Source organism: Dasypus novemcinctus, chromosome 5, assembly GCF_030445035.2.
Source record: "Dasypus novemcinctus isolate mDasNov1 chromosome 5, mDasNov1.1.hap2, whole genome shotgun sequence".
NCBI classification, from domain to species: Eukaryota; Metazoa; Chordata; class Mammalia; order Cingulata; family Dasypodidae; genus Dasypus; species Dasypus novemcinctus.
The window spans coordinates 29,600,956-30,177,671 of NC_080677.1; the positions used below are offsets into that span (position 1 = coordinate 29,600,956).

Below are 576,716 nucleotides of genomic sequence, written 5' to 3' on the forward strand. Positions count from 1 at the left end.
CGTCCGCAGCCAGACCCCACCTCTACCGACCGAGCAAGCCGCCGCACAGCAGCAAGCCAGCAGCGGGAGCCATCACGGAGGAGCCTGTCGCCCACTGGGGGTCAGCCACTTGCAGCTGGAGCCTCTTCTCCCGGCTGCTCGTTGCCAAGTCCCCACCCCGGCTGCCAGTCCTGCCTCTGAGGACCGGGGGAAAGGCCTGGCCGCGAGCCCTCAGCACAGCGAATGTGTGCCTCTCTCCAAGGAAGGTTAACTTTGACATAAAGAAATGTTAGTTCTGCTCTGTCCAAACCACTCCTGTCCAGATGAGGCCCAAAGTCTTTCCTTCCCATAAGCAGAAAGCCCTTTAAAGTGGCCACCCATTTAAAATAAAAAAATCTTCCTGGGAAGAATCCTGCAGTGACCTGCCCCCCTTAAATTAAGGTGCACAGTCAGCCAACAGTTCTGAAAACAGCAGGGTGTTTTATTCTCTCCTGCTAGAGATTACTGAGTATTCTAATTCAGGAAAGTCTCCAGTCACACAGCGCATGCAATAGTGAAAAGCTTCTTCTGTCAGTGTGGACCGGAGGATACCTGGGATTCCAGCAATCTGAGGGGGCGATTTTTTTTTGTAATTAGTGAGCATCATGCTGTCTTGAGGTAATTGTTATCTTCGATTGAAGTAATTGTTATCTTCGATTGAAGTAATTGTTATTTTCGAATGATGATGTTCAGCTTTTAAATGATAAATTTGTTACTTTAACAACAGCGTTTGGTTTGTTGTAGTAATTTGGTTAACTCAGCAGTGGGTAGTGTGAATATTTTTCTTGAGCCTATTTGGGGTCTATCATTTTCCAATAACTAGGTGTTTGAGAAATGGGTATTTCATGCGAGAATCATCTGATCCTCTATTGTTAGAGTGGATGAATGCAGATGCCATTGTTCCACCTCCCATTTATTTATTCAAAACACTCATTTGTTCATTTGTTTTTTCCCCCCACAAAGTGTGTGGGAGTAGGTGAGTTAGATGGGCAGGGGATCTTTTGCAAAGTCTGGCAAATTCAAATCACTGGTGTGGGGACAGATGCTTTTTAGAATATTTAGCAACAGGTAAAACATGGTACCAATCAATTGGAGGTTCAGGCTGGCCCTAGAATCCCCCTGTTGCACCAGATGCCAACTCTTTAATTGCTGGACCCTGGAGAGGCCAAGGAATCCTGGGGAAGGAGACAAACAGTGGGGTCCAAAGCAGTTTATTGTTTGTTTGTTTCACCAACTAGTAAGGAAATATTTCAATATTTTACCAGCCAATAGGGCCTACAAGTGCATATCTGCTATACCTGCTAAGCGTCAGCCCTGAACATAGAAATACAGAATTACAGAGTCCCTGAAGTGGAAGATGCTGGATGCACTAAAGAAATTATCTAAATGACGCCTCTAGACAATCGGCTCCCCAAAGGAAAACACCACCGTGCTTCACTCCCTGACTGCCACACTGCAGCTGCTCTGTGAGGGACAGAGGAGTGATTCGATGCACAAATAGACCCACACTCGCTGCCACGTACCTGACAAGCTGCCACCTGGCCTTTCCTAACCCTACCAAGTGACAGGAAACTCACCATCACATAGCGCTGCCGATTTTGTCTGTGGACTCTTCCCATTTTTTGTGTAGAAAATGTGACTTCATGTCATTTTAATTTTCTTTTAGTTTTCTGATAAACGTCTAAACCAAATATTTAGCCGCCTCTCTCTGTATCCTTTACATATGCTTTTGTTCTGATTTCAGCCTTTTCTTGGTAAGCCTCTCTTACTTTACAATATTAGTCTTAAAATCTTTAGCAACAGGGAAGCGGATGTGGCTCAACTGCTAAAGTGTCCATCTACCGTAGAGGAGGTCCAGGGTTCGATACCCAGGGCCTCCTGGCCTGTGTGGTGAGCTGACCCATCCGCAGTGCTGCTGTGAGCAAGGAGTGCTGTGCCATGCAGGGGTTCCCCCCATGTAGGGGTGCCCCATGCACAAGGAATGTGCCCCATGCAAAAAAAACACAGCCAATCCAGGATTGGCCCCACACACATGGAGAGTTGTCACAGCAAGATGATGTAACAGAAAGAGACACAGACTCCCGGTGCTGCCTGACAAGAATGCAAGCAGACACAGAAGAACACAAAGCGAATGGAAACAAGAGAGCAGACAATGGGGGTAGTGGTGGGGAGGGAAGGGGAGAGAAATAAATAAAATAAATCTTTAAAAAAATCTTTAGCAACAGCAGACAAGAATCAACAGCTGGGAGGTGGTGATGGGATGCACGAGGTACAGTAAAAGCAAGAAGAGTGACAAACAGAAACAGAGGACACGGGAGGAAGCTGCCAGCACCACATGCTCCTTCCCTTGACCTGAGCTAAGAGCAGCTCTTTTCTGGAGGCAGGTACATGGACCTTGAACACCAGAGCTCTGCAGAGGGTGGAGCAACTTGCTCTTGGGACTTGTTCTTGGGACGGTGATGGCTTTGACAGCACTGAGAGCTCAGGGCACAGTGTATTGAAGGGAGAAATTCCTGTCACTGGCTCAAGATCTTGACAGGGTTCTACAGGGGCATGCGAAAAACATGCTGTATGTCCAGGGAACAGATCACTATCTAGTGTGACCAAGAGAGATGTTTATTTGGTCAAATTGTCTTCAAATCCCTTTTGGGGTGGAACTTGATATATTATCCAAGTCTAGTTGAATATGATTATTATGGACCCTATTAATGATAATGAGGATGCAAAATGCAGAGTGCTTAACATTACGTTATTCCTACTTCTAATAACACTGGGAGGTGCATATTATTACTTTCATTTTACAGATGAAGACCACACAGGGAATGAAGCCAGGCAGTAAGTAGTTCTAAAGTACACACGCTCATCCTCCGTCACTTGGATTCACACCTAGTACCACCAATACAGCTCAACGTGGTTGGCTTGACAAGTTCATGGCTGACTCCAGATGGGTAGAAGAGGTTTTTAAGTTTCAGATTCCCTTCTCCTTTTAAAAATAGGAACCATGGCATTTTCTCATTTCAAGCCTCTCAAGGAGCTCAGCGTGGTCTCTGAGGGGTCCAAGGAAAAGTGCAATTCTAATAATCTGTAGGAGTTAGACAAATGGAAATTTTGTAGTTGCCTAGCCATCCAAAAACGCAGGGGCACCTAAATAGTCAATATTCAATATTCGTAGGAACAACATGCTCTTGTTAACATTTTAAAAATGACATTGTAGCTGCAATTAGTCACAATTGTCAACAACACAGGCCCAAACTTATTTGATTTTTAATGAAATGCATTTAAGGATATATACACACATACATACATACATATAGTATATGCGTATATGTATATGTATAGTGTCCATGTGTATATATATGTGTGTCTATTTGTGTAGTGCCTTATCTTAGTTCCCTGAGGCCCTGAAAATTCAATTCTATATTATTAAGTGATAAATGATAATTAGAGCAAACTAATACATTTATCTTAATTAGGGTTTAAAGGTCCTATAATTGGTCTTTTGTTTAGCTAGCTATATTTTTGAGCAGCAATGATTTGATTACACCAAGATGATAAAGTTGCTCAACAGCTGCTTGGAAGAGTGGGAGGTATGTGTTATATGATATTTTGTGAGTATAGCTACAAAACACTTCCTTGGAATATAACTACATTCCATGAAACATTTTCACTCCAGCAATCTATCCATGAGTTTGTTATCTAGCTGATAAATAGAATTTTGAACATAATATTCTGTCCAAATCTCTTTGGCTACGTGAATTTAGCCAAAACCTTCAACAAACTCGAACTGAGTCCGGACCTCCCAAAGACTAATTTACCTTACTGCCAAAACTGAGCCCAACCCGTCCAAGTCCATCCCTCTCCCTGCTGCCACCGGAGGGCTGAGTAAGATGTGTGTCCGTTTCATTTATCTTGCTGCAACATTTGCCTTCCAGGAGCTTCCCAGGAACTTTCTGTTCTCCGCATCAGTCCAGATCCACAGTTCCCGCTCAAATTAGGGAAAGAAATCAACTAAAAAGAAACAGTAAAATATAAGAGAAAGCTGTCACTTCTTATATGATCATTTCCAAAATCAAATTATCTTAAGGAAGGATCCCTAGACTGGGAACCAGGATGTTATTTCCACCTGTAATGTTGGTTATATCATATCAAACGGCATTTTAAAAAAATGTACTCAACATTCCTTCTTCTTTTTTTTAATGAGAAGCGTGAGCACAGAGGAGAAATATTTTCTAGCGTACAGAATTAATTTACATCTTATCAGCTATGTGAGAAATTGTGTGTGGAGACCTGAATTATTTGGCACATGTTTCCTAATTTGCATAGATATCTTAAAGACTATTAAAAACTGTTTTCATCTCCCAAAAGCAGCTAGCCCTGGTTTATGCCTCAATGCTCCCCTTAGAGCTTCTTTTTACTTCCAGTAATCAATTATCAAAGGAAATCAGAAATATTTGTTAAGTAACTTACTGTGAAGCTATGGCTCCTTTCCCTCTGAGTTCCTAAACATTCACTTTATTGCTTTTATAATTTATATAAATCCTTTGACACCCTTTGTGAAATAAGATAAGATGAAAGTAAATTATTAGTTAATTAATTAACATCATGACATTTCTATGCATCAGTTTAGTTAAACTCATCTAATTATATCTGTCCTAGTTTTGGGAGGGGGAGCAAAATCTTCCTAATATATCATCTGCTTTGTAAAGAATTATGCACTTCTTTTTATTAGACTTTGCATCCTCATATAAATCAGTATTTGGCAAAGCAGATCTTATTTTTCCACTAGCTTCCATTAGAATATCAAACTATTTTTCTTTACTTATAAACTTATCTTTAATTTGGGACTTCATTATCCTTATTTTGGAGTCTTTACCTCAATATCTGGATTGCACCTATAAGTGCTATGCTAGTCCAAATCCAAGAATATTTTCTATGAATCTTTTCATAAAAAAGTGTGGGGTTTTTTTGGTATTAAAAATAATTTCTGCCTATAAGTCATCTACACAGTCAAACTTTTCTTAACTTATAGTTCAATACATTTGGACATTCCTATAAATATATGGTTTTGATAAGTGATGTTTCCTGGGAGTCCTGAAATTCTGAGGTTAAGATTCGTAATAGAAATATTTTAATTACTTAGAATGCCTGGTATAGGAGTACAAGACCATATATTTGTGTGGTCTTGCTTCATGGAGTCAAATTAATAAAAACCAAAACTTTTCTTAATATTCAACATATTTTTTGTTTGAAATAAAATAAATTAGCTTTCCATAGAAATAGCACTTGCATGACTTACTTTTATCATTTAAATATATGGGTTAGGGAGAAAAACATACAATGGTATTCACTGTGAATCTAAAATCTTCATTTCCTCTTTAGATCTACCAAACAATTTTTTTCAAGTTTTTATCCCCCACAAAAAGGAAGTTATTTGTCTTAAGAGTATTTCTAGAATTAATCTAAAGAAAATAAGATTTTGCTAAACAATTTAACTATTTCCCTCTCAGAAAGTCAATTGTTTAGACCACGAGTCCTTTATTGTGATCTTGTATTATTTTGAAACTCAATCATAATTAGCTTGCCTTTTCCTACTTAAGACAAGAGCAAGTGATTATTACAATAAGACCTTTGCCATTTCATCTGTGTTTAAACACAGGTTAGAGAATTAGTAAAGATAAGAGTCCTGATTGCAAGCTGTTGATCAGAAAAAAAAATGTATCTTTTCTTGAGATAATTAAGGTGTGGTTGAAGTTTAAATGATTTGTTCATAGAAAGAATTTTTTTAAAAATACATACAGTAGTCTTTGACCTTTACTATATTGACTCAACAGGGTACAGGAGTAACTTCCAGTAATTATTTTTACTCCTCAAGAACTTCGAGAATTTGAGGAAAAAAATCATTAGAAAGTTCAAGTGTACTTGTAGATGCTAAATATATTTTATTTTTATTACATATTGTTGTATGATGATAGGACACTAAAGAGAAGTAACTACATTTCATTTTGAGTCCTTTTAGAGTATATGTGCTCAGAAATGTTAAATTTTGATGATGAAAATGAGGGGCAGTGTTAATAACAACTGTTATTTCTTCGCATAAACAGGCTTGACGTTTTACGTAAGCCATGAACTTATTCGATAATGGCAATAATAACAATAGCTAACATTTGTTAGGCATCCATTATGTGCCGAACACGTGCTAGGAACCTAAGCAACAGTGGCTAACAGATGAGGCGCAGTCCCTAACGTGACGGGGCTTACGACCAGTGGTGGTGTATAGCCAAATCACTGGTTACCTCGCAGTGTGGGAAGGGCTGTGGAGGGCACTGGGGAGGCATGCTGGAGGGATCTCTAACCCAGATATTTTTGGTACAAATGAGGAAGCTATGTGTCACAGAAGTCTTCCTGGATGAAATGTTGCCAAGACAGACTTAAAAGAATGAGTTGGGCATACAAAGAAGACCTGAGAGTTGTCTCAGAGTTGAGATGAGCAAGAAGAAAAAGCTGGAGGGTAGAGAATCCATGACATTTTCAAAGGACTGAAGAATTTTCAATGTGGCTGGCATAAAAAGGACAGACATGGGAATAATGAGAGTTTGGAGGAAAGTGTAGGCTACTCCTAAAAACCACACTCAGGAGCTTCATCATGGGGTCAGGGACTCCATGAATTTCCTCATTCTAATATTTCATGTCAGTGAGAGCATACACGATTTGTCTTTTTGTGTCTGGCTTATTTCACTCAACATGATGTTTCAAGGCTCATTCATGTTGCATGGATCAGAACTTTGTTCCTTTTCACAGGTTGCCTAATATCCCATTTTATGTATATACCACATTTTGTTTAGTTATTCACCTGTTGATGGACACTTGGGTTATTTCCATCTTTTGGAAATTGTGAATAAGACCACTTTGATCATCAGTGTGCAGATATCTGTTTGACTCCCTGCTTTCAATTCTATTGAGTATATCCTTAGAAGTGGGACTTCTGAGTCATATGGTAATTCTTTTTTTTCTAAAGATTTATTTATTTATCTCCCCTTCCTCCCCCGGCACCTCAGTTGTCTGTTCTCTGTGTCTATTTGCTGCGTCTTCTTTGTCTGCTTCTGTTGTTGTCAGCGGCATGGGAATCTGTGTTTCTTCTTGTTGCGTCATCTTGTTGTGTCAGCTCTCCGTGTATGCAGCACCATTCCTGGGCAGGCTGCACTTTCTTTCCCGCTGGGCGGCTCTCCTTACGGGGTGCACTCCTTGTGCGTGGGGCTCCCTTACGCTGGGGACACCCCCGCGTGGCACGGCACTCCTTACGCGCATTAGCACTGTGCGTGGGCCAGCTGCACATGGGTCAAGGAGGCCTGGGGTTTGAACCGCGGACCTCCCATGTGGTAGACTGATGCCCTAACCACTGGGCCAAGTCCGCCCCCCATATGGTAATTCTATATTCAGCTTTCTGAGGAACCACCAAAATATTTTCCACAATGGCAGCACCATTTTACATCCCTGCCAACAGTGACCAGACATATATATTAGAAAGATCACAGGGAAGCGGACTTGGCCCAGTGGTTAGGGCATACATTTACCACATGGGCCCTTAACCCGTGTGGAGCTGGCCCACGTGCAGTGTTGATGTGTGCAAGGAGTGCCCTGCCATGCAGGGGTGTCCCCCACGTAGGGGAGCCCCACACGCAAGAAGCGCACCCTGTAAGGAGAGCCGCCCAGCGCAAAAGAAAGTGCAGCCTGCCCAAGAATGGCGCCACACACATGGAGAGCTGACACAAGATAATGCAACAAAAAGAAACACAGATTCCCGTGCCGCTGACAACAACAGAAGTGGGCAAAGAAGAACATATAGCAAATAGACACAGAGAACAGACAACTGGGGCAGGCAAGGGAAGGGGAGAGAAATTAAAAAAAAAAAAAGAAAGATCACAGGCTATGATGGAAGGGGCAAGATTTTTGGCAGCAGAACAAGTTAGTAAACTTGCAGTCATTTGGCCAAAAAAAAAAAAAAATGTTGATAGCCTGACATTAGGGGTGTGGCAATAGGAATGCATAAAATGGGATTAGAGTCAAGAGACATTTAGGATGTAGTTTTTGGAGGCTTTGGAGTTAATCTTATGTTGGGGTGAGAGAGATGGAGAGAGGAAGTTACTGCCAAGTGTCTCGTTTGGGATCCTGGGGACATGGTGTTGGCATTTAAAGAAAATAGGAACATAGGAAGATGAGCAGGTTTTGGGGTAAGGGAAATAGCAGATTAGTTTTGAGTTTCAGGTAGCCATTAGATATTTAAGTAAATCCTGAACTTACACATGAGGAAGCTGACATGTAAGGAGGTTAAGTTACTTGACCAAGGTGACACAGCCAGAATGTGAGCCCAGGATGTCCCAGCTCCAAATTCCCTGCTTGAACCCCCTAAGCAACACTCCTCAAATCTCCAGGCAGAACTCTTCTCCAGGGGTTATAGATTTTGACAACCCTTGAATCTTGACAACCCATGCCCTCTTAAGGACAGTTCTCACTCATTTGTATTACTGAGTCCTTGATCCTGGGAAAACCATTAACTTTTCAGGTTCACTGTCTCTAACAGGAAGGGCTTGGACTCAATCTGTGTTTCTCAAAGGGATGTGGTGAGTAGGAGTGGAAGGCGCTTAGGGGAGGAGAGCCTCAGTGTGCCTCCGAGGGAGGGCTCATGGGGAATCATCTCAATCCTCAGACCATAAGAGCTCCTGCTCTAGGGCCCTCACCTTCCTTCCCTTTCTGATATGCCCCCCAGGGAGGGACCTCTTCCAGTTGAGACTCAACAGTCTTAGCATGTGATGTAGCCTTCAGATTGCTCAGAGAAAAAAAAGATTGCTAATCTCTAGACCAGATGATCTCAAGGTTCTTTACATATCCTAAGATATTCTAGAAATCTGTCTTTGAAGTCAGCTTCCTCGAGTCACACAAGGGAATCATTTTATTGCTAGGAACAGAAAAATGACCGATTAGTTATTATGTACCAGACCATGTGCCAGATACTCAGGATCTGGCAGTGAATGAGACAAGGTCCTGCATTTAGGATTCTCATTTAGGTGGGGAGGGGAAGATAATAAACACAAAGATGAACGAAAGTATCAAAGATGAACAAAAGTATCAGATGGTGGTAAGAGCTACACAGAGAACTTCAACAGGGTGATGTGACAGGCTGATGAGTGGTGATTTTAAATTGAGGGTTCAACAAAGCAGCAAGCTACAATGTCAAATAACCTAACGTGTTTCTATATACTAACAGTTAACAATTGGAATTTTAAATGAAAAAATACCACTTACAATAGCTCTTCCCAAAATTAAATACTTAAGGTATAAACCTAATAAGATATTTTCCAGATCTGTATGCTGAAAATTACAAAACAATAATGAAAGGAATCAGATACTGCATAGAGAAATATACTGTGTAAGTGTACTGGAAGATGAAATAGTGTTAACATGTTAATTCTTCCTAAATTGATCTACAGATTTATTACCATCTCAATAAAAATCCCAGCAGGATTCTTTTTCAGTTACTGACAATATGATTCTAAAATTTATATGAAAAGCCAGAACAACTAAAAGAGACAAAGTGATTTTTTGGAAAAAGAAAAACAAGGTTAGAAGACTCAGGCTGCCTGATTTTATGACTTACTATAAAGTCATGATCAAGACAGTGTGGTATTAGTAAAAGGATCAATGAAACAGAATATACAAAACTTAGTTTAAAGTGGATGATTGATCTAAGAGGAAAAGCAAACATATAAAACTTTCAAAAGAAAACAAGAGAAAATTTTCATGACCTTGGGTTTGGCAAAGAGTTCTTAGATATGACATGAAAAGTCCAATACATAAAAGAAAAAAATGCTAATTAAAGGTTCACAAAATTAAAAACTTTTGCCCTGTGAAAGATGCTGTTAAGAGAATGAAAGACAGGCTACAGACTGAGAAAGAATACCTGAAAAAGCATGTATTTGACAAAGGAATTGTATCCAGAACATAAAAAGAACTTTTAAAACTCAGAAATTAAAAAAAAAAAACTAAAAAATTGGGCAAAAGAAGATATATAGATGGCCAATAAGCATATGAAAACATTCTCAGCATTATTGGTCATTAGGTAAATGCAGATTAAAACCACAATGAGATACTTTCACACACCTTCTTAAAAGCTAATGTAAAAACAAAAACAAACTGACAATACCAAGTGCTGACAATACACTGTGCAGCATCTGAAACTCTCATACATTACTGGTGGGAATGCAAAATGGTACAACCACACTGGAAAACAGTTTGGCAGTTTCTTATAAAGTTAAACATTGACATTCCATATGATGATGCAATCCCAGTCCTATGTATTTACCCTGGAGAAATGAAAACATATTTATCCAAATTCTCTATGCAAATATTTATAACAGCATTATTGAAAATGGGAAAAAAACCCATAAACAACCCAAATATCCTTCTTTTGGCAAATAGGTGAGCAAACAGTGATTCATAAGTTAAATGGAATATTATTCAGCAATAAAAAGCAATGAACTATTGTTATACTAAAAAACATAGATGCATTATGTTAAGAGAAAAAAGCAAGACTCAAAAAGTTACATATTTTATTATTCCATTTATGTGGCATTAGGGAAGAAACAATACTATAGGAAAGAAATAATACCAATGGCTGCTAGAACTTAAGGGTGGAGAGAGGGTGTGATTATAAAGGGACAGCCTGGGGGAATTTCTTGGAGTGAGGGAATTGTTCTGTATTCCGATTATGGTAGTTGTTATATGACTCTACAAATTTGGCAAAACTCACAGAACTGCGCACCAAAGCAGGGAATTTGACCATAGGTAAATTTTAAAATAATTTTTAAGAAATAATGGAAACAATCACAAACGAAAAATAAGAAATGGAATTGACTCTAAACGCTTACGGATCTCTATGTAAAAATGATCAAAATTCCTAAGTAAAAGCAGGCTGAGAAAATTGGGGAATTTGCACAGTGATGAGACCAATGAACGGGTGGAGGATGGCAAGCCCCTAAAATGTTCTAAGCCATCACCCAAGCCCAATCGCTCCAGCATCACTTTAGGGGGGCATTACTGCCAGCTGCCACTAGAGACACCACAGAGATGCCTAAAATCCTTCGCCCAAACCCAGAAGAGAAACAGCAATTAATAACCCCGACCCCTTCCTCTCTTTGGAATTTTTTCAGAAGGCACCCTTTGCAGTTCTGGGTTACTTCCTTTTTTTTCTTTTAGTTTTTTTTTTTTTTTTTGGTAATAATATGATTTTTATTTATTTTTAAAATATACATAGTTCATACAAAATGTTGCATTAAAAATACAGGAGGTTGCCATATACCCCACTCCCCACACCCCCATTTACCCCACATCAACAACTCCTTTCATTAGTGTGGTATACTTCCTTTGTTTAACTCGCTCGTGTTGTGGGTGGCAGGTCTAGTGGGACGATGTGACCGCAGAAGCATTCCAAGTGGGTGCTCGAGGTGGCCTACGGTTAGGGTCGCTGGGCCTGCGTGGGCCTGCGTGGCCCGGTGTGGTAGAATGACCTGGGTCCTAGGACTCACCTTAGGGTGCCCGAGGGGTGGTGGAGGGGGTGGGGAGCTTGCTGAGGGAGCCCGAGGCGTGCTCAGGGCTCTAACTCTCACCCTGGTGTCTGCAGTTGGAAACCAGAAACATGGGATGGGACAAAATGTGAACAGCACAAAGGTGCACCTGCTTCACGAGGCAGGATGCCCGAGGGGCTGGGGGCTGTTGAGGGAGAGCAGGAAGAGAGGTCCTGTGGAGAAAGAGGACAGAGAAAAGGACCAAGGGTCTGAGCAGATGCCAACCCATTTTATTCTAGAAACACAAATACAACCTAAAATTTCCCTCTTTAGCCATATCTGAATATATAATTCAGTGCTGTTGATTACATTCATGAAGTTGTGCTACCATCACCATCGTTCAGTACCAAAACTTTTCCATCACCCCAAGTAGAATCTGTGCAATTTAAGCATTAACTCCTCATTCCCTTCCCACACCCTGGTCCTTGGCAAACTGTATTCTAGTTTCTGACTCTATGATTTTGCTGATATTAAATAATTTTGGGGTTTTGTGTTTTTCTTTTCTCATCGTCTTTTCTTCCCCTCTCCCTTCTATTCTTCTCTCCTTTTTCTCACCCCTCTTTCTTCTCCAGCTTTTCTATGTCTCCTTCCCTTCCTCTCTCCTGATTAACATCTATTTCTGAATGTTGCAGAAAGGAGGCCCGAGGAGAAAAGATGGGGTACCAGCCGCCAGGCCCTTTTCATGCCGTTCTCACTCAGCAAACGATAGAAGGAGATGAATGCAATTCATGAATTCTGTATTTAGAGAACTGATAGTCCAGCTGGAGATTCACAATAAATCCTAGTTAAAAATTAAAGAAAGTTAAAGCAATATTGAGTGCCATAGCTGAATAATGTCACAAAATAAAATATGACCAAGAGAAATTTATTTGGAAAAACCAGACTAGCATAAATCCCATAATTCAAGAACAAATTTAACCAATAACAATAGAAAAATGAGAAAAGGATATGAACAGAAGGTTCATATGATACAGAAAATGAAACATTCCAAGAAATGCTCAGGCTCACTCATAATAAGAAAAACGCGAACTTTTAATAAAACTGCTTTGTGATATATGCCATTTCTTACCTATCCAGGTGGCTAAAACCCCAGAGGTTTGATAACAGTATTCTGGTGCAGGGACAATCACTTTCACCCATTGCTAGTGAAATGTAAATTGACCAATCCCTACAGAGGCAATTTGACAACATCTATACAAATTTGTGAGGTTGATCACCTGTGACCCAGCTTGCCCACTCTGTGACTTTGTTTTAGAGAAAAAATGTACAGAAGTGAAAAATGATCAGGAAGCGGATTTGGCCCAATGGATAGGGTGTCCGCCTAGCACATGGGAGGTCCATGGTTCAAATCCCGGGCTTCCTGACCCATGTGATGAGCTGGCCCATGTGCAGTGCTGATGCGCGCAAGGAGTGCCCTGCCACGCAGGGGTGTCCCCCGCATAGGGGAGCCCCACGCACAAGGAGTGCGCCCCGTAAGGAGAGCTGCTCCGTGTGAGAAAAGCGCAGCCCACCCAGGAGTGGCGCTGCCCACACGGAGAGCTGACGCAGCAAGATGACACTAAAAAAGGAGACACAGATTCCCGGTGCCGCTGACAAGAATGCAAGGGGACAGAAGAACACACAGCAAATGGACACAGAGAGCAGACAACTGGGGGGGGAGGGGAGAGAAATAAATTTAAAAATAAGAAAGAAAAATGATCTACTTTCAAATTATTCTATATAGGATTGTCTTAGAAAATATTGGGAATTAACCAAAAATTTCACAACAGGAGGTTGGGGACATGACCATTACCGAAGGGAGACAGCGCTGTGGGTTGACGCACCCAAGAAGCGTTCGTGGAGCTCCCTGTACTCATTCTCCCTTCCTTGACCTTGTCCATCGCTCTTCTCCAGAGAGGTCATCACCTTCCATCCCAATGAGTGTTCTTTTTATTTTTTTTATTTTTATTTTATTTCTCTCCCCTTCCCCCTTGGCCCCCTCCCCCCCGCCCCCCCCCCCGTTGTCTGCTCTCTGTGCCCATTCGCTGTGTGTTCTTCTGTGACTGCTTCTATCCTTATCAGTGGCACCAGGAATCTGTGTTTCTTTTTGTTGCGTCATCTTGTGTCAGCTCTCCGTGTGTGCGGCGCCATTCCTGGGCAGGCTGCCCTTTCTTTCGCACTGGGCGGCTCTCCTTACGGGGCGCACTCCTTGCGTGTGGGGCTCCCCTATGCAGGGACACCCCTGAGCGGCACGGCCTCCTTGCGCACATCAGCACTGCGCATGGGCCAGCTCCACACGGGTCAAGGAGGCCCGGGGTTTGAACCGCTGACTTCCTATGTGGTAGGAAACCTCTTTTTGAGGGCGGTAGATAAAGAGCATATAGAAGCACATGTCCTCCTCACCCAGAGGCTGTCCCTGTCAGGCTGATGGAGACATGCAGGACCTGAATCCATCACAGGCGGTAAAGCTGCTCATGCAAGAACAAAGAGCAGGCAGTGGGCAGGACTCAGTGGTGTCCTTCCTGCACTTGGGATAAAACTTGGATCTGTACCCTCCAGAAGAAACACAGGTATGTGCACATGTACACTCATTCTTATCAAGTCCAGTCCATCAGGATTCTATATGCCGAGAAGGGCCTTGCTATATACTGTCTGTTTCCAGATTTTTAGTCCATCTTTCCTGGATTGGCAACATAGGATAATGAAGAAAGCAAAGGAATTGAATTCAGAAGACTCAGCTTTATAGGACTTGCCATAAAACCTTGAGGGATCACATAATTTCTTTGAGATTCAGTCTCTCAACCAACATGAGGAAAAAAGTGATTTCTGGCTAGATCAATTAGCTTTTGAGCTGCATAACAAATCACCCCAAATGTAGTGGCATAAAACACAAGCAATTTATTTTGCTCACAACTCCAAAGTCCACCATTTTAGACTGGGCTGAATGGGGTGATTCTGGTATCATCCAGGTTCACACACATCTACAATCAGCTGCCAGGTTGTCTGGTGGCTGTCTGGTCTCGATGGCCTCCGACAGGACAGCTTATCTCATTCTAGGTGGTCTCTTTCCTCAGAAGACTAGCCCAGACCTGTCTCAAGTTGGAGCAGGTTTGCAAGAGAGAGTGGGAGCTCACAAGGCCCTTTGAGGCCTAGACTTGAACTTGTATAATATCAATTTTACTGATTCCCTTGACCAAAGCAAGTCATAAGACCACCCCAAAGATACAGGGTTAGGAAAAAGACTCTACCTCTTGATGGGAGTTGCTGCAAAGTCACAAGTCACCTGCTGTGCATGGTTTTTGTGTGGATAATATACAATTCTGTGCATGAAAGCACTTTCTAAACCTGGGGCTCTTAACCTTTTTTATTCCACGGACCCCTTTGCCAGTCAGGTGAAGTGAATTATTTATTGCATACATTCACAGGTGAAGGAAATGCTAGATTTCAGTTAGAGGTCAGAGAAAATAAAGATAAGTTGATTTTTTTTTTTTTCAATTCAAGCTCATGGACCCCCTGAATTCTTTCCATGGGGTGAAATCTTTTCATGTCGACTCTTAGTTAGGAATCCCTGTTCTAAACTATAAAGCCCTGTAGAAATGTGGACTATTATCTGTACCCTATCCTGCTTTGCAGCAGTTGTGACTTTCTTAACTACTAAGTCAGGTCACGTGGTTATATAGAAGTGTCTGGATGGTACATTTCTCTGGAATATAGTAAAAGTTGTTGCCTGATGAGTGAAGCCCTGTAATTTTTATAATTAACCAGAGAGGTACTCATGATTTAGATAGCAACACTGCATTTTCTTTGCTAGAAAAGCCTGAAAATAGATATTTGAATGAGTATCCCACTCCATAAGTTCGGGAAGAGAAGTTTGGTGGGTGCATGAACAGTAGAAAGGAAGGCTGCCGATGAGGCTGGAGTTGGTGGCCATGGTTGCCTGCAGCCACTACGTCCCTGAGAGAGCAAGGGGAAAGCAGGCTGCTCAGTGACGGGAGGTGGCCACTGGCAGGCAGGTCTGTGACCACAGCTTTTGGCTCTTTTTCCCATTGAAAGAGCTGCCCACGTGTCCTCAGGACTATGCCCGCCTCTCTGCTCTGGAGGCTGAAAGGAAGAGCACGTCATCATCTCCCTGATCACCTTCTGTTCTTGCAGAGAACTGCAAGCAGAACAACCCCACTGACAGCTGGGAGAAAGAGATGATTCTGTACCAGTAGGTGGACTGGTCAGTTGGTGCTCTTGCTCCAACTGAGAATAAGTTAAATTACAAAGCACAGCCCATTTTGACATCCTCCCATTGGTGAGGATAGGCTGGCCCTCTGGTTTTAGGCTGGAGGCATTCTAGCCCCCACAAAGTGAATCGTATTAGGCTTTGTGCCTTGAGAAGTCAAGGGGATCGGGAGGACAGGAATGAAGCTTGCTGAAGAGAAAATCCCAGTTTGGGCATGACTGTAGGATATCCAGGGAGAGCCTCCCTCTCCTTGCCTCGTACCTAATAGTCATGGTGAATAATTAAAGGAATTAATGAACTCAATAAATGTTCACTGAATGAATAAATAAGTGAATAATTCAGTCAGGATTTAAATTTTTGAAGTGTGTGTGCAGCTCTAAAAAACATCTGTGCCTTCTTTTTTTGTCCCAAGGATCTTGCAGGGGGGTGGCTTGTATGGAGTATGTACTCAACAAATAATTGTTGAGATGCATTGACGTTATAGAGCCCCAAAATTAAATATTAGTTGGCAAAAGTAAAACCACCAACTGTCCTCACAATTAATGCATGAATGGATATAATTTTTATCTTTCATCCTGCAAAGCCCTAGCTCTGCATCCCTGTGGGTAGGAGAGAACCGCCTGCTCTCCAGATATTCTGTGGTGCCTCCAGTCTCGGTTATGCCAGGGTCAGTGTCAGGTATAGGCGCCAGTTTCTACCTACAACCCACAGGAAGGGGTGTGGGTGCCAAAGCTCTTCCTGTTCAAACTCTTAAGACTGCGGTGATCCTCCTCAGGTAGGTTTATCTTCTCCTGTGTAGCTGCCTATGATCCCCCTGCCTCGGCTTCTCCATGGAATTCCTGACTAGTGATAGGAGAATTGGCCTCAGCGTAAAAGAAACTTAGAATGTCTCGGAGGATGAAGATGTGAGCAGCTGACTTCGATCAAAACGAACCCTTCTGAAAATCAGCCTGACAGATCCTGTGGCAGACGGTGTGCCCAGGCTCTTGATTCTGAAACCTTCCAGTGAACTGCCAGTGAGCTACCTGAAGCCTTGAATTCTGTCATTGACTCTGCAAAAGTCGCCCCAACTTAAATCCTGCCTCCTGCATTAATACAGAATACAGCGTGTGTTAATACACTGTATTGTGATATGTTGTATCAATACAGCATGAGTAAGCCATGTGGACTATGAGCAATGAAGCTGTTCCCTTGATGTTCTCTTGTCCCTGAGGATCAGAAATGCACGGAGAATAGTCATTCCCAGGGTTCTCAAGATTTTATTGTTGATAAAGTGATGTCCCCATAGGTTCCCTGAGCCAGGCTTAGGCATTCCTGAAACTCACCATTGCATTTCTCCACCAGGCTGATTGCCTCTTTCTTCCCCTATTTCACTTCCCACTTCGGGGGATCTGGTAACATTTTAAAGGCAATCCCTAAATTCCAGGCTCAGGGTAAATTTTTGAACAAAAAGGTGGCAGCTCAGAATCCCTCTGTCCTTCCTCGTCATGCCCCGGGCCTGGGTTTCTTTCTTCTTCCCCCTCTCCTAAACCCTCCCCCGTGTCCACTTGTCCTTGAGATTTTGAAGCAAGGGCATTAAAAAAAAAAAAAAAGCAGACTTCTTGGGATCCTCTGGAAGTGGGAGGCTTCAAATTCCAGATTATAAAGGAAACCACTGAACTAATTCCTTCAGGTTGACCTCAACCCATTACTCCAGAGTAAGAATAAAAAGCAACTAACATTGCTGTGAGCTTACTGTGGGCTGTGCAGTTTACCTCTCTGAGATAAGCTTTTGTGTGTACGTAGTTCATACACCACCACCATGGCATGATAGCATCATCTCCATTTACTGACAAAGGAAAGCTGAGCCAGAGAGGGAAGGTAACGTCTCCAAAGTTCCCTTTAGGTCTGGCTGCTCAAGCAGCAGGTGTCCTCATTAATGAAAGTCTGAAAAACGGGCAATATAGAGGTTCACCAAGCTCTTGGGCTCTTGGAAAACTTGATGCCCTGAAGTGTTTCCAGGCAGTGGGCCGAATATATTCCAAGACCTGGACATGGAAGAGAGAATGGTGATCAAGGAACTGAAAGGACTCGGATTTGTGTGGAACAGAGAGTGTTTGGAGGGAAGTCAGGAGAAAGCTGCCTCAGTGGGCAGAGGTAGATTGCAAGGGCCCTCGGGGCACCTTTCATGTTTCCAGACTTCGTCTTGAGGGCCTTACCTCATCAGAGGAGTTTAAACGGAGAGAGAAGATGTTCAGTTTAGCTTTCCATTAAAAAAAGGTGACCAACTAAATTTTTAAATTTCAGGTCAGTTTCAGGTGGGTCAGAGAACAGATTACAATGGGGATCAGAGTGAACCAAGAGAGAGGAAACAGCAGTGATGGGCAAGAGAAAACAGTGGTTTGGACTGCATTTGTGGAGAGGAGATGGAGGGAAGTGGACAGATTTGGAAGTTTATTAAAAATAAGGAACAAGGCTGATGAACTTGATGAAATGCAGGAGTAGGTGAGGGAGAAGGAGGAGCCAACAAGGACTTCTCCTTTCCTGGCTTGAGCAATTGGGTGTCACTTCCCAAAGCAAGGAACCCTGAAGAAAGAAAAGCCCGAGAGGAGGAGGAAATCCAGGAGAGGCTGGTGGGAGAGCAGGAGGTAGGAGAGATTTGTCAACAGGTTCAAGTGCTGCAGAGCGGTCGCTTAGGGTTTGGCTCAAAGGGAGGAAGTAGCCATCAGGCCTTTATCATTTTCTGCTGTTGCTAATCAGTTCTTCCCTTCTGTTCTCTGTCCAGCTGTAATATTCTGATTGAAGGAATATGGGGAAATGAGAGTAAGTGGGCACCAAATTGTGAAATCATATCGAAAAGCCCTTATCCCAGAATTTTTAAACACACACTCACAAACTCATACATATAATATATGCATAGAAACATTACAGGAAGAAAAATCTCTCAAAATTACTTACTCTGGGTGGTGGAGCTATGAGAAAATTTTATGTGATATTTTCCAAAGGGTTGGTGATGGATTTGCATTAGTAACATGATAAGAAAAACAGGTTAGCAGTTAAAAGAAAATCACACCTCTGCAGACTGCCACGGTAAGACTGTAGTTGAATGCTAAGAACAACTCTTCATTCTAGACAGAGAAGCTGAATTATACATGTGGCTTTTCTCATCCCTAACATGTAAATGATTCTAAAAATGAAGGCGGTTTCTGATTACAATCGGCTATCAGAGTGAGTTGGCCCGAGCTTCTCTGGATTTGGTGCCTCTTATCATACAGGTTAAGGCCTTGAATTTCTGAACCTCAGGATCCACATTAGAGTGTGTGGGGTCTGAGGCAAACCATCTTCTACCTTCCAACTTCCTCCCTCCACCCAAAATATTACGTTAAGTAGAAGCAAATTTTGATGATGATGAGAGTTAATATTTATTAAGGGTTTATCATGCATAGAGGGCAGTTTTGTATACTTTTCATGCAATCTTCATAACAAACCAACACATTGGGTGCAATTATTTTTAAAGGTGTAGAAATGAAAGCACAGCTAGGCTGCATAGCTTGCACAGGGTCACATAGCTAGGAAATGGCAAAGCCAGGGTTTGAAACTAATCCATCTGACTTCAGAGCCCTCACTCTTCACTGCTATGCTATTCTGTTTCTTCTGCAAGAAATTTGACTTAAATCCTCATTTACTCAATCAATAGTTACTGAGTACTTGTGTTAGGCACTGTCCTGGCCACAGGTGAACCAACAGGGGCATTCCTGCCTTTTAAGAGTTCTCATCTGCAGGGGAGTGACAATAGTGTCCCTGGGATAAGCCAGGAATCGGTGCAGCATACTGCAGAAGCACAGACGACATGTACTAAACTCCATTTTGGGGCTCTTTCTGGAGCATCTGTCTGTTAAAGTATAAAGGAAGAGCAGGAGTTTCGTCTCTTTTGTAGTATATACAAAGGAGAAATTTCAAGTTAGCTGGAAGAGCTGGTATTGGTGGATCTGGTCCCAGCCAGGAAAATTATTGTGCCAATGGCAAGGGGTACCATGTTGAATGTGATCGTGCTCTGGAATTTGTGGCATGTATTTTTAGGGTCTAGTCTTTTTTATTATCATTATTTTTATTGTAGTGATATATATACCACACGTTTTCCCATTTTAACCCCTTTCATGTGTACAATTCAGTGATATCGATTACACTTACAGTGTTGTGCCATCCACACCACCATCCATTACCAAACTTTTCCAGCACCCCAATAGAAACATTGCACCTAATAAGCAATAACTCCCAATTCTTCTCCCCCCTGGCCCCTGGTAACCTCTAATCTATACCTGTCTCTATGAATTTTCTCATTCTAAGTATATCATGTAAGTGCAGTCATACAATATTTGTCCTTTTGTGTCTGGCTTATTTCCCTCAACATGGTTGTCAAGGTTCTTCTACATTGTAGCATGTACCAGCACATTCCTTATTATGGCTGACTATTCCATTGTATGGATATATTACATTTTATTTATCTGTTCATTTGTAGATGGACAGTTGGGTTGTTTTCACCTTTTGGATATTGTGAATAGTGTTGCTATGAACATTGGTGTACAAATATCTGTTCAAGTACCTGTTTTCAATTATTTGGGGGTATATCTAGTGTGCTTCTTAATATAAGAGTAGATTGTAAAGACATTAAAAAATTAAAGTCTAGAGAAGGCAAGTGATTTTCCTGAACCCACACAACTAGCGGTTAGAGAAGTGGGTCTAGAACCTGGGCTGTTGTGTCCTTTACTGAATCTCATCAACTTTAGGGTTTAGCTCCATCTATTCATGGACTCATGGGTGCTGTATAAAGCTGTATAGGTTCTTTTTAGCACAAGGGCCCTTTCACAGTGGAAGGGCCCCCCCATTTTTTTTTAACTTCCATAAAAGCAACTGCCCTCTTTGAACTGATAGAGCCCATCCCACAGAAACACAAATTCCCATCTCCCAAACCGTATTAAAACAATGATGTTTCCTGTGATATTTTTTATTCATGAGGTTCAAAGCACGTAGTATCAGTGTTGTGGTGCCAACTGGCATATAATAATCAGTTTCACAGGTGCGTTTCCAGCAAGTTTCACAACATCTCTGCCAATCAGTGAGCCAGGGCCACACCAACAAGGTTTGGTTCTTAGTCCTGAGCACTCTACTCTAGCCCAGCACCAGAGAGAGTGGCACTCTTTAGAGATGTTTGTCCTATATATGTTTAAAATTTTTTGAATATATTTTTAGTTTTAATTTTTTGAAAGATATTTAGATGACATAAATGTTACATTTAAAATAGAGGGGATTCTCATATGCCCTGCTCCCTACATCTCCCTCATTTTCCCACAATAACAATATCCTTCATTAGTGTGGTACATTCATTACAATTGATGAAAACATTTTGGAGCATGGCCTCTAAGCATGGATTATAGTTTACACTGTAGTTTATACTCTCCTGCACAATATTGTAGGTTATGGCAAGATATGCAATAGCCTGTATCTGTCATTGTAATGTCATTCAGGAGAATTCCCAAGTCCTAAAAATGTCCTCATATTTCACCTATTTTTCCCTCTCCCTGCCCTCACAACCTCCAGGGGCCACTAATTCCACATCAATAATATAATTTCTCCCATTGCTAGAATCACAATAAGTTTATAGTTCAATACCAGTAAGTCTATTTTAGTCCATAGTTCATTCCCCAATCCTCAGGATTCTGGGGTGGTGATGCCTACTCCACCTCTAACTGAGAGGGGGCTTCAATCCCATGGGGCAGATGGTTGGGACTCTCTTGTTTGAAGTTGTAGACTCTCTTGGTTCCTTGGGATCATTGCTGCCCATCATCATCTCCTTGTTAGTTGTTCTTGGTGAGTCCAATGAACTGGAGAGTAGGTGTTGCAATTCCATTGAGGCTGAGGGCCAGGCTGGCACATGGACAGCCCAAAGGTTTTAGACTCTTGTGTACACCTATCAACCCTAGTACTAATTATAGGTTCAAATAGAAGGGTCAGAAGAGCCATGTTTAGGGAAACCACAACTGAGTACAACTCTGTCACAAGGGGAAGCATAAATTCCAAAATAGAGCCCACTGGCAAGGCAGCAAACTCTTGAGCTATCTACCCTGACTATAGTGTCTGGATGTTTCCAGAGCCCTCATGAGCCCCACTATTTGACGTAGTATTTACTTTGGCAGTTAATGAGAACCTGCTGAGACACGTATAAGCGTAACCTCTGGAATGACCTCCCGACTCACTTTGAAGTCTCTTAGCCATATAAACGAATTTGTCTTTACTTTCCCCCTTTTTGGTCAAGGTCTTTTTCCAGTTGCATTGAAAGTTGGTGCTTGATAATAATCCCTTGATGCCAGGGAGGCTCATCCCAGAGAGTCATGTCCCATGCAGGGGAAAGTAATACATTTATTACATATGCTGAGTTCGGCTTAGAGAGATGCCACATTTGAGCAACAAGGAGGCTCTCAGGAGGTAACTCTTAGGGACCCTATACTAGTAGGTTAAGTTTCAGTTTCAAGAGTAAAGGTCCATAAATAGAGTCATCAGTATTAAGGGCCCATCAATGGACCATCCTCCTTCACTAATCATTGCCCCTGTACTCAGGGGTTTCTTGCTATTCCATTAGAGAATGGGGCAGAGCTCTCCGGGATGGGAATTCAATATTCTTTCAGTTATTTGAGTTTTCTTACTAATCAATCCCTCATTGCTCCAATTCCCTGTACAAGTAATAGTTCTTTATACGAACTGCTTCCTGCTCAAATTGCTGTACCGTTTCTTCCTCCCAACTGGAGTCCAACTAATACACAACCCTCAGAAATTTTGCTACAGTCAGACAAGCCTGCTTAGCCAGAGGAGGAAAGAGTGTGGCCCTAACAAGAGCTACATTCTAGCTGCACCTGCTCTCCAGGGGGTTCACATTCCCAATCACTTGAATGTCCATGCAGACTAGCCAGAAGTTCATGAAGGTGCATGGAGAATGCAAGGAGACCCTTGAAATTCCCTGAGCTCCCCAACTGAAAGAGACACATGATCACACATAGGGAATACTGCAATGATGGTGGACAACACAAGCTAATTCACTACTCATAGACGTGTTCCAACAGTGATTAGCCTTATTTTGGGGTAGAAGAGCCATGACAGTTACATGGGAGAAGACTCTTCAAGACTGATTCAAGATTTTCTAGGCAGGCAATAAGGAAAGAATATGCCAAGCAGAGGCAACAATATAGACAAAAGCCTTCAGGAAGGGAAAGCACAGCTCCTCCAGGGGAACTGTAAGTCATATGGAATGGTTGGACATTGGATCCTGGGCTTTGTGGAGGAGTTTGGACCACATCCTCAGGTGATGGGGAGCTCCTGCAGGGTTTTAAACAGAGTGTGGAGAAGTGTTAAGAAATGATTGTCTCCAGGCCCTTGCTCCTGGAGATGATGGATTCTTGACTAAGATAACACTAATGGGAATGGGAAAAATAAATCTAAACAAGAGTAGGGAATTAGGTGGATAGGTAGGATTTTGGAACCCAAAGGCTAGTTATAAGAAACAATGAGATAATAGGTGTGAAAGTATACTTTTTGAAGGCTAATATGCTACACTAAGATATCCTTACTGTAATTAGATTTTGAACATGAATCATGAAGCTTGATGTTCTGAGATAGCAGCATCAACCTAATTATTGAGCCAGATGTGGTAAGGTGGTGGTAGCCTCCTTATCACAGTTTACACCTGAGCTTCCCCTCCCTACTCCTCACCTAGCAATAGGAACTAGACGGCTGGCGCCTTTGCATTTTAAAGTAAACAATGAACATTTTATACAAGTTAACTATTACATCCAGTTGCTCAAAATAGAAGATACTAAAAGAGGCCTTTAAAGTATTAATATAGATTCCACTCCCTCATTTTACAGAAGAGCAAACTGACACAGAGGTCTTCTAAGTCTTGTTCAAGAGTAAGTCAGAGAGGACTATGATCAAGCACCTAGGAAAACTGTAGGAGCTCTCCATAGCATTCCTTGTAGGTTATGAGTCAACAGTTATGTTTTTTGACTGGCTCCTGAGAAGAAGTTAATAATCCAGGGTACTTGGGAATGTGAGGAAAATTCCTCCAGAACGGGCACAGAGATAGTTAACAGTACAATTATGAAAGTGTGTTTTTCATCAGTTGCAACAATTGTACCGTACCAACCCAAGGAGTTAATAGGGTGGTATAAGGAAATCTGTGTTTTATGCATGATTGTTCTGTAAACCCACAAGTTCTCTAAAAAAGAGTAAGTTGAAAAGGAAAAAAGAGCTAGAGGGGAAATGGATAGATCAAAATAAATGCAAGGCATGTATCAACAAAAGCAACAACGAAGAGGCATAGGGTCAGCCTCACAGGGCTAGGGAATTTGTGTTTCTTCAACCTGAATCCTCTGGTTTTAAGGCCAGAAATTTTTGTCTCATGAGTAAACAGTGTTGCTACACACCTCATAGATAAAGATACTCCATTCGTGGTTTTTATCATGGCATGAGGTTAGGGTGACAACTCTGACATCTTGACTGAGAGTCAATCATTTCATCATCTGCAGCACAATTCGGTACAGAAGCACAGCTGAGTTCCTCGGCCTGAATATGTGGAAGGGCCACTTATGCCCTGATTTAAGTCTTAGCTATCTGGTCTAGAGCTATCACCATTTCCATATAAATGGCCACCTGTCCTCTCTAAGGCAAGGCCAGTGCAGTTTCCTTACGTCCTATCTCATTAGCGATAATCTTTTCTCACTGTGAACATCACTCATCCCAAATTCGAAGGGCCATCTTCTGACGAAGTGATTGTCAATACACTGTGCCTGCAGGAGGAGGGGAAGGCCCTTGTGTCTCCTGGCACCCCCTTTTCCATGTCCCTGAGCTTCATGGGAATGCACGTATTCCAACTGGGAGGCAAGGTGAGAATGGGACAGGGAGTACCTACAGGAAAAGGTGAGGAGAACCATGCTGCAATGGGGTAGCCAGCTTATCAATGACAAAGCTTGTCCTGGGGTCCACATTTGTTCCTCATCCAAGGAACCTGTATGTTGAGACCCAAGAGTGTAAAATATCTCATCACACCTCCTACTTGCCATGGAGATAAATTCAAATTACCCCATGAAAGAACCATCTACATTTCTGAATAGTTAAAATCAAATCCTCGAGGAATCAGACTTTTTTTTAAAGATATATTTTTTTAATTTCTCCCGACCCCCTTGTTGTTTGCACTTGCTGTGTCTCTTTGTCTTCTTTTGTTTCTTTAGGAGGCATGGGGAACTGAGCCAGGACCTCTGATGTGGGAGGGAGGCAACTAATTGCTTAAGCCACCTCTGTTCTCTGCTTTATTGTGTCTCCTGTTATGTTTTTTCCTCTTGTGTCTCTTGTTGTGTCATCAGGTCAGCTCCCCACACCTGTCCATCGTGCCAGCTCTCTGTCTTCTCCAGGAGGCATTGGGAACCAAACCACAGACCTCCCATGTGGAAGGTGGGAGTCCATTCGCTTGAGCCACATCCACTTCCCAAAATAAACTTCTAAAAGATTACCTTCCCTTATTCTACCTATCAAGTTAGCTTTTTGTGTGTTTGTTTCCAGTCTGGCCAACACTTCTCTGCTAGGGGAAAATAATATTCTCTCTCTCTTTTTCTTTTTCATATAAGATCTCTGGGTCTTTGGAAATTAATGTCCATTCTTTCACTTATTCCTTTCCTGTTCACCTTTTATTTGAAATTCTTTCTGTTCACTTTTCTTATTCATTTCAAAGCTCCAGAATTTTCTTCTTTGTGCATCTTAGAAAAAGAACTATTTCTGACAAAACTTTAGCCAATGCTACTGTTCATTAGGCTTATGGTTCCCTTCTAAGGACTCGGTCAGGTCAGAGTTGCTGAGTTCATGTTATGTTTCAAAGCAAAAAAATATTTCTCTGTGCTCTAAAGAAGGAGAATTTCCTAACTGCCCATGCCAGATAGTCCCTGCTCTTGAAATACAAGTCAGAATGGGATGAACGATGGAAGTGCAAGCACAAAGGGGTGTTCGGGTGACCTGCAGCGAGTCATTGCTATACCACTGACTTTGCAAGGAGAATCACTGAGGAAAAAGCTGCCCTGTACATAGAATTATCATGCTTATGAGAGTATTAAGCAAGTTCACCAGTAGATTTCCATCCTTTCTTGTCACATTTTTTGGGCAAGAATTAACAGCATTACTTTTTCAGGTACCCGGGGCTGGGAATTGAACCCAGGACCTTGCATCTGGAAAACTGGCACTCAACCACTGAGCCACATTGGCTTCCCTGAGTTGGTGTTATCATTTGTTTTACTTGTTTGGTTTTTTTCAGGAGGCACCGGGAACCAAATCCAGGACCTCCCATTTGGGAGGTGGGCACTCAACTGCTTAAGCCACATCCATCCCCTATGTTCTTTCTTAATGGTTTCCAAACTTGTAAGTGAAATTTCATTTATAATGGGATTTAAAGAAAATAAAGGTCTCTAGCCTAATTAAATCCAAATTTAATTCAACATTTGCCTTTTAATTATCATAATTTATCTTGACGTTAAAACTTAAAAAAAAATCTGTATACATGTAATGGGAATGCAATTAATCATTGATAAAGTATATGAAGCCCAGCAGGACACTGTCAAATTATCTTTGTCAACTTATCTCTTCTTACTCATGATCTTTTTATTCCACCAGTTTTGCTTGGTTTCTGATTTCAGTGTGTTTGGATTAAATCAGTGTTTAGTATTATATAATTACAAAGCAGGACAGCAGATTGCTAATTTTACTCACTGTCATAACTACCATTAGTATAGTTAACCTCTTTCCAAACAGTGGGGCAAAGATGTCATGTAATAAGCTCTACTACTATATTCTGCTATTGATGATCTGCTGCAATTATAGACCTGGACAGAATCCAAAACTAGATGTGGAACCTGGAAAAATGCCAATGGATTGTGAATTTGAAGGAATTTCTAAGAAAAAAAGTTCTTCAAAACAATAAAATTGCAGATGGAAGAGATAGTATAAGACTTTTAAATTATACAATTGCAGGCTTAATTTTATAAATGGGCACAGTTTTAATATCTGATATTCTGGGAATAAAATCTTTTGGGATAGTTAACTACTCTAATGTTGATAACTGTCTGCAGATGAAATGAAAATATTTTATGAAGGTGTTCCCAAGCCAGTTTGACAACCACTGCTCTGTAATCTCCCGCTGCTCTGCGAGCCCACAGTCCCTCCTTCACCAGGAAGCTCTTCTTGGATTCAAGTTCTCCAAGTTCTCCAAGTTCTCAACTCTTCTCTTCATCCATTTCTAGAGACGGTAAACCCATTTAAAATTAACGTCAAGTTTTCCTCATTCTGGAAACACCATGGGGAGATGTTTGCAACCCACTTCCCAGTTCTAAAAACACAACCAAAAAAGTCTCTTCATGATTAAAACAAAACCAACCAATATTGTCCTTTAATGTAAGATGTTCATAGTCCCCACATAAATCATTTCATTTAGAGCAGGCTCTTTTGTATGTGGCAACTCACATGTAAAACGGTAAACTCTATTATTCTGGTACCCAAACTAGGGCCTTGATTCACTAATTTAAATCCTTATCAGTCATCCTCATCAGGTTTCTTTGTGAAATTTCTTTAGAAACTGTATGTTTCACTATATTATACATTACTAATTTGAGAGAAATGAAAAACTATCTCTTCCTCCAGTAAATTCAGGAGCACCAATTTCTTGCTTGTAACCCTCTTAAAAAATGTACACTTTAATCAACATAATTTCCCTCCTATGCATTTCTGGGTGTTTATAAATGAACTGAATAGTGGTGGGAAAAGATCCCAGTGCCTCTTAAGGACTACAATAACTCTCTTGTAATTTGCTGAAAGCGAGTGGTATTCATTTACTCTTTTTCTTGAAGTTCATAGTAAAAGCAAACAGGTAGATTCTTGTTAAGAATCTTCAGGTTGGTAGAGTTAAAGGCTTTGAAACTAGATAAATGCCTATTTCAGACTAAAGAAATAAACTTTTGAAGCAAAGCATTGGGGGGAAAGCCTGCTTTGCACAAACTAAGAGTTCAGTGCTTCTGTTAGAGTAGTTTTGAAAAATTGTCAGTCACTAAGGTTAACAATGGATACTGAAAAGAATGTATGACTAGCATTGTGACTTACCTACTCTATGAAAATTCACCGAAGAAAGAGGAGAATGTAGGATAATGATGGGTACCTTATCCTCCCTTCCTCCAGTGTGGCTAGTAAATAGGGAAAACTGGCTAAGTGGTTCCATTCTGGGTGTTGCTGGTTTCTGGAAATGCTATCTTCCTTGAAACTTTCCAAGAGTGGATGTTATGTCGCATGGTAAATGATTTACTCTGTCACCGTGGACTTTTCATGTCTGCTTTTAAGTATGAGGGGTTTCAATCTTGCAATGGAAAAAAATACAAAAAGTCACCTTGTCTTTCAGCAATGATTTTAATAAGCAAAGCTAAAATAGATTATACAGTTTTGTAATTCAATGTTATAAGTAATGCTGCCTTATTTCAAATGCTCTTACTTAAGAATGCTTCCTTCTTTCCCCCAGCCCTTCTCTTGAAATCTAAATCTACAGAAGTACTCGTTTGAAAGTGCATTTCTCAGGCATTAAAAACAGCATTCTGATTTGCTTTCCAATAGTGAGTCCAAGCGCACACCATCCCTGTTTGGGGTAGCGTGCAGTTCGAGTTCAAGAGTAGCTTTTTGGGGGAAAAATCATACCAACTTCCTCTCTACGGGTATATTCTCTTACAACTAAACATTTAATACATCCTTGAGTGATGAAATATTGAAAACTCACTTGATACTTAAATTTCCAGAAAAATAAAGTGGTGGAAGCTTTGCATATATATTCTGAATTTGGTGAGCTGAAACGCCAAGTACAGGGGTGTGTCAGAATACTCAGACTTAGAGCTGGGGGAGGGGGGGGGGGTGGATAAGAGCGACAGGAAGAGAAAGTCCCAGAGCGCGCGGGTTACTGCCTCTCCTCTTGGGAGTCACCAGGGGAGCTGGCCTCCTCCGGAGATTTGATCCCCTCGGGGAGCAGCGAAGCACGCACCTTCCTCTTTTCCTTGAAGCGACCAGAGCGGGAGATCTTCAAATTGCGGCGGCTGTTGCCCAATTTCTCCACGCAGAACTTGTAGGGCTCGCCGGGGTTCCCGAAGAGATTGGTGGTGTCCTGGTTCTCCATGGAGCTGCTGGTCCAGTCGGGACTGGGCGGCGCCGGGGACGTGAGCTCGCCCACGGCAGGCTCGGCCGAAGGCTGCGCACCCTCGGTGGCTTCCTTGCTTTTCTTCCTGAGGGTGAGCGATTTCCACCACGGGACCGAGCCGCCTGCGCTGCTGCTCTCCGCCATGACCTCCGGGACGCTGCGGGTGAGGAAGGGCCCCTCTTTCTCGTGGTCCACTGCACCCCTTCTCCGGCTTCTCCCACGTGGGATGGGAGCCCAGGCAGATCCCTGCTCTGGAGAAGAAAACAAAACGTGGTTAGTGGGTTTCTCGAAATTACGTGCCGCCCCATCCCGTGTCCTCCTCTGTGCTCCCGCTGCACCCGAGTGACCGGAGTCCGACGCGGAGATGCCCAGCTCCGGGAGGATGAGTGGTCTTCAGGGCGCTGCCACTCGGTGTTCGGTCCGCGCTTTGGAACTCCAGGTCGCAACCTTTGCCTTTATCTAGAGGGGCAGTGCAGAGGTCAGCGCGCCAGGGGCTGTAGGGAGGGTCCCGGTCATCTGGATTAACCAGTCTTGGCGAAAGACGACGGCATGTCCAGTCCTCTCTGTCTGTACGTCAGACGCCCACAGGTGGCCCGCGGGACCCAGAACGGCCTCTCCTTGGATGCGCACCTGGGAGGAGGGCGCTCGGAGCTGGCGCGCCCCCGCCATGTGTGGCGAACGATGAGTATCAGACTCTTGTCCAACATTCCTGGAATTTAGCCCCAAAGGTTTTTAGTCCGTAGACTTGTGTTCTAAGATACTTTTCCGATGCGATACTTCGGGCAAGTAAGAGCGAAGGACAGGCTCATGTTGTTGTTGCTTAAATTCCGCTTTGTGCATAACTTCTGCCCTGTGACTTTCGGAGTCTTAGATTCCTTGGAAAAGTGCCATTCTGTTCTTCCTTGGTCACCGAGACCGAGCGTCTCTATGAAGTCCCCGCCGCCAAAGGTTGAGATGAGGTCAAGCCACGAAAGTCCCCTTCTCTTAGTTCTGTGTTAAGAGATCCATCCAGCCCATGCTACGCAAACATCTTTTGGTTATAAATTAAAAACTCTCCTCCAAAGGAGAGGGGGCGCAACCGGGAAGCGCAAACCAAGCGGACTTTAATTTGCTTCTTGCTCCACTCTTTTAAAAACCCCTCCGCGAAGCGAAAAGAGTGCTTATTCACACTTTAGGGCACCGATATCGTAAGTGACGCTCCTCGATCCACTTTCCATGCCAGCTCTCTCGGAAACTACCATCACTATGGCTCAGCGATCGTACGCGCCCGGGTCACTGCCAGGCTTCCTCGGGGCTCCGTCCCACCCCACGCTCTGCGCGCCCCCGGGATTTGCCAGCTCGCTCGAGAGCGAAACTTGAGCGACATTCGCTGTCGGACCTTCTCCTCCCGGAACCGCCGGGAGGAGGAAGTCCGAGAGCCTACCCGAGACGGCATGGAGGCCTCGAATGCACCCCGAAACCGCGGCCCCGGCACCTCCCCAGGACGCCCCGAGGGCACACTCCGGCTGCCACTTAAAAACAATGGAAGAAACATCGTCCAAAAGTTCTTTCAGTACAAAAGGCACCCACGCCCTCAGGCACGGTATGCAGTTGCGTTTTTAACAAACCTCTCTCCTACTTTGCATTTCTGAAAAACATCTTCCTAGCTAGTTCCTGATTGGGGGGTGTCGGGATGCTGCTTTCTGTCTCCACACTTTCTTCTCCACACTGGGCCACGCTGTGTGCACGCTAAAGGTGGTGTGCGAATTGCGCAAGGAAAAGCTCTTACTCGTTATCAACATTATGCGGTGCGCAGTTCTGGAGCGCCCTTCTCCCCCCGCGCGGGGAGGCTGAGGACTGGGAGGCCCTGCGCAGATCCCTAGCTTGACACCTCGGCGCCAGGCTCTGACCGGGCGCACGCAGAACCGCCCCGGATCGCTCACCTGCTTGGGGGTTCCAGGGCCCCGCCGCCCCGCGCGGCGCTCGCCACGGAGAGACACAAAGGGGACGCGCTCGAGGCGCGGGGGTACACGAGGCGCGGCGAGTCCCTGCACAGTCTGGGGAGATCGAGCTTCTAGAAGGGGTGCCAGGCAGCGGGGACTCCCAGGCGAGCGAGGAGCCGCCGCAGCACAGCTCGAGCCGAGGGCAGCTGCGGTCTCCCCTGGCGCCGCCAACTTCCCGCGGTGCGGGTCGGCTCCGGCCGGAAGGCGGAGCGGCCAGGGAGTGCCAGGCTCGCTCCCCCAGGTGAACGCCGACGCAGGCGCTCCTCGTTAGTGGACTTTAGGAGTCGGACGGGTCCCTCTTCCCTGCTAGCGCCCACGGGAGTCGCCAAGAGATAGGACCTGGGCTGGTCACTCTGGCGTACTGGACCTTCCTACGCGTCCGTTCTCGGCGCGGGAAGGGCCCTCTGCCCACCTGCTGGTTATTCGCCAAGTGCTTTGAGAAACCAGAACCCCGGGGCAGCGGGGAGAAAAAAAAATATTCCTAGAGGCCGCCACAGGTGCAGGTGGGAATTTCGCGTTCCCGCCCTCCCGAGAACGAGATTGGATCTGGTCGCAGACATGGCGCCAGCCTTGGGGTGTCTGATTGGAGAAAGATTGTGCTGCGCCGCGCGCCGGACCTTCCCCTCGGGGAGAAACGGTGGCGGAGGCTGCAGGCAAAGGAGACCAAGATGCTGGGTGGGCTCCGCTGAATATGCGTCGCCGCAGCTCCCCCACTGCCGCCCACCTCAGTTTCTTTTTTCCCCTCCCTTCCCCGCCCGCAGTCAGCTCGTGGGCTCCCAAGTTTTGCAACTCACTGGAGCTGTTTCATATTCAGGCGAAGTGTGGCTGAGAGTTTCAGGTGCCCTTGGCCTGGAACGCTGAAACGTTAACCAGCTCGCTGTGTGCCAGGCCGACGCTGTTCTGAGCGCTCTCTCTGAATTTACTCCTCAATTTACTCCTCACAGCAACCCTAGCGGGTGGGTACTTTAATTATCCTCAATTGTCAGGAGAGGAAACCCTACGACGGAAAGCTGAAAGGGTTGACGGAAAGCTGAAAGGGTTGCCCAGAGTTGCAGAGTAGTAAGTGGCAGAGCTGGGAGTGAACCCAAAATCTGACGCTGGCTCCTGCGGTTTTAACCACCACTTTATACCGCTTCATCCTGTTAGTTTAGGGCCCTTAACACGACTAAGTGAACGTGTGAATTTCCTCCTGGCAGGTCTGGAGGTGCAGTGAGCTGTCACCCCACCTGGGGAATTTAAATATAGCCCTGTGCGACTGCACGAAGTCAAGCATCAAGGCGCAAGAGGCGTCTGCTCCCAGTGATATATCGGTGCTTTTTATTAGTTTGAAATAAAGCTACTGACGTTGGGCACGTTCACTAGTGAAGGCAGAGGTGCAGCGTGCTTTGACTTCCAGGATGCTCTGTTGTACTTTGGGAGGACTTAAATCCCTGAGGTACTGTTTTGGTGTTCCTTGAGCCCTGTATGCACATAACTCCTCTGAAGAACTGATCTTTGAGTATCTTTGTTTTGAGGCTTTGCCAAGTATAATGCCTACCTTCAAATGGCCCACAATATAGAATAAGTAGGAAAAGTATGAAAAGAGTATTTAATGAATGAACCGTATTAAAATATGAATGCTTTATATTTATATCTCAGCTTTGGATTCTTTGAGATTTTATAATATGAACACGACGTGTTATCTATGTTTTTGGAATCGGTTCTGGAGCAAAAATGTTGAATTATAGCATCAGGACGGAACAAAAGGACAAGATGAAGACGGGACAAGTCATCATAGTGCCACCATGCTGAAGATGAAGAAATTGGATCCCTGAGAAAAGCCCTTATCTGAGATGTCATCACCAGGAGAAAGTTGTAGAGCTAGGTTGCTATATTGTTGGCCAAAGAGGTGAAAGAACAAATAAATTTAGGGAAAAATTACTGCAAAATGGCTCCTCATCTCAAGTTACTTAACAGGGGCCAGCATTTTCTCAATAAATGAATCTCTTGTAACAGGTGAAATGAAAGTTCTTTTCCTTACAATACTCCTCCAAATTTATGTTCAGCAACTTTGAATATTTCTGTCTTGTGCCACTGACTTAATAACACCTTACAAATAACGCTTGCATGCAATGAAAACGTTTAAATGGAGACATGGAGCTGAGGAGAAATGAGCAGGTGGGGAATGGGTGAGCATTTCCTAGGGGGGAGAGCACGTGCAAAGGTGTTGAGTTGTGAAAGCTGAGGGGTTTTGAGGCACATAGAGAGTGTAGAGAGTGAGCTGAAGCACTGCAGGAGACGAAGCCAGGCAGCTGGCTTATAGATCGTGGTAGGGTTTGTGAACCTAACCCATTGAAGAAGGGGTGGCATAATAAAGTTTGCATTTAAAAATATCTCTAGCTGAATATGAAGTGTGAATGGTAGAGGGGACAAGATGGGGCCATCAGGAAATCAGAGATGTTGGAGTAGTCAGGTGGGATAGTTTGATGGCTTGTAAAATAGTGGTGGCAGTGGGGGATGACGAGGAGTATATGGATGCAAAAGACAATCAACAGGACACTCTTTCTTTTTATTCATACAAAAGAGGAGGTCGTTTAACCAGAAGTTTGAAAGGGGGATACTTTCAAAAGCTTCCTTGCAACTAGGAATGACCTTGTGATGCAGTTCTTGCCTAACGGGCTTTAAGGTGGATTTCTAGAAATGCTTCTTTCCCCTATTAAGGAAAGAGCCTTCTAGGACGAGAATATCTTTTGCCATTACCTGCATTCTTCTCACCCAGAGATAATCACCGTGAAAGTTTTGATGATCATGCTTTAATCCTTTTTGGCCCTTGTTTCGCATGTGTACTTCATTAATCCTTTCCCTCCTTTCTTCCCTTCCTTCATTCCTTTCTTTTATGAACTCTTCTGCTCTTTGATAATTAGATATAGAACCCCCATGGCCCTTTTCCTTTTGAGTCATTCATGCACTTCTAGTTTAATATTTATTTTTTTCTTTCTGTGTATTCACATCATTGATGTTAGGTTTGGTTTATAAACTTTAGAGAGTGGGCACTGTACTCATGCGTGAAATTGGAGTCCACTTTTTCTAGCATCTGAACCTGTGCCTTTACAGTGTAACGTGAATATATATTTAGAAATTAAAAAATATATATATAGTTGCAAAATGTTAGTAATCATTTAAATTTCCCACATTTACTTACTGACCTAAGTAATGCTGATTTGTGTATAGTACAGCCTCTCTCTGCATTTCAAACAATACCAGTTGCCTCTCCCTGCTCCCCACCCTGTCCCCTTTGTCCCATTAGCTGCTTTTACGGAATCATAGGTTAGGCAGTCATCAGACTTACCACTGATCCTTCAACAAATGGCAGTCCAGTGTCTGCATGAACACTGCTGGTGATAAGAACTCACTACCTCCCAAAATAGCTCATCCTAGAGGAGAGCAGTATAGATACCTGCAGGTAAATCTTTCTTCTGGTGACGGTACTCCTTGACCCTTTTAGCTAGTAACCTTTCTTTCTTCTCCCCTTGTCAGCTTGGTGTTTGTACCCTCAACTAGACTATAGTTTTCTTGTTCATTTGTGTATTTCCTAAGTTCCTCATTAAAATGAGTTTTTCACTTTATTTAACTATCATTTAAATAACATTTGCTATGTACTAGGTACAGTTTTAACTGCTTTATAAATATGAACTCATTTAATCCTTCCCAAATCCCTATGAAATAACCACTATTATTATAGATGAAGAAACAGACACTCAGAGTTTAAGTTACTTACCCAAGGTCACTCAGCTAAGTATCAGAGCCAGAATTTGACTCCAGGAAGTCAGACTTCAGAGTTCAGGACTTAGTTACTAAGCTGAATCTCACATGAGGGCTGGGGCATGCTGGTGCCCAGCAAATAATAACCACTACAATATTGTTGAATGAGTGACCAGAGAGTGCTAAATTGGAATGCCCTGTTGATGATTATATGACAGTAGAAAGAAACATAATGAGAGTGGCAATGAAATAAAATTTAAGTCCATTTTTATATGTAATAAGAGCCTGATATTCTTTTAATTCTGCTATGTGAGTATAGTCTATAGGTCAAATTATCAGATGATTTTTTCCATTTTTTTAATTAGAGAAGTTGTGAGCTTACAAAACAATCATGTATAATGTGCATGTGCAGAATTCACTTACATTACCTCTCCACCAACACTTTAAATTGTGTGGAACATTTGTTACAGATTTTGAAAGAACATGATCAGATTATTATCACTAACTGTGGACGATAGCTTACACTTGGTATATTTTTTCCATACACCCTCTATTAACACAATGTATTAGTGTTGTCCATTTGTTATTGTTCATGAGAGAACATTCATATTTGAACTGTTAACCACAGTTCATCTTCCACCCCATGGTTCACTATGTCTTCTGCATTCTATCCAAAGTATATACTCAGTGACTCTCACTTTCATCGCAGAGTTCTACAGTCATTGCCCCAGTAAAACAGTCTAAAAGAAAAAATCTCATAACCCCATTATTGACCTTTACCATTGATATAGTGATGATATCTTTGATGTTGATACAAAGATATTACAATATTGCTGTTAATTATTGTCCATAAGTTGCATTATTTGTATTTTCTCATGTATCACTATATTCTTACCACCTTGTAATAGTGACATACATTTGTTCTAGTTCATAGAAGAACATTCTTGTATTTGTATTATTATTTTTTTAAAGGCTTATTTATTTTATTTATTTTTCTCCCTTCCCCTCCTCCTATCCTGCTGTTTTTGCTGTCTGTGTTGTCTTCTTTTCTCATTTTCTCTCCTCTAGGATTCACCAGGATTTGATCCTTCAGGCCTCTGATGTGGAGAGAGGTTCCCTGTCAACTGAGCCATCTCAGTTCCTGGTTTCTCCTGCGCTTCACCTTGACTCTCCCTTGTCTCTCTTTTGATGTGTCATCATCTTGCTGTGTGACTCACTTGCATGGGCACTGGCTCACCACACGGGCACTTGCACAGGCACTGGCTCACCACACGGGCACACTTTTTCTTCTTCTTTTTCACTAGGAGGCCCCAGGGATCGAACCTGGGTCCTCCCATATGGTAGGCAGATGCTCTATCACTTGAGCCATATCTACTTCCCTGTATTTGTACTATTAACCACAATCCTGGGAAGTGAACTTGGTCCAGTGGTTAGGGCGTCCGTCTACCACATGGGAGGTCCACGGTTCAAACCCCAGGCCTCCTTGACCTGTGTGGAGCTGACCCATGCTCAGTGCTGATGCGCACAAGGAGTGCTGTGCCATGCAGGGGTGCCCCCCACGTAGGGGAACCCCACACGCAAGGAGTGTGCCCCATAAGGAGAGCCGCCCAGCGTCAAAGTGCAACCTGCCCAAGAATGGCGCCACACACATGGAGAGCTGACACAGCAAGATGACACAACAAAAAGAAACGCAGATTCCCCTGCCACTGACAACAACAGAAGTAGACAAAGAAGAACACACAGCAAATAGACACAGAATAGACAACTGGGGTGGGGGGGAAGGGGAGAGAAATAAATAAAATAAATCTTTAAAAAAACAAAAACAAACCACAATCCTTATCCACTCTGGGTTCACTGTTATTTAGTCCCTAGATTATTTTCTACCTTTCTTTCAATTGACATTTACATCCCTAGACCCTAGATACCCCTTTCAGTCACAATTCCATTTATAAACCCGCCACGTTAGTTATACTCACTATAATGTGTTACCATAGCTGATGAATTTTTATGTTGTTACTAACTTGGAAGGACACGATCATGTTGTGACATCCTTTGCAGGAGGTGGCAGTAGATAGTGACAGGGGTAGGAAGGAATAAGGAAATACCATAGGATGCCTGCTTAGATTTTATTTAGTATTATACTTAGGGAATAAAGGAATGAGCCAGGGGATGTGAAATCTTGGAACAATGCGCCATAACACATCTTGACTCAGGAGACAAAGATAATTCAACTTTGTTGTTTGTTAGAAAATCATTGACGTAAGTATAATAAAAGTCATATGCTACCATCCAGGGTAATCCTCTCTGGCTGGCCACCTGGTTCCAGGACAGGGCTGGGGCAGAATACAGCCTTTAAAAGGTGATCTGCTCTCTGCTGTCATTAGTTTCCCTTTTCAAAGGGTGGATTCAGTTATGCTCTGTTCGCCAGGTCAAGGATTGCTGTCTTTTCTCTCTTGTGGGTTTTCGGTCTGTCAGCTCATGACGTCACATGTGTACAGGTAGGAGGTGATATCCAATGGGAGGGTTAGCCAGGTGCAGGAAGTGAATCTCTTAGTTTCATCACCTGGATCAATGCCAGTGTCAAACTTAGGTAGTTAGCAATCTCTAGAAATAGCTGCTTTCACAAGTCATGGGTTCTCCGGGGAGGCACAGCAAAGTTTTGGGAGTCCAGCTATGCTAGGTTCTAATCCCAAATCTCACACTGTATACTCTCACTTGGTGAATGTGCAGGTTTATGCATTTGATGTAATTTAATTCACATCATAGGAGAAATTGCTTCTGCCGCTGCTGTAAATCCTTTATAATAACAGTAAATTTTGAATTCTTACTATGGACTTTTCACTTTTAATGGCAAGAGCAGTCCTGAGAGCTAGGTACTACACCTGCTACAATTTCATCTTGCAAAGTTGAAGCTATTTGCTCAAGGTCACAGGACAATAAGAGGTGGAGCTGCCTTGATTTGGTTTCAGTTACTCTCTCCTAATACTGTGTTTTCTTCTAATCTTGCTATTTAAATCTCATATTGCCATTTAGTTAATCATTAGATCGACAAACCTTTGTTGGTGTCAGGATCAGTACATTAAAAGAGTTAGTCATATTTTAAAAATTCTAAGTTTTCCCACTTAGAACAAATGCTAAATCTTATATGGTTGCTTAAGTATTAAAGCTCTGTGGAATCTCAGAGCACTGAAAATAAAACTCACATTATCTCTGGGATTTGCAATTATATACATTTCTTGTGAAAAGACTTGATGGTTGGTTTGAATTACTACCTATGCAGCTTTGGGAAAATTACTTAATATCTTTAGGCTCTGATTTCCTCATATGTAGAGTGGGGATAATACTACCTACTTCTCTGGGTGGTTGCAAGGATTAAAGTAGACAATGCATTTATTAAAGTCTCTAGCACAGAGACCAAAACTTAATAGGCACTCAGTAAATGTTAGTTTCTCCTTGACTAATTTCTTTCATTGGTAGTGTGGGAAAATTACGTGAAGAAACTCTACAAATCAATCAATTCCAGGTGCTTTTTAGAGATCACTGTCATCATTATTGGTTGGGGCTAGTTTTTTTTCCCCTGCCCCCAAGGACATAATGTTGAAATCTACTGGAGAATATTTAATATACAACAATTTTCTATGAATATAACTTTTTTTAGGAACATATTTAATGATTAAATCAAATCAAGCAGAAGTTTTTCTGCATGTGATTCAAGAATGCTCTTTATCCTTTCAGGACCCAAATTGCATTACCTGCAGTAAAAGGAGGAAGTGTGCTCAGTTAAGCTTGAAAGCAATGTTACAAGAGAAGGATTAACAAATTGTAAGAAAAAATCCTTAAAAGTAAGGTCACTACCAGGCTCTGGATAGGGCACAAGTCAAGGAATACATTTACTATGTCCTGCCTATTGGTTTCTGGAATCTGAATATATAACTTGCATCACTGAATCCTGCCAGGGAGAGGAGGGAAAAACAAGAGCTTCCTTTACCTGCTCTTTTAGGCATTTATAATTTTCCTACACATGGTTCTTATGCCCCTTTTATTTGAACCTATAGTTAGCAATATACCCATTAAATACATGTCCCAGAGCCTTAAATCTTTTGTCTATTCATATGCTGGTTGAGCCCTGAATCTCAGCAGATTTGCAGCCAACACCTACTCGCCAGATCATTGGACTCACCCAAGACGGCTACCAAAAGGATGATGATGGTCAATGCCCATCCCAAAAAACAGAGAGTAGGCAAGCAAAACAGTTCCACTCATCTGTCTCATGGGATCTAAGCCTCCTCTTGATTGGAAGCAGGGAGGGCATCACCTCCCTAAATCCTCAAGACTGAGGGATGAACAAACGTAAGTGGGGAATGCAACTATGGATGAAAGTAGACCTATTATTATTCTAGGAATGGAAGAAACTTGTAATATCGATATAAAGGCAGTGGTCACCAGAGGTTCTGAGGGGAGGGAGAGGGAAGAATAGGTGTAATATGGGGCATTTTTGGAACATTGGAATTGTCCTGCATGACATTGCAATGATGGATATAGGCCATGATACATTTTGTCAAAACCTATAAAATTGTGCGGTACAAAGTGTAAACTGTAATGTAAACTATAGACCATGGTTAGTAGCAATGCTTCAACATGTGTTCATCAGTTGTAACAAATGTACCACAGTAATGAAAGATGTTGTTAATGAGGATAAGTGTGGGCGAGGGAAGGGTTGAGGTATATATTTTCCATGTAACTTTTATGTAATCTCAAGCTTCTTCAAAAATAAAATAATAAGAAAGATATAGTGAGCTGTGACAACAACAGTGAAAATGAAAGAGGTGGAAAATAGATTTTAAAGAAGTGACAGCTTCATGGGTAGTTAAAAAGGCGGCTTTCTGCAAAACAGAAGCAGAAAGCTAAGGGCAGCTCGCGCTCTGGGAGCTCTGCCGATGAGGACGCCTTCTCTTCCTCCACACCTACCACCGTCTTTAAAGACGTCAGGGCTTAGAGACCTATCCACTCAACTTCCCTCCTATCATCACTACAGTCCTACCCAGTGGCCCCTTGAATCGACCAGCTTTGAGGAAAGGTGCATCAAAATGGAGGTGAGGGTCAAAGCCTTGGTTCATTCTTTCAATCCAAGTCCAGTGCCGAATGGCGTTGGAAAGGATTTCCACCATTTTCAGTCTGAAGCCATGTGCCAAGGACAAAGTAAGTCCTTAAAGAGTTGGAATCTCAGAATGGAGACTTGCATCTTCACCTTGATGAACATGTGCCTGTAGTTATTGGACTTATGTCTCAGGATTACATTGGAATACTTTAGATGAGGGAATGTATCCTCTGGAAAGATCACCATTCTTCTCCCATGGAAGTTTCTGCAGTTCCTTCTCAATTGGGAGGGAGCTCTTTCCCAGAAGATGAGAGTCAGGTAGACCAGGACCTAGTTGCTGTCCCAGGTAGCTTTCTCCACCCGTGAGTAGTTTGTTGATCTGCCACAGGTGTCATGTTGCAGAGCCCCAGGGTGAGTCACGATGATGCCCCTCCTCTCTCACCTTTGCTACTTCCAATGAAGAATAATCAAGTGCAAAGGAACTTCAGTGGAATCGCTGGCACAGGTGTCCATGTGTCTGAAAGTGTGCAGTGTCATTTGAATTTTGATCCCCCGCTCCTAGAGTTGTGAAGGTTATGACTCTGTGCAAAGTAACGGTCCTGTGGTGTGCCAAGCCTTACAGAGGAGTGAAAAAACTTGCACACAAGGGTGGTACTGGGGATCAATCACATGCTGGGAGGCAGAAGGGAAGCTAGCACATGTGCCAGAGGGTTCTTTTCTTGTTCAGAATAGTTCTGATGGACCTTATATTTTAAGTTTGAGCTTTTGCTTGCATGGGAAAATGCTTTATGCTAGAACAGAACACTCAAACTGTAATTTAGCTTTTATGAACAGCCAGATATGGAAGGACATACTCCTGTAGTCGATCTAATCAAACGTCCAGTCAGGGACTCTGAAAATGGAACTTTTTATTAATCAAGGTCTCAGTTGCCTGGATCTGCCACTTCGCTGTCAGACTGACCAATCCAGTATCACGGTTCACACAGGTGCACTCTTTGCAGCACCTGTGTTGTTTTGTTATATGTCAGTATACCAGAATAGACTTAATTTAGAAACTGCCTTTGCCAAACAAAATGAGGGATTATTTACAGGAGAAGCACTACTGAAAGATTATGAGAACACTGCATCTTGCACTTTGGGAACAAGTAGAAGAGATTGAAATACAGTTTACAAACTTTCATTGCTATCAAAATCTTTTGCTGCCGTAACTAATTTAGTTTTATGTGTGAAAAAGTAATCAATTGGTTTGGGGGTGGAGGAGTATCAGCAAGGTATCTCAGGAACTCTTGAGGTTTCAGAACTGTGAATTATCATTCCTCAATGTGCAAAATAATCACAATATGAATTATCAGATTCTCCTTTAACCCCCACCCCAAGTCCTTTGTTGCTATCCATTGTGATTTTTATGCATTAAAAGCACATTTCATGTGTATTCAATCCTAAGTAAAGTTGAATGAAACTTAGGAGAATGAACATCGTTATGTCTCCTTAATGGCCCATTTTCAAAAGATAGTGTTGAAGAAAACATACCCACAGGATAAAACACAGAACCTGCTTATACATGGAAGGTGACTTTTTACTCTCATACTTTAGATTTATTTAGCATTATGAATTGACATAATTTTGGGTAATGAAAAGTAGATTGACAATATACTTTTACAACACATCCTTTCCTAAATTATTTTTAAGGCTCTGTTAATTTTTTTTTAAAGATTTATTTATTTATTTCTCTTCCCTCACCCGCCCCTCCCCGGTTGTCTGTTCTCTGTGTCTATTTGCTGTGTCTTCTTTGTCCGCTTCTTTTGTTGTCAGTGGCATGGGAATCTGTGTTTCTTTTTGTTGCGTCATCTTGTTGTGTCAGCTCTCCGTGTGTGTGGTGCCATTCCTGGGCAGGCTGCACTTTCCTTCGCATTGGGCGGCTCTCCTTATGGGGCACACTCCTTGCGCGTGGGGCTCCCCTACACGGGGGAAACCCCTGTGGGGCAGGGCACTCCTTGCACACATCAGCACTACACATGGGCCAGCTCCACACGGGTCAATGAGGCCGGGGGTTTGAACCGCGGACCTCCCATGTGGTAGATGGATGCCCCAACCACTGGGCCAAGTCCGCTTCCCTCTATCACAGCTTTTATTCTTTTTTTCTGGTTTGTATTCTTTAATCTCATTAATCATTTTGAATATACTTATCTTACAATATATTAGATTATTGTTCCAGTAACTTTACTTCAATGGAGGCTAATTCTGTTATTTACTGAATCTGCTTATTCTTGCTCATTTTAGATATTTTCTTCACTTGTAGATTTTCATTGTGATCTTATCTTCAGTGGGGCTTATTTTTCCTGTTGGAATTTTGTGTGGAGTGGATTGTTATGTATCCCTCCATAGTGACTTGCATTTGTTTCTGCCAGAACCCAGAAATATCATCAGGTCAGGGACAATTCTTGTGTTTCTCCACTTGGGCTTTTCCCTACAAAATATGTGTTATATTTGGACTGCATACCCATATAAGTTATAGGTTTGATTTCATATAAGGAAGAGTTTTGTTTTTTTAAAACTCACCCACTCTCCTGTCAGAGGGTGAAGTTGTTCTGGTTTTCATTCACCTGGATTCACAGTTCTTTTTAAAGGTTCTGGCTTTGGGCAGGGTGCTCAGTTCCTTTCATGTTTTGTATAGCCCTAAGCCTCATCTTTTAAAAACTAAGCTCTTAGTTGTTAGTGGGTTCAGAACTGCCTCTGATCCTACTTCCTGCAGAGCCAACTTAACCAACTCTCATTCTGAATTTACGTTCACTCAGGAACGTGGAGTTTTCTTCCTTGCTTGCTAAAACTTAAAAAATCCAGGGTGGGATGGTGGGAAGATGGTAGAGTAGGAAGCTCCAGGAATCAGTTCCTCCACCAGAACAGCTATTAAACAGGCAGGAACTGTCATGATCAATTATTTTGAAACTCCAGAGTCCAGTAGAAGTGTGCAGCATTCAGAGAAGAGCAGGAGGAAGAGGCTGGTAAATTACGGGTAAATATAGTAAATTGCTCTCTCTGCTGGGTGGTTACTGTTGCTCACCACCCACTCTCATGGCAAGCAATGGGGAGTCCAGCCCTGGCATAGCTTCCTAGCACCAGAAAGGGGCATAAAAATCCAGTGCTCCAAGATTGGGGGGGAGGGGGAGTGGGAGGGCTTAGCAGTGTGGTCCAGCTGTGGCCTTTGACTAGCTGCTTTGGATCACTGGTGGCCCAACTTTGAGAGTAGCCACTATTCCAATGTACGCCGGACAGTGGCAGCAAAGGGAACTTAAAAACAGCCTGCTTCCTTAGAGCTGCGGAGGATGGTTGAAGGGCTGCATTTGCTGGGCAGGTGCTGAGTCAAGAAAGAGCAGCTTTGGGGAGCCATGGAAGGAGCTCTTGGTGTCCTTCCTTCCTCTTTCCTCAGTTTCTCCCCAGGACAGTTGGGAGCTGGCCAGCACTCCTGTTGTGGATCCCTGGACTTGCTCTACCTGGGAAAGACTGTCTTGGGAAACTCCTCTCTGGCACGACTCCCTCCAAGAATGTCCTCAGGCAAAAGCAGCTTGCGACCATGAAAGCAGTTTAAGAAACTGAGATTGGTGGCCTATCAAAGTCTTACCTGCTCTAAGTCCTATAGTGGAACACCCTGGAAAGGGAGAAGATCTGTTTCCTGGTAAGTTGAGGGGGCATTTAAACTCCTGTAAAAAGAGAAACTCGGTAGTAGCATAAGCCCAGGACAGGGCACAGGTCCAGAAGACAGCGAGGACCCTGTACTTTTTTTTAGCCTTGGGCTAAAGTTCCTGATAAGCAGGCTGAACTCTGATGGAGAGCGCCAGTCAATGCAAAGCCAACTTGCAAAGATGGTGAAAGGTGTTTTTTGTTTTTCTTTGGCTTAGGTTTGCTTGGTTTTGTTAATATGTGACACCCAAGAAAATCTCTGTCATATAACCAGCTGGAGATAGACTCAAGAAACAGAAGTCTTAGGTCTCAGGGAATAAATCCCAAAGTTAACATTTTAAAATATTAAAATGTACAGTGTACAACAAAAGATTACAAGACCAAGAAACAGGAACTTGAAGACAAAACAATTGAAATGAGTCAGGCTGAGGAACAGAAAGGAAAAAGAATTATAAAAAGCAAAAATAGACTAAGAGAACTCTGGGATACCATCAAGCATACCAGTACATTCATTATGGGAATCTTAGAAGGAAAGGAAAGAGAGAAAGAGGCAAAAGGAATATTCAAAGAAATAATGGCAGGAAACGTCACAAACTTTAGCAAAAACTTTAGCAAAAAGCATAAATATGCACATCAGAGAGCACCAAACAGGATAAATTTGAAGAAAAACATTCCATGTCATATACTGAACCCATTGTTGAATGCAAAGGACAAGGAGAGAGTTCTGAAAGCTGCAAGAGAAAAGCAACATGTTATGTACAAGGGAGTCCAATTATAGTGTCATTTTCTCATCAGAAACCATGGAGGCAATGGGTTGAAATACTTAAAAAGTGCTGAAAGAAAACAATTGCCAACCAGGAATTTTATATCCAGCAAGAATTTCTTTAAAAAATGAGGGAGTGTTTAGGACATCCACAAATAAACAAAAGCTGAGAGTGTTTATCATCACTAGTACTGCCCTACAAGAAATGCTAAAAGGGGTTCTTCAAACCAAAAGGAGAGGACACTAGACAGTGGCTCAAAGCAGCATAAAGACCAGCAGTAAAGGTAACCATTTGGCCATTTGGGTAATTATAAATGCTAGTATTATTGTATTTTTTGGTATGTAACTCCATTTCTTACTTCCTACAGGTGTTAAATGCAGATGCATAAAAAGTAATGATAAATCTATGGTTTTGAACATACAGTGCACAAAGATGGAATTTGTAACAAGAACAAGAAAGGCAGGGGGACAGAGGTAGAAGAAGAGTGTATGGGTATGTTATTGAAATCAAGTTGGTGACAAATAATGATCATTATGTACTTAGCATGTTAAATTTTAATGCCATGGTAACCACAAGGAAAATATATGATTTAACAAATTAATTGTTTTCAAAGTAATATATCCTTAATTAAAAATACATGTGGGAAACAGATTTGGCTCAACTGATAGAGTGTCTGCCTACCACATGGGAGGTCCAGGGTTTAAACCCAGGGCCTCCTGACCCGTGTGGTGAGCTGGCCCAGATGCAGTGCTGATGTGTGCAAGGAGTGTCGTGCCACACAGGGGTGTCCCCAGCATAGGGGAGCCTCATGAGCAAGGACTGTGCCCCGTAAGGAGAGCCGCCCCATGTGAAAAAAGTGCAGCCTGGTCAGGAGTGGTGCCGCACACACGGAGAACTGATGCAACAAGATGATGCAACAAAAAGAGACACAGATTCCCGGTACTGCTGACAAGAATGCAAGCAGACACAGAAGAATACACAGTGAATGGACAGAGAAGGCAGACAACTGGGGGGGAGGGGGAAAGGGGAGAGAAATAAATTAAAAATTAAATCTTAAAAAAAATATACATGTAATAGGATTTTAAATGGGACTTGTATTGTTGTCACCAAGTTTCAGCCAAGGCCCCAAAGACAGAAAACCAAAGAGATTAGCACAACTGTGCAGGGAATGCCAAGAGATTGCAGAAAAAATTTTGTTTACCATCCTCCACAAGGGTACATAAGACAAAACTAGGGGAGTAGGAAAGAAGATGGTAGGGAGGATTTCTTTTTAGAGAGAGAATTGTTGGAGTACTGTGGCAATGTTCTTTAACGAATGGAAGCCCAGGTTTGGGGTGGAGGGAGGACTCCACGGATCCTCTCTTAGAGCCCGATGTGTGTCCACTAGAGTTTGGAAGACTCAGAGAGAGATGCTTGACTCATGCCTGGATGAGACTAAAGGCAAAAGACTCGCTGATCCTGGTGGAGTGGGGAGGGTCGTTGTCGCTGGAGTGAACTGCCCTCTGTGAATGGTGTGGCAGAGCTGCATGCAGTCCTGCAGGCAAGGGGGTGATTCCAGCAGGGACAGGCGTTTGGTGGGGCGGTGGGGGGGGGAAGTATCCTTTGGACGCTGGGGCTGTGAAGAGAGTTCAGTGAAGCCCGATGGAGGAGGTAATGCTTGTGTAAGGGAACCACAGGTGGGAGGTCTCCAACGGAACACGAGGTAGGAGGAGCCTGGATCCCTGATGATGATGGAGCTGCCAAATCAGAGCTGGGATTTTTAGATGACAGAAAAATGAGCTTCTATCCTGTTTAATCCATTGTAATTTTCATTTTCTGCCACTTGCAGCTGAACTTACTACTACTTTACCTATTAGTAAAAAGAAAATTAAGGAAGCTATTCAAATCCTTTTATGAAACAAATGTAAATTTTATTTAAAAAATGAATAGGGAGTATCCAAGCAAAGACAATTATAGAACAATTTCACATATGATGCTTGATGTAAAGTTCTAAAAGAAAAAGGAAACAAAGAAAGAGAAAGAAAGAAAGCACCTGCTTCCCAACATGGGAGGTCCCAGGTTTGGTTCCCAGTGCCTCCTAAAAACAAAACAACAAGCAAGAAAATGAAAAATAAACCAACTTGGGGAGCTAGTATGGCTCAGGGGTTGAGCGTCGGCTTCCTACATATGAGGTACCAGGTTAAATCCCTAGCCCTAGTATCTAAAAAAAAAAAAGAGAAAATGCTAAATGTACAGTTCTTTAAAAACAATGCATTAAAAAACATATCATGGAAGTGACTGTGGCTCAATCAGTTGGACTCCCATCTACCAACTGGGAGGCCCTGGGTTCATGTCTCAGGGCCTTCTTGTGAAGGCAGGCTCGCCAGCAGGCTGCAGAGCGCCGCCATGCCACGGAGTGCTGCTGGCCCACAAGCACCACAGAGAGCTGACTCAGCAAGGTAACGCAACAAAAAAAGGGAGACAAGCAAAAAAAGAAACACAGAAGAGCACACAGCGAATGGACACAGAGAGCAGACAACAAGCAAGCTGCAAAGAGGGGGGGATAAATAAAAAATAAAAAACATACTATACCATGCCCAGGTAAACATTTCCATAGGAGTATAAGGGCGGTTTAACATTAGGAAATATATGTATGCAATTAAACCATGTTAATAGGTAAAGGAGAAAATTTGATCCAGAGATTACCTTGATAGATTTCAGAAAAAAGTATTCAATAACTCTTACCATGTGTGAGTTTTAAAAAATTATCTCACTGGAACTAGAAGTGAGCTTCCTTATTGTAGTCTACTGTATTTGTGTAGAACTGTGGTTATCATACTTTGTAGGTAGTAGAACCACCTGAGGAACTCAGTTGAAAAAAGAAAAAGCCCCAGACCCTATCCTTTTTCAACAAGCTTGGGCTTTGGTGTTCTTTTTAGTTCTCCTGGTAACTCTGATACACACCAAATTTTGAGAATCACTTGTGTGGAAATTACAACAAATTTTACATTTAACAGTGAAACTTTAGGTTTATCTTACTAAAGTTAGGAAGAAGGTGAAGATGACTACTATCAATGCTTCTATTCTACATTCCTTTGGAGGTCCTAACACTGCAGTAAGATAAGAAAAATAAATAAAAGGTATAAGAATTGGAAAGAAAGGAACAAAATTTTCCACAATACAATTATACAGAAAATCCAAGATGATATTCAGACAAATCATTAGCACTAATAAAATCATTCAGCAAGATGGTTGGACATAAGATTTATATATATCTGCAAGATTCCTAAAAACTGTAATAATCCAATAGAAATATGTTAGAAATGGAGAATCTAGTCATAATAGTGTTAGAAACGATAAAGTACCTAGTAATAAATACTATAAGAAATGGGTATATACTTTGTGCAGAAAATTACAATTTCATTGTGTGGAAATTTGAGGAGTTTAAAGAAAGACCCAAATAAAAGAAGGACTCTACCATGTTTGTGAAGGTAAATATTTACTCTCCCCAAAATATAAATCCTTTGTTTTTTTTTTTAAGTTTCCCAAAGTTTTGTTGGGGATTGGGGGATAGGAAAGACTAGTCTAGGTAGTCCTAGAATTCATATGGGAGAGCAAACAACTAAGAACAATAAAGACAGTTTTGAAGAATAGTAACAAGAATAGGAAAAAGAGTTCAAAAGGTATGATAAAGTCATAATTATTAAGACCCTGTGGTGCTGATGCAGGGCTAGATAAAGTGATCAATAGATCAGAATAGAGAGTCTGGAAACAGACCTGTGCAATTGTGGAAATTTGGCCTAGGACAAATAGGAAAATCCCTTGGGGAAAGGATGGTCTGTTCCAGAGCCACCCAGGCTCTGTGCAATGTGAACCACATTTGTAATTTAAAATTATCTAGTAGCCATATTTATAAAAGTAAAAAGAGACAGATGAAATTAACTTTAATAATGTTTTATTTAATTCAAAATATATGACATGTTATTTCAATATGTACTCAATGTAAAATTGTTGGAGATACTTTACATTTTATTTTATTAAGTCTTGGAGATCCAGTGTGTATTTTATACTTACATCTGGACTCAGACTAGTGACGTTTCAAGGGCTTAACAGTTACATGTGGCTAGTGGCTACTATATTGGATAGCACAACTCTATACAATAAATGCCACTAAGATAATTTGTTAGTCATATGAGAAAAAAATAGATCCCTCCCTTGCCCCATTATTTCAGACTTTTACTAAAAATGTAGAGAATAACTTTATAATTTGGGGGTTAGGATGAATTTTGTAAATAAGGTACATTAAATACAAACCATAAATTAAAAGAGTGATCATTTATACTGGGAGAAGACATATACAATGCACATTACTGATAAAGAATTAGATTGGAATTTATTAAAAAAACACCACTCCTACAAAACAATGACATGTAGAGAAAGAGCTCAACAGAAAAACTGTAAAGGTTATGAATGGCCAGTCAGAGAAGAGATGATTAAATGCCCACTCAGCCCCCAAAGATGTTCAACTTCGTTATTAATAAATAAATGCAAATTAAATAAAAAGATAGCATTTTACACTAACAGACATCATTTTAAGTCTTTTGATGCCAAGGGTGCAGAGAAACAGGAACTCTCAAACACTGCTGTTGAGGGTATAGACTGGTGCAGTCACCATGGAGAAAGAGCATCTAGTAAAGCTGATAATATTCGCCTTCCATGATGGAGCAATTCCACTTCGAGCACGTGGAGACAGTAACTAAAATGGTCTTTGAAGCATTGTTTTCTATAGAAATGAAGGAAGCAATATAAATATCGACAGAAAGAATAAATAACTTAAAATATCAGAACAGTTAAAATGATGAAGTAGATCTTTAAGTATCATCATGGATGCATTTAAAAACTATCATACTGAAGAGAAAAAGGCAAGTTGTAGAAAGATAATGCAAAGTATGATACCATTTATAGAGAACATGGTATATATTTGATTTATGTTACAAGATAACATAAATATGCCAAGGAATGGGGAAGAAGAAAGGAGAATGGGATCAAGGCCTTTGATTGATTCTGAATTTGTAAATTTTTTCATGCCACACAAGTAAGGTAGACATCATGATTTAAAAGATCTGAGTGATGGGCTATGTTCACCAGGGACCATGGCCATGGGCAGCACATCACGTGTGCGCTATTGGAAGCTGAAGGGGATTTATTACAGGGCATTAGGTGGCTTCCTGGAGTGTAGGGGTGATTTGGATTTGTTGACAGCATTGGAAACCAGAGAGTGGATGATACTGCCTATTGAGAGAGAGAGGAGAGAAGCAAAACAGCCTTGGAGGGCACCTTGAGGGACTCAGTTGTAGAGGAAGGATGGATCAGTGAAGGAGTTTGAGCAGAAGATGGAGAAGTGCGTGTCCTCACAGCAGGCAAGAGGATTATGGAGAGGTCAACTGTTTAGGCTGCTAAGAAGCCAAGTGTGGTAGTTTGGAACTATATTTCTGTACCCCAGAAAAAACATGTCCTTAAATCTAATCTATTCCTTTGGGTGTGAACCTATTGTAAGTAGGACCTTTTTTTTTTCATTTTTTAGAAAGATTTCTTTCTTTCTTTCTTTTTCTCCCCTCCCCCCGCCCCAGTTGTCTGTTCTCTGTGTCTATTTTGCTCGTGTTCTTTTTTTTTTTGTCTTTATTTTTTTAATGTTACATTAAAAAAATATGAGGTCCCCATATACCCCCACTCCCCTCACCCCACTCCTCCCCCCATAACAACAACCTCCTCCATCATCATGAGACATTCATTGCATTTGGTGAATACATCTCTGAGCACCGCTGCACCTCATGGTCAGTGGTCCACATCATAGCCCACACTCTCCCACAGTCCACCCAGTGGGCCATGGGAGGACATACAATGAGTAGGACCTTTTGATGATTCTACTTCAGTTAAGGATTAGTCTTAATCCTATTACTGGAATCCTTTATAAAAGGAGTGGTGAGACAGAGAGAGAGAGACAGAGAGAGACAGAGACAGAGAGAGACAGAGAGACGGAGAGCGCCCAGAGGAGAAGGGAGACCAGCGACACTGCCAGGCAGAGCAGCCCAGGATTGCCCACAGCCGGTCTTTGGGAAGAGAGCACCGCCTTGATGATGCCTTGATTTGGACTTTCCCCCAAATTTCCTATTGTTCGAACGAGACCATTTCACGGTATTTGCTTTGAGCTAGGAAACTGAAACACGAAGTAAGCAGAAAACTGGAGCCGCGAGGAGGCCGTCAGTGACTGCAGGGGCGCACCCTCGGCGGTGGGCGCGGACGGCTGCTGGAAGTGGGCTGAGGGACGGAGCCCCACCTCTGCTCCCCGCAGGCTGGGCTAGGGAGAGCCGTGGGAGGCTGCTGGGTCGGGCGGGGCAGACGGTATTTTTCACATTTCAAAACTTCAAACCCGAGGCTCAGAGATGTTAAAAGCCTTGATCTGCGGCTGAGCCAGGCCTCGTGGGTCTGAACCAGCACTCTGAGAGGGACGCCCGCTGCCTTTCCACTGCTAGAATTCCCACAGCGCCCTTATTTGCCACTTACCAATAAGCGATAGAGCCTTATAACTGCTGAAAAGGATACTAATGGTCTGAGCATCTCATAAAAATTTCCACAAACTGTATTTGTTTTTTATCAAAAAAAGGATTTGCATGCTTACACTGTGCCCCAAACGCTATGCTGTGTGATTTACATTATCCTATTTAAGACTCACAATACTTTCATAAGATAGGAACTGGTATTAGTTCTTTTTTATGGCAAGGAAATTGAAGCTTAAGAAGTAAAGTCACTTTCCCTAAATGACACGATTAGAGAATGATGGAGCCAGGGATTAAATAGGAAGGCTCCTGGATATAGCATATGATCTCACATCTGCATTGCCCTAGATCCTAGTCAAACAAAGTTAACACTAACGGTATAACCTTTGAGTCAACCAAAGAATTACTCCCTGGTTCCACTGGGGATTGAACCCAGGACCTTCTGCGTGTAAAGCAGATGTGATAACCACTACACTATGGAACCAGCTGTCAATCTGGGAATTAGGTCTTTAGATACAGGCTTAATCATTCCTACTGGGTAAAAGGAGAGAGAATATGGTAAAGATTAGGTGAGTTAAGTATCTTTAACTCCAAAGATAAAATTTCTGCCTAAGAGGAACCCTTAGCAACTGAAGGATACTGGGCGCTGCTGCAATTTATGACAGTCAGTATGCATTTTCAGTCTATATAGCATTTCAGTAAAGATGATCCCAAATATTATAGGCATTTGAGCATTTTTAGAAGGATTATGCCATGAATTGCTTAGAACAGGTTGGGATGGTTGTTGTGGGTTAGGTGTGGTGCTGGTTAGATGTTGGGGTAGAGTGAGCAAAACAGAGCCGATTCCTGCCCTTGTGAAGCTGACAGTTTAGACAATATTTTATCAGGATAGAGTTGCTACTAGGTGATGGGGTGGGACCTATGAAAACCTTGGCCACTGAGGGTCAGATGGGGAAGGATCTATGGGAATGGTAGGTCCTGTGCAACTTCTGAGAGTGAACAGCCTCCAGAGTGCTGCAAAGTTGTTGCCTTCTTCTTTGCTAATAAATTCTGAGTTTTTTCAGATACCCAAAAGTCTTAGAGAAGGTGGAATGCTCCCCAGCTCAGGTGTAAATCTTGGTTAATCTAACTCAGTAGTCTCAAATTTAATCCTGCATTTGAATCACCTGGAGGATTTGTTAAAAAACAGATTGCTGGGTGTTACTCCCTGATTCAGTAAATCAGACCTGAGTAATTGCATTTTTAACATGTCTCACTGAAGGCTTTTGCTGGTCAAGGGACCACACTTGGAGAATTGCTGATCTAAACTACTCCTGGTAACCCATTTCCCTTGCTAGAGGCTGGTTTAGCTTTGAGATTATGATGAGGTTCTGGCCAATGAGATGTGAGGGGGTGAATGTAAGGGGCCTCCTGGGAAGGGTTACCTTGCTGTTAAATGGCACACATAGGAAGAGAGAGGCAGTGTCCTGCTTGTCCTTAAAGCGACCTCTTGTAACCATGTGAGTCAAAGCCTGAGGGAAATGCCAGTCAGCTGAGGATAGTGAAGTGGGAAGAAAGAGCCAACCTTGGAGACATCCTACACGTGGACTTCTTACTCAGTAATAAACATTCTCATTGTTTAAGTTCTTCATGTGAGAATGTTTGTTATGTGCCGCAGAAAATATCCTAATGGTGCATCTGCCACTTCTTATGTTAATGATTGTCTCCTTATTGTTATAAGTCAGTAATCCACACTGAAGAAGCGTCTATATGGGCTCCTGGTATTATATTGCCCTTGCCACATTGGTACTGTTACTGGACATGTTGGAAACAGGTAAGGAGGGGTCACCTTGATCCACTCGAGAGTTATGAACCAATTGGTCCATGTAGACCTCAAGGATTTTCGCAATGATCCCTGGAGAAGAACCCTAATCTCTCTACCTTTCAAACACATACACGCGTGTGTATCCCGTCCCTCTTGATGTGTGGTGCTGAAGTCTGGCCTTGTGAGGGCTCTTTTGGTCTTGCAACACGTCCTCTCTGCTTGGACTGTGGCGTCTGAACTTGCTTTCCTCAGTGGGTTCTCACTTGGCCTGATTCTTGGAGCCCCATATTGCCTGGACAGGAATCCCCTACTCCATTTCCATGGCTTCTCATTCCCCAAATCTGCCAAATGGTGGACTAAACTTGGCCTGCCCCACCTGGCAGGGGAGTGGTTTTGGAAGGATGGACCTGCATAGAATGAATCACATTTGTATATTACTGTACAGTTTACACTGAGCTTTTATTTTCACATTCAGGTGCTCAGTGGATCCTTACAAGAACTCTGAGAGGGTGGGAGACAGATATTCTTGTTATTTCCATTTTCAGGTTAGGGAACTGGAGCAAACTAAGAGTGTGCTCCTTTACAGATTGGGGTAGAGGGGAGAAAAGGGTATCAAGCTTAGTGACTAGAGTGACCAAAAATCTGTTACAGTAATACTTGCTTATTAACTTTTAAGAAGGTCTTGTAAAATACAGGTGATTTCACAAGAAAGTACATAATTTTTTAGCAACAATGGAAATAAGGAAAAATTTGCTCCCGTAAATGATATATTATACATATTAGGTTTATAGGCCTATGAAATGAGAGCTTCATCTCTTTTTCTTAGTCAAGCTTCATTATAGGTTCTCTCTTCTTTCCTCACCTCATTCACCCAGGAGTGTTTAGTAATGTGTCTTTTTTACCACACCCTCCTCACTGAAGTGTTCTGGCTAAGTTACCCGCGGTCCTTTAATTGCCACATCCAAAGGAAACGCATCAGCTTGTCCTCTTTCAGCAGCATTTGCCCCTGGTGGCCCTCCACCCCTGAGGCTGTGCCTTTCCCTGCTTTCATCTTATGCTGCCCTCTCTCCTCCTCCTCCTCTGCTCATTCCTGATCTTCCTCAGGAAGTTCTCTGAGTTTCCTTAGATTTTGTTCTTACACAAGGACCTTCCTTGGTCCTGTTTGCTTCAATTGTCCATACACTGTGACTGGGTCATATCATCTGCACCTCAGCCCTCTCTCGTGAGCTCTGAAGCCACGTGTCCAACCGCCTACCAGACATTCCCACCTGGGTGAGTCACTGCTCCTCACCACACAAACTGAACCCAGGTCCCTGCTGCACCTGCTCCTCTTCCCATATTCCCTTATCTTCCCAAATAATCATTAATTGCAAAAAAACCACAACAGAACTACGGGTGTCACCTGTGGTGCTTTCCTTCCTTCTAATCCTGGCTTCAAATCAGTTAAGTCCTGACAACTTCCTCATTCTCTCTCACATCCATGATTCTTTCCACTCTTCCTGTCATGGGCCAAGTTCAGGCTCTCATTGCCTATAATGGCTTCCTGATTAGCCTCTGTACCTCTAATTTTACATCCTTCACATGCCACCAGACAGATCTTTCTATGTTTGGATATTCTAATGTTATACTCTCGCTTGGTACATAAGGTTTCTTATTCTCTCGCCCAGATTTGCTTGTTTTGCCTCATTCCCCATTCTCTGCCCTTACACTTCATATTCAGGTTATACTCAACTTTCTACAGTCCTCCAAGCATGCATCCCACCTTTACCTCTTGCACCTACTGTGTTCTCTGCCTTGGGAAGCGTAAGAGAGTCTCAGAAGGGAGATAGAAGTTGAACTGAGACTTGCAGGTTGTGTCAGAGAGTGCCGGGGCTGCATGAGGTCTCCATGGTTCTTGAGCTCAAGGAATCTATTCTTTAGTGGGAGACAGATATATAAGCAATTGCAGTACTTCATGATAATTGCTGTATTAGAAATATATACATATGGCAGTATGTCATTGAATATGATATAAAGGTTTTTCATTCAACTTAGAAAAAAATGATGACACCAACTCATTTGTGTTACCAAACAACTGACTAAGCATACTTCTCCAAAGCATAAGGTCCAAGGTGGTGGCTTGCATGTGCCAGAATAAATCTAAGTGGAACCAATAAATGGATTAGAAACTTATGAAGCATTTTGTATGATCTATTTGTTTTAAAAAGACAATAAAAGAATTAAAAAGAAAATTATGAAGCAGGCTTGAAGAAGGGCAAAGACTTTCTGAGTGGTACTCATGAGATGTTCTATGTTTTATTATTATATTAAAATGAACTTCATTTGCACTCTCTCCTTTCTCTTCCCCTCTCTTAAATGATGGTGCAGAAGAGAACCCTGAATCAAGCCTGGTCTTTGTTTCTCTGTTCCATGGCCCTGGGTAATCTTAGTTAATCCCATGGTTTCCACTGTTGTCTCCAATGGGTCACTTCCAAATCCTTATCTCCAGCCCTGGTCTGTTAATACACTTGCTCATAAAACACCTCTGCTTGGAAATTTCAGAGATACCTCCATTTCATCATTTCTAACATGGAACTTATCATCTTCCCTACCTCTTCTACCCTTCCTCAGGAATCCCCTCTTTTCATATTCTTCATTTCAATAACTATTACCCATTTGGCAATTAAGGAATCTTGGGGTCATCCTTGATTCCTTAATCCAATCCATAAACAAATGTTTTTCAATTCTGCCTCCTAAGTATAATTCAACTCTGTGCTATTGCCACCCAACCCAGGCTACTATCATCTCAGTCCTATATTACAACCACATATACTGACTCCCTACATCTACTCTCAATACCCTCAATTCATCAACACATTCTCTGATCTATCCACAGTCAAGCAAGTGATCATTTAACAATGTAAATCCAATTGGGTCATCTACCTCATTCAGCACTCAGGGTGCTAAATGTAATGTGGTACCCTGGATGGGATCCTGGAAGAGAAAAAGAACATCAGTTGAAAAAGCAGGGAAATCTGAATGAAGTCTGGAGTTTAGCTAACGATAATGCACCAATGATGGTTTCTCACTTTGACAAAAGTACTGTGGTTATATACATGGAACATTAGGAGAGACTGGACTAGGGGCATATCTGTGTACTACCTTGGCAACTTTTCTGTAAATCTAAAATTATTCCAAAATTGTATGTTTGCTTAAAAAAAAAAAAAAAACCCACACAAACCCAATAGCTCCTTTATCCCCTTATGTTAGAATCCAAAAACTTTGATATGAGCAACTTCCTCTTTCCAGCCAGACTAAACTTACTTGTTCATTCTTCCAGTGAGATAAGGCCCTTTCTTGCCTCCACGTATTCACGATGTCTGGCCCCATTAAAAAGTGCTTGATAAATATTGGTTGGAAAAAATAAAGGAATATTAAAATTTTAAAACCAAACACATCAGGATTGATAGATCCTGAGTACTTATACGCCAACCAGACTGGGTGTTCAGGAAGAGTCAGGCAGTCCCGGCAATTCTTCATCCGTACGGTATGTTTCTTTCCTGTGCTCTCCTCACCACCCCTCCTCGATCGCATCTTCCCCTCTGCCCTTCCAGACTCCTGTTTGAAATTCTGCACTGGCCGGCCCCCCAACCAGCTTCTCTCCCCTATACAAACGCGTCCAATTATTTCTTGCTGGCCACCCAGACTTCCTGGTGCCCTCCACGCTGTCGAACCAGGTGACGTGAATGCCCATTTATCTTAATGGGAGAAAGCAAAAGGGTCTCCTCCCAATCTCACACTGTCTTCTCCCCCTCACCCTGCCCCTGTCCCACCTCCCCCAAGCTACTTGTGGACAATTTGACAGTGAGTTTCTGGGAATAATGCTGCCTCTTTTATGGTCTAACTACCAGAGTCATTCCAATGGCAGGAATTTCAAGCCAGGTAAGAGGAGCCGGGTCAGGCTGCCAGATGGTGGAGGAGATAGGTGAGGGTGAGCAGCTTCAGACTAAAGCAAGGCGGGGGGGATCAAGTGTTGTAATCACATTGGAGAGAAGGAGTCAAGTGAACCTCATTAGCCATTATAGAGTGCTGTTATAATATCCCTCATTATTACCTAGAAGTGGATTTAAACTGGGACAAACCCTGTCCTGCTCCTGCTTCGTTCACCCCCTCCCCCATGCCATAGCCTTTCCCATTCCAAGCCATTGCTCTTAAAACAGTAATGATAATAATGAGACATCACTCTTCCTAATTACTTGAGGTCATAATTTCATCTCGGATGCTACAGTCAGAATATCGGCTGCACTTTTTCAGACGAGGAAACTCATTCCCAAGGCCATGTGCTGATAGTAGTAACACAGGCAGAGCTGGCATTTCTGCCTCCCAAACTCTCTTGCCTCTGTCCCACAAACGGCCTGGAGGGATTGGCTCAAACCCGCCCCTCTCTTTGGAGGGCACAAATGGGGCGGGTCTTCTCAAAAGTGAAGGTGGAGTGTTAGACTCTTAGACCAGATTCTCCAGTAGGAGGCGATAGAAAATCTGTTGTCAAAATCACTCCGGGAACAAAGGTCTGGAGAGCCCCTCCCCACCCCCAACACAACTTTCATGAACATTCTCCAAAACGACAGACAGAGGAATTTAATACATTTAATGCTCTTCCTTCCATTTACACTATCATAAATTACAAAGTATTGTGCACTTCACAAAATAAAACCATTTCCAGATAATTTTTGACAGTATCAAGGAGTACAGGAGCCACAACAAACAAATCTGTACAGCTGGGAGAAACAGCAATCGCAGGGCCCAAGCAGAGCCGTCCTGACGCCCTTGCGGCAATGGAGCCCAACCGCGCGGCAATGGAGCCCAACCGCGTGGCCCTGGGGACTTTTCCAGGACAACCACCCAACTCCTTTCAGCTCCACCGAACCCACTCGGTAATCCTCTCCTGGTCATTCCAAAACAAGATGAGTGAGTAATGATATGATTACCTCTGACAATCAGAGGAAGAGACATCGTTGTTGGATTAAAAAAAAAAATCTAGATTTACAGCTTTTGATGTTTTAAATATTTTCCACCTGTGTTACAAAATATAAAAATTTTGGTGTGAAAAGGTCAGGCTAAGATAAATGTAACTATTAGGATGGAACTAGAATCGTAAAATCATGTTAAATTATTATCCATACAGAACTTCTTTCATCAAGGAGGAACTAATATTTGCTAATTCTTAAATTCTATCTTTTAAAAATAGGCTTGTTTGTAAAACAAAACTGAAAAAAATTTCAACAAGACAATTAGTTCTGCAGATTCACTTTTCATAGATACAGAAATATGGCAAAAATACCACTTGCCATTACAGATGAATTCAGAGTTTGCCCAAAAAAGAAAAGGGGGAAAGTGCTAACTTTTTACACGGCTCAGATATATCTAGTGTCCCCAAATCATTTTAACATCAAGTGACAGCATTCTGTATGTTTCTAGATACACACACGTGGTATGGGAAGATTATGACCAATTCCGAAACATACTTTAGGAATTTACCACACTTTTGGAAAAAAAAAATATATGGACGTTTCAGACTATCCTCCAGCTGCTGTCAACAAATGCTGCTCGATAGGAGAATGCTAGGGTTTAGAGCAAAAACTATCACAGATGGGACACGAACGGCAGGCGAAATTTCCTTGGAAAGCACTAATGACAGAGGTATGTCAAGATAATACTGCATTCATGGTAAACTTTTTCAGGGCATCACAGCAAGAACGCAGGACGGGGTACTCGGATAATAGTCAATGCACTGCATTGAGTTCTATTTGCTAAAATAAAATAACATTCTTGCAGCTAAAATAAAAATACATTTTACAATATAGGTTTCATTTAACATTTAACATATAGAATTGTCTTCTCGTAAGTGGAAAATGTATAACTGTATCAAGTACCTCTATGAAGTAAGTTTCCTTTAATTACTGATAAGACTGAAGTTTAAAGGTCTATCTTGGTTTTTTAATAAGTTAAAGAAAAATTTATTAATCATTCTCCCAGCAAAACAGACATACATACGAGGCACAGCAAAAGACCCCAGGAGAGGGGCTTTTCTCGCCCTCGCCCCGTGGTTCTCACGCAGCAGTGGCACGTGTCTACGAGACACAGTACCCGACTTGGCAATCCACTGCGGTCCAGGAAATTCTGTCACTTGTTTGAAAAAACAGATCAAGTGGAAGAAATGTTTTCATTCCTGTAGCCTTATCAACTTAGACGGGGCCGGGGCCATTCAGCTCACTTCCCTGACGGATTAAAACAAAACATCTTCGTTTTCTATTAAAATCTGCACAATCAGCTTTTGGTACCGCATGTCGTGGAGGGTGGTGAGGGTGCTGTCCTCAGGGGGCCTCATTAAGGTGGGCCCAAACACGATCCCCAGGTTTTCTGCATTCATGAAATTGTCCTTTTCATTCAGGGTCACCCTGCAAACCAAACACACACGCAGGCATTATATAGACAGGCGGGCAACGTGATTTACTGATTGGGTCCTTATGTCCCTGAGATGTTTGGAAATTGCAAAATAAAACAAAATTGGGGAATAAGAATTACAGAAAAGTAGGAAATCTCTTGATGATTTTTCTTTTTAGACAGTTGATTCTGCTCTCAGCTAGTGGAAGTGAATTACTAAGGGGATCTACTATATACTCAATCTTTAAAAATAGAAAATCAACACGGAACTGACATTTAAGGACTCTAGGTTTAAGGAGGCAGCGGGTTGTCAGCTGGCCCATGGTGCATCCAGATTTCAGTCCAGCCGTATATGGAAGTCTGTCTTCCACCTTGTTGCTTCCTACCTTTCTTTTTTGCTGGAAAGCAGGAAGCTGAGGGCAGGTTGCCTGTCTGCTGGCAGGGCTGGTGCCAAATGGGGAGGGTGAAGGAGAGGACGGGGCTGCCACGAGTTTAGGACTAGCCAGGCTTTATCATGGAATGGGGAGTGGCTGACATGGGGCCGAATGGGAAAGCATTTGGACATTATTTCTAGCTCCCACAGGACGAGGTCTAGAGCAATAATTATTGTTGGAATTGAAAACCATCATTTCAACATCCATGAACGAATTGTAAAGCCTTTAAGAATGAAACTTAAATCCCAAAGCCATTTCAATACCTTCCTAGTAGACTAAAGGTACAATCTAGGTTTTAGGAATGTAGGTTTTAGAATATTCATTATGGATCTAAAAGGGAGTAGGTGTTCCAAAGGAGCAAAATAGAATTAAAATATGGTTAGGCTTTGCACAAAAGGCTATGCCTTTGTGTCTATTCTTTTGGCACCAAGTAGGATTACTCATTTAGCATTATTTAAGGAAAGTCAACTTGGCTTATTACTTTCATGCTACTCAACTAAGAAGAAGGTAGGAGAGAGGATAATCATCACTCTCAAAGTGCTTACAGCTCCTTATCAAGTCAGGCACTGCACTTGACCCACCATGATAAAAGGCCATTATTATTGGCATTTAAAATTCATCTGGGAGTTGTTAGCGCTTTTCCTAACAGTGGTACATTGCCCTCCAAATTACAACAATTGGGCATTGATCACAATGAAAGAAAGAATTTACAGCTCATTAAAAACCGTGTTCTGAAACTTTAGGTCTATTCATTATCCAAAAAGTACTTGTGCATTTAAATTCAATAAATTAAATCAAAAGGGGACTCCTCTGAGCCAAATGTTACCAACTCTGATTATGTTGAGTCCAAACAACAATATTTGTATGTCTCATAAGGCATAAGAAAAATAAAATCTCAACATCCACTGTTTACACATTGTTTGCATCTTACTTCCTTTCACTTGCTGCAAAGATCTGCGAATTGGTCAGTGTGGACACTTTCCAGTTCATTTTATCTAAGAATAAGACGCTGCCATGTAGCTTCCAAAAACATGGGGGGCAGTGCATTGAAGTTTGCTCCTCCCAGGACCCCTTCAACAGTTCAAAGACCAACCTCTCAACCTCAATATACATGCAGAGTGAAGGGAAGAGCCCCAAGAGTTATGGAGGAGAGTCTGGAGGGAGAGGCTCTAGTGTCCGGTAAACATTTCATCATCTCCATCTCTGACTCACATGCTCTCGTACTTAACTACACACACCTGAAGCCCAGTGTGGGGGGCACCCTCCAAGATGGCCTGGTAGAATCCCCACCACCTGGAATCGACACCCTTGTGTAATGCTCTCTCTTGGGGGGGGGGGGGCATGCATCTAGTGACTGGCAGAAGTAGCGGGATGTCAATTCTGAGATTAAGTTACAAAAGACAGTGTCTCCCTTTTTGGGAGTGCTCCTCCACTGGCTTGCTCTGAGAGCACCCAGCATTTGTGTTGTGAATTTCCTATGGTGAGAGGCGCTTGGCCAGGAAGGAACTAGGGGTGGCCTCCAGGCAACAGCACGCGAGGAGCTGAGGGGTCTGAAGTCCAGCAGCCTCTGAGGAATGGAATCCTGCCTTCGTCAAGCCCTCAGATGAGACTGCAGCCTGGCTGACACCTTGACTGCAACCTCATTAGAGACCTGGAACCAGAGGCACCTGGCCAAGCCAGGTGCCCACGAAATCTGTGAGATAAGGAATGCTAAGTTTTAAGCTGCTAAATTCTGGAATAATTTGTTACAGTAGATTACTAACACACCTGAAAAGGCAAGAGATCAGGGTGGGAATGTGTTCACCCAGAAAGAAGGCAGGAGAAGGTCTAGGACTGGGGCAAGCAGTAGGAGGAAGAGCAGAACTGTGTTGGAGGAAGGTAAAGCTCTGGAGGCAGCACCGACAGGTGGCTTTAAGGTGCTGTGTGAGCTCTGGTTCAGCTGCCTGGACTCTGACCCTGGCTTCACCTCTTTGGAGCAGTTACTTAACCTCGGGCGCTTCAGCAGTCTCCCCTGGAACCTGAGGCTAGGATGGTCCTCCATGTGGGAATGACGTCTCCTACATGCCACACAGAGCGAGCGTTCCAGGGAAGGCAGTGCTCTGCACCGCAAAGGAGTGTCTGTGCACTTAGTGGGCTGGGAAGGAAGGCTATACAATGTTCCTAGAGTGTTATCTGTCCCAGGGGCAGAGGAGGGTTCATGGGCAGGCAATGGCTTACTTCTTGAGGTGGATCATCAGGTATCGGAGGGTCTCATAGTGGGCCGGAGGCAGCAGCATCAGCACGTCATGGACGGCTTCCAACCTCTCATCAGCATTGGAGATTTCTGGGAAGATCACATAGAGCGAATATTAGTGCAGAGATGGGAGGTCGAATTTAAGTTTTCAGAGAAGGAACAAGAATTCTGATTTGTTTGTTTGGGCTACGGAGTGGGGAGAGTAAAATGAAGTTGTACAGTTGCAGGTAAAATTTCACTTAAATCAATCCATTTATTTGTGTTGTACCGCATCCCTAAAGGCTTGGAGGCTGAGCGCCACATTATTACTGAAAGTCGCTATGTAGGTGGTGGGTGGCTGGGCACAGTCTTTCCCCACCAGGAATTTGCAGCCCAGTAAAATGCCTAACTGTCTGGTGCACATGCACGGGCTGTGCTTTGCCCATCTTCTAAATGCTGAGTTGACGAGAAATGTCACGGACCAAAGCTCTAAACGTTACCGCACCTGGTAGTGTCATCTGGAGATTGTCTCATGATTTCCCTGGTTGGCAGCTGAAGCCGCCTCAGCTTGCACTGATGGCACTTTCACTAGAGTGCTGGCGTGGGTGACCCTGGGGGACAGCCCAGGTTAGGAAGCAGATACCACGCACGCGAACAATGGAAGGAAGCCTGCGTGCTTCTGCCCTTCGGGTCTCTGATAGGTGTTGGCAGCTACTCAAAGAAAGTCCTCGCTCTTCCTCCTGAAATGGAGGGTTCGCAGCTCCTGCAGCCATCACCACCAGGGCCCAAGGGATCCCTGAAAGAATGTTCTTAGCAGGGAGAAGGTCCATCTCGCACTACTCCCAGCTTGCCCTTCCAGCTCCCCATCAGGCATCTCATGACTATATTTCACCGCCTGTATATAACCCTTTCAGTAAAGGTTCTTTTTATTAAAAAAAAAAACTTCCTCCAAGTGGGCTTGACTTCTGCGTCTTGCCCCCCAGCATCTGATTCTCGCCTTCCTCACCACTGCCTCCTCCTGGGCAGAGTGCAGCCCTCCCTTCTGGCCTCACGATGGCCCAGGGCCTGGCCGAGTGAGCCCCGGGACCCGACGGAGGACACATGCTGCTGCTCGTTCCTGGGCCTGAGGGCTCGGCTCTCCAAGCCTGGCTTTCTTCTTCTGTAAAATGGAGCTTATAATACTTGCTCATGGGGTGGAGGAGAAGGTAAAACTAGAAACCGAGTGGGGAGGGCACCTTGAACAGTACTTGACACAGTATATTCTTGGCTTAATATCAACGGGCAAAATATAGAGTGTGACTTTAACCAATTAGCCTAAAAGATGAAAGTTAATCTATATAGTTCTCATGAACAACATCTGATTTTTCACTCCAGAAACATTCATGTGTTCAATCCGTAGGTCTAACTGTGCTGGTTCTAGCATATAAAAGGCTATGGGGAGGGACAACTGCCTGGCCCCTAGCCCCATCCAGCTGGCTTGGTACTGGCTAAGCGTGGCTGGTGGGCTCTGTCTGGTTTCCTGGCATTACCACTGTGCCCTCGTTTGGCAAAGCCTAAGCAGCGCATGCAATAATTTAAGCGGTTCTGAGTTTCAATTTTCTTGAGATCAAAAGCATCCTATTAAAAATCTGGTACAGTTGGAAAATTAGTTCTCAGTACTTACTTGCTGCTTCTATAAATTTGGAATAGGTATCATATGTGATGATGGGAATGGGTAAGTCTCTGAAGTACAGTTTAAGGGCTCCCGTGATGATGTTTATGTCTGGATAGATGTTGGCAGATATATCTGCCTTTTCACCGTCTGAAAAAGAATCAGTGATCCAATTCCTCATTAGGCCTTTATTTCACCAAGTTAAAGCAGGAACAGAATGAAAAAAATCCAACAATGAGCCCTCCCTTACTATTCTCTAACAACTTTGGCTTTTAAAAATAACACTGAACTGCAGAAGGCAACAAAATGGAGTTGGGTGAGAGTGAGGTTGATTCTGAGGGTCTATGTAGCCCAAGAGCTAGCTACACAGACTCGAAATTCTTGAAATTATTCTTTGGGCCCAAGCCCCTGGTCATTTGTGATGTAGAAGTTTAACAGAGTAATTTGTATTATAGGCACAAAGGTTAATAACAGGATCGCCATCTCATTTGAAATAAAAAAGCACCAAGGACGTTGTCTATCTCCACCAGTATTCCTCGGACTTGGAAGTTGAAGGTCCTTGAAAAACTGTCAAATCTCTTTTCTATTGTTGCTTTCATGCTCTTTGCAGTTTCTTTTAATATAACTCTTCCTCCCCTAACCCCAAGGATTTTAATCTGGGAAACTTCAACCTTCCCTTATGTATAGGCATATATTTTACCATTTGTATATTCATTTTCAAGACCTTCTTGACTTGTTTATATCATTAGTAAATATCAGTATATTAGTAAATATATACTGTCACTGACTATAAATTTTTTATATTACAACATAGAGGATCTATTGGCATTGAAAGAACAGGTGCCCCAGCAAAGATAACTAAATGTATAGCAGCTATAAAATATTGACCCCATTCTTTACATAACTAACAAACATTTGTCGAGACTCTATCTTGTGCCAGGCATTGTTAAGCCCTGGAGAATCAAAGAAGAAAAGAGCTACTCCCTTTCTTTGCCAGGCAGGCAAACATACAATTACAAGGAAATGGGCAGGTTGCTACACTGGAGGCCTGGGAAAAGCCTGGGGCACATGGGGAAAAGAAAGGAGCTCTGAGGTCAGCTTGGGGAGGCCAGGGAGGCTTCACGAAACATTCAACGCCGAGCTGAGCCCTGAATGATAGGTGCTGAGGCAAACACATTCCAGATGGGAAGAATGCCACGAGCCCCAAACAGCTAAGGTATTGCTGGGGGAACTGGGGATGGGCCTGAATAGACAGGGAGGGCCAGATTATCCAAGACCTTTCATACTACATTACAACACAGGGGCCTATCCAGTGGGCTGGGGTTCCAGCCCTTGACTGGCTGTGTCAGTGTTATTTAGATTGTTCACTGGAAATACAGATTCTTGGGCACAGCCAACCCTCCTGAATTAGTCTGGCATGGGCCCTGGTGATTTGCATTTTTTAAACAAGTTCTCAGGTTGGTTTATGATATCTGACCTAAGAGACAGAACGGCTTATAGAATGTGGGTCAAAAGAACAAAAGGAGCGGCCTCCTAAACGTCTTCAGATTCCCCTACTTCCGTGTTTGGGTAGCCCCCATCCCTATGCTCTCTTGTTTGGAACTGTGCCGGAAGGAGAGGAGGCAACGGGATCCAGAGATGGAGGATACAGCAGGGTACCTGGTGTCATAGGCACTGGCCATGCATACTGGGCAACCAAGTCAAGATTCTTACATGGCACCGATTCTGGTTGCTCATTCAAGTAGTATTTTATTTATTTATTTAAAATGTAAGGATCTTTATTTCAAATTCAAAACAATAAAATAGAAAAGGCAGCTCAAGAAGTTATGGAAACATTCCTTCTAAAAAGTTCTGTCCAGGCGCTTTTATCTCATCTAATTCCAGCTGCTAACTCAGTTGTTCCTCTAGTATTCAGAAAGACACACACAGATGAACCCAGATTAAATGACATATCAAGATCTCCTTATGAATGAAAAAAATGAAGAGAAAAATTGCTTAATCATATTCATATCTCACAAAACTACTCCCTAATATTTTTTGACCTTACATTAATATAGTACCAACTTTGCTTTTGCTACAAAAATATTAGAATGTTGTTAACTATAGCCTATCAATTACATTAGTTGTATTTTCCCCATGTACCACCATGTTCTTAATACCTTGTAGTAGAAGAACATTCCTGTATCTATATTAACCACAAGTAGTACTTTAAACTCACTTCTCAGTGTGATCACTTGTCTACAGCTTTTCGGGAGCTCACAGAGAGGCAGAATTATAAGATTTTTAAAGTATTATTCCTTAGCTTCTTGAAGAATGGCTGTCATGAGCTATGAAACCCCATTCAAGAGAGTGAATAAAACCTGATTCCAGAAGAGAGAGTACTAAGGCTAAGTCAGGTGACGTTAAAGAAAGTGCAAGCCTACCTCTGTCAAATGCCATTTTGACATCTTCGATGTGTTCAGTGAACCCAGAGACTCGGTAAAGACCTTCTGACTTTAATCCTGTTAAGAAAAAGAGATACTTTAACTTTAGCTGCCCCAAACATTCAAAAGACTCTAATTTCGTATCTCCACTGTATGTGATAAGGACATGAGAAAATATGGTCAGTACTCTTATAAACTGCACACCATCATGTCAGTACTTGGACTGTGCCCACTCCATTTTCAGGGAATTTTGTCTTTGTTCACTGTGTGGCTGCCAAGAGAGAACCTGTTTTCTTCCTGCCTCCCTTTTCAAAGCTAACTGATGCTTAAGAGTCTCATCAACAACAGTCCTCTGTTTGCTTTGTTCATCTGACTGCCTGGACACACATTTTGCTGCTACAGGCAGCAATCCATGCATCTTCGTCCAAGAGACATGCTGTATGTAGGACTGTGCTAGCTCCACGCACATATGTGTAGATAATACATGTTATCCTGATTTTACTGCAACAATCCAAATATTATGACTGTTTGTTTTTTAATAATAAATAAGACAGTATGTTGAATGTTTAAAAAATATTGTTGATTTGTAACTTCAGATAACTGATCATACAAACAGATACACAAATCAGGAAAATAAAATTCTAATTATTGATTTTGAGTCCCTGATCACTGCCTATTTGGGCTAATACAACAGCAACAACAACAAAGCAGATCCTGGTTTTTGTTCCTACACCTTACTGTTTTGTTCAGATAGTCCCTCAGTCCTAGCCAGGTCCCAAAAGTATAAGAAGGGATGGAGACCCAGAGTTTAGAACTTGTGCGTCAAAAACTGGCTGCTATCAAACTACAACTGACAAAATTAAGCAAATACCTCCTCTTGCTGCAGCTGTAACATACTCTGTCAAACTCTTGATAACACTTGCCTCTTGAAAACTAATGTGTGATCCTGTTCTTTTGTTTGGCAACCATTTCTGGAGGGTGTGTGATCTGCCACATATAAGGGTCTGCATTAGGTCTGGAGCAGAGACGACAAATACACGTCTCCTGTGACCTCGACATTCTTAACTGATCTCAGCTTTTTTTCCCACTGAGCCCTACCAAGTCTCTGAATTCATATCAGTCTAGTTGTCCATCTTGCCACTACTGAGCAATTGGAGCTCATCCACAAGCAATTGGAGCTCATCCACAAGATCAAACCTGCAGCCATCATCCCTGATCTAGATGGGGTGCAAGTAAGCAAATCTCGGTATAATTGTAACATACACCACAACTGACGCAAGTACACAGCAGTACATGGCAGCACAGCAAAGTGAACAAGTAATCCTGCTTGTTGATAGAAGAGAGTCTGGAAAGGTCCTACTGGAGAGTTGGAAGGAAGGAAGTCATGAAGGAAGGGTTGGAGTTTGCCAGAGTAGAGGCTGCTAGCTATCCTTCTAATATCTTTTCTCTGCTTCCTCTGTAGTAATGGAAACGTTCTTTAAAAACTTCTTTAATTTTTTTATTTTTTATAAGGAGGTACTGGAATGGAACCCAGGACCTTGTACATGGAAAGCAGGTGCTCAACCACCGAGTTACCTCCACTCCCCAGAAACTTTGATTTTTAGAATACATTTCCTTGCATCCAGTGAGATTAAATTCTGGTCAATGCAAAGAGAGCAGAAGTGATGTACACAGCTTCTGGACTGTGCCCCTGGAGGGAAAGTGCCTGCTCTCCCCTTCGTGAGTTCCTGCTCTGCTGGCTGAATGCAGATGAGATGGTGGTGGCCACTGTGGTCACAGAGACGAGGGCAGCACTCAGGATGACCAGCAAAGGTAGCAGGGCCTGGTTCCTGCCACCGCAGAGCTGCTGGACTCCTCCCCAGTGCCTGCGCTGTTACTTGAGAAAGAAACAGATTTCTATCTTGTTGAAGACACTTCTGTCTGGCATCTCCATGGTAGCATTCAAACCTATAGGTTAAGTAATAAAGTCAGGCTGATTTGGAGGTAGAGTTAGAGGAAGTGGTCCTTCCAAGAAAAGGTGAAAAGAAATAATGTGGGTTGGAGTCCTTGTATTGGGCACTTGTGGTGGCTTGGAGAAGACATTTCTTAATTTCAATCCATTCCCGTGCATGTGAACCCACTGTAAAGGGGACCTTTTGATGAGGTGGCTTTGGTTAAGGTGTGGCCCAGGTGAATCAGGAAGGACCTTTCAGGGAAGGTCTGGGGAAGGGGGAGAGAGAGAGAGAGGAGAGAGAGCCATAGGTGGAGCAGCCAGGAGCCCACAAAACCTGCAGGAGAAACCAGGAGAGATCACTGTGTGTGCATTACCATAGGAGAGAAAAGCCAAGGACCAAGGGTTGCGGGCAGCCAGATCCAAAACGCCAGTCTTCTGGGAGAAAGAATCGCCTTGATGGTGCCTTGATTTTGGATTTCTATCAGCCTCAAAAGTGTGAACCAATAGATTCCTATTGTTTAATAAACCCATTGTGTGGTATTTGCTTTAGCAGCCAGGAAACTAAAATAGCACTACACTAGGTCATTTATATTATCAACTCGTTTAACTCTCACGACTACTTTATGAGGTACAATTGATTCTGTTCATTTTTCAAATAAGGAAACAGAGGTTCAAATAGGGGTAAGTAAGGTACCCAAGGTCATTACTACAGCTAGAGAGAGGGCTGGAATTCTTACTTCAAGTGCATGATCTTTTCAGTCTACCATGTCATGTAGAGACCAATGGGCGTGAAAGAGCATTTGAGAAACAAAAAGGAGTTTGTTAACAGACAGGATAAGATGTCAGCAGCAGAATGTGAGCGCCATGTTGGGTCTCTTCCAGTCCACTCTCTGGTTCCCCTCACATCTTCAGTCTCCTAATATCTCTAGCTGCAAACCTTTCACCTTGACTCCCTGGCACACATTCCTGATACATACTATTCTGGCTCTTGTACCAGGCTTCCTTAACCCTGTGTTTCCCACGGACTTCCTCCCTAATGTTAGACATAGCAGCAACCTTGCCTGGATTATTTGTCCTTTCTGATGAGAATCTCCATGGGATGATCCCAGCTTCTCCAGAGAAGCCCACATCTTGTTCTTGGCCCTGATTTCAGGCTCTGGAGAGGCTGGTGATCTGACCCTAAACAACAGTACCCAGGGCATTTGTCCAGGGTCTGGGCACCCCTCTCTTCTTACCCAGGTCAGTACGATCACCAGATCCCAAAGCATCAATTTAGCTCTGCCAGCCCTGAAGTCAAAAGGTAGGAAGCTTTTCTTACAATCTGAGATTAAATGAGCAAGTCCTAAGGAAAAAGAGTAGCTATCACTTTCATCATCCACGGGAAAGGGAAAATTTCCTATCTCTCAAAGACTTCAGATAAGATATACCATCCTCTTTCGTTTTCTTTTAGAAAGAAAGGAACAGTTGGCCAATGAATAAATACCTGTAGAATAAACCAATTTAGACCCAATAACGGATACCAAGTATAACAGAGGACATACATGGCAAAAACGGGTAAAGCCTTACACAGGCTTTTTCCATGGCTCTGCTATCCAAGTTACATCTAGCAATCCAAGTTCTCTGTAACCAGACTCAGCCCACCTTATCACTGCACATTTTATACTGAATAGCGGTCCCAAAAGTACAAATAGAGGAAAGATGGCTCAAACATAACGTAAAACAAAAATCTCTTCTTTGAAATGTTTTTATCTTCCTTGCCGCTTTGATTTTTCATTGCAAAGGTCTTTTTAATCTTCATCTCTTCTTTGAACCAATATAAGGAATGAATTTTATATGGTAGGACATACATGTACTGATGAACAATTTCTTAACTTATTTAATAGGAGCACTTTTTAAAGACTCCATTCAAGCCTTACCTCTACCATGAACGAAATTATCCTCAAATAAGAATAGTCTCCCTCTGTGCCTGCATGGTGCTTTGAATATATGATATTGACTTGTTTTCCTTTCTGACTCAGCTATTTCTTGAAGGTGAGAACTATAACCTTTAAATCCTCAATGTCTAGCACATAATAAATGCTAAATAAACATTTATTGACAACACGTGTGCACGACTCATATAGGATGTGGAAAATGAAATGATTTGGTTGCATTGAGTTTATTTATGTATGTGTGCAAGCGTGTGTACAGGCCATTTCCTCAGCAACAGTAGTAGAGAGTCAATTTAACAATTATAAGAAAATTTCCTTGACAACAGTAAAAATAAACAATGAAACAAATCCCTATAGTAAGGAATAATTTCCAAACCTCTTGCTTCAATTTCCCGAATGCATATGTCCACCACCATGGGTCTCTGAGTGTTGTGAGCCTTCACGAGTGTCGTGAGGTCACAACAGTACACTTTCTTGATCCTCTTGAGATCAGGTTGACAGTCATTGGGAACGTGCTTGGAACACTGTTTGTGTACGTTCAACCCACAGTCTGGAAACAAAGAAGCCACATTAGCCTTGCTCAGCCCTTTTGCACATGCCCAACACAAAAGTCACAAAAATACAAATAAAAACACCCAAGGTTCTGAAATATTTCTCTGCAGCATCCCAATTAGAGGTGGCACTCTCCATAAGATGAGTATAAAATTCATCCTTACTCACTGCACTCCATCCTTCTCACGAAACCATCTCAGTCGCTGGATTACAAGAACGGATCAGCTCACTGAGACAGTTCAGGTAATTAGCTGGGTGGATGGTTTATTTTTTCCTTTTTTGGGCTGAAACCCTTTGGAGGGACCAGTGGGCTTTTGGATTTGGATTCCTAGAGCTAGTCAAGTCTATAAAGGGCACTCAGGACCTTTGCCAGGTTGTTTCCCTGAAGCGCTCAATGCTCTTTGTGTGGGACCATGGCTAAAGTCTCTTTAGGAATCCTAGTCTTTGGCTTGAAGGGCCCATCATCGTTGGCATCCTCTTGCCATTTCCTGGAGCTTTACCCCATGGTTTCCAATCCCTTCCTCCTTGTTGGGCACTTCTAGGCAGGGCATGTTCCCTTCTACTTGCCTTATTTTGACACCTGTGAGATGGAAATAATACCTAACTGGACTCCAGAGAGAGTACCCGAGAGTTTACAATTTATAACAGTGCTGTGTAATGTGATAATTAGAGTAATTATTTATAAAGGACATATCAAGATCCAAAGTTGAAAAGGTGCTTTTAAGTTCAGTGAATACATTAAAAGCCTTGTTAGCAGTTGGTATCCACTGACAGAATTTCTCCGACAATAACGAAGCATAGTCTACAATCTGGGAAATAAAAATTTAATGCTGAGGTTGTTCAAAGTAAATTGCTGCCTACTCAGAGTCCAAAATAATATTGTTTTTCAAGGTATGAAAAATAATATTATATGTATACACTATGCACACATACACACATACATACATATGACAATGAGTATTGTGGCCAGCTGCTTTACCAAAAAGCACTTAGCCTTATCAAAGGTCTTAGCGGTGCTCAAATTTTCTAAAATCATTAGGGGTGATTTCTCAGTGATTTTAGTGTAATGCTTATTGGCATTATTCCTTCTGTCTACCCTCCTTCCAAAAAAAATGCCAGTTTTAATTCATCTTTCTTTTATTGACTTGAGAAATTTAATAAAGCTCAAGTGAACACCCAAAGTTAGTGAATGATAATTTCAGTGAACTGAACAAATAAAATAGGTTGGCTTTCTTGTTTGGTTCCTCTTTTACAAAAGGGGGATAATAACAGCACCTACCTCCTAAGGTTCTCATGAGGATCAGGTAAGTTAATCTATGTAAAGTACACAGAGTAGTGTATGAAATACAGAACATACATGTTAAGGCAAATAAATAGGAAATACAGTGACAGATAAGAATAGATAAGGATATCTGGACAGCTATTCTTAAGCTGTTTCATTAGAAGTTCTTTATTATGTTCACAAACTTTACCTTAAGAACTGAGGAAATAGTGTGTGTTTATCTATGTAGAGCTAAATATTGATATTTTAATAAAAGAAATATACTTTATAATAAATATAAAAATATATATTTATAAATATATTCTTATATATTTTATAAATATTTATGTTTATCTTATAAATATTTATATTTATTTTTAATATATTTTATAAATACAAAATATTTTAGGAAATATGAAAATATTTCGCTTTTTGCAAACTAACAGAACTCCATATGCTACAAATAAAGCCTAGTTAATTTTAAGAATGCATAAAATGTACAAAAATCTGGAGAGACAAAATGTTGGTTCCTCCTAACCTTTAATGATCAGCTTTTAGCTTTCCTGCTGCTCAGAGGAAATACGAGAATAAGCAGTGGCCACTGGAGAACACTCACAACACAGCCTTACAACAAGTTCGATTTTAAAAAGCAAAAACACAACAAACGTGAAAACCTCTTTTATCCTAGAGAAAGTTCCCGCTCCCAGCTGAGGCAAAGCCTGGGGTTTTGTTCTGTGAATAGTGACTTTGGACTGATTTCCTGCCTAAATTGAATAATACTAGCAATCAGGGGTATTCTTGGTGGGCGCAGTCCGAAGGCCAAATTAGTGGCCACTGTGTAACGCAGCTCTGCCACCACTCTGCTCGGGGTGGGAGCCGTGAGACACTGTGGGACTGCTGGCCGGCTTCTGAGCTAACGGCTCTGGAGGCCCTCTGGAGGGGCTGCCCCCTGAGCCCGTGTCCATGCTTGTTTCCTGGACTTGGGGCGGGAGGAGGCGCAGTGAAGCCCAGAGTTACAGACTCCAGGAGAGCCACCTGACCCATCCCCAGGGCCCCCGCGACTGCTGTATAAACAAGAGCAGCTTAAAAAGCCCCTCCAGTCCGAGGGGAGGCTAAAAGGTGTCAAGGGCCCTGTGAGCCACACTACGCAGTATGGGGCGCTAGATCACCTTAATGTAGTGCAATTAGCTTATTTTGTTTTAAACCCTTCTTAAGAAATATTTTTTAAAAAATCATTACCCACTTGGAGGCTGAAAACCTGTCACAGTGTTGGTGGAGATCTGATCGATGATCACAGAAGGCTGTTCTTGCCCTCGGCCTCAAATACTTGCCAGAAAATACACGGCAAGATGAACTAGGAAGCCTAGTTACACGTTGGCTTGGCAACTTGTGATCATTTTATTAGATGTATCTCAGTAAGATGTGCTGTTGGCAATGGGTATGTGTGTCCAGCTCTAGCTGGAAAAAACACTGACAGCGTCAAAGTGCTTTGAAATTACCTGATAACAAACCAAGGTGTGTGATTTCAAAGCTTATCTGATGAAAGAAAAAAACCAGTATGGACTCTGGAGTCAGACCGCCTTGGAATCAACGGTCCACCACTTACCATGCAGCCAAGGCAACTAACAATTATCTCTAGCCTCAGTTTCCTTTGTATAATGACAAGTGTAATTGCAGCTCCCCCCAGGCCATTGATACAGGTATATGGCCTGATAAATATAAAATGCTTAGCTCAGTGCCTGGTATATAATAGAGGTTCACCAGGATTACTAATTTATGTCCTAGCTTTTGTAGTAGAGGGGAAAAGTGTGGCTTTTTCATCTAGGCAATTCCACTGGAAGTGACTTTTTTCTTTTAAGGACTACTGCCTATTTTGGGATGCCGGTAGGTGCCCTAAGGAAATGTATCTGTTTGGTTTTCTTTCCTTTTCTTGCATAAACATGAGATAATCCTTCTCATTCTTGCAAAACCTGGAAGGGCATCCCCATGAAGCAGGGAGGTGTTGTAAGCCTTCCAGGAAGCTAGTCTTTTGAGCTAATCTCGGCCTATTTCCCGGTTCTGGAGAGCTACCGTCCAGCTCACCATGGGGGCACCGTGTGTGACTGGAAAAGGCTAAGGACCGGTCCGCATCTACCTGAGCACCGGACCCCTTGGGCGATGAGTCCCCACATGAAGTTAGCACAGTATTCACACCAGTGCGGGCCTCGGAACGTGTGCACCTGCGATCCGAAAGAAGACAAGTGTCATTCAGGCATGACGCAATTCATGAGGTGAAGAGACCGAGGCCTCCCTCACGGGGGCTTTCCTTCCCAGAGGCACAGCTGCAGACAGATCCCAGGAAAACAGGGATGTGCTCTGCACTCAGAAAATCCTCCCCCGACCCACCAGACCCCATGCCTGAGTCAGAAAGGAATGTGGAGGGACAGTAAGATTACAGGGCAGTGCCATCAGCTAAGGAACGAGCCTCTCACCACCCAAAACAAGGCACTGAGTGGAAAAACCCAAGACAGCTTGAGCCAGTCACTACAACCTGCATTTAGCTCGGCAAGTCCTGGAAGGCAGAACTCAATTACTGTGCCCTTTTTTCTTTTTCTTTTTGTGCTGTGTCCTTTTGACTGAAGTTGCCCATCTGTGGAATATCCAGGCAGGTATAAATAAATATGATTATGGGATAGGTAAAAAGTTCCAAGGCTTTAAAGTCAGAAGAGGCCTTAAGAAAACCTCCAAAAGAGGCATTAAGAAAAACATGGGGTTGGCTGAAAATGCAGGCTACGAGCAGGGACCATAGATTTGCCTTCCCCGTTGAAAGGTCTGTCTCAGCAGGCCCTGGGGTGGCCCACGGGTGTATAGGCTGGAGGTCCCAGGGACTGGTTGGGCCCAGGCAAATTGTTGAATATTTTGAATATCAAGTAAGGGTTGTCTTATCTCTAATTATTCAGGTACTGCCTATCGTGGGACAGGACCATGTATTAAGTCATGATTTAAAACAAAAACAAAAACAAAACAAAACAAAACTTCTTGTTCTCTAGCACTAAAGAACTCTAAGAAACAGAGCTAGGGGATTCCTCCTAAGTGAATGAGGCCATGATAGGGGGAAAACTACCAAAGGCTGTTGAATTTGGGGGCATAAAAACCAACCATAAACTAAAGAAAACAAAACCCAAAAAATAAAAAAATTGACATGTAAAGGGTTTAAATTTCTGTAAAATTAAAATAAGACATTATATAAGGTCTTTCAAAGTTTTAAACTGCCATCAATAAATTAAAGAAAAATGTACCACACTAATGAAAGATGTTGTTAATGGGGGAAAATGTGGGAGGGGGAGGAGGGGGTGGGTTCAATATTGTAAGAATACCAATTATCTGATAAATTAATCTGTAAATCCTATATTCTCGATGCAACATTTACATAATCTAAAGTTTCTTTAAAAATTAAGAAAAAAAATTAACAACCCAGAAAAAAATATATAGACAATAATATTTTTAATAGACTGAGAGGCCCAATATATTACTTTTACTTAAAAAAGAAAAAATCAGGACAACATGTATATCACACTTTGAGAAAATGCAATTCAGTGCTCTACTTAAAAAAAAAAGGTATCATTTTGAATTCTTTTTTATTCATATATGTTAGAAATTAGGTAAACATAAAGTGGCAAATAAAATAGACATGTTTCCTGCCAAATGGAACTCAAGGTTTGCCAAGAGTGGAGAAAGAAATTAAATCAGCAAATCAAAAAGAGCAATAAATAGCCATGGTTTCCACACAATAAAATGAATTAAGTTATAACAACCTTTGACATTTTGACTTATTACATGCAAACTGCCCATTACATTGTTTCTGCTATAAACAATAATGTAAAAAACTCAAAATTTTTGTTACTTAAATGGAGAAATGTGTTCAAGGGAATGACCCTAACACACAACAAAGCACTCCTTGTAGGAGGACAGAGAATGTCAACCCTGGGAGCACTTGCATTCTCATACAGCCAAAAGGCCAGGATTCATTTAGAGGCCTACTCAGATTGAACTTGGTATTAAAAGAATTCTTCAGTAAAGTACACTATTAAAATTTGAACATTTTGTAAATCCAGCAACAAAGGTTTCTTAATATTTTACTGGGAATGCTCTACAGGGTCTGTTGGTCAACTACGGCAGCAAAGTCAATTGTTAATATATTGCTGAAATTGTAAGATCAATTAAATCTAATAAAACAAGATATGAAATAACATAACTCCAAAAAAATGTGAAGAGGATGATAGAAGTAAAGGGATGAAACTGCTACTAGAGAGAATAGGAGAGACCCCAGAAAGACCTCTTTTAGCAGGTGACCTCAAGTTGCCTCAAGGAAAGAGCCAGCCTTCTGTAGGGAAGGATACAGACAATTTTAGGTGAAGGGAGTGTATGGCGGCTTTGCAGGAGCAAAAGAACTTGGTGAGAATGAGGAACTGGAAGGCCAGGAGAAAAAAGAAGAAATGAAAAAGCATGTTAAATAAAGAAAGAACTCCTTATTATAGCTCTAAACACAATAAATATAAATGGTTATAACTTATCAGATAAAAGACAGAGATTGTCATATCAGATGTTAAAAGCCTTTGCAAGACACACCAAGCATAATGTGACAGAACTGTTGGAAGTAAGAAGAAAGAAAAAGAAATACCCAGCACATGTTAGCCAATAGAAACATGCAATACAAATATACATATAAAGTCAGCAAAAAAATAAGGTTACTTGTTATCTAAGTTTCTTTTGACTACTATATTACAGGTTTTAGTAAAAATAAGGGGAGAAAATAAATACAATGTATAAGGATTGGAAGAAGAAATAAAATTGTCTTTATTCAGATGTGATATAATTGTCCACTTGGAAAATGCAAAAGAATATATGGACAAACTCTTGGAAGTAATAAAGTCCATCAAGTTTGCTTAATACAAGAACAATTTGAAGAAAATCATGTCGTTTATATACGTATGTAATAATTAATTTTATTAAAATAATAAAAATTGAAGGCTACCTTTACAACAGCAACAAAAATCTAAAGTACTTAGAAAATAATTAAATAAAAGATGTCTTTGGGGGAAATTAGAAAATTTTCCCAAAGGAAATACATAAAATGAGAGATACAATTCCTGGAAGGAACTGTTCAATATTGTAAGAATACCAATTACCTGACATGTTAATTTATAAATCCAATGAAATTTCAATGAAAATCTCCACAGGGCTTTTCATAGAACTTGACAAGATGATCTTAAAATTCATATGGAACAAAAGAAGACTGAAAATAGCCAAGAAAATTTTGAATAAGTAGAATAATGTAGGAAAACATGTCCTACCATATATCAAGACTGACATAGTGACACAAAGTAGAATGTTGTGGTATTAGTACAGAATGGATAAACAGACCAATAGTACAGAGTAGTTAGGTCAGAAATCAAATCATACATATATAAGAATTTTATAGTTCTCAAAAGTGGCATTACAAATTAGTAAGGGAAGGATGACAGATTAATTATTTCCTATTCCATCCATCCATCTGTTCATTCATTATTCACTCATTTGATAATTATATGCTGATTGCCTATTTTGAACCTGGCACTATACTAGTCCTTGGACATACAGAGTTGAAATATATTGGAAGAGCATAGAACTATCTATACTCAATGATCTCATTTTTTACAAGAATAGACAATAAAAACAACCAATTATGTGTCAGGTATGTATCAGGTGACACCATAGAGCATGTAGGAGACCCTATGGTAGTATAATGAAGGGAGTAATACATTCTTCCTGAAACAGTTGAGGAAAATGATATTTGAACTGGGCTTTGAAGGATGGATAGGAGTTCACCAGATTGGGAAAGACCAAGAAAGTGGGAAAGTGAAGGTGTTGGTGGCTGCAGAGCAGATGATACGGGGAGATGTTCCAAGAAAAGGGAATAGCATGAGCAAAGACTCAGGGAGGCAGACCTGGTTTGAAAGCCATTCTTTATTTGTAGGTCAATGCAAAAAAGGAATGACATAAAATTCTGCTTTGAAACATCCAGTGGATAAAGTAACCTCATGGGAAATCTCTCCATACCACAGTATAAAAATGAAAATGCAATGTTCAGAAATAGGAGAGCAGCTGCAATGTTTACTCTACCCATGTTGACAAAATAGAAACTGGCCTAGTGACTGCTTCAGGAAATACAGGAAACACAAATCACAGATATTCTGAAATCTCACTTTTCCCCAGTAGCTAAAATAATTAAGCCCATCAGAATTGCATTTAATTTTCATTAGAGCCACCCATATTTACCATCATCTTTTTCCATCAAATATCCCCAATGTCACCAGCTAAACAAATGCAGGCAGACCTTTCAAATAGCAAGTAACTTAGACTGTCCCCGCTAACACATTTTTCCACAGAAATAAAACAAAATGGGAACAGAGGGGAATGTAAAGTTGGTTAAACATTATTTTAGGCCCATTGCCTAATTTCCTTTTTGTGATGGGCCACTGTTTATTTTCATATACTGTTCAATTTTCTTTTGGTCCACAAGGAAAACCTCTAGACAGTAAGTAAATGCCAAGGGCACCCTCTGTACCCGTTTTATTTGGGGTTTTGTGTTACTATTGTCCACTCTCTCAAACAATCATGCCCCATTTCTTGAAAAGTCACTGATCAGCTTTTGTCATTCTCTGAAGTTTACTGATTTTCAAGAATATCTTTCCAGAGAAAGAACATTTTGCAAACTTTAGGGCAGTAACTAAAATACTCTAGACAGGAAGAAAATAGCCCAGACAGGAAGAATGTCTGTCCAAGACTATTATACTGGGCATGGTCTGCCTGGAATTCAAAACCCACACCAAACAGAATAAGATGATATTACAGGAGATAAGATATGTTTGACAAATAACCCAGGAATGGCCACTTAGTAAAAACAAGAGCAAGGAAAGTTGTCAGGAAAAAGCCTCAGGCGTTGAGCGAGGATCCGCTGACTTGCATCTTTCTAACTGAGCAGGATGTCATTTATCTCCCATCTGCTGAATCTGCAAGGAAGTATTCTCTGGTGGTCCTACAACAAGTGTTTGGATGGGTCATTGTCGACACCACCCACGTGTGTGTAACCAGTTCAGCCCTGGTTCTAGACTTTAAGAAGCAAAAAGTGCTATTTATAATATGCTAAGATTTAGAAATCTTGCCTTTTCTTATCATTAGAGACAAGAGTTTCCTAATCCCTTCATTATCTGACATTTGGGCCAGGAAATTCTTTGTTGTGGGGGTTGTCCCATGAACTGTAAGATGTTTAGCAGCATCCCCTGCCATTACCCAATAGCGCTCCTCAGTTGCGACAGCCAAAAAATGTGTCCAGGCATTGACAAATGTCCCCTGAGGGGCAAAACCACCCGGGTTGAGAGCCGTGAGTAGAGGAGGGATGGTGTTCTTAGATCCCCACTGTTTCCTCTGCACTCGGTGGTGTCTGGCACATAATAGACCCCTGGTCCATATTTGCCAAGGAAAGGAAAGAATGAATGCTTGGTTTTCTTTTCTCACCCAACTAACAAGTGCAATGCTTTTCCCCCCTCACAAAAGGCATGTTTCTCTGTACTTAAAATCCCAGAGTCAGGCATTTGGTGTTTTGGGGAATAAAACCCACTTCATAGGAGGTGAATAGCAGCTAAGTACCTGATATGTGTCACACTCATTAGTACATGATTCACACTTGTGAGGGTACCTGGCCAAGCCACTTTGCCGGTGTGTGGCCTAAGCAAGAAATCACAGCAGGGTGTACTGTCTAACCCCATTCTCTTCGTACTGGGTTCTGCTGGTTTCTGAAGGATTTATAATGACAGCATCCCAATAGTTACATAAAAACATATTTTATGTTTTTATCTAACAAGGAGATAAAAGATAAGGGTCACCTCCTTCACAATTTCACTTTAAGTCAAACCTTGGTAGGCAGAGACGTTCCCACCTATGCAAGGCCCCTTGTCCAAAAACCATTGCCTCACTTGCTGGAAATCCCTGCCAGGAGCGCAATTCCTTTGGGTGTAGGCAGCATGGCACTGGGTCTCAAAAGGAGCCTTTTAAAACATGACCACTAGATTGATTTAGCAGTCATTTTCATCAACAAGCAGTTCTTAAATTGAGCATGTACTTTGCGTGGAGCAATACTAAATCTTGATGACTCACGGAGATCGAAGAAAGGGCTTGTGGCAATTTACTAGGTTGGTTTGTCAGGATCAGGCAATATTTCAAATTAACGGTGAAGTGTTGCATATCAGCAGAATGGGAAGCCTCTGGGGAATGAAGAGGAGGAGAAGTAATCTCTCAAAAGTGAGGCTGGCAGGTGGGGTGGCTCCATGTAGCGACCCCCCAGCCAGGAACAATGGCGAGGGAGTGGCAAGAGGAACATTCCAAGGGTAGAGGTTAAAGGGTGTGCTGGAGATGGCCTCATTCACTTCCCAGTTTTGCTGACGTCACCAGCAATGGGTACACTTTATAAAAAAACTGAGCCGAAAGAACAGAGCTTCTCCTGAGACCCAGGCGGATGGTGAAACCAACCTGGCCCGCAGCACATCCAGGCTTGCAGTCATGTATATGAATAATAACATTGGCAGCGAGGCTCGGAGTAGCAATGTGATTTACATCCAGCAGAAGCCGGTGGAAAGAGAATGGATTTATAGTGAAACCTTAAGGGGATCCTTTGAGTTGCTGAGGAAAGGAGTAAACTGATGTTGTCCAGGAAGTTTCCAGCACGATTCCTTTCTTTTCCACCTAATCTGGCATTGCGCATCCTCGGCGTACCTCTGGAGCCCCATCTCCTGGTCTAAGGGGTGACCTCCGTGGCCAGGGGTAACTGAAGCAGGGCAGAGACCACTGATTCTCTCCCTGGGGCATGTGGAACTGGGGCCTGCCCTTGTCGATGTAAGCAGGAAGTCAGGGGCAGACGTGTTCTGCCCACCACGTGGCTAGGATGCTGTCTTCAGGGAGGGAACTGTGACGCCGATATCGAGAGCAAGGACCCGGGCTGCAACGGCAGCGGGAGCAGGAGAGCTGCGAGGAAGAGGAGGAGAGCTGGAGAGGGGGAGGGAGAGAAGGAGGAGGATGGAGGGCGAGAAGAAGAATGGAGGAAGAAGGGAAGGAGTGAGGAAGGTAGAGAGGCTGCGAGGCAGGGAGAAAGGGACAGAGAAACCAGATCCAAGAACCCCCAGGGCCTGTTTCCCTCTTGACCTGAGTTCTGCATAGACACTGGGGGCGACACGAGACCCTCCTGTAAATTTATATAGTATAAGACAATTTCCGGGAGTTCTATTACTTGAAAACAACGCGTTCCTACTCATTTAAATGGTGGGGCCAGGGTTGAGTCGCAGTGGATAAAAATGATTCTTCTTCATAGCACTTTGGGAGCAGAAACTATATTTTCTTTAAAAACCTATGTTTCTAAATATAATTACTCCAGTCTCACTTTGAGCCAGTTATATTCAAGGAGTGGCTTTTCCCCCCTCTCCTTTGATTTGTTCCTTTAGACTTGTTCCTCGCAGAATAGCCTTTTCTGATTTTTACCTAAAACAACATAAAGCACACAACCGCTCCTGGAGAAGGAGCCTGCCCGTGCCAAAGTGCAGGTGCAGCCCCCAAGTCCCTGTTCCCAGGTGCCAAGAGGCGGAACCAGGATGACTCAGAAAGGGCGATGGGCAACCGCAAGCCCAGCCAGATGCCAAGTCCAGGAAGATCCTAGGCAACGACGGGGTTCACCCACTATTAAGAGGTAAAGGAGGCTGAGGGACATAGAGAGCCTTGCACGTGGGAAGCAGGAATGGCTAGTTCCAATGCAAAAGACCGTTAGGCTGGGGGCGGCGGACTTGGCCCAGTGGTTAGGGCGTCCCCCTACCACATGGGAGGTCCGCGGTTCAAACCCCGGGCCTCCTTGACCCATGTGGAGCTGGCCCATGCGCAGTGCTGATGCGCAGGAAGAGTGCCCTGCCACACAGGGGTGTCCCCCACGTCGGGGAGCCCCACGCGCAAGGAGTGCACCCCATAAGGAGAGCCGCCCAGTGTGAAAGAAAGTGCAGCCTGCCCAGGAACGGCGCGTACATGACAAAATGACACAACAAAAAGAATAGACACAGAAAACAGACAACTGGGGTGGGGGGCGGGGGTGGGGTGGGGGAGAAGGGGAGATAAATAAATAAATAAATAAATCTTTAAAAAAAAAAAAAGACCATTAGGCTGAGCAGAAGAATGCTAAAAGCCACGGCAGATGTAGAAACCTGAAATGAGCCACGAAACCCAAACTGGGAGGTGGTGGGGCTGCCACACCCGGAACTGGCATCTTAGGGGCAGCGCTGTGACAGACTCAGCCTCCTGAGTGCTCAGCCTCCCTAGTGTCCTGTATGGCCCCCAAGAGCGCTAGGGGATGGTAAGGCATGCTCAGGAGGCTGCGACGTGCCAGGACAACAGGATGCTGCAGACATTGGCATAAAGGGGTGAGTAGGGCAGCGCCTGAGCTACTGGGGCCCCACTCGGGATACTGGCACAGAGTAAACTGGGGCAAGTGCCCTGGGTCGCCCTGCACGGCCAGCATTCTTGGCCAAATGGGGAGTGACAGTGACACACCTGGGTGGGGTTTCCGTCTTTCTGGCATGCTCTGAGGACCCTGCATATACGTCGTGGATGAGGGCAAAAGGGCGCAGAGGGAGGGCGAGGCAGTGTTAGGTAGGTAGGGCCCTGAGATGTCTGCCATGCGTGATTTCAGCCCGTGTTCCCTGACAGCCTGCTGCGGGGCTAGGCGCCTTCCTAAGACTGGGGTTTCTGCAGTAAGTAACCAAGACAAGAAGCCCTTCCCCAGGGAGTTTCATCTATGGAGGGGAAACAAGTAAACAGGCAGCTAATCAGCTTGTGCTCGGAGCTGGAGAAAAGCAAAGCTGGAAGGACAGGGAATGGGGGTTGGGGTGGGAGTGAGGCGGGGAATGGGGGGAGGGAGAGTGTGGATGAGGTGGGGGCAGCCCCTCTTCTCCATCCAAATTCCAGTTCCTGAGGGTAGGATGTCCTGGAAGTGTGTGGGGGGGACAGAGAGAATCAGAGTGGGATGCAGACACAGACAGGGGAGGCCGGGCAGAGGGGGCCTTGTTTGGAACCCCTGGGTGTCACCTACAATCTCACCCCAGTTGATGACCTCAATGTGAAGGGCGCCCCTCTCTTTCCTGGAGGGTCTCCTTTCTGAGTCCAAGCTTTTACCCCCGTCTTTGCACTGCCAGAGGGATGCTGACCTGTGTGACCCAGGTTTGGCTGATTCCCCACCTCCTCCAGGAGCCTTCCCTGTCAAGGGGGCAGGTCAAGCCATGCCATTCCTAACGGGACCTCGGGCACCGGCTCGCGGGCTGCACGGGCGCGTCATCTGTACAACCGCACAGGACCCAGCCATCAGAAGGGTTTAATGCTCTGTGGGGGGCCGTCCTGAAGTTCCTAATAGTTTTTTAACAAGAGACACCTCACTTGTACTGTGTGCTGGCCCTGACAAATTACACGGCTGGTCCTGCATAACCATCTACGCTAATGTTAACTAATAGCTGTCTCATAAACTTGATTACAAAGTGCCCTGTAAGGACTCTGTGAATATGAATAAGCCAGAGCAAATGGATACCACGATCTTACTATGAAAAACGGAGTGCATCAGCTATGTGAAAAGTTTTGGGGGTTCTTACCATCCCTCTTTTCATGAAAAAAAGGGTTAAAGAGACCAAAAATGATGATATTTCATCATTTTCTGACAGAGCAAGGAAGTAATTTTTGATCAATGGAAACTTCTCTTTAAACAAGTTAATTCAGTAGCCAGGAAAACTCGCAGTGGGGCCAAGCCGCTGGGATTGAATGGATGTATCCTTTAGAGTAAGGCCAGAGATCCTTCCTATTGAGGACTCCTGGAAATAACAATTAAGGGCCTCATAAATATAAAGTGATTTTTAAAAATAATGTAAAAAGTTTGCGTGAAATCTAAAGTGCCCTACTCATCAAACAACAACAACAACAACAAACAAGCAAACAAAGAGGTACTGGCCATATGATAAAGTAAACTCAACAAAATAACATTAACCATCAGGCTTTATTTCATTTCTCTATTACATCTAGAGTAATGAGAGAAGGAGAAAGAGATGGTACAAAAAAGAAGGAAGGATATGAAGTTAGAATCAAAAGTAAGAAATAGGGAGGCACAGAAAGCTAAACACAATAACAAAAGAAATGAGAGACATAAAAAGAATAACAGTAAAATAATAATAGAAGATAACATTAGTTGAATACTTACTAGGTGCCAGAGACCATGCTAAGCGATTTACCCGTATTATTTAAACGTCATAAGACTCCTGTTTTACAGATGTGGAAACTGAGGCTGAGAGAGCCAAGGAAGGCTCTTGCCAAAGACTGGCTGTCATCCACAAGAGCCTATAGCTATCTCATCCCTGTGCTAAACAGAGAGTGCAAAAGACTGAAAGTTATCCAGAGTAGTGGGACTTGCTGGCCTGAAGATTTTTAGAACTCAGCCACAAGATATCGTTAGGGCAGACCATTTAAAACAGAGCTATTCCATCTACAGAGAGTGCCACTTGAAGTCAACTTGTAAAAAGAGATAACCAAATGTAAGAAATGGACTATCGTTAGTAGTAATATTTTGATAAATAATGCAAGGCGCTGGTGGAGGGCTGATGTATGGGAGCCCTGTATGATGTTATGCATGTTTGCTTTGTAAGTTCACAACTTTTTACTATACACTTATTGTTTATGTACGTTCATGTACGAATGATACACTTCAATAAAAAAATATTTTAAAAGAAGAGATAATGGGAGCCTGTTGATTTCCTCGTTCGTTCAATAAAAACTCTTTAGTGGCTAGCATGCACAAGTTAACACTAGTGAATTTAGGATTTAAACAAGCAAAAATTATGCTTGCATATAGTGCTAAAAATATGTAATTATTACATAAAATAAAGCCACAACTCTAATTTGATTCCAAATCCTTTTGTTCCCAGAGCTGATGTTTGACTATTCCTACACATGCTTTGTTTGAAAAGCAAGGACAGTGGATGGGCACTTTCAAGCAGTGACTGGGAACTTGTGTTGGGAGTTTTATTCATTCCTTTGGTGGAAAGATGAGTGTGAGGCCAGGTGCTCCTTCTTAAAGTTCCTGGGAAGGGCAAAAGGAGGGGGCTTTTTACCTGGTGGGGATAGTCCTGATGGTGGATGGGGACAAAAATCTCATTATGGGGTGAGGCATTAAGCCAGATCTACCAGCATATTTGAATCTATGATTGGAAGTCTCTGGGTGAGAGTACAGAAAAGTGCCTCCCAAGGCTTATTTACTGGTAAGCATGAATATATGATTATTCTTTCTATTGAACACTTGCTCTCTACTATGCACACTGTCAAAAGAAAACCCAGATTATAAATCAAGAATGTTTCAGGAAAAAGCCTATTAGAAGTCAAAATAAATAAAGACCTAATGTAGGGAAGTGGATGTGGCTCAGGTGACTGAGCTCCCGCCTACCGCATGGGAGATCTGGGTTCAGTTCCTGGTGCCTCCTGGAGAAGATGAGCAAGACAGCGAGCTGATGAGACAGGCTGGCACGACGGACTGGCACAGTGGGCTGACGCAACAAGGTGACGCAGTGAGATGACACAACCAAGAGAGAGGGAGGAAACACAATGAAAGACACAACAGAGCAGGGAGCGAAGATGGCTCAGGAGATCAGGTGTCTCCTATAAAGAGAAGAACAGCACAGAACAAACAGACACGGCAAATGCTAACAATGAGGAGGCAGGGAGAAATAAATAAAATAAATCTTTGGAAGAAAAAATACCTAAGGTGAAATTAAAATCCAAAACACAAATTCCAAGCAGATGACAGAGGCGTTGGAGTAAGAGTTTTCTTTCTTCATGTAGCTGGATGGCTTGTTTCTAAGACCCCACTGCCCTATTTATAGCACAGACTGCTTTTGGAAAGCTTCTTCAAGACTTCGTAAAGTTCCCAATTGAAGTTAAATGGTGTAAGGAGAGAGCTGGCTGGGGGCAGAAGGGGCAGTGCAGGTCAGGGGACTACTCCTCCCCCCCTCCCCCACTGCTGCGACCCCTCCAGCCACTTGTCTTAAGGACAGTGACATGCACAGTCCACTGACGGTCACAATCAACTGCTGCAGCTACTCAAGGGGCTGCTGTCTCTCAAAGATGTCTATTTAAATGCCAGGGAGGAACACTCCTGTTTGGCTCATCTATTCCTCTCTAACAAATTGTACTAGTCTCTGACTTTCCTTCTCTCAATAGCTGTAAGTTATAAATGATCACAATGAACAGATTTTGAGCTTTTAAGCAAACATTTCAAAGACTGTCTTATTCAGTGATAAGCATTTAACATAATGCATTAGCAATAGTACTTGTTAAGAAATAAGACTCAATGATCTCTTTTTCTTTTAAAATGCCCGAAGATTAATTTTCTATCCCAAGATCTGAAACTTGTTTTGAAAGTATCAATCAACCAAATTTGCGCGTGTGTTTTTAATAGATGCTCATTCCATGCAAACCCCTCACAGGCAGGGCGTAATTCCAACTATATCTTAAAGCCGAAAGTATTGGAAATTTTAAGAGGAAGGAAAAGAATATGCAAGTCTGAGAAGATCCATCTTTTCATCCATGGAAGTAGGTCTACAGGGTGCAAAGAATCAGGAATTTCTGCCCAAAGTTAGAAAAACATTTTCTTAAGGTAAAACATTAATGAGTGTAAAAACAAAATGAGAAAGAGAAAAACATACAGGTTTTTACTGCACCAAATTAGACCTGTCACTATTCAGTGATGGGAGAAAAATCAAGAGCTTTGACATGGTTGAAGACCTATGTAAGGCAGTTCTTCACCCCGATGCTAGGTAGGGAGGGCTGAAAAATTTCAATCCTCAGTTCAATTATAGCATGCGAATGCCAGAACTGCCTGCTTTATAAAAACAGAAGCAAAGTAACCAGACCAAAGTAACATGAATATTGCTTGATAAGACATACATTTGCTTTTATGAAGGATTAAAAAGCAGCAGAATAAAATGTTCCCCAGACACCTCTGACCCAGGGTTATCTAGTCCAACAGTCACTTGGGTTACTCGTTCTAAAGGAAACAGGAATTTTTAAAACAAGGCAATTCACATTTTGTTTGCCCTGCCTATTCTTTCCTTCCTGGATTCTTCATCTCTACTCTCCCTGACTTCCAAATTGCCAGCCCGTTTGTTGGAATCTGGGGTAAAACCTCTCTGTCCTCTTTCAGAAGCATCTCAAGCAAGCCAAGTTGGCATCAAAATCCCTCCCCAGCACTTCTCAGAAAGCACGTTAGGGCAAAGGAAAGAGGAGATAATTCTCTGACAGCAGACCATTCCTACAAGCGCTAGTCTGAAATGAAGATAACGGTCTTTCCAGTTTAAAAATATACACAGGAAAATCCACTTCAACTCCCACCAGGTCTCCCTCTCTTTTTTGTTTGGTCTGGTAAGTAGGATCAAGGCTGTGACTGGTGGGAGCACCCAGAGCACAAACAAAAGCTACTGGATGGTATCTCTTGTCATCGTTTGCTTTCACAGCTGTCTCCCCATAAATGAAATGAGTTTGCATCACCGCAAACAAAAGACAAAACACTGAGTGTTAAGCAGGCAACAGTTTTCACTCGCTCAGAGACAGCAATATTCGTCACGGCCCCCCGAGCGGAAAAGTACAAGAGATCTCGAAATGCAAGAAATTGGGCATGTTCTGTTTTTCTTTCCCTGGCCATGGGAAGACGAAGAGGAAAAGGGCCTCGTTCTCCAGAACTGAGCCAACATACATAGAGATGTTTCTAAGCATAAGCATCCAGTGATCTGCTTTCTGAGGTCTCCAGTTCGATGCAAAGGAAAGCAGTGATTTTAAGCACGCAGCTCAATGTGGCAAGCAAAGGAATTTGCTCTCTCCTTACTTTATGATCACACTATCTTGTACAGACCCGACGGAAACTATAAACTATAACTCTCCACCTGCCCTTTTACAACGGAAGAAAGAGCCCCGAGGCGTGCTTACCTTAAAGTTGTGTGTCTTCTCATAGTTGAAGTGGTTGTCATTGTGGGTGAGGGCAGCCCTTCGCACCAGGGAGGAGAGCTGTGAACAGGCAAAGAATTTGAGAGGGGGCCAAAGAAAGCCGCCTTTAACTCCCACTTTCACCCCCAGCGCTACGGCCAGCAGCTCTTGGCGCTTCCTGCCTTGCTTAGACTTCCGAACCACAGCACACTTTTTCTCATTTTCCAGCCACAGTTCTTCGGAGAACATAGTGCTTGGATGCCAGATCTTCCTGGTCTCCGCGGCAGAGCCTGGGAAGCTCAGAGCGGTAGGGTTTTTCGAACCACTGCTAATGTTAGGCAGCAGATTTCAGGCAGCTGCGCCCTTCTGCTGTGGCCTCGGGCATGTGACCTCCAAGGGCCCTTTGCGTGATGGCAGGGCCTCTGCATCTGCATAAGGACGGGCCTGTTTGGTCTGAAGCCGACGTGTGCCTGGAACAATAGCACACATTCATGTGCTCAGCTCCCCCAGGAGCGGGATCCGAGGAGCCAGGGAGCCAGCGGCAGGCAGCCTTGCCTCCTGCTGCAGCACATTGCAGAAGAGAGACCTCTTCTGCTTGTTAGCACATTTCACACACATACCCCCTCCCCACCCCCACCCCCACATCCCAGCCAGCTCCGACGTTCAAAACCCCACGCTGCATCCAATTCCGGGGCTCTGAATCCCATCCTGGGCTGGACTCCAGCAGATTAAACCCTGATGATTGTTTAATCCCACAGGGTTAAAAAGCCTGTCTCTCCTTTTTTTAGTCTGCCCCTGAACTTAAAACATTGATTTTCATTTCCTACATGCACGAATTCAGAACAGTCTGAGCAAGGAATGGGGCACTGAAGAGGAGCAAAGCATTTCTACTCTCTGAGTTCTACAGTCTCAGAATAAGGGGGAGACTATTGAGCTCTAGAATATGCCAGGTCTCTCTTCTCCCCTCCCGACTACAACCCCCACTCCCTACCCCCTAAAAAAAAACCCACCACAGACAATATTCCTTAACTAAGAGCAAAATAGATATCATAGTTACTTTTCCTTTAAATAAAACATCTTCAATGTCCATTCTGTTAACGTCCAGTTCAAGTCTATAAAAATGTTCTCCTTTCTCTTAAAAGCATCATTTGTTTGACGATCTCCCATGGGGACCAACAGTTTTGGGGCCCCAGATCTTCCAATTTATATAAGTAGGGAAATTATGATGTCTTAGGAGTACTCCTGATCTGTTAGAGAAGTTTAATGCAGCTAATGCTGGACAGTAAAATCAGTGTTTTTGGAACTAGAAAACAAAAAGAATGTAGGTGGCTGGACCATTACAGAGATGGAGAGTCCACGCATTTCATTCTGTCCCCTACTTAGATGTTTCAATCCCCACAAGCAGCTTTGTGGTGAGTTACAAAATGAAAAATCCTTTCCTTGTGTAATTCTTGATTCCTGGCTATCACTGTCATTCCAAGCTGGTTCAGAAGTCTGGCTTCCCATTTCATCCTCATGGTTTGCCTTCCATAATAATAGCAGCCAGTTTTTTTTTTATTGAACTATTGAGAGGAATAGCTTTTGTTGTACTGGGTTATTAGTCAGAATGCATTAGATGTACCTTACTCATTTGACCTTCAGCATTTGTATGAGAAGTGAAGTTTTCATCCCCATTTTTTTGAATGAAAAGAGTAAGAAGTGAAGTAATTTGCCCATCTGGTCTAAATGGCAGAGCCAGGACTAGAACCCAAAGCACCTGTGTCCATCGCCCATGTCTCTCTAAGTAAGCTGATGTGATGTCACATCCTGCTATCATATCCTGCCAAGTGCTTTACCTGGAATATTGGTCAAGTCTGCCCCTTCCTTACTATTCATGCCCCACAGTAACGAGGCCCTCATTATGCCTCCGTCTGCCTTCCACATGCTCACACCAGTAACCACTATTCTGCATTTCTGTTTCTATGAATTTCCTTATTCTAATTATTCCATATAAGAGAAATCAGACAATATCTGTCCTTTTGTATCTGGCTTATTTCACTCAACATGATGTCTTCAAAGTTCATCCAAACTGTAGCATGTTCTAGTACTTCAGTTCTTCTATGGCTAAATAATATTCCATTGTGTGGATATACCACGTTTTGCTTATCCATTCATTTGTTGATGGACACTTGGGTTGCTTTCAACTTTTAGCTTTTGTGAATAATGTTCCTACGAACATTGGTGTACAAATATCAGTTGAGCCCCTGCCTTCAATTCTTTTGGGTATATACCTAGGTGTGGAATTGCCTGGTCATACATGGTAATTCTATGTTTAACTTTCTGAGGAATTGCCAAACTGTTTTCCAGAGTGGCTGTACCATTTTATATTCCCACCAACAATGTACAAGGATTCCTATTTCTCTGCATCCTTGTCAACACTTATTGTTTTCAGCTTTTAAAATAATTGCCATCCTAATGGGTAGGAAATGGTATCTCATTGTAGTTTTACTTTGCATTTCTCTAATGACTAATTATGTTGAGCATCTTTTCATATACTTATTGGCCATTTGCATATCTTCTTTGGAGAATGATTATTCAAATCCTTGGTTCATTTTTAAACTAGGCTCTCTTGTTGTTGAGTTGTAAGAGTTCTCTATATATTCTGGATATTAAACCCTTATCAAATATATAGTTTCCAAATAGTCTCTCCCCTTTGATAGATCGTCTTTTCACTTTCTTGATAATGCCCTTTGATGCACAAAAATTTTAAATTTTGATGAAGTATGAAAGACCATTTGATAGTGAGGCATTTTGGGGAAGAATGAATTCTGTGATTTGGACTAGACTAATTATATGATTATACAGTTGTAGGCTCTGAAAAAAATAACTCTTTAAATAGAAAATGGGCAAAAAGGGGACTTTCTCCTTCGGTGTAAGGGTGGTTGAAGACAGGAGGTTTATGTTCTCTCTTCTGTATGTGCCTTTACTTATTATAACAAGTAATTTTTATTTCCATTTGTGACAGTAATTCCATTTTCAGACGTTCATTCAATAGAATTTACCCAAACACAGGACACATTCAGGCACGTGAAGAAACCACACACTGTCCGCTGAAGATGCTTCATTACAGGGAACTGTAAGTGCACTCGAGAGAGCACTGTTGAGAGTAGTGAGAATGACCCCAGATCACCCGCACGCCCTCATTAAAGGAAAAATGACAACCAAATCTCTTGGTAAAAAATGTCTTCTTAAATCACCCAAACTACAGAGGATTCTTCTCTATCTAAGCGCACAACAGCCCCTTGGTTACTTTTATGTCCCCATTCAGTGTCTAATGCAGTGTCTCCATACATAGCAGACATTTAAGAATTTTGCTGACAGGCTTTTTCTAATAAAAATGTTGATCTGACTTATTGTTATGCATACATTGATTAGAGGAAGCACATTTCCCTAAGTGCTCCGATTAAATCAGGAATTCACCACCTCGGTACTATTGACAGTTCGGGGTGGATAACTCTTTGTTCTGGGGTGGGTCCTGTGCACTGAAGGATGTTCAGCAGCATCCCCGGCTTGACCCACTAGGTGCCAGTAGCAACCTTCCCCACCCGCAGTGTGACAACCAAAAACACCTCCAGACATTTCCAAATGTCCCCAGATTGAGGGTAATTGGCTTAAATTAATGACAGCAAATACTTACAGCTTGTACCATGTGCCAGGCACTGATTGCACGAAGCAATTTGCATTTCTTGGCTTGTTTATGACTTAAAACTAGCCTGTGAGGTTAGTCCTGTTATACCTATGCCCATTTCACAGATGAAGAAACTGAGGCACTGAGAGTTTGAGTAACATGCTCAAGGACCCACAACTGGTAACTGATTGCACTGAGGTTAGAACCCAGGCACGCCTAACTGCTTCTATGCTTTTCACCATCCTGTGACCTGCCTCCCATCCAAATGATGCTGATATTTAAAAATATCCAGGGGTTGAAAGCCAGAATAACTCTCCCATTGTTAACCTATTTCAGCTTGCAAGCACTGGTGCCCCACGGACTGGGTTTTGAAGAGAAGACTTTTTGTCCTCCCTGGGCCCTCTACCAAAGCAGGCACGACTGATAATATTTTTGAAAGTAGGTGGGACTATTAATAAATGGGGAAATACGCACACCACTTCCCTACTGTTTATAAGTCAAGGTTGGGATGCTATTTTCTAAGGCCTGTCACTGCTCTCTTTCTTTTCTCTCTTTGATTAGACTTCTGGATCCAAGGAATAATCAAGCTGTGAGGTGATGGAGGGTTGCCAGGTAAAGACAAGGAGGCAAGGAAGAGCAAATGGGCAATGAACCATGGGGAAAGTAAGCTCCTTGTGGTACCTGTGTATATGTAAGTGCCTGGAAAAAAGGAGGGTAGGAGAAAGGAAGCGCTCGCTCCCCACACTGACTTTCACGACCTAGCGCTGTAAGCCTGGAAGGGACTGAGAAGTTCGTTTAACCAACGTCCCCTTCTCCATCTGGCTTCAGACCGGCCCACCTCTTGGACTCCCAGGACCATGACACTTAGCCTCAGTAGTATCCATCTCTAGATAAGGTGATTTGCCATCAATCCACACTGCTCCCCTGGACCTCAAGCAAATTTCAGTGCTGCACTTTAAGGAGAGTCCATTGAGATACGCCATCGCCAGTCACTGATCTTTTTTTTCCATGCTAGTCCTTGTGCTCCAGGCCTCAATTTTCTCTCTCATGTCTGAGTCCCCATTTTTGTTTTTGTTTTTCTGGCTTTTTTAAAAATTTTATTTTATTTGTTATCCCCTCTCTTGTGGCTTTTTGCTGTCTGCTCTCTGTGTTCATTCACTGTGCGTTCTTCTGTGTCTGTATTTGTTATTTTATTTCCTCTCCCCCTTGCAGCTTGCTTGCTGTCTGCTTCTGTGTCCATTTGCTGCATGCTCTTCTGCGTTCTTGGTTGTCTCCCTTCTTTTTGTTGTGTCACCTTTTTGCTGAGTCAGCTCGCCATGGTGTCTGCTGGCCGGGTGGCACCTGCAGCATGCGGGCGAGCCTGCCTTCACAAGGAGGCCCGGGACGCAAACCCAGGGCCTTCCATATGGAGGACGGGAGCCCAACTGATTGAGCCACAGCCGCTTCCCCCCATTAGGTTCTGATGGCCCAAGTTATCCCCCTGTTACAAAGACGACCCTGCTGATGCACCCTTCTGCTGCCTTGTGACGCAGTTGAAATGAAAATCAAAATTCCTAATGCCGGGGAGGGTATAGTGAGGAGAGCTCTCTAACATGCTGCCTGTGTGTCTGTGAATTGGTTTGGGGCTAGAAAAAAAAGTTGACAAAAGCCATGAGAAAGTTGATGTGTATTGATCCAATGAGTCTATTTTTAGAAATCTCCTTAGGAGGTCTTCAGGCAAAGACATAGATAGATGATAGATAGATATAACTATCGATATTCATCATAGCTATGGTATCAAGAAATGAGAAAAAGCTTCAACATCCAAGTTAGGAGAAAGGTTAAATAAATTATAAAATAGACATGGATTGAAATATTATGTACCTTAAAAGAGATGTTTAAAATAACTTTTAATGAAAGGAGAAAATACCCCTAATATAATATTAGGTGAGAAGTACCCTCCTGAACTATATTTAATATGACTCCCAGTTTTGTAATTAGATGTACCCTGAAAACACTGAAAGAAAATACACCAAAATATCTGTGGCACATCAGACTATTGGAGACAAACAACAGTTATCTCCAGGTGGAGACATTTTTTTTCTGTATTCTTTTCTGCATTTCTCAAGTTTCCTATAATGATTATGCTCTAATTCCATTATATAAAATCAAAGATTTATAAGTTCATTATAAAAATTTTATTAGATGATAGATTCTTAACATCTGTTTAGATTCCCAGCTGCTAAAAACAAATACCATACAATGGGCTGGCTTCACAACAGAAATGTATTGGCTCGTGGTTTCAGAGGTTAGAAGGCTTGCGTCCTCCCAGGGTCAGTATCTCCTGGCTGGACAGCCATCTTTGGGATTCCCTGGTTTTTCCATCCCACGGCAATGCACATGGTGGCATCTTCTCCTTTCTCTTCTGGATCCCAAGGACTTCCAGCTTCTGGCTGCTCTGCATGGCTTTCTCTCTCTGTGGCCTTCTCTAAGAGGCCTCCATAACAGGATTAAGACCCATCTTAATCAGCTGGGCCACACTTTAACTGCAGTAAACTCATCAAAAGGTCCTTTTTATGAGAATTCACTACCATGGAGTAGACAAAGATTAAGAACATGTTTTCCAGGGGTACCCAAGTCTAAGTCATCATGACATCATAGATGATCTTTGAGTTCATCTAACCCCACTTGTTTTTTTCTAACAGGGAGAAAAGCTGAGGACCAGAGAGATGCAGTGTTTTGGCCACCATCACAGCACTATTCTATAATACAACCAAATCTAGAACTTAATCTAGATTCCAGGTCTCCTGCTGGCGATTCTCTAGAGGCAGGGCTTCTCCTACTTTTGGGAGCACCAGAATCAGCTACAGGACTCGTTAAATGAAACATTTCAGGGCCCCACCCCACCGTTCTGGTACAGTCAGTATGATATCGGGCCCAGGAATCTGCCTTTACAACAAATCACCACATGACCCTGATATTACGGGTCCTGGCACCACACTTTGAGAACCTGTTCTATGCTTTCTACCAAGTTGGTGGGTCTCAAACTAGACTGGTGATTGGAATCACCTGGGAACACACAGACAAATAAACAGACACCCTGCCCATATTCCACCTCTTACCAATTAAATCCAAATATCGAGATGGGGCCCAGACTTCAGGATCAAAAACTAAATGAAAACTAAGAACCTTCTTCAGGGAGTTCTAAAGCTCTCGTACAGTCAGGAGCCACTGCACGAATCCCAAGAACCTCGATTCAGTGGGAATGTGAGAGAAGAAAGAGGTACAAAGTGGTAACTGCTGTGGCGCAAATGTCTCCCCACCCTCCAAGGAAACCACATATAGTGTGACTGTCAGTTTTGTAATGGATGCGCACAGAATCTAGAAGAAAACACACCAAACTATCTCACCCACACTAAAGGGTTGGCGATGAGCAAAAGCTATCTCTTGGTGGAAAAAATTTAGTTAGCGTTTATTTTCTTCTTTACTCCTTTCTCAATTTTTTGAGCTTTCTACAATGATTGTGTTCTCATTCCTGGGCATGAAAAAGATTTCTTCCAAATACGTGCAAAAAAATGTGTTTTTCAACATAAAATGTGATCATGTTTCTATTTATACCCACCCTCACCTCCCACCGTGCCACTGAAAACCTCCAGAGACTGAGAAGCTGAAGAAAAAATTGTAAACCACAGCCTGCAGGGGCCTGTGTGGGCTGTGCCTGCTGCCTTTCCACCCTCACCTCCCACCACTTCACTCTCATCCTTGAAAATTTGTAACCACACATCTTTCAGTGTGATTAAAAAAAATTATCATCTCTGACCTTCACTGGAAGGTTTAACTTCATGAGACCAGGCTCTATGTGTGCTTTTCATCATACTTAAAACCCCAGGGTCCCGTCTCGGCCCTGGTACAAAGTAGGTGACTAAATTTTACTGAATTAACAAATGAATGAGTGTCCACGGCTGTGCAGTATCTCAAGGTCAGAGGACCACTAGAGAGGATGGCCATCATTGCTACCTCTTTGTCTACTAAATTCACTCTTGTCAGCCTCAGTAGAAGATCCAGGGGCCATGCCCTTTGCAGCTTCAGTTTTATCCAAGCTGTGAGGTCTGTGGCATGACAAGAGGGAGCAGGTGGGACCCTGCACTGGGGTCAGCGCCAGAGTCGGGCTCTAAGGGACATGGCAGGTTTGGGCACTGGAATAATTAAAAAAAGGAACACCATATATTTGTGGAGTGCATTATAGGGGATGCAATATCTTTATTCTATGAAGTAGGTAGAACATGCGTTATTATTCTCATTTCACCGGGGAGGAGACTGAGGTCCGAACAGGGCTGTCTGGGGGAACGAGAATCAGGCCTTCTGATGTTCTTTCCCTGACACCCCTGTGATAGATTAGCAGAACCAGTGACACATTCCTCCTCTCTGTTCCTCGAGTACTCTATGCTATGCTATGCCTTGCTATGCTATGCAATGCTATGCTATGCTATTCTATCCTAGGGAAATTTTTACAGAAAAAAAGTATGGTTCTACCCACAGTCCTTTCATTAACTCCATGTCCAGTACTAGCATGATGCCAACACTGGCTAGGCACTCAGGAAATTTTTATTGCAAAGAAAATAAACATACCCACTTTTTAGCCTTCTATCAAAGTCCATTCTAATTGTAAAAGAGTCAACATGCGCTCTTTTTTTTTTTTTTAAGCCATCAGTTCACATCCCACACTTAAGTAGGGGGGTGAGGGGTGACTCTGGACCGCACAGAATTTTCCCCAATCCACAAATTTTAAAATCCAGCAGAGATCCAGATATGCTTAGCAAAGTGCTACAGTCATTCAGTCTAGGAGAGTGGTGGGCAATCTGTGCTCTCCTTTCATTTTCTGTGGGTAATAAATACTTTTAATGGCTGATATTGGTATACTGGCTATGTGCTTACCACCTATTATTTCAGTGTCTACAAAAATTATACAGGAAGGGTTCACTGTGTAGAGGATAGAGGCAGAGGAATTCCCATTCAGGTTTGTAGGATGGCATCTTAGATCTAATTCTCTATTTCCGTTGGCAAGTGGAAAAAAAAAAAAAGGAGAAAAATTCTAAAGCAGAACAGCCCAAATTGCTGAGAGACAAAGGGTTGCTTTTCTTTTATGAACACTACTCTACCCAGCCAGTTTGGACCTCTGAATTCTGAACACTTGTTTATACTGCCAAATAAATCCTCCTTTCTCTTCCTAAGAAATTCCCCATGCATGTCTGCCATTTTCTTTGCCTGTGATTTTCAGTCCTGAAAGAGGAGGAAGGCAACAAAGAGATAAGACCAAGCAGCAAACTCCTTCCCACAACTGCTGAAGAAAGAAGCCAGAGCAGGAGGTCCCCTGCCAGCTTTCCGGCCAATGTGCTAGGTAAAGCTGCAGCACCCTGGCTCTACGGGAGTCAAGAGGTGCCAATGGCTGACCTGGCTCACTCCTAAAACTCTGGGTGACCTCCAAACTGGCTGCGTTCTGGTGGGAGGCAGGGAGGCCTTTGTCTCGGATGGCACAACATGCCCAGCTGCCACTCTGATTGTTCTCCAGGGACAGACGGCTACTCTCAAGACAAGAGAGATGCAAAAGGGCCGAAGGATCTGTCCTACTTCCAGAACTCATCTCACTCCATTCACACTGTCAGCATTTGCCCCAAACCAAAGGGCCTGTGTGGGCTCTCTAAAATGGGCCAAAGTACTTCATTTAGAAGCAAATAAGTAATCTGATGCTTTTTGGGTCAACCGTGCAAGATTATAATTGCTGTCCTTCCACTATAATTTATCCATCTGTTTTTCCAAGACTGATGTCAATGTTTTTGGCTAATGACAGATATTTCTCTACAGACTGCTTAAATGTTGAAACAGAAGATATTCCACATTACAGGCACAGACTTTTCAGGTTGCATTGAATGTGGATATTCACCTGACCACATGCAGTTGTTATTTGAGTTCTTTGGTTTTTGTGTGCAGTTTTAGAAAGAACAACAAAAAAAGTTGTGCAGCAGAACATAATTTTTTTAAAAAAAGATTTATTTATTTATTTAATTCCCCCCCCTTCCCCGGTTGTCTGTTCTCTGTGTCTATTTGCTGCGTCTTGTTTCTTTGTCCGCTTCTGTTGTCGTCAGCGGCACGGGAAGTGTGGGCAGCGCCATTCCTGGGCAGGCTGCACTTTCTTTCGCGCTGGGCGGCTTTCCTCACGGGCGCACTCCTTGCGCGTGGGGCTCCCCTACGCGGGGGACACTCCTGCGTGGCACGGCACTCCTTGCGCGCATCAGCAGTGCGCATGGGCCAGCTGCACACGGGTCAAGGAGGCCCGGGGTTTGAACCGCAGACCTCCCATGTGGTACACGGACGCCTAACCACTGGGCCAAGTCCGTTTCCCTGCAGCAGAGCATAATAATCCATTCCTTTACATAAAAACTTAACAAAAAAACTTAGCCACATTTCTTAAATGCTGAGCTTACAGAGGTGTGGCAGGATTATTTTTGAAAGAATGGAAATTTGACAAATTGAGCTGCTCAGAATTGCTGTGCAGTATTTTAGGAAGACTTTAGTAAAACTAAGAGCCAAACAAACAACACAAATTTGAAGGAAGAAGCAGTTATTGCAAAGTTCCCAGCTGCTATTTTGCAAATTCTTTCCTGTGTCATCACTCTCTTCTCAGATCCTGTATTCATCTCCATTTCTTCCTATTTTCCTTGCTGTTACCGCCTCCCTGTCTCTGGCCAAAGAAGTAAGTGCCAAAGACACTCATCTTCTGCTTTGCAGCATCCAACTATACAGAACCCAAGTGTATTTCTCTCTTGTCCCTCCCTGCTATTGTCAATCATGTAGTTGAGCCTGAGAAATCTCTGCCAGAGGCTATAAGCTTGCCTTTTGTGTCACACTACACTGTGGAAGGCACCAAACTGGGCATTGAGCTGCTTTTCTACTAAAGTCTTTGGCCTGCAGCTGGTGTAAGGTGCTCCTTTACCTAAATTTTTAAAAAACCAATTTAATCAGGCATCTTCTGCATGCACACTGTCCCATATTGCAAACCATATGCATCTTTCTAAATGCTTTTTAAAAAAATTCTCAATATCTAAAAATATCTCAAGTCCCTTGCTAAGCCTTTGCAGCGAACAATCACCCAAACAAAATAGTCCTTGACGCCACTCACAGCTGTGCAGTTGGTACTGCCCAATATAGTTCTTAGGGATATTTCAAAGCTCAGGATCTTGAAATATAGATACTTGCACATTCTAAATGTGGATCTAAGTTTATTTCTGGTCCTCTGTGTGAGTAGTGACTGGGAATTTCAAACTTTACCATTGGACCTCCTATTGGTATGTTGGGGAGACCAGCGTTTTGGCAAGTGGATGGCTCTGTCACCCCTTCCCAGATGGAATGTCTGAGTGCTCTAAAGAGTGGTGATGCTGACACCTCCAACAGCCACCAGACCTTATTAGCATGTTTCATTCGCAAATGCCCAGACTCCCATTCCCTTATGCTAATGTACAGGTATGAATATTCTGGGGTAGACCCAGTTCAATCACCGCATCCAATTTTACCTCAGTTCTGTTTTAATGCAATAACATTATTCTTGGACATGTTGCAAAAATAGCCCCTTCCTTCCTTCTTCCCTTCTTTCCTTCCTCCCTCTTTCTAGCCATCCCTCCCTCCTTCTGCAGTATTTATTGAACATCTATTATTACCAGTCACTGTATCCTGCCAGCAGGACAGAGCAGTGAACAATTGACAAAAATCTCTACTCTCTTGGAAAGCAGATAATAGCCAAAACAAATAAGTGCATTTTATTTATTATTTTAGAAAGTGGCAGGTGGTAGGAAAAACATAAAGGGTTATTTTTGGGAGAATGGAAATTTGTCAAATTGTAGGGTAGGGAGTGATGGGGAGAGAGGTCCCAATTCAAAACAGGGCAGTCAGGAAAGGCCTCAGTGAGAAGGTGCTCTTTGGGCAAAGACTGGCAGGAAGCGGGCCACAGTCACCCAGGCGAGAGCAGTTTCCGAGGAGCAGCTGGAGGGAAAGCCTGACTGTAGATGCTTTAAGAGAGAATGGGATGAGAGCGGCTGGAGCAGAGAATTGAGAGGCAGTACTGCAGGGCACTGTAGAGAACCTTGTAGCAGGAAAAGGGGGTGAGGAGAAGTGGGATCCAGACAGACTGCTTTTATTTTTTGTTTTCCTTTTAAGAAAGGAAGGAAGCTTCTGGGACTTCCTTTGTCCATCAGCCATAGCCCGTTGTAATAAAGAAACGGACTCCATTTTTGAAATTTTCTTCCAGTTTTCAAGCTGGTAGGAAAGTCCACACGCTCTCTCCTTTGGTACGGGTGGAAAATTCAAACCACATAGATCCCTGCTGGAGTGGGACCCTTCAGTCCTGCCCCATCCCCTAAACTACCATAAAACCCCAAGCCAGTTGCCCCTCCCTGCTCTCTCAAGCCATTTTTGGACTTGCTTTCCCCAGAAAGCTGCATTATGTGAGTAATACATCTTTTCACATCCTCTTGGTGGGTGTGTGGTATCATCAATCTCAATACCGAACCAAATTTTAGGGATGTGGGGGGCCTAGTCCTCGTTTTCGGGTGACCACAACAGCCCGCTAGATCTGGAAAGCACCTTACATAGGTCCCGTGACTCCATGACTCCAACCTCCAGCAGGGGCTGTGCCTCTTCCTACTCCCTCACATTTCCTCAGTGCTCAGATGCTTTCCTCATTTTCTGAACACGTGATACCTGCGTGAAGTCAAGCGTCTGCCTACATGGTCCTTGCTTCTAAAACTTATATAAAATGTATTAGAATGACATCGGCAACAGATCAGAATAAAACGAACACTTGTTGGGCATGTTAACCACTATCTTACTGAATCTGCACACTGATCTGGTGCTACTGGTACTAAGACCTGCATTTCATGCTCGAGGAAATTGAGGGTAAGTTCACATTACCCTAGCCCACACAGCTAATGATAGGATTTGAACCCAGGACCAGCAACCTTCAGAATCTACACTCTTAAATTTCATGGGATCACATTATATGATTTCTCCAGTACCAAGCACCATAAAGAACACCCAACAAATGTTTATAAATAAATGACCCAATCTCCCCATTTTACAATGAGCAGGATGGTAAGTGACTTGCCCAGGTTCCCATAGTTGTTTGTTAGTTGAATCAGATGAAAGCCAGTCCTCGACTTTTTCCACTAAGTCCAAGCTCTCTCCACTGAGCACCAATGGATCTGATCAGTATCCAAGTTTTCTCAGACTGTGCAAGTCACACAAGCCACACACACACACACACACACACACACATTAAAAAGTATATCAATATGTGGGAGTACTGTATATTGTATATATGAATTACTGTGATCTAAAACTCTTGTGAAGATAAGCTTAATAATTAGGAAAAAAGAAAAGAAAAAGATAGAGAGTAGAATTTCTCCAAATTAATATGTATTCTATATCTAACCTTTAAACTCACTGCTATATTCCATTTTACTATTAAGGGAACCTGGCATTATATTGGGCTTCACTTTTCAGGAAGTTTTGGATCACAGAGTGGTTCAACAATGGCAGTGGAGGAATACTGGTATGGGATGTTATTGACAGGGGACATATGGTTGACAGGGAGTTATACAGAACATGTGTCCGGGACACATGGAAATGTTTGGATATATTCATAGTAGAAACAATTAAAAACAACAGCTGGGGGGGTGCTGGGTTCCTGGCCGGGGGGCTCTGTCGTGGTCCCTAGGGGAGCAGCGGCAGTCCCCCAGGTGCAATGGCAAGGACCAGGAAGGAATGAGGGTCCAACAGTGAGCCCCTGATACTAATGACTATACTTGTGAGCATATACACCTGAAATAAGAATAAGGCCTAGAGCAGCACTGTGCCTAAGAGTTCCCTCCTGAGACCCTCCATGTTACTCAAATGTGGTCAGTCTCGAAGCCAAACTCAGCATGTAAATGTGCTGCCTTCCCCCCAGCATGAGACATGACACCTGGGGATGAGCCTCCCTGGCACCAAGGGATCACTACCAAGTACCAGCTGATGACATAACTAGAAAATGACCTTGAATAAAAGGTTCAACTTGGACCAGCAGAATATCCCTGTCCACATATAATAACAGGAGTTAAAAATGCTTTTTGACCTTAATCAAGGGGGAAATGGAAAGGACAAATGAGTTTATATAGCTATGAGTCTCTAAAAAAGAGTCTGGAGGTTATCAGAAGGATTGCTGTTATGCATACCTGAGCAGAGTCTCAGAGACAGATAAAGTAGATACAACCCCAGGTACTGGTTCTTCTGAGGGCTAAAGAGACCCACGGGTTTTATGGTCATGGCAGATGGAGTTCACTGCCATGTCAGTTGGCCCTTCTTTGGAGTTGGTGTTTCTGCGTGATGGAGCTGGATTCAGATGTGATCTCTTTTCACAAGCCTTTCTTGTTACTTTACCAGAATTGTAGTTGGTGCTGGGGTTTAAGATATATCTAGGGGATCTGAATCTCTGGACTGACCATATGATAGCCAGGCCCTGAGCCTCAGTAGACTTCAACTCCTACACTCTGGTTTATTAGACTTACCCCACTCAGCTAACATGGAGTTGAAGAATGTCAACCACCACACCATGGAGCCAAGAGGGCCTACAACTGAAAGAAGGAGGATTGCATCCAGTATCCATGTGGAATCTAAGCCCCCTCTTGACATAGATGTGGAATGGACACAACTAAGCCAAGGTCCACAGGAAGGAGGAATACAGTAAGGATTAGAATGGACTTAATGATATTCTATTCATGAACTATTGTGGTTAATAATCGAGAAAGTGTGGCATTGGTGTGGAAAAAGTGGCCATGGTGGCTGCTGGCTCCCGAAAGAGATGAGATGTGGAAGCATTTTCGGGACTTGGAGTTGTCCTGGGTAGTGCTGCAGGGACAATTACCGGACATTGTAGATCCTCCCATGGCCCACTGGATGGAACGTGGGAGAGTGTGGGCTATGATGTGGACCATTGACCATGACGTGCAGCGATGCCCAGAGATGCATTCACCAAATGCAATGGATGTGTCATGATGATGGGGGAGAGTGTTGCTGTGGGGGGAGTGGGGGGTGAATGGGGACCTCATATTTTTTTAATGTAATATTTTTAAAAAATGAATTAAAAAAATAAAATGAATTAAAAAAAAAAAGAATTTGGGGAAGATATTTCTTGGAATTGCCCCTATGTATGAATGGCTGGGAAATAAAAATAAGACAGGACAGTATTTGACTATCAATCAGATGTATCATTTTAAAGCCTGAGTTAGAGATCCATTTGTTTTCATAACTGGTAAGATAACTATTAAGAATGACTCATTGTTTTATAAAAATGGTGCCTTGTATACTTGTCTATCAGAAAGTGTGTTGCAGGTTGGAGAAACAATAACAATGGCAAGAAGAAGAAGAGGTGTTTGGATACCTGTAAGAATGACATGGAGTTGGCAATCCTCCCCTGAAAGCCAGTTGCTGCTTCACTTGGCACAAGAATTTCTTGAAGTGAACAAAATGTTTTATTGGACTTCTTATTGTCAGCATCCTGGGACAGATTGGAATTATTACTGCAGCTGCTACTGCAGCCATAGCTGTACATGAAACTGTGCAGACACAGCAGTATGTACATGATTGGCATAAAAACACTAGCGATTTGTGGCACACCCAAAAACACATTGATGAACAGTTGAATAATTGGGTTAATGATTTAGAATTGGCTGTTTTATATATGTTGGAGATCAATTGTATAATTTAAACTAGTTAAGAGGATTGAAATGTGATTGGAATGAAAGCAACTTTTGTATTAAAAATATATATATATCAAGGGGAGTGGATGTAGCTCAAGTGGTTGAGCACATGCTTCCCATGTATGAGGTCCTGGGTTCAATTCCTGATATCTCCTAAAAAAAAGTGTATCAACCACAGGCAGGAAATTGGCAGAGGACATACATTGCTAGAATCTTCTCAGAACGTAATTAGCTATGTGCATCAAGAGTTTCAAAATATTAATACCCTTTAAGATTCAGTAACTCAACTTCGAGGACTCTGTCCTAAGGAAATTATCTTAAATACAGAAAGCCATTCATAGCCACATTATTTCTAATATTTACAATTTAATATGTTGTGCATGTACTAACATTAGGAAATAGCTAAAGAAATATGACATTCTCATGTAACAATTTAAAATGGTGTTTGTGTAGCATATACAATAACATGTCTATAATATGCTATGTGAAAAAGGTAGAATGCATTATAAATATACTATGCTTATAAATATATTTTTAAAATTCCAGTGCATAGGAAATCACTGTAAGGAAATAGACCAATGTATATATTTTCTTCAATTTTCAAAAATTCTTTAACAAGAAAATATTACCTTTTGATTGGAATGTGGTTAGGTAATATCAGTGGAAGTGAAAATTCCTAATCTAGCAGGTATTGAGGAAGAATTCTCTCTCTGTGGGGCCAAAACCATGCCATTTTAAAGCTTCTATTGAGAGAAATTAAAATCTTTCCAAAATGTAAGAGAAATCACTATTTCATTAAAAACGTGATTTACTTTAAATCCCTGAAGAGATTGTCACCTTGAGCCAAAAGAACAAAAATTTAAAAAATGAAAACATTCTGTTTCCTGCTGCTTTTATCATATCTATGCAAATTACATATCTATAATTGTTTATAAGAGTCAGGAGATACAAGAATAAAGAATAAGCATCATGTTCATGTAAGATCCCCTCCAAATAAATGTATCCAGATTCACAAAATTACAACTTTATTTGTATAATACAGCTATGAGAATTTTTAGCTTGTGCAATATTTCAATAAAGTATTTAGGAAGGAGGAGCTTCTGTTTTAAATAACTCAAAGTTTTCTAGTTTATTTTGTTTTTGTTAGTCTCATAATAATAAAAGTGAAACATGGGTCAGTCTTTTATTTTTATCAGAAACTAAAGGTTTCCAACCACCTCCTGAAGAGCTGTGTAAGCAGTTAACACTGTAATTGACCATGTGCTATTTTAGTTGAAAAATGCTGTGTGCTTATTAAACCCTTGGTCATGGAAAAGGCAATTAAAATCTAAAAATGGCAAAAGGTTTTTGTCTGCTGAAAATTCTTGCTAAGAGTGAGGACTCTGGAGCTAAACTGCCCGAGTTCAGATTCCTGCTCCAATCGTTGCCAGCTGAGTCTCTTTATGCCAAGTCACCTCAAATGTGAAATATGCATAATAGCAGTAGCTACCTCATATCAAATTAAATTTGTAATTTAAGTTCTAAGTTGTACATTGCTTAGACCCATGCCTGATACCATTATATATGCCTGTTCGCATATGTAATTTAATGAATAAATTAACTCTAATGATTATCCAGGTGATGTTTTCAAAGTAAGGCCTAATCTTAGTAAGGTGTTGACATTTGAGTTTCACCAAGACCATCTTTGCTTTACGAGATATGGAAAAAAAAAATTCTTTTCTGATGTGCCTCAATTAAAAAACATACCATCATTTAAATCTGAACAGAACTGCCAGAGGGCTAAAAATAAGTTGGAAGTAGCTTAACTCCCAAAGGCAATTCTTCAGAGGCAAATGGAGGAACAAATGCATTAAAGATGTGTAATTGCAGTAAAAGTAGGCCTGTCTCCAAGAACATTTTGATCATATCAGAAGCAAAAAAGGTAAGAGGGGTGTATTTTAGAATATGGCTTTATAAAAATTAAATGGAATAAGGAAACTGGAGCTTGCATTGGTCTTGGGGTGGTATCGTGGCCGGCAGTTTTCTTCCCTGGGCTCCAGTGCTACCTTAGGGGAAGTGGAAGAGCCTCCCAGAGCTGGGGAGCTGAGGCACAGGGCAGCCTGGGAACCTCGGAGCGTGCTCAAAATGGGCTTCACCCTCAGCTTCCTCTCTCTTGCACGCGTATGACTGGGTGTTGGAAGCAGATGGAGCAACCTGCTCCTGCGATACAGCAGGCTTTTATTGGAGAGCTGTGGAACAGATGGTCCCTTTTGAGAACAAACTATCAGGTACTTTGAGGAGTCACCCAGCCAACCTGGTATATCATGGGTAACAATTTTCGAAGATGGTCACATCAAACCCAGTTATGATGGTTTTAGACTTAGACCAATTTCCAAATGGTTCTTGGATTACTCAAAGGGCATAGCATATTTTGTGCTGACCTACTTCTATATCATCCACTCAGGTTTCAAACTGGTATTCCTTAAAATATCTGTTTTCTCAGTTGTTCTATGATTAAATAAATTTGGAAATTTATATACGTATCTTGGATAACCACCATTTCTATCACTGTCTAGAAATGTCAGTATTTTCCAAATTTATGTGTAGCTGTGTAAGTCTGGTGGGTATCTAGCAGTACTAGTGTTTGGGAAACACTGTCTAAGATGTGGTTCCTAACTGCAGGATTGTTGAGAGAATTAAAACAGATGATGCATGTAAAGAGTTTGCAGGGTCCCTTATGAGCCTTTTGCTCTTGAAATTGCAGGGTGCCTAAGAATTACCTCCTGAGAGCCTCCATGTTGCTCAAATGTGGCCTCTCTCTAAGCCAAACTCAGCATGTAAATGTGTTACCTTCCCCCTAGCATGGTACATGACTCTTGGGGATGAGCCTCCCTGGCACCAAGGAATTATGATCAAGCAATGGCTGGTGATGCAACTGGAAAAAGACCTCAAATAAAATGGGGAAATGGTAAAGACAATTGAATTTATATGGCTAAGAGACTTCAAAATGAATCAGGAGGTCATTGTGGGGTGGTGCTCATGGACATCTCATCAGGATCTCGTAGATAGCCAAGACAAAGCAGATACTACCCAAATAGTGGGGCTCCTGAGGGCTCCAGAGACACCCAGGTCCTACGGTCATGGCAGATAGCTCCAGAGTTTGGTGCCTTGCCAACGGGTCTTACTTTGGAGTTTGTGCTCCCAGTGTGACAAAGTTGGACTCAGATGTGCCTTCTCTACATATACCACTTCTGCCCCTTCTATTGAGTTGGGAGGTGTATGTCCAAGAGAGTTGAATCTCTGGGCTGTCCATGTGCCAGCTGGGCCCTGAGACTTGGCATAGTTTCAACACCTACTTTCCAGTTCATTGGACTCACCCAGGACAACTAACAAGGCAGTGAGGATGGACAACCACCACACCAAGGAACCAAGAGAGTCCACAACTGCAAGCAAGAGAGTCCCATTCATCAGCCATATGGGACTGAAGCCCCCTCTCAATCAGAGGTGGAGTGGGTGGAGTGGGATTCCTCAGGATTGGGGAATAAAGTATGGACTAGAGTAGACTTACTGGTATTCTACTATAGATTTATTGTGATTCTGGCAACGGAAGTAATTGTATCATTGATGTGGAGACAGTGGCCACTGGAGTAGCCGAAGGCAGGGAGAGGAAAATAAGAGGTATAATATGGGGGCATATTCGGGACTTGGAATTGTTCTCAATGACATTGCAAAGACAGATACAGGACATTATATATACTGCCATAACCTACAGAATAGAGTGGGAAAGAGTGTAAACTACAATGTAAACTATAATCCATGCTTAGTGGTAATGCTCCAAAACGTGTTCATCAATTGCAATAAATGTACCACACTAATGAAAGAAGTTGTTAATGTGGGAAAAGTGGGAGGTGTTGGGAATAGGGCATGTGGGAATCCCCTATATTTTTTATGTAACATTTCATGTAATCTATGTATCTTTTAAAAATAAATTTAAAAAATATTTTTTAAAAAAGCTCAATAGAGATAAACTAGATCATCATCATCAGTAACAACCACTCTTTAAATAAGCTTAGGTAACAGTCATCCTGAACAAGGCCCACACAGGACTGGTTCTGGTCCTACCAGCTGGCCCTGGGCGATGTCATGGGGAGGGGAGATGGCCACTAGTTTTCCATTCCTCTTCCATGTGGTGAGGTGTTCAGGGTCAGTGGATAAGGCAACATAAGTCAAAGAAAGCTTGGCAGGAGTCCTGGGCATGGTTGATGACCGAAACTGCAGTTCCAGGCAAGCAGGGCAGGAAGCACCACCTCATCCCCAGGTTTGTGCACCAGCTAAACACAGATACATCTCTGGTTCTCGTGGGTCCCTCAGAGGTGATAGGCTCTTTCACTGGACAAAGCCCAGGGTGTCATCTGAACCCTGGCATTCCACATCATGACCTCTTCAGCCCTTTGGTGCCAGGGAGTCTGCAGCCCCAAGATCTGTGGGCTGAGCCAAGGTCCTGGCAGCCACCCTCCTTGTTTTCCAAAGCCCCCCGGCAGATAAGAAACACTCTCTTAGAAGGGTCCCCTTTAGTCCCAAATGACATGCTTTAAAAGATCTGAATCCACAGGAAACTTCCTGAGGTCCTTCCAGAAAACTGCTCCAAGAGCTCAAAGGTCAACTGCCATGATCCTAAGGAAAAGGAGTGTACAAGTGGGGTTGGTGGAGGTTGGGGTGGGAGGTCACTGCTTCAGCATGGGTTGCAGTTTCCCAGGTGCTGAAACAAATACCTACAATGGGATGGCTCAAGCAAGGGGAATTTATCGGCCCATGGACTTGAGGCCAGGAGAAGCCCAAAATGTAGGCATCGGCAAGGTGATGCGTTCTCCATCCAGACTGGCCTCCTGGAGCTGGCTGCCAGGGATCCCTGGTGTTCCTTGGGTTTTCCATCATGTGGTGGTGCACGTGGTGGTGTCTTCTGGGTCCCGTGGATGTCCAGCTTTTGGGTGCTTCCTGTGGATTTCCTTCTCTGTGGCTTTCCCTATGTCTTCAGTAATAAGATTTAGACCCATCCTGATTAAATTGAACATGGCTTTACTGAATTAGCGTCAGCAGAAAGTCCCATTTCCAATGGGTTCACACAGAGGAGAGCATGTTTTTCTGGGGCACATCATTCCAAACCACCACAGCACGTTAGCCCGGCTGCAGGCTGTCAATCTGTGCCCCACTGTACTGGCCCTGGCATCTTAACAGGAAAGGCCTCCACTATGGTTCAACAGGCAACAGATGCCATAGGCTTTCTTTCCTCAAAATTTGTGTAATTCAAGATAGAGCCGAGGACAAGAAAGGGGGAGAGAGTTTTCTTGTTTCCATGTTGCCAGCACATTCCAGGCATGATGGGAAGTTGGAGATTTGATTCTTCCCTGACAAAAGGTGGATAACATATGACAAGAGAAACGAAGCTAGAAGGGTGGTAAAATGTGTTAAGGTGATATTGCCCTCTGGTGGGATTCTAGGGCTCATTTTCTAAGAATGAGGGTGTGGTGTTTTAAAAATCCTCCCTTCAAGACGTGGGGTCTATGTCCCCTCTCCTTGAACCTGGAAGGGCTGTGACTACTTGAACTATAGGACTCCTGAAGCTGGGTCAGAAAAGCTAATGTGGTTTCTGCCTGGCCCATGCCTTCACACTGGAGCCCAGAGCCATCACTTAAGAAGGGTAATTGTCCTGGGGCTGCCGTGCTTTGAGGAAGCACAAGCCACGTGGAGAGGCTTTGGATAGGTGCTCGATTTCAGTCCCGGCTGAGTGCAGCATTCAAGTTATTCCAGCACAGATGCAGGCATGAGAACAAAGGCGTCTCCAGATGAGTCCAGTCTCCAGAGTCGCATCACCTCAACCTTTGAATCTTTCCAGGTCCTAGACAAGTGTGAAGCAAAAGCAACCCAAACCCATTGCAAACCATAATTCCTGACTCACAAGGGATGTTTTATGCCTTTTTGAGGTGGTTTGTCATGCAGCAATGTTTTTGGTGAAATGGACTGCAGAAGTCCCTTTCACTTCCAAAGTGAAAAGGCTAATGTCCTTGTGTTTTTTTTAATGTTTATGCCAGATCAGCAAGCTTTAAAAGAAAGATTAGTGCTCAGCAGTGTTGCATATGGCAGTAGGCTTTGTGCATGATGCATAACGTTTCTCTGCATTTTGGGCTATCTGCACAAATAAAACTCATGTGAAACAATGGCTATATTTTTTTCCATTATGAGAAAAACACCTTGTTCCAGGTTCAATATTAAATTGGGTTGAACAAGTGGGAATTTGCAGACATAAACGTTTCAGTGTCTATGAAAAATAAGGTATTTCTACACTGAAGGCCAACAAAAATAGTTACAATTTATTATATGTATGTGTCAGATACTGTGCCAGGCACTTTACACAAATTCCATCATTTTGAACTTGTCCTCACTTTACAGTTAAGATCACAGAGTTTAAGAAGGTTGTCCAAGGCCATGGCAGAGGTAGAATTCAAGCTCAGATCTGCACCCCTGGCCCTGCTTTTCCCTCGATATTGCCCTGTCCTTAGTTCAGTAGGAATCAGATGGCTGTGGCAATGAGGGCACATCATCCTCCATCTCACCCTCCTCTTGGTCCAAGAAATAATAGGGTCAGGGTAATTGTTTGGTACTTAGCTACACAGTGCTGAGCCTGGGTCTTGAAGTCTGATAGAGCTAATTTCTCTTACAGTGGTTGAGAAATTAGCTACAGTTTGTTCCTCCAACTCCTTCCTCAAATCCTTCCTTTTCTTAGTCATTGAAACACAGGCATACACACCCTATTGAAATAATATTGGAATAATAATTCAGAGATGCCACAGCTGAAATAATATTCCATGAAACTTAATACATTTGGCAAAAGATGGCTGCTATTCTTGTCACAAGCAACCCCATTCTTTTTTATCCTTTAAGAACGAGTTCCAATTTCACCTCTTTCATGGAATCCCCTCCCAATGAGCTCTACTTTGAATCAATTTTTCATTCACTGGGAACCTGCTTTTTCTAAGGCACTGCACTGCAAACAAAGAAGAATAATTCCTATACCAACCTCAGAAAGTTTATCATCATATTATTGATAAGTACATACTCTGATTATGCACTACACTTCTTCGTTTTTCCTTCCATCCATCTACCCACCCATCCATATCCCTTGTCCATCCATCTCTCTGTCCATCTGTCCATGCATCCATCCATCCATCCACCCACCCATCCATCCACCCACCCATCCATCCATCCATCCATCCATCCATCCATGCATCCATCTATCCATCCGTCTCTGTCCACCTTGTCCATCCATCCATCCATTCATCCATCTATCCATCCATCTCTGTCCACCTTGTCCATCCATCCATCCATTCATCCATCTATCCATCCATCTCTGTCCACCTTGTCCATGCATCCATCCATCCATCCATTCATCCAACAAATCAACCAACCAATTAAACCATAAACCAGTTAACCAACCAACCAATATTAAGTTAACACCTCCTAAGTGCAAGGCACCGTGCTAGGCTCTGTGTCTGCAAAATCAAGTAAGTCCCAGACCCTGTTCTCACTTAAGGCAGCCCAAAGACACACAGAGGAGGTTATAGACCAGGATGTTTCACAGGATTTGGCATCCTGTTAGGTGCAGGACTTTGCTCTTCACTATTATTGTATTCCATACAGTCAGAGAACATAAAGATCAGAGAGAAGGCCTACACCTAAATTACAGCCAGCTTGTTGTCTTTAAACCGGTACTCACAAGGTCTCCCCCTGCTGGGTTATCTAGATAATGGGTGTGAAGGTACCAGTGCACGGCATGGCACACAGTAGGTACTTACAAATACGGGTTGGATCTGAATTGACCCCAAGTTACTACTGTTTAGGAAGGATGATGGGTCTCCTGGAGGAAATGGAGCCTCATGCAGATTACCAAGATCTCCCCTGAGGTGGCAGGGCGGGGCCCTAGGAATTACCTAGTCAAAAATGCAGTGGGTTCCCAAATGTTGCTGCACATTAATTAGATTCACCTGGGCAGCTTTAAAAATCCAGACATCTACGAGGCACCCCGGCTCAACTAAATAGGGTCTGGGGGAGGAAACCAGGCAGCATCTTTTTTTTTTTTTAAGCTACCCAGGTGATTCCAGTGTGCATGGATAAGGAGAATTTGCTTCACAAGAACACTAAGGATCACAGTGAGATTGTGGCTGGTTGTGTGCACAGCGGCAGCTGTACCTGGCTTCTTTAGTGACAGAGGGGAGGAGGCTGGGGGACAGTGGGGGCTGCCTTGGTGCTAATTTGATTTGCTCTACTGATTGTGCTTACTGTATTGATGGCTCCTCCCCGCCCCTTCTCCCACCATTTCTCTCCCTCCTCATTCCGCTGGTGCTGCATTGGCTGCCTGGGTTTTTACTGGTAGCAGTGAAGTCTAAGACTTCCGAATACTGGGCACACATGCTTCTCGCAGCTTTTCCTCCTCCACTTGTGGGCATGCTGGAGACTGGTTCCTGCTTTCCTGGGTAGCTATGAGCCTGGTGAGTAGGAAGGCAGGAGGGTGACGGGACTGCCCTGGGCTGCAGGCTGATGTCACACTGGCCAGCAGAGTTCTCCACCTGCTGTGCCGGGTGCTCCCTGAAGTTGGGTCAGCCCCTGGAACCGGTTGATTGACTTCAGAAGGGATTTCCTCGTCCTGCCCATCCCGGACTGCACAATTAAAGTAATTAGAAGTTTTCCTGTGTCCGGAGACAACAGGGGCCTCTCTGGCTAAGGCAGAGAGGTCTCACCTAGGGAAGCACCTGGGAGGAAGGTCAGCAGGGAGAGTTCCACAGGTGCCGGGAGATGGACTTGCTGGGATGACCTCACCCTGGTTTCTCTAAGGCTGCACTCCTCTTTTGATGGAAGAAGAAAACTAAAATTACAAATTGAATGAGTACCTAGAGGAAGGGTACTACAGATTGACTCACGCCCACACTAAGTCATGCTCAAGTCCTAATCCTGGGGCCTATGATGCGAATGCATTTGTAAATAGGCTCTTTGATGATATAATCAGTTAAGGGGAGGCCAATCTGAGTCAGGGGGGGCCTGAATCCAATATGACAGGAGTCCTTATAAGCAGAGGACATTTGGACGCAGCAGCAGGAGAGGGGCGGGAGAGAGAGGGCCCCGTGATGGAGGCAGGGATGGAGTTACGGCTTCCCGCAAGCCACCGCCAGCACGCTGCGGACTTCAGAGAAAGCCTGGCCCCTCACACCTTGATTTCCGACTTTCATACTGCAGAACTGAGACAAAACACTCCTGTTGTTTGAGCAACCAACTAGTCTGTAGAACTTGGTTACAGCAGCCTGGCAAACAGAGACTACAGGGGATTAGAGAGAGAGAAAGAACATTGGGGCCACGTGAGAACGAAGTTGGGGTAAAAACACACAAGAAAAGAAACATGACGTTCTTCCAAAATCCTACAAGGCTTTGAAAAGACATAGGAGAAAAAATTTTTTTTAAAAATTAAAATATATGGCTCCAAGCCTTTCAGAGCCTGCAGAGTGGGAGAACCTTTTTTTAAAAAAAGATTTATTTATTTATCTATTTTTCTCCCCTTCCTCCCCACCCCCCAGTTGTCTGCTCTCTGTGTCTATTTGCTGTGTGTTCTTCTGTGTCCGCTTCTATTCTTATCAGCGGCACTGGGAATCTGTGTTTTTGTTGCGCCATCTTGTGTCAGCTCTCCGTGTGTGCAGCGCCATTCCTGGGCAGGCTGCACTTTCTTACTGGGCGCACTCCTTACTGGACGCACTCCTTGCACGTGGGGCTCCCCTATGCAGGGACACCCCTGCGTGGCAGGGCACTCCTTGCCCACATCAGCACTGTGCATGGGCCAGCTCCACACGGATCAAGGAGGCCCCGGGTTTGAACCTGACTTTTAATCCACTGCAGTCCTGGCAATGAGACTGCTATTGGAGGCAGCACCAAGGATTCCGGAGAAAACCTGAAACTACATACAAGGGAAAAAGGAACTGTTTTCTCCTAGTTTAGAGTAACTTAAGGCAGAAGCAGGAGACACGTTTTTTTTGGTGGAAGAATCACCACAGAATTCATAACCAGTTGAATTTCACCATTGTGTCTTCTTGGTATCACATCTGTCCGTTCCTGAATTCTGATGTTTGATCACACCATTGGATCATTACAAAAAGAACTCTGCAAATGAGCTAGGCAAAAGGGAAAGCCAGGGCAAAATGTCTTATTTTCTTGGGTTCATTTGCCACATTCAGAACACATCCTTTCATACACATCATTCCAAGTGACTGAGAGAAACTAAGAATTTTAATAGATGTTCGATGCGTATTTTGATTTGGTGAAAAGTCTCCTGTTTATTATACATGCATTTAGTTTCTTGCTCTGACTGCTACAATCTTGTCCAAGTAAACTGATGCTATTGGGTCTCAGTTTTTTCACTTCCAAAATGAAGGCCGAGCTGGGACTACCTTCCATCTTCAAAAATTCCACAAAAAATGAACTGCAGCCGTTAGGAATACAAACATCTTTGAGAAGTTAAAAGTCATAGATTGGGAGAGGTGGTGGGACAAGGAACCAGAGATAATTATACACTATTGGAGCTGTGGGAGAAGAGAGGTGGGCCAACCGGCACTGGAATTCTGTACCTATTTGTGATGTGTGTGTGCACGTGTGTGGTTGATATCATACAAACAGCCACTGTGGCATTCTCTTAGTAATCCAATGATCTGGTTGTGGAGCTTGGCTCCTAGATTAGAGACTCCAATGGAACCCATATATCCCACTTCTAGAAATCATTACCATCTGAAAAGAGAGATCTATGCACCAATTACACAGCAAATACCCCTAAACATAGTCTGTGAGGTCCACCACTTACTAGACCCACATTCACTGGGAAAGTTTGAAATGAATCACAAATGAACAAATATATCACTGATTTCTGCAAAAATAACAGTGACCCAGACTCTAAAAGAATAACAAGGCATCTATGAATAGAGCACATTAGAATGCTAAATAAAGGGGGGGGGGGACGAGTAAAATTGTAGTCTTACTACCATTTCTTTGTAAACTTCAGGTAGCATGTGAGAATTTAAAAACACATGCTAATTCATAAACAAAGGCTACTGAGTCAAGGGCAAGCATTGCATTAAAATAGCTCTGGGGCTGAGCGAAAAGCCTGGCCCCAGAGTCCAGCTGTACAGTTCACCCACGTGCATCTTCAGCTCTCCCCGGGGGACCCAGCTGACTTCCGTGGACTGAATTGGAACCATGCGTCACAGGTCAGGACGTTCAAGCGCTTCAAAAAGCTACCCCTTTCAACACTTGGTTTCTCTTCATAATTACTTCTAGTGTTTCCCTCCTGATACTCATTTAAATGCTAAATAAAGGGAGAGAGTCCTCCAAGGTCAGAGGCTCATGGTTGTAACCTGGAGCTACCTCAGAGTAAAAATTAAATCAATTATATTTCATCTCAGTATAATTATAGTAGCTTAATGAGTGGGAATATGAAATGATCATCTCCTGGGAAACAAATGTACTTGAGCATGTGAAGGAGTGTGACGTACTACTCGGCACTTGCCAGACCCTTTCCAGAGCTGAGTCTGAGATGCCCTCTGGGTTTGCTCAGGCACATCGAGTCTTTAGAGAAGACCTCAGGGCTGATGAAAAGCCTGGGAACGGAGCCCTTTCCAAGAAAGTCACAGCGGCTGTCACGACTCAGCTGTGAGGACAGAGGTGACTGCTCGATGCCTGCGGCAGCGTCAAGGGCACGCATCCCCCCACTAAAGGCCACTGACTATGATAACTGAGGCTGGTGCAAGTTCACCGGCCCCAGGAGGCCCTGGGGCAGCCCAGAGAGGCGGCCTGAGGTCCGGAGCCCAGAGTCCCGTTTCACATTCCTGACCCAGAACCCAGAAGGAGCTGCCTGGCTCTGCCAGAGCGCAGAACAAGCACGTAATGGATTAGAATGCAAGTGTTCAGACTTGCCGCTGGGGTGGCGCAGGGTGGCCCACGGTTCTGAAAAAAAGAGGCATATTGGTGCTGCTTCTGTGTGATCGAGGTCCAAGTGAGTTGGGAAGTGTCATGGGCCCAGGATCAGGGAGGTAAAGGGCTGTTCCTGGGGGACCGTGGGTGTCCTGTGATTTTAGAGAAGGTGCAGGCTCTGGGGCACCCTCTGCTGTCCTGTGGTGGGCAATGCTGGATGAGTTTGCGCTGTCTCCCAACTGCTCCCCCTGTCTGTACTCTTTTTTTTTTTTTGTAAATATTTATTTTTTTTCTCTCTATTTTTTAAAAAAATGTTACATTAAAAAAATGAGGTCTCCATATACCCCCCACTCTGCTCACCCCCCTCTTCCCACATCAACAACCTCTTTCCTCATCGTGGGACATTCATTGCATTTGGTGAATACATTTTGGAGCACTGCTGCTCCACATGGATAATAGTTTACATTGCAGTTTACACTCCCCCAGGCCACCCAGTGGGCCATGGCAGGATATATAATGTCCAGCATCTGTCCCTCCAATACCACCCAGGACAATGCCAAGTTCTGAAAATGCCCCCACATCATATCTCTTCTTCCCTCTCCTTACCCTCAGCAGCTACCGTGGCCACTTTCTCTGCAGCAATGCTACAATTTCTTCTATTACTAATCACAATAGTTTCATAGTAGAATATCAGTAAGTCCACTCTAATTCATATTTTATTCCTCCATCCTGTGGACCCTGGGATGGTGATGTCCACTCCACCTCTATATTGAGAGGGGGTTAGATTGCTGATGGATGATGGGTGCAGTTCTCCTGCTTGCAGTTGTAGGCACTCTTGGCTCTCTGGTGTGGTGGTTGACCTTCTTCACCTCCCCGTTAGCTGGCCGGGGTAAGTCCAATAAACCAGAGGGTAGGAGTTGCAAGTCTGCTGAGGCTCAGGGCCTGGCTGTCACATGGGCAGTCCAGAGATTCACGTCTCCTGAGTATACACCAACCCCAGCGCCAAACACAGGTCCGGTAAAAGTAACAGAAAGGCATGTGTAGAAAGGTCACATCTAAGTCTAACTCCATCACACTCAGGAACACAAACTCCAAAGTAGGGCCAGCTGACATGGCACTGAGCTCCAGAGCCATCTGCCATGACCATAGAACCTGTGGGTCTGTGTAGCCCTCAGGAGAACCAGTACTGGGGGTTTCTATCTACTTCGGCTGTCTTGGGACCCTACAGAGGTGTGCCTAAGCACGGCCCCTCTGATGACCTCCCGACTCTTTCTTGGAGACTCATTGGTGGTTCAGTGGTAGAATTCTCGCCTCCCCCTGCCTGTATTCTGCAACCATCTGACCAGAACTTTCCAAATGGCCTCTGTAGATGGCCTGGATAATCTCACCTGAAGTGCTTTATGAAAACACAGATTCTCTGGTACTTGCTACCACATGGAGGAACCTGGAAAACATTATGCAGCAAGAAATAAGCCAGACACAAAAGGACAACTATTGTATGATTCCACTTACATGAAATACCTAGAATAAGCTAATTTATAGAGAAGGAAGCAAACTAGAGGCTACCAGGGGTGGGGGAGGAGGGAGAATAGGGTGTCGATGCTGAATGGGTTCAGAGTTTCTGTTTGCGGTGACAGAAAAGTTGGGCAATGGATGGTGGTGGTGGTGACACAACACGGTGAATGTAATGAACTGAATTGTACATATAAAAATGGCTAAAATGGTAAATTTTATGTTATATCTCTAAGAATTAAAAATACATGCTAATTCATTTTATATATATATACGTCTATATAATCACCACAATAAAACTAAAACAGCAGCAACAACAACAAATCCCAGAAGTTTCTATAATCAGAAAGGAGCAGGAAGAGGGGCAGGACAGCAGGATTCTGCATTTCAAACAAAGACACTTTGGTGATGTTCATGCAAGACCGAGGCTCCCTGCCCTGGCATTTGCACAGTCATCTGGTGACTCAGCATCTGAAAGGGGAGCGAGCAGCACAAGGAAGCTTCACCTCTCCCAGATGGTTTGTTCTCAATCCAGAACGGTCCTTTCTTTCTCCCTCTACCACCACCACCACCACCATCCATTCCTTCCCTCTCTCTCTCTCTTTTTCCTCCCCAATTTAATTAAAGAATATCATTCATACATGAACATACATAAACAATAAATAATAGTAAAAGTTGTGAACTTACAAAACAAACATGCATATCACCCTACAAGGGTCCCGTACATCACCCCACCACTAACACCTTGTATTGCTGTGAAACACTTGTTACAAGCTATGAAAGAGCATTATCAAAGTATTACTACTAACTAGAGCCCATATCTCACATTTAGTGTATGTTTCTCCCAACCCACCTGATTATTAACACCCTGTGTTAGGTTTTATCTATTTGTTATTTTTCATGAGAGAACATTCTCGTATTTGTCCCATTAATCATAGTCCATCTTCTACCACTGGATTCGCTGTTTTATACAGTCCCTTGCTTTGTACAACTCATTCAAGATATACACTGAGTGGCTCTCATTTTCATCACCAAGTTGTGCTGTCATCACTTTAGTCAATTTTGGAACATTTTCATTAGTCCAAAAGGAAAAATCCCTACCCTCTATACCCCTCTACTGCTGTCCCTTAGAATTGAAATAGAATTTTCTTGCCATTGCTGCAAAATATTACAATATTACTGTGAAATATTGTTCACTTGATGGTGTCCACTGTGAGCCAGGAACTACAGGGGTATAGGAAACAAAGATGGGCCTTGACCTCCAGGAGCAAACCTTTGGTCTAGTCAAGGACTCGCAGATCTGAACACGTTAAAAACAACACCCTGAGACATACGCTGCAGTAAAGGTCAGTTCAAAGTGTCCTGGGAACAGGAGAAAAGGAATAACACAGTCAGACGCAGGATGAGAAGTACTCCAAGGTCAGAAAAGTCTTTTCAAAGGGGATATGACATTGAGATGGGCCTTGAAGGAAGAGCAAGAATTTATTAGATTGAGGAAGGAGAAAAAGAAGCGAAGGGAGGGAAGCACATTTGGCTCAATGGATAGAGCGTCTGCCTACCACATGAGAGGTCCAAGGTTCAAACCCAGGCCCTCCTGACCCGCAGAGCTGATGTGCACAAGGAGTGCCGTGCCACGCAGGGGTGTCCCCAGTGTAGGGGAGCCCCACGCGCAAGGAGTGTGCTCCATAAGGAGCGCTGCCCAGTGCAAAAAAGTGCAGCCTGCCCAGGAGTGGCACCGCACACACGGAGAGCTGATGCAACAAAAAGAGACACAGATTCCTGGTGCTGCTGACAAGAATACAAGTGGACACAGAAGAACACACAGTGATGGACAGAGAGAGCAGACAATGGGGGGGAAAGGGGGGGGCAGAATTAAATAAAAATTCTTAAAAAAAAAAAAAAAAATGAAGGGAGACCAGAGAGCAGCACACAGGTTTGAGACATATTAGTGGACACAAGTGTGACCTGGACACCAAACGGTCATTACTATGAAATAGTTATTGCTGTTGGTTTGTCTCTACCTTCAGACCAGCAGAAGGGACTCATCCTCCCCAGGGCTTTTCTCAACTATTCCAAAACTCGGTTGAGATTGGAAAATGCTTAAGGTCCTTGTTCTGAACACCTGCTTCTTAATGTGGGTGCACTGGGGGGTGGGGGCACCACACACCCAGGAAAGCCCATGAAAACTGACTCTCGCGTGGGTGGGGGTGAATCACAGGCCTTAGACAAAGGGTCAGGTTACCCTATGTTCTCTCCAGGGCAAAATGCACTGTTGGGATCCATACAATAACATCTGACACCGTCCTCAGCCCTCCCTGGTTCCTGACAATTATTCCCCCCAGACATAGTTTTACCTGAATGTTCTGGTCTTAGAAAAATACTTACAAGATAGGTACGTGAAAATGGACTAGAAATAACAATATCCATTCAAAAACTGGAAACCTCCAGAGCCTGTGGTGGCCAGGTAAACCACACACAGACATGAAATAGGAAGTCAAGGAATGGGGAATTGGGTTCCAGTTCTGCTACCAGCCGGCAGGACGAATTGGGGCACATTTTGACCTTTTTGAGTATCCTTGATTATGAAATGACTAGATGGTTTCCAATGTCCTGTGTGGGGTATTTTTCAAAACAGAAATATTTGCTTGGCACTATCATCATCATCATCATCATCATCATCACTATTACTACTTCATCACTAGAGAACTGAGAATTTCCACAAGGCAATTCTAGGACATCATCAGGAGAGTTATTATTTTGCTGTTTATTATAATGTCAAATGATAGCACATTTTAGAGTCATACTGAAGCTGGCTCATAATGTGCCCATCTCTTCCCATCTTGGACTCAGTGACATCACATTGTCATTGTTAGCTTTAAATCAGCCGTGGTGGGAGTATTTACACCACAGAAATAGGCAAACGCTAGAAATCAGGCAGTTTCTTTTCCCAGAGAGAAAGCATTCCTGGATGTTAAACATTAAGCAGCACACCATAGGTTATGATGTGTCTGAAAGGATGCATAAAATTCATTTTTATAAATCAAATAATATTTTAAATGGTTATCTCAATTAAAACATAAATACTTTCTAAAACTTCCTGCTAAAAAAATGCACAGAAGTGTTTTAAAATGTCAAAATTATTGACATTTAAGCATACATTTCTAGCAGTCTTGACAAATGTATGAAGTCATGTAATCATGACCACAATCAAGACATAGAATATGTCCATCTTCCCTCCAAATTCCCCCATGTCCTTTTGTAGTTACTCCCTCTACTCCCTCTAACCACTGGCAACCACGGCTTGATTTCTGATCCTATTGCTTTGTCTTTTCCATGTAAATTGAAACATAGAGTATGTAGTATTTTGTGTCAGGTTTCTTTCATTTAGATGATGCTTTGAAGAGTTATCTAATTTGTTGCACACTAGTAATTGCCCACTGTTGCATGTATGAGTAGTTGGTAACGAACAATAAATTTGTAATGTAGCTTGAATTTTGTAAATTGGATTTTTTTAAGTGTCTGATCTTGGTAGCTCTGTCAAGTAGTTTCTAAGAGCCATCACGCTCATTAAATGACTGGACTCCAAAACTTGACTGGAAGTGTGTTTCACATTCAGTTGACTGTGGCGATCCGCAGTGCCATTTCTTTTGATGTTAGGCATGACCATGTGACTTGCTTTGGCCAATAAGCTGGAAGTGGTAACAGGTGTCACTCTGGGGCAGAGATTTACAGCAATGGGCAGTCCACACGTTGGGGCCTGAGCCATGTCTTTCACAAGAGGCACGTTTAGGTCCCCACCCTTAGTCATTTGTAAATAGGACCTTAGAAGATGTTATTAGTTAAGGTGTGTCCTAACTGAAAGAGAGTGGGCCTTAAGCCAATGAGGCATAGTCCTTCTATGCAAAGGAAATTGAACACAGAGAGAGAAGCCATGGTGAGCAGCCAGAAGCTGGAAGTCAACAAAAGCTGGAGGAGAAAAGAGAAGACCCTGCCCTGTGCGTTGCCATGTGATGGAAAAGCCAGGGAACCTCAAGCATTTCTGAGCAGCCAGAAGATAGTGACCCTGCAAAGAAGCAAGTCTTTTAGCCTCTGAAACCATGAGCCAATAAATTCCAGTTGTTAAGCCATTGTATATTATTTGTTTTAGCATCTAGGAAACTAAGACACATCATGATCTTTCTTTTCCTCATGGGCAACAGTAATTTTCCAGATAATGACTGTCCATTTCTCTGGGTCATGCAGAGACAATACTGACCAAAGCCTACAGTTGTCCTGTGAAGGGCATGTAGCATGGGTAAAAAATAAAATTTGATGCTTTAAGGCCATACCCCCTGAAACACTGATGACTGCAAATGAATGACAAAGCATTTGGGTCAGTTGGTGACCCAGGGCAAATAAAGGAAATCTAAACCCTTTAGGATATTAATCAAGGTCCTTCATAGGAAGATCTCAAAGTACTTCTCCAGTTTCATTTTCAGAACACTCCTACCTGTATTTTGCCATATTGGGATGTTTGCAATTCCTTGAAAATATAACAACAATTAACATTTATTGAATATATACTATGTGTCTCACACAGTTCTAAACACTTTATGTATATTATCTTATCTGAGGTCCCACATCTTTGCTCCCATTTTCTCTACCTACTATGCCTTTCTCTCATTTATTTGCCCTAGGAACTCCTACTAATTCTTTATAATACAGTTCACACATCTTATATTTTTGGATTGTCCCTTGACCTGCCTTCCCAGCAAAATTAATTGTTCTGCTGCTATGCTACCAGAGCACTTTGTGCCCATTTTACACTGTACTAATTTTTATCTGTCTACTTCTGTGATCCCCCTCTGCTGCCATCTCCACAACTGGACTGGGCACCTGCTGAGGGCACTTTCTTACAGTGGGGATTTCAGGCCAGAAAGGAAGTGAGAAACCCCACATTAGGATAAAAAAGAGGAGCAAGTCCAGTATATTGGAATGGGTAAGGTCTCAACATCGATTATAGAAAAGCAGGTTCAATGCTGGTTATAGGAATCAACTATAATTACAAGCTTGAAAGATCCAAGTGAATCTTTTAAAATAGTGTGGAATCCTCTTAAAATAGCTCATTAATGGGCAGATTTTTATTTAGCCTAGATAGACCCCCAAGCTCTCTAGGAAACCTAAAACTACCACCAAATAGCCCCAATATGCCCCTGTTCAGCTTTGACACTGGGGTTTGTACTGATGGTCTCCATTTCCAAAATTTAATGGTGTTCCTGTAACACAAGGGGCAGGATGGTCTGACAGCGAGCCAAGGTGCTCACCCTGCACTGTCTGGTTAAAAAGGTGTGGGAGCAGGGGGTCCTAGCCTTCTCTCCTAGCTCAAGAGGCTGTGCTCAAGCTCCTCTTCTCATGGGATAAATAGTTTCCTCCCTCAGGGGTAACATTTCCTGGGTCCGAAAGTCTCTAGGTGCTGGGCAGGCTGCATTCCCAGACAATTCCTGTAAACAGCTGGTACACAAATCCAGACTGCCTGGTGCCAAAGTAGTTCCATTATCTTCCCACTAACAAAATTGCTCTCACGCTTGCCCTATAAAAAAGATGAACTGGGGTGGGGGGAAGATGAGGGAGTGGGAGGGCACGGGAGGGGGGCAGGGCTCTCCCCTGGACCCTAAACCTGCCCAGCAGCGAATGCCAGCCTTAGCATGCCTTTCCATCATCTCTTATCCTGCTGACCCTGGCACTGTAAGTTTCTTCTTTTCCTCAAAAAGCCTATTCCAAGGATTGACCCATATTGGATGATGAGGAATTCACCCCTAACCTCAGTGGATGACAGATGGCTACTTAGAATGGACTCACCTTGCCTAACAGCTCCCCTCCAAAACCTGATTAATACTGTTGGCAAATAGCTGGTATGTCATAAATTGCAAAGCACGTTCAGACACATTGCTAATCGGCTCCTCACAATGATCATGCGAGAAAGAGCTTTTTTTTTATATAGGTGAGGAAACTGAGGCTGAGAAAGCACGAAGCATTGCCAGAGGTCACTCAGCTAAGAAGCAGTGGAGCTGAAACCAGAACCAGGGCTTTTTGCTTCCTCATCCCTTGCTCTTTCTGCATATGGCACTGCCCTTTGCTCTCTGGTGACACAATGACCATGACCACCAGTGCCATCTACTATTTCACTCTTCCCATAAAACATGTCATGGTATTGTTAATTCAGTTTTATATCAAGTTTCATTTACATAGTGGAGCACACCCCAGCCAACCATGGCAAGCCTTGCAGAGAAAGAAGAAACATAACTCGCCTTCAACAAAGATTGAACAAATAAAGAACACATTCAGGAAAATCTAAGAAAAAGTCAATAGGGTAGGTTTCTATAGGCCACCTGATCTGGTTGATGAAAATTCAGTGACCAGAGAGGCACACACTCATTTCCAGGGAAAATGTCTAAAATTCTGTGAGAAAGCAGGAGAGTACAATACATGACAGGCACCTCTGGGCAGGGCTACGGAGAGGCCAAGAAGGAGCTCAGGGTGCGTTATTTACAGGAGTGCTCACTCTCGATCACCAGCCTGTGTTTGCCTGGTCCTGGGAGACAGGTCCTTGTTAAACTGTGTGCCCTTGGAGAATAAAGAAAGCTGCATCTCCAAGAATGAAAGGAAAAGCAAACTAGCAATAAAATAAGTTAAATCCAATTCGTCTTTCCCAAACACAGTCAGCTATGTAATTTGCTGGACCCAACGTGAAATAAAAATGCTTCTTAAAAAAAGTTCTTAAAAAATCTAAGAAGGCAACAGAAGAGCGATAAATTAAGTATGGAAGCCCCGCAAACACTGAAGTCAGCCCTGTGCCCAGGCACCCTACCTGCCCTGCTGGCCTGATGGTCATGGGGAGAGGCTTCCTCCTTCAGCTACTTAGGCCAGAGACAGGTCTATGTGCATGCAGCAGGCTGCCTAGAAGACAGCTCTAGGAACTCCACTGAGAAGTCCACTGTGGCTGTTTCAGTTTCCTGGCTGCTAAAACAAATACCATGCAATGAGTTGGCTCAGACAATGGAAATGTATTCCCTCATGGGTTCTGAGATGAGGAGAGGTCCAAAATCAAGGCATCTTCCAGAAGATTGTGGCACTCTGGGGCTGGCCTCCAGAGGTCCTTGGTCCCTGGCTTTTCCATCACACGGCAGAACACATGGTGGTGCCTTCTTTCTCTTCTGGGTTCTGCTGACTTCCAGCTTCTGACTGCTTCCTGTGTGTCTCTCTCTCTGTGGCCTTCCCTATAAGGCCTTCAACAATAGGATAAAGACCTATCTTGATTGAGTTGGGTCATACCCTAACTGCAGTAACCTTATCAAAAGGTGCTATTTACAATGGGTTCATACCCACAGGAATGAATTAAGATTAAGAACATGTAGGGAAATGGATGTGGCTCAAGTGATCGAGCTTCCACCTACCATATGGGAGGACCTGGGTTCGATCTCTGGGACCTCCTAGTGAAAAAGAAGAAGAGAAAGCGTGCCTGCATGGTGAACCAGCGCCCGTGCGAGTGCCCACACGAGTGTCTGCGCGAGTGCCCACGTGGTGAGCCAGTGCCCCGCACAAGTGAGTCATGCGGCAAAATGATGATGCATCAAAAGAGAGACAAAGGGAGAGTCAAGGTGAAGCAGAAACCAAGAACTGAGGTGACACAATTGACAGGGAACGTCTCTCCCCATCAGAGGTCTCCAGGATTGAATGAGAAGAGAAGACAACACAGACAGCAAAAACAGCAGGGCGGGAGGAGGGGAAGGGGGGAAATAGATAAATAAATATTAAAAAAAAAAAAAAAAGAGCATGTTTTGCTCAATTGCAGAGCTCCCAGCCACCACAATGGCTACTAAAAGCACAAGGATGGGACTCAGGAGATGTGAGTCCTGGGCTGATCCTGGCTTGGATGCTAACCAGGCTATAAGACGCTGGGCAAATCATGGAATGTGGTTACACACCATTTTCTTGTTTGGGTTCATTTATAAATAATGACTTTCAGGCTATCAATTCGCAGGAATTTATAGTTATTATATGTGATTAAAGAATGGTCTATTTGGAATAAGTACAGCCTCTAAAAATTATTTGTCACCCTTATGTATATGACATTTAACAAGCTGGTAAAGGTATTGTGATTAATAAAATACCAAATCATTGTAAAACTTTGAATTTGCAGTGGTTTTTTATCAACTATGTCATTCCCCCCCCAATCAGTAGATAATAGAAGCACTAAAAAGCAGCCGTTTCTGAAGGCGTCTGTACTTCTCTAGCCATGGACAGGTAATAAAGAGTGCTCGGTCAGGCACTGGTCTGCAGACCGCACTCTGAGCAGCTCTCCTCTAGCGTATCTTGCCTTGAACATAATGGTCTGGCTTCTCCATCAGAAACCAGGCAGTGCCTAGGCGGCCCACCTCCTTAGATAGGTCCTAGACGGAGTTCCTCCTGCAGTGCCCATTAAATCTGGGGTCCTCAGATATTTAGAAAGAAGCCCTGCCTCGACCGTTCTGCTGAGCGTGAACTCCAAGATGCCTCAAGCTTTGACCCTCTGGTCCAGTCCAGTCTGGGTGCTGGTTCTAGGGTCGTTTGGGGTTAGGTCTCCTTCCTCAGGAACAGGTACCTGCTTCCTGGTGGCATTTACTGCACGGCTGATGGAGCTTTGATGAACAAAGCCCACCTGCTTAACATCTCAGGGTCTGGGATCTCAACTCCCCAAATCATACACGAGGAAAACCTGACAGATACAAGCCGTTACGCATTTGGTCAAAACCTATATAAAATTGCGCAGTGCTAAGTGTAAAACGTAACGGAAGCTACAGACCTTGCATAGTAGCACTGGTTCAATATATGTTCATCAATCGTAACAAAAGTACCATACTAATGAAGGATGTTGTTAACGGGGGAAAGCAGGGGAGGGGGAAGCAGTGGGGTATATGGGAATCCCCTATATTTTCTTGGTAACTTTTATGTCATCTAAAGCCCCCTTAAAAATAAAGAAAAAAAAAAGCCCTCAACGAAACAGTTCACTCCAGATGTTTGTAAAGAATGGCTTCTTCAAAAAATATTTTGGTTCAATTGATGCCTTTATTTGTAGTATGGCTGAGGATCAAACTTCAGAGATTCTTAGATGGCTAATCTTAACATTAAGGTCATAAATTATGCTGAGGTCCTTAATGTCACGGAGAAGTGTGGCTCAGCATTCAGTACTAATTACTGGACTTGAGTTAGCACTATTATGTTACAAATTTCTTTTTTTTTATACAACCATTTTTGCTGTTTTAAAAAAAATTAATTATAAAACTATTCAATTTTTAATTTTTATTTTTTTTAGCCACACAGCCTGTGACTTATAGAAAATCACTTTATCATTCTTCTCAGTGTACCACTCTGAGAATGCTAGGAGGTGAGCGCCCCTTGCTTTTAAAGTTTTCTTTCAGGGTAATTCGATTGAATTCAACAACCCTTGCTGATGGCTCCGCTGTCCGAGGCGCCCTTGGGGCAATGTGGCTACAGGAGACAGTCCCTGCTCCCAAGGCTCACGGACGGAGGCAGGGGCAGACACGCAAAGAAACACGCGCTCCTACAGCAGCCATGCAGTTTTTAAAGCCTTCCTATTTTCCAGGCACTATGCTGACACCGGCTTTGCATATATTTTCTCATTTAATTCTCACAAAACTTCTTCAGGGTAGGTATGGTCATTTCCATGTCGCAGGTGAGCCCTGGGGAGTACGCCCAAGATTAGTTAGCTAGTGGGTCTGAGTTCAAAGCCCGTGCTCTTAACTGCTAAGCTAGAGTTGTTTCAAAAGAAGTATGGATAAGGTAGTACAAAAAAAGGAGCATAAGCCTGGGGTGGGGGAGTGCTGACAAGGAATGCCCCTTGGAGGTGATGGCGTATGAGCTGAGTTTTGAAGGACGAGTTAAACTTGCCTTCCACGTGAGGTCCAAAATTTAGGCCCAACATTTCTGTTTGCAATTCTTCATTTCCTTCCCATTAAAATTTACCTTTGGAAAGCTTTTGATCTAAAGTCCTAGGAACTTTTCTTTAAAAAGATCATGATATTAATCTGGGGTCTCAATACAATTACAAGGTAACAATTAATTTGGAAATTTACCTGCCTTGAATTCATTGATTGGTTTAATAACTATATACTGAGCACCTACTGTGTCCAAAGAACTTTGCACAGCATTGGGGAAAAAATGAACATAATAGACAAAAGTCTCTGTCTCATGGAACTTATTTTATGTGGGGAGAGGCAGACAGTAAACAAATAATTAACTGTATATAGTAGGTGCTATGAGATATGGAAAAAAAATAAAGAGGAGAAGGAAGACCGCTGAGTTATGACTCTCTGCTCAGCTACCTTAAAGCTTCAGGGATTTCCTTCCCTCCCATGTTTCCCACCATCCTCTTAATGATTCTCTCTCCATCAGGCTCTCTCCCACTCACAGCTGAGTAATTTATAGTATTGACATCTGTCCCTACTTGTATGGGTAAAGAACAAGTTTGGGGCCCATTGTTTCTCCCTCTCCCTAATTTATTACGGTACCAAAAAAAAAAAGTAAAGGAGAGCAGACATGGCTCAAGTGGTTGAGTGCCTGCTTCCCACTTGGGAAGGTCCCAGGTTCAGTTCCCAGTGCTTCCTAAAAATAAAAACAGGGAAGTGGACTTGGCGCAATGGATAGGGCATCTGCCTACCACATGAGAGGTCTGCAGTTCAAACCCCGGGCCTCCTTGACCCGTGTGGAGCTGGCCCACAAGGAGTGCCGTGCCATGCAGGGGTGTCCCCCGCATAGGGGGGGAAGGGGAGAGAAATAAATAAATAAATCTTAAAAATAAAAAATAAAAACAAACAACAAGCAAACAAATGAGAAAACCAACTCAGGGGAGCTGAGGTGCCTCCGTGGTTGAGCACCAGTTTCCCACATATGAGGTCCCGGGTTTAATTCCTGGTCCTGGTACCTCAAAAGAAAAAAAAGGAATGCAGTAACGCACATGCTAGTCATTTAATGGGTAGATCTGTATTAGCTTCCTGTGGAAGCCATTACCACAAGCTCCGTGGCTTAAAACAACAGAAATTTTTCTCTCACAGTTCTGGAAACCAGAAATCCAAACTCGGTATTACTGGGTCAAAAAACGAAGGGCCTTGCTCGCTCTGGAGGTTCTCTGGGGTGAATCTGCTCCTCTTCCCTCTCCCTGTGAGAGGCGGGAGCCCGTCAGCATCTTCTACCTCTCTCTGCTCCACCTCCACGTGGACTTTTCCCATGGTCAGTGAAATTTCCCTGCTTCTCTCTTATGACACCTACGACAGCATTTAGGGCCCACCCAAATAATCCAGACTAATCTCTTCATTTCCAACATCTACCAAGACCCTTTATTTATTAAGGTAACATTTAGGAGTTCCAGGGCTTAGGACCTGCTGTCTCTGGAGGGCCTTGTCGGTCTACCCGCCATCCTTCAGAGCCCCTCACTCTCCCCCGCTTCCTGCAGGGTTAACTCTCACGCTTTCCCTTTCGGCTCTCTTGTTCTTAGTGAGGAGCCTGATGATTCATGCTCACCTGCCAGCAAACATGGGCAGTACAAACAGGAAACGAGCCTTTCTTTTTGCCTTGAAGATATTCTTACAATGAAAATAAAACACTCCCTGGATTTCTAAAACCACCACCACATCGCCGCCCTGGGGTAGATCCTGGAAGCAGCTTCATGGCACTCAGGGTGGAATTCTGACCACAAATTGAGCTCAGCCCTCAGTCATTTTCTCTAGAGGCAGAGATAGAAAAAAAGGAAGTGATATAAACACTCCCCAGGAATAGTTTTCTTTAGAGTAGAGTTAACACCAAGTTGCCGCCCACCTGCAGTCCTTCTTTTTTTCTTTACTTGGCCTTTGCCCAAAGTACTGCACAAGCCATGAACGTTTGTGTCCTGCCTTTTGTAGCAGGGTCATAAACCCTGCCCCAGCTTTGCTTGCAGCCCAGTGTTTGCTCATAAGTGTTTGGCTACCATGATATCAGGCATAGCCAATGTTTATTTGGTTTAACTATGTGCCACTCACTTCCTTGACACTTTATAGAGCTCCAGAAATGATTCAGAAGAATGTAAGCAACCCATTCATTCTCTAGGTCAGGCACTGTAAAGTGCTAATTGTAAATATTTTAGAACTTGTAGGCTACATGCTCTATGTCTTTGTACTCAACTCTGCCATTGTATTACAAAAATAGCCATAGTTTATTCTTGAGCAAATGGGTGTGGCTGTGTCTCAATAAAACTTTATTTACAAAATAAAGCTTGTTTATTCCTATTCTAGGCATGCAGGACAGATTCAGACTTATTCCCCCATTACAATTAGTTTAACCATTTCTGCTGATTTAAGGACAATTTCAGATTTGTGTTCTATTGTTACCTCTTCAAACCATGTTTCCTGATGCATTCAGACACTCACCAGTTTTAAGTATTTCTAATAAGAGATACATTTTATAGATTGCCCTTTTATCATGGAATTCTCAAATTGTCTGCTTTTATCCCTCTGTGTAATAATGGGAAAATACTTAACCATGATCAATACCCCTTCTTTGGGTTTATACCAGCAAAAACTCTGACTTGGCAAAGTTGTCAATTCTCTATTGTAGTATAAAGCTCCTATAATGGCTAAATTTCAGTGGTAACTTCCAAGACTCTGGACTGGTGATTTGTGTACCAGAAATGCTAGGTTTGATAAAGTCCTGGTAGCAGTGTTTTTACAGTATATTCAAATCAACACACATTTATGGAGCACTTAGTATAGGCCAAGTACTGTGCTGGATGCTAGCACTGGTTCCTGTCCTTGAGGAATTTACAGTCAAGTTGGGGATAACACAGGTTACTAGACAACTAAATATAAAGGGGGTTGGTGGATTGTGTACTGTGGTGCAGGGCAGAGCCTTCCCTGATTCCCCAAAGCCAGGGATGGCTCTTCTGAGACCTGAAGGATGAGAAGGAGATGGCCAGGCAACAAGAAAGAGTCCAGGGAAAGTATTAAAGGCAAAGAAAATAGAATTTGCAGAGATTGGAGGAGAGCTCTAGAAGACGACCCACTCATGGAAATCAAAGTTGAGTAGAGCAAGGGCAAGGGAATGAATGGCGATCACACAAGATCATTCCATCGTATAGAATCTTATAGGATATATTAGGGAGATCAGATCACATCTAAAAGGTTGGGGTGGGTGGGAAAGGACTTAAAGCAGGGAAGGGACATGGTAAGATATGCACCTGCTGAAGAATGAACTAATAAAAGAATTAGGAGAAAGCTGTTGTGGACTTCTTTAAGGAGATTTTGGAAGTCATCAGGTGGTTCTCTCTGGACCTGCATCACCAACAATATACTTTTAAGGAGCCACTTCTTAGAGCTAAAAATCAAAGGACTGAATTTGAGCATGATAATGTGAAGCCCTGGGAATATCAGACAATGTTAATGTTCTAAGAGGAAAAAGAAAGATAGAAAGTTTACAAAACAAGGAAAGATGGGTCAGAATCCCAAACCTTTAATATAAAATAAGGTACCATAATGCCTTTGAATAAAAGGTTAGAACTAGAAAATGCAGGACTCAGGTATTGTTTCTATCAAGGGCCATGCCCTTGAAATATAAAGCTACTCACTCAGAATATAGGTCATTAAGTACAACTAGCTCAAGTTCATGGGGGAAGTTTCTGCAATTTCCTACTTGCAGTGGTTCTACAAAAAGTTTGTCAATAAGGTTTGCCCATCAGATTTTAAAAAATATGGATGATGGCACCCCATCCCAGACAAACTGAACCAGAATTTCTGAGGGTGGAGCCTTGTATTTGTATTACTCCCAGCAATGGTTGATTAGTCAACCAGTAACAGTCACCTAAAATAGAACATCACTAGAGATGCAAAGTGTGAAGGGGTGTTCCCTGAAAATAAACCAAAACTAAATAGCATAAAACAACAAGATCTAGATGGGATAAGAGGAGAGGAAAGATAAAGTTTCCAAACAGTGCAAAGAAAGTCAAGCTATCTTGGCTATATGATCTTGATATGAGCACCGAAAGTGTAAACTAGGTACCTGATATTTAACTAAGGAGATAATTAAGCCAGTTTGCAAAGATTTAGCTAAGAGGATGTTCATTGTAGAGTTTCTTGTAATGTGGAATAGAATGAATGAACATAAACATTTAACCATAGAGGGTAGTTAATTACAGTGCGTCCATCCAATGGATTGCTATGCAGCCATGAAAATCATTTAATTGAAAGATTACTTAACGCTCTATAATAATGTTCAGAATTAATGACTAAGAGAGGAAAGGCAGCCTTTGAGTTGTCAGATAATGAGATGCCAAGATTACTGTTGTTAAGATTTAAGTAATATTGCATGAATCTCTTGAATATAAATAGTATTTATTTCAACCAGTAGGAAACCCAGTGGCCCATCAAACATTTTGGGCTACGTATTCCCACATGGATCTGCTTCCCTGCTTTTCCTGATGCCACGCCCTGCTTGTAGATTTCTGCTAGATGAACTGTCCCATTTCTCCCACCATCCTCTATCCGCTACTGTTTTACATTAGAGTGCACCACAATTCCTTTATTCCCCACAGGTTCCACCCTAAAAACTATGTGTGTAGCATATTTTATGAAAGGGAGAAGGGTAAGATGAGATGGAAAGGGATAGCTTTTTTTATGTTTTCTTTTTCTGTTAGTATAAGAAGTTTTATTTTTAGAGAAGTTTGAGGTTTACAGAAAACTTTTTTAAAAGCACCACCTAGCAAACCACTTAAAAGTGTATGTTAGACAACAGTGCTATAAAGTTCCTCAGCTCTTCTCAGTGGCCTTTATACCCCCACGAAGCTCTAGCCTCTTGCTCTGGACCCCAAGTACTTCCAGTCCTCATCTTTTCAGATTGTTTTTTTGTTTTTACTTAAGAAAAAGATAGTTTTTCTATTTTACCCTTTTTCCTTTTCATAAAATGTTTTGAGGACATTCCTTTTCATAAATGACCTATCAAGTTGTTTTCCTAAACAAAGGTTTATCTACTCACGAGAGAAATTACGCTAAGCCCCTTAGCAGGAAGAAGCCTCTGTGGACTACTATGGCTTTAAATAGCTTACTTCCTGGACAAATATGCACAGTGGATGTCTTGGGAAGGTATGGGTATGGATGCCCATCACACTTATTCAAAATCTATTTTGGTAGATTGCATCATGTTCCCCACAAAGACAAGTTCAAGTTCTAACTCTTGGTCTTGTGGTTGTGAACTCATTTGAATTAGGATGGATTTTAATCCCCTGGAGTCCTTATAGGTAAAGGAAATTTGCACATGGTAGTAAAGTACACGTCCCCCCCCCCAAAAACAAAACAAAACAACAACAGGAGGAGACAGAAAGAGACAGATTGACATGTGACAGAGGCAGACTGTTTGGCATCACCAGAATGCTGCAGGTTCCAGAGAAGACATGATACCTTGGTTTTGGACTTACTGGCATCCAAACCTGAGAGATAATAAAATTTTTTTTTTTAAAGTCAACCAGTTTGTGGCATCTGTTATAGCAGCCATGGTAAACTAGACATCTATATTTTCTAATTTGTACACAATGACAACGTAAAATTTAAGTTAATTTTGTAAGAAAACAATAAAGTTATTTAAATTTTAAACTGATTTGTAAAAGATACAGCAACTACATATTTATGTATATATGTGGTTATTGGACAGAAATACCATCTCCACATGCTGTATTTTTGTTTGTGTCTTCTCATTATTCAGTGAGCATGTATTATGCATTGATAGGCTCAAAGTGCAAAATTTATTATGATTGTTAAATTTTACAAGAAGCAACTACCTGAAATCGAAGTTTTGATTAAAGTGCTCTTTACTCCACAAAAAGTTAGGATTAGTATACAATCAAAGAAACCCTGGGAATTCAGTCTGAATATGTACTGCGAGCCCAATACACAGGAATTAATTTCCGTTTGTATCCATTGAAATTTATTTATTCAGATAACCTCCCTCTACCCACTGAAGAGAGAACCGGAAGCCTTCAAATTGGTTAGGTTGTGTAGACATAACTAATTAATAACAATGAGTGAAAATGCTCTATGTAGTGTTATTAGCCAGAACTGCTCTCTGATGAACTTGGACTCTTCCTGGGGATGTCACATATGGTGTGTCACCGGACTCAGCCCTGCTGAGCACTCGATGCCAAATGTGATTAAGCGTCCAAAGGCAGAGCAGCCTCTATTTACCCAATGGTCAGGGAGAAAGAGGGGACACTTGGGGCCCACTCGCTTAGCTGCCATGAAACTCTTTGAGATCTAAACTCCGCCTTCTCAAATACTTGTTGAGTGTTTGAACACTGATAACATTCTTTACTTTCTTTCTGGGACTATCAATAACAAACATCAGTACAGGCATATAAAAACAAATTTACTCTCTTAAAAAACGTGTGGCTACATTCTCTGGTCCTTAAGATGCTGCCTCGCCTGACTATTCAAAGTGTGCTCCCTGGGCCAGCAGGGTGAGCTCCACTAGGAGCTGGTTAGATAGAGGTCGCCAGTCCTGCTCGTGCCCTTTCGGGAGATCCCCAGGTAACACGGCAGACAATGAAAGTTTGGGGAGCATCACTCTAGAAGTCTAGAGTCTCTAACTCAGTCTCACTGCCAGTGCTTGATATACAAAAGCATTTGCTTTTGCCTTTTAGATGCTAAATTTTAGGGCAAACAGAACCCAGTGAGAGACCACTTCATTCTACACTTTAAAGTGCTGGACCGATCGACTCTAATCAATCCATCTTTCACTCCTCAGCATTATTCAAAACATGAAAAAATATGGTAGGCTAATGAGACAGCATCTCATTCCACATAAATGGCCATTATTAAAAAAAACAGAAAACTGTAAATGCTGGAGAGGATGTGGAGACATAGGAACACTCCTTCACTGTTGGTGGGATTGTAAAATGGTGCAGCCTCTGTGGAAGACAGTTTGGCGGTTCCTCAGGAAGCTAAATATAAAACTGCCATATGATCCAGCAATTCCTCTACTAGGAATATATCCAGAAGAACTAAAACCTATGACATGAACAGACATCTGCACACTGATGTTCATAGCAGCATTATTCACAATTGCCAAAAGATGGAAACAACACAAGTGTCCATCAACCAATGAATGGATAAACAAAATGTGGCATATAAATATGATGGAATACTATGCTGTAGTAGGAAGAAATGAAATAGGAACAAATACGATATCATAGATGAATCTTGAAGACATTATGCTTAGTGAAGTAAGCCAGACACAAAAGGACAATTGCATGGTCTCACTAATATGAACTAAATACGAAGATTAAAGGTATGGAGTTAATACCTAGAGTATAGGTTATTAGGAGATAAGAGGAGGGCTGAGAAGGACTACCGATGCATAATGTATGTAGAAGTTTTAATTAACTTGACTATAAAAGTGTGGAAATGTATAGAATTGATGGTAACACATTATAGTGAGTAAATCTGGTTTATAAATGGTATTGTGGTGGAAAAGAGTAGTCTAGGGAATGTAAATGTCAGTTGAAAGAAAGCTAGAGAATAATCTAGGGACTGAATAATACAGTGAACTCAGAGGTGGATAAGAATTGTGGTTGATGGTACAAATGCAAGAATGTCCTTCTGTGAACTAGAATGAATGTACATCACTATTGCGGGGTGGTGGTAATGTGGAGAAGCATGGGGAAAATACAATTAATGTAATCTGTGGACTATAGTTAACAGCAATACTGTAATATTCTTGCATCAATGCCAAAGAAATACTGTGTTAATTAATGGGGGGTGTATTAGTCAGCCAAAGGGGTGCTGATGCAAAATACCAGAAATTGGTTGGTTTTTATTTATTTGGGGTAGGACCTTACAGATACCAGGCCACAAAGCATAAGTTACTTCCCTCACCAAAGTCTATTTTCACGTGTTGGAGCAAGATGGCTGCTGACGTCTGCGAGGGTTCAGGCTTCCTGGGTTCCTCCTTTCCTGAGGCTTGCTTCTCTTTCTTCTGTGGGCTTACTTCCTGGGGCTTGCTTCTCTTTCCTCTGTGAGTTTACTTTCCAGGGCTCCAGTTTAAGGCTTCAGCGTCAAACTTCAGTGTCAAAACTCCAACATCAAAACCCTCCAACTCTGTCGTTTGCCATGCCTTTTATCTGTGAGTCCCCACCCACCAAAGGGTGGCACAAGAGGTTTACATAATTACTTAATCAAGTAAACCTATGAATCCTCTATAATCTAATACGCCCAGAGGAAAAGATCAGTTTACAAACATAATACAAGATTTCTTTTTGGAATTCATCAATAATATCAAACTGCTACAGGGGGTATGGAAAAAATATGCCAAATGTACACTATGGACCATAGTTAGTGATAATAGCCTGATGATAGTATCTCATAATCTGTAACAAATGTTCCACCACAGTGTGGCGTGTTGGTGAAGGAGTGTTGTAGGGGAATTCTACATATGTGCATGATTGTTCTGTAAGTTCAAAACTTCTGTAATAAAAATACATTTTTAAAATATATGGTAGGCTCTTCTAGTAGAGTTTAGAGAAGTGTGTATGAATTTTATCTCAGTTTAATGATTTCCTAGGGTGCTTTAGGAAGTCTATTCACTCCAGCTCCAACCGCGGTGTGAGGGAGGTGCCGTCTCTGAATCTTAGATCAACGGTTCTTAAGCTTTAGCTTGCATCAGAATCACCTGGAGGGCAGGCATATTAAAATACCAAAAGCAGGTCCCCTCCTCCAGAGTGTCTAATTCAGCAGATTTGGGATGGGGCCAGAGAATTTGCATTTCTAACAGGTTCCCAGGCAATGCTGATGCTGTTGGTCCCAGAACCACACTTTGGAAACAACTTTCATAGAGCTTTCACCTTTGGCTTCTTTCAAATGGCCCTTAAAAAAATAGATGGACTGAACGATAGACTTATTATTAATAGTTCATATTGTTGACTCTCTTGTTAAGGTTCTGTGTGTATCTTTTCTGAATACTGCAAACAGAAAATTTCCTGAAGGCAGGGACTGTGTCTTTAAGGCATCTGCATCTCCCAGGGCAGAGGGTGGGTAACAGGCACCCAGTAACTTTCAGGACAGAGCCTGGCACTGGGATAATGAGAACCACATCAGCAGTGCACAGCTGACCAGGGTGGGGTGAAGGGCAAAGAATGAAGACATTTCAGAAGCAAGGTTCAACTGCATAACCTTTTCTGAGGAGACCAAAGCTCTAGCCATTTCAACTATCTCAATGCACCTTTCAGTTTAGCAGGGGGATAATGCCAGATTTTATTAAGAGAAAAGGTGGCCAAGAGGAAAGGTCCTCAGTGGTGAGAAGGCTTGCTGCACAGGAGGGCAAGTCATCAGTTGATCTCTTCTTGATGTGGTATCAACAGAGAGCTACAGGAGTAGCATTAGGTTCCTTCTAAATCAGGGACACTACATCTGGGCTTCTCCAGGACACTTCCGGTTTATTCCTAGAAATCATGCCTCATTTCAATCTTAAAAGTCTACGATTTGGATATATGATATAGTTACCCTAGTACAAATAAATCATTTATGGTCAAGACCAGGAAAATAACTAGCTACTTCATGCCTCCACGCCTTTGGTTCCTGCCAACTCCCTTCAGTACAGTCTTTCCAAATCCTACACTTGTTTCAAATCTCATTTCATACATAAGACTTTTGAGTCAAAGTCCCTTCTTGGGTTTCCAGACCTTTCTTATCACAATAGAGCAAAAGTCAACTATGACCTGGAGTTTTGGTCTTTCTTGTACACATTACTTCTTGACAATCAGAGTACTTTAAAAAAATTCACCTCTCATAATTGCAGCACCTGCCATTCAGCACTGTGGGTGCACAACACATATTTGCTGATTTGAACAATGAATGGAAGAAATAGCCCTAAATACAGACCTCTGCCAGTAAGGGTTGGTTCCTCTGAGGGGAATACTATTTCTGTGCCAGGGCCACAATTCTTAACCATTTTCTGGAATGTCTTTTTATATACTATGAGTTACAAAACTGTCAGCTGAAAGAGGAATGTCAGAGTTCCAGACCCTCAGTTGTCAGCTCTGATTCCACAGAAACTTTTTCTTCTGGTTGCAGCAGCAGCCAAATTATAACTCGAGAGGAAAATGATTATTTTCCAAAAGCCCAGAGAAAACTGCTGAAAATACCCTCGCTGTGATCAAAACAATAGGAGATAAAGTAGGATTACCCATGATGCATAGCTAATCCAAAATATTCCAGGGACTATTATAAAAATGACTTCACGTTTGTTGTCTTCTGTTCTCCAGTCTAAAAATATGAGCTAAATATCCGCCTGGTATATTGGCAAGTACAGTTAAATCTAACATATGTCATATAGATTTACCAATTTGGGTTCCTTCCAACGCATAGGTCCACCCACACTCCCATTCCCACAGACAGCTTTCTGTAGGCTCACCAGAGAGCAGAACGAATTCACTGTTACATGCTTGTGCATACAAGGATCTCGGCAAAATTCTTGCTGACTTATTTGCATTTAGGGTAAGGTATTAAGTTGTAATTATGACTCAATTGTCTGATGGTCAGAGTTTGAATGTCATCTATCTAGATCACAAAGGAAAAAACAGGGTGACAGTCTCTGAGAAATGAGATATATCACACTTATAGGGGTTGAGTAAAACGTAGGCTCCAGAATTAGGGGTTTTAATCTTTATTTCCTTCTAGGTTGCTCTGGCTAGCAGAATGGAGATAATGAATCTATAGGGAAGGAGCAGCGGTGGTTGGAGTTCATAGCTTATGGCTAAGAGAACGGCAAGAGCCACTAGGTTAGAAAACTTATTAGCCTGGGACTGTTCATTGAGGGAACTCGCAGCCCTCAGGAAATCCAATAGCTCTTTGTGACAACACAGTATTATAGCAAAACATGTAAGTCAAGCTTCTGGGTCGGGGTGTTATCACTGAATGTTTCTCCTGAGGAATAGATAGGGAATTTCAAAGTAAGGTGCGGCATCTAAGGGCAGAGTATCAAAGGAACCAGTGAGAACCAGTTTCAAGACTCTTGGATTCTACATTCACTTATTCCTGGGGCGGGGTGGGGGTGGGGTGGGGGGGGTTGTTGACTATCGGGAAAGGATTCCTTGGATTTCTTTGGAGCCAGCTCAGGTAGCTGAGTTGAGATAGGGGAAAGGTGGAGAATGTTTCCCCTTTCACTGCATACATAGCGAGGTGGGCCTGGAGAGGCTTCCTTGAAGAGCTGCACACGTACATCCACAGTAATAGAGGGGTATTTGGTGTTGATGCAACCCGAGGCATCTCAAGGTGAGGCGATGTGGCTGTAGGCAGATGAGAGGTCTGCATTTGAGAAAGAACAGCATTTCTACCTAAAGCAGGGCAAAAACAAGTAAATGCTACCTGCAGACAAGAAGTAAGGTACATAGGAGAGAGAGTCGTCCAGGAGTTTTTCAAAGCTGGGGCCATCTGGAAAGTTATGGGGACTTAGAAAGAGAATCCTTTGTGAAGGGGACAGCTGGAAAAGAGGGGCTAAGGGGGAAGTGACCACTGGAGGGATATGTGCATAGCTGGCAGGCCTTCTCCCCACTGCCCGGATAGTTCCAGTTCACGCCTGTTGAAATGATTAATTATTAATAGTGCCCCCATTTGCTATTACTTTCTGGTATGGATGATAAATTATCCGGTCACCCTATGCATTACCCATGTCATAAGAACTGCAGTTAAAGGGGTCCAATGTAGCAACTCCTAAGGACTCACAAATACACCTGCCAGGCCTAATGAATGCAAAGCCTTCTTCTGATAGTAGCAGTCAAGTGAGAATTCCGCGCCCCCCGCCCCTGCATTTCTACCCTACAGGTAGCAAGTCGGGGAACTTGAGTGAAGAGAGAAAGAAGCTGATCTCAACCCATTGTGTAACACATTCCTTCCATGTCAGCCACAGCTGGGGGAAAAGAGATTTACTCTATATTAAGCTTGGATTTTTTAGTATTATTCAGGACTGGGAATTCTAATGATCAAAACAAGACTGTGCTTTCAGATTGTAAGTCATGGCAGTACTATCACTTGACACTAGTGGCCAGAAAAGACAGAGAGCCTGCCAGAGTTTTCATGCCAGTGGCAAGGAGAAACTTCTCCAACTGTAAGAGTTTTAATTGGACAGTGGTAGAAAAAAGTGATGAGGCAATTTGATCATTTGGGTCATGTTTGCATATTTGATCATTTGAGTCATGTTTGTTCCACATACCAGATATATTTATATTGGTTTCCCTCTGGGAAATTCTCTGTTCCTCAGCCACTTTCACCTTCTTTGTCAATAGGACCCTGATGTGGTATCCAGATCCAAGGAATTGATTGAGACTGATCCTCCTTCCCTTCTGTAAATGACTGACCTAGTGGCAACATGTCACTTGTACCAGCCAATGAGATGTGCTGGAAAGGCTGCTGGGGGAGGTTTTATTCTGGGAAGGGGAAGGGAGAGGTCCCAATTGCCACTGCCTCCCTTGCCCTCTACACTTGGTCTTGTGATACCTGGCAACAGAACAGCTATCTTGTTGACCACCCAAGAGGGATGGCATGGGGGAGGCTGGCAGACGGGGAATGAAAAATTTTTGGGCCTGTGGTGAAAGCATTGGTACCAAAGCCACCCTGAAACCACCCATCCTGGACTTTGTTAAGGAAACAATACATGTCCTAATGGTTTAACTCTCTGTTCACAAGACTCTCTGCTCTTTACAAAGAACTGCTATCTTGAAACGCTAAGAAAATATTAAAATATGTGTCCCTTGCAAAACATGATTTGTGTAAAGCACAATATAAGTGACTATATAAAGGGGATTTGCTTTTTGTAGGAACAGGGTGCTTACGCTCCTTACTTAGGTCTTATAACTCTAGTAAATCAAAATATAAACAATACATAAAGCAAAGATCCAGCTATGAACCTTTACACATGCTAATTACACATGGGTCCCTGGTATGAGAGAAAGCATAATATAGCACAAAAGCTAGTCACACTGTTACATACACATTTCTAAATGTAAATGAAACATAAACATCTCAAATTAATCTAATCACAACAAATTTAAAACTAAACTTCCTACCGTAAAATTTTGTCTAAGCTTACACTTGTACACACCCAAAGCTTTAGAGCTTTAAAACCACATAGCTCATGTCAGTCACAGACCCTCTAGGCACCTGAACCTTGATGTATAGGGATCTGTCTCTCTGGATGTGTGTGTGTGCATGGGTGGGTGAAATGTTAAGTCATGCTTTGTTCTAAAAACTGTTAAGCTGGCTGACCTCTGATGTAGTTTCCAAAGGTCATCAATTTCTCAACTAAAAAGTAGATTTTGCAAGCGGTATAGGATATCAAAGAAGAAACCAAACTAAACCAAATGAAAACAAAGAACCTCTCATTTTATCCCCAGCCATCCTTTGCTGTTGCTTTCAAAAGGGATCAGAAATGTTTACAGAACATTTCACTCTTATTGTTTAACCACCTGATTGGGTTCAGTTCTAAAAAGACTGATAGCTCTTCTTTCACTCCTTTGGCTAAATGCACAGCTATTTCAGATAAGTCTCCGCCAACTTCTAAACTACTGATGTAAAAAGAGGCTCGTGTTACAATGCTAAAATTTTTGTAGTTGTCTGAATATGTTTAGCCAAAGATTATTGCCCTTGAAAAACACAAAGCAAGATACTAGACACACATACGCAGGACAAAATTCAATAAACCCTTGATAACTGTCAACTGTGCAAAAACTTTGAGGTGGTGACCTAACCCATTTCCGCTTTCTCTTGTGTACACTTGGCCAACCACATTTCCCAGCCTCCCTTTTGTGAGGTGTGGTCATGTGACTGAGTTCCAGCTAATGAAATATGAGCAGAAATATCTGCCACTTCCAGGACTGGTTCACAGAATCCTCCCCCACTGTGATCCTCCAGGGACATTCTGCCAGCTGGATAGAGACATCTGAGAATCCGTGACACCGGTGCTCCAACCTTTGGTCTCAGAATCCTTTTATACTCTTACAAATTATTTAAGACCCTCAAAAGCTTTTGTTTCTGTGGTTATACCTATTTATATTTACCAAGAAAAATTTCTGAATGTTCATTAACTTGTTAAAAAATAATTATAGACATAAAATGATACAAACCCTAAATGTTAACAAAAATAACATATTTATGGAAAATAGCCATATTGCCCCAAACAAAAAAAATTAGTTAAAAATGGTATTGTTTCAAGTTTTTACAAATCTTTCTTATGTCTAGCTTAATAGAAGACAGCTGGACTCTCACATCTGCTTCTGTATTTGACCTGTTGTGATATAATGTTTTGGCTGAAATATAGGAAGAAAATCCAGCCTCTCACAGAAATATAGTTGGAAATATAGTTGGAGAAGGGAGGACCTTGCACACCTCCTGAAATGGTCTCAGAGACCTCTGTAGTCCTAGCATCAAACTTTGAGAAGCAAAGATCTATTTATTGATTTAGCTTTTAAAATATGGAATGCTTCACAAATTTGCTTGTCATCCTTGCACAGTGCCCATGCTAATCTTCTCTGTATCATTCCAAATTTAGTATACGTGCTACTGAAGTGAGCACTAGATAAAGGCATAGCTATGACATGCAAATGAGAAATGAACTTTGTTTGCATTAAGCTACTAAAACTTGGGGTTTATGTGTTATAGCAGCTAGCATTATCCTAATTTAACCACTAACTGACACAGTAGCGGCCTATAAAAGCATTTACATATACCAAGTCATACAATCCTCACACCAATCCTATGAAGTTGCTCTTAAGTCTCCATTTTAGAGATAAGGAAACAGGTACAAAGAGGTTAAGTGAATTATACAAAGTCGCACAGCTAGCAAACAAGTCTGGTTCAAGTTCTTGTTCCCAATCATTACACCCATACTGTCTACTGACCTTCTCCAAATATTTCCCATCACCATCTTATAGTTCACATCCAGTTAAGCAATGCAGGCATGAGCAAAAAATTACAAACTTTCACTAAAGATTTCTTGCTGGAGACAGATAAATGGGTGGCAGCTAGGAGGGGGTGATAGGCAGAATTCTAGGTGCGCCCCCAACCTTTGTCCCCTAGTTTTACCCTCCTAATTATGTTATGTGACATGGTAAAAAGGATTTTGAAGATGTAATTAAGGGTACTAATCAACTGACCTTAAAAAGGGAGCCTATCAGGTGGACCTAATCTAATCACACAAGCCCTTTAAAAGCAGAACGTTTTCTCTGGCTGTTAGTGGAAGCCTGAGAAGGACTTAATGCTCCACTACTGGGTGTGAAGATGGTGGGGGCCATGGGAGAAGGAATGCGGTGGCTTCCAAGAGCAAAGACCAGATCCCAGCTGACAGCCAGTAATGGAATGGGGCCCTCAGATCTACCACAGCAAGGAACCGAAGTCATCCCATAGCCTGAATGAGACTGGAAGTGGATTCTTCCCCAGAGCCCCCAAGTAAGAGCTCAGCTCAGCCCCTGCCTTGATTTTGGTCTCATGACACTCTGAGCAAAGAACCCAGTCAAGCCCACATGGACTTCTGACCTAAGACTCATGAGCTGACAAACGGGTATTATTTTAAGCCTCTAAGTTTGAGGTAATTTGTTATGCAGCAATAGAAAATAGAGGGAAACTCAGGGGAGACAATCTGTCTCAGGGCACTCTCTTAAGCAAGATGGCCTTTCTGATGAACAGCCCTAATGCTGGCAACTGGGGGGAACATTCTAAGTACCAGCAAGGTCTCCTACACAATTAAAAAACAAGTAAAAGAAAGTCAAACTGCATATTTCCTTGTCAGTATTCTCAACCTACCTCTATCTTAAATACAATAATGCATAATAATTTATTATTATAGGCCCCAGCAAAGGTAAGAAAATTCTTAGGGCAATATTTTTCAGGTAAAAATCCCCCAAAGACCTACAAGCTAAAGTCCACTTGTAAAAAGAAGTCTCAGAAAGTCCTGGAGATAACCACCACACTCATGAACATAATGTTTGTGCCCCAGATTCTCAGGGCTTTTATTTTTTCTTACATCATTATGAACAATTTTTTTTTCAAGGGAGACATACACATGTATTTGAGAGTAAACTATGTGGATATTATTATTTATTTTTATATCTTGTAGTGTCTTTAAGAAAATAGGCTACTTAAAATACAATAAGGGGAAGTGGACTTGGCCCAATGGATAGGGTGTCCACCTACCACATGGGAGGTCCACGGTTCAAACCCCAGGCCTCCTTGACCCGTGTGGAGCTGGCCCATGTGCAGTGCTGATGTGTGCAAGGAGTGCTGTGCCATGCAGGGGTGTCCACAGGGGAGCCCCAAGTGCAAAGAGTGAGCCCCGTAAGGAGAGCCACCCAGGGCGAAAGAAAGTGCAGCCTGCCCAAGAATGGTGCCACACACACGGAGAGCTGACACAATAAGATGACGCAACAAAAAGAAACAGATTCCCGGTGCCACTGATACAGATAGAAGCGGTCACAGAAGAACACAAAGCGAATGGACACAGAGAGCAGACAACTGGGGGGGCGGGGGCGGGGGAAGGGGAGAGAAATAAATGAAAAAGAAATCTTCAAAAAAAATACAATAAAATAGCAAGTAGAAAAACTAAGATTAAAACAGGAGAGAAGTCAAAACACCCATCTAAACTCACAAGGTTCTTTACTTTTGCTAGAGATGGGTCTGAGTTTCTTAGAAGCTAAAAAGGTTCTTAGGGCCCATAGGTAAAAGGTAATCAGTTGCTGAGAATGAAAACAGTTTTTCTAGGACACTAAGAGAAAACTTATTTATGGGTTGCATCATGAGGATAGGCTAGGTTTTGCTGCACAAAAAACAATCTCAAACCTTAGTAACTTATATCAACAAAGATCTGTTTCTCACTCATGCTCCATGTCCTCTGCTATTTATCTGGGGGTGCTGCTTCATGTCTCCTCCTTCTGAGATTCTGGCTGGTGCCTGGTTGCCATCGCAAGAGGAAAAGAGACTCCTGTACACTGGCATGGTCTGCCTACAATGCACGGTCTGGAGGTGACATACATCATTTCCTGTCATACCTCACTGGCCAGAACTAGCCATATGGCCCTATTCAGCCACAAGAGGGCCAGGAAGTGCAATTCTATCATTGCCTGAAGGGGGTGGGGACGAGTACTAGCCAACTAACAGCGACAACTGATGGCGACCACACAGGTCATTACCAACGGTATAATATAGCACCACATCGCAATTAATAGAATAGAGTCTCCTCTGACCATTGGGTAAAATCCTTCGATGCAGGCAGAAAAGCATCATGCCAATACAATACATGGCCACTCCTTGTGGGACCAACATAATGAGCCCCAAGATGCAGTTCTTTGATGGCCCTGGATAAGGTAAGGACAACAGCCTCCAGGAACTAGGCAGGTAAAGGGGATGAGGGAAGCTGGCGGGATGGGGCTGACACAACCTACCCAGTACCTGTCCCCATTTGAAGAGGTGGGGGTGGGGTGGGGTTTCCTTACTTTCGGTAGATTTGTTGCCATATGCAGCAGTAAATGTTGGACTATCAGATCTGATTTTTTAAAAAAGAGAACTGCTGGAGATCTGGGTTTATTTGTAAAATCACCTAGTTTTAAAATATTCTTTAAAGCAATGGGCAAGCCAGTCAAAAGACACCTGTCAGCCAGATGTGGCCTGTGGCTTGCCCACATGTGGGGAAGTCCTAGGTTGATGGCCACTTACAGACTCACTGGTTTTGACAGTCAACCGAGCTGAAGGCGATGGTGATGGCCCTTTGGGCGAGGGCTACCGAAAGTGGGAACTCACAGCACCGACAGGACAAGTGAAGGCTGAATGCCATCTCAGGACAGGCCCTTGATGCTGAAATCATGGCCAAAGAGTTCCTGGTTCTAGAGGAAACAAACTTCCACCAAGAAAACCCTAGGGAGAGAGATTCTAAACTCAAGGAGGGCTGGAATTTTCTCAGTGTTTGTTCACCACTAATGTTCTCAGCACCTTGAATAACATCTGGCAAAGAGGAGGTAGTCAATAAATATTTGCTAAATGAATGTGGGGAGTGTGCATGGAACTAATTTCAAAATCTGTTTCTGGAGAAGGAATACATGTATTTAGGCATTTTTTCCACCAAAGGACACCCCAAAAATAGTTCCTTTTTTAGGACATTATAAACAGCCCTAAATCATTTACTTTGAACAGAACCTCCAGTGGTAAACAATGGAACTATAACAACATGGTGCTTTTTCCTCCCTATAAAAATGACTTCTATAATAACAAATTGTTCTACCTCTCGCTGTCCCCAAGTAGCCCAGCCTGGTGGCTGCAGAGTGGCCCTTCCCACACAGTGCATGTAGCCCTGAGGACCTTGTTGCAGAGACAAGAAGGATGTAGCTGTGAAGGGGGGTGGGCCACAAACCAGCGAGAGGACATGCTGTTGAAAAGGATGCTGGCAAGGAGAGGTGGCAGCTCCGTGCTCCCACGGAAAGAAGGTGTGACTCAGGCAGAAGGGGAGGGGAAATCCCTGAATTGACTGAATCTTCCTTGACCATGAGACAGAATGGAAGCTCCAGATGGAAAGTGCACTCAATTAAAAAGAATATGAAGTCACCCCTTCTTCTCCCTGCAGTTCGGAGCCCGAGGGTTCACACTCTCTGAAGTAGTGCTGGGAAGCAGGCTTGAGGTGAGCATATGGGGTGGGAAGGAGTTAACGGGGGGTGGGGGGGTGGGGTGGGGGTGGAAGGGGTGCTGTCAGGAGCAACACCTACGGGAGAGAGCACTTCAGACAGAGTGGCCGTCAGCAGGTGGTCTAGGAGCATGAAATACATGTCAGAGTCATTTCCTTCTGCTTTCCATCCTGGGTGCTAAATGTGTACAATTCTGGGAACCTGAGGGATTCACTCGGTGCTCCTAATGCAGTACAAAGATCTTTTCCATAACATTTCATATACTATGTCATATACTGAGAACTTGTATGACAAAGCAGAAGTCAAGAACATGGCCTGGGGCAGCCTGCAGAAGGAGGTAAGATAAAAATTGCACATATGTCAAAAGGCATTGTAGCAGTGTAAATTACAAAGTGCACGTTTGACTGCAGAGACCTTGCCTGTATTTCACATATGCGTTAGTTCCAATTTTCCCCAAGTGTGTTCCTCAGAACATCAGCCTTGAGATGTGCTTGGCACTCAAGCTTTCCGTGGTCAGAAGGGGCGGGAATTCCTCTGGGAGGTTCCTGGCCGACACCAGCCTCCTGCGAGAATCCAGCTAAAAGAAACCTATTAGCTTTGTAAACTAGCTTTATTTGACCACAGGTAATATCTTTTTTTTATCAAAGATTTATTTATTTATTTATTTCTCTCCCTTTCCCCCCACCCCCAGTTGTCTGTTCTCTGTGTCCATTTGCTGCGTGTTCTTCTTTGTCCGCTTCTGTTGTTGTCAGTGGCACGAGAATCTGTGTTTCTTTTTGTTGCATCATCCTTTGTGTCAACTCTCCGTGTGTGTGATGCCATTCCTGGGCAGGCTGCACTTTCTTTCGTGCTGGGCAGCTCACCTTATGGGGTGCACTCCTTGCGCGTGGGGCTCCCCTATGTGGGGGACATCCCTGTGTGGCAGGGCACTCCTTGTGCGCATCAGCACTGCGCATGGGCCAGCTCCACATGGGTCAAGGAGGCCCGGGGTTTGAACCACGGACCTCCCATGTGGTAGGCGGATGCCCTAACCACTGGGCCAAGTCTGCTTCCCCATGGGTAATATCTTAACATCTCATGGAAACACTGTATGGTTCCAAAAACTTATCAATGTAAAGCAAGCAGCTTAATAATTAGTTTTATTTTTCTACGTAAATATTTCTTTATGAAAGCAGCAGTAAGGATGTGGACTACCCTGTCTGCCTCCCTCCCTCCCTTCTCGCTTTCTTTCTTTCTCTCTCTCTCTCTCCCTCCCTCTCTTTCTTTCTTATCCGTGAAGGAAACTCTCAGCCGAGGCTATTTCTCTGCTAATAATGAGTGAGTCACATTATAGGAACAGCCGGTGAGAAAGACCATCTAATAGGTGTGGACAAGACTTTAAAATCTGACCACGCAGATGTGTTAGAGACTTCATTTCCTACTAAGATTCTGGAACTGAATTCTGAACTAGCAGTCTACCGGTGACTGGAATTTATCATATGTCTGCGGGGTGCCAGCCGCTGCACCTGTGTGTCCTTTACATCCATCCTGAGGACATTTCAGCTGCGAAGGCTAAAGGACCTGCCCCAGGCCGGACGGAAGGGGCAGAGCTCAGCCTGGGCTGTGTGGCTGCAGCGTCCTTGCTCTCCACTGGGCTACTCTCCCCAGGCCTCTACCCGCCCCTCATTCTTCTTAACGTAGACCAAAAATAGCAAGGAAGTGCTAGAACAGAGCCAATAAAACTAACGGGGAATGCAATTGCCCAAAGAGAGCTGCTTACAAAGTCTTCACTTGGGAAACCATACAAAAATTAGATGATCTCTGACCTTTTATATTTGTTGATTTTTAAAAAGTGAGTACAGATATTTCCAAAGAACTGCATGCATTTTTCCATCGTAGCAGGCACTTTCATGTCCACAGGTGCTGTAAAAATATACCCACATTCTGTAGTCTTCACGCTAACAGCCACCAAACATTTGACTGAAAATTCTGTGTTCTTGTATGAGAGTGTTTTTGTTGAGAAAAGTTGTTTGCTTCCCTGAAGGCATAGGCAAGAAAGGATGAGAAAGCTGGCAGCTTCTCACAGAGCCCCGTTTGCTTTCTCATGTGGCCATGGCGGGGAGCAAGGACGAGAGGGCGCTCTCGGCCCAACCGTCAGCCCCAAGTGGGACCCGCCCCCTCTGATGACCTTCCATGGCTCTTCCCGTGGGATGTAGACTCACAAGGGGCACTTGCAGACATTCGATCCATATCCGCTCATACGACTCCCTTTGGCTTTCTCCTCCAACAGCTATTTTTCATTTTCAGCTCTCCTTCCCTGAGCTGCCAAAACCAATCACCAGGCGACTCCCCACTGTGGAGATGCAGAAGTGAAGCTGTGAAAAGCATGGGCCACTAATGAGATCCCATCGGGCAGGTCGAAGAGTCGCTTCTCCTCTGTGTGGTGAGGGCAGCAAGAGGGGTGCTTGAAATCCACCCACTCTCAGCCAGTAGCCTCCACTTCCTCCACCCCCAAAACCGCTACCAGCGCCGTTTTGACTAGTACTTCCTTCCTGACATTTCTAAGAGGCAGTAAAACAGCCCAAAGGCAGGCAGGTAGGAGGAATTTCTAACATGGGGTCTACCCTGGAATAGACAAGGTCCCCTGAGCAGCCCCGCCAGCGCTGACCCTGCTGTGAGTCCTCCACTAAGCGGGTTTTGGATCCATCTTCAGTATATGTAGTGAATGGCAATTATCTACGTGGGTGAAATACACCCCATTTGACCTTCATTGAAAGTACAAGAACAGTGTTGGGCCCATCTGCTTCTCTAGATTGAATTTTTATCTGGTAGTAGCTTCAGAACATGGTGGTGGGTACAGAACATCTAACAATTTAACTAACCAACTAAGCCATCCGATAACAAACAAGCAAACAAACCCTCCATGTGTCTGCCCCTAAGGGCAAATGATTTGGGGTTCTCTACAGACTACACACAGGCATTCACAGCCACACACAAGAATGATGTACTAGTTGCCAGGTCTTAGAAAATTTAACAAGAACTGCCACCTAGTGCCAAATGCCTAATACACTGACGAGTCTTCTGGATGAGCCAGGATTTGAGCCCATCAGGGTCCTTCCCAGGCTTGTTAAAGAGCATCCGAGCATGCTGAGAATATGTCAACCACCGGGACTGGCAAAGCTACTGGAGACATAAAATGCTAATTAGCCCATCCTGTGGTTGTCAAATTTGCTTTAAGGTACTTGGGATTTAAACATTTAAAATAGGTAGGCAAAGGGAAAAGTGGCAGCCTGCCAGGTCTGACAGCCCTGTGTTCCAGATTCGGCAAAGGAGACCACTTTTTTCCAGCTCTCCTGCTCTGCTTGCGAGAAGGAAGCAGAGGGGATGCTAGGACCTGCGTGCCGTGGGGAAGCCTGGGCACCAAGGAGCTCTTCCCTCCATTCTGAGGGCAGCCGTGCCTTCCTAGCCTCCCTGGAGTTGGCAGACAGGGCAGGTACATACATGGACAGAGGTAATGGGGAGAGGGGGGAAGTGCTGAGCCTCTAACTTAGGACATGTCACTCAAAGGTGTTTTGTTCTAATTAAGTCCACAGGGAGAGTTCAGGATAAGCCAGAATTCTAGATTCCAGAATAAAAGAAATTATCTCCTGGAGATCCACTCCTGATTCAGGAGCTTGCCTATGCTTGACTTGGCTATGAAGTAAGGGTTTCTTTAATGCACCCCATTAGGAGAAAGAACACAATAATAGTAGTTTTTTTTTGGGGGGGTGACAATTCTCACTCTGGGCCTCCTCAGCAAATTTTCTGAAAATGTCAAGAACTCAGAACCTAGAATGCTTGTTTCCGCCATGATGTTCTCTCACAGGCTTACTGATACTTTCTTCCTGATCCCAGCTTCAAGTATTGCTCAGCATGGCCTAAACTTACTTAAGTAGCCACCTTTCTACTCCAAAACATTCCCTGTGAGGGAAAATGTGTGAAACTTAGCATGAAAATGCCAACGAAAAAACAAAATGTCTGCATTTTCAACCAACAAATGGAAAAATAAAATGTGGTACATAACATATGTGGCAGTTTGAAATTATTTTATGAATCCTACAAAGAGAAAGCTTATCTTTCAAAACTAATCTATTCCTGTGGGCATGATACTCTTTGATTGCATTAAATCTGGTTGAGGGACCTTTGATTAATTAGTTGATAAGACTGTTTTAGGGGTTTTGATTGACTACATCGGTGATGTGGGACTCAGGCTGAGTCTCTGCCCCCTTGCTGGGTCTGATATTATATAAACCCAGGGACACAAAGAGAGACAGAGGGACAAAGAAAAGGAAGCCGCCGTATTTGACCCTGTGAGAGAGGACTAGAGCATCACCTAAGCACAAAGCCCCCAGGAGGCTGGGCCCACAGAGCAGCTCGAGAAGAGAAAAGCCCTATGTCTGACAGCTGACCGCTGAGCTCTGGGAGCTGGGCTCGGAGGATGGTAGACTGTGGAGGGGAAGGCAGTGACCTTGGCAGAGATTGGCCGCCACCTTCGCCGTGTGGCAGCTGACTGGTGAGAAAGCATCGCTGATGGTGCCTTGGTTTGGATTTTCACGGCCTTGGAACTGTAAGCTTTCACTCCCAATAAATCCCCTTTCTAAAAGCCAACCCTTTTCTGGTACTTTGCTTCGGTAGCCCTTTGGTAAACTAAAAACAACATGCAATGGAATCTTATTCAGCCTTAAAAAGGAATGAATTTCTGATACATGCCACAACATGGATGAACCTTGAAGACCTTACGAGAGTGAAATAAACTAGTCACAAAAGGCTGTATTTTATGAGTCCACTTATGTGAACTATCTAGACTAGGCAAATTCATTGAGACAGGAAGTCAATTGGAGGTTAGTAGGGATTCAGGGGAGGGGGAATGGGAAGTTACTGCTTCCCATTGTGAATGTAATTAATGCCACTAAGTTTGGTCTACAAAGATACGCAGGTGTTCCCTAAGGCAGAGCAGGAAGCTGGGTGCGAGGATACTGCAAAAATTAGGACCATCCTGTATAAAGGCCAAGAGGCACGAAACCAGCTGCTGTGCTCAGATGACTTTAATTGTTCTGATTTGGTGGTGACTTAGACACATCTGCAATAGGAAGCTGATGGGTCTAACAAAATGTATGTGCAAATGAGGGTTGATGGGGGCTGGAGGGCAGGTATGCCACACCAAGGACTTTACTTACAGGTAGCTGGGAGCTCTAAAAGAGGCTCAAATCCAGATGCCAGGGCTTTGGATTCCAGCTCACTGGCCAGCCTGTTGGTCATGAATAAATTACTTCAGCCACCCCAAGTCCTCCCTCTTGGGGCCACTGTAAGTGTTAATGAGCTAACAAGCCGAAAGCACCTGCTACAGTGCCTGACACATGGTAGACACTCAATGAATGGTAGTGTTCCTTTTTTCCTTTGTGACCCGGGTGAATTTTACATTTACTGGGAGTGGGGTGGAATTCAATGAAGTAAAAACTTTCAGTATATGACAATCTCAGAGTTCAGTGGCTGCTCCAAAACAACAACGAGAGAGAAGTAGGTCACACATTGCTTATCATTTGTGAAGACAACTATGGTTTCAATTTCCTCTCATCCCAATTGATTCCATCATGATTGGAAGAAATGAGATGCACGCTTGCTGCTGAAGATGTGCTTTTCACACTCATTACTTTGGGATTTAGTAAAGGCATAGAGAGCTTTAAAATATTGCCAAATCCTTTTAAAATTCATATAGCTCAAGGCTAAAGATGCACACAGGGATTTTCTTACAGAAATCACAGAGGTAGGCATGTTTGTCTGTAATGAAACTTTTCTTCTGAAGGAATTCCCTTAGCCATATGTGTTTCTTCATAAGAACAAATTAGTCAAGAGTGGAAGATGGTTAAAATCACACCACAGACAGACTGAGGACTAATATTTGAAGAGGGAAATAATTCCCACTCTAATGCTTTGTTTAGAAGCTTTACAATTAGACACAAGGCAAACCTGTTTACTTTGTCAGTGTGGCATAGTGGAAAGAGCAGCTGAAGTCAGAAAAGCCACACATTCCAGTTCCTAACAGCTAGTTATATATCTGGCAGGTTATCAGTTATATGACCCGGGCAAATCATTGGCATCCCCAAGCCTCAGTTTGTTTTTTTTTCCCTAGTAATGAGGAGGAGCCCTAAAGTTACAAGATCATATGAGGCTGAAAGAAAAAAAATGTAGGATTATAATGGATTGAAAACTATGGCATGGTCAATAAATACAAAGGTCATTATTATATTTTTAAAAATATCAGTTTCCTAAAATCATTCAGGACATAAAAGTAATAGCAGTCGGGTATCTCGTGAATTGCTTTACATGGAATTTATATATACTATGGAAAGATCATATCTTTAATATATAACTGCACAGAGGAAAGACATGTTAGGACATGCTTTATCCTAAGTCTTTTCCTGCCTCTCAATTTGAGTATTGAAGAAGAATCTGCTGCAAGTGAAATGTTTAGGTGTAAAAATCCTGACAGTACATTCTTACCCATTTCAATAAGCACTAGATGGGCCCTTTCCTGATTTAACATTACCGTTTTACAGAAGGATCAAATGGACTATTTGATTGAAATAAAAATGAACCTGAATTTGAATATGTGACCTTGCTCAACGATGGTGACACGTGTGTATGAGCAGTCAACCGAAGCTCAACATAAACCCAAAAGCAAAACAGGACTTGGACTAAAATATATCAGAATAGCCTGGGAGAGGGTGGGCTCCAGGCATAATTCTGTTAGGGGCCCAGACCATGTCTTCAGGACTCAGTTTCTCTCTCTCATTTCCAGGCCCCAGTTTTTCACCTTTTCACACCCTGTCTGGTGGCAGGAAGGCCCCACTTCCTGAGGAATCCAGGTGGGAAAAAAGGCAAAAGATCCTCCCAGAACTCACAGTGAAAGTCTATTGTGTTTCATGGGCTCTGTCTTGATCACATGTCCATGCTGATCCAGTCACAGCAGCCAAGGAAATGGAACCCTCCCACCCATCAGCCTTGAATCACAAATCTACCTCAGGAGTGCAGCTGGCAGGGGGGGGGGGGTGGATTTGACTCCACCAGAAGCAAAGAAACAGAGTGGGAGCAGAGTGGGTCTGGGTGCAATTTCCAGAAGAGAGCAAATGGATTCTGAGTGGCAAAAGTGACAGCTATTCACTATGCTGATGGCAGTGGGAGGACTGCTATGTCCTGGTCTGGTGGGCGCAAAACTGGTAGGTTCTTTATTTGGAGTATCCATGGGAATCACCTGGGAAGCGTGTGCAAATTACGCAGGCCCAGGATGAGTTCTGTTGCCACCTCCAGTTGAGAGCCATTGGGAAGAGCTTGGAACGTCATCATCAGGGCAGACAGTCTGTGAGTCGAATCCAGGCTGATGCTTCCTCACCCTTGCATAGTTTCTGCAGGTGGACAACAGTCCTAGGTGACAGAATCATTTACCTCACGTAGTCAACAGGATAAAAGCGACGTAATTCCTCTCAAAGCACCTCCCAGAAGATGTACAAATACCAGCCTCTCTAAAGAGTATCCTTTTCCTCTCTCAAATGTGTGCCTAGAGGAACACCTCTCAAAGTGAGTTCTGTGGACTTCTGGGGGGAACTCAAGGCCCTTTCAGGAACCTCATAATGTAAAAACTATTTTTATTAATTGCCCTTTACACTGGTTGACATGGCAACTAACCTTTATGAAACTTAAGTCGCTAAATTTTGGTCTAGTATCAAAAAATAATATCCACATCTATTAATACCTGAAAAAAAACTATTAAAATATACCTCTTTGCCCCCCAGTTACACATCTATGTAAGGCTGGGGTTTCTTCATACCCTCCAACCTAACAATAGATCATCACAAGTTGAACACAGTAGCAGGTGTGAGAATCCAGCTGTCCTCTGTTAAGCGAGACATTACAGACTTTTACAAAAATGTAAAACAATACCAAGGTTCTCACTATTTTTTATTTGGAAAGTATTTTCTCCATAAAAATATGTTATTTACACTAACACATTACTTATTAGTATTATTTCTAAAGGAATTAATATTTAAAAGTTTTCTTAGTTTTACCTTCTAAAACAGTAATAATCAATAAACATAGCCTACATTTGGGGTCCCCAATAATTTTCAAGAGTATAAAGAGGTTCTGAGACCAAAATGTTTAAGGATCTCTGAGCTAGAGTAAACCAGATCACTAGGACTATTTTTTAAATTGAACTGTCCCAGGCTCACTGAGCTTACATAAAGAATTAGCACATCCTACAAAATAGACGCCCCAACCATTGCACAGCCTGATATGTGCTATAAAACTTGAGGAAATGGGGATGATTCAATGGGTTCATTGCTGAACATTTGTTCTTGCTCATTACTTTCACATCTGTTCAAGGTTCCGTCCTTTGAGAGAATTTTAGTATGTAATGTTAAAAATTTTAGCCACTAGATGGCAAGATTTGCATAGACAATACTTTAGCACCAGCTGTATCTCTAGCAGATTCCTAGAGATTTTAGATGGGACAAATGAAAAGTGTTTGGCACATCTGAAACCAGCACACCCTGAATGTATTATGGTAATTCGTTTTTGTTCTTGTACATCTCTAACTCTGAAGCCAGTGATAGTGAGAGATTGATAAAAAGAGATGCTTTCTGATAAAAGGGAACAGAGGAGACTCATCACATTTTTATAGTTAAGTATCTTCTTTACCAGCGGTTCTCCACTTTGGCTGCACATCAGAATCACCTGGGAGCTTCTAAAATCCAGATGTTAGGTCTTTCCCAAAAAATTACATCTGAATTTCTGGGAGTGGGGCCCAGGAATCAGTATTTTTGAAAACTCTCCGGTAGATTCCAACGTGCAGCCTAGGTTGAGAATCATAGTCCTATAATCTTTGTCATTAAGAAACCACCAACTGTTGCTAAAAAAAAATACACATAGCATTTACCATATGACCCAGGAATTCTATTTTCTAGGTATAAACGCAAAAGAATTGAAAGCAGGGGTTCAAACAGGTACACCAATGCCCACAGTGACACTATTCGCAATTGCCAAAAGGTGGAAGTAACCCAAGTGTTCATTAACAGACAAATGGATAAACCAAATAGGTATGTCCATAGAATGGAATATTATTTAGCCATAAAATAAATGAAGTTCTGGTACATGCCACAACATGGATGAACCTTGAAGACATCATGCGAGTGAAACAAGCCAGACACAAAAGGACAGATATTGTATGACTTCACTTAGATGAACTAACTAGAATATGCAAATCTACAGAAACAAAAAGTGGATTAGAGGTTGGGAGGGCCAGGAAGAGGGGGCACGGGGAAGTCAGTGCTTACTGGGTGCAGAGCTTCTGCTTGGAGAGACGGGAACGTTGTGGCAATGGATGGTGATGACTGTTGCACAACATTATGAATATAATTAATGCCACTGAACTGTATGTTGAAAGTACTTAAAATGGGAAATATTATGTTGTATATATGTTACCACAACAAGAATACATTTTAAAAAAAGAAATAAAGATGAATGAAATGATGAATTTTACCTCGATTAAAAAAAAAATTCGTCTGGGGGAAAAAGCTACCAAATGGCCCTAAGGAAGAGGCAATGATTTTTCCTTCTCCTCTCTCCAAATTTTCTTAGCCCTACTCCTGTTCATTGTTTCCTATCATTTAAATATCAACCAGTAATCTGGGAAAAGAGGTCAGAGAAAAAGGATCAAAGCAAATCTCAGAACCAACTCATGTAATCATAACCACTAGAATTTACAATCGTAGAAACGTTTTCATGGAGGATTTTGTTGTATATGTAGAGGCAGAGAAGAATGCCCAAATCGAAAAAAAGAGGATATATCAGAGTCTTGAAAGGTAAGTGGCATAAAGAGAAGGTGGAATGGGAGTCTTCAAAGAAAATGCTCCCCCAAATGTCTGATAATCTTTAGTTCCCTGTCTGCCCCCCACTCTAACCCAGCTTCTCAACCTTTGGCTGGGTTGTAAAATCACCTGGGAGCCTTCAAAAAACAGATGTCCAGACCTTAAAGTAGAGATTTTGATTCAGTGGGTCAGGATGGGCCCAACATTGGTACTTTTTAAAAGCTCCCAGGGTGACTCTAGTGTGCAGTCAGTTTGAGAACCACCGATCTAATCAAATCAGAAATTGCATGATAAATCCCACACCATTAGGGGATTCTGTCTTAAAGTAACGTTGGGAAAACCTAGTTTCATGAACGAATGTAATCTAAGTTCACATCCATTCCGCTTTATGCCCGTGTGTGCCGGAGCAGGGAGATGGATGATCAGAGTCATTACTGTACCTGCCACTTCTACTAGTAAAGTTACACTCATCTTCATTTATCCTTGACTCCTGAGAAAAGGCTGGTGTGTCAGTTACACGTTATTTCTAAGGGACCTCCTGCAGGGAAAATCTACAGGTTTTCCAGACCTTGCAATGTGAGCGTATCCTCTTCAGTTCTTGCGTGCTTTCTACATTAACAATCCAGGCTCTTTCTCTGCATATGAATACAGCATCTCTGCTTAGTGAAGGGCAACGGGCAACATGCCATAGTGTTTCAATCAGCTGTCCTTGAAGTCACAGAGCCTCCCTCTCCTCCAGGTAAAGGGTCCCTCCGTAATGGCATGGTCGTGGGGCCCATCGAGGGAAAGGGCTCTCTCATCATCTCACATCAGTTCCCACGGTTGCCTCCGAACCCGGTTTGCTTTTAGGCAATTTGCAAGATGCCAACACACAGGGCAGTAGAACTGCTGTGCCCAGGGTTGTGTCTCATCCTCACCTTGTGTTGCTTGTTCTCTGTTCGCCACCCTCCCTCCCAAGGTCATTCTCGGTCCTAACTCCCAAGCTCATTCTCCGGGTGGTGGGCACAGTGGCCCCTGTGGCCTGCAGGCTGCTTTGTCCTCTAGCTGCCATATGGGTCTCGCCAGTGGGAGGCAGAGGCAGGATCAAAGGGTGGAAGGAGCGAGAAGTCGGGTGTTTCTATCCCCCTCCCCACCCTTGTTGGTAGTGCAGCAGTTCAGTGGCAGATCCTTGATGGACTGGGGGAGACCCCTTTTTGTGAGCCCCCTCCTGTGGGAGAGCACCCTCTCATGGGCGGCCCCTCCTCCAGCTCCCATCTGGCTCTAGCAACCCTAGAGCCCTTCCCTGGGCCCCTCAGCGCCCGAGTGGTAACTGCTTCTGGCCATTGCCAGCCCCTGGGAAAGATCCCTTATTAAATTAAGTTCTCTCCAAAATCCCAGCTGAATGTGTCTTCTGTTTCCAGCTAGGGCCCTGACTGCCGGAACACCTATCTTAACTGCTTTCTGAATTGATATTGTACTTTTCAATTATTCATGCTGGAGGCACGTAGGTGTAGCTCATATGCCTCAGCAATCAACTTAAAGGTAACCTCAAAGTATCAGGTTCCTTCAAGGCATTTTTTCCTATATGAGCTTCCACGACATTCTAGACATCTTGGAAATACTCTTTAAAAAAATAATAGGCAGGTACCTCAATATTCGGTTCCACAAAACAAAGGGGTTGCACAAGATGATCTACAAGAGTCCCCTTCTCCAGGCTCTAGCTTCTTCCAGTAGATACTATGAAGAGGCTGTGAGTGGATTTTAGCAGTGGAGGAAAGAGCACCCACAGAGAATGGGCTGGAGATACCATCACACTGTCCTGGTGTATTTGTGAAATGCTATTCTTTAGAGTAAATGTTCATTACATTTTTTTTTAAGATTTATTATTTATTTATTCCTTGCCCCTCCCCTTTGTGGCTTGTTTTCTGTCTCTTCTCTGTGTCCATTCGCTGTGCGTTCTTCTGTGTCTGCTTGTCTCCCTTTGTTGCATCATCTTGCTGTGCCATCTCTCCGTGGGTGTGGCCATTGGCTCTCTGCAGGTGTGGGCCAGCTTGCCTTCACAAGGAGGCCCAGGGACACGAACCCAGGGCCTCCCAGATGGTAGACGGGAGCCCAACTGATTGAGCCACAGCCGCTTCCCTCCTTACATTTTTTAAAGTGATTCATCCAATCACTGAACAAATGTACACTTCATTGAACCCTTGATGTGCTTGGCTTTAGCGTTAGTGAGTAAACAGAGGTGCAACCTTAGCTTCAAACAGATCAGTGCCTGGGGAGGGGAAAGGCACCCCAGGTTCCCAAATTCTGGCGTGCACTAGAATCACCTGGAGGATTTCTTGAACCAGAGATTACCAGGCAACATTCCCAGAGTTTCTGGCTTAGTAGGTCTGGGGGGAACATGGGGAGAGGGTAGGCAAGAGTTTGCATTTGTAAAAAGCTCCCAGGCGAGGCTGCAGCTGCTGCTCCCTGAGCACCATGCTTTGAGAACCACTGATCTAAACCTCAGCCTCAGGACTAAAGAGAAGCCCCTGGTTTGGACTCCACAGGGTGATCAAGAATCCATGCATCATGGGACAGGAAGGCATTTCAGGCAGTGACTGCAGTGTGAGGAGAGGCAAGGGGGTGTGAAAACACATGGACTATTTGGGAAGTGGTTTTCAGGTGGGGAGGCCGGCTGTGGACCCACCTCCAGCCAGAAAGGGAAGCCAGCAGCAGAAGAGGTGCTGGGAAAAGTGCGAGCCAGCCTGTACCAGGCTTGCTTCTGTCCCTCCTCGAGTGCCTCTCCCATCTCTTGGCCCACCTTCTTCTCCAGCCATCACTGTGGCCTCGATATCCCCCGGCAGCCCCCCAGCACCCGTCCTCAGCGTGGCTCCTGTCTGCCTGGGAGGTCCACGGGCACGCTCCAGCTCTGGGCGTGCACAGCCTGGAGGGGTGAGGGTCTCAGTGCATGAGCAGCCCTGGCCAGTGGGACACAAGAGGTGATGGATAAATATCGCCCCCTTCAGTTCATCTCAGGAATGGGTCTACACAGGTCCTGCTCACTAACCAGCTCGATAATGCGAGCCTCGCCCCGCTGCCCTGCCCGCTTCTCTGCTTTGCTCTCCCCGACCTCTCCCTCCCGCTCCCTGGGATGCCTTTCCAAGGCAAACCATCTGCACCGGGCCCTTAGCTCAGGCTTTCCGGGGCAGCCAGGCTGACACAGGCTGCAGACAAAGCACACCAGAACTCTTCCAGGGTTAACAAAAGGAAAAAACACTCTGATGAGAAAAAATGTCCCCAATGGGGGCGTCAGGCATTGGGTACTAGCTAGAGACTGAGAAAAGAGCCAGTCACGAGGGACTCAAGCCACTAAGGAGGCTTCCCCCGCTGGGTCTTCTCGGGCTGGACGGCCATTCTTTGGCAGTGCCCTTCCCTCCTGTTCAAGGACGTGCAGGCAGAGCTGTCTGCACAGAGGCCCATCCATTCACACTGTGGAGACAGCAAAGTGTACAACGAAAGGCTCACCCTTGATGTAGAGACTGGTAGCTGGAAAGGAGGAAAATAACCATTCCACACACACACACACACACACGCAAGCGGTGACGACTCCTCTCTGAAACAGTCCGTGTGGACAGGAGGACGTCCCAAAGACGCCCATAGCCTTGTACGACAGAGAGAACTCTCCCTGGTGGCTCGCTCCTCTGAGCGCCCACTCCCTAACTGGGTCGACAGGGAAAGGAGACACCAAAGGGGCTTCGTTGCTCAGAATAGGAGGTAAGAAGGTGCCAGGGGAGCAGGGCAGGGCTCTGGGGCTGGGGCATTGCCAGCGAGCAAGCGGCAGCCGCCCCACTTCCCTGGAGGTGTTGCCTGCCCCGCACTGGAATTACCAGCTGTAGCCCCCAACCTTTAGTGAAAGGCTGCGAAGTGCAGACGTTTTGTTAAAGGTATCACGAGGAAAGGAAAGGAAAAAAGGTGACACGAGCGTGGGGAAGTGGGCGAGTGAGAAGAAATGGGGCAAAGCAGTGGGGTTCCAGCGCAGCCCACTCAAGAGGAATGTGAGCTTCTTCCATCCCCAGGGGGCGCTAGAGAGCGGGAAGGGGGCAGGGGGTGGCGATGAGGGGGTAAGGGGGTGATGGGGTCTGCGGGGGTGGGCAAGGGCACTAGGAAACATGCTGCTGGTATGCAGAAGGAACGACACCCGAAGTCAGAGAACTCTGGGGACTTTTTTATGTCACTTAGACACTGTAAGTCAAGTCCTGGTGAGAGATCTATCCAAAGAGTGTCAGGAACGGCTCCTGTACTGAAACAGGGTGTGGCAGCTCTTACACATACGAGTGTTTGGAGCTGCGGTATGTGTGTGATATACATGGAGTACTGAAAATGGTTACTCGGGGTTGCTTTAAAATATGGGAATTTAAGATATATTGCATTCTTTTGTTCCCATCTAATACTTTGAGTAAGATAAATCATATCGCACAGTTCAAAATTCAGAGAGTATAAAATAGTAGTAGTAAAGAATTAAGACTCCTTCTCACACTTACTCTGATCCCCAGTTCTCCTCCCCACAGACAACCAGCAATACTAGTTCTTGTATCTTTCAAGGGATATTTTACGATTTTGTAAGCAAAATGCATGTAAAGTCTTTTTACTTCTATTTTACACAAATTACACCATATGGTACATGTAATATTGCAAGTTATGTTTTTCATTTAATAATGCCAGAGATCTTCCCATATCAACCTGTATAATATTCCATTTCTGTTCTGTGTTTGCATGATATTCCTCTGCAGGAAAAATTCATTTAAGCAATCAGGGCATTTAGGTTGTTTTCTGACTTTTGCTATTATAAAAAATAGTGAAATGAAAAAATCCCTAAAATATAATACATTCCCTTTTTTTAGATTTATTTATTTATTTATTTATTTCCCCTTCCCCCCTCCCAGTTGTCTGCTCTCTGTGTCCATTCGCTGTGTGTTCTTCTGTGTCCACTTGCATTCTTGTCAGTGGCACCACGAATCTGTATCTCTTTTTCTTGTGTCATCTTGCCGCATCAGCTCTCCGTGTATGCGGCACCACTCCTGGGCAGGCTGCACTTTTTTCGTGTGGGGTGGCTCTCCTCATGGGGTACACTCCTTGCGCGTGGGGCTCCCCTACACTGGGGACACCCCTGCATGGCACGGCACTCTTTGCGTGCATCAGTACTGCACATGGGCCAGCTTATCACACAGATCAGGAGGCCCGGGGTTTGAACCCTGGACGTCCCATGTGGTAGGCGGACGCTCTATCAGTTGAGCCAAATCCGCTTCCCTATAATATATTCTTAAATGTGTTTTCACTACATCAAGAGTACAGGTGGTTTCTTCCCAGTATAATATGAATGTAATTTAATATGGTAAACCAGATTTCTGTAATAAAAATGTGTTGTTGAAAACACAGTGCATATATTTAAGTAGGGTATACTTTATAAAAAAGATTAGTTATTATAGCTAGTAGGAGCAATGTGTTTTAAAAAATAGATCATGCAGGGAAGCAGATGTGGCTCAATCAATTGGGCTCCCATCTACCATATGGGAGGCCCTGAGTTCATGTCCCAGGGCCTCCTTGTGAAGGCCAGCTGGCCCACACCTGCGGAGAGCTGACGACCCATGCCGGCAGAGAGCTGGCACAGCAAGATGACGCAATGAAAAGGGAGAAAAGCAGACAGAAGAATGGGCAGTGAATGGACACAGAGAAGAGAGAGAAAGCAAGCAGCAGGGGTGGGGGTGGTGGTAGGAATAAATAAAAAATAACAAGTCTTTTAAAAAAAAACAACTATTTATAAAAAAAAATAGATCATGCAAATATTGAGTGATTTTTAGTATCCCTTGACTTAGGTAGTCAAAACTAATGATGTTTACTTAAAGTCATAAGGAAGGTTATCTTTAAAGGGCAGAATTAGCACCAGCCACTAAGCAGATTTAAAAAACTTGGATTCCTAACTCTGATCTTTTCAATAAAACGGAGATGATGATTCTTGCCTTATCTGTACCTGGCAGTTATGATGATAAGTTGGAAATTCTTTCACATATGTGAAGTTCCTTTATGAATTATCAAGGTTTGTACCAATTTTAAACACTTGTTATTCTTGTTTAGCTTACAGTGCCATTTCTGAAGGTCAGTAATAATCTATGGAGTAAATTCTGAAATAAATTTCATAAAAGCAATTATATTGGGCATGACCATTTTAATTAAATGCACTCAGTGGAGGCCCTTATATAGCATAGTGTTTTTTAAACCAATTAAATGAAGAATCAGAAAGGAATCAGATTGCTATTGGCTAAGCTATCACAACTTTAAAAAAAAAAAAACTATCTTCACCTCCCCACCTCATCTACAGGTATAAAATGAAGTTCACTCCTAACAGCTTTGGCAAGAGCTAAATCTGGAAGCCATTCAAGCCTGACGGGGTAGGTAATATCTTTTTGCCAATTAACACTGTTAATATTCTTTTATTCAAAGGCAATGAGTCTCTCTAGATTCATCTGAAAATGATCAATAAAACAAATGGGCAAGGAAAGTTTAAGCCCTCTGGAAAATGGAATGCTGATTTGTCTGGAGTTGAAAAATATTAGGATAGCTACTCATATCACCCATTAAAACCTCCAAGATGCACCAGCACGGACACTGGTGGGTGCCCCTGGCGATTCCGAGTGGTCCACTCTAGTTTACGCTACTTCTTTTCTAGTCACTACTACCATGGCAACAGTCCACTGACCTGTCCTTAAGCAAATGAAAATCCGTGGCAAGACCGAGACTTGTAGTAATTCCACTCGTCAATACCCGCTAGGAGGAAATGGATGGATTTGTAACAAGTTACTTAAAAAGCCTACTAACAAAAGGAGTACCCCAGCAAGTGACCAGACCCCGCCTTCAGAGCACCCCCTGGGAAAGCCAAGCCCCACATCACTGGTGCCCAAGAGCATCCGCCCACAACACCTGTCCATCAAACCCTGCACCGCGTTTGGACTTCTGCCTTAGATATTTTGTCTATTCACCTATTTCCAAAAAGACAAAACTGTATTGGGTAGTTCATGCAAAGTGATTATTAATCTGATTATTGATTTCCTCCAAAATTTAATTTTAATAAATAAATAATCTTCAGGAAAGAACATATTCTGTGGCACAAGTTTACTTATAGAAATATCATCCAGATGGGTATATCTGCTTCTAATGTCTAAACTTCTCTCTGGGGAAGGACAAAGGTTTAGAAATATCAATTCCAATACCCAGGATCTTAACTCTCATCCCCAACCCAGAAGAGACACTTTTCACTCACCACTTTTCTTTGAAATGTTCTATTGCGTAGATGGTAGCTCGTAACAGATTGCATTTTTGGTAGCAGTACTCTCTGATTTGGAGATATAAATACTGTTTCAGAGATTTGTTTTATAATTCATCTTCTGTTTTGTCATGGCTGGGAAGGTCAGCTTCCAGATTTTCTATTCTAAATTACTTTTCAACAGATTTTGCAAATAGACCAGGAATGGCTTTCATCTGGATCTGAACAAACTTGTCAAGCCCCCTCCCTCTTTTGTCACAATGTAAACAGTCAGAAATCCCACGGTTTCCCAAATCAATTATGTGAAAAAGAATAAACAGGTGCTTTGGAGATGCTGGCGTTATAAAAAGAAAATGGTGAATTATTTTTTCATGAGCCAGCTGCTCAACTGATGTGATTCCGGAGAAGGTTCTCCTAGGTGCTCAAGCTCGATTAGCAAATCAGTTAAGATCATCTCCCTTGCCAGCACAACCACATGGCCACCCTGCCATCCCCCCATTTCAGAGCTTTCCCATGGATCCCCATTACCAAAGTCCATAAATCAGTTGACCTGAGGTTCCTTTCCTTTTCCATTAAGGGTGGAAAACAGGTTGGCGATGGTGTTTGGGGTTTCATTAATGATTGCAACCACAAGAAGGAGCAGGGCTTTGCTCTGCCCTGCTTATTTGTATCTGTCCCAGTCCTTTCTGCTTTAGAAGCTGGGCTCAGCACAGGCTCACTGGGGACCAAATGGCGTGGCTGGCTGTCATTTTCTTTCACTGGAAAACTGACAGGACCAGGCAAAGCAGATGGTTCCTTAAGGGGCACATCCAAAAAAAATCTGCTAGCAAATTGTGGTGGCATCTTTCAAATAAAACAAAACAAAACAAGAAACCCCAGCAACTTACTGGAGAGGAAAATCAGTTCTGCCTCGCCACATCCTGCAAGGACCCATCCATCTCACAGACTCACCCACTTGGGAACTTTCTAGTCCTGTGCAAGGCATAACAACCCTTCATCTGGGGGCTAAGGCAACCTGTCTTCCTGAGCCTCCTGGAGATACTCATTACCACCACTTATGCTCCCTTACTTGTCAGGGAAATCTGCTATCTAGGTAAGATCCTCATTCAAAAGCCATGCTGTGGCACTGTGCAGGCTCACCTGGGCCAAAAAGAAGCAAATAGAAAGACCAACTGTTTGCCTGTTGGATGGAACTATAGATGGAACCAGTAACACCTAATGGCAATTAGCACACAAAATACTAGGAGTTCCGCCCGCCCCAAACTCCAAATAAAACCTTAAAGATCATGATAATTTTTGTGGAAATCTTGGCCCTTACTGTCTGAGTTTGGGCAAATCTTTTAACATTTTTGGGTCTCAGTTTCCTCATCTATAAAAAGAGGAAGTTGAATTGGAAGATTTCTAAGGTCCGTTTTGGCACTAAAATTCTAGTCTTCTTTGAATGGGTACTTCTCCTCCAACATATCACAGACATAATTAATCACAGTTATTCAGCATGGGCTAAAACAAGGAAGCCTGTTTCCATCCTACAAAGGGCTTACCTTCTCAACTGCTGTGTGTTCTTCATTTGCAACGCTTGGTTTTCTTGACTCATTTTTAGACTTGCTCAATCTTCTCGACACTTTTTCTCTGAGCAAGGTGGCATAACCAATGTGTTCATAAATGGGGTTTGTTGTCATTTTTGAAATGTATTCAGAAGCTTTTGTTTCTATGTACAGTGTTATCAAGCCATCTGTTACCAAGTCGTGGATGGATTCAAACCTCTTCTCTCCTACGAAATGTTTCCCATCGTAGAAGAGCCTGTAGTTTAAGGTCTGGTTTCCAAACCTACCCACGAGAGAATGAGAGATTGCAAGAGTGTTAGAACTAATAACAGTTAATGGCAATGAAAACAATATGCCTAACATTTTCTGAGCATATACCATATGCCAGGCTCTAGGCCATGCGGTTCACATGGTTTTATTTTATTATTTTATATTTTCATTTACCTATCATAGAAACTCTTTGCAATGGGTATAATTATTATCCCTGTTTTAAGGCTGAGGAAACTGAGGTTTGAAGAGATGGGGGTACTTGCTTGCACTTATATTCCTGGAAAGAGGCAAAGGTGGGATTTGAACCCGGGCAGTCCTTTGGGGTCATATGATTCTAGAAACCACAAAGGCCATTGGATCATTCTCATTCTCATTTATAAAATGAGAATAGACAGAAGGGTAATGCCTGATTTATAAACATCTTACTTATAAAATTCCTTAAAGGGAACTAGCCAAACCCTCTGCCCCTCTTCTGTACTTGGCAATTACCCCTGCAAGGGATGCTACTGCCCCGATGTCCTTTATTGTTATATCTTTGACAATCACCCGCAGAGCACCTCACTCCTCTACCCCAGTTGGTGCAGCCGCAGGGGGCACGTGAGGAGCTGCGCAAAGCTCCCAGCCCAAGCCCCCACTGCCAGAGTCCCAGCAACCTGACCGATAGGTCCTTCCCTTGAGGTGCTGGCTCTCTTCCCTCGCCCCGTGGTCCTGTATCTCGCAGCCCCTGTATGCCTCCCCTGTGGCACTGCTAGCTCCTTTTGCTGGGTTCTGGGAAGAGAGAAAACCCTTTGCATACTAGAGCACTTGATAGCTCTTGAAGTACTTTCTCATAATTATATCATTTAAGGTAGGCTTAGATATCCCCAGTTGCAACTTGGAAAGTATCTTTCCACCGTCATGACATCGAAACAGTGCACCGAAGACACCTCTCGTGGGCTGTCCTGCGAAGTGTTTCCATTTATATCATCCTGTCCGTGGAGAAACGTCTTCCTGATTCCAAAGAATTCGCAGATGAATTTTTGGAAGACAAAAAATTGGATATCTTGCCCAAACTTTACAAGATTTCCGCAAGGATCAAATGAAATATCATATTTGAACTAGGTTAGGGAAGTAGAGTAAATGCCGTGCCTTTCTGGTGCTGTGATATTCTACACTTGGGATTATCCCATGGTAAAGTTTCAGGAGAACCCTGCTTTGACTGCAGGCTTGGAGCCTTGGGATTGCCATTCGTAGTTCTGTGGGTCAAAGCGACCCGAGAGACCCTCACAAACTGCACATCCTTCCAGGCACGCACACGTAGCGTGAGGTGATTAACTTCAGTAGGGTAGCTGGGAACCACTGAGCCAGAGGTGTGTCTCCCCAGTTGGCTCTGCATTCCAGGCAGAAGCAGCTACAGGAACACTAACTTCCAAGATAATTCTCTAGTTTACTTTGTGTCATAAACAGAGTCTCCGTATCCACACGGGCAGACAACCTCTGTGGCCGAGGAAACGAATTCTGAGCTGCTGCTGGTGCTTCGTAAACCAAGCGAAAAGAACAATCAAGTCAAGCCACTTGTAACGCAAAGCCTGGACGAAAGCAAGCTCACCTTAGCGCTAACGTGTAGCATCCTGGCTGCCGCTGGCTCTCCCTCAGAATGTACGCCCCCTCCACGCCCCCGAGCAGCTCGTCCGCCTGCTCCCGGGAGATGATCCCGTGAAACCTGAGGGCAGAGAAGCCTTTTGTTGCTCTGAACAGATCACATGCAAAGTGTGGACCAAAAAGCACGGCAGGGCCCCTCGGAGTCTGCAGTGCCCCTTGGAGTCTGCAGTGCACCCGCAGGGTGGAGGGGGACTGACACTGCAGCCCTTGACCATGGACTTGGAGCTGCGTCTCGGCATGCGCCCAAGCATGCTGCGGGGTAAATATCCAAACAGGCAAGAAAAAGGAAGGTGGCCTGCCTGGACGACCTGGCTTTCTGCTATTGTCTTTGCTCTCAAGCTGAAGATTAAAGCTGAAACTAAAAGACAGGTATTTCTCCTTTTTTAACCACGGGGAATAACAAAATAGCAATGACCAATTTAGCCCCCGCTTGAGCACAGGGAACTCCGCATTATCCAGATGGCAAATCGGCACGTATTGATTATTAACCTGCTTACTGAAGGGGCAGGGTGTTTTCATTTTGAGAGGCTCACTCTCTGGGAAGAACAGCGAGCTGTCATCAAACCTCCTTCCACTCCTGTACATTTTAGGAGTAACAGCTTAGGGGTCTATTTGAAAAATGTGCCCATTGTTCTTCTTTGAAGATAAAGTTTAGTTTCTTTCCCTTCAATTTAAAAAGAATATACGTGCCTGCAGACCACTCGGTGTGTCCTGGGGGGTGGGGGGCTCCGCCAGCGACCGTTTTGCTACAGAGGCAGATGCCTGGAGAGGGGCTCCTGGGGGGGAGGGCTGAGGTGGGAGTCGGGGGTAGGGAACCTGCCCGCTTTCCCTGCTGCCTTTAAACAAAGACAGATGCTCCACCTGAGGGTGGAGATTTGATCAACCAGCGTCAGAGAGGAAGGCAGGGGAGCTGAGTGGGAGCAGGGCCAGGCCAAGGAAGCGCAGGCTCCCGGGGAGAGGAACTACCCCTCCTTTCCCGGATTATCCGCTCAGTCTACAGAACTTCGGGAATAAGTTAGAGAAGAAATTTTCTGGACGGAGAATGAAAGGGGGAAGGGGCCAGGGAAGTTATTAGACCAAATATATATATATTCCCCCCCCCCCCAGAAATGCAAAGATTAAAGTTAGAGGAGTGTAGCAGGACACTACTTTGTAAAAATATACCTACCACAATATTTATTTACAATTCCCTGAAGAGGTCGCTCTCTTTTTTTTTTTTTTTTTGAGGAGGTACCGAGGATTTGAACCCAGGACCTCGAACACAGGAAGCAGGTGCTCAACCACTGCGCTACACCCGCTCCCACTATCTCTTAAAAAGTACACCTCGACAGGTGAAGCTTTCGTCTTAGGGGAGAAAGGCTGGAAAAAGCTGTGGATTTGGGCTCCACCATCAACTCTTCAAAGTCTAAGGTGGTGCTAGCTTAGGAGAAAGGAATTTTCTGCCTTCTCCAATCTTGGTTTTAAACTCTGAGAGCTGGAATCTAGTGGTCGTGGAGCAGTGCTTTTCTGGGGTGAGGATGAATGTGCCCTGAAATTAGAGCAACTCTCCCGCCCAAAAGGAGGCCGGCGTCCTCCAGTTGCTAAGGGCGGGAGATCTGGAGGGCTTTTGCCAGCACCGGGACCCCGGGACCGTGTGGGTCTCAGGGGGCCTCCCGCAGCCTGCGTGGGGATGGAGCTGGTGGGTCAGTCTGCAGTGCTCGCGGGGCAACGGCGTGCGGGGCTGTGCTCCGAGCGTGGCCCCTGGACCCCATGGCCCTGTCGAGGAGCCTCCCGTGTGGCACGAGGCTGGGGCAGGAGAGGCCTGGACAGAGAGACCGAGGCCCGCGCGTGGCTCAGAGGGCCTCTGACGCTTTCCACACCCAAGTCAGCAAGGACAAAGGCTGTTGCCAGAGGAGGTCTGGGGCTGGGGTGCACTGGGACCACCTGCCTGCAGGGGCTGGCCCTGGCGGAGCTGAGGCTGGGTGAGAGGGCTGCGCAGCTGCAGCCAGGGGCACAGGAGCTGATGTCCCCCCCTCAGGCTGGAAAAAGAGGAGGAGGCAGTGGGCCTGGAAGGGGCTACATTGTAACACCCTAGAATTGGCAAGTTTAGTGAGCAACACCAGCAGAGAGAGAGTGCCAAGAGCTGAGTTAAATTTCATTGCAAAAAAGAAGAAAACGGCAATATTTTTGCACCTGCAGGGCCAGACTGGAGACCAGCAGCTCCTTTATGCATGGTTTTAAAAAGTGGAATATCTATGGTGTACGTGTCTTATGAAACCTTAAAAAGAAAGCATGCATAGACAAAAGATCAGAAGGAAACAACGAAGGGAAAAGTTAACTGTGATTCTCTTTCATAGTGGAACTACAGGTGTTTTCTCCCTTCAATTTCCCTATATTTTCTAATTTTCCCAAATCAGTGTATATATGTCTGTTAACTTTTAAAAAATACATATGCAGTGGTAAATTCAAAAATTTAAAGTTGAAAGGCACAAAATAAATAACACTTAAACAGTAGAGAAATGAAAATTCTTTCTCCCTAAAGGTAATCATTGTCAACAGATTCTTACTATTCCTTTTAGAAAAAAACAATATGTGTATGTATTTCCTGAATATAGCATGTATTACTTTTTGAATGGGATAAAAATACCCTTCATATTAAAAAAAAAAAAAGTTAAAAGGGAAAAACAGAATGCGAAGGTTTTAAGCTAATTTGCCCTAATATAAAATGTTCCTTTTTTGTAGTAAAGAAGATGTTTCTGTGGTCTTCTCTGACTATATATTTTACATGAACTGGGAATTGGAGGAAGAGAACTGGGTTATTCAATAAAACCTAAAGCAAAAAAGAAAATGCATAATAAATAAAATTCCTTTTGGAATTAATGTACATGAATGTTCCATTTGAGAAGTATATAATAAGTTTTCATGTTCTCTATTTTATTGATTGTGCCATCTGTAAGCTAAATGCAAATTCGTATATTTAGGGGAAAAAGTCATTGTACAATGAAGGTTAGATGTTGGAGATGCGGAGCTGGAATGAGACAAGAGGACAAGGGTTCCAGGGCAGGTAGTGGAGGCTGTTGCTGAACTCCTGAGGCCAGGCAAGGAAAAGTGAAGAAATGCCCCCTAGCAGTTAGGAAAGAGCCACTGGACTGGGACAAATAAGAGGGCCACTGATCAAAAAGTTAAAACTATGACAGAGAATAGAGGAAGAAGGTTTGGGTGGGATTGGCCAGAAGAGTTTGGGAGGTGAGCTTGAAAGGGACTTTTTCTCCTAAGGTCTCTAAGTGGGACTAGGAAAAGAGCCCTCCAGGCATTTACTCTCTGCCTCTGGATTGTTCATCCCATTTTCTGTTTTCTGTGAGCTCTTCCACATGCCACAGCCCTAAACTGTGAATTATTTTTATGGCAATACATTTCTGCTTTGCAGCAGGTTTCTGAGAAAGTAAAACAAAACTAGCATTGAACTTAAGAGGAAAATGGGGAGAAATAATAATTACGGTATTAAGGCAATTTGGCTAATAAATCCAAGTCAAAGGAAATCTTCCTTTTGTTTTTAGGGAACTACATGGATATGCAACAGCTTTCCTGCATTTACTGAGGTACACGGAAGTCATTAATTCGGCAACAGTTTGCAATCTTTGGTACCCCAAATGTTTATATTGTATTTAGGTAGAAAGTAAAATAAAATAAAATATTACCCAAAAATGCTGCCTTACATTTCAAATACTTTCCTAGCACTGAGTAGCTGCTTTTGTTGAGGGAACTGTAGCAGGAGACATTTTCCCTCCTACATTAAGGGAGAAACCAAGCAACTGAGTATTATAAAGAAAATTCAATATAAAGGAGTCTGATTGCATTTATTCTTATTAAACTCTTGCACAATGGACATTTGATGAAGACCATATATTAGGAAATTTTTAATATTTAATATTTAAATGACATATGAAGTGACTACTGATTAAATTATTAAAACAAAGAATAGCATAATACATACTCTCTTCCATAATATTTTGGTCTGTTTTCCACCTATATTAAAAAGAAGAAAAATATTAATAATGCATTCGAATTCAAATCAGCTAGATAAAAATGCTATTCAAATAAATAGAGCGAGAGTCCTGCTAGTAATTTTATTACATCTTTTATTCCCCAAATCAGAGATCCATGAGCTAGAATTAACTCACACATTCTGCTCTCTTGAGGGGGAATGATCTAGAATTGCCACATCTCTCATTCCCCACCCACCCCAATCTCCCAATAAAATAAATTTTCATAGGAAACCAAGTGACGATAAGATTAAGGAATTTATAAAGGATTCATTCTGAAGGAGAAAACAAGTATTTCTAGCATGAATAAAATATAAACATTTATTGCAATTTTCATCTAATTGTTGCACCTTGTATTGCAAATAAATATGAGTAGTGCACCTGGATTAAAAATTAAAACCAGTTTAATTTGGTCATTTTTCAAATAAAAGTAATATTTTAATATTCTTATGTTTTCAACAAATGGTCGAAGGGTTGAACTTCATTTGACACTAGAGGTACAGGATAGAGGGGGACAGGATTTATGACAAATAAAAATCACAGATATTTTAGAAACGGCTTTTCCAACACTGCTTCAGTGGGGTTATCACATGAGATTACGATCATATTTTGTAATTTACTTTCGTAAAAAAATTTATTTGCTTATGTTGATGGTGTTGGGCTTGGTGAAAAATGAGCGGAATTCTCATGGTTAGCTATGTCCTAGTCAAACTCCAGGGACGGTCAAAATAAAGCAGGGCTGCATTACATACGCCGTTTCATTAATGGTTACAAGTCAGCCAGCAAGTTTCTGTTTATTTACTAGAGCAGAACATGAGCCTGGCAACTACTTTGTCATCTGCGGCTACAGTCACGTGGGCGGTTTTCTTAGCAGGGCCCACAGGTAGGCACGGTGGTGGGAGTTCCAGGCCCTGGGCAGGCTCCTGGCCTACTTCAGCCCCCAGGGGATGCTGGGAATCTGAGAGGGCGGTGGGAGGGCGCTGCGGACTCGGGGGAGAGGTGCAGAGGGGCAGGGTGGGCTCTGAGGACCACACAATCTTGCCTGGGACAGGCCCAGCTGGAATAAAACCAGTCATCTAGACACTTAGAAAGATGTGTTCACTCTTCTGTGCATTTTACGCCTGAAAAGCGCTGAACCGAGAAGGGGAATTCATAACTCTTAATCTTCAAGGGCTGAGGCCTGCTTGGGTCGTTTGTGAAAGATCTAAATAATATTGGCAGAAGCACAAAGGCTGTAAAAAGGCACCTTGTTAGCTGATTTCCTCTCTATAAACGATGCATGCTAGTCTTCCACATGCCGGTAAGTTTTTAACACGAATTGAACATTTTGTCATTTATATATTCTATTGGCTCTCGAACACTTTTCTTATTTTGATGACATTGTAGATATGTGAATGCCAACACCAACATGCCATAGAAGAAATTTAAAAATAGAAAAGCCAATGGAAGTAGACAACATATAATGGGCGGGGGATTTCTCCATTCTCTGAGATCTGAAGCAGTTCCCTGGAAGGACAATCATACTCCACCTTTCTGCCTGAGCATAACACAAATTTGCAAAATCTGGGTGTAACCCCAGTCCCGTTCCCTTCCTCTATCCTCTTATCTCGCCCCTAGAGAAAGAGTAATTAATTGAACTTCCTGGACTGACAGCATCAGAGACAGAGCCCACCGCTAACACCTAGCATGGGACTAAGTATTTAATAAATATGGAATTTAATTGCCCCTTAACAAGACAACAAATTGCTTTTCATTCCTCAATCCATCATCAAAATGTGCGATGGGTGCTTATCATGACCAGGGCTCTGCGAGCCGTCCTTTGATGTTCAAGAATAGTGACCTCGCAGGTGCAGCAGAGTTCGCAAAGTATGGGGCGCTCGGTGGCGTCCTGCGCTTGCCGCAGGAGGGAGACGCTTAAAGAGCAATCTAGCAAAGACCCCGAGTAGGGGAGTTACTATTTATGGTGCCTTGAGGGACACCCAATGAGATCCGCCAGAGGAGAGTTTGATCTAACCCAGGGACAAATCTTCCAGATGCAGAAGCCACTGGACAATGAAAGCAAGAGCACTAGTTGTGGGTATAGATTATACATGCGGCAGGGCCCTGGAAAAGCACCCTGATATCGCCTGGGGTATATACAAAAATATTCGTTGTTTATTGGAAACCCAAATTTAACCAGGTGTCCTGCTTTTGTTTCTTTCCCCCTAAATCTGGTGCCCCTAACTGGGGGGGAAAGGAAGGATGAAAGAGAGAGGGGGCGAAGACTAAGGCTGTGGGCAGCCACGCCATCCCTGCTCCGCTGGCGGGGGCTGTTCTGATGGCAGCAGTCTCACATCCAGTCTTACTTCTCTTTGCTACCTCTGTATCTCCTTAAAAACACACAGCTGTCCTTGTTAATATTAAAGAGAAAAGATAAGGACTGAAATTTTTAAAAAAATTAAACCAAACCCCTCCTTTTCCTAAACGTTTTGCTTACAGGAGTCTAAACTCAGCCCCCATCTCTACACATCACTAAGTTTTAAAAGAGCTGAGAGTTTAATTTTCATTTTTTTAAGTTAAACGACCCTTGAAAAAACTTAGGCAATGGATAATTCTGGATCTTCAGCCAGCATCAGGGCTCCTGGGGACAAGGGACCCACCTAGAGAGACGGGTAACCTCTATGATGGGACCCGGAAGTGCCTTCATGAACACGCGCTCCCCAGGGGCGATCCTTGCCAGTTCCTCATGGGATCAGACCTACCTTGGAAATGTGGATTTGGCTTATTAAAGAAGCTGTAGCACTGAATTTCAGTTTCAGATTGCATGAGACTCTCTGCAGTGACACCCATGAATGTGCAAGAGAGGACAGCTGATTAATAAAAAGGAAGGTATTCTCACTGGGAATTATGTTGGTTAAAATCAGGCACCATGATTCAAAAATGATGGAATGACATAGAGGATCACGTGGCTTCAAGAAGGGACTGAAGATGTAACATATCCCTGCCACCGTATCATCCTGGGACGACAGCTGGCGTGGGACCCTCTGATACTGAAGCCTTAGATATCGACCTCACTCAGAAAGGAACATCTGTCTTCACTGAGGGAAAGCACCAAGTAGGAGATCACCGAGGGAGTGAACGTGTGAAATGGGTCCTCCCAGGGCACAGAGTGTGACCACGCAGAACGGGTGATTGACTGTTAAAGATGCAACTGAACATTTTATTTTAAATAAGCATCTTCTATATGAGAACAGTGCCCTGAGGTAGGCAATAAATGACATTGATGCCCTTGCTGACAGGAACATTTTTGGAATTCCTCTTTTGGAACTGCCTTAAGGCGATTCTCTTGAATCTTTTCTCTTGAATCCTCTTATAGTTGCTTTTCTCAAAGTGTGGTCTGGGATCTTTTAAAACAGGAATTTCAGGATGCTTGTTAAAGATTGTTGATTCCTGATCCCCATCTTGGACCAAATGACCCACATCACAAGTGATGAAAGAATGTCATCAAAATATGACTGCTAACTATATGGCTTACATTTGGTACATTTTCCCCAAAAACCACCCTATTATTAATACCATATATTAGTATTATGTATTTGTTATAGTTCATGAGAGAATGCTCTCATATTTGTACTGTTAACCACAAGCCCCTAGATTTTTAAGCACCCTAAAGTTTCAGAATCACTGGTAGATTTGCTCTTTGAGAATGGATTTGAGAGTGTATGCTATTTCAGCAGACAGTCAAGAGTTACTCAGAGCCAAGTCCAGCAAATGGGGTGAATGATCAAACTAGAGAATAGATTTGAAACAAAAATGAAGCATGATTATAAGGTCATCAGATTTTCAGTGTGACTTGTTCCAAAGTTATTTTAAAAGAGACATTCTCAACATGCTCTGAGCAATGGGAACTTGGCGGAAATAAAAGAACAGCTTTCTGACTGATTGGAAAGAGACAACCTCATGTAATACATGTGTTAAAGTAAATTCTATTTCATGACTTTATAATCTCATCTCAAACATAATTAAATTGCCGGCACTGCGACGACCTCACCTATTGAAGATGATTTCAATCCTGTCTGGTCCTGTGCTCCCACGAATGCAAAGCTAACGCAAATGCAATGCAAATGCAAATGTTACGGCTGCCAGCCTAGCGGCCCCGTCACCCCCATATTCATCCTACGCTCCAATCAAGTCAAATGACTTGCAGTTCCACAGGAGTGCCCCTTCTCTAATATGCCCATCATTTTTCTCATGTTCTTTTTTAAAAGACCCTGAACTCTCTTCCAGTAAGAGCCCGATCATGGGATGGTTGAGAGGGCAGGCTCTGGACTCAAACTTTAAGGCCAGGTTTGGCTGTTTCTGAGCTGCGAGATCTTAAGCAAGCCACTAATCTCCCTGACCCTCAGTTTCTTCATCTTTAAAGTGGGGATGATAATAAAAGTCCATCCCTCATCCCGATATTGTAATAATTAAACACATCAATCCATGCAGTGTGCTTGCAGCAGTGCCTGGCCCACAAAAGGATCAATGACCATTAGCTGTTACTGTGATCCTGTAGGCTCGTGGAGCCTTTTACTTATCTCTGTTAGAAAACTTACCCTAACACTGTAGTTGAAATGTTTAATTTGCCAATTTCTTCCCTAACTACTCTGTGAGTTTTCAGAAGCAGCTGTTTGCCTTCGTCTTAACTGTAGTCCTGTGATCTTGCCCAATGTCTGGTAAAAGCAGGCACCCCTTATCTAGATCAAATCCATTCCTGAAAATGTGTTAAGCAGCAAATTTTCAAATAGCAAGTGCCCATATTCAATTATTTAAAATGGAAGCAACGAAAATTCATTCTTTGCGCCTCCAAAAATATCATTTCCCCAAATATTACTACAATGTTCTTAACTAACTATACAGCAACCTAATAGGAATTTCTGCATAATAGAAAACATTTAAAACACCAATTACCTGATTGTTACACATTTAATGGAGTAATTAATTAGTAGGTTTGTTTGTGTGTGGTCCACAGCTGAAGAGAACAGTAATTCCATTATTCTTCTACACTGAACTAGGATAAAAATAAATAATGAAATAGCATTGCTAAAGATTTGAAAGTGACTGGCTAAATTGGACCTGAGTTGGCAGTGCCTTCAGCTCCCTGGCATAAAGAAATAGCTAAGGGCTAAACGTTCAGGGAAAAGGTGGGGATAATTATATAACTATAACGTGTAATATGACTAAACACGGGGCAGCCTCAGGAGAACACTGAGTTGTGAGAGAAGTCCGCCCACACCTTCTAGTGCCCTGTGACTCAAAGCGTGATCCCAGGACAGGTAGCACCTTGGAGCCTGTTAGAAATGCATCATCTGCGGTTTAATAAGATCCCCAGGGGATTTGTAAGCGCGTTCCAGGTTGAGAAGTACCGCCGCACACATGAAAACTTGTTATGGCGGGTTTTTAAGCGGGATAGTAATTTTGGCTAAAACTTTCTATAACTGTTTATAGCCCATATTTGGATGGTGAGCATGCTGTCAGCAAAGGGCATCAAATGTTTGCAGAATGAGGAAAAGAAAATGGATTCAGAGCCTCGCTCGTCAATTCCTTACTATGTGACCTGAGTAGGTCCTGAACATCTTTACAGCTCATTTTCCTCAACTTCCAACGAAACTGGAGTTATAGAAAAATGTCCTACTTAATAAGGATGTTTCATAATGCATTTGAAAAACTGGGGGGCTTGAACGCTTAAGTGAGCACTCATAGAGAGCCTACCCAGTAAGTGTCAGGAGCTGTCCTCAGGTTTCACATGGGTTGTTACCTCATTTTAGCCTCCAAACAACCCTCTCGTGAGTACTGTTATTTTACAGGCTTTAAATACCTAGCGGGAGGCCACAGAGCTAGGAAGTGGCCGATCCTGGACCTGAGACCCACGCTTAGGACCCAGCACACACGCTCAACCGCTGTGGCCCGCTGTCTGTCCAGTGGATTCCCACAGATGTGGGCACCTTCCCTCGCTGCCAAAGTGCTGCAGTTTGGCTAAATATTAGAGGGTCTGAATTTCCCCGAAGTTTCCTTTGCTGGGATTGAACAATTAAAAATGTCTTCAGACATGGCCATTTGGAGACGAAATTACCAAAGTTCAGAACCAGGGATTTAAAACTAAGGGTAGTCTAGGGAAGTTGTCGAGGAAAGCCCCTTCAGCTCCCAGTAACCCTTTTAACGTAGTCCATTCTGCAAAACACAGTCTTCTAAAAAATTATTTCTAAATGTCAGATTCAGCTATTCGTAAATATTGCAGTTGCCTCTACTTGGGAACTTTGGATATTTAAAGAAAAAAAAAACCTATAAATACGATTATATACATGAATCATTCAAACAAAAAAAGCCTTTTCTCTTGCTACTCTGTGATGATCTCTTCAACTCATGCAACTACTAAATGAGAATGGATAATAACATCAGCACCACTGATGCCCAGGGTTGAGGTGTTTAATTCTCTTCCATATTGGAATTGATCAATTTTAAACTTGGTGATGCTTCTTTTCATTGGTTCCTGATAAGCAGCTAATGACAAGTTTGGATGTTAAAATGAAATCTTTAGGCTGACTTAATCCTTTGCCAAAGCATATTCATTTTCTCCCAGAGGACAAATACATATTTCCTGGTTTGAAATTATCTTGCCTTTTGCAGCTAAGGACTACAAAAAAGACTGGTTTAGAAAAAAATGGAGGAAACGTGGCCTGACCCGGGTCTCTTTGGAACGAATGGAATTGTGATAGTGAGTTGACATTTGAGAATTTAGGGTGAATTTTCCTAGAGGTAGTGATGTTTTGGGTCTCTCAGATATTTCCTTGTGATTCAGAATGATATGTTTTCTCAAGCTACACGGTTTCTTTTTCAATTTATTCTTCTAATTTTAAGGAAGAGTCCTCAGCCTTTTGCAAAGCTTGAAAAAACAGTAGGTGACAGCTGCCTAGTGTGAGGCAGGAAGCATAATCCTTAAATGAGTTTGCTTTATAGTCAGATTATCATTGCCTAGATAAACACAAGTTCTTTTATGTTTCACACAAAGAGAGTTAAAGAATATTTTGAGTCCTCTGTAAACAAGGTTTCCAATTATTGAAAAAAGAGAAAGCTTTTACAATCCCTCAGCAGCTGGTATATGTTAAGTTTTTACCTAATAGAAATAATTTACAAACACAAATTAGCAACAACCCCTTACACAGAGCACCTAAGACTGCTAGATATTTGGATACAGATCAAGTGAGGGAGAAAAAGCTTTTTGTGGGGGATTTTGTATCAGTGATATCGGGGCAATTTCATATGGAAAAAGTAAATATAGGTAATTCCTTTCTAATTAGAAATTATGGATCTATATTGAAAGGGGAAGAAAGAAAATGCAAGTACTGATATTTGCACCCATGTAATGACTGCGGATAGTACAGGATGAAAATGGAGCAAACTTAAAAATTCCATTTCTTTTCATCCAGAATCTAAAGCCTTTTTTTCCCATGGCATTACTTTTAAGGCTTCCAGAACTCTGAGGAGGTACTGATGAGCTGAATTCCTTCATGTCTTACGCAGAATGTATTATAAAAATCTTCTGATCAGGCAGTCTGTAATGAACCTCCTTAAAAGGTTTCCAACAGGCCCAGGGAAGCTCTGTGAGTAGACACTGTAATACCTGAGCCTAAACATTTTGTCAACTTAGAGGACACACACAAGCACATCAGGCGGGGGCTGCTCGGGACCACAGCAACTACATTCATTTGGTTGGCTTTCTGCCTTAAATTTTTTTTAGGGATTACGTGTTAAAAACCAGTTGATAATATTAGGACAAACAATAAGTAACTAGGGCACTTCTTTAGACCAATGGTTCTCAACTGGGAAGGGGGCGATTTTGCCCCCTCCCTGCCCCTTGGGGCCCTGTGGCAATGTCCGGAGAGTTCGGAGGGTCAGGATTGGGACAGGTGCTCCTGGCATCAGGTGGATGGGGGCTGGGATGCCACTCACAGCCTTCAGGGCACAGGCCAGCTCGACCACAGACACTGGGCCAGCCCAAAATGTCAACAGGGCTGAAATGGAAAAACTCTGCTTTAAACTAAGACAAATTCGTACTCTATGCTATCTGCAAGGAAAATTAAATTTTTTAAAAACCCGAATGCAAACAAATAACATACACCTTAAGTACATTAGGTAAAATGGAGTAAAAGGAAGATCAGCGCTAATATCTGTTTTTAATAATGCTGTTAATAGTTTCAAAATGTAGCTTTTATGACAAGACAGTACTTGTCTTTTCTAAGAACCACCCCCCCTTGGGAAAAAATTAAGCAATCGAAACTATATAAAAATTAAGTTATGCATACTTTTGAACTTATGTTTACTTAAACAGAAGTTGCTGCTATGGGACTCTGCACCTCACAGCATGTGGCTTGGAAACTTTCTCCTAAGCACTGGGTTGGAAGCAGAACTTCCACCCGTCGCAGCTCCCAGAAGGCACAAAGAACCCCAGGAAGCTGGCAGAAGCATTGTCTGAATAGGTGTCAATGTCAGACCTCAGTGGGGTTCTGATTTCTTAGGTTCCATTATGTAACAGCTACACAAAATAAGTATCACAAAAGAAGAGGGCAAATAGCCTCGATTACTCATATTTGGACTGGAAAAGACACGGAAAGACAGCTACACCACGACACACACTCATCCAGGCCTGGAGCCTTCAGCTCTTCTGTCCCTAGTTCTGGGCTTCTCCTGGTTCGGCCCTACTGACAGTGACACAGACCCACTAAGAAGCCAAGGCGAGCAGAGGAGAGGCCCACACTTTAACGAACGCCTGCAGGCTGTGTGCTTGATTTTCCCAACAAGCAAGGCTGGCAGCAATGGTCATTCCCATGCTACGGGTGAGGAGTGGGAAGCTGGCACACAGTTGCTGGTGGAGACGAAATCCTAACCAAGGGCTGACTGATGCCAAAGGACCGAGGTGAAAGGGAACTGTTCAAGGGACAAGAGAGATGACGCACTTAAGGAAAACACCGATGTGGCTGTAACAGATGGGTTCTCGGGCTGGGACAGGCTGACTGCTCCAGGCTGACTGTGCTCACCACATCTGACTGCTCACCCTCCCTCACTCCTCATCTGGAAATGGTATCATCCAGGGCATCATCCAGCCAGGGCCCAAGCTAGAAATCCAGGCACCCCACATCTTCCCTCTCTCCAACCCACTTGCAATCTATCACGAAGTCCCGTCCAGTGTCTGTAATTCCTTAATTACTCCTGAAATTGTCCCTTTCTCTCCATCTCCACTTGATGTCTATTCACCTGGACCCTTGAAATAGTTTTTTTTTTTTACTGGCCTCCCTGCCTGAAGTTTGTCACCCTCCAAACTGCCTGTCACACTGAAGTCCAAAAATGCAAATATCATGTTGTTCTCTCCCCTCAAAACTTTCCACTCGCTCCCCATTGCCACCTGGTCAAGCCTGAACAACTTAGGGGCTATCCCAGACCACCCTATTTAAAAGTTGCACCTCTTCCTCTTGGCACATCCCACCTCTGTTCTCTTTTTTCCATGACATTTATCATCTTCTGAGATACTATATATTTTACAGCTGTGCTGTTCTTTTGCCAGTCTCTTCCATTCCAGTATAAGCTCCATAGGAGAAGGGATTTCTGTGTTTTGCTTGGTGCTGTATCTCCAAGGTCTAGAGTACTACTGGCACATAGTAGATGCTCAATAAATACTTTTTACTGCATTAATAAATGAATGGCATACAGTATTTTCCTGGCATGGCCCTTGCTTATGCGTCAGAATATTTCCTGAATTGCACACATAGCTGCGCCCCACCATGTCCTTTATATTCATAATATATAGCTCCTTATGGTTTTGGAAACACCCTGGTCATTCATTCATACTTTTATGCCATTTGTTGGCCAAGTTCCTCTGTGTGGAATCCTTAACAGTTGAACTCCAATTCCTCTACCACTTCCTCTAGCAAAATCCCACTGATCTTAAAAATAAGAGCTAAAATGCTACTGGCTTAGGGACATCTTCCCTGGCTGCTGCAAGCAGGTCTGAATATTGTTTCCTATCTCCCTTCTGAGCTTCATAAAAATTTGGGTTAGGGCCATGAACTTAATGAGATTTTGATGTTGGCTTTTTTCACTTCTGAATTTGAGCTCCTTGAGGGCAGGGCTCCTGCCTTTTCATCTGTTTCCCCAGTGCCTCTCAGGGTATCTTGCTTAGGACACATCTCCAATTCCACCAGGTAAGATGGGCCCGCTTAATGCCCCTACACTCCCTTTCTTGGGCTCAATGGAATTTCAAAAGGTGCCTCCTTGGAAAGGTCGGCAGTGTTGGCAGCTCATGTCCTGATGATTTAAGCCAGCAAAACCTGCCCCCTCCCAGTTTTCTGAATCTCCAAAGAGCGAAGACTGAAGACCACAGGGGCCAATCATGGCTTGAAGTCTTAGTGATTCTGTGACTCAAGGCCCCACACAGCTCAACAAGGGGAGAACACGGGGACCAACTTCAGCAATTCAGATGCTCTGTTGCTGGAACTTTCAATCTGAGCAGAAACCATTAAGAGAAACGGTTGGAGCTGATTCATGTGCATGGCAAAGCCCAATCATCTTCATCACCACCACTACCATCGTCATCGCCAATAGCTATTGAGAACTTACTCTGTCCCAGGCATTGTTCCAAGTACTTTTCTTACATATAGTAACTCATTTGATCCTCACAACTACCCAAGATTTGGTTTGTCCTTTGGTATAGTATAGATTTACTATACTAATTTCCAAAGGACAAACAGAGGCACAGAGAGACAGTGTAAAAGCAGGTGGTACTACCTGGGAGCTCTGGCTCCTAAATAAATACCCTCTCCACAGTCCAGAGGTATACCAATCCTGCTCCCTGGATCTCGAGATGCCCTACTTCACATCCTTCCCAAAGCTCTTTATTCAGCTTTTCTTTCCATTCAGGGAAATTCTTCATATCCTTCCAATCACTTCCCCAAACTGCCATACTTTTTCTCGGTTAAATTTAGTCAGAATAGGTTTCTGTTACTCACAACAGAACTTGAAGTGATAGTCCCATGAAATCAGAATCCCCGGAGCTGGAGCCAGGCTGTCTGTAAGGTTTATCAAGCTCCATTGGTGACTCTGACACATACCTAGGACTGGGAGCCAGGCTTTGGGCAGTAGTTCCAAAACAGTGAAATAACAAACATATTCCTAGAAGCTGGGGACCTCTAAATGAATTTTGATTCACTCTCACAATAGGTTTCTAGGAATATCCAAAAACTCACTGTGGGTGGCACTTGCCTCTCCAGCTGGCCACAGTCATCTTCCCCAGAGCTCATTTTAGCCCAGTCTTCCTTGTTATGTCTTCCCTGGCACTCAGATTCCTGAGCTTTCCTTGTTGGCTCTAAATTCCCACCTTAGGCCCTCTTTGTCTGGACAACCCAATTAGGCAACCTGCTCTCTGGCACTGACCTGGCACTCCCTTGACCAGCTCTCTGGACTCACCCTTTGGCATCCGGAAGCCACAGTTCCAGGTGAAATGGACTCTACCCTTCCAGTAAACCAGGACCTATGGAAGCTACGCTGGCAAGGTTAGCTGGCTGGCCTCCAACTTTCCACCCATCTGAACTCCCTATAGATAGGAACCTTCTTTAAAAAAAAAAAATCCTGTGAAGGATGATCAAAATCTAGGATTTAATCATGGTCAGAAATTTCAGCTTAATATCTAAGCTCATATTCAAAGCTTCTCCCCCTTCCTTTGGTGTTCAGTGCATATAAACACCTGAGAACGTTCTCTATAGAACAAGGCTTCAGGCACCATCTCTTGCCACGTGATCACTAAAAAATCCTTATTCTTTTAATACTTTTCCAGTCGTAATTCATCTTCATTATTCTCCTTGGAACGCTCTTTAAATTCTCCACATACCTCTTAAGCTCAAAGAGCTTGTCGTACCCAATAGAATCGAAACAAATCACGGGAGAACTAATGATGCTGTTAAATTTCTAGACAGGGGGAAGGATTGGGTGAGTATATTCATTTAATTCCCTATTCTTGTTAGTAAATTCCTTCCTTCAAAGCTTAATGGTATATGGGTTAAGTGGTACTAAAATGTACTTCGAAAAAAGCAAAGCATGCCCATCATTCTCATTCTTCTCCCTAGAAGTTGGTTTTTCTCCCTCCCACCTCCTAGAAATGTAATATTAAGTGTTCAAACTGATGGATAAAGTCAATCTACTTAAAGAAAGGAGGACAGAACTTGGAAGATGGTAAACACTAAAGACCAAAACTTCTGTCTGATGCAGTGTTTCCCAACCTTTTTTGCATTGTCTAACCCCATGGAGCATTTTTTGGTATTTTTTCCCTAACCTCCCACCCAAAGAAATTTTAATACCACAGATATACTCTGTATCTGTTTATGTTTTGTATGTATATCTGTGCTTTATATATAAAAAGACCAACATTTTTTTTCATGCCCCTACCCTCAAGAACCTATTTTTATCCATTTGGGGGTGAAATTGACCAAAAACGTCATAGTCTAGTGAGATTTTCATGGCATTCAAAACACTGTTACATATATTCTGCCATCAGGAAGGTGGACTGTGCATCTTTACCTCCTCCTTATAGAAGAGAAAGCTACAGTTCACAGTCATAACTCAGCTACCTTGTCCATGGTCCCAGCCATGGCTAGCAGCAGATTCGGGTTGAAACCCAGTTCCTGACTCCAAGTCTAGTACTCATTTTTCTATATTGTAACAATGCTATAAAATCAGGAAGCCTGTTCCCTACTTTTAAAAAATCCCCAATTTAGCATTCCTGAAATAGTCACCTCCCCCAAAATATTCCCATCATGGTGGTAAATAAAAGAGGAAAAGTGCCTTACTAATGTTTGTCTTTACTTTCAACTGTTCTTCTTCTGACCAATTGTCTACTCCACATTAAAAATTCTTGAGCAGGCCTGTTGCTGCCCCCAGCAACTCTGACACTGAAAGACCCTTCTGCCTTTCAGGGCTGGGCACCCAAGAGGATATTTTCATTCCCTGGGCCTAAGTAAACCCTGCTGTTTTTCCTCTTGCACAAACAAGCTTCATTTTCCATTCTTGACATTTACGATGAAAATTTTCATACATAAGAAGGTTGAAAGAATTTTACAGTGAGCAGCCATATGCATAGCACCTAAATTCTACAGCTAACATTTTTACTCTACTTGTTTATGGCACACCTATTTACCTATCCCTCTAGCCATCCATCAATCTAGCTTTTTTGGGGTGTATTTCAAGACATAGCGCTTTTCTCACCCAAATGTTTCAGCATGCAAATTATTAATTAAAATTTAAAAACAGTCTCTTAATAGGAAGGTAACACCCGTTTTATTCTGGAAGTTAAAGAAAGCAAGTTCAGTTTACTTGTTCAGATGTTGTTACCAAATAAGCAGATTCCACTTTTCATGTCTTGCCAATGGAGCGCTATGCCCCCTCTTTCAGGAGGCTACCACTTTTTGATGAGGAGAGAGTGACTATGAGAAAGCAGGTGCAAGAAGTCCTGCTTCACGAAGGTGCCTTGGCCTCGCTCATCAATTTACATTTGTTAACGATGAAGACCAAACGGTTTCTTAAAAGTGGCTTGGGATCAAAGTCATCCTAATTGACTCCCTTTTTTTGGCTAACATTTATATAGTGCTTGGGACATGGTAGAAATTAAAGACCAATATTTCTAATGCATAAATGCCAGGCACTCTTCTAAATCTTTTCTTTTTCGTGTTAAGACCAGGGATTGACAAGTTTTTTCTCTCAAGGGCTAAGGCAGTAACTATTTTAGGTTGTCTCAAGTCCTCAACTTCACCTCAAAACACAGAGCTTGCCAATGCCTCAACGGCTTTTTTATTTAATGGTGGGCCAAGTCGTCTCTTTATGTTCATGCCTTTCCATCTCTTACTGTCCTGGGAGGAGAGAATCGTTAAATTTTAAATTAGGGTATACTGATGACAACTTATAAAAATCACAGTGACCTAAAGCAGAAAATAGTTGAATGGTGTTTTTAAATGACTGAGAATACTGAGACACTAAGGGGTCTGATCTGCATCCTTGAGTGGGTGATATGTTTCAATAAATTAATTAAGCAAAACAAAACAAAAAGAAAGGTATTGCAGAGGCAGAATTAACACAGTCTCGAGAAGTCATGGAACCTCGAGGACCATAAGAGAGCAAAGTAACCAGAGAGGTGTGATTTCAGCCTTAGTAGAGATATATAGGAAGATACAAGAACAATTCACCCAACAATCGATGTGTAATTACCTAGAAGGACACAAGGTGCTGGATGGCAACCAATATGCCTCTGTCGGGCTGTGCCGAGGCTATTTAATTTCCTTCCACATTAGCTGGGAAGATGGCACTGGTCATGTAAATGAAGAGGAAGAAAGAGATACCATCACTAAAGCAAAGCTTGCTTTTCTGTGCAACAAGACAGGGAGACGGTGTACTTGGAGCTAATGTCAAATGAGACTATGATTTGTTGAAGGACACAGCCAAAGGTGGCTGATTATCAATGGTGCAGTCAGTATCAGCCTGGACACAACGTGGGGATTGGTAAACTGAGGCCAGGAGCATGGCTGGGAGAGCACCAGACCTGGACTGGCTTTGCTTTTAAGCTAAGTACTTCCCTAAAATCCAGGCTTGAGACCTGCTCATTAATCTAACAAATGATCCACTGAGCAAAGGAACTAGGACCTTGGAAAACAGAAATACAATTCAAAGTCATCCAGACATACTGATAATGAATTTGGTATTTTTATTAATACAAAGGTCCATTCAAAGCAGGACAGAATCTCGTAGGGATTTGTGCACGGTCACAAGATAGGAAAACACTTTTTTAAAAGCTGGAGTTCTTAATAGTATATACTGAATATGAATGCACATGAATATGAATCATTTTATGAGGATTGAATTTGGATATTTTTATTATTTTGAAATGCAAGCATAACACTAAGAAGTACTGCACCAGAAATCCTAGAGGGTGGGAGTAGGAAACGAGGCTAAATTAAGCACCAATCATAAGCTTACAAGAAGGATTCACATTTGGTCTCTACAATATAAGGGGCTGTGAAAAAGTTAGACATAGCAGAGAAAAGGGCAATGCGATTTTACAAGGGTAGGAAATAGCACTAGGAGGAAGTACATCTAGTAACAAAGAAGGCTCTGGGGGGACAACTCTTAACTTGAAATCCATGAAAAGTCTAGCACGGTGCTGGACAAACAGCATTATCAGGAGGTCAAACTGTCATAGTTCTTCTGTCCTGAGGGCATAGGGAAGGGACTGTGGTCCAGAAAGCAGAGAGAGGGAATTGGGAGGTGGTTAGAAGAGTGGTCCTCAAACGAGTGGGCATCTAAACCACCTGCAGAGCTTGTGCAAACACAGGTTGCTGGGCCCCATCTCCAGAGTTTCTGACTCAGTGGGTCTGGGGAGAGCCTGAGAATCTGCATTTCTGACAATTCCCACTGATGCCATTGCTGCTGGTCCTGGGACCAAACTTGAAGAATCACTGGGTCAAAAGCCCAGTCCTGGATTCGCATTGTCTCCGTTCAAATCTGGCTTCTTCCCCTCCCGTGCTATGCTTAAACCCCATTTCCTCCTGTGTAAAATGAGAGTGAGAATTAGGATAGTACTTACTCCAAGGGGCTGTTGTGGGGAATAGCATATGTGAAACGCTTAGTTCAGTGCTCAGGGCATAATGAATACTCCGACTATGCTAGCCCTCATTAATATTAAGGAACTGAAAACAAATAAATCATTAGGCAATATCGTGTAGGGTGGTTACAGTAAAATCAGGACTGTCTGAGATTGCTCCACCTACATTGTTCTGATGGAAAGTAGAATCAAGGTTAGAAACCTGCTTTCAAACGGCATGGTTAGACAGGTCACAGTACTCCAGGAGGCATGGACTGCCTGGGGCAAAGTGTAACATGCTTTTATCAGCATGACTTCTCAATTAAATTTTAACCAAGAGAGTGAAATGTGAAGCATGTCTTTAAAACCTCCCCAATGGTCCTGGCCACACCTGGGCACTTTTGTTGGACCTGACTTCTATGAATCAGAGATCAGGCATATTATAGGTTACTCTAGATTGCAATTGCTGTGAAGGGTGACATTTGCTTCTGCTTGGGTATGCAAGGCTGGCAGTTACCTTCTCTTAACAATGGTGCCTGCAGTTTGGGTCACCAGATTCCCACCACCCTCACCATATGAGTAGTGGCATCTTGGGTTATGGCTGTCAACAAACAGGCTGGCTACGGAAAACAGAGTATGCCTTGTCATACATGATGCTCTCAGTTATTCTTGGCTTCTAAAATACCTACACAACGTTGTATTCCAGCTCTAATAATTATATAAAGGAATGCACATCCTCAAGTTAGATTTAAAGAAATAAAGTCACCCAAAGAGATGAAGGAATATTCTTAAGACTCTACCTATTATCATCAATCTCATTTACTTTAGAGACATACCTTGTCCATGTGTCCAGAACCAGTAGAATTTTCCCATCTCCCAAATGCATATTTATTTATAAACATATATCATGCTTAAGCTCACATTGGTTTGCCTTATTCTGTTTTAAGGACAAACCTTCCCCTTTTGCTGCAGCTTATGCTCGGGCATGTTTACTCTTTCCCAGTGTCTCTCTCCAACTCGCCACCTGCTTCTGTTGAGCTCAGGCAGTTTGTCCTCAAGAGCCCGTACCCACTGCATATGATAGTACCCTGGAAAAGCCTAACTACTTTTTAAGAGCAAACTTGTAGGGTCTGAATATTGAGTTCGAAGCAATTCAAAGTATTCTGGAGGGAGTGAATTCTTCTTTGGGGAATGTGTATTCTTTTTTTAGATCATGGCATTTGTCAACATGAAAGAAAATTTTTATTTTAAAAAGCACCGAACTTTTGACTCTTCTCTTTAGAAAACATAAAACGCCTATGTCTGAAATTTTTTCCTGACATTGGTTTTACAAGAAGGTTTCCCCCTGATATTTTAGCAGGTCTAAAGCCAAAGCTCTGGACAAAGCTGCATTAAGAGAAAAGCCTGACTGCATTAGTGACAGAGATGAAAGCCTGGAGGAACAAGGATGGGAAGGACCTTTATCCTTAGTTGTGTCAATATTAAGGGGAAATAAAAGAGACTAGTGGAGAAAGTCTAGGATGAAAAGAATAAAAATATTTCCTACCAGGCAAGAAATAGCCTTTTTTATTACTATGCATAAAGCTAATTAAAAGGTAATGGGATTGATTTTTGTTTGTGGCTTATAGAATCAAATTCATTACTTTAGAGACATACCTTGTCTATTGTCTTGAAGCAGTAGAATTTTCCCATCCCCCCCAAATGCATATTTATTTATTTATAAACTTTTATGTTCAAGGAATAAAAGAATGATGGAATACAATAGTAGAAAATCTCTCTGAAGTTCATTTGAAATCTGTGATTCTAAATGTATTGAGTCCGTTGAAATGGTCATTCAGTATGGCTTGTTGAGCTCTTTTAGACATGTGTAAGACAAGATAAATGCCTAAAGCTACAGGACGGTGGAAGTCTATGTGGGACTAATAACTTAAAAAGCATAATGATGAAATGGAGTGCTTTTTAGTTTTAAAAAGTAGGCAGTTTTACAAATACAGGTAGAAGAGAGTGAAATGGATAGCTATTTAGGAATACCAAAAACTGGAGAAAATGTAAAACGGGCGGGGGGGGGGGGGGAGTGTCACATGAAAAGTGGTGTTTAAAAAGTGAATACAATTCACTAGAAGGTAAAACAAAGCCATGAGATACTACTGCAATTTAGGATAGACTACTGTCATCCCCACTGGGTTTAAATACTGACATTCAAGAAAAAAACTGATTCTGATCACAAATACTAGAAGCCTCAGTTCAAAAATATAATTTTGCATTAGAGAAAAAACAGTTCTCCAAAATAGATTATTCTATGATAAGGGAGAGAGGAAATGAAGCTGTAGAAAATGGAGAACAATTTGAAATAATAGCATGTAATTTTATTTCCCTTTTTTGAAATTGCTTTTTATAATCCCACATTCACTATGGCAATTTCAAAAAAGACAAGTGACACAAAATCATTTAAAGGCACAAAAGAATTTCTACTTATTGTAATCCTTGAGGTAATTCTAGTGGAATTTGACTTTAGCCATGCAAGTAAATCTTGATGTTTGGCTATTTGGAAAGGCCAAAAAGAAATTAGAACTATTCCAGGAAAAAATTTTAGTCTGTGTTTAAGAACCCTAACAACTGCCAAAAGTACAACTCACTACCCTAATGACAGCATTGAGTAAATCTGATATGCTATTAGTAATAGTTTGAGAATCCTAAGTTTTTAATGCTATCCCTTTTTCATCATTTTACCGTTCACTAACTGATTGACCACTGTTGCTAGACTAGGCTCAATGCTAGGGCTATATCTGAAACTGAAACTGATGAAGTCTCAAGAGCTAGTATTCTCCTGGAGGAAGACAGACTACCAACAGGTTATGACTCAATATGATAAGTGGAGAGTGTATTAAGTACTATGGGCAGAATAAAGCAGGGTGACATGCCAGAAGATCTCCCCAGGTTGAGAAGGTTCTAAAACTTTATGGGATTCAAGAAGGGCCTCTATTCTTAGGTGAAATCTGATATGCAACCTGGACATACAGAGAACTGGGAGATGAGAATTCCAGGCAAAAGGCAAGTGCAAAGGCCCTGTGGTAGCAACATCTTTGTTTATTTGATGAATGGCAATGGAGTCTGGTGGGAAGGAAAGGCAGAAAACGCCAAAGAGAATTGTACAGACAGGGCAGAGACTAATGCAGGAGGCACATGCTGGCTTGTAGCAGGCCCAGGAAAAAGTTTCAATTTTATACTAAGAGCAATGGAAAGCTATTGAAAGGTCCAATTCATATATTTAACAATGACGATCTGGGTTGCTGTTTGGTGTATGGATTGTACGCGCATGTGTGAGAATGTGGGCTGGAGGGAGGGTGCCAAGAATGGAAGCACGGAGATTACTGATGACCTGCAATAATCTAGGCAAGAAATGATGCTGGCTGGAACCACACGATGGTTGTGGAGGTGGAAAAAAGTGAACAAGTGCATGATACAGTTGGAGGTAAAATCGACACTCACTGCACCATGGACGAGTGTGGGGTGAGGGAGGGAACGCGAAGAGTCCAACAGGGCATCCGTGCTCTGGGGTTTGGTGCCTTTTAGTGGAATGGGGGACAAGGTTTATTCTGACCGTTAGGGCTGGAGATGGCCAGGGAGGCCATCTTGGTGAAGCGGTCAGGAGAGCAGATGGGGAGGCATGGGGTGTGCCAGGCAGAGATCTTAGCTAGGGACATAGTGTTGGGTGTCAATAGTTTGCACATTTCCTGACAGACCACAGAGGCACACCTTTGGCAATTAATAAATGCCTATGAAATGACTGATTGGTAAGTGACAAAGGGCAAGTGGGAATTCTGCAAAGCGGAAGAATGCTTTGAATCTCTGGGCAAGACACACTCAAGAAATGCCAGCAGAATGCCAAGTGCCATGGCTGCTCAATAAATATTAATTTACAGTGATGAATCCCAAGACAGCAATGAACTGTAATTCAGGAACTGACCCTGCCTGGCTTAATTGGTGCCAGAGCCATTGTTCACCTGCTTGTACCTTCTGTTCTTTACCCTCAGTGTTTTTCTCCTGGTAGCTTACTTTCTGACTTGGGCATCTTGTTTGGTTCCGATCATTGCCTTTTTGCCTGCACATTCAGAGAATTCTGTCCTCACTCCCACTCCGTCCCTAATGACTGTCTCAAAGTCTGCTCTTCACATAATTCCAAATCTGCTATGAATCATTAGTGTTAATTGAGCACCTATTACGTGCTAGGCACCGTATTAGACACTTGACACAGAAATCCCATTTACAACCACCCTGCAAAGTAAGTTTTTACCCTCGGGCTAGATCTTAATCTCCAGAGAGAGAGAGACTGGTTGGCTCTAAATCAAGTTGCTAGAACGTGATAGAGCAAGGATTCAGAACAAATCCAGCTGTCTCAACAGCCAGGCTCTCCTGCCTCCTGGGTTTGCTAGGCTTGCCGGATTCATCTGTACCCTTGATTCACCTAGTTCCTCAGCAAAGTCCATGCAGTGGTTTGGTGCCTGTTGATACCAACCCTGTGTTCAAGTGAGGTTCTGTGTCTGTCCCCTTGAGTGCCAGTGCCCCACACTGGGCATCATTTTCTCTGTAACTGCAGACTTCACTTGGTGCTCTGATGCAGGTGTTTATCATGACGAACTGGAGGATCCTAACCTGGGTGAGGCCCAATAGCCCAGGAAGTTACTGGTCATCAGAGAGAAAGCGGAGACAGAGCTGCCCCACTGGAGACAGGTCTGCCGGTGATGAGGGAAGAGGTGGCTGGGGGGTTGAAGGCTAAGAGGAGGGGGCTCTTATTGGTTAGCTAAGGGGTGAGATGGCAAAGTCAGAGGGAAAAAATCAGAGCTCGGTGTTCAAAAGAAATAGCCTTTCCAGCCTCAATGCAGATGCGCTAACAAGGCTTCACTCTCTGGCCACACATTCGGGCTGAAAGGCTCTCCGTCTTCATTAGGCATGTCCCCCCCAGCATGCAGGTGTGTTACGAGGCAGCGACATTTGAATAAATGCCGTCTGTAGCAGGAGCAGCCGTTCCACAGCATCCACCAGGAAGCAGAGCCTTCGCTCACAGGAGGCCAAGTCCTGGGAGGCACAGCAATTTGGGCAGGAATTATTTGCAGTTAACATTGCACAGGAGGACAAAGTGCACCGAAGCTGCCTCTGCTGGCACTCCGCTACACAGCACCTGTTCTTTCTGCAATCTTGACTCTTTATCACCCGACACCTGCCTGGACTAAATGCGCCCCAAGCCATCTGCAAAGGAAATGCAGCTGATGAGTATCCATTTCACATTAGGCTTCATGGGAGAAATGTGATGTGGAATTTCTAGATTCAAGCTACCTATGACTCAAGCATCAACCAGGCGAAAGTTATTAATGAATCAAATTGGTGCAAATTCAACGGGGAAACGCTTGGCTTAAAAGAAAGAGGGGAGAAAACCCCACACACGCGCCATAGCCTTTTGTTATAGCAGATGGTGGCTTGTGGCAAACAACTGTGCTTTGCTAAAGCCTACAGAGAATTTCTTTCGGATGCAAGTGCAACACTAAATAGCTATATGGTGGACTTCTAGCCGAATCCTAGGAAGAGTTTCTATGACCACAATCTGTATCCACCTATCCCCACTGCTAACACTCCACCTGACTTAAAGGGCCAGTTGACATGATTCAAAAGATCACACTCTTTCCCTCTCTTTCTCTCACTTTCTGCCACCCTCTCCCCACATACAGAGGTAAAATCTTAATTATATCTTTACACCACATCTTTCTCTTTTACTATAATACACAAAATGCCAATAGTCAAGTTCCTTATGTTACTTGCAACGCCTAGATCAAAGGCAGTGCAGAGTAGCCCTCGATGCGCATTTGTTGAAAACATGAACAAATAAATGAATATTTACTCCTTCCTGGGGTTTCAAGGTACCTGATCTTGTCTGACTACTTTTAATTAGTAACCCTAGGAAGACGCCTTTAATCGTGTTCTACTTTTACAAACATTTCTTCATGGAGATACTTCAACTGCTTAAATCCCTACACACTGCTGTAATTTTTCTGATGGAGAAACACTAAATGAAAAGTAAGAACGAAGGAATTTTGACAAAAATTTTTTCTTATTTCTAACTGAAAACCGCCTTATTTAAAGAGTCTCATTTAAAAGTGATATTTATCCTATTCCTCTTTTATTTACATACTATTAATATTACCAAAGGATAATGAGGACAACAAACTGCAGGGTGAATCACAGGGCAGGATCACACTTCCAAATACAGATTTGATCTCATCCTGAATTTTGCTTTAAAGAGAAGATATTTTCTCCTCTCAGGCCACATTCCTGGGGTGAGAAAATCAGCTCTGTATTAAAATTAAGATGACTAGATGACTTTCAAAGTCCTTAAACAGAAGAAAAATCTTATATAGAAAAATTTATTAAACAGTGGTAAGTCTGTTCTGTGTGTAGCTATATCCATACCTATCTTTGAGACAGGTTCAAAACCAAATCCAATCAATTAACCAGAAAGAACTGATGTTCAAGAGTGAACCTCAAGATTATGGGAATAGGAGTCTTTCCCCCTTGATAATGTAGACACAGCACTTTCAAAGACATCTGCTACTCTGTATTTAATCAAAGTAATAATAGCAAAAATAACCAAGGACCCATGGGCCCTGAGTTTGAAGAATATTAGTTTGGCTATTAAAGAAACTGGTCATTATAAAAAGGAAAAATTGAGCCTTAGTCCTGCCTTTCAAAGCTTGCTGGTATCCCTGGCGATAAGAGAGCTGATCAATGAAAGAAGGCTAGGGAAAGTTCTGGAGGCTGGTAAGCATTTTTATGAGTTAATATATTTTTACACTTATCTCTAAGAATAAAAACAGTCACTTTTCTTATAGGGCTTTATTTATTTCTTTATTTATTTTTAGTATCAAGTCAATATGGTACAGCATAAAGGTTTGTTAAATCAGGGTGTTGAGAGTACTTGGATATTCATTATTCTCTGTACTTTCTCTATCTGAAATATTGCATGGTTTAAAACTTTCACAGTCACAGGGAAAACAACCAGAATACACATTTGGGGGGAATTTACAAAAGATGCTTAATTTGCTTTTCTGCAGTTGTTGAAAGCATGAGACTTCTGATCCCAAGTGTTATAGTTGGTAGTACTCTTAAAATAACACCTGATTTCAAAATACAGATTATTGAGTTGTTATATTTGGTGACGTCCTAACAAACGTGGATGGAAATCAACTCCCAGGAAACCTGAAAGGCCTCCAATATCAACATAATGCTGACAATTCATCATATTTAACAAGGTGTATTGGAAAGAGTCGAGTACTGACCTCCCGAGGACAAATGATCCTCTTGGGACGAGGTGCCTCTTGCTGTAACTGATACACTGCCGAAGGAAAATAAAAGAAAGAAAATTATAACAAGAAAACTGCAACACAGAAACAACATGCCTCCAAGTATTTCCACCTAAGTACATCTAGAGAAGTGCAAATATTTAAAACAAAACAAAAAAAGAGGATACTGGCACATATTTAGACTAGAAAAAGTCAGATCATTTATATGGAAATTAGTCACTGTGAATGTAAACTGGCAAAATTGATTTTTTTTATTCTTATAAGGCCAATTTAGTTTCATAATTGTCACTGGCATTGTTCATTTTATGGCTTTCTTGGAAGACTAGATATGACTAAAATTCTTCTGAATATTTTAAAGATGAAATTCTACTTGTAAGTACCTAAGTAGTAAGATAGTATAATAGGATTCCTAAATTTAAATGCTGATGTCTTTTGACATACCAGGGAAAGACTGGCATTAGAAGAGGAGTTTCATTCTCTGAAATATTACTGCTATATACAAAGACACAACTGATTCTGTGAGTGAATGAAGCACCAAGTCATTTCTCTTTTCAGCATTCCATTTTTGCTCCACATATCACCCTGAATTCTTATCCATTTAAATTATTTCCCTGCATTGTCATTCCTCTACCATGGGCTCTTTTATATTTTAAATGATAACTCTCTGCTAACCTGATTTAACGACAGACTCTCAGGCGTGTACATGGAGGAAAGCAGGCAAATGTATACCAAAATGCAATTTGTCAGAATATTATTTATGATTTTTCAGACTAAAACAAGTGATTTTTCTGCTGTTTAGCTGGTCTGTTTCTCTTAGAGAGAAAGCTACACTAGGCAGGTATCTTTCGGTTCTGCTTCCATGAAATAGTGGTTGAAAACAAGCTGATGTTAACTTCAGAATCTTGAAGAAGGTAGAATTGATTTTAGATGGAATAAACCTATAAAATGTTAATAACTCAATCATATAAAGTCTTTCTAGAAAATGTAATAAGATAAAAATTTCTGATTTATTCTTAGATTTAAAAATAAAAAAAGAAATTTTAATTGAAGGACACATGGTCATGTGAAAATGGAGGTGAAAATGATGGAATTTTTTTTGTAATTATGGTTCTCCAATGCTTTCAGCTCTACATAGTTATTTTCTTAAACAACAAAGTGTAGACTACCCAGCTTTATCACAGAGAAGAAACGCTCTAACCCTCTTATAGATGTTGCAATGTGCTACATTTCTAAGCTTATGTTTCCTATAATAATGATGACACATGTGTTACTTAAGGACAATAGTACTGATATATGAGAGGAAAGCGGAGCTCAACATAGACTTTTGGCTGAGAAGGACACCAAAAATGACAGACAGATTAAAAGGAGACCTTCACACACCTACCTCCCCATTGAGAAAGAGCCTGCAGATCCTAATGGACCAATATATAGAGAGTGGCACTGGTTGGGGGAAAGAGAGGAGCTGCCGCCTTACATACTAGATCATCAACCAGTTGGCACATACTACTCAGCTTGTACCACGCACTTCCATTGGTTTCCATGGCCACCCTTTCCTGGTTTTCTGCCTTCTGTCCTGGCTGCTACATTCCTGTCTCCGTCGCTGCTTCCTCTTACTCTTCTATCTATTAAACTTTGAAAGTACCCAAGGCTTGTCCTAGACCCTCTTCAGGTCTCATTCTCTTTCCTCTCCCTAAGGAATCTCTTCCACATCTATTACTTCACATCTCCACTTAGAACACTCCTCTAAGCTTTAGGCTTACTAGCTAACTGCTTCCTAGAGATTTCCTCCTGAATTTCTTAAAGGGACCTCAAACTCAACATGTTAAAATATGAATTCAGGGTCTTTTCCTCCAACTTTGGATCTCTCCCAGTATATTAGTATCAGTGGAAGAGCCACCTTTCATCCTTTTTGTCATCTGGCATCCAAGAGGTCGTCCATGACACCTCTTTTGCCTTCATCCCATGTGGCCAGTTATTCGTCAACTTTGCCTTGTAAAACTGTTGCACATCTGTCCACTTTTCTCCATCTCTGTCACCAACACCACAGCCCCAGCTGTGGACTCTTGCTGCTCTCCAGGTTGCTCTCCACCTGACGGCCAGAGTGATTATTTTAAAATGTCATTCCCCCACTCAGGAACCTTCCAAGATCTCCTCTCACTCTTTGGATGAAGACCCAAGGGTCCACCATGGCTACCCAGCCCTGCTGGTCTTACTTCTGTGCACCTCTATGACCACACCAGGTGTCAAGCTCACGGCCCAGTCAAGTCAGCTTCCTTTTCCTCCCCTAAATGTACGACTCTCCCTTCCATCTCAGGGCCTTTGCAAATGCTATTCCTTCTGGCTACGGCATCTTTTCCCTCTCCCCGTCTCCTTCCAGTTACCTACCTCTCATCTTCATGACCTCAGTTCAAACATCCACTCTGTGGAGGAGTCTTTCTTGACATCTCCTACCCCAGATCAGAAGATCACCTTAGTCTGTGTTCTTATAATTCCCTGTACTTTACTTCATACCATGTATCAGAATTGTAATTCTATATCAGTTGGGGTGAGTTTTGAAAACAAGGCTCTTTTTCTCCCACCACATTATAAGTCTGTGAGGGCAAGGGCCATGTTTTTTTTTAGTCTTGTATCCCCAGTATTTTTTTAGGTACTAGGGCTATAAACACAAATGAAACCACAGCCTCTACTTCCAAGGATCCTATTGGCTTGGGAGGGGACCCACAAGTTAGAAATATTTTTGTTACATTAACTACTGTGGTAAATATAGAAGCTGGCAAACTATCCCCTACTCAAGACAGTGGGTTACAAATGCCCATTGGCAGGGACTGGTTAAATAAACTATGGTATGTCTACTAGCGCAATACCACACCCCTGTAATAAAGATTAAGGAAGCTCTCTATATACTGACATGGAAAGGTCTTCAGAATTATTCTGTTAATTGAAAAAAGGCAAGAAACACAGACACATTAGTATGCATACTTTTATTTTAAGAAAGGGAGTAAAATAGTAATACATATCCATTTTTGCTTGCAACTGTGGATGGACACATAAGGGAACAGGAAAAGCAATTACCTTTAGGGATGGAAAGAGTGGGGCAGACATGAACAGGGGTGGGAGAAAGACTCCTCCATGTATACCTTATGATAGTGCTTTGCATTTTGAATCACATGTATGTATTGCTTATTCAAAATGAGGGGGAAAAAAGACTGTAGGAGACAGGATCAGGGAAGAGTCCTTGTGAAAGATAAATATGAAGGAGAGTTGGCTGATCAAAGATAAGAAATGCAGGGGAAATGGACTTGGTCCAGTGGTTAGGGCATCCGTCTACCACATGGGAGGTCCGCGGTTCAAGCCCCAGGCCATGCGCAGTGCGGATGCGCACAAGGAGTGCCGTGCCATGCAAAGGTGTCCCCCGCGTAGGGGAGCCCCAAGCGCAAGGAGTGCGCCCCGTAAGGAGAGCCGCCCAGCGCGAAGGAAAGCCCAGCCTGCCCAGGAATGGTGCCACACACACTTCCTGTGCCGCTGACGACAACAGAAGCGGACAAAGAAACAAGACGCAGCAAAAAGACACAGAAAACAGACAACCAGGGGAGGGGGGAATTAAATAAATAAATAAATAAAAAGATAAGAAATGCAAAGGGAGAGAACACTCCAGGTAAGGGCAGGTATGCTCGAAGGGGCGGAGCGATCGCCAGGAAGGGCAAGTTGCTCAGGGTGGCCGTAGCACAAGGAATATGGCCAGGCCCGGGCGTTAGCCTGGAGTCTCAGAGGGCTGCCCTCACAGAACTCGGAGCACAAGAAACTTCACAGTCAGTCAGGTGCTTTACAGAGGCCGTCCCCAACCTGCAGGGGGCAAAGAGAGTCCAGAGGCAGGGCGAGTGGTTACGGGGCTACTGCTCTGCCCCAGTAAGACGTGCTGAAACAAGGCAGAGGCAATGGTGACAAAAGAAACCAGGCAGTGCCCTTGCAAAGTGCTTGCAGTGCCCCTGGTCAATGAGGCACACCAATAAGGAACGGGAACTCCATCTGTTAATACCTGGGAATGTTCCTCAGACTATCCAGTACTGCCCATGCTCTCTTTACATCACGTGGCAGGCTGCAAAGAGTTCCTTTATTACTCTTGAATCAGCCCGGCACCTACCGAGCTGGTGTTCACAGGATGTTGCTGTTAGTGAGCATGATGGGAACAAAAGGAGCCATCTCCTACAGTCACTGAGTTATGGTTATAGTTATGGTTATGGTTATAGAACTGTTTTGTGAACGATTTTTTAAACGTTTATTTCTCTTTTTTTATTTCTCCCTACCTCCTCGTTGTTTTGCACTTGCTGTTCATCTTCCTTCCTTCTTTAGGAGGTACCAGAAACCGAGCCCAGGACCTCCAATGTGGGAGGGAGGCATCTAATCACTTGAGCCACCTCTGTTCCCTGCTTTGTTGTGTCTCTCATGCTTTTTTCCTTGTGTCTCTTGTTGCGTTATCTTGTTGTGTCAGCGTGCCACGCCTGCCCATTGTGCCAGTTTGCTGTCTTCTTTAGGAGATACCAGGAACTGAACCAGGGACCTCCCATGTGGTAGGCAAGAGCTCAATTGCTTGAGCCACATCCCCTTCCCTATGAACACCATATTTAATGTCTCCCTTGGTGGTGGCAAAGGAAGTACAGCTATCATAAGAGAGAAAAGTTTCTACCTTGCAGTGCTTGGAGCTATGTACCCCAGAAAAAAATGCTCTTAATCTTCATCATTCCTGTGGGTATAAATCCACTGTAAATAGAACCTGCTGAAGATGTATTTTTTGGCTACAGTGTGGCCAACTGAATCAGGATGGGCCTTAATCCTGCCACTGAAGGCCTCACATGGAAGGCCAGAGAGAGAGCCAGGAGAAGCTAGAAGCTGGAAGTCCACAGAACCTGAAGATTAAGGAGAGGACATCGCCACATGAGGGAAAAGCCACGGAATCCCAAGGATCACCAGCAGCCAGCACAGAGCACCGCTGTCCTCAGGGAGAAAGCCTCACCTTGCCGACACCCCAGAGTTGGCCATCTCCTAGCCTCGGAACCATGAGCCAGTACATTCCCGTTGTTAAGTCAACTCATGGTACGGTCTTTGTTTGTTTCAGTAACCAGGGAATGGTCCTTTGCAATTCATATCAGCAAATACGTGAGCATCTGCTATGCACCGCACACCACAGTCAGCATTAAGTGGAGGCTGTAAGGAGTGACAGCAAGGGAGGCGAGAAGGGACCAGCATCTGGAGAGCCTGCCATGGGCAGAAACCATACTTTACTGAATATTCACGAGAGCCCAGGAAAAAAATTGTGTTATTAATATTCCCTTCTTCAAATGAGGAAACAAAGGCAGAGAGGTGGAATATCTGCCCCGGGGCATCCAGCTAAGGGAGCCTTAGATTTCAAAGTCCCAGTTCATTCTGCCTGTAAGCCAGGGCCTGTGCACTTGCTACCCCCTCCACCGGGATGGCTCTCCCTCCCCTTCATTCAGGTCTCTGCTCAGGTCTTGCCTTATCAGATAGGCCTTCCCTGGTTAAAATCCCCCCCATCACTCTACTCCCTTACACAACTTTTTTTTTTTTTATTTGTAGCACTTATCACCATAACGAATCTTATATTTTACATATTGACTTGGTGCATTGTCCTCCTAGATTAAAACGTAAGCTCTTTGAGGACAGGGCCCCCAGCAACTAGAACAGTGCTTGGCTCATAGTAGATGCGTAATGCCTGTTTGGTGAATGAATGGCTGAGCTGAATGGTCTGTAGACCACAGTCCCTGCCTCCAAGGAGACCAGTGCAGGGACAGAGTCAGACGTGGGCCAACAAAACCAGGGTGGGCCAAGGGCTTGGATGAGAGGAAGAGGGGGAAGCAGTTCATTGTCACCCAGGTGGTCTAAGACGCCTTCTCGAGGGGGGAGGCTCGGCGCTGGCCTTGAAGGGGTTTCCACAGGTAGAGAAGGCACAGGGGCTGATGAGTGGGAGAAGGAGCAGCAGCAGGGACAGGCAATGACAGTGTCTTAGTTTCTGAGGGCTCCACAGCCGAGAACCACAAACGGGGTGACACATAACGACAGGACTTTGTTGGCTCCCAGCTCCGGAGGCTAGAAGTCCAAATCAAGGTGTTGGCGGGGCCTCTAGGGAGGAGTCCTCTTGGCCTCTGTCAGCTTCTGGTAGCTCCTGGCCTTCCTTGGCTTGTGGCCGCTCAACTCCATTTTCTGCCTTTTCACGGCTGCCTTCCTTCTATGCCTGTGTCTGTGTGTCCAAATTTCCCTCTTCCTATGAGGCCAGCAGCCGTGCTGGACTTAGGGCCCACCCTAACCCAGGGTGACCTCTTCTTAGCTAATTCCACCTGCAAAGACTCCATTTCCAAATAAGAGCACGTGCTGAGGTTCCGGGTGGACACGGATCAGCGCAGGACAGATGTGCTGATGGATCAGCCAGGCAGTGTGGCTGTCGAGCCGGGGCAGGAGGATGTGGGAGGAGGCCACTGCCACCGGACCTGTAGTGTCATGCTGAGAAACATGGACATCACCCTGTCTGCAATGGGGAGGAAGCGGACTGTTTTGAGCAAGGAGGTGGCATGTTCAGGTCTGTTTCAGGATAAAGGCAATAAAACAAGACTATTCATAATCACAGATGCTGCCACTTTCTGGACACCAATTATGTGCCCAACTCCTGACGTGCAGCTTCTCTCTTAATCTCCCCAGCAATCTTCCATGGACAAAATGATGGAGATGCCAGGCATTCAAGAATCTTGCTCAAGGCAATACAGAAAACACGAGAAATCAAGATTCAAAGCCTGGATTTAAGATTCCAAAACTTGTATTTTTCGGACCCAGCCAGCAGTTTCCAAAAGTTGATGGTGGAGAGGCCCCGTCCGGTGCTGATGCGTTGGAATCACCGAGCAGCTATTATAAAACACAGATTCCCAGACACCATCCTGGCAATGTGGACCTTGTCAGTCTGGCAAAAGTTCCTGAAATCTGTTCTTTCCAAGGTTCTTGGGAAATTCTAATGTGTATCCCTGTCCCTTTGCCACACTGATGGAAGAAGCAGAGACAGAGAAGCCAGAGCGATTAATTGCACAGGAGAGCGATCAGGAAAGTCTGTGTTAAGACAGCACTGGTGAAAATGCCGATGAGAAGGCCCAGATGATTGCAAAGGAAGACCGACAGGTCTTGACTTGGCTAACTGTAGGGAAGGAAGATTCCTGAATGACTTGGAGATTGAGATGCCATCACAGAAACACGTGATACAGATAACGGAACATCGCTGGGCAGATCGTCTTGGGTGTCACCAGGCTAAATCCTGTTTTCGCTACAGACTCCAGCTTTAGTGAAGAGAAGTAGAGTAGTTCACAAAGTTCACAGCCAGGAAGAGTTTGAGCCAAGGGGCAATTTGGAAAAGAAGGGGGAAAGCCCTCTGCAAATCCCTCAAGCCAGGGTCACCACTCTTGCTTCCTCGTCCCTCAGCAGCAGGCACCATTAATCCATTGCTTTTTCTCAGGGAACAGGTCTCAGAATCTGTAAGATCTGCTCTGTGCTGTTCCAAGCAACAGAAGCTGGCAAATGGGCACAGAGGCCTATCTGCCATCTGGGTTATGTGTCTGTCTATAAAGATAATGAGATGGCAACTGATTGTAACGACAGCAATATAAACAATGGGGCCCTATCTCCTATCTGAGCCTTGACTAAGGGCCCCAGCCCCTCCTTTTCTAGGTTAGCTGGAGCAAAACCAACATCCGAGGGAAAAAAAATCTCTAAGGCATGGTTAATTTAACTGAAACATGCCACCTAAACTGAAATAACGTTGCTTCTTGAATTGTCACAAGCAAAATGCGATAATGGATGTCTCTTCTTGGGGTAGTTCTGGAGACGAGAGAGGTGATGTGATGGAATTGCATCAACAGCAGTATGTTTCAAATATGCTCCAGGCAGTGCCCACACCTGGGTCTTCTAGGGTACTCGAGAAAATTCTTAGCACCAGAATAGTCTGGTCAGCAGGCGTAGGAGCCACTAGAAGAAATGGAAGTAGATAAGGGGCTCCCCTGCTCACCAGGAAACCTAAAGCAGATGGAGAAATCCAGAGCTCGCTTTTTGTTCAGTAAGAGAGCAGGACCCATCCCCTCTGAGAACAAGGCCGGCCTGCCAGTGGGTGGCATCTGCAGATGCTCCAGGGGACAGCCCACGGCCAGCACGAAGCCCAGCCACAGCCACCAGCTTGGGTCAGATTCTGCAGGGGCGTCCTCTAAGGGCCCGCTCTTCCAGAAGGGGACATGCACACCCAGGAGCCAGAGCTGGTCATCTGGTAGTGACACTAAGCCAACACCCCGGCTGCTCACTGCCCACGTCTTCCCAGTTTTCTTGGGAAAATTCCTGGCTGTGAGCAGGGAGTTGGAGACGCTTTGGAGGTCTTCTTTGGCTCAACCCCAGATTCCAGCCTGCTGGGTCAAGGCCTTGCCTCACTAAAAGAACACCAAGATTTAATGGGGTTCTGTCCTTCTCTTATCAAATGCACTGCTGTGAAAGACCTGAGGATGAGGCATATGTAGCCTCCAACCAGGGAGCCGCAAACATAAGTCTGCCTAAGAAAAGCCAGGGGCATTGGTAAAACGCAGATCTCCCTACTTTTCTCATTCAGAGATCTCATTATTCAAAATATTCTCCCAGGTGATTCTGATACAGAGGGTCTGCAGATAAGGGTTTTGAGGTTCGATACTCCTCCTTGGAAAAACAGGCACAAACTGTGACTGCTTGACCTCCTGCCCGGGAGAGTCTCTTGGGAGAGCCGCCAGCAGCAGCATCTGCCACCTAATTGGCACTTGGCCTCTTAAAAAATAAAATCTTTCAAAGTATACCCATGGTGGTTGGCTTTTGAACTTATCTGCTCAGGGCATCCAATTCATACAGCCACAGCTTAGAGTTGAATGTGGCTTTTTTTAGAGCAAACTTGAAAGCTTCAGTGTTTTGGGGTTTGCTCTCAAGTGTTAAGGAATAGTTGCAGACATATCATATTTTGGAATAATACTATTCTATGGAAACAGCTCTGTCAGTGGTAGCATTAGCTTCTAAGAAATAGAGAGGAACAGAGAGGACAGGAACTTAAAAGGTCCTCATGTGACAGCATGGCACTTTGTGGCCCCACGGTGCCTAGCTTCAGGCAGAAACTTAATATGTGCTTGTTGAATGAATGAAAAATTTGATGAGCTCTGTATTTTATATAATATACTGAGGGAGCTGACTGCTAAGTTTCTTAGACCTCTAAATTTCCATGTCAGTCATTGTGGTTGCCTCTCTAGCATCCATTCTCATCTTCCTCCTTCCTAAAATATTCCCATTTCCCTAGTTACATGGATTGTGTAGAAATAAGTCTCCCCCAGTTCCACTGGTGAGCCTGGATTAGTTTAGGGCAGTGAATGTATTTCATCTCTGACCACAGTGATGGAGTCAGGAATGAGTAACAGGCCAGTCAGGGCTAGAGCTTGGTTCTGAGACTTTGCTGGAATTGTCAGGAAAGCAGGCCATCTCTTTGCCTGCTGCTTTTGAATGAAGAAGCAGAAGCTCTGGCTTTGGGTGACTATCTAGGAATCACACTAAGAGTGGAGACAAACCTAAGAAAGTGGAGCTGAGAAAGGAAGAGATACAAACTGGGGTCTGGTAATGTTATTTGAGTTTGTGGAACAAGTCCTATCTGAAACCAGTGCCAGAGGCTGGAGTCAATGAATGGGACTGAGTTGAGTATTCTGTTACTTGCAGCCAACAGCACTGCAATTAAAACTTAGAAACAGCTTCTTAAAGTGAACCATTATGAAGTAGACTAGTTTTTTTTTTTTCATTTTAAAAATATCATAATTGGGGACTAATGCTTACTAATAAGAACCTGACATCAAAAAAGTCATAGTTATGGCCAACAAAAGGCAAGAAAACAAATACATAGTGATACATATCTATTATCATTGGAAGTCATTAATTTTTAATTCAAATACTATGTCAAAACATATATTATACCAGTAAATATATGACAGATTTCAAAGTACCAAATAATTGCTAGAGTTTGTGACTAAGGAATATGGATTTTGCAAATTATATGCTAATGAGTTTGACATCAGTATCTAAAATTAATCTCTTACAAGATGGTTTGTGAGTATTTCAAAGAGAAGTATTTAGCGATTCTTGAGGTCCAGAATGGATTTACAAACAAGTTATATCAGACTAAACAAATGTGATATTGTGAAAGGTTTGGTAGACTTTCAGATCAAGAAAATGCTAGAGTTTCCATATATTTAGATTTGTCAAAGGATCTCATGAAGGTCTGCACAGCTCTCAGATTTCTTCTCCTGTTCATCCTTCAAGATCCACAAGCAAATTCCTTCACCCTCTTTATAAAGTCTTCTCTAATTCTAGCATGGGGGAGAATGGCATCCATTTGGCATTTTCTCTTAGTTGGTTTACATCTGCCTCCCTCACTAGGTTATAAATTGGAGGAAAGTACAGAGCACATCTTATTCATTTTTTTTTTTTTTAAAGATTTATTTTTATTTACTTAATTCCCCTCCCCTCCCCCAGTTGTCTGTTCTCTGTGTCTTTTTGCTGCGTCTTGTTTCTTTGTCCGCTTCTGTTGTCGTCAGCGGCACGGGAAGTGTGGGCGGCGCCATTCCTCGGCAGGCTGCTCCCTCCTTCGCGCTGGGCAGCTCTCCCTATGGGTGCACTCCTTGCGCGTGGGGCTCCCCTACGCGGGGGACACCCCTGTGTGGTAGGGCACTCCTTGCGCGCATCAGCACTGCGCATGGGCCAGCTCCACACGGGTCAAGGAGGCCCGGGGCTTGAACCGCGGACCTCCCATGTGGTAGACGGACGCCCTAACCACTGGGCCAAAGTCCGTTTCCCCTTATTCATTATTGATGCCTATTATTTATCCTCTGGCACTCAGAAGGTATCCAGGGTTTGTTTGCTGAAAGATGAAATGAAAGGATAATAACCTTGGAAACAAGATGGGGTCTCATGAGCTTGATAGCAATATTGTTAAGTTTATAAGAATTCATGGATCTGGGACAACCAAAACTGAGAGGTCTTTCTCAGGGATGTTCTCTAGGGTTTTGGTCAATGCATTTTTGATGCTGTGGATGGCATGGTGAATGGCATACTCCTCTCATTTTTTGGACTTCCACATTACTAGAGGTCCTCAAACAGCCTTAATGACCATTAGTTGAGGTTAACAAAGGGGGAACACAATTATTTCATTATATTTATATTCAATGGCCTCCCCTTTCCCTTCTGTATTAGAAGTTTTATGATTCTAGTTCAAATAATAATGTTTTAATAAATATCTTGGTTATATCCAAAAATCAGACTTAAAAGAAATACACCAGGTAAAAGTGGTATGGTGAATATGTAATTACAGCACCTTTTCTAACTTCCTTAGGACACAGAACTGCTGTAAAAAGAAATACAGGGAAGTCCAAGGTCTCCAAAGAAAAGACAAAATGACTGTGAGTCAATGCCATCTTTTCGCTTCAGTACAGCTCTCTGCAGTGGCATTCACTCGGCAAATATTTATTGGGTAGTTAATGTATGCAAGGCTTTGTGTTGGGTGATGTGTGCGGCATAGCAAGTCATGGAACACAGATAACTATCCCAATACCTCTCACTACAGATATTTTGTTGATTTACTGTCAGAGCACTTCACACCCCATTAGGAAACAAACAAACAAAAACATCCAATTACTTAGTCATTAGCACTGCTTTATAAAATAGATTGGACTGCAGAACATTAGATTGGAAGGGCCTTTAGAGACCCAGCACAACCCCTTTATTTCACAGATGGAAGAACAGACTCATGTAATAAAGAGCGAGGTGCCCCTATATGTGCTGACATGGGAAGATATTTGTGAAGTGAAACAAGCAAGTTGAAGGACACCAAGCACAGCATAAATCCAGTTTTACAAAGTGAAACTACAACCAAACCTTGGAATGTTAGTCATATATATATAAACAAGTGGAAGGGTATGGTTCTAGAATTGACAGGAGTCAACTCTTGGGAAGAGGGAAAAGAAGAGTGGAATATGGGATGGGGGGCTGGTTTGGTGTTTATGGGAAATTTTATTTGCCTTATATAACTTTTTATTGCTTTTGGAATCAGAATATACATACATGCATATATGTATATATATGTATGCCTGTGTATGAATGTATTTATATATATATATATATAACTCATATGTCTGTATATAGAAATATAATTTTAAATAGATAAAAGCCTTGGAGACTTGCAAACTGGAGCCAGGCTTACTTCTGGAATCCACTCTGAATGCCAGCCCACCACTTGTGATACCCATCACTCAGGGCTGTGATGAGAATTGGAGAATTCAGTTGCTTAGGACAATGGCTGGCACACCTGCAGGTTCTCAATGGGTGGTAGCAAAAACAGCTACATCAATGATAATATAATTATTATTATTACTATTATTGTTACTATTATTGCATGCCTGAACACGAACCTGTATCCCCTACTCTCAGCACTGTAGGTTTCCATCACATCAAACTGTTTCCCTCTCTCACTGAACAATTACTTAGTTAGGCATATGATACTAAGGAAAGAGACAGTGAGTTTGAGGTGATGACAACTTTCTGCCATCACAAGGGCAGCCGAATTGATGACTGATTATCAGATATGACCACTTTTTTTAAGGAGTCACATTATTCATTTGCTATCTGTTAAGTTTTTTAGTAGTAAATGTCATATGCTATTATGGCAACTGGCCAAGAATGTAATTCGTGGAAATCAACAAATTCATTCTTGCTAACCAACTGTGGAAAATATTTGAAAGCCCCAAACCAAAGGGCAGGGAGTCAGAATATGCATATTGTCTTTCTAGACCTTCTTGAACTGGGTCACAGGCAGGCGGCTCTTGGGACTCCCGGCTGGGGAGAGGTGCTCGGCTTGTCCTCTCTGACTAATACCATGGCTAAGAAGGATTTGGGTGTAGGGCTGTGGAGGCGGGTTCCTCATGCACACTGAACCAATGGCAAGCGGTGTACAAAGAGGCAGGCTACAGACTTCTGAGGAGACTTCCATTTCCGATACTCACGGTACGATTTCCAGATTGGAGGCTGGTACTCTTCAGCATCTAGAATAAAAAGAAAGAAATCAGTCAGTGAGCCTGAACGTCAAACTGTCAACATGTGTCTTCTCCGGAGGAACAACAGTCTGTCAGCAGCACATGCGTTCAAATCCCAGGAGGAATCTGCACTCATTTGTGGGACAGTTTCAGGCAGGAGGGAGGGAACGGGCATTGCAACCCTTGTGGACTTAACACCAATTTCTGCAGATCTCTTACCACGACAGAATCAATTGCTTAACTATTTTCACAGAGCCCAGTTAGTCAAAAAAAGATTTTTTAAGTAATTACCTTGATTGCATCCTCCAGCAATCCTTTCAAACAGTATTTACTTAATTTGGCATAATGAACACATAATTTATCTTAGAGTTTCCAATCAGAAACTTAGTCCATTATTTTAAGACTTGAGGATAAGGGGAGCAGATGCAGCTCAAGTGGGTGAGTGCCTGATCCCATTTATGAGGTCCCGGGTTCAATCCCTGGTACCTCGTCAGGAAAAACAAACAAACAACAAAACAAATCAAAACCTTGAAGACAAGATGCAAAGTGGCAAGTATGTGCATTAAATCTGGGAAGTCATGAGGCCCAGCCAACTGAACTCCTAAAATAATAGGTCTGACAGTAGAGACAGTGATGACTCAATTGGGATCACATTATCTCCTTGAACTTACTCCATGTGACTTAGAAAATTTCTAGAAAACCTCTTGACAATCAGAAGTGTCAGAAAGAAAGTATTACAACAAAATGTGGAGGATGAAATTTTTATTCATCAATCTGGAAAACAGACAATGGGAGGAAATCTGCTTGTTCAGTCGACTCAACCATCGCAAGGCTGACAGCTGAATTGATAGTTCTGAGGGCATCCTTACAGCCCCTCCTGAGCTCTGAGACATAGGGCTTGGTAAAACATTCTCTATTTTAAACAGCCAACACTAGGAATCCTTTTCCCCAAATCATGGAATGTCGAGCCGGAGGGAAACTGAGAGTTCCCTAGTTCCGCACCTTTAGATAGGAAAGCCCGGGCTTTATCATCGGGCACATCCCACGCTCTGTCCTTACACTGACCTGGTCCTAGTACTTCTGTCACATTCAACTTGCATGCAAAGGAATAGAAATGCTCCAACCCCATGTGTAATTCAGGTCCTGTCGTTCCATGTACTCAGATGGTTTAGTTAACGTAGGAGAAAAATTTCCCCTGAGAAACAAATATGCTTTTTATAAAGGAAAACTAACTCAAGAGTAGCAAACTTCCCCAAATCCTATTCAATTAAATTCGTGTAGCTTAAATTAAATTCTTTCACAATTAGTGTCTTGCTCTCTGGGGCCCACCCTATCACAGTGTCAGTTAATTGCCTCCAAAGGTAGTTTCATATGAATGAGTCTGTGTAATCAGCCTAACTCTCCTTAGGAACCTACGGTTGGCTACAGTACAACAGTAATGTCTTACGCTGTTATTCAAACTTAGTTTGCTGAACAATAGTGGGCCGTGAGTTCTTACTATTTTGTCGGCGTAAGAGAACTACATCTTATCACAGTGAGCTTGTACCCCAAACAAGCAATTCATTTTATCTTATACATAAGGTAAACCAATTTTAATGGGTTAACGGTGAATGCTGTTGATAAAGAACATTCAAATAAAACAAAGCAAGTTGCTGAGTATACAATAAAATTCTAGAACCATCCACACAAAGTCACTTCATCAAAAAGGCAGGCCCTGTATGTTAAAATGTTGAGGTGGGAGCAGCTGTGGCTCAAGGATTGAGCACCTACCTCCCACATGGGAGGTCCCAGGTTCAGTTCCCGGTGCCTCCTGAAAAAACAAAGACAAAGAACAAGCAAAGCAAGCAAGCAAGCAAGCAAACAAACAAACAAAAACCAACTCAGGGAAGCTGATGTGGCTCAGTGTCTAAGCACTGGCTTCCCACATACGAGGTCCTAGGTTCAATCGCTGGCCCCTAATACCAGAAAAAAAAAATGTCGGTGGTATCTTCAAAAATATTTTGTCAAAGACAAAGATTAAAAAAAAAAGGCAGGCTACATATAAACACAAATCACTGAGACACCACCTACCCAAAACTGTAATGTCTTGTTATTTTGCGTGAAATTTATTCTATGAGGCAAGCACAGCCCCCAAACCAAGAAGTGTCAAGAAAGTTCAGCACTTGCTATACATTCAGGGAAGGTTCCAAGAGAGATGAAGATGGGCCTCTTTTACGCAGGTCGTTAAATATGCTCCACTTGGATCTCCTCAGATTTTCCCACCTAAGGTCAGAAGAAGGTTAGATCAGGTGACCTCTCACTGTCCATTTGTTGTTTTGTAGAAAACCTAGAGTTTGGCTTCGTCTGAAACACTGCCCCCTAAGTTCTTCCCTTTTCTTTAGGCTGCCCTGCACGCTACACAAAATGTATCCCTTTTCAACTGCTCCTCGTTGGCACCTAACAGAGAGAGGGAGAAAGCCACCCACAGCACCTGGAGATAGCACCCCCATGCCTGCCCTCTGCGTGTGGAATGAAAGGCAACCGGCTCACAGCTGCCTACAAGGCGCTGCCTCGGCTGCTCCCAGCCCACCTCTTGACTCCACTGCAGACATTTTTTCTCTTTTCACTTCTTCAGCCACGCTGGCTTTGCTCTGCTCCTAGAATGAGACAAGCTCTTTCAAGCCCGCTGGCCTCTGCCCTTGCGGACCCTCCAAGTAAAATGCTCTCCTCTGGCTCTTTGCATGGCCGACTTGCTCCATCATGTGAGGCAATTGTGAACATCACCTTCCGCGGCCTTCCCTGACAACTGTGTATAAGCGCCCCCGTCACTCTCCTAACACACCGCTTATTTTTCTTCATCGTGCTTATTACCATCTGAAATTACTTATCGATCTGACGGCTTGGTATTATTGGTCTTTCCCCACTATTAACCAAACTCCATAAAAGCAGGTATTTTGTCTGATTTTTTCTGCATTGCCAGCTCTTCCCAGGGTACCTGCCATATAACAGGTATTCAAAAAATACATGTTAAACAAATGAACAAACTCTCAGGGTTCAAATCCTTCCTCTGACAGTTCCTGGCTGAATAACTTCAGGCAGATTGCTGGCCTTCTTTTAAGAGCCTTGCAATACTCCTCTTTGTAAAACAGATCATAATCTAGCTCTTCGGGTTATGCTGGGCACCTGGCAAATGGTAAGTTCTCCATCACCACTCAGTACTGTTGTGCTGTCGTTAAAGCACCTGTGCTGGCTCTTCCTGAACTGGGCTCATGCTCTCCTCTCCCTTGACCGCAGCCAATGGCATCTCTATTCTTGCCCCCAATTTCTGGGCCTGTAATTAAGTTCTAGTGCTGTTGTTACTGGAGGTTTTTCTTTCCCATAAAAGAATTCACAAAGTGAGAGACCATGTGCCATGCTTCAGTGGAAAATCTATAATTACCTTGGCCTTAGAGACACTTATCACAACCCACTAAAGTCCCCTGTTAGGAGGTCTGGGTCAAGTGACAAGGCATAAAATATTGTTCATATGTTTGAAACAAATTTTTAGTTGTCTCCAGCACCAACCCATCAACACAGACACTAGTTGCCCCTATTTCTGATGACACTTTTCAAAGGTCTATTTCACTTTCCAGCAGCATGACAGCTTTTTCTTTTTAAAACCTGGAATGGGTTTTGAAGGTCATTCAGTTCACCTTCCTTATTTGGCAAGTGAGGAAACTGAAATGCAGGACCAGGAAGTGGCTTCTTCAAGGCCGTAAACAAGCGAGAGAAATAGGTGGGATTCATGTGTGGAGATCTGCCTTCTAGACTTCTGATATAGCATTCATTTATATGATAAGTTACATAAATTAAAATCAAGAAAACAACATTATTATAGAATAGACCTGTTACTTCCATTTCTGGGAGCCTTGAAAGAAAAAATTAATACAGAGTAAAAAAAGGAATTGATTGTTTGAAAAATTGACACCAAGTCAAAGGTGGGACAGTATTACATCTATACCCATACCCCCATTGAATAATTCAAGTCAAGCCCTATAAGAAGGGAACGGTTAATAAATTATCATATCCTACAGCCATGGAAATGATGATCGGGATTAAAATCTGATTCTACCCTTTACTAGCTTGGGTAAACTTAGGCAAGTTATTTAATCTCTCTATGCCTCTGTTTTTTATTTTAAGAATGAGGGTAAAATAATATGCAATTCACAGCATTGTTTTGAGGATTGGATGGGTTAATATATACAAAATGCTTCAACTTGGGCCTGGCATACAGTAAGCTCTGCGTTTGCTGTTATTATCTATCTTTAATGACATGGAAAAAATGTTTGTGCTACAATTATTAAGTATTAAACAAATCAGGTTACAAGACAACTTATTAAATATGGACCTTTCTTTGAAAAAGAGAAATATTTATATACATAGAAATTATCTAGAAGGCTACAAACCCAATCCTTAAAAGTTGCTGTATCTGATAGTGAAAATATGTAGGTCATTTCTATTTTTGTTTTCTTTACCTGAACTTTATAATTTTTTCTAAATATTGCTTGCATAAAAATTAAAATGAATGAGAAAGAAATCAGTGGGAGTGCTAGGTGTTTCCTTTTTTATTTTTTAAAACATACTGTAAATCACCATCTTGAAAATAAGTGGATGTTTCAACACCCAGCAAAAATAATCTTTAATTAACACATGCAGCCTGTACAGTTGTGGCATAGTATTAGTTCAAGAAAATGCAAAGGTGAAGACAAAAGCAGAGAGACATGTGTTACTGTAGCAAAAGCCACAGCCAATCCCCTTGGCCTTCTTTTCAAAGTGCTGTGAAATAACATCAATGAGCAACTCTAAGCAGGCAGGAAAACAGGCATCTCCTCTCATTCAAGAGGAGTTAAAGGGGGTAAAAGAGAAAGAGATGTGTAGGAAATGATCAAATATTACAAAAATAGGTACTAAGGCCCTCAATGAAACAATCCACAAAGAAGCTGAACATACAAAAAAAAAATCGAGGGTGGGGGGGGAAGAGAGAAAAATGGAGGGAGGGAGAAAAGAAACGAAAACCTGATTAAAGGGGCCCAGAGGTGCTGGTTAACACTTGAGAGTAACCTTGAGAAACCTTTATGTACTAACATAACTAAACCCTGAGAAGATGGCTCTATAGTCTGATCTTCTGTGCAAGATGAAGAATTCTGGAATTAGCCTATGGTGCCAGCAATGGGGAAACTCTCCTATGTCTGAAACAACAGGGCAAGAGGGAAGCAGGGAGTAGTTGTCATAAAAGTCCTCTTTTGAGATCAAGACCATGGAGAAAATAATTTAATGCCTCTATTGTTTTTACTAAACTTTAAAGTAATACACACTTATCGTTAAAAAAAAAAAATCAAAGTCCAACAATTCCAAAGTGTATACTTCAGAAGGTTCCCACCTCAGAACAAAAAGAACCATTAACAGATTTCTGAGTCTTTCCAGAATTTCCCCTGTAAGTAGTTAGCACAAAGATTTACAGAGATGTTCTCCTATCATATATAATGTTCTACAATTGGCTTTTGAAATTAATATCTCTTAAGGATCTTTCCACATCAGTACACATAGATTATCTTCCTTTTAATTGCTCCTTGCCTGTTCTATTGAATGAATCTCCCCAATCATTTTGTAATAATTTTCAGCTGATGGACATTGAGGCTATTTTCATTTTTTTTTTTTTTTTCTTCTAGAAACAGTGCTGCAATGACATGTTGCATGTACAGGATAGATTCTGGAAAGTTGAACTGCTAGGTGAAGTACCTCTGCGTTTTTTTAATAACTATTGTTGTAAGAGTGGTGTTGAGTGGAACTTTGAACTGTGCACAAGAATACCTGTTTCCCCACACTCTCGTCAATACTATTATCAATACACATTTTATTTTTTGATGGCTTTCAGATCAATTAGAAAACACAAAGATGAGGTGAAATATACACTTGCAGGGTTGCAAATGGAGGAAAAGAATGCTCCTGGGAGTGAAGCTGTGGAAACACATGGTAAAGGGAAAACACGTTAATCCTCCTTGTGATAGAGGCTGCAGCTGGAAGATTATATTCCTCTGGGCATTTTTAGCTCAGAAATATGTTGATTCATTGGAATCACCTGAGGAGCAAGTGTAAAGGAATTTGGGGACTGATTAATGAAGAAAAATTAAAGAATGCCATCTGTTCCACTTGGGTAAGTGATAACTAAAGAGGAAATACCTGTAAACATCCAGGAGCACTAGATTCCTTTGCTTGACTCAGTGGAGTATGACTAGACTAACAGAAAAATACACGCAGGTACTTTGGAAAATGAGAGGCATGACAGAGTCACCAGCTAGAGAATGATCTACCTGGGAAGCTGGAGGTGAGCTGATTTTTAGAATATTTCAAGTAAAGCTGCATGTATTGTATCTGGGAGGTCATTTGGAAAATCAAGGGTGGAAAGAGTGGGTCCCTCCTCTGCTTTCCCCTCTCCCTCTAGAAGAGTCGCCTCTGCTGCCACTTTTGATTGATGGTTGCACACATTTGCAAATGGGCTGCAGTGGGCTTTTTCCAGGGAAGCTGGATGAAAACAGATTTCTTAATCAGGCCTGGGAGAGCCTGGTGATGAAATGACAGTTGAGAATTTGTTGGGTGATTAGCCTGATGGACCCAGAATGGGTTGGGCTCCACATGAGAGCAAACAGCAGCAGCATGAGCAGTACGTTATGTTTGTGCACATGCTGCAATATGTCCTCGCCATACACATCATGCCTGAGTGTCAGCCCTCTGGGGTACGTGAGGGGCCAGAGAGTGCCGCCCGCAGCTAGCGTCTTGGCAGGCCTTCGCAGCCAAATGGCGCAGACCTGAGCCACGACACGACCTGGAGCTCCTCTAACTGCCGCCAAAGATTGAGATGGGAAGGCTGTTAGATAGCTAAAAGAACACAGAAAAGTATTCTGATGGTTAATTCTCACCTGTACAGGTCCCCTGCCTTCCCCCGAGGAATGAGACATCCACGTATTCCTTTTGGAAAATAAAGGCCTGAATAAAGGCCTGATGGACAGTCACCTCTTCCCTCCTCCAGACTGAGGATCTCATGTCAGGAATTTGTGTAATTTATTTAGCCCTACTTTCAGAGGATAGTAATAAGACAAGTTCCAGAGACAATTGTTGGGTCCTCAGGCTGGGCCCCAAGCAAAAGGCTAAACTGGGATTTTCAGATGGCCATGCAGCCAGCAAAGGCCTTGGGCTGGAGATTGTGGTCACTAGAGGGCACTGGGGCCACACAGGCATCTGTCCTGAATCCCTTCTCCTGCACACAGAGGGTCCATGAGATCCTTTCGTTCAACAGTATTTACCGAATAACTACCAGGCAACAGTAAGCCAGGTAGGCAGGCTTTGGACGCTCCATGTGGCCTGGCTCCTGCCAGCTCGTTCATCTCTTCTCTTGCTCACTATTCCTCAGCCACTGTGGCCTTCTTTCCAGTGTTTGAGTACATCAAGATTGCTCCAGGCTTAACGGTTCTGCCCTGGCTTCTCTCTCCTTTATCCACGGGGCCTGCGTCTGATTTCAGCTTAACTGTTCTGGCTCCTCAGAGAGGCACCACTGGACTGTATGATCTAAAGTGGTCTCCCGGCTGTTCTCTTTAATTCTCCAGAGGGCCCAATCACAGTTGGGAATGTTTTCCTGTGTGCTTATATAAGTATTTCTTTTCTGTCTCCCCACACGAGAGGAACCTCACTTATCTTGTTCTCTGATGTCTGGGTTACCCTTACCACATCGGGTACATTTTGTGAATGACAAGAGAGTGTCCCTTTCAGGCAAATGCACAGCTTGGTGGGTGGACGGCACCCCGAAGAGAAGAAGATGCTTGCTCTGGGAGACATGTCCAGCCCCGAGCTCATGGTCTGGAAAGTGGAGCCTGGGTCGGGTTTGGAGTCCCACTCATCCCTCAGCTGGGTACACGACGCACAACTGAAATGGCCCTGAACGCAATAAAGGGTTAAAGAGTGAAAGAGACATTGCTCCCAGACTCAAAACTTGCATGCTGTTGAGGGAGACAAACAAATAAAGAGGAAATCATAACAAAGCAAGAGGACAGGCAGGAGGAGTGCCACTAGCAGGACCTCCCAACTTTGGAAGGCTGGGTGGGACCTGGGCCAGTCAGACCCTCCCATGCCTTGGCATCACCCCTGACTTTGAGAAGCACTGTCCAGGGACCATTAAGAACAATCCGAGCAGAATGGGACTGAAGAGTAAGGCCTAAGGTCCCCAAAGACAGAGCAAGCGAGCGGCACGAGCGGTTTCTGGTGCTACGGCACACTGAGCCTGGTCAAAGAGGTCCTCTACCACCCAGACAGCCCCCACAGCACCAACGGCAGGGGATGTCACGACCCGCATTGACAACTGGGCTTATGGAGCCTGGGACCCAGCCCAGGGTGTGGCCTGTCAGGACCAGAGGCAAGACAGAACGTGGCATGGAGCGGTTTGGCCTGCTGGCTGCAAAAGAGAGGATGGTGGGGTAAGGGGCTGGGTGAGTGGAGACGAGGCTCCAGGCTAGGGATCAAATTAGAGAAATAAGCGTAGGACAGATAATTAAGGACTTTTAAAGTCATACTAGGGGGTTTACCTATGTTCTAATGGGAAAGGGGAAGGTAAGCAGGGAGGACACAGGACCCAATTCGTATTTTAGAATAATCGCTCCCGTGACAGTGTGAAAAAAAATGGAGTGGAGAAGTAGATGTGAGGGTGGGAAGAGCAGAGGCAGCGGGGCCTCTGGCATCCGGCAGCAGCTAGGCAGGCAGCTCGGAGAGTACTCTCTAGGATGAGCTCGAATGGTGGCAGGAAACAGGGAGAAAACGGGGTGGACTTGAAAGACATTGAGAGTGTAGAACCATCAGGACATGGTATTGAATTAGATAGGAGCAGCAAATTAGAGGAAGGAAAATGCCTTCTGTCGTAGGCAGAAGAAGATGAATGGTTTGGGTTTAAGCAACTGGATGGATAATGACACATCCACAGAAATAGGGCCGACCTGGTGAGATTCAGGCTTGGCAGATGACGATGCAACAGGTTTCCCTGTGGGGAGGAGAACTCATGGGGCAGCCGAGTGAACATATCTAAGAGGCACCTGGATAAATGATTTGGAGTTCAGATGAGAGAAATGGGCGGCAGGTCTAGAAAGACCCCAGCACACAGGTGATGACCATTGCCATTAAAGTAGATGATATGACCTTGGATAGTACTCAGGGTAAGGAAAGACGGCCTTTGACATCCCTGAGGAGCACCAACATTTGAAGGATGAGAAGACAAGGTGAACAAGCAGAGATTAGAGAAATAAGAGAGCAACCGTAAGATGGGGAGATTTGAAAGGCAAAGCAAGAGAAATTCAGAAAGGAGGAAGTGGTCAGCAGTATCACAAGCTGCTCAAGGAGACAAGTATGAGGAAGGCCCATTGCTTCAGCAATCAGGATTTTTGATAAACTTGCAGTGGGCTTGGGTGGAAGCCACAGTTAAGTGAGATGAAGGGCGGAAGTTGACAAAAGAGAATTTTTTTTTCCTAGTGCAAAATCTGCATTTTATTAAAGACCTTTGGGAAGATTCATTCAAAAATACATGGTGCTCAGTAAAAATTAACCATTTCATGCTGATAATTAAGGTTACCACAGCATATATATTTGTGGAATATTTACAGCAACCATAGAAATTTTACAGAAGTTTAGAATGAAATACAGGCCAGAAAAAACTTGATAAGATGTAGCAAAACATGATACAAAGAGTTACATAAACACTTTTACAAATGGCTCATAATTAGCTGGAGAGGAATTTGAATATTCAACACTTTAAATTCAGTTTGGATTCAAAAATTAAAAAGATTAACACCGCATCACACCCTTGCCACAGTAAAAAGTACAGAATTACAATTTGTATTATGGAATGTAAAAAGTCCTTTCAAGGGGTATGGCAGTGACATGGAGGTGAAGGGTGGCACTGAAGGACAAGGGGTTGAGGAAGATAAAATTCATACGAGTTCTAATTTGCTTATCATCATCATTGCCTCTTGCCAAGCTACAGAGCCACATCCCTAGTCTCCCTGTCTTTCACAGCCCTCTCCCCACTTCCTGGTCCTAGTCTTCTACAAAATGTGGATTCCTCCCAGCACAATGGAGCTGCTTTCTCCTTCTGGCTATTTTCCTCCTTTAGCACTCATGGGTTGTCCCTCTGTTATTTCTTTAGCTACAACCCCACGACCACCATCTCCATGCAGTCTAGAGACCCATCTGTGCTCCCCAAGACAGTCTCCTTTTCAGCATTTGCCTACCTTTTACAGATTCCTTTCATCAGAGAAATGTCTTCCTGACATTCCTCCAGAAACCCTTTTGGGCATTCATTTATTCACCCAACAAATATTTACCTAGAGCTTACAGCCTACTTGGCACAAAATAGTCTAGACATCAGGATTTGCTAAAAAGGCAGAATATAACCACAAAGAATCAGTTAGAAGATGAAATAAAGCCATCTATTCATTCATTCACTCATTCACTCTTTCATTCATTCAACAAACACTAAGCAACTGCCTGCTGGCCATCAGTTCCCTGTCCACATCTTCACATAACCATAACACAAGGCAGAAAGTAGTATGTCTTATAGAAAGGTTAGACCTAAAAGTGCTATTGGAGTGGAGGGGAAAGAGAGATTATTTTACTCAATACTTTTTTTTTTTGACAATTGTTCCTTTACTCAGCTCCTTCCTGTAGAGACCAGGTGTTAGATAAGGAGATTGTTTAGGTATACCCCCAGCGAGCTCTCTACCTCTGCCATTTAGAAGAACCATCTTCTCCTATTTCTATGTGTCTTGAGTTCACTGCGGACATTTGTGTCTTTTCAGATATATATAGTAGTGGTGGCAGTGGTAGACTAAATTCTCATGAAAGCAGGCCACAAATCATGGCCCTTGCCTTGTTGTTTCTGGAAAGCAAAGAAGGGGTTTTTGGGGTCATGTTATATTCAGAGTCAAATAGAAGAAGTCTTGACGTACAGAAGAGGAAGTAAGGTCCTCCATCAAAAATGGAAAGGTATTTATAAGTGCCCTGAATACTGAAGATTTGGGGGTAGGCCCCTTACAAACATTATCTCTAATCTTTACAATTTTCCTGAATCATCTCTCCACCTGTTCTTCCATCTATCCACCCAACCATCCACCTACCCATCCATCCTTTCAGAAAACACTTATGTGCCAGGCATCATGCTACATGATAAGGATATAGCCATGAGCAAGGCAGAGGCAGTCCCTACCTTCAGCCAGCAGGGAAGGCCAACAAACATTACACAAGTGATTCCAGTAAACTATGAGAAGCGTTATAACAAAGTTCAGGGTGCTAAGGAAGCATCGAGGATGGGTCCTGTGAGGTAAGTATTTTTTACCTACTAGAGATGAAGAAATGGAAGCTCAAAGAGATTAAGTCATTTGCCCAAGGGCACATGATTACTGGAAAAGGGAATCCAAATTCAGATCTGTCTTGTTTTGGAGCCAGTTGATTTTTGTCCCCATGGCCCTCAGACCCAGAGAAGAATCAGCAGTGCAGAAACTAAAGTGAAATTTCCTGTTCTTTCTTAATTCCAGTTGGCTTCAAACATGGTTTGCCGTGATGGAAAACAGTTCCTAGAGAAATAGGAAAAGTTACGACACTATTTCATTTTCTGCCATCTGTTGGGATGAAAAAGTAAAATCTTACTAGATGAAAACTGCCTCCCTCTCCTCCCTTCTTGTTACCTTTCCTCAGGGGACCTCTATGTATCAGGTATTATGTAAACTTCTTCCCCAAATTTCATTATCAATAGAAATATTCAGTCCACACCTCGGCCTGGCTTGTAAACCAGATACCAGTCTGCAAACAAATGGGCTCTCTGATTTAGCAGTCCTTCCTCACAACTGGCATAGTTTGTAACAGTTGGCAGGGTTAACATAATTGCAGTAATTTATATCAACATGGACACAGCAGCAGCCACTCACTCTGGCCCATTTCTTTGCAAGGTCATTGTCTTAGAAGCTGAAAATAGAAACAGCTGCAGTGGAACTTGACTCTCAGATGGTCACTGTCTATATTTCCACACAAGAAGGAGAGAACTGGTCTGGATAAATGGAGACTTGGGGGAATTCTAGTAATAGGGGCTGCAGGCAAGGACAGAATTCTGCACTCTCAATGTGCCAAGTAGAAGCCTGGGTGAGGGCCACTGATTCTTGTTTCGGCTCCTCTGCCAATGTACAGGCTGAGTTCCAACCAGTCCTTCAACTTCAACTCAGATGGGCCTCAGTTTTCTCAAATGTAAAGACAGGCATTGGGCTCTGTGCTCTCAAGAGTCCACCTCCTGGACAGCTCCACGACTCCTTAAATTATCAGTTAAGGAGCAACGCCGTTCTCCCTGCACCTGGCTACTCTGATCAGAGCTGTTCAACCTGACTGATGGTTCCAGAGGGCAGCGTTCTGATCCCAGCAGTCCTGGTGAAGCCATCCTCCTTCCCGCCCAGAGAACAAGTGGACCCTCCGAGGGCTATGTATAAGCCACGTGAGGAAATTCTTTCTGCCCAAATGCACGGTGTTAATGGAAAGGCTCCTTCCCCACACCTGACGCAGTTCATTCTATGAGGGCAACTCAATTAGTGAAATCCTGGCCCCACGCGGAAGGCAGCCTTCATCTTCCCAATGAGAACACTCCCCCAAAAGTTGTTTGAGGATATAAACGTGTAAGAATATGAAATGAAATGATCAGATACCTACTCACAATATTTAATTCGTGAATTCAGTTATGTATACACATTTAAGGTCATGTATAAGATAATGCACGAATTGAGAAATATTGTCTTTTCTGCACAATTCAGGGGACAAATTCATTTTAATTCTCTGGGTGTGTTGTTGGCACTTTTTGAATCATCTAAGACCCATTTCTGGAGCACATCATGCTTGCTACTTCCATGGCCCTTTGAAAGAAAATAATTGAAAAATCTATAACCATGCTGCCAATGGACATTTTATCCCAGCCACACAGCCTCAATTTGCCTAATACAAGTGTGGATGGCCCTTCCTACAGCCTGTGGGCAGCCTCACTTGCTGCATTGCTTTAGAAGTGCCCTCTAAAGAGTCTGCTTATGGAACACTAGGAAGCTGCTACAAAAGGAATGAGGCATTTACAATGTGCTGATACGGAAAGTTCTCCAAAAGGTTACCTTTAAAACAAGGGAGAATCCAGCTCTTGCAATGCCCAGCTAGGCTCTAGAGCAGGGGTTCTTAACAAGGGGTCTACGAGCTTGAATTAAAATTCGAAAAAACATTATTCTTGTGGGGGCATGATGGTGCGGGTGTGATGTATTTATTAAATAATACACAGTACGGCGTGGACTTAATCAGGGGTGTGTGCTTTTCACCTGACTGGCAAAAGGATCCGTGAAACAAAAAAGGCCAGGATCCCCCACTCTAGAAGAAACGCTGCCAGGGGTTGAGGTTTCTTTGTCAGTGGCGGAGGAGGCCTGGGTAGCTGAGGGCAGGGAAGGAAGGGAGACTTGGTTTTCAATGCATATCCTTTCATATCATTTGAATTATTAAAAAAAAAAGTTAAAAACTTTTAAAAGGCTCATATACGACTACATTTAACACATATAATTGTGCCTTTTTCTTGGTTAAATTCCTTAGCCTTCTTTTTTTAATTGATTCCATTAAGTGCCTCTGAAAGGGGCAGAACTATTGTTGATTAGGGTAATTTTGGATCTAGGTAACTTTTCAAAAGAGCAGCTGGAAGTTCAAAGTAATGGAGACAGAAACCCAAAAATGGGAAAGACTGAATAAAATAAAATTTAAGGTGACAACTTCCTTTCTGAAGGATAATTTTGGGCATATACCATATATACAGATATATTTTAATATCCATTGACAGCCTTTCAATATACTACTTCGTTAGGTGTTTCCCATGAAGTGTCTTATTTAATACTCAGAACAAGATTGTACAATAGGCATTATTAGTCCCACTGCACTGCTGAGTAAACTGAGGCAAATAAATGTTGCCCGGTGTCACAAAGCTAATAAGCAATAAAGCCCAATAGTGAAATACAGTTCTGTCCAACTCTGAAAACCATGCCATTTCTACTATAAAATATTGCCTTTCATATTTGAGCCCTGCTACCTCCTGGGACCTCACATACATGATCATACAGGACCTCAAAACAGCACTATGAGGTCAATAGTATTATCCCGTTTCACAGATGTAGAACCTGAGGCCCAAACAGGACTGTACTTTGCCCAAAGTGGGCCAAATAGTTTGTATCCTGTAAGAATAAATTATGACCAATACTATGAACAGCCAGTGGTCCCTTGGGAAGGCTGACCTATCAGGTTTTATCACAAGAATTAGATAGATTTACTTCAAAATACCAAACCTGTTTCCTTGGATCTCTCTCAGAGTATACGATTCTGTCCTCATTACTAACCAGCCTAAATTTTGCACATTATACATTAAGAGGAGTAAAAATAGATGGGGCCCAGTCAGGAGAGCCAGCTGGGAAGTAGCTGCCTCTGATGCCTGAAGCTGCTGAAGAGCCCGAGGCGCAGGGTCTGCTCCCCGCTGCGTTTCAGGGCTCTGTGGTTTCTCGTCACTTGCTTTAAGAATAATTATTTACAGAGAAAATATTTCTAAAGACCACAAACACACGCCAGCAACACTTCAGACGCATCACCCACTCTACCACAAAGCGAAACAAAACAACAAAAAATCCATTACAGGACGCACGTCTGTGTTCTACAGGAGGAAGAAACAAGAGTGAAGACTCAACAGTGGAAGCCTTTCCTCACAACCTGCAAGATGCTAATTTTAAGCTCAACATTCAACTCCACATTAGCCAGGATTTGTCCCTGTTATTCTGAATGCCTGCAGGAAGAAGAGAGTAAGTGACAACATCATCGGGTCTCCAGTTAAAGGGCGAAGACTAAGGCAGACAACAATCGGTCCAGCTGATTTCCACAAAAGAAAGTATTTCCGTGCATCACAGTGGGAAGAAAGTGCCCTCCCCACCTCACTGTAATCTTGGTGTTGCAGGTCTTCTTAGGGCTCTGGACAGCTGTGCCGTGCGCCGGCACGAGAGGCGTATCCGCTTGCTGTTTGCACAGCGGTGCGCCTGTCCTCCTAATCGCAGCATGCGAGAGCTCCTGCTTCTTTCACCAGAAACAGAAACCAAATACTGAAACAAGCCTTTCCTTACTATCATGCTGCTGGCGAGGCTGTTTGTACTTGTCATCTCTGTGTATCTGTTTTCAGCAGCACTGCCTTAGGAAGGAACAGCATATTTACACACCTGTTCCTCCATCAAAGATCATCTGTCTGCCTCCTAGTTTGTCCATTTAACAAACTCCCAGCAGTCCCTATGTTCCTGCTCCCAGCTAGGTACACCAGGGTGAAAAAGACAAAGCTCTTCCCCACGAGCAGCTCCCTCTCCAGAGAGGACAGAGTCGAGCAGAGTCGATGGCAGGGAGGCGTGCGAGGGCCTCGGTCGCCCTACGGCAAGAACAGAACCCTTGCCGGGGTGAGTGGGAAGGTGACAGGGAAGGCGTCACAGAGGCGGTGACACTGGGGCTGGGCGCCGAAGAATGAGCAGGAGTTTGCTAGGCTGTGGGAAGCAGGAGGGGAAGCAAGGTGGAGCTCGAGGGGAAGGATTGGGACGGTTTTTTCCCTTACAGCATTCCGAGAAGAAAGGAAACCTCTTGGTTTGTACGTTGAGCATTTCTAATGCAATGTTCTCTCTCAAAAGCTCATTACCATTTCCCCTTGGAGTCTGGACCTTAACAAAAACCAACTTTGTGGTTAGGAAAATAAAAGGAGGACCAGAAAACTTTGAACTGAAGGGCTGCTGGCATCTTTCAGAGGGCAAGGAGCGTGTCACAAAGGAAATTCTTCGGAAGCAGCCTGTGGCCGCGCCTGCTCTTCCAGGCGAGTGGCCTACGAGGTCTTGCTGCTCAGGGCAGAACCTCCGCCACGATTGTTCTGTGTGTAATTAAAGTGAGGTGAGGACTCCGGAGGAAAGCCAGCCAAGGAGCTATCAGCGTGCCCCCAAACCTAGGTCATCCCCTGCAGCTCTACTATCCTCAGCTCCTCCCAGAGCAGAGCCAAATGCTCGGTAGGCACCAGGTGTCCAGTAAATGCTTGTTTGGTTGATGGAATGCGTGAGCCGCTATCAAAGTTGAGGGAAAAAATCAGTTAGCTTCTCCTTAGGGATGACTCTATCACTTATGTACACTGGATTTTCAGTGCAAGGTACAAGTCAGGCAAAATACCATCACTGTTTACAAAGTCAGTGTGACTTGGCACAAGCTGGCTGATCTGATTAAAAAGGAAAAGAACAATTGAGCATATTCGAGGTTGCCTCTCAGGCCAGGATTTGTGGCGCTTTACCCAATATATGTAGACTCTAATATGGAGTAGAAACTAGTGTGGCTAAGATTTGGTGTCAGAACCGAAAAACTGGGAAAGGAAAAAGCAGTGAAAACAGCCAGAAATGACAGGATTTGGGGTCCCTAGTACCACAGTACGTGGTCCTTTATTTCCAGTGCCTTACGGGGGCTTCCCATGCCCACAGCCTCATACCGTCGGACAGAGGTGGGTGTTCCTTGCAGGGTGCTGACAGACCTCTTGGACCAAAGTAGTAACATGCTAGGAAAGAGACCCAGCCTTCAGCAGGAGCTGTGCCCGGCTCTTTCAGAGGCAACCTTTGGCTTTTTAGGAGCTGGTTTCATTTTCAGAATTAATCTCTTACGCCGTAATAGGCTTTTCTCTCAGCCCGCCTTTGTGACAGAGAAGTGGCTCCATTGTCACGCCTGCGAGACCACTGCACCAAGTAAGTGGTTCCGGAAGGAAGACATTCTGTCCTTGACTACCACAGAAATTTATACTATGGCATTTTAGAGGCCTTTCTAAATGCAGCTTAATAGCATCAACATTTTTAAAGCTATTAAACTCAGAATATTCCAAAGATGCAGATTGATTCAGATAACTTATCTCTCACACATAGTAACGGACTCATTCCAGGTGTCAGTAATGCCTTGGGAAGAATCCAGACTACACAGACACAGACATACCCACGCACGGCTGTCCTGTCCACACGCTGCAGGGTATTTCTGTATTGGACTTCCTCGCTCGGCTCTAGTCCTCTGGCCCAAATCTGTACACTTGAGGGACAGAGACATGACAAGCATGAAATCTGATGGTCGTTGTCTAAAGCCATTTCTTTCCAAATAGAATTACGAGGAGAATGTTTCTAACTTCTCACTGCCGAGGCTTTGTGATGTCTGTTTGCCACGGCTCTATCAGCTTTTTCTGCACCTACCTTGAATGAAATAATACACTTGAATTTATTTATCATATGCCTTTTTCAGTGTAGTTTAATCATCTGTATAGCAGGGCAGTCAAATACACTGGTTGTCAAAGGCCAGGCAATTTTCAAAATGTCAAGGTTTTGCCGGATCCCACAGAACAGTGTATTTTTTTTCTCCTCTAGTCCTTTCTCACTAGCTCTTACACACTCACTTCTTCCCTGACTCTTGTCCATTACTGCCAAAAACCCAGAGACCACTGCCACAAAAGACACTCCTTCTGCTACCTGCTGGCTTGTCTGTAGGCTTGGGGATGAGGGAGGAACATGTGGGCATCAACTGGAAAACCAGAAAGAAATCTAGGGCTAGAAAAGAAATCAGCTGGGAAAATGTTAGTGGCAGGAACAGAACATGTTCAATATGAAACCACACCACGGTTTCATGAATTTAGAGCAGTCTGCCCCTAATTCCCAAGTCTGCTGGTGTCATTATGTTCATCCACCTGCTTCTGGTTTTTATTTTAAAAACTGTCCAAATACGGAACACCAGCTCACCTAAAGGACTCCAACTCCATCTTTAGAGTCTTTTATTGGATCCACTTTTCTCAAGTCAACCCCATTTCTTCGTGATCTGCTCTTACCTGCTCGTATCTCTCCCACTCACTGTGTCATCTCTTCTCCGAAAAGTGGACATTTTCATTTTCTCAGATTCTGAGACCCCTTTCTGCAGCAGTCCCGGCCTGCAGCTGTAGAGGCAGTGGGCTGGGAGAAGGCTGGGTCAGGGCTGTGGCCAGCCCTCCTCTGATGCCCAGGGTGGGCTGGTGGGAACAAATGTGGCCACAGAACCAGGATGTGTCTCCCCTGTCCACTCCCCCAGCCCCAGCCCTATCCAGGCAGGAGCTTACTGCCATGTTCTTCTTTAATTCATTCCTCTGCTTCCTACTTCCCAGCCCCACAGGCTACCGACCTCGAGACACAACCAAGCCCTCACTCAGCCTTGAGAAGGGAGGGGAGGCTGGGTGCTTCTCAGTGGATGGCAGCTCATACGCCCTTTGAATAAACACAAAGACCTCCTGCCCGGATCCTCACCCACCTTCTGACTCCCCATGGAGAGAAGGGCATCTACCCAGACAGGACCCTGAGCCAAGGTGGAGCCTTCCCCCTGCAGCTTGTAGTAGCAGCTGGCAGCTATGCTTCCCATGAGCCCTACGGGGTAGGTGTGATAATTATGTCCACTTTAAAAATGAGCAGAGCCTCAGAGAGAAATCCACAGTCTCCCAAGCTGGGTTCAAACACAGATGTTGTAATCCCGGGGTTATTAACCACTACTCTCTGGGGCTGTTTTTTTTCCTTTTTATGAATATAAGTCAGAGCACAATGTAAATCCTTTTTCTCAGATCAGACAAGCCAATGCTTCTACCCCAATTCTGATTTTCCTTTCTTTGGAGGGACATTTTGCTTCCCTACTTTTTTTTACCATTTCTGTCCCCTCTTGCCACTTTGGTGAAAAATCACTGCATTTGTAACCCCCAGAGTTAGAAGGAAAGAATGACGGGGTGGTCTGCTTCTCCCAGGGCCATCTCAGTGCTCGGTTGACCGCAGCTAGCTGCCCGACTCAGGCTCCTTGCCTCTGGCTTCCACTTAGTGTCAGCCAATGGGAGGCACGAGCAGGAAATGGGAGGGTGGGAGGGAGAGGCCAGGCTATTTATTCCTCTCCTCCAGCAGATGGGACCCTCCATGACTACCCGCATGGGTGGCTCCTCTCCTTGGCTGAGGCGCTCCTGGAGCTCCAGTAGCATGAGTTCTTCACGCTGCCCCTTCAGGGGGTGGTAAATGCTTTTGATGGCTGGCAACCCTGGGTGCTCCAGCATCTGCGTTGGCTCCCTTGATCAGCCCTCACCTCTGTAAACAGTTCCTTCATAAACCTCCCTCAACATCCCAGCTGGTGTGCCTTCTGCCCCCTCCCAGGACCCTGACTGATGCCTTCAGCCACCCACCAGACCGGAGGAAAGGCCCAAAGACCCTGGACCCAGCCTTGAACATGACCAAGGCCCTTTGTTTTCACAGGGGCTTTTCATTCACTTTTGGTAAACTGGGGTCAAATATATTGCCCCAAACAAGAGGAGGGTGCTTGGATGCCGTTGCACAGTTTCCGCGGCTCTGCCTCTGGCCTCCAGGGCAATGCGGAGGGTCAGGCCCACGTGCCACAGCAGCACATTCAACTCCAACTGCAAAGTTTAACTGTTGGTGGGTTAAATTTAGAATATGAATAAACATTCAACCTTGATTCGTACCGCATAATTTCACATCTGCTATACCATACCCCACTTCTAAAGCGATGCAACGTAAAGAGACCCTCATATAAGAGCTTGCATTCTCTAAAAATGAAAGCAATGCCAATATCCCCAATGCCCTGCTCCATTTTAGTCTTTTGTGATGAGTTCTGAGCACAGGCAAGGCTTCAAGTTCAGTGGGCTATTTTCCTTTTCTTCAAATAATATGTACACCCCAAACCTGCAATTTAGGGATTTCTAAGAATTTAAATGATATGTCCTAGATACTAAATGGCATGGCTTCCTTTATTTTTCTAAAACACACACACACAATTACACACATAAACGCACACACACACACACAACATCCAAGAACTTAAGTTTGCATCTTAAAGGTACATCGGTGACTAAAATTAAATTCCAGAACAAGGCCACCTTCACTAACCATTTATTAATTGTAACCAGTAAATATATATCCACCTAAGAGGGGGCACTCTCCCTTTCTTATGTTCTCCAATAATGAGAGCTTCTTGGTGTAGGAACAACAATCCACAATTGTACTTGCACAGAAATTACCGAGTGGGACCCCGTGTCCTGGGATGATACCCATTCTACCAGTAACACTGGTTCAAATTGGGCTTATTAGGTGCTCAGACCACCTTCTGCCTCCAGAGCATAATGCTGACACACTTTATTTCAAATGCTGTGCTGAATCAGGCCAGAGTGATTTTGGAGAAGAGACTGGCAAATACGCTGAATTTCAAGTTGACTTTGTGATATTAAAATAGGATGAGTGGGGAAGAGGATGTGGCTCAAGCAGTTGAGTGCCTGCTTCCCACATGGGAGGTCCCAGGTTCGGTTCCCGGTGCCTCCTGAAAATAAAAAAACAAACAACAAGCAAACAAACAAACAAACAACAACTCAGGGGAGCCATGTGGCTCAAGAGTTGAGTACCAGCTTCCCACATATCAGGTCCCAGGTTCAATCCCCAGCCCCAGGACCTCAAACAAAGCAAAACAAAACAAAACAAAACAAATAGGATAAGGTGAACTCACTGTTTTAATAAGAAATGGGTTCGATCATTAAATATTAGTAAATACATAAAAACCTGTTAAGACCCTTGACAAGATACTGAATTTGGCATTTTGGGAGAATGAAGAAATATATAGGACATGATGACTCCCTTCAAGGAGTCTATAGTCTGGTCAGGTTAGGTCATAAGGAAACAATTAGCAGCACATGAAAGTAGACACTGACATGGACAAAATGAATAGTGCAGGCAGGGAGAGCTCTGGGAGTTCAAAAAAGAGGCCGCGCGCAAAACTGCTTTCCAGATTCCTCAAGAAAAATATTTTTCTTCCAAAAGGCAACTGCTCCTGTTTTAAAAATTACAAGAGGAAACTTTAAACCTCCTAACTCAATCAAAACACATGTTTTCTTCTTTGTAGAGCTTTGCCTGCTGAACATTGTAATATTAAAATGCTTTCGGATCAGCCGAACAAGATTAAATGCACTTATTTCTTGATAAGTTTCTGCAGATTAAGTACACACTATACATTAATTATTACCGAGCTGGCAGGAAGTGTGCACAATATGAGAAGAGCTGGCTTTCAGAGAAGCAAGGGCGGTGGAATTATACGCTCGTCTCTCCCCACTTTTCTATTGATCTTCTTAGAGCAATTTCAAAAATGGTGCAAACAAATAATTTACACCTGATAAGAAAAGACAGGCCCAGAGAAGATAGGTGATCAGAAAAATGAGAAAATACCTCTGGCCCAGCCATGTTCTGTTCTGAGGTGCACGCCATCCTAGCAGCTGACTTTTTCTTGCCTTGTCTGAAGGCCTGGTGCCCATGCGGAAGATGAGGAGGAGCTCAACTCTTCCTTTCTGTTGGCTGTCAACCTGCACAATTTGCCAGACAGACTCCTCTGCTACTTGACTGTAGTGCTTAGCAAATTGCCCTTAAACTTGGCGGTGGTTTTAGAAACAGAAGCCATCCTTGGGCTCTGCCAGTGCTGAAGGGCAAAGAGGGAGTCTTTCTTCTCTCTTTCTCTTACAGTCTATCTGTTGTCCAATTGATTTCTATTTATTTGAATTTGAAAAGGAAACACTTTGCAGTTTGCAATGAAAAATCCCCAGACAGTTGTAAAATTAGACCAACTCCTAAAAGGATCTGTGTGGCCCTTTTAAGCGCCAAAAAATGTTCCCAGGTAATTCATAATTAGTTAATGATGCCCCTGAATGATTTTTAGCTGTCGTAAGCACCATTACTGTCTTTTGAAGAATTTAGAGATGTTTTTTTCAGAAATGACAGCAGCTGTTAGCTTTATTGCAAAACTTTTCTTTCCATTAGCAGATGGCGGGATTTTCTTTTTTAGGTCCAATTATGAAAACATGTCTCAACTTGTTATTTCAGGCTATTGTAAGCATTTGACCTTCAGCATAAGGCCCAAGGAGAAACAGGCCTGTTTACTTGAGACTTGGTTTATAAATTAGTGTGTTGATTCAGGGTCTGCCTGATCCCTATTCTGCTGTTCTTTTCTTTTTCTTTTTTTAATTCAGTAGTGGTGTATAATTTAAAATGTCAGGAAATGATAATAAAAGGGTGGAGGTTTTTCCCTGCCCAGTAATTATGCTCCAGTATTAAAGATAAAATATGTAAAATAAAAACTAGGGTTATATAGTATTTTAAACATTTTCCTTCAGGCCACACTGTTGGTATTAAAACTTCTTTTTATTATCTTCCACATTTGTAGGTCCCTTCCCACCATATAAATTCTGTCCCAGTCAAACTCTCAAAATAAATGCTTTCTCAGTATCTCTATCTGTGTCTTTTTTGGTCATTCATCTGCTTCAGATTAAGGAAAGGGAAAAAAAAATTTACACTAGAGTGAAACAAACTACCCTGTACTCTTGTAAATCTAATCTAAAAAGAGTGTATACATAAGACAAGCAGTCTTGCCTAAAAAAGGAAGTGTTTGCCTAAATTGAATAAAGATTGACCATGTAGAAAATACTCTTCAGACTTCTCTGGATTCCAAGTAGGAAAAGGAGGGTCACTGTTACAAAGCTGAGCAGAAATGAAAATGCTGCAAAAGATGAACTATCTTTAAAGATTTGCTGCTCAGAATTTCAAAGAAGCAACATAACCACAGGCATTTTCTTCCTGAGCTCTTACGGTATCTCTCACAGGTCTGCTCAAAATTCTAGAACCTGCGACTGACAATCAAACATCACTCTTTGGAGAGGCTATTTTTTTAAAAAGGTCCTGATTTTTTAAAACATTTCTTCTTATTCAGTTCATCTGGAAGATTGAATGAAGTACTCAAAACAGAAAATTTAGGCTAAAAGAAGGAATAGAAAATAAGTGCAAATACCGAGCTGTTAAATTAAACTTTTTACAACTCAGGGAAGAAATTTTAAATGTGTCAAGTTGTAGGCGGTACTTAAGGCTTTAAACTGGTTATTATCCTTCAGGATTTATATGGCGCTCTGGGCTCCAGATGCCCATCAACCACTAATTACACATTTCTCTGGCTATCCCAATAAGGGAGTAGCGTCATTAACCACATTTACAGGCAAAGAATCAGGAGTTAAGTGATGGGCCTCGGGTTACAGAAGAACAGAAGGTAGAAAGAAGGAATCGGATACTTCAGAGTCCCTCAGGCCAAGTGAACATCTCGTTCAGCCTTATCTTGAACAATCAAATTGCTAAAGATTGGTGTGGATTTGGAATTTATATTCCAATAGTGAGAAGAATCAGAAGCTTCGCCACTATTTAGAGGCAAAACTTGGAAGACGGAAGTTGGCCCACAGCAGTGGTTCTCAAACTGAGCGTGCATCAGAATCCCCTGGAGGTCTGGTTGAAACAGAATCCTGCACCTTAATTCAAATGTTTCTAATCCAGAAGGCCTCGGATGGCCCCTGGAAGTTTTGTGCTTCTGACAATTCTTAGGTGATGCTGATGCAGAGTGGTCTCACATCAAAGCCCTTTCTCACACACCTTGTAGTCGTACTTCTCTCTCCAGGTACTGTCTTTGAATTGTACTCTGCTTCCAGCTGGGCTTGCTTTCCAGTTTCCTCATCACTGTCAGTATGTTCAGCACAGAGAAACGAGGCCAAACAACAAGGCGATTAAGAGCCTCGGTTCTGAAATCAGATTTCCTCCATTCAGCTCAAGTCCGGTACCTCTATTGCTTCATCTGTAAAATGGGGGTAGAAAGAATGCCTACCCCTAGCTTTAATTTAAGGTTGAAGTGCGGCTATCCACATAAAGTACTGGCATGGAATCAGAGCTCAATAATAATCGTCATTACCACCTCCATGGCTTCAACAAGAAGCATTTGTTGAATGCCTACTACACTTCAGTCTTTATGAAAGGTAATGGAGTTGTAATGACAGGTCCTGATCCCTACTCTCCAGAAGCTTTGTATCTACTTTGTAAGCCAGATGGGGGCTTCAAAGTCATCTGTTATATTACCCATTATGGATATCTACTAAGAATCAGTGAAAAACAAAACAACAATATAAAACTTCTCTGAATAAAAGCCTATGCATATGACAACACGGATGAACATGGAGGACATTATGGTGAGTGGAGCAAAACAAACACAAAAGGACATACTGTATGGCTGCACTGTTAGGAACTAAATATACTGTGTAAACTCATGGAGTTAGTAATTAGCATATAGGTCACCATAAAATAGAATGAGAGTAGAGAAGGTAAAGCTGAGGGTTAATCTGTGCAGAACTGGTAAAAAGATTGCTTGTAAATCTTTGGAAATGAATGGAAATGGTGAAAGCACATCACAGTGTTTGTAACTAGCAGAGCTATTACATGGATATGAGTGTGGTTAAAAGAGAAAGTCTAAGGTCATGTATATTACTAGAAGGAAAGCTAAAAATGTAACACAAGACTCTATAGCATAATGAAACCTTATGTAAAATACAAATATGGGTGATATTGCATATATAAGACTATTTTACAAAATACAAATATACTAGAGAGGAGGAAACAGAATAGCAGCTACATAAGGCAGAGGGATTGAGAGGTGGTGATGAGTTTTATTATTATTATTATTGGAATAATGAAAATGCTCTAAAAATGATTGAAGTGAAGAATGCACAACTATGTAATTATACTGAATACCACTGATTGTACACTTTGAATGGATTTATGCTTTATTAATATGTATCAATAAAATTGATTTGTTAAAAAGTAAAAAATTGGACTTCAAAAAACTAATGTACATCCATGTTTATTGTTATGTAAGGAGAGTTATCTCATAATGTTGGAAGAAAACCAGGCTATAAAATATTATAATAGCACGTTTTTAATAAAATATTCTATTTTCAAAAGCCTACACAGAAACATTGAGCTGCTCTGGTTGAACAGGGAGGGAGGAGGACAGGAAGTCCCTCCCCTTTGCCTGCCTTTCCATCGTCCTCCATGCCCCTCTCCTACTTCTTTTCCCCAGGCCTCTGGGAGCCGTGCTCATTTAGAGAACTGCAGAACTAGTCATGTCTGTTCCTTTAAAATTGAGGAAACTAAGACTCAAAGAGGTAAATTAACCTGTACGTAGGACACAGTGCCAACTATGGTGGTAAAGATGAGACTGGATTAGGACAAGACATCACAGAATCACAAGCCATGAATGACTTGACAAATGACCTAAAGTTGGTCCAACTTTCTCATTTTATAGATAAGGAAAGAGAGGTCCAGGGAGAGTATGCATTTTGCACAAGGAGTCAGAGCCTATTTAGAAGCAGATCCTGGGAATATGGCCCAGGTTTCCTAACTCCTACTCCAGGTTTCTTTCTGTTATAACTCTTTTCCCTTTAGTTCCTGCAAACAATACTCCAGGAATGGCTCATTCCCAGAAACAAAGCCAGCTTTGACTCTTCTCCACTCAGTGGCACCAGGAACCTCAAGAAGGTCGAATGCTTCAGCCCAGCCATAGGTGAGCAGTTAAGGGTCTTGTCCCTTAAAACTCATCCTCAACACCAGCAAGGGTGCTAGACTGTGCTAGAAGGAAGGTATGGTTGGCAAAGATGTCAGTGCAGCAATTGTTATTTATTTCAAAGTACAACCCTTCTCAGAGGTATTTGTATTTTAATAAGGTTCCTTTAAAGACTGAAAGCATTTAAAAGGATTTGGTGAGGCTCAGAACAAGGGGGACATCAAAGAAGTCCTGGATCAGCTGCCTGGTGTCCATGGTATGATGATGGATGTCAAAATGAGGGCATGACTCCTTCCCAATTGCCACTGGCCTCTCCACCAAGGAGAACAGCCTTGGGATTGCAAAGGACAAAAGAAAGATTGCAAAAAGGAAACAGAACCCTAGGAGCAATGATCAACTGGAGAGGATGTGAATATTGAACTGCTCCAAATGAATTCAAATCTCACACCTGGACAAACTGCACCATGAGCTCAGAGGGCACCTGCCAATGAGATGACAGATCTGTTGGCAAAGGCCTTTTAGGAGCCTCGCTACATGGGAGAGGGGGCAGAAGCAAAGAAATTGCCAAATGTCTCAATTTTTAAAGGATAATTCTTCAAGCTATAGGTGATTGTGCTGGAAACTGATCCCAGAAATTATAAATATGATGGATTTATAAAGGGACTTGAGAATGGTGGTGCCCTAGTAGCCAACCCAGTCTCATTAAGAACACTTCAGGTCATCCTAACACCAGTCATTTCCTTCCATGATAGAACGGGAGATCAGGAAAAACAAAGACTTCAGCAAAGCATTTTTGGACAAGGTTACAAAATATAGGATGGAAATCAGTAATCATCAGGTAAGTTAATAATTTGATGATTACAGAGGGTACTAAATATTGATAGAAAAGTATTTCTTGGCCTTATTCTTGGCAATGTTTGATGAATGATTTAACCAAAGCAAAGGCCATTCTTATCAAAACCGTGCATATATCATGGTTTGAATTAAACTTCACTATCTTTGCAGGTAGTACCCTGGGCCTTTTCTGGAATAAAGATCCAGTCACTGATATTACCACCTGGGAAGGGTAGATAATATATCAGAGAGCAGAGTGCAGATTTTAAAAGGTCTCAATAGTCTGGAACAATAAGCCAAATTCAATGACTTAAATTTATGAGGGATAAATGTAACTTTTTGCCAAGATTCTTTATAAAAATTTTAATCATTGTCAACACTGGAGAGACACAACCTAGCAGAAATACAGAGGACAGGCTTAGAGACTGTGATGGCAAGTAACCTCTGTAGGAGCTAAATATGACCCAGCTACCAAAAGACTCTGTGATCTGAGGCTGTGTTAACAGACAGACAGGACGGCCATCTGCCTTGGACATGGTTCTGGGTGCTGCCTCTAAGATATTAGGGAAGGACGCGAATATGGAGCGGAATGAGTGGACTGGTGAAGGATTCAAACCCTCATCACAGAGTTGATGGAACTTGGGTTAGCAATGTCTCTGAGTGGGCATGGGATGTGCCTTTAAATACCTGAAAGGCCAATGGGGCTTGTTCTGTGTAGGTCCAAGGTCCAATTAACATCGGCACCAGGAAGCCCTTTCTACCCGTCTCCACTGGCTGCTTCGGGAGTCTGGGTGTTCTCCCTCATGTGGAAGTTTCGAGCATGGCAAAAAGTGCTTCGCAAATTGGGATACACCCGTCTTCTAAATTTTGGCTGCCCTCTGACTTAGTATTAACTTGTCTATGTTTGCAGTAAGTATTCCTTTCTGGAATAAAAAGCTTGGGACCTGGTATTACCTGCTGGCAGGCCTACTCCTATGAGCCACAGAACCGTATCGAATTCCTAATAAAGCCAGTTTAATGATACCTTGAGATACACAGAGCTCTCCTCTAAAGAGCTCAGAGCATTTTCACACCAATTATTACCTTTTAACTTCACAATACTCCCACTAGTTGAAGAGGAGGAAGTGGGTTTTGTTTCGCCCATTGTGTAACTGGGGAAGCTGAGGGAGATTTGGCAAAGGCTATTCCAGATCTAGGGATTGGAATTTGTAATCTGGTCCTTTACCAAGCTCTATCTTAAAGGGAAAAGGCCACAGTCCACCCTTCTGCAGAACACTGTCTCTCTCTCCTTCACCAAGCATTTGAAAGCAGCAGTAATCAAGGACTGTTAGAAGTTTCGGCTCCAGGGAGGATGGCACCCACTGGTGGAGACCAGCAGAGCTGTTTAGGAAACAGCAGGAGAACAGCAATTTGACCCTTATTAGTGGTGACTGACAAGGAAAAGATGGCCTCGATAGGACCCTTCACCTCACTTCACCTAATTTTCCTCAATTATCTAAAGGGTTGCTAATTCTCTGGGATGGAAGGCAGATCCAAAAAATGGCTTTTAACATCACACAAAAATATCCAAGATGTAAAAGCTCTTTATTTTATATTTCTACTGTGGTATTTAACACAGTATGCCTTAAATTAGATTGGCAAAATGCCTCTCTGACTAATCCATAAAATCTGAAAAGTAAGTCTTAAATATCCCTTGTCCTTTGGGAGGAGGGCAGATATAAAGGAATGGGTACAACACAGTCTCTGAATCTAGACTGGGTTCAAGTCCCAGCCTGCCAGCCCCATGCTGTGTGACCCTGGGCAAGCTGTTTAACTGCTCTGTGCCTGGCTTCCACATCTATGAAATGGGGTTGTAATAGTCACTCCTTCCCTCCCAGAACAGTTATAAGAAAAAGATGAGTTATTTGCATATGAGCTTCACATGCTGCCTCCAAACCACTGCACTGTGGTGTATGCCTAAGCATGGCAAGCCTTTAGCATGGTATCAAAATCAATCTACTCTGATTAACCTGCAATGAGATCTTGCCTATCCACACCAGGAGGGCAATATTAGGAAAGCATGCATAAATGAAAGGCAGATAACCCAGGAATCTAACTTCTGTAAAAAGGTTCAACTATTTTCCCCCAGGGAAGCTTTGTGCCAGAGTTGCTAACAAACTATAAAGATCCCAGTTAAATCTCTGGGTCCCTAGATTGTTTTGCAGAAGAGATAATGTTGTTTTAAAGAAAACTCATTATGAAGCAACTTTCAAAAGAAGTCACTTTTGGTCGTCTTGCACCGGAGAAATTTTCCTAACTGCCCCCCAGCAATCAGTTTAATTTTAAATGATTTAGAGTCCGGTGCTGGAGGACAGTGAAGACGGGCCAACCCGGTCTCTGTATGCTGACAGCAGGTACACGTCAGCAAGGAGGATACGGGGTGACAGAAGAAGGGGGTGTGACTTTATAAGACTAGAGGAAAGGGACCAGACACAACCACTCCTCAGAACCAGGGTTTCTCTCAGTCTGGAGGAACCAATTAGAGTTCTGGGAGAAAGAGAAAGAGGCAACCCTAGGGAAATGGACATCCAGGTGTGGCAAGGCAGTTTTGATTGCACATTAAGATTCTGGAACAGTCATTAATATTAATATTCCAGTTAGGGTCTGGGTGCAAACTGGCTGTTAGATGTTAGTGAGGAAAGATACCTGTCCTAGGGAGCTGCTCTGTTGGTTTTGATGTTCCTTTCATGTTTATTTGGCTTTTGCAATAAAGAGAATTTTTCATTATAAAAGAGCAGAAATACATAGTCACAAATCTGTGGGCAGGGCAGCAAAAAGCCACCTAGGCAAATCTTCGCAGGGACTCCCTCGTCAACGAGAGCAGGGTGTCCTCTCACCCCGAGCTGGCAGTGTGTCTACACCCGCGGTGGTGGTGGGGTGGGGAGGTGGGGAGGTGGGGAGATAATTTCCCTTGAGGCAGTAACTGAAAAAAAATCAGAAGTCATGGTTTGGTGGCTCTGGGACTCAAATCTCCAGCATCTAACGTTCGTTTTGTGGATTGGCCTGATGGTTAAGCTCTCCGCTTTTGCTCTCACAGGCAAGACATGGTTCTAACCCAGGGCTGCCACTTTCTGCCTGTGAAACTGGACAAATTAGTTAACTTCTCTAAACTTCAGTTGCTTCCTCTTTAACAGAGAAACCTATAGGACTGACCCCTTACAGAAATTGGGAGGATCCCATGAGCTAATGTGTGAACTGAGCCCAGTTCATCCCTAAATACCAGGGGGTCATCAATCGTCAGTCCTCTACTTTATTCTCTAGTGGATAGTCACAAAAACGCAGGAATAACAAAAAACCAGGGTCCAGTGGAGGGGGGACGCTGGGGAAGGTTGCTCAAAGAAACTGGGCATTGCAACACTGGCTCATTCACCCTGAAAAAGCAAGACTGCACAAAGGGCCTAGTGCCACCTGGCTCCATCCTAAACACCCGGATGAGCCATGGCCCTGCAAGAAAGTCTCAATACTGTAATCCGGGGGACAGGCAGCTTCAGGCACTCACAGAGACTGGAGAGAATTGCTGAAAATACAAGTCGTTTTGTAGAATCAGATTCTGACTTGGTGTCTCTTATCTGGCCCTGAAATCTCCTGCTATTTAGTGCTATCTTTACCCACAGAGCCTCTGGAGCCCCTCAGAATGGAAGGACCATCAAATCTAAGTCAACACTTTTGGCAGCTCTGTTACATGTGAATTATGTCCACAAGGACATTACATTAGAGGATGCTGGTGAAGGCACTGATCACAGTGCCTGGAATCAGAGGATAAAAAAGGACTTCCTTCAGGCTAGTGTAAAAATCCAGTGACCAGAAAATTTCTGCACCTGATGGTGAAGGTGCAGTGCTGTCTTCAACCTGAAACCCATCGTCTCTGGCCCCCCTCAACACCCAGAGGGGAGCCCTCCACCTCACCTCCGAGCCCAGAACTCAATGCAGGCTAAAGTGGGCTGAAACCGATGCCCGACTCCTTTGTTTCCTTGTGGTAATCCCATTAAAACGTTTCATGCACAAAGATCTATACGTAACTCCTGACAAGTACATAAAAGTTTATGGCATGGAATGGCTTTTGAATTTGCAGATCTCACACGGAGCTCCAAGTTTATGCCCTAAACGCCATTTCCTGCTCCCAGAGCATCCTGCCTTCCCCCCTCAGTGCTCCTCTCTCTTACCCTCCTCCACGTAGCAGAGGGGAGCCGCAGACGCACAACAGGACAAAAGAGGGAGAACACGTGGGATTCTGGTCCCACTGCTTCGGGACCATGCGAAGCGAGCGGGAGGCAGGGATTCTGCAGGAGCGGGAGGCACCTCTGCACAGCCCTTGCCAGCCTTGAGAGGAGGGCAAAACCAATTTACTAGGAAATTAATGTTTCCTTTCTATTTCATAAAAAGATGGGATTCTTCTCTCTAATGAAGCTGTTACCTGCAGCTTTTACTTAAGGGTAATGGTTATTTGTTACCATACTGAATCTGTTAAATTATTAGGATTATAAATTGCATACAGGATGGTTCACTGAACTAGCGCGAGTTCCTCAGCTTAATAAATTTTCAAGTGCTAAGGTAAAAAAAAATGAAATAACTGCTGCAGGAGCTATCGGAGAACAAAGAATTTGAGGGAGCAGGGGAGCTACTCGAGGCACAAAACGGGCGTGCACAGCAGGGCGTCCCTGGGGCTCTGCCCGCTGCCCTCCCTCCTCTCCCCGCGCGCCCTCCCAGGGTGGCTCGGCCGCCGGCTCGGCTGCTGGAATTCCACGTGGCTGTCTCCACGCCAGGCCTGTCCGCTCGGACAGGTGTCAGCAAACTTCTTCTGTGAATGGCCAGAGAGTGAATATTTTAGGCTTCGCGGGCTACACGGTGTCCATCACAGCTACTCAACTCTGCGCTTACAGCGAGAAGGCAGCAATACGCAAACAAATGAGAACCTTCTGGAAAAACTTCATTTACAAAAACAGGCAAGGGCAGGAATTGGTCTGCCCAGCTGTCCTTTGCCGGCCCCTACTCTCAACATCTCCCCCAGCTCATTTCGCAGCTGCCTCAAAACTTGACATTTTAAAACCAGTGTCATTCTCCTTTGGCCCTAAGCGGCTGTAAACACACCACCACCATCGCATGCCCACGATTTACTGGGGGGACAACACGACAGATTCCATTCTCCCCACCCTGGCACCCCACAGTCAAGTTCTGATCCAAGGAGCTCTAACTTTTAAATGGGTCTTACCCGTCCCATCCCAATCGCGGGCTTTTCGCATGCAGGCACCAGGAGCCTGCCTCCCCCTTCCGTCGCCTCATCTCGTGTCTGGCACAAGGAAGGAGCTCAAAAATATTTGTTGAACATATGAATGCATGCAGAGCTGTCATGGAAACTCCAGGGCAGCGCTCCTGAAACGTCAGGGGGCGTCTGTATCACCAGGACACTTGGTTAAAGGCACTTCCTCCTTCAGTAGGCCTGGAGGGCCGCCCGAGTTTCTGCATTTCTATCACTCTCCCGGGGGAGGCAGAGGCTGCTGGCCCACAGGCCACTCTGAGTGGCAAGGTTCTAGGAAGTACCGTCTGGCTCCCAGGTGCCCAGACACAAAGAGATGCCTTCCCCAATGCTGATGCATATGTCAATTTCTGTTCAGGGTAATTTCATTCATATATTACTTGCACCTACTTAAAACTCTAGAGAAAAATAATAAAATAGTTTGTGGCATGACTTTTAAATTTGCAGAGTTTACATACATTTCCATGTCTATGCCTCAGACTATTTGCTGCTTCAATTACGTGTTGCTTCCACATCAACTCCTATCCCTCGGTGGCCACTTAATTTAATTTAAACATAACTGTGCTCATTATCTGTGTAGTGGTCCTTCTACAGATGCTCTGTCAATGCAAGGCCTTCTTATCAGATGGGTAACTTATCATAATTGCGTAAATGTCTCAACAAATTATTATTGTTTGGTAATTCAAAAGAACAGTCTGTTTTCCCAGAACTGTAGTACAATGTCCAAATAGAAACCTATTTTCAGACTACCTACACCCCCTTTTATAGGAACAAAACACTTTTTATCAGCAGAGCAAGTAATTGCTTACAGAGCTCCAGAGACCACATGGTTGATGGGGAAAAAAAAGAATATACCATATTCCATGAAAGCGCAGGTATTTGCTTTGGCAAATTAAAAATATAACCCTGGCATTGTGGCAAGAGTCACATTTCTTTATATGAATTCAGTAAAGTTAGATATCACAGGAGCACTGGCTATGCTCAAATCTGCTTGGGCATTGGTTTTTAGTATAAAGTGCCAGGGACCCATGATGTGTAGCCTGGTTTACATCCAATAATTACAGCGTTTGGGATAATTACATCTTCTCTGGCAATTGCTGAGGAATCTACATGATACTGAATTGTGTCAGAAAATAAGTGTCATAGTGAACATGTGATTCTTACCAGGCTTTTCCACCAAATTGTAGTAAAATGCACTATAATCAACTCATACTCTATAAATTACTCTCTCCCTATGTTTATCTCCAATGAAGAGAATCAGATTGCCTTACCTGAAATTATAGAAAGTGGTTACAAAGGTATGATAGTTTTATAACCAATAAGCAACTTATAACACCTGATTTTATTATGAATTGTAGATAACAAAAATTCCTACTTATCTAGAATCAAAATGATCAGAAACCTCAAATAGAATGTGTTTAAAAGCAACTGTTTTTCATGTTAAAAAATCTGGAGGCATTGTCAGATTCTGAAGGGTCTTCTAAATCACCAAAGAAACATTAACACTAATATAATTTTAGAGCTGAAAGAGATCCAGAGCTCATGTGGTCCTTCCTGCTCATTGGATAGATGGGTGCTGAGGCTCAGGGCAGGAAATAACTTGTCTTAAGAATTAGTGGCAAAGCCAGGCTTACAACCCAGTTTGCCTCAATCCCCACAAATGACCTTGGTGGGATACCAACTCAGTGGTACCAAATGTCATATTTTTCATGTGTTCTAATTCTGTGAAAATATATTTTTTTATGTGTTCCATTTATATATATGTGAGGACTTCATGTACACCTATATAAATTTGAAACATCCACTGTGATTTCACGGCTTCCCACTTTAAATTTTCTCCTTAGCATTTATCACAGTTTTACATACTAGATATTCTACTCGTTTTTTTTTTTTTAATCATCTGTCTCTCCCATTAGATGGTAAGATTCCTGAAGACAAAGACTTTTTTCTTTTGTATCACCTAGAACACTTGGTGGCACAGACAGGTCAATTAAATATTTGTTGGAGAAAAATGAGCCAGACATGGCGCCACTCAAATCTATTACTGCATTATCAGAATACTCAATTTTTATGTCATCTATTTAACATTTTTTCTGAACTTCCAATGTGCCTGGCATTTTATAGGGCTCAAGCAAACCTCAGAGAAACAGGTTTATTTTATTCACTCAGGGAGCTTAATATAAGGTGATCCTATTATTGTAACCTCTTAATGCAATGCCATCTCTTATCAGCTTAATTCTGCAGACTGCAGTTATATGTTACTCCCTGAAGGGATTATTTTCACCTTGAACCTGAAGTTAGGACTCTTATGATTCAGCAATCTGCTTCCTAGGATCATCTGGAGGGGGAGGCGGGGCCAGGCCGGGGGGGGGGGGGGGCGGCGGACCTGCAACCTTTGTGCTAGTCTTCCAAAGCCAGGAAAGATGGAGCAGATCAGAATAAGCAGGCTTTGGTTTGGTCGGGCAATTTTGACATATCCTCTCCTCTGAGACAGAATCATCGCAAGATAATGCATTTCACGGGCACGGGCAGATCATTGCATTAGAAACATTCATGGTATCAGGTATCTCATCTGCAATCTTTGTTTTTGAGGAGATGCAAAAAAATATAAGTGAATGAATGGTTTTGTTTTCCAGGAATGTAATAAAAATCTTAATTCATAAGAATTCAGACGGTACAATATTTTCATTATTGAGTGTTACATTACAATAAGGTTAACTCTTCTACGTTGAGGATCCTGGTGTTTAACTTGGAATTAGTTGTGAGGGATTTGGTGGCATTTAGATCTCTCTTGCCCACTTTAGGCCACAATGTCCATTTCATCAAGTGGCACTTGATGGAGGGAGTACCTAGAATTATTCCATCACAGATGAGTTTAGCAGACACCAGGCAAATAAAGAATAGTAAAGTCTTAATTATTCACTCTCCGAAATTATTACTATTTGGCTTTAGAGTCCTACCCTTCCTTCTCGGTTCACCTCCAATGCTCCGCCTCCCACCTGAAGTGAACTCTGTCTCTGGGATTTCCATTGAATTAATATTCTGTGCATGTCTCATCTCTCACCCCATACCAGCCTCTTCTTGAGGACAAGAACCCTGCTGTATTTATCTTTATTATACTTCTTGGCTCTCAGCTCAGGTATCCAGTAATTACTGAGAAATATTTGTTGATAGTGAGTTCTTTGAATTTTTTTGCTGGTGTAACTTTCCATTCCTCCTTCCCAGGCTAAAATGAACACTAGCTTATATATTGGTAAGCACGAGGGAGGGATAGGAGATGAAAAAGGAGCATTCCACGCCTCCCTTAGGCAGAATGACTCTACAGGCAAATGAGCGACAGCACCACCTGGATGCAAGGCTGAGACTCTGCGACTCTGGGGAGCTCTAGGAATGTGTACAATTTCTAAACGTGATAAATATCCACAGTGAGCTATGTCCCATAAACGACCGTAAGACCCCATCGCTGCCCTTGAGGCATGGACATGAAGAGTTAGGGGTGGAGGAAAAGGAGAACACCAATGAAGGTATCACTGAGTATCTTGGAGGATTTTCCCAAACCGAGCATGTAGAAAGGAATGATTTCAGGTCTAAGAAGCTGGGTCTTTGCTTCCTGGCTTGGCCAAATACCATGGCTGTGAGAGCACCATTACTCTAAGTGAGATGGTTTCCCAGTATGGCGCCCACCTCGCCAGAGGAATACAGCCTCTAGGGAGAGCTAGCGGCTCACCTGCAGTTCTCTTAGAGTGAACTGACACCTCTGGGAGCTCAACTATGCAAATCATTTGCCTGACATGCCTGGGGAAGATTTTCCACTCTTTCAGAGAGCCTCCATTTCAGGGGACTCCTCCCACTTTGAGTTCATAGCCACCCACCTAGAGGCTAGAGCTGGGGGTATTTCTCCTTCAATCCTTTTTAAAATGTGACAATGTGTGAGAACTCAAAGATTTATTGGGATATAGGAATACCAACCATAGGTTTGGTACAGAGTTTTACCAAAAGAATTTTTACAGAAGGTAATGTTCTGGAAGTCTGGTTTGTGATATTGCTTATGATAGAGGGAAACTGCAGAGGCTTTCTATGGTCACACTAAGGCCATTAGAATCTAATGTGGGATCTAAGGAATGAGTAATTTCCATTCAGGAGACCGGTGTACGTAGAGGAAAAAAAGAAGAAATCGCACATTCTGGTGGTTCATTTTTAAGGTAGTGTTTTGCAAGTATAATGGGTTATTTCTATTCCTGTAAGACACCATTTGTTTTAAAATAATGCCATTATTTGAGAAAAGTCTGAGTTTCTTAATGCATCAATTTCATTTTAATAAATGAGACCTCAGAAACACATTCTTTAGCAGGGGAAGCAAAATAGTTTCTCAGTGCTCCACTACATATAGCGAGGTAAGCAACATGTTGTAGAAGAATATGTTCTTTCACGAGTTCTTTATTACTTAGGTGACCTTAGAAAATTGGTCCTTTTGAATCTTTGCTTTATTATTAATAATGTGGAAATAACATTTGCCCCATGAAGTTATTCTGACCCCTAAAATTAACTTCTTTTCCTTTCTTCTGCTCCCAAATGAAATCTGTTGCACTTGAAGACACCAATTTTGGTTAAATTAATTCCTCTTCATTTTTGCCACACAATTACAAAAAGAAAAGTATTGTACTTTGTGAGTTTGATTCAAATGTTAAAAATTACAATTTGGCAAGGAAGGCATAAGAAAAAAGAAGCAAGATGGAAGAGAGGCAGAGAGTGTAGGAGGAAGCAGCAGGATGTATTGGGAAGAGGGAAGAAAAACTGAGAAGAATGAAAAAAAGAGGTGCATTAAGAAATGAGGGAAAGGCTATATTTTCAGATATAATTGCTGTTTCAAAACAAAAACAAAACACATTTGAAAAGTATCTAGAAACATCAGGCAGTCATGATTTGACCACCAGGATACTTTATATTTCATCAGTTATGGAGCTCTGATATGACAAATGAAGGATTGGTGTTAATTTGAAGTACACAGTTCCCTCAAATTATATCCAAATTTAAAATAAGAGATTTATAAGGTAAGCCAGTGAAGCATGGATACAAAAGAATTAAAAATGTTCTCTCAATGACACCTGAATCATTTACCCATCTTATCCTTGACATTTTCACTAGAATCTAAGTCACTCTACCTCTCTCCCAAGAGTAAGAATCTTTTGTTTTGTTACATATGTATTCCAGGTGATTAAAACAAAGCCTGGGGGAAGTGGTTGTAGCTCAACTGATAGAGCGTCCGCCTGCCATATGGGAGGTCCAGGGTTCAAACTCAGGGCCTCCTGACCAATGTCGTGAGCTGCCCCACATGCAGTGCTGCCACGTGCAAGAAGTGCCGTGATATGCAGGGGTGTCCTCTGCATAGGGGAGCCCCACGCACAAGGAGCACACCCTACAAGGAGAGCCACCCTGTGTGAAAAAAGCGCAGCCTGCCCAGGAGTGGCGCTGCACACACGGAGAGCTGATGCAGCAAGATGATGCAACAAAAAAAGTGACACAGTTTCCCGGTGGCACATGACAAGAATGCAAGTGGACACAGAAGAACACACAGCAAATAGACACAGAGAGCAGACAACAGGGGGGAGAGGGGGGGAAGAGAGAAAGAAATAAAATAAATCTTTGAAAAAAAACAAAGCCTGGTATACGGCGGATGCTTAATAAGTACTGATTGAATAAACAGTCATTCAATCAATATTTATTATGAGATCACTATATGCCAAGCACTGTGCTTGGCACCAAAGAAATAAAGACAAATTTAAAGCATGACCCCTAAAGTACAATCTAGTAGGGGGAGAGAGACATTTGAGGCCACATAAGTATGTGGAGCAGCACATAGATGTGTTAGGCTGGAGCCACTCTCCCTGGGTTTGAACACCTCTGTCAGTTCCCACCTGTGATGCCTTAGGCAAATTATTCAACTTCTCTGTGCCTCAGTGTTCTCATTTGGAAACTGGGGCTATAACCACAGGGACGTTGTGAGGACTGCGTGAGTTAATGTCAAGTGTAAAATACCTGGCACAAAGTAAGTGCCAAGGAGTGCAAGACCAATTTAAAGGAGCTATGAGAGAGTACAGAGCAGAGTGAGGCACAAAGAAGGGTCAGTTTGGGGACAGAGGTGGGCACTGCCAGGAAAGACTCCACAAGAATAGGGACCCGTGAGCTGAGTCTTGTAAGATGTGACCCCATTTGCCAGGAGTTATGGAAGACAGGATGGTGGCACCATCCTTTGTGAGAACAAAGGCCTGGAGGCAAGCGTCCCAGCAAGGAAGACGAGGGGCTACACGAAGGCAGGGGAGTGAGAATTGATGAAGGGCCAGGTAGGAGAGGGGCTAGGAAGACAGAACTGCAGGGCGTGGTCACTTTAAATGGGGTGCCAGAGACAGAGACAAAGGATGGGAATATAGACCAAAAAAAAGTTACTGGGCGATTTTCTTGTGCCTTAATGACTTATTTCCTCCACCTCCCTCACCTCTGGTAATGAACTTGTTTTGTTGTTAATGTCTTCCTTCAACCTTCCCTTATTTGGGGCCTTTGTCATCTAATTCATAAAATAATATTTTAGATTTAGATTTCCATTTTCAAAAGAAACATGTGAGTATAGAAAATTTGAAATTTGTTAATCACTAAGAATAAAAGAAAAATTATCTAGAATCCCACTTATTAGAATAACTACCATATTTTGAGTTTTAGACTTCCATTGTTTATATCAATATATTACGTACTTTTTTGGGATGTGCCGGGGATCGATCTGGGACCTCGTACATGGGAAACAAGCGCTCAACCACTTGAACTACATCTGCTCGCTATTATGTGTTTTTAATTGCAAAGAGTGGGATCATATGGTGTTCATTGTTCAGCCTGATTTTTAAAATTAAGTGTAAACATGGTTACATTCACTTAATATTCTTCCAGAAGATCACTTTAAAGGCTTTCACGCATTTCACTACCTGGATGTGTCATAATTTACGTTTACTCCCTTATGTGAATATTTAATCTGGTTGGGGTTTTTTGGTGGTTGTTATCGCTGAACATTCTTGTTAAATCTCTGCATACATCCTTGATGTTAGTGTTCATTTTCGTGTATTTCATCTGCAAACGTTAGAGTGAGGGTGGAAAGTGAGTAAATACATCATGCAGTTCATTGTACTCTTCACCAGAATTCCCCTAACCACAGGTCCTTGGCCCCCCACCCAGGAATGCCACGTGCCTGCCCCGTACAATACAGAGCGGGGGGGGAGAAGCCCATTTGAGGAAGACGGGAAGGGGGACCCTCACCCTGCTGCCTTCCACAGAGCACAGATCCAGTGGGACCCAAGCAAGAGCCAAAGCGGCAGGGCTGAGCCTAGTACTCCTCTGTCCCACCGCCAGGAGGCAAGTTAGAGCCCAGCCTTCAAGGCAGCAGAGCAGCGTGTCAGAGCACCCCCCTCCCACCCCCGCCCCCGGCCCTAACAGGGAGCGGGAAGGGAAGCCCCACTAGGCTACGAGGCCAGACGCTTCTCCTCTCTGTCCCTGCCAACCTGATCTTAAAGAACCAATAGACTACAGTCAAACAAGACCTTCAAAATCCCTCAACTGGGATTCCATTAATCACTGCTTGTTTCCCTCTTTACCACTTCCTTCTTAGGCTGCCCCACACAACAGGAGGAAGAAAAATTCCTAATTCTCAATCTTGTCACCTCTAAAGACCCCTTTTATTTTTTCCCCCCTGAACCGCATGTTTTGAAAGATTTGATATACAAAGCAAGTTGAATTTATCTTTTAATGACATATATAATGATTTCCATTTAGATATTCTATAAAGCTTTTCAAGGAGGTTAAAAGAGGTTGCAGGGAACTAAAACTATTTGGAATGATTCCGGGTTGGGAGCCATTAGACTCATAGAAAACTGGGCTTCTCAGAGCTCAGTCCCCTCGGTCTGGCCAGTGGATTTAGCTGAAGGAGAAACTGAACACTTGATAGGATGTATCTGAGTGAGTCCCCAGGCTGCTGCCCCCCAAATGGGGGTTTGGGAACTGTCCTCTTAAAAATGTCACCAACAAGAAAATTATATTTTTAAGATTAAGGAGGCATGGGCTTTACCAACCACGTGTAAAATGCAGGGGACAAATTGTTACACAAGTTTCACACCTCTGGAGTGAAATGCTCATTATTGTGTTAGAGGACAGGAATCTGGCAGCTCCGCAGAATGCAAAACACCCAAAGCAATTCCTCTTAGCTCTCCTGATTACATTCCTAAGTCATCCCTCAAGAATACTAACAAAGCTACTGGGACATGAGAGAGTTTATAGCAATTCTTACATATTGATTATACTGGATTAAGTGATCTGCCACATTTAAATAATAAACAGACCCCTAGAAAAATCACCTTGGACACAAGATTCCCTGGACGTTTGCTCTCCGAGGGGGAATTTGTCACAAGCCAAGGACAGAGCGGTTCATTCAGCATCTGTCTGCCACCTGGCTCTTTCTTTTAGTCCTCATGATCTCCTTTTCCTGCTAAGCTCCTTTCCTTGATACTCACCTTTTGGCCAAAAGCGCTCTCACAAGTGGTGCATCACGGAGAAAAAAAGGTTTTGTCTTCTCATCACTATCCTTCCTTCTACATTTTCTGCTTTATGGGTCCTCTTTATTACTTTTTAAATAAGTTACTTCATCAGAACATTCCCCTTTCTTTTACAGGATGCCAGTACTTCCATTTTCAGGTGAGAGCAATAATTAACTTCCCAGGAAATGCTTACCTTGACTGCAGTTTTTAAGCTTGAAACACCCTCCCAGGAAATTGACAAAGCAATATGATGCTTTCAAGTCTGCTTCTTAAGACATAACCAGTTTAGGGACCAAAGATTTATCAGCTCACATGATGTGCTATTGACTGAATCACTGAATACTCATATATTAGTTTCCATAAGAAATCCTGAAAGGGGGCCTAACTCCCAAAGGGATGGAGAGCAAATCACGGAACCAGGCACATTCTGAGTGAGTCCTTTGCCTGACACTTATACTGCATTCTTCCCATCTAGAAATGAACATTATGGACATGGAACACAGAAATCTAAGAGGCAAATAGATTCAAGTATGAGTGTGTCTAAAGTTTAAGGAGGGAGGGATGGAAAAGGAGAAAGAGAAAAAGAGAGTGAGAGAGTGAGAGAGGGAGTGTTCCACATATAATATGGATATGTATTCTTGTTCAAAAGCATTTAATTTTGGCCTCAAGAGTCATTTTCTGGGCAGTTGGTGTGGTTTTTCACACAAGTAAACTTTATCAGACTTTTCATTTGTGCAAGGCATACCAAATAGCTAACTTTACCCCCACGTGAAACAACTGCTTTGATTACTTAGCATCTAAAAATTATCCAGCTATTGATTCAACCTTCAGTTTATCGTGCCTGTAAGATTTAACACAATTTTTTCTAATAAATCACAATTTGATAATAAATTAGGAGTAGTATCAAAACTAAAATAAAATACTTATCTTTATCATAGAAAAAGAACATCCCTGATGAAATTCTGGGTGCTGAATAATTATTTTATGATTGCAAACATACAAAATGTGAACAAGATGTAAAGTTATTCTTTCTATGCCTTTTTTTTAAATCTCTGAAACCTAACCAGGTTGCCTAGCATAGAAAGAGTTCAAAAATATTTGTTGGATAAGAACATTGTATACTGCTTTGAAAACTCTGTGTGTGTGTGTGTGTGTGTATATACATATATATATAACTACCATGTTGAACAAGCAAAATTTCTGGGCTATAAGCCACTTCATATTGTCTCTCATTGACTCATTGTCCCTTTAAATTTATTCTGTGAGGCTAATTCTTCCCTGTCCCTGAAAGAAATTTAGGGCAAATCCCACATCTTCAAATTACTTTCAGATAATAGGAAGTCTTTTGTAACTCAACTCACAAAACACAAAGTGGAGCAATTAATATGTTCAGTTCGGGGTAATAAGCAAGCTTCTGGGTAATAAGCGCATTTTAAACTTGATTCACAGTTACAGCTTCTCCCCTTTCCCAGCCCAGCCTGCTGCCGGCTAGTTGCCTGAAGCAGGAGAACTCTCGTTCCCTCCCTTGCCCTTTTATCCTTCCTCTCCCATCTTGCCAACTACAGTTTCAGACTCTTCTAGATAGGAGCCTGGAGGAGAAAAGGGGCAGGAAAAGTCTTACGTGATTAGTACTGCTATGCAATGGCACAGGGGCTCCCACAGGGACCCTTTACAAGCAGATCCTTCTCCTGGTGTGATTTCAAGGGTTCTCAGAGAATCCGCACCCCTTCCCCCAGTCACTAGGCTCCCTTCACCTCTGGTTTCCTCCCCACAGGCAAATGCTCTTGGCTTACAGCTCCTTCCTCTGCTACTGGAAATCCGAAAGCTCCCCTCCTTTTAGTGGCACTTGCCCTCAAGTGTCCCTCTTGGGATCTAAGTTGATTCCATGCCAGTTATTTCTGGGGCCTGGTCCACATCTGGCACATGGAAAACAGCCACCTCCTCTGCTCTGATAAATTCTAGGTATTCCAGCAGCCTCCAAAACTGCAATCTCAGAGCAAGCTGCCCTTTAGATTTTCCAGATGTCAGGTCTGAGTCCGCTGTGTCCTTCGAAATGCAGAGGACACTTGCAAACCTTCCAATAGACTCAGGTGAAATCCCTCTTCCTGGGCTCCAGCAGGCTCACCCTGTGCCTCTCTTTTTCGATGGGATTGAGAGCAAATATATAGTTTGCTCCAAAATTCTAACTCTTCACCTTGTTATACCCTCAAAGTGGGTGAGGGGTTATGAGTTGCAAAACCAGATTTTTGCATGTCTTTTGCACTCCTGCATGGAGGTCTCACACCCAGTTTTGAATTGGCAGATCCAATGTATTGAGGAATCAGCTAAAAGCAAAGATTGAAATAGTTAACCTAGCATTATATAGTATACTTTCCATTTTACTCTAAAGTATGAGCATCTCAATGTCCAAAGCACATTAATTAAGACAGTTATTGTTCACTTGATCACAGTTTACATTTCCCCACTGTATGGTTATGAAGTATCATTTCTTTCTATAATTACGAATTTGCTAAGTCTCTCTGAATATGCTTTTTTATTTGCTCCCTCAATTATGCTTGGTTTCTTAATGCCTCACATTATCTAAATATCCTGGAGATACCAAAGGATTAGGTTTTAGACATCTGCAAATTTGGTTGGCTCTGTTCTTTTACTAATTTATGTCCTGTGCTTTCTCTCTGAACTTCTAACTGTGGAGGGGAAACCTTAGTTAGCAGGCTATTTTGAAATACTGACCCCAGTGGGATTTCATGCATTTGTTTTGTATTTTGTCCCTGTTCCCAGTGACTCTTGCCCCCTGCAATCAGCTAGGATGGCCGCTTTCATTATCTTACAGAGAAAGGATGACACAGTACAATGGTGGAAAACAAAGAAATAGATTATTCACTTTTTCAAAATCTTGGACTCTGACCTGGGCTAAAGATTTGGAAGGACTGGAATTAAGTAAACCTAGGCTCTAAGGACAGTCCCATGCCCTGGGAGGAGCTAGCGGAGGCGTGGAGGGCAGTGGGAAGTAGCAGAGGCTGGAGAGTCCTGGGAAGGGACCCTAAACCCCGCCCACCTCCAGGCGGCCCTGGACACCCTGAGGACGGAGCTCAGTGGAGGAAGCACAGGGAGAGCCCAGAGTGGAGATCTGTCACGGTGTGCCTGGGCGGGTGGCTGAGACAGTCCTGGAGGGGCCCCAATGCCCCCGCACATGAGGACAGACGAATGACTCCCACAGGCCTCACTCTTCCCCTCGTGCCCTTGCTTAGCTGGACAACCTTGGGCAGGTGGCTTAACCTTGCTGTGCCTCATCTCACCTCACCTCATCCACGTGAATTACTCTACCTGCCCTCCTGAATCTCAAAACACTGCAGGAAAATGAGCTGATTTGAGTGCTGATGTTCTGTACAGAGGTGACTGTTATCACCTTGATTGTAGATTTCCTCTCCCTTTCTCTTCAAATAAGGTCCCATTTTGACAAGTTTTCTGTCCAGAAACCAAGTTGATAAAATACACACATAAAAATATGCCTTCAGGGACTCAAACAGATCCGTGTACACCAGTGTTTGCAGCAGGATTATTCACAGTGGCCAAAAGGTAGAAACAGCCCAAGCGCCTATCAGCAGATGAATGGATGAACAAAACGCAGTATGTGTACAGACAACGGCATATGACCTGCTGTAAAAAGGAGTGAAACACTGATACCTCCTAAAACACGGACGAACCCTGAAAACAGCAGCGTGAAAGACACCAGACACAAACAGACAAACATCGACCGAGTCCACTTGTGTGAAACCTCCAGAATGAGCAAATTCATAGACATGGAAAGTGGATTTGTGGTGAGTGGAGCCAGGAGCGGGGATGGGCATTTACTAGTTAACGGGCACCGTGTTTCTGACTGGGTGATGAAGAGAGTTTTGGTGATGGAATGTGGCAATGGTGGCGCAGCATTGTACACGTAACTAATGCTTAATATATGACTCTAATATGTTTATGGAAACAATCTGGCAACCCAGCTAGACTGGAGCTGGCTGAACAATTTGCGGGATAAGGCGGTGAAACACCACCCTGCCCACCTGTGGCCCCAGAAGGGTGGGAGATGCACGTCCCCCTGAGGACCAGGAACCACGCCAGGGGAATTCTAAGGAAGGATGGACGGTCACAGCCTGGGGGCTCCAAGCACAAGACACGTGGCCTGTTCCAAGCAGGCCACTGCCGCCGTCGTCCAAGCTCTCTCTGAGAGAGTTGTCAGCAGTGCAATTTTTAAAAGCATTTTACAGGAAATGCTAGAAAAACATAAAACAATAAATTTACTTCTTTTAAGATTCATAAAGAAAGCCATTGTTTGGACAGATCTGAAGTTTAAAAGGCTTTTCTTATCACAAGTCTTTTAAGAGAAAATGACGAAGGCCTTTCTGGATTTTGTGTTTGTTAGGAAGTGATACAAATGACATTAATCAAAACAATCAGCAAATTTTATGGTCGCTGTTTATTCATTCAATTTTAAAAAATGGCAGCTTTAATTCTCAAACTCAACTAACAGAAAATGAAAATACAAACACATTCAATTTCTTCATTTTTTTATGTTATGGCTATTTCACACATATAAACAAGCATTTAAAAATGGCGTAGGTGGGAAGCGGACTTGGCCCAGTGGTTAGGGCGCCCGTCTACCACATGGGAGGTCCGCGGTTCAAACCCCCGGCCTCCTTGACCCGTGTGGAGCTGGTCCACGCGCAGTGCTGATACATGCAAGGAGTGCCCTGCCACGCAGGGGTGTCCCCGCGTAGGGGAGCCCCACGCGCAAGGAGTGCGCCCCGTAAGGAGAGCTGCCCAGCGCGAAAGAAAGTGCAGCCTGCCCAGGAATGGCGCCGCACACGGAGAGCTGACACACAAGATGACGCAACAAAAAGAAACACAGATTCCCGGTGCCGCTGATAAGGATAGAAGCGGTCACAGAAGAACACACAGCGAATGGACACAGAGAAGAGACAACTAGACGGGGCAAGGGGAGAGAAATCAATAAAAAACAAATTTTTAAAAAATAAAAAATAAAAATGGCGTGGGTGGCAACATGTAGCTCAAAGGAATATCATGCTTTATGCGATAAGCATGTTCCTGTGTTTCATCAAATGCCTACAAATAAATCACATTTTAAATGGTTGAGGATTAAGTGCACTATTTTTAAAAACCCCAAAGAAAAGCTTTTGCAAAAGATTTCTTTTGTTATTCAAACAATCACCTACTAATTTGTATGCTTCATTAATTCAGAGTTTCAGGTTTTGGTATTTTTTTTGAAAAGAGGAAACTCTTCAAGTCTGTGAAATGAATCACCACTTTCTTTTTCATTTGTCTAACTCTACCGATTTGACCCATCATACTATTTCCTTGGCTCAAAGTATTATGCTGCCTCTTTAGTTATTTTGAGCACCATTAAAAGTAGAAAACAGCATCATTCAAAATTGAGAAAGAACGTAAAAGGGCAGTGTTTTACCCAGGCTGTCCACTCAGAAGCCAGTGTTGGAGGCCCAGGGCCCATCTCCTGCCCCAGGAACCCCCCTGGCCCGCTTCCTCCCTCTCCTCACCAGCATAGCTTCTTTGTTACCCACATTTCACTAATGACCAATTCCAGTCTCTTCTTCTTTATGACATTTCTTGCCTCATGCTCCTGGCTATTCTCTCTGCAGCGCCCTAGCTCAGGACTTCATCACCTTTTGTGGGCTTACTGTCTCCTCTCTCAGGTCCTGCACGCCTTCCACTGCCTACCTGAGGAAGTCCTCCTCCTCAGTTGGACACGCAAGACTTTCGGAATCTCCCTTTCCAGGCAAATTCACCCTTTGCCCCTAGCGTGCCCTTGGTTCCAAAGAAATCCGCTCTCTCAGGGCTCCTCCCTCCAGGTCCTCTCTCTCTGCTATTTTCCCTCTCTGGACTTCCTTACAAATTTCCCCCTCCCTGCAGCTCTGCTCCCTCTTCCACCCAGCCTTTGCCTGTTCTCCAACTCGGAAACTTCATGCTCCCATTTGTACTCTCACTGGAGTTATCCATTTGTCCCTTCAAATGCTTGTCACTTCGACCCCACATTTCAGATATGTGTGTTTATGCCTCAGTCCTACATGAGTCCTACATTTCTACCTATAGAACCTCAGTGAAAATACAGGAACTGGGAGACCAGGCAGTAGCTTAACTTCATTTCCTAACAATCTCTACCTTTGTAAGAAATCAGCATTTTGAGTTATGTGCAATAATATTAATAATACAGCATATACTTGTTGTGCCTTCCGGATCTATTGTCTATTATCCCAAGACCCCTGAGAAAAGAGATGTTCCCATCTTCATCTGATATAAGAGCAAAACGAAGCCCAGAGCTAGCAAGAGGCAAAGTCAGTGTTGCTGTTTCAAGCAGCAGAATGTCTAAAAGTGATAGAAGAGCATAAAAGCATTCACAGAAAAATGAAGTTTAACCTGTCTGCACAGCCCCTACTGCGAGGTCGAGACAGCACGACCTATGGGCTCAGGAACGTCTCCACGGCCGAGGATCATCACGAATAGACACGCTAAGCAAGACTTCAGATGAGACAAAAGGGTTTGCGTTTTCCCTTATGACAACAGAAACCACTCCACATCAGCACTGGTGACGGACACATTCCCTTTCTTAACCCAGAGGAGCCAATGTAGGGCCAGGCCCATGGGTCTGCCCTGTTCCCAGGTGCCAATTCTCCACTGCAGCTGGGGTCCTGTATCAGGTTCTGGAGAGACCTCTGTGTCTTGAATCAGGCTGGTGGGGAAGTATCCCAAGGAGTGTTTACCAGTTGTCAAGACACGCTGCAGCCCTCAGGACAAGTCACACTAAGTCCATTCAACGCCTGGCTTCAGCAGCTGCTCTGGACTGCTACCTCAGTTTGGCATGCTTTATCTCCTCTGCTTCTCGCTTTTTCAAAGGATTATACCTATGCTATTCAAAAGAAGCATTTTTCAAAAGTATGCAATGGAAAGAAACCCAGCCCTGTATGCAAATACCTGCAGGTGGAAGCTGGAAGAGCCCGTGTGGTGATGCCAGTTATCGCCTCTGGGTGCCTCTAACAGCTCTAGTGTTTTACTCCATACCAGTCAGAAAATCCAAGTTACTGACCCAACATCATCAGAAGCCCTGACGAAAAGAGCATTTTAGCATAGGCTTCCTAAAACGCACTCTGATACAGGAAGATCTTTTGTGGAAAGGTGATTAAACAGATGGGCTGATCTCTAAAATTTTTAGACATCCCAGCTAAGAGCTTCTCGGCCACAGCCCTGGGTTTCTTCAGCGTGGACTATACCTAGCGCAGCTGCCAAGTTCACGCCGGCTCCCTTCCGCTGGGACCCAGGGCCTCACATCCTGGGCATCGGGAGGCCTCCCACAAGACGCTGCTGGCTCCAGGCCCTTTGTCAATGTGCCTAATCCTCTCCGCTGGCCAAGGCCACGGTGCCACTGTGGCCAGCCCTGCGTGAAGCCAGGAACCTACTCCTCAGGTCCTCAGAGTCTCCAAAAGCATTTGCCGAGTGTTGCTAACAAGTATTATGAAAAGAGTAAGTGGGCTGCACAGCCAAGCCTCAGTGGCATTCATCTATGCTACCAGGGGAAACACTAGAAGAAGGAAAAAAAGCCTGAATAACACAGTGAATCGATTGCTTTGCAGTTTATCTCTCTCTTGACTCTTGAGGTTTACACTTGTTGTGCTTTTCAGTTCTGGTAAAGAATTGGCAGTGATATTTGCAATAGCATACCAAGAACTGTACCAAGTTTAGGATTTCAGAAAACCAGGGGCTGAATCTAGCTCTGCATTGCAGGACAATCTGGTATAAGTTCCTTAACCCATTTCCTCCCCTGTCAATAAGCTCTCTGTGCTGCTGCATCAGGGGCATGGGTGCTTATGGGGAGGCACCCAAGAAATCTCCCAGCCCTGTGCCAAAGGGCTCACTGCCATTCACTGGATTAAGCAAGAGTCTTCAGTGCAGTGCAAATTGTTTCTCTTCAGAATATCTAAACTGAACATAGCAGCTGTCCAGTTGTCACAAAACGGGAGGAAAAGAAAAGTAACCAGCAGGTGGGGAATTCATCTGATAAGGAAAAAATGTTTATGTGCATGTTATAGTAATTCTAGTTACACTGACTGCCTTCAGTGTCCAAGGCATTTTCTAGGTGCTTAGAAACACCAAGACAGGTAAGATACAATCTCTGCCCTCAATGAGCTTATAACTGTGCGTGCGTGTGTGTGTGCGCGCGTTCACAGCTAAATTAGGGCTGCCTGTGGCTTGCTATTCTAAGGAGCAGTGTGCACAGGGGAAGTTCATGGTGATTGGCAAAGATCTGGGAAAGCTTCACAGACGAGCTTGCATTTACGCTGGGCCTGGACAAGAATGGATCATCAGCAAGAAACAGCAGAGGAGAAGGGAATACTAAGGAAATAAACAATGCTTGCAAGAAGGCAGAGAGGCGGGATAGTGGGAGGTGTGCATCAGGCACCCACGGTGTGCTGCTGTGCTTGGGGACTATGAAGTGGTAAGCTGGAGGCCTCCACCCAGCCAGAAGGCAAAAACAATGGGCCAGAGGGATTTGCAACATTTTCAGCAGAGTCTCTCGAGTCTGCACTTATAATGCCTCCAAATCAAAATATGCCACATTAAAGACAGGATGTCAGCTGCTGTACTCTGGTTCTGCTCGTCATTCGGTTTGGCACAAAAATGACACCATGTCATGGTTATAAGACAGACTGGGGATTAAACTTGGAATTTAGAGTTCCAAGCAAGTGTTGCAATGTATACAGAGTGGCTGGCAAAAGAAAAGGCATTTCACCTCCCCAAACACCCTTGTTTTTCCCAGGTCATACAAGACAACTATAAATCTTTCAGATTCCTATAAAGTGCAAGACTCAAGGGATTCCGTGGAACTCTCTCTATAAGCACTTTATTAAAATTTCAAGAATATTCATTATTCAGTCATTTGTTCATGCAACAAATACTTAAGTTCATGTATCATTCAGTCATTTGTTCATGCAACCAGGCACTTTTCTAGGCATTGGGGACATAACAGAGAACACAATAGATAAAAATGCCCATTCTCATGGAGCTTATAATCTAGTGGTAAAGACTGACAATAAATGAAATAAATAAGTAAAATAGTAAGTGAGATGGGTGGTGAGATGCGCTATGGAGAAAAAGAGCAGGAAATGGACATAGGTAGCACCTGTGACATTTGAGCAACTACTCGAAGGAAGGGAGGGGTGATGAGTCATGCAGATATGGGGAGGAGATCACTCTTGGCAGGGGGAACCACAGATGCAAAGGCCCTGAGGCAGAAATGTGCCTGATAGGGCTGAGGAACTGCCAAGAGCCACAGTGTCTGGAGCTGAGTGAGGGAAGGGAGAGTAGGAAGATGTTAAGGACAGAGCAGTAATCAGCAACCAGGAGTCTGAAGTAGGATGAAAATTAGTAGAGTGGTGGTTGTGGAAGCATAGAGAAGTAAACGTTTCAAGGTGACTGAGAGATCAAGTCAGGCGAGGACTGAGGACGGAGGCTTGAAGCTCACAGTGCAGAGGTCGCTGGAGACCTTGGCAAGAAGGGTTTAGGTGGCATGGTGGGGCCAAGTCCTACAGGAAGGAATTCAAGGAAGAGAGGGAAGAAAGAACCATGACAAAGAGTTTTACCATAAAGGGAGCAGAGAAATGGGTTGGTAATCGGAGGAGGAAATGCCAGTCGAGAAAGGTTGTTTGTGTTTGTTTGTTTTCGTGTTTGTTTTTTAATGAGGGGGAAACCCAGCCTGTTCGTATGCTGCTGGAAATGGATCCAAAAGAGGGAACACTGATGATGCCGGAGAGAGAAGTGGAATTGCCAGAATGAACAGGAGGAACGGGTGGGAGGGAAGAGGGCCCAGTGAGAGCGGTCAGCTTAGGGAACAGCAGCGACAGTCACCCTCAGGCAAAGAAGGGACGGCGGAGCAACGGGGCACCAGGGAAGGGACACGCAGACCAGCCCCTCTTCCGAGAGCTCCGATCTTCTCAGGGAAACGGCATGATGGGGCCGGGGGCCGGGGAGGAGGGCGGTGGTCAGGCACACGGGGCTGCGGCGCCGGCCCTGACTGAGAGGAGGCCACACACGGTTCTGAGCAGATGTGCGGCCCTTCAGATGCTCCCTCTGGCTCCTGTGTTCCGAGCAGACTGAAGGAAGGAAACCGTGGAGCCAGGTGGAGGCTCTTGCAATAATCCAGGGGGGCCACGAGTCCCCTCGCAGACCCAGGTGATGGCAATGGGTAAGGAAAAATCCAATTCTGAGTATATTTTGAATACAGTTAAATTGTGGAAATCAGTGAATTACAGGGCGTTTGATTCCCCAAACCATTGCAACAAAACCAAGAGATGTTATTACAGCATTTAAACTAAAAAATCAATAACACTTCAGCTGCTTTCACTGACAATGATCCAGTTTTTAACTAGCAAAAATTATTCCAGAACTGTGGCAATATCAATAAGTGATGCCAGTGAGTACATAAAAATCCAATGGCGTTGTAAAGCATTATATAAATTGAAGCTGTAGTTAAAAGCAAGGCATCTGTGTCTGTTCCAATAAGCCAATTGGCAGGAATGAATCAATAAATCACAAAATTAGTGGGGAAAAATAGTTCACGCTTTCTAAGATCAAAGAATGGATAGTAAAATATTAACTTGATGTCCTTTTAACTTTCTTTTCTCAATATTTATTAGTGTTTGACCTCCCTTGAAATGAGAGCTCCATTATAAGCTCTTTTGATAAATGGATTGAAAGGCTGTCTCATAGCATGCCAGTTTCTCTAAGCATCTTCTATCCTCCAGTGAAATATTATCAGTCTGAATTTTACAGTAACTTGCTTTAGTGCATCAAAAACATGCGTATCTATTCACAGCAAAGAATTAAGGGGACTGTCCTTCCCCTTCCCCCTTCCCTATCCCAAAACTATTTGCAGATATTCTTACCAAGAGAGGACATGTAAATTTGCCTGTCATGGTAAAAGTGTCATTATAAAAAATACCCATTCCTGGTAATTCATGAGGCCTACTGCTTTCAACATATTTAATCTAATATTTATGGCTTGGAACAACTAAAATATATGCGCAGCCCAGTTCTTCTCATCAAGTTTGTAACTGGGGGCTATTGCATGCAAAACTTTTCAGAGGGAGGCAGATTTGGCTCACCTGAGAGAGCATCCGCCTACCATACAGGAGATACGGGATTCAAACCCAGGGCCTCCTGACCCATGTGGAGCTGGCCCATGAGCAGTGCTGATGTGCACAAGGAGTGCTGTGCCACACAGGGGTGTCCCCCGCGTAGGGGAGCCCCACGTGCAAGGAGTGTGCCCCATAAGGAGAGCCGCCCAGCGCGAAAGGAAGTGCAGCCTGCCCAGGAGTGGTGCCACACACACGGAGAGCTGACACAACAAAAAAGAAACAGAGATTCTGGGTGCCGCTGACAAGAATGCAAGCAGACACAGAAGAATACACAGCGAATGGACACAGAGAGCAGACAAATGGGGGGGGGGGGAGTAATTAATAAAAAATAATTATTTAATAAAAAAAACTTTTCAGAAAATAGAGGACAAATCCCTACCTCTTCTTTCCCTATCTTAGATTCTGTTTGAGCAGCATTAGGTGCTAACATTTGCCACCCAGATGATTTGTACCACACTAAATGGCATAATAACTTAGACTCTCTAAGAATCATGTCAGGTTTTGACCAAACAATTAAACTTACTAGGATTTAATACTAAAGAAACAATTAAGGAAGCACAAACAACAGCTTAGCTACAAGAATGTTCACTGCAGCACAGTTCATTAGAATGAAAAACTGGGATCAATCGAAAAGTCTAACAAGGGAGTGGAAACTTAAGTTGCATCCATGCAACTGAACTATGCATAGCCAGTAAAAATGATGGCAAAAACTTATAGACGTGGAGACATTCATGGTGGATGGGAAAATGAAATTAATATGAACCATCTGACCCCAATGATGCAAAAAGAAAACATATGTTTACACACATGTGTGTATATACATGAGAGAGAGGAAAAACACAAGGAAATTGTAAGTAAAAGCATCAAAATTTACATGATTACCTGAAATGCAGGATTGGAGGGAGGTGGTTCTTTTTGCTCACCTATATCTTGCTCTAATTTTTCCATAAATATAATACAGTTACTTGTGTAATTGAGAACAAGTCCATAAGTTTCTAAGCATTGTGAACAGTGGCACATGAAGATGGCCTGGTCAAATGCACCCTCTGGCTGCTGGCCCTGCTCCCTCTACAGGCAGGTGGCTGCTTGTCTCTGAGTTTAAGCCCTCCTGTCGCCCAGTGGGCCTGGGACAATCTGCTCAGCAACCAGAATGACTGTGTTTTTCAGACATCAAGTTCAAGGGAATGAATGTGAGGCCTAAGACTCCTGAGGAAATAGCAGGAGAGATTCAAATACCCACAGAACACCCAAAGAGCAGGGCTTTAAACATAAGCTCCAAGCGGGTACGCCCTGATTTTGGTTTTCTTGGCATAAAAGCGATAGGGACCTGAAAAGACAACTTACAGAGTAGAAGAACATAGTTGCATATCCTCTATCTAGTAAGAGTTTAATTAGCTGCAACTCCATAACAAAAGATAACCCAATTAAAAAATGGGCCAAGGAGAGAAGAGGCATTTCTCCAAAGAAGATATACAAATTGCCAAATGGCATGTGAAAAGATGTGCAACATCACTAGCCATTAGGGAATGCAAATTAAAGTCACAATAAGACATCACCTTCACACCCGCTAGCATGGCTACTTTTTAAAAAAGTAAAATACCAAGTGTTGGGGAGGATGCAGAGAAACCGGAACCCTGTGCATTGCTGGTGGGAATGTAAAACGGCACAGTCGCTGCAGAAAATAGTTTGGTGGTTCCTCAAAAAGTTAAACATAGAATTACCATATGACCGGGCAATTCCAATCCTAAGTATATGCCCAAAAAGAATTGAAAACAGGGACCCAAACAGTACACTGATGTTCATAGCAGCCTTAATCACAACAGCCAAAAGGTGGAAACAACACAAGCGTCATCAATAGAGAAATGACAAACCAATGTGCAATAGTAACCAACCATAAAAAAGGAATGAGTTCTGATACATGTTGCAACTTGTGTGAACCTTGAGAACATTATGCTAAGTGAAAGAAGCCAGACACAAAGGGACAAATATGTGGTTCCATTTATATGAGTTATCTATAATAAGTAAATTCATAGAGACATAAAGTAGATTATGGGTTACTAGGAGATGTGGGAGGGGGCAACAAGAGTTCCTGCTTAATAGGGTACAGAGTTTCTGTTTGGGGTGGTGACAAAGTTTTGATCAAGGATGGTGGTGATAGTTGCACAATAGTGTAAATGTAATTAATACCACTGACCTGTACACTTAATAGTTAAAATGGCACATTTTATATAATGTTACACACACAAGCAACAGGGAATGGTCTGAGAGAAACTGCAGCTAGGACAAGCACGGGGGAGGGGGTGGGAGAGGCTGAGGGGAGAACGGCATGGACCCAGAAAGAGAGCCCAAAGCCGGCACCTGTCGGCTTAAATGGGCCTCGTGCAATAGCCACAGCACGGTTATGGGAATTCCAGGTAATTTCAGAAACAAGGCACACAATATAAGATCCAAGCAATTTACAGAGATTCCTTTAAATTAAGAATGAAGTCTCAAAAGAACGAAACTCTAATACCTTGAACTTCAAACAAACTGCTTTTAAAGCAACATTAAAAACATCAAACGGGAAGTGGATGAAGTGCATGCGCCAACTGTAGGCGCTTTCTTACCACAAACTCAATTACACCTCACAAAATGAGATACAGGTTTGTTTGGATTTACTGATCAAGCTTATCCCGATAAAGGAGAATGACAGATTCAAGGGGGGGAAAGCTTCAGTTGTCTTTCTTGGTAACACTCAAAAGCAAACTATGTTTTGCAAAGGAAAACAGTGCCGTATCTTTAGGGGAAGCCAACCCAGCCCCGACTTTTATCTTTTCTGCCATCTATTTGAATAAGTCTAAAGGGCTGGGGTATATTTGTCTTTGAAAGGAGTCACATTTTCCCCTGGGTTAATGTTTGTTCCAAATGAGTGTTTTCTCTATGCCTTCGCCCTCTGTTCCATTCTAGAATTTGCTCTTCTCCAATTTTGGCCTATTTTCCAGTTCTGAGCAGAGGGCAAAAGCATGTGTGCCTCCCTCTCACGTTAGCTCGCTCATGGCTAATCCTCAGTCATGCTGGCCTCTGTGACGCTGCCAGCATCCCTCACTCCGAGACATCTGTCGTCTTGCTTAAACCAAGAAGCCTCCTAAGCACGTGACGGGGTTGCTCGGCATTAGAGAGTGCCACCTCCAACAAGGGGCGTATGTCCACCTTGCCGCTCCCCTGTCATTTCCTCCTCTAGCCTCGGCCTCAACAAGTGGCCGAGCCTCACACAAGCTGTCAGGGACAGATGCTATGTGAAAAGAGGAAATTGGACTCAAAGGCACTACAGCTTTTTTAATTAAGTCCCACCCAAAAGCCAAATAGTGAGGCATGAAATGAATACTTACTTGCAAATAAGCACCACCTTTCAAAAACTAACGCTCTCCTTAGGGTTAACAAGCAACTTATTAGCTTTCTCAAATGTTACATTGTTCCTCTTTGCACGCCTCAGATATTTTCGACTCTGCAGTGGAAAATGGCATTTGGCGGTGGTACATCAGTGTCCTGAGTTTTCTTTTGTAGTTCCTTCCATCGCCGTCCCTGAGCTAGCTGAGTTGGCAGGGCCAAGCGCGTCATGCACAGCCAAATGCTCACTCGCCTCTATTCATCACGCGCCCCTTGGCTCGCCCCCTCCTCAAATACCCACCGAGTGCCCACTACACTCCAGGCCTGGCTTTAAGTCCTTAGGAAAGGAAGAAAAGCACAGCTCTGGCTTCCCTCTTCTCAGCTCCCTGAGCAAATTCTAGTCATTTGCTTTGTCTTCCATTTCTTTGTCTCCATGTTCTCTAGTTTACCATTTGTTTTCTATTCTGGTTTCTTATTGTACCTCTCTGTGTGCTGTCTGCTAATTAAAGCTGACCGGAGAGGCCCAGGACCTCTGCTGCTATCCCCAGCTTACATGGCCAAGATTTCTGTTGATTATTAAGCGTAGTGAGGATTCAGGGAAAAGACCATATGGATTTTTTTTTGACAGAAGAGAACAGGAAAAACAAAATGAAATGACAACAACAAAAATCCTCAGCTACAGAAAGAAAATTCAGGGGAGCATCCTAAAAGTATACAGATCAAATTCTAAGATAATCACAAAATGCAGATGGGTGTCATTAAGATTTTCATTTGATCGAATTTCCTTTCCATCATTTTAACCACAAAAAAATTACACATATTATTTAAGGTGCTTAGGCAAGTTTTCATACATTTAAAGACAAATAAAGAGGAAACCTTAGATACTGTCTTGCCTGTTTTACAGACTGGGAAAATGACTTGTCCCATATCACACAGCTAGGTATTGCTGACCTAAATCTAGAAACTAGATTCCCACCCACAGCCCCGGCCAACTACCCATACCCCATTTGATGTTTTGTTATTATATGGCAATTTAAAAATTTTGCAAGAATTGAGGAGGTAAAACATATGAAAAACTAAATGCAATATTAGGAGGTCTCTTAGATCATGGGACAATTTAATTATGAAATGCAATATTTCTTCAGGAAATTCTGAAAAGTAAATTTCAAACAAATGTAGGCAAAAAGATGAGTTGAAGAAGGAAATAAGCCTGTTCCAAGATTATGCTCATCACTGGATAACTATCAGGCAAGATAATATATGACTTGGAATCTATTTTTGTCTTAGATTCATTAAGGAAGATAAAGCTTAAAACTGAGTAAGAGGGAGCGGATGTAGCTCGAGCAGTTGAGTGCCTGCCTATCACATGAGAGGTCCCAGGTTCTGTTCCTGGGGCCTCCTGGAAAAAAAAACAAAAACAAACAACAAGCAAAACAAATGATAAAAACAATTCAGGGAAGCCAATGTGGCTCAGTGGTTGAGTGCTGACTACCCACATACAAAGTCCTGGGTTCAATCCCTGGCCCTGGGTAAGTTAAAACAATGACAACAACAACAAAAAAAAAAAACTGAAAAAAAGTTTGATTTTATAGCGTCTACTAATTAGGACTCTTCAGGTAAAGTGACGAAACACAACCAAATTGGCCAATGCAAAAAGTGAATTTATAGTTCTTATAGCTGAGAAATCCAGGTGTGGATCTTCTTGCAGACATAACCTGATGCAGGGGCTGAAATGGTGACTAACATTTGCACCAAGCACATCGTATGCTAGGTATTGTTCTAAGTAGTTCACATTTGTTGACACAACTAATCCTCACAAGAGCCCTATGAATGATTCCCATTTTATAGATGAGGAGACTGAGGCTTAGAGACCAGGTTGTCCAGAGTGACCCCACTAGTAAAGAGCAAAGCAATTAAAAGCCAAGTGGTCTGGCTCCAGAGTCTAGATTTTAAGCTCTGCCTTTTCACGTCACCACAACCCAGTTTTGCTCTCTCTCAGCTACACTTCTTCTGGGTTGGTTCTAATCTCTTTCAGATTCTTCTCTTCTGGGAGCAAGAGAGAGAAAACAGCAGAGGTCTCACACCCTGATAAAAGTCTGGTAAAAATGACCAAGGATCTATTTTCCAGAAGCCCCAGCAAAAATCTCTCTGCACCTCATTGGCTTGAACCAAATATGGAGAAATCTATTGCTCTGACTGGGTCACATGGCACCCATGGACCGAAAGGAGGAAGCAGCACAAGCCCCCGCTCCACCCCAAGGAAACTACAATAGCTATCAGAAGAAGGAGATTGAATATGGGGTGACAGAAACAACAGGCGAATACCACATTGTAAAATTTTACCACCACAATTAAAATACTTCTTTCCTGATTATCCAATAGAAGCTATTGGTCCTCAGTTATTAAGGATATCCTGTAAGACCCATGGCAACGTTCATTTTATAAAATGAATGTGAATGAAGGAGAAAGGTATGAGACAAGAGATAAAAACAAAATGGAGCTCCAATGGCTACAAGGTTTAAAATGGAGGTGGGAGGCCTGTCAGGATGTGACTTTCAGGCACGGGCGTTAGCCCGATATCACAAACAGCCAGGGTATGCACAACCAAACCAACCTAGTTTCTGAGGACATCCGGGCTCCATGAAATCTGTAAACTGTCTAACTTGAAGGACATTCGGAAAGCCCCAAACATCCACCAATCATAACTCTTTACAAACAACTTATGTAATCGTCTTCTTTTTCTTTGAACGCTGTTGCTTAGAAGCCCCAAGAGGACAGGGTTTGAGTTGCCACCTGACTCTGTTGCGCTCCCCGATGTGCATGATCTCAGCCCTGTTCAGTTCCAAAATTCTGTCGATCACTGCAGAGTGGATATTTAAGGCACACTGATCAAATGGAGAGTTGAAGTGATGCTGGGAAAAGGGCGATATTGATGGATGACATAATCAGGATCGAAAAAGATAGGCACCAGATGCCTGATGAAATCTAATAGTATGAATGTTACCCTGCTATTTGAGTTCACACACACACCGACATGACTGCAGAGCCACCCTCAGCAGCCCCATGTGTAAAGAGCAGTTTTGGTTTACTCTAAGTGTGGTATGAGTCAACAGCTCGCCGTGGCTGCCAACAAGCCAACGTGGTCTAATGCTGCACTACTAGAACAATGTTCTGAGTGGTGTGTGGTAGGCTTGCTTTATTCATGTGAAGCAGACCACACCTAGAGTCTTGTGCTTAGTTCCTGATCTCTCTAAGAGAAACTTAGGCAAACGGAAGTTCAGTAGAAGAGTGACCATTATGATGAAGGAAACAGAAGCTTCTCTGAGGGCATGGAGAGGTTCTGCCTGGAAAACAGAAGGTTTATGTGAACCCCGAGAACTGGTTACAATGATATGATAAGCCGTCCTGTGGAAGAACGGTTACATTTGTAGTGCATATACCTATGTCTAGAATTAGACAAACAGAATCACTGGGAGAAAGATATTATTGCAACAGAAAGACATTCCTAAAGAATGGTTCCCAAATGGAAAGACATGTTTGGGGAGGCATTCCAACAGCGGTAAGGCAATGACAGGGATGTTCTTCAGGGAAATGCAGACATCAGCTGGGTCCTTGGATTAGATCAGTGGTTCTCACCCTGGGCCTCCAGGAGGGGCTACAGAAAACAAAGAGGAACAGCTGAGAGGGTGGGGCGTCGTCATTCAGAGGCTCCGTGCTCCCCCACCCCTCCTCTACTAGGACAGCTCTCCCCTGTTCACACAATGGGCTTCTGCTGGGAAGGAAATGTTTCATTAAGCCAAAAGACTTCTCCTAAGAGGCAGAATGGAGCAGTGGTAAAGCTTGTGAGCTCCACAGCCAGAAGGGTGAAGTTCAAATCCTAGTGTTAGATTTCTGCTGCTGCATAACAAATTAACACAAACTTAGTGCCTTGAGCAAACACCCATTTGTTAGCTCACAGATTCTGGAGGTCAGAAGGCTGGGCGTGGCTTAGCTGGGTTTTCTGCTCAAGATCTCATGAAGCTGAAGTCAAGGTCTCAGCTGGATTGTGTTCCTTTCTGGTGCTTGGGGACTTCTCCCAAGTATTGGAAGAAGGCTATTGGCAGAATTCATTAACTTGGGCTGATGACCGAATCCTCATTTCCTTGCTAGCTGTCGACCTGGAACCATGCTCGCTCCTGGAGGCTGCCCTCAGTTCCTTGCCTCGTGGCCCCCTCCATAGTCTGTTCACAGCATGTCTGTTGGCTTCTTTAAAATCAGTGGAAGTATCTTCTTCAGTTTTGTTCAGGGATTGCCTGGCTCCTCTTCCAAGTGGCTCACGCAATTAGTTCAGGCCCACCCAGAATGCTTTTCCTTTTAATCAACTCAAAAGCAACCGGTTAGGGACGTCACCACTGCAAATCCCCCCCTTTAGGCCACCTAATGTAACCTAATCAGAGTAAAATTCCCCCCGGACAGGTATACGAGCTGGCGGCACTCTTGGGGGGCACTTGGAATTCTGCCGGCCACACTTAGCTTTTCCACCCATAGCTTCTGGCCTTGGGCAAACAACTCAGGCTCTGCAACTCAGTTATTCCAATAAGTAACCAGAAAGCAGGGGTAGGGACTCCTAGGGGGTGGCTATGAGGGTTAAATGAGTGAACACACAGGTAAGCATTCAGCAACACTTATCAGGCATTGTGATGTAGGAATACATGATAGACAGCCTCCGGGATTACTGAGTCCAGTGGAGAGCAGACAGCTGGTCCCCGAGCTGCTCAAATGGGTCAGCTGTGCAGGTTCACGGCAGACGTGGCCTCTGCGCTCTTCCACTGCCTGGCTCGCCTCTTCGCTGCTACTTTTACTGCTTGTCTTTAATCTTCTCTGTACTTCTGGTATCTACCGCCTTGTTAAACTTTCTTTTTCTCTCCATTATTTTTTTCTTCAGTCTTTTACTTCTTTGTTGCTTCTCTAATGATTCTCACTTTTTTTTTACATTGGCAAGATTCGGCATCATTAGCCATTGCCAACAAATAGGACTATTTTTTCCTCCAGATCAGCAAACATTTGTCATGCCATGTTCATGCCATTGCTTCTTTGTGTTAGTGTTCACTGCTGGTAGGCCTTTAAAAAGGTCTTTTTCTACAGTCTTTGTTTGGTATTGTTTCAATACCTTAAGTTATTATATCTTGATTTATTTTCCATCTAGGTAAATTCTTCTTTACCAAATAGATAAATCAGAAAGGAATGTTTCACCTTTCAAAACAAACCAACATTAGACTTTCCTTTAATAGAAAAATCCCTCAGTATACCTAAAACATGATTCATTTTATAACAATTCATTTTTAAAAATAATTTTCAGGAACTTTTCCATTGAGCAAAGTGAATCATCCTTGATTTGCAATCCAGTTTGCCAATAAAAAATATAATGAGAGGCAAGCAAAGGAAAAAGGCAAAGCAATTTCAGGCTGCCAAAGTCCGTGTGAAGAGCCACACAGCTGCAGCTGTCAGCAACATTTAAAAATACACTTCACCATTGTGTCCTGCCCATAGTAGGTGCTCAGTAGAATATTTTTAGTAGAATTGAGGAGAATTTAGCTATCTACTGAATTGACTCAAGGAGCTGTCACAGTAAGAAACAGCCATGAATCTACTTAATTAGTGTTTTTTCTTCCACCGAATACCAAACTCCAACGTAAAATAGAGTTTTCAAAGCAAACTGAAGAACCAGGAGCACTGAATACAGTGCAGTGTAGACAGTCTGTACAGCCAAATGAGCTGACATGCTTTATTAGTGACATCTTCAGAGCTCACTGAAAACCAGGTGAGGTCCCGGTTCCCACCCCGGCTTGCTCTAGCATGCAGCTGCCCAGTCCACAGGGCGATCTCTGCACCCTTTATGTAGGGGGCCTAAGGGAGACCTAGGCCATTCCACACACCAGGCACCCTGCCCCCTGAGCTGCCTGCTGTCACCCCTCTGATGCCCCAACACTGTACCTGTTGCAGGACCTGACATGTAACGAGCAGCACTGGCCACAAGGCCATCGGGGCTTCGGGGGGGCCAGCACAGAGAGGTGACCCCATGCCAAAACAGCTCTTAGAGGCAAATGGCTGGGCAGGCTGGAGGGGCCCCTCCGTCCAGGTGACTGTCACGCTCACGGTGTGCACAGCTGCCAGGAGGGCCTCAGTGCAGGAAGCAGTGCCCTTTAGAGGTGCAGACCCCTTCCCAGCTCCTGAGGGCATTTAAAACCCCTTATTTCATACCTCACAGGAACCAGGGGACATGGTGCCGATGGAGAGTAACTGGTAAAACCACCATAGAGGGAAATACGTCAATAACCAGTAAAACTATAAATGCACCCCTATTTGATGCAGCAATCCCACTCTGAGGGATGTGTCCTATGACTGTACTTGCAAATGTGTGAAAGGATGTGGATTGTTTCTAATAGCAGAATATTGGAAACAACATAAATGACCACATACAGGGGGCTGCTTAAACAAAAATTGTATGCAATGATTTTTGAAAAAAGGAAAAATTAAACAGGAACATAACATCATGATAGCTTATCTATGCAGAGATTACCCCTGTAAGAGCACACACATGGAAAAAGATCACACTGGCGGATTCTGGCAAGAGGAACCTGAGGGCTGGAGCCAAGGTAGAAGGGAGAGTCTTCACTATTTACTGCTTCATGACTTCAGTGGTGTAGTATCTGAATGTATTGTCTATTTTTAAAAGTACAAATTTTAAGAGCATATGGAATCAGCATCAGTGTTCAATTAGATTAGGATTTTTAACCTTTTTTGTTCCACGGAATCCTTTGCCAGTCAGGTAAAAATCACTGACCCCTTATTAAGTCCACACTACACTGTGTATTATTTTTATATCATATCCACACCAACACATCCCCACAAGAATAATGTGTTTAACTTCAATTCAAGCTCATAGGCCCCTTGTTAAGAACCCCTGAATTGGACAATATTTGCAAAGATATTTTTTAATGTAATCTCTGAACAATGCTTTAGTTATTGCTGTGATTTTTATAACCCACTTTTTTAAAAAAATGAAGGTAAGTGACTTGCCCACATCACACAATTAATACTTGACAAGCTATGTTCATGAAGACATCTGTTTCCCTGCTTGTTGTTGAACTTCTCTGTTAAGCTGTAAGTGACAGAGCAGGGGAAATCTCATCTATACCCGAGTCCTATATGGTGTCCTCTACTAGGCAGGACACTTGGTGATGAATGAATGAATGCATGCATGCATGAATGAATGAATGAATGAAGTTCCATGTCCTAAATGGCAGGAGTAAGGCCATGGTCCCAGGCTATTTAAAACAGACTGCTGTTCCTCCACCAGTGGAAATGATGGCTTAAAATTAGTCACAGGTGCTACCAGGCCCCTGTGGTCTATTAGGTTGACGCAACTAGGCTCAAACCCATCTTTCTTGATCAAAATAGAAGCCATTACAATCAACACATTTTTACCAATGAGAAATAATTTTGTTTATTCCTGTACTGTAAAAATCCATGCTTTGGGGCTCAACAAACTCTCGGAAAGTATTTTCTGCATCCTGCTGGTTGTGGAAGTGTTTTCCTTGCAAAAAGTTGTCATGATGCTTGGAGAAGCGGTAGTCAGTTGGCGAGAGGTCAGGTGAAAATGGCAGATGAGGCAAAACTTCGTAGCCCAATTCATTCAACTTCTAAAGCATGAGTTGTGCAACATGCAGTCAGGCATTGTCGTGGAGAAGAATTGGGCCCTTTCCGTTGACCAATGCCAACTTGTAGGTGTTTGCAATTTTTGGTGCATCTCATTGATTTGCTTAGCATACTCCTTCGATGTAATGGTTTCACTGGGATTGAGAAAGCTGTAGTGGGTCAGACTGGCAGCAGACACCAAATATCACCTTCTTTTGGTGCAAGATTGGCTTTGGGAAGTGCTTTGGCGCTTCTTCTCAGGCCAACCACTGAGATAGTTACCGCCAGTTGTCATAGACAATCCACTTTTTGTCACACGTCACAATCTAATCGAGAAATGGCTCCTTGTTCTTGCATAGATTAAGAGAAGACAACACTTCAAAACAATGATTTTTTTAAATTTGTGGTCAGCTCATGAGGCACCCACTTATCCAGCTTTTTCACCTTTCTAATTTGTTCCAAATGCCGAATGACTGTAGAAAAGCTGGCGTTGAGTTCTTTGGCAACTTCTCGTGTAGTTTAAGAGGATCAGCTTCAGTGATTGCTCTCAATTGGTTGTTGTCACCTTCCAATGGACAGCCACTATGCTCCTCATCTTCAAGGCTCTTGTCTCCTTTGCAAAACTTCTGGAACCACCACTGCACTGTACATTTGTTAGCAACTCCTGGGCCAAATGCTTTGTTGATGTTGTGAGTTGTCTGTCTCCACTGCTTTAAGACCCATTTTGAACTCAAATTTAAAAATTACTCAAATTTGCTTTTTGTCTAACATCATTTCCATAGTCTAAAATAAATATAAAATAAACAGCAAGTAATAAGTCATTTGCAAAAAAAAAAAAAGCGAGAAATGCATGATAAAATGATTATCACATAACCACATTTATTTAAGAATGTATTCCAGTAGCAAATGGCAAATTTCAGCAATGCAAAACTACAATTCCTTTTGCACCAACCTAAATCACTTACTCCAGCACATCCATAACTGATCCATCTGGAAAGTCTGCTTGCTGGCTCTTCCTCTGCTCTCTGCTCTCTGTGTTCCCTGGGGTTCTGCCTTAGGCCTGATCCTTTCCCTTTCTTTCCCTTTTCTTTCCTTCCCTTCTCCCTCACCCTCTCTCTGGGCTAACTCATCCATGTCCATGGATTTAATTACTACCTACATATCATTTTTACCTACAATTCTCTCTCTTGAATTCCAGTCCCACATTATCCACTGCCTAACAGAGAACTCCAACTGTATGTTATTCAGACTCTTCAAACTCAACAGGCCCAAAACCCACCCATCCTTCCCCACTCCTCTAAAACTCCTTTTATATTTTCAAACTTAAAAAAAAAACTACCTCTCACTCATCTTTATTATCCAGTCAATTCTACCTCCTTAGTGTAATTATACCTTCCTGTTCCTTTCCATCCTAGCTTCCACTTTCTTCTTTAAGGACCTCTTTATTTTTACAACAGCATCCTAACAGGGCCCCTGTTTCCTGCCTTGCCCGCCTCACCCTTAGTTCAGGATCCACAGTGCTGCCAGAATCATCTTTGCAAAAGAGAAACTTGGTGACATTACTTCCCTATTTAAAATCCTTCCATTGGCTGGAACTCCCAGGCTGCTGAGCACATCCCTTCGCCACTCTCAAGTCTCTCTCCCCAGGGGACCACACACTCCAGCCACACATCCACACCCGCTCCTGCCTTTGACATGCTGGTGCCTCAACCCAGCAATGCCTTCCCTCCTTTTCCAGCTGGGAAAACCCCACTCCACCACACGTACTCTCACCCCCTCTGAGAAGCTGTCCCTGAAATCTCTAGCTTCCACTCCAACTTCTCACACCCACAGACCCGTGCACATGCCTCTATTATAGCACTTGTTCTATTATAACACTTGTCGTTATTTATATGCTTGTCTCTCTCTCCTGAGGTCGGGAGGCTTATCCTGTATCCTGACACAGAGAACAAATTAGGGTCTCAATCCGTGTTTGTTAAGCAAACACATTCCGATGTCTAATAACTTACAAACACACTTTGCATATACTCTTAATATCTTAAGTACCACCTGTATTAATAATTTTCTTTCAGTCCAGCACTTTCGTGGTGACTCCATGACTAAGAACTAAGGAAAGCTTATAAATGAGTCAGATAAGGAGACTATGCTTTTATTTTTATACTGGGGAGGGGGCAGGGAAGGACGGGAATTTAGGCATAATTCCCATCACTACAAGCAGTTTAGCAGCTTTATTTTTGGATTGTCCTTCTGACTTTGTCAACAATCACAACTCACAATTTTAGGAGTGCTACATCAGTACTCCATAAAAGAAAATTAATTGATACACTGAATCCCTCAGGTGAAAACGAAGTTGTTACTCAAACTAGTAGCACAGGGCCTGCATCCAATGTCAGTGGGGCCGGGGGTAAGAGAGGGTGGGGACCGGACCTCGCTGGGGGGCTGCTAGCCAGGGACATGTGCTGGCCCAGAGGCGGTCTTCCTTATCAAACAGGTGGCAAACCTACGGGTTCAGCTAATCCTTCTAATTACACAGGACCTGGCTGCCGATCAAGACCCAGGGGGGCAATTTTCACTCCTCATGGGGGAGGGCTAACAAGCCAGACAGGACCCCTGCCAAACAGGTGGTGATTCGTGGCAGGATTTCAGACCCAGCAGGAAAGTGGGGCCCTTGACAAAAAAAGATGCCATGGTAGAAGCCCCACCCTAGAGACTGGGCCCAGCCCACACCCCCAAGCCTGCGGGAAGGCGGTAGCTCCCAGGGCGTGGGCAGGGGAAGGGATGGGCAGGGCTCTCCTGAGACCCAACAGACACCAGGGCTGCAGAGGCAGAACTAACTCCAATCTCACTGGTGATGAGATAGAACCTACTAATGAGTCGCCTGATCAGTGGTTGGCAAAGCATGGCCCATGGGCCAAAGTCGGCCTGCCACCTGTTCCAGTAAATAAAGTTCTTCTGGAACACAGCTACACTCATTTATTTACATACTGTCCATGGCTACTTTCACTCTACGACGGCAGAGCTGAGCAGCCGCGACAGAGACAGGATGACCTGCGAAGTCTAAAATATCTACCACCTGGTCCATTGCAGAAAATGTTTGCCAATCTCAATCTAGAAAATGCCCAGGCCACAGATCAGACCAATCTAAATCAGAGTCTCCAGGAGTGAGGCCCAGGCATGGGTGCCTTTTAAAATTTCCCAGGTGATTTCAAGTTGCAAAACCCAGGTCCAGCCTGGTGCACCAACTTCAAGAAGCAGCTGAATAAGTCACAGCATAAGTCTGTCCCAGCCGAATAAGTCATAGAGCAGAGAGGTTCAGAGCATAAGCTTTAGGGGAAAACTCAACCCCTCCACACCTCAGTGTCTCCATCTATAAAACAAGAGAAAAACAGCACCCACCTCCTGGGGTTGTTGGGAGGATTAAAGGGGAGAATGTGTGCGATGCTCACTTGACAAGTGGTACCCAAAACCAAAGGTGGTGGAGGGGTGGACAACGGCTACCACCATCACATCCTACACCTAGGAAGAACTAACGTTCCCTCAGGGTTGGCACATGGGGGAGCCAAAGACAGGTGTTCATGCCAGAGGCAGAGCTGCAGCCTGAAGATGCTGCAGGGAAAAGCCACTGCATATGTACCACGACCAAACCGCCAACCCTGTGTGCGGTTCACAACAGCTTGAAAGATGTGGGCACGGCTAACCTCTGCCCACAGTTCCCCATGCTTGACCTGAGTTCCCTGCCTGTGGCTCGCTCTGAGGATCGTAGTTGTTGATCTCTTGCTAGGTTTTGGGGGCTCCTGGTAAATGCTAGGCCTTGCCACCTAAGCCAAATCCTGCCGCTTGGATCACACACTGGGGCAGAGGCACGCTTGTGGCATTAAGAGCTACTCTGCGCACCTCTGCTTCCTCCCACCTGGGTGTGTTTGGATTTGACATTAGTCTATCAAAGTCACACCCAGTAACACAAGGAGGGCTCTGGTCTGCTATACACAGCAGGACTTCCCCCTTGGGCAGACAATCTGGCCTCTAGAGATGCTCTACTAATATAATCAAGTGAAGGGCCTGCTGCAAAATTCTTGGGCTTCTTGCTCAGCCAACGGGCTACATCAGGGCAGGGAGATTCCTGCATTTCACAGACAGGCCAGGGTCTTATTCAGAGTTAGCAACCTCTCCCGCCCAGAGTAAAGACCCCTTAAATGCATGACCACAGTTCTTACGAACCCTGGCAAGATTTGGAGACCAAACGAATCAAGAGATGGTAAACCACAGTCCTCACTACCTCAGCCAGAGACATGATTCTGTTTGCAAGAGGCCATGTCCCCCTGCATGGCGGTTTAAGGATTGGGCTGGAAGAGAATTGAGTTGAGTGCCCAGCGGTGGAAAACCAGGCCAACATCACCCTGAGCTGTAACGATGCCTCTGTACGGAAGGAAGGCTTAGCGGCACACAGGCCCTTAGCCATGGGGCCTGCACTTAAAACATATGACAACACATAGAGCGATCTAAAGCAGCTGGGGTCAAGTCATGGTTAGGGCCAGGGCCACTGCACAACTGGAAAACCCAGGAACCAGTCAGTGGGAGGGTTTAACTATAAGAACAATGGAAATAATGGCTTCCATTTATTGGGAGCTATTAAGTGCTAAATGATTTATTTACATGCTATTCCTTATTCGATCTGTCTGAACAGCCTATGAAGATTCCTGGAATTAAGTATTGGATCATCACATAGTTTTTAGTAGCAGAACTGGGATTAGAACCCAGGTCTGCCTGGTTCTAAAGTTCGTGCTTTGTATTACCAGGTTACAGAGCCTGCCTATATAGCTAATTATGCCTCTGCTATGACATAATTCTGTTTGTCCAAATAGCCTTGGACCTAGGCAAAGAAATAAGATCCATACCCAAAGGGGGAAGAGGGTGCAACTCAATGGTTGAGCACCTGCTTCCCACGTATGAGGTCCCAGTTTCAATCCCCGGTGCTTCCTTTAAAAAAAAAAAAAAAAAAGATGCATACCCCATGGAACACCAGCCAGTCCCCTGGAGGAAATAAACATCTCTCTACCCGTGGCAGTTCTACCCATGCACACTCTCTTTGTACCACTTTTCTAGGTTCTCAGGGTCTCTTCAGAAACTCCTGTGGATTTCTGTTCCAGGCTCCTTGTTGCTCTACCCACTCGGCTGCTCCTTGGAGATCTCTTTAGAGTCTGGCCTCTGACCTTCTCCATCTCAAGAATCCATTCTTGGCTCAACCCCTGAACGATGCCTCTTCATGATTTACTCATCAAAAAAGCAGTCACCTCCTCCCCCAATTACTGGTGATAAAAATCGTATCTTTTATCTCACTTAAAGAGAATATAAAATCGAATTCTCCCACCTACACAGCACAACTTTGCTACCTGCTGAGCTCAACTAGGAACCCCCTTCCACCTCCCTCTGGATTACCTGCCCTGCTCCTACACTGCTTAAAAGCAGTGACTAGGAAACCAGCCTCCCTGGGTATAATACCTGGCCCTGCCATTTGCTACCTTGGTAAGCTAGCAACCTCATTTTCTCATCTGCAAACTGGCAGTAATAATAGCACCTTCTTCAAATGTTGGGGGTGAGAAGCAAGACAACATAATACATGCAACATACTTAGCTCCCGTACTGGCACAAGATAAACATTTACCAAATATTAGCTATTGTTCCTGGCTGGCTGTGATTACATACACACACACAGTCTCTTCCATCCAAACTGGGTCATCTCAAACACTCCTTACTATGAAATTTTATGATTGTCAGCGAATCCACAGAGACCATCCTCTGCCAGTTTTGGAGAAGCTAGAGCACTGATGCATGCCAGTCTCCCAAAGGACAGAGAATGAAGCTGAATATTTTCCTAGCCACATTAAAAATTACGTTCTTTAGAACAACATAAAAATGGAGTGATTTGATTTTTTGGAGCCTCCCTTTACCCTGCACATTGGACACAGACTCACTGGTTATATGTACCGTTTTTCCATATTGGGCAGATCTGGCCCTGAAAGGAACTAGATCACAAGCCTCATAAATCATTGCTTTCCATTCATGCTCATCTGGCTAGTGTCACAGCTCTGTCACTGCCTTGATTAGTGCAGGAAAAAGGGAGTTATGATTAAGTGAGGTGATTCTGTGGTCAGAAAACACCAGATGAGTCGGGTAAACTGCTCAGTTATTGATCAGTTGAAAAGCAGATTTAAGTTGCCCTTGGGCCCTGGAAACATGAAGCTGGGAAGGCCGTGGAGTAGCTGTGCCTTTTTTATAAAGCTTTTGGTAATTGTAAAGAGGAAAACGTAGGCATTGTCTGGGCTAAGTGGGGCTCCTTCAATCTGAGGGGTATGTTTTGAAAAGGGTGGAAAAGAGATTGCTCATGCTCTGGATTATCTTGTTTGCCAGTCACTGAGTAAAAGCTTGGCCAGACTGCCCAACAGGACAGTCACAGTCCATCTTATTCTAGCTTGCTGCTGTGCTGTGATACTTTCTGGAATGTTCATATGCACTGTTCAAATGGCAAAACCCACAGAAAGAATTATCTGTTTGCTCACAGTCCACACTTCCTGCTAACGCAGACATGTCATCATACACGATTGCCAACAAAGGCAAGTTTCTGAGCATTTGCATTTAGAGAAACAGTTCTTAAAGGTTGGCTTGGGGGTCTCCAAGAAGTCAATGCTGTTTTCATAACACAAACACATTATTTGACTGGTTCTCTTTCATTCTCTCTCAAGTGTACAGTGGTACATGATGTATGATATGGCAACAGATTGGATGCAGAAGTAATCAATAATCCAGCTTTCTGCCATTAAGCCAGACATGCAAGAGATTTGCAGCAACAAGTAAAACAATGACACTATTCTGACATTCTTTTTGGAAAAATACAGGTTTTCTTTTTAAATAAAAACAAGTTATGATGTTAACATAATAGGTATATTATTCTTCTCAATAAATTGCAGTTTTAAAAAAATTTCTCATATGCTCAATATTAATAGATAGAACCCCTGTTAAAAGTTAAAAATAAAAAGCATTTAAGGCTTTCAATAATTTTTAAGGGTATAAAGAGCTCCTAAACTCTGAAAGTTTTTGAAGCACTGACCTGGAAGAAACTGACAATTTTTTTAAACCTATTGGAAACATGCCTTCATCCTCTAGCTCGGCCTCCAAGACTCTCCACTTTCTTGCTCTTAGCCTTAGTAGCCTGATGACCTGCCTTGCCCAAATCCTCACCACTGCATTGCCTTTATTCTGCCCATGGTACTGCTCTGGGAGGTTCCTGGCTCCTGGCAAGGCAGCGAGGCTGTCCTCCGCCTCTCCCCTCTCAATCAGGCATTGTTGAGATGAAGCCTGCCCATTCTGCCCAGACTATCAACGAGGAATCCTTCCTTGGGGACAGGGGAGAGAGATGAACTTCTGTGGGTTGACAGTGGGAGGGAGGCGAGCCTAGACCACCAGGAGTCCAAGACCATCCTGAGTCTGGGCTACAGAGACTATGGGAGGAGCCCCATGCCTGTGGGGCAGGGAGCAGGAAACGCCAGCCTCTCTTTCAGCGGCAGGAAGTTTCAGATCAAATGTCCCCCTCCCTGTGTGAAAAGCACCATGACTCACACCAAAGCCACTTTCTCCGCAGGCAACAGGGACCTCACATCCCTCCTGGTAAACAAAGCTAGAGGTCGAGCTCCAGCTCTCTCTTCCTGAAATCACAGTAAAATACTCAACTCACTGGAACTCGCCTACAAACAACCATTAAGCTCCTCCTAGACACCTGTGTGGTGGGGAGAAGTGCAGAGATTAATGAGAAACGCCTCCCTGTCCTCAAGCAGCAGGAACAAACCTTTACTGGAGCTGGTCATTAGCAAAATTATCAGAGGAATTTTAACTCCGGTCTCTTCGGTTGACTATTTTCTAAAGGAAGCACAAGGTAAAAAAAGGCAAAGCTGCTAAAGAAAGCAGGGAAACAAAAGCCCTAAATAATTCACAACGGTGGATAATCAACATTGGAAATCTAAGAATGATTCTGCAAAAGAAGCCACTCACTGCTTCTTTCTAAATGCTCTTTCTTAAGCTCAAATTCAGCTGTTGGCCTGGACAAAAAGAAACTGATTGCCTACCAAACAAAAACGCTTGCATCTGACCTGGTTATCCTCTGGTTCCCAGGCAGGATTCACTTCAGAGGCTCTTAGGAGGCAGCCAGCCAAAGGGACACCCAGCCCAGAGGGCCTCTGCAGAAAGAGAGGACTCAAAACAGTTTTGAACTGCAACAGGCTTTAAAGTAGGCTCTAAAATCATAACGTTTCCCGTTTAAAAAAAAAAAAAAGTGATGCCAGTGAAAAAATGTTTCATTATTATTTGCTATTTGACAAGGCCAGGAGCACACAAACAACGGGACGGGCATCACGACCAGTGGCTTGAACTTCAAGCAATGTCTACCACAGTCAAAGTTAGAATGTGCCTGATCCTTAAAGCCGAGGAAGAGGAGGAAACGGAGAGTTGTTCATAAAGCATTTTGTGAAACCATCTCCTTCCCACTTTTCATTCTACTTCCTCTCACCTCTTCCACTCCCACCTCAATTTTAATCATTTCTGTTCAGCAGAGTTCTGGAATTCTGGGAATTGTCTCACTTTAAGCCTCTTCTAACCTTCTACGAAGATTATCAAGATTACGTACCTCCAAATCGCCTTCACTATGAACATCAAAAGCTTAGTAACTAATTAATCATCCGCTTTTAAGGATTATCTGTACATAAAATATTAGATGAGATTTATCAATTCAAATAGATATCATAAAGCCACTATTCCCATCATAAAAAAAAAATACATTTTCCCTCAGTCACGCATTCTCTCTTTTTCTCTTTCTCCCCGCCCTCTCCCCTCCTCTCCAGCTCTCTCTCTCACCGTTGATAGTCACAATTGCCTGCCATGGCTTCTGGCCCTACGGTGCACATTAGAAAATGATTCAACAATTGACAAAATTTCATATCCTTAAAAACTGTCAAAATTGAAAATGATGAATGCAGCTTCTTCATTTAGAAGACAGCTTAACAGCAAGTGCATGGATTTTCTATAAGACAAAAATAGTTTAAAATCTAAGTCCCACTTGTGAGAACCAACCCTGCAAGGTTATTGTGAGGATTAAATCAGATAAGGCCGTCCATCATTTAGCCTGAGGCCTGGCACATAAAAAGTGCTCAAGAAGTGATGACGATGATGATGATGATGATGATGATGATGATGATGATGATGATGATGATGGTTATGTAGTATGTGCAATTTAGGCCATAATTCAGAAGAGGGAAAAAATCAGAAAGACAAGACCATACACACATTCGAATGTTTCTTAATCCATCTGTGCATTACATTTAAATAGGTTTTTCACTGGACAGAACACTTTCTAACACTAATTTCTCTGGTTCCCCAGAACACACCTGGATGCTATAGGTAGAACAGGTACTATATTCCCATTTGGTAATCCATGGAAGGGGGAGCAGAGGTCAGAAAAGTACTGAGATGGTTGTGGTGAAGGGTTACAAAGGTCATCCAGTGGAGAGCTGGGAGTAGAGCTGGAGCCAGCAGGTTTCACCCTCTGAAAAGGGACTGTTCTCTATTTGGCTGACATCCTCAATCCTGTACTTCATGGTCCTGTCTCATACTAAGAACTGGTGACTACACAACAAGACGATGCAACAAAAAGAAACACAGATTCCCGGTGCCACTGATAAGGATAGAAGCAGTCACAGAGGAACACACAGCAAATGGATACAGAGAGCAGACAACTGAGGGGGGGGAGGGGAGAGAAATAAATAAAAATAAATCTTTTTAAAAAAATTGGTGATTAAAGAATTTAAGATTCAAGTGTTAAAGTCAATGCAATAAAAAGTTAACCCCTGGGGAGCTGGTGTAGCTCAGTGGTTGAGTGCCTGAGTCACCTGCACAAGGTCCTAGATTCAAATGCCTAGTACCTCTTTTAAAAAAAAAAGCACCAAATAAGTTAACCCCCAATTATACAACTGCGAATGACCAAGGACTTTCTTCCCACCCACCAGGCCCAGGCCGTGGTCACAGAACCCATTCCCTTGCCCGAGCCCGCTTAGGGGGGTGTGGGCCCCTGCAGGTGGCTAGGGGAGGAGACCCATGCCATGCGCAGGCTCTTGGCTCCCTGCGTCCCAGCTGTTATCTTGCCGCCTGTGGCCCCGGCTCCAATTTAGCCCGGAAGATGACAGGCTACCAGCCACCAATTATCCAAGCCAAATTGACGCCCCACAGCATTCCACGTCTGGAAAAGCCTTCCCTTGGGAAATGGTACAGAAGCATTTTTACTGGGCTCCATTCTCACCTCTATTATTATCTTCAAAGCTACCTAGGGAATATTATCTTCCAAATGCAAAGACTAAGAGAGGTTAAAAATACAATAAAAAATAAAAATAAAAAAATAAAAAATTTTACTGAAAAAAGGAAAATACCATTTTTTTTTAGTGACAGAATACAGGGGGAAAGTATTGAAAACAGCTGGTACATTATCAAATAATTTATACTTCCTCTTATGTGATCAGAAGTGGATGGCATTTTTTGAGCCAGTCACATACATGGAATATGAATATTTTGCTCCCCAATTAAGTTCCAGGGACTTAACTAAGCAAATAATTTAAAAAAGGAGATAGTCAAAAGGACTTGTGTCCTATAACATGCCTAGTACCAAGAGGCTGGGTTCAGGAGAGATAAAGGCTTCAGCACAAAATATTTAGCTTTCTCAGTGGAAAAGAACCTTCTACAACACAAATCGATAAATTTGGCTAGCTCCCTTTTACCCTGCCTAACTGGGAACTTTGCTATAAAATCAGATTACTATTATCAGCAGGAAGCTGATTTGGCTGTCCTGCTCCACAGAGAGTCATCCAAACTCCCGATCAGCCAAAACGCAGGCTGGGCCAGTCCTGGCACGTGCATGTGGAAAGCTCTGAAGCTCTCCTTGTCCTGAGGTACCAGGAGGATGCTGCAGCACAGAGAACAGCCTGACTCAACTCCAACTGTTCGTGGAGGTGGCGGATCCCAGACCAGGGATATAATGACATCCCAAGTCATGGAGAAATAGGAAAAAACAAAAACAAACAAACCGACAAAAAACCCCAGGGAGGCACTAGAGCTTGGTCTCCTTGTGGAAAAGCAGTTTGCCTCTGAAGGTGTGCATTTATTGTCCGATGTGCAGAAGGCCCTGTACCAGGCACTGCAGAGATGCAGGGAAGCCAATCCCCAAGGCATGGCTGCCAGGGAGAAACAAAGGAGAGGTCAGAAGGCACTTCCTGATAAGTGCCAACTGAGTGAAAAGAAAAAAAAAGGCTAAAAGCGGCTGGAGCTAAGGGGTGGGGTGGGGCTAGAGGCCAGTGGGGAGAAGCATCAAAGGGAAAGTAGCTATCTGACCCATATTGATTCCTTCCATTGAAAGACGGGCAGGACTTCAAACAGAAGATGACCATAGCTTTTCACCTTAAACAGCAATGAGGGCCAACTGCAGTTTATCTGCCCATTTCCAAAAGTTGACCACTGAGGCCCAGGCCAGGTCTGCGGGATGTCGCTGCTAGGGAAGGTGGAAGCCTTCTAGAAGGAAGTCTGGTCCCAGCTGTTTGCTGGGCGGGTGCATCCGCAGTTTGGACAGGAAGGGAAGGGTCGGAAGGACAAAGGAGGAGAGCTCGTAGACAACCTGTTGCTCACGCTGAAGATCTGACGCTGTGGGAAGTTTCAGGGAGTTGACCTGCTCTCAGAATCCTGCTCCACTCTCTCTGGCTGGGTGACCCTGGGGAAAGTACAGTCCTTTCCTTACCTCCATTTCCCAGATTATAAAATGGAGTAATGCCCGCCATCCATGTTAAGCGGCTTGTCAGCACTAAATAAGGCATTGAAAACTTGGAGCACAGGATCTTACACACAAATGGTCAATTAATGTTAGATCCTACCCGACTCTCCTTGCGCCATCTTGCTTCCCACAGAAACGACAATTACTAGGATCACAGGTCAAGGGTTCTTCTAGGAGAGGCCTAATTTCGAAAACTCTTGCCCTGTTGGTCCATCTGCAAACAGTGTGGTCAATTTCTGATTTAGCAAATACATTCTCTCCATTAGAGGGTAACAGTAACACCCACTTAGCGTCATATTAGATTATCCATTGGGGGGGTTGTAGAAAAATAGAAGGGAGGAGGGAAATATCTCCTGAGGGGTGCCTCTCTGTGTGCAAGGCCTTCTGGTGGTGCTTGGTGAGCGAGGCCTGACAGTGGCCCAGGATCCTAGGAATCTCCTCTTGGCAACCTCATATGGTCTGTGTGTAGCCAGTTGCCCTGTGGAAGACATGTACTTGCAGTGATTTGGGCACTGCCTCATGCAGCCAATGTCGTGAATAACATTGGAATTAGGTCTTTTAAGGTGACTCCTCATTCACGTGGCTGTCACGTTTTTACCATTTTTAACAGACTTTATTAGCTGACTCGAAACTTAAACATTTTCCTTCTCACTACACTCATCCACCAAGAAAAAGAGCGTTCCTTGCACTTTGCTTTCTTGGTATCGAATCGCTCTTTCTTTATTCCTCAACTGTATTTCACCGCCCAGCCTGCGGGCTTCTCCTCCGTGCATGGGGGAGATGCTGGCCGGTGAGCTGCCCTGGACCCAGCCAGCCTCCCCTTCTCTCACTTCTCAGGAAGCCTCCTCCCACCTCCGGGTCCATTAAATGTAGACGGACAACGCAGGGACAACGTCCTAATCACAGGAGATTCTCATTTAATCATCTCATCTTCCCTCCAGGGGTCCCGATCGCCTGCCCACATTTCTTAAGCCTACCCACATTTCTTAAGCGGTTTACAAAGGTCCGTTAGTTCATTAATAGCCCCCTTTGCTTCACAGAGGCCTTGCTTGCAGCCAGGCTTTTGAAGGAGGCAGTTAACCCAGAACCCGCCAAGGTTTCAAGAGGTTTCACTGCAGAGGGTTTGGCTCATTTATTCTAGAAGAGCAAGCGAAAGCCACGCCCCTTTCTTCAGCATAGGGTTTCAAATCAGATTCCACCTGTGCTCCTGCCACCTCTTCCTGGGGACAGAAACGGGTGGTTTCCGAGTGTTGTTTCCATGCTTACCTTGTGCCCCAGTCACTTCACAACTGCTTTTATTTTTGATCTTTAGTCAAAACAGAATCTCTTTTTTTTTGGTAAGAGCAATATTATTCTGCAAATTCTGTCACATCACCTTGGTTTACAGCCCAACCTTTACTCATGAACGTTCTCAACAAACACCCATGAATTAAAAGAGGACAACCAACTTCGGCCAAGAACCCAAAGACTCAAAAAGTAAAGTAAACTAAACTAAAAGAACATTCCAGTGCTAACGCACTCTGTGATGTAAGTCGGGAAGGAAACCTCAGGCTCAGAAACGCCTACTCTGAGGGAAGAGAGTAAGGACATCAGCGGGACCAAGGACACCCAGGGGACGCACGGGTAGGAGGCCACTTGGAGCCTTCAGAAAACCTGAAGATGAATTAATGGGCGAAGGTGCTGTTAAGAGTCAGGAGGAGGTGAAGGAACAGGGCAGCCTATGAACTATGCAGGCAAAACAGTCAACGAGTCCCAGGAGAAGGGCAGAGGCGCTCTTTGAAAGGAGTGGCCGGTTCATGGGATGTCTGTGACTCCATCCAGCAGTACACGGTCAGCACTCAAGAAATGCTGCTGAATCAGAAACCCTAAAACCTACTGGCGGAAAACAAGGACTTGTACCAACTGAGTTCTGGGCTCTCTTAGAAGTGCTTCCTGTGTATTGGCTCAGGTAATTCTATGAGGTCGGTGTCATTGGACTTCCCTCACCCAGATGAGGAAATTGAGGCACAAAAGGTAAACTAACTTGCCCAGGTCACACAGAGGGGCAATCGTGGAGTCTGGATTATAACCCAGGCACTCTGGTTCCGGAATCTGTGAGTTCAACCACAGCACCCCCTGCCACAGGAAATACAGTCCTCTGAGGAACTTTTTGATCATTTTAAAAAATATTACCTACCCCACCCCCCCATCGGAAATCTGTTGGTCCCTAAAGCACAGCTTTAGCAAATACATGATTTTTTATTTTTTATTTTTTTGTCTAGGAAATTTGTCTAAGTAATAAACATTAAAATGGGGGGAAAGGAAAGCTATCTTCTAGGGTTTCTGTGAGTGTGACTTGTACCTCTGTTTGTGGACTTCTCCACAAGAGTTACTTTTCACCATTCTGATGCCACTATGATTTAAAAGAAATGGTTAACTCTGACAACATTATCCAGTGGTTTGAATTTTTATTCAGAATTTTTAAAATATCCTTTAAAAAGCCCAATTATTTATTTCACCTAAATCGAGTTGCTTTTTAGTACGGAAGTTTCCTTTTAGTAGACAAACGAAGAAGGGGATTAGGGGGCAAAATAAAGTCAACCCAAGAAAACAATTAAATTCAATCTATTAATTCTGTCTACTGATTTTAAAAATAATTCAGACCTCTTGTCATCTAAATTGACAGACTAATCCTGACATAATTCAACTCTCTTTATGGAGGTACAACTTATTTTATCCCAGTGAAGAGAAAGTACTTCAGAGCATTAAGCAAGGGGGTTACTTTTATGACTGGCACAAAGTAGGATTAACACTTTCTGTGAAATGTATTAAAAACAACTACATGCATATGAAGTATTCTACGTAGCACCAATTTCCAATCCAAATATCTGAAGCTTTTCAACCTCTAGGAATCTTCTCAGACTAACACTATGACAAATGGAAATATCTTCCAGGCAGTTGGGTAGACATTTTAATGGATGGAAAACTCTGGCTGCACACTAGAATCACCTAAATAGCTTTCAACAAATAAAGTACTTAGACCCATGCCCAGGAGTTTGGTCAATTGGTCTGGGGTGGAGCTCCTGATCATCAGTATTTTCTTAAGCTTTCCTGAAGAAAGTGTAAAAAAGAGGTGTTAGAGTTTAAAGGAGTGATATGGGCTGAATATCAGTTTGAAGCCACGGAGTGAATAGGCAGAGAACAGTGGATCACGACATTTTTGTTTTTCTGAAGCCAGAGACCACTTTGAGAATCTGATGAAACTGTGGATCATCTCTTAGAAATACGTGCCTTACCCACACATGCTCACAAAATTTGCATTCCACTGCAGGGGCCATGATCCATTAGAAGCCCACCTTTGTGTGCTGAGTGCAGAGTAAAAAGAGACAGCGGTCAACAAGGAAACTCTGGAGAACACCAACAAATAATGGGCCAACTGAGGAAAAGGAGCTGGCACAGGAGAATGAGAAATGGGAGGACAGCCAACAGAAGCCAGGAAATGGGAAAGTTGCAAGAAAAGAGGATGTTGCATGCAGTCAAATGTTGTGAATTTGATCATAGAGTTGGAGATGTTTCAAGAGTTGAGCAGCAGAAGACATAAAACAGTTGGCCAGGCATCCTCTGCTGCAAGAGAGGCTGATGGGGCCTGTTGGGGTGACGGGAGTAGATGCCACATGAGAAGCACAAAGCGGGGGAGAGTCTAGACACTGAGAGTACTTGTGGGAACAGCTGCTGGGCATCCTCCCTGGAGCTCATCCTTCTCTTTCCCTCATTTACCCATCTGCCTTGGCTCCCTATTTTTACCCAAGGCTCACCCTCCTCCCTGGCACCCAGACTCCAGAACAAAGCTGTCTCTCTCCTTAGCCCCACATCTTTATCCAGTTGCCTCGCTCTCTTTAACCTGGTTCTCATCACCACTTTTCTAGAGGTCCATACCCTGCCCCTCCCACCATAGACCACACCTCATTCACAAATAACTTTTAATTCCACCATGCTTCAACTACAACTTTCTTAAAGACAGAAATCTCCTCCTACTGTTAGATGTGGGCCTGCCACAGTTTCCTGGGGGCAGACTGCATTTTTCAAAAATGGCCACAATACATTTCTCATCCCACTTGATTTTCTACATATGCGATTTTGATCCATCTCCCATCAAGAGGAGAGGGGGGGTCTAGGTCCCTTTCCCTGAACCTGGGCAGACTTCCGACTTGCTTGGAACCAATGGAATATGGTAGAAGGGTAGTCATCGTCAGAAAAAGGCCAGGTCAGAAAAAGAAGGTGCCGCTTCCACATTGTTCAATGGAGCCTTTGGCTGGGAGCCCTGAGCCACCTGCCGAAGGCGGCCGTGCTGAGAGAAAGCCCAGCACTAGCCAGGTGAAGACAGATAACTCCAGGTGAGTCCAGCCACCAGCCCTAAGTCTTCCCACCTAAGGCCCCAGACCACACAGAGTAAAGCAAAGTTATCCCCTTGCTCCCTTCCAGAACTCCTGACCCACAGAATCCATGAACCTAATTATATATATGGGGGTGGCTTTATGTCACTACATTTGAGGAGGTTTGTTTTGAGGCAATAGTAGCTGTTACATAGACGTTATGAGAGTTCAATATTTAAAAATATTGCTCTTCTTCATTCTCACATTTTATGAAACACTTGTATTAAACTCTTGACACATCTCTTTCAGCAGTACCCCTCAGTCATAGCTCAGAATCACTTTTTGAATCATCGAAAAGATTTCTGGACCACTCTCTCCTCACATCCATTTACACCATTTGAGATAAAACACTTTGAAATCTGTGTATGAGGCTGTCACAGGAAATTCCATCCCAGGGACAAGTGTGGATTTATATACCATCAGACCAGTTTTTATTTGATGGGCATGTATTCATGAGTACCACAAAGTAAGCACTTGATTGTGTTTTAAAATGATCTTGTGTACAATGACATCCGATGTGGACTTTTGTGAGGGCAGAGCCTACGAATAATCCCCCCAAACTGTGTAAATTTGCCTTTTAAACTTATTCCATTAGGTAATCTCTATAAGCAACCAATATTGGGACTTACTTGAAGTAATTTCAGGCTAATGTGTCCTGCCCAAACAATTCTTTTAGGTTCAAAGGAAATACCTGAATCACAGTCCTAGTACAGACAAGAGCCTTTGGAAGGATTCAAATTTAAGGCAAAGCCTTATTCTGTGAGGATTTTTTTTTTTTTTAAGAAAACAATTTCACATTGTACTTGGCCAGAGAGTAAAAAGATGTGTCAGGGGGAGGAATGAACTTTGTGGTCCTGTGGAGAGACTGATGTCTGGATTGGAAGCAGGTTATAAGAGGAAAGGGAGCACCTGGAGACGGGGCCCTGCTGGGCAGAAATTACAATACTCTGGGTGAGAAGTAAGGATAATGTTCCCAACCTGCTGTCATTGGGCTTGGAAATGACATAAAAGATACTAGGGAAGGGAGAAGTGACAGAGCTTGGTCAAGTTAGGGAGGCAGCCAGTTATAGTGCAAATACCAGCTCTACAGAGAGACCTTAAATCGAACCCCAGGCCTGTCATTAAGTAGGCGGTGTGACCATACACACGTTAGTAAACCTCTCTGAATCTCCATTTCCTCCTCTGTGAAGAAGTTTTTGAGATAATAAAATGAAATGTCGTATCAAACACCAAGCAAAAGTAAACAGCCAGGGGGATACAGATTTCCTAAAGACACTTCATCAAGGATATCTATTTTGATTTATAACTAATTGGATGTGGGAGATGATGGAGAGGATTCATCATTGTCCGTGGTTTCTCTTAGAATGGGCCCATTCCCAGATGTCTGCATTAAAAAATTCATGCCCTGAGAGCAGATGTGGCTCAAGTAGTAGAGAGCCTGCCTCCCACACGGGACGTTCTGGGTTGGGTTCCCGGTGCCTCCTAAAGAAATAAACCAACAACAAGCAGATGATGAGCAAAAACAAGCAGACAACGAGCAGACAAGGGAGCCAACTCAGGGCGGGAAAAATATGTATATATATACATAAATTCATGTCCTAACTTCCCCCCCACCAAGAGCCAAAGCTTGTTGGAAGGAAAGTAGAATATAGCTGCAAAGTAGTTTATTAATTAGGGATTGTTTTTAAATAACATTCTCAAGGGGCTGCAAATTACATTTGTCAAAATGTAAATGTGATGAGTGGAACAAAGAGAAGGATCCCTTTCCTCTCTGCCTCTGCTATTGCGAGAAGCCATCCTACATACATTACCACACAAAACAAATGCCATGTCCAGAAGTACCGGGCTGTAGAATCCCTGCTGAATAAAACATGCACCTGAAAACGGAACTTCAAAGTCTCAAAGGTTCAAGGGAAAAACTCGGAGATACAGAACCAGCAAATGACCGAGCTCTTACAAGGAAACCTGGATGCAGAGCAACATTCAGGGCTGGGCATTGGGAGCCCTGGGCACCCAGTGGCCACCCCTTCTCCAGACTTCCCCCAGCCTTGCTCCAATGCACCTTCACTCCCCAAAGCATAACTCTGGTGTCTGTCTCCAGATGGTTACTTGGATCCACAAATTTAAGCATCGAAAAAACTGCCAGTGGGTGAAAGCAAAACTAACAACCTTGTACGCTACTTTATGAAATACAGTTCTTAAAGGTTTTGATTTTATTTAAAATAATTCTTGCATTTATATTACTCAAATCAAAACTAGATAGGAAAATATACACAGAGAAGTCTTGTTTCCACTCCTGCTCACTCTCGGTCATCATTTTTTATAAACGTCTATTTATACTCCCATTGTTTCTTTCTGCAAATAGTACGATGATAGAGAATGTGTGTATATATATGATGTATGCATATATAATCATATATGTTTGTATGCATAGATATAGGTATATATAAATATATATGTATCTATAAACATGTATATATTCTTCGCTCCCCCTTTCTTACATAAATGGTAGTGCACGATATCCACTCTTCTATACCTTGCTTTCCCCCCACTTTCTATTATCTGGAGACCTCTCCATGGTCACATGCAGAGATCTTTCTTATTCTTTTCTATAGCTGTATGTACTCCCTTGTGTGCCATTTCATAGTCTCCTCAACTAACTCTATGGCCAGACACTTGGTTGTTTCCCACCTTTTGGGATTACAATACTGCCACAAGCAATAATCACATACCTAAATTATTTCATATTTGTGCAGGTAGACTTGGGGCTGCACTTGTGTTTGTTAGATAATGCCAAATTCCCCTTTACGAAGATTGTACAATCTTGTACACTCATCAGTAAATAAAGGTCTGATTTCCATTTTGAAAGTTTAACTCTTTTTAATCTTTTCCTTATGTGTTATTTCCTGGGTCTCTCTTTTGTAGCAGAGATATTCATAGAGAGAATGATCAGAGACTGTATCCTCATTACTACCAAAAAAAAAAATCTGAGAACACCTCATTTCACCCCTTGTACATGTCAAATTAGTTGTACAGACAGCAAGGGTGCTGCGTGCCTTTGGAGGAGCTAGACATCTTCGTGAGATGACACCACCTTAGAAGATTTTATGGAAGAAAAGGAACTTGGCCAGGCCCTTGAAGAAAACAGAGAAGTTAGAAAAGCAGAGAAAGACTCAGATTTCACAATAAAGTGCACCAAGAATGATGAACAAATTGTCTGGAGTAAAACACTGTGTCAAATTATTGAAGACAGAGTTTAGAAATGTGGCCTGGGGCCTGAGCGTGGAAAACCTTAAATTCCAGGGAGGAAAGTCTGGTCTTTATTGTTTAGGCTATATGAAGTGCAACCATATGTCCGAGTTTGCCCAGGTTTATGCCTGTTGTCCTAACATCTCTTCTCCTTTCAAGAGTGTGTCAGATTGGGTGATAAATTATATAGTGGGTCATCAAGGCTATAGGAACCACTGAATATCTTTGGACAAGAGAGGGAGATGATGAAAGCAATGTTTCAGCAAAATTAAATCTAACTTGAGTACACAGAAGGGCTGTATAAAGGAATAAAGGCTGGCGGCAAGGGAGCCAGTACATCACTGGGCAGGGGGCAGAACATGGGACTGGAGTTGGAAATGGAATTGCATTTGTACTTGTTAGATACTGCCTAATTCCCTTTGCAAGGTTGTACAATCTTGTACACCCATCAGTAAAATAAAGTTCTGATTTCCTTTTCGACACCAAGCCTGACTTTGCTCTTACTACTTGATTTAGCCTCTCTGAAGCTTCCATTTCCTCATCTGTAAAATGGAGATACTGACTTAGATGTAAAAGAGCCCTTTCAGATCTAATATTCCAGATCCAAGAGATTATTGCTACAGTCTAGGTGCAGTGGAATGTGGAAGAGTAAAAGGAGAGGGAACAGTCCGAACAGTTGAGCATGTGAAACAAGGAGAGCAGAGTTGTTGCCACTGACACATAAAAGGAGTGGAGACAATTGAGCTGAACTGGGAGACAGTCCTTGAGCTCAGTTTTATACCTGCTGTATTTGAGATGACAGCAGACCATGGAAGTGGTGATGTAAAGATATACATAAGGGTTTTACTATTAATGGAACCTAGCAATATATTGGGCTTCATTTTTGAAGAAGTTTTGGATCTCAGAGAGGTTCAACAATGGCAGGGGAGGAATACTGGTGTGGGATGTTATTTACAGGGGACACATGGTTGGCAGGGAGTTCTCCAGGGCATATATCCAGGGTACATAAAAATGTTTGGATATTTTCATAGTGGTTACAATTAAAAACAACAACTGAGGGAGTGCTGAGTTCCTAGCCAGGGGAGCTCTTTCACGGTCCCTAAAGGAACAGCAACAGTCCCCCAAGTGCAACGGTGAAGACCAAAAAAGATGGAAGGTCCAACAATGAGCCCTTGATACTAATGACTATGCTTGTGAGCCTGTGCACATGAAATAAGAACAAGACCTAGAGCTGCAGGGTGCCTAAGAGTTACCTCCTGAGAGCCTCCGTGTTGCTCAAATGTGGCCAGTCTCAAAGCCAAACTCAGCACATAAATGTGTTGCCTTCCCCCCAGGGTGGGACATGACTCCAGGGGATGAACCTCCCTGGTGCCGAGGGATTACTACCAAGTGCCAGCTGATGATGTAACTAAAAAATGATCTTGAATAAAAGGGTCAACTCAGACCAGCAGAATATCTCAGTCTACATACAAAACCAGGAGTTAAAAATGCCTTTTGACCTGAATAAAAGGGGGAAATGGAAAGGACAAATAAGTTTATATGGCTATGAGTCTCCAAAAAGAGCAAGGAGGTTATCAGAGGGGTTGCCCTTATGCACACCTCAGCAGAGTCCCAGAGACAGATAAAGCAGATATAACCCCAGGTATTGGTTCTTCTGAGGGCTACAAAGAACCACAGGTTCTATGGTCATGGCAGATGGAGTTCAGTGCCATGTCAGTTGACCCTACTTTGGAGTTCGTGTTTCTGTGTGATGGAGCTGGACTCAGATGTGATCTTTGTCCACAAGCCTCTCCTGTTATTTTTACCGGAACTGTAGTTGGTGCTGGGGTTTAATGTATACCCAGTGGTCCTGAATCTCTGGACTGGCCATGTGATAGCCAGGCCCTGAGCCTCAACAGACTTGCAACTTCTACACTCTGGCTTATGGGACTTACCCCACTCAGCTAACATGGAGGTGAAGAAGGTCAACCACCACACCAGGGAGCCAAGAGTGCCTACAATTGAAAGCAGGAGAATTGCATCCAGCATCCATGTGGAATCTAAGCCCTCTCTTGATAGAGATGTAGAGTGGACACAACCATTCTAAGGTCCACAGGATGGAGGAATAGAGTATGGATTAGAGTGGACTTACTGATATTCCATTCATGAATTATTGTGATTAGTAATCAAAGAAAATGTGGCATTGGTGTGGAGAAAGTGGCCATGGTGGCTGCTGGGGGTAGGGAGTGGGAGGAAGAGATGTGATGTGGGAGCATTTTCGGGGGTTGGAGTTGTCCTGGGTGGTGCTGCAGGGACAATTACCAGACATTGTATGTCCTCCCATGGCCCACTGGGTGGACTGTGGGACAATGTGGGCTATGATGTGGACCATTGACCATGAGGTGCAGCGGTGCTCAGAGATGTATTCACCAAATGCAATGAATGTCTCATGATGATGGAGGAGGTTGTTGTTATGGGGGGAGAAGTGGGGTGAGGGGGGTGGGGAGTATATGGGGACCTTGTATTTTTTTAATGTAACATTAAAAAAATAAAGACAAAAATAAATAAATAAAGATATACATAAGGGAAGACAGTGGTGTGGCCAGGCCAAATGGAAATCAGGGCTGGGCTGGAACACAATTAGAGATTTCTGGCAGATGGCTCAGGGAGAAGGTTGGCAGCCACTCACAGTGTCCAGGTGTGGTCAAAGCAGCTGGGTGCAAAGACAACAGGTGAGTAAGCAAAGGCTGAGGGTATGCTTTTATGCCAGACAGCCTGGGAAAGCCCATAGGTTTTTAATTGCAAGGCCAGTTTAGAGGCCCAGTCTTCATAACCAAGGGCTCTGAGGGAAATCTATTGCTCTTACTTAAGATTTAGTTGAGGAAAACTCATGTCTACCTGGGTGGTTTTGACTCCAAGAAAGTATCACAACTATTCCTTTGGGTTTGTTTTCTAATGTCAAAAAGGATTTGCAGCCAGAACTCCTTCTTATTAGGGGATCTTTGGTCAAGGTAGAGTCCTACGGGTTGAGGGGTGCGTGGTTTTAGCTCTTCCCCATAAACTGTAGGACCAGCTCCTTGCCCAAGGGCTCACGTGGCCAGGCTTTGTTTAGCAAAGAGCATCCATGCCAGACAGCAGCTTGATTTTATGTTGACTTGAAAATGGGCTTTAAAATAATTCCTTGAACAAGTGATCCAAAGTGCTAGCCTCTGGCAGAAGACGGGGGGAAAAGATATTCCTCCCCTGGTTTCCACCACTTTTGTGTGATGAGATCAGAAACAGATCATTAAATTACCTAGAGGCAGGCTGTATTACATAAATTCAAAACCACAAGATGAAAGTTAAAATATAGTGATTGTGTTCAAGATGAAAGAATGGGAAACGGCTTTTTCCCTTCTTCTGAGTATTCATTGTGCAAACTTCTCTTCTTGAGAAAGAACATTTTCAACAGAAAAAGCAACACTAAACCCATGTGGGAATGAGTCATTAAACGCCAGATATAGAGATAAAGTGTTGTTACATTATCATAAGATTTCATGATTCTTTGAAACAGACGGAGAGGTCGTCTGGAGCTTGAGGACTGGGATGTCTCATTCACTCACCCAACAAACATCTGGCACCCTGGGCATGGTTTTAGACCAGTGGTGATTGCTAAGAGGGCCGCATCTCACTGTACCTAGCACTGACTATAACACAATGGCCAAGACGCGCTGTCACATCAAACCAAGATGTTAACATGAAGTGAAAGACGAAAGGAAGAACTAAGACACCTCTACAAGCCAAACTGCTCTGAGAAATGTCCATTCCAGCTGTCAGGAACTTAAATACCAGAGAAAAGGTAAATTGAATCAGGACACTGGAAGAGAGTTCCAGTAAGAGGCTTGGCAGCTTCTGCTTGCACTTAATGGCTTTAAACCGAATCAGGTTCTAGAAAATGTGTTTTGCATAGTACAAGTTGCATTTATAGAGGCCATCCTTATAGAAGGTACACCTGAGGAAAAGGACTGAGATGGATTCCACCTACAAAGAAAGAAATGATACCAGTGAATCAGTCAAATCCTCCACAATGCCTACAAAGAATAATAAAACGTGGTAAGAAATGGGGCTAAATCACAGCTTTTTTAAAAAAAAAAAATTAAGGATCCTTTCTGAACCTGAATTAACTGGCTAGCCAACTTGTTTATCTACAAGATAAATTCCTAGTAATTGCTCAGTTGTCCCACTGCCTCTATCACAGAGCCTATAAAACCTAGACTTAAGTTGAAAAGAAAGAAATGGAAAAGAAAAAGAAAAAAGAAAAAGGACATCCACAACAAAGTTTTTGTGTGTTTTTTTCCACGATCATTCAGCTCCCCACTTCCAACCTCAAAACCTCATGCCAGGGAAGTGCTAACAAAGGGTTCTTCAGCCTGGAGAGGGCTCCTTCTCCTCCTCGCCTCCTTCCCACACCCTAAGTTCCAGGACCCGCTAGAGCCACCCTGCACAGCTGCCACCTGAGCCCCTCCTCTGCCATTCTGCACTGCCTGGAGCCACACCTCCGCCGGCAGCTGAGTCCTGGGACAGTGTCCGGGCAAGGGGAAATGCAGAAGCAAGTCTCCCCCTGAGCACAATCCACCTAGGCCCAGGGACAGCTACTTTCAACCCCTCCTTCCCTGACCCTTTGCCTCCTCCCATCACCAACCCACTGTCCAGTCCTGCATGCCTTCCCCGCAGTCTCCAGGAGTGGATGGGCCTTCCAGGACGTTTTCTTAACAGGTACCTTCACATTTAGGAGAGGTCAAGCGACATAGTTTGGGCCAACAAGAATTACATCTGAATGTGTTGAAGATTTCTGGAAAAGTTGGGCTTTCCTAGTATGGGTTCCTCTTCTTTTGTGCTGGAATGAGGATGTGAAGCTGGAGATAGCACAATCATCTACAGGAAGCAAAGACGAAAGCCACGTGCTAAGGATGGCAGGACAGAGGGAGAGAAAGAGCCTGGGTCCCTGGTGGCATCTTGGGGCCCCACGGCAGCTCTGGAGACATAACTCAGGATACCTTATGATGAGAGAAATGCTTTGGTTAATTCCTTCTTGGGAAAGTCACTGTTGTTGGGTTTCTGTTTCATGGAGTGAAACACAGAATAGAACTGATACACTGTCCTTAATACCCTGATAATGAAGACTCTGCTTAGGGCTTTCCCACCATGGACATTGCCTGCCCCATAAGAAGCCACTTACGTTTCTGGATAGTCCCATAAAATTTTTAACAATTTAAAAAATAAAAGATTTTCCTCTCTCTAAGCTGAAATCTCATTCTGGTCAATGGGCAGCACTGAGATGCATAGGACCATAATTTAAAACCAAAAGCAAATAAAAACCAACTAAACATAACAACTACTTGTACACAGATTGCGTCATACATTCCTCATGTAATCTTGTGTGGCAAGCATTATTACACCCACTCTGAGGGTAGAAAAGAGCACATCAGAGAGCTTAAGTGTGCCTCTGGTAAGCAGCAGAGGCTTTAGGTAAACCTAAGTTTTCTGCTCCCAATTCAGGGCCCTCCTACAGCTGCTTGGGGGTTAAAGATAATAAGGTAATGTCTAATCCTGCCGATACAGCATGCAGGATTTTTGAGATGGATATAAAATGAAAAGCACTTTCAAATAGCTAATAGAACAAACCACTGTCACCCTGGTTTTAATTTTTTGGAGCTTTAAAATGAAGGCCATGTGCCAAGTGCTACTGTAAGCCTTGAATGATAAACAATTAGTTTCTATTTCTATGATGAAACATAAAATGTTCCAAATTTGGTTTTTCATAGTTTTTCATAGTTAAAAAATAAACATTCACAGTTTACATGCGTTGACACTTTTCCCTTCATCTGAATCTTAGAACACTATGTTAGGGGAAAAAAGTGAGATCTGTTTATTCAAACATTACTAATAGGTCTGGATTGTCTTAACTCACTCTTTCTGAAATTCTGCACATATGTTACACAAAGTTACCTTTGCAATCCTATATCCAGAATTTATGCAGCCCTCGCCATGCTAGGTGCTTTACCTACCTTGATTCCAACCCCTATAACAACCCTAAAAAGTGGTCTTATTGTTCTCATAATAGTGAGTTCAGTGACTTGCTCAAGACTGCACAGAGAATGAGAGGTGCACCTGAGCCCTAGGCCCTGAATGCTGCACTTTGCTAGGCACAAAGGAGCTTTCAGCACAAGTGCCTAGAAGCACATAGAGACCCAATTATAGCAAAAGTATTCCTGCTTCCTCCCAATCCAGAAACGCTGTTAAGGGGCTCAGATGCATAAGGTGAAATAAGTCCCCTTAGAAACAAAATAAAAATGGGACTTTTTCTGAAAACCAGAAAGCACCAACTTTTCTAGTCATCACTCTGCACACAGAGACTCCTGCACAAACACATCCTGAATATATTGCAACAATTGGAAGGAGAAAACAAACTAGACATATCCGTACCCTAAACGATAAATTGTGTTCATTTGAAAATTTCCTGGAGAAGATTTTAGGTTTTTGTAGTATTCTCATGTTCACTGGGGGACATGAGAAGTTAAACTACAAAGAGAAGCTCAGGAAACCTTAAAGTAATGACAGCAAAATAGAGACAAACTGAAAGGTAAAACAATGAGGTATCTATGGTTAACAACATACTCATATGGCAGGCAGTACAATTCAGGTAAACTGTGGTCAGGTTTAGCTTCCCTTGGCCAAAAGTACATAGACCAGTTCTACCACTATGATTTGCATATTCATCTAGTCATTTTTTCATTCATTCATTCACTGAATATTTATTTAGAATTCATCCTCTGGCAAGCTCTGTTCTAAGCACATGGGATACATCAGTGAATAAAACAGACACAAATCCCTACCCTCATGCTGCTTACTTTCTTATAAGGATTGGCAGAAATATAATAATCATATAAAAAACAAACAAAAAATAATAAAATAGAATGTTAGAAAGGGATAAGTGCTATGGAAAAATCGAGAACAGGATCAAGGATTAGGAGTGCTGGGGGAAGGATTGCAAATTGAATGGGGTGGTCAAGGTAGGCCTGAAGGAGAGGTAACAACTGTGCAGGGCTTGAAGGAGGCAAGGGAGGGAGCCCAGGGCAGAGCTGGGGGAAGCACCAGTGCCCAGGACTCTGGGCAGGATTCTTTAGGGAGATCAGCGTGACTTTGGCTTTTTCTCTGACAGAAGTGGGGTGGGGAGACACTGGAGAGGTTTGAGCAGAAGAGGGAACTGAATGGAAATGGTTTCTTAGGGTCACCCTGGCAGCTGTGTTTTGGAAAGCCCACAATGCTGATCTTATCTTTCTTCCATTAAATCAGTCTTACAAGCAGCTCCCCACACTTCTCATTTTTTGACTCCTTCCCAAATCTGAAGAGCCTTCTCCCATGCTCTCTGCTCACCCTGAGCGCCATCTCCCACTAAATTCTCCCAGCATCAGCTGGAGTCACATGTCCAGCACTTGCGGTCTGCATTGTCCTGTCTGTTGTGAAGTCTCCTTGGTGGCAAGTATCTTATTAAATCCTAACCCCTTGCAAAGTGTCTCACACAGTATACCCACAACAAATGTTTGTGTTATATATTTTCGTATTTTCCTTCAATTCTGCCACCCTTGCCTGTAATGACTATATAACAGATATATTAATAAATTGTAAAGAAATTTAAAATATGCAAAAAAGGGGAAAGTCTTCATGCTAGCTGTGGTAGGCCATGTATGGCATTGGACACAAGAAGGAAACATCTTAAGAATTTAACGTATTTAGTATTTGTAAAGTACCTGTGATGGTTAATTTCATGTCTCAACTGGACTAAGTTATGTGTCCAGTTGTTTGGCTGAGCAAGTACTGGCTGCTTGTTGCTATGAGGATATTTGCAATATAATCAGTTGATTGCAACTACAATCACTGGTTGCTTCTACAATCAGCAAAGGAGACTGCCCTCAGCAATGGGGGGAGGGGGGCTCTTCATATAATCTGTTGGGAGTCCTAAAAGCTAGAACGAAGGATTTCAGAGGTCAAGAGAAGAAATTGTGTCAATTTCAGCATTGGCTCTTGCCAGATTTCTAGCCAGCCAGCTTCTCCTGGGAAATCAGGACTAAGGACTTGAGTATCACTTTTATTAGGTTTCCAGCTTGTGGTCCGCCCTACAGAGTTTGAACTTGCCAGTCTCCACAGATATGAGCCAACTTCTTCATACACATACACACACACACACATTAGTTGGTTCTGTTTCCCTGGAGAACCTTAATACAGTAACTTTATACTTTTTAACAAGTCATGCTATAATTCATGCCAATCTCATGTCACCTGCATATCAGAAATCTGTCAGTGCTGCCCAGTTCCCTGAGACATGCCCTCCTTACACTGGTGAAGCATAATTAGTTTAGCCTCCTATCTAAGATTTTAAACAATTAACTTTTTTTTTGTAGAATTATCGAAGAATAACCTTTTGATCCTTTAAGAATTAGGAAGAAAGCACTTCTACTTCAATACATTTCTTACCTCATTTTGGTAATGGATGTGTAATTTCATTTTTTGCAATATAGATAAAAGGATGTTCAAAACCGAGATTGCATCAATATAGGTGTTGCTAGGAAAGCTATAAGCAGCAGACTCCTGGTATCTTTCTTTCACTCGAGAGAAGGTCATAAAACTATGCTTGTTAACAGAAATCTGCGCTAATTGGTAATTTTATGGTGGTGAACAAAAACAAATACAATAGACAAAATAGTTGCAGATAAACAATAAAATCATAAGCCTTATGTTAAATGTAAAGGAACATGTTGGTTAGGTCTTGGCAACACAGAAATGTTCAGATACCTTCCATACTCTTTGAAAGGTAGGACAGTGGAAAAAGATAATTCTCATACATGGTTTTATAACTAAAAGTGCTACTTGTTTGAATTCATGCTTCTGAATTAAAAAAAGGAGTTGATTATAGGCAGTTAGACCACGACCATTCCTGAGACATCTCCCTGCTTTTTCACACATAAGTAAAAGTAGGACCTGTATTTTTTTATTTGAATATTAGGCCTCATAGTACCTTTCACATTGGCATGGATATTAAGTATAAGTTGATTTCCTGGAAGCTGCAAGATATACATAGATGAATAAAATACAGTCCATGCACTGGTGGGACTTACAATCAAGCAGGGCAAAAAATAATGGCTTAGAGCCAAAGGGCCTTAGGACTGACATACAGGATTGAAGAAGAAATCATTTCTGGCTGCCAGGACCATGGGACACTTAAAGGAGACAGTAACATCTGATCTGGACACTGGGACAGATAGTTCCATCGATGGGCCAGAGGAGACGGGGACTCCCTGCAGCATCATGTGGCAAGAGTTTTAAACAAGAGCATCCAGTTCACACCTTCGATTTACCTCTGTGTGTCCCTCGAAGTGGAACGTGAGCCCCTGACATGTTTAACGAGCTCCTCAGAAAGGTGTTCTGAGGCCTCAGGTTTGGGAAGCACTGGGCAAAGAGATGAGAGTGGGAGTCTCCAAGAAAGATTCAGAGACTAAGAGGTGATTCAGCACTCCTGGCAGAGAAAGCAACAGGGAGTGGCGTGAGAGACAAGGCAGATGGCTGGAGGCCTTGAAATGCCAGGCTTCAGAGTGTGGGAACCACTGCAGACCTGGGGGTAGGGAACAACCTGAGCAGAACCGTGTATCAGGTAAAGACATCTGGTCCAGAACGCAGACCTGGATGAATTCCAGGCAGGGAATGCATCCCTCGGCCACCCACGGCAACCTGGACCAGATGCAAGGCCTCAACCAAAGTCACGCAGCAGAAGCAGAAGGAAGCAATGGCTGCTAGGGACAACGGGGGAGTCACGATTAAGAGCCGGAGGCAGAATGGAGATGCGGCAAGGCAGGTGAGCAGGAGGAGGGCGGATCCTCCCGCGGGGCTCCGCTCCCAGGTGGCCAGGCTGGAGCTGGGGTCTCCGGTTGGCGAGCAGATGTCGCCTCGTCTATCACCACCAGCTGCCGGGGCTTCCTGCTCTAGGGCTTCCTCTCCAGCCCGTCCAGACCTCACCCTTCGGCTGCTTCTCCAGACTTCCTCCCATCGCTGATTCGGCGACAGCGCTCCACGGCGACGGCCGGGGTCTGCTGCCCCCGCCCCAGACGCCTCCACCTGCCATCAGACCCACTGCTAGCTGGCTGGTCTCTGAGCTCTGCTCCACACACGGACTGGCCCCCCTGAGGCAGGAATAACTGAGCAAGACCCAACAAACACATGGTTTCACACTCAGTTATGCTCTTCCTAGAAAAAGAATATCGTCACAAAAAAAAAGTACGATATTGACCACCTGAGAATTAACAAGAGGAGAGGATTTGGGGGTAGTGTGGCTTTACTTTTGCTTTGATTTTACAATTAGAAAGCAAAGCCACAGAAAGGGAAAGCTGGCAGAGGAAACAATAGAACAGTCTCACTGCTATTGTTGAAAGGGATCAGGCTGTGATATAACGAAGGTCACGACCGGCTCTTCTAAGGTCAAGTCTTAGCGGGCACCATGGGGACAATAAGGCTTTTTTGGTTTGTTTTTTCTGTAACTGGGCGCTTGTCAAGTTATACCAGTGACAGAACAAGTGCCTGCCAGCCCTTCCAGGCCACTGCACGATGCCAGGTGGTCCACGTGAACGGTGCCCTGCCACTGCACAGCCCAGAGGCCTGCGTCCTTCTGCAGGATTAGCTCAGGGAGGGGTCAGGTGGGCGGAGCATGGAAGGCGGCGGGGAGAGTGTATCACAGGACAGAAGGCATCTGCTTCTCGGGAAGGTGTGGGCAGCAGGTTCCACGAGCGACGGGGAGGGAAGGAGGGAGGCAGCCATGGCCGGGGCAGCGAGGCAGTACCTGCCCTGGCATCTTGGGAGGACAGTGTGATTTACATACACATCAGCAAGATGGGAAGCAGGAAATCTAAAATCTGGGGCTCTTGTGGTACCTCAAGCATGCACTTCCCAAGCTCTAGCTGTGCCAAGCTGCTCTCTTCGCTCTTTTCGTCACACTAGCCGTCCCCTCTTCCCCGAGTGCCTCCCCACCTGCTCTTTCTCAGCCTGGTAAAACCTCACTCATCTCTTGAGTCCCTGAAAAAAGTATCAACACATCTACGAAATCTTCTCTGACACTTCTAATGCCTGGCATATCATCCCTGCCCCTGGCCTCTGATAGCACGGGGCACACACCTCCACTGTGACCTATACGTGATACTGAACTTAGGTTACACGAGCTCTTTTTACCCATGGCTGTGTCTTAGTCACCTTTGATAGCACAGCACCTGCAAGCAGTTGCTCAGCAGCCCCTGTGAATAATGTATAAGACCATGCATCAAACTCACCACTTACCAATACGAAGATCAATAACAATAAACGATGCCGATAACGGCCTTACTTTGACCCTTTGCTTATGAAAAAGGGGAGGGAATAGGCTGTCTTGGTTTGCGAGGGCTGCTGTGACAAATACCACAGAACCGTCTGGCTTAAACCACAGGAAATTTATTGTCTCCCTAGTTTCAGAGGCCAGAAGTCCAAAATCAAGGTGTTGGGAGAATCGGGCTTTCTCTGCAGCCTGCGGCATTCTGGCAGTGAATCGCCCGCCACCAGTCTCGGCCTCCGTCACCAGGCCATCTGCCTTCTGCCTTCTCCTGTGGCTTCTACCGACTGACGATGCAAACCTCCTCTGCTTAGAAGACCTTCAGTCACATAGGATTAAGGTCCACCCGGCTTCAATTAGGTCCACTGACTGTCCCTTTTTACAAATGCGTCCACACCCACAGGCCTAGGTTTAGGACTTGAAGACCCCACTTACAACGGGTTCATCCCAGAGGAGCAGGGGTTAGGAGGTACACATGTCTTGGCGGGGGAACAGGATTCAATCGACCACAGGCTCTGAGGCTGTTGCAGCAGCTGGGTCTGGTTTAGTAACTCCCAGCACCTAAGGACCCCCTGGCCCCCAGGGCCCCTTCTCCCAGCCCCTCACAGCTGTGTGGACCAGGACCGTGAATGGGGCAGCAGAACTCTGGGAGCCTCTCGCTTCTGCCCAAGTTGAAAAGTCACTCTCCCCCCGCAACACAAATCCTAGACAGGGACCTCATCCCGGGTGTCGCCCTGTCACCGCTGCCTCTCCTCCTGCGCAGCAGGGAAAAGTTGTTAAAACACCAGAGGGCGTCCTCTGTAGGAACAAGGCCCTGCCCGGGGCCTGACCCCCACGCTCTGTGCTCCATAAATGTCTGCTGAATGGAACAGAACTCTCCGGTCACTTCCCATTAGATGTTCTCATCTCACCCTTAAAACCTTCCTAATGGAAAAAAAAGATGGAGCTGGCTTTAATGTATTCATTGTACATATGTGGACAGAGCCCCCACGTCATCGGGGCCCCGCTGGGAGAGGGGGAGATCAGCTCCAGATCGGGGAGGCAGGGAAGGCCTCAGGAAGGAGATGTCATCCGAGAGGTAGCTGAAGCTTGGGAAGCGTTTCCCCAGCCGGGAGCGTGGAAGGGGAGAGGCGGAAGGGCAAAGGCTGAGAAGCAAGAAAGCAGAGTGTGCAGGGCACAGCCATGCTCTCCAGGCTGCCTACTAGGAAGGCAATGTACTACACCGAACTAGCGTGGTTTTGAAGGCGGTCATCTACCTAGCAGCTACGTGGCCTGGGCAAGTCTCTTGAGCTCTCTGGGCCTCTCTTTCCTCATCATTAAAATGGGGTAATAATATTTACCTTGCCGGGTTCTTCTAAATATTGTAAGATGACTGTAAAAGATCTTGTAGAGAATAAGCATTGAATAAATGGGGGATATTAGTAATAATATTATTACTATACCATAAGCTCCTTGTAGACAGAGGCTATTTCTCACACATCCTTGTCTCTGCTGCAGGCTGTCTTGCCCAAATTCAAAAGGTACTGACTAAATACGTGTTGACTTCAGTGACTCCCATTGCCACTTCATTTCTATCATTGTTCCTTAGTTTTTGTTGCCCTCTTCAAATAATGTTGGCTGTATTTTGCAAGCTTTGTAAGACATTAAAGAGAGTTCACAGACAGTGAATGAATGAAACACAAACCCTGCCCACCACAAACTTAAAAATTAGTTGGGGACAACCTGACAAACACATAGTCAACTGTAATAGATTGAAGCATATTATTGATCATATAAGAGAAGTCTGAGCCTCAGAGTCTGAAAATTGGGTAGGATTTTAACAACCAGAGAGAAGAGAAAAGCAGAAGGAATTCCACGTACAGAGATGACTAACGAAAAGAAATCAAGAGAGAAAAGTGGGGCGCATGCTCAAGAAACCATAGATAATTTGTCCTGGCCAGTATGTGTAGGAAACTGAAGAGAAGGCCTGAAAAGTGGCATAACAGATTACAGAGAGACCTAAAGATGATGATACAGTACTTACCTCATGAACAATGGAAAACCATTGTTTCTGTGCAGAAAAGTGGCATGGCCTCAGCAAAGAATTTGAGAGCTAAAAAATCATAAAGTAACCCCCCCACGCCCTCCTGAAGTCAAGGCCAAGGAAAGTTAATGTGCTCGAAACTACACTATTTATTATGGGCAGAACTGAGATGAAAACACTATTTTCCTGATTATCGTTGTTCAAGAGCTATGATCACCAAAAGAGTGAGATGACAAATGTCACGTATATAACTTCCTCCTCACTCACCCAAAGCAGACATTTCTAATCCAGCAGAGCACTCTTTTCTACCAAGCCCAGATACAGCCTCAGCATCCTTCTTAACACAGCATTCCCAACCCTGCCCAAGAGACTGAGCAGCTCTCGGAGCCTTTCAGCCATCCTGCCCTCAGCTGTGCTGCCCTACATACAAGAATCCTTGCTTTGAAATTCTTACAGAGAAGAGTGGAACTGACTGAGGGAAGGGCGCGTGACTTGTAAGAGCCACTTGGTCAGGGCATCCCTCTGTGTGGCCGGTGAACTATGTCCTTCACGGTCTCAGACGCCTCCTCTCCCGCCAATGAGAGTGGTTAGCCGTGGCCACCTCTGCCCTTTGTCACCTTCTCTCCCGAGCAGTCTCTCTCCTCCATCAAAATTAGAACCAAGAAGGAGAAGACTCGGAAATGAGCGTACGAGAGCATAACGACGTAAACCAAGCCCTCAGGAGGATGGCACGGAAAGGCGAAAGGAGAAAGCGGGTGTGGGGAAAAAACAGCATTTTGAAACCAAGCACTATTCAGTGTTTCCTTTTTAGTTTAGAAACCACGAAATAAAAACGAAGAAAAAAACCAGGAAGTCCCCTCCTTACTGTTAACAATGGAACAATCCAGTGTGCTGTTACACAGGGCAACTTCTTTTTAAAAGAGAGGCACTGAATGTTCAGCTCCTGCGGGACTCCCACTGGGAGCTCGACCTGGGTGAGCTTTGGACGTCTAAAAATAGATTTGTGATAACGATGAACTGCAATTAACTTCAGACTTCTTTAAATTATGTAATTCTAGATAGAAAGATAAACTGGCAAGCACACTAACAACAAACGTGGGAATTCTGGACTACCGTCCATCTGTAGCCGTGAGTCTTGACCGCCTCAGTGAAATTCATGGCCTTGCTGTTCTAATTTGTTCCAACCCCAAAAGTGATAACACATACTTTGGAAGCAAATTTCCAGAGTATTTTAAGATCCTTCAAACACAGAATTTGTATAATATGTAAAATGAAGTTGTGGCATTTAAAAATACAAAAAAAAAAAAAAAAGCCTAGTTTTATGGTAAACTGGCATATGAAATTTGAATTTATTTAAAAAACCGGCAAAGTGAGATATTTTCTGCTGTCATGTTTTATTTATTTCCCCAAAGAGTTCTTATATGAGTGCATCTTAAATGATTTAACTTAGAAAACTCTTGACGTCTATGCAAGTTTTCAGGATTATGCCTGTGGCCCAAAGTGAAGTGCGTCTATACTAGAAAGACTACGGTGGTCCCAGATTGGTGGAAAATGCCAGAAATGGGATTTGTTCTTTGAAAAATGAAACAGAAGAACAGAAGAAGTAGCATATTTTTAAAAGATTGCTCTTTTCTTCTTGGTGTTTCTTCATACTTAAAAAAAATGGGGCAACAGAGGTGGCTCAAGTGGTTGAGCTCCTGCCTCCCACATGGGAGGTCCCAGGCTTGGTTCCCAGTGCTTCCTAGAAAACTAAAATTAACTACAAGCAAAACAAACATAAAAACCAACTGAGGGAAGCCAATGTGGCTCAGTGGTTGAGTGCCAGCTTCCCACATATGGTCCCAGGTTCAATCCCTGGCCTCTAGTACTTCAAAAAACAAAACAAAAAACCAAAAAAGTTAGCTTGTTAGTTCCATTTTCTCCCCATACCATCTTCTATTCAGTAATTAACTGAGTAAATTAAAATGAAATTCAAACATAACAAAACCACCTCACAGAAAACACAAACAACATCTATTTTAAAATTTCAATAATAGTTCCCTCAGTGATCTTTATTTTATGCTTGTTTGTTAATTATATAAACAATGGAGATCTTAATAAAAATGAATTTGCTTCCCTGCACATGGGAATATTTCTTAACACATAAGGAAGAACTGAAGTTTACTTTCTCCTCAAAAGTTGTCATCATATAAAAAGGCAAGCATTCACCCTGAGAACGGCAGATACTGTTTTCCTCATACAATCACCATCTGATTCTTTCAAATTTTTTTTTTCAGAAGAAAAATCAGAGCTGCAGATTTTTCCAGACCATAATCAAAGAATCTCACTTCAGGATTTCAGCATTTAAATTTGTGCCTTTCTTTCTAAGACTGCTCTTAACTAATGCACAATAAGCATCAAAGAGAAATTGCAGTGCTTTCTGAACACAATGAGTACGGTTTCTATTTAAAGAGTCTACCCACCTGAACACAGCCCTCCAGAGTTCTATATTTAAAAAAATACAGATCTAAAGTCCTGGAGAGGCTCGTTCTGTTTCCACCAAGAGAGATCTCTGATTGCCTTAAAAGAACCTGCTACGGGCTGCACTATTTCATATAAATGCTGCAGTGACATGCAAAGCCAGTATCGGGCAGAGGGCAGCTGTAGTTCAATGGGCAGCCCCCATCCGTTGCCCTTTGAATGGGCACGGTCACTGATCATTTTCATTTATAATTATTACTCTCAACAATGCCAAGAGATGGATTTATATAAATGCAATGACCCGGTCTCAGCAGTTTGCAATCTGTCTGCTTTCCAAAGCCTTTGGTGAGAAGGATGGAGCACTACTGAAGAACAGTCAGTCAAAGTCATCAACTACAGAGGCAGTCTGCTTAGGTTCTCATCTGGTTCTGTGACTTACAAGCTAAATGACCTTGGGCAAGTCACTTAACTTATTCAGGAGCAACTCCATTATAAGGTAGTTTTGAGAATTAAATGAGTTATACGAAGGCCTTAGAACAAAGCAGGTACTAGACACCATGTATCTGCTTAATGCTTTTATCATTTTTATGTCTTAAATGATTGGCATGAAGTTTCCAGGTAATTATGAAGTTTGCATTGAAATATTTTTTTACCTTTCTTTAGATTGATGGTGGTTGTCCCTTTGGTATAACCATCTGGAGAGAAAACAGGATTTTAAAATTTATTTTATTGCCTCTCGAACCAAGATTATGTTTGCCACACCAACAAAAAAAATTAGTACCTCTTTCCTCCTTTCTGACAAGGCTCCTCAAGATCTGGTCTTCGACACCCTCTCTTCCTGTCTCCAATCACATCCCAGTTTGCCCTTCCCTCACACTCAAGCTCTTACAACAATCAGTGCCTTAACTATTCCATGCTTCTGAACCCTTGCATACCTTTTCTCAAACCCTTGCTCTGATGAGCTATCTGGCACACCCCTGTTCATTTTTCAAAACTTGGCTCAACTACCACCGCCTCCAAAAAGCCTTTCATGACCCGCCGCCCCCCTCTCTCTTTGCTTTGTGGCATCTCTGGCCTGCTCCTCTTTTCACTCTGCTATAATTTGTTTCTTTTCACATCTGTCTCCTCTATCACTGTGAATCTCTTAGGAGAAAACAGGGTTATATCTCTTTTTTTTTTCTGTACACACAGCACATAGCAAAATAGCTGGCAACAAGCAGGTGTTCAATATATACTTGCTAAAAATATATAGTTTCTTCTACCTGCCCGGAGACTTTCTTCCCTAGGATTGTCACTCCACTCCTCCTTTGCAATCTTTTTCAGCATCAAGAATTTAAGACAGAGGTGCTGATTTAATATCCTCTACCTGTCTCATCTAAGATATGAGATCAATACCCATCCTGTGTTTGAAGTAAGGTACAATACCAGGAGGGAAGTGAGCAAAGGAGGAGAGCAGGGCACAAAACATCCCTCAGAGAGTCCTAGGGAGCCACTCCTTCACTCTTTTCAGAGAAGAGGAGATTTAGGGGTCGGGTGGGGGCAAGGGCCAGTAGGGGCAGTGTGGCTCATGTCCTCAGCTGCACTGTGGGAAGCCAAGGTCAACAATCCAAGAGGTACTGTCCAGGGCCCACGCCCAGAACCCAGTTGGTGGGCCTGTCCAATGGGGTCAGCAGTGGTAAAAAGTTGACCGCCTGCAGGTGAGATTTGGCCCCAGATACATTTTATTTGGCTTCCACAGTCCTGAAAAATGTTTGAGTTAGCTGCCAACACTTAAAAATTAGGAGACTGCTCATAAAAATCTAGATTTCTGGTCTAGATTAACCGGCAGCAGTGGGTCCCCTTCCTCCTAGGAGCAGCCGGGCAGAGCCGAAAGGCGCTGCCCTCCCTAGATTGTGTGTGCTCCTCGCCTCCTTAAGCAACTTCAGCTGCAGGGCACAACGCAACTGATTCTGCAAGGCCCCGGCTAGGATCAGCAAGAGGATCCAGGCAAGGAGATGGGAACGAGGGAATCTGACCAGGAAGAGGAAATCATGCTTTCTTATAAGACCTTTGCTGCTCAGGCCAAGCAGGGGAGTGCTGTGAAGGATGGTGACTTGGTGCCAAGCACAAGCAGGGGCTAGTTTTTGGATGGTTTTTCAAAAGTGTGATGATGGAGCTGAATATTCTACCTCCAGCTGAGACCTCTCCCCTGAATTCCAGACCTATCTATCTAACTGCCTATTTGACATGTTTAAGGGGCATCTCAAACTTCACCAAGTCCAAACTGAACGGGCGATAGTTCCCCGCAAACCTGAGGCTCCTGCCATCTTTCCCATCTCTGAGTGGCAGCCATCCCCATTCCTTCTTCCAAGAGCCTAAGGTTCCCTCAGACTGGACAATCTCTCATCCCATGTCTAATCCATCAGCGGATCCTGCTCTAGCCTGATCTTCAAAATATACCCAGAATTCAACCAGGTCCCACTAGCCCCACGGTCACCACTCGGGTCCAAGCCATCCTCCCTCCCTGGGTTGCTGAAGCATCCGTCTAAATGCTGCCCCTACTTCTGCTGGTCCCCCCAGCAGTCCATTCTCAACACTGCAGCCAGAGTGATCCTGTGGAAGCGGAAGTTGAATCATGTCAACTTACGTTCTGGACCAACACCTTCCAGGGTCTTTCCACTCACTGAGACTGACAGAGCCCCTGCTGTGACCCACAGAGCTCCCCTGATCTATGAACCAGTGCACCCACCCACACATGCCAACTCATCTCTTACGACACCCCCAGTCCTTGCTTACTCTGCTCCAGCCGCACGGGCCTTCTTGCTGTTTGTTGGATACTCCAGACCTGCTCCCACCACAGGGTCTTTATATATGCTGGCCCCTGCCTAAGATGCTCTTCTCCCCAAATTTTCACTTAACGAGTCCCCTCATTTCCTTCAGACCTTACTAAAAGTTCCCTTTCTCAGTAAGGCCCTTTCAGATCACCCTATCTCAAAGTCAACCCTCCTCCATATTTTACATACTCATCCTTGCCTTATTCTTTTCTCCCCTAAATCTTACTTATTTTTGTTGTTGTCTGTCACTCCCAGCTAGAATATAAGCTCCTCAAGGGCAGGACTTTTATGTGTTTTGTTAACGACTGTATCTTCGGTGCCTACAAGAATCCTTGGTATATAGGTTAGGAGCAATAAATACTTGTTAAATAAATGAGTTTATATACGTATATATATATTCAACATGGTCATTCCCAATGAGAAGCTTGCTGACAATATTACACAGGAGGATAATACATATATTGGGCCTAAAGTTGTAATTTTAAAAGGAAGGATGTCAAAGAGTGAGTGAGTGACAGGTTCAAAAGGAATGAGAGAAACTCACAATAGAGCATAACAAAACATTGTTCTTTGTAACAGAAAAGATCAAGGCTTCTCCTTTTAGATCCGGCCCCTTGAAAGCATGTACAGAGGATACTATGGCTAGAACTTTTCATTTCCAATGGTCTCCCTCTCTGCGCCCGCACCATATCCAACCCCCTCCTTGGCCCACGGCCTCCTAGTTACACCAGTCTACTCTCTGGCTTTGAAACCTCCCTTCCCCTGGCCCTGAGGCCCCGAGGCCATTGTCCAATCTCCTGGGTCACAGCTGATGTCCTGATGTCCTGCCTCCGAGGTGGGCCTTGGATGTAAGAGGCTGTGGTGCTGTGATGTCGGGCCTGCTGGCCTGTCTGCTTTGCCCTGGAGGGTAGGTGTCAGACAGAAAATGGAGAGAAAGGATCCTTTAAAAGTTTCTGATAAAGGCCCTTGCCCATTAAAAAGCTTTATTATTTTTTACTTCCTCATTCGAAGCTATCTGGAAAAAAATAAAAAGCATTGGGATGACTCCTGGCTATGAGAACATAAAGTTGAAATCTTCAGAACAGCTCTAGACAGCACATGGTGAAAAGGTAGGTATGTCTGTCCAAAAATGCGGTGTGAAGCACACTTTCAAGGGCAGCGGGCTGAAGAATGACTGAAACAGTCAGGAATCTGATGAGGAATTTATGGACCTGCAATAGCAGGGCAGAGAGCCTGGAATCTGCCCTTTTCCACCAACTCTCCCCACTGAGCCAATGTTAAGATAAGACACTGCTACTTCTAATCATGTTAAATATTTTGTATCACGCATCTTATCATAGAAAACGGGCATCTCAAGGGTTATAAAGGGTCCACTGACTCCCCAGCTGGGTGGGGGGGAGGCCTGGCTTTTAAGTCCATTTTAGCAAAATACTCTGGATGGTTTGGTATGGTCACCCCTGAACCCCTTTAGTAGGTGGTATAATGTTTTAATCCCCAGAACCTGTTAGTATGCTACCTTACCTGGCAAAAAGGACTTTGCAGATGTGATTAAGCAAAGGCTCTTGAGATAGAGAGATCACCCCGGATTAATTGGTGGGCTCAGTATAATCACATGGAAGCAGATGTGGCTCAATTGATAGAGCATCTGCCTACCATATGGGAGGTCCAGGGTTCAAACCCAGGGCCTCCTGACCCGTGTGGTGAGCTGGCCCACGTGCAGTGCTGCCATGTGCAAGGAGTGCCATGCCACACAGGGGTGTCCCCTGCACAGGGAAGCCCATGCACAAGGATTGAGCCCTGCAAGAAGAGCTGCCCCGTGCGAAAAAAACGCAGCCTGCCCAGGAGTGTTGTCACACAAAAGGAGAGCTGACGCAGCAAGATGACGCAACGAAAAGAGACAGATTCCTGGTGCCGCTGACAAGAATATAAGCGGACACAGAAGAACAGACAGAGAATGGACACAGAGAGCAGACAACAGGGGTGGGGGAGGGAAGGGGAGAGAAACAAATAAAAAAATAAATACTAAAACAACAACAACAACAAGGTTCCTAATTAGAGAGAGGCAGGAGGGTCAGAGAAAGAAGGAGATGGGATAACAGAGGCAGAGGCTGGAGTGATGGGGAGGCAAGAGCCAAGGAATGCTGGCAGCCTCTAAGCTGGAACAGGCAAGGAAACAGATTGACCCCCAAAGTTTCTAGAAAAAATGCAGGTCTGCCAATCCATTGTAGACTTCTGATCTCAAAACAGTCAGTTTGTGTTCTAAGCTAAGTTTATGCTAATTTGTTAAAGAAGCGATAGGAAATTAATACATGACATTTGGGAATGTCCTATGTGTTCTAGCAACCAGGCAAAGGTAGAAGACACTGGAATTGTTTGTGAAATCAGCAACTCAGTGGTAGGTAGCTCTTAATTCTCTGCAAAGGGACACCTAGCAAACAGCCATGGCAATCTCCATGCAGAGGCCTGCCAGAAATGCCAAATGCAGTAGCCAGTCATAAAGAATGGGCTTCAAACCAGGGCTGGCTGATCACACTGATTGCCTATAACCACCCCACATCCTCTCTGTCACTCATTTACTATTTTTTTAATATTCAAAAGTATTTATTAAAAATTGTGGTGCCAAATACAAAATATATAAATGATGAATATCAAAGGTTTTTTTTAGTTAATTTTTTTATTTCTATATTTAGATGACATAAATGTTACATAAAATTATAGAGGATTCCCAAATACCCCACCCCTCCCCTTCCCCCACTTTCCCCCCTTAACAACATCTCTCATTGGTGTGGTACATTTGTTACAATTGATGAACACATATTGAGGCATTGCTACTAACCACGGACTATAGTTTACATTATAGTTTATACTTTGTACCACGGGATTATTACCAAGCACCAACTAGGGATGCATTTGGCAAAAGACCTTGACCAAAAGGGGGAAATATTAAATACAAATGAGTTTTTATGGCTAAGAGATTTTAAAGTGAGTCGGGAAGTCTCAGCAGGATCTCGTTGACTGCCACAGTGAACGGTGCCTCGAACAGCAGGGCTCCTGAGGGCTCTAGAGACATCTAGACACTACAGGCAGGGCAGACAGGCTCAGGAATTCAACACCGTCAGTGGGCCTTACTTTGGGATTTATGCTCCCCAGTGTAACGGTCAGACTCATTTACAATTTCCCTACACATGGCTCTTCTGTCCCTTTTATTTGAACCTATAATTAGCACTATACTTGTTAAATACATGTCCCAGGCACTTATTTACTCTTTATTTTTAAATTTTTATTTATTTATTTATTGGTCTCTTTTTCACTTATTTACTCTTTAGGCAAACTATTAAAAAATAGTCTGGGGAGCAGGTATAGCTCAGTGATTGGGTGCCGGCTTCCCATGCATGAGGTCCTGTGTCCCATCCCTGGCCCCGGTTCCTTCCAAAATTAAAAAAGTTTTGATCCACTGGAATAGAAATCCAAAAGGAGGATTGTTCGCTGGCCCCAGGGTACTCTTGTCTTCCTTTCGCCAATTCTTAGGGAGCTCCTACTCTGCCCCCTCAGGCTCAGCTGTACTTCTGACCTCATCTCCTCCTACCAGGGAAAGCTAATTTTCAGGACAAGATCTGATAAACTCAATCACTATAATGTGCACAATGACTGCAATGTTTAATTCATGTCTCCAAGGAGCATTTGCTTTTTAACAAAGATCAGAATAAGACTGGAAGCTCTTGGAGAACAAGAACCACCTGTGGCTTCTTCGCCATTGGCTTCCCTCACTCATGCCATTTAGTTGGCTCTCAAGCAACACGTGTTGAATGAATGAATGGAGTCATACCAGTAGACAGCACCCCGATTCTATCTGCTCTAAATGTTAGCCCTTCCTAAGAAAGAAGATAAATATTTTCACGACTGCTCTCAAGCAAATAAGACCTTGGAATAAGACATATGAAAAATAATCATTATTTTAATTGTGTCTTAATTTTTAATCACTTTTTAACACACCGATTTAATTATTGAGTCATGATAAATCTGTCCTAAAATTGGGGAGTAAAAGAACAGAAGGGTCATGTGAGTTGGGGATACTTCATTGCCAGAGTAGACCAAGAAAAAGAAAACAAGGTTTTTAACTTTCAGTTTGACTGAAAAGGGGCTCAAATCTCTAAATTACATGATAGCTTTGCAGAGCATTCATAGGACTTCAACTACTTAGAAGAACCTCAAAGCACTAAATCACTCTGACCACAGTGAACGTTTCTAGACTCACCATTAAAACCTTGTCATTGACTTGAGCCTTAATAAATCCCCTGCAATCCGGTGTCAACAGCGGGCTTCAGTGAAGTTTGTAAGCCCCATTAAATTCTATGCAAAACTTTATGTTTATGTGCATATGAGTTATTGTAAGGAGTGAGGCTGACCAAAGAAGACGACTTAAAACCCACTGCAACACTGTTGCAGCTGTTATGTCTTGTTAACATAATGAAAAGCTGTCGTTTTTTGTTTTCATGGTCTCAGTCAATTTTTAATTTTCTCATTCAAGCAGTTAGCCACTGTATTATCAGTTTACCCCTGCTGCTGTCACAAATTACCACATACTGAGCTTAAAACAACAGACATTCATTTTCTTCCAGTTCTGGAGGTCAGAGTCCAAAAGGTGCTGGCAAGGCTGTGTTACTTCTGGAGGCTCCAGGAGCCATCTGTTTCCTGGCCTCTTCCAGCTTTTCAAGGCTGCCCAAGGTCCTCAGCTTGGGCCTCTTCCACCATCAAGGCTGGCAGTTGCCAGCTGAGTCTTACACATCAACTCGCTCAGACACTGAGTGGTCCTGCCTCCCTCTTCCACGCTGTAATCCCTTGTGACTACATTGGGCCCACCCAGTTAACCCAAGTTAAAGGCCCCCATCTCAAGATGAGCCGATTATCTAGCTTAATTTCATCTGCAATCTTAATCCCCTCTTGCCATATGACGTAACGTATTCACACGTTCTAGAGATTAGGATGTGGACAACTTGGGGGGCCATTATTCTGACTACCACATATTAACACATCCTTTGAGCACCCACTTCTATGATGATATTTTGTAAGAGATTTTGAAGATAAATCATGTTCAAAATAGCCCGTACTCTTCAGGAAACAGTAGGAAGGAAGAAGGCGATCGTCTTCTTTCATTGAGCCAGGCTCAATAAACATACATGCCAGGCTTAATTCCAAGAAGACTATGTGACAACTCATTTCATCTTTACAACCACCCTGGAAGTTAGGTAATAATTTTATCACCATTTTAGAGACAAAGGAACTGAGGCACAACCAGCCTATGTTTCCTGTACAAGGTCACAGAACGACTTTGGAAGCAGAGTGCAGATTTGAACTCATACATGTAGGCTCTGGAGGCTGAACTCTGAATCTATTGATCAATTAGATAGTTTGTTCTCTACTATCACATTGGCAAGGACTAAAGAAAAAAAGGCATTAACTGGGTTAATAAAACAAGATAAACTGTGGAAATAATGTAAAGCTTCAAGGTAGAAAAGGATAATGGAAATTAAGATAAAGGAGTCATAACAGGGCTGTTCAAAACACCAGACCTTCTAAGAGGCACATGAGGACAAGTGAATGAAAATAATCAATGAATAGTCATTGTCACCACTGTTTCTTTAAAATAATGTCTGTTATAAAAATAACTGAAGTTTTCATGGGGAGTATAAAAAACAGTTTAGAATGCAGCCTGCAAAATTTAATGGCCTCCTTCATTCAACGAACATTGAGCAACTCTAAAATATGTGAGTGCACACGGAGGAGATACGGTCAGCTCAGAAGAGAAAGAAATGGCCTCAGTCAAACCCCATGCTGTTAAAAAGATGCACCCCTGTTCTTGGATTGAAATAAATATCAAGTCGCTAGTATTGTTTTCAGTTTTGAAGCCAGTGGAATGAAATTAAGTCCATAAAATTGAAGGGTAACTGCTTTTTACACATGGAAATTGTATCTATTGAATGTAACCCTACAGGAAAAAAGAAGGAGTGCTGTAGTATATTGCTCCTCAAAGGGAGAAAGCAGCTGTGGCTCTAGGAGAAGAATAATTTAGGAAGGCTTCCTGGCCGTGAACATAAAAGGATGAGAAGAAATCAGACAAGATGAGAATAAAAGCCAGTCACTAAACGAGAGAAAAGGTTAAGGAAATACAAAGGGATGTTTTAAAGTAGCTTTTAAAGGAAAACAGGAAGAAGGGCTAAGAAAAATAGAAAGCCCTATTTTAAAAGTTCCATTTCACACTGATTCTAACTATGAAAATCACAGAACCAGGTCCTGAATCCATTCTGCTCATGAATTGTCCTCAGTTTACAGATCCAAAGATGGATTTTATAACTGGTCTCTCTTCAACCACAGCCCAGTCTCAGTAGTCAAAGTTTGTCCTTTCTGCTAGTTGCACAATCAAGAGGAATTATATGATTCAGAAACAAAGTCACTGGAGGGAAAAGTGGCTGCTGTTTGTATAAGGAAAAGTGGTTTATGCTTCAAATGATTGATGAGTTCTCTAATATTAAACCTAATACTTAAAAGGTAATAAATAGTAATAACTTGACACAATGAGAAATGAGTAAGATGATCCATTCTTATTGGAATCATGAGCTTATATGACGATAATGGAAAGCAACAACCAAAATACAACCAAAAAAGGAAAGCTGTTAAATTTAACTAAAAATGCAGAGTGTTCAAGAAGAAGCCATCTCCTTTATCCACTGCAACCAATAATCTAAAGTGCTAATGATAGTATCAAAGCTATAATTTGGTTCCAAAAGAAACATCTAAAAGGCTGAAATAAATAAATCGGAAAACAATCCAACCCCAAAAGTGCAGTAACAATTTTTTTCATATTTCCATAGCAGTTCCTCTACACTATCTCTGTGCTCTGCTGAGAACAATATATTATTATTAAGGAGACAGTCTTGTTTCTGGTGCTTAACATTTTCATTATTGACCCTGAGAGAAGAATTTCACATTAGCAACCAATGGTGATAAGAAAACTGGCCAGCAGAGAGTATCCCCAAAGACAGGCTCCAAAAATCAACGTGATTTTTGGCAAATTACACTCTAAGTTCAGCACATCAGAAGAAGGAAAACAAATGGCGCCACATAGAACATGGAGATGGGCTATGAATAATGCAGAAAAAAATATGTAATTAATATTGCCCTTTGTGTATAAAGATGACACCATCAAAAGTACCCGCCTCCTCGCAAAGCATGCACTTTTTCTCCTACTGGTGGTGGATTTTTGTCAATTTAATCACACCCTCTCTCTAATGAATAACCTGTTTGCTGTGGCTGAAGAACACAGCGACAATATTTGAATAGCAAATCTAGAACTTAGGTCACCCTGGTTTCCTATGCAATCAACTTGTAGCTAAAGTTGAGCCAGCAGGTATATAGCGATGGACAGAATATTTTCCCCCACAGTGCACAGTATTGGGCCAGGCACACACAGATCTTATTGGAAGCATCCTCCTGCTGGGCTCATACAAAGCCCTTGGCAGTGTGGTTTGATTGAAAGAGATCTAACATTTACTGGTTGTGTAATCACAGGCAAGAACTTAACCTTGCTTGCTGACCTTACCAGGTGTTTTGAGACACAAATTAATTATACACCAGGATGCACTTTGTCATAGGTAAAAAAAAAAAAAACAACACACAAAAATCAGGCCATTTGATAAGTCTTTAAATGTATGAAAAGCTTTTATTAAGCAGTTAATGATAGAAACAACTGAAATAAAAATCAAAGGAGAGAAACTGGGTTTATACCATATTATAAGGGATTAGGGTAAATTACCTCTACAAAGAATGATTGGTTAGTAAAAGTTGGGATACAATGAAATATATTACAAACTTGAGACTATACCATCTCCATCCCTAGAAAGCTTTACTAGGTAGGCAAATCCTTACTTTTCTGAGGCAACAAAATGCAATCATTTCAGAAAATAACAAATGCATTTAGATAAGCTTCTAAAGCAGGAGTCGACAGATTTTTCCATTAAAAGCCCAGAGAATAAACGTTTTAGGTTTTGTGGGCCATAGAATCTCTGCCACAACTACTCAATTCCACTGGTGTAGTGTGAAAGCCATCACAGTAATATGTAAACAAATGGGCATGGCCTTATTCCAATAAAACTTTATTTACAAAAACAGACAGTGGGCTGGATTTGGCTTGAGGGTCATAGTTTATCAAGCCCAGATCCCAAGGTGCCTTCTAGGCCAAGATTCTAATCTATAAAACACAGCTGTAGCAAATGGGGGCAAACCAACTGACAAATACCTTTATTTCTCTATCGTGGTTGAGCATGTCACTGGAATAGGTGCCATTCTTTCCGTCTAGTTCTTGAGAAATATAAGTAATCCATCTCTGTAATCAGCTCATTAGAATAATATATCATCAGGGATTTTTTTTTTCCTTTTTAGCAAAACAAAAAAATGTTTACATATGTTTATGGCTATAATCTCCAGACTTTGCAATCCAAGTGTAATATTACAATCTGGTGCACTAGGAAGCATATGCCATATGTTCAGCTTCTCTTTCTTCAGCTTGTCTGCCAATGGGAAATATTTTTAGATCAGGTAAAGGCATATGTGGGAAGATGCTACCTTTGTTCTTCTTCTTTTTCTGTCTGTTACTCTGCCCTCTTTCAGCTCAATCTTCCCCACACCCTGCCCTAGTAAAGAAGACTGAGAAAGCATCCCAGCCCAGGATGAGGGATGAGGTCAAGGGTGGGCAGGAGCTGGTCAGAGCAGGTAAGGGGGCCTGAGCCAGCCAAGTCATATCCTAGGGAGCTTTAAGAGTTAAAACCAGAAAGCAACTCCATCCTTGAGTCCATGCGCCAGAAACAAGAGCACGTCACTATCCAATGCGCAGAAATCAGCCCAAACTGGAAGAGTGGGGGCAAAGGGAAGAGTGGGTGTGAATCGAGAGTTCAGGAAGGAGAATGAGACCTCTAGGGCCAGAGGCTCATTTGCCTGGCACCCCACCCTGAGGTGTGTGGGTGGACTGACTTCCTTGAAACCCCAGAGCCAGAGGAGATTAATAACCCCTCTTTTGCTACTATACCTGCAGCCAGCTTTTCTTGGACTTTGATCACATCAAATCCTCTCTACCTTGGTGTATTTATTTCCTGATATTGCCCAATAGAAAGGTTTTTGTTTGCTTTTTAATCTAACAAATGAAATGAATCAAATAGTGCTGGCTTAGACATTTTAAAGATGTAATATATGTATATGTATCCATGAGTATATACATACAAATATATATATACACATATGCATATATACACATATATATGCACACATATATACATACATATGCATACATACGTTTTTAAAGGTAATTTCTCTGTGATTAGAAGCAATGCCTTATAGGTACTCTGATTTTAAATAACTTGATACCAAGTTTAGAACCTGAAAAATAAATAGGGCCTTTGTTGTACAGCCTGTAGCCTCAAATTTAATAATAAGCTTGTTGGATGCCAGCACACGTGGATGAAGAAAGGTTGGGAAGCCTTGATGTATTACTGGGAATACCCGGAATAAAACAAGCAAAGAGTGAAGTTCTTTTGAATTTGGACTGTGGATGCTTAGCCTGTATCACTTAGGGTTATTTCTGTTGCAAGTGACACATGCAGAAGACTCAATTCCAACTGGTTTAAGCTAAATAACCAAAAAGTTGGGCTAGCTAAAAGGCCAGAAAAATAACTTAAGCCACTACTGGACTGCATGAGAGAGTCTGCATTCAAGTATTTGGTATATGTAGAAGGAAAAAATGGGCACCCATATGAAAACCAGGGGCTTTTACCACAAGAAGAGGAGGTAATGTTGGACAACAAACAAACCTTTACCAAGGAACAAAGCAATGTAATGGAGAGCTGGTGACTAACGGCAGAAAGGAGCTCCCTGAGTTAGAAAGTGTCTCTATGTCAGAAAAGCAGGAAAAGTGGATAGTGTCATGTGTGGGCTGCAGTGCACAGAAGGCAGAAAGACACCTTTTCAAGAAACTAGGGATTAGCCATTAGAGTTCACTGCTTTTATAGTAGGAGCCACGAAGGAAACAAGACTCTCCCAAAACGTAGTTATAATTCATCGTAACGCTAAACTAAATTCTCATCTAGAATATCCTGACAAGATGGCAACATCAAGTCACATCTCACCAGAGACTGAGGTCAAGTTGCCCCTACTACTCCTTTCATAAACACAACAGGAACAACTATTTGTGTATATTTGCATACATTACAACTTCTTTCTGACACATGACAATGCTCTACATAGTTCACAGCTTCAGGCAAGCATTTATATTCTCCATTTTATAGAAGGGAAAGGAAAAGACCAGCTTAAGAACCTCATCATACGAGGAACAAAGAAAAGAAATTAATTTTTAAAATTTGTTTTCTAATCTTACAATAAAATTATTATTCTTGGCATCCATCAAAAAAGTGAAAAGCAAAATTAAAACCATGAGGATAATTCCAAAGAAAGCTTGAAAATTTATACCACAGGTGTGTTGTTATGAATTCAGTTCTTGTGTAAATTTATTTTTTATATCAGCAGTATACATAATTGTTCAACTCTCCATTTTGATTTGCTTAAGAAACACATGACAAGCCATGATCTTAAAATACACTGGCCTAAGCTGATAGTCATGGTTATTGTACACTGTAAGTAAACAGGATAAAGCTCTGTGAAGTTTCCAAGGAGGAACTAAGACATTAACCTGTCTTCATGTCAGGAAACACTGTCTATTTTTCTCTTTAAAAAATCACATTAGAGGTACTCCTTCACTAACTGACTGAAAACACCAGTGACTCATGTTTGTTTTCATGCCACCATGCTCTGGGGCTGGTCTAAGCCTAGCCATACCAGTCGAGCTTACATCATGGAAGTTTCCAAAAAGTCTAACGGCTTCAGGATTTCAGTTCATGTCTTCCCCACTCATAGTAACAGATTTCTCTCTCTCTCTTTTTTTTTTTTCAATATCAAAGAGGTTTTTATTACAATGTGGCAAAACAATTTCTTAGAAAGAAGTAGTATATTTCAAAATACTGTCTTCCCTCTTGGGGATCTCTCTTTTCTTTCCTATGGTTTTATATTATTTCCTATTTAATACTTAAATTTTTTTAATCAGTTTATACGTATATATTACCATTATATTTCTATCTCATTATTATTCCCATAAAGGAAAGCTACTAAGTTTGCAGACCTTTACTTATACCTAGTTATTTTAATTTATTGCACCAATCTTAAAACTCTTTAGATAAGCCTCCTAGATTATCTAAATACATAGTCTTATCTATTAATAGAAAGTCAATTTCCCAATATTTATACCATTTCATTTTCCTTTTATATTATATTATCTAAAACAGAGGTCTTCAAATTGACATACACATACCTTTGAGGTATACAGAGACTTTGCCAAAGGTCTGGGAAGTCTTATCAATCTCTAGTTTATGTATGTCCTCAGCTTATGTATGTTTCTTTTTCTAAAATCCTTTCAGAAAATCTCACTGGGACTCAGTTTCTTGCACTAGAAATTGAGGAGAATGGGTTAAATGACTAGAATATGTCTACTGGAAAGTTTAACTACTATTATAATAAGATTTTTGAACGACCATTTTAAAATGTTACCTTTCCCTTAATTTTCCAAAGCATTCAGAATGTCACAGGCACCCGATTGAAGAAAGACAACTCATTGTTCCAAATTTTTTCCCCACAGAGAATTTATGTCTCAATTTTTTTTTTTTAATACCAGGGGCCAAGAATTGAAGCAGGGACATCATATGTGGAAAGCCACCAGCACCCAACCACTGAGCCACATGGACTTCCCTGCTTTGGTTTTTTTGTTTGTTTTGCTTCTTGTTTGTTTTTGTTTTCTCAGGAGGCACCGGGTACTGAACCCAGGACCTCCCAGATAGGAGGCAGGCACTCAACCACTTCAGTCATATCTGCTCCCAGATATTTTAAAAGGAGGAACATTATTTAATATGTCTCCGTGGCCAGCTGAGAAACTCTATGAATTCAAAATTTATTCTTGTACAATGTTCTTAATTATAAGATAAGTAATCTTTCTGTGTTAGCTTAATTCTGTCCTATTTATCTTCTCAAGTGGAATGGCACATTGCAAATATCATTTGAGGAGTTTTATTAATAAAAGCCTAATCCCATGGCTTGTAGGACACGTTTCAGAATGATGTTTCAACTACACTAAAGCTCAGTGACTGTAACATCTTCTCAATAATTATAACTGGCCCCCATGTGAGGTATGTCATCTTTTCCAGTGTGATTAGTGGTGATTCCTCAAAATGTGTTCCAAGAGCGCACCTCAGGTAAGCAGCTTTGGTCATCTTCTGCCACAGATACGCACATAGCAAGGATTACCAGCTATGCTGCATACCTCAACTACATTTTCCATATCATGTGAAACCAGGATAGGAAACCAAGGGAGATATCAAATGTCCTATAGAATCTCAGTTTTATAAAGAGAATCTTTGAAGATTCAGCACTAAACATACACATACACATCTCCAAACAGATGGAGGTCAGAAGGCATGCACACACACACAGAGCACAGATAGTTTTTCATATATTGGCTTTGGTAGATGGATCTAAGAATTTAATTGTGATATATAATATTATCTCTCTTAGATCCCATATTCTGATCACCAAACAAGTACTTTACAATAAGGTTTCATATCTTGTAGCAAACAGCTCTCTCTGGGCAGTGTTAGAATTAGGTTTTCCCCCCTCTTGTTTTAAGCAAATTATGGATTAATTTAAATAACTTGCGAAATGGGATGATAATCAGGAATGATGATCACAATCTTTTTTCATCTGCTTTAAATCTAAGGAATTTGAAAAGGGCTTGACTTCAGAGTTTCAGAGCTCTGGCTTTAGCAAACCCTACAAGTAAAAGCAATCTTCCTGTGATTGAAAACGGAGGTGTCAACTCAGGCAGGCTACAAATTGCCAAGAGAAGGAATAGCCATTTTAAATTACTTCCAAAGCCCAAATAAATTCCCCCAAATGGAAATCTGCTTTTTCCTTATTTTCTATCTCCAAGAGGTTATATGTGTTTTACTCATTACGAATCATTCTCTCCATTCCTTTCTACTAAGGCAAAGAAGAATAAGCGAAATGTGCCTATAGGCTGAACTATGCAGAGCTCTACTTATGACCTAAAATGCAGTGATTTAGCATATAAAAAGCAGATCTTAGGTTTGAATATCACTTTATGAAACTATATTAAGTACAGAAGTGAAAATATGTGAATGAGGCATCGCTAATGTTCGATGCTGATATGGAGGAGCTGTTTTAGATTATTTAAATTGCTCCTCACTATAATCCTTCTGTTAAACAGAGTAGATGAAATGTTCCATAATTTTTACAGATGCGATACCAAGTAAGATAAAGCTATGGAGTGACTAGGCGCACACAGTTAGTAATGGCAAAAACAACCCCTGCCATGTTTGTTTGCTGCTGTTGTTACTGTAGGGTTTTAACAGTTTGGTCAAATGTAATTACCTTCCCCATAATGAAAAGCTTCCTATTCTTGAAATACGAAAGAATTGAATTTCACTGCCTATAGAGTTTTAGAAAGGCAAGTCAAAAGAATTTTAAGTCAGTAAGAAACGGAGCATAGGCATGAGGCAACTATGTCACCACTGACATTCCAGAAACTGCTGGATGGAAATGTAAAATGAAAAAATTACTTTAGAAAACTGGTAGTACTTTGTAAAGCTGAATATATCCATATCCTATGATCCAGCAATTCCACATGTGGTTACATACACAACAGAAATGTGCATATGTGAACACACTGAAGAATATTCACAATAACATTTTTAATGGTCCCAAACTGGAAACACCCCAAAAGTCTATCAATAGCAGAATAGATAAGTATGCAGAGATAAATATATACAAATTGAAATACTTTACAACAGTGAAAAAGAAATGAATCATGTCTAGTCACAATATTTGGTTTAATCTCAAGATGTACATTGAGCGAAAGAATCCAGATACAAAAGAAAACATATTGTACAATTCCATATTCAAAAACAGGCAAAACTAGTCTATAGTGAAAAAGTCAAGGCAATGGTTACTTTTGGGAATGGTGGTAACAAATCACTGTTTCACTGGAAAGCCTTAGTAGACTGGCTACATCTACTGGAGGTTTTGAGAAGTCTATAGGCAGAAGGCCAGACTAAATGGGACAGAGTTTGGGATGCCAAACTGGAAAAGGATGATTATACAGGGTTCTAACCATAAGAACAGAGAGAACAGAATGAATTCTTTTCTCCAGGTCGCCAAACGTCTGAAATAGCAGTTTGGTGTTGTCAGTCCCTTTGTAATTTTAACCATTCTGCTGGGTGTGCAGTGCTTTCTTGTTAATTTTATTTACATTCCTCTGATGACTAATGATGTCGAGCATCTTTTTATATGTTTATTGCTAATTATGATATCCTCTTCTGTGAATGACCCGTTAAGTATTTTGCCCACTTTTAAATTGTATTGGCTATATTTTTCCAGTTGCTTTGTAGAATCTTTATATATTGTGGTTCCAATTACTTTATCAGACATACATATATCTATAACTATCTGTAAATGTTATTCTGGATGTTGTTCTATTCCTTTGCTATATTCATGTGTTCTGAGTCAGTACCATACCATCCAATTATTGTAGCTTTAGAGTAAATCTTATTATCTGGTGGTACAAGTTCTCCATGTTTTCCCTACTTTCATGATCTATTCTTGGTTCTTTTCATTTTCATATAAATTTGTAACAGTGACAATTTCCACACACAAAAAAATCTACTGCATGTAACAAATATCTCACGGCAATGCAGGTGTTGGTGGAGGGTTGATGTATGGCGACCCCGCTATGATGTTATGCATGTTTGCTTTGTAAGTTTACAATTTTACTATACACTTAATTGTTTATGTAAGTTCATATATAAATGACATAAAGATAATAATAATAGGGAGGGTTGGGGAAAATACTTTGGTTAGTAGTAATATTTTGACAATGCTCTTTAATCATTAGTTGAAAAGGCTTAACAACAATGTAAGGTGGTGGTGGTGGGGTGAGTTATGAGAGTCTTGTATGATGTTATACACGTTTGTTTTGTAAGTTCACAATTATTACTATACACTTATTGTTTATGTATATTTGTGTGTGTGACATATTTCAATAAATTAATTTTAGAAAGTAAAAATATTCTACTGCAATTCAAATTGAGATTGCATGGAATCTGTAAGTCAAACGGGAGAGAACTGTCATCTTAACAATTGTCTAATCCATGCACACAGTATATCACTCCAAGTGTTAAGCATTCTTTAATTTTAATCAATATTTTGTAGTTATCATTGTAGAGTTTAAGTACATCTCTTATTGGATTTATTGCTAGGTACCTGATTTTTTTTGACATTACTACCAATAGTATTTTTTTTCATTTCCTAATTATTTGTTGTTAGCATATAGAGATACACCTGATTTTTTTTACCTGGTATGCAGAAACCTTGTTAAATCCACCTATTATTTCCAATCATTGTTCTGTAGATTCTTTTGGATTTTCTATGTGCATAATTATATTATCTGTCGAAGTCAGTTTTACTTCTTCCATTCCAATCTTCATGATCATTATTTATTTTACTTGCCTTATTGAACTGGCTAGGATCTCCAGTGCAATGTTGAATAGAAGTGGTGATAATGGACACCCTTGTCTTGTTCTCTATCTCATAGAGAAAATATTTATTATTTTATCTTTAAGTATAAGTCTACCTACCATATAATTAAAACTTCCTATTAGTTTGCTGAGAGTTTTGTATTATAAACAAGTATTGAGCTGAATCAAATTAATTTTCTGCTCTATTGAAATGATTACATGGTTTCCCTCCTTTATTCTCTTACCGAGGTTTTGATTGGTTTTTAAATGTTAAATCAACCATTTATAATCCAATTTGATCATGATGCATTATCCTTTTATATATCCTTGAATTTTTATTTTCTCAACATATTTTAGGGTTTATCAGAGATATTGGGATATAATTTTCCTTTCTGGTAAGTTCTTGTCAAACTTTGGTTATGCTAATCTCATAAAATGAATTAAGGAATGTTCTACCTTAAGAAAGTCAATAAGCTTTTGCTTTCTCCTAAAGAGTTTTCGTAAGACTGGCATCATTTCTTCCTTAAATGTTTGTAGGAATTATCACTAAATCAATATGAGACCAAAATTTAATTTGTGAGAAGGCAAAATTTAATCACAGTTTCATTTTAAATGCTAGGTATAGAAATACTCAGATTTTTACTTCCTCCCTCTTATGTCCATTTTTGTAAATTGTGTTTTTGAAGGAATTTGTCAATTTTCTATATCTTATAAATTTATTGGCATAAAATTTATCATAATAGTCTCTTATTATCCTTTGAACATCTCTATGACCTGTAATGGTGTCCCCTTCTTTCTCCCTGATACACATAAATTGTTTTTTCTTTTTTTCTCTTGATTAGTTTTCTAGGGCTCATAAATCAGTCTTTTGCTTTGTCTTTTTTTTATATTGTATTTCTTTAATTTCTGCTGTTATTTTTCTTATTTCTCTTCTACTTTTTTAAGTTTAATTTGCTGTTTACTTTCTAGTTTCTTGTGTTGGAAATTTAAATAATTTGTTTTCAGTTTTTCATCTTTTCTAATACATATATTTGAAGGTATAAATTTCCCTCCAAATATTGCCTTAGTTCTATCTCACAAGTTTTTATATGTTGTATTATCTTTATCACACACTTCAGAATATTTTCTGATTTCCTTTGTAATTTCTTCTGGGATGAAAGGGTTTTTAGGCATGTTTTTATTTAATTTCCAAATATTTGGAGATATTCCAGGTATCTTTCTTTTATTAAGTCCTAATTTAATTTTACAAGATTCCAATCTTTTGATACTTGTCGAGACAAACTTTATGGCAAAGAAGTGGTCTATTTAGTTAAATATTTCATGAACATGCAAAAAGAAGGACCCATGAACATTAAAAAAGAATGCTGTTGGATATATTGTTCTGCATTTGTCCAATAGATCAAGTTCAAGTTTGTTCATCACATTTTTCAAATCTTCTATGTCTTAACTGATTTTTGTGTATTGAAAATCTCCAGCCATGTTTCTTGTACTTGTCTATTTCTCTTTTGAGTTCTGTCAGTGCTTGCTTACTATAGTTTGAAGTTTGAAGATCGTATGCTTACAAGTTTAGGATTGTTATAACTTCTTTTTATCATTCCTCCCTAGAACCACACTCTAGCTTTCTAAGGTCTCACGAATACGCAGATGATCCTCAAGTCTCCTCAGGACCGTGTGGCCTCTGAAATGTCTGATCTGACTGTTCTCTGCTAAGCCTTCCCAGAAGTCTCTTGCCCTGCACATGCATAGCTTATGATTCAACCAAAAATCCTAGAAGACTTTTAAGCAGACATTTTAGTGCTCCTTCTCTGCTACCCTAACCTTCAAATCTTTGATGCCTTCAAATTTTGATGTCTCTCTCTCTTTTGCTTAGGCAGAATGCAGTTCTCTGTTTGGGTTCTATTTTCCTGCACCTTGGTTTGAAAAATACTCTCAGAGGCCAGAGCGCATGTGGGGTCTTCTAGGGAACCCCCTACCCCTTGCTCAATGATTTAGTTCTGTATTGGTTGTTATCCAGTTCCGGAAGAGAGTGGTCTATATGTTCATATAGCTTTTATAGCTGTTTTTGGCAGGAGAGTAAGTATAATACCGGCTATACCGAAAGTGTAAGTCTTTTCTTTAATGTTCAAATATACATAATGCCTTACAACAGATAAAGTCTATAGCTTACTTTTTTTTTCTTCAGTTAACTACTCTAATATAAGCATTTACTAAATTATCAAAAACTCTTCCTAAACTTAAGCTAGTGAAATTCCATTATGGGGACAGTTTTCCTCACTTAACCACGGTCCCCATCACCTGTATTCTTTTTTTTTTTGTATCTGCATTAGTTTATTGATATGATCATTTGAATTCTTTTCTTTTTTCTTCTTTATTTTCTTTGAAATGTTACACAAAAAATATGAGGTCCCCATATACCTCCCACCCTACCCACGCCACCCCTCTTGATCTTATTTTCCTCCCATTTATGTAACAGCCTGCAGTAAGTGCTTCAAACTTAAAAGTGCATAGGAATTATTTTGGGATCATGATTTAAAACTCAGATTCTGATTCAGGATGTGTGAGGTGGGCCTAAGAGTGTATATTTCTAACATGTCTACAGATGATGCAGGCATTGGGCACTACCCACTGAATGTGCAAGGCCCCAGGTGACTTATCACTGGGGACGCTCAGGAAACAACGGATGCTTCATTACATTGACGACTCAGGAATATCGCCTGGCATTATCTCTAAGAGATTCTAATTCTTTAGGGCTAGTGTGTGGGCCTTAGACGCTGTATTTCCAAAACCCATAGTTGGCAATTCGGGATTAAGAACCACTAGACTGGTCTCAGACAGAGCCTGCCCTCATCCACAACAGCATAAAATTCCCATCCGTATTAAAACCAACTTTAAAAAGCATATATTAACAGGCCATAAGCTCTTAAAACAGGTATTACATGATTCCTCTCGTCTTGATGCCTACCCTCCCTAAGCATGACTTCTGCTGTCCACTATTTATAGTTACAAAACAGTCTCAAGAAGGAAAGGAAGCCAGCTCAGGAGCTGAGAACAGAAGGAGCTACTGCGCTTGGGGGCAGGGGGGTGACACAGTCCCAAAAAAGACTGAAATTACTCAGGGCCCTTGCAGCGTCATAATTAATTCATTGTTTCCTTTGTACTTTTTTTTTTTCAAATGTAAGAGTAAGAGGATTAAAACTATAGGCTAAGTCTAGTTTTATTAATAGCTGCACTCTACCAGTCAATTTCATGTTTTAAACAAAAGTTCAATGTCTTCTAATTGCATGTTAGTTAATCAGGATGATAAACCATCAGGGTATCCTGATTAAACTGCTTTACTGTCAGTTCCCTCAAATCCAGGAAGGGGACACCTTCATGCACATGTACATTATTTCACATTCAGGTTAAGCTTACTGCATTCCAGCCTGCTGCCCATGGGATAATGCTAAGATGGCAAATCATCAGGAGAAAGTATCTGTCATTCAGACACCCTTAGAAGGAAGTACGTATTCTAAAGGAAATGACTATTATTTGCTCCAAACCATCAAAGGAAGAACCAGAATTAAAACAAACCCAAAGGAACTTAGGGTCTTACATCCTGTAACCCATACTCCAACTAAATATTTATTTTCAAATAAAAAGCATTGTCAGGATTCTTCCAATTTGAGTATTAATTTTCTATTTTAATTAGAAATAACTGATACGCCTCAGCTTTGAAGACATTTTAGGTTAACAAATGTGCCAAAGGCTTTTATTTCTGCAATGGCCTCCCAGCCTTTAAATGTTACCACTGGTCACAATTTAAGGATTCTTTTCCACTCATATCTAAAGACTGTCAGAGAGCATTTGAGTAGCCTCCAGATAGACTGCTACTGAACTTATGGGATGCTCATGTGTCCGTAGTTAGTTTAAAACATGCTGAGTCTTATATAATCACTGTGTTAAAGAAAAGACAGTGGTAGAGCAATAGGTCAGATAACTATCGTGGTTTGCTCTTTGCAAGGCACAGCCTGAGATAATATAAAAATAATTATATGCACAAACCAGATTTTCCAAACTGCCAATTTCGTTTTCTAGGTCAATAAAGCTGGTCAAATCACTCTGAAAGTAAGTTTTCCAGCTGGCCACGAATGGTTATTTCACTTACATTATTTCTGTAAAGTACTGCATATATTTAGAAGTGGTTCGAAAGACTGTGATGTTTAGTCTTCATTCTCGGGAGAGTTTTCCCCCTTAATAAGTGCTTCTAGGTTGGGGAGAAAGAGTAGATCCAAAGCCATGCTACTGTAAAAGTTAAACACAGTCTTTATCACGAAGTAATTAAAACATGAGGTGCATACATGCAAACAAAGTCCAAACTGCTTAAAACTGAATCAAGTAAACTTAGCCTTTGCATGTTAAAATAAGTATTATTTTCATGAGTACAGCCAGCTTTATAAGAGCATGGTAATTTTCCCTCTGTTCCAATTTATCATATTCTCAATAATTAACACCAAAAAAAATTGCATGGCTATTATTTTGCCTTTTATAGAGGAAAAAGTTGCTACATCAGTCAGTCCTTATGATTCCAAGGCTCCTTCAGTGGTCTCAGAAATTTCAAATATCCACTATCTAAAACCAACACAGACTTGAACCGGCATGCTGAGATGCTGATTGTTAGAGGAGGGAGAGGAGAGGTGATATATGATGTGAGTACAAAGAAGTGCAGGGATCAAAACAGGCAAATGATAAGCTAAAAGGCTATAAAGAAAAATATAATGTGATAACAGATCTTATTTGAAGATTTCCATAAAGAGACAATAGTTTTAGGAAACACAGTCACTCAGTTTCGAAATGGGCACATTCGCCCCATTAAGAGGAGACAGAGCTAGATGCAATTTTTGGCTGGCTTCCAGGCCTGTCAATTATCTCAATCCTAGAGCAGGTCTTCAATCCTAATGGGATTTCCACCTACCCCAGTGTCCTCTACCAATTTCCCCAATCCTAATTGTCTTTTTCTTTCCTTCAGATATACTGCAGAGTCTCTGTGTCTCTGGAAATTAATCACTATTTGAGAGATTAATTGGAATTTTAAGACTATTAATTGTAATTTTCTCTTCCCCTTGCTTTTTTAATTTTGAGGGAAAGCCACAAGGACTTTTCAGCAATGAAAAATCTCTATTTAAAGAAAAAAAGAAATTCCAGCCCCCAAAACCAGCTGCTTTTCTGACATTTGACTCTACGGCTTGGCAGTCATTTACCTAGAGAATTACTAGAGCTTAGTTACAAACTCCACCTAGGGATTTAAAAGAATTGGTTTACATAATAAGATTAATTATATATAATCATTAGAATATCCAATATATAGTTTTCACTCACTAAAAGAATTCTTTCATATTCAGAATCAGGCACTTAGGCAAAAGGAGTAAATAATTTAATACCAAAAGAAAAAATAGTAGCTATAAATTCGTCCCATGGATTGTGGTCTTCTGCAAGTTTTCTTTCCCCTTTTTACAGAGATACACATCCACATCCCACAGAAAGACACACACATACTCTAACACACAAATATGGACACACATTCACCAATACACAGCCACACCCTGGCACATGCATAAACCCAGACATTCACACACAGACACACAAACACACACACAAGCACACATACATTCAGAAACACACATACACACACACGAACTGAAGACAACTTTCTACCAGAGTAAATCCTTGCCCTGGAATGACATAGCATCAAGAATTTTTAATGCTTAACCAGTCATAAATGTCTCCTGGCATGGAATAAACATAAAATTGTAACTCGAATAGAAGAAAAAAATCTTGGGTAACTCATGCTGGTTACTCGTGTGTTGGTTTTATAATGCTTTCCTCATGGTTAGGAGTTGCAATCTACAGGCCTGGCCCTGGGCTAAACAATACCCTTCAACGCGAAATCCAAGGGGCCTCTCAAGACTATGACGTTTATAAAGCCAGAAAGAAAAAGAAACTGGGAGTGGCTCATACAGCTAGAATTATATACGCCAGAAACTGTGGGTAGTAAAGAAAGTGAGCAGCTGACACTTTCAGCCTTCTTGTTTTCAGTCTAGGGCCAAGGATTCCCTGTAGAACTTCTGCTGGCATCTTTGAGGGGGTAAAGAGGCTCTGCGGGCAGTGGCCAGGAGGGTTAAAATTTAGCAGAAGAGTTTTGAGCTACATATATTTATGATGGCCAATGACTTTATAAGCTCCACAAGTTCCACAAAGTCCACACTCACTCCCAAACATTGGACTGTGAACTCCTTTATGGTGAGATCAGGCCTCTATTCATTCTTTCATTTATCCAAAATACATTTTTAAGAAATTATGATATGGTAGGCCCTCTGGGAGCGCCTTCATGGAGTGACCAGTCCACCAAACATGTTAAGTACGCTGCTGTAAGCCTCTTTATGTCCCCAGGGCCCAGCATGGTGGCTGGCACCCGTGGGCACACAATTGGTGGAAGCAAGAAAGGGGAAAATGGACAAAGAAAGGGCAAGAAGAACGAGGCTCAGGGTATTGTTATTAATACCTACCTCCCAATTTTCATATTTACTTAATAAGTGAATAATAGATACTCAACAATGGATTAATACCATATTTTCAAAGATTAAAAAAATTACTCCCATCTCTAGAAATGGCTGAAATTATGATTATTGACCATACTCAGAAATGATCATGTTTTCAGTGACGTTGCCCCATATCAAATTAGTCTCTGGCCAATAAGCTTTTGGTGGAGATTAGAGCAGATATCACAGGAAGACAAGCCCCACGCCATGCTGAGCCGGGATCAAAATCTTATGAAGCAGAAGGAACAAAATCTGCTCTGTACAAAATGAGATTCTCATGAAGACTCTTGTCAGAGTCAGTACTGATCCACAGTGGCTTTCCCTCCTGGTACAGATGAGGCTTCCTAGAAAAATCAGGGTTTAATGAGGATGCAACATATGGCCAAGAAAGAGTGAAGGGCCAGAGGGACAGGGAGAGGCTACTTCAACTCCACAGGTAGGAACGGAAGAAAAACATCAGCAAAAATGTGATGGCTACTGTGTGCAAAAGACCCATACTAAGTCACCAGAGTGACACAAAGATGAATAAGGCCCAGTATCCCTCTCAAGGCACTTATAATTAATTAGACAAAAGCCACAGAAGAGGTGGCCGATTTTCAGTATAAAAGAAAGTACAAAAGGGGAACAGGATTGAATTAGCTCATATTTGGAGATGAGAAAGTATTTCTTTAACGGGGTGTATTAGTTAGAGAAAGGGGTGCTGGTGCAAAATACCAGCAATCTGTTGGCTTCTATAAAGGGCATTTATTTGGGGTAGAAGCTTACAGTTACCACACCCTCACCAAAGTCTGTTGCCCCATGTTGGAGCAAGGTGGCTACCAACATTCAGCCTTCCTCTTCCTCTTAAGGCTCCATGGTCCCAGCTTCTTCCAATATTAGCTGTAGGCCATCAGGCTCTCTAGGCTTTGTCTCTCTCCCCAGGGATGGATTCTCTCCACACTCAGCTGCTCTGCTTCTCTGTGTGCTTACTTCCCGGACTCCAGCTCAAAACGCCAGCATCAAAACTCCAACTAACTCCTCTGCTCTGCTGTGTAGTTTTATCTGTGAGTTCCCACCCCCTTGGAGGGACTCAATGTCCTACTGATATGGCCCAATTAAAGCCCTAATCGTAATTTCATCACTTCCAGGTACAGACCAGTTTACAAACATAATCCAATATCTATTTTTGGAATTCATAAACCATATCAAACTGCTATAGGGGGCTTTGGCAGTTTCCAGAAATACCATCTTCAGACCTGGGAGCAGAAACCTTGGCCACAGCTTCCTTTCAAGAAGGTCACTGTGTTTCCCTCCTCAGACTATGAAACAAAGACAATGCTGTTCAGACTAAAAAGGGGGATTTATTGTGTGTGTGTGTGTGTGTGCACACATACACGATAATGGTTATGTGGTATATTTTTAAAAAGCAGAGAGTCCCTATCTTTTAGAGATACCAAATAAAATATTTACAGAGGAAATTATATTAGGCCAGGAAATTGCTTCAAAATAATCCAAAGAATGGGATGAAGTGTAGATGAAACCCTGCCATGAATTGCTAATTGAAGTTGGGTGATGGGGGTTATTATTCTATTTTCTTTAAATATATTTGAAACGTTCTATATAAAAAGTCACTTAAATTGGGAATTATAAAAGCCTGATGATCATTCAATAAAAGAGTGCTACTCAGCACAGTAAATTCCAAGTGACAAAAGCTCTGTGAAAACCATTATTAAATATAAGTATGAGGGAAGCGGACTTGGCCCAATGGATAGGGCGTCCGCCTACCACATGGGAGGTCCGCGGTTCAAACCCCGGGCCTCCTTGACCCGTGTGCAGCTGGCCCATGCGCAGTGCTGATGCGCGCAAGGAGTGCCGTGCCACGCAGGGGTGTCCCCTGCATAGAGGAGCCCCATGTGCAAGGAGTGCGCCCCGTAAGGAGAGCCACCCAGCACGAAAGAAAGTGCAGCCTGCCCAGGAATGGCACTGCACACGTGGACAACTGACACAATAAGGTGAGGCAACAAAAAGAAACACAGATTCCCCGTGCTGCTGATAAGGATAGAAGTGGATACAGAGGAACACACAGCGAATGGACACAGAGAGCAGACAATGGGGGGAGGGGGGAATAAACAAAAAATAAATCTTAAAAATAAATAAATATGAGGCCTCCATAGGTTGATGGTCAAAGGACAACCATACTTTGAGCAAGGAAACTGGATCTACTACATCTTGGAGATCTTAGGCTAATTTATAATCTGCTTTTAAAACTGTCAATTACCACCTTAGAGTGGATCCTGAAATCAATGTGTGGGCTCAGACCAGTGTTTAGACGCATGAATGAGAACACAATGGAAGAGAAAGCAGTGTACCTCACACATAGTCAGGTGGGACTTGTGTTTCTGGGCGTGCCCCTATGTGTTCACAGTGTGGGAATTCAGTCCACTCACAACAGCCAGAGGGGTTCTGTTATCTTAATTAGATCATTTAAGTCGCCTTTCAAAACCCTCCAGGGACAACCCATCTCAGAATAAAAACCCAAGTCTTCCAAGGCCCATCACAGTCTGCCCCACCCCCTTTCTGCTCAGCCCTTCCTACCCCTTATCACCCCAGCCATGATCCCATTCCCTGAACACATAGGCAGACTCCCTCATCTGGACTTCTACAGTTGCTCTTCCCTCTGCCGGGAATGCTCTTCCTCCAGATGTTTGCAAGGCTCACCTCCTTCTCATCAAATGTCACCTTCTCAGTAAGGCCTCCCCTGACTACACAAGTTAAAATCCATAGCCTCCTACACCCAGCATTTCCCATCTCTCCTCCTGCTTTATTTTTCTCTATAGAACTTACCACCTTCTGATATACTATATAAATCACTGCTTTATTTTGTTTCCCATTGCTCTCTATTCAGAAATTAAACTTCCTGAGGTCTAGAACTTTTGTCTGCTTTGTTCACTGCAGTAGTATCTCTAACACCTAGAACATGGCAAACATTCTTATAAATATGCATGGAGTAAATCATGTGTGTATGCATGGCATGTGAGTGTGTGCATTAGTCAGGTTGTAATGTAAACATATGCCTTACTCCATTTATGTGAATTTGTGAATTGTAAATATAAATAAAGTTATAGAGATGGAACTGGATTAGCAGATGTATATGGCCATGGAAAGAGAGGAATTGAGAGGTGACTGCTAAGGGGTGGGGGTGGGGGTTTCTTTTTGGAATATTGAAAATACTCTTAATATTGATCAATTCTGTGATTACGCCAAAAGTCACTGATTATACACTTTGGATGGACTGTATGGTATGTGAGTATATCTCAATAAAATTTAGCACTGGCACCGAACAATTCTCCACATCTTACAGACTGGGTGCATGGAACAAAGGGTGCCGTGGTAATTGCCATGTGAAGCACTTGTGTGTGTGTGGAGACAGGGGAATGGTTTTTCCCTGAGGCTACCAGCAAGGCACTATTTAATTGGCAAGAGGAAATAGGCAGGGTCAGAAAAATCAGAAAATTTTCAAGATCTTCAGAGATGATCTGGTCTGACCTAATAACTCTACAGATGAGCATCAAAGTTACAAAATGATCATGTAATTTGCCCAAGGCCACACGGCAAGTAAATGCTGAGACAGAGCTAGCAAAGCCATGGGTCACAGGATTCCTTCTCCAATGATCTTGACACACCCTGGACTGCCATAAAAATGAGGACAGGAAAGCTACTCTCCAAAAGCTTTCTGCCTGTTTCTCTTTTCTCTGGAAATAACCTGACATTCCTTCTCCAAATAGGTGCCAATCATCTATTCCACTAGAGCCTTCACAATTTGTAGGCTGTTTTAAAAACAAAGAGCTGCTAATGATCACTATTTTTCGTAAATCAAAGCTTTAAAAATTCCTCACCATAGCAACAAGGAGTGATGGAATCATCTATTATTCCCTGACTTTCTAATCATAATTCTCATGTACTTCAGGCCCAGGGATGTTAAAATCTGTCAAGACTGGAAACCTACAATTGCCCTCAACCTATGCTGTTTTATTTTTCTTTAGAGGTAAAGAATATCCATTTTTTGCATCAACTGGATCTATATTTTCCTGTAACCATAAGAAAATACTTCAAATCATAAGGCACTAGCAAATGAAAACACATAAGTAAAAGCTGTCCATCTTAACCTTAATTTGGTAGAGAAACAGACACATTTTTGTCAGGGGATGCGTATTACTACAAAATGAATAGATGCACTAATTGGTTCTCAACTAGACTATAAAAAGCCCTTTCACCAGGGGAAGCCATCTGTCTTAGAACTCTTAGGGTTCCTATGGTGGCCTAAGAGTTCCAAGGGGCTGATGACTTTTGTGACGTAACTGTGGCAGCCACTCTTGGTCTCCCTCTCCTCCTTAAGGGAAGCTCATGCACTGCAGCATCCCCGCCCTTCCCTTCAGAAGCAGTTGACTCCATCACTGACCCAGGAACGGCCACGTGATTGGACTAAGAGCATCATGGGAATCCTAAGCCCCTTGCCAGTGATTGGCCCACATTTGAGCATGTGGCCAATGAGGCAAGGGGACGTCTGCTGGGGGGGAGGGCGTTTCTGACAAATGTTTTCTCACTTTCCAAAGAGCTGAGTAGTCCAATTTCTAGAGGTGGCGCCAAGGCCTGCTCTTGTCACCTTGACACCACAGTGGAGGTGGTTATGGACAAAATCCACCCACCAAGGAGGGCTGAGACATAGCCTGGCACCACAGTGCCTGGAACCGTCCTGCCTCGGCACTTCTTGTTAGGGCATTCTGTATCTGCAGCGGAAGCATACTAACCAAAACAATAACGGGGGCCTCGAATGGTCTGGTCAGGAAGCGAGGTGGTGAGAATGTGTTGTACGTATGTTGGTGTTAGCTTGAAAAAAGGGCTGGGTGAGCAGCAGGTCCCAGGTCAGTGAGTGTTTTATTCGACAAAGCTTGGCCTGCGACACTAGAAAGTCAGAGGACCAGGTATAAAATCAACACTGCAAGTGACATATCAGGGCAGCTCAGAGGCCAGCACAAGGCACAACATCTTTCTTAAGGTGCAGTGTCCAAGGGAGGACACAAAACAGCAAATCCCCTGGAGCCCATGTGCTCTTCCTCCCCTGGATGCCAGGAATATACTCAGAATGAAGACCTTAGGGAGAAACTAAGTTTCCCTACTTGCTTTGTTTTCACATACCCATGAATGGGCATTTATTTGTACTTTGTGCTTACATGTGGGTGCCCATCTCAGTTGTCCTATGGGGGAAAAAGAGGACAGGCCACGAGCTACTTGAAGGGGAGCAAGCTGTACTATAAACCTATCCAGGCCAGTGAAGGCTGAAGCCTGACCAAGAAAGTGGCCACCCGGGAACTTAGCTCCTCAAAGACACCAGACTTTACATCCCGCAAGCCCACACCAGAGCCAGCTCTTTTTCCCACCAACAGAAAGTATATTTTGCTAGAGGAGCTCCTAATCGTCTTAGAAATTTAATTCTGGGAAGAGGAGGCTTTTCGGAACAACCTGGCACCCAAAACCATGATATCCACACCAGTGACTTCTAAAATGCTTATTGGTTGGGTTCATTATGGTACAATATATGTGGTTCCTAGAAAATTTCATATTCGTAATATTCATATTTTAGATGTGAACCAGTCAAATGCATTTTTCTCCTCGTTTAGGGTAAAAGTAAACACTACCAGAAACAGCCACATTTGAGTCGTGTTTACCTTTCTAATGAAGTCTGTACGGGACTATACTGTGATCTGACATGATCAAAGGGTGTTGGCCCTTTGATTAGAAACAACAAAAGAGGCAGCAGAGGATATCCTCGCAAGTGTCTGAACAGGCATCCATCTAGTGGAGGCTCGTGGAGGCAGCAACAGACGAGCTGCTGTGCTTATACTCAGAAGCACCAGGCACACAAGGGAAATGAGGTCCCCTGACTTTCCTCTTTGAGGGCAGAAGAGCTGTGCCCAGGGCTTGAAAAGCTGTATAAAAATCTAATTAGCCAGTCCTGAGAAATGCACTGGTTGCTTGGTCCAGCATCAGTAGAGAAGACCTGCTGCTCTCCATCATTCTTCAGCCAGAGAAGGGACGGCTGTTGTGGCCTTCCACTGGGGAAAGGAGCGTCCACCTAGTGGAGATGGTGCTAACCCTGCGAACTAGCCGGGAGAGTATGTCCCTCGAGAACCAACTGAGGAGGTTGAGAGCTCGCAGTAGACAAAGATAAATTTAGAAATAAGAAGGGAAGGGACACCCCTGGGTGTTGACCAAGCTATCTGTGAATGTGGAGAAATGTTCCTGTCTGATTTCGAGCTTCTGTTTATGCTTTCTTCTGTCTGCCCACTTTATGTTTCATTTAGCCTTCTCATTCTTACTATATTACTTTTTGTCCTTTTTTAAAGTAACAGCTTTATTGAGACATAATATACCTACCATTCACGCATTTAAGTATACAATTCAATGTGTTTTGGTATATTCACAGTTTTTCTACCATCACCGCAACCCGTTATTAAACATTTTTATCAGCAACCCCTCCCCACCCCCCCAAAAAAATCCAGTACCCATTATCAGTCACTCCCCATTTCCCTCCAATTCTCCCAGCTCCAGGTAATATGCGTCCTATCTTTAACCTACTTTCTGTCTCTATGCTTTGCCTTTTCAGGAAAATTCATACAAATGATATCATCTCATATGTGGTCCTCTGTAACTGATTTCTTTCACTTAGCATGTTTTCAAGGTTCATCCCTGATGCACCATGTATACTATATCAATTTTTAAAAATTTCTCTGTACTTTCCAAGTTTAATTCTAGTTTTCCTACTTGTGTTTCTTAAGTGCTACTGCTCCTGAAAAATGCTCGTGAACTGCAAATCAAGTTTTAGTCCTGACCCAGAAAAGTTCAAGTGATTTTGTTGGGAGTCTCTTACTGAAAAAAGAGATATAATCCATGACTTAAAAAAAACAACAACTGATTTTCTAAAAGCATGTGGCTTTTCCTTACAAAACGGAATCACATGCAAGAGATAAAGGAGTAGCTACAGCAGTACTTCTCCGCTAGACTGCTTGGGATACAGTGAGTTATTGCATGCCTACTGCCTGCCAGACGCTGTTCTAGGCACTGGGAATTTAGTAGTGCACAAAACTTTTGAAAAGAAAACGGGGAGGGAGAGAGTAAGGGAGGAAAAGAGAGAGGGAGAAAAGAAAATAGAGAAAGAAAGAGGGAGGGAGGGAAGGAAGGAGGGAGCAGGAAAGAAAAATAAGGGAATGATAAACATAAAATTCAGGGTAGTGGTTACCTCCGGGGAGAGGGAATGAAAGAGGCGGGGGAAGGGAGGGAGGAGAGCACAGACAGAGACGCAACGATAGGTGCGTCCTGGTTCCCAGCGTGGGTGGAAGCTTCTCTTCATGAAAATTTTGTTACTGTGCTTCCGAATTTGCATGTCTTTTACCTATATTCTTTTGCATATACTGAATATTTCATAAACCGTAACTTTAAAAAAGAGCCATCCTCTGGATTGGAAAATCTAAACAGTGGTGTCCCTTAGGATGAGGTGTCTGGGCTGATTTAAAATGTTGACACGAATGTAGGATGCACAGTGGACTCTTCCTGGTGGGATTACTCTTCAAAGCTGTGAAAAGCTTTTGAACAAAAGCAAGGTAATACATGTAGGGGAAATTTTTCTAGTTATCTTAGAGATCATGAGCTCTGAGTGATCAGTCATCACCCAGGAAAGGAACTTTGGGGGCATCTTAATGGAATGTGAATCCCCTGAGACCAGGGATTTTTATGTTTTATTCTCAACTTTTTGATTTTCAAGCTGTCTGCACAGACATTATCTCACTTTATGTCCATATGAAGTATTTTTAGTCCCATTTTACAGATGGGAAAATGGAAACTCAGAAAGGCCCAAGGTTAGACAGGCTGTCGGTGCTGGTATTTGGACCAGCACCCCGACTTCCCACCTCCCAGGCCAGTGCTCGTCACACAAGGCCACCCTCGAGGTCTGTGGTCTGAATGAACTCATATTTATTTAAAAACCTAAGAATGTCAGCTAGAAATAGGTTTCAGAGAATTAAATATAAAGAAAAAAAAAAAAAAGAAATACCAATCCATCCTATGGGTAGAAAATGGACAGAATTCATTACCGCAAGAAGGAGCACAAGCTGACACTAAACGTGGATGCAGAAACATGTTTACATGAATTTCTGAATGACAAATTTACACTCTGCTAGTTATGAAAAGGAAGATGTCTGCAGGGCATCTCTGCCCTTAAAGACTGCTGTGTCTTTTCTCAACATACCCCTTGCATGCTATTACCGGGGCAGAAAACAGACCCGAAAGCTGCTGTGGCAATTATTAGGTCCTTAAAACAAATTACATTGCCTGATTCAAAATCATGCATTACATTTGTAATTGTCTAGGATTTGCTGTGGTTATGTTCCTACCCTTAATCTGACATTAATTATTTCAGGAGCGTTGACAAAGCACCTGTCAGTCGCTCTTTCCTCTGAGGGAAAAGGGCGTGTGGGTCAGTTCACCAGCTTACAACAAGGAGCGGGCTCACTCATGACCCAGGTTCAATCCTAGGGAGTATTAGTTTCACATAAAAGGAAGACTGTGTGCCCTGGTCACACTTCAACCCTGGACATTGATTATGAGGGAGATAAAAGAAGGGACACCTGCCTGGAACTCACCAGGTCCCCAAACTGGGGACTAACAACTCAAAGGGCAAGTTCTTTGCAAGCACCATGCATAATGGTGCTCTCTTTGAGCATCAGCAAACCAGTATTATTTACCTAATAAACATGGTTTAATGGTCTTACTGTCTACAGGGGCAAACGCTGTAAAGCAAAATGGCTAATTTTTCTATAATAAAGTGAATTTGAATGAGCAACTTAAATCAATATTAGGCAGCCAAATTATGTGTATTAATATCTACACATCATTAGCATAATCCCAAGTGTATTCTTTCATTATGAGAAGTAAGCCTAGGGCCTGACTTTTCACTTCCCTTGATATTAACTTATATATTATATAAATTTGTTTGGGAATAACTTTGAAAACCTAATCCACTTCGCTTTCTGTGTATACATACATATATATACAAACACACATTCAGAAATATGTCATCCACACACATGTGGACATGTAAATAGAAATCCAGCAGCCCAAGGAGCAAATACAGAAATGGGGAACCTTCTACCAAATTTTCTACCCTTAGCTTATTAATTTTATATTAGTTAGTTCCTTGTATTGGAAATACCCATCCTCTATACCAGTGTTGGCCAATAAAACTTCCTGTGACAATGTAGATATTCTATATCTGTCCTGCCCAGTATAGTAGCCACCAGCCAAGTGTGCTATTGAATCCTTGAAATTCGGCCAGTGTGACTGAAGAACTGTGTAGATTTTTATTTAAAGTTAGAGAGCCACCTGTGGCTAGTGGTTACCACATTGGATAGTACAGCTATGTATACCATTAGGTCACAAGTCTGTGTGTCTCCATAGGCAGAAGAGCCTTGCTTTATAATGCCCTTTTAAAATACAAAGCACTTTGGGACTTCTTTTATAAGAGTATTAAATAATTGAGTAGATCAGCCTCTGTGAAGCCAGATGGGAAAAAAGTATGGAAGAAATTCTCTCAGGATGAGGCTACTCATCATGATGAAGATCAGGGATGGAGAGTTAACACCATGTAGGCGATCAGATTCTAGACTATGGTTCCAGCTCCAGCTCCACCGCCAACTAGCTGAGTGGCACTGGGGAGTTCCTGAAGCTCTGTGGACCCTGACTTCCTTGCCTATTTAGTGTCAGAATCAGCTAAACAACCTCCAAAGTCCCTCCTCACTCTAAACTTAAACTGAAGCAGAAAGTCAGTCCAGCTCACGATAAATGTATGGAGAGAAATAAAAATTTTTATCCTAGACAGGAATTATGTGCTGTTTATCCGAACTCCTTCTATAATTTCATTTCCTTTACTTAATTTAGTTTCACTTAGGAGTAAGCTAATAAATACATATATTCTGCCATCAGAGGATTCAGAATCTGGGGGCTACATGAGGTGGTAACAAGACTTGATACAACCACATAAAATGGGGCGCTTTTAGAACTCCAAGTGAAGAAAATCAACTGAATGTCAAGTAGTACTATTTTTTTTCATTTATTCTGAAATTTTTTAAACCTTCAGAAAAATTACAAGAATAACACAGTGAACACCTATATACCCTCCTCCTTGCAGTACTGTTCTTAAGTATCGACAAGCACAAGTCCAATTCCTTGGGGTACTCCAATGACCTGGTGCCACCTCCAGGTCATAACTCCAGTTGGCATATCCCTTGGCCAGTCCAGATGCCTACTTAGGGCTACAAGGTAAAGCACACCACATTACAGTATTTTCCTACTGAGAATCAGGATGTGTTTTAACCTTGAAATTTGGGAAGTGGATGTGGCTCAACTGATAGAGCATCTGCCTACCATATAGGAGGTCCAGCGTTCAAACCCAGGGCCTCCTGGCCCATGTGGTGAGCTGGCCCACATGCAGTGCTGCCATGCGCAAGGCGTGTCATGCCATGCAGGGGTGTCCCCCACGTAGGGGGGCCCCATGTGCCCCGCATGAAAAAAGTGCAGCCTGCCCAGGAGGGCACACACATGGAGAGCTGACACAGCAAGATGATGCAACAAAAAGAGACATAGATTCCGGGGCCACCCAGAATGCAAGTGGATACAAAAGAACACACAGCGAATGGACACAAGAAAGCAGACAATGGGGGTGAGGGGAAAGTAATAAATAAAATAAATCCTTAAAAAAAAACTTGTATTTTGATATCAGAAACTTCTTTAATGGAGACAGAAATAAAATGGTCTCTTACATTACAAGAAGGAAAAGCATGATCTTTGAAATTAGGAAGACTTTGGTCCAAATCCCAACACCTCAAATTCAAGCCATGTGCCCTCTCTGAACCTATTTCTTTGTTCTCAAAAAGGGACATTATAAGTCTGCCTCACAGACATACTGAGAATTACATGAGATAATGTAAATAGAATGACATGTAGCAGCCATTCAATATTGTTAATTGCTTTTACAGTTTACAAAGCATTTTTCCAGAGAGTACTTCAGGAATAGCAACCCTGTGGGATAAACTGGTCAGATATCACTATTCTGATGTAGAGCCAAGGAAATGAGACTCAGAGGATTAAGGGAAAGAGAGGGGGACAGAAAATTAGCACATCCTGAGCAGATGGGATGAACAGTTCTATGGGAGGTGACGCTTAGATCACCACTTTCAATGCCCACATCAGCTCCATGAGACTGGTTGTGATATGGCCATTGTAGAGCTAAGGTGTTTCAGGTTCAGAGAGGCTACTTTTGCCTAAGGGCACATGGCAGGTGAGCTAGTGGAAGAGCTAGTGGTTTAAGGGCCTATGTTAAGGGTTCCAGGACACTGGCTAAGGGTTTAAGGGCCCCACTGAGGGTTTAAGGGCCCTGGTTAAGGGTTTAAGTGGCCAGATCTTCTGGCTCAAAGTCTCCGACCCTTCCTACCACCTCTAGCAAAGGCACATCTCACAACCTTGAGGAAGCAGACTATTTCTCCAGGTCTAGTTGATCCTATCAGGGAACTCTGGCATCCAGCCCCTTTGGAAAAGTGCCCTTCTCAGCAGGCCCACAAGGTGTGAGGTGGACACAGCCTGCACGCACATTGAGTAGGTGATGTCTCAGCTCCAGGAATCCAATCAGTAGAACCCCTGACCAGGTGATTAGGATATTTTAAATAAGGTTACTAATAAAATGTATTTATTAGGGAATGTGTATGGGAACTATTGCATCAATTGATTTAAAATAATACTTATACTCAGGAGACCTGAATTTCTGGACTATCCATGTGATGGCCGGGCCCTGGGCCTCAGCAGACTTGCAGCTCCTACCCTCTGGTTTGTTGGACTTACCCAGGCCAGCTGACAGGGAGGTGAAGAGGGTCAACCACCACACCAGGGAGCCAAGAGTGCCTACAGCTGCAAGCAGTAGAATTGCATCCATCATCCATGTGGAATCTAAGCCCCCTCTTGAGGTGGAGGAGGACTGGACATAACCATCCCAAGGTCCACAGGATGGAGGAATAGAGTATGGATTAGAGCGGACTTACTGGTGTTCTGCTGTAGAACTATTGTGATTAGCAATGGAAGAAAGTGTAGCACTGATGTGGAGAAAGTGGCCACGGTAAGGGTAGGGAGAGGGAAGAAGAGATATGATGTGGGGGCATTTTCAGGACTTGGAGTTGTCCTAGGTGGCGCTGTAGGGACAGATGCTGGACATTGTGTGTCCTACCATGGCCCACTGTGTGGACTGGGGGAGAGTGGGGACTTCAATGTGGACCACTGTCCATGTGGTACAGTGGTGCCCCAGAATGTATTTGCCAGGGGCAGTGGATTTGCCGTGATGATGGAAGAGGTTGTTGATGTGGGAGGGGTAGGGTGGGAGTATATGGGGACCTCATATTTTTTAATGTAACATTTAAAAGAAAATAAAGGGGAAAAAAGGAAAAAATAAAATTAAATAAAACAATACTTACATTGCCAATGTCATATTGTGAACAGGTTGAGGTTAGATGACACAGGTCAAACTGTTAAAGCAAAGCCTATAACTAGGCTATAGCTAAAAGAGTATATTCAAAGATTAGCCCCTTCAAAAGTGTATGATAATGAGGGGGTAAGCAGATAATTTACACCAGCAGCTGGTTTCAGACTCTCCCTAGGCTCACCGCTGAAAACTTGGCTGCTCACGGATCCCAGGTCTTCAGCCTCAGATCCAGTGGACAGCCACGCTGGAGCCTGCCTGCCTTGGCAGAGCAGCCTGCCTATGGGGCCAGCACACTCCTAATTGGGCTTTCCCCTAGGCATATTGACCTTAAACAAACCTCTGCACTTGTTAGTGAACGCTGGACACAGCCGTATGTTCTGTCCACCAACCAGCCTGCACCAGAGATAAAGATGCCCATGCTGATTGACCCTCCTTCCAGCAACCACATGAGAGACAAAGACCAGCTTCCTTTCCCGTGGACCAAATTGAAGGAGAAGGTGCCTACAGGATTTGGAAACTATTAGCAGTAAACCAAATGCTGTTTTGTATGAAAAGCAGCACTGAACAGAAATCTGACCAATAGAGTAATAGGTGAAAAAAAGAAAAAAAAAGCTAGAGAAATAAGGAAGGAAGAAAAGGAGCAGAAGGTGGGAAGAAGAAAGCAAGTCACATATTTTGACCACTAAGTTACAGGGGAGTGGATGTGGCTCAAGCCACTGAGTATTGGTTTCCCACATACAAGGTCCCAGGTTCAATTCCCAGCCCTGATAGCTCAAAAAAGGAAAATTTAAAAAAAGAAAATTAAGTAACATCTTTCAGGAGCCATGAAATGTGAATATATTCATAAAGGATAAATGACTGGTGGGTGATAGATGGAAGTGATTAATCATACATCCATCTATCACTAGGCCTATTCCTCTTTATCTATCTTGGCGGGAATCTTGATCTTCTGGCAGCAAACTCTTTTCCAAAGCATACCACTGTGACACTGCTCATGTAAAGGTTTTCCACACCAACTGTCTGGTTATTTTCACCCTCATTCAGGTCCAGGAGACCCTGCAGAGCAACAGACGGCTCTCAGCAGGACTGACACACCAGTCAGGCCCAGGTGGCAGCTCAGAGAACACTCTGTCCCGTTCAACCCCACGCAGACTGGCCTTGGAAAATAACTGATGTTTGTGTTCAACTTTTTAAAACATACAAGAGTCATTCAACACACTTTGTGGGTTTAATGGGGGCAACTGGCTTGGTACTCAAATCAGTGGGCCCCTTGTTGAACATTGCAAACATAAAGGCAGGCTTACCAAGTCTCTTAGCCTTCCCATTTGCTATGGAGTAGGTTCATCTGGGTTTTACTACAAATGGAAAGTGAAAATCTAATAAATTAAAATGAAGCAGAGAAAGGTCACCAGAAAGCAGCAAAGAGCAATGCCCCTCTTCTGAGTGAATGGTTTCCTGCAGAGGGTTAATTTTAGCTTTGAGGGGGAAAGATCCAAAAAAAGACTTCTCAGTGTGAATTTCTATTTCAATAAAGATGTGCTATTTTGTACTATTAGATGCATGAAGTTCCTAATTCTATATGTAAGTCTTGGCAGCATTAGTATAGTCCAGTGTTGCCTTTTGCAACCAGGAATATGGAAGACCGGTAGATGTCACTAGTTATGATCTCCCAGTAATGATGAATGAAAATCCTATTTGTCATTTCTAGGATCAACAATCAACACCAGCATAACAGCAGAAAATGGCATTATTTACCTGGCCCGCATCACTGTTGTATGGATCTAGAGAAATAAACACCTTAATCCATTCAGAAATGTTCTTTTCTCAATTAAGGTTTTGATGGCTCTGCGTACAATACTGACTTTTACCTTTTTCCATTTGCATTTTAATTAAAATAAGTCCATGTTGATTTCATTTTTATAATACATTACAGTGATATTTTCAAAATCTTAACAACTTTTCCCAGGGGTTGCTTTAATATTTAATTTTTACCTTGCTCAGTTACTAGAAAACACCTCATAGCTTCTTTATTTATTACTTTACTTAGGTTTATTTTTTTCTTGACTCCGAAATTATCCATTTGGCAATGACATTATTAATATGTAAAAAGTTCTCATTTCAATTATAAAAGCAAATGTAACCCATGATTATTAGGGAAACTGTTTTGCAAATCAACTATTGTTTATTTCAGAATATAATCAAGTACCACAGGCTGGATTAAAAGCTTAAAGAGAAGGATTTTTTTTGTCTTGTGATTTAAAATAATAAAGGTAATCAAACCTTCCTGCCAATCTAGGTGATTGTGAATTTAATTACCTGTAGATATCATTAAAACAAAGCGAAAGCAATTTCTTCTACACATAATTGAATATTCCTAAAGAAAATTTCTGAATTTTTCTCAATAACATCTTTAAACATTCATTTTAACCTGATTGTTTCATTTGTTATGTCTCGGTCGGTAACATAGAATGAATGACACATCAGGGAGATGTGTTTCAACAGTAGCAATGGAGAGCACAGTCTCAAGAAAATCAGACAACCTTGAACTTAATACTGAGTAAATCATTAGATCTTTAATCTTTGTGCAAATACAACCAAACCTAAAACTCCCACAGCTACTCCTCTCAGAGAGGTTTAACCCGTGTTACTTAAGTTCTCCTCTCCAAAAGCTGGACACTACAGAATTGAAGGTACATTTTTTACTGCTCAGTTGCCCCAATATGTCCTAAAGATTTCTAGAGCTGCTTTAGCAAGCCCACTGCTCCCTGAACAGGAAGAAAATCTCCCATGTCAGCAGATGCAATAAGTAATCTGGGTGCTCTGGACATGATGACACGAGGGGCCTATAAGCAGAACTGTCTAGGGGAGAGTAAACACGGAGGAAAAGAATCCATGGCCCTAAGAAACAAAAACTGAAAACTGGAGCATAAACTTCCCCATTTCCAGGCCTTCACCTAAGTTCTTCCCATTTCCTGAAATGCCTTTCCCCCTCTCCACTTTCTGGAAAAGTCCTACACACGGTTAACGACCCAATTCCTATGTCACCTCCAAAGCACCCTAAACTGAATTACTCTTTTCCCTGCATGCTCCTCACATAACTCATTTGATCAAACTGTACTACAGGTTGGTATTTGCTTGTCTATCTCTGCTGCTGGATGGTGAGTGAAAGGACCAGGTTTCAACTTTCTATTCCAAACACCTGGGACAAGGCCTGCATCCTAGGGGGGAAAAAAAGCTTAACAGAAACCAAATTTAACACGTGATGGAAGAGGCAGAATTAGGTTCTGTACTTATTTCCACAGCCAAAGTACTCTAAGCCAATGAGTGTCTTCTTTTTCATTCCTCAAAGGAACAAAAATTACACCAAGCATATACTAAGTGCCAGGCCCTGTGCTAAGTGCTCCACACGCACTAACTCATTTAACCCCCATACCAGTCTTAGGAAGTAGGGCCTATGAGTACTATCAGCCCCATTTTCCAGGTGAGGAAATTGAGGTTTGGAGGGGTGAAGTAACTCACTCCAAGGCTGGCCAGTGGCAGAGTTTCAGAATTCAAAGAAACAATTCCGGAATTTCTTTCTCATTTAATCTCCTTGAAGTAGAGCTTCATAACTTACTGCCTGGCACATAGTAGGCCCTCAAAAATGATGACTAGCAGATTGATGGAGAGCCATAATCTCTCAGAGTCTGGTCTTTGCCTGGGAGAACCCAGCTGCCACCAGAAACAGACTCTATTCTTTCCTGCCCAACACCTCTCACAGGTGTGAATTGCTTGTGTCATCTGAATTATTCATGATCCACATACAATGCTAAGTGTGCTTAAAAAGAGAACTACAGTTCCATTTTTCAAGACAAAGTGGCCTTGTTAATTGGTGAATTAGGCAATATAAGCTTATAGAGCAGCTGATTCACACCAAATAATATATCCATGCCCATTTTTTGAATTTCAGCTTTCAAGTAATTTCCCAGTTTCCATTAGGATTAGAAATAGTGGTAAATACAGCAGGAAAGAGAACCATCATAAACATTTCTAGCCTATCTGCACAGCAATTACCATCAAGCTTAGTCTATGCTGATTCAAACCAATGCAGTCCTCCTACGGCTGAGTTAGGCTTTTCCACTAGGTTTTCTAAGCTAAGTCAAGATCTGAAAATTCAGATGCCACAGCATCTGTCATTTATGTCATTGGTAAATCTTGTGACACTACTGCCTCTTGTTCTCCATCCATTTGTCTTTCTCTTCATCACCTCTCCTCCCCACCAGATCATTTTCTGGTAGGCAGTTTTTTGAAGGGAATAATCATATGTGAATAGTAAGCCAACATCACTGTATTTTAAATTCAATGTTAGTCAACCAAAATGAATTGAAAAGCAGCATCAGTGGTTTGAGGGTACTAAAAATAAGCTGTAGCATTTGCTGAGTTCTCAGAATTAAAACCACAGGCGGTCAACTTGTTGCTGCTCTTAATAAGATATGACTGCTCTGCCCCATTGGCTGCTATTACCAGAAACTTGAACTGCAGCATATGCCTAACAACCCAGTTGAAAGTAATCAAGAAAGGAAGTGCCACTTCCCTGGAACCAAACCTGCCCCCCAAAAAGATAAATGCCTTTCAGGTGACCCCCTTGTGCCACATGACAATTGCACCTCAGTCAAACTCACTTTTGCATTTATGGTTTAGTCAGTCACACATCTAGAGTTAGGCTTCCCTTTATGCCTGGTGTGCTGTCCAGTGCCTCGAACACGGTGTTTCTTCCTTGAGTTTAGTTTTGGACAATTTAAAAAACACAGTACAAACTGGTGATAAGTACTATAAATATACTGAGCATTTCCATTAGGACTTCAAGTCCACCTTGACCCCTGACTACTATGCCACACTAAATGCGTTATTAGCCATCCCGTTAGGGGTTGTCATTAAAGTTTTCAATGACCAGAGAGGTAGAGGAATTCTTCTACCTAATGCATCATTCTGATTAGAAACCTGTCATACTCAGAAACCAGTGGGTCTGCTTCTATTGATTCCTACTCCTTCAGACTCATTAGCAATTTTTTTCTCTTCAATTAGACCCGCACACTGATCAACCCTAGAAAAGCTGTAATAAGCCGTCCCTTTGCTCAGCCACACTTAAGCGGAAAAAGAAAAAAAAAAAAAATGTATGCCTGGAAAGCAAAATTGCAAAGAGTATTTATTTAAAAAAATATCCCAGGAGCCACTTAGGAAACACACACATACGCGCGCACACACACACACACAAGCAGATTTGTGGACAGGCAGAGTCAGAGGCTGGGTCCGATCTCCCTTCCCCTGTCTAACCCGCTCCATTCAGGACCAGAAAGACACAATCCCTTTTCTCCTAGCTCAAAACCCTGTCCCAAGTCTGTGCCTTCAGGGAGCTAATTTCGGAAACAAACAAAGAAAATCAAGTCGGCGAGAAGCAAGGGTTTGTTTCCCTTGCCTTGGGACTTGGGCTTCGGGGGTGGCGGGAGTGGGCGCGGCGCGGCCGCCAGGTCCCGGCGTCCGGCTTCCCCCGCAACCTTCCCGGCCGCACCGGCCGCGGTTTCAGCGGCGCCAGAAAGTGCGCGCCTGCCCTGCTCCTCTCGCTTCTCGCCTGCTGCGTCCCAAGTCTCCGGGATATCTCAGGGCGCCACCGCTCTCCACCTCTGCGCTGTCAGATGTCAGGCGCCGAGGTGCCGTGGGCACTGATGTGCTGGCAAACCAAACAAGTGTCGCCGCGGACGCCCCCCACCCCTCACTCCGAGGGCGCGGGCGGCGCCGCTACAGGTAGCTCTGTCCATCCCGGGGTGCGAGGGCGCCCAGCGAGAGCCCCAGCTGGGCAGCCGCGCCCGCCGGGCTGCAACTCACCGGAGGAGACCGAGGAGCCGGACAGGCTGGAGTTGCTGGACGCTGCCATCGCCGCGCGCCCAGAGCGTGGCTGCTGGCTCAGCCCCGGTGCGGGCGCCGCCGCCGCTGCCCTCGCCCGGCCGCTCGCAGCCTCCGCGGCCCCCAGCCCATGGCAAAGTCCTGGGGACGCGCAGAAAGCACCAGCCTCCGGACTCTGCCTGCACTTCCTGCTCCACCAGATGACGCGCTGCCGCCGCCGCTATTTATTTGTGGTTTCCGTCCCTCTCGGCGCCTTTGCAGCTTTTCTCCGGGTGTCGGGGGGTACGTGGGAGCAGAGCGAGGCCGAGTGCGCCCGGGACGGGCTGGTTGCGGCTGCAGCCGAGCCCCAGCTGCCTTCCGCGCTCCCTCGCGCGCGGTTGGGACCGGGGTGCCCCGGCGGCCTCGAGCCGCCCCACCAGTTCCCCGCACCCTCCCTTAGGCTTCCGCCTCCCTCGCAGCACTTCGAGCTGCCCGGGCCAAGGCGGCGGGAGACAGACAGACAGAGCGACCTCCCCCTTCTCCCTCCGCCCTAACTCCGCTCTCACGCACACAAAGGAAGGAGAGGAGACGCGGGATCTAGGGGACTGGTTCAGCAGCGGCGGGGCTTGACAGCTCGTGCGACCGGTGCTGGAGGAGGCTGGGGACTGGAGGGCGGGGGGAGACTGGACCGGGAAGCGGGACCCAGAGGTGTAGGGGAGGTTGCTGGGGGGCGCGGGGCAAGCGCGCTTTGGTGCGCAGCGCGGCTCCAAGGTTTTGAAGGCGACGGGGGAGTGGGGAGTGGGAGGGGAAAGTGATGGGGCTCCGGGCTCCCGACCCAGCCCGGGGGCAACGAGGCCCCGGGGTGGGGGACCCAAAGGGGGAAGGCAAGACCACTGAGGACACGTGCTTTGTAGAAGGGGGCCTGGGGTGCCAGAGCGGCTGTGGAGTGCCCCCACCAAATTGTCCTTTGTTGCTCTAGAGCTGATGGTCCCTGCCCTGCTAGATCTTTCCCAAAACCACACTGAAAACCCCAGGAAGCCAGTCCTGCTGCACTCAAATACCCAGGGCCCAACTGTCCACTGGGCTTTTGAGGTTGGTCCTCAAAGAAAGAGAGACGTTCCAAATGTGTCCTCCAGCCCACACAAAGCCGGGTGTCAAAGAGAGGTTCTCTGACTGCAAAGGATCCTCACAAAAGATGTGAGCCTGGGCAAGGGGTCTGGCTGTGCCATTTCAGGATAAGAAACCTCTTAGGTGTGTGAGAGAAGGGGAGCCTGAGCACAGGGGTGTGTACCTTCCCCCTGTATTTAACCTAAATTAATTTCACTGGGAGGAAATATTGTGAAGGTTTTTTTTAAGTCTATTTCACGCTCCCAGCAGGGTAATCGGTTCTCTCGATCCTGAAGCAAGAGAAAACTGTGAAATTTGAACAGAAATTGTTAGATCAAAGGAAAAAGCAAACATTAAAGGAAGGAAAGTACTCTCATTATATAGCAAAATGGAAAGTGCTCACATTGGGGTAGTTCAATTTTTAAAAACATGGTTAAAAGGACATAGTTAATTTAAAAATTATCAAGAGTAACATAGGAATAGCAGCCAGGTCCCAGGGGGTCCATGTCAAGCAAGGATCTAACATACAGTGAATAATAAATGTTAAATAACGACAATATGCACCCACATCACAGTTTAGAGTTGATTTCAACTTTTTTTTTTTTAATTCCCTCCAGGATGTCATCCCAGTATATGTTCCCAACAAGGCTCAATTTTTTAAAAAATGTGCAGGTCGCTGAATCGTTAAGGGCTCATGAACACTCTCCAGCCACATAGGACTGTGTTGTCCTGACCGTTATTTGCATGGACCTCGGAACATCAATGCCGGCAAGAGAGCCACCCCCTACTTGCCAATTTTTTCTTCTTTTCATGCAGTGCAGCCTTGATATCACCTAAGCCCAAGGCCTTCAGGGTCATGCAGCCTTCCACACCCTTGACCTCCTTATTAGATATACAACTTCCTGTTTTCCCAGAATTCTTCTGATTGAAGGCAACATGTAATTGTTTGACTAGTAATCCATCCCTCCAGATCTTTAGCTGGTGGACTCTCTGACATATCTTGGCTATGTCATCTAGCAGGGTAGTTACCAGCAGGGTGATGAAGCCAGACAACCCCTGGTTCTACCACCTATTGGCTTTCCAACCTTAAGCCAATTACTCTCACTTAACCTCCATTTCTCCATCTGCAATGAAAACCCTGATAATTCCCATCCATAAGGTGCTGTGAACATTGAATGAAAAGATATGTGGAAAGCCACAGTGTAGCTGTTATAAACGTCATGTTTCATAAATGATTGTAAATTGTTCACTTGAAAGACTGAGTCTATGATTTGTACAACTTTCACTTTTTCTGTTTCATCCAATCAGCAGTGACTTGTTCTACCAGCGGAAATGTTTAATCTTCTGCCAAAGTACACATCTTTCTTGTCTCAAATTGAGCAGGAGGCAAGTTTCATTACTCATCGCTGAAGTCTCACAAAAAGATGTCAAATTCTGTCTTCACAGTTTGGATACTATTTACCTTCACAGAGCTTTACAGTCATTAATCAGAGAAAATAAAGTGTGGTCCTGTGAAGCAGATTATTTTTTTTAATCCCAAATTGAGAGATGAAAAGAGAGGGGCACTTGTGGTGAAGATACCACCCCAAGGCCGCCCTGTGCTGTACAAGAGCAGGAAAAGATAGACACCATTTTTTTTTCCTCCTGGGTCCAGGAGAGAAGATTCAAGGTCAACAAGCATGCTCACTGACTAGAGGCATTGTGACTAGGGAGACCACCTGTTGGCAAAAGATGGACAGGAACTCCAAAACCCATTATCTTGAAGAACATACAGAATGCTCCAGGTTCAGAACTAAAATCTGAAAGTCAGTAGATAATTTGGATTGTTAAATCCATAACTCGTGGAGAAAATTCAGCAGGGATAATTGTTCACTATCATTTTTCTTAGATTCAGAAGCCTAAAAGGCTTGCTGCTCCTTGCAACATGTGAAATACCAGGAAATTTGGCTGAAACAGTATGCTAACTCCCTCCTCAGTAGCCCCAGGAACTCTTCTATGGATCCACCAAAGAATTTCTCCAAATGAAACAATAAGGAAATAGTTCATACGTTTTATTCATTCCAGTAATGGCACTAATTCTGGGTACTCTCCACTTGCTGATGGAAGAGGGAATACTGGTAGCTACCACCATGTTAGGCCTATTTGAAAAGTAGGGTTTTAATTTTAGGCATTTCTCTTCTCTTTCTTCAAATATTAAAAGACGTGTATGGGGGAAAGAGACATTTAGAATTTGGTCTGTTTAGGATTAATAACTACCATTTTGTTTTTCTTGGTTTCCACCTGGTACTCAAAGCCACACAACCTTCCCTTTCTAGGCCTATTTCCTGTTATCCCCTTCACAAATGCCACCCTTTTGTTCCCTGCCCTGTACTGCTTGAGGCTGGCAGCTCCAGCCTTTTCCAGTATCTTCTCTACTGCACACCCCACGTACGTGAAGGTTCAACTAGAATACCATCTTTTTTGGAGAACTCCCCTGATTCCCAAGCCAGAAGAAAGCTTTCCTTCTGTTAGATTCCTCTAGTCCCTCTTCTGTACTCTAAATTGGTGAATCTCATACTCTTCTTTTACTGGTAATTTCGGAACTTAGTTTGTCTCCCTACTCCATGAAAGGCTGCCTGAGGGCAGGACCCACATCTGCCCAGACAGGTATCCTCCACCATGCTTTGCACACAAAAGGCGCTCAGTAGATATCAATTGAATCAATGAGTAAATGGACAAAGAAATGAATCCATAAATGGTTCTCATGGAAGCCAATTAATTTTCACCTCAGTAGCTGTGACCACTGAGCAGCAAGATGGTGAGTAATGCATCTGCAAAAAGGTTGACGGACACGTAATGGCGCTATCTTTGCTGTGAACCAGGAAAACCGAAATGGGGAAAACAGAAGGAAAAAAATTTTAATGGAGCAAATGTTTGCAGTCCTCCCCTCGCTCCACGATCATCAGCTGTTAGTACTCGTGCAATTTATTGTTTACAGGGTAGCTCTTACATTGCTGTAATTTGTTTATTTTGCTTTACTCTTCCTTTGAAGTTTAAAAGCAGACAGGAAAACGCCGCAGGGTGGATGTGACTGTCCGGTTGGAGCCCTGCTCTCTCACTTTCTGGCACTCTGGGGTGTTTCTTTATGAAGGTCATTCTCCTCTGTACTAAGCATGGAATGAAATATTTCTTACTTTCAAGATTAATCCAGTGGCCTGCATTCACGGGAGAATAGTGTGGCTATTTGTCAGGTAGCTTTAAATATTTTATGGCGAATGCTCCACCGTATCCAGGAAATTGGTCTTTTTGCCATCAGTTTCTCAACATCAATATACTCTTTGTTGTAGTGAGAAATATTTCCCTTTGTAGCTTAAGCCCTATTTCTAATATAAAGATACCTATTTCTGCTAAAGAGAAAACATTGGTTCTTCTGAGGGTTAGCTAGACGTAACTAGAGGCAGAAGCTGAGAAGCCCTCCATTTCCTCCGATGAGGTGCAGGCAGCCCGGCGTGAGGTTACTGAGCTGACAGCGAGATGCCGCAGGTAGCAGCTCTGCTCCGAACAAAGACTCCACACCTGGGGTGCAGACAAAGGGAGGCAGCCTCAGCTCCCAATTCCCGGCTCACATCGCCCGCAGTTTGGGGACCCCTAGTGGCGACATCCGCCATAGGCACAGGTGTTCCTGCATCTCCCTGGGCTGTGGCCGGGGCCAGGGATGTGGCATTACTTTCCAGCTCGACCCCTGCGCTTGAGAGGCTCACATGCACACGCTCCTGCCGCCCTGTCGCCCCATCTTCTTTGATTGAAAAACTGAAAGAGAAAAGGGGTGGGGGAAAGAAAAAGAAAGAAAAGGAGAAATGAGGACTTTTCTTTCTGAAAAACAAAACAAAAAGTAAAATAAAACAAAACCCAAATATACAGGTGATAGAGTTCACACATATGCTGTCTTCTGCATATTGCACCTTCTGGATTTATTCTTTACCTTTTATGTTACATAAATATATTCTGCCCTCAATGTTCTGAGAGAAATCCAGAATAAACTAAAGTGAAACGAATTGTAAGCGTGCTCTTGGGCAGAAGTGTGGGGTGAGTTGGCTTTTTGTGTCTTCTGAGGTACCTATGACCTTATGCTCCGGGCACTGGGAACACGCAGGAAGGAAACTACCTCTGTGTCCTCAGGGCAAGGACAGCAGAACGGCCTCCACCCTTCTTGGGACATTTACCTTTCAACTGCGACAAGGCCTAGAGCTACAGAAATTACCTCTTATTGGGAATTACAGGTATCCTGCCTGCTTGGGATGACTTTCTTTACAACAGTGTTTCCTTTTTTTTGTTTTTAACAAAAGTTCCAAAATCAAGCCTCAAAGTCTGTTTCTAGACAACTAGCATTTTCTAGTCCACAGCTTTAGCTTGTCAGACTGAGAACCCAGCAGATACTCTTCTACCCTGTTCTGTGCCCTCAACCCCCAGAAAAAGTTTTCAATCAATATTTTCATTTCTTTCCTTGTTTCAGCAATGAATCAGAAACAATCCTATTTTTTAAGGAGGCAGGGTAAATGAGCACTGGAGGAAAGCTAATAGACAAAACCTCTGGGGAAAAAAAGGTCTTTTGTAAATATTCAAGTAGATTGTAATATGAAACTTGAGGCAGTAATTCTGGAAAATTTTAGTGTGCATTCTTAGAGCCGGAACGATCCAGATTTGAATCCCAGTTTATTATTTAATAGCTGTGTGACCTTAGACAAATTAGTTAACCTTGGTTATCCCCATTTCCCTTCTGGGGAGCCTGAGGCCAGAAAACTTAAGTAATGTTTTAATCAAAACACATAACAACCCTAGCAATAGGAATTATCATCGGCCGATTCTTTTCACAAAGTACTAAAATAAAATTTGGCCTTTAGTTTATGTTTGAAGTTTCTTTCTTGGCTTGTTTTTTTTTTGTTTGTTTGTTTTTTGGTAAATATTTTCCTGGTTTGACTCTTCACTCAGGTGAGACACAAAGTTTTAACAATGTTTTCTTTGCTTTAAACCCACATGTTTTTCTCTTTTTCTCTTTGGACCCAGGAGGATGTTGCCATTTTCCTTACCTAAAACCCAAACCTCTGGGTGGGCCAGGCTCCAAACAGCCCAGAGGACTTGTGCTCCTGGCTGCAGGGGCGCAGGCAGACAGACAGTGTTAGGGAGACTAAGAAGGTGTTTGCCTAAGTGAGGGGATTTCAGAAACCACAAATTCTCCCTTATCAAAAACTCCATCCTACACAGCTTCCAGATGCTTGAGGTTCCATACTTAGAACTTCTACTCCTTTGACTTGACATAAGGAACAGTGCTGTGAACACCTGGTATAATTCCGTCGCCTCTGGGGGACCTAAGACCTTAAACCAAATAACCATTCCGCTGAACGAGGTTCTCTTTCCCAACGCCTATTTTAATACTAAGGGGAGAACCAACACATAGGACAGGGCTGTGCAACTTTCAATATGTCTGTGAATTACCCCAGGGATCTTGTTAAAATGCAGATTCTGATTCAGTAGTTCTGGGGTGGGCCCCAAGGCTGTGTTTCTAAGGTGGTGCTGCTGGTGCTGCTCCATGGGAGCCACACACTGAGTAACAAGTGACTAGGGCACTGGTTTTCCACCCTGGGTGCACATTGGAATCACCCAGAAGGCTTTTCAAAAGCCTTTGGTTCTGATCAAATCAGAATCTGGAGTGATGGGAGGGACTGGATTTAGAGGAGGTAAGAGATTACACTGTGGAAGGGGTCAGCTTGGAATGGCGAGGACTAATGTTGCTTAATATCTTTGCCAGCGCTGTCAAGGCCTCTTAAAAGACTACGTAGGCACAGCCATCATGACATGAAAAGATCAAATATGATCTAACATTAGCACTAAATTATTTGATCAACATGGAGACTATTCTTCAAATTTTCATCCACGTTATGATTTTTAAAATATACTTCTCAGATCAATAAGCACAAACAGTATGCACTTATTTTAGCATCCCCTGCCCCCGCAAGAACAGCCAGCTGTCAGTTGAGGCAGATGTTTCCCGGCAAATCCACTCTATCATTTCTCAATCAGAAAGAAGATGAGAAATGGGATTTTCAGCTCAAATGGGGTTGAAGGGTGATGTTTATGCCAGAGAAATACTTCACGCCACAGCTAGAAAAATTGCTTTGGGGGAAAAAAATACTCAGACTCTTATGCGATGTGTTCTGAATATATGAAAATGAAACTCTCAGCTTGGAAAGAGGTGGCATCATAGGTAGTCCGATGGTGGGGATAGCAGAGAGGCAAAAAGTATTTTATTTTTTCAGATTTTAAAAATTTATTTATTTATTTCTCTCTCCTCCCCCTACCCCATTGTCTGCTCTCTTGTGTCTATTTGCTGTGTGTTCTTCTGTGTCTGCTTGCATTCTTGTCAGTGGCACCGGGAACCTGTGTCTCTTTTTGTTGCGTCATCTTGCTGCATCAGCTCTCCATGTGTGCAGCAGCACTCGTGGGCAGGCTGTGCTTTTTCACCTGGGGCAACTCTCCATGTGGGAGCACTCCTTGCATGTAGGGCTACCCTACGCGGTGGACACCCCTGCATGGCACGGCACTCCTTGCGCGCATCAGCACTGCGCGTGGGCCAGCTCACCACACAGGTCAGGAGGCCCTGGGTTTGAACCCTGGACCCTCCATATGGTAGGTGGGCACTCTATCAGTTGAGCCAAATCCACTTCCCACAAAAAGTATTTTAGCTGACCCTTTATACCTGAAGGATTTATCCTCCTCCAAGTAAATTTTCATTCCTCGGGAGGCAAGTTGAAAGGGTGGCAAGTTAGGTAAAATATTTACAGGGTTAAATCAAGGAAATGGTAAGTTTTTTTTCACCTTTTATAGTCTTCAAGATTTTCTGATTTTTCTATGATGAGCCTGTGTAATTTCAACACGTATAATTGTTGATAAAAATGTGTGTCATTACAAATTTAACATGAACTAAAGAAAGGATTATGTCCTTTTATACCACAAGCTTCTATACTTAAGAGCAATGCTTCCAAAACTTTAGGGTACTTAAAATTACCTCAAGAGCTGCTTAAAACTTAAGTCCTTGTGTTCCTACCTGAGAGATTCAGATTCAGCAGGTTTTGGGGTGGGGACTGCACTTCTAAAGAGCAACTTGGTCATGCTGAAGCCGCTAGTCCATGGATCCTGCTTGGGGCAGTGAGATCTAAGGTCACGATCGTGTGATCCCAGCCATTTCTAGGGGACAATCATTTACTCTCTCCTCCCTGTTTTCCTGGGCCCTTGGTTATACATCCAACATAGCACTTGAGAAAATTAATTCTGTATGCTTTGCAGTTGTCTTTCTGTTTGCTTTTCTCATTCCATGGTAAGATTCTGGAGGACAGGGAGGGTGGTTTACCATTTTTGTAACTCCCTTCCTTAGCCCAAGAACATTTCCTATAATAGAATCTGAAAAAACGTTTGTAGAATCCAGTTGAGTGTTTCAACTTTTTTTCTGGTTTCTCAAGCCATGTAAAGGAGCAGGCTTTTCCACATGAAAAGGCAGGAACAAGATTCACATAATAGGACCCTGTCTCTTCTGCCCTGTCCAATAAATTAAATTTTCTGTAAGCCTAGCTCCAATCCTCCTTGGGATGGTTATATTCAAGAACCTAAATACTGCAGACCCTCTTGTGACATGAAGCCTTGGTCTATTGGTTACTGAAAACCTAGAGGGCCACTGAGCTCACTCAATTTATGTTTCCAGGCATGTGGATGTATGAAATTGTGAAGACAAAGTGTTTGAGTAATGAACTGACTTTTTCAGTTTTGATCCAGTTGCATGATATTGGATAAAAACACCTTAGGGTTATATATGGGTAATATTGATTCAACTTGTCAAGTAGCCAAATTTGATGACCTGACAAGACTTATGAAGAAGTCTGAACAATATTACAACTTTATACATTTCATTTTGATCCAAGTCTCCTTATTCCCATTCCTCTTACACCCATTGTGTCATACCACAATGACTTGCTTTCATTTCTTAATGCTGTTTGCAATCTTATTTTATTATTGTTAGACAAAACACTAGCAGGTTAATGCAATTCTTTTAAGGCATCCAGAATAGAAATCTTCCACCACTGCTAACCTTCCCCTGCCCTCCTATTTTTCAAACTCTATCATTACCTTCTGTTTTGTAGAGTAAAACTTGTCACAGTCACATAATAGAAGTTCAGCTTGTTTGCATATGCATTTGCATGTCTTCATTAAGAGGAAGACAGCAAAGTGATTAATGAGTGTTATTTCTCATTTTGCAAAAGGAATACTCTCTATTTTTTTATGCCATATTCTAAACACTGAAAGAAATAGTCATAAGGTAGCTTAATATCAAATCATTTACAGTATCTACATTATTTAAAATTTTTATAAAGTGATTCATGCTTACTGCAGGCATGTTAGAGATAAAAAAAGAGATGAATAAAAGAAAAAATAATCATCCTTATTCCCACCACCACAAATAATTACTTTGATACTTTTGTTATATTTTCCCCCGTGGAACTTAACAGTTTAGCAGTCCGTTTTTTTTGGTTTACATTATGTAGGAAGGTGAACATATGTGTGGACAAAAATTTTGTGAGGGTCTATATTGAAATGATTAACTCTGAGTGTTGGAATTATCAGTGCCTTTAATTTTTCTGTATTGTCTATTTTTTTTAAATGATAAGTTTTACTTTTATAATTGGAAACAATAATAAAGCTACTTTCATTTGGGATGGAGTTATACAAATATTTCTTCATATCATTACATATTCTTGAAATAATTGTTATGGTCATATAAAAATCTATTGTGTATACAACGGATCAACAGTACTTTATTTAATCAATCCTCTAGTGACTGAAATTTAAGTTGTTCCACATTTTTTTGCTCTTTGTAAATTATGCTGGGATAAAAATCCTTGCACACAAATCTGTTATGTGCCTTTCTGTTTATTTTTATTGGGCTGGATTGTAAGTTGAAAAAATCGGTGGCAGGGCCTCCAGCTGTACAACTCTAGAAGGCACCAGACACAACATATTCTATGTAAATGATGTCCCCAGGACCCCAAATCCAAAACAATCTGTATGATTACTAGTGAGATTAAATTTTTTGCTTGTATCTATTTATTTGTATTTCCTCTTTTGCAAATTGCTTGTTCATATTTTTTGCCAAATTAAGAAAAGTAATAACTCAATAACCAGCAAGTACTGAGCCCCAGTCATTGCACTAAGGGTTTCACATGTATGATCTTACTTACTCTTCTCAATTACACCATACATAGATGTTTTTATTATCTCTGTATTACAAATTAGAGCTCTAAGAGACATCTAGAGGTTCAGATCTTGCCCAAGATGATGCAACAAGCCACAGAGCCCATATTTGAGCCTAGGTCTATCTAGTCTATCTAATTCTAGAGGTTGAGCTCTTAATCACTGAACTGAAGTATCTCAGATTGGTGTTTGAATGGTCTTATTATTATTATTATTATTACTATTATTGTAAAGATTTATTTATTTATTTCTCTCCCCTTCCCCCCCCCCCACCCCGGTTGTCTGTTCTCTCTGTCTATTTGCAGCGTCTTCTTTGTCCGCATCTGTTGTTGTCAGCGGCACGGGAATCTGTGTTTCTTTTTGTTGTGTCATCTTGCTGCGTCAGCTCTCCGTGTGGGCGGCACCATTCCTGGGCAGGCTGCACTTTCTTTTGCTCTGGGCGGCTCTCCTTACGGGGTGCACTCCTTGCGCGTGGGGCTCCCCTACGTGGGGGACACCCCTGCGTGGCAGGGCACTCCTTGCGCGCATCAGCACTAAGCATGGGCCAGCTCCACACGGGTCAAGGAGGCCCGGGGTTTGAACCGTGGACCTCCCATGTGGTAGACGGACGCCCTAACCACTGGGCCAAGTCCGCCGCCAGTATGGTCTTATTATTATTGTTGATAATAACTCTTTTAATATAGCAATTATAATGACCTTTCATTGGCCAACTTTGTAGCAAAGGTGTTCTTTTTTTCATGGTTTTTAGTTCTTTTGATGTTCTGTTGGATTTATCTGATTTGCTACTTTTTTGTTGAGAACTTTTGCAACTATATTCAGAAGAGATATTGGCCTCTAATTTTTTTGTGTGTGGAGAATTTTTACAATTTTATTTTAAAAGAAGCCTTCGTGTAGCAAACGTGTTTTTGTTGGTTCATTAGCCTTATCTTGATGTTCATGGAGATTTAAGTCTTCCTTCATATCAAATTATGTGACACTTCTTATATTAATGATATTAGCCCTCTGTCACCTTTTTAAATAATGTTTTTTAATTTGATTCATGATATTTTGATGTTCGTGGATTTTATTTAAATAATAGTACTAAAACGCTTGGTGTGAAAAGATATTTTCCTTTCTAATAAAAAAGCTATTGGGGAATAGAAATGAAGTACTCATTGCCTTTTGGAAATCAAGAATTGAACACTTTTAACAACAATTTGTGAATATATGGAAGTTAAATTATCCACCTCATTAATGAAGAGACATCTTAATTCTCAATAATGATTCCATGGTCTTTGCAGGGAAAAGTAATAAATTGGAAATGTAAGATGAATAACAAAGATAAATCAAATATATAGCAATTTAAGTAGTCTTAATGCTTTCAAAAGAAGGTGATATCAGTTTAAGTTTGTAATACAGAAGTTCATTTGCTGGATATAACAAACAAATCTTTACATGCACTAATTCATTGAAGGTCTTGCAAAGAAAAGATAAAAACATGAACCTAATGAGTATTAAGTAGCCTCATCAAAAGGTCTGTTCTTGACTATGCTTTGTATTTATAGGATAAAAAACAGCCATTAAGTACTTTGCAATTTGAGAAATCAAGGTGTGGTAATCATGGATGGTCCTTCTATTGAGCAGTGGAGATTATTTAGTCACATAACAGAATAATTCTATTTGGGAAAAAAGAAGAGAAAAAATTTTATTTAGCAAAGGATACATATCAAGAAAATCTGTTGAGATATTAATGACTGGTTTGCTCTTGCTGCTGAAAGAGACTTAGGAAAAATGTGAGAGGAATTCTTCCCTCCCATCCCAAGATTTTGGGTGGATCGGTGGGTTCCCAACATCTGCACCTCCTCGTCTGCTGACTGAGGGAGGCTGATGCTGGCGAGGAGGAGAAGTGATCTTACTATGGAGTGAAAAGTGCATACTTCCCCACGACTTGGAGTGGGGCGAGGATGGCAGATTATGAAGGATGGCAAGCCACGCCCACTCCCACGCCGTGCTCTGAGAAGGGATGGGAACTTCTGAAGGTGTCTCCCAGATGCCACTGTGCCTACACAAAAGCCTCCTGCCCAGGCCTGGTAAAAAGGAAATGGAGGTGATGCTTCCGAAGGGAGCATGAAGGCCTGAAGAAAGCTGGTGCGAGGTTGGAGGACCTGTTCCCCTTTGCTGCCACCACGAAGGAGGCAGAAGGACACAAAACCATGACCTGAGTGGTAGAAATTCTTGTTAGCTCTGGTAGTGGGGTCCCAGCCAGATTATGTGATTGTTTAAAGTAAAATGATGTAACCACTTTTCTCCCCATATTGTGGAATTAATTAATGTCAAATAGTAATTCAGTAGATATTTATTGAGCTTCCACTATGGGTCAGGCATAGTTACAGATGTAACAGTGAACAAATCCCCTGCTTTCAAGAGGTTTATGCTCTAGGAGGAGACACAGACAATTATCAACAACAAAAAAGGATACTTCAAATACTGAAAACTGGATGAACATAAAGAAGGCTATTTCAATAGAGGGATAAGGGCAGAGGAGAAGTCTGTTGACGTGCCCAGGTAAGGCCTCTCTGAGGATGTGACATTTCAGCATATACCTGATCTTGCAGGTCTGGCAGAGGAGCAGCAAATCCAGAGGCTTGAGTCAAACAGAGCTGAGCATGTTGGAGGACCAGGAAGAAGGCCGGTGGAGCAGGGGAGAAACGAACGATACAGGGGGCAGAGGAGGAGCGGATCAGAGGGCTGAGTGGGGGCCAGATCATGGCAGCCACATGGTCAGCGTGGGGACTGTTTCGTTTCTACACACGGTGGGAAGCTGCCGAGGCTGTTTGTAGGTGGTGGCGTGCTCTGATTCACACTTTATATAGATCATTCTAGCTGCTGTGGAGAAAGACCAGTAAGAAGTACAAGGAGAGAAGTCATTAGGAGGCTATTTCCTTGGTTTAGAAGAGAGACATGGTGTTTACAGAGAATGGCAGCAGTGGAGACATGAGACACAATCATATCTGAGACATAATTTGAAAGTTCGGATGGGGCCGATGACAGTTGTTGATGGATGAGATGTGAGGTATGAGGGAGAGAATCAAGATGACTCCCAGGTTTTTGACTGAGCAACTAGATGTGGGTGGTGCCATTTGCTGTGATGGTGAAGACTTGGGGAGGGATGAACTTGGTATGGGGTGGAATCAGTAGTTCTGTTACGGACATGTGAAGTTTGAGGTGCCTACTAAATATCTAAGGAGATGACAAGAAGAAGTGTTTGGGGAGAGGTTTGAGTTGGATGTGCAGATTTGGGTTTTAAAGGTGGATAGATGAAGACATTGATGACTAGGGAGATGCGTGATTAGATGGGTAGATGTTTGGGAGGAAGGAGGGTGGGGACAGTGGGAGAATTGGATGGATGGATAGACAGATGAGGTGAATATATATATATTATATATATAAATGATAGATATATGGATGATAGATGACAGGTAATTGAAAGAAGATAGATAGATAGATAGATAGATAGATAGATAGATAGATAGATAGATAGGCAGACAGAAAGGAGAGAGAGATATAAGAAGGGAGAGAGAGAAAATGAGGGAGGGATGGAAGAAACCAGTCAACTCCAGAAAGAGTAAGAGCTCCTATATGGATATAATTACTTCAAGTAATCTGGAAACTAGAATGGAATTAGTTTCCTAGTGAATAGTTTCTTAATGTCTCTTTGCTGGAATTCATTGTTAACTAAGCTAAAAATATTTTACCTTAAGCAGATAATCTTTTATGTCTGTCCTTTCTATGCTTTTTTCCTCTTGCTATCTTTTTCATTAATTTTTTCTCATTCCATTTTCCTCTCTATTCATTTGTAAAGTTTTATAAGCATTATTTCTTTTCATTCAAAACTTATACTAGAAACTGTAACAACTAACAATACCTATATCTTTACCATTCTGACCAGCAATATAAGGACATGAGGTTGTTTTAACTCTGGTTACCTGGTTTTCTATTTCTTTGCCTTTTTTGTAGTATTTTAGTTCAATCTTGGTTTTTAAACACAAGAATTTATACATCATCATTGTTTTACACTGTCAGTGTTTCTTTAGATTTAAACGTTTCCATTTTCTTTGCTCACAATTTTTCTTGCAGACCTCCCTTCTATACTTTTTTCTTCTTCCTAAAGAGTATTTTTAAAAGTTCTTTATGATGATATCTTAGTAGTAATCCTTTTAATTTTTGTCTGAAAATGTCTTTATTTTTGTCCTTCCCTTTGAATAAAAATTTAGCTTTGTATAGAATTCAAGCTGGCAGTTAACTTCTCTCAGCATTTCAAAGATATTATTCCACTGTGTTCAGACTTATTTTCTTGCCAATAAGAAGTCCATTATTAGTCTAATTATTGTTCATTTTAGATAATCTTTTCTTTTTTGTTGCTTTGAAGATTTTTTCCTTGAGCAGGTGTAGCTCAGTGGTTGAATGCCTGCTTCACATGTATGAGGTCCTCGGTTCAATCCCCAGTACCTTTAAAAAAAAAAAAGACTTTTCTTGTTTGGTATTGTGGGGAGAGTGGGGAGAAGGCAGGGAGTGGTTCTGAAGTTTTCTTATACTGTGTCTAGGCATGGTTTTATTTTTATTTATCCTGCCCAGGACTCATGGACTTTATAGAATCTTAGGAATCATGTTTTCTCTCAATCTGAAAAATAGACATTATCTCTTTGAATATTGCCAATTCCATCCTTCAAAAACCTCAAGGAGTTAGGCATATGTTAGATCTCATTCAATGTTCCCTTCTAAAACTTTTTGCCATTTTAAAAAATTAGAGACACTGTAAGTTTACAGAAAATCATGCATAAAATAGAGTTCCCATGTATCATCCTATTATTAATACTTTGCATTAGTGCAGCTTATTTGTTACAATTCATCAAAGGTTTCAATGTATTCTATGCTCTCTTACTTTTTGTTTCTCTTGGCTCTACTGTGGGTAATTTATCTTCCCACATTCCCAAATTAGTTGCCTAATTTTCTCTTTTGCTGTTTAACTATTGACTAAATATCAATTTATCTAATCTGCTGTTTAACAAATAGAGTGTATAAATTCCATTACATTTTTTTCCATCCTTAGAATTTCATTTGACCATTTTTCAAATCTATTGAATCATTTTCCCTAGCCAGTTGTTGCTTGATCGTATCTTCTATTCTCCAACCAGCTCTGTGCCCCAGGAGGCTGACTGGCCTGGACTACGTGGAGGGGTTCCCTTATCAGCGTAAATTCCTGCCCTTCCCCGCCGCCTGTAGAAGTGAACCTCTTTTTGTATTAATGTAGCCCTAGAGGTGTTTGTTTTTTGGTTTTTTTTGTTTGTTTGCTTATATTTTTTAAGGGTAGGCAAGGGAGTAAAGAGTTTATTAAGAAACAAGTAAACTAGAAATGAGAAGTACGTAACTGAGACATGGGTTGCGGGCATGCTGCAGTGGGAGACGCACACGTGGTGCCTCAAGTTAGGCTTTCTAGGAGCTCTCCTCCTCCGCCTTCCTAGTGTTGGGGAGGGGCCCTGCTATTAGAGGCTTTATTATCTCTTCCCTGGGGTGGATGGCTTTGCTCGCTCTTTTTCCTCAGTGGCCCAGGGGGCCAGAGGGATTGCTACTGCTTCCTCAACAGTTAACGGCATTGGCCTCACAGGAGCGGAGCCTCAGGGCACTGTGGCAGTCAACCGCCTCCTGGGTCCTGCCCCCCAAGGGGGCTCCCTCCAGTCCTTGACCTGCCCCCGTTTTTCTCAAGAGCAGCCCTTGGAGACCACAGGGAAGAACTTGCAAGTGAGTATGAAAACCCCTTGTGTCTCCACGCCCAGGAAGTCTAACCGGTACACTAGTGCACACTCAGACGTTAGGAATTTTAGTTTCATTTTTTATTTCTTCTTATCCACTTCCTCCTACACCCTGCCAAAGGTAAAAAGTTCTCATGTCCTAATTCTCCTTGGAGGGGCCTCTTACTCTTTGAAATGCAATTTCCTGGACACCTTGTGACCTCAGCTCTCTGAGGAGTCCAAGGAACCTGATTTTGTACAGGACTCAGCTTTCTTTTGTTAGGATGGGAACAACATTCTCTTGCGGTTTACTACACCCTATGTAGGAGCAGAATTCCCAATATAGTATAAACTGTATCTCCTTTCACTTCACAAGCACCCTGGTTTGGAGGATAAATTATTTGTCCACCAAATTCAAGGCCCGAGAGCAAGGCCACCAGAGCCTGGCAGATGCCTTTAGGGCTACGCTGGCTGCAAGGCCCACTTCCTGTTTGGATTGGATTCCTGCTGTCATGTTTTCCTGTAAGTTCAGGCATGCATTTAAAAAGATGTTTTTAAATCTATTTTCTCCAACAGTTTTTAGGCATGTAGCAGGAAGTTTCCTCCAAATATCTGGTGAGTCATAGTGCCAGAAGCAGAAGATGAAATATGTTTTGTAATGCTACAATTTTATGGTTTACTTTTTTCTTTACTAACATTAATGATTGTTGATATTATTGAGCAAATGGCTGCATTAGTCCAAAAACAACGGTTAATGTGAATTAATATATTTAAATGTAATCAGTTAATGTGGACCATTGAGTTTACTGAGCTTCTCTTAAAGGTACATAGTATTCAAATACTCTAAAGTCCAGTTTATCTGGAGGGTGTTGACATGAATAATTTAAAATTCATTTTCCAACTACAATAGAAGTAAAACTAATTCTGATCCTGTTGGTTTTCTTGAATGTAAAAGCTTGGTTATTTTTACCTAATACTTTTGACAAATGATGAATGGATGGCTACAAGATAGATAAATGAGAGAGAAAGGTATTTTATTGTTATAAGGTCCTACAGATAAACTTCAGACACTGATGTTGTCTTTACCAAGGTTGGGCCTAAGTTTAGAATTGAGAGGATTACTGACTCAGAAAGTCAGTCAGCTGGTTAATCCACTGACAAATCAGCTGAGATGCCTACAGCCTCTTTGGGGCCAAAACTGATGGACTTGGCTGCTGGAGAGGACGCTAAACTGTGCTTTAATGACCTACAATAACATGCCTTGTTAAAGGACAGCATTGCTCTGGAAATCCCCCCCAAATAAGAAAACCTAGGTGTTTCTTGCATTCTCTTTAAGTGGCAAGGTTATCCAAGCATATTAATGTGACTTCAGATTAACATACATCTGATCTGGCTGATCAGGCTGGCTAGATGGGTGTCTCTTCTCTCCTTCACCATGCCATGAGTTTTCCTCCTGTGCACCACTGACCACACTCCAAGTTGGATGCTCCATTGAGGAGAACACCCTTTTCAGATAGAGCTGAGCTATTCTTTACAGTCAAGAATATAGGAATTGAGGGCTTCCCTCCAAAAGCACTCTGAAGTTCCATTCGTGTTTTAGTTTCCTAGGCTGCTCCAGCAAATACCATGAAATGGGTTGGCTTAAGCAAGGGGAATTTATTAGCTTACAGTTTTGAGCCCAGGAAAATATTCAAATGAAGGCATCACCAAGGTGATGCTTCCTCGCCAAGACTGCGGTTTTCTGGGGCTGGCTGCCAGCAGACCTTGGCCCTTAGCTTGTCACATGGCAAGGCACATGGCAGTGGCTCCTGGTCTCTTCCCGGTTCCATTTCAGCTTCTTGCTTCCTGTGGCTTTCTCTTATAAAGCACTCCAGTAACAGGATTAAGAGCCATCAGGAGGCGGCGGACTTGGCCCAGTGGTTAGGGCGTCCATCTACCACATGAGAAGTCTGTGGTTCAAACCCCGGACCTCCTTGACCCGTGTGGAGCTGGCCCATGCGCAGTGCTGATGCACACAAGGAGTGCCGTGCCACGCAGGTGTGTCCCCCGCGTAGGGGAGCCCCACGTGCAAGGAGTGCGCCCCGTAAGGAGAGCCACCCAGCGCAAAAGAAAGTGCAGCCTGCCCAGGAATGGTGCCGCACACACGGAGAGCTGACACAACAAGATAATGCAACAAAAAGAAACACAGATTCCCGTGCCACTGACAATAAGAGAAGCGGACAAAGAAGAAGACACAGCAAATAGACATAGAGAACAGACAACTGGGGTGGGGGTGGGGGAAGGGGAGAGAAATAAATAAATAAATAAATCTTAAAAAAAAAAAAAAGAGCCATCAGGAGTCATTTCTTAACTGAAGTAGCTCCATCAAAAGGTCCTACTTCCAATGAGTTCCCACCCATAGGAATGGTTTAGATTTAAAAACGTGTTTTTCTAGAGTACATATAGCTTCAAACCACCACAATTTGTAAGGAAATGTGTGTGAAGATATAGCTGAAAGTTTCTGTGATGACAACTTCATTCCTTAAAACGCAATGGATTACTAAGAGAATGAAAATAAAAGTGACAGTCTGGGAGAAAGTATTTGTAAAACATGTATCTGTTGACGACTTGTATTCAGAATGTCCAAAGAACTCTTAAAACTCAACAAAAGGAATTGTGGAAACTTGGCATTGAATTAGGCAGGCAGGGCTTAGCTCTCTTGCAAAAACAACAGAGAAAGAGCCAAAAGCATCCTAAGGATCTGCTTTGTGGGTCAGCAGACCAGGACAGTGCTTCATAACTCCCAGGAGGGTGAGGGACAGAGAGCCAAAGAACCTGAAATAAGAAACATGAATTACCAAACACCCCTGGCAGCCAGGAAGGGCTCCCCTACCTCACTGCCAAGATATTAAGCTGGCTTAAAACCCTTGGCACCCTGCAGCTGACTGAGAGGGGAACAGACATCTTCCTCCCTGTCAGCTGTTACAAGGGAAAAGGGAGGGGGAGATGGGGAGTTTTCTTCAGTGAATTCAGCCAGCAGAACCCACTTTGAATCTCAGCTCTGGCAGACCAAAACAAAGGAGAATGGAGATTTCCTTTCTATAGAAGGGTGTACCAAAGAGTGCCATTGCTACCTGGTCTTGAAATTGAATGGACAGAAACTGCTTTTGGGTCTTTTTTTTCTCTAACTCCTGGGAGAAAATCTGCACCCCATTAGAGAGTCCCTGGCACAATTTTGATAACTTAAGCTGGAAAATTTCAAAGATTTAGAAGAAGTTGAACCAAATATCAAAGAGCTGTGAAAAAGAAAAAAAAAAACAATAGACAAGAGAGAGATATTGGCCATCAGAGTAAATTCAACAACATATTCACATGCCTAGACAGTAGCAAAAAATTGCAAGCCATACTAGGAAACAGGAAGAGATGGCCTAACCAAAGGAACAAACCAAATATCTTGAAGAGATACGAGATTTAAGACAATTAAGCAATCATAATGGCACAACTCTCCTAAATCAATTTAAAGAGTTAAAAGAAAATATGATTATAGAGATATAGCCTATTAAGAAGACACTGGGTGAACATAAAGAACAATTTGAAAGTCTACAAAAAAAAGTAACAGACCTTATGGGAATGAAAGACATGATGGATGAGATTAAAAATATATTAGAGGCACATAAAAGCAGATTTGAATTGTTCAAAGACAGAATTAGTGATTTTGAAGAGAGAACATCTGAACTGAAAAGACAGGAGAACAGAAAGAGAAGAGAATGGAAAAAATGGAATAGGGAATTGAGTGACAAAGTGAAGTACAAACATACACATTACTGGTGTCCCAGAAGGAGAAGAGAATGGAAAAGGGGCAGAAAAAATACTCAAGGAAATAAACTGAAAGCTTCCAAACGCTTATAAAAGATATAAATATCAATATCCAGGAAGGACAATGCACTGAAAACAGAATCAATTGAATAGACCTACCTTTAAACACCTACTATTTAAAATGACAAATATCAGATATAAAGAGAGGATTCTGAATGTAGCAAGAAAAAAACAGAGCATCACATATGAGGAAACTTCAATAAGATTAAATGCTGACCTCTCATCAGAAGCCATGGAGGAGAGAAGAAAATGGTATGATGTATTTAAGGTACTGAAAGTGAAAAACTGCCATCCAAGAATTCTGTATCTGGCAAAGCTGTCCTTCAAAAATGAGGGTGAGTTCAGAGTCTTCATAGACAAATAAAAACTAATAGAATACGTTTCCAAAAGACCAGAATTACAAGACATACTAAAGGGAGTGCTTCAGCCTGAAAGGAAAAAACAAGGGTGAGATACTTGAGAAGAGTATAGAAATGAAGATTATTAAGAAGGGAAAGTTAGAGGGTAAAAAGACAATAGTATGATATGACAACAGAAAGCCAAAGGACAAAAGGATGAAGTAAGTAATGCCTTTAGAGTAATAACATTGAATGTTAATGGCTTGAACTCCCTAATCAAAAGACATAGACTGATAGAATGGATAAAAATATGAACCATCTATATGTTGTCTATAAGATACTCACTTCAGACATAAAGACACAACCAGGTTAAAAGTGAAAGGTTGGGGGAAAATGTTCCATGCAAAGAGTAACCAGAAAAGAGTTGGAGTAATGATACTGACATCAGACAAAGTAAATTTTAAATGCAAAACTGTTAAAAGGAATGAAAAATTTCATTGTATATTAATAAAAGGAGTAATTCAGCAAGAAGAAGTACTATGCTATAAATACTATGCTAAGTATTTATGCACCTAACCTTAGTACCCCTAGATTACATGAGGCACACACTGGCAAAGCTGAAGGGAGAAATAGATGTCTCTACAATAATAGTTGGAGACTTTAATATACCACTCTGTTTTGAATAGAATATCTGGACAGAGGTTAAATAAAGAAACAGAGAACTTGAATAATATGATAAATGACCTAGACCTAACAGACATATTTAGAGAATTGTACCCCAAAATAGTAGGATATACGTTCTTTTCAAGTGTTCACAGATCCTTCTTCACAATAGATGATATGTTGAGTCACAAGTCTCAAATTTTAAAACATTGAAATAATATAAAACGTTCTCTCTTATCCTAATGAAATGAAGCTGAAAATCAATAATGGGTAGAAAAGGAGAAAATTCATAAATATATAGAGACTAAAAGCATACTCAAATAATCAGTGGGTCAAAGAAGAAATTGCAAGATGATTCATCAAATATCTTGAGATGAAATCAAATGAGAACACAACATATCAAAACCTTATGGGACACGGCAAAGGCAGTGCTGATAGAGAGCTCTCAGTGCTTATGTTAAAGAAGAAGGAGCTAGAATTGAAGCTCTAAATGCATACCTGGTGAACTAGAAAAAGAAGAGTAAACTAATCCCAAATCAAGCTGAAGGAAGGAAATAATAAAAATTAGAGGAGAAATTAATGAAATCAAGAAAAAAAAAAGAGAATCAATAAAACCAAAAGTTATTTCTTTAAGAAGATCAACAAAATTAACAAACCCTTAGCTAAACTGACAAAGAAGAAAAGAGAGAAGACACAAATAAATAAAATCAGAAATGACAGGGGAACATTACCACAGAAATAAGAGAGATCATAGGAGGATACTATGAACAACTGTAGGCGAAAAAATTGGACAATGTAGACAAAATCGACAAATTCCTAGAAACACATGAACCATCTACACTGACCTGAGAAGAAATGAAGTGAAAAGATTGAAACAGTCAACAAAAACCTCCCAAAGATGAAAAGCCCAGGACCAGATGGCTTCACAGGTGGAATTCTACCAATCATTCAAAGATGACTTAATACCAATCTTGCTCAAGCTCTTCCAAAAAACTGAACAGGAAATAACACTATCAAACTCATTCTAAGCCAACATCACCCTAATACCAAAACCAGATGAAAACACTATGAAAAAAGAAAATTACAAATATCTCCTATGAATATAGATGCAAAAATCCTCAACAAAATACTTGCAAACCAAATCCAAAAGCACATTAAAAGAATTATTCACCACGATCAAGTAGGTTTTATCCCAGGTATGCAAGGATGGTTCAACACAAGAAAATCGATTAGTGCAATAAACCAGACTGAAAAACTGAAGAAGAAAAGTCACATGATCCTTTTGATTGATGCAGAAAAGGCATTTGACAAAATACAGCACACTTTCTTGATAAAAACACTTCAAAAGATAGGAATAGAAGGAAGCTTTCTCAATATGGTAACATATATGTATGGAAAACCTATAGCTAGCATTGTAGTCAACAGTGAAAGACTGAGATCAGGAACAAGACAAGGATGCCCACTGTAACCATTATTATTCAATACTGCGCTAGAAGTTCTAGCTAGAGCAATTAGGCTAGACAGAAATAAAAGACACCCAAATAGATAAGGAAGTAGTAAAACTTTCACCGTTCACTGACTATATGATCCTATATCTGGAAAATCCTGAAAAATCCACAAGGCTACTAGAGCTAATAGATGAGTTCAGCAACATTGTGGGATACAAGGTTAACTCACAAAAAGCAATAGCATTTCTATATGCTACTGATGTGCAATCTGAGGAGGAAATCAGAAAAAAAGATTCGATTTATAATAGGGACTAAAACAATTAAATATTTAGGAATAAAGTTAACCAAGGACATAAAGGTCCCATATTCAGAAAACTACAAAATATTGCTAAAAGAAACTGAAGAGAACTTAAATAAATGAAAGGACATGCTGCATTCATGGAAGACTAAATTTTGTAAAATTGTCAGTTCTACCCAAACTGATTTATAGATCAACACAATCCCAAGAAAAATCCCAACAACCTTTTTTGCAGAAATTGAAAAACCAGTAATCAAATTTATTTGGAAGGGTAAAGTGCCCTGAACAGCCATAAATGTCTTTAAAAAGAAGAATGAATATGGAGTAAAGCATACTACTTCACTACAGTGGTATAAAAACAGCATGGTACTGGCATAAAGATAGACAGATTGATGCTTAGAACTGAATTGAGAACCATTCAATAGACCTTCACATCTATAGTCAAGTGGTTTTTGACAAGGCCATTAAGCCCACCCAGCTGGGCCAGAACAGTCTATTCAAAAAATGGTGCTGGGAGAACTGAATAACCATATACAAAAGAAAGAAAGAAGACCCCTACCTCACATTTTACACAAAAATGAACTCAAAATGGATCAAGAAACTAAATATAAAAATAACAACTGTGAAACTCCTGAAAGAAAACATCTTCAAGATCTTGTGGTAGGCAGTAGTTTTTTAAATCTTACACCAAAAGCATGAGCAACAAAAGGAAAAAAATACATGAATGGGACCTTGTCAAAATTAAACACTTTGTACCACAAACATCTGTCAAAAGCTGACTCAGTGGAAGAAAATATTTGCCAATCATGGGAAGTGGACTTGGCCCAGTGTTTAGGGCGTCCGTCTACCACATGGGAGGTCCGTGGTTCAAACCCCGGGCCTCCTTGACCCGTGTGGAGCTGGCCCATGCTTAGTGCTGATGCGCACAAGGAGTGCCCTGCCACGCAGAGGTGTCCCCACGTAGAGGAGCCCCACGTGCAAGGAGTGCGCCCTGTAAGGAGAGCCGCCCAGCGCGAAAGAAAGTGCAGCCTGCCCAGGAATGACACCACACACATGGAGAGCTGACACAACGAAAGGATGCAACAAAAAGAAACACAAATTCCCTGTGCCGCTGATAAGGATAAAAGCAGTCACAGAAGAATGCACAGTGAATGGACATAGAGAGCAGACAACTGGGGGGGGGGGGGTGGCAGGGAGGGAGAAAAATAAATAAAATAGATCTTTAAAAAAAATTCTTAAAAAAAAAATTGGCAATCACATATCCAATAAGGGTTTTTTGGTTTTGTTTTGTTTAAGATTTATTTATTTATTTATTCCTCCCCGGTTGTCTGTTCTCTGCGTCCATTCACTGTGTGTTCTTTCTGTGTCTGCTTGCATTCTCATTAAGTGGCTCCAGGAACCAATCCTTGAACCTTCTGGAGTGGGGGAGAGGCAGTCATTCTCTTGCACCACCTCAGCTCCCTGTTCTGCTACGTCTTCTTATTGTCTCTTCTCTGTGTCTCTTATTGTGTTATCTTGCTGCGCCAGCTCTCCACATTGGCCAGCACTCCTGCGCGGGGCAGCATTCCTGTGCAGGGCGGAACACCCACTTGGGCCGGCACTCCGCATGTGCCAGCTTGGCGCATGGGCCAGCTTGCCTTCACCAGGTGCCCCTGGGCATCGAACCTTGGACCTCCTGTATGGTAAACAGGAGCCCAACTGCTTGACCCACATCTGTTTCCCAAATTCAATAAGGGTTTAATATCCTTAACAATAAAAAGACAAACTATCTGATTTAAAAATGGGCAAAAAACTTGAAAAGACAATTGTTCAAAGAAGAAATACAAATGGCAAAGAAACACATGAAAAAAATGTTCAACATCACTAGCAATTAGGGAAATGCAAATCAAAACTACAAGGAGATATCAATTCACTCCTATTAGACTGGCCACTATTAAAAAGTTGGAAAACTGTAAATGTTGGAGAGGATGTGGAGAGATAGGAATATTTATTCACTGTTGGTAGTGATGTAGAATGGTACAGCCACTGTGGAGGACTGTTGGGCAGTTTCCCCGGAAGCTGAATATAGGCTTGCCATGGGACATAGCAATATCATTGCTAGGTATATACCCAGGAGAGCTGAGAGCAGTGACACTAATGGACATCTGCACACTGACGTTCATATCAGTGTTATTCATGATAGCCAAATATTGGAAACAACCTAGGTATCCATCAACTGATGAACGGATAAAAAAATTGTGACATATACACACAATAGAATACAGAAGTAAGAAGAAATGAAGTCATGAAGCCTATGACAACATGGATGATTCTGGAGGACATTATATTGCATGAAGCAAGCCAGACACAAAAGGACAAATGTTGTATGTTTGTGCTATTATGAACTAAATATATTATGTAAATTCATGGAATTAATAATTAGAATATAGATCACCAGAAAATAGAAGGAGGGTAGAGAACGGAAAGCTGAGGGTTAATCTGTGCAGAACTGGTTAAAAGGTCTTTGGAAATAAATAGAAGTGGTGAAAGCACATCATGCAGTTTGTGAATAGCACAGCTATTACGTGGATATGCCAGTGGTTGAAAGGGAAAGCCTAAGGACATTTATATTACTAGAAGGAAAGCTGAAACATGTAACATGAGACTGTACAGCATAGTGAACCTCATGAAAAATACAAATATGGGTGATATTACATACATAAGACTGCTTTCACAAAATATAAATACAAATATTCTAGAGAGAAGGAAACAGAATAGTAGCTATGTATGGCAGGGGAAGCACAGAGAAATTGAAAGGTGATGACTTGTTTGTGTTTGGCTGGTTTTTGTTTATTATTATTATTACTGAAATAATGAATATGCTATAAAAATTATTAGAGTGATAAATGCACAACTATGTGAATATACCAAACACCATTGATTGTACACTTTGGATGGATTTATGCTTTATTAATATATATTAATAAAATTGATTTCTTTAAACAAATCAACAAAAAGAAAACAAACAACCCAATTACAAAATGGACAAATGATCTGAACAGACACCTCACCAAAGAAATTATACAGATGATAAATAAGTATATGTAAAGATACTTAACATTATTTGTCACTAGCATATTGCAAATAGAAACAACAATGAGATACCACCACACACCTATCTAAATGGCTAAAATACAGATTTTGACTTCTGAAAACACCAAATACTTGCAAAGATAGGGAGCAACAGGAGCTCTCATTCTTTACTGGTGGGAATGCAAAATGGTAAAGTCACTTTGGAAGACATTTTGGCAGTTTCTTACAAAGCTAAACATAGTGATCGTGTTCCTAGGTATCATTCTCCCAGTGGAGCTGAAAATTGATGTCCACACAAAAACCTGCACACTAAGTGTTTATAGCTTTATTCAGAGTTAGAAATGTTCAGCTTTATTCATAATTGCCCCAAACTGGAAGCAACTAAGATGTCCTTCAATAGGTGAATTAATAAACAAATTGTGGTACATCCATACAATTCAGTGAGAAAAAGAAATGAGCTATCAACCTACAAAAGGACATGGAAGAAACTTAAATACATATTGTTAAGTGAAAGAAGCCAGTCTAAAAAGTCTACATAGTGTATGATTGCATTTATATGGCATTCTGGAAAAGGCAAAATTATCGACAGAATAAAAGGTCAGTGTTAACAGAGGTTTGAGAAGAGGAGAGGTGGATAAGTAGGTAAAGCACAAGGGCATTCTTAGGGCAGTAAGTCTATTCTATATAATATTATAATGGTGGATACATGACATGCATTTGTCAAAACCTTTAGAACTTTCACAACACAAATAGCAAACCTTAATGTATGTAAATTAAAGCAATCATTTCAGAGGTCAGGGATCCCCCCAAAAGAATTCAAAACAGAGAATCTAAGTATAACAAATGTATGAAACAACCCCACTGAAGGAGGTGGGGAAAAGGTGCTGACCTAAATAACTCTGGAAATGAATGGAGTAGGTAAATTTAAAGGCAAAAGGAACTGCACATAAGTACTGCACTCTAAAAGTTGTTTCCCCTGGAGGTACAGGTTAACAATTCTGATACTGCTGTGCCTGTATCCTGTCACTGAACAAGACAGGAAATGGATGATGGATGGTTAAGGATAGTTTCTTACTGCTGACATGGAAATTTACAGATCAGGAAGGGAAAGAAGCTAGAATGATCTACGTGGTAATGGTTTTGCCTTGGAGACATTGGTAAGAAATCACGTTTAACTTAATTTAGATACGGAAGCCTATATGAAGAATATTTACAGATACGTGTATATACGTAGGTTAGCATTGTAGTTTCCTGGGGATCAAGCAAATACCATGTAATGGGTTGACTTAATGACTTAAACAATGGGAATTTATTAGCTTACCGTTCTGAGGCTAAAAGAAAGGCTAAATCAAGTTGTCATCGAGGCCGCTGGTTTCGCCCTGAAGAACGTGGAGTGCTGGGGCTGGCTGCTGGCCAGCCTTGGTCCTTAGTCATGTGGCCAGGCACACGGCAGTGTCTCTTAGGCTCTTCCTTCTCTTCCGGGCTCCTTTTCAGCTTCTTGCTTCCTGAGGCTTTCTCTTTCTCTGTGTTAATTTCTTCCGTTTACAAAGGACACCAGTAACAGAACTAAGACCCATCCCGACTGAGGTGGGCCACACCCTCCCTGAAGCCCCCTCATCAAAAGGGCCTGCTTATGGTGGGTTCACACCCAGGAAGGGGTTCAATTTAAGAGCATGTTCTTCTGGGGTACATACAGCTTCAAACCACCATAGTTAGACAAATATATTTATGTGTTCTGTCATCTGAGAGACTTAAAAGAGATGACACACCAATAGCAACAAACGTACCTATTGCCCAGATCTTGGTTTCTAATACCATTCTTCAATAAAAGGAACCAAGACTACTCAGAGAAATGACTGATTCTTGGACTGGGGCAAGAGCTATACAAGATGGGCCTGGAACATTTTGTAGTGCTACAAAATATGAAAAATGTTAACAAGCAAACTGACAGAACTATGGGAAAGGGACGCAGGAGCCACCTGAAAGAGCTCCCAGGGGCCAAAGCTGGAATAACTTGAGCTAAAATAAATAAATAAACTCATATTGGATTATGAACCCAAAGTACAAAATAAATATCCATGAATCCATACTGATATAAGTAATTGAATAAATTAAAAATTCCAAACACTCCCTCCTTAAGCATGGGCTGTGCTTAGTGGCTTCCTTCTAAAAAGTACAGTATGGAAGGGGGGAAGAAAAAAGTGTAATTTTACAGTGGGAAACATGACAAGCACTACCTCAGCTAAGTGGACAAGGTCAACTTCCAGTCATAAGCATGTTAATAGAATATACCCTTGCCATGGTGTAGTGAAAATAGCACTTTATCTGTGACCTTCCTTCCTACAACATATACCCCAGTCTAATCATGAGAAAAACCTCAGACAAATTCCAATAGAAGGGTATCCTACAAAACATCTGACTAGTACTCCTCGAAACTGTTGCAGAAGCAGGACAACTAAATATACTGTGATATCCTGGATGGGATCCTGGGACAAAAAAGGAACACTAGGTAAAAACTGAGGAAATCTGAATAAACTGGACTTTAGTTAATAATAATAATGTGTCAATATTGGCTCATTAATTATAACAAATGTTCCATAATATTCTAAAAATAAAGTCTAGTTTTAAAATGATACATGCGTGTGTATTTATATATATATGAAGTAAAGAAGTGAAGGATTAAACATGTTTATCTTTGACATTTTCCTATTCTTCTGTAATGCCCCCCAAAGATTTCCACATCCTTGTCCCTGGAACCTGTGAACATGGCAGCAGGGGCTTTGTAGGTGTGATTAAGGTTGCCACAGTAGACCCAATCTTACTGCATGAGCCCTTAATAAAAATGGAGAACCTTGCCCACCTGTGGTCAGAGGATATGACAGAAGGCCCGGCGGGAGAGATTTGAAAGGTCCAAGGGACTTCACCTGCCATTGTTGGTTTTGAGGATGAGGGAGGCCATGAACCAGGGAGTGCCGGCAGACTCTAGAAGCTGAGAACAATCCAAACCAATAGCCAGCAAGAAAATAGGGACCTCATGCTTACAACCACAGGGAACTGAATTCTGTCAACATCTTGAATGAACAGGGAAACACATTTCTTCTCTAGAGCCTTGGGAAAGAAACACAGCCCTGTCAACATCTTTTAGCCCAGTAAGACCTGTGTCAGACCTCTGACCTATAGAACTGTGATAAATTTGTGTTCTTTAAGCCTCTAAGTGTGATAATTTGTTATAGCAGCCACGGTAAACTAATACACCTTCCTATTTTCATGTCTTCTCTGGGCTGACTCCAACCAGATATCCTGCACCTTAATGGGTTCTTTGGGAGGTCTAGGAAGCCCCACTGTGGGGGTGAACACAGGCCAAAGCAGGGTGACTATTAGGGATGTTGGGAGAAAGTACATTTCTCCTTTTAGATGAGTCAAATAGGGACTGTGTAAACCCGATACTGCCATTTTTCATACACAAAGAGAATTTGCTTGAGAATAAGGACAGCTCAGAAAAATACAAAACCGAGAGATTCTGAAGACATTGTTCAAGCACCCAGATCCATCTATACTTGAAACAAATAACCTCTATTTGTTTAGTCATGCAACTTAAAAATAATTAGTTTTTTGGGGATTTGCTTAGTTTTGTTCCATGCCACTAAAAGAGGCTTGACTAATAAAACAGCTGTCCCTGGACTGCTAGGGGTACTTGGTGAACTGATAATTACGGCCCAAGCACAATGCCTGAAATGACAAGTTTTCTTTATTGTTTAGTCTAACCAACAGGCAAAATTCACCTTATAGCTGTGACTAGAAACGGATTCATAAATTTGTTATTCTATACTATTTGCAGAATCTATTTGTTTCCCTGTCTTTTTGCTACACGCTATGCACTGGAGACAATGACTACATGAGAAAAAGCACCATATTTTTATTTCCCAAATCAATGAGTGACTATCTTTAAAGTAACAGTATTAGCATTTTAACTCGACATTGACTTGAGACTGATCTAATCCTCCTTGGCACGTGTTTATTATGTACCAATGAAAACATGTTACTTGGAGACATATTGGTAGGTTTCTTAATGATGTCACACATCTGGATTCAGCCAACAACAAATGCTACCCTCTGAATTGTGTGTTTCCTGGCAGATATTTTTGTTTGAGAACTTTGATCCAATAGTGTTTCCTAAGGTTGTAGAGTTTGCCTTCCCTGCCCATATGTGGAAGAAATATTTAAAAAGTCTCTGATCTTATAAACAATGAACCCTAAGTTAAACAATGAATTATAGTTAATACTATAATTATAAAAATGTGCTATCACAATTGTAACAAATGTTCCACACCAATGCAAGGTGCTAATAATATGGTAGTATATGGGAATCCTGTATTTTATGCATGCTTGTTCCGTAACCCACAATGTCCATAATAAAAAACAAAGTCTCTGACCTTAAACTCTGTACACAGAAGGCCTTGATAAAATGCTCTGGGCAGAATTGAGGAGGATTCTGGGTAGATTCTTCCTACTTCTGAATCCTCACCCTATTAGCTTATCCTGGGGATGGTGCTCTTTCTTCTGACAAGCATGGCCTGAGGGCTCGGGCCTGGCTAATGCTCTATGCTATTCCATTACACATGTGTTGCGCTGGTTTACATTCCCACAGAATAGCCAAACCCAATTAATAAGTTCTTCTTCTTTACAGACATGTGAAATGCCTTGGGTGCCCCAAAGAGCTTTTCGAATTTCCGGGAATGTGGCAGAAAAAAATGCAGTGGGAAACTTAAAAGGCGATGCTACAGCCTATTCTGTCATGTGCATGTATAAGTGATAGTAGAGCTATGCAATCAAGAGTCAGAATTGGAAGAAAAACTGGCAGATCATTGTGCTCACCATCTTTCATCTTGATTGACACACCTCATAAACAGACGTATTCAATAAGAGCAAGTGTATTCATTAGAGAAATGGATCAGCTGAGCCATAGGGCAGTGTAATTTTGTTTTTGGCCCAGGTTAGATATTACAGAAAATCACTCAGAACCATTGCATGGAGTTTAGGAACAAAGATACTGCAAGACGTACCTTTGTCATGTAATGGTTGGTCTTTCTCCAAAATATTCACTAAATAAGCAAAAAACATTATAAAATGAGGGGAAGTACAGACTACTTAAATGAGCCATCACATGAATAATTGAAGAAAAATATGAACGATGTGGGGGAAAAAAACTAGTATTCACAGATTATAAACTTAATTGAAGGACACATCTCTGGGATCACACGGAATCAGTGTTCTATTAGGAACTGAGATGACAGGAGCATGGGCATGAAGGGCAGCATATTAAAGTCTTGCATGTGAAGATTCACTGTCTCTTAGAGTTGCCCTGGTAATGAAGATTGGAAAGAAATATGTGAGATATTAAAATGAAGGGATAGTTTCATTAGCATCACCAGTAATTGATTGATAAACCTAAAATGGCCAAGGAAGCACATGAAAAGCAGGGACGGGGCCTCAGAGAAGCGCGCCCATTCTGGAGGATTCCTTGCAGTGTGTGAGGAATGGGCTTCGGCCAGAAGTCTAGGAGCAACTGGATTAGTCAAGAAGGTCAAATGCAATGATCAAAGGCCACACGACGTCGGCCCTGGCAGACGGGCACACAGCTGGGCAGGCAGCAGTCTGCAGGAAGGGAGCAGCCATTCTGGATCAGACGTGTTGAGCTAAAGAGACAGAGCTGCAAACCATGCTGCAACTCGAAGCACTCGAGAAGGCAGGAGAACAGGCAGCCAAAGCCCATGGCTAATTGTTGGTCTCTGCAGTTACCCTTTGATACAACATCAACACTTTAATCTCCCATTCTCCACTTTTAAGTGAAAGAAAACACAATGAGACAGTTGCACTTGTTTATTAATATAGTATTGATGCATTGCTATCAAAACAATACAGGACAGAAATCACTAAAGGAGTGTTATTTAAAGTAACAATTAAAAACACTCCTTTAGAGAGGTGTAAAAACGAAATTGTTAAACTCTGAAAGACACAGAACACAGTCCATGAATACCTTAGGAGAAGTGACTTACTATAAGGCCTAGAATGATGCACTTTAAGGGTATGAATGGCAGACTATTCTTTTTTCAGACTCTTGTATGTTGGTAATAATAGTGTAGTATCTTCATCCATAGTACAACTCCATGTTTTGAATTATGTGCCTTTAAAAAACAATGCTGAACATAGAGTGCATAGACCACCTAGAATGGGTATTGTTTTAGTTTCCTTGGCTGCTCAAGCAAATACCATGCAATAGGTTGGCGTAAACAATGGGAATGTATTTGCTCACAGTTTTTTGAGGCTAGGGAAATCCAATCCATGCCTCATCAAGGCAATGCTTTCTTCCCGTAGCCTCGCCTTCTGGGGCTGGCTGCTGGCGATCCTTCCTCCTGGGCGCCTCTGTCACATGACAATGCACATGGCGGCCCTCCTGGCCTCTCCAAGTCTCTCCTGGGTTCTATTTCAGCTTCTTGCTTCTGTGGCTTTCTCTCGATCTGTCTGAATTTCTTCCTCTTATAAAGGATTCCAGTAATAGGATTAAGACCCATCCTGATTGAGGTAGATCACACCTTAACTGAAGGAACCTCATCAAAGGGTCCTACTTATAATAGGTTCATATTCACAGGGATGGATTAAGAACATGTTTTTTTCTGGGGCATATATAGCTCCAAACCACCAGAGGTATTAAAGAATAAAACTGAAGTGAGTAGAACAGGAAAATCCCATATTCTACTCTGCGTGAGATAAATTTCTTATACAATTAGAACTGTCTATCAGAACCAGCCATAGCTTGAGTTTGTTTTCCTCACGATGTCCTAACAATCACCAGGACTTTCCTTTCTGTCAAATAGACTTTATTATATATTTACAGCTGAATCACATTTGACTGGTCATTATTTCAAACAAGGCAAATAGAACAGTTTGTATCTTTTAGAAGCTTATGGACTAAAATAGATGGTGGTAAAATACACATATGCATGTGTAAGAAACACACAAGCATCAAATATACCTAGTAGTTTAATAATAGTAAGTACCTAAGCAACATGAGCATATGGTAACCCAATCTAAATCTCTCTATTACTTTTTAAAAAATTTTTTATTTTGAAAGAAGCTTTAGATTACATAAATCTTACATCCAATGTCCCCAAGTTGCCCCATGTTACACCCATTCTTCCCTCTCCCTCCCCTCTGAATCTCTGGTGGCTGCTGCCTTTATATCAATGTTACAAGATCTCCCATTGCTGGAATAATAACAAATCTACTTTAGTCCATAGTTGCATTACCTCCTATGTCTCTATTGCTCTTAGCATAATACATTGTAAAGGGAAAGAAAGGGAAAGGAAGGGGGAGAAAAGGAGGGAGAGAAGGGGGAGAGAGAGAGAAGAGAAGGATGGAGAGAAGGGGGGAGGAAGGAGCAAGGGAGGAAGGAAGGAAGGAAGGAGAGAACAGTCTGCTGCGAACTGTTTAGCTGAGACACAAACACTTCCAGGTAATCTGCAAGTTCAATGCGAGGGGAGGAAGAAAAACCTTCAGCCTTTTTGCAGGTTGGGAGATTGGGACAGAGAACCTCATATAAAACTGAGAATCTAAAGAGCAACATCCTCAGTGAGAGAACTCAAAGAAGAAAAAGGCAAGGAAAAGAAAGTAAAATCAGGGCTAATGGGACCATTTGCCTACCTTGACTCGTTCCCCACACAGGTTTGAGATTGGAATTCCCATTTCCTGGGATCCCCTTCCGAAAGTCCAAGCAGAAGGAGTGCAAAGTTGGTAGTGTAGCAAAAGGCTGGCAGATGACACATAGTTCAGACTCAAAGAATTCCCCAAGGAAAAAGGGGTCACAAGCAAAAATCACCATACATGTGAGAAAATAATTGGCCCTGAAGTAATAATTGGCCCTGTGGTCAATGAACACAACAAATTACAAAATCAGGTTTTAAAGGCTTCATGTATTAGACTAATCTGATACAAAATATAAAGTAAATAGACTTAAAATATTTATAGAAATAAGAACTATCAAATGCAGAAGAGAAGAATAAGGGGCCTTCAAAATTAGCTACGCAAATTTGAAGAAGAATGAAATAGAACATTTAAAATGAAAATTGAATAACTGTAGTTAGGACCTTGATGGGTGGACTAAGGAGTAAGGTACAACTGAAGAATTAGTGAATTGGAAGGTAAAGCAGAAGAAATTATTCAAAATGCAACACAGAGAGACAAAGAAGTAGAAAATATGAAAAAAAAAAAAAGGTAGAAGGGAAGGAAGAGGCAGGAGGGAAGAAAGAGAAAGGATTTTCAAATGGGAATAATGGAAACAATATGGAAAAGGTAACAGTGCTGCAAGCCACTAATTTTAATGTCTGGTATTATTTTCCTTACCACTTAGTTCTGATTCTTCAAAATTTCTTAATCATTTATCTGTTGATTAAGGCATTATTAGAAATGGATTGTTTTTAAACCAAAAAATGAATTTATTTTTCAACTTTTTTGTTATTAATTTCTTTAAATACCATATTTTAACTGTAAATAACTAATTCTTTGAAATTTATGGAGACTTGCAGCCCAAACAACAAATGACTAAGAGAAAAAACAAAATAATAGAAATAATGGATAAAGGCCATAAATGGGTATTTTATGAAAGAACAAAAGATGGTCAACAAAAAATATCAGAAGGTGTTCAGCCCCTTAGCAATCAGGAAATTGCTTATTAAAACCACAATGAAATATTTTATACATCATAAAATGCCACAAACAACCCAGAATCTTATAACAGGCATTTTACTTCTCAGTCATTGAATGCCCATCGTAGGTCGGCTGGGAGGGTCTGTTCATCTAGTCACTCATGCTCCCATGGTGACATAGAAGACACTTTCTGAAAGTTGTAGATGTCCTTGCTAGAGCATAGAGAGACAAGGAGGTTTGTGCATCATCAAGTAATTACATCAGCCTGGAAGCCGCACACATCTCTTCACAACTCATTGGTCAGTACAAGTCACCTGACCTACCTCACCATGAGGATCCAGGAAGTACAATTCCTACCATGTGCTTAGATGACAGTATAATTGGAATTATTTGGGAAAAACAGTGACTACCACAGATATCAATTCTTTTTTCTCACCAGAGTGGCAAAAACTATATAGTCTGACAAAACCAAGTTGGTCAGGATGTCAAACAATAGAATTTCTTATATATTGTTGGTTGAAGGATAATTGGTTCACCAACTTGGATAATAAAAATAGTTCAACATTACTTAGAAAAGTAAAAAATTCAGTCTTCAACTAGCAAACCATTCAGAGATATTTACCTTACAGAGACTTTTGCATATGTACACCATATGCAAAAATATGGTCATAGAAGAATCATTTGTAAAAATAAAAAAAAAAACAAAACCCGGAAATAACTCTAATGTCAACAAACAGTAGAATGGATAGACTATTGTCTGTTCATTTAATAAGATACCATCCAGCATGGCAAATGAATAAACAACTTTTTGGAATGGCTAAAACCAAAGAGACTGATCATAGTAAGTGCTGGTGAGTCCACTGGAACTCTCATGCGCTGCTGGTGGGAATGTAAAATGTAACAATATTACTGAAAGGTGTTTTTTTTTTTTTGTAACTGTTTCTTAAAAACTTTCACCTACTAACCTTGTCACTCTAGGTATTTACTCAAGAGAAATGAAAACATGTGCCTACATATGGACTTTGAATGAATGTCCATAGCATCTTTATTTCCACCCCCAAACTGGAAATAGTTCAAATGTTCTTGAACAGGAAGAGAGAGAAACAAATTCCAGTGTGTGCATACAATGGAATACTATTAATTCAATAATTAAAAAGAATGAACTATTGATATACATACACAACAGCATGGATAAATCTCAAAATAATTATGCTGACTAATAGAAGTCAGCCAGCATAATTTCACTTATTTAAATTTGTGGGAGGAGAGGGGGCAAGATGGCGGCTGAGTGAACATCCCTGGTAGGGTCTTCTGCAGGGAATCGGCTGGGCGGCATTGGAGACTCTTTGGGACCGGATTGTTTCGGGATTTTTGCTGGTCTGGAGCTGTCTGGACATCGATTTGGAGGGAAGGTAACAGAGAGGATCCGTCTGTGAAATATACACGGAGATCCCAGCTACCTGTAGAGGATTCCCTCCTTGGGTAGGCGGAGACGAGGCATCTAGCCCCGCTGGGTGGGGCTGAGCCAGGCCGGGCCGCAGCGGCGGACGCCGGAGCCGGGCCGGGCTGCGCCGGCGGTGAGCGGGGCCGGGCGGGGCCGAGCCTGGCCGAGCCGGGCTGTGGCAGCGTGCGGAGCCGGGCGGGGCCGGTTCAGGCCCGGCGGCGGGCGGCGGACGCCGGAGCCGGGCCTGGGCGGCTGTAGCAAGCGGAGCCGGGCGTAGCCGGGCCGGGCAGGGGAGGCGTATGGAGCCGGGCCGGGCCGGTGCAGGCCGCTGGGGCGAGAGGCGGACGCCGGAGCTGGGCCGGGCCGCTGTAGCGAGCGGAGCCAGGCGGAGCCGGGTCAGGCCGCAGCAGCGTACGGAGCCGGGCGGGGCCGGTCCAGGCTGCAGCGGCGGGAGGTGGATGCGGGAGCCGGCTGGGCCGCTGTAGCGAATGGAGCCGGGCGGAGCCAGGCCAGGCCGCGGCGGCGTAAGGAGCCGGGCAGAGCCGGTCCAGGCCTCCGCAGCGGGAAGCGGCGGGCGGAGCCGGGCCTGCGGAGGGGTTTCTGTTCTTTGTTTTGTTTTTTTTTTAAATTTATTTTATTTAATTTAATTTTTTTTTTTTTTTGGAGCATCTGCAGTACTGGGGAGTTCGTGGGCCCTGGGCGGCCTATTGGGGGGTTGTGGGAAGGGAGGTGCTTGCAGACCCATTTGGGCAGACAGACGGGGGGGCTTTAGGGCAAAGCAGGGGGAAGTTGTTGTTTTAGATAGTGTTGCAATTGTGACACGTGTATACCTGTATCTCTCTTCCCCCTATCTGTTCCCCACCGTTTGCCCATCCTCTTTTTCTTTCTTCCTTTCTTCTTGTCTTTCTTTTTTTCTTTATTATAATTAGTTTTTTTTTCTCGGTTTTCTCTTTCCCTCTTGTCCCTCATCTTCCACTTATTTTATTTTAATTCAAGTATACAATAGGTGCTACAGGGAACACCTCACATTTGCTGGGTTTTCCCATCCTCCACTGCCTCATTTCTGTGTGAACTGATTTAGGCTACCTACACTATCCCCCTTCCCCTGCATCTTGATATCCACTATCATCTACTGTCTCTCCTATATTCCACCCCCCACCTCCCGTTCTTTGATCCACAAAGTGTCTAACTCTTAATTTCCAATACCTTTGTTTTGTTTTCTGTCTGTTATCCACTCTTGAAACTATTACCTTTCTTTTCTTTTTCCCTCTCTCATGAAAACAATAGCTATGTAGTTCATACCATATTCCTCCCATATTCAGTCATCTACTTCATAAAAGGTACTCTACCTACAGCTATAACTCTATACAATCTACATGAATCTAACCTCCATCCTCCCAGATCTCATATTCTTGCTTTGTTAACATACATCACCAATACTACTTTACATTTTTCCCTTGCTTACACAATTGCCTTTCCCCAACACTAATACTTTCCTCTAAAGTGAACTTAACCAACAACAAGTAACTAGAATAAGAAGAAAAATGTGACAAAGAGAAGATATAACACCTATGCAAAAATAACAACTAATTAACCTCCAAGAGCAGACAAAGAAGCTAAGGAACTGATTAAATTCATCAAAATAAAGAGATGACCAGAAAGCAACAAAAATCTACAAACCAAACCAATAATCAGGAAAACATGGCTGAATCCAATCAACAAACCAATAATCACGAAGGGGAGCAAAACTTGGCACAAGCAATGAAAGATCTCAGAACATTTATCACCGACAAATTTGATGCAGTAATGAAAGAGGTTAACAACATGAAGACATCACTTGGAGGGGAAATTGCAGACATACGCAAAAACATAACAGATATGATGGGAATGAACACCACAGTTCAAGAAATCAAAAATACACTTGCAGCAAATATCAGCAGACTAGAAGAGACAGAGCAGAGAATTAGTGATGTGGAAGACAGTACATCAGAAATCAAACAGATAGTAGAAGGGGTCAATAAGAAGATAGAAAAAATCCAATTAGGATTTAGGGACCTGAATGACAATGCAAAACGCTCAAACATACGTATTATAGGCATTCCAGAAGGTGAAGAGAAGGGAAAGGGGTCAGAAGGAGTGTTGCAGGAAATAATGGCTGAAAACTTCCCAAATCTACTGAAAGAGACAGATGTACATATCCAAGAAGCACAGCACACTCCACAAGTCATAAACCCCAACAGGCCCACCCCAAGACATATACTTGTCAAATTATCCAATGCTCAAGACAAAGAGAAAATCCTAAAAGCAGCAAGAGAAAAGAAAACCATCACATACAAGGGAAGCTCAATTAGATTAAGTGCTGATTTCTCTTCTGAAACCATGGAGGCAAGAAGACAGTGGTATGATATAGTCAAGGTACTAAAGGAAAAAAATTTCCAACCAAGAATACTCTATCCAGCTAAACTAGCATTCAAACATGATGGAGAGTTCAAAATATTCGCAGACAAACAGAAACTGAAAGAGTATACCAACAAGAAACCTCCCCTTCAAGAAATTCTAAAGGGAGTTCTGCAGGAAGAAAGGAAAAAACAGGAAAGGCAAAGTTGGAGGAGAGTATAAGACCAACAACAACAACAAAAAAGACAAAAAAAATATACAAACAAAATATGACAAACACAAATCCAATCAAAATATGGCTAACACAAATAATTCCTTGATAGTAATAACACTGAATGTCAATGGATTAAACTCACCTATCAAAAGATTCAGACTGGGACATTGGATAAGGAAATATGACCCATCCATATGCTGTCTACAAGAGACACATCTTAGACCCAGAGACGCATGGAGATTGAAAGTGAATGGCTGGAAAACAATCATACAAGCTAACAATAACCAAAAAAAGGCAGGAGTAGCTATATTAATATCAGACAAAATAGACTTTAAATGTGAAACAATTGTGAGAGACAAAGAAGGATACTACATTTTAGTGAAAGGGAAAATCTGTCAAGAAGATCGAACAATCATAAATATCTATGCCCCTAACAAGGGTGCCTCTAAATACGTCAGGCAAACGCTGGAAAAACTAAGTGAAAGAATAGATACATCTACAATTATAGTGGGGGATTTTAATACACCACTATCAACTCTGGACAGAACATCTCAAAAGAGAATCACCAAAGAAACAAAACATCTGAATAGTATATTAGAGGAGCTCGATCTAATAGACATATATAGATCGCTACACCCAAACACAGCAGGATTTACATTTTTCTCAAGTGCACATGGATCATTCTCCAAGATAGATCATATGCTAGGCCACAAAGAAAGGCTGAACGAATTCAGAAAGATTGAAATCATACAAAACATTATCTCTAACCACAGTGGAGTCAAGCTGGAGATTTGCAAGGGACAGAAGCCCAGATTTCACACCACGATTTGGAAATTAAACAGCACACTCTTAGAAAAACAGTGGGTCAAAGAGGAAATCTCAAAAGAAATCAATGACTACCTTGAAACAAATGATAATGATAACACAACATACCAAAATTTATGGGATGCAGCAAAAGCAGTACTGAGAGGGAAGTTTATAGCCATAAATTCATATATCAAAAAAGAAGAAAGAGCAAAAATTGAAGAACTAACTGCACATTTGAAGGAATTAGAAAAACAACAACAAAGTAACCCAACAGGAAGAAGAAGGAAGGAAATAACAAAGATAAGAGCAGAACTAAATGAAATAGAAAATAAGAAAGCACTTGAACAGATAAACAAGACCAAGACCTGGTTTTTTGAGAAGATTAACAAAATTGACAAACCTTTAGCAACACTAACAAAGAAAAAAAGAGAGAAGATGCAAATACACAAAATAAGAAATGAGAAAGGCGATATCACCACTGACCCCACAGAAATAAAGACTATCATAAGAGGATATTTTGAAAAACTATATTCCAACAAAAATGACAATCTAGAGGAAATGGACAAATTCCTAGAAACACATAAGCAGCCCATATTGACAAAAGAAGAAATTGATGATCTTAACAAACCAATCACAAGCAGAGAGATAGAATCAGTTATTAAAAATCTCCCAACTAAGAAGAGCCCAGGGCCAGATGGCTTCACAGGTGAATTCTACAAAACATTCCGGAAAGGACTGACACCAATCCTGCTGAAACTATTCCAAAACATCGAAACAGAAAGAACATTACCCAACTCCTTCTATGATGCCAACATTACCCTAGTACCAAAGCCAAACAAAGACATCACAAGAAAGGAAAATTACAGACCAATTTCTCTAATGAACCTAGACGCAAAAATACTTAACAAAATACTTGCTAATCGTATTCAACAACACATTAAACGTATTATACACCACGACCAAGTGGGATTCATCCCAGGTATGCAAGGATGGTTCAACATAAGAAAATCAATCAACGTAATACACCATATAAACAGATTGAAGGAAAAAAATCACATGATTATATCTATTGATGCAGAAAAAGCATTTGACAAAATACAGCACCCTTTCTTGATAAAAACACTCCAAAAGATTGGAATACAAGGGAATTTTTTGAACATGATAAAGAGTATATATGAAAAACCTAAAGCCAATATTGTTTACAATGGAGAAATCCTAGACTCCTTCCCTCTAAACTCAGGAACAAGACAAGGATGCCCACTGTCTCCGCTCCTATTTAACATTGTCTTAGAAGTACTTGCTCGAGCACTGAGGCAAGAACCAGAAAAAAAGGCATTCAAATTGGAAAGGAAGAAGTCAAAATTTCATTATTTGCAGATGACATGATCCTATACATAGAAAACCCTGAGAGATCTACAACGAAGATTCTAGAACTCATAAATGAGTTTAGTAAAGTCGCAGGTTATAAGATCAATGCACAAAAATCAGTAGCATTTCTGTACACCAATAATGAGCAAGATCAGGAGGAAATCAAGAAACAAATACCATTCACAATAGTAAATAAAAAAATCAAATATTTAGGAATAAATTTAACTAAAGAGGTAAAGAACTTATACACCGAGAACTATGCAAGATTGTTCAAGGAGGGAAATGGACTTTGGCCCAGTGGTTAGGGCGTCCGTCTACCACATGGGAGGCCCGCGGTTCAAGCCCCGGGCCTCCTTGACCCGTGTGGAGCTGGCCCATGTGCAGTGCTGATGCGCGCAAGGAGTGCCGTGCCACACAGGGGTGTCCCCTGCGTAGGGGAGCCCCACACGCAAGGAGTGCACCCATAAGGAGAGCCGCCCAGCGCGAAGGAGGGAGCAGCCTGCCGAGGAATGGCGCCGCCCACACTTCCCCTGCCGCTGACGACAACAGAAGCGGACAAAGAAACAAGACGCAGCAAAAAGACACAGAAAACAGACAACCGGGGGAGGGGAAGGGAATTAAATAAATAAAAATAAATCTTTAAAAAAAAAAAAAAAAAAAGATTGTTCAAGGAAATCAAAGAAGACCTAAATAAATGGAAGACTATTCCTTGTTCATGGATAGGAAGACTGAACATTATTAAGATGTCTATCCTACCAAAACTGATCTACACATTCAATGCAATCCCAATAAAAATCAACACAGCCTTCTTTAAGGAACTAGAAAAACTAACTATGAAATTTATTTGGAAAGGAAAGAGACCCCGAATAGCCAAAGACATACTGAAAAAGAAAAACGAAATTGGAGGAATCACACTACCTGACTTCAAAACATACTATAAAGCTACGGTGGTGAAAACAGCATGGTATTGGCATAAGGAGAGACACATAGACCAATGGAATCGAATTGAAAGCTCTGATATAGAACCTCACATATACAACCACATAATATTCGATAAAGCCACCAAACCCTCTCAACTGGGAGAGAGTGGCCTATTCAACAAATGGTGTCTGGAGAACTGGATAGCCATATGTAGAAGAATGAAAGAGGATTACCATCTCACACCTTATACAAAGATCAACTCAAGATGGATCAAAGACCTAAATATAAGAGCCAAGACCATAAAAACCTTAGAAAGCAGTGTAGGGAAACATCTACAGGACCTTGTAATAGGAAATGGATTTATGAATATCTCACCAAAAGCACGAGCAGCAAAAGAACTAATAGATAAATGGGACTTCCTCAAAATTAAAGCCTTCTGCACCTCAAAGGAGTTTGTCAAGAAAGTAAAAAGGGAGCCCACACAGTGGGAGAAAATATTTGGCAATCATATATCTGATAAGAAACTTATAACTTGCATATATAAAGAACTCCTATATCTTGAAAATAAAAAGATAACCCATTTAAAAAATGGGAAAAAGACTTAAACAGACACTTCTCCGAAGAAGAAATACAAATGGCAAGAAAGCACATGAAAAAATGTTCCAAATCTCTAGCTATCAGGGAAATGCAAATCAAAACTACAATGAGATACCATCTTACACCCATAAGATTGGCAGCTATGAAAAAAACAGAAGAATACAAGTGCTGGAGAGGATGTGAAGGAAGGGGAACACTCATCCACTGCTGGTGGGAATGCAGAAGGATCCAACCATTCTGGAGGACAGTATGGCGGTTTCTCAAAAAACTAGCCATAGATTTGCCATATGACCCAGCAATACCACTGCTGGGTATATACCCAGCAGAACTGAAAACAAGGACACAAACCGATATATGTACACCAATGTTCATAGCAGCATTGTTCACTATTGCCAAAAGTTGGAATCAACCCAAATGCCCATCAACAGATGAGTGGATCAATAAAATGTGGTATATACACACAATGGAATACTACTCGGCTGTAAGAACAAACACACTACAAACACATGTGATAACATGGATGAATCTTGAGAACCTTATGTTGAGTGAAGCAACCCAGACATTGAAGGACAAATACTACAAGACCTCAATGATATGAAATAAACAAGCTGCCCTAGATAGCAAGAGACTGAACGATAGGCTTACAGGAAATCGGAGGGTGGAGGAAGGATATGAGCCGATGTCTGCAGGGGTGGAATTTAAGACGAGATGGTGGTAAGTATGAACACAAAGAAGAGATAAAAGGGGGGCAAGGGGTTGCCTTTGGTTGGGGCTTTGCGGGTTTGAGGGTGGCTGGGGAGGGACGGATGGGTAACGTTGCCCAAAAGTGGGGGGATGGAGGGGGAGCATACGAACACAGGAGAGGGTCAGGTGTTGGTGGAGAGTAAAATGCCGAGAAAATCATATCAAAATATAATAAAGAGGGTTACCTGTTTAGAATGCTCTGAGGGGAGGGTCTGATGCAGGACGGGCTCCTGGGGAATGTCTAAATGCTCATTCTGCCAGAGTGGGTGACACCATGGGGTAGAAACCCAAGTAGTGAGAGTGGGGGTGGACCCACATCCTGGGAAGGACTAATGCCATCAAATAGAGGGAACTGTATCCCTCGAGAGAAAGGGTGGCTCCCAGGGCATTGGGGCAGTTGAGCAAGTTAGGCCCTGAACACTATTCCATCTATCTCTGGAAGTGGCTCCTCAGGAAACGGAGGTTGGCTGTCACTGTGGGCACCAAGGTGGAAGGGAAAATGGACGTTAAATGTGTGGAACCAAAGTAAATGGGGGGTAAGAGAGGAGTTTCTTGAGAGTACACAAGGATGGATATAAAACATGTAATATTACACCATAACATATAGGAGATGACAGACTGATAATGTAAACCATAATGTAAAATATAGGATAACTAAAAATGTAAAGAACTGTGTATCCTAAAGTATGCACCATAATGTAAGCACAGATGTCACCTTGTTAGAAAGCTAATGTCTCAGACTGTGTACATCACTTTAAGTAAATATGATATGAATAGGGCGTAAGAGTATCACTGTGGAAGGGAAAAGGTTTTCTGGTGGATGTGTGGGAGTGCTGTATATTATATATATACATTGCTGTGGTCTAGGACTCCTGTGAAGAAAAGCTGAATAATTAGGGGGGGGAAAAAAAAAAAAGAAAAAGATAGGATGTGGAATTTTTTCAAGTCAACATTCTTTATCTAAGTTCTTTATCTAACTTTATCCAAGTTCTTTATCTATCCTTTAAACCCATCGCTATATGCCATTCCCTAGTAAGGGACCATGACATTATATTGGGCTTCAAATTTCGGGGAGTTCTGGATCACAGAGTGTTTCAACAATGGCAATGGAGGGATACTGGTATGGGGTACCAATGACAGGTGATATATGGCTGACAGGGAGCTGTACAGAACATATGTCCAGGGTGGATGGTAATGTTTGGATATACTCATAGGGGCAACAATTAAAAACCACAGCAGGGGGGGTACTGGGTTCCTGGCCAGTGGTGCTCTGTCGTGGTCCCTAGGGGAGCAGCGACAGTCTCCCAGGTACAGTGGCGGGGACCGGGAGGGAGTGAGGGTTCAACAGTGAGCCCCTGATGCTAATGACTATGCTTTGTGAGCTGATAAACCTAAAATAAGAACAAGGCCTAGAGCAACATTGTGCCTGGGAATTTCCTCCTGTCAGCCTTCATGTTACTCAAATGTGGCCAGTCTCGAAGCCAAACTCAGCATGTAAATGCAATGCCTTCCCCCCAGCGTGGGACATGACACCGGGGATGAGCCTCCCTGGCAACGAGGGACCACTATCAACTACCAACTGATGATGCAACTGGAAAATGACCTTATACGGAAGGTTCAATGTGGATCAGCAGAATATCCATGTCTACATAAAATACCATGACTTTAAAATGCTGTTTGACCTAAAGTAAGGGGGAAATGGAAAGGAGAAATGAGTTTATATGGCTACGAGTTTCTAAAAAAGAGTCTGGAGGCTGGCAGAAGGATTGCCCTCATGCACAACTGAGCAGAGTCAGAGAGACAGATAAAGCAGATACAACCCCCAGATATTGGTTCCTATGAAGGCTAAAGAGACCCATGGGAGTTATGGTCATGGCCGATGGGGTTAACTACCAAGGCAGATGGCCCCTCTTTGGAAATGGTGTTTATGTGTGATGAAGCTGGACTCAGATGGGATCTCCCTTCATAAGACTTTCATGCTAATGTGCTGGAGGTGCAGTTAATGTTGGGGTTTAAGATATATTTAGGGGATTTGAATCTCTGGACTGACAATGTGATAGCCAGGTCCTGAGCCTCAACAGACTCCAGCACCTACAATCTGATCTATTGGACTTACCACACTCAGCTAAGATGGAGTTGAAGGACAACCACCACACCATGGAGCCTAGAGTGATTACAACTGAAAATGGGAGGATTGCATCCAGCATCCATGTGGAATCTGAGCCTCCTCTTGACATAGAGGTGCAATGGACACAACCAATCCAATGTCCACATAGAAGAGGTGGCATTGGATTTGGAAAAGTGGACATAATGGACAAAGGGTATGGGGAAAGGCAGGAAGAGATGAGAGGTGGAGGCGTCTTTGGGACATGGAGCTGCCCTGGATGGTGCTTCAGAGGTAATCACCGGACATTGTAAATCCTCACAGGGCCCACTGGATGGAATGGAGGAGAGTATGGGCCATGATGTGAACCATTGTCTATGAGGTGCAGAGGTGCCCAAAGATGTACTTACCAAATCCAATGGATGTGTCATGATGATGGGAACGAGTGTTGTAGGGGGGGGGGAGAGGGGGGTGGGGGGGTGGGGTTGAATGGGACCTCACATATATATTTTTAATGTAATATTATTACAAAGTCAATAAAAAAAAAAAGGTAAAAAAATAAATAAATAAATTTGTGGAAAATGTAAATTAATCTGTAGTGATAGAAAACCTATCAGTGATTGCCTGGGGACAGGGATGGAGGATGATTATAAAGGGCAAGGAAGATTTGGGGGATGATGGAAATATTTGTCATATTGTCTGTGATGATAGTTTCATGGGCTAAATAAATGGCAAAACTGATGGAATTGTACACTTTAAAAATGTGCAATTTATTGGGTCAATTATAGTTCAATGAAATTATTTTTTAAATACTCTTGATCCTGTTCTACACCTTTTAAATTCATTAAAATTGAATAAAAATGCTCATATGCATATTTGCATCAATTTTCAGGGTCCCATGTTTAAAATCTGTGTAGAGTAGTAACATCCAGTAGAAAGATATCGTGAGTCACAGAGGTAACTTAAAATTTCCTGGAAGACACAATTTTATAAGTTTTTAAACAGTGAAATTAAATTAACAACATTTTCTTTAACCTAATTTATCAAAAAAGAGTATCATTATAAAATTTAATTAGTATATAAGTTATGAATGACGTATTTTACTTTCTTCAAAATCTGACCAGTGCTTCATGGAACACATCTCAATTTAGAGCCTATTTTTTCATCAGAGATACTCAATCAGTATTTAGTTGTAATAAAATTGGCAGTTGAAAAAGTAGATCACATATCCAAACATAAACATTTTTCAATAAGGGAGTAAAGTGTCATTATTACACTTCTAATTTTGAAATAGTCATAGACTCACAAGAAATTGTAAAAATAGTGCAAGTTGGGACTGGATGTAGCTCAAGTGGCTGAGCGCCTGCTTCCCATGTACGAGGTCCCAAGTTTGGTCCCTGGTACCTCCTAAAAACAAAACAAACAAAAAAACCCCACTTTCGTTGGGGAGTTGATGTAGCTCAGTCATTGAGTGCCTGCTTCCCATGTAGATGTAGCTCTGTGGCTAAGTGCCTGCTTCCCGTGTATGAGGTCCTGGGTTCAATCTCTGGTACCTCCTAAAAAAAAAATAGTCCGCAGTGGCACTATGTACCCATTACCCAAGGGAACATCTTATATAGCTGTAGTGCATTATCAAAACCAGGATATTGACTGGGAACAAGACAATTAATGAAGCTACAGATCTTATTTGGGTTTTGGCATTATTTGCATGTGCTCAATTTTTTTTGTAGGTGTGTGTATCATTTTATGACTCTTATTGCATATATAGGTTTTCATAATCAATGTTACAATCAAGATACAGAACTGTTTCATCATTACAAAGGAACTCCCTCATGCCGCTCATTTATAGTCACACCCTCCCTTCCCTTCCTTAATGCCTAACAACTACTTCCTGTTTTTCATCTTTATAATTTTGTCACTTTAAGATGTTATATAAATGAAATCATACAGTATGTAATCTTTTGAGATAGGCTTTAAAAAAAAAACATCATTATGCTCTTTTTTTTTTAAAGATTTATTTATTTATTTAATTCCCCCCCTTCCCCCAGTTGTCTGTTCTCTGTGTCTATTTGCTGCGTCTTGTTTCTTTGTCCGCTTCTGTTGTGGTCAGTGGCACGGAAGTGTGGGCGGCGCCATTCCTGGGCAGGCTGCACTTCCCTTCACGCTGGGCGGCTCTCCTTACGGCTCCCCTAAGTGGGGGACACCCCTGCGTGGCACGGCACTCCTTGCGCGCATCAGCACTGCGCATGGGCCAGCTCCACACGGGTCAAGGAGGCCTGGGGTTTGAACCGCAGACCTCCCATGTGGTAGACGGATGCCCTAACCACTGGGCCAAGTCCGTTTCCCCTTGGAGGTCTTAAGCTCCATCCAAACTGTGGGTACCAATAGTTTCTTTCTATTGCTAAGTAGTATTCCATTATACGGCTGTTTATTTAACCATTCACCTGTGCAAGGACATTTCATTCATTTTCACCTATTACATCTGAAGCTGCTATTACAAACAAATCCATCTACAGGTTTTGTGTGAATGTAAGTTTTCATTTATCTAAGAAGCACTTTTGCTGAGATGTACAATAATTTTATGTCTAACCTTTTAAAAAACTGCCACTTTTCCAGCATGGCTATACAATTTTGCATTTCCACCACCAATGTATGAGAATTTCTGTTTCTCCATATACATGCCAGCATTTGGTTTTACTAGTATTTTTTATTTTAGCCATTCTAACAGATGTTGTTTTAGATTCCTAGGTAGCTCAAAGCAAATATCATGAAAGGGACAGATTAAACAATGTAAATATAGTTGCTCAGTTTTGAGGTCAGGAAAATGTCCAAATTAAGGCACCATAGCTAATGCTTTCTTTCTGAAGACTGGCTGCTGGGGATCCTTGGCTCCTCTGCCACATGGCAAGGCACATGGAGGCTTCCGCTGGTCTCTCTCTTCTCTTCTGGGATTTGTTGATTTCAGCGTCTTGCTTCTGTAGTGAATACACAGCCAAAAGGGTGCTGATGCACAGTACCAGAAACCTGTTGGATTTTTAAAGGGTACTAATTTGGGGTAAAAGCTTACAGTTACAAGGCCCTAAAGAATCCAACTCCGGGTTACTTTTCTCACCAGTCTGTTGCCACATGTTGAAGCAAGGTGGGTGCAGGTCTCCGCAAGGGCTCAGCCTTCTTTCTTCCTCTTAAGGCTCTGGGTCCCAGCTTCTTCCTATCTCAGCTGCAGGCTGGCACAGGGCTTGTTTCTTTCCTGGCTCAGCTGCTCTAGTTCCTCCACAAGGTCAGCTGTAAACTCTTAGGCCAGTGGCTCATCTCTTCCTGGGGCTGCAGGATCAAAGCTGACAAAGTTCTCTCCTCTGGCATCTATGGAGCTCTTGAGTCTTCTGTGTTCTCCTGTGTGTCTTCTTGATTGAGAGTCCATTGATACAGCCCAAGGGGCCGGAACTCAGCGCTGAGCTATGCCCTACTAACGAGGCCCAATCAAAGGCCCTGAATGCGTTTAATTAAGTAAACTTAAAGCCTTTATATTTAAATCAATCAAAGGGTATCACACCCAGAGGAACAGACCAGTTTACAAACATAATCTACATCCCTTTTTGGAAATCACAAATAATATCAAACCACCACATGTGGTTTTCTCTCTTTGTCTAAATATAATTTTCTTATAAAGGTCTCCAGTAATAGGATTAAGAAACATTCTGTTTGAGGTGGGTCACAACGTAACTGAAATGGCCTCCTTAAAATGTCCTGCTTACAATAGTTCATAGCCACAGAAAGGCAAACGTTAACATTTCTCTGGGATACATACTGCTTCAAGCCACCACACCCCACTTCTGGACCCCAAAAAAGGCATGCTCTTTCCACATACAAAATACCTTCATTCCATTACAACATCCCAAAGCCTTAAGTCGTTTCTGTAACAATGCTAAGTATAGCCTAGTCAAAATCGAATACGGGTGTGGTCTGTCCTGGGTCATAATTCCCCTGTCAGTGGACCTGTGAAACCTAGAGGATCAGTGATCAGCTTCTACGATAAACTGGAGCGACAGGCATAGGATAAACATTCCCATTCCCATAGGGAGAAATTAGAAGGAAAACATAGCTCATGGTTCCCAAACGATTCTGAAACCCTCCCTGCAGGGCAACTCCATTCGATTTCAAGGTCTGAGTCATCTATGGAATGATGTTTTGTCTTCTGAGCCTGAGGAAGCTTTCCCAGGAGCCATGCTCTCCTAGGACACCCTCTCAGAACACTGGGCAGGCAGCCAGACTCTCGGCCAGTCTCTGGGACACAGGTGCCAACCTCTCAAACAGTGGCGCGTCAGCACTCTTCCTGCACAGTGGGTGCCAGGCCTGCCCTCTCCAAGGGCCGGGGCAGATTCGCCCTTTTCACACACGTGGGCGTCATGCTATCTTGGCCCAAGAAACTGACATCAGTCCAGCCCTCAGCTTCGATGGTTCTGCCCTTGAAGTGATTTTTCTTTCCTCTGTCCCTTTTCCATCTCTTTCAGCCCAGGCTGGCAGTGCTCCTGTTCAGACAGACCTCACAAGAAAACGTGTTGGTTTTTCCATATAGTGCACAGGCAACCATCAGTCAGAAGAACTTCCGCAGATCCTTCCTGGATATCCGTGTGTCTTGGCTATTCGGTGCTCCCAGCTTCTTCCTCTCTCAGGAATCTCAGGAATATCCTTCCTGGATATTCGGTGCCTTGCACCGAAACAACTGATGGTTCCACGTTCAGTTAAACCCTCACGTGGGGCACTATTCTCTGGGGACTCACTTTCTGGAAGTTCAGAATTTTCCAAACTTTCAAGTTCTGGTTCCTGTGTGCCCAGGAGTTCAGTTCTCAGTTTATCCCTTTCCTCTCTCATGTCCCTATAAGCTGCGAGGAGACACCAGTCAGCACTTTCCACATCTAGCTTGAAAATCTACTCTGCTAAATATCCAACTTCACATCGCTCAAGTTCTGCCTTCCATCCTGCATCAGACCTCAATTTTGCCAAGTTCCCTGCCACTTTAAAACAAGGATTGCCTTTCCTCCAATTTCCAATGCACATCCATCATTTCCTTCTAAGGCCTCACTGGAAGTACCTTTGGCATCCATATTTTACCAACAGTCTCTTCAAGACAGACCTTGATAGACCTTTTCTATCAAGTGCCTCATAATTCTTCCAGCCTCTACCCATTACCCAATTCCAAAGCTGTTTCCAGTAATAGGATTAAGACCCTTGTGATTGAGGGGTCACACCTGAACTGCAGCAGCCTCATCGAAAGGTCCTGCTTGCAATGAGCTCACATCCACAGAAAGGGATACAGTTTAAGAACGTGTTTTTCTGGGGTACATACAGATTCAATCCACAACAGTAGCATCTCACGGTAGTTTTAATTTGCATTTCCCTAATGGCAGGGATGTTGACTATCCTGTCGGTGCCTACTCGCCATCCATATGTCTTCTTTGGTGAAATGTCTGCTCAAGTCTTTTATTCATTTTCGAGTTTGATTGTTCGTTGTTTTTTCCTCATTGTTGAGTTTACAGAGTTCTCTATAGATTCTACGTATGAGTCCTTTGCCAGATACGGGATTTGCAAATATTTTCTCCCAGTCAGTGTTTTGTCTTTTCATACTTTTAACAGGGTCTTTTCCAGAAATTCAATTCAATTCAATTAAAATTCATATTTTCAGAATTGAACGGACATTTGCACACCGATGTTCATTATGACATTATTCACAATTGCCAAAAGATGAAAACAACCCAATGAGTAAACTCATGGAGTTAAACTTTAGAATATAGGTGACTAGGAGATAGAATGTGGGTTGAGAAGGAGGAGGTGATGCTACACGTATGTAGAACGTTCAGTAAGGTGATTGTAAATGTGTGGAAATGGACAGAGTTGACAGTAGCACAGAACAGTATAACTGACACTGCTGATTCACAAACGTGACTGTGGCTGGGAGGGGTAGTCCAGGGAGGTTACTGTCAGCTGAAAGAAGGCTAGAGGATAATCTAGGGACGCTATCACAGTGACTTTTGTGATGGGTGAGGACTGTGGTTAATAGTTCAAATACAAGAATGTTCCTCTATTACAGTGTGTTAAGAATATGGTGATACATGGGGAAAATACAACTAATTTAACTTATAGACTATAGTTAACAGTAATATTTTTGCAGCAATGGCAAAGAAGGCATTATAGCAATGGCAAGGGTCAACAATGGGGGGTATAAGGGGATAAGGGATTTCTCCCTTTGGAGTAATGAAACCGTTCTGAAATGGACTGAGCTGACGACAGCACATCTCTGTGATGAAACTCAGAGCCACTGTGTGTACCCTTCGCGTGGATTTGCAAAGCATGGGACTGTATAACACAGTGAATCCCTTGGTGGAAGATGGACTGTGGTTCACAGAGCAAAGATGAAAACATTCTCTCAGGAGCTGTAACAAATATACAAGTACTAATGCACCAAGTATAAGCTATGGACTACAGAGAGCAGTAATATGATGACTACATTCTTTCATCACTTGTAAGAAATGTGTCAAGAAAACAATGTAAGGTGCTGGTGGCCCAGTGGTGTAAGGGAATTCTGTTTGTATGCATGATTGTTTGTAAATTCACAACTTCTCTAATTAAAAAAAAGAGAGAGAAAAATCAGTTTGGCAGTCACACTAGGCAGATTTCAAGACCCTTGTGGAACTTGTGGCTACCTACTGAGTGACGTATGCTTAGAGGGTGGGTGGGATTCCAGGTGAGGAACCAATGTAAATGGAACCTGAACGGCATGAATGGGTAAGAAAAGGTAAAGGCGAATAAACAAACCCAGTGGGCTAAAGTGTGGGATTCGGAATAAAGAGAGGGGCTCCACCTGGAAAAGCCCATTGCCTGGATCGTGGAAGAGGCTGAAGGCAAAGTAAGAGGAGGGACCTCGTCAAGCCGGCTCTGCAGATCCGTGCACTTATCCACACAGGAGCGGTGTTTTGGGAAGGTTCATCTAGTGCCAGTGTTCACAGTGGATTGGAAGAAGAGCAACCCTGCCCTCCTCTCCTTCCTCCTGTTTTCCCTTCTTTCCTTCATTCCCTCTGCATAGCCCTCAGGGGCTCAGCCACAGGAAATCAGTTAAGACTAGTTGAAAAGATTTCCGTTTTTCCTCAAACTTGAGCACAGAGGTTATCACAGATAAAGTAGAAAGAAGGGGTTGAAGATAATATGTGGTAAGGAGTTAGACAGCTTAGCAGTCTTATTACACAGAAAAATCATTAGAAAGGAAGTATGAGAAAATAAAGTTTTTTTTTTAATAAATAAAACTCAGTGAGAAAGGAGATGCTTCAGGAAATGATCTTTTCTTCATATTATTGTTTCAACATTGAAGGCATTATAGATAAAACTAGCTCATGGTTTTTTACATTAATCAACAAATAGATGATAGATGTAACAATGAGATATCCTTTGACTGTGATATATAAGTCGGGAACAGAGTGGTCTCAGAGTGGATTTCCTGGTTCACCAATGTCATTAAGAGGCCAAGTTCCTTCAGTCCTTATTCTCTGCCATCCTCAATGCACATGTGATATTTTCCCTCGTGGTCACAAGATGGCTACTATAGCACCAGACATCACATTCTCACATGACACCTTCTAAATTTGGATTGGAAGGGTTGGAGCTAGGGATGCTTTAATAGGGAGAAAATCTTTCCCAAGTCCTCCACTAGAATTCTCATTACATTTCACCAAGCTGGACTGGGTTATATGCCCACTTGTAGACCAATCACCAGCAAAGAATTTAATAAGATCAGACTAGACTTGTCTCCTGGGCACATTGTTAGCCAAATTAAAAAGAGAGCAAATCAAAAGAGGAATGACTGATGGATAAGCAGCACAGTGTGCCAAAGAGAGAGACAGAAGAACTGATAAGGGGAATGTAGCAGTTTGATATGGTTATGAATTCCAAAAATAGATACTGGATTATGTTTGTAATCTGGTCTGTACCTGGGCATGATTGAGTTATGATTGGAACTTTGATTGGGCCACATCATTACGGCGTTGAATCCACACCTTTGGTGGGTGGCGACTCACAAATAAGAGGCTTGGCAAAGGACAGAGTTGAGGGGTTTTGATGTTGGAGTTTTGATATTAGAGTTTGATGCTGAAGCCTTAAGCTGGAGCCCCAGGAAGTAAGCTCACAGAGGAAACAGAAGCAAGCCCCAGGAATAGAGGAACCCTGAGCCCAGGAAGAAGTAATACACTGGAAGGGAGGAACCCAGGAAGCCTGAACCCTTACAGACGTCAGCAGCCATCTTGCTCTGACGTGTGAAAATAGACTTTGGCGAGGGAAGTGACTTATGCTTTATGGCCTGGTATCTGAAAGCTCCTACCCCAAATAAATACCCTTTATAATAGCCAGCAGATTTCTGGTATTTTGCATCAGCACCCCTTGGCTGACTGATACAGGGAATATCTGGGAAATAGAGAGACTTTATGCAGCCCGAGTCTGTCAAGCTCCAGAATGCACTGCTTGTGTCTGTCTGCCACCACTGACTACAACTTTTTTTTTTAAAGATTTATTTATTTATTTCTCTCCCTTCTCCCCCACCCCGGTTGTCTGTTCTCTGTGTCTATTTGCTGCGTCTTCTTTGTCCGCTTCTGTTGTTGTCAGTGGCACGGGAATCTGTGTTTCTTTTTGTTGCGTCATCTTGTTGTGTCAGCTCTCCGTGTGGGCGGCGCCATTCCTGGGCAGGCTGCACTTTCTTTTGCGCAGGGCGGCTCTCCCTACGGGGTACACTCCTTGCACATGGGGCTCCCCTACGCGCGGACACCCCTGCGTGGCAGGGCACTCCTTGCGCGCATCAGCACTGCGCATGGGCCAGCTCCACACGGGTCAAGGAGGCCCGGGGTTTGAAGCGCGGGCCTCCCATGTGGTAGACGGACGCCCTAACCACTGGGCCAAGTCCGCCACCCACTGACTACAACTTTGCCCATTGTGGGGTTCAGTGTGTATTTTTGCACAAATTGGTTTCCTAGGGCTGCTGTAGCAAAGCACTCACAAACCAGGTAACTTAAAACACCAGAAATTTCTTGTCTCACAGTTTTGGAGGATAGAATTTTGAAATCAAGGTGTCGGCAGGCCGTGCTCCCTCTGAAATCCGTGGGGGACAATCCTTCCTTACTTCTTCCTAGCTCGGCAATCCTTGGCAGTCCTGGACTTGTAGAGGACTCTGTCTCCAGCCTCACACGACTTTCTCTCCTCGGTCTCCAAATTCCCCTCTTCTTGTAAGGACACCAGTTATGTGGGATTAGGGGTCCACCCTACTCCAGAAGGGCCTCGTCTTAACAAATTCCATCTGTAATGACTCTGTTTCCAAAGAAGGTCACATTCACGGGACGTGCGGTTAGGAAGTTAACATTTTTTGACGACCACTGAGAAAGTGACGCTGGAAAGAGGTGGAGGTAGTCATGAGGATGCTCGGAGGGCGAGTTTATCAGCCAGAGGGAGAGGCTTGCGCAAAGGCCCTGGGGAAGCATTCCTGGAGCGCGAGAGCCACAGCAAGGCCAGCGCAGTTGTGGCAGGGTCAGCCCGGTGGCAGCGGTAGGTGAAGTCAGCGAGGGGGAAGGGTCGGCACCGTGAGGAACCTGAAGGCAGTTTACTCGTGTGAAAGGGAACCATGGAAGGGTCACCCTTGACTGCTGGGTTGAACATAGACTGGGGAAGGAAAAGGGTGGATGTGGGCACTAATTCAATAATCCAAGTGATAAAGAGCCAGGCCAGTGGTGGTGAGAACTGCAAGGGTTGGGTGAGAGCAGCCAGAAGGAAGGTACAGCTGTCAGTCGGAATCGACAGCCTGTAGCTAGAGCAGATTTTAGGGAACAGAGCAGGGGAGAGCCTGTAGCTAGAGCAGGTTTTAGGGAGCAGAGCAGCAGTGAGACTTGACTACGTCTGGTATGAGTTGTCTATGATATATCCATATGGAGATGCAAAGTAGGCTTAGCGCGGGCTGGAGATAAAACCTGGGAGCTGCTGGACTATCAAGGGTGCTTAAAGCCACAAGATCATATGAGGTCAACGCGGGAGGGAAGGAACTGGAGAGGCATTCATGGGTTTTTCCCCAAAAGGGATCAGCAAAATTGGTCGGAGTGGATGGGGAAAGTGAGTTCAAGGTAATGTTTTTAAATTGGAGAGTGACAGCACTCTTTTATCAAAACTTGACAAATATTTATTGAGCACCTACTATATGCCAAGCACTACGCTGGATGCTTAAGGTGCCACCGTGAACAAAATACACAGGAACAAAACCAAGCTGAAAAACGCAAGCAACAGCAGGCCATCTGCCCTCAGAGAACTACGTTGCAGTGGGGAGGAGACCAACAGTAAACAAACATCACAAAGAAAATTGTATCATGTGTCAGAAGATGATGAATGCTCTGGTGAAAGCAAAATATGAATTGGCCTAAGGAAGACGGGAGATGGGAGGCTGTGTGTGTTGTCTGTAAACTGGGGGGGCATAATCCTGTAAGAAAGGGAAGCGGGATGACGCAGGAGGGAAAGAGAAGAAGTGCTTGGGCAAGGAAGCAGGCGAAGGGTTGAGTCGCGCCCACGTGGAAGCGCGAGCTCGCAACAAGGGAGAAAGCCGCGTGTGGAGGCAGCGGCCGGTGGGCGGGTGGGTGGATGTAGCCTGCGAGTCTGGGGAAGAACCGATGGCTTCCGCTTTCAGTGTGAAGAAGGAAGCAAGGTCTCATCCGTGAGTGCTATGGGGCGCAGTGACTGGGGGTGGAGGCCAGAGGAGAAGACGTGAAGCGGTCATCCAGGTGCGTGCATGAGCGAGCGGCCCGGAAAGGCCGTGCCAAGGCCGTGCTTGCGGTTTGTGGTCGTGAATTCCAAGGGATCCCAGGGAGCCTGTTTTCTCCAGGCACATTTGGGGGCTTGAGTGTAGGTGCACAGGGGGTGAAGACGTTGATGTAACCTCTGTAGTACCTTGTTCCAAGTGATGAGAGAACATTATAATATACTATTAGCTACAGTCCATAGTTTACACCAGGGTTCCCCGTTTGAGTTGTCAAGTCCTGTGGTGGTGGTTTTTCTAGTTTTGTTCTAGCAACATACTACACTACTTAAAATTTCCCTTTTTAACCACATTCAGGTTTATAGTTCAATGTTGTGCTGCCATCATCACCATACATCACCAAAACTCTCTGTCACCCCAAACAGCAATTCTGCACCAATTAAGAATTAGCTTCCCATTCCCTGCGTCCACCCCAACCCCTGGTAACCTCTGTTATAGTTGTTAACTCTGATTATACTTATTCTAGTTATTTCATATCAGTAGATCACATAATATTTGTCCATTTGTATCTAGATTATTTTGTTCAACACATTGTCTTCCAGGTTCATCCATGATGTCACATGTATCAGAACTTCATTTCTTTTCGTGGCTGTATAATATTATGCCATATGTATATACCACAATGTGTTTATCCATTCATCTGTAGATGGCACTTGGTGGCTTCCATCTTTTGACAATTGTGAATAATGCCATTAAGAACGTCGGTGTGAAGTATGATTCTATATAATTAGTCTCAAGCCATGCACAGCCACTTTCCACTTTTCCGAAGGAGACATTTATTGTGGCCAAAATCGCATTTTCAGAAGAGCTGAGTTCATAATTTTTACTTACCTTGCTTTCCAAACAGTTGGTCTTAGGGTAGTGATCATTGGCAACTTGCTCTCAGAAAGCACATATTAAATGCATATCACAACCCCGTTTAATCCAGCTTCAATGGTAGTGCATAATATATCACAAATAAAACACGTGTTAAATGCTCTCCTTTTTAAAAGGATTAGGTTTTTATTCCATCCCAAGCATCTAACCACCAGATAACAAAATGCATCTACAATAAATAATAAAACAAAGAAAAAAAGAAATAAAAAAAGAAATAATAAAATAAAACAAAATGCATCTACAATAATTCACTCTGGGACGTTAGGATGCCCCGGGGATGTGGATTTTACCCCTGCCGCTGCTTTCTAACCAGCTGTGGGCCTTCATCACTTCCATCCTCAGTTTCATCTCTGGCAAATTAAAGGACTTGAAAAGAATGATGCCCAAGGTCCGACTCAGGTCTAAACTTCAGTGATTTTCTAGAGAAAGAGATTTGCTTACATGAGTCCTCAGGAGGCTTTTCCCGCCAGCCCTGCAGGGACTGCGGCGCTCTCCAGCCCATCAGGAAAAGGAAGCTCAGAGATACTGAAGAGCCGCCTAATGACTTAATGGGCTTTAATATGGGCCGCTTGGTTTTAATTTTCTCTTACAGCGGATTCCCTGGGGTTAAGTGTACTTTACAGTGGAATAATAACCACATGGATATTCTGATTGCTGCAGGATAGCTTATTTGGAAATCAGGTTTAAGTCACATTCCTCTGGTAGATTTTGCTAGCAGAACAAAATAAAAGCCCCCCAAGGTATTTTTATACTGAGAGTTTACATCTGTTGGAATGTCAAAAGTATCTTCCTAAGAGTTAAGCATCTGTAAATATGTAAAGCAGGGTGGAATCACAAATAGTCCTAATAATCATCTCTTTGAAGTCTGAGTAGAAGCCAAGAGCAAGAAACAAAATCCCAGGGAACACTTTTATATTAAACTGTTAGCTTAATGGTCATGTCTAATGACTCAAATTATAAACAGAGAGTTGGGCATTTCAGAAGAATGCATAAATTGTCCATACAAGTACACAACCAACTTTCCACATGTGAAAATGGATCTTGCAGAGGTTGCTAAACAGTCATTATATCCCTCTGTGGTAAACTCTGACATAAGAGTAATGCTACCACCTAAAGAACCGTCTCCACAGGTAAGGTACACCTTTCTGCCTGCATTTTCAGGACTTGGCTGCCCTTACCATCCACACGCATCATAGCTTTCCATATCACTCTATTTTTCTTTGATTATGAACCAGGTGATATGATGCTTTATTCGTATCACCTTATTGAATCTTTTCAATAACCCTGAAAAGTGGCATTGTTTGCTCTATTATACAATGATGAAAAGTGAGTTGCAAGAGGTTATGGGTGTGCTGTAAACTGCTTTTCCCCCAAATGCTGAAGAGCATTGGAGAGGACAGTCGTTGAACATAGTCATTCATTTATTCATTCACTCATTCATTCATTCAGGAGCTCATCCTATTTTTAACATACTCCACTCTAAGGAAGCCTCCCTGTACATCCAGCCCACTCCCCTGTTCTTACTCGATTCTCAGTGGCAGTGGGAACTAGAGAAATGATTAGCTCAATTGTGACTTTGCAACCACTCTCTGATTACCTTTCCATCTTGCCTTGTCCAGGTTAAATGATAAAATTTCCTTTCTGGTTCTCTTCTGAACCTTTTTCAAAAGCCATCCTTTCATTTAGGAGTGGAGTCACAAATGAGAAGCAGTATTTTAGTAAGGAAGAGTGAAACAGAAAGGTTACCACAGCGTTTCTACATTAGCACCGTGACATTTCTAATAATCTGCATAGAAGAATTTTTTTTAGCATCCTTCTAAGTGGCCCTTGAAAACCTCTGTGACACACCAGATAGCTACTGACTAATTTGTTCTGGCGGAAAAATGAATTCAGCATTACTGAAAATATGTTTTCTATCACCAGATGCTGTTCAGGTCATTGAGTGGCTTTTCACTGGTGAGGAGGAGGATGGAGTAGAATTTCCCTCAAAGACACATTATAGAGAGAAAGAGAGAGGAATAAATACGTCCTTCGCATTGCCCTGGCACTTTGACCTACTCTAACATTAGCAAAATGCAAATCATCGTCAATTTTTAGGAAGTGATATTTCAACATTCTGGATTTTTATAGGTGAGCCCCAATCTGAATTAAAAAGCAAACACAGTGAAATAGAGTGTGAATAAACAACTGTGAAAAACTAACTTTAAGCAGCTTTCAGCTTAGTGACTGAGATAATGCCATTTCTCTAGAGAAGCTCTAAATTTAGAGAAGTAATGGATAGCAGTTTACCACAAGCTGTGTAGCTCCCTAAACCAGCTGGGGCTGAGTAGAGAAGGGGGGAGGACTGTACTGTGCCCAGGGCGATTCTGGAGATTGATTAGAGATGCAGTAGCTACAGGTTCCAATGGGTGGGACAGCCTGCAGTGGGGGAGGCTCACACTCATTCTAATTCTTTTTTCTTCGCCTGCAGAGGTGTGAGTGGCTGCGGCAAAGGCTGCAGATGTGGGTGATTAGGATAAGTGGGAGAAAAGAAAGCTCTTCATTATTCTTCTTCTGGAAAAAATCAGAGGGATCAAATTCAGTGATCATCAAGCCTTTTCACTTCCTTTACAATATCAGTGAGGTTAGGAGGCTGACTTCCTTTTGAATGGTGCGATCACTTTTATCTCTGACCTCAGGAGAGGCAGGGTGGACATATGTGTGAAAAAGAAAATTAGGCTCTAAGGGCAGCTTTTGTTTTTGTGCCTGCCAGAAGTTAAAATTATATGTATCAGGTACTGGCAGCCACAGGATTTTAACGTTGAGAATCCAGGGGAACATTTGTAGACAAATCCCCAGATATATAAAACAATTGTCACTTTTGATAAAGAATTACGACGTCTTAGACTTTGTCTTTAGTTATGCAGGAACAGAAAAATCTGATAATTTAGCATAATGTCCTATGTAGGTTACGCCAGGGAGTAATAGTCACATCCATACTAATGAAACGCTCCCTGGTCAAAATGCATATTTAATTAGAATTTAAAGACTTCTAAAGAGAAAAAAATCTAAGGTTGTCTCATAGATGACCTTTCTCAGAGCTACCCAGGCTTAGTCACTCTCAGATGCCTCAGGGTAAAAATTCAACCCAAACGAAATGAGATGAGAGGCGTCTGATTATTTAACAAGCTCATTGTCTTTGGATAGAATTTTAATTGTTTTCAGAGTTAGGTCTGCATAGAGATTTTGGAGGTGGCTTGATGGTACAGTGACTTAGATTATAATTTTCTGATTAAAATGTATCCTTCATATCATTTAAAAGAGTAACAAGCTTAATACATGGCCTTTCATCATTAACATTTATTTTGACCTTTCTAGAACATGGGACCTAGTACTAAGATGTGATTACTCTGCAACAGATTTGCAAGGGAGGTGATGCATCCGGGTGGGGGAAGAGAAGATAGAGAGACCTCGACGTCAAAGAACCGGAACTAAAGACTCAACGTGGACACTGCCTCTGCCGGAAGTCTAGGAATGACCTTGCACCGATTGGCTATGCTTGTCTCCATCTCATCATGTTTTGCTGGCCTGCCCTGCAGCCCCTTTTTAGATTTAAGGAGAGAAAAAACAAAGTGGAATGTGAAAGGAGGTTTTGCAACTCCTGGGCGAAGGTTATCAATGCCCAGCCGTCCCTGCAGGGGCTCGGGGCCGCCTCTGAGCCCACCAGCTCCAGATTAATGCCCGTCTCTCAGCTCCAGCAGGTCGCCCCAGGGCTATCTGCTCCCATAGGCAGCGGTTAGGGAATGTTCTCTCCAGCTGGCCTGCTCGCTCACCCTACCAGCCGCCCAGGAGAAAATCCACCACAAAGACGTGATCTCTCGCAGCGCCCCGCCAGCCAGTCTACTTCTCAACCCCAGATGAGGGACCGCGATCCACTATCGACCTTGCCAATGGGACAGGATTTTAAAAAACAGGGAAGCAGGACAGGGGTGTGAATAACCCAGCGTTTTATTCTAAGTATCGAGGAGGTGGCTAGGCAGAGATGTGGGAACAACGAGGGTTTCTGTATCAAACCGTCCTACTGTGAATTCCAGTTCCGAAACTTAGCGGCTCTTTGACCTGGGACAAATTATTGAACATCTCTATACTTCGGTTTCTCCCACTGGAAAAAGGAGAATGTAAAGCCTGCCTTTTATGGTTACTGTGAGGATGACATGCGATAATGCATGTGCTACACCTCGCATGGCTTTTGGCTAATAGTGAGAGATCAATATCTTTTACTTCCTTTCTCTTCTCTGGTCCTTGCCTTCCCTTCTAGCTTGGGACAGAGCTTTATTTTCTTGATAATTGCTTTTTACATAGGCTGTTAAAGTGTATTTGTTTTCCCTGCAAGAGTCTAAACCCAGTTTAGATTATTATAATAATGCTTTATATAGTGGTTAGGTGTGAACGGATTCATGACGCCCGAGTAAGAAATGTCAGGTCTTTTACACCTTTGTGGAAAAAAATATTCAGTTTGAGCCCACACTTGCTGAGTTTGGTGAGAAGGACCCAAATGATCAGTGTAGGGGGATGGGGGGAGGAACATGGTTTCTCCCATGCAAACCTGCATATTTGCATATTTGCATATTGCATATTGCATATTTGATGTATGCAAGTGGGAGGGCTCTGGCCTTCAGGAGTCACAGTCTCTTTTGCTTAAGTGACTCACCCACACAGCTGATGGGCGCTCCCTGTCTGTCTGTCTGTCTGCAATGCTGCTCCAGGCAATTTACAGAGATGACGCTCACCTCACCCCTCACCACAGATAACAGGAGTATTCGCAGAGGCTCCCCAGACCCCGCTTTGGGTTGAGCCTCTTCTGGAACCCACGCTGCCGTCCTCACGCCATGTTGGATGACGCCAGGAGTTGGTAACTGGGAAATCCACACCCTCCTCTCCAGGGATAATAGTAAGAATAAGCTGGCTTATGACGTGGTAACAAACAGGCCCTGAGGCTTAGATCAATAAAGGTCTTTTTCTTCCCAAGCCTGCCCTTTCTTGGGAGGGCTGTGGCAGGAGAACAAATATAGAGACCCACATAATATATATCTGAATATTTTAAAATTTATGAGCCGAGGTAACAAACTGTTAAATGAAATATGTTCTACCCTCTTACCTTGAAAAATATACCTTCATAACAACCTTGAAAAATATACCAGTATAACAACCTGGGAAAATAAACCTTTAATGCAACCTGGAAAACCAGGTTTGGATCTAGAATTCTGAGACTCCTTGAAGTTTGTGCTGAAACGTGGTGGTATAAGGAGAAAGCGCCCCTTTAGCCCATCCCAGCTGTGCATATATGTCCCTCGGCCACTGCTCAGGTGGAGGATGAATCCAAGAAAGAATACCATGGGGCTCTGGAAGCAGACTGGGGACACTAGGGCGAGAAATTCTGAGGTCCTTGTCATCCAAATCATAGCCTAAGGAGGGTGGGATCTCCCAGTTGGCTCCTCGGACCCCGTGGACTCCTCACCCCATGGGAATAAGCACAGCCGGAAGAGGGGCCCTTCGCAAAGACCCATCTTGCCCAGGTCGAAGGTGGGCACTGTTTCTCAGTTCTCCAAATTTCTAGGGCAACTGTCCTCTATGCTGAGACTTAGTGGTCCATGTTGGCCAAAATTCCACCATCTAGGAGCTGCACCATCTGGAACCTGCCCTCTCCTGCAGTGGTGAGGCAGGGAAGAGAGAGCATCGAGAATTGCACCCTGGCTTTTAAACTCTTCTGCCTCATTCTGGGACAAGTTAGTGCTGCTTGCACTTCATTGGCCAAAGCAAGTTGTAAAGCTGGGGCTAACTTCAAAAGTATGTCTGAAAACCTCTTTATTTTGCCTTTATTTTTAAGTGATATTTCCACTGGGTGTAGAATTTTAGGTAGACATATTTTTCTTTCAGTACTTAAAGTTGTTATACTGTGTTTTTGAGAAGATATGTATTTTCATCTTTATCTTTGTTCTTTTATACATAATGTGCCCTTTTTTCCTCTTCAGCTGCTTTTAAGATTTTCTATCACTCATTTTGAGTAATTTGATTATGATGTATTTTTGTGTCATTTCCTGTGGTTGGGTCATTGAGCATCTTGGATATGTGGGTTTATAGTTTTTATCAAATTTAGAAAAGTTTTGGTCACTATTCCTTCAAACATTTTTAAAAGATTTTTTTTCCAAACTAATTTTTCTCTCTGATTCATTTTGAATAGATACACTCTTCTACCATGTCTAATTGCCCTTATCCCACCCAGTGCTCCAGCCCAAGGCTAGTTATTTCCACCTACTGTGAAAAACCCTTCCTGAATATCTGCCCAAAGCCCTATGAATTCTGAGGTTTTCCAATCTGACTGGTGGAAACAGGCACTATTCTTGGCCTTGTGTGAGCACCAGGCACCTTTTCGATTAATCATCTTAGATGGTTCTTTTCTCTGCCTTGGTTAGTTTCTTCATGTCAGGCACTATCCTACACTGCTGGGTATTGGAGAATCGCTCCCAGCCAATCTCCAGGGCTGACTCTGCAGTTGTCTCTTCTTCGGTACCCTGCACTGGGCGCTCTAGCCACCATGATCTCCCTGGACTCTCAGCCCCATCTTCTAGAAGTAGGGAGTCTGCCAGGCTCTAGCTGGATTCCCCCTCTTTGAGCAATGGCCTGGAAATAGTCTTGTTCTCCATTTCATATGGTTTACCTTTGCTCTGTTGCCTGACATCCACTGTCTTGAAAACTGTTGTTTCCTATATCTCATCTGGGTTTTTGTTGTTTGGCCCTGTTACTCCATCTGGGCTAGAAGCAGAAGCCATACTCTGTTTTTAATCCTTGCTACCTTAGCTTCTGTGATACATGCTCTCACCTAGAGTACTACCTTAGTGGTCTTCTAAGCGGTTGGTCTGTTTTCATTCTTGTCTTCCTATAATCCATTCTCCACGTGACAACCAGGGCAGTGATCCTTTAAAACATACACCAATTCATCAGAGTCCTGTGTGTAAATCCTCCATTGGTCTTCCATCACATGAAGAGTAACTCACAGCCCCCTTGCAGTGGTGATCAAGGCCCTGCTGGCTTCCACCCACTTCCAGTCCATTCTCAAACCTCTCTCTTTGTCCTTCACTCAGCCACAGCTCTCATAGTGCCCTTTCTAGTTCTTCAACAAATCTCTCGTTTTCCTTAAAGCCACTGCAGTTGCTGTTCCTTCTGTTTACAACATTCTCCCTGGCCAGTTTCCTCTCTTCTTTTCCTGGCACAGCCTGCGTGTCACCTCCTCAGAAAATCCCTCCTAACCTCATCCCTGAAGTACCTCCTCTGCATAGTTTCTCTTAATCACCACATTCACAGCATGGATCACAATCTCAAGTGACGTTGTTCATCAATTATTTACTTGCTAACTCTCTGTCTCCCTCTACTAGAAAGTCAGACCATGGTTTCAGGACGTCGCCTGCATTGAGTCTGATCATCTGGAATAGTGCATGGTACCTAGTGGGTGCTCAAAAGATTTTGGTTAAATGAATGAAAAAAGAAGAAAGAGGTGAGGAAGAGAGACAGAGAGACGGAAATGGGTCTTTCTACTGATTGAGAGAGTAGAGTTATGGGGTCTGGGATTATATTGCAAATGCTTTTTGTTTTATTTAATTACTTATTGTTTAAACATTTCCTGAGGGAAAGTGGAATTACTGATTTTTCCAACCATCTGGGCACAATTTCCAAGAAATTGGAAATTCAATGTTTAGCTGCTCTTTGGAGGAGGGCAAAGGGAGAATTCCCCTTCTGTTCTTTGTTGATAGTTGTCTGGGTGGGGAAAGGGGAAACAAATTCAGCCCAGGCAATTCTATATCCTTGGGGAAGCTGTGCCACAGATGACATGCCCTATATAGTTCACCTGGTGCCTTCATGTCCCTTGCTCGTTTGGCCATCAGCACCCTCTTGGTAAACAAAGAGGTTGTAGGATCCCCGTTCTGAGATGAAAGGACCAAGGATGAGAGAAAGCTTGTGGCCAGGGACAGAGGATAGGGAAGAAGTGACTGGGGCGGTTGCCTCCTGGAGCATCTTCTTTGCCCAACTACTGTGTTCTAGGATGAAACCATCTCAGAGTGAAGGGAGAGTCCTTTATTTAATTTTAAAGATTTGCTTTATTTTATTTCTTTCCCCTCCCCACCATTGTCTGCTCTCTGTGTCCATTCACTGTGTGTTCTTCTGCGTCTGCTTGCATTATCCGGCGGCACTGGGAAACCGCATCTCTTTTTTGTTGCATCAGCTTGCTGCATCAGCTCTCCATGTGTGTGGCACCACTCCTGGGCAGCCTATGCTTCTTTCACATGGGGTGGTTCTCCCTGAGGGGTGTGCTCCTTGCAGGTGGGACACCATACACGGGGGCGCCCCTGCATGGCACGGGACTCCTTGTGTGCAGCAGCACTGCGCGTGGGCCAGCCTACCACACGGGTCAGGAGGCCCCGGGTATTGAACCCTGGACCTTCCATATGGTAGACGGATGTGCTCTCAGTTGAGCCATGTCTGCTTCCCCAGGGAGAGTCCTTTATATGCACGTGAATTAGCCAGGCTAGATGTTCTGAGCAGTTTAGTCTGACTGCCAAGCATAAAGGGCAATGTATGGTTTTATGCAATTGCTTGACTAATCTTTACTTATTTTAACTTATATTCCTTTATTTGGTACATGATTCTTGAAGTTTTGGAAAGCCCTCAAGAGGCTAAAAAAACGAAAAAAAAAATGGAGAGTCATTACTCTAAATCAACCCTGTTTTGGGTCATGTAATGAATCAAAGGCATGGCATTTTATTAGTAAGTAGAACACCTAGACTAAACAATACTTCCATTAGAGGAAAATAAAATAAAATCTAAATTGAGGAAAAAGAGAAGACACCAAATGCCATTTCACTTAGTTTTTGTGGCCCATGTGTATCATTTATAAAATTCTTTCCTACAACAAATAAACCGGCTGCTTGTTATAGCCGAGGCACTGTGCCACACGCACTTGCATTAAATCCTCTGATCAGCCTTGTAGGGTCGGTGTTGTCCTCCTTTCATATATGAGAAGGCCAAGGCTTACAGAGGTTAATGAACTCAGCAAAGGTCACAAAGCTAATGAGTGGCCTAGCTGGGGTCCAAATCCCCACCAGTCTGCTTCTAAGGCTGCACACGTAACTCGATATTATACTGAACTCACCAGCAGGCTCATCATAACATCAGTCTATACCTGTGGGGCTGATGTGAGAACTAAAAGGCACGATATATCTAAGTGTTTGGCCAACCACACAGCCCCTACAAAGGTTGGCTGTGATGATTTCACACGGTTTTAAACAGGCCCAGCTCTGCTGTCCTGAGTGACCAAGTCTATATTAACACCATAATTCATCCTGAAATCACCAAAGTCTCGTTTGCCTGGCTTTGTCTATAGCCAAAAGGAGACTGGAAATGTGCCTTTTGTAAGAAAGGCTTAACACCTGCTGCCAAAGGGTGCTAAACCATCTGGATCATCAGAGGAGTATAGACCCGCTTTCAAAGACAGATTAATTTGGACATTGTTTCCCTACATAAACCAGGCTTAAGGAGGCAAGCCACCCAGGGAAGGATAATCATGCTGAGAGTGGAGGCACTGATTATAAATAATTACCACGTAATTACCCACGACTTCCCTGGAGTCTGGAGCCGCCGGCTAGTTTTAGGAGGTGCCCCTTCCTTACTATAGTATAAGGAGACTGAAGTGCCTCGGTGACTTTATCAGGGCACATTTTGGGGTCTTCTAGCTGGGTTGCTGCCATCTGGGCTGGCTTCTCACATACTGAGGCGGCCAAAGCTTCTGGCTAAGGCGCACACCAGCTGTGGTGATCCTTCAGCTGGATCCACTCCCCTCCTGTCAGCAAACGCCTTTTTGCAAGTGTGTGTTTGTGCGACACATATGACTTCTTGTCTTAAGCAAAGTGTTTATTGAGCAAGTAAATACAACGTGCAGGCTGTGGCATTTCTCTCTTTGGTGTGCCTCTGGGCTGTGTTTTCCAGCTGCGAGGTCGCCGCATTGAAGATCTCTCTCAACGCTTAGACGGAACAGCGGCAGAAACCCTGAGAAGTGCTGGCAGAGCAGAGACGCTCATGAGGGCACGGCTGCCTACAAAGTTAATCAGTTTCCCTTGCTTTCATCCCGGGCCTGCCTTTATCTTGGTGGCACCAGCTACAAATGTGAAATCACACTTACAGACCTAGATATTGGGATTGTATTTACCTGCTCAAGCTGTTTTCTGTGTCTTTTTAATTGAAATTTAAGGGGCACTGCGGAGCTCTGCCTACAGGTCAGTGAGAGGCATGCATTTTGGTGGTGTCCAGATAAAAGTAAAGGAAAACACTGGGGAAGAGGATACAATTAAGTATGAGACAGTTGAAAAAAATTCCTGTCAAGACCTGGAATCTAAGACTGCCATCAGCAGCAGCAGCAGCATTATTATAGCTGCCATTTGCTGTGTACCACCTAAATAACAAGCACTTTTTATGCACCATCTTATCTTATTATGTATGTATATAATAAAATTTATATATATAAAATTTGCCATTTTAGCCATTTTTAAATGTATAATTCAGTGGCATTAATTACATTTGCAATGTCATGCTGCCATCATCACCATCTATTACCAAAAGGTTTCATTGCCCCAAACAGAAATTCGGTACCTGTTAAGCAATAACTCCCTATTCCTACTTCTTCCTAAGTCCTGGTAACCTCGAATATACTTTCTATCTTTATGAATTTGCTTGTTCTAGATATTTCATACAGTAGAATCATACACTCACTTTGTCCTTTGGTATCTGGCTTATTTCTCTCAACATGAGGCCTACAAGATTCATCCATGTTGTTGTATGTATCAGAACATCATTCCTTTTTGTGGCTGAATAATATTCCATTTTACACCACAATTTATTTATCCATTCATCTTTCGATGGACACTTGGGTTGACATGTTATTGTGAATCATGTTGCTATGAACATTGTTGCACAAATAGCTGAGTCACCATTTTCAGTTCTTTGGGGACTACGCTTAGGAGTGGAATTGCTGGTCGCTCTCTTATTAACACTGCAAGGTAGCTATTATTTTCACCATGTATGGATGAGAAAAACAAGACTAGGTGATTTACGTGAGATCCCAAAGGCAGGTTCTAGATTCAAAGCTGGGCCTCACTAATGCTCGTCAGAGCTTACCAAAAGAGAACCTCCCAATCACATGTAGGGACAGAGAACAAAAGGGTTTGGGGAAACCATAAAATCATCTGTTCTGATCAATTTGACAGTTTATGTCTTTGTTTTCAGAAAAGCCAATCAGAGAGAAAGGCTTACCAAACCCCTTAGAAAATCCATTATTTCCCCCCACCTCTCAGTACTCTTCCTATAAGTAAGGGGCTAACAACATCATTTGAGGCAGTTTGAGTCTCCTCCATGAATTACATACCTTGGTTCTTCATCTGTTAGGTTGATTCTAGTAATGATGGTCATTTGGGATAAAGTATTTTGGAATGTATTCTTTTTAAAATCTTAGAAGTATTTTGCCAACTGGACTGAAAATTGCTAGTGGATAAAGCAAAGCAATACATTGGTCTCTGAGGAAAGACCCACATCACAGTCATCGGTCTGCCAGGATCCTGCAGGTTATACCTGCACAGGCTACTGCAATCACGTCCTGCATGTGGCCCCCTCTGCAATACCATGGCTTCCTAGCAGCATTTGCTCATGGGGTTCACCACATGTGACTCGTCAGATGCCAGAGGACAATAGACGTGAAGAAAAGGTAAGTTTTAATGAAAACATACAGACCTGTTCCTCTGCACAGCCCATGTTTAGCTGTCACCAAGTCCACTTGATTTCTCTAAACATCAAACTTGTCCCCTCCTTGTCATAGGGACTACCACACTTGGTCTAAGCCTTCATCATCTTTTGGAGGGATTATTTTTACAGTCCTCCCCGAGTTCAGTGCTTTCCCATAGGCATCCCTACCCCACCCCTACCAGTAAATTTTGCCAACAGAGTTCCCTTCCTCAAACCTGGAAAACCTTCCAAAGACTCTGACTCAGTAATTCTGTTTGCCAGATTTACCACTAAGAAAATAATAAGATGCACATAAATTTTTTATGTCCAAGAATGTTTCTTAGTGAATTAATAATAAGGAAAAATTGGAAACAACCCAAAAGACCAAATGTTGGAAAGCAGTTGAATAAATGATGGTATATTCAATGATTGAGATTATGCAGTCATTAAAATTATATATTTGAATCAAGAACTTCTAAAAATAATTGGAATTAATTCTAATTGTTCAAAGCAGGGTAAGTACATAAAATATGATTCCAATTTTGTTTTAAATGTGTTTGTATAGATAAAAGATTAAATAGAAATACATAATTTTGATTACCTCTGAGGAGTGACATTTGAATTTTTATCTTTCCTCAGATTCCCAGAATAATCGTGTATTATGCTCATAATAAGAAAAACAACATATCTTATTTTATAAATTCAGAGCCCCTCCAGTGTAGTGACTTTCAAGCTATTTAACCACATCCCATAGTAAGAAATACATTTTGCATTATGACTGTGGTAAGCCAAATAATGACCCGCAAGGATGTCCACATCCAAAACTCCAGAACCTACTAATATTATATGGGGAGCAGGACTTTGCAGGAATAGCTAAATTAAGAATCCTGAGATGGGGATATAATCATGGATTATCTGAGCAGGCTAATGCCATCTCAAAGGTTCTTATAAAAACTAAAAAGGAGGCAGGAGGATAAGAGTGAGCAGTAAGAGAAGTGATGATAATAGCAAGAGCTTGGAATGAGCCAAGAAGCCAAGGAATACAGGTGGTCACTAGAATCTGGAAAAGGCAAGGGACTGGATTCTCCCCTAGAACCGACAGCACGAACCAGCCTTGTGAGGCCTTCATCTCTTCCTCCATAGCTGTTAAGAGAATAAATTTGTGTTGTTTTAAACCAGTACCAAAATGATACAGGCTTTGGAGAGAAAGCATCATCTTGCTGATGCCTTGATTTTGGACTTCTCCTAGCCTCTAATGGTGAGCCAATAAATTCCCGTTGTTTAAGCCAACCCAGTGTGTGGTATTTGTCATAGCAGCCTGGAAACTAAGACAGTATGGTATGGGCACATGGTCATTTGCTTACATTCTAAAGGTCGAAACAGGAAAAGCGGATGTGGTTCAACTGATAGAGCGTCTGTCTACCATATGGATGGTCCAGGGTTCAATCCCCAGGGCCTCCTGGTCCATGTGGTAAGCTGGCCCACGCACAGTCCTGCTGTGCACAAGGAGTGCCATGCCACGCAGGGGGGCTCCCGTGTAGGGGTGCCCCACATGCAAGGAGTGCGCCCCGCAAGGAGAGCCGCCCTGCGTGAAAAAAGCGTAGCCTGCCCAGGAGTAGCACTGCACACATGGAGAGCTGATGCAGCAAGATGATGCAACAAAAAAGAGATGCAGTTTCCCAGTGCCGCTGGAAAATGCAAGCGGGCGCAGAACACATAGCGAATGGACAGAGAGCAGACATGGGGGAGAAAGGGAGAGAAATAAATGAAATAAATCTTTAAAAAATAAAAAATAAAGGTCAAAATAAGTCACCCCATTCAAGGAGAAGGAGAAATGGACTCCACCTCCTGATGGGAGGAACATCTACGTTACCTTGCAAAGGATCACGGTGGCCTTGTTAGGGCTGCCTTTAAACCAATGCACCAGAGCTAGTAACGAAGCAGCAGAGCCAGGATTCACAGCCAGGGTGCCTGACTCGGGCGCTCCCAACACCAGGGCAGCACAGTGTGTCTGGGGTATTTAGACAGGGCAACAACGACCTTCCTTTATTTGGTTTTACCTTGCTATTGCAACAAGGCCATTTAATACCTGAGCTCCACTTCTTAAGCCACCACCCCCACTCCACTGTCTGGCTCAGTGCCCAGGACCGGGTTACTAGCAGGCAGGTGGCCTCTTGCCAGCCACGTGACCCTGGATGGTTGTCTTTACCTCTCTGAGTCTCAGTGTCTCACCTGCACATTATTAGCTGGCCTCGATATTAGTGTGATTGGAATGCGGATGATCAGCAAATACTTACCGGCTTATTTAAACGGTGAAAGTAAAACACTTTACTTCCAGACGAGTGATTTCAAAATACTGTGTTGAAACCCGAAGGTAACCTTAAAAAGAGGGGAAGAGAAAATCACTGTAACAAAACAAGCAAATCCGAGTTCGACCACGACTGATCTTTATCGATTAATTTTTGAAATGACACCCTTGGGGTTGCTTTGCTTCTAACAGGAAGGGAAGCGCCGACTCAGCGCCATCGCGGGAGGTGGCCCGCAGGAGGAGGTGGAGAGACAGATACCTTTGGCCGTTTGGCTCTGGGTGGGTCATGTGAGCTTAGAGGAGCACTTTAAAAACTCCGGTTTTGCAGGGGACTCGTGACGAGGAGGAGCAAGGGGAACGGCGGCCTCCCTTCTCCCTGACTTGGGAACCGCTGCAGGGACCAGACGTCCTGCGTCTGTGCACCGCGCAGCGCACGCGGGAGCGCCGGCGCCCGGCTCAGGTAAACGGCCCGCGCCGCGCGGGTGGTGCGGGCGGAACCGGGCGGCCTCGGCCCCCGGCACGCAGCGCAAAGCGCAGGGCACCCAGGAGGGAGGTAGCCCGGTGGCGGTGAGTTGGGTCTGGGAATGCTGCGCACTCTACTCTGGATGCGCCAAGCCCGGAACACTCCAGAAGGCGACAGGCGCGCCCAGAGGCGGTCGCACCCAGGACATGGACTAGCAAAGTCGGGGCTGGGCTTCCCGGAGCCCCTCCAGGGAAGTGCCGGCGAGGGGGCGCCTCATCACTCTAAGTATGTGTGTGTGGGGAGGGGAGCGTCCCCTTCCTCCCTCAACACGTTTCTCTGGTGTATGTGGAGTGGAAATGGAAAATGCCTCAACTTGGAACGTGCCCCACGCAGGGAGGCTTGGATTAAGCCAATGAAGTCCCACCAGAAGGGCTCTTCCTGGAACGTAGGACTAGGAGAAAGACGGGAGAGATTTGGAAGCAGCTCCCGGAGAAGTGGATGTGGCTCCTGCAGAGGGTTTGGTAGGCGCCTGTGAAATGGAAGCTCCCGTACCTTTCAGATCAGCTTGGTGTCAGAGGAAAGGAAAGGATTTTGGCTAGTGTGCCCTTTGTTAGCTAGTGACCTTGGACAAATTACTTTAAGGGTGTCACCCATCTGAAAGATGGGAATATAAGGACTTCTTTTCTTTCTACACAGTATTTTTACTGAACAATACTGTTCTCTTTCTAGAAATAGAAATAACACATAGAAAATGCCCTTGCACTGGGCTTGACTTCTCCACGAAAGGTAGTTTTCCTTATAAATTATGATTGATGGTGAAGTCTACAGTGAAAATGGAAAAACAAACCAACCAACCAGACAAACAAAACACAACGTTTAAAACTCTGGCCATATATCAATTGTGGTTATCTGAAGGATACTCTGCAAGGGTCCCTCTGGGGTCTTGCCAGGAACAGATGAATTGGAGTCTACACCAGGATGGTCATGAGAGGAAGCAGGTTTATTAACACCAGCTGAAGGACAGGAGACCTGGGTGTCTCAAATCTGCCTTTGTGGGACCATGGGGAGCAGGAGTTTTTATGGATTTAAACAGCAAAGAGTAGAGTGGTTACCATCACAATAGCAAGTATACATAAGGGGGAGCCTAGTCTTGAAATAACCACAAAGTCAAGTTCAGTCTAGAATAACCATCACAAAATTATACATGAGGGAGAGTAGCCATAAACAAGGGTGAGACCTTTTTTCAGAATTATCATCATAATAGTAGGTCTAGGCTAAATCCATCCAGTTTCAGCAATTTCAGTTATTAACCTCTTGCTATTTTATAATATAAAGGTATCTATATGATTTTTTAAAAAGATTTTATTCTTTTATTTTCCTTCTTCCCCTCCCCCTGCCCTGCTATTTTTTTTTTTTTTTTTTTTCTGTCTGTGTTGTCTTCTCATTTTCTCTCCTCTAGGATTCTATCCTGGAGACTCCTGATGTGGAGAGAGGTTCCCTGTCAATTGCACCACCTCAGTTTCTGGTTTCTGCACTTCACCTTGACTCTCCCCTTGTCTCTCTTTTGTTGCATCATCATCTTGCTGCATGACTCATTTGTGCGGGCCCTGGCTTACCACATGGGCAGTCACGTGGGTACTCGTGCAGGCACTGGCTCACCACGTAGGCACTTGCACTTACCACACGGGCACTCGTGCTCATCAGCTCAGCACGCAGGCACTCGCGCAGACACTAGCTCACTGAGCGGGCACGCTTCCTCTTCTTTTTTCACCAGGAGGCCCCAGGGATCAAACTCAGGTCCTCCCATATTGTAGGCAGAAGCTTTATCACTTGAGCCACATCTGCTTCCCTATATAATGATTTTATAATCATAATTATTTGTTGATTCTTAACTTTCAGTTACAGTTTCAGGCTTCATTTTCACTTCAAAACCAATTGGGCACTTTTGTTTATCAACTAGGCAACTAAAACTATTTTAATGTTAGGTTATGGAGGACTGGATACGTCAATCAAGACCCTGGTGCTTGCAGAAACCAAAGTGGGGCTGGATTCAAATTGCTGTAGTTCATATCTACCACCATTTGCAGTCACCTGTCATTCCCATACCTTCTCAGCAACCCCAGTGATTTTGGAGCTAGATGACCCTACACCGAAACCTCGCCCCAGTATCTACCACTTGGGGGACATTAGGGAAGTTTCTTATCTTCTCCAGCATCAGTTTCCTCATCTGCAAATGAGAAAGGAGGTGAGATACTCAATAATCGCCTCTTCCCTCTCCACTTAAATGGTTAACTCATGTAGAGAATTGGTGTGGATGCATAAGAACAGAGTCAACAAGAATGAATTTGAAAAATAACTTTAAAGAGAGATGTTCAAAACAGGAATTGAAACATTTTTGGAAAACTAGATTACACGAGCTTTGTTGGCATGTAAAAGTCTGGACACTTGCCAAGTCTCTTTAGCTCCCTGGAATTTCTAGACATATACTCCAGGCTGACTAGGCACAGTGAAAACCTTTTAGGGTATAATGCCGGGTCGGTGTTCTTAGCGAGAAGCTGTTTCATTCATCTTTTATCTATGGTTTGGTTGTTTTGGAGGGACGTAATTGGGCTCACAATATACATGAACCCAGCTTATAAACCAATTTACAGTGGGGTTCTACAAGGCTGACTTTATAGACTGAGAAATAAGTGGATTTTGACTGGCAGACAGTTAAAATGACGTATAAGGGCATTGAAGTCTGCTGGGTACATCAGTTCACTCCCCGTGAAAAAATAAAACCCTGAGGCCAAAGATATTTTGTGTTTTGTTAATGGATTTATTTTTGTTTGAGGAAGTGTAGATTTTGTCCGAGGGTTGAGGGATGCATGCTGCCGGGGTCTGTGCGGTTCTAAGAGAGTGAGAGGAAGAGCTTAGTTACTGCCTCAGACGCGGCCAGATACCTGTTGGTTCACACCCAAGTAGGTAATGAGCCATTCTTAACAGGAAGTGTGGTTGATTTTAAAGACCAAATAGGATTGCTTTAATTTAACACTCCTATGGGTTTAATAATGTGTGTTTTTCATGGACTGAGCTAAGAACGTTTAGTGAACCTAAGTAGGTGGGGCAGGTTAGTCGAGGGAAAGCGGGAAGACTGAGTCACAGCTGGGACCTGGCAGAGAACCTGACCACGAGACCCCACCTGGGAACCCCTGAGGGAAGAACAGAGCCTGAAAGACCCCGCCGAGACCCTGGGCTCAAGAGGAAGCCCCGGATAACTCCAAACAGGCCTCCCCATTGGTCCCAGATAACTCCAAACCAAAGGCCTCTTCACTGGTCCCCTGCAGCTAGTAGGTGGGCATCGTAAGGCAACCAATCAGATCAGCAAACAGCTGGGGCCCCTCCCCAACAGGAGGAAGGGGGGAGGCCCTAAAAAGGCCTCCCCCCTGGCCCCACCCTGTCTCACTCTGTAGCACACCCACAAGCCTGTCTGGGTGTGTACTATCTCTTAACTCTTTACACCCTCGTCTGCCCTATGGTGAGCCCTTAAATCCCATTATGTGTCATAAAAAATCCCATTATGTGTCATAGCCTGGAACCTAGAAACCCAGAGCGTTCTGCTACAGTACATTATGGTAGCTGAGAAGAGTGATGCTTTAATAGTTATATTGATTTGGGAGAGGGGTAAGGTGGACAAAAAGCTAAGGACTGTACTTTCCTAGTCACAACCATGAAAGGAATCTGAACTCTTTTGCTGTATTTGCAAGTTCAAAGATTTAAACAGTAATAGACTTGGTCACATGGCAGTGATCAGATGCTTTCCTTGTAAAACCTCTACTCCTAAACACAAAGAGAACTGAAACCATAGTATTGAGATTTCTTTCCCCTCAGAGATACGGCAGATAGAGCCTTAGCAGCAAAACAAAGTGCTTTTCTTTTATTACGTTAACTCAGTATATGGAGAGCAAGGGAAAAAACTATACTCAAGTCCATATATCCATTAGTCTGAAAAAGCAAATTCTTAGCATCTTATCTTTCCAATACCCGTGGAACTTATCTCTTAACCTTTTCTCCCTATTCTGATTCTAATTAGTGGTTGCCTTTAAATTGCTCTGGGTGGCCTACTGATCAAATTATTTATTTAGGCACCCTGGGCTAGTCCTTCCTCCTTTCCCTCTAGGGATCCCAGGTCCTGTTACTCATCTTTCTAGGTCTTGTATCTGTATGGTTGCCTGGGCATGAGGTGAGCCAGCTCTCAAAAGATGTATTTGTTCATTCATTTATTCATTCAAGTAATATTTTCTCAATGTTTGATTATGAAAATGTTCAAACATCGAGAAAAGTTGACAGAATTTTGCAGTGTTTATAGACCAGATTCTATTATCATTCAACTGGTACTGATGAGTGCCTGTTTGTCTGGATCTATGCTTAATAAAGCTGTGAAGGCATAAAAGGCCTCGTGAAGTTGTGGGACAATGAAGGATTTGATTTGACCGCAGCATAGAGTTTGTGAGGTGCTCATGTGAGTTTGGCCTGGAAGGTTATGTGTGTGCCGGACAATTATACAGGACACTGAATTTCATGACAGGATGTTAGTACTTTATCGTGGGTGCAGTGTGGAGCCATTGGAGATGTCTGAGGAAGGGACTGTCTTGTGCTTTAATTTTTTTATTTATTTATTTATTTTTAAAGATTTATTTATTTAATTCCCCCCTCCCCCGGTTGTCTGTTCTTGGTGTCTATTTGCTGCGTCTTGTTTCTTTGTCCGCTTCTGTTGTCGTCAGCGGCACGGGAAGTGTGGGCGGCGCCATTCCTGGGCAGGCTGCTCTTTCTTTTCACGCTGGGTGGCTTTCCTCACGGGCGCACTCCTTGCGCGTGGGGCTCCCCCACGCGGGGGACACCCTTGCGTGGCACGGCACTCCTTGTGCGCATCAGCACTGCGCGTGGGCCAGCTCCACACGGGTCAAGGAGGCCCGGGGTTTGAACCGCGGACCTCCCATGTGGTAGACGGACGCCCTAACCACTGGGCCAAAGTCCGTTTCCCTTGTGCTTTAGAAAGCACATTTCCACCGCAATGTGAGGCTGAATTGCAGGGGAAAGGGCCTGAAGCCTGAGGGGTGTGAGTTAGGAGGCTTTGCAAATGCCCTCAGTGGGTGCGGCTGGGGGCGGGTGCTAAGAGTTGAACTGTGAATGCAGTGAATTTCGAGGAGAGGAAAAGGAGGAGAATGATGGGAATTTGTGACTTATTTGATGTTGAAAATGTTGGTTTTAGAACTCATGCAAAGATAGTATGGTGCCATTAAGAGGAAGGAGGAAGTTTCAGGGGGTCAGGGATGTGATGGTCAGGCTTAGGACTTGCTGGTGAGGCAGGCTGTTAGGGAATGAGAAGACAAATCTGGGACCTGGCAGAAAACGACGGCTGTGAAAAACATGGCCATGGAACCCATCTGGAACAGCCCCCGCCCCCCGGGGGAAAGACCCCCACCAGAACTGGCTCCTTGAAGAACTTCGTGAGAAACCCCATGTGAAAGGAATTTCATCTGGGATCAAGGAAAAGTCCTGGATATTCTCAAGGGGCCTTGTCATTGGGCACCCCTGGGGGAATTGACTGGTGGGGTAACCAATCAAAACAGCAAACAGCTGGGACTCTTCCCCGGGCAAGGGGAGGTGTAATTAATGGTTTTAAAAAGCAACCACACAGCTCTCTCCCTCTTCTTGCCTGAATCAGCAGCAAGTGTATCTGGGACCCAAAATCAGTTATTTTCTCCCATTTCTATTCTCTTTTCCCAGTTCCTTAATGAATTACTGGTTTACCTGAACTGGCATGTTCTTAAATTATTTTGTGTACCATAGCCAAGGACCTAGAGGAATCTGGTTGGGTTTGAGGGACCAATTGAGTATCCATGACAAGGTGTCAGCAAAGAGTGGGGGTATTGGATTGAAATGCCCAACTACAGTGTCAGGTCTGAACAAACATATGGACTAGCAATTAATATTCAAGGGATGGTTTAATGAGAAGGCACAAAAGGAGAAAGGACAAGACCTTGAAGAAAATCTAAATAAGTTTGGTGGAACAAGAGAAATACGTGTTCAGTTATGTTGGTATTTTAACAACTCTTCTTACAGTGCCATTATAGCCTTAATTCTCATAAACTTGCAGCAGTTATAAACTACAAACAAAGATCCAGGGGCAGGTCTGGTGCTTGGCTGCTGCAGGCATCGTGGCGGGTGGCAAGGCGGCTGCGCTGGTGGAGGAGCTGGTTCTGGGGGTGAAGCATGGGACCAATTTCGCCAACAAGTTCCATTCCTGCTCAGATAGCAGGAAGCAATGGAAGGCCCGGATGGAGGTCCTCCTGCGTCACCCTGCTGATGGTGGCAGACACTGGGACCAGGTGCTATCCCTGGGCTGCAGTTACAACAGAGTTCCTTTGGACAAGGTGATGGAAATGGCAGATGGGATTGAAGTGGAAGACATGCCCCAGTTTACTACCAGAAATGAATTAATGAAAAAAACATCAAAGCTAAAGCAGAAGATTTATCCCATTTTCACCATCAGCTACAGGCTCAGAAAGGAGACTGGGATGAATGTGACACTGGCCAGTGTCTCTCAAGACTCCTGATATTACACACCCAAAAGAAGAGAGGCAGTTGGAATGAAATGGAATCTGTCTAGATTGGCTTTTTTAAAGTTTCCATTCTTCTAGTAGCTATCATTGTAAAAATATGCATGGACATTCATGTGTTTGTAAATCAGGTACCCTAAGATGAGTTTATCAAGACTATAAGTCCTCTTTATTTTCAGGTTTTTAATGAAGATGAATAATGTATGATTTTTAAAATGTGGATGTAATATGAGGATATGAATTTTACCAATTTGGGTTTTTCAGCAATGTACCTTTAAGTGTGAAAAAAAGAACAACGAATATCTATGCTAGTGGTGTAGAGAGTCTTTCCACTTCCATTATTGGAGTTTGGGATGGGGATGGAGAGGGTGGGGAGAAAGTTAAGTACATTTTACCCAGGACTTTTAGTATACCATGCTTTATCCACGTGAAGCAATTCCATGTGTCAAGAAGCAGGTACCTCAATGGATTTGCCAATCTTTCACAAAGCACAGCCCATGACATCCTATCCTGGTGGTGACCATTTTTTCCAAACCAAAACTCAGGTTCAATCCATGGTCTGGATTCACTTCACCGAGTCTTTACCCGGGTAATTTACAACCCAAATTCCCCCTCCCCTTGTACTTGAATCTTGGTGCTGAAAAAATATTCAGCTCTGAAAGCTTGTCTTATTACAATAATTTACCATTGGCAAGGCAAAGGAAATTATAATTAGATTTGCCTAGCATCTGCTTGTTGCCAGGGATTGTTTTAAGGTCTGCAATTAGAAGGTGAGGGCAGGGACTGGCTTTTGTCTCTCTGCTGTACCTGATATAATAATTTATCCCTCCCTGTAACTATGAAAAATAGTGTGGTTCCCCTCAGAAAGCAAGTACATTGTCAAAAGATAGTTTTTAAGGGGCAAAACCCACATTTGAAACTTTGTGTGCATGGTCTAAATCCTATATACTAATTTTGTTGACCTGAGTTGCTTTCCCCAAATGTCTGTGGACTATTTGTGTGCCAGGTACTGTGTTAGGAGCTCTCACATAGGGGACTCTTACTGAGACCCCTCGTTTGGGAGGTTGTGCACCAGGGAAGCCCAAATCAAAATTGTGCAATTGTTTATTACTGATGAAAAGCTGCTCTCTGGCCCTGTCTTATTTTCACCAAACTTCTTGAACTCTTCTGGGGGAGTCACCACTTCTCAGAAATGCCAACCTGTGAGGCTGGTGAAAAGGTCAGGCAGACGCCTCTGAGTTTAACAGTCATCTCATTAATTCTCCTTAAGATCACTCTCAATCCTCTGCTGATTGAGGCTTTCCTAGAAAGGGGTGGAGTGGAGAAAAGCTCTATTTTTGTTTTTTTTTTACTCCATCATCTTTCTTATCTCATTGTTCTCATTGTTTGCATAATTAAGGTCACTTTCCCCAACTTTCCTTCCATTGTGAGGTTTCTGATCTTCTCTGGGGGGTGTTGAGAGAGTGGGATAGGATGTGGTCCTGCAGCAAGATCGCCCCGGTTGACTCTGGTGGTCCAAAGAATTGTGAGTTCTGTTTCGTCAAACCTTTTTTTCCCTGGCATTAGAAGTAGCCAGACATAGTGTGTCAACAGGGCTTGCACTGGGAGTGGGGTAGTCACCCAATGAGGGCCTTACCGAGCACAGTTGTAGTGGACTGGAGACTTGAGCTCCTTGTAACTCATACCAGCCTTCAGCCCAGCCTGCCTGGAGCTCCTGGCTGTGTGTACATGTCTACCTTCCTTCCTGGCATGAGGGCTCCTTGGAGACACTTGCTCTGCCTTTTTCATCTTTGACTCCTCCACAAGTTTTAGCAAGTGTCTCACACCTTAATATATACCTGAAAATGATTCATGAATTGAGTTCTGTTAGAGGAGGGAGATGCTCTTTGTGGAGGAGAGTATGTGAAGGGGCTTCTAAATCTAAACAGCTGGACCAGGCGTGCTGAGGGAGGGTAAGCAAGCTGTAGGAAAACGCCTGGCCAGGGTGAAGCCCTTTAGCAGCTAAATTGAGCCGCAAGAAATGTAGAAAGTTAAATAAGACGACTAAGTGTGAAACTTAGAATATGGGGTTTATTTGCCAATAGGGGGATCTGGCAGCTGTAGCTAATTCTGAAAATGGAACTTTTTTCTGCCTGGGATTCTTGATGAAAATTTTAGCTATCACCAAATCAACTGGAAATAATTTGTTGTTTCTTAACTCGCCTTCTAGGTCTTGGAGTGTTTGTAGAGTTACCTTGGATTGGAGGAGAGTGACGCTCCTAAGCCATTGAACAGGGACTCTCTGAACTGGCAGCCTATGGCACTTTCCACAGTTCACTGCTTACATGCAGGTCAGCTTTGGTGTATGAAGAAACTTTTTTTTTTTAAAGGAAGTTGCAAGATGTGCATTTATCCCGAGCTGCGCTGTGCTACACGCAGTTTTGCTTTTTCTTTTTTTTAAAAAAAGATTTATTTATTTATTTGTTTCTCTACCCTCTCCCCCCACCCTGGTTGTTTGTTCCCTTTGTCTATTTGCTGTGTCTTCTTTGTCCGCTTGTTATTGTCAGCAGCATGGGAATCTGTTTCTTTTTGTTGCGTCATCTTGTTGTGTCAGCTCTCCGTGTGGGCGGCGCCATTCCTGGACAGGCTGCACTTTCTTTCGCGCTGGGCGGCTCTCCTTACGGGGTGCACTCCTTGTGCGTGGGGCTCCCCTACGCGGGGACACCCCTGCATGGCAGGGCACTCCTTGCGCGCATCAGCACTGCGCATGGGCCAGCTCCACACGGGTCGAGGAGGCCCGGGGTTTGACCTCCCATGGGGTAGGCGGAAGCCCTAACCACTGGGCCAAGTCCGCCGCCTGAAGATACTTTTGTTTCAGAGAAACCTTGCTGGAAGTCACTGATTTAGGATTTGCTGATAGGGTTTGTTGTTATTGTTGTTGTTTTAAATCTATGCTAAACAAAACAAAACAAAAAGTAGTCCAAGTGGTCTTGAACCAAAAATAGACCAAAGATAGCTCCTCTCAGGTTCCAGCCTTACCAACACTTGGCAAGAAATGGCCAAGTTTCCACACCAGAACAGGCCTGAAGTTCTTTGAGCAAAGTAGCTTGCATCAAATGTCTTTGTAACTCAGAGCTTGTTGCAGTTTTTCCTGATCCTTGACTACTTTTTAGGATCCTAGAAATTTCAAGTTTGGAGGGGGAGGTTGGGAATAACATAGTCCATCTAGTCCCCGTGTTTTACTAATGAAGGAACTGCAGTCCCGAGAGAGAAACGAGTTTACTTACACAAGGATGCAACCGTTGGCAAAGTAAAGGCTGGAAAACCAACCTCTGGATGTTCAGCAATCGTGGCAGAGGCCTATCTCAAAATGGTAGAGAAAGCCCTTACCTCCATGTTGTATCCATCACTGTCTCTTCTCTCTATACTTTATGGTTCCCTTACATTTCCTACCTTTTCTTAGTACATCTTTCAAGTGGGATGTTCCACTAGAAATACATTCATAATGAAACAAAGTTAGGTTTATTAGCTTCCCTGCAGCAAGGGAGGACAGACGCGGGACGGGCCACAGGGTGGAGGAAGAGCCTTTTGAGGATTTGGCCTTGTACTGAGTGAGTGGAAGGAGGGATCAAGGAAGAGGGGGCCCATTTTGGATTGGAGGCTGGCAAGTAGCTCAGTAATCGACCATCTTGGCTGTCTTTGTTCAGGATGTGGAAGGAACAAAGTGAGTCTAGGGATATCATTGGTAAGAAAACAGCAAATTGCTCAGAAGAAAGGATTGCCATTTTGTGGCTGCAGCACGGCCTTGGGTATGCTGAAACCAGCAGGGTTGCTTTTCACTCTCTCAGCCCTGGATTTGGTTCTTCCATTCTCTCTCACACATATGCACAAGCACACAAATATTAATTAAATATGTGGCAAAACCAAGTAGTGGGAGATTTTACTTAATGGTACCACCATTCACCCAGCCATGTCAGTCAGATCTGGGAGTCAGCCTAGACTCTTTGCTATACTTAATAGTTCATCACTTACAAGGTCCTGCCAATTTTAACTTCTAACAGTTTTCAAACCTACTCTGTCCATATTATTGCTATTGCCCTATCCTAGTTCAGGCTCCCATCAACTTTATTCTGGATTATTGCAAAACCCCTTAACTGGTCTCCTTGCCTTCTGTCTTCCCATCTTAAGTCCTTTGTTCTAAGAAGGTCATAATCTTTTCAAAACATAAAACTTTTCAGCAGCTTCTAATCACTAGAGGAGAAAGATAAAAGTTCGTGGCACATCATACTAAGTTTTCCAAGATTGTTCCCTGTTGGCTTCTCTAGCTTCCATCCTGCTGTTTCTCCACCTCCTACTTTATGCTTATATCCTGCCTCTGTATTGGTTATTTATTGCTGTGTAACAAGTTTTTAAAAGTTATAAATCCTATGGCCCAAGAAAATAGGGCTGACAAGAGCAAATGAAGCAGAACAACAGTTTTTTGTTAGACAGCAAAGAAAGACACATATAAATTAGAAAGAAGGCAATTCACATCACAGAACCACAGGGGAGGCTCAAAAATGGCAAATCTTGGTTACTGCAGAAGGCAAGGGATAAGTTTAGGGAAGAAGGTGATAAGTTTAGCTTTTTTATTCTTTTTAATTACATTTGTTGTTTTTTTTCAAAATAATACATTTACATGATGAAAGAATCCAAGTAATACAACAATGCTCAAAGTAAAAAATTTTAGTCCTCCTGCTCACTCCTCCCCACTCTTTCCTTATCTTTGAGACTTCCTTTCCATACTTTAATCACTTCTTACCTCCAAATTTCTAAGTTATCAGCTTATTCTCCATTTATAGATTTATTGGGTTTACAGCTGTACTTTTGATCAATTTAAGGTCTTTTTTTATTGACTTCCTATTAGGAAAGTTGAGAATTTAGCACTTTAGCACCTTATGACCCAACTTGCCTACCCTCTGTCCTGTCTAAATGGTCATACTGTATTTTTTTTCTAAATCAATAGCTAATATTTACCCTGTTGTATATGCAATGTTCAATGCTGAGGCAAATAGTATACTATAATTACAATTGGGGGTTTTTTTGGTGCAGTTTTTATATTCTTCCTTGAATTAATATTGCCTCTTTTGGATTGCCTAGTTTTCTATGCCACTATCAGGACTTCTTCCCAAACTTGCTGATAGAATGGTAGTATTTCACCGGGTATGATTTTTCACAAAAGTGTGTTAGGTAGCCAGTTTTATTTTTGTCCTTGAGAACCTCCCCTGTGGATTTCTCTATTGTACTGCTCTAATATGCACTGATGACTTGCTAGGCTGCATAGCTGTCATCCTGAGACTTTACTTCCTCTCTCTCCTGTGCTAACTCCCCTGTTACTGGGATCCCATGTCTTCCTCTTTCTTGGTTTACTTCCTTGTTTTGGTGAAACACTCTGCCAATATCTTCATAAGAAGGGGCAAATAAAAAAAAAAACTTTTTTTGAAACTATTATATCTGAAAATGTCTTTATTTTGCCCTAGTATCTGATTAATAGTATAGGTGAGTATACAATTCTAGTTTGAAAAATCATTCTTCTCTTAGAATGACGAAGGTGCTTGCAGTATCTTTTAGCTGCTGGTGCTGCTGTTGAGAGGTCCAATGTCATTCTGGCTCTTGATTGTTTTTAAGTCATCTTTCTGTTTTTCTGTCCCTTTCTGGAATCTGATCTAGGTCTTTTCATTCCTTGGGCTGGAAACTTGGTGGTCTTTTTAAATCGGGAAGATCATGTTCATAGCTCTACTAAATGCTTTTGTATTCTTGCTTTGATGATTTCCTCCCCTGAATTTTATCTGCGCTCTTTGTCTGGAGCTCCCATTATACACACCGTGGTCTTCCTGAGCCAATCCCTTAATTTTCTTATCTTTTTCCCTCTTTTTTTCAAATTCCTTTCTCTTTTAGCTATATTTTCTGGAAGATTTCTGTGACTTCTGTTTAATTTTCAGATTTCTACAATAGCATTTTTAACTTTCAAGAGTGTGTTCTTGATCTTTTTCCTTCTTTAAACAATATTCTCTTGTTTAATAAACGAAATGTCCTCCCTTATCTCCTCTTAAAGATTATTTTCTTGTTTTCAAAGAGTCTGCTCCATGTATTACTGTTTCTTCTGAGATTTCTTTTGTGAAGAAAACAAGATTTCTTTTGCTTTTTTTCTTTCAAGTTAGAGGCTTTCCTCAAATATCCAGTGGTTCTTTGTAATCTATTTGTATATTAAGTGTGAGAAACTGAATTGCTGGTTGGACGCGCCATTGTGGTGAAGGGACTTGTCAGTAGCCCACTGGCCCACTGGTGTGGTTTGGTGGGTGGACTCTCCTTATCAGTTTAGGTCTTTTCTCTATGAGGAATCCGTTTATCTAGAGAAGAATCCTTCACTCTATTTCATGGGTGAGGGATGGACACGTCTAGACCTTGCTGCCAGCTTTCTTAAAGTTGACTGTTCAAGGGGCTGGAATATTTCAGTGTACAGGCTTTTGCTTAATTTTCAGTAGGGTGCCTCTTCCCTAACTTTCACTGTTTCTAGTATCCCCAAGACTGGAGTTAGTTTTCCAAAGAATAAATTTTCTGCAGAATAAATCTTTCCACACACCTTCTAAGATAGGGGAGGGGAACTGAGGATGTTTATGATCTTACAGACTTTCAACCAACCTATGTTTTCACCCCCCTGCCTCACTTTTCCTTTTGCTGTATCCAGTATTTGAAATTTTTGGACCTTGGGGAGTGGATGTGTCTCAAGCAGTTTAGTTCCTCCTTCCCACATGGGAAGGCCCTGGGTTCAGTTCCTGGAGCCTCCTAAAAACAAAAAACAACAAACAAACAAAAAAACTAACTCAGGGTGGCAGACTTGGCCCAGTGGTTAGGGCGTCCGTCTACCACATGGGAGGTCCGCGGTTCCAACCCCGGGCCTCCTTGACCCGTGTGGAGCTGGCCCATGCACAGTGCTGATGCGCGCAAGGAATGCCGTGTCACACAGGGGTGTCCCCTGCGTAGGGGAGCCCCACGCATGCGCAAGGGGTGCTCCCTGTAAGGAGAGCCGCCCAGGGCGAAAGAAAGTGCAGCCTGCCCAAGAATGGTGCTGCACACACGGAGAGCTGACACAACAAGATGATGCAACAAAAAGAAACACAGATTCCCATGCTGCTGACAACAACAGAAGCAGGCAAAGAAGACACAGTAAATAGACACAGAGAACAGACAACCGGGGTGGGGGCGGGAAGGGGAGAGAAATAAATAAATAAATCTTTTAAAAAAAGAAAAAACCAACTCAGGGTTGCCAATGTGGCTCAGTGGTTGAACACTGGCTTCCCATATACAAGGTCCAGGGTTCAATCCCTGGCCCTGGTACCTCAAAAAAAATTTTTGGCAGGGTGACATTTCCATGGTTATGTCATGTGAATTGGCTTGTTTCTCATTTATATTCTGCTTATTTTTCTCTGCATACTATTTATTCACTTTCCAGCTAACAAAAAATTATTTGATCTGCCTCATTTGCTGTTGTCTATCCTATTTGGGGGAGCTGTGGGATTTATACCTTTAAAAAATGTCCTTACTCTCACTTTAGTTGGGTTTCAGGAGGGAACAGAAATAGAGAAATGCGTTCAATACACTACATTTTAGCAGATGTGTTAAGTTACATTTTGATGTGTTGAATTTGATGTACCCATGGGACATCAGGTAAAAATGTCTGGCCGGCAGTTGGGTGGATGAGTCTGAAGCTTTGAAGAGGAGCTATCATCTTGAATGACATCAGTAGAAGGTGCTAGTTAAAGTGATGCGACCACCCTGAAAAGGGTATATGGAGTGAGAGAAGCTGTGGACCAAGGATAGACCCGTGAGAAACTCAGTATTAAGGAGCAGGCAGGGTAAGAGAGAACTATGAAAGAAAAGATGGACAAAGTTCTAGGAGATCCATGACAGCACAGATGACAAAGGGCAAAGCAATGATAAATTCATGAAAGGGGCAATGCCAATGCTTCAAAGAAGTCAATGAAGATAACAGAAGCACTAATTGAAAGTGTTTCAATAGCTCAAGAACCAGACAAAAAAGTCCATGGGCCTTTCCTGCTACCTCCACCTTGATACCATGTGCACTTTAAAAATATATACGTAGGCAGCATGTAAATGCAATGCCTTCCCCCCAACGTGGGACATGACACCCGGGGATGAACCTCCCTGGCACCGAGGGATCATTACCAAGTACCAACTGATGATGCACTAGAAAATGACCTTGAATTAAAGGTTCAATGCGGATCAGCAGAATATCCCTGTCTACATATAATAACATGACTTTAAAATGCTGTTTGACCTAATGTAAGGGGGAAATGGAAATGAGAAATGAGTTTATATGGCTACGAGTCTCTAAAAAAGAGTCTGGAGGTTGTCAGAAAGATTGCCCTTATGCTCAACTGAGCAGAGTCTAAGAGACAGATAAAGTAGATACAACCCCAGGTATTGGTTCCTTTGAGGGCTAAAGAGACCCGCGAATTCTATGGTCATGGCAGATGGGGTTCACTGCCATGTCAGATGGCCCTTCTTTGAAGCTGGTGTTTCTGCGTGATGGCAATGGACTCAGATGGGATCTCTTTTCACAAGACTTTCATGCTACTTTACTGGAATTGTAGATGGTTTTGGGGTTTAAGATATATTTAGGGGATTTGAATCTCTGGACTGACAATATGATAGCAGGCCCTGAGCCTCAACAGACTTCAGCTCCTATGCTCTGATTTATTGGACTCACCCCACTCAGCTAAGATGGAGTTGAAGAAGGACAACCACCACACCATGGAGCCTAGAGTGCCTACAACTGAAAGTAGGAGGATTGCATCCAGTATCCATGTGGAATCTGAGCCTCCTCTTGACATAGAGGTGCAACAGACACAACCAATCCAAGGTCCACAGAGAAAAGGTGGCACTGGTGTGGGAAAAGAGGCCATGGTGGCTGATGGGTATGGGGAATGGGAGGAAGAGATGAGATGTGGAGGCGTTTTTGGGACTTGGAGTTGCCCTGGATGGTGCTTCAGGGGCAATCACCAGACATTGTAAACCCTCCCAGGGCCCACTGGATGGAACGTGGGAGAGTATGGGCTATGATGTGGACCATTGACCATGAGGTGCAGAGATGCCTAGAGATGTACTTACCAAATGCAATGGATGTGTCATGATGATGGGAGTGAGTGTTGCTGGGGGGGGAGTGGTGGGGTGGGGGTGGTGGGGTTGAATGGGACCTCATATTTTTTGAATGTAATATTTTTACAAAATGAATAAAATTTAAAAAAAAAATACACACATGAAGTTAAAAATATATATATATACGTAGGGAGGGGGTTCACTTGTTCATCCCTCTGATCTTATTAGTCTGGTTGTGATTTTGTTGCCCTCTGATCGGCCTTGTGAAGGTATTTGGATGGTGTGATTTTGAAGGTCATTAGCTCAACTCCCTTATGCCTTTCCTGGGTGGTGTGGGCAAGCCATGTGGATGGGACTTCAAATTATGGGTGTGATGGGTGAAACTGATACCATTAACCATGCTTTTCTTCAGCTGTGAATATGAGGAGCTAGTGGAGGCAGTGGGGTTCAGTGGGAAAGAATTCCAGTCCTTTACCCTTAGAATAAAACACAAATTCCATTCTGTTGGGGTCTCTGAGGAAGCCCAATAAGTAGCATCTCTCTCCCCCTACCTGAGTTCTAAAAAAATTGAGAAATGAGGTAAAAGGGCAAGACAAGTGCATAGCAAAATTCACCTTAATTACTGATCCCACTTCCTGGAACACTCTCTTCCCTAGGTATTCACATGGAACTCTCTCATGTCCTTCAGATCTGCTCAGAGGTCACGGCCTCAGAAAGGCTTTTCCTGACCATAGTATCTCAAATAGTTCATCTCTCTCTAGCCCTCTACCTTATATTTTCTTCATAGCTCTCATCGCCCCCTCCCTCCACCCCCATGGGATATAAATTCCACGAAGGCAGACACTTTGTCTCTTTCCTTCTCCATTTTATTCTCCATGTCTAGCTTGGAGTCTGGTACACAGTAGGAACTAAAGGAACATTTATTTATTGAATGAGTGGCTGGCTCACTTAACTTAGAGTCTGTCCCAGTTTTGCCAATGACTAAAGTGTTATTACCTTGGCAAGGTGCTTGGATCAAAATGGGCCTCTATCAAGGGTGATAGTGAAGATCATGTAAGATAATGTACAGAAAAGAGCTGAGAAAAGGGCTAGAGAAATGTAAGGGAGTGTTATTTGACAACTACTACCAATAATAATGGAACCTATTTTGGAATCAGGGAGGAGTTTCTTGACTCCTTGAGGAATTATGATTCAGATGACCATGTGGTGGAATTTCCCAGGACCATCCTCATATAAAATGTTCTCGTCTAGCTTCCCATTCTCACTGTTGTATTAACTGCAGTGTACCCTGAATTTTTATTTGAAAAATTGAGTCACAATAGGTATATCAATAAAGAGGATGATCCTAAAAAGAATAAGGGTATGTTTACTTGAGCAAAAAGGAAAAAGAATTTCTCAATGGAAGACACTGGTTTTGCCATGAGGTTTGAAAGTTCTTATAAATGAAGACACTGAGAGCTTAAGCCATGCAAAAACAAATATTCCTCAAACCAAAGCTCACTAGAAATCCATTATGAAGAAATCTCTGGGTCTGTGATTTTTCACTTCTTTGCAGATAAAAAAAAAAAAAAGCCTTTAAATCACTTAAAATTTCAGTCCCCACAAGTGGGTACTACAAATAGTATGCCAAAATAATCTGGTTCACCCAGAATTCTGCTTTTGTCCAAAGCTGAGGCAGATTTTGTTATAGCATCTGTACAGAGGTTTATGGAAAATGCATGAACTTTGGAACCATCTAGATTTAGCTTCAGATTCAACTTCGCTATTTCATAGCTGGGGAGACTTGAGAAAATTATTTAACTTGGGACTTAGTTTCTTTATCTTGATATATTTTATATCTGGTTTTAGGGCTTATCTAAGAACGGTGTTAGTCAAAGAAACATGTACTGCCTGTTAGCCAGCGAAAGGCCCTGAGATGTTCTATATGGAGGAAGCCTGTTTAATTTGTCTAATCCAGAATTTCCCCAACTTTTTTCTTATATAACTCTGAATCTATTGCTGAATTAGTGTTGTTCAAAGGACCCTGTGGGAAATCCTGGCTTATAATAATGCCAGACAAATCTTACATAAGAAATAAATTTAGCTGTCCTTTCCCATTTTATTTTTGGCCCCTCAAATATTTTTAAGATGCCTAAAAGTAGAACTTTTAGAGCTTTGTCCTCTCACCCTCCATCCCAGCTTCTTCCAGTCCCCCATCTCTCTTAGTAATCCCACTACCCACGAGGCCATTGGGAAAAGAGCGTAGGATCCAGCCTTGCTTCTCCTCTTTTCCTTAGCCATTATGTCCAGTCTATTAACAATCCCGGTGGCCTGCTGACCCTTTCACCACCTCCACTGCTACTCCTGGTCCCAGCCTCTGTGTTCTCTCCTGGATTATTACATCAGTCTCCTAATTGGTGTCCTGGTTCCATTCTTATTCTCCTGTAGTCCGTTCACAAGATAGCAACCAGAGTGATGATTTCACAATGAAATTCAGGCCATATGATTCTTTTCCTTAAAACCCTCCAATAGTCTCCTACTGCAGTTACAATAAAATGCTACGGCATATGAAGACAGATAAGAATCTGCTTGTTTTGTTCCTGCCTACCTCTCCACCCTCGTCATGTGCCACTTCCTCAGCCCTTCCCGCTGTGCTCCGGCCATTCAGCAGCACACAGGCTTCTTCACACCTTGGGGCTGTCGCACGGTTTCCTCAAGTCTGGCTACTTCTCATGGCACAGGTCATCTTCCTGGGGATGTGATTCCTGACCACCCTTAGCATAAATACTTTTCTGAGGGCACTCAGAGTAGGGCCTAGGATATAAATATTCTTCCAAAATATTTATTGAACGAATAAAGGTCACAGAGTGTGTTCATAGAATAGTTAGTAGATGTTGCTCCAGAAAAAAGCCAGACTTTCTGGTCAACTATTTTTGGTTTGGGAAATACTGGGCTGAAAGTTGTAACAGATATATTTACAGCTTGGACATATAATTTAATTTTGGGAGGATATGGTTTATAGTGTTTCCAGATTTACGTGAATAGGGAGGAAGGACACTTGCCCAAATAGCACATTTTGGGAAGTGCTGGACTAGGGGCACCAGAATGGTCTTTGGACACTGGTTACAACTGACCTCGGTTCCTTGCTCTACTACTTATTAGCTGTGAGAACTTGGGCAAGTAATTTGAATTCTCTGAGGGTCAGTTTCTCATCTGCAAAATGGGATAATCCCTACCTGGTAAGGATTAGAAATGAAAAAGTAGAAAGCAATTAGCATGGTCCCTCGTACAGAGGAAACGTTCAACAAATAACTATTATTGGTAGCATGATCATGATGGTGCCTTTGATCGGAAGATGGACTTTGCATTGTAAATCTGTCATTAGCATTTTGGGACGTGTCTATTTTGTATTTTTATATCCAATCCCCCAGTCCCACTTTTCCCCTTTTTGTTAGGTTAAGATTTCAAGGTGAAGCTCCTTACTGTAGTGTCAGATCAGATTGTTTTTCTCCTCTTCCTGATCCTGTCATTCTCTACCTGCACATAACTCTAGTTTGTCTCCCTACCCTGTGAGCCCAAGGATCTGCAGACAGAGATACCGCGACTGATCATTAGAGAGATTAGGTGGCACCATCCGGTGTCTGAGGGTGTGGCCTGTGAAATGAGACAGCCATGCAGGTCTCAGCCCTGCTTAAGCAAAAGGCTGTCCTTTACCTTTATGTCGTGTCTAGGGGAAAAGTGCTTCCAATATCAATTCTAGAAATTAAAACGAAGAGGAATAGTGACTCCCTCACAATCAAGGTTTTCTTTTGCAATTTGTTTGCATGGGAACTCCTTTAGCAAAAAGCTAGATTGGGGATTTGGGTTGGTATTTAATCCAGGATTGAACAACAGCCCTTCCTTACAGATTCAAATGCTTTGGATATGCTTGAATAACCATGAGAGGTGACTAAATCCTTTCAAAAGAGAAGAACCACTTTCTGTACCTCTTTTTTATTATAGATTCCATGGAAACTGGCCTCTCTTTTTTTCTTTATATTCAAATCATAAATATTTTTGTTATGTTGAGAGCTACTAAAGCCAGTTAGCTACAGAGGGGAAATCCAAATAATTGCTTTAATTGTAACTAAAACGTTTATTATGTGAAAGAGTTTTTATCCTTTGATGGGAATAATCAAACTGAGAAAAGGTTAAATGAGAAGAGGGGGAGGAAGGGAAAACATAAGACTTATTTAGACATTTGCTCTTTGTTCCTTTGTCCTTATTTTTGAGTTTTTGTTTTTGATTATTTTTTCATTGGTAGAGCACACACTTTTTTCCAGTGGCTTTTTCCCATTTCTTAAGGCCTTATGTATATCTAGGCATGTTGTCTGCTACTTCCACATATCAGGATTCCACTCCCCACCCCCACCCCCATTGTTTTGCTTCTTCTGTTAGTCATTTTTATTGGAATTAGAGTTTGAGTTGATGAAACATAGTTTCTAGCCCAATTTACAGAAAAGGAAAATGAAGCCAATGCCGTAAGCCCTCATTTGTTGTGTGGACTGATTCTCGTGGTGTAAATATTCCTGCCATAGCTGATTTCAAGCTACCAACAAGACATCACTGAACTTAAAGCTGGGAAGAGGTGTTTAGTAACACCTCATTTATACAACATTTCCACTAGACAAATATAAAAAACATAATTCCAGAGCATAGGTAATAGTAAAATGTAGTAAAATAATTAGGAAGCAATGGGTTTTGAGTATTTATTACTAACGTTTTTTAATATAGCATATTTAATGGATAGTGTTATAGCTTAATTTTTGTAATAGCTGTGTTGAACAACTGGCTCTCAAAGTTCCTGAAAACTGAACAATCATCTCTTATGGGCAGACTAGTAGCACACCACTAAGTGAGGCCCAGAAGTGAATGAGTCATGGTAAAACCTAGACTGACATGAAACTGTTTCTTAAAGCCAAAATGGTCTAAAATTTTTTACTTATTAATTTTTTGATTACTGTATCCGCTAATGATCTGTGAGTGGGGTATAGGACTATTTCATGGTATTTTTCTGCACTGAAGCAATGGCAGTCAGAATATCTGAAAATCATTGTAACCAAAGATGAGAGCAGAGAAGGTAGATTAGAGCTAAAGCCGTAAATCCTGGCTTTCAGTCTTGGCCCTACTGCTCACCAGCGTGTAATCTTGGGCAAATCACTTCCTTCTTTAGCTTCAGTTTTCTCTCTGTAATATGAAGGGATTGCACCACATGAGGAACATCTCATATCTTACACAGCTCTAAGTCATCATGACTCATTTAGATTCATCCTATTATGTGCACTCTTGCGATGGGAACTACTGTAGGCATACAAAAACAAATATAATAATTATGACAACAGCATCTCACATTTATACAGAGCCTTCTAATTTACCAAGGAGAATGTACTCTGAGTCTCTGAGGTTCTGTGGCTTCAGGGAGATCAGGAGACATCTTAACAGAATGTTAGAGAAAGGAAAACCTATTCTAAAAAGACAAACAGAACTCTTACTCCTAGGAAACGCAAGAGGTCATAGCCAGGTAGTAAGAAGGCGGCCACTGGCGCTTTAAAAATTTTTTAAATTTTTATCATGTCTAGCAATTGCTTCACTTTATTTTAAAAAAGAAAACCAATTTTTTATTATAAGTTTAATTGTTGTAGTATATTTAAAAACTCTTAAGATGTATTAAATAAGGAGACAATAAAAATAATCCATCCTTCTACCCGAAGATAATAATTTACAACTTAACCTTTTATAATTTCATTCTGTTCATGGTTTCTACTTCTATTTTAGCTAGTGGATATCATACTCTATATCCAATTTAGTATTTTGCTTTCTTTGTCTAATGTTTTTTCATAGTTTCCAAGTCATTAACATTCTTAGTAGAGTCATTTCAGGGGCTGCATATTATTCCTTTTTTTTTTTGAGGTACAGTAACTTAACCAAACCAATGTCTTATTGCTGGCAGTTTAAGTTGTTGACAGTTTTTATTATTCTAAAAAACACTATGATAAATAGATTTGTTTATATATAAAAATTGTAGTGTTGGGTGCACGGTCTCCAACTGTGATACTTGAGGTTTAGTAAGATAATATCAGTGAATCGTATACATTGGACCATAGTTTATTTGACTCTACCAATGTATCTTTAGACACATTCACCTAGATTTTCTTCTGTTTCTAAACATTTATTAAGAGAAACATTTTTGCCTAATTCCTTCCATATGACATATTTGAACTGGAAATAGCATCAGTGTTTTCATATTAATTCAAATAGACATAAGATAATATATATGGTTAAAAGATTTTCTTTTTTGGGTTCTGCAAGAGATAGCTTCTAGTATAGGGTTTATTAGTTTAGAAAGTGCTCAATAAATGCTCAATAAATATATAGTTTCAGACTAATTTAGAATAAACAAAAGCATTTGAGAAGTGTGTTAAGGAAAAAAACACTTCTCCATTCACAATAATAGCTTTCATTTTCAATAACGATGACAGCCAAGCACAGTTCAGTAATTCTGCTGTTAAATGAGAAGTGTGAAATGAAGTATGTTGTTGCTTGAATTCACCTACACGGAAACCGTGACTCTAATAGTTACTTGATTAAATGTTAATGAGGTCTACTAAATTGACCGAACTCTTACTTTTATGTATTAGATATATGAAAACAAGACCAATTTTACCCTCTTTCTTTAACATCTTTGAGTCAACATCTGCTTTCAGGGGAAATGCTGTAACTACCCTAGTTATTTAAATATTAATGACTTCCATTATAGGGGTCTGGGAATATATAGCAGGAAGATTGTGAAATTAGATGGACGACTGGTTTCTTGTTTCTGCCCCCAGGAAGAACTCTCCTACTGGAAGAGCTTCTTCCATTATGTTTTTAATACCCCAGATTTTTTTTTTTTTCCGGAACCAGTTAGAGAATGAGATTGTTGATTTTCAGACATTCCTTGAAATGGCTGTGCTGTTAAAACGTCAGTGTAACAAGTTCACATAATTAAAAAAAAAAAGGCTTAAACACTGCCAAATTAGCCATTGCCCTTGGGCTTCTCAGGAACCTAATTTCAGTTTCTAAAGTCATTGTGTTTCTCATTACAGTCAATAACGGGCAAAGGCATTTATTTGTTGGCTGCATACTGTATTTGGTTGGGCTTGTTTATATTAAGTATGGGGAATTATGTTAAGCCAACCATGAGAGAGATGACATGGGTTATATATTCAATCACCTTATAATTATAAACTTTTAGCTCATTGGAGAAATGTGGCAGAAAAGCTTTTTAGAATTTCCTACAACCAATATTTTCATATTATGCCAAATTGGCCTGCGATAAGCAGGTGGATAATAGATTTTTACATTTTGTATTTTTAAAATGTTTTAATGGGTTGGCATTTTAAAGCATTGAATAATCAAAAGCAGGCTTTCTATTTGCATAATTACATATTTCTTTTGTGTCCAGAAGTCTGAATGAGTGAAGTATTTATTCATTTCATGTATTTTATTTAGAATTAGAGGTAAGAACCCGGATCTTGCTTAAATAGTGGTAGTGCAGAGCAACATAACAGCACTGGTGTAGGTATCACTATACTTAGCAGGGCTGGGACTTGGCACCTACCTCATGTATAAAATTCAAGGGGGTGCCGAAAAAACTCAGAAGTGAGATGAGTAGCATTTTAATGCAATATTTTAAAACATGAACATTAATGCAAAAATGCCATGTTGCGCAGAGATGTCAAAGTTGTAGATTAAGATGAGCTCCGATCCTGCACCTGTCCCTCCCTTACCTCTCCCTAGCCCTGACCACGATTGGGTTCAAGTCTTGATTTTTCCACCTTTGGATCCCTACATAAGCATTCCTATGAGTCAAGTTTTTTCTAAGATAAAATTGATGAGAATAATCCTTGCTTTCCTGGTTGAGTTATTAGGAAACTCCGATCAGCTCATAATACCTGGGAAAACCCATTGCAAATACAAATTGCAAGGTTATTTACAATTTTAGGCAAATTACCATGTAATATGCAGCCATTACTGTGAGCCCAGATGAATAGCCTAAGCAAAAACAGATTTGAAGAACCTTGGAAAGCTTTGTGCCGATTAAGTTTGGGGCCTAACTCTTAAATTGTATCAACTAACAAGAGAGATGGAGACCTTTCTTCTTTTTCATTGGATACAAAGTTTTGTGGTATGTAAGAGACAGAAGAGGTGACCAGAAATCCACTGTTCATTTTTAATTTCACTGCAAAGATACTTATTTTATTATTTATTCATTTGTTTATTTTTATTTGACTTACTTTAAATTTCACTGGACAACTGTGATCTCACCTTTACTCCAGCCATTCCAAGCCCCAGCGGTGCCAGGCCCTTTTCTCCTGCCCATCAGGGCTCCCCTTGCCCTTCAGCCACGTGCCGCGTTGGTGAGGCCCATGTGCTCTCACTCCTTCGCCCACCTGTAGTGGAAGAGCTGTCTCTGCTTCTCATCTGGTGTGTTATTCCAGAGCCCTGGATGCCTTGTGGTCCTAAGGCTTTCATTGTAATTACCCCTGGGAGTCCTCGCCCCTCTTCCCTTGCCCCTTAGCTTCTGGATGAGCAGGAAGTGGGTCATGCTGGATAGTGGTGGTGTCCACTGGGCTTCGCAAAAGGGCTTTTATGCACAATAAATATTTTTGGGGCCAATAAGTGAAAAAGCATGTAAAATGACTAGGTGAATATTCACTCACTCTCGATTCACTTGTGGAACGCTGTTGTTTTCATCCTAGACCTGCAGGGAGGGTTTGGCACCATGTGGAAGGCGATTGTTTTGCTGGTCCTGTTGATACCCAGCCCCGGAGCTGGGCTGTTTCGCTCCATGTACAGAAGTGCCCAAGTTTCCACACCACAGAAGGGAGATCTGGGACAACCACTCTTTCTTACCCCATATATTGAAAATGGGAAAATTCTGGAAGGTAAGTTTAATTAAATCAGGAAACAGGTTCTTGTTTGGTTGATGACTTTTTGTTTTGTTTTTTGTTTTAAGCAACTATTCCACAGGATGTGGCGCAAAACACATTCTAGTATTTTTACCTATTGCTTTATTTCAAATATTAATGATACGATGTTCATCTATTATCTGAGGTTCAAGCTAAAGTGAGGACTAGTCAAGGGTGGATTATATATGTGGTTGAAACTGGTGTAGTGCCTGTCCATGACTGGGTTCTTAACAAGGTTAATACTAACCTGAAAACTTACCCATGGTTCCTTATACACGAACTCATGAGCCCAGGGAGCTGTGTCCATTTTACAAAGGAGAAAACTAAAGCAGAAAGAAATTAAGGTACTTTCCCAGAGTCACACAGACATGGGGGTGGGGGGGTGGGTTGCAGGATTCACCCAGGGTCCACGCCCACAGCCACTTTGCTGTGCCCTTCACTGGGCAGGTTACCCAAACATCCAAAGTCTCTTTCCTCATTAATAAGATGGAAATATAACAGCTTACCCAATTCACAGGGATGCTGTGTGTTAGAGGTTTGCAACTAACAAGCTGTAGCTCAGTTTCCCCTGATATGCAGTGGGAAAAGGCTAACCCCATCCCCCATAAGCCTACATGTCCAAGGGCACGGCACTTCCCCACAGGTTAAACAAAGACACCACGTAGAGATGGGAGTAAAGGGAAAGGAAACCTTCCCTACCTACACATCAGAGGGAGATAAACTTCCTACAGAACAAAGAAACATCTGCTCCTCAGCATTCCAAGAAACCATAGCTCCCTAACCCACTATCTTCCAGTCACTGTCAGGGATTTTCATCCCTAGGGCTTCCTTTTGGTCCCTGCACCTCACTCGGACCCTCAACCCCGCCCCCCCACACCAACTCTCATTCCCCCGCCTAGGAAAGTTCTGTATAAATTCAAGTCCCCCCTTCCGGGAGTGGGCTGAAGTCTCTCTTCAGACCCCACCATGCTAGTGGGGGACTGAAGTCTGTTCTTCAGAACCCCTCCATTGGGAGAGCTTCCCAATAAATACATTCTTTGCTTATGGTCAATCAGTCTCCGTGTCCCAGTAAGAGCCGTATTTTCTCCAAAACTGTGTAAATCAAATGAGAAGATGCACATGAAAACTCTTCGTAACCTGTCAAGTTGCTCTCCAAACACGAGTGTTTGCAAATCTCTTTTATTTAGAAATCAAAGGATTTTCTCTCACTACTATTATTATTAATAGGAAAAAAAGTGTCATTTGGCATCATCGGAGACTAAAATCGATGGCCCGTCCCTGCTCTTGATGCTTTCATGTTTAGGTGAATTACTTAATTGTCCTGGACCTCAGTAGCTTCCTGAACGGAACAGTGGTGTACAGGCAGCTATTCTGAAGTACTGTTGTAGAGCGCAGCAGCGAAATGGGGTGCTGGCTGGAGGCAGCTACTGGATCCAGGGAGGGTCTTCATGAGCATAGGAGGTGATATGTTTGCATGCTGATGGAAATGATCCAGCAGAGGATCAAAGCTGATGGTGGGAGTAACGCTGGAGCCCTAAGTGCAAGTGGCCAGGAGAGATGGGATCTGGTGCGCAGATAGGGGCGTTGGCGTTTGCTTAGAAGCACTGAAATTTATCCCAAGTCATAGGTGGGAAAGCAGAGTTTATGCACAGAAGGATGGTAGGTTGGTAGGCATGGTGGGAGTGTGGAAGCAATCCTGGAAATTTTAAAGAAATAATCATTTTCAAGATAAACAATGTATCTAAATATTCCATATGATAATTTACAATAAAGTAGCTTTTCTGCAAGTGTTCTTACAGCCAATAGGATGTCGTTTGTTTTTTTCTTAAACCAAAGGATTCTCATATTTTAAGGGTACATTTCTGTGCTGTTCCTGTTTTTCTGAAATGCAGATTGGCTCCATGTTTCACCATTTCTTTTCTGAGAAAAGGTGAAAAAGTTTTATTATGTAGTCAATGTATTTTAAAAAGAATACACTTTTACTCAATATAGAAAAGTCATGAAAATATGGTAGCCCAAGAGTATAGGCTGATATCATTGAGATGTATATGAAGAGGTGAAAAATTATTTATACAAGCCCACCAAATCTGAACATAGGCTCTGATTTCAGCTCCTTATTAAATGGATACTGATAGCTTAGATTGTGTTCGTTAACAGTAAATCAAAACAAACCATTAAGTCTAGAGCTTAAAAGGAGTTACATAATTTTTGTAACTAAACCCTACCAATCCAAGATGAGGCTATTGAGACTTAAACATGTTGCATGACTTGCCCAAGAGGGATGCTGGTAATACCAGCAGAAAGCAGTTTAGGACCCAGATCTTCTGACTTCTGCTCTGTCATTTACCTACTATAATTTTTTATGTTTTTATTTAAGGAAAAAAAATGTTTTTTCTTGTCCCTCCCTCCCTCCCTCCCTTCCTCCCTTCCTTCCTTCCTTCCTTCCTGAATTGTAGGTTTACATAAAAATCATGCATAAAATACAGGGTTGCCATTTACCACTTGTATTAGTCAGGGTCCTCAGGGAAAAGAACCCAACAGAAAATATCTGTATATATTATGAAATTCTATTATTTTTTAAAATTGTCTCATGGGAATGTGGGGATGTACAAGTCCAGATTCCATAGGGTAGGCTGAAAGCTGGAAATTGATGACAGTTTTCAAAGAATTCCCCAGGAAAGCTGGCTGGCTGAAGTAGAGATGGTAATTCTCTTTGTTGACTGCTGCAGTCATCACTTCTTTTATATCCTTCACGTGATTGGATGAGACCTCTCTCATTGTTGAAGGTAGTTTCAGTTGATTGTAGATGTAGTCAGTCATAGATGCAATCAATGGACTGGCCATTTAAGTCCTCACAGTAACAATCAGGCCAGGACCTGCTTGACCAAACAACTGGGCACCATTATGTGGCCAAGTCGACATATGAACTTAACCATCACACCACCCTATTATTAACACCTCACATTGGTGTGGTACATTTTTACAATTGATGACAGCAAATTTTTATAATTTTACTATTACCTATAGTGCATTGTTTACCTTAGGGTTCACAATTTGTGTTACACAGTCCCACGGATTTTTATTTTATTCTAGTAACATATACAATCTATAATTGCCCCTTTACCCCCATTCAAATATATATAATTCAGTGCTATTAATTACATTCACAATGTTGTGCTATCATCACTACCATCCATTACCAAAGTTTTTCATTATCTCAACTAGAAAGACTCTGTACAATTAAAACATTTACTCCCCATTCCATACTCCCCACCCTATCCCCTGGTTACCTATATTCTAGATTCTGACCCTATGAGTTTGTTTATTCTAATTATTTCATGACATGTCCTTTTGTATCTGCTTATTAAACTCAATATGATGTCTTCATGATTCATCCTTATTGCACATATCAGGACTTCATTCCTTTTTATGGTTGAATAATATTCTATTTGTGTACATACCACATTTTGCTTTATCCGTTTATCACTTGATGGACATTGGTTTGCTTCCATCTTAATTTATTTCCCTTTCTTTAAGAAACTTGTGTTCTTCTGGAGTGACCAGTTGCACACACATGAAATAATCAATACAGGGAGTAGGTAGGTATTATATTTGGATGTAGGTATACTGGAAAGTTTGAGAAGGAAGTTATTCCTATTTGGCATAGTCAAGGGAGAAAATGGTAATAATACTTACCTGTACAGTAGTAGTGAAAATAATAAATAGCTAACATTTAGTAATTATATCCCCCAGTATCTAGTACAGTTTCTCTATATAGTAGACACTCAATAAACATTTGTAGAATTTAAATTTGAGCCCTGTGTGTCAGGCATCATGCCTTGCATGCATTAATTCACCTTGCATGCATTAATTCATTAGGTAACCCTAATGAAGAATGCGTAAGGTTTGTTCCCATTTTACATATGGAAGAACTGAGGCTCAGAGAAATTAAGTTTCTTGTCCAGGAGTATAGAACTAGTCAGTGACAGAGTTGAAACTGAAACCTACATCTCTCTGACTCCAGAACCCAAAGTATGGATCACTGTGTCCAGCTCTAGACTCAAGGGTGTTGGATAAGATTTAGATAAATAGAGAAGGGCAGGTGTACCCTGAGTGAGGGCATTAAGTGAAAGTGATCATGACGTATGCATAGCATACATCGGGCAGGACTAAGGGAAAAGAATATAGGGAAATCCATCGGCCAGATAGGCCACATCCCCCATTCCTGTTTTCCTCGCCCATGAGCATTTCAGGTACAGACACCAGCAGTAGCAAAGAAGATTCCTAGGGAGGTAGGTTTTATCTTCCATCCTTCTGTGCCAAGCCTGATAGATCAACTTTTGATGAAGGACAATATTTAAAATCATAAATATAATGCAATGCCATTTTCTAAAGTTATGTTACACAGTCACAATCTTTGAGCAGAATTTTAAGTGGCTGATCCCAAATCTGGCTCATCTGAGAATTCAGATGCGGCTCTGACAACATAATTAAGGATAATTTATTCAACCACTCTACTGAAAGTTCAGGAAGCTCTGGACAGATGGTCAGCTCACTCCCCTGAATCCCTTTTGTTTATCGTGTCTGTCAAAACCTTAGGAATGTGAGCCTTAATATTGCAGTGGAGCATTTTCAAAATACACAGTAGTTCACAGAAAGACAAGGGTAATTTTTTTTTAAATCCCCAATTAGTTGACTTAGTTTTATTTAATTGTAATTACATGTTTACTTTCTCTGTATTCTCTGAAATAAAATGAATGCACGAGGCAAATTTTAGCCTGTTTATGAACATTGCATTTTCACAAACTTAAAAATAATATGTTGTTACTAGGTCTTAATTTAATATCTGTGTGATCGGATAGCGTCTTGTCCACACTGAGTGTTTGTGAATTTGAAGTGCATCCTGATTAGTTAGTTCAAGCCCTTCTTTGGTCACACTCCCAAATTCATGTCATAAACACTGGTAACAGCAGTAAATAACAAGGAGGACGTGAAATCGCTTCAAAGAAAAGCTTTTTTTTTTTTAACTCTTTTAAAAATTTGTATTGTGAGTCATGGTTTCAGGAAGAAAGAAATTACTGTGTTGGGAGTTTGTTCTCCACATTCCATTAATGGCCTGGAAGGATGGAAAAGAACATTTGAAAATACAAAAAATCATTTTAGTTGAACTTTTAATAATTTTACTATGAGGTAGTTGATGGAAATTTAAAAAATTGAAACAGGTGAAATACTTTTTTAAGGGACAGAGAAAATTTTGCATTTCTTAAGGTATCAGTAAGGTCTGCCTTCCTTAGGCGGTTTTTATAGAAATAAACTAATCCTAGTGCAGAGTCAGTGACCCATCCATCCATCCATCCATCCATCCATCCATCCATCCATCCATCCAACAAAAATGTGTTGATTATCCTAAGTGTGTAAATCAGCAGGCTGTGTCCTGAGGGGACGCAAATATAAATAAGACAAAATTCCTTGCTCTCCAGTGGTTCCTGGTCTAGGAGCGAATCCAAGTAAGCACAAGGTAGCAGAAAAACATCTTTGTTATCTGCAGGAAGGGAGAGGCGGGTGAACATCTGAATCATTTTGAGAGCGGACCGTGGGACTCAGTGCTGCGCTGGGCTCAGGGAGATAGATTGATTCAATCATCCGTTTCCTATATTCCGCTCCCTCCAGCTCCTTTCTATTATATGTTTTCTCTTTTTCTCATTATACTTTGACCTTTCTCATCTTTCTCTGTCTTCTCTCTCGAATCCCTCTCCTGCTCATTCACCTCTCTGTGGTCCACGTCTCAGTTCCAATCCCTTAGTCTTTCCTTTTCTGCCTTCCCTTTTGGCGATCTTGGTGTGATCTTGAGAAGATTAATATTTTCTCTAAGAATATTTCAAAAGCACTTTAAAGGCTGCTGGACCCTGGAGGTGATCTTTCTTTGGGCTAATTAAGAGTGGATGCAGAGTATGGGGAGAGGCAAGATATGACACTGGTATGGGTGCAGGTAACACTTCCCCCAAGGCACCTCTCTCCTCTTTTTCTTAAAATCCTCCTTTTTTTTTTTTTTTTTTCCTTCTTTCTTTGCCTTTTACTGGGGAGGAGGAAGAGGGAATTGGGAAGGGAAGAGAAAGAGCTAGAGAAATTAGATTAATCGCCTTCCCTGGGGGAACTGGGCTGGGCCAGCAAAAGGCAAAGCCTTCTAGACCTCAGTCGCCGTGGCCCAGGGACTAATGGTTATCAAGGCTCCCGTTGGCTGCTCCCTTATTTTGTGTCCAGCTCTGTGCTCAGGGCTTCTGTGCATCTTCCCGTTTGCTCCTCGGGGACAGCCCGGGCTGCTGGAGAGGCAGCAGGGGAATCGGTATCCACAGGAGGAAGGAGGGGTTCTGAGAGATGGCGCGACTTGCTGAGGGGTCTAGCCAGGCCTGCACACCTAGTGCACCTTGAACCGGTGGCAAGCGCAGGGGAGAGGTTTTTGAGATCACGCTTCCTTCCCTGCTCCTTGCTACTTAACATGTCTCAGAAGTAAGTTGCTTTTCTTGAAGGATCGGTTTTTGTTGGGGACACTGGCTTTGTCACCACCGAAGGACTTCTCTCCCACACCCAGACTTTGCCTTCTTCCCCACCATACCTTACTACCTATTTTCTGTTCCCTCTCTGCATCCTTCCTAACCACTGCCTCCCCTCCCGCTCCCTGCCACCTGCACCTTCTCATGAACTCTTAATGAGAAGCAGCGTAACAGGATGGCGGAAGGAACAAACTCTGCAACCTGACCACTAGGTTTAAATCCCACCTCTGCTTTGCTGGCTGGGTGACCTTCCGCAAGTTACCTAACCTCTCTGTGCTTCAGTTTTCTCTTCTCTAAGTGGATAATAATTTACCTACCTCATGATGTAAAGCACTTGGTACAGCAGCCTTCTAGGTATTTGCTCCTATGAGTATTATTTACACCTGGGCACCCTTGGCTTCTGAGCATGCCCTCTGTCCCTTTGCTGCCATAAGAAAGCGAGGGCCCCTGAAATCTACAATTGCCTTGTGTCCTATTTGCCTCTCTCTTGAGGCTCTGCTAGGGGTTACCCCCTTTCTCACTGCTTGCCTCTTCCTACAGACCCCGGTTCCTCCCCTTCCCCTCTTGTCCATTCCCCTTAACAGAAGGGATAGGGCTTTAGCTTTCTGGGAAAACGAGTCTAGAGAACAGAGGCTCCCTCAGGGCCAAGAGCTGCTCGACTGTTTCTCTTGCACCCCACCCTTTCAGGCTCATGTGAGCTTACCCTGCTCTCTATACCAGGTGGTGCAGTATACTATGCTCCTCAGTCTACCTTTTAGAGTGGAGCTGACAGGTGATTTTCTTTTCATCTTTCCTTTTTAAAAATCTTATGAGAGCTCATAAAATATATTTGGGGACTCCTCCCCCCAAAAAAGTTTAAAAATTCATTTGTCCTTGGCTGCTTTGTAATGTTGAGTACCTGGAATCCTCCAGGGCAGGCTGGGATTTGCTGTTGAGAGCACGTTCATGCCAAAACACTTGTAGTCTTTCTGATTATTTCACCCGGGTTCCGGCCCCTGGGAGAGTCTAACAGCCACGGAGACGGCGAACACGGTATTACGACTCTAATCCTTGGGTAAATTTTTTTCCCCACTAGGAAAAGAATTGAGTTTGGTCAGTCCTTTGCCAGGAACGATCCTGAAGAGTTACGCCGGCTACCTCACCGTGAATAAGACTTTGAACAGCAACCTCTTCTTCTGGTTCTTTCCAGCTCAGGTAGGACTGTGGCAGCACCAAACAAGGCACTTACTCTCCAGGGCTGACTGCCACTCGAGGGCCTCAAGAAAGGTTCCCCTACAAACCTACAGGAGTTTTAAAAAAATCTTAGATGTTCTTTTGTTTCTAACAATTAGTGCTAATGACTGCATGATTTCTGTGCAGGAAACAAATGTTTGTGTGTGGGGGGGAAGGGGTTCCATGCCTCCTTTTTTGGAATATTAACACTGCCACATTCCCCTTATCTTTTTGTTGTTTTAAAAATACTTGGGGCAGGGACTGGGGGGAGAACAGAAGGAGGGTAAAGAGCGGGAGACTCCTGCAGTTAACAGGCAATGCAGTCTACGTTTAGTTGGCTGCCCCAGCTGTGAATTTTGCCGTGCCAGCGATTATTCTTGCATCCGCTCATTTGGTACCCTTTATTGAATAATCAAGGTGCTGTAGGGGAGAGAGGAACAGGCACCCAACTCAGACTCTGGGTCTCTGGGGAAGGGTGAGAAGGATTAGTGACGAGGCTGGCTTCCTGGAGAAGGAGCTGTTCACCCTCTCGGGTCCATATAGACACAGGTGGACTTAACCTTGAACTTCGCCAGTTGTACTCAGTGCCCTTCAAGGCCTCACAGCTCTTCTGCATGAACTAGTCACTTTAAACTGATGGTTGCCGTTGGGTATTGGTAGAGGTGCCCAAACACATAATCAAATTTTATCTCACCACTGAGCAGTTTTCTATTTATACTTTCCAAATTGGATTTACTTTAGAAGCCAGAGAAAACAATGAAGAAGCTCTCCCCACGGGAGGGTGGTGTTTATGTTTGCCAGTGATTTGCACATAGCTGTGTTGCATATAAAATGACTGGGTAAATTGCTTACTCCATGGCTGTTTTCAGGTTAAATTGCTTCTCTTGGTTCTTGACTTCTCACTTCTGCTTTCCCAACCACGCCTCTGACGTAGTTCTGTCCCAAGCAAGGACAGTTGGGGAGGCATGTGAGAAACGGTGAGGGGCTCCAGGTCCTCTTTGGTTGCGCTCCTAGCAGTCTTCAGGCTGTTACCTACTCTGGGAAGCCGTCCTCAAACCCCAAAGAGGGTCTTCTCCTTCCTCTGTGTTACAGGGTGAGGCAAGTGGGGCGCCTCCAGCTCAAGACAGAAGGAGATATTCCCTCCCGGGGTCCTGCAAGTCCAGGGTCAGCCCTGACAGTGAGCGCCCCCCTGGCTTCAGCTGGCGTCTTCACCAGGGAGGCCCGGCAGCCAGGGGCGGGGGAGGCTGTGGATTCTGTCCTTCCAGGTCTGCCTGCCGGGGTGCAGAGCAGGGTGGAGAAAGGTGGAGAAGAGTGGAGAGTGGTTCTTCAGAAGCAAGCAGGAAAATACCCAACACAACCAATTCAAGAAGTGATATAAATCAAGCCTAGAAACAGGACCTGAGATTTTTTCTAGCAAATTTTTTATTGTCTTTTTTCAAAAAGATACATCGATCACACAAAATGCTACATTAAAAAATATAAGAGGTTCCCATATACCCCACTCCCCCACCCCACTCCTCCCACATCAGCGAGCTCTTTCGTCAGTGTGGCACATTCACTGCAATTGGTGGATACCCTCTGGAGCACTGCTGCACCGCATGGACTCCCGTCGAGGTGACCTGATTCTAAGAGGAGGAAGCTTTCCTTGAGTTCTTGGAGGTGTCTGAAACATCATGCCTTCCAGAAGCCATGCCGTACGTGCATGTCTTTGATATCACCTGTGTCAGCATCACTGAAGACAGAATTTACCATTCACTGCTTTGTGTTAGTTTCCTATTGCTGCTTTAACACATTACCCCAAACTCAGCAGCTTAATACAGCACAGATACGTTATTTTACAACTCTGGAGGTCAAAAGTCCGACGTGGGTCTCCCTGGGCTAAAACCAAAGTGTTGGCAGGGCTGTGTTCCTTCCGGAGGCTCTAGGGAGCATCCATTTATTTGCCTTTCCCCGCTTTCAAAGGCCACCCGCATCCCTTGCCTCAAAGCCTGCAACCGCGGGTGGACTCCTCCTCACACTGCCTCTCTCTTGCTGACCCCAGATTGTGTCTCCTTCTCTGACTCTGACTCCCTTTTCCACTTTTAAAGACCTTGTGATGGCCCTGGGCCCACCTGGGTAATCAGGATACACTCCCTGTTTTAAGTCAGCCGGTCAGGTTGCCAAGGCCAGCAAACTTGAGCCCCCTTTGTCATGTAACGTAAGTATTCATAGGCTCGAGAATTAGGGCGCAGACACCATTTGGGGGCCATTCTGCCTACCACAGCCTCGGCCACTTGTGCTTTGAACAAAACGGACGCTTGAAAGGTTTGCCCAGATCAGTGTTGGGGTTCTCAATACGTTTTCTCTTGGTGATGCTCACATTTTATTGTTTGCAAGAATGATCTGTGGCATCCTCCGGAGAGTCTGATTCCTTAAGTTGGGAGAAGCCGGCAAACTTCAGAATCACCAGGGGGCCCACCCTCGAGAAAGCCTGGCTCCAGCCTACGGGCCCACTGCCCAGTGCTCCTGACCCAAAGTGACCCGCCCTCCTTTTCCCAGAGATGCCTGGAACAGCCGAAGCAAGATGATGCTGTCCTGGGCACCCAGCTGGGACGAGGGCTAAATGGGGGTGCCGGAGAGGCCAGTGAAGTCCATGGGGGTCAGCTTTCCCAGTCCTGCCTGTGTTACTCCTCTCTGACCAGACCCGGCTCAGCCTGGGGCGCCCTCTCCTCTTCCTCCCACTCTGTGCCCGCGCCCCCCACCCCGGCCCTTCCTTTCTTTCCTGCTTTGTTAATTAATTCCTTGTTGACTACTGGGTGTTGAATCTTCTTTAGTAAATAATCCAGATTTGTAAAAATAGGAATTTATGATGAAGGAGTAGGTCAGACAGAAACACGCCCCCGGCCCCTTTTGCTCTTCCTTTTCTCCCTTCAGGCTGCCTCTGAGCAGGTGAACCGCTGTGTCTAGAATGCGGGTGAGTGGTGGACTATGAAGGTGCTCAGGGGACTGGGAGGCTGCACCCACCCCTGGTTGCCCAGCTAATCCCTGAAACAGTGGCTGGGCTGCTGTTTTCCTTCTCCCCTTAATTAAATGAAAACCTAGCTGTGTGTCCCCTGGCCAGATGAGGGGCTTTGGGGCCTAGTCCTGAAGCCGGCATCTCGCTCTAGGCCCACCCCAGTAGACGGAGCGCTAGGCCGCCACCGCGGGAGGGGGGCCTCCAGTGGAGGGTGCGCTGCTGGAAGCGATAGACTGCGCTTCCGGGGAGACAAAAGCAGAGATGAAAAGGTGGTACCCAAAGCCGGTGTCCCCACCTGGCAGGCAGAATAGATTGTTTTGAGACCTCCCCACGGGAGCCTGCACACCGAGCCAGCTATCTGAGGCCGCAGAGCAGCCCCTCCTGCCGAGACGGTCGGCTGTAAATGATGGAACGGGGCCGGTTTGGGTGAGGAGATAAAGGATGTGAAAAGGAGAAGCAGCAGTCACGGAAATGGAGGGGGGGGTTCCTTTTCATTTGGCAGGAATATTAGTTCGTTGCCCGTCACAGGGAAGCAGCTGATAACTGTCATCAGGAGAGAAATGACCCCTTTAAAAAACTGAAGGCAGAGAAAATGCAAGCTCCAGGAAGGATGCCACGGTTGTAATATCCTCTGAGTATTTTGAGGGGGGATGCTGTTTCTCAAATTAGTTTAGTTTTCCTGTTATTTCTGAGACTCCCCTGTTCTTGCATTCAAATCAGTGCCTAATGGATTGCAGAACTTGGCGTGCAGAGGGGATACAATCTGCAAGAGAAATGAATAGGCGTTTTGCATAGGACGAGAAGTATAATGAAGCCAATAAAACTGTAACAATGATAATAGTTATTGTTTATTGAACATTGGCTGTTTGCTAAGCACCGTGCATTTTCTTATTTAATTCTTACAATAACCCCCATGAGGAAGAAATTATTATCCTCATTTACATATGACAGAAACTGATGATTATAGAGATTAAATAACTAGCCCCAAGTTGCTCAGCTGGGAATGGGCAGAACTGGGATTTAAATCTAGATCTCTGACTTTAAAATCTTTGCTCTTGATTACCATGTGTAAGATACTTAGAAAAAACAAAAACAAAACAAAACAAAACAAATTATGGGCTAGAATATAGTGGTTAAAAGTAGAGCTAGTCAGACTTGGATAGAAATCTTATTTTTACCACTTAGGCCAAATGTAACCTTTTGAGTATGTTTCTTAACCTCTTTATCAGTTTCCTCATTCTAAAATGGGAATCAAAACACCTACTTGACAGAGGTTTTGAGACATGAGATAACATTTGTAAAACCCTTAGAGTAGTGCCTGGCAGAGTTAGGATAGTTGCTGATGCTGTTTTTATTATTACTATCATGCCATTATTAATGGCAAATACTGTACAGAAGGAAACCAGCCACAGTTTGGGAGATTAAAGAAGACAGGAAATAGGGGAAAATTCTAAATTGGAAGGACCTGAAAGACAGCCAAGCATCTGGATTAGTTGCAATTGGGTAAGGAAATAACAATGTGAATTGGGATTTTTTACATTTAAGAAAAGAAAAAGGAGTATGGATGATTAATTTTTAAAATTAGCATCCCTCTCATTGAAAAAAGATATCCAGTATTGGGCTTTGTCTTATAGATACAGGAACATAGGTAATTTATTGAAAGTATTAGCCAAAACCTGCAGATTATTGGTCTCAAATGTCATAGGGTCAAAACCCAAGGCATTAATTTAGACTTCAGCCCCTTTACTAAGGCCCCATCTTGCTCCTTTGGCCAAGGCAAATGGCTGCGACTCCTGGAATCTGAGTATCCATTTGGTGACTGAGGAAGGATAGTGTCATATTGAGGAGTCAGTAAGGCGAGGAATAGGAAGAAGCAAGCGAGGCACCTAAGGGGGACATTTAGGGAGGTGCTCACTCCCAGGGTTGTGCAAGTTCTGACCCTTCATCATCAGATGCCCAGGAAAATCCAGGTAGCATGGGGTCAGGTTAACAGAGGAAGATCCAGGTAGCATGGGGTCAGGTTAACACAGAAAGAGCCAGGTAGCATGGTGTAGTAGTCAGCCAAAGGGGTGCCGATGCAAAATACCAGAAATTGGTTGGTTTTTATAAAGGATATTTATTTGGGATAGAAGCTTATACAGTTACCAGGCCATAAAGCGTAAGTTACTTCCCTCACCAAAGTCTGTTGCCACGTGTTGGAGCAAGATGGCTGCCAATGTTCGGCCTTCCTTTTCCTCTTAAGGCTCCATGGCCCCAGCTTCTTCCAATGTTAGTTGTAGACTGGGAGAAGCTCTTCTCTTTCCCAGGGCTTGTGAGGAATAAGCCCATAGAGGTCTGGGCTCAGCTACAGCTGTAGGCTATTATGCTGGTCTCTCTTCCCAGGGTCTCTGCTGTGTCTATGGAGCCGTCTCTACTCCTCTGTGTTACTTCCCAGGGCTGCAGCTCAAAAAATTTCTCGTGTCCTCCTTCTCCGCATCTTTACTTCCCCAGGCTCCACATCAAAACTACCACCTCTCTTCTCAGCAGTGCAGTTCCTACTGATGTAGTCCAGTCAAAGCCTTAATCATTATTTAATCAACTAAAACTGAAACTTCTGAATCCATATAATCTAATATGCCCAGAGTGACAGACTAGTTCACAAACATAATCCAATATCTATTTTTGGAATTCATAAACAATATCAAACTGCTACACATGGGGTTAGGTTCACACTGGACCCATGACTTAAGGAAACAATGCAGTGAAATGGCAATGAACCTCACTGATGCTCCTGGTCTAAAACATAAAGCATTCTCTCTAGGAGAAGAGCATGTCCCCAAGGGGACCTGGAAGCCAGCAGGTCAGCTTGCCCCTGGGGATGAAGGTGTGGATTGGCCCCAGGAGCCTCCGCAAGGTGCTGGGTGCACCTCCTCTTTTTGGTGTCCAAACTTCTTCAGTAACAGTCGATGTGGTAAGACAGTAGGTCCCAAACTTGGCTGCTGCTCCTCAGAAATACATGGGATCTGAATAAATAGGATTGATTCCTCAGCTCAGTGTCTGCCCCTCCCAGCAGAGATTCTAATTAAGTAGATCTGGAATAGTTCTAACAAGCTCTGCAAGTGATTCCAGTGCAGCCAGTCAGCGTACTTGAATTGGGAAAAGAGGAAAGAGAACTGGAGGTGGATTTTAATCCCAGGCCTGCAGTTCCTGTCTTTATAACTTGCGACAAGTCATTTAAATTCTCTGGGCCTCACTCATCTCATAATAGGAAAAAGATGTTGAACCTAGTGGATGGCTAAGGTTCTTTTCCAGTCTTACCTTCTCTCATTCTATAGTTTTAAGCCTGCTTGCCTATAAGGCATGCCTAAATATGTTACCAGGGTATAAAAACATACAAGAACTCCAAATCAAGGTCTGGGCTGAGTGAATGAGACTTTGCATTTGTGGTAGCCAGCCTCTAAGATGACTCTAGTGACCTTCATCTCTTGGTATCCATGCCCTTGTATAAGGCCACCTAACATTGAATCAGGTTTGACCCTTGTGATCAATAGATTAAGGCAGAAATGACAGTGTGTGACTTCCAAGTCTAGATCATAAAGGGCATTGCACCTTCTGCCTTGAACCCTCGTATCATTTACTCTGGGGGAGTCTGGATGCCATGTTAGGAGGATACTAAAGCAGCCACGTGGAGGAGCCTCCAGCCTCCAGCCAGCATCGGCTTGTCATGTGAGTCAATTTGGATGCAGAGCCTCCAGCCCCAGTCAAGCCTTCAGATGACTGCAGCCCCAGCCAATATCACAACGGCAACCTTACGAGAGACCTTGAGCCAGAATTGCCCAGCCAAGACACCCCCAAATTCCTGACTTATAGAAAGCATGAGAGATGATATATTGTTGTTTCAAGTCACTACATTTTAGAGAGCTGTTATACCACATTAGATAACTAGGGCAGCCTCTCGTCACATATTTTTTGTCTCTTGCTCTGATTCTTGTGACAATGAGCAAACATTCCCTAACCTGGGGGGTGTGAGCCTAGGGCATGATGAGCCACTGTGCCAAATGTCATTTATTGCCTTTCACCTCCAATTCCACCCTTACCTTCTCTGAGATAAGGAAGCATTTTCCCAATGTAGTGAGCATGATATTAAGCTTTGTCAGTAGAGGGTGCTGCAGGGACATAGCAGGAGAAAAGTCTTCTTCTGTTCCTGGTTCCAGTGTCCTGCATTTTGCTATTTCTTGTCCCTGCTACACAGTACATCAGTAAGACATGTTTTAGGACATGAGTGGCTTTGTGCCTTAGCTACACACCCAGACTTTGCAGAACCTCAGAAAGCTTATAGTTCTGGCTCTGGCCTGATGGCCACCTTGCCAAGTTCCTCCCAACATAGACACCACGTATTCCAGACCTTATGCCACCTGCCAACAAGCAGGCTCCTAACAGCTCAACTCTCTGCAGCACTTTCACCAGTTTTGGCCATTTTCACCTTAGGGTTGGTTTCCCTCAGCACTCTCAACTTGGACACTGTACACCTCAGGCCTTACACGGCCCTGTCAGTACTCTTGCCTCTGACTCCCTCCACATGCCAGCTTCAGCTGCCTGTACCCCAATTCCCTCTGTGTACCCACCCACAAGCCATAGCCATCTACACTCTGTAGGGTTGTTTCCCACAGCCCTCTCAACATGGGCACTGTGCACATTAGGCTTGTTGCCTCCCTTCAAGTAAGTGGGCTCCCAACATCCTCATTCCTCCTGCATGCCCACCTGATAGTCACAGGACACTTCTTCCCTGAAAAAGTTCACTGCTTGCCCTGGGATTGTGAGCCAGCTTTGGGCTAGGGCACACACTGAACTTCTTAGCCATCCTGTGGGCTATAACCATCCCTTCCCCAGTGAAGTTTGAACCCCAAATTGAGGAGGGTCCTCAGTCCCCCATCTGGTTTATCCACCCATGAGTACTCTTTCTCATCCTGTATATTTTTTGAGTTCGTTTTACATCTTTATAGTTATTTCCCTGTTGTAATTAAAATTTATTTATATTAATATTTCTCTGCCAAAATTAATGTGTGGTTTCAGTCTCCTGAATGGACCCTAACTGATATATTCACCTATTCTAAATCCTTTTCTCATGCCTGGAGACACCAAGAGTGGGAACTGTGGTCTGGCCCAAGGAACCAGGAGCCGGAAAGGCACCTGGAACCAGGACAGCCAGCCTTCCTCAACTGTATTCTCTCCAAGACCACAGGATTACTCATTTGTGCTTCATTCTTCTCTCTCGGAAGATCAATGTGCTTTGCTTTGCCTGTATTTTCAGAAAATAGCCAAACTATAGTTTCCAAGTTGACCTGTTTTCAGATCATACAATCAACAGAGATTAACTGGCACTTTTCCTAGGGCCAGAGAGTGATTTGACCCGATTTGAGGTGTTCTCCTTTGGTCCACTAAGCTTAGGATGAGGGTGCTGGGTCAGTCACGTGGGAAAAACATGGCTAATGGACCATCTTTGTGGGTAGAGGGAAAGTCATTTCTTGGAGCAAGAAGTGTGGGGTAGACAGACAGATTTCTTAAAATATGTATACCACAGGTGGCTAGAAATCCATTACTAATGCTGCAAAGATTTGAAGGTCTTTCAATTGCCTTCTTCAAACTTTCCCTGTTTACCTTCTCTTTGATATGCATTTATGGTGTTGGGATCTAGAAGAATAGAGAGTAGATGGGGCAAACAAAGTAGCTAAAAATAAGTTATAGACCACCCCATCCATAGGTATATTTGGACTGCAGAAATCCTTGTGTGTCTGATCATATTGGAGCAATGAAGATTTAATAGGGAGAAGAGAATAACTTTTTGAGCCACTTTGTTCTTTGCATTGATAATGGAAGGTAAGACCTGGTGTTCTCCTACCTCCCATCCCTCTCTCCCCCAGCCTTTCTTTCTAAAGTACAGCTCCTTGATAGAAAGCACATACGGAGAAGCCAAACCTTTCTCATGAAGAAATGAGAGCCAGGTAGAGGTGTTAAGAAGGGGAAAAATTGAGCAGATTCTAGTGGGGACATAAACTGGTTCAGATTAATGAGCTGATTCAAAATGTGGTAAGTCAGGAGGAGTTTAGAAGCAATACAAGGAAGCCTTCAAACAGAAAATGATCTGAAAAAGCTAATTTTCCGTATGACAGTACAGGGCAATAATTATAGTAAATGAAGATTAAGGAAGTAGTTAATACCAATAACTTCTAGTAGAATTCCTGTGAAAAGCACAGAATGTCTTAAGTAAGTTCTTCGTATGCTTTAAAGCATGTGGGTAGAATTAAAATATTATTATGTACCTATTTAACGATTCTAGTCATAAACTAATTATTTTAAATAAAACGCTCTGCCTTGATTAACACCATTCGTGTAGAAGCTGAAGTTTTAACTGAACTGGGTTCTATGGGGCAAAATGGGAGCCCATTCTAACATACTTGGGGGGAATTTAGATACATTACTTGGGGTTCTAATGACTTCAATTAGATAGAACACATTACTTACACCAAGCTAATGATCAGCCACCGCACATAGAAGTGTGAATACAGCCTTAATTAGTTTACTAATTGAGTTCACATTTTAAGTGGTACCATTGCTTGATCCTCCCGATTGGGTCTGTTAGTGGTTTAGTTGCTGATTCTTCTTACATGGTGTGGCATTCCTTATTGCGGGTGAGGAGGAGTGGCTAACACTCCTCACTGACGGTGGAGTCAGCAGCTGTGACTTCAACTACTCACTAAAATATATTCGTAGCCTCAAAACCAATACTCATGGCCCTTTTGCGGTCATTAGCAGACACGTGCAGAGCAGCAAAAAAATTTAGTTGCCTGATACATTCCCAGCTGGGGTTGAGCGAGGTGGCACGCTGCCATCTTGTTTCAGCCTCACACTGCAAGCAAGTGTCCTTTTTAAGATATATTTAGAGCCACACTTTTCACTTTTTTGTGCTGTTTGTTGGTGATTTTGCTGTTTCAGATGCGCCCCCGCCCCCAAACGCTGTGCTGCAGTGCTGACCAGTTCATTAGCACAAGAAGGATGTGTTAGATAAGCTCAGCATGGGTTAGGGAGCTATTGGCTGTGAGTTCAGTGTTACTAAATCAACAATGAGTATTAAATGAGGTGAATTTAAAGAGAACCACACGTAAAGGTTATGGATTGATGGGTTGATTAAAATGTTGTGAACAGAGGCTCACCAGAACCTAATCCTGTATTTCCCTCAGGGGCAATGGTTCAGTATTCGCTACTTCAGAGTTCACGGTGACCTTTTAGAACCTAACTACCACGAATGATGAGAATCGACTGCACGTACCTAGCCCTGGGTATTGGAAGATGGCCGCCCTACTACGAGTGATTCCTTAGTCAAAGCATTGTCCTCGCACTGGTTAAGGTGCCTGAGACTCTTAAAATTATAGTCATTCCAATAAAGGTCTTTTTAAAAATACAACCACATTAGTTTGGAGTATTGGAATCAGCAAGTCTTTAGCTCCCCCCCTGTAAATTACCCCTGTGAGGCCTGATTAGCAGGTCACCTCTGTCGAACAATGCAGGGGAGATCCTGGAGAGGAAAGTACAGTGGATGGTTTGTGGAGACAGGGTGAAAAGGAAGTCTCAGAGCCGATGGCAACTCTATCCAAGGAGGGCATTTCTACGTGGGAGCAGTAGAACAGGAAGGATTCAGCACTAGTTTAGTTTCATTTTGTTTTCCCACGTGCGGTCTCCTCTGGTGAATCCTCTTTCCTCACTTACAAGCAAAGAGAAAGGAAGAAATTGGGTGTGTTAAACCAAATAAATGAGTTTTGATTACGTTGAATGCCTTTCCAGTAAGACAAAGGGTCAGTTTGTTTCACCATCATTGTGAAAAAGGAATGTAATGCACTAAAGTAAGAAATTATGTAGAGATTCTGAAAAATAGAGTAGGTAACCTCCCTCCTGGGTTGTTCATTCAGAACAAAACCTGAAGGAGCGTCAAGGTTCACGAGCTGGCCACTAGGGGTCATCAGAAGAACTGAAAGGGATTCAGAGTCAAACTGTAGCTGTTTCTTGCTTATGGGACCTTCTACCACTAGGCAGACTTTTCACTTGAATACTTAGAATTTCTCTATTCCTTCTTTGTGATCATCGGTTCTTTCTATATTACTCTGACCTACAAGTCATTAGTAGAGATATTCTTTTCTTTTCAATTAAAAATGTAAGTGCTCCATCAGTGGGGATTACTTGTCTTAGCTCAAATGTTACTTATCTCAGAGGTCTTCTTTGTGTACTTAATCTAGAATCCCTATCATATCTCTATCATTTCACCCATCTATTTAATTACTTGTTTGTTTCCTGCGTCCGCACCCTCCCCAGAAAAATAATGAGAGCTAACACTTAAGTGTATGTGCCGGGCACTCTTTTAAGTGCTTTGCATATGTCAACTCTGTAAGTCGGCCCCACAACCTTATGAGATGGACATACAATGATCCTCATTTTAAAGCAGAGGCCGCTGAGACCCAGAGGTGTTAAATAACTAGCCCAGTGCCACAGCTGGAAGGTAGCGGAGTTGAATCTTAGACCCTGTGGGTCTGGCTCCCAAATGGATGCTTTTAACCATCCAGGATCCTGCTGGTCCATGAGTGGGATCTGCTTTGCCTCCCCAGCCCCTAGAACAAGGCCCTGTGAGGAGGCAGCGTTATATGTTCAATGAATTAATCCGTGGTCATGAATTCATGGAGTGGAGTGCTATTCAGTCAAATGGTAGGTGCTAATATGAAGAGCCGTCAACAACATGTTGTTAAGTGGATACAGCAAATATAAAATATTATGCGTAGCCTGATGATATTTTTGAAAAAGTATTTATGTGTATTTCATATATACTATCTACAAGATGTGTGTGCATGCGTGTGTGTGTGTGTTTATAGTACAGAAACCCCTGGAAGGGTAAACATTATGATCCTCTCTGAGGAGTAGGATTGGTGGGAGAAGGGGGATTTTTTTAATACTTGTAAAAATTATTAGTTAAGATTACTTTTTTGTAATGTAAAAGTTTTAAAGAAAAATTTTAAGGAAAACTTTTGACAAAAATAAATATGCTAATTTCAGTCCTGAATTTTGTAACACTCTAAATGACCTCAAGCCTATATCTCTTACTTCCTTTGATACTACATTTTGCAATGTGGTTTTGCTTAGGGTGTCTTCATTTACCTTTATTATTTCCTAAGTGGGGGGAAGGGAGTGGGAGAAGGGTTACCCTGTCACAATTAGGAGCTAACTAAATATATCATTCTAAGAATTAGCATATGATAATTTCAAGTATAAATATTATACAACAAAAGTGGGCTTGCTATGATATATGTAACTCTTGAATTTTTAGCCTTAAGCATGTGAACCTTTATTTTGCAGATAAGGGTGGAATTAGTTCACAGGTTGATAAACTCACTAAAGTAGAAAGATGTACCCATTGGGTTTTCTTTAAAAAACCAGGCTTCTTCAAGGGCTGTTAAAGCTCCTTTATCTCCTTCAGAAAGTAAATTTGAGGAGCAAGGTCAGCTGAGGTTGGAGGTGTGTGCAGATCTATTATTTAAACATTCTAGGAATGCAGTGTCTTGTGCTTCAAAGTTGCATAATAAAGATGTTTGGCACGAGCTGTTGGACTTGACTTTGTAGTGTGGCTTTCAGGATCAGGCTATTCTCTGAGAGCCTGGAGGTCCGGGTCATGGTGCCAGGTCACAGGAAGGGACGTGAAAGCAAAGGGAGGATAGGGTGGGGGGCAGAGGCACCCGAGAGTCCAAGTTCTTAGCCCTGGCTGCATTAAGACTTGCATGGGAGCTTTTGGAACAAACTGATGCCTGCCTCACCCCAGGCCAATTGAACTGAAACTTCTAGAGATGGGGCCAGAGTTTTTTTTTCAAAGCTCTGCTAGTTACTATATATTCTTTTAAATTACAGTAATGTGTTTATAACCAGAATTTCCCATTTTAACCATTGCTAAGTGTACAATTCAGTGACATTAATTACATTCACATTATTGTGCTACCACCACCACCATCTATTACCAAGACTTTTTACATAATGGATTATTATTCAGCCGTAAAAAGGAATGAAATTCTGATATCTACAACAGCATGAATGAACCCTTGAAAGGTTTATTATGTTGAGTGAAATAGGCCAGACCCAAAAGGACAAATAATGAGTGAGTCCACTTATATGGAATATGTAAAATAAGCAAATTCATCTGGAGGGTTGGTTGGAAGTCTCCTAGTTATTTTGCCTGTGCAGCCAAGGCTGTGGCTTCCAGGGCTCCCATGCACGTTAGGAAGGAAATGGGACCAGCCTGCATATGCACAAGAATCAGTGGACAGACCGACAGTCCCAGGCATGCTGGGAAGAGCAGGCTCTACTTCAATCTAGATTCCGTTGTTTTTCAACCTCTAATATGTGCATATTTGCTTCTTCTGTGACTGGATACAAATGGAGAGCGGTCCTGGTGAGTGGTACTGAAAAATAGCACACAGGAAATTGGGTCTGGACAAGTTGGGGCAGAGCTGGTTACACTGATGTAGCACATTAGGGTTTACAATATAATTCCTTATATATCACCTCATCAGAGCCTTCAAGCAACCCCGTGAGGTGGGCATTACAGCCACTGGACATGGGGAAACTGAGGGCAGAGATCGCACAGCTACTCCATGGCCAGGTAGAACCCAAACCTTTCCGTCTGCCAATTCCAGGGCTCACTCCACTGCCACACAGCAGCCTTGAAAGGATGTCTTTGTTTTTATTTCTTCCCGCCTCAACCTGTAAGACAAGACCCTGGTTCTCTTGACCTTTTCACAGACATTTGCAGCCCTGGGGGCAGGAGGACTTACTAGAGAAAAACTGATCAGGGCAGATGTAGGCCAAAGGAGCAAAGGAAAAAAGTGCCAAGCTCCTTACTGTTCCTATTTTCTAATGTATAGATTCTTTATATTAAAGACAACTGTACATTCCTAGTATTTGTCCCGCATAGCAAGAGCTTATATTTGTAGGATGCCTACTAACTATTTGCCACTCTCTGGGCTTTTTGAAAATCCATGTCTTTAATCCTCCCAGTGACCACGTGACATAAGTACTATACTTAATCCCATTTTACTTGTGAGAAATTGAGGCCCACAGATCTTAGGCAACTGCCAAAGCCACACAGCTGACAGGTAGTAAAGCCAGAATTTGAACCTAAGCACTCTGGGGCAAGAGTACCCACCCCTCACCCCCCAGTTATCTATTATCCTGGCTTTTGAAGCTATAGTCCTACTGATCTGAGTTCCCAATTGACTCTGGACTTGTTCCATTTCTACCTATTTCCTTAATTGTAACAATAGTTTACAGGAACAATAATTAAGGCTTTGTTCCACTGACTTTACAAATATTATCTCATTGAATTCCTTAGTGCACAGAAGTGGGCCCCAGGTAGCCCCTCCCAGGGAAGCCCTTCTCCAGCTCTAGACTGTCCTTCACACAGCTCCCGTGTCCTCAGGCTCCCCTTGGCCCCTTTCCAAAGCTGCTGAAGGACTCTTTGTCAGACTTACGGTGACTGGAGAAGACAAATCCCTCTAGTCTCTCTGTCCTCACAGTTAGGATCCTGCCCCATCAGCTCTTCATTCCAGGTTCTTGGCTGTGGCATCCGCTATCCCCTTCACTGAGTTAGTCATGCCTTCTACCATCCCGGTGGATGGAGCCATGTCATCCTGGTGGATGAGCCAATATTCTCAGGTCTGCCAGTGAAACCCTAATTTGTCTCTGTATCTCTGATGACTGGGCTAAGAAAGAGGTTACAGGATTTCATTCTGGCTGAAGCGATAGGATCTTTATTTCTGAGCGTGGCTGACTGAACAGCAAATGAGCCGTGACATCAACTGAGGGTTCAGGACACTACTTTTAGTCCAGTGGAGGTCAAGTAGAGCTTCTTTCAGATTGCTCTGGAGGAGTCGCTCTAAGGCCATGCTGCCTCCTCACTCACTGCTCTCCACACCCAGTAAGACTTAGTCAAGTTTAGTCGGGGTTCTTGAGTCTTAGGGTTCTTCAGAGAAACAGAGCCAATGGGAGATAAATGTGTGTGTGTGTGTGTGTATATATATATATATATATATATATATATATATATGTAATTAAAATAAGTTATAATAAATCCTTTTACATACACTATATATATATGCACACGCACATATATAATGGGGTTTATGATAAGGAATTGGTCATGTGACCATGGGACTGGCAATTCCAAATTCCATAGGGCAGGCTGCTTCAAGCTGGCAGCTCTGATAAAGGTCATGTTAAAGACCTTAGTCCAAATTCCCCAGGGAAAGCTGGCTGGCTGGAAATTCCAGCAAGAACCAATGCTGGAATTGGGACAGAAATTCTTCTTCTGACTTCTGAAGCCCTCAGTTCTGTCTCTTCAGACGTCCAACTGGTTGGATGAGGAGGCTCCCCACATTGCTGAAGGCAATCTCCTTTGGTGACTGTAGATGCAATCAACTGATTACAGATGCATATCCCACCTCCAAAATGCTCTCACAGTAACAAGCAGGCCAGTGCTTGACCGAACACACTGGCCAGTTTGACACATGAAATTAACCATTACACTCTGATGTGCCCCCTTCCCGCCCCCATCTGAAGCATTTTCCCCTGCCTCTTCTCTTAGCTGACTCCTACTCAACTTCTAGCTCGCAGCTCACTGAGCCCTTCCCTGATCACCCTGTCTAAATTAAGTCCCTCCTTCCTAGTTTTCAGCTACTTTAACATCATCCTTTTAATTTGCTTTTCATACTCCTTCAATCCTTCATACTTCTTTAATCACCACATGACTATTTATGATCTGTATTCTCCATGAAAATGTAAGCTCTGAATGGACGAAGAGTTTTCTTTTTCACTCCCTCCTGTACTATGTCCCCAGCCCCTAGCACTGTGCCTGGTTCATGTTAGGTGCTCCATAGATGTTTGTTGAATGAAAGGCTCTAAGTACCCACACAGTGAGGATGGCAGTATTGACACTACTGCCAGAAGCCAATTTTTACTATCCCATTCCTGCCAATAGCCTTGTCTTACTTATGTCCCCCATGTTTCCTACACCGGGGTTTTTAGTCTGCTAAGCCTCTCAAAACAGTTGCTAGAAAACAGGTTGGCTTTCTAAAATTTTTATTTTTTTATTTTTTAAGAGGTACCAGGGATTGAACTTGGGACCTCATACAGGCAAAGCAGGAGCTCAACCACTGAGCTACACCCGCTTCCCTGGGTTGGCTTTTAAAAATAGTAATATATTAGCTTGTAAGATTATAGTTTTGAGGCTGGGGAAATGTCCAAATCAAGGCATCCTCTAGGTGATACTTTCTTCCTGTAGACCAGCATGTGGCAATCCTGGACTCCTCTGTCACATGACCAGGCACATGGCAGTGACTGCTGGTCTCTCCTTTCTCTTCTTGGGTTACCTTGCCTTCAGCTTCTTGCTTCCATGACTTTCTTTCTCTCTGTATTCATCCCATTTATGAAGGACTCCAGTAAGAAGAGTAAGACCCCTCCTTGGCCATGCCTTAAGTAACCTGCTCAAAAGGTCCTCCTTACAATACGTTTATACCCACAGGAATGGATTAGCTTTATGAACATCGTTTTCTGGGGTATGTAAGTTCCAAATCACCACAATCAGTCTGCACCTTTTTAAGGTTTTGTTGCTGTTGTTTGCATCATTTCAATGACTCCAGGCCTGCCCCCTACTCCTCTGTTTCCCTGTGGTGAATAAAGTTTCTGTTGACCCTGTGCACATCTTCTTAGTGAACTAAACCAAAAAGGCAGTTTAGGCTCTCAGCCAAGGGGGGAGATCTGGAGAGACTGGTTCTTTGTTGAGCCTCTGTTAGGAATATGTGGGTCAACTGGAAGAGTCCCCCGATGTTGAAAAAGCTACAAAATTATAACTGGGCAATAAGTCATATGCTAGGTATCGGGGAACATACAAAGACAAAGCCTCTACGTTCAAAGGGTTTTCTGTCTCTCGGTGAGATAAAGACAATGCACTAAAAGATAGACACCAGCATACAAAGCAAATAATAATTCAAAGCAACAATAGATTTATTGCCATGTGATTGGAACACAGATGATTAACACTTTGTACACAGGGGAGCTTGGTCCTTGGGATGTTGGAAGACTTAACAGGATTTAATCAAGGCCTTGAAAGACAGGATTTGGGTAAGCTAACTAGGATGTGTTCTGCAGCCCCAGTGAGTGGTCACTGGCTTTTCTCTTCTCTCTAGGTACAACCCATGAGTGCCCCAGTAGTTCTCTGGCTTCAGGGAGGGCCAGGAGGTTCATCCATGTTTGGACTCTTTGTGGAAAATGGACCTTATTTTGTCACAAGTAACCTGACCTGTAAGTATTGCTTGGGCTTCATTTTCCTGATGGAGAGTTCTTCATCTTAATCTTGTATCTGCTCCAGAAATAATTTAGAGTAAACAGTGAACCACTAGGAGTAGCTTAACAGTTCCAGATTATAAAAACATAACTTTCTGGCAATGTCTCCTAAAGAAGGAGGAGCAACTCGGGTGAATGTCCTGTGTTGCCTTCTTCCTTGAAATTTGGGTGAAAGGTTTTCAGCTATTTTCTAGCAGTCTGCTGAAGACTCAAGCAATCTCATCTTACAAAAACAGTTGGTATTTATTACTAGTTGGGAGAGCTCTCTTGCATGGGACTAATGGATGGAATTATTTCCATAATTACTCACAAGAACTGAACACTTAATGGTTCAGTCACATAAATGTTCTGATATCTTGGAAGTAAGATACTCTGGCTGGGGCTGGGATGAAGGGAGGAATGGAGAAAGAGCCGCTTCTGGCTATAACCCAGATTTACCTCCTCCATCTCATTTTTTACTTTTCCCGGGTCAACCTTTGCAGTGTGAATCACTTTGTGACTCGGTATGAAAGCGTCCATGTCAATTTTGTTGAAGAAGTTGTTCTCTTCAGCTTTGGATGGGAGGAAGAGGATTCAGGAAGATTGGGTGTTAAGGATGACTTATTGGATGGAAGGACGGGTATTGTTGCATAGATGGTTGATGGACATTTCTCCATGAACCAGTTGCATGGGGTTTTGTTTCCAAGCTTCAGCAGAGATGTAGAAACCCTGCATCACAGGGGAGTAAAGGACTGGCTGCTGTTCCCCACTGTAAGAGCATGAAGCGGTATCTGGGGATAGCAAGAGTTTGTTAACATGACATGGACCGGTGGGCATGTTAGTCTAACCAGCACTGGGCCTCAGGTGGGCTGTTTTATTAACAGTGCAGTCTAAGACCTCTTCTCTGTTTTGATAGTGCACATGAGAGATTTTTCTTGGACCACCACATTTTCCATGCTTTACATCGATAATCCAGTGAGTACTCAATGACCCTGTAAAATGTCAGTGCTGGTTTCTCTCACCTTTTTTCTTTTTATTAAGCACATCTGAAAACAAAAAAGACTTAGTTATTTTCTTTTTAAAAGAGAATTTAATCTGTAAAATTAGAACCATTTTGAGAGTTTTTCTGTTAACATGTATCAACATATCTGAGTTTGGGAATTTTACTTGTTGATGTCTCTCCTTTGCTTATTTTTAATCTTAAAAAAAATGTTCTTTGTGATCTCTGCATCTTTTTAAAAAAGATAACAAAGCAAAACAAAACAAAAATATTCTCTTCACAGATTTACACTCTCTAGGACAAGGGATTAGTTTCTTTCCACTGATGACACGAATTCCCCATTACAGATTATATAGTTTCTGAACACCTAATTTTTCAAATAGAATTTTAGATATAAAAAGTCAAACCCATTTTCCTTCATTTATGACAGAGACCAAAATGCCTCATCTCAGAGTACAAAAGAGGGATTCTCTTTATAAAGTTCTTCTAAAATTGGTTCCAGTGAGCTGAAAATAGAGTAATTTTTGGGTCAGCTTCTATAGTTTTGGAATGTTTTTTTGGTTTCTAATTTCAAATTAGAAAAAAAAAGTATGGAGCAACATTTGTATTTCCCATTTGTCAACAATCCTTTTTCATAGTAAATGTCCTGTTCCTTTCGGTATTTAGAAAATATGAGGAAACAAAAAATCTTTATACCTGGTTGGGGATGCTCCCTTGACAAATTATTGATGCAAAATAACTGGTTTCATTTTCTTTTCATTTACAACTCAGTTGTCTGAGAACTTCTGAGTATAAGTAACTTTAGTTTAAAATTAGTCTTAATAATTTTATTTTAAAATCCATTATCTATGGTGGGTGAAATGACTAGATAGCCATATTTTTCACAAATAAAGAAAAGGAAAAACACCCACAACCATTTTTTATCCCCAGCCTAGAGAGTACCTTCTTGACAGTACAGAGTATACACCCTTCAGATTTCAAAGAGAAAAAACTTCGGGTCTTTTGATATTGTAGTAGGGGCTAGGAAAGGTGAATTCCTCCTGCTTAAGCCAACATATGACAGGATCCCTACTGTGGAATTAGGGCAACCAGCACTGACCTTAAAGCAGAGATTTGTGCTGATTTATTTGGGGTCTGAGTTGGGGAGGGGAAAATTGGTGAAGCACAGCAACCTCCTAAATGCACGTGGGTGATGGCCAAAAAGTCTGAGTTCAGAGGCTTGGCCTTTGGAATAAGGTCGAGTTCCTCCCAGGATGGAATTCATCTGAAGGGCTCTAGGTTGCATGTTTCTCTGTATTTTTTATTCCACATCAGGTTGGCACAGGCTTCAGTTTTACGGATAATCCCCGGGGATATGCTGTCAACGAGGATGATGTGGCACAGAATTTATACAGGTACAATGCTCTGACTCTCTCTTGGCCTTCTTCATTTTAGTTTTGAATTTCTTCCAGTACTAGAATTATTATTTATTGATCCTTATAATCCAATTTCTGAAGATTTAAGGACACTTCTACATGAGCAATTCACACACACACAATCATACACACTTGTCTGTTTTCCACTTTGTTAAGCTATCATTGATATTGTGAAAGTGGCCAGACCTTAAGGCATGATTTTAAATTTGTAAACATGTCCCATTAAGAAAATAATAGAACCAGAGCAGAATTGTTCAGCTAAAGATTATTTTCAAACCTTTCAAACAGATGCCTGGGAGGTTTCTGCTAGCTTTCCAACATTCTGTTTAACTTCGCATTTTGCTAGGAGACAACATCTTTTCAGCATTTTGTTTGTCTATTTTCCTTCCCAGTTCCCTCTTTTTGTGGCCCTCAGATGCAACATTTTACTCACTCATGCTTCTCCTTCATGGCATTCCCAAACTGAACTCACCTTGTTTTTAGCAGTCTTTTCCATTTTCGCTTCATTTTACAAAATTATTCTTTTGCTCATAAGAAAAGTGAAGGGAAATGTAGGCTTTTATGCCTAATCAAACAGTGTACATGTGATTTCTTCCTTTTTTCTCCCTCACTTTTGTTATAGCTATTTTTAGTATATTTTTTTAAAGTACCCTTTCTTATTCGGTCAGGTTTTTCCAGTGTTATAAAGACCAAGTCCTGAATTATTTCAGACCAGTAGGTCACCAGTTCATGCATTACAATAATTATTAAAAGGAGCCCTTCTGTCCAGAAAGAGTTAACTTAGCATCCGGGCTTCGTCCTCACTCTGCCCCCCCAACCAACCGCTCATTCCCCTAATCACTTGGTAAGCAAACCCAACCAATCCTCAAGGTGAAAGTGGATCTAATAGGAGTCAGAGGTTTGTTTTTTTTTAATCTCTGATGACAAAAGCTGTTTTATTCTCCTTTCTCCCTAAGGCAGATGGCTGAGGGAGAGAGGAAAGAGAAACTTTCAAGTCTTTCTCCCAGAGACATCTCTGTCCTTTGTTTACCCAGAAAAGAATATGGTCATCACCTTCTCCACTTTCATTTTCCACGTGTCCCAATAATTTAACACTTCCTTCAACCCCGGGGTGGGGGTGTGCCTAGAAACCTGCACCTCTGTTTCTGGCTACAGTGGATCCCCAGAGCAGATTAACCAGGTGCTCTCAGGGCTCCCCACTTCTCTCTGCCTGTTCCTCTGGTTCACTCTCTCTGCTTATTTCTCTGGTTTGCTCCACAGACAACCACCTATGACAGCCGTCCTCCTGGGGTTACTCAAGCACCGGCCTTCCTCATCTAATACTGTGCTCTCATTTTTCCGATCCTCCCTACAAACCTCTTTTGGCTCAAGGCTAAACAAGCTCAGTCGTTTAAGGAGCAAACACCCAGAGGGCGGAGGTTCTGTATTACAGAAAAGCACCCGTCCCAGAGGGCGCAATGCTGCCGTTCCTGTCTGTCTGTCTGTCCCCTCCCCCTAAGACGGTCACAGCTTCCAGTTGACCCTGTATGTGCATATTTACTGCTGACATGTGGTACACCTCCTCTCTCATGACATGTAAAGAGAACCTATTTCAAAGCAGCCATTGTTTATAGCTGTTTTAGTTCTTTTTGCTTCAGGCTCTTAGAACTGGAAAATAGCTAATCAAGGTTAGTGTAGAAAACTGATTTCAGCTGTTTCCTTTATAGTTTACACTGTTTGTTCTCTTTTGTGACTACATTCTCCTCTCCAGATGGGTGTTTGGAATAAGACGGTTTCTTTAAAGAGTGGACCTTTCTTCTTCTGCCTTTGAAAACCATCTCTCATTTTCCTGAAAATCTCATTCCCTTTGACTATTAATAAATAACGTATGGTTGTAAGGCATAGACCCCACCCAGGCATTTGATGTCAACATTTATGCTGCTTTGCTTTGTGTTCAGAAATGGAACTCTTTCACTAACAAGATGTTTAACTATCCTTTTTTTTTTAATTTTAATTTTTCTTATTTAGAATCTGCTATTGAGCTACAATGCCACTCTGGTTTAGAAAAAAATAAAAACAAAATGACTACTGATTAGGAGTATCCTGGCTGCTGCCTCTCCCTGCTTCCACTCTTTATTGATTGCTCACTATGCGGCAGGCTCCATTCTTGGGCTGGGGACACAGTAATTAACCAGCCAGACATAGTCCTGTCCGCGCTCACACTCTAGTCACTAAGGAAATATGCTGCTACTACTCTTCTCCACATGTTGGTTTATCCTGGGGAATAATGCATATTACTAAACAAAGCTCTGTGACAACAAGGCTGATGACACAGGTTTCCTATATTAAATGAGACCACTGAGCTGTCGGTGCGGGGCAGAGAGCGCCGTGGCTCAGCCACCGGGTATAAAGGGACTGCAGAGGACGCTCCTCAGGCTGCTCCAACAGAACATATCTGCCAAGGCTCGCGTTGCCAGGTGCATCTCAGTCAAACTCTCTGAGACTGAAACTACACCTTGCTTTGGTTTTCTTGGTCTGGCACTTCGGCTTAGATTATTTGATCCTCAGTTCTCCAGACGGTCTTCTGTGTTTGTTGTGCCTCGGATTTCATTAGAACTGACCAAATTCTCTTGCTCCCTCTTCGGGTCTGCAGGTCATTTGAGTCATTTCCACCAGCCTTCTCTGTCCTGCTCCCACCAAATTCTATTTTATAAAAATATTGCTCTTAAATATAACTTTCAGCCACCAAGTAGCCTTTGGCTAAAATTCTATTTATTAGACAAGGTCTTGACACAATGCCGGCATGGTTGCCAAATGGAGACCCATGCTTCCTGGGCTGTAGAGGTCTTGCACCTGAAAAAAAAATGCATAGTATGTATACACGCACGCACACATGTATATATGTGTGTGTTGTGAATTATTTATATTTCAAATTCTGCTTCTAGAATTTGAAATATCATGTGGACGTGATTCTAGATTCTATTTTTAAGCATATCCTTACCATGTAAGAAGAGTCTAAAACGGTTAAATCGCAAATGGCACCTGCAAATCTAATATACTAAATTTACCTTTTTCATTCTTTACTTCCCATTGCACTAAGACCTATTGAGTGTTTGCTATTATTAGCCAATTTCTTGCTCCTATCTTACTGTGAAATTAAGAGTCTGATAACTTCAACAAGTGGGGCCTTGCCTTGGAAACTTTGATTAGTGAATCCTGATATCTCCAAACTAGAAACAACCTGGGAGATTATCCACCTCAATTAGAATTGCCAGCTAAAATACAGAATTCCCAGTTAAATCTGAACTTCAGGTTTTTTGTTTGTTTTTTAGGTGTGTGTGTTTGTATGCCCTATGCAATATTTGGGATATATTAATACTAAAATTATTCATTTTTTATCTGAAATTCAAATTTAATTGGACATCTTTTATTTTTATATGCTATACCTGACAACCCTAACTTTCTAAAAATTCTCTGAGGAAATAATCTTCAAACTAAAGCATAGGGCTTAATTGGGATTTACTATTAATATATTAAATTATTGCCAATGCAACTAGCAGGAAGATAGAAAGGGAAGTTGTTTTTAGCTTGAAGCTGAGGAGGGAAGGGTGGAGAATAAACTCCTATTTTTATCTCTGTTCTAGAGCCAGCTTATTGCCAGCACAAATACGGAAGCTATACAATGCAATTTCTCACATTTAGTTGCTACAAAGGCTGCTATAAATAATAAATAGAGAAGTATACTGAAACGCTCTAGTAGTTTGTAATGGTGATTTTCATGGGGCCTTTGAAAATTAAGTATGCTTAGGACCGTGGTGATTGTAATGACCCAGTTTTGCCTCCCTAACCCTTGAACTTTCTCCCCATCCTGGTTTTGTGGGGCCTCCCTGCCTTTCATCTTCCCAAGCTGGTTCCCCATGGCTTTTAGTCTCTCAGCAGGAAGCTGAAACTAACGCCCTACCTAGTTAAGTCATGGCAATCTGGGTCAAAACACTCATATTTTTAAAGCTTCCAAGTTTCTTAAGTTTTTGTTCCCTTTTTTTTTTTTTTGAAAGATATTTGGTCAAAGGTAGAATAATCTATTAAAATTCACTTTTTTTTTTACTTATTAGAAAATAATTCTTGAGTCTGTTTAAATCTATTTCAGCATAGCTCACTGAAACGGCTGTTGGCATTCTGTGAGGACTTTGATTTTTGAACCCTAGAAGACCGCTACACTTTTACTTCCACATGTGCAGTCATTTTCTAGTTTTCCTTTAGACTATAGTCATTTGATGATCTTTGTCTTTGGTTATTAAAACACAGCCATTCTGGGAGCTCCTTGAGAAATGTTCAGGGTTCCCCACAGGGAGAGGTTGATAAATAACTGAGGTGGATATCACCTCAAACCTGGATCAGTGGAACCAGCAGGTTTGTAGGACTACCCCCGAGAATTGTTAAGAATTGGTGAAGCCCGAATCACTTGCTCAGGGATCCTCTCAACAGCTGGATGATCCCAGTAGGTAAGGCAGAGATTTAGAAGCATGCTCAGAGTGTGGATGTCCACCTTTCTCAACTGGATTTTCTAACCCTCCACTGACTATGGAGTGTTATGCACAAGAGACTGAAAAAATACCCTATGGATACAATGGTATCTTCTTTGGTTGTGCCGGTGACGAATCAATGTTGTACCTGTGGGGGCCACAGATTTGAAACTTATTGCCAAAGTGTTAGATTTGCTAGCGTAGCATGAAGCTATCTCATTCCATAAAATGTTTATGGTTGTTCTTTTCGCAGTGCACTAATTCAGTTTTTCCAGTTGTTTCCTGAATATAAGGAGAATGACTTTTATGCCACTGGGGAGGTAAGTTGAATTTATGTTTTCTTGTCCATTTTAAATATCATCAGGCCTGAAATATATTTTCATGACATTTGTGGTTTATTTACCCAGCATATGTGTGTGTCTGAATATATGAATATATATACATATATACATATATTATATTAACTCAGCCCATGTTCAAAATTCTCCAGTTTTTCCCCAAGTATCCTCCATATCTTTTTTTTTTTTTAAATTCCAGGGCTCAATAAAGGTTCACATGTTATAATAAGTTGTCATATCTCAGTCCCCTGCCTTTTGCTGTTGTTATCATTCATGATGATATTTTTAAAGAGTCCTTGCCAGGTGCCTTGTAGAATGTCCCTACTCTGAATTTGTCTGATTCTCAATGCTCAGATTCATTCAGAAATGTGGTAGGATACCATATAGTGTCACTGAGTACTTTCCACTATATTGCATCAGGAGGTTTAGAATCTGCTTGTTCCATTATTGGCAATGCTGCACTTGATCCCTTAGTCACAGTGGTATCTGTAGACCTTGCCATTGGAAATGTAGCTTTTTCTCTTTGTAATTAGTAATCTGAGAACATGTGAGCAATCTGCTCCCCTCAAAATCTGTCACCCAATCATTTTAACATCCATTTGCTAATTCCTGTTTGAATCATTTATTACACTAGGGGTTGTAAAATGGTGATATTTCTCATCTGTCTTTCTCTAGATATCAGCTGGTATTCTTCTATAGAAAAGAACTTTCCTTCTTACCTCCTTTCTATTATTTACTTTTAAATACGTGGCCTCCTGGGTTATTTATATTTGATGTATTAAAATTCATTGCTCTCATTATTTGGTTCATGCTTAGGTATTCCAGGTTTGGCCAATGGGAGCCCCTTTGTGCTGACTCCTGTATCCTTTTAACAGGTCTCCATTAGTCTCGGAGCACTTCTTTACTTTCTGGCACACAAAGATGTTCCAGCATCATCTTGTATTTTCCCTGCCCTAGCCATGGAATTGGCCATTTTTTTCAAGATCCTGGTACCTTTTCATGGGGAATGGTATTTAGAAATCAAGACCTGAGCACTATTTGTTTGCATTGCTACTGGGATTACTTTTAGACTTTGTGGGCAGAACCAGTAAGCAAAATGACTTCATTATGATACCCATAATTCTAAGTTCACACCATAGGGTTCTTTTCTCTTTTCCTCATTCCACATTTGTATGGCTCTTCTGTCATGGTGAGGACTGTGATTCCTAAAGGCGTCAATGTATTTATTCATTTGCTCTGTCCTACAATATGTATAACATGGTTTCAGAATTACTTTATCAGTACTATTACCAACAAAAAGCCTACAAGTTCCTGAACTTGCAAGAGTTCTTTGCAGGTGCCTAAGGATAGACTATGGTATCTCACTGCAAGTTTATTATCAGAGTGTTGTAGTTAAAAGCCGTGTCAATTAATTCTATTTTTTTAGGGTGGTTATGTATTTAATATACAATTAAGTCCATTTGTGTATGTTGTTTTCAATTCCAGAGTTTGCTTTTTTCATCTTTTAAAATTTAGGTTCATTTTAAAAATGTAGAACAGCCAGTATTTTGTGAATTGGGTACAATCTGAGGTGCTAGGAATATAATGGTGAATAAAACAATTTAAAAACATAATTAAGTACTTATATTTAAAGAATTAAATAAGTACTATAATGGCAGGCAGTGGTAAGCATCATGAAGAAAACTAAAGTAGGGTGGGGGTTGGAGAGTGGTGGAGGTACTGTTTTTGGATAAGACTGTCAGGGAAGGTGGTAATCGAGCAGAGCCCTGAATGACGAGATGCTATGATCCCCGCAGTATCTGAGGGAAGAGCTTTCAGGCAGGAGGAACATCAGGGGCAGAGGCCCTGAGTGGGAAAAGGCTTGGTGTGCGCAAGGGAAAGCACGGATCCATTGTGGGGAGAGCTGAGATGCAGGGGCAAGCAGATCCTGTGGCACCTTGGAGGCCATGACAAATAGTTGGGATTTTATTCTAATTATAATGGAAAACCACTGATGGGTACAATGTACAATGAAAGAGTACTTGGACTCAATTTCAGTTCAATTCAACACATACATGTTGAGTATCTGCTATGTCTGAGGTATTGACTATGCATAGGGAAATTTAGTGATTATTAGGGCATTGACCAAGCCTAAAGCTGAAGGTCTACCTATAATTCCAATACAGAATAAAAAGTACAATTAGAGAAGTAGCTAAAAAGACAAGAATAGTACAAAGGGTTCAGATAGCTACATCTCAGTGTGGGACACTTAGACAAGCACAGGAAGTGACAGCCTGGGTTTTGAAGATGACTAGGGATGTCTTAGTCAAGACTCTTTTACTTAAAAGTGACAGAAACCATAGTCAGAATGGCTAAAGTAAAGCAAGAAATGTATTGACTTCTGTAGTGGGATGATTTTAGCATCTGGTATAGCTAGATCTGGGTGCTCACACATTATATTCAGGCTTTGTCTCTCACTCTTGATCTCTCCACTCCACTTTCCTCTTTGTTGGTTTCATTCTCCAGTAAGTTCTATTTATCTGGTGCTTCTCCTATACCACACCCAGAGCTCTAGGGATAGAGCTTGCCAGCTCAACTTCTCTTGCCCAATAATTCCACCCATAACCTGGGATCTCTTTGGGTCCATTTGGGTCACATGTTCATTCTGGAGTCAGTAACTGAGGCCAATGGATTGGAATATACAGATTGTCCAGGCTGATGCTTGTGCCTGCACAAACGCCCCGGGTAGGATCATCGTGGGACCCTTGCCATCTGAACTGCAAGGTCTAGGAATGGGAATAAGCGGTTTCCCGAAGAAGTTCCAAGTGATGATACCAGAGGAAGGATGGCTGGATGCTGGGCAAGTGCAAACCATGGACGTCTGTTGTAAGGAAAAGAAAAAAGAAAAATAGTCCCAGTTGTTGCAAGAGAGTTCCAAGTTAATGAAACTAGGAACTTCCTTCTCTTAAACCTGTTTTCTTCTCTTTCTAACCTATTTGGAAATGATATTCTGTTTAGCATATTACACTGTATAGTCTTCCTTTTTATTTAGGACTCCCACCAGTAATTGCCTGCCATCCCTTGCCTTTTAACAAATTTCCTTTGACCACTTTCAGAGGCAGGTTGGGTCTTGAGAGAGACAGGAAGTACAACTCCTGCCATTTTGGTATCAACCCTGGAAAATACCCAGTATCCACTTCCAACAGAGGAGTCATGTAGTTAGGTTGTAATTCCCTGGCTTGCAAATAATGTGGCGATCTTGTTAACCACGTCATTTAACTTTCAACAACGTTGCCAAATCTTGGATGAAAATTTTGACCTGTTGGTTTCGTGTCTGCCTGGTGGTTTTATGCATGAAATTTCCTAACGTGGTTAAAAAAGGACAAGTTTCTTTTTACATCTTTACTGCCAGGATAAATATTCTTTAAGAAACCTGTGCCTTCAAAGTGATGGAAGATGTGAATGAGGGCAGGCAGGGCTTCAGGGAGAGACACGGTTTGCCAGGCTGCTTTGTCTTCATCAGAGGAAGGAATACATTGAATCCGGGGGCACATCTCTTTCTAGAAGGAAGAACCCTAAATAACAATGCTTTGGTGGTTTATTATTATTAGAATGCTCTGTTTCTCCAGTCTAGTTTGCTTCATCTAGTTGTCTTCTGTTTTAAGACCTTGAGGCAGAATAGAGAAGTAGAAGGAATTCTGGGTTAATAGGAGACCTGAGATTCAGCTTTGCCTGTCACTGGAGAATTTCAAACATCTTTTAACCTCTCTGGGCCTCTGCTTTGCATGCTATAACCAAATGGGTTGATTTTTAAATTAGAACACTTCTAGGGATATTTTGCTTTCCAAGTTGTTCAGCTGTGGTCATCTAGATTTGTTCTTATAGAATCTGTATATAATTGCAGCTTTAACATAGTACTAACTCACTCTCCCTCTATCTCCCCCAGACAACAACAAAAAAAGCTGTAATCGATTTTTCAGGAAAGGAAAATTCTTACCCTCCTGTATCCTTAATTTCCTCACACTCCGAAGGAGGTCGAACAAATAATGCACTCAATTTGTAGAATCCTTTCGGAAAAGTAAAAGTTGTGCGTTCAGAAATGGTTTTCAAATCAAATGCACCAGACCTAAGTAACCTTTTCATTTATGGGCTATGAAGGCTCTGGAGCAGCTGTTCCAAGCTCTGACCTCAGAGTAGTGGAGGCTGGAAATAACAATAGTACCTACTGCATGACAGAGTTGTTTGCTCATTTGGATAATCCTCCTCAAATATTGAGCACAGCGCCTGGATGTAGTGAGCGCGTGGTGCGTGATGGCTGTCACTGCCATTCATGTTGGAAAGCCGGACAAATATAGGGTGGCTGCAGAGGACAGGCTCGAGTGCATCCACACAGGGCTGGGGTGACCAGCAGCTCTGCTCACTCAGCGGTGGCAGGTGATCTTGTTCCCTCTGGTGTGTATCGGTTATTTTGAAATCATCTTTAAAGTCAATAGTTCACTGTGTCTAAAAGATGGAGCCGGCCCTTGGAAGTTTGCATGTGAAGATTTTTGTCTGATTTTTATCAGAGGGGCAGCAAACTGTACAAGGACCCACCTGCACCCCCCTGCCCCACCGTGGGGACGATGGGGAGGTGGCAGCCAAGGGTGGAAGGTGGGCCTTGGGTCTGTACAAGGGAGAAGCAGCTCTGTCTCCTCCCCATCTTCTCATTTCTGCCCAGAACACCAACTGGAATTAATTTTCTCTAAAGAGAGACAAATGTGTCTGTAAATCACCCTCCTCGAGGCATGAAAAAAATGTACTTCAAAAAGAGAAACAAGCTGTGTTTAATTCACATAATTAACTTTCTCTATAAGTGTTATCCTTTCTGAGCCAGTAACTATTAGGGAGATTGCTCTTGTTCTTGAGGTACAGGCACACTTTAGACTCTTCTCGAGCGGGCATGGGGCCCAGCTAGAAGTTAAAGCAAAACAGCCGTCGCTGGAAGGCAGGGAGGCGATGGCGGGAAGCAGGGGGACTGCCCATTGTTCTCTGAACATGTGGCTTTATTCCTACTCCACGGAAAGACTCAGTGCTTTAACGGGTTGTGGCAATGGATGGAGCACTTCGAAAATGGCAGGGCACATGGGTAAAGCTGGGCAGCTCTTCTGGAGAATGGGACACGTGTGCGTTACAGCTGGTTTTGCCTCCATCGTTTATTCGAGGGCTGAGGAAAGGCAAAACTTGGATGCTCTTTAAAAATTAGCTAGTGAGCTTAATGGGGTTTACCCTTGTCTGCCTGGGTGAAGTCCTGTGGAGAGCACGGTGCCTGAAGTTTTATCGAAACCATCACGGTCCACTGAGTTTCGAGTGACAGGCTTCCAATCTGTTGGTTTCACTTGTTTCATATAATACTAAGTAGACTGTTTAAGAGGGCTCCCTGCAAAGCTGTCCCTAGATTAAAAAAAAAACAAAAACCGATACTATTTCCCTCTGTTGCCTTCTCAACTCCTTTCCATGCCCCCTCTCACTGGCCTGTGTCTGGGTCCTGGTGCCCCTCCTTTCTGCTCCCTGTTTTCCAGAACCTTCTCTGCCTCCTCCCACCCTCAGTCTTTCAGTCCTCGGCTGTATCGTGCTCTCGTCCTATTTCTCCATGTTTCCTCCATCCCAGTCATGTCGGGTCTGTTTCTCACACTTATTCTGACTTCTTGTCAGCTTCTTGTCCATTAGGAGGGACCTGATCGATTAAACCACACGTGGCTTACTCCCGACACAGCTGTATGTGAAGAAAGGCCAGAACCTAACCCATAGAAATAAATGTGCGATACGGGGCTCTTGCGCAGGCCAAGCAGTTGGAGGGGTGACGTCTGAAGTGGAGGAGAGAACAAGCCCGCAGTGGGCCTATAACCATTTTGTGCAGGCCAATGCCATTAACTTACTGGCCCAGGTTGATGATCACTGAAGTTGGTAGCTAGAAGGTGGCCTTCAAGAGCACCTGGTTTACCTGCTCTACTTGGAAGAGCCATCTGAGGATATTTGGAGGGAATGGATTATATGGCAGGCATTACACATTACCTTGGTTCAGCCTTACAGCTACTTCATGATTTAGGCACTGTTAGCATCCGCATTTTACCGGTGAGGTGACTGAAGCTTAGACAGGTTAGATATGCCTTACCAAGGCCACTCCCCCATAAAGCACGGAGCCCGGAGTGGAACCTTAGCAGCCACGCTCCAGAGCCTGAAGACTGTCGTCAAAAGGCTAGCTGAGAATTAGAACCCTGTCGCTGGAGATGCTTTCTGGGACCTAGGGACTCTCTCCTTGAAAGTATACTGTCCCTGGGGTCTGTCTCTTCCCACAGCACTGATCCACTTTCCATAGAAGGGAGTCAAACAATCCCCTTCCACAGCTCGTGCACAGTCTCTGGGGTCATTGACCTTATACAAACAGAAAAGAAGTTCCGTGGTCTCTTGGATGTTTCTGTCTTTCTGGCCAAGACTTAGTTTTAATCATAAAGACTTGGTTTTGATCGTAAAGTTTTATGGAGTAAATGGACATTTCAAGTGATATAAAGACTTGAAGTCCTTGGAATGCAATTATTTCTCAAAGCTTGGAATATGCTGAATTTTATTAGATAACATTCAAGCCGCTTTAACTCTTAAGCCCAAGACAAATATCTATTTTCAGTTATGTTCATCTTTTAGAATTTCTTCTGGAATTGAAAATGGTTTTGTGGCTATTTAGTGACTTTTCCAAAATCAAGGTTTAGGCTGCAACTTGAAGAATTTAATAGGAGCGTATGGAAATGTTTGCAAGCTGGGACTCGGGACTCGGGTAGCATATATTCAACACATATTTAGTGATTCTTCAATTGCATGGAAAGAGGTATGGCTGAGGCTTTTGTCTGAACTACCATGCTGGGCCAAGTACCTGATTGGATGTCTAGGGTAGAGACAGCAAATGCTAAGTACAACCTATTATGCAGCCTAAAGCTTCTGAGTTCTATGTACAGTGACCAAACAAAGGATTCCGTTTATTGAATGTGGCCCAGTGTGTTTGTATTATTTATTTAAAAGTCAAATGAACTGTAGTCTCCATTTTAAACAAAAGGGTTTACTCACCTGGCGAGGTCACCTGGCCTCAAGCTGGGTTTCTCCTAAGCTGGGACTAGCTGTAGGTTGAGTGGGAGGTGGAGCTGCACCCTTTTTATCCTATGCCTGTGACTGATGGAATTTTTTTTTGACATTTTCTACCTTTATTTATAAAGACCACACCTCCTCCTGACACAGAGAAAAACACTGGCACATTCCAGGGAGGAGCTCACAAAATTTTAAAATAAAACAATAAAAAAGGGAGGGAGATAAGGGGAAAGAACTGGGGAGAATAGTGGGACCTTATTTAACAGCAGTCTATGGATCCCAAACCTGGGGTTGACCAGGAACCTCTTCCCAGATAAGACATCTCACCTCAAAGGGGAGGAAAGGCCTTAACCTGGAGGTCCCCCACCCACCCACAGAGCGGGAAGGCCCCACACTCAGTCTTCAGCCTCATCGAACTGTCCTGTTTCAAAGACCAGCTTGGAATAATGGGGCATCAGCAGAGGTGGATGGTGCCAGCTGGGGTCATAGATCATGTCTCCTCGTGGAGCACAGCACACCCAAGGTTTGGCCTCTGGGGAAAAGCTCCCTCAGGTGTCATCAGCATCATATGGATCCTCTTGGTCCGTTTTCAACTCCAAGTCCCAATCCTCGTTCAAAAGAGCAGCAGGCTGGGCCTTGGACACACGGCTGGACACCTCTTCTGGCAGCTCCCAGGGATTCGACCCCCATCAGAATCCTCATCGTCCAAAGGAAAGCCGTGCTCTTCAGAAGGGCCCTCGCCATGGACGGAGTATCCGTTAGGATGCTCTGTCCTCCACTGGCTCCTCGATTGTGGCCTTCTCAGTCTGTCTCCTTCAGCCCCAGGCTGGGCGGTCCCACGCTGTGCAGTGGCACACCCTGAGGCGGCTCCGCAGCCCCCACGCCTGGGCCTGGCAGCCTGAGGGTCCGCGCTAGGAGGCCCGCGGTCAGTGCCCTGGACGCTCCTCGGCCACGGCGGAATTTTTTTTTTTTAAGAAGTATTTTCTCATTATAAAATAAGAGTATCTGAAAGGCTTTACGCATCTTTGTATAAGTTTATGTGACTGAAAGTTGGCTACCGTCGACATATTTTTTCCTGTATGTTTATTCCTGTAGATCCTACAAGTTTCTTTTTCAGCTCAGATTCAAGAGAAATAGACTTCTTGATAAAGTCATATTCTTGTTAGAAGCGTTTTTTTTTTTTTTTTTTTATTGCAACAATGTGGTCATGAAATTAGATGACGCATAGTCTAGAAATGTCTAGGAAGTTGCGGAGATTATCACAACACTGAAGCCCCAGCTTTCCTCAGTCTTTATTTTTCCTGCATGGTTATTTTTCCTGCATGGTCATATTTTTCCTGCATGGTCTTCTCTCCTCAGAGGAAATAATTATGCCCAGGGAAATAAGTTTCTTCCCTGAGGCTGGATGAAGTCGAGGGGTCACCCTAGCCTAACCCTGTCTTCCTGAAGACTGCATCTTGTGTTACTTCATTAAGGGTGTCCTTGGGTTTTCAGCGTGTGTATAACATTCTCTTCAAGGCATACCCTCTTGTTCCCTCTGATCCTCCCCCATAAATGAGGTGGCTCCACCAAGGTCTGAGCCTGGAGACCTGGGATTCCCTCGCGTGGGAAGAGTTGGGAGGACAAGGTACAGGTATGACTCTCCAGAAGGGCAGCCTACCTTGGTTCCTTCTGGTCCCACCAGCCCAGTCTGGAATTCTTCTAAGAGTCATTTACGTCACCTGGAGCAATGGGGGGAGCACAGCAGGAACCCCTAACAGTGTTCGAAATGGCATCGCCGAAGCTGGCAATGGCCCCCTTTCCACTTGCCAGGCAAAGGTTAGGGTCCGGGCCTTGTCATGGTGAAAATTCATACACAGGTTTAGGCGTGTCTCATCTCAAAAGTCATTGTTCATTATCATGGATAAAGTGTGGAATGTTTTCCCATAAAATGTACACCTCAGAGCAAGGCAGAAAAGATTGGCTTTTTTTTTTCCCTTCTTCTTCTACTAAGCCTCAGTAAGAAATGTAGCTGACTGTGAGTTGCTTAAACAATAGTAACTGCTAACGTATGTGAAATTCCTTTGAGAGGACATTGTTTCCATTAGAGTATTATTCTCTGACGCTATTTTTTTTTCCTCCTGGAGTTACTGATTGAAGCATGATTTTTAGATATGAACTCTTTTTTCCTCCCTTAAAAGTAACAACATGGCAGGGGTACAGTCTGCTGTCAATGTTGTTGAAACATGTAAGAAGGGAGAGAGTCAGACAGAATATACAATTACAAGTTTCTTTAAGTCCAATTGCATTGTGCTTTTACACATCTGGATAATTAACCAAGCATTACATTCTCCCTAGGCTATTTTTACAAGTACAATATGCTCCTAATGTGATTTCCATTAGGCTGCTCCAAACATCATTTAAAAACTCAGAAAGATTACAGACCGAGATTCAAAGCTGCTATTCCACAGTGACGTTGAGACCTTTTTCTCCCATGGGGGAAATAAGAGATTGAAGGCTGAGTTCTGAGATCCTTCTGATGTAAGCAAAGGATTGGAGGTTTATTGCTTCTTTAAGCTCTGGCAAATATAAACATGTACAAACACATCCTAAAATCTCTGGTCCTTCTTGTCAGAGGTGAGCTAAAAAATGGCCACTCTGGGAGAAATTAACCAAACAAGAGCAGTGTTGGAAATTGCAGCTTGAAACTTCTTTAAATATTAGAAAGGAACTCTAAGGGCAGACTAAAATCCTGATGTGTTGATTGCAACCCTAGTTTGAATTGTGTTAGATAAATGTGCTTATCTGGCTGAGTTCCGCATCAAAAGTCACCATCCAGTTCTAAAATAAGACGAATCAGAATGTGTCTGGTCTCACCTTCTCTTTCCTTTCATAATCGCTTTGGTGCTGCTCCAGGTTTTCATGGGGGATCAGATCTCAGAAGGTTGATGTTCATTCTCGGAAGTCAGGGCTTCATCGGCCAGCTGCTGCCCACGTTGGTGAGCACCGGCGAGAGGCCAGAGAAACCACAGAGCTAACAGCTCTGATTGTCATTGCTGCCATCTTGGGTGTAGGCAGAACACTGAACAAAAACAAGAGTTTATACAATTACAGAATCATAATTATAAGCCCTAAGGGACTATAGAGTCCAAATCTAATCCATAAAACAACCATACCAAAATTCCCCCCCCAAAATATGGGTTCTGAGCTACTTAAAACTTGTACAGGAAAGAGGAAAACTAGGTAAAAAAAAAAAACAACACCTTGATATATTGTCTGGTTGTTTTGTAAAGTGCTTCTGATGGTCAGAGAATTTTAAAACTGAGAAACAAGTGATTCAAGAAGAGTAAATAGGTCTGATCTTGCAAAAAAGAGAAATGTATCTTAACAAGGAGCCCTCAAATAATTGAAATTTCATTATAATGTTTCAGTGCCTGTTTTCCATAAAATAATCCTGTAATTGTCTACTGTGTGACAGCCTGATTCACTCAACCAGGGGAATGATTAATGAAAACGGCAGTGAAGGATTTGTCACACTGACAGAGGGCAAGAAGTGTGTGCTAGTCATTAGAGAACAAAAAATGAGTAAACATGACCATTGTTGAGTTAACAGATGCAGAATCTGGTTTTAGATGAGGTTATAAAAACTACCTGTTCTTACTGTCTTTTTTTCCATAAATGGTCAGTTTAGCAATCCTGGTGTAGATAAGCAAGCCTAGGTTTGGTCCCAGCCTCAGGGGCCAGAGACCTATAGTTTAACCAGAAACGGTGACTGAAATGTGATTCGCTATGAGAATTGAGAGGTTTGGAGCCAGCCAAGCCTGGAATCGAATTCCAGCTAGAAACGTTACTGAAACACATGGATCTTTATTTTCCTCATTGCAAAAAAAACCCCAGAAAAATAGTTTACCTTAAACTGGCTCTTGTGAAACTTCAAGTAGATGAAATAGCCTGGTTCCTAGTTAATGCTCAAAAATTATGAGTGGGTGTTCTTTCTTTATTTCTTGCCTCACTATATTTCATATTCACGATGATCACAAGGGGGAATTAATGGTTTAGCATTAATTTATCACTACCTGCAGAGCAATTTAAAGTGCACACCCTTCTAACTCAGAGTCAAGAAGTATTTTATTATCAGATCTTATAATAAGACAACCGAAGTGATAATTACTGGTAGAAGACATACTTTTTACCATCTTATACCCATTTGCAAGAGAGAAAAAGTATTTATAAATAGTGCCAGTTACATCATTCCTTTATCAAAGATTTGTTTGTGTAACTACTATGTGCTGGGAAATTTATACACTGTGAAAATAATAATCCATGGAATGGTAAACTTTGCTTTTTTACTTCTGTGTCAAAGTTTCTATAATTTCAAAGGAAATGTTAACTTTTGAGGGCAAGTTTTGTGCTTTACCCATTTTTGTGTCTCCTGACAAGTAAACACATTTGTATTACCAGTAAGAAGCTAATGTGTTCATAAGTATGGTTCAATACATAGTCTAAGTTGTGACTGCACAAGGATTTTGCATCAATGAGGGGAATTTGCATAAATTACCAATTTTCCACTCCTTTATCATAACTTGGAAGGAGTTTAGGTTTCAGAGTAAGTCAGACTACGTTTCCATTCTGGCCCTATCACTTAACTTCTCTGAACCCCAGTGTCCTCATCTTGAAATGGGAGTAATGCTCTAGCCAGCATATGGTACCAATTAAATGAAAGCTCTTAGGGGCTCCCAACCTTTGAACTACAGACTCCTGGAGAGCCTTGGAGATATTGTAAGAGATCTGTGAACTCATATGTGCCCTGACAATGCCTTTAGTCTATTTTGAACATATATACATTGCTATTTTTCATCTGCATGTAGACTTATTCAAGATTCATTCTCTTAACAACTGCTTATTGAACTGATAAATAACCAGTATTAGGCACTGGAGACATAGTAATAAACAAAACAAATATCTCATGGATCTTAAGTTCTAGTGTGGGTGGGGGAACAACAATAAACAGGATAAATAAATAAAGCATATAGTTTGTTGGAGAGTGACAAGAATTAAGAGGAACATGGCAGTAAGGGAGCTAGCCATGTGGATTTTGGGAGGAAGAGCTTTCCCAATAGAGGGAAAGCTACTGCAGAGGCCCCAGTGGGTATGTGCCTGGTGTGTTTAGAGCATGAAGGAGTCTACTGAGGCTGGAATGGAATAAACAAGAGGGCAGTAGGGATGAGGTTAGTGAAGAGATTGCATCATGTCAGCCCTTAGGCATCAGAGAAGTCATTTTCCTTTTACTCTGAGATGGAAAGTAATGAAGGAGTTCTGAGCAGCAGAATAACCTGATATGACTTATGTTTTAACAGGATCACTGCCTTGAAAATAGACTGGAGGAGTGTTTGAGTTTTCTAGGCTGCTGAGAGCAGATGCCATGAAATGGGTTGGCTTAAACAATGGGCAGTTATTAGCCTACAGTTTGAGGCCGTGAACATGTCCAAATCAAGGCTTCATCAAGGCAATGCTTTCTCCTAAAGACCAGCTGCCAGCAATCCTGGGCTTCTCTGTTGCATGGCAAGACACGCGGTGTCTGCTGGTCTCTCCCTTCTCTTCTGGGTTTTGTTGATTCCAGCTTCTTGCTTCCATGGCTTTCTCTCTCTCTCTGTTCATTCCATTTATAAAGAACTCCAGGAAGAGGATTAAGATCCATCCTGAATGAAGTAGCCTCATCAAAAGGTCCTACGTACAATGGGATCACACCCACAGGAATGCATTACATTTAAGAACATGTTTTTCTGGGGGTATATCAGCTTCAAGCCCCACAGGGGTGCAAGGGCAAAAGCTGGGGATCAGTTAGGAGGCCTCTGCTGTAATACAGACAAGAGACGATGTTGACCTGGACCAAGTGATGGAGTGGGGATGGGAGAAGACACTGGATGCTGGACATATTTTGATAGAATAGTTAGCGCTGTAAGATTGGCTGATGGATCTTGTGCAGTGTGAAAGAAAGAGATATAAAGAATGGCACCCGGATTTTTCCCTAACAACCAGAAGAATAGATTTGCCATTAACTGAAATGGAGGCTGCAGGAGGGCTTGGGAGGGAGAGCTTCATTTTGAACATATGACCTTTAATATTAGACATAGAAGGAAAGGTGATGTCAAGAAGGCTGTTTTTGATGGAAAAATATCATTATTTTTAAAATACTACCGGATCCTTAGTAACTTTTTCCAGCATATTCCAAAGGTGTATATTATCATGTTTGCTGGTGAAAGGGTGCTCAGAAAATATTTTGACTATGAAAATGGATCTTTTGCTAGAAAAGGTTTAGAAACACTGAGAAGGGTATGACAATTTTAGTGGCGAATAAGTAGTATTTTCCCTTTCCCTTTCTCCCATTCCCTTAATAGCTGCTGATTTCACATTTCGTATCATTAACAGATTTAGAAATACTTATTTGGGGTCTGGCTTGAGAATGTGTTCCTTTACTAAAGCCTTTCATGGAACTTTCTGGTAAGGAAAGCCCAAAAAGCAGCAGAATTGTGTTTACCCACCATGTTATTTCATTTTGGAAGAGAATTAGGGTGCTCTCACTTATTACATGCTCGCTTCTTATTTTTTGTATGCCTAACCTGTGACTCTCAGGCCACTCATTGCTCTTTGGGATTACAAAGAAGTGCGATACAGAACCCTTTGCTTTTGTGGTATTCATGATGTGAAGTTAAGAAACAGATGTGGAAATATTGCTGCTTCATTATTATTTTAATTGGCTTCAATACCTCTGATACAAACAGTATCACTTTGTGACTGTCTCTTTTAATATCCACCCTTCTCAGTCTTATGCAGGGAAGTACGTGCCAGCCATCGCCCACTACATCCACACCTACAACCCCACAGCAGACCTGAAGATCAACTTGAAAGGAATTGCTATTGGAGATGCCTATTCGGATCCTGAATCAGTAGGTGTCTCCTTTTCCTTTCCTTTCCTTCTCTTCAGGAGATTAAATCCCCTTTAATCAGATGCAAGTCTCCTCTTCCCTTAGTGGTTTAATTTGATAAAGGGAAGTGGCGTTGCCCAGTTACTTTCTAAGGACTTCTAACTTGTAATTTTTACCAAATGTTTTAAGGCGTCAACTGATTGTGTCTGCCTTGGTTTGCCATGGGCCTGGCTAAGTGTGTGTGTTTGCTTGTAATTGTCTTGCTTAGTTAGCTCCAGCAGGAGATTTACAATTACTAAGGGTTATTTCAGCGAGCAAAGGGCCTTCCCTGGCTTCTCTCCCCCTTTCTGGCGTTTACGTTTGTCTCTTTTCTCCTCAGATTATAGGGGGCTATGCGGAGTTCCTGTACCAAATTGGCTTGTTGGATGAGGGGCAGAAAATGTACTTCCAGGATCAGTGTGATGAGTGCATAAAGCACATCAAACAGGAGAACTGGATGCTGGCCTTTGAAGTGAGTTCTGGGGCCCTGGGTTGCCCTTGAGCAATTAAAACCATCTGAGCAGAGGAGGGGTCAGTGGACTTGTGGTGTGCAGACATCGTTTCCTAAGGGAAGGGCCCTGTTAGGCTGGTGAAGATCGGGGGCCAAGATGAGCGCCAAGGTAATGAGGAAAAGCCCTGCCCGGGTTTCTCTGGATCGACTCTGGCTGTACTATAAACCTGGGATCGCCCTGGAGTGTTTATAGAACTCTGGCTTTCATGAACTGTTTTGATTTCTTTAAATGCACTGTAGCCCCCTAAAGGCATAGCCTATCATATGGAAATCAGAAGAAAGGCGATCTCGGAAATGGAGGCATATGCTTCAACATGCGTTCTAAACCCTTCAGAACGGTTAAAGCCACAAACCCGGTTGCAGTTGGAGAAGGGCCCGCAGTGTAAAACAAATGTCACATGTTCCTGTGTGTCTGGAACAAAGACTCTAAGCTGTAGTGATTTGAAACCCTTACAGAGAGACGTGGGTAGTTGTATCGTTATATTGCTCCCCGGAAATTGAATTTGGAAATTGAAGAATATGGTTATATCTGCCACCCCTTTGTTTATCTAAAATACTGTTAAAAAATATACCAACTATTAGGATACAGGAAGTTGGTTTTTTTGCCAATGCAGACCAAGTTCATGTTGTAAACAATCTTCCTTGGAGCTTTTTGTCACATTTACCATAGAGTCATCATATTTGGCGCTTGAGTAGATGAGACAAGAACTGGATTTTGAGGAATTTGATCTTTCTTATTAGAAGCTCACCCTAGAACACTGTATCTAACCTCCTTGCTGTTATGAAGGCTGCAGCCCAGTATTAATAGTCTTTCTTCTAGGAACTGCAGATCAGCCAATTCAGACCAAAACAGGAGATGTACAACCATAGGGAGAAGGGGGTAACACAAAGTCATGCCCCCTTTTACCAGTAGGATGATCCCCAAAAAGCAGCAATCATCCCTGCCGTGAATTCTGATAGTCACAAATAATGCGCCTTGAGTGAGCGCAAGAAGCCCGGAGCCGTGGGGCAGGAGACTAGCAGACTCTCCTTCCTCAGATGTGGCTATAATGTGTTGATTTTCTTGTTCAACTGTAAATGCAGAGGAAGGGAGATTTTTTTCAGGGCCATGTAGGATCAGGTTTCTACTTGCAATGACAGTATTTTCGAGACTGGTTTTAAGCTAAAGAGAAGTGAACCTCATTTTGAATTACTAACAAATTTTATGCTTAATGATACCAATCTGCCAGTGAGGCATTTGATATGCTTTTAGAGAAGTGTACGGGGATTAAGCAATGTCAAGAGCAAGAACATTTGCTAGGCCCAAAGGGATAAAGAGAGCAGACAGGTGTCCACCGCACAAGCAGCGGCTTCAGCACCCGTGCGGTCAGTGACTGCTGAGAAGTTCCGATGTTCTGTGTGTTCAGAGATACAAGGCAAGATGGTTCATGAGGCTATACAGAACCACTCCCAAACCAGATTCATTATCAAAAAACAAACAAACAAACAAACAAACAGGAAACAGACCACAATCCTTGAACATGTGGAATGTCTTGGTGACCATTAGGCCAATACCTTGAGGGATGAATTAAAACATACAGAAGTTTGCTTTTGTAAGGGAAATAGACAAATGATACCTAAGAAAGCAAGCGCCTGGTGGTGAAATGTTTCAACACGGGCAGTGGAATGCTCCCAGAAACCTGAAACCCAAGAGAATCCAAATAACAAAATCTTAACCCCTCTGTCTTTCAATCCACTCATCCCAATTCCTCTTTATTATCCCTAAACCCCTCAAGTCCTAATTTCTGTAATTACCTCGCTCAGTCATTACACCCACCCCCCTTTCACACTTCTCAGATCCTTTGGCTAACCCATAGCCCCGGCTAACCCCCACGCTCCACCCACTCTGCCTGCACCTGGGCAGGGGGACGTGACTGGAGAAAAGCCACAGCCATGCTGACAGCTCTCACCCTCAGCTGATGACGGGTTTTAATGTCCACAGTCCAAAGACAACTTCAGCCAGCTGCAAGCACGTGCATCTAGGTCCATAGCCTCTCCTCTGTCCTCTCTCGGTGCTGTGGGTGAGTGGTCCACGATCCATACGTGTTAAGGCAGCCCTTCCTCCCTTGGGGTCTTTGGGCTCACTCTTCTCTCTCCTTGGAATGCTCTATCCCCAGATGTCTCTATGGCTCCCTCCCTTCCAACAGGGCTCCATGCAAGTACCACCTTGTGAGAGTCCCCAGCGGCCTCCTCTCTGCCGTGTCCCTTACACTCATGACACAACATGCACATGGCACCCGTGACGTGTCCGAGCCCCTGTCTCTTCTTGATTTTCCTCCTTAGCACTCATCACTCTCTGACGTGCTTTCTATTAAGCTTATTTATTGTCCCTCTAGAATATGCACTCCCTGGAAGTAGACATTTGGTCTGCATTTTCAGTGCTATTTCCCCAACGCCCAAACAGATCCTACATAGAGAAGGTATGCAATAAACAGCTATTGAGTGAAATAACAAAGGAATTAAAAAGTTGGATAGATTAAATGACAAATGCCTGTACATTCCTACTCATTCTAATGATGCCCCCTCTCTCTTTCTCTCCTCCCTCCCAACCTAGATATTGGACAAACTACTTGATGGTGACATAGCAAATGAACCTTCTTATTTCCAGAATGTTACAGGATGTCTTTATTATTATAACTTTTTACAATGCACGGTAATTATATCCTTTTCAATAATAATGTTTGCTTACATATTTTGGCAAAGCCAAACCTCCTTTGATTAGGGAAATATTCTAACTGACTTTATGCTAGATAAATATGTCCAAACTGTATTGTATTATTTGATCTACTAATGTATAGGATTGTTCCCTACCAGTGTTATATACAGTCTGAACATCAGGAGTGTGATGTTTCTGATAACTCAAAACAATTTTTTATTAACACAATTTCCCCTCATTAGAGCTTATTATAAAGAGGTTCTTTTGGGAAACGGACTTTGGCCCAGTGGTTAGGGCGTCCGTCTACCATATGGGAGGTCCGCGGTTCAAACCCCGGGCCTCCTTGACCCGTGTGGAGCTGGCCATGCGCAGAGCTGATGCGCGCAAGGAGTGCCGTGCTACGCAACGGTGTCCCCCACGTGGGGGAGCCCCACGCGCAAGGAGTGCGCCCGTGAGGAAAGCCGCCCAGCGTGAAAAGAAAGAGCAGCCTGCCCAGGAATGGCGCCGCCCACACTTCCCGTGCCGCTGACGACAACAGAAGCGGACAAAGAAACAAGACGCAGCAAATAGACACCAAGAACAGACAACCAGGGGAGGGGGGAAATTAAATAAATAATAATAAATAAAAAATCTTTAAAAAAAAAAAAAAAAAAAAAGAGGTTCTTTTGTGAGAAACACAGGCTGGGATTAGAATTCTGTGTGTCAGGTCCCAGAACTCCAAGCCTGTCATGAGTTTTTTGAAAGTGCCCACATTCTTTGTTCTGTACTTAAGAAAGCTTGGAGAATCAAAACTGCCAAAGCCTTTATGAAAATATTTGCTTTGTCTTAATTTTAACTTAAAATGTTTAGTGCCTTTCATATGGCCCTCACTTCAAGCCCTCTGGAATATTTCTAAAAGTATTCATGTAACTTCTTTCATAAAAGTAGGCCAAAGTTAATGTCTTTTGTGTAGAATTAATCAAATAAGAGAAAAAGAGCCAAAATGGTGGTTTGAATTTGTATAATCTTGGTCTAGAGTATATGACAATGCTTTCTGGGTTTTTTTAAAAATTGCCTTATTTAAGAGCTGTTGTAAATAAAATATAAAGCTAATTTTAGAGTTCTTCATTCCTGAAAAACTAAACTTGATGCACGTTTTTCTTCCGTTTTTTCTTTTTTGTTTGTTTTGTTTTATTTGATCAAGACCATGGACAACATTGCTTTTGTATTCTGTCCTTTAAAAAGTATCCTGTTCTTACATTCAATATATTATCCCCCTTAAATTAGAGTCAGCTGCTATTTTTTGTGTACTCTTAATAAACAGCAGAACATGGAAAAGAAATACTTAGTTTTTAATCTACCCTGCCACCACCCTGGGGTCCATTTGACCTTCCTTCCATAGAGCCATCACCAAGGCTCAAATTTATTTTGATTATCTCACCTTTCCTTTCCCCCATCTTTCCTCCTGGAAGGTTGCTAAATGGATCCACAGGTTGCAAAGTATGAGTTTCTGAGGAGGAAAGCCCAACATTTGTGAATTGGGTATTGGTCCTGAGCGTGTCAACACCATCCAGATTTGTCATTAGTAAAAGTAACTCCCCCTTATATTACCTCAAAGCCTGTAAGTTACAATTTCAAAGGTAGCGACAAGTTAATAATCATGTCACATTTTATTGATAGTGTTATATGTTATAAGCAACTCACAGCTTCCCCCTTGACCCAATGTTCTGTTCTGACCGCCCATTCAAGTTCTCTAATAGTTTTCTGATACCTTCTTCTGCCAGGAACCTGAGGACCAAAGTTTCTATGGGAAATTTTTGTCACTCCCAGAAGTGAGACAAGCACTCCATGTGGGAAACCGGACTTTTAATGATGGATCCGAAGTTGAAAAGTACTTGCGAGAAGATACAGTAAAGTCAGTTAACCCATGGTTAATTGAAATCATGAATAATTATAAGGTGAGAGAGTTATTTCAGGAACTGTCAAATTGGGGGACTTTTCGGATTACCCAGTACAAAGGCTACTCTCTTTTGTTTGCAGTTTGACTCCTGCCATTTTTTACTTTCATGAGATTTTGTAAATGTAAATGACAAACCCTTTCCAAAGTTTTGATTTCTTTGAATTTCTGAAGTTTCATTTTCCCCCTTCTAATTAAATCACTTTCCCCAATAGTTCCTTCAAATGAAATTTCCTTTGGCACATGCTACCTTTCATGCTTTCTTGAAAAAAGGATAGCAGAGCCAAACAAGATGACTGGTCTTGTATAAGAAACAATTTCCCCCTTTTTCTTTGCCTGTGATATTAATCCTGATGATGTCAGGGGTAAATGAAATCAACTGGTTATTTTAAAAATTCATTTTATCTAATAAGTGCATTCATTTGCTCTGCTCGATGACACTTTTTTCAATATCTGTTTTCTGCCAAACTCTGGACTAGTCTGTTTGGTTGAAACAATGGATGAGAAAAGGTCCCCATTTTGGAGTGTATAAAGTCAAACACTATGTTGCCTGCTTGAGATGTTCTGCCTGATTTCGTGCTGGAGGTTCCAGTGGAAAGTGAAGTCGTAGAAAGGGAGACTTGAAGGAGACATGGACTCTAGAACTCTCTCTGTTGACGGAGGATCTCAAGAGTAGTGACATGCTGTGCATTTCTTGCTCACCAGGGCTCTTCTCATCTCTACTTCTGATCCTCTAGGGCTGTCTTCACTTGCCTTGAGGATGGTAGAGGGGCAATGCTGAAGGATAAGTGTACCAATGATAGATCACCTGAGGTGATTCACTTCCACCCTGTACTCTGGCAGAGGCAGGGGTATCGTTTGGGACGAACATAAAACAGGGTAGAGAGTAGCCCATAGGCACCAGTGCATGAAAAGACAACCCTTCCTCAAGATACTTTATTTCCCCCTGTCAGAGAATTGTCCCAATATGCTGCTTTTGTTAGACTCAAATTCCTGTTGCCATTTGCTGGCATGAGGATTATTTGTTTCTACAAGTTTATGCTAGCAATAGTGTCCCTTGAGTTTGTGCAGTACACAACCTGCAGTACTGCCCAGGGAGTCCCTGGCCAAGTACCCTTACAAGACTGTGATTCAGAAGATGATGGCTGTAGCCCATCTTTTGGCCTTGCCTATAGTACACAAAGTGAGTCCTTAGGCATAAAGTCTGTTGAAAATGACCTAAGACTAGTGGCATGTACTGTTTACAAACCCATTATAAACCTGCAGATATTGATGAAATATTTTCTAGGAAAGAAAGGGTCTGACTAGATCAGGAGAGTGTTTCAACTGTCCTTACGTTTGGTTCTTTTGGGGTATGTGATGGCCCTTACTGCTCCCCTGCTTCTAGCCTTTTTTGACCACCTCCAGAACACACTGCCAGTTACCCCCTTCCCTTTGCTCTCAGGGTGCACTGTGTCTACCCCCACAGTCATACTTGGTACATTGTAATGCCGTTGTGGGCTCTCATTTCTGGCACTCATACCAGCTCCCGGCCTGGAGCAGATATCAGTAACGAACGAATGAATGAGTGAAAAATCAGTGCTATAAATTAGTGTCATGCCAAAAATATAACTACTAATGTTGTCCATAATCCATTACATTTATTTTCCAAAAATTTATTAAACCAAAAAGAGCTTAACCTTGTGCTAAAAATATAAATAAATAGCTTGCTATAATATGACATTAATAAATGCAAAGTGGTATTTTGGGCATGTCGTTTGGAGAGCAGACAAGGAAGTTCCCATGTACATGATTTGTGACCTTGAGACATATTTCCTCAGTGTATAACTGAGTATTATGCCTGTTTTCAGACACTGGAATATGATTCCTTTCTCAGCCACGTGGAGATAGAGTGGGTCCGATGGCTCACCTGGTGCTGACTAATCACCGTAGTGCCTGCTTGGCTGATAAAGGAGCATATATTGATTGAAGTTGATCCTGCATTTTGATAACTGTCTATGTCCCTGTAGCTCACATATCCTAAACTTGACATTATGAATTCCAATGAAATCAGAATATTTTCTAAACTTTTCTACTCTAGATCAGTTGCCAGAAAAAGAACCATTTAGTGGTGCACATAAACCGTGTTTCCAAAGAATGTCATCAATTTTAGTGCAGACAGGGAAGCGGCTGCTGCTAAAACAGATAGCAGATGCATCGATACAGCCGGCACAGCCCTGCAGGGCGGCCAGTGGCTTCAGCTTGTCTGTTAGTGGTGGAGAACCTCAGTGTATTTGTAACGGGGTCAAAAGAAGCTGGGTTGGTTTAAAGCATTACTACCTGTAAAGTTATGTTTATGTAACACTCAATGCTAATTTTTCATAGAAAATAGCATGCATGGGTCCATTCATAGGAACGTAGATGTCTTTTTCCAGTACTAGATTCATTTCAGCAAATGCAGAACATTTGTGGTGGGCTGAGGATGTCCCTCATGGGTTTCTTTTTTTTTTTTTTCAGATTTATTTATTATTTTTTAAAATTTATTTCTCTCCCCTTCCCCCCCACCCCCAGTTGTCTGTTCTCTGTGTCCATTCACTGTGTGTTCTTCTGTGTCTGCTTGTATTCTTGTCAGCAGCACCAGGAATCTGTGTTCCTTTTGGTTGCGTTATCTTGCTGCATCAGCTCTCCGTGTGGGCGGCGCCATTCTTGGGCAGGCTGCACTTTCTTTTGCGCTGGGCGGCTCTCCTTACGGGGCGCGCTCCTTGCACGTGGGGCTCCCCTACACAGGGGACACCCCTGCGTGGCACGGCACTCCTTCTGCACATCAGCACTGTGCATGGGCCAGCTCCACACGGGTCAGGAGGCCCTGGGTTTGAACTTTGGGCCTCCCATGTGGTAGGCAGACGCTCTATCCATTGAGCCAAATCTGCTCCCTCGTGGTTTCTTATAAATAAAAGAACTCCCTTGGTGTATTAACTTCTGCGTAGATGACAGGAGAACCCAATCCTTTTCTTGCAATGATCTACAGGAGATGGGTACTCAAAGTCATTCTCTTTTCAGTAGATGCAGTATCATGTTAGCAATTTCCAAAAATCTAGAGTGAGAAACAATCTGTTGGACTATTTGAATTCTTTATGATTAAAGGGTCACAATATCATCAAGACTTTTAGGAGTAATGGAGCCGTCAAGCCTGGTAAAAGAGCACAGTGATTATGAACATGTATTCTCAAGTCAGACATTTGGGTTTGAATTCTGGCTCCATCCTGCATAGGCTATTCCTTTGTGGGGGGTTCTTAAATTCTGTGCTTCAGCTCACTCCTCTGTAAAATGGCAAGAATCATTTTACATATGCCATAGAATTCTCATGAAGCATAAATGATTTAAATGAGGCTTGTTTGTGTAAGAGACTTAAAGAAGTGTCTCGTGGTTGGAAAGGGCTTTTAAGTATAAGCTATTTATTACCAAGGGTGTTCTACAAACTATAGCAAAAGTCCTTCAGTATCTTCTGCATAGGAAAACTGTACAAGAAACCCTGGGAAAAAAAAAGTAAGAATGATCTGCATGTTTTCCTGGTGAAAGAGATAAATTCCAGTATAGCTGATAGAACAGAGGCTCAATTTCTATTTCCAGTGGAGTAGTAGGCACTCCAAAGGGCCCCTTTGCTATAATACAACTAAATCTAGGATGAATTTTAACAAGTGCAATAATACTACATTTAATAAAACAGGTCTCGAAGTACAAAACTAGAAAGCAAAAACAGCACAAGAAATACAGAAGATAGAGAAACCTACAGAGCTGGAGCCATAGAGTAGACTGGCCCTGCGGACTTACGTTTCAGCTCCTCGCTTGGTGGGGGGCTGGCTGACCTGAGACATGCAGACTTAGACTCCAGTAATTGGAGTTAAAGTAGTGAAAGGTTACTCAGGGCTTGTGAAGGGGTTAAATCTTTATTAATTTCACATTTTATCAGGTATTAATACTTAAATATGAAGGTTAAACTCTAAAAGAATTGAAATAGAGTATGAATCTTCCAGTCCAATAGAGGAACATGTAGATTGAGAAAAGAAAAGACATAGAAGAATAAAATGGTGTTATAAATAATACAAAGTAAAGTGGTGAACTTTGTACAACACATGTAAATGGATTAAACTTTAGAGTTGTTTTTTTTTTTAAAGCTATATGCAGGGAAGCGGCTCAAGCAGTTGGGCTGCCATTTACCATACAGGAGGCCCTGGGTTCGCATCCTGGGGCCTCCTTGTGAAGGCAAGCTGGCCTGCGCCTGTGGAGAGGTGACGGCCCTCACCCATGGAGAGCTGAAGGCCTACGCCCGTGGAGAGCTAGCGCAGTAAGATGATGCAACAAAGGGAGACAGGTAGAACAGAAGAATGCACAGCAAATGGACAGAGAGAGCAGACAGCAAGCAAGCCGCAAGGGGGGAGAAATAAATAAAATTTAAAAAAGAAAAGCTATATGCAGATTATAAGAGGCATGCCTAAAATTTAAGGCTACTGAAAAGTTGAAAGCAAAAGTTTTAGGAAAGGGGAAGCAGATGTGGCTCAACTGATAGAGCGTCTACCTTCCATATAAGAGGTCCAGAAATCAAACCCAGGGCCTCCTGGCCCATGTGGTGAGGTGGCCCATGCATGGCGCTGCTGTGCGCAAGGAATGCCATGCTATGCAGGGGAGCCCCCCCGTGTAGGGGAGTTCCACGCACAAGGAGTGTGCCCCGCAAGGAGAGCCACCCCATGCAAAAAAGTGCAGCTCACCTAGGAGTGGCGCCACACATATGGAGAGCTGACACAGCAAGATGACGCAATAAAAAGAGACACAGATTCCCAGTGCCACTGAGAATGCAAGTGGATGCAGAAGAACACACAGTGAATGGACACAGAGAGCAGACAATGGGGGGGGGGGGGAAGGGGGGAGAAAGAAATAAAAACTAATTAAAAAAAAAAGTTTAGGAAAGGATATACCAGGCAAATGTTTAAAAAAATATTAAGCCTGGATAGCTCTTTTAATATCAGCCAAAACAAAATTTAAGACAAAAATATTACTGAAATAAAGAGAAAATTCTATGATAGGCTCATTTCATTAGAAGATAGAACAATACAAAACTGATGTATACCTAACAAATTGCCTCAAAATCTATACACGCTAAATTGATATAGCTACCAAAAAAAATTATACCTGGTAATTCATTATACTTCTTTTTATTACCAATAAATCAAGCAAATAAAGAACAATTACCAGGGAAGGGGATTTGGTTAACAGATAAAGCATCTGCCTACCACATGGGAGGTCCAGGGTTCAAACCCAGGGCCTCCTGACCCGTGTGCTGAGCTGGCCCGTGCACAGTGCTGATGTGCAAAAGGAGTGCCGTGCCACACAGGGGTGTCCCCCATGTAGGGGAGCCCCACACACAAGAAATGTGCCCTGTCAGGAGAGCTGCCCCATGCGAAAAAAGTATAGCCTACCCAGGAGCGGTGCCACACACACACACACAGAGAGCTGACGCAACAAGATGACACAACAGAAAGAGACACAGATTCCCGGGGCCGCTGACAAGAATACAAGCAGACACAGAAGAACACACAGTGAATGGACACAGAGAGCAGACAAGTGGGTATGGGGGAAGGGGAGAGAAATAAATAAAAAATAAAAATCTTAAAAAAAAAACCAATTAGCAGAAATAGAGAAGATGTGGACAGTAAATTAACTAGCCAAATTCAATGAATGCAAATGAAATGCTGAACACAGTAATTGGCAACTCTCAAAAATTTAAGGAAATAAATTAAGCCTGAAATTCTTTTGAAAATGAAACATTAAAAAATTTAAACATTAAAACTGTAGTTTTTTTTCTAGGTAAAACAATGAGAATTTATTAGCTTACAGTTTGAGGACAATAAAATATCCAAGTCAAGTCATCATAAAGGCAATACTTTCTTCCTACAGATCAGCTGCCAGTGATCCTTGGCTCCTCTGCCACATGGCAAGGCAAATGGCGGTATCTGCTGGTCTTTCCCTTCTCTTCCTGATTTTGTTGCTTTCAGTTTCTTGCTTCCATGGCTTTCTCTGTCTCTCTCTCTCTGTATTCATTCTATTTATAAGCTCTACCCCAGTCCTAATTCAGTCTAAGTCTTGATTAAATCAAGAGAGCAGTCCATCATTATAGCTGCCTGACAGGGATAAGGTGTGAGCCCATCTTTGGCAACATTATCCATGCCAATCCCTTTCTACACATTTTATTTTATTATATTTTTTAATTTTGAAATTTTATTGTTATATTTCATATAATTTCAAACTACAATAAAATGTGACTCATAGTTTGATAAAAGGTAAAAAACAAAAATAGTAGCTAGAGAAAAATAAATATCATTATTATAGAGTGTACCTGAGGTCTTAACCAGTTCAGTAAGTAAAGAAAGAGTATCTGGTGTGAGGCCTATAAATGGACAATCAAAATTATTCATATATAATGTGATTAAGTATATAGAAAAAAATTAATCTTGTGACGCATTTTAGTATTAATACAAGAGTTTAGCAGGCTAGCTGGATAGAGCTCAATTATATATTTTTAAAAATATACCATTTTCAAGAACTACAGAAAAAATAAAGTACTTAAGAATATAGTTAACAAGGATTTTCCAAATCTTTCTTGAGGATATTAGAATCCTTTTAATTGGAGAGATACTTTACTAAACATTGTAAAAACAATTACCTCCATGTTAATATTGTCATTTTAGAGACTTGATAGTTTAATTTACCAATTTTGAGATTATAAGGAAGAGCCAAGCCTCAAGAATTAAGAAAAAGAATGTGGAGTGAGGACTTACCCTATTAGTTAACAAGATTTATGATAAAGATATAAGAATTGAGACAGCGCTTATTGATGCAGAGATAGACAAGTGGCAACAGAACCAAGAAAAGATCCTTACACATATGATAGAACTGGCATTGCCAGTCACGTGGGAAATGACACTGTCCTATGAACAGCGTTGAAAAAATTGATTTCCCATTTGGAAAAATAGAAGTTAGATCCATTGTATTAGTCAGCCAAAGGGGTGCTGATGCCAAATACCAGAAATTGGTGGTTTTCATAAAGAGTATTTTTTTGGGGTAGGAGCGTACAGGTACCAGGCCATAAAGCATAAGTTACTTCCCTCACCAAAGTCTATTTCCACATGTAGGAGCAAGATGGCTGCCGACATCTGTGAGGGTTCAGGCTTCCTGGGTTCCTCCCTTCCTCAGGCTTCTTTTTCCTGGGCTCAGGGTTTCTCTCTTCCTGGGACTTCCTTCTATTTCCTCTGTGAGCTTACTTTCTGGGGCTCCAGCTTCAGGCTTCAGCATCAAACTCCAACATTAAAAACCTGCAGCTCTGTTCTTTGCCATGCCTTTTATCTGCGAGTCCCCACCCACCAAGGAGTGGGGACTCAATGCCCTAATCATAACTCAGTCATGCCCAGGTACAGATCAGATTACAAACATAATCCAATATCTATTTTTGGAAGTCATAACCATATCAAACTGCTACATCCATATATAAAGATTAATTACAGATGAATTTAAAAATTAAATATAAAAGAGGACATTTAAAAATCTTAAGAAAATACAAAATATACCAGTCAAGATCTCAGGGTAAGGAAAGTTCTTTAATTGGGACACAAATGTGCCAACAAAGGAGAAAATATTGAGAAATTCAAGTGCATTAAAACTAAGGACTCATTTAATAAAAAAACACCATAGAGAAGACAAAGTAGAAGTCACAAAGTATATTTGCAATACATGTCATTGGCAAAAATGAGTATCTAGAACATATGAATTCTTATAAATCTCACAGGAAATATGTTTAAAAATTCTTAATCACAGTAAAAAGTAGAAATAATCAAATCTTCCCCTCAAGAGGAATGGATAAAAAATTCATTCAATGGCACTGTATTCATCAATGAAAATCAAACAAACTATAGCAAATGCAACAACATGAAGTCTCAGAAACATAATATTGAGTGAAAAAGGATGCCATAGAAAAATGCATAACAGAATCAAGCTCGAAAAAAGTAAAAATAAATGATATATTGTTTACATATGTGATACATATGTGATAAAACCTTTTTCAAAAGCAAGGGAACTCTAAACCTGAAATGCAGGGTGGTCATTACCTCTGTGGGGAACACTTGAGTTGGGACAAGGGGAACGTTTTCATTTCCTTGGCCGCTCAAGCAAATATCATGCAATGGCCTGGCTTAAACAACGGAAATTTATTTGCTCACAATTTTGTGGGTTTTTATTTGCTTGTTTGTTTTTTGTTTGTTCATTTTTGTTGCTGTTTTTGAGATACCAGGGCCAGGGGTGGAAGCTGGGAACTTATATGTGGGAAGCTGGCTCTCAACCACTGTGCTACACAGGCTCCCCCAAGTTTGCTTTCGTTTGCTTGCTTGCTTGCTTGTTTGTTTTTTGTTTTTAGGAGTTACCAGGGATGGAGCCCAGGATCTCATACTTGGGAAGCAGGTACTCAACCACTCGAGCTCTATGCACTTCCCTGCTCACAGGTTTGAGGCTAGGAAAAAGTCAATCAAGGTGTCAGCAAGGCAATGTTTTCTTCCCAAAGATGGGCACTCCGGGGCCTGCTCCTGGTGATCTCTGGTCCTCGGCTCTTCTATCACATGGCAGTGCATCTGGTGGCCTCTCCTGACATCTCTATTCTCTTCTGGGTTCCCTTAAATTTCAGCCTCTTGCTTCCCGTCGCTTTCTTTTTCTCTGTGTCTGAATTTCATTCTGCTTGTAAAAGATTCCCAACATCGGATTAAGCCCCATCCTGATTGAGGGGGGCCACACTTTTTAACTGAAGTCACCTCATCAAAGGGTCCAACTTACGCTGGGTTCAGACCCACGGGAATGGCTTTACCTACCCATTGGTAGGCAGCAGATTTACTTTGCAAATCCATATTCCGTTATAGCTCCCTTCATGGCAGTGGTGAAGTGCACTGCATGTCAGAAGTCAAGCTACCTGGGGTTTAAAATTTTCCTTTTACTTTCTATCCTGCAAAATTCTCTCTCTCTCATGGAATGAAGTACAGTTATGAGGGCAGCCATCTCATGGTCTTGTTTACCACTCTATCCCCAGGGCTAGCACAGTGCCTGGCACATAGTCAATAAACTCTAATCAATGAAAGAACTGTCATGGGAGCAAATAAAGTAAAGTGGAATAGAAGACTTGAGAGACAGTAGATGCTGCTTGATAAATTTTACTTCCTTTAATCTTCCCGTTCTAAAATTGCACTTGCTCTGCAACAGTAGTTCTTGCTGCTCTCTTTGCACTAGAAGCACCTGGACAGCTTTAAAAAAAACAAACAAAAAAAAACTATGAGTCACTCCACCAAAGATTATGATTCAGTGGCTCAGTATAACAAATAGCACATAAAAGTACCCAATAAATTTTGAAGGAAGGGAGGAAAGAAGGAAGGAGGGAGGAAAGGGAGGGGAAGGGGATAGAAGGAAAGAGAGAAGGAAAACAAGAAAGATGGAAGGACAGAAGGAAGGTAAATCTGTTCATTTCTACCGTAAGCTCTCTTTACAATAAACATATCCCATTATCATGAGTGCAAATAATTCACCACATTATTAATAATTTCCATTGGTTATATTTTGCTCCTTCCTGTTTTTAGCGGGACTTTTTTATTTTGGGGAAAACAAAAACAAATACACTTTCATACACTGATTGTAAGATGTATCCTGATTTTAAAAACAATAAAATATGGGGGGATTGGGATTTGAATCCAGGAAATGAGGTGGTTCCCTGGTATCCTTTCTGGTAAAGGAATCAGCATCGCTCCTCTTTTCCTTCATAATTCTGAACTCGTTCTCATCCTCCCTTTCTCCATCTGGTCATGTTCTTGCCTTCCAAGAAAAGTACATAGGCTGCAGTTTTAAAGTTGGTTTGTTTCTTGTGTGAAATCATTATTTTAATAAACAAGAGCTGCATTCTAGACAAAGACCAAATATTGCCCCAGTACTTGAGTCACTTCTGTGCTAAGTTGCCTGGAAGGCAGTTTCACGGGTACCATCCCCAAATACCAACTCTTACCTCCACATGCTTAAGTTTTTAAAGGTTATGTTGCCCTGGGGTAGGGTTTAGAGTGCTGTGTTTAAAAGTTCATCTTGTCAGGAAATGGTAAATATAGGTTACGTTTCCCTGTCAGGGGTCATTCTGCAGCTCATTAAATTTCAGCTAATTGCAATCTTCAGAATACAAAATCTTAGAGTTTCTCAGCTCCACTACCAGGCTGAAATCTTAACACCCAGGTCATTAGGATTGTACTTACTTATCCTAGGCTTATCAAAAGATCTGCATTTAGAAATGGTCAGTTCCTGATTAATGGATGTGACTTTTAAGTTTGAAGGGTGAACATTTCTTTCTAGCAGATCTAGCTCATTTTAGCAGTCATTCCGATTGCTTGTAGCATTTTCTTTTAATAACTTCTGATAGGAAAAGGTCGATAGTAACCATGGCCGGGAAACTAGAATTGATAAATGTCTAGCATACAAAGAAAATTTAACAAGTTGAGCCTGATTCTTCAACTTGCAGTTGGATTCTAAGCTTTCTGACTTTGTTGACTGTAAGCAGATGACTTTTCTTGCAAGCTATGTGAAGGTAATCTTGGTAACGGCAGCGCCATTCCATGAAAAACTTTTGGGAGGCAAAGCCACTCATAGTGAAGCATCAATGAAGAGAGGGAAGCTAATCCTGGGTCATTTGTTTTACACAGTTATAGCCTATAGATAAGCAACTGCTACTTTTCAACCAAATTAAAAAGTGTACATTCAAAAACCAATTTATACTGCAGAATTCCTATGAATTCATTTTACCCATTTCAGTTGTAATCCAAGTAGAAGAGTGTCACAGATTTTTTTTCTAAATGTGACATGCTCCTTTTGGGTTTCTTGATTTTAAGCATTTACAGTGAATAAAATGAAAAAAGAATATCCATAAATTATAAAATGAACTTTGGTTTCTTCTGAACTTGCCATGCTTTTGATACTTTGTTGTTGTTGTTGATTCTTTGAATTTATGTTGGATGAAATGTCAAATGAGAATAAGCATGCATTTTTATTTTCTCTTATTTATTTCATTAAACCATTCATAATGTGTTGTACCAGGTTAATTGGCTTTTCTTTGGTGGACAACATCATCATTTTGCAAGGGCTTTATTTTATCATAGTTTGAAAGTGCCTCCTACTCAAAATATTAAAAGGTCCATTGTGATTTATGGCAAAAGGACAAGTAGAATTTAGTCTGGAAATACCCAAAAATGGCACAGGGGAGGGTGGTGGAGGGAGAAAGATAATAAATGATAATACCATTTGCTGTACAGATTCCAGGCGTCTCAAACTCAATGAGCTAAGAAATGCATATATAAATCCAGCTGGTAAATCCAACTGCTGTAAAACCCACGCAATTGCATTAGTTCATTTTACTTTGAAAACAGAAAGAGAAAAAAGGTGGGGGCAGTGGGTGGGATTCCTTTCTGGATACAATTATAGTCTCTACTGTGCAATGAATGTCACTGCACTGCAGTAGCTATTTAGTGTTTATTCCTTGTGTCATAGTATAGCAGAAAAAATGCAAAAAGACACAAATGTTCTAAAACACTGAATCACTGTCAGTGGAGTGTGGGAAGAAAATATTCAAACTTTAATTTTTAATATGGATTTGCACTGGGATGTGGTGTTTGTATTTTGTTTGTATTTGGTCTGTATGTTAGTGTGATAGAGCCAAAGTTCAAAGTCTGAGTTTTTGTCTTGGTTTTCATGTTTCCATTTGTATTAGTCAGCCAAAGGGGTGCTTATGCAAAATACCAGAAATCTGTTGGCTTTTATAAAGGGTATTTATTTGTGGTAGAAGCTTACAGTTACCAGGCCATAAAGTATAAGTTACTTCCTTCACCAAAGTCTGTTGCCATGTGTTAGAGCAAGACGGCTGCCATCATCTGCTAAGAGTTCAGGCTTCCTGGCTTCCTCTCTTCCCAGGGTTTGTTTTTGTCCAGGCTCAGCTGTCCTATTCTCTCCATAAGGCCAGCTCTAGACTCTTAGGTGACTGGCTCTGTCTTTCTATGCAGGGCTCAATTCTCTCTGGGCTCAGCTGCTCTGGTCCTCTGTGTGCTTACTTCCCTGGCTCCAGCTCAAAACTCCAGCATCAAAACTCCAACATCAAAACTCCAACTAACTCCTCTGCTCTGCCCTGTAGTTTTATCTGTGAGTCCCCACCCACCAAGGGGGCAGGGACTCAACACCCTACTGACATGACCCAATCAAAGCCCTAATCATAATTTAATCACTCCCATGTACAGACCAGTTCACAAACATAATCCAATATCTATTTTTGGAATTCATCAACCATATCAAACTGCTACACTATACATCATCACTGTCATCACCATCAATATTTGAGTCTATTTGCCCTGTAGTCTGACTCCAGATCCAGTGCAAATCCCAGAGTATGGGTGACTTAATTCAGTGGCAATTGGCCCTGGTCTATCAGCCAGAAAGGGCCAGCAGCATTATTCTCACATGCCCCACTGCCTGAGGAAGGCACAGCTGGCAAACTCCAGAGCTCTTCCTAGGGGGGCTCATCCAGTTTGCCTGGCTTATCCTGTAGAAGTTGTCCAGCTACGTCCTGGTGCCATCTACTTGCTTACTATGAGTAACTCCCAGGTTTTGTTGTTGTGTAACAGTCAGCAGAACAACACAGGTTATCTATGTTGCCCATGACTGGATGAAAGCAGACTCTTTTAACCGAGTTTTTTTTTTAAAGAAATGAGCCCCTGCTTTCCTGGTTATGATATCCCCTCCTCCTCTGGAGCACTGGTCACTCTGAATATTCTTGTCTGTTTCCTCAGCCTAGGGACAGTCCCCAATTTGTTACAGTGATTTGCACAATTCTTTTGAGCCATTTGACATTCTCTGGAAAGAAAAGGGAAAAGGAAGCTTTACTCTCCAAACAAGGAGGAGTTGTGTTTTTGGAAGAAAAATACACCAAAAACCTAAATGCAAGCTAATGGGGTAGCTTTGATGAATAGAACCATTGAGAGACTCTTGCATCAATTGATACCAAGTTTTCCTGTGTAGATAAAAACATAAAGAGCACAGAACATCAGTTTGACCTTTTTTTTTTTTGGTGAAGAAAACTAAGCCGTGCAATCAGGCACTTGCCTTCTTTTATGGAGAAAATCAACCTGGTTGGAAACCTTTCCCTTTTCTACCCACCTGGAGGAGGGGAGATTTGATAACAGCAAGTAGTATCTCTTGTGCAATCATTGTCACCATGCAGCAGTAGCTATTTTGTCTTCATTCCTTGTGTCATGGTATACTAGAAGGAAATGCAAAAGGATGAAACAAATGTTCCAAAAGACTGGACCACTCACTCTTTGGATGAGTCCTACTTAGTGTCACTCAGTCCTCTTCTGAGAGGCTGGCAAAGTAATCTTCTTTCAAAGAAAACTAGAATTTTTTCAAGCTAGAATACAAGTTTGTCGTGGGAGAAGCAGATGCTGGATGGGTCTGCTGCATCTTGAGGCCAGCCAGGATCCCAGGCGCATCTGTGCCTTACTGAGTGCTCTGCTCACTGAGGTCTCCAGCCTTCCCTTTCTGCTTTCTGTATTCTTTCCAGACCTCTGGATGAATGTTTTTTGTTTTTTTTAAGGTACTGGGGATGGAACCCAGGACCTCATACATGGGAAGCATGTATGAGCTACTGAGCTACATCTGCTCCCCTGGAGGAATGCTTTTTGCAGCCTGTTTTTAGCATTTCTCCTGTGAAAGACTTCCTTACTCTCTGCTGGCCCTCTGGAGCAAATCAGCAGGGGAGGGCCCTTTTCCTGCCCCATCTGGGCAGAAGGGATGGAAGGAGAGCAGCAGGGTTCACAGCTTGCTTTTTCTCCCCCCTCATAATCCTTGGTGAATCTGCTCCGCTTCTGGCATTGCTATTATTTTCTTGAACTTGAATGATCATCGTAATGTTGGGGAGCAGGGAGAAGGCAGGGACATTTGATGGCCAGGGGTTTCTCCTACTGCTCCTCTCTGTTCCCCTGTAATAATAGAGGTTGTAGGAGCATCTGCTTCTCCTCCATATGGACATATTTTCTAATCTGCTTGACCCAGCTTCATGGACTGCATATTGCTCCTCTCAGAGTGTTTGTTCTTGGAAGTTACTTCTTTCATTTGGCAACTGACAAGGGGACCAGTTTTCTTTGCAAAATAGACCAGATGTAAGGAATACCGGTGCTGTCCAATAGAAATATAATGCAAGCTGTATATGTAATTCCAAATTATCTAGAAGCCATATTAAAATATTTTGCTTAATCCAATCTATATCTAAAAAGGTTATCATTTTAATATGCAATCAATATTAAAATTATTAAAGAGCTAGTGTATGTTCTTTTCTTTGTACTAAGCCTTCAAAATCTGTTGTGTATCTTACACTTAGACCATATCTTAATTCAGACTGGCCACATTTCAAGTGTTCACTAGTGGCCAGTGGCTAGCGTATTGAACAGTGCAGTATTATGCTATAGTGTTAACTTATCTATAAATTAAATTTTTTTTCCCCATGGGGCAGTTCTTTTTGTTGGTTGGAGTGTGCACAAATGTGTACTTGTTGATTAAACACATTTAATAAGGTGGAAAAGGAAAGATTGAGCCTTTGACCTACCTCGTAGTAGGATAGAGGCAGTGGTAAACATGCTGCAATCATTGGAGATGACCATGAGCCTGAACTTAGAGCTCACATCCTGACAACCAGGGAGGCCATTCTTCTCAGAGGCACCTGTCAGGGGCAGTTCGCTGGCCTGCTCTTTAGGCACTGTCAGTTCATCAAAACTCAATTACTGCAGAGAGCAGATGTAGCTCAGTGGTTTGAGCACCTGCTTCCTATATACAAGGTCCCAGGTTCAAGTCCCAGTACCTTCTAAAAAAAAACAAAAAAACAAAAAAAACCCAATTACTGATGAGAATCCAGAGATTGTCAAGAGGTGAGGGAGTCAGAAAGAGGCTAAGGGAGCAGACCCTGAAACAAAAAGCTGGGCAAAGAATCCCTTTGAGTGTGCCCTCAGACTTTTATATTCAAACTGGAGGAAACATGTTCTTCTGGGTTATTACAAAAAGTAATTTTATGTGTGCTGGTCTAGGTCGCTGAGCTTTTTTTCAAGGACCAGAGTTGGAACACAGACTTTCTGGATCCTTTTCAAGTTGGCTTTGCATCTTGTTTCCTGTAAAAGCAGCTAGATAATTTAGAGTTAAGTTGCAAGAAAGCAGAAATAATTTTCTTTGACCAAAAGGCATTTGTCTAATTGCTGGACACTCACTCATATTTGTTGCTCTACTTCCATTTTTTAAAAACTCTCCTTGGCAGAACCAGCTCGTAGAGGAATGACAGGCACATGGGGGCGTTCATTCTAAATTTGCTTGCCCTCTTTCCTTGTCTGCTCTTCTCCTTAAACTTGGAAGTGAAGAATAACTTGGTTGCAGAAGTGAGGATGGTTTCATTCAGTAGATACATTATTCTTCTACCACTGCCTTCTGCAAGCAGGTTCTGGGGACTCGGCTTCCTGAGGGTTGTAGTCCTAAACACCCTGAAAATTCACCAGGAAGTATTAGGACTAGAAGCTTGAGTGATGTGCCTCTGGAGCCAGGCTATTGTCCGGGAACGGATGACAACTCTGCCTCTAGTTAGGAACATTTCTTAATTGTTAAACTCTGCTGCCAGTTTGGTTTTTCTTTTGCAGTTGAGCTTTTGGTAAACCCTTGGGAATTGCCCTTTTGTTGAGCTGAAAATTAGTGAAATTAGTTCTCTTCTGTTCAGGGAAAAAGCACTGGTGGGTCATGCTAATTACTTCAGGCTACAGTGGAGTTTGTAATAGAAGAATGATGAGAAAGGCAGAAGAGGAAGTGTGGAGAGAAGCTTTGTAGGAGTTTCATTGATTTAGCATCTGTAGGGAAAAGCTTCTTTTTAAAAAAAAATTTCTTTTTTTTGATTAGTGAACAGGAGAACATTCAAAACTAAGACAGATAGCAGCCAAGTGGGAATGCTGTGCAGCCTGGAATAGCTTAGGCTGCCGCTCCATCATTTCCCCAAACAGGAAACCACAAAATGTTAGAGATTAAGGTCACTGGATCATTGGGAAAAGAGCATAACTTTGTCTGCAAAGTATTATGATGTACTGTAAATGGGCCAAAATATAAGCATAAATCTTTCATCTAAAAATGCAACAACAAAAATCTAGCCTTCTCACAAAAGCACAGTTTGCTTTCCTATTGTACTGAGAGATGAAAACCTCTGTCTGTGGCATTTCTGTAATTTTCCTAATAGGTAGAGGGGTAATATGAGAAATCAGGAGAAAAGCTTTGTGTTTTCTCTTAGTAGCATGTGTGTTTAGGTTTGGATTTTTTTTTTTTTCTGTTAAACAGAAAAAAGCTAAAGTTTAGGTCAGTAAGTGACCCTATGATTTATTTTCAGTCATCTTCTGCTTTTGCACTGATTACAATGAAAATATACCAAATGCAAATGCGTATGTAATTTTCCTGGCTCATTTCTGCCCCAAATCCCTTCTCCTAAATATTCAGTTATAAAAGCCATAATAAAGGACAAATATCCTTTCTCACCTTTTGGAAACGCCTACAAAGCTTCTCGCCATCTTTTGGTTATTATATGACATCCCTTAATTTACTAGGTGTAAGAATGCAGGGTTAGAGGGTGCAAGTCTTTGAAGGTGATCATGGTTTTGCTGGTTCTGCAGGGATCTTTGGCTAACACAATTGGTTGCTTTCTGTCTTCCTTACAAAATATTCGCTCCTCAGAGGAATACGCTGGGTAAAATAAGAGTTAATTGTCTTCAGATTCTGTTTGTTTAGTCTTTTAATAAAGGGGAGGTATTCTTGCTGAGAGAGTTAAAATACAAGAAGAAACTAATTTGTGGACCTCTAGGACCTAAAGTGTTGCAAGGACTAAGTTTTTAGAAAGGCTCAGGTGAAACTGACTTTTGTTGACCTCTTTTAAGGAAAACTTAGAGAATGAAAGAGTGAACTTAACTTGTCTTTCCCCTTCTGATTGTTGACTGCTTTGAATAGTTTTTAAAAAATTGGAAGCTTTCGGAAGACAGGGCCAAATCTTTTCCCATCTCATCCTTTGGTCTGTAGTCCTTAGGTTCTCTATAACTATTTGTCTGTTTGAATAATAAAGATTTCATATGAATCAATTTAAACAAACAAACCAACAAAATTACATGCACAATGAGCATGCTCTCTCTTCTCCAGCTCAGACAAAGGCCACTTGCTTTCCATTTCCGATGGAATTGAAACTCAGAAGCCTGCAGGTTCCAGGAAGGAAACAGATAAATTAAGAGAATTGGTTTGAAACCTATGTTGCCCTCTTGGTCTCTGTTTTTTTACCTATGACTGAGGCATGGGTACAGAGAAATAGTTTTCTAAGAAAAACAACAGCATAAACACTGGAATAAATGGTAACTGCCCCTGTACCTCTGTGGGGATGGAAAGGGGAGAGACATAAAGAAATAGCTGGGGCTGTGTCTAGGGGTCAGCTTTGCCACAACGTTAGCCCGCTGGGGCTGTGTCTAGGGGTCAGCTTTGCCACAACGTTAGCCCGCTGGGGCTGTGGAAATAAAGACCCACTGTGGTCAAATTAAATGTTGTCATCTAACAGGGAGAAAAGCAAACTCCATGAAGACTAAAGGAATATATCTACAAGCTGCAAGTCAGCCTCAGGCGGCCAATTTCAGATCACTGTACTCCAGTATAGAAACTTCTTTTTTCTTAGTTTTTCCTTGATAAGGAGTAACAGAAACATGGATAAAACCACCCTGCTCTTGGTTATAGGACACCTATATGTATTTGTCGCTCCCATCAACTCTGGGATGTGTGCTTTCCTTACACCCATTTCACTTATGAGGAAACTGAGCTCTAGATGGGCTGTGCAACTTAAAAGAACCCTGCTAGTTAGCACCAGAGATAGGATTCAAACACAATCACAGGACCAGTGATCTTAACCCTAAACATTACCCTTTATCACTCATGTTCTGAATCTCCTCTAAGGACCCTTACTTTTAGGTTTGCTCTTTGCGCACAGAATAAGAAATACAAAATAAACCACCTGTTCAATGTGCTCCTTATGGGGGTAGTGAACTTGGGCAGTGAGGCTGTGTATAAGAGGAAGCACAGGCTTTGGACTCAAGCAGATCTGAGCTTGAACTCGCAGATCTGAGCTTGAACTCGTGTCCCCAGCTGTGGGGTAGTGGGCATGCTGTGAAACCTCCCCGCACGTCTGCCTCCTTATATCTCAAATGGGATAGAATAACGTCTGCCTTCTGGAGATGTTGTGAGATCATGGATGTAAAATGCTTAGCACACTTCCCTGGAACACAAAAAGCACCACAGACGAGGTCTATTATTTTTCAGGAATTTCCTTCTAAAAGCTCTACTCGTTCCCATACTTTTCTAGCATATAAATATAGGAAATTCCTTATGACATTGAATTCTATGCACCAAAACCAAAATGTCCTTTAAAAGATTAATTTTCATATTTATGACTCTGACTACCAAGAAAAGACTCGTTAGATGCTGTAGCTTATGTGTGTAGTAATAGGAGTAAAAGACATGTTATTTCAAGAACTTGTGTGCATAGTTAGGTTTCATCTGGGCTAGATTTCCTCATACCATAGACTTTTGCCTGAAAGAGTAACAGAGACCATCCATATATTCAGAAGTGTTTGGTATTGTTTTTGTTTTTTCAAAGAAGTGCTTTTTCAAGTCTTTCAAATCATTGTCATATTATCAAACGATCACTTGTGGGAAGGAGGAGTACCTAACTCCCCTAAAACTCTCTTGCCAGGCACTATGCTAGCCCTTTGAGTGATTGTCTCATCAGTCCTCACCACAGTTAGATGTCGGTCTTAATAGCTTCATGTCCAGAAGAGGGAACTGGAGCTCATGGGGGTTCAGCCACACATCCAGGGGCTCTTGGGCATGTACAGCCTTAACCTGATGGGACGGGAGTTTGGATAGTATGCTTTCTAGTAACAGAACAACCCTTTTACTTCAAGCATGAGAGGAATTGCTTGAAAGGCATGGTGGGCCACAGAATCCACTGAACAAATGAAGCACTGGGCTGAGGAGAGACAGAGACCAGGGATAATCCTGGGGCTCTAAGTCGCAAGAATAATGGGCAGACTCATCACTCTGTCCAGATTCAAATTCTAGGAAAGGAGCCTCTGATTGCCCTAATTCAGGTCACCTGCACATCCCTTGACCAGGAGAGGCAGGACATGGTGATTGACAGCCCCCGTCCCCTGTGTGACTGGAGGCAAGCTGTTAAAGCTCCCTGGGTCATAATTTCCTTAACAGTAAAGGGAGACAGGGGTTGTAATCATACTTCTGGTCTCTTCCTGTGAAACAGTATCAAAAGAGAATCGGGTGATACATACATGAAAGCACTTTGAAAGTAGAGGACATGATAAAATGCTTTCCTTATCTCTGCCTTTGGGCAAGGAAAAGAAAAGATGCTGTATTCCAAATGGCCTAATGCCATCTCTTAAAAAATGCTAGAATTCTGGAATGAGATTTGAGTTTGTCTGTGAACTAAAGTTACTCTTTTTGCCTCCTTGTCATGAAATGTTGAGAGCTGACAGTATTTGGATTATCACAAATTATTACTGAATAAAGACCCAACTTTGGCCCAATGGAGGCACCCAATCTTTTAGTAGTCTTATTTGTAATATTCTTTTTTTCATCACAAAAGCATTTCTACCACATTACCAGAAAATTAGAAAGTAGTTAAGTTAAAACAAATCACCCATAATTCTACTACTTTAACCTGCTGGGATTTTGATGTATTCCTTTTCAGACTTTTCTCCCAAGTTTGATGCATGGTTTTTAAAATGTAGTAATTATATAGTACGAACGAGTGGAATCATAATTTTTCATTGATTTTTTAATACTGTATTTTCCTTGTTATCACATAACCATCCATTTCAACAAGCCAACCATCCAGCCTTCGAAGTAATAAAGAGCATATTCTCTGTAAGTAATATTTTTGCTCCTCATGACTGACCAGAAAGGAAGATGAGGAAATTGGGTGCATAGGGCGCTGCCTGGTATGTCATCGGAAACCAGCTCCAGCTCCTTGCTGCTCGTTTTGTTAGAATTGTTACTAACAAGGGAAGTGTAGCTAAAAGCTGCATTCATTTCTGTCTCCTCTGTCATCAGGTCTTGCTGCTTAAAATACCAGCAAACCTCAGAGGTAAGGTCAGAGGCAAACCTCAGTGCCCGGTTGTAGCACGGCAAGTCCTGTGTCCTGGGAAATCCCTCCGTCTAGGTCAAGCGGGGACAGATGGACACCTTACCAGGGAGGAGGGGTGGATGTGTGCAGAGCCGTCATGGTTGGCCCACCTGCCAGGGCCTCAGACCTATCCTCCAACTTCCCTGGCTGTCAGGATGTGGACGTGCCCTTGGGCTTCAGACACCCCCAGCCCCACCCCACGCCGTGCCCCCTTGTCTTCAGTGCCCACCTGGCCTCACATGCACTGTTAGCAGGTCCTAAGATATCCCTCCACACACATCCAGCCCCAGAGGCACCCAACTGGGTTGTTCCTGTGGGACGGATGCGAGTAAACGTGGAATGTAGATAAAAGCTCTGGAGTTCTTACATTTAAGGCCAGCAGTCTTGAATCCCACCTCTGATCTTGATTCACTCCATCATTAACCTGATTTCTACTTTTTTGTTGCATCCAACTACGTGCCTTTAGAAGTTAAAAATGTTTCTCTTGCTCTGCAAAGGAAGGATTCCTATTTTTACCAAAACATACATCCCATTTGCAAGAGTAGCGCAGTTGAGCCCTTCACTGCCTCCTTCAGAGAGTTAGTGCTTTTGTTTCTGATGAGTCCTGAGTAACAAAGGAAACAGCTCATGGATGGGCACCTTTTCAATTCAATTCGACAAAGCTTTATTGTAATACTGGCCATATAAGCCTGTTTTTGCTATGAACTGTAGATCTTGCAAGCATCCCTAAAGGATGAAAAAATTCAAATTGATTTCAAAATATACTTAATGGTAGTAAAGGAAATGGAGAGACCCTTTGGGGAGAAGCTGCAAGTAGCATGCAGTGGCCAGGGGGAGGCAAAGTGGATAGATGCCCTTGTGTATTTGCTACTTACTAAGCATCTTTCCATTGAGGTCTAAAGAGAGAGAATTACTTTATCACAGATTATCTTTGTTAATCAGCTCCAATCAGGCCCTTCTAGAATGGTGAAGCATTGAAGCCTTGTTCCCTGGTACAGATCATATGTAATTGTTTCCACATTGTTAGTCAAAAGAGCTGTAGGTGGTTTTGCATAAGCCATAGGTACTCAAGGACTTCGAGGCAATTTCTTTGTATAAACAATGCAAATATCTATGGCTATACTTTTAGTTCCATTTTTTTTTTTTTTTTTTCAAAGAGGCTTTACATCTATCCGGATATTTTCCTTTTGGTTTCTGCTTGGGACGGTGGGGGTGGCGATGGTCTGAGATGAAAGGGCCTGTGTTGCTGCAGTAGGGGCCCAGGGCTCTTTCATCTTCGTCTGAATCCTGTCCCACTGCTGCTTGAGGCTTTGGAGTGTGTAAAAGTCCTGGGCTTTTTAATTACGTTTAAGTCTTTCAAGAAGCCTGAACCATGAAGGCAGAGATGGAAACATATGCAGGGAAACGCTTTATATCCAATTTAAGGATTCAACCAAAAGTCTCCACTCAGGCCAAATCAGAGCCTCCAAATAGATCAAAGGTAGCATGGAGTTAAAGAAAACCTTTTTGTGGGGTAGAGGGACAATACTTTGAGAATTAATATGTGTTAGTTGCATAAAAATAGCAGAAGGAGAGTAGACAACACGCAAACCCAAATTAACCAACTACATTCACTTTTTTAAAGTTTCTTTCCCATATATATGAATATGTATACCTATTTTAGATAATTCTAATTGTGATATATCTTATATTTGACTTGCAGTTTTCATACTTTTAATTATGCAATAAGTAATTTAATATTGCTACATGGTCCAATTAAACATTTGAAATGACTCTACACTATTCCATAGAATTCCTGTACCACAATCAATTAACCATTCACCAATTATGGGACTTTTAGATTGTGTTCAAGTTTTTAATCGTAATAAGACTCAGTGAATATAGTTATAGAATTTTTTTTATTTACTTGAGTTTATTTTCATAGAACACACTTCACAAATTGGGAATACTGGAACAAGACATATGAATATTTTTCAGTCTTTTGGTGCAGAATTGAACCTTGCTTTCCCAAAGAGCAGTGCCATTTTGCACTGTCCCTAGCAGTTTCATTAAACTTCATTAGTATTGGGTATTATCCGAATTCTGTTTTAGCAATTTGAAAATTGTTTGGGAAGAAGAGAAGAGCTGCCTCAAGTTGTTTTATTCTCTAACACTCATGAGTTTGGCAAAAAATCTGTCCTCTAGGAAGAAAAGACATTCCTCACTCTTGACAAGTAGCTATCACGTTAAAAAAATAAAAAGACATGTTGAAAGTGGCCTGGCAGACACAATAAGTAACCAATTGGAGGTTTAGGATTTCTGTTTAACAAAGAATTGTAGTTGCCACTCAGATCAATGTGGCAGAGGAGAGCAATATGGATTAGCAAAAGCCAAGAGATTGCTTAGCTTGCTAGCCACTTCAGTGTCTGAAAGTAAAGGTATTGAGATGCAGGCCTCATGAAAATCCTAGGGTGTAGGATTCTGCAAATCTCCTTCTTAACATAGCCCCCATCCAATTATCACTGGACAATACAGCTCAAGTGCTTTTGCAACCAAGAGAGTTCTTTATGCAGATTCCTATAAAGAAAGAAATTCTTCGAAGAATACAATGACAAGACGAGTTTATTTCAGGTTGTTGGTGTGTGCAGCTAGTTGGTGGGAGCTGACACCTGGTGCGCTGGGCTGGTCTTTTTGAGCACTGTGTCAGAAAAGCACGTGTTCCCTTTCCCTCTCTCTAGCTACCCACACCTAGATCTGTTAGCTGGATTCGCCTGCTGATTCCTGCATTTGCTGATGGTCATTTCATTTCAGGTCATGATCTACAATGGCCAATTGGACATCATCGTGGCAGCTTCGCTGACAGAACGCTCCCTGATGACCATGAAATGGAAAGGGTCCCAGGAATACAACAATGCAGAAAAAAGAGTTTGGAAGATCTTTAACTCTGATGATGAAGTGGCTGGTTATGTACGGCAAGTTGGTGACTTCCATCAGGTATGAAGACACATGGGGACACGCCGATTGTGGGAATGAGATGATGGGGCTGAAAATGAAGCCTGCATACCAAGAAGGCATGATGAGCCTTAAACCAAGTCAGAGAGAGGCAAAATGTGTCTTCTGTAGTTGCACTTTCCGTAGAGAATGGTGGTCTGTATTCACGTAGAAATTCATACGGCATAATGTAAAAGCAGACAGAAGCTTAGGTATTGTTCCAGAGATAAGGAGACAGTTAAAAATACAATGCTCAGCCCACAGAGGTGAATCACTAATGATAGAATTATACATTATTGGGAGCAAAGGGGAACTTGACAAACTGAGGGAGGTTTGACATCACCTCCTCAGGAAGGTTTATAATTTTCAGATTACATGTAGAGCCCCCAGGACAAAATCTCTCCAGTTAATCTCCGTGGCCATACTCCCCAACAGAAAATCCATGGAGCTTCCAGAGTCCAGAGGGCTGTAATCTCCCCTTAGGGGTCAGCGGTGACCCTGGCCAGACTGTCCACTGAGCCTTCAGTTTGTGGGCCTCAGCTCTTTAAGGAGAAACAGGGCTTCTTCAGTGATTAGGCGATGATTCCAAGGTTCACTTCCTCCAAAAAACTGGAAAAGTTAAGAAAGCCTCTAAGGAAGCTTTTGCTTAGTTTGTTGAAAGGAGAAATTTAAACTTTTTGACCCAATTTTTCCCCAATTTTTAATTTGTGGCAATGTTGGCACCTCACTTCTGTAGCCCTGTGTGATTGGAGCAACAGCTTTCTAGGACTCCTGTTTTTCTGTTAGACACACTCATGCTCCAAACAGAAATTGGCGAGAAGCACCGTACTTAAAGGCACTTTGCTTTGGGTTAGTAAGAAAGTGATCATAAAGAATTTCATAAGGGATCACTGGATTATGATATGCATCATTCATTTATGTTATAAGAAATGCTCGACAGAGTAGAAATTATGGGCGTTCTAATGCAAAAAGAAGGTGCGCTTGCTTTCCCGCGAGTCATTCTAACCTTTAAATAACATGTAAGAAATTTAAATATTGTGCAAAAATGGATACAGTCAAGGCACATTTCTGGGATCAAGTGAGAGGAAACTGTAACTTGGGAAAGTTTCTAAATAGAGATAAATTATACCAAAAAAATTAAGTGCTGTTGAGAAGGCAACTCTATATGATTCAGGGCAAAAACAATTTGGCAGCATATGTCATGACATTTGGAAATGGGGCCAAGGAAGGACAGAAAGAAAAGTATGTGTTTCCACACAGAAGAGGGAAAGTGTAATATAAGCCTCTGTCTGCTTCTATAAACCTGAGCACTCGCAATCTTGAATTTGGTATTGACTTAGGAGCCACAATCAATAGATAATTTGAAGACTCATTCTGAAGTGGTGGAATTCCTGGACAAGTCAAGGCTTTCCGATTGTAATACTGAGCTGGACATGATTTTTTTTGTTTATTTGTATGTTCATAAATTATCTAAGTTATGTAGCAATTAAAACAGTTTTTAAGAAGAGAAAGGGAAAAATCAGGAGTTTCAACATCTGAAATAACATTTTACTGGATTCCTACAGACAGACACAATTTTTTACGTAATTTTCACAGTGAAATATATTGACTCTGCTTTGTTGTTTTAAAAAATAACTGTTGAATTATAACAATGTAGAAAAAATTCATAATCACAAATGTACAGCTAACTGAATTTTCATAGACTAAACATAACCATGTAACTTCTACCTAGAAAAAGAAATAGAACACAACCAGTGCCCATGTAGTCCCTAGGTCCACTGGTTCCCCAAAGTAACCCCTATCCTAATTTCTAGCAGCCTAGATTACTTTTGCTAGGTTTTCAACTTTATGTAAATGGAAATACTCAATATGTACTTTTTTCTACATGAATTTTTATTCCATTTTCTAAGATTATCTACTCTCTGACATGTGACAGCTGCTAGTTCATTTTCTTTGTCATATAGTATTCTGTAATATATATACCACAGTTTATTTATCATTCTACTTTAGTCTACAGATAATAGTACTGTTATTTATTTAACAGATTTGCTGCCTGCTGTTGGCTATTAAAAATAAAACAGCCATGAACATTATTGTATATATCTTTAATATATATTTATTCACTTTTCTGTTGGGTACACATGGGATTTGTATTGATATTTGAATTGCTGAGTTATAGGGTGTTAGTTTGAACATTCACTAGAAGTGTGCAAGAGTGTGAACTGTTCCACATCCTCCCATCCTATAGTTTGTCAGCTTTAGTTTCAGGCATTCTGGTGATATATGGTGTATTTCATCATGACTTCAATTTTCATTTCCCTGATGACTAATAAAAAAGAGCATGTTTTCATACATTTATGGTTCATTTGGATATCCTCTTTTGTGAAGTGCCAGTTCAAATCTTTTGCCCAGTTTTTTTCTTGATGTGCATCATTTCTTTATATAGTTTAGATGTGAGTTCTTTGTCAGTTGTTGTATTGCAGATATCTTCTTTCATTCTCTGGCTTACTTTTCACTCTCTTAATAGTATCTTTTGCTAAACAGAAATCCTAAATTTGGTTGTATATGCATGTGCGTGTGTGTGTATTTATATATGCATATATTTCTGTAATATATGTGAGGCAATATAATGTAGTGGTTAAAAACATGAGTTCATGTGTCAGGCATCCTGAATCATCTACTTACTAACTATGCAACTTCAGTCCAGTTTTTTAGCCTCTCTATGCCCTGGTCTCCCCTCTTATAAAATAGGGATGATAGTAATAACTACTTGAGACTGTTGAGGGGATTCAGTCAGCTAATTGGTATAAAATGCTTAGAGCAGTACCTGACTTGCAGGAAATGTTTGCTATTATCGATATTTCCCTGGGTCACTTACAAGCATATGCATAACAAAAGGAAAATTATAAACAGGGAAAATCAAGCTCAGGGAGAATTATTCAATTGAAAATCAACTCATGGGGAAAGTGGAAACATAAGTGTCTTCGGGCCCTTGAGGTTGAGCTTGCAGGGAGCGTGGACGTGCGGGCCACCTCTCCTGCATCCACCGCACTGTGAGTGGAAGAGCTGCAGGCACACGTGGCACGTCCTCACGGTCCTTACTCACCTGCCTCCACTGCCTGGTGTGCTGTGGTCCCCAGACCAGCCTCGTGCAACATCCTGAGGCTTGGCATTTCACGTGTCCTGCTCGGCTCTCTGCCTAAGACGTCCAGCCAGGGAGGCCAGATTGCTGCTTTGGGCAGCAGGTACCGTAGAGATGGACGAACAGATTGGCCATAAGTCAGAAACTTGTGGCAAATATCACACCGAGCCAGCTGACCCTTCTTGTGAATGCAAAACACATTTAGAGATAAAATGGCGTTTCGCTGGCTGCCAAAGAATGAGTAACCAAAGAAGCTAGGCGCACATATGTTTGTGATACGGAGTGTTTTACCACGCAGCAAGGGATCTGCATTTTATGTAGGTGATTTTAAAATGTTGGCGGAGAGCCTTCCCTTTAGTGCCTCAGTGTGGGGTTGGGGGTGGTGCGTGGAGATGAGGGGCGTGAAGGAGGGAAAAGCTCCAGTGTTAACAAAGGCATTCATTCTCTGGGAGGCTTGGATCTGGGAATACTGTTCAGATGTCAAGCATCCGATAATGAATAAAACGGACCTTAACCATGGACTTGCTTTTCTGCATTAGACACACAAAACAGAAGCATGTGTATGTTTCTGCCAAAAAAGAAACCTCACTTTCTGCCAAACACCACAGCTCTTAATTTAAAAATCGAAACCAAAGTAGACTTGTCTCCAGATGGTTACCTAAAATGTCCACTTAAAGAATGACAGCTCCCAGGGAAGAGACAATCCTGGGAGAGGGAACCATTTTCCCCACGGATTCCTGCAAAGCAATGCCCAAGAAACCAAAGGCAGCTCCAGCCAGTCTGGGCAGAGGAGATGAGAAGCGGATGCTTCATGTCGCCCCTTGTTGATTCTGGCCTAGAAAGCGTGAACACGTCTTTGGTATCTGTTCCATGCTAAGAATCTGACACTGCCTTTTTATAGCCTCAGGGACTTCTCTGAGCCTCCATCTATTGATCTGTAATATACAAGGATTGGACTAAATATTTCTAAGATACCTTCTAACAAAAATCTGAACTATCTACTTTCATTAAAAGACAGAGGCTCAGTTAATAAGCAGTAGAGATGGTATAAATGACCTTCAATCAATGTCACAATTCTCTCTACACACTCATACATTAGGAGAGGGAGGTGTACTATATGTAAAATGTAATTCTCAGGCTTAGGCGTAACCAAGATCTTGTGCAACTTTGCACTGGTTTTGACTCTGAGTGCTGATTAATATTATCTCTGGGTCTCAGGGGGTCTAATCCTCTTTCTCCTTGGCTGTTGACAACCTATGGTGGCCATTGTCAAGACCCCGCCTGCTGCTCCTTTTGTGGTCTTTCTCTGCCCTTTTAGTAATACAGTTGTCAGCATTACTGGTCACGATCAATTTTCCTGCTATTACTGCTTTTGAAACACAGGGTATTTTGTTCTCATGTAATTAAATTGTCATTTCAACTTCATGGAAGCTTTGACCCCACATTTAGGTATATAAAATTTTAATCAGAATAATGGCAACACCAATGAATTTCTTTAAGAACATTTGTTTTCCAGAATAAACTTCATTAAGCTAAGTTTTCTGCAGAAATCAATTAAACCATTTCAGTTCTTTTTATTTACTGAAATTACTTTTCCTGAGATTATTTCCCATGTAAATATTGAAACACTGATCCTTTTTTATTCTTATCAAATCCTACTGAATGTAGTGTCTGTGCTCATGAGTTTTCATAATTTCTAACAAGTCTAATTTCCTGATTAAGTTTTGAAACATTGTTATTTTTATTTTATCAGTATCAATTCAGTTTTATTCAATAATTACAAGATGGATTACATCAGGTAGATAGCATTGGACAGCTGAAAAAAACTTCAGATCTCATTTTCTACATGGGAAAATTGAAGCCCAGTGGTTAAGCGATTTGCCCAAAGTCTTCTAGCTATTTCAGGTCAGCACTGAGATTAGATACCAGCCTGCTGGCTTCCAGCCAAGAGTTTTTCTACAAACATCCCCCGCTCTGGAGTGATGGACTCACAGCAGTGTGCTGGCACAGTTAAAATGGGAGCCTGAATACATTTCTGCCACTCTTAAAGCAGGGGCCTAAGAAATAACAGATTTCACACCTAGTGTTAGCTCTGAAACCCCATCCATGTTACCCACCTCCTACAGCCAGATTATCAGGTTTTTTTAAAAGGCAGGAAGGGTTAGTAGGTGGTGAGCCCAGGTTCATTCAATATTAAGAGATGTTGACTTTGCCTGGGAACGTCTGATGTAAATAAAGGCACATGTGCTGCAGTATGCTAAAGTGAGCGAGGAAAAGTGGACAAGCAGAACTGTGGAGGGAAGAGACCTGCAGGGCAGAGGGCAAGGTCTGGTTCCCTGGAGCCGTGGGTGTAAGAGCTGGGAGAGGAGCGGGAAGGGGCTGGTGCTCTCCCGATGGTAGGAGGCTAACGAGCACGTGTTCCCTGTTTAAGCAGTGGGAACAACGGAAGGGTTTTGAGCACATTTGCAAAGCGGCCTGTTTTAGTTTCCTAGGCTGCTGAAAGCAAACATGATGAAATGGGTTAGCTTACGCAGTGGTAATTTTTCACTTTTGTTTTTAAACAAATCAATTTTATTGATACATATTAATAAATTGTACAAGTCATCCAAAGTGTCCAATCAATGGTACTTGGTATATTCACATAGTTGTGCATTCATCACTTCAATAATTATTAGAGTGTTTTCATTATTTCAATATTAATAATAATAAAAAAAGAAAAAAATTCTTCACCTCTCTGTGCTTCCCCTGCTGCTTCTAGCTGTTCTTGCACAATTATTTGTTTATTAAGCAGTTTTATTGAGATATAGTCACATACCATATGATCTATCCAAAGTGTATAATCAATGGCTATTACTATAATCACAATGTTGTGCATTCCATCACCACACAAAATTTTAGAACAATTTCCTTACTCTAAAAAGAAAAGCTCCATACCACTTAGCAGTCCTTCCCCAGCCTACATAATCACTAACCTGGTTTCATTTTTATAAATTGATTTACATTTACATATTATATAAATGGAATCATACAATATGTAGTACTTTGTGTCTGGTTTCTTTCATGTAGCATAATGGTTTTTTTCCCCTGATAATCTTGTAGTATTAACATACATTTGTTCAGTTTCAAAGAAAGATGGTCTTATATATGCAATTTTACATACATTTTTATCCTGATAATCTTGCAGGTTTTTTTTTAAAGATTTATTTTGTTTATTTCTCTCCCCTTCGCCCCCCCCCCATTGTCTGCTCTCTGTATCCACTTGCCGTATGTTCTTCTGTGTCCGCTTGCACCTCGGCAGCACCGTGAAACTACGTCTCTTTTTGTTGCATCATCTTGCTGGGTCAGCTCTCCGTGGTGGCAGTGCCACTCCTGGGTGGGTTGCACTTTTTTTCACGCGGGGCAGCTCTCCTTGCAGGGCGCACTCCTTGTGCGTGGGGCACCCCCACATGGGGGCGCCCCTGCATGGCACAGCACTCCTTGTGTGCGGCAGCTCTACAAATGGGCCATGGGCCAGCTCATCACACAGGTCGGAAGGCCCTGGCTTTGAACCCTGGACCCTCCCATATGGTAGGCAGACGCTCTTTCAGTTTAGCCACATCCACTTCCCAATCTTGTAGTATTAACATACATTTGTTCAGTTTCAAAGAAAGATGATCTTATATATGCTCAGTTTCAAAGAAAGATCGTCTTATATATGCAGTTTTACCCATATTCATATTTCACATGCTGTTTTACAATGCTATACAGTCCATGTTATATTTTTAGCTTTCCTTTTAGTAATATACATGACTTTAGATTTTCCCTTTAAACCACTTTCATACCCACATATTAGTAATGCTATTTACTAACATTACGTTGGGCTTTTACTTTTTCTATTCATTCCCAAAGATTAACACACATCCTTTTTACCAATTCTGCACAAGTTAACCCTTAGCTTTCCATTCTCTGACTTCATTTCTATTTTCTGGTGGTGCATATTCAAGTTTAACTTCATTAGATGACACAATATATTTAATTCACAGTTGTGCAATCAGACAGTATTTGTCCTTTTGTGTCTGGCTTGCTTCACTCAACAAAATGACCTCCAGGTTCACCCATGTTGCCAAATGCTTTCCAATTTCATTTCTTCTAACAGCTGCATAATATTCCATTGTGTGAATATACCAAAATTTGTTTATCCATTCATGGATTGATGCACACCTGGGTTGTTTCCACTTTTGGCTATTGTGAATAATGCCACATGAACGTTGGTGTGCAGGTGTCTGTTCGTGTCACTGCTCTCAGTTCTTCTGGGAATATACCCAGTAGTTGTATTGCCGGGTCATGTGGCAAATCTATAGTCAACTTCTTTAGGAACTGCCAAACAGTCCTCCACAGTGGCTATACCATTCTACATTCCTAGCAACAGTAAATAAGTGTTTCTATCTCTCTACATCCTCTCCAACACTTGTAGTTCTCTGTCTTTTTAATAGTGGCCACTCTAATAGGTGTGAAATGATACCTCATTGTAGCTTTGATTTGCATTTCCCTAATTGCTAATGAAGTTGAACATTTTATCTTTTTTTTTTTTTTTGCCATTTGTATTTCTTCTTTGGACAAATGTCTATTCTCCAAATATTTTCTCCCATTGAGTCAGCTGCCTTTTCACCCTTTTGACAAAGACCTTTGAGGTGCAAAAGTATTTAATTTTGAAGAGGTCCCATTTATCTATTTTTTCTTTTGTTGCTCATGCTTGGTTATAAGGTCCAAGAAATCACCATCTACCACAAATTCTTTAAGATGTTTCCTTACATTTTCTTCTAGTAGTTTTATGGTCTTGGCTTTGATCTGTTTTGAGTTGGTTCTGGTATAGGGAGTGAGATAGGGGTCCTCCTTCATTCTTTTGGTTATGGGTATCCAGTTTTCCCAGCACCATTTGTTGAAGATACTGTTTCATCCTGTTAACATGGCTTTGTAGGTTTGTCAAAAATCAATTGGCCATAGAGGTGAGGGTTTATTTCTGGACTCTCTATTCCACTGATCAATGTGTCTATCTTTATGCCAATATCATATTGTTTTGGCCACTGTAGCTTTGTAATATAGTTTATGGTCAGGCAATGAAATTCTTCCCACATCACCCTTCTTTTTTAGAATGCTTTTGGCTATTTGGGTACACTTTCCCTTCCAAATGAATTTGATAATTGCCTTTTCTAGTTCTGTAAAGTAGGCTATTGGAATTTTGATTGGTATTGTATTGATTCTATAAATCATTTTGGGTAGGAGTGACATCTTCATGATATTTAGCCTTCCAATTCATGAACATGGAATGTCTTTCCATTTGTTGAGATCTTCACTGATTTTTTTTTAGCATTGTTTTGTAGTTTTCTGCATATAAGTCCTGTATTTCTTTGGTTAAATTGATTCCTAGATATTTGAGTCTTTTTGTTGATATTGTAAATGGAAATTTCCCTCTGGTTTCCTCCTCAGATTGTTCAGTACTAGTGTAAAGAAACATTAGTTGTTTTTCCATGTTGACTTTGTATCCTGATACTTTGCTGAACTCATTTGTTAGCTACTCAAGTAGATTTGTCATAGATACTTCAGACTTTTCTAATATAGGATTATGTCATTGGCAAATAGTGAAAGTTTTGCTTCCTCTTTTTCTGTTTGGATGCCTTTTGTTTTCTTCTTGTCTAATTGCTTTACCTAGAATTTCTAGCACAATTTTGAATAACAGTGGTGACAGTGGGCATCCTTTTCTTGTTCCCAATCTTAGAAAGAAAGCTTTCAACCTTTCCCCATTGAGTACAATATTGGCTGTGGGTTTTTCATATGCTTTTTTTTTTTTTTATCATATTGAGGAATTTTCCTTCTGTTCTTATCTTTCAAAGTGTTTTTATCAAGAAAGAATGCTGGATTTTGTCAAATGCCTTTTCTACATCAATCAAGATTATCATGTGGTTTTTTCCTTCATTTTCTTAATGTCACTCACAGATTTGAGGCCTGAAAAATATCCGCATCAAGGCATCATCCAGGCAGTACTTTCTTCCTGAAGACTGGCTGCTGGTGCTCTTGGGCTCCTCTGCCACCTGGCACAGCACATGGCGGTGTCTGCTGGGCTCTCTCCTCTCTTCTGGGTTTTGTTGCTTTCAGCTTCTTGCCTTTGTGGCTTTCTTTCTCTCTGAATTTCATTCTGCTTATAAGGAGTACTGTATTAGGATTAAGGCTCATCCTGGCTGAGGCGGGCCACCCCCTAACTGAGGTAGCCTCATCAAAAGGCCCTCCTTACAATGGGTTCACACTCATAGGAATGGATTAACTTTAAGAACATGTTTTTCTGGGTACATACAGCTTCAAACCACCAGACTGCCCTTTAGAAAATTTAAAATGGCAGCAATAGGACAAAAGGGTCAGAGGAGGGGACCTTCAAAGACCGGGGAGACCCTGGTAATGAGGAGTCATTTGGGGAGCTATATTGGAAGAAAATCCACCTCCTTCATGAGACAGCCTTCTTGATGCTTGATGCTGTGCTCCTGACATCGAAGTGGGTGGGAATCAGCTTTGGAATATTCAAGCTATGAAGAGATGAGGTTCCCTGCTTGAGAGATTGGGTTGGCTGGGAATCCGCACTGACACAGCATGCTGACATCACCCTCATGCTTTTCTTGGGGCGGGCATGTTAAGCACTTCTGGGGGCCATGGTAAGCACCTTCAACCCTCTAAAGAAAAGGTCCTGCACTGTCACTTAGACATTGACCCTGATGTGAGTTTGGATAATGGAAGCCTTAGCCCTGCGGTTTGCCTCACCCTCCTCTGGGGCTTCTATCACAACGTCCAAGTGTCCAACTGGAATCAGACCTTCAGTTAAGGTTACAGCCACTGTTAACAGAGGCAAGGCACACCCACCCTCAGAGCGTAACTGTTTTGGAGAGCACTGGCCAACTGGAGGCCATCAGGTGTGAGGAGAGGGGGGTGGACTGTGGAGTTGGACAAACCTGGCTTGAATTTCAGTTTTGCCACTTCCTGCTGTGGAAGGGTTACTGGTTCTGCATACTCTGAGTGAGAACAATTACTTGGGTGTTTGGGAAGGTCAAAGGAGAGATGCTAATGATGATGACCAATTATTCAGCCTTGAACCTCAGTCCTGTGGGCTGATATTCACGGTTTTCTGGAATCCTAGTAGCTACCCGGTAAACAATGTGATGGTATTTGCTAATTCTCACATGAGGAAACAGAAACTTTCCTGAACAACCTGTTTAAGGTTTCAAATGGTAATAGTCTCTGTGATTTGACTCCCAGACCTTCATCTTTCCACTGCACCATGTTGCCTGGGAGTACCTGAGGGGCAGTGGAAGAGGCACAGCACTCAGATTGACCATACCTAGACTACCTGTCTGCCCTTGGGGGGGATGTGGCCTGGGTAGCCGAGGGGTGGGGCAGGGTGGTGCTGGCTAGTATATTTGGTCCGGCATTCAGGACCACAGGACCTCAAGACAGAGGAGTGTTCCTAAGGAGGAGGAGAAGGAGGAAAGGAGATTGTTCAGACAGAAATCACTAGCAACCACAGCTTCCTGGTTGTACTTTTCTAAAACTAATGTTAACTTTATGTCCTTGATGACACACAACTGAAAAATGAAGCAGAGAATAACTAGAGCCCTTGGATTGTGGGGGAATGTCAGGCTAGGATTTAAAAATTTCCATGGATATTCTGCAGAGGGGATGACAGAGAACTGGCCACCTACCTTTTTTGTCTTTCCTGCTGACAATTCCTTTTTAAAAAAAAGAATTTTAAACACCTTAAGGAGCATTATGAACTGTTTCCGAAGGAAATAACAGTTCCGGAAAAGTCTTCAGGAAGTCTTTGTTTGCACTGACATGCTTGAAATATACAAAGAGTAATAAATGTGACTTTTACTATTGACTAGTTGAAAGGAGATGAAAAGTTTTAAAAAAATTAGTGGAGGAAAATAACTGCTAAATAGATTTGAGACAATGACTACCAAATGCACCTAATTCCCTGGAAAAAATATTTTGGCCTTGTTAAAGAAATCATTAAACGGAATCTTCATATCTACCCGCAGCTCTGTTGCCTTCTGCAAAGAGAAATGTCCTGACTCACAGGATTCTTTGTGTCCAGCTTACAGACCTGGGAAATCAAACTGCGGCCAAAAACAGAAAAGAGCAATCAAACATCCCCCTCATAATAAGCTTATCAGAGAACTCCATGGCAGTCACGGGTTGGGTTCTCCAGAAGCAGGCATTGAGACGAAGTTTGGAGTACAAGATGCCTATTAGGCATCGACACCTGTGAAAGGAAGGGAGTAGTTGAGATTGGACAGAGGAAGAACTCAAACTGTGAAACAGGCCTGCCAAAGCCGTGGCTGAACTGGCAAGGAAGGCTGGGAAGAGGATTTTACATCAGGATGTCCCACATGCAGCGGGAAGTACAACCCCTGGGCAAGGCCACTCTCTGCGGCTGAGGCAGACCCTGAAGTTGTGGACAGCTGAGGCTGTCTGCTCACTGCACTCCCCAACAGCTGGGCAGCAAGTCTTGAAGGACTATCTGATGGTGCATCTCTGTCTACCTCAAAGGCCACCCGGATAATGTAACTGCACATTATCCAGGGCAAGGTTGTAGGAATTGGTGGCTTGCCTGAGACCACATGGGAAATTGGCCTTCGTTTGCATGATGTAAATTTTCACTTATGCTCTCAGTGTGCATGACAGCATAAGTGCATTAGAAAAACTTCATCCCAAAGATGGACACGGCCTTGGTTTTCAATTTATATCAGGATTCCAAGATAGGAACAACAGATCCTTCAGGATAAAGAATAAAGAATTATCTCTAAATAGGCCCCTTTTTAGTTATTTATTGCTATATAACAAATCACTCCAAATTTTAGGGGTTTAAAACAATATTTTATTGTGAGTTGAATGGGCTTAGTGGGTGGTTCTTCTGTATTGCTTGGGCTAGGCTGAGGTCACACAGGCAGTTGCATTCAGCTGGGGGGTTGGCAAAAGCTGGACCTTCTTCTTCTCCAGAGTTCTCTCCATGTGGCCTCTAATCATAAGCAGTCTGGCCTGGACTTCCTCACAGCATGGCAGCTGTTTTCCCAAACTGAGGAAACAGGAGCTGCCAGTCCTTTTAAGGCCCGACCTGGAAAGTCCCAGAATATTACTTCCGTTGCATTCTCTTGGGCAAAGCAAATCATGAAGCCAGCCCAGATTGTTCCTGATGGGAGGAATGGCAAAGAATTTGTGAGCCTCATTAATCTAGTACATTTCCTTAACCTAATGTGTCTCAACCCATGCAAATATAGATCCCAGACCCCATTTTATTGGTCTGGGTAGGCCCTGGACATCAGTACTAAAGATCCCACAGGGATTCTAATATGCATGTGGTTTGGGGACCCACTCTCCTGAACTATGATGTCTTTCGTCCCTCTCTTAACAGTGAAATGGCCTCCCTCTTGCAGGAACCCGTGTGGCTTTTTGTTTGGATAAACTTCCATTCTAATGCCTAAAGGGTGCTCTACAGCCTACCTGTTTTACTTACTTAAAAGGCCAATTAGAAATTTGAGAACATAGTTTTGCTCTTAACAATTGATCTGAAGTGTCACATTTAGAAAAGTGTCTTCTAGCCAAGAGTAGCCACCACTAAAACCTTAAACTGAAGTTAAAGCCTCTTTCCCTGCCACGCATTGCAGGTTTACAAGTAGTCTTTGTTCTCACAAAACACTCATAGACCACTGGTAATTTAGATTCGGAGAAAATCTCTTTTATTTATTCAAAACATTGGCTTCCTTTCCCCAGCAGAGTTCTGTGCTATACTGAAATTTGTGGACCTTGTGTCCAATGCCTTTAGATAGTAGTATCTCTGTGTTACTTTCCAACAAAAATGCAACTGTATCACTCAGCGTCTATGTAAAGAATCATCCAGAAGGGTGGTTTTTAGCAAAGGTTTTGGCCATCAATCACACTGAATTGTTTGTGTATATTAATTATTGGCCAAGGAGAACTATAATTCATTTGATACAACTCCATGTCAAAACAAGCGAAAAACATACCGTGTTTTAGACTGTGAAGTCTTATTTTGAATAAATTAACACTTCCATTAGGTGATCATTAGGTTATTTAATAAGAACTCTTAACCTGGGGTGGGGGTTCTGCAATTGGAATTCAAGGGGTCAGTGAACTTGGAAGGGGAAAAAAATCACATCTTTTATTTTCACTAACTGAATCAGCATTTCCTTCCATTATGAATTAAGAAATTTAGCTTTTCCTTTCATTATGAATGAAGGCAACAAATCACAGTGGCATTAGCAGGACCTTTTCACCAAGAGAAAGCAGAAATATTTGCAGTATATATCACATGCAGTATATATAGTCCATTGTAAATATCTTGAAATGGCATTTACACTCATGACTACTTGAAAATTACAGCAGTTATCTGGTCCACTGCCTGCTCTTGTTTATTGGATATGTATATAGAAGGATAAATATTGCTATGTTGAAAATTAATTTTTTAACTACTTGGATCATTTCAGTGTAATCAGCTTCCTTTGTAATCTATATGATGTGCCTGTGGGTGTATGTGTATTGTGCATTTAAAAACTTTAACATCCATAGGGATCCAGAGTGCACACACACACACACACACAAAACACTAAGGACTCATGCATTACATTACTTGATTTGTTAAAGTTAATTTCTATACCATCCCCAACCCAAACCACAGACCACCTTTGATGACCTCAGAATGAGCAGTTACATGCTTAGCTATCAAGTAGACTTGAATTTCATCTCTATTATCTTGGTGATCTAGATTACCTCTATTACACCCATATTCAAGTGACACTACAGAACAGGGGTGGAGAGAATGGCTACTGTGTTAGACCCAGGCTAGATCCCTGTTCTCACTTACTAGCTGTGTGACCTCTAGTAACTTAACCTCTCCCAGAAGATTCTCATCTGTGAAATGGGGATAATATTAACACCTGCCTCTCTCACAGGATGGTTAATTTTTAGGATTAATTGAGATAATGCCTATAAACTATCTGGCACCAAGTAAGCATGCATCAAATATCTGTTCCTGTTAGTGACCTCTCCTCACAACTGAAGACACTCCCCTTGTGTCTAATAGCATCCTAAGACGTACTGTGTCTTAAAAGGTCAGATGATGAAATGGGTTCGAACATTTTTATAAGATAGGCCTGGAACTACTGCTTTTGTATCTGGTTTTAAAGTCATTGGAACAAGGAAACTGACTTGGAGGGGAGAAGTAAGACGTGGGGAGGGCGGGGGAGGTTTGGCATTTTGCTGAGTGACTACCTAATAATATGAAATAAAAGTGTCCAAATAGAGTAATGAGATGTGTCTAAAGCACTGAGTACCTCATGGATTAAAAATAATCGGAACCATCCCTGTTGACAATAAACAAAGCATCCCGCCTTTGTCTTCATTCGCACCGAACTTCTTCCATCTGGAAACAGGGAAGAAGGGAAATACAGGAGCTTAGATGCAGAGACTGAAAACTGAAAAACAAATGAACAAAACCCTAACTCCAAATAGTTGGCCACGTATTGCTCTTCCGCTCTCCAGCATGGAGAAGGGGGTGTTTATTTTTGTTCCTAATATTTATTTTTTTAGTGAAGCAACTGGAGTCCCAAGGTTTGGATTCTGGCACCAGCTCTGGTCTCCTCGGAGCTGCCTCCCAGAGGGGGACTTCCCATTTTTGCCTTTGTTCAGTTCAACTGCTTCTCCAGACCCTGCCCACTCACTGTTTCTAGACACACAGCCCATCTTGTCCTCACTATGTCGGGCAGGAGAAATAAAGTGAGGCAGAGAACGCAATGTTTCTTAAAGGTTCATTTTTGTGAGCTTGGCAGCCTCTGTAGCTAGTTTTCACACACATTGCTTCCAAGCCTAAAACGAGCCCTGTTGAAAGTCTCTTTGGATTTTTTATTTTCTTTTACATTATTAAGTAAATATTGCAAACATACCCAAGAATATTTATAATAAACATATATGACCTAAAAAGAGAACAATGACACATGAACACCCTTGAACTTAACACCCAGTTTAAGAAATGCAGTATTACCAATAGCTTGCCTTCCCGCATCCCATCCCTTCCCGTCGAGCCCCTGGAGGTAAGCCACTGTTGGAAGTTTTGTTTGTATCATCTCTTTACTTTCTTATTAATAGTTAATATTTTACTTTTCAGGTTTAACTTTATATAAGAGAGATTATTCTGTATAAATTCTGTAGTAGCAAGTTTTTGCTATTTAATACTTCGGAGACTCATCTATGCTGATAAGTTCAATTGTGCCCCCCTCTTCTTTCATTGCTACATAGTATTCCATTGTATGAATCCATCCTTCATCTGTTCCACTGCTGATAGACATTTGGGTTTTCTTGTTGTTTTGCTATGAAAAATGGTGCCGCTGGTATCAACCATTCTTGCACATATCTTTTTCCTATATGTATGACTTCCTGTAAGAATAATGCCTAGAAGGTGGAAGTGACAAGTTCACAAGATTTGTGCATTCTCACCTTCACTAAATAATGCCAACTGCCTTCCAACTTGGCTGTAATCTCACCAGTGATGGATAAGTTGTTGCACCTTCTCACTTGGACTTCTCTCTAGTCATTTTCACCTGGGCCTGTTAAATTGAAAGGGCTTAATGTCCTTTGCCATCTCTAACATTCATGGGTTGTCTTCTCTTTCTCTTGTTCTCTTTTCCACCTTCTTTCCTGGCAACCAATGAATTGAAGAACTCCAGCATCCACAGACAGTGATGGGGTAGTAGAGACATGTCACAACCCAGTCCTGGTTGTGCTTTGGCTTTTTATACATGCTTTTTTCTTTCTGGACGTTCTGTGCTGGGTTGCTACCAACCTAACTGGCTGAAAAAAAAAATCGGAAATTTATCCCTTCAGTACTGTTTAACTCTACCAATAGTGGTTCAGTGAAAAAGTACCATTTACCTCTACCAGCAGTGGTTCAGTAAAAAAGAAGCAACTAATGAAACAGGCAAATTTCATTTTATGCTCTGGTTTTGCAAGCAACCTTAGACTACAGGGAGAAGAACCTGAATCCTTTTCCAGACACTGCACAAAGCTTCCCACTTTCATCACTTTTCCATTGAAAAACAATTCAGAAAAGTTATTTAGCCAGTTGCTTCACTGTGAGTCTTACCAGAAAATTAAGGGGAAGAACAGTAATTGCTACCTATTTCTCACCCACTCCCTTAGTTAGCATTTCTCACATCTGCTTTATGGTTCCCTCCTCGATGGCCTGATTTTATTCATTTCCTAGTGTTCTACACACAAACCATGAAGAACTACTTACAAGAAAAACACTGAATTTATGCAAACCAGTAATGCATTTTGGGGACATCAAAAAGAAATCTGATGGCTATCCCACACTAAATACTCTAAAGTGAAACTATTTTTTCTGCCTCTTTGTGTTTATTAGAGAAATTGCAAATTTACAAAAAGATCATATATAAAATACAGTGTTTACATATACAACCCTATTATTAGCACCTAGCGTTCATGTGCTACCATCACCGCTATCATTACCACATTTTTTCCATCATCCTATATAGAAATTCTGTACAATTTAAACATTAACTCCCTATTCTCTACCCTCACCTCATCCCCAGGTAACCTATATTCTAGATTCCAATCCTTTGGGCTTGCTTATTCTAATCTTCTCATATCAGGGAGGTCATATAACATTTGCCATTCAGTATCTGGCTTCTTTCACTCAACATCATGTCTTCGGGGATCAACCATGTGGTGGCACGTATCAGGACTTCATTCCTTTGTGTGGCTGAATAATACTCCGCTATGAGCATATATTACATTTTGTTTATCCATTGATTGGTTGATGGTCACTGAATTGTTTCCATCTTTTGGCAATTCTGAATAATGCCACTATGAACATCGTTGTGAAAATATATGTTTGAGTCCCTATTGCAATTGTTTTGGGTATACACTGGAAGTAGGATTGGTGGGTCATATGGTAGTTCTATACTTAACTCTGAGGAACTGCTAAACTGTCTTCCACAGTAGCAGCACCATTTTACATTCCCTCCACATCCTCTCCAACATTTGTAATTTTCCATTTTCTTCATAGTAGTCATTCTATGGGTATGAAATGGTATCTCATTCTGGTGTTGATTTGCATTTCCCAAATGGCTAATGATATAGAGCATCTTTTCATGAGCTTTTTGGCCATTTGTATGTTTTCTTTGGGGAAATGCCTATTGAAGTCATTTGCCCATTAAAAAAATTTTTTTGTCCTTTTGTTTTTGAGTTGTAGTAATTCTCTATATGTTCTGGATAATAAACCTTTATCGGATATGCAGTATCTAAATATCTTCTCCCATTGTGTAGGTTGTCAATTTACTTTCAAGATAAAGTCCCTTGATGCACAAATGTTTTTAGTTTTGATGAGGTCCCATTGATGGTTGGTTTTGTTTTGTTTCTTATGCTTTGGGTGTAAAGTCAAAGAAACCATTGCCTAACACAGGGTCCTAAGGATGCTTCCTACATTTTCTTCTAGGAGTTTTATAGTTATGGCACTTATGTTAAGGTCTTTGATCCATTTTGAGTTGATTTTTGTATAGAGTGGGTGGTGAGGGTCCACCTTCATTCTTTTGCTTATGGAAATCCAGTTTTCCCATCACCATTTGTTGAAGAGACTCTTCTTTCCCAATTGAGTGGCCTTTCACCCCCTTGTCCAAAATCAGTTGGCCACCAATGTGAGGGTTGGTTTCTGAGCTCTCAGTTTTATTCCATTGGTCTATGTCTGTCCTTGTGTCAGTACCATGCTGTATTGATTACTGTGCCTTTGTAATATGTTGTAAGATCGGGAAGTGTGAGTCCTCCAAATTCGTTCTTTTTTTGAGATGGTTTTGGCTATCTGAGGCTCCCTACCCTTCTATATAAATTTAATGATTGGCTTTTCCATGTCTGCAAAGTAGAATGTTGGAATTTTGATTGGGATTGCATTGACTTTGTAAATTGCTTTGGGTAGAATTGACACCTTAACAATATTTAATCTTCCAATCCATAAACATAGAATGTCCTTGCATTTATTTATGTCGTCTTTGATTTTTTACCAATGTTTTGTAGTGTTCTATGTGCAAGTCCTTTGCATTTTTCATTAGATTTATTCCTAGGTGTTTGATTCTTTTAGTATTTATTGTAAACAATTTTTTTCACAGTTCTTCTGATTGTTAATTATTAATGTATAGAAACACTACTATTTTTAGGTGTTGATCTTGTACCCCAACACTTCGCTAAACTCATTTGTTAGCTCTAGTAGCTTTGTTGTAGATTTTTCAGGATTTTCTTTATATAGGATCACATCGTCTGCAATTAGGGCAAGTTTTACTTCTTCCTTTCTAATTTGGATGCTCTTTATTTATTTTTTCTTGCCTAATTACTCTGGCTAGGACTTCCAGTACAAGGTTGATAACAGTGGTGACAGTAGGCATCCTTGTCTTGTTCCTGATCTTAGACGGGAAGCTTTCAATCTTTCATCATTGCATATGATGTTAGCTATGGGTTTTTTATATATGCCCTTTATCATGTTGAAGAAGTTTCCTTTTATTCCTAGTTTTCTAAGTGTCTTTATCAAGAAGGGGTGCTGGATTTTGTCAAATGCCTCTTTTACATCAATTGAGATGATCACATGTTTTTGTTTTTTCCCTTCATTCTGTTGATTGATTTTCTTATATTGAACCACTCTTGCATACCTGGGATAAATCCTACTTATCACAGTGTATAATTTTTTTATGTGTTGTTACATTTGGTTTGCTAATATTTTGTTTTGGATGAAACCATTTTTGCCTTGTGATGCTTTAAGAAGAAATTTTAAAGATGCTATTTAAGAACACTGTGCATTTTTAAGTTGTTGTGGTTTTAACTTTTCCCTTTTCTTCCTTAGGTGGTCTTACCTAGTTTTCTTCTTCTCCAATCTACCCTCCCCACTGTTCTTTTACCAAAATGCAAGTCTGATTCTATTTCCCCCTTGTTTGAAACCTCTCACTAGCTCCCTGATACCCCCAGAACAAAGTCCAAGCTTCTTTATGTGAAATAATAAAAATATCTCATCTGGCCTCAGCTCACTCCCCCAACCTAAACGCTGACACTCCTTTCTTCCCAGTTATAATCCTGGAAAACAAAACATCTTGTAATTCCCCAAACACATCATACTCTTTCAGTACCCAGCAAATTACATGTGATTTCCTTCCCTTCCTGTATAAGGTCCTTTCTAGTCCCTTGACAGCCTCAAAACTCCCATTTCCTTCAAAGCTAAGCCCCAGTGTCATTTCTAGGAAGGCCTCAGACTGTCACCTTTTCTGCATCCCTTTCATTTATTTATTTACTTAATATTTTGAAAGAAGATTTAGATTACATGAATTTACAGGAAAGTGGAACAGATATAGCTCAAGAGATGAGAGCCTGCTTCCCATGTTTGGGGCTCCAGGTTTGATCCCTGGGACCTCCTAAAAACAAAAGAAATGAAAAAACAAACAAACAAAAAAACAACGCTCATTGGGGAGCGGATGTAGCTCAGTGGTTGAGCACCTGCTTCCCATGTACGAGGTCCTGGGTTCAATCCCTGGTACCTCCTAATATATATAGGATTCTCATATACACATCCCCTCCCTCTCCCACACTTTCCCCCATTAACAACATCTTTCATTAGTTTGGTACATTTGTTACAATTCCTGTATCCCTGTCTATGTGCATCTCCTATTGCACCTACCAAACAGTGTTTTATAATTTCACTCTTCAGTGGTCTCCCTCTCCTACTTGTCTCTGAGCTCCTTGAGGGCAGAAATAATGACTCTCCTTTATGCCCATAGCACACCCCTTAGCGCAATTCCTGGCACTCAGTAAATGTTCAGTGAGCTAAAATCAAACTGCTTGCTGCCTCCCCCTCCCACTCCTTTCTATGCATGTATGCGCATGTGTGTGTATAATACTGCAATTCTCAAGGTGTAATCTATGCTTGCTCACCTGTTGTACCTACCAAAATGTCTTCTAGGAAATAGACTAGACATACTGAAATAATGAATACTTAAGAACAATTCCCTTCAAACTAAAGTCGGCATTGCTTATGTCAGCTAAGGACTATTTTCCTTCTGTGTTACACTGGGGAAAAAGTGGGAAACATTCCGGGAAACAAATTTATGGAAGTGGTGGCATTTACTTCATCTCAGTGGTGACTAGAACATCCTCTCTTTTAAAAAAAATTGACTCTTAGTTTAATTTTTCCTTTTCTTAAAAAAACACAGCTTACTTCCTGAAAACAAAAGAAATAAGAAACAATAGCAACTCCCAAGTTTAATCTGATTATTTGCCAAAAGTCAGAATAGACTTCTTAGTTCATGAGGTTCTATTTCATTAGAGAGGATTGATTAGCATAAGAAGAATACTTCTAAATTAAGCTACCCAAATATGCACTTAGTTAATACTCAGGGAGCTAATTTATTGTATTATTTAAAATACAAATTGGCTAGCAAATCTATTTACAAAGGTATAACAGCTAGGCAACAATGCATAATTTTCTCTTAGCTGTTGAATGGTTTTTAACAATCTATTGAAATTTAATAGAGAACCATTTCATTAAATGGAAAGTGAATAAATACGAAGTCTAGAATTTAAAGTATTATCCACACATGGAGAATGGGTTTTAAAAATTAATGGTATTTAAGGAACAAAGAGAGAATTGGAGTTTGCTTTTTAAACAGTAGCTTTTTGTTTTAATTTGAATTGCAACCAAGACTCGCAAACTTACTTGTGGGAATGTTAAACAGAGCCCCAAAATAAACAAATGGGGGAGGGGTGGAGTAGGGCAAAGCACTGGGCAGTGGGAAGGAGGAAAAAAGTTCTAATTTGAGCAGAATAATTTTTTTGTGTTCAAAAGCTGAGTTAAGGTATTGTCCCCTGGAATTTGTCATGCACAGTCTTTGGCTTGGTAGTAAAACTGTGCCTCATATTATTTCAGGAAAATGTTGTGCCATCTGCCATGCTCTGTCTTATATCCCTAGAACCCCGGGTCCTAGCATCCCCTAAGGCTGTGTGTGGGTCAGGATGACAGTTAATCTAGATTCCCTCTCTGGCTGAGCTGTCTTGAAGAGATCTGCTCTGGAGCTTCTCAGGGAACTCTGATCAAAGAGGAGGATCCCACAGATGTGGTGACTGTCATGATACTCGATTATTGCCAAATACCCTTGAACTCAGTGGGAATAAGCAGGAGTAGAAAAAGGTGACAAGATCTTCTCGTCTTTCTGCAAATACTTCAAACCTGGCCCATCTGATTTCTTGAGCCAAGGTTTCAGAGACGTTTGAGTTTCTTTGGTTTACTTTGGGGGAGGAAGAAAATGACAGTATATTTCATCTTTCCCCAGGAAAGCCAAAATGCCGGAGAGCCAAACTGCTTCAGCGTGGGGATAGGGTGGGGAGCTGGTTTACAGTGTTTGCTCATTTCCATAAACACTCTCACCATAGCCAATTTCAAGCTACCAATGTCACTGAACACGGAACTGGGCAGCTCTCCTGAGCCAGTGGGACGGAGCTCCAGCGCACCGCTGCCTAGAGCCCTCCTGCGAGGCTGTTTGCGCCTGTGCCCAGCGGGAAGTAAACTTAAGCAGGTCGGCTGGCTCTTGTTTCCCTTTTACCCAGAAGTCAGTGAGGCCTCTCAACACTCCTGGCACAGAGTGTTTGCCTCCTCCTACCCCGCTCTTCATTCTCTCCTCCAAAGGAAAGCTACAAATGTAGATCATAAAGCTAGATATTGAGTAAGGGCAAATAACGAACTAGACTGTGCTTTATATCCTCTTGTGAATATCAAATATAAAAACTGAACATGAGAGGATGAGAAAGGGAAATTTCAGTTACTTCTTAAAAATATCCCCTTCCCCAGACGTTGGGGGAGCTCTGACTGATACGATGTGGCTCAAAGCCCCAACCTTCTGTCATCTGTTTTGTTTTTGCTTGGTTTTGGATTTTTTAAAAATTTCTTTTTATTTGCACCAAATATTGCATTGTAAAGTGACTTTTTGAAAAGGAAAAAAGAGCAAAACTGCTTCTTGCTATTGCACTAACACAGGTAAGGTCTTGCTTGACATTTCTGCATGGGGAGAAGAGGGCATTTGGCAATGCATGTGGTGAAAGGGGTGAGGTAGAGGAAAAGAACGGGATGGGTCATGGTGTTGGCAGCTGAAAGGACAGAATTCACTGTCCATGTTGTTAAGTAGAGCATGCTGACAGGGGTTTACTCTCATATTCAAGCTGCTTTCTTACTTTATTTGGGAACTTTCCCTTGAAAGGAGGGATTTGTAGCATGAAAATAAAAGAAGCCTGGAAGAGAAATATCCTGAAGAATCTATTACAGTGAGCAGATGTGGCTCAAGCAGTTGGGTGCCTATCTCCCACATGGGACGTCCCAGGTTTGGTTCCCGGTGCCTCCTAAAGAAGACAAACAAGCAACGAATAGACATCAAGCCAAAAAAACAAGTAGACAATGACAAAAAACAATGAGCAGACAACAAGCGAAAAAAACAATGAGCAAGACAATGAGCAGACAATGAGCAAAAACAAGCAATTGAGCACCTGCCTCCCACTTGGGAGGTCCCAGGTTCGGTACCCAGTTCCTCCTAAAGTAAAAAAGAAACAAACAACATGCAAAAAACAATGAGCAGACAATAAGCACAAACTACAAGCAAAAACAGACGAGGGAGTCATCTGGTATAGGGGGAATTTATTATAATACTTTCTTTCTGAAAAAGTGTAATAATGACTTTTATATTTAATAGTGCTGTAACTTCTGCTCTTTCTCTTCTCCTTCAAGGGCAAAAATATGCCTTTGACTGTAAAAATTCAGAGAACAATATTACTGGTGACCACTGGCTAAGCGTTTATTATCAGCCCTCTACAGGCACATGGTACAAGCTAAACATATATCTGTGGACTGAGTGCCATCAACATTTTATATGTAGTATCACTTTGAATCCTCACAAAAAGTTTACTATTCTTTGAGGGACCAGCCATCCCATCCATCTGCTTGGGACTTTCGATGTAAGCACTGAAAGCCCTATGCCTCAGGAAACTCCTCATTCCTGGGTAAACTGGAACAATTGGTCATCCTGATTATCTCCATCTTATGGATGAGCAAACAGTGGCAGTTATCAAGTTGAGGTTCAAGCCTGGATCAGACTGAATCCTGAGTCTGTGCTCTAAACCACCAAGCTGAATCACTTTTGTTCTATGCTTTTAGGTTTCCATCAACTATAAAGACCAAGGGAAAAGAAGATTCTAACCAGTCATACCAAACTTGCTGAAATTAGCAGAGGCTGGAGTTGATTTAGAGAAAACATTCCATGATTCAATTTTTTATTAGACAATTCCTAGTATACTGAAGCAGCTCACTGATTTGGTGAGATACGGGTAATTTGATTGAAAGGACTTTTACCTCTCAGATATTAATTTTGTACTTCAATAAAAAGAAGGGATATATTAATTGATCACAAGATTTCTTCTATTTTGAAAAGACCCTGATTGTCAGAAGTCTCTGTGTCATCACATGGTATTGTCGCTTCCATTTATTCTTTCTTTAATCCCATCTATTTTGGGGGTGGGGGTCATAATTCTTGGGATTCATAGACTTTCTCAAAACTGTGGCTTGGTGTCTTTGATCAATTTGGGGAAAGTTTCAGTCATTATCGCTTTAAACTTTGCTATTGTTTTTGCCCCAATCCCTTTTTTATCTTATTCCAGGACTTCATAAGTTAAATTTTTTATAGTCTCATGTATGTTCCTCTCTTTTCTGGATTTTCCAAACCTTTTTCCTCCTTTAGTATGCATATTTTCTCCAGCCCTATCTTTTAATTCATATACTCTTTCTTGTGCCATGTCTAATCTCTTGTTAAACCATCTATTGAATTCTTAATTTCAGTTATTTCATATTTATTTCTTAGACTTTCCATGTGATTCTTTTTAATATATTTTAAGTCTACATGACTTCTCTATTTTTTTTCCTATCTTTTTAAACATTGTTTGTTCACAGTTACTTTAACATCAATAGCTGATTAGATTCAACATCTTGATCATTTGAAGTCTCTTTCTCTTGGTTTTTAGTGTTTTTACTTGTTTCTTCCTCCAAAGAGGATTTTTTTCTGGAGAGAGAGCAGGGACAGATCAACTTGATTGAGTCAGGGATTGGGAGTATTTGGTACTGGGTTTCAATTTCATGAGGGCACGCCTGTTTCTGGTTTTCATGATCTTAGGGCATGGTCTTTGTGGGTCTAACAGAAAGCCCAAGGTATTTACAAGGGCTGGCCTTCTTCACAGACTCTGAGCCCCATGAGGACTCGCTGCCTGGCCAGTTGGTTGGTCGGTCTCCCAAGCACCAGGAGACTTCTGAACGTTCTGCTTAGATTTTCATCCTTTTGTCTGTCACCTTTTGCCTGAATTCTTGGCCAGAGAAGCTTGGAAATTGGTGAACATCCCAAAGGGAAAAGCAGTACAAAAATGTTAGGCTTACTTCTCTGTGATTCTCTTTTCTCCATGATCTTTTCCTTGCAAGGTCTGGTTGCCTACATTGCTTTTTGATACTTTTAAACAGCTATCTTTTTAAAAAATACAGCTTTTATTGTTATTCTTCTGGAGTAGGGTTGGCATGACACAAGCTACTGTGTCTTAGTCAGAAGTGGAAATCCTAAATCATAATATTGTTGCAGCTGATTAAATAAGGCTGTGTACATAGGAAGCCTTTGGGAACTAAGGCAGCACAAGAGGTGTGTAGGGACTATGCTAAGAAAGTATCCACTGTGATCCTGAAGCACCTAGAAGCTTCTTTTCTCCCCCTATTCAATAATCACTTGCTACACTAAAAATCTAGAGTAGAGAACCTTAAGGATAGTTTTCCCTGAGTGTTACCGGAGCAACTCTGAGCCTTGATTGCCACTGTTTTATGAAAGGACTTGCTTCATTCTTTGTTAACAAGCTTTGACTTGTTTTGTATTCTCATTTCCGAGTACCTTTTTTTAAAATGTATTTTTGAGTGCATATTCAATTTATTTTTATTTATTGTAAGTGTCTGAAAGCTAAAAGGTAAGGTAGTAAATGTGGAACGGCATGAAAATGAGCAAAAGAAGTTCAAGGTAAATCAAGAGCCATAACGAGGAAGATTCTCTTGAGTGCCTGCATCATTTTGTAGTAGGAAACAGGAACCATAAATCCTACCTCGCCCACTGCCCACACCTGCTTCTTTTCTCCTTTCCTAGTTAATGGCAGCGTCCCTTGCAAAGCTGCCTACGTCCAAAGCCAGAACTGGGGAGATGTGGGTGCATCTATGTGTGTGTTCGGGGGGGTGTGGTGTTCCTCTCATTTAACGGGTACATCCAATTAATCACTAATTTTATTGATTCCCCCTAACATCCCACTTCTCCGTCCCCTTCTCACCAACCCTCCGATGAACCCACATCTCCTCACCCTAATTTGCGGTCCCTAATTTGCCTCCTTTCCCAGGATCAATCCCGTCTAAATCAGCCCCTCATTCCATATAAAGTCGTCTTTCTATAATGCAAATCTGACTATGTCGCTGCACTGCCTAAAACCTTACAGGGTAAGGTCAACTCATCCCCGCACGTCGTATGGGGTTTTACGTGATGCGGCTACTACTTTCCTGTCCAGCTCCCGCTAACCCTTCATAAACGGAGCTGCTTACTCGACAGTGCCCGGGCCCACCAGCTCCTGACTTGCTGACTGCACGGGCAGCTGCTTCTGCCTGGAGGACACCCCTCCACCCCCACCCACCCTTGCCTCACTATGGAGCTCCTCCTTCAAGATCCGGCTCACATAGCTTCACCTCTGCACATCTCCCCTGACATATATATGTCAACGAGCCTGCTGTGAACTTCCCTTTCCATTTTGTCATCTAAAAAGGCTAAAGTGGGCTACCTTTATTGCCACATTGGTGTTTCTAGTTCCAGGGGGAGTTATATAATTTTCTGAAAAATAAAAGGGAATGGAGCTTTAAAGTGTTTGCGTAACCCCTTTTTAATTCACGGCACATTTGTGACTTTCCTGGAACATCTGGAACACATGAGTTGAGAGGCTTCAGCTCTAGTGTGGAGGCACCCAAAATATACAGTTTCTGGTGATGAGGCAGTTTCTACCCAGGGAACTTTAAGATTAATCTTGTCCCATTTTAATATGTAATCACAGGCCTATCACATTTTGTTATACACCTCTAAACACTGCAGAGTGGTTTGTGCCCTTGATTTGTGAGTGGAGAGTGGTTTGGCTATAAACAGCAGAGTGGTTTGTTTTGCAGAACTCATAAATTTGCTTTTGAGGTTATCATCGGGGAAATGCTCTATGCGAATGTACTTGAGAACACACTTTGGGGTTTTTGTGGCATGTGAAATGGCTTTTGTTCCTAACTTAGTGTTTCTTCCTCATCTTAATGATACCACTTACCATGTTACTAGGTCATTACATGTGGCCACTCAGAACCTGGGCCAGGGCTCGTAGGGTCACTGTGTCGAAGAAATAGAACACCCAACCCCTTCGGCTCTTCACCACTTGATTATAAGGGACATGGAAGGTGCGTGTGTGTCAATAGCAGGAGAGTGGATGATCAGGAAGAAATAAACTAAGGTGAAGTCATAAGGAGGTATTAAATAAAAGTCCACTTGTATTCCTCCTCGATGTAATCGAGAATTCACTGAATTGCCACAAACTCTACTGTAGTAAAAAATAAAAAAGATTTATCTAAACTATGGTTCTCAGAGTAGTCTCTACACCAGCAGCATCAGCTTAGCCTGGGAATTGTTAGAAATTCAGATTCTCCAGCCTCTTCCCAGACCTTAGGAAGTAGAGCCCATCAATCTGTGTTTTAATAAAGCCAGGTGATTTTATGTATCTATAAGTGTATAAAACTTGCACTGTAAGATTTTTTATACTAATGCAGAGACATTGAATGTACTTGGGTATTTAGGTTTATACAGGCATCCTAGATTTTTTTTTGTCTTTATTTATTTCTTTAATATTACATAAAAAAAAAATGAGGTCCCCATATACCCCCCACCCCCCTCACCTCACTCCTCCCCCCAAGCAACAATCTCGTCCATCATCATGAGACAGACATTCATTGCATTTGGTGAATACATCTCTGAGCACTGCTGCACCTCCTAGATTTTGAATAGGGATAATTGTTGGGAGAATAATGGTAATGATTAATATTTATTGAGCCAGAACTGTGCTCCGCGTAACACAGACATTATTGCATTAAATCCTTACACAATTAACAACTACACTAAGAGAGGTAGTATGGCTTTCCTTTTTGTATGGTTAAAGAAACTGAGGCGCAGAGAGGTTAAGTTACTTGCTCAAGATCACAAAGCTTGCTGGGTCTCGAGTTACACTCCTGCACTCTGGCTCCTGGGCCCAGACGTTACGCTATACCCCATTAGCTGCAGCTCTGGACCTGAAAGCTGAGTGACCTTTAGCTCTTGGGTATTCACTTCATTGCTTTTCCGGACTGTTGCTGCCAAACTCATTTCCAGTTGAGACAGCTGGGGTTTGTCACACACATGACTTAGCTAAGTGTCTTCAGCTGAGATGGGGTTACACTGCAATCACTCATCAGATTCCTGCCAAGGCTAGAGATTTGGATGGGATTCTACAGGAGGAAAATAATGCCCTGGGATTGCGGGGGTCAGCAAGAGTTTTCCTCTCGTGTCACATGAAGGGGCTTTTGCTCCACATATGTTTACTTTCAATCTGTGACAAAAAGTGGGATAGGATGGGTTTCCATCTGCAAGCATGGGCACACATGAGCTCGGCCTCACTGTAATTGCATCGAAGCAAAAATGACTATCGATGCAGTGGAGCCCAAAGCAGAAGTTTCCATTTGTATATGAAAGGGGTAAGTCCAGGCTCACATCTGTAGATGGTGATCTACCTCCTTTACCTTCCTCAGAAGGCTGCTGAGAGGTGGATAAAATCATCTGAGAATAAGCTGCAGAAGTCTGTTCCGATGTAAGCAATTATTGTGCAAGTACTACAATTTGATTGAAGAAAAGCTGGTGTTTGTATCAGAAGCCAGGGTTCTAGCCAGTTCTGTCACTTACAATTGTGTGACTGAGACGAAAACCCCACATAGCTTAGTCCCCTCGACTCTAATGACAGTGGTGCCCCCTGCAATTGTGCAGTGGACAACCTGTACAGCTGTGAGTGGTAGGAAAAAAATGTATCTAATAATGTTGGCTCCACTTACCTCATGCCGAGGTTGTAAGGCGGTGTGTATGTGTGTGTGTCTGGAATATAATAATATATAGATTATATTATGATCTATTATATAGATAGATAATTTTTTCGAGGGGTTAAAAGAAGCCAGCCTGGGGAGCAGAGGTAGCTCAATGGTTGAGAGCCTGCTTCCGATGTGTGAGGTCCTGGGTTCAATAATCCCTGGTAACTCCTGAAAAAAAAAGAAAAGCAGCCAGCCAGCCAGGCTGTCATGAAGAGCCTTGTGCAGGTGATGTGTAATTGCTGAATGTGATCCTGCAGCCGGGAGCTACTGTGCATGACTGTTTCCTCGCTTTGTCCACCAGCTCCTGTCCATTCATGCCACACACAGCCGAGCATCTCAGGCCACGCTGATCTTGTCCACATCTAGCCTCCCAAAACCTTTCCTTTTGGCACTGAACCATAAAAAGCCTCTTTTGGCCTCTGCTTTGGGATATCTGCCAGCACGAGAGGTTTTACGAGTGCGGAGACCACCCCTCTTTTTCTCTGTGCAGTCTGGCACCCAGGAGGAGCCTCACAGGCCCTCACTTGATCTGAACTCATTTCAACTGCAGATGCTTTAAGAGTGCTTTATATATCCTGTTAGGGGCTTGGGCTACACACGCCCACACATTTGTCAAACTCAGTGAGTCTACACTTAAGACTAATGCGTCTTGCTTGTATGCTAATTTTACTCACAAGGAAAAAACATCTATAAACACATGTTGACCTCTGGTTAATGATGTGGTGCCGAAGCATTTGGGAAAGTGTACTGATGTCCTCAGTTTGCCTTGAAATATGTCGAAAAGATAAGCTGGAGTAATGGATGGATAATGGGGTGGAGGGATGGATACATGAGAAAACAACAGAGAGAGAATCTAAACGGTGAGGATGTGAGTGCTTGCTCTAAAATTCTTTCAAATTTGCCATACACTTAGAATTTTGTCATAATGAAATGTTGGGTAGAATGAATGCTCTAATGCTCAAAAAAATGCTGCTCAGGAAAGAAAACTGGCCTTTTATTTCAGGTTTAGTGAAGGATCTCCTCTGGTTGTTTCACATTTTGGAGAATCCAAATATCACCATTATTACTGAACACGGTGAGGATGGAAGCTATAGCTTGGAGTGAGGGTCAAGTTGGCTTGCTAACTGAGCTGTGTGGATCCGGCAGACACCCCCCTGTGCAGGCAGAGGGCCTGGGCAGGCCTTCCTCCTCGTAGGACACAGCACAGCACACGTCCAAGGGAAAAAAGACAAGGAGTCATGTTCAAGTTTCATACACATGAAAGAGACACACAACTTTTGCATAAAGTTAAATAACTATCCTATTTAAAACCTTTCCTACCTTAAAGTCCCTATTATTAAAGCTAGCTAAAGCAAGACAATCAGCACATCCAAGGGTATGAACTGGTGTTTTGTACTTCATGTAAGGTTTAAATATAGTCTAATTTGAATTAAGACTTCCCCTGTATTGAGACCATGCATTTCTCTAACAATTTTCTTTTGTGCCTCCTCTTTAAGGTAATTGTTCGTGGTGGAGGACACATTTTACCTTATGACCAGCCTCTGAGATCTTTTGACATGATTAATCGATTCATTTTTGAAAGAGGATGGGATCCTTATGACGGATAAACTACTTTCCTAAAAGAGAACTTCAGAGGTTTTACTCTTTGAAGAGAAAATTTGAAAAACTTAGAATGTCATATGAACAAGAAAATTAGCTTTTTTAGTATCTGAAAATTGTTTCTCATCAATAAAAATGATCCTTGAAACAAATGTGCCTTTATGGGGGGAGGGGATTGTTTATTGCAAAATTAATTGATAAAATGCTGTGCATGAGCAAGAATTGCATGATTTAACACAAAGGATGGAGAAGTAGATTCTGTGACACTGATTCAGATTGACATAGATAAATGAGAAGTTGAGTCTTAATAGGAATTTTTTATTCCTTCTAAGAGTATGTGAAAAGTACAAACAATGAACAAAATTGCAAGTAAAACTTGTTTAACAGAACAGTGTGTCATACCATGCACATGAAGGTGTTTGTTAAATATTCTTGAACAGTAACGGGTATGGGCAAAATCGCAATAGTTGTGGGGAGGGGCTTTTGGGATTTATAAAATCTTAGCATGAAAGGTACCTTGGACTTGTTTTTTTTTAAGATTTATTTTTTATTAAACTCTCCCCCCACTCCCACCCCCCCATTTGCTGTGTTCTTCTTTGTCCGCTTCTATCCTTATCAGCAGCACCGGGAATCTGTTTCTTTTTGTTGCATCATCTTGTTGTGCCTTGGACTTCTTTAAAATAAAAAATCTTTTACAGCTGATCCTCATTACCCACAGATTCCCTATTTGCAAATTTTACCTACTCACTGAATTTATTTGCAGTCCAAAAATTAATGGTCTTTTATGGACATTAGCAGAGAGATGAAAACTTTTAGTCACCTGTTCCCAACTGAAGTCAAACAAGGTGATACTCTGCCTTTTTGTTTCAGCTCTCAAACTAGAAGCAAGTTTCACGGTATATAAAGTGCCATATTTTTCATACTTTTTTGTTGGTGACTTTGCTACTTAAGATGCTCCCAAGTATAGTGCTGAAGTGCTGTCTAGTATTCCTAAGTGCAATGTGCCTTACAGAAAAAATAAGTACGTGAGGTTCATTCAAGCATGAGTTAAAATATTGTTGACTGTCAATTCAATGTTAATCAGCAATGTATAGTAAATAAGGTATCTTTAAACAGAACCACACATAAAACAAGTATGTACTGACCAATTGGTGAAAATCTAATGATTCAGATGCTCACAGAAGCCTAACCCTGTATTTCCCCTAGCAGCAATGATTGAGTATTCACTAATTCATGGTTCATGGTGGCTGAACAGAATATAACTATCATGAACAGCAAGAATTGACTATATAAGAGTAATGATGTACCAATTCATGATAAAGCTCTGATCTTGAATTCATGATAAGTTCTGATCGAAGAACATACTGAATCTTTGCCTTTCCATTGTTTTAGGAATTAAGGTTCATTCAAAGTGTGCACATTCATTGGAGAGCCTGCAGGCTCCTACTTATATGAGGCATTTTTAATTTGGGTTTTAAATGATCCACTTCTTATGGCCAAATAAATAGCAACCTAATTTTGTATAATTCTTGGAATACCAAAAACATTTGAGATACCCTGGCATTAAAATATATACATTTATAAATATACATCCGTTAGTAATTTTCCAACTAAAATGTCACATCTTGGTGTATCTTTTCCATTTATGCATCATGTGCTTTGAAATTCTATGGCATGTTTAGCTTTTTCTACATCACTTCCTCTCATAGTACCTATCTATTAATTGGCTCACTGGAGAACTAAATTTAAAAAGTCAGTGCCTGTTCTTGCTGCAAATATTTTATTAAGTTTGTTCTTTTAATTTCTCATTTTGTGTGCTTGCTTCGGCAGCACACATACTAATTTCTCATTTTGTGCCCGATTTCATTCAGGTTTGAGTATTAGAAGAACAAGCACTTTCTGTGGCCTGGAGCCCTTGGGTTTAGTTCCCTGCATGTCACACCTGTGATGGGTGTGTTTAGTTAAATCTCTTTGCCATCCTAGCCTCCCAAAATCTCTAAGAAGGCAGTAAGAATAGACATTCCGAGGTTTCTTCCAGTCCATACATCATTGTAGTAATACATATCTCACTAGGGTACATATCTCACTAGGAGATGATACTAACGGAGCACGTAGCATCTGGCCTGGCACAAAATAATAGCTCAATCAATGGAAGCTGTAGATGTCGTTTTCATCCCCTCCCTGCCCCAGGTACTCGGACAATATTGGGAGTCAATTTGCCAGGCATTCTGGGGGCAGTTCCAGCCAACTCACTTGAGGATACCATCCTATGGAGATTGATTCTGGCAGATATTTCACTTCAGTAGAATGGCTGCTATTTTGGGTTCATTTCAAAATGAAAACGCAGTTAAGCTTCAATAGTATTTAATGTTGACTGTCACCAGTGGCCTCCTTTCGTTTGCCCACACAGGAGACATCGGACATCTCAGGTGGCTGTCATCAGCGTAAGCGGGCAAAACGCTGTCAGGGTGTTTCCATTGCCTGGGCAGCTTGGCGGTGGAAGAGCACGGGTGCTAGAAACGTGAGAAAAGGAGGGTTAGCGGAGGTAGGAGAGCGAGAGCTTGGCCATGTGTTGTGTGAGACCACGACACTTTGAATAATGCAGAAACTGGAAATCGGTGATTAGGAGAAAGGTCAGCACCCGCTCCCCACCCCGCACCCCAGCAAGGAGGGCAGGGGGAGCCTTCCTGAAAGCTGTGGCTGCACGGCACTGACGCTGCAGGAGTAAACACACTGTCTCCTGATTCCACAGCTCTTCCTCATCTGACAGCATCAAGGTAAGTGTGAGTGACTCCAACTGGGTTGCATCAGCATTAAAAAGGTGTTTTGTAGAAACCAGACTCTTGGAAACGTTTAGATGCAGTATCTGTTCCACCCAAGAGTAGCTACTGTAAATCGGAACGGTGATTCTCTGGAAGGTACTGAGTTCTTCATTATTTACACGACGTTCTAAGTCCTCTCCTCTCACGCCACCGAAAGTGTGAGACATAAGGCCAGAAAGCAAGGGCTGCGATCCTGCAACAAGCTGCCTGACGTGGGCCCTGCTGTCCTGCGGAAAGCCCGGCACTGCCTTCATTTCTTCTTGTGCATACAAGACCCGACTCTTGCTGCAGATGCGATGTGGGCCACGGTTGCGTCAAACGTTATGCCATTTCAACCCCTGGTTCAAACCTCAGAAACCATTTCCTCCTCCTCGCGGGGACCTTGAGGCCCGACTTCAGGGGCCGCCAGGGTCGGGTGGCTGAATGGTTGCTGCAGCCTAACTCCTTTTACACACAGAAGCTTGGCCCCTGGGATGAGACGCTGCTACCTACACAGGTGTATTTATATTTTCTTGCAGACTGTGATGGTTATTGCTGTTATTGTTCTGAAGACTTCAAATTTTAAAAAAAACAATTTCCAAAAAACAAACGTAAAAATAATTGATCTCCTTGCCTCTAAGATGCTGAGCCTGGAGAGTTGTGATTTATAACCGCTAGAACCCAAGGAAAGGAATCTGTTCAACCTTTTTATCTATCTATCTATCTATCTATCTATCTATCTATCTATCTATCTATCTATCTATCTATCCATCTATCTATCTATGCATGTGTGTGTGCGCGCGTGTGTGCATATTTTTAGGTTTTTTGTATTTTTTCCCCCCAATCATTTTAAAGGGAGTTTTGGCAACTCCAGGCGGGGGACATGGGCTGTTTGCTCTCCCCTGGGCTCTGGGTGCTAGAGAGGACGAGGCAAGGCTGTGGTTGCTGCTCTAACAGACTTAACAGGAAGAGCAGTTGCATCTAGCCAGACATTCTTTCGGCAGATATCAGTCTTTTTCTTAAATATTTAAATTTCAAATTGCAAGAGTAGCACCTGTTGACTGTGACACTTGAAAAGGAAAACATGCCCTCCCCAAGCCCACACCACACCCGGCGGGGACTAGGGTAACTGCAGGCCAAGGACGCTCTGAGCTCATCACCACCAAGACTGCGCTCTCGGCGGGGGAGAGGCCCTTCCCCGAAAGGAAACAGGGTATTGTTGGAAGAAAGGGGCCCGGGATGTCTGGCAGCCAAAGGACCAAAAACGCCTACCACATGCAGAAGCACAGCTCGGTGGAAGGAGTCAAGCGGCCTCTGTGTTTTAGACTATTTCCCAATGAATAGTTATGATCAAAATTCATGTGCACATCTAAAAAGTTTTCCTGATAAAATTTTCTTTCCTGAATCAAAGGAAGTGCCTGAGAGAAGAATGGAGTCTGGGGTGGGGGTGGGGGCTATGGTGTTCTGTGGGGAGAGAACAGGAGAACCCAGACAACCGTATCAAGGTGGGGAGCAGGAGTTCCCTTGGATCCTGGCTTGCTCGTCCTTCCCACGGCACACCAGGATGGGCTGTATTAACCCTTCGGTGTGACAGGACCTGTTCTGGATGTCAAAGATACTGAGACAAAGCTGGCCTTCTCCCCGCCCTGAGCACTCTAAACGTGAGTGTGTGTGTGTATGTGTGGAGGGTGCAAATTAACTGTCCTCCCGGCAGGCTAAGTGCCTGATGGAGAGAGGTACCAAGTGCTCCAAGAGCAGAGGCTAGGGAGTGACTCATGAGTCCCAGGGAGAAGGAGATTTCCACAGGGAGGAGTGCAGAGGAAGCTGGACGCTTTCCCACAGGGTAGCACTAGCCAAATCCCGAAGCATAAGCAGCGTGTGCGGGGGTGAGGGGAATGGGGGGTGGGGAGTAGTGAGGCCCCAGCACCCCCTGCCTCAGGTCTGCCCCTCTCCTCCCTAAATTTTTGTAATGGAGGGACAGAAGAATTGATCCCCATATTAAGCTGATTTGAGCAAACCCGTCTCATTGCTGCACATGATATGTGGCCGCAGTTGGGTCAAACACAGTGGCCCACAGGGAGAGATGGGAAAGGCCCGCTGCCTTTAAGTCCCATCCTGCCAAGTGGCCTTGATGGTGTGCGAAATGGCATGCGTTTATTAAAATCCCGGCACGCTATACTGGAGCATGCAGGGATGGGCTGACATCTACCAATTTCCTAGCCCCCCTGGGAAGAGGAATGCTCTTTAAGGAGGTCATTTTGAAATGGTCCCACAGTGGTACTCACTAGAGGGAAATGCAAAAGGCATTGGGGAAAAAATAAAAGTTCAAAATATTATATATATATATACACACACACACATATATGTAGATTCTATTGCAAAACAGGCATGGAGTAATAGCACACTGGGAAACTTGAACTGATGCTGGACAAGGTGGAGGGAATAGTGAAGAGGGATTTCTTTTAGTCATATGAGGTAGTTTGTTCAGGGTGAAATTTCATCAGAATGTGTTTTCATTGGTAGGACTGTGTGAAGCAGAGGAAAGCCTCTCTAGACCTAGCTCCCTCAGATGAGCTCTTTCTGTCCCTGAAAATCTTAATATTTGTTAGGCTGAAGCCTAGAGAAAGGCCTTCTAGAGTTCTCATTTCTTATGTAATGCTCCTCTTTTGTAATGCTCCTCTAAGTGTGCCAAGCTCCATATAGCTTTGCTTCTAGATCATATAAACATGCACCAGCCCAGGAAGCATGCAATTGACAACCCCAATTCCAAATTTTCTCTGATTTCCAACTCTTCAGTGGAATTTGCTTTTCTTTCTTTGGCCTGAACTAAAGAGTTGATAGTGGGGGCATTACAAGGAAGGAAAAAAATACCCAAAAAACTCAATAATCCTGATATACCCAGTTATGAAAACTGAAACCAGTTCATTTAAAAATACTAGCCCTGGATGTGGCTCAAGCAACTGAGCTCCCACCTACCACATGGGAGGTCCCAGGTTCGGATCCCAGTGCCTCCTGGAGAAGATGAGCAAGACAGTGAGCTGGTGTGATGGGCTGATGCAACAAGATGATGCATCGAGGAGACACAAAGAGGAAACACCATGAGAGATACAACAAAGCAGGGAGTGGAAGGGCTCAAGTGATTGAGCACCACTCTCCCACATGGCAGGTCCCAGGTTTGGTTTCCGGTGCCTCCTGAAGAGAAAAGGAGCAGACACAGAGAGCACACAGTGAAGGCAGTGAATGGACACAGAGAGCAGACAGTGAGTACAAACACCAGGGGGAGGGAGGAATAAGTAAACAAAATAAGTCTTTAGGGAAGCGGACTTGGCCCAATGCATAGGGCGTCCACCTACCACATGGGAGGTCCGCGGTTCAAACCCCGGGCCTCCTTGACCCGTGTGCAGCTGACCCATGCGCAGCGCTGATGCGCGCAAGGAGTGCCGTGCCATGCAGGGGTGTCCCCCATGTAGGGGAGCCCCACGCGCAAGGAGTGCACCCCATAAGGAGAGCTGCCCAGTGTGCAAGAAAGTGCAGCCTGCCCAGGAATGGCGCCGCACACACGGAGAGCTGACACAGCAAGATGACGCAACAAAAAGAAACACAGATTCCTGGTGCCGCTGATAAGGATAGAAGCGGTCACAGAAGAACACACAGCGAATGGACACAGAGAGCAGACAACTGGGGGGGGGCATGGTGAGGGGGAAGGAGAGAGAAATAAAAAATAAATCTTTAAAAAAAAAACACCTTTAAAAAAATACTAGCACCAACTCTTGCAGAGTTGTCTTTTAGCAAAGAAAAGGTTGGTACGGCTAAGAACACAGGTTTGTGACATTCTCTCCCACTCCTCCCTCCACGCTAATCCAGTCCCCAACAGCAGCTCCCATCAACTGAAACACAAACGATCAGAACCCAGAGAGAAAACGCAGATGCAGGAAGCTTCGGAAAAGGCAGGAAGACACTGACCAGAGAGCCCTTCCTAAACCACCAGGGAGACAGCATTTGGAATCCACCCCACAGAATGGAATGAATTTTAGGATTGCCTCTTTTTCACCCAGCTCCAGCTGTGGGCGCAACGGTGGCCTCTGAAGTCCGAGGTGCCGCTAGTCTTTGTGATGAGCTTTTTCTCTCTCTCTACCCAAAGCCATGAGAACCACTCGGCCTTTGGAGGGGAGAGCCAGTGGCAATGAGCTTCTCTAGGGACAGAGGTTCACGGCAGGGAAAGCTACCATGGGGGCTGAGAAGGTTGGCAATGGACAGTCCCTCCTTTGCCAGGGAGGTTTGTGACATTCTTTGACGTGTTTACCATGTTCCGGGAATTTAGCATCTTAATAAATTCCTAAAGAGTGATATAAAACAATACGTAAAGGCAGAGAGAATTGCCTGCTAGCAGAATCAGAGAGAATGATATAAACTTAATACATGCCTCCAACTAGCTATATGATTTAAAGTCTATTTCTCCTCACATCTGCCTGGACAGATATCATAAAACCACCATAAAAGGACTTTGCTTTTATTGGAGAGAACACTAGAGGTTGCACCATCTGCGCTTCTGCTCCTCAGTGGCCGAGTCTTTTATGTTTGCCCCTGCAGCTGTTTCAAACTGCGTCCCCTCTCAAGCTCCCGGATGCCACAGTGACTCCTCTCCTTGCTCTCCACGAGTGGGTTTGTTTCCTACTTTATTGAGAAGATAAAGCAAGCCACCACCGGATCCTTCAGTTTTTCTCCTTTGCCTCCACATCTTGCTGCTGCATCATCTCCCATATTTTCTTCCTATCACAGAGAAACTCACCTCTCTTCAGAGCTCCACCTACAGTGCTGGTGGAAACTCAGATTCAGCATGACCAGACTTGTCACCTCGCCTCCAAAACGGCAGCTTCTCTTGGTTTTCTTGTGTCTGCTGAGAGCACCCCACTCTCACAATCACCCAAGCTGTCATTGTCCTTCCCTTGCCCTTCTTGTATATTCACCCTGTGGCCAAATCCTGTCGGTTCTACTTCAGCAATGCCATTCACATCTCTCTTCTCCTCTTCCTTCTTGTTTTGAGGGTACTGCACGGTCTACTGAAAAGTCCCTCTGCTTCTAGGGTCTTCCCATCACCAGCGCCCCCCCCATTAATCCATCCCAGATGTGTTGCTATTTCATTTTCTAATGCCCAACTCTAACCTACCTCTTTGTGGCCCAGTGGCTGCCAGGCTCTTATGACTTGACTAAAGCCACCTTGGTTTTGTATACCTGCCACAAACTGGCTCCAACTTCTTATTTTTATTTTTTGGTTTCCTTTCGTACTGCTCAACCATATCCAGTCAGATGAGATTATTTGCCTTTGTCCAAACATCACATCTAGTTTTGCTCTGCTCATTCCTCTCTTTCTATCCATCATTCTCTATTAAATGAAATCCTGCCCAGCCTTCAAGGAGCAAATCAAAAGCACAAGATGCCATTAAGCCTTATTCTTCCTTGGTTTCCCTCCCCACACTCCACCCCAGATAAATTACTTTCTTCTTTGCAGTATCTGTCTCATGCCTGTAACACATTTCTGCCTTGTGCCAGAGTTGTTTGAACTTTTCCTTTTGCTCTCCCCATCCCAGCAAGTAGCAGGCTCTGTGTTCTTTGCTTCGGTAAAGTAAGTGGCAGAATGAGAAACAGGATTCTGAAACTGTTTCTGGCTTTTGGTTTCTAAAAGCAAGAGGCCTGAGGGGAGGACAGAGTTCAAATCAGAATGGTTTGGAAAATCAGGAAAGCAAGGCTACACTAAGAGGACATTTCCCCAGGCTGGGGAGAGGAGGAAGTTCTACGGGTTTCTCCTCCCTGCGAATGGCCTAGGTTGGGTTAAGACTCCCGAGAGAACTAGCTTCCATGTGGTACACCTGGGGACACGAGGCCACAGACCCTGAGGTTTCCCACCTAGCCCAGGAGTACCAAAAAGCCACCCAGCCTGAAGGGACCACCGGGACAGACATGACGTGATAGGCTGGTTAGCAGATGGCCCCCTTCCCCCAAGTCTTTGCAACTGCATAAGACTCTCAGGACCCTGACACAACTGAGTAGCGGGCACAGCAATAACTAAGATGAAATCCCCCTGGGACCAGGAGGATGGGGGCTCAGAATTTAAAAACTACTGTAGAAAACAGCAGATGCCATATTGCTTATCTTCTGAATTTGTGGATTAATATTCACTCTTGATATATTTAGATATACATATCACATCTTCTCCTTTTAAGGAAGAAAAATCTGACTCCATTACAACAATTTTACTGAGCGCCTACTATGTGCCAGCTCTGTTCTAGACGGCAGAGATAGAGCAATGAACACGACTGAAGACCCTGCCTCAAGAACATGACATTCTGGGGGGAGGTCACTGTTCAAGTGTGGGTGTCCATCTCGAGATACCTATCGGTAAGTGCCAAAAGGGAGATCAAAGTAGGGCAGGGGAATAAGGTGTGATGAGAGGTGAGGGGTGCTGACAGGGTGCTCAGGAAAGGCCGTCCTCACATGGTGACCCCTGAAGGAAGGGAGGAAGCGCCCCTCTTGTGCTGGGGCTGCTGGTGACGCGGAAAGTACTGCAGGGAGGGCCCAGGCGCTGAGAGCAGGAGAGAATAAAGCTCAGCGCCCCGGGGCCGGGGCAGTGATGGCAGAGCTGTGGGTGGGGGCGTTGGCTGGAAGAACCTGGGACTCACCCACCTTTGCTGCCTCCACACACGACCAGGAAATAGCTCCTGAATAAAGGATGGGCCACACATGGCTGTTTGTAAACACGGAGTAGTAATACATCAAACATAAAAAAGTACAAATAAGTACATCAGCCCATAGCCCAGAGAGAATGAAGTTTAAACTTTCAACATCATTCTCTCTAGTCTTCCGTTACCTGCGCATTCTTTTTCCCCCACGTTTTACGTCATTTAACCCTACCGCCATTCTTCATACCACTTTACCTCACTGAGGTTCGGCTAATCTCTAGTGACTTCAGCAGCTTTGGTAAAGGGGTCCTGAGGAGACTGACTCCTTCCAGGGCTGGAAAGGGTGTCCGGCAACCACTGAAATTCATAAGGAGGCTGCAGAGCAAGGCGGAGCGACAGCAGGCCGGCTGAGGCCACCGCCCCTCCTCGCCCCAGCCGAAGGAGGCCAAAACTGGTCTCTCACACAGGCACGTCCCGCAGGGGCTTTGTCATCTCTAGTAAGATGATGCCAGTGAGAATTGCCCCTCTCGGCTGGGGGTTGAGGTATCGGAACGTTTCTTGGAGAGGCATTTGGATCTCCTCAGGCCTCTGCTTCTAGCTGGTCGCTGCCCCAGCCGTTCCTAATTCCCTCTCTGAATGAATGACTCAGCCCAATTCAGCGTCTAGGACCTGTGGCTGCTTAAAGAGCCAGATAGTTTTCTAACACAATGAAACAGAGCTCACATCAAGGAAAGCCACCTCAGGGCAGAACCTTAAGTCAGAAAGCATAAAACATATTTCTTATCAATTCCCAAGATGATAACTGTTGACCTATAAAAGTAAACATGCCAGGTTGAAAACAAAATCAGCCAACACTTACTGGGAACCAGGCAGCGGGCCTAAGCTCTTCTTGGACTCTGCTTCCCATGCTTCCTCCTTCTCTGGGGACAGCCCTGTCTGGAAGGGCAGTGGGGCCAGTGCTGCGTGTCCACTTAGTCCCAGGAGTGAGGAGTAGTAGAAGGGCAAGTTTGTAGCCAAAAGGGAAAGCTCTCCTAAGTGTTTTTGGAGTAAATACAAATTTTACAGGTGAATCAACATTTTTATGGGCTGGCTGGTAAAGCAGCCTGTGCCCATAAGCAACAAATGAATTTATTCAAGACTTGCATTACTGGAAGGGAAACAAACCTAAGGCAGGACACAATTAATGGAAAGTTGAAGGGGTGCCCCCCCAAATCAAACCACCCCCGGTTTGGCTGAGATGATTGGAGCCAGATGGAGCATGGACCCCAGGTGCCCAGCTGGGTGGGCAGGATGTGTCCAGGGACAGAGCAGCTGTGCCAAGGCCAGCTCAGCCCAAATGAGCAAATCACTTGCAGAGCAGTGATTTTTCCCCCTCCCTCTTTCTCCTCCTCTTCCTGCTTCTTCTTTTCTTTCCTCTTTCCCTGGACCAGTGAAGATATTCTGGGTTGGACCTTTGCCAAATGAGAAGACAAGCGTATGATGAGGCTGGATACCAACAAGGGGGTGGGGGTGGGGGTGGGACGGGGTGCTGGTGGGGGTGGGGGGGGTGGAGAGCCGAGCAACTAAAATTGTAGTCATGACTTCTGATCATTCTTCCAAAAGTCTGGATTTCAAAATGGTGCTCCTATCCCTGAGATGATAGAATAAAATGTGCTTCTATTGGAGTCCTACAGTCAAGTCATGGAGGGCTGTTGGATGCTTTGAGCTTACCCAGACCTGCACAACTCCTCAGCCTAATTCGCTCATGTGGCTTCTAATGTCATCACACGGAGCCCTGGCAGCAGACTCAGACAGCCATTCCCAACTGCTAATCTCCTTTCCCTTCAGCACGCCTCCTGCCAGAATCATTTACAGCTCAGTGTCTGAATATTCACAGAAAAGATCTTTTTTTCCCCCCTTTGGCTAGATGGTTTCCAGAAAATAACCCTTTCCATGGGGCAAATGGATATAAAAGCTTTACTGCAATCAGCACAATAGAGAGGAAATTCAGGGAACTTGGTGCTGCAGAAAGGAAAAGAATATGACAGTTCTTGGTGTTGCATTTTTAAAAAAATGTCCGGTTTTTATCACATTTGCAGCATCACCCATTTAATGAAGAATGCTTCTTTGTTCATCGTATCAACAACTTGGTAACATTTTATTTCATTCCAGAAGACAAGTAACACCCTCTGTGAGGGCAGGGACTTTTGTCCATTTTGATCAATGTTGCAGTCACAGCTTCTACTTAGTAGAATACCTGGCCCTTTATGTCTATTGTTATTGTCTATTGTCTATATTGTTAAATGAACTGAGGTATTTCCTAATGGGAAACAGAGCTTGGCGATTTTTTTTTTTTTATTCTGTAGTATTTTGTGTGAAACAGATTGTTTATCCATCTGGGAGTTGAGAAGGAAAATTTTGACCTAGTCTCACTGTTAGGAGGGATGACACACTTTTTAAAAAAAATAGAATTTGAGATCTCATCCCCCTTCCTATCTAGTTTACTTTAAATTTGAAAACTACCTCTAGGTATTTAGAATGTCAACCCTTTCTACAACAGCAAATAAAAATTCTGTTTTGTGCCATAGCAGTATTCAAAGACTCCTTTGTCAGTTACGAGCTAAGCCCTGCCAGCAATAACAAACAGATTGTTCCTCTACATTATGCTGAGAAGGAGACTCTGGACTATGATAGAAAATAGGTACTTTAAATTAGATACGCTAAGATGAAATGTTTTCAACCTTCCTCGTCTTTTGGTAAACAATGCAAAGGTGAATGTTTAATTCTGAAAATACCCCGTACTGTTCTATTCTTAATCATGCTTAGCTACTTGAGCCAATGATTGAGGATTTGAGAACATAGAAAATTTCAACCTCCTTAGGAAGAAAGCTGATTTAATAGAATGCTAACTGTTGGCCAAACCCCAAAGATGAAACTGTGCAGTGATTCTTAAATGACTTTTTTCTCAGTTTCTCTCACTTATAATGAAACTATAAACTAAACTCCAGACTGTTGTATGATCTTTTCCCAGAGAGAAAAACCTGTTTCAAAAGTGTTGACAGCTAAGGGGAATGCCAGTGGTACTCTCCGCAGTAAAACTGGACCAAAATGAAGGCATTAAAACTGAGTCCTTTGACTGAAATTTTGACGAAAACCTAAAGGTTTTGTGCCTTTTTTCGAAGTGAGCAGAGGGAATAAGTACTAGCAAGAGGTAAAGCTAATTTATGATCAGGTCAGACCTGGAGTTTCTGATAGTTCCTTCTTCTGCTTCACTGTGTCATCCCAGTGAAAAGAAAAACATTTAGAGATCTCCAAAGTGCCGCTGAGGATTTGGAGATGGAATTTCCATGTTCCACTTGTTTATATCATTTGAACCCAATTCCCTTAAACGTGTGTATGACCCAGCTGTGGACTTACTTGTGGGTGTCACTATTAAGAAAATGGGCAAATCAGTGTACCATTTTTGTTAGATAACAAGTTTAATTTATTAAATGTTCAACATAAGTGATATTGCTAACTATATTAGAAGTAACCACAAACAATCGTTAATGTGTGACTATTACTGAAACACTAAAAAGTAATTTTTTTACCTCTTCATGCCTTCTTACTTTTTCAACTCAGTATTCAGAAATACAATCCATAAATATCTTCCAGGGGTCAGCCCTGTAAATGGGAAATGTAATTAACAACATTTAAGCTTTGAGAGTTAAATGGATTTGATTACTGATTTCTTACCAGCATTTGCTGGGTTATTAGAAATGTGTTCTGTTAATATGCCTTACAATGGGGTTGACAGTTTAACAGCCTTACTACCAAAAGCAGCTTTTGGTTGGTTTTAGCTTCTACTTAGACTTTTTATACCATAGCAGCTTTGGATGTGCCAGGGATTTGTGCTTTAAAGGGATTAGTCTGAAGACCTAATATCAAAGGGGAACCCCACACGGAACGAGAGCAGGGGTTCATTTTAGGAATGCAGCTCCATATCCCTATTGGTCAAGCTGTTTGTGAACGTTTGAGAATCCTGTCACACTCTAAGTTGCCCTGAAAGTGTAGTCCAGCTAAGGAAAAATCCTCCTGAAAAAAAGGTTGATTGGAAGTCGGCATGGCAACCGCAAACAGGACCCAACCATTCCCGTTTCAGATAACTCAAAGAGGTCTAAGAGCTGGAAATAGGATGCCAGAATCATCGGAACACCTCAAAGTTGAGATGACAGCAAAAGTGTTGATTAATTAATTAAGGAAGATTAAATGCAGAAACGGAATGATGGGGTGGTGCCAGCAAATTACTCAAGAGGGCTTCACTCTTTAACCTAGGGCAAGCAGAGTATCAGTTGGCTGAGCTGCTGACTGAGGAAGCCTGGCTGGGCAGGGGCCACTGTGCAGGTCAGGGCAGCCCTCCAGCCCCAAGGCTACGCACGTTGAGTAAGAGTATTGCCCACGCATTCTTTAAATTCATAGTTAAGGGGGAAAAAATGCTTCTGCAGAACACTGCCCCAACAAAAGGGATTTGGAAATAACCCAATAACAGAACTGAGTGGACCTCTATCCTGAGGCTGGAAATGGCAAGGAGGGGGAGCATGGCCCTGCTGAGAACTTGGTCACAGCCTACAGAACTCCAGGCGATGACAGTTCTTCTGGTTTGTGGTACTTTGCTGTGGTAGCCGTAGGAAATGACTGCCGCCCCCCCCCCCACATTTACATATACAAAAGATGACATAATAACAAGCCTCAAGGTAGATACAATTCACTTGGAGGAGATAAGGCTAAGACAGACATTGGATGGTATCTGAGAATATTTATTAAGCAATAAACAGCCAGCTGCAGATGGATACTCTCTGGCTTCTAAAGTCTAGTTTAATCTTATTTTAGCCATTAAGATCCCTGGCATGTATAATTCTAAATGGGGGAAGATACAAACGTTGCCAAATATATGCCCACACAACTTCCTAAAATGGAAAGGTCTTTTTTGTTCTTACTGATTAAAAGAAAAGATTGAGAGTAACCTGAATATCCATTCATTGGGTCTTCTTAAATAGACGTGATGCATCACCCCCTCTTCTTTGTTTTTTAACTAGAGAATGAGAAAACTTGCTATGGAAAGATGTCTTATCACTCAGTGTCCAGATAGTGAAAACCACTTTACATATTTCAAGCAGAGAAGGATATAGGCACGGAATTGTAACAAAACTGCTGCAACGGCTGAGGAGAAAAAGAAGGGGCTTGCTCTCTGAAGACAGGAGGGTGCCCTGACCCTCGGGAGTTGCCCTAGCTGTGCCCTCGGGCTGAGGTTGCTGAAACCACCCCCGGGCAGCTGGAGTCAAATGCAGCTGCCTATCCCTGCGCTGCCAGAAGCAGGGGAAAGTGGCTAATCTACTCCTCCGCACTCCAATCCACCGCCAGCGCCTCCTATTGGAAGAACCTAACATGAAACCAGCTGATGAGTGAGTCTGAGAAAGAGGGTAGACGATATATAGAAGGCTGAATTTGGACCTCCGAGCCAAGAGACACAACCTGTTGCATCCCCGCTTTTGCTACTCAGCATCCACGCTTTCCTCTGTCTTCATGTGAACTGGGTTGAATCATGCCCCCCAAATTCACATCCACCTGGAACCTGGGAGTGAGACCTTTAGAGATAGGGCCTTTGCAGATGTACTCAAGTTGAGATGAAGTCATAAGGGATTCGGGTGGACCCTAAATCCAGTGTCAGATGTCCCTGTAAGAAGAGCAAGATTTAGAGACACGGAGACACAGAGAGAAAGAAGGAAGATGTGACAGCAGCAGCAGAGACTGCCATCGTGCTGCCCCGAGCCAAGGAGCGCCAAGAATTGCTGGCAGCCACCAGAAGCCAGGAAGCGGCAGGGAGGGGGTCTCCCCTGAGCTTCCGGCGGAGTGTGGCCCTGCCAACATCTTGATTATGGACTTCCGGCCTCCAGAGCTGTGAGAGAACAAATTTCTGTTGTTTTATGTCACCCAGTTTGTGGTAATTTGTAGGGCAGCCCTAGGGATACAGTCCAAAACGGCACCATACATACAGAACACAACTCCATTCCTCAGACAGATGAATAGATGCTCACTCTCTCCCCAAAAGGGGGATCAAGAGTGAGACTGCTGCGAGGGGGTGGCCTCAGCCACTGTATTCAACTCTGTGTGATGCCAAGGCGTCTTCGGTTTCAGTCACAATTGCACCTTGGATATTCTGTAACCTACAGGCTAAACTGAAAAGTAAACCTCTACCAGCATTTACATGTAATCAGCAGGGGATGCGTGGCTGCTACAGGTCTTGTTTCCATAACTGGTAACAAAACTGTAGCTGTTGTTTTCTAATGGGCTTCTTCTAATATCCATTCCATGTTCCCTTTGCCCTCAGTCAGCGCCTCAGTTATTTGGGGTTCTTTACATGTTGGGATAAGTTTAAAACTTCATTCTGGAGTGGCTGAGTCTTTAGTGCTCCTTCATGTTGTGGTAACGTCCCATGACTTTCACTACTGTACACGGAAGTGCTAAGAGGCGCCCTAGCAATTTCCTGAGCTCCAGACAAAACCTTTCTTACCACGAGTGTCACAGCGACCCATTTTCCTACTGGTAATTTGAATCTATTGCCCCCACCAGAACAGTGGCTCTTTCCTATGCCTTCTAATTCAGGGCCATGAGCAACTTGAAATGGCCAGATGACAGTAGTTAAATAGAGCAATTGCCGCATTCCCTAGAGGAAGCATTCTCTCCTTGGGCAATAAGAACTTTAAATCCGCTGAACCAAGCTGTGTAGAAAGAAAGCAAATATTTTGGGTATGAAAGTGAGAGGAGCCACTCCTACTTTCACCCCTTGATTCCCAGATCAGCATATCCTGGCAATGGGAGAAACACCATTTATTTGTTGCTGAGTCAAAGAATAAACCACATTCTGTAAGAAAGCACACCAAACTTGGAGAGAGTCGTCTCCTAGATGGTGCTGTTCTTAAAACTTCATGGTCTAAGCCTACGTTCTGTCATGACAACTGCTTCTGGATAGAGGAGTGTCTTGTAAGCCATTTAAGACCTATGAGCAAGAGCCCATTGCTATCCTTCTTTTTCTGTAAAAAGTGTTCTTTGGTTATCTGCAATATTGTGTGGGGCACCATGCTGTTGACAAAGGTATTCTGTAAGTCACATAGTGGTTCTAATAAAAGCAGTGCAGGCAGGGAACACACAGCACATCTAGAAATAGTGTGTGTTCCAGTGAGGGCAAAATGCTGCCCATCATAACAGAAGACGTTCAATGCAATAAACCTGCTACCATGTGGCTGCCTGGTTTCCCTGAGAAATGATGTCATGCTGGTTGCTCAGTGATGGTTTCTGCTGGCAGCAGGTTAGGCACTCAACAGTGACAATAGCCAGATCAGCCTCAGTGAGGGACGCCCATATTCTTGAGCCTGTGCCTTCATTCCTGCCACAATGGCCATGCTCTACATGTGCCTACTAAGCAAGCCTCAGAGTGGCTAGGAAAGGGACCCACTGACATCCACAGAATATTACTGAGGGCCCCCTCAGTGGATGCCCCATGGTGATTATTCACCTGGCAGAATGTCTGTATCAAGCAGTTCACCAGCAACCCTTTTCTGTAGACTTTCTAGTCACCAATGTGCCAATCAACCCATTAGTCACCCATGAATTGGTATAGATCCCTACCTCTGGCCACCTCCCCATCCAAAGTGGACAACAAAGTTCAGCCCTGAGAGAAATCCCCTTACCACATTCTGGATGTGGACCATAATGCTTCAGCAGTCCACACCCACCTGGTGTCGCCAAATAGCAAGGGCCTATCTATGAACCAGGTCCACGTTTTCATCTTCTGTCATCTGTCATCTCCAAGAGCCAATAGAGGTGGGCTAGGAAGAAAAGATGCAGCAAGAGGAGGTGCTGTGGGAATCTGAGCCACCTGTTCATGAAATTGGCTTCTACCTTCAAGACCTACTTAATACACAAGGATGGATATAAAACATGTAATATTACACCATAACATATAGGAGATGATAGACTGATAATGTAAACCATAATGTAAAACATAGGATAACTAAAAATGTAAAGAACTGTGTATCCTAAAGTATGCACCATAATGTAAGCACAGATATTACCTTGTTAGAAAGCTAATGTCTCAGACTCTGTACATCACTTTAAGTAAATATGATGTGAATAGGGTGTAAGAGTATCGCTGTGGAAGGGAAAAGGTTTTGTGATGGATGTATGGGAGTGCTGTATATTGTATATATGCATTGCTGTGGTCTAGGACTCCTATGAAGAAATGCTGAATAATTGGGGGGGGGGGGGGAAAAAAAAGGATAGGATGTGGAAATTTTTTCAAGTCAACATTCTTTATCTAAGTTCTTTATTTAACTTTATCCAAGTTCTTTATCTATTCTTTAAACCCATCGCTATATGCCATTCCCTAGTAAGGGACCATGACATTATATTGGGCCTCAAATTTCGGGGAGTTCTGGATCACAGAGTGTCTCAACAATGGCAAAGGAGGAATACTGGTATGGGATACCAATGACAGGTGATATATGGCTGACAGGGAGCTATACAGAACATATGTCCAGGGTGCATGGTAATGATTGGATATACTCATGGTGGCAACAATTGGAAACCACAGCAGGGGGGGTACTGGGTTCCTGGCCAGTGGTGCTCTGTCGTGGTCCCTAGGGGAGCAGCGACAGTCTCCCAGGTACAGCGGCGGGGACCGGGAGGGAGTGAGGGTTCAACGGTGAGCCCCTGATGCTAATGACTATGCTTGTGAGCTGATAAACCTAAAATAAGAACAAGGCCTAGAGCAACATTGTGCCTGGGAATTTCCTCCTGTCAGCCTTCATGTTACTCAAATGTGGCCAGTCTCGAAGACAAACTCAGCATGTAAATGCAATGCCTTCCCTCCAGCGTGGGACATGACACCCGGGGATGAGCCTCCCTGGCAATGAGGGACCACTATCAAATACCAACTGATGATGCAACTGGAAAAGGACCTTATACGGAAGGTTCAATGCGGATCAGCAGAATATCCATGTCTACATAAAATACCATGACTTTAAAATGCTGTTTGACCTAAAGTAAGGGGGAAATGGAAAGGAGAAATGAGTTTATATGGCTACGAGTTTCTAAAAAAGAGTCTGGAGGCTGGCAGAAGGATTGCCCTCATGCACAACTGAGCAGAGTCAGAGAGACAGATAAAACAGATACAACCCCCAGATAATGGTTCCTTTGAAGGCTAAAGAGACCCATGAGAGTTATGGTCATGGCCGATGGGGTTAACTATCAGGGCAGATGGCCCCTCTTTGGAAATGGTGTGTATGTGTGATGAATCTGGACTCAGATGGGATCTCCCTTCATAAGTCTTTCATGCTAATGTGCCGGAGGTGCAGTTAACGTTGGGGTTTAAGATATATTTAGGGGATTTGAATCTCTGGACCGACAATGTGATAGCCAGGTCCTGAGCCTCAACAGACTCCAGCACCTACAATCTGATTTATTGGACTTACCACACTCAGCTAAGATGGAGTTGAAGAAGGACAATCACCACACCGTGGAGCCTAGAGTGATTACAACTGAAAATGGGAGGACTGCATCCAGCATCCATGTGGAATCTGAGCCTCCTCTTGACATAGAGGTGCAATGGACACAACCAATCCAATGTCCTCATAGAAGAGGTGGCATGGAATTGGGAAAAGTGGACATGGTGGACGATGGGTATGGGGAAGGGCAGGAGGAGATGAGAGATGGAGGCGTCTTTGGGACATGGAGCTGCCCTGGATGGTGCCTCAGAGGTAATCACCGGACATTGTAAATCCTCACAGGGCCCACTGGATGGAATGGAGGAGAGTGGGGGCCATGATGTGGACCATTGTCTATAAGGTGCAGAGGTGCCCAAAGATGTACTTACCAAATCCAATGGATGTGTCATGATGATGGAAACGAGTGTTGTTGGGGGGGGAGAGGGGGGGTGGGGGGGGTGGGGATGAATGGGACCTCACATATATATTTTTAATGTAACATTATTACAAAGTCAATAAAAAAAAAATTAATTAAAAAAAAAAAAAAAGACCTACTTAAACCCAATCTGGTATATACTGTTTCCACTTGATAATGGATTGCTGCTGTGCATGCCCAACTTTATGGCTTGGTGGATATCAGTGATTAGTTATCTATTGCTGCCTAACAAATTCCTCTAACACTTAGCAGCTTACAACACACTCTTATCATCACACATGGTTTCTGAGGGTCAGGAATCCAGGAGAAGCTAAGCTTGATGGATCTGGCTCAGGGTCTTGCATCAGGAGGCAGTCAAGCTGTCAGCCAGCCCTGTGGTCATCTCAAAGCTTACCCATACATTCTACAGACTGATGGTTCTGTAATGGGGGAGATTTTATGCCCCAGAGAATGTCTGGGAACATTTTCAGTTATCGAAATTGGGGGGAGGGTACTTATGGCATCTAGTGGGTACAGGCTAGAGATACTGCTAAACAGTCTGCAATGCACAGGACTGCTCCCCACAACAAAGAATTATGTCTGCAACATGTCTACAGCGTCGAGGCAGAGAAACCCTGCTATAGAGCCTTCATTTTTTTTTTTAAGATTTATCTTCCCTACCCCCCCCCCAGTTGTCTGCTCTGTGTCCATTCACTGTGTTCTTCTGTGTCTGCTTGCATTCTTGTCATGTGGCACTGGGAAACAGTGTCACTTCTTTGTTGAGTCATCTTGCTGTGTCAGTTCTCCGTGTGTGTGGTGCCACTCCTGGGTGGGCTGTGCTTTTTTCACGCGGGGCGGCTCTCCTTGCAGGGCACACTCCTTGGGTGTGGGGCACCCCTATGCGGGGGACACCCCTGCATGCCACAGCACTCCTTGTGCGCAGCAGCACTGTGCATGGGCCAACTCACCACACGGGTCAGGAGGCCCTGGGTATCGAACCCTTGGACCCTCCATATGGTGGGTGGACGCTCTATCAGTTGAGCCACAACCACTTCCCTAGAACTTTTTTTTGCTTCAGCTGCCACACAAAGTTGGCAGCCTTGTGGCAACTCAGAGCATTGATCTAAAGGATACACTCAAAAGCGTTATATGTCGTCTCAAAAATCAAAGGAGAGACAAAACATTATGCCCCTTTCTTGGTGGGAGGACAAAGCGCAGCAATTTATCCTTCACTTTGGAGAGGAAATGTCTAGAAACTTCAATGAGGTAGTCAGCCTTTGATTTGGGGGGTTTCATTTCCCACCTTCCGGCACACATGCGTCTCACTGAGGCACCTCACGTACTTGGTTCTTCCCTCTCACCAAGTCAATAACGTAACACCCCAGCACCACATTCTGTGGAATATCGAGGTCACCACAGACTAGATTTTTGTCAGAAAGCAACAGCGTCTACATAGGCCTGAGGTAAAACAGTGAGTGCTTAAGAGAGTGAGCCCTTACATTCTTGATGAGACGGAAGCCACTGTAGGGTTTCGAGCTGAGTAGCGTGATCTGCCAAATATTGACAAGATCACTCTGGCGATAGACTGTGGGGGCAGGAGCGGAAAACGAAAGTGTTAGGAGGTTATTGAAATAATCCAGGTGAGAGGTGACAGCTGCCTGGAGCAGAGTGCTAGAGGTAGAAGTGGTGCGAAGGAGTCTGGATGTGGACGTATTCCGAAGGTAACAAGGTTTCCTAATGGGTTGGATGCCAAGTATGAAAAAGAGAGTGAGGTTCAGAGCAGGATGTGTTTGGTGGAAAGAAAATTTTTAGATACTTTTGATTTGAGCTAACTATACAATATTCCAGTAGAGATGCCAAGCAGGGAGTTCCATGTGGAAGTCTTGAGTTTAGGAGAGAGATCCCGGCCAGCGACAATTTGGGGGTGTTTAGTGGAGGGATAGTATTTAAAACCAGATTAGCGGAGGTCGCCAAGGGAAGAGTGCAGGTGAGACGAGGCACACGGAGGCCTGGGTCCCCCAACATCCTTGTGTCGGGGAGACTGAGAAGGAGCAGCTGGTAAGGTCAGAGGAGAGTATGGTGTATCATGATGCCAAGCGAAGGCAGTGGGTCAGTGGAGAAGGGCTGGACCAGCCCGATCAAAGGCTGCCAACTGGCAGAGCTAAAGCAAGCCTGAGAATTCATCACCGCATGGAGCAACAGCTGCTGGTGACTTGATGAGGGCGATTTTGGTGGAGTGATGGGGCTGAGAGTCCTCACTGGGAAAGATTTCAGAGGGTGGAAAGAGAAGTATTAGGGATAGGGGGCTAGACAACATTTTCCTTGAAGTTTAGATTTAAAAGGGAGGAGACAAACTGGGCAGTAGTTGAAGGGACCAGGGGGGTCAATAAAGGGCTTTTTGTTGTTGTTTGTTTTAGGAGGTACCAGGGATTGAACCTGGGACCTCGTACATGGGAAGCAGACACTCAAACACTGAGCTACACTCACTCCCCAATTTTTCTTTTATGATGAGAGAAATGACAGTACATTTCTGTTCTGATTAGAAACAATTGATGAGGCAGGAGAGAAAAGATAGATTTGCTAGAGTGATGTGTAAGCGAGCATAGGGAAAACAGGCATTCTCAAACACTGCCAGAGGATCCGTAAACTACTTCAAGCTTTCTGAAGGGCATTTTGGCATTACAAACAAAACTATAGATGCAGTAGATGCACATACACTTTGACAAAGTAATTTTATTTCCAAAATTCTATTATACAGATATGCTTACGTGTACTTATATGCAAATGCATACTTGCACTTTATTATTGCAGTTTTGTATATCATCAAAAGCCTACCAAAAAATCTTTAAATCTTAAAAGCAAATGGTTAAATCTGGACTACCACACAGCACTTAAAATGAGGTTGACCTACAAGTGCTGATTTGGAAAAATCTTAAAATTACTTTGGGGAAAAAAAATCAAGGGAAGTGGATGTGGCTCAAGCAATTGGGTTCCCATCTACTGTAAAGGAGGTCCAGGGTTCAGTGCCCAGGACCTCCTGGTGAAGGTGAGCTGGCCCACGCAGAGTGCTGGCCTGCGCAGAGTACCGCCCCATGCAAGAATTCCGCAGCAGGAGTGCTGCCCTGCACAGGAGTGCTGCCCTGTGCAGGAGTGCTGGCACAGCAAGATGATGCAACAAAAAGAGACACAGGAGAGATAATAAGAGATGCAGCAGATCAGGGAACTGAGGTGGTACAAGAGAATGATTGCCTCTCTCCCACCACAGAAGGTCCCAGGATCAGTTCCTGGAGCTGCCTAATGAGAATACAAGCAGACACAGAAGAACGGACAGCGAATGGACACAGAAGAACAGACAGGGAATGGACACAGAGAGCAAACAATGGGCGGGGGCGGGGAGAGGGGAGAAATAAATATAAATCTTAAAAAAAAAACCAAGGTACTCAAGAGAAGAGAATGTAGTATATACTTCCACCTGTGAAGAAAGCAAGCTGTAAGATAATGCATAAAAGGTAGAGTTGTATATGAAATATATTTTTATATGTATGAGGAACATTTCTGAAAGTTGGGACTCCCTCTCCTTTGGATAGCCTCTGTAAGGTTTTGATTATTTTTTAACAAGTATATTCATTATTTTTCATAAAAACTAAGAAAAAATCTTTGTGAAAAGAGAAAAGTAATTTTAATAATTCTGTCTGTGTGTTATTTTATGAAGGTAAAATAAATGTTCTTATATATCATTTAAGAAAGAAATGTCATCATCTTCTAGGGTTGTTTTGGAAGGTAATGGGAAAAAATCCCCATGAAACTTTTTAAACTGATTTTCACTGAATCAACCAGCAAACTTTTTATTAAAAAACTTGCAATATTGGAATATAAATTCTAATTATGTATACCCAATGTAAATGATTTTTATTTTCAAAGTGTATTTATTTCTTTGTCGTGCACACAACTTCAATAAAAACTTGCTGGGTTGAACTCTACCACTAATTAGATTAATGTCAACCCCCTCAGGATTCAACAAAAAGAATTTAAATCCAAAACATTACTGAAGCTCCCTTTTTCTAAAGGGGAGTTTGTATAAATAAACACATATGTGTATTTAGTATAGATTAGCCTCTTTTTATTTTCAGCTTATTGGGGTGAATAGAAGTGAGCTTATGTAAAAAGGCATTTTGATACATTTCAGCAGACTATTTAATCATATCATTAACAATTGAGAAGTCATCAATTCGGGATGCATCAATTAGGGAAAATGAGAAGACTGATTTACAGAAGTAGAAATTATCCCTGAGGTTGGAGTTTACAAATATAGCTATACTGAATTAAGGTTTTCTAAACATAAACATATATTTTTTCAAATGAATAGTTCTTTAAAATTATGAACTATACCAATTAGGTATTTCTGGGGGAAAAAAAACCCAGAAATGCCTCATTTTTACTCTCTGAAGCTGGAAATCTTATTTAGTACTCTCCTGAACCACATTCACAGTGATGACCACGCTGACGTTGACAGATTACAAGCCTTGAACTGCTTTCTGAAACATTAAGAAAGGCTGCATTCCTTTCAATATCTTTAGTATTAAGAATACTTACTGTAATCAAATCTTTTGGAAAAAAATAGCAATATCTGCTATACAATATCATTATAGATAACAATTCTATATTAACCAGAATTGGAACCTCTCATTTCCCAACCAGAAGAATTATTTTAAGCACTAGGGATATCTATTTGTTTAAGCAAGGGTGCTTTTCCTTTCCTGATTTACTGAATTATGTATCAGTTGCACAGTAGTCGTGCTCTGTGCTAAGTGCCACATCTCTCCCTTTTTGCAGGTGGAGTACAAATACATATTCTATTTCATTATCAATTTTAAAGCCCATCGGAAACTAAGGAAGTAATCATTCACAGACATAGAATCGCTGGTGTGGTAGTATATTTTCGCAAACAAGAGGATTTTGTTTTTAATAGTGGGTATACATGCTGCGTTCTGTTTGCTAATAATAATATACAGGCAATGTACAAAATGTTTCCAAAAAGGTGCAATTATCTGTAGGCAAGACCACACTTTGACAGGCTTCCAAGACAAAAAAAACAAAGGCAGAAAGTTGGTTTGCTGGTGGAATGCACATCTATTTCAATTCAAACAGGAATTTATTGATTGAGCATTCTCATTACTGTAAATGAGGCTATATTAGATGTAATAGCTCAGTATTTTTCAAACTTTAAGATACATACAAATCATCTGGGGATCTTGTTACACTGCAGAGTTGGATGAATGCAGGAGGTTTGGGGTGAGACCAGAGGTTCTGCAATTTTTAATAAGTTCCCACGTGATGCTGATGCTGCTAGCTCACAGACTTCACCTTGAAAAGCAAGGTAGAGAGCGGCAGACCTCAATCCTGACTCCATGTGAGAAATACCTGGGGGAACTTAAAAGCAAAATAGATGTCCAGGTCCCACCTTACATCAACTGAATCGAATCTCTAGGGCTGAAAGTTAGGCATTGATAATTTTTTTTAATCTTTTTTTTATTTGGTTTTTAAAATTTATTTTTGTCTTTTTTTTAAAGATAAACAGGTTACACAAAATGTTACATTTGAAAACATAAGAAGAAAAAAGATAACAACATTAGAGGTTCCCATATACCCCACTCCCCACCCCCCTCCCACCCCCGCTCCTCCCACATCGACATCCCCTTTCATCAGTGTGGCACATTCACTGCATTTGGTGACTACACCCTGGAGCGCTGCCGCACTGCATGGACCATAGTTTACATTGTAGTTCACACTCTCCCCCAGTCCATGGCAGGATATACAATGTCTTGCATCTGTCCCTACAATATCATTCAGGACAACTCCAAGTCCCGAAAATGCCTCATATCACACCTCTCCCTCCCTGTCCCTGCCCTCAGCAACTTCCATGACCACCGTCTCGACATCAGTGATACAATTTCTTCCACTGCTAGAGTCACAACAGTTCTATAGTAGAATACCAGCAAATCCGCTCCAATCCATATTCTATTCCTTCATCCTCTGTACCCTGGGATAGCAATGTCTGCTCCACCTCTAAATCAAGAGGAGGCTTAGATCCCACATTACTGATGGATGCAATTCTCCTGCTTGCAGCTGTAGACACTCTCGGTTTCCTGTGTGGTGGCTGACCATTCTCATCTCCCCATCAGCTGGCCTGGGCAAGACCAATGAACCAGAGAGTAGGTGTTCCAACTCTGCTAAGGCTCAGGGCCCAGCTGGCACATGGAAAGTCCAGAGAGTCAAGTCTCCCGAGTATACACAAACCCCAGTGCCAGTCACAGGGTCAGTAAAAATGACAGAAGAGGCATGTGTAGAGAGGTCATATCTGAGTCTAGTTCCATCACAATCAGGAGCACAAATTCCAAAGTAGGGCCCACTGGCAAGGCAATGAACTCCAAAATCATCTGCCATGACTGTAGAGCCTGTGTGTTCCTGTAGCCCTCAGGAACACCAGTACCTGGGGTTGTATCTACTTCAGCTGTCTCTGGGATCCTGCTGAGATGTGCACATGGGCGACCCCTCTGATGACCTCCTGGCTCGTTTAGAAGTCTTTTAGCCATATAAACTCATTTGTCTTCACCATTTCCCCCTTTTATTCAAGGTCTTTTTCTAGTTGCACCACTAGCTGGTGACAGTAGTAACCCCTCGGAGGCAGGGAGGCTCCCCAGGAGTCATGTCCCACGCTGGGGCGGGGTGGGGTGGGGTGGGGCAGATAATGCATTTACATGCTGAGTTTGGCTTAGAGAGTGGCCACGTTTGAGCAACATGGAGGGTCTCAGGAGGTAACTCTTAGGCACCCTGAAGCTCTAGGCCTAGTTGAATAGTCATAGTCATAATCATCAGTATCAAGGGCCTATCACTAGACCATCCTTCTTCACTGGTCTTTGCCCTTGCACTTGGGAGATTGTTGCTATTCCACTGGGGAATGCGACAGAGCTCCCCCAGGATGGGAACTCAGCACTCCCTCACTTGTGTAATGTGTAACTCTAGCCACTATGACAATACCCAACAAACATGCGAACATCTCTATATACCCTATATGCATGCCCTAGAGAACTCCCTCCCACCCATGCATCCGCCATCAATGACATCCCACATCAGTGCTCTTCCTCTGCCATAGTTTAACCTGTGATCCAAAACTTCTTAAAAAATGAAGCCTAATATATTGACAAATTCAGTGAGTAGGAAAATGAAATAGAATTGACAGGTTTAAAGATTAGAAATAGAATACACAATAATTTAGAAAAACTAAAGTAAAAAATAAGTTGGGGTATTAAAAAATGAAAAATATCATAAAACTTTGTTTTTGACATTTTGCCTTTCATCACAATAATAGGTGTTGCCCTGCATGTACAGTGGGAAGGCAATCTCTTCCATTCCTTCCTCAGTGTCTACATCCCTTTTTTTTTTATTTTTAATTTCGTCTCCTAAAAAGTTTTAGATCACAGTAAAATCACATATACAATATAGGGGACTTCCATATTCCCAACAGCAAACCCTTTTCCCCCTTCCCCAGCAATGATCTTTTTAACATGTGGATGTTATACTTGCTCCAGCTGATGTACAGATATTGAAACATAGCTGCTTACCATGATTCCATTATGACTTACATTATGGTTTATATTTTAGACTGTATACTTTTCTAAATTTTTGGTTGCATTATGGTTTACATTATAGTTTACATTTTAGACTATACAATTTTATAAACTTTTGTTGAAATTTAACATGGCTTATATCCATCAATGCATGATCTTGTGGAACACTTCCATTACCCCCCAGTTACCCCCTCTTCTATCTATTCTATTCCTCTCTCCCCTCCTCAAGGCCCACAGTGACAACCAAGCTTCACTGCTTGAAGGACAAGATTCATAGATACAACAATGCTGAGGGCTTGATACTCTAGTCTGTCCTCCCCCATTGGGAGCCACCCATGATCTCGAGAGATACCCTCTCCTCTGTTTGAGAACATCAGGCCTCCCCAGGATGGGGGTAAAACATTTTCCTGCTCATTGTATGTGTTTCTACCTATTGATATAACACAATATGACAAGATGAGCACTCACACACTCCCTGGAAGCCTGCCCCAGGTGCACCCTGTGCCAGATGCCCCCCTCAAACAAGTAACCCTTCCTTATTATATTTTCTAAAGAGTTTTCTCAACATTATAGTTTCAACCACATACCTGACAATCCCCCATGTTCACCTGCTCCCCCTAAACCCTCCCCCCAATTCCATGAACCATCTGACCCATCCTCCCAACCCTAGCCCCCCTCAAGCCTGTAAAGCCCTACCCAATAGTTTCCATATGCCCGTCTTATCCCTTCACTGCACAACTACTTACCTCTACTTTATCATAGATTTCGCCTGTGTAGGCATCAGCTCACAACCTTCCTCTCCCACCTAATTCCTGTAAGCATATTGTCCAGTTTCTAGCTCTCTGAGATAGCTTGGTTTGCTTAATTCATATCAGAGAGGTAAAGTAATATTTGTCCTTCAATGTCTAGCTTGCTTCTCTCAAGATTCATCCAATTATCCCACGTTTTATTACTGCATTCCTTCTTACAGCTGAGTAGTATTCCATTGTATGTATATACCACATTTTGTTTATCCATTCATCTGTTGATGGACATTTGGGTTGATTCCAGCTTTTGGCAATAGTGAACAACGCTGCTATGAACATTGGTGTGCATATATCGGTTTGTGTCCTTGTTTTCAGTTCTACTGTGTATATACCCAGCAGTGGAATTGCTGGGTCATACAGCAAATCTATAGGTAATTTTTTGAGGAACCACCAAACTGTCCTCCAGAATGGCTGGATCCTTCTACATTCCCACCAGTAGTGGATGAGGGTTCCCATTCTTCTGCATCCTCTCCAACACTTGTAGTCCTGTTTTTTTTAATAGCTGCCAGTCTAATGGGTGTAAGATGGTATCTCACTGTAGCTTTGATGTGCATTTCCCTAATAGATAAGTGATGTTAAGCATCTTTTCATGTG

At 42.6% G+C, this 576,716-nt stretch overlaps 3 protein-coding genes, 1 long non-coding RNA gene, 2 other non-coding genes and 1 pseudogene across 9 annotated transcripts; 2 read left to right on the forward strand and 5 right to left on the reverse strand.

Moving 5' to 3' along the window:
* Positions 1-28,286: 28,286 nt before the first annotated feature.
* PRR15 (proline rich 15) lies at positions 28,287-29,533 on the reverse strand. 2 transcript variants are annotated; one of them, XM_004456590.5, is made up of 2 exons: positions 29,425-29,533; positions 28,287-29,328 (listed from the first exon to the last, which is right to left on the reverse strand). In XM_004456590.5, the coding sequence occupies exon 2, from the start codon at positions 29,219-29,221 to the stop codon at positions 28,841-28,843; it is 381 nt and encodes a 126-aa protein (XP_004456647.1). In that variant the 5' UTR covers positions 29,222-29,328; positions 29,425-29,533; the 3' UTR covers positions 28,287-28,840. The 2 variants fall into 2 exon arrangements, with proteins under 2 accessions (XP_004456647.1, XP_012379905.1); XM_012524451.4 differs by having other exon boundaries at positions 29,416-29,520.
* A 4,890-nt stretch (positions 29,534-34,423) lies between these two features.
* LOC101439832 (suppressor of cytokine signaling 6-like) lies at positions 34,424-41,004 on the forward strand (annotated as a pseudogene).
* Positions 41,005-51,287: 10,283 nt separating this feature from the next.
* TRNAV-UAC (transfer RNA valine (anticodon UAC)) lies at positions 51,288-51,360 on the reverse strand. Its single transcript has one exon. It is a non-coding gene; the product is annotated as a tRNA-Val (tRNA).
* Positions 51,361-57,290: 5,930 nt separating this feature from the next.
* Positions 57,291-348,275, reverse strand: CHN2 (chimerin 2). Its single transcript, XM_004456592.4, has 13 exons — positions 347,264-348,275; positions 205,887-205,925; positions 192,775-192,830; positions 169,764-169,795; positions 165,738-165,851; positions 163,877-164,162; positions 87,560-87,637; positions 73,635-73,719; positions 70,064-70,237; positions 65,824-65,901; positions 63,413-63,550; positions 61,755-61,860; positions 57,291-59,117 (listed from the first exon to the last, which is right to left on the reverse strand). The coding sequence occupies exons 1-13, from the start codon at positions 347,310-347,312 to the stop codon at positions 58,946-58,948; spliced, it is 1,407 nt and encodes a 468-aa protein (XP_004456649.1). The 5' UTR covers positions 347,313-348,275; the 3' UTR covers positions 57,291-58,945.
* LOC111763704 (U6 spliceosomal RNA) lies at positions 140,982-141,088 on the reverse strand. Its single transcript, XR_002796521.1, has one exon. It is a non-coding gene; the product is annotated as a U6 spliceosomal RNA (small nuclear RNA).
* Positions 348,276-418,477: 70,202 nt separating the features above from the next.
* CPVL (carboxypeptidase vitellogenic like) lies at positions 418,478-548,997 on the forward strand. 3 transcript variants are annotated; one of them, XM_004476077.5, is made up of 14 exons: positions 418,478-418,655; positions 427,470-427,590; positions 443,158-443,343; positions 450,994-451,112; positions 468,375-468,489; positions 469,427-469,485; positions 470,825-470,904; positions 475,681-475,747; positions 489,661-489,783; positions 490,142-490,273; positions 492,906-493,004; positions 494,771-494,944; positions 518,054-518,236; positions 548,193-548,997. In XM_004476077.5, the coding sequence occupies exons 2-14, from the start codon at positions 427,557-427,559 to the stop codon at positions 548,301-548,303; spliced, it is 1,482 nt and encodes a 493-aa protein (XP_004476134.2). In that variant the 5' UTR covers positions 418,478-418,655; positions 427,470-427,556; the 3' UTR covers positions 548,304-548,997. The 3 variants fall into 3 exon arrangements, with proteins under 3 accessions (XP_004476134.2, XP_004476135.2, XP_058152822.1); XM_004476078.5 differs by lacking the exon at positions 427,470-427,590 and having other exon boundaries at positions 418,480-418,655; XM_058296839.2 differs by lacking the exons at positions 418,478-418,655; positions 427,470-427,590 and adding an exon at positions 436,986-437,118.
* LOC131278474 (uncharacterized) lies at positions 548,600-558,372 on the reverse strand. The gene is made up of 2 exons (XR_009185773.1): positions 558,029-558,372; positions 548,600-550,808 (listed from the first exon to the last, which is right to left on the reverse strand). It is a non-coding gene; the product is annotated as an uncharacterized lncRNA (long non-coding RNA).
* Between the last annotated feature and the right edge of the window lie 18,344 nt (positions 558,373-576,716).

Coding starts and splice junctions, on each gene's coding strand:
- PRR15 (XM_004456590.5), bottom strand. CDS start 29,221: ATGGCGGAGAGCAGCAGCGCAGGCGGCTCGGTCCCGTGGTGGAAATCG.
- CHN2 (XM_004456592.4), bottom strand. CDS start 347,312: ATGGCAGCGTCCAGCAACTCCAGCCTGTCCGGCTCCTCGGTCTCCTCC. Junction 169,796..192,774: donor GGATCATTTGTCCTCGGGAG/GTCAGTACTCGA, acceptor TTTTTAATATAG/GTGGAAAACAGACCAAAATA. Junction 165,852..169,763: donor CCAAAATATTATGGAAGAGA/GTATGTATTATG, acceptor CTCTGCCCTCAG/GTTTCACGGGATCATCTCCC.
- CPVL (XM_058296839.2), top strand. CDS start 437,001: ATGTGCCACTTCCTCAGCCCTTCCCGCTGTGCTCCGGCCATTCAGCAG. Junction 443,344..450,993: donor AAATGGGAAAATTCTGGAAG/GTAAGTTTAATT, acceptor TTTCCCCACTAG/GAAAAGAATTGAGTTTGGTC. Junction 475,748..489,660: donor ACTTTTATGCCACTGGGGAG/GTAAGTTGAATT, acceptor CACCCTTCTCAG/TCTTATGCAGGGAAGTACGT.